Raw genomic sequence first — 576,716 nt, 5'->3', positions numbered from 1 at the left:
AAAGTCCAATGAATGCCCAAGTGTGAAAGGCTGGAGCCAATTCAAAGGGCTTTGTCTTGTAAGACCTCTGAAAAGCAGGCATTTGGGCCTCCCTCCCTCACTGTGATGGCAGCAGCCATCTGAGACCTGAAGGGCAGAGCAGTGCCTGTGAGACTCTACCAGGGACACCACTGAATGGGATCTAGGGCTGGTGGCATCTGTGTTTCTCTTTTAAATATATATATATATATTTTCATCTTGGTTAAAACCACAAGTATTTGCAATACTCCCAAAGGAATGAAATCTCAGACCTGTGGAATGTCAGTCGTGGAAATTAAATGGCCACCACGTGACCGAGCAAATGCCACTGTGGAAAATAAACACACGACGCTATGCGGGCCCGCTGTTTACTCTAACGTTTTGAGATGACAGGCAATCACTTTCCAAAACCACGGCCAGAGGTAGAGCTCTCAGAAGGCTTAAATCAAGAGTCTTTTAAAGCAAATTGACTATTCGGCTGTGATTCTCTAGCAAATTAAGATCTGCTCTTGAATGCTGGACAATGAAAGCCCCACAAAGCTGCTAAACCCACACACGCGCGCTCTTCGTTTCTTGGCCACGAAAGACCCTGCTGCTAAGTACCCGTCTTGCTCAGTCCTGCCTGCAGCTGTGCAAAACCAAGACCTCTTTATTTTCAAGGAGCAAGGACTGTAGCTTAGCTCTGGTGTGAATGTGGGAACACATCAGTGAGAGCAGGCGCCGATGGGGAGGGGAGAGAAGAGGGCTGGATGGGAAGGGAGAGTCAAGAAAGATGCAGAGGACAAGGGAGAGGGTGGTAGAGGGTGAGCGGGAAACAGAAAGGATGGAGTGGAGGGACAAAGGTGAGAAGGGATGGGGGACGAGGGGAAAAGGGAGAGGAGGAAAGAAGTGAGAAATGAGAATTAGGGAAAAGGCGAAGATGGAGGCAAGGGGCCGAGGCAGAGGTGAGAGGCATGTTTTCAGCCCTTTCTCCCACACCCCTTTCCCGTCAGAGAGCGTTGGGAATGAAGGAGTCTTGGCCAGCCTGGCACCGCACAGCTGGAATCAATCGGAGTGAACTGTGGGCGGATCCTGGCCAGTCGGGGAAGCAGCGGGAAGCCCCTCCCTCTGGTTTGGCCGGGTCTGGCCCTCGCCTGCCAGAATCACCGGCCTCTTTGGGGTGAAAGAAGTGGGCCCACCCCCCAGCCTTCAGAACTGAAACCCAGGCCCAGGCAGAAAGCTCCGGCCACGATCACATCTTCACCTGGATTGCCGGCATAGACTCCCAGAGGATGCTTGTCTCCACAAAGGGAGAGCTAGACCTCTACAGATTCTTCCCCGAGAAAAAGCAAAATCTAATCAGCTGCCTTCAGGTCTTCAAAGCCTTAAAACTGAGGTCCAGTATTTCACCGACTATGGAAACAAAATCTTGGCCAAATTGCACAGTTGGATGGTTTATATTTGCACCACTCCCCTCCTCCCCTCGGGGCCCCTTTCCAAATTTTAAGCATCTCAGCTCATTGGATAAAAATATGTGTGTGGCCTACAATGTGCTTGGTCCCTGGCTCCTAGCAGGAAATGCTACGTGAATGACACCCCCCAGGGCTTGCCTTCGGGTTGCTTATAAGCTCTTCCACATTCCTGTGTCTTCCCCAGAGTCTCAGGATGTGGAGTCAAAACCAGAAGAGCACAGGGAACTGTATTCAGTACCTTATAATAGCCTATATTGGAAAAGGATATGAAAAAGAATATACATATATACACACACACACACACACACACACACACACATATATACACATATAGCTGAGTCACTATGCTGTATGCCAGAAATTAACGTAACATTCTAAATCAAGTGTACCTCAGTTATAAAACAAAAACAAAACAAAACAAAACAAAAACCAGAAGAACAACTGACAAGGCAATTTGCCCAGCTAACAACACCGGTTCTGAAAGACACAACCTAGTTTACAGTCTCAGGAAATGCACTGCCTGGCTGTGACCTTGGGTGCAAGGATTCCACACGTGCAGAATGAAACTGTGGGCTGGGGTGACCTGCAGGGTTCCTTCTAAGTGTTCCAGCTTTGTGATTCTGCTATAAAACACCTTCACTTTCCCTTAGTGCTCACGTGCACCACTGTCCAATAATAAGTCTTAGAATGAAATAAGATATGATTTGCCCCCATTTCTTTCTAGGCATGGAATAAAATTTCCTCACCCATTCAGGCGCATGAGTAGTCTGATTTAAAAAGAAAGAAAGAAAGAAAGAAAGAAAGAAAGAAAGAAAGAAAGAAAGAAAGAAAGAAAGAAAGAAAGGAAGGAAGGAAGGAAGGAAGGAAGGAAGGAAGGAAGAAAGAAAGAAAGAAAGAAAGAAAGAAAGAAAGAAAGAAAGAAAACTATTCACTATGAAAATTTAATTCAGGAAGTAGGAATTAAATCAAATATTTCTTAAGTCACTTTAATGAGTTTACAAAATTGAAGTAAATCTATTTGTTCTCTAAAGATAAGACCTGGAGCTAAAGGTTCAATTCCATCTTTCAAATGGCTTGGGGTGGGGGAGAGGAAAAGTACTATATTCATATCTGAAAATGATTAAGTGAAAATTTAATCCTTAATTATCCTCCTAACAGCTGTTGATGGAAAAATCATGTGTGCGCACAAAATTTTAGAGTGCCTGGATTCTGTGCTTTCAAATTAAGATTTTTTTTATGCAGTCATTTGATTTTTAAAGTTAAAATGCATGTCTGTTTTTGAAGCATCCAGCATAATGGAGACAGCAAATCCTTTAAGAAATATTGTGTAAAAGTGATCGGTTCATTTTTCCAAATCCAGGGATCTGTCAGAACTTGCCTTGAGCAGCTTCCTGGTCTGCGTTCTGCCTTCCCTCCGCTGAGCGGCCCACTATGCATCACACTCGCACTATCCTGCCTCTCAAGGCTGGGCCATGGGGATGCGCTCCTGAGCAAGCCGTGTTAGAACTGACAGTCTCAGACTGTGGCCCTCCAGCCAGCATCACCTGGGAACTCATTAGCAATGCAAATGATTGGGCCCCCTGACCTGTGAAATCAGAACATCTGGATTTCTGGTTTGAACATTCTTCCAGGTGATTCTGTTGCTCAAGTCTGAGAATTTGGGGTGAAAGGAAGAGATCTTGTGTAGGAAACATGCACCTAGTCATCATGAGCGCTTTGACCCCCCCTCCACTGAGCTCTCTTGTCTGTAAAGAGAATTCCATGTCAAAAGTGCTGTAAGTATGTTGGCACCAAGATAACACCCAAAGTGTCAATATTTAACATTGATTTTAATGTTTCTCAGTTTGGGTTTGTGGAAAGTCTGAACATTTTCAAGTTTGAACTTTGATCTAGAATCGTGATCGTCTCAAACAGTCATTATAGACTGCCCCTGATTCATGACTGAATTCTTGTCCCAGTGAAGCAAGATGTTTCGGTGAAGAGGTGTTCTGGGTTTAGTTTTTGTTTTTGTTTTTTTCTGCTTTTGTTTGCTTGCTTGTTAATAAAGCTGGATATAAATGACTATAACTCTTTTGGGTGTGAGATTATGTCCTTCAAATTTTGTTAATATGTCCTTTTTTTTAAAAAAAAGTGTGAAATATATTTGTCCTTTATGGCTTTGACTCTGAAGTTGAAAAAGCTGGCAGACACGCTCCAAGACCAACAGAACAATAGTATCACAGGCCTTCAGAATGGAGCAAGCCCCACAATGCACACAGATGGTCAGTCTGTCCCCGTGAGTTCAGTAATGGATCCAGTGAATACATTCGAGACTCACTGATTCCATATCGGATCTGTCCCTCTAGCTCTAACCCTTGTGCTCTGTTGCCTGCGCTAACTTCATGCTGGTTCTGCACCTTTTGTAATATGTCCTTTAATTTTTTTTAATCCTTATATTTGGCACAACAAAAACTGCAAACCCTAAGAGATACCCAAGTTAAAACAATTATGGGTAGAAAAATGCAAAAAGTCTAGGAAACAATTATAGATCATTTCCCAGGTTTCTGTCTGCTTTCAAACTTCTGGAGTCTTAACCTCATCTCGCTACTAACCCAATCTTAGGTGAAAACAGATTTCAAACCTTCTAAAAAATTTCTCTTATGATAGAATTGATTCTTGGGTTTTTTTCCATGAATGAAATAGAAGTCTATAAGTCTGATATAACTGTCCAGAGGGCAGAGTCTGTCCAATCCAGAGTGTGGAATATGGCTCAAGGCACTCCTGGTATAATTCTCATTGCTGGTAACAGTAGGGACCAAGGGCTTTCTACTGCAGAAATAGATTTTGTCAGTTACAGAGCCGTCTGAGTCAAGTTGTTGCATTAAAGAAAAGGATGCAAAAGATACATGTTTTAACATCATCATGATTTTAATATTCTATAAGCCAATGCTTCTCTGTTCCTTCAAGCTCCAGACCAAGAGAGATTCTGCCATCATAGTTAGGTGAACCCTGCCATTTGCACAGATGCTCTAGTCATTAGCTAGTAGAGGTTGAATTGTGTCCTCCTCAAATTCATATGTGGCCCTCCAGCTTTAAGCCCCAGAATGCAACTGTATTTGAAGACAATTAATAATTAAGATAAAATAAGGTCATTAAAGTAGGCTCTCATCCAATAGGATTGGTGTCCATAGAAGAAAATTAGGATACAAGCGTACAGAGGAGGGCCTAAGTGAAGACATGGGAGAAGGGGGCCAATGATAAGCCAAGGAGAGAGGCTCAAAAGAAACCAACCCTTCTTACACCTTGTACTTCTAGCCTCCGGAGTCTTGAGAAAATACATTTCTGTTCTTCAAGCCACCTGTGGTCCTTTGTTGTGGCAGCCCGAGCAGACTAGCACATTACCCTCCCTGTGCTCAGAAGGCGTCTGAAAGGTAACAGCCCTTTCCTGACAGGAGGGATGGTTTGAGTTCCTTAAATACAGTGGAAACTCTCTGAGCAAGATCCTTCCCTAATGTCTGTGGCTGAATTATGAGGTTTTGTCAACCCGATTTCACAGCGTATGATCTTGTAATCTCTTCTGAATCACAAACACTCCTCCCTAGAGTGATGGAGCCGAAGAGATTTAAGAGATCATCTGGTCTACCTGTCTCCCCTACCATTTGTTTATAGAAAGAAAACTGAAGTTCTAAGAGGTTTAGCAGTTGTATTTGGGTCATTGGCTAGTTATTGTCAGAGACAAAACTTGATCCAAAGTTCTGGCCCCAGTCCTACTGTCCTTCACCATACCAAGCTGCCTTTGTTTCTTTCTCTGCGTGTGTTTAATTGAACTATGATGTGCAAGGTGCTGTGATACAGGGTACAGGTTAAGGGCAGTGTCTCTCAAACAGGAGTGCACAACAGAGCACAAAGTGAAATTTTTCAAAATGTGAATGCCAGGCATCTAACCCAAACCTACTGACTCTCAGTCTGCTGGAGTGTTTGACAAATGGAGTGTCAAAATCATATGGCGGATGAATGGTTATCTTTTAAATGAACTGCAGAACCATGAGTGCATTATTTTCCCTTCCTACCAGCTGTGTATGAAAGTTCTGGTTCCTCTACATTGTCGGCAACACTTGGGATGGCCAGTCTTTTTCATTTCAGCCACTTGCACTGTTCTATCACAATGTTTTCAATATCTGAATTTTATTTCATAGTGCATTTGATTTCATCATTTAATTAACCACTTTCCCATTGATGGACCTTTAGGTGACTTCAATCTTTTGCTTTGACAAAGATGTTGTCCAATCCTGTGCATTCACTTTACATATTGAAACACTCCATGGCAAGTTTCCAGGAACCATTATTTCCCACATAGTTTAGGTAAATGACACCTCAGACTTCCATTCCAGCAGCCCAATTTTTAATAAGTAGGAAAAATTCCCCAAAAAGCATTCAACAACTGTGCCAAAGAGTAGGCACATTTAACTTTGTCTGCACTTGTACGTGAGTTGCTAGGAGAAATACTAGAGTAAGAGCAAAGGAAGTGGATACAATCAACCAGAGAGAACTTGAGAATGTGAAGGAGAAGATGCAAAGACGTAAAGACGGAAGTGTGTGAGATGCCAACGTTCAAGGCAGAGACCAGGGAAAAAGGAAAAGCCAGCGAATGTGAGAGGCAGGAGGAGAAGGGGAAGTGGGTGTGTAGGGTGTCTAAGCTCCTCACCCAGCCCTGCCCAGCTGGAGGCCAGCAAAGCAGTGACAACACCTGATGATGTCCTATCAGGGAGGGCAGCTTACCTTGTCTCTGTCTGTCTGTCTGTCTGTCTGTCTCTCTTCATATGTTTCTTCCTATTCTGGAGAAAATTCAATGTCTTCAGTGTCTCTAGCTCTAACAGGCATAAGCCGTGGAACCTCGTGATTGTCACCCACCTCTCTGGTACCTCGTCGGTGATGAGATGTGCTTTGAGCATCAGGCTCATGGCCAGGGTGGAGAAGATGCAGAGATGCAGACATCCCAGCATCACTGAAACCCCGAACAATAGACCTCATGGTGCCCTGAATTGCCTAAGCTTGACAATGTTTTGCAGGAGATGGTGATGCTGGTGACATGAGATCTCTTTTGGAAAAGAAGCCTAGTTTTTGCAGGATTACTCACGCATAGTGATGTCCCTCTCCTGTGAATCCCTGGTGCTCTACAAACATTTGTTCCTTGCAGGGATATTAAAATGTTTTCCGTAATGTAAGCAAAGCACCTAAAGCTGTAAGCTGTGTGGCTGGCACACAGCAAGTGCTCTCCGTAAGGTAGCTAGTATGACCACTGCTGAGTACCACGCTATGACCTGGTTGCAGGAAAGGCTTCTGAGTAGCACCCAGTAAGAGAACAAGGTCCACCCACGATGTAGAAGAGCACGCATCTGGGGAGGAATATGGAAAGAACAGGAAGTTGTCTTTAATTACTCTAACTTCAATGTGTGGAAGACCACACAGCTTTGGTTTGCATGCACGTTTGGTTTGACAACCCAGGGCAAGAAAAGCTTATTCCTTAACCTCATCTCCCTCATGGGCCTGACCTGAAGACATCACCAAGTCCAGAGGTGGAATTCAAGCCGAGGGTCATGTAGCTTGTCTGGGTTTTAGGGAAGAGAGGTGGTTGTACCACCGAGACTCAGAAGCCAGCTCACAGCTGTATAAATGGGGAGAGTGTGTGTGCACGAGAGAGAGAGAGAGAGAGATAAAGAGAGACAGAGAGAGAGACAGAGAGACATGCCAAGAGAGGAATGGAGGTCTCAGCTCCAAAAGAGCGGCAGCTTGCTTCTCTAAGTCTCCTGGGGCTTCCCCGTGAAACCTCTCTGCAGCCTTCGACTAACTCTTTCAGAGGAGCTCTGAGCGTTGTTTCTGGTGGGACCTACGCATTTTCCCAGTTAATTTGCCTCGGGCAGCTCATCTTCAAAGTTTCTAGTAATGTTCACAGCTGGCTTTCAATTCAGCGAAACAGACCTATAAAGATAACACTTCGTTTTCCCTTTAAGATGTCTCAGAGACGAAAAGCAAGTAGGCAGAGGATTCAGTTGTCGGACAAGATTCTGTGATAAATGCAGGAGCAGCCAGCCCTGGGCCCTCCTGGACCACTTCTGACCCTGGGCTAGCACCACACAGCGGGTTTCCGGGGGGCAGTCCTGACTGAACCCTGTGCATCTCAGTTAGTGCTCTGGAGACAAGGGATGTAGGCAGGGCTTTGAGGGCAGAAGGGGAAATAGGTACAGAAAGAAGGATGAAGAAGAGCTCAAGGTGGGAGATGAGACAAGCATAATAGAAAAATCTGTATTCTGTATATATGTATTCACACACAATATAATGTGTGTGTGCAGACAAACTGTAATAATTCTACATAATAAAACTGAAAAGGGGGACAAAAGAATAATAGAAAAATCAGGGTAAAGAAAGGACAGGAAAAAAGAAAAGGGCGAGTAGAAAAGAGGAAAAAAGGACTAAAAAGGGAAAAGAATTAGGCTTTTTTTAGAATTATTACCCTTGGCAATAAAACATTTTTAAGTGGTCGTGGAATAAAAACAAGATTAAAAATGAAATGAAGGCTAATTAAAATGTACCGTCATGCGGGAGTGCATGTGCGGGTGTCAGCTGGTGGTGTCCTCCATCTAAAACCTGAGGTCGAACCGGAGCTGATGCTCTGAACAGAAGAGCACAGAGGTGCTCCTTAGCACCTACCTAAATGCCGTGGCTGATTCTAGTCTTCAGAGGGACCACACCTTCAGCAGGATTATCAGGGCTTGTTAGTAAATCATATTGTCTGAATTTCTGCAGATGCATCTACATTCCATATTCTTCTGTTTCAAAAATAGAATCTGACCTTAGTGAGAATCCTTCTTTTCTGGTGGCTACTAGGCCTGTTAGATATTTAGTCAATGTCTCTGAGTCACAGAAGGAACTTGACATTTTCTAAACCAGTATTAAAAATCGTTACGGGATGTTGTAGCTGGAAGGAAGGAGGGAGACAGCTCATTGGATCCAAGAGAAGACAGAGCCCAGGGAAGTCAGCTCGTTTACAGGAGGCCACACTCTCTGGCTCTGACTCTTGCTGAAACTCAAGCAAGTCACTCAACCTCTCTGAGCTCGGTTGCCTCTTCCTTCAAATGAGCATTAAAATATTTGCTTCAACTATTTTTGAGATAACTAAAAGAAAGAAAGCTTGAAAGGTAAAATAGGACAAACTCAAAGTAGGTCTCAGTAACTGTGAAGCACACGTGGACACACACACAGTTAACAGCCCTGCACCCTTACCCATGCCCATGTGCATGCAGGGCAGATGAGAAAGGAGCCCAGGGTGTTGGCTATAGCCTCGGTGTCCTTGTCGGGGCATCACAGGATGTAGCCAAGTCCAAATATAAGATAATAGAAAAAGAGTGAATGAGTGAGCACATTAATTAGTTAACTAATTAATTAGCTAAAGTTACTCCCCCTCACTAGTTTAAAAAAGGTAAAAATATTTTTCTGAAAGTCCTTAAAGAAGGAAACAATTATTTCAAAATTTTGTTATGTAGAAATCCCCTTGTCTATTGATACTGAGGCAAAAACACATAATCAGGGTCATCCCTTGTTTCCAAGTGAAGGTTGCTTGTGTTCCACGTGCATATGTATATGGTCTTGTGTTCACGATCTTGGAGGCAAACCCTCCCCCCTACAAAGGATGCTGAATCCCTTTTTCTATTCTCTTAAAAAGACACCAAAGGGAATCTAAAAGGGAAAAAATTATGGAAAGTGGACAGCAACGATAATATCATTTCACTCAGGTTCATAAATCATTAAAAAAATTCTTCTTTCATTTCCCACCACCCAGCAGATTTATTGAAAATTTATCACCAGTCCTTTCAGGGAAGCTTTTCCTTGTTCAGAAGAGAGAGGATTTTGACCTAAATTACCTAACAGCTAAGCCAGAGTGCCATTGTAGTCCTGCGGCTCCATTTCAAAACTAGCCTGTATTTTACAGAATTTCAAACATCCAAGTCACTTCCAGTCATAGGAGCTAAAATTGGCCAGGGTGGACCTTGTGGCTGTCAGAACTGATAAACATTTCCTGAATGCCAATTGGTTGGAGAACCATGTCTCTGAATGACATTAAAAGAGTCTGAAGTCTACCTCAACATGTAACCCCAACTTTCAATTGCTTGCTGGGAAATTGAGACTTTGTTTGAACAAGCCCAGCCAAAGTTTTGGTCCCTTATTCTGTGGTGAAAGGGTCTGATGAGTGCTGAAATCTCTGGATGGAACAGGCCAAGTCTTTCTGTTCTGCACTGGGATGAGTAATAAGTTCAATTCCCTCGATTCTGGGGATCAGGGTCTTTCTGCATGGACCAGCGCCTTCCAGGGGGCTTGGAAGGTCTCAAGGAGAGGAAATAAAAATCAAATCAAAGAATCCAACGTTCTCTGTGGCAGGACAAAGTGGGATGGACGATGGTGAAGACCTCTTCCTGTGCTGGAGGAATTTCTACTCTCAGGCAAAGCTTTTCCTTGGCTAAGCACGTGCCCTACCCCTTGAGCTATATACTCTCCCCCAGGAGTATAAACTCTTGAATAAAATATACCAGGCCTGAGAGCTTGAAAATGTCACCAGCTTGTAGCTGGGTAGGAAAGCTGCTCAGTAGAATGTAGCAAATGGGTAAAGGGATGAAGAGATAATTAGAAATGGAGGGTGATGGATGGATGGATGGATAAGGAGCTTCTGAAGAAATGATGAATTAGATTCTGTAGAAATCTTCCCCATCCTGACTGCACAGAGCTAACTGCAATATTTACCGAAAACACCCCCACCGCTCACCTGCACTCTGCCTACCCATTTCGCATCCAATGTGGCAACCAAGTAAAGACCAAGTCCGAGTGCACACAAAATCCAGAAGCCTGAAGACTAGACACTCTTACAGCTTTCCAAAGTCCCCAAATGTCCAACAGCTTTGGCTTCTCTGAGATCATACTCAGTGAATTATCCTGTGCAAAACTCCGGTAAATTCGAGTGATGAGATGATTATGGACACTGAAGAAGAAAAGATAAGGCAAGGGCCATGGAGATGGTGACAAGGGAAAGAAGGCAGTTACTGCAGCACAGAGGACATGGGGGAGGCCTCAGACTCCAGCTGTCACGGGGGCCTGGGGAAAATCTCCAGCCCCATTCTGTACAGGCAATCTGGGCTATGAAATATTTTGAGGATCTCCAGAATCCCTAGATCCTGAACGTCAAACACTTTTCCCACCAACCTGGGAACCTCACTTACAAGTTTACTCCCTTGCCTGTTACAACTCTTAAAGAAGACCTAAGAGAGGCACTGAATAGAGGTGTGTAGGTGCCTAATATACCCTTCATATGGCTGTGTGATGAGCACATCTGACCATGACAATGGCATGAAGCATTTAACAAGAAGATGGTTGAATTGCCTCCTTAATAGCATTGCTGACTGCTGTCTGCGTCCCCAGGCTCAGTGGAGTGTTTGGCACATGACTGATTCTTAGTAAGTATTGGTTGGCTTGAACGAATGGGTGGGTGGGTAGATGGATGGATGAATGAACAGATGCAGATCAGGTGGGTCTTCCTCTGGACAAGTTTTAGCAGGAGCGTTTGGCACTGTCTCTCCTATGTTTTCCTGGTTCTTCCCACCTTAACTTCTCTGCACCTTATTCCTTCAGGACCTGGATCACAGCAGGTGGAAACTCTCCCTCTCCTCCACAAAGACGCTTGCTGGTTTGGGCATTTCTCATATAGGCATATCTGTTTATTCATGTTTATTTCAAATCTACTTGCCTTTAAATCAAAAAGGATCTGAAGTAACTTATGTATAAGGAACCTCTACAGCCAAACCCATAGATAGTGACCGGAAGACTCAGAGTCATTACAAAAGAAAGCAGAACAAATGATTGGTAAGAACTTGAATAAAGGTGAACCCAGGTGTCGAGGAAGGGCCGCGCAGGCTTGCCTTCCTGATCTCAGTTAATTTTGTGGTCCACAATCAGCCTCGCAGCCTCACAAACTCAGAAACCGAGTTTGATCAGCACCCAGGAATGAATGGCCTGATTGGGAATGGTCTCCAGTTAACCTCAGAGACATTGTATCAGGCAGACTGCCTGTTAATTAATTTCTCCCAAATACCGTAACTCCTGTGCCCATCAGATTGGGTACAGCCAGCACATTCCTGCCTGTGGACACGGCATGCCAAAACCAAACAGAAGGTCGTCTGGTGAGCACAGTATCAGAACAAGGGAATCTTGACAGTGGCTTTAGATTCGGGTGTCAGTGGGTCTGTGACATGCAAAGCCCGTGCTCCGGGGCCCCATCTCTTGGACACCACTGGATGGGCACCACCCACACCAGCCTCCTTGATTTTCCTTTGGTCTGTGCTCCTGTTCCTGAGTAACACTCCTTTTGCCCGACCCATTTTCCCCAAAGACGTCTTGAAACCCTCAATCCACTCACAGTCAAGAGCTACTCACTGAAAACTTTCTTCTCTGTAAGGAGACACCTACTCTCTGTTGTTTTCAAGGTAACTGTCAGGGCAATGCTAGTTCCTTTCATTTCAAGTCCTGAGCACCCGACGCTTGTTTCCTTGCGTGGTCACTCCTTCGGGTAGCAGCTGGGAGTGCTGGTTCTAAAGTCAGAGAATACTGGTTTCAAATCCAAGCTGGGTGAACGTGGGCCAGTCACCCAACCTCTACGAGCCCGCTCATCTGTAAAATGGTCATGAATGTCGCTGAGAAGATTACCGTTACGACTAATTTACCATAATGTTTGGCAGCACTTAGCACACCTCCAAACTCCAAACTCTCTCTCCCAGTCAACAGTAATAAACATGACCATCGGCATTATCTCTCATCCCCCCATTCAGCCATCCTTCGCTGAGCACCCACTAAGTGTGCCCAGCCACACGCCAGCCTGGGAATCCAGCACAAGGCAATTACTACAGCTGAATATTAAATTTAGCTCTTAGCTTCCTGGCTGCCAAGACCCAAAGGGCCATATTAATTATTGCAAAGGTTTTTTTTTTTTCTTAAGCTTAAGTATATTCGATCCTACCACACTTATAGAAGAAGCTTAGTACCAAAAGGTTTAAGCTGTAAAGGAATGACTTTCTAATTACAAACTTTCAGATACTGAATTAGATGAGGACAACATAGCACTCAATAGAACCTGAGGTTTAGCACAAATCAACCTATGTTGACAGTACCCTATGTTTCCCTGCGCTTCCAGAATAGCCTCAAAAATATAAACTAAACATGCAGGTGACTGTTGCAACATCCCACTCTTTGAAAATAGGACTGGTCCTCCTGGCTGATAAGAACATGCCAGTTTCGTCTAACAAAGATGTAACCCTAGTCATAAGTTACTTTTTTTGTAATTTTAAATACTGTGCTTAGGAAATGAACTCACATGGCTAAGATACCCATATGCATTAATTTAGGCTGATCTTGAGTAATTCACACTAATAAGAAAGACACAGGGCCCCACCTCACCATATGTCAGCAGTCACTTTACTGGACTAGAGATAGAATCAAAGTAATTGCTCCATAAAGTAAAGCAGTTAGTAATAACCTCAACTCCAAGAGCCCTTTAATTTTCTGATTCATATCTTTAATCAATTTGCAACACGAAGCAATTGAGTTTTCCTTCTAGTTTCCCAATTGTTTGCTCAAAAGGGCTGCTCCCCTGCCTTTGACTGACGTGACATTATTGCATTTATATTGACTTTTATGGCAATTTTTACAACATTTAGGGTGCATAAGTGACATGGCAATGTAGCACGGGAACATTTCAGGATGCAAGTAAACCATAAAGAGAGTGCCTGGCTGCAACGTCTGCAATTTACAGTGTGAGGATGTTACAAATGGAGCAGAGCAAACTGGGTCTGGGATGGGCATCCATTACCTGCTTCCAAAGCCCCCAGGAAATTGTCCAAGCTGCCTCCCCCCAGACCCCAGACCAGGAAAAGCCAGAGTCCCGCCAGTTGCTTTTGGTTTTGCAGTGCCGTGAGATGCTCTGAAATACCATCTTAGACACAAAGAGCATCTTCTAGCTTCCAAGTTGGAGGAAAGGAGGGTGCTGATGAGGCAGAGTTGTTTTGAAAATCAAATAAGTCAACTGGGGCCTAAAGGAAGCCAGAGGATGGCCTGAGGATGATCCTGCTACCAGCGGGTTGTCACCTGCTCTTGGGCTGCACGCCGGTCTTCACCATTCACCTCCCACCAGGGACCCCGCTGGGAAGAAGAAACACATGGAAGGCTGTTCTCACCTACCAAAGTCCCTGACTTCCATTGTCTCCTCTAGCCAGACTCTAATTCAAGCCCTCAGCATCTCCTACCCAATGGCCTCCAACCTTTTCGTCCCTCACCTCTCCTGTCCTCACTAGAGGTAGTTTTTGAAGATACCGTGTCTTACAGCATGTCAGAGCATGAATTTTCTTCTAAAAACGTGTCCAGAGGCTTCTCACTCTCTCAGAGGACATTCCCAGCCCTTTCTCCAGAATCCCAGGACAGCAGCCCCATCTCACCTTCCACAGTTACTACCTCCATTGCAGCTGCACTCGGAGCAGGTGTTCTGTGCACCAACTTTTTCCACGTCTGGTTTCCCCACCATTCACTTACCTGTGCTGCATTATTTCTCCACTTACTAAAAGGTTCTCAGAGGTCAACAGCGAGCCAAGTTCCCTCAGTCTGAATCTCAGTTGTACCACTTACTCCCTCTGGGACCCAAGGAAAAGTACTTAACTTTTCTATGTCTCAGGTTTCCTCAAAATGGATCTAACAGAAGTACCAGTCTCACCGGATTGTTGTGAGAATTGATTCATTCAAGATACGTGAAGGGCTTAGAACGGAACCTGGCAGAGGAAGGGCTATTTACATGTCAGTTGTTATTTGAATGTTGGATTCTTCTGCAATTCTTCTTCTAGAATATCCTTCCTACTTTCCCCACTAATCAAAATATAGCCCCTTAATATTTAGTGTTTTTCCTCTCCAGTGAAGCCATACTAGGTTTTCCTGTCAGAATGAGGTACCCACCATCCCTCTACATGTGTTTTTTACTCAGAACTTTCACATGTGTCTCTGCCCAGAAGGGCGTGGTTTCCATCAGCAGCAAGAGACACTGCACAAGAGGATCTGAGCAGCCAGCCCGCACCGAGCAACAGCGATGTGTTTGCTGCCATCAGGGTCCCTTCAGAGGTGCTCACACACAGAGCACAAAGTTAACTTCTGTCCCATTATCTACCTGTGACTGGGTTGTGGCTCATGCCAGGAAAAACCCAAAGTTCCTGGGAAAATTTAAATCAGCAAAGCTACCAGAGTCTTCCCCTGGATCAGCCCTTGCCACCTACAGACCCCCTTCTAGACAGAGGGGCAGGCAGGGGCCCAACACTTTCCTTCCCAGGGAGGATCCATGCTTGGTTTGTGTTCCCTCCTGAGGGGGATGGAGCTGCATGCAGCCCCCCCAGAACCCAAAAGGCAATTCACCAGCAGCTGCTGCTCTAGTGATGAAAGAATCAGGTCCTGGCCAATATTCCCGGTGGGGAACGTTCTCTCAACATGTGGCCTTTTTATCTTACACACACCTTTTCAAATAAGCACTTCTCATGCACTAGCAGTGTCCTTCTTTTATTCTCTCCGATAATGTAGTTAATGCTTCTTTGTCTGCTCGTCTGGGATGCAAGGGCCTTGAGGCTGGGGACTATACCTTTTAGGTCTTTACTTTTGAATATTTTATTTTTAAAGTACTGAAACACAAACAAACAAAAATCATTCCTAATCTGACTTTTAAAATATTACATGAAATAAAAAAACAAGAATGTGACCCTTTTCACGCCTCCCCTGACTTTGTCGTTAGTTGCGCAAAAATTCTTCCTAAGTTCCACTGGTTGCCTCTCCCTTGTTCTTGCTTTTTCTCTCCCTGACTTATCTCTTATCTATCTCTTATCTGCCTACCTCCCTCTCTTCATCCGCGTGCATAATGTATGCATAAGTTCCCATAAACATATGCAGTTAATAAACATGAAATCATTGGCCATTTTCCCATAGAATGCCCTACCATGGGCATCTTTTCCAAGTTATCTGTATCTAAGGCATTTTTATCAATGGCTGCATCCTGGATGTGCTGTTATCAGGTCAAGAAGCCTGGGCGGTTGGGGTGGCAGCCCCTCTAATTCTGCAGCCGTGTGATGCCAGCCTACCTTTCCAGACGTCACTTTCTCTACTCTATCCTCTTGTGCAGGTTTGCCAGGAACTTGGCTGTTCCTTGAACACAGTAAATCCTTCCACATGCCTCTTGTGCATGATTAGGTTTGTATTTACCTTGCTCCCCACTCGGTGCCCCACTCGGCGCTCTATGCATAGCAAGTGCTCAATAAAAGCCCGTTGTAAGGATGGATGGACGTGCAGGAGGCCCAGCATGATGCTGCCCAGTCAAGCCCGTAACCACCTGCCACACAGACAGCACAGGAGGTCCAGGCGTTTTCTGTGTCGCTTTCAGGGCATCACTGAGCTGTTTTGTTTCCTCAGTTTCCCATGCATCCGGTAAGTCTAGAGATATTGGCTTGTCTCCCTGGAGACCCTGGGTGGAATCTGGCATTTCAAAGTGCTTAATGGTGCTGCTCAGTAAATAAAAGAGGTCATTAATATGCATGAAGCTATTTCATCAAGAGGCCAACAGAGCAAATTTAAAAGCTATCTTCAAGGGGAAAGAACGAAGCTATCGTTATCATGCATACTAATAACCACAAGGGAAGACTTCAGGAGCCAGGACAAAGCCTTCCTCGAGCCCCTCAGACTCGGCTGAAACCTTAAGGTGCCCCAGATCTTGCTGTCAGTCTCTCAGGGAACAGAGAATCAACTTTTGCGTCCAGACTCCCACGGGCAGGACTGGCGCTCTCAGCATCCCAGAGCTGGCCTGACCGGCCCTCAGATGATGCATCTAATGGTTTCCGAGAACCGTCCCTAATGTGAAAAATTAGATGGGGAACAGCCAACGCATGGCAGGGAAAAGGCCAGGGAGGATTTATGATTGGCCACCACTCCAAGGTCACATTTCCACTCAAAGGCATGAGAAATGGGGAGCGTGGTCGAGGCAGCGTTCAGAGTGAACTGAGCACTGTGCCAACAAGAGAGGAGCCAGCAGCTGCTGGGAAAGCAGGTGAGGAGCCCTGGGCTGCCAGTGACCTTGAGCACATTCCTAAAGCTCTCTGCCCCTGGAACCTACCCCTGCCTCTCATCCACACCTCACCTACAGGTCATCCGAGACGCCCTCCTGGGGGCCCAGAGTTAGCAGGGAGTCTAGTATCTTCCCCTTAAGCCTTCTCCTGCTTTAATTATCCAGGAACTTCTGCTGGAGGGGGCCAGTCTTCATGCCAAACATCAGCAGAGAGAACTTGGAAGCCTGAGCTTCCACTCATGGGTCCCTGGTGGACCTGCCTTTAGTTCTACCGATACCACAGGTGTTGCCATTCAAAGGGGCTCCACACTGCACAGTCTGCGGTGAGTTCTCTGTGGCTGAGATGACACCTTGCCTGGTCCAGGTCCGGCTGTAGGTTTCAGGGGGTCTCCTTGCGCGTGACTCTCTAGTTGCAGCCGTCGTTGCTTTACACACTCACGCCCAGGGATTCCGGCCCTGGCGTTGAGACCAGACAAATAGTTTCTGATGTTTAAAGTTCTTTCTCACCAACAGATATCAGCTGATCCATCCCAAGCTACCAAAGACAATCTGAAAGAGATGTTTAGAATCTGACCTCTTGCCTCCCAGGGGACCCTTTGGCAGGCTTACGCCGACCTGTGTAGACTTGTTCACATGTTCTCCAGCTACGGTATGGACAACAGGGCATGGAAAAGGTGCAAAGGCTTATTCCCTTCACATCTTATATTTGCCTGAGTAGGAGGGGAAAGAGGCAGATTGAAAGGGTTCCAAAGTGACATTCTGTGTCCACCTATAAAATGAAATAGCAGATAAAAATCTCCTGTTTAAAAAAAAAGTTCTACTTTTACAGATATTTTGCAAATACATGTATAACGTGCTTTACTGACAGCTGCCTCATCTGTTTCACTGCGATGTTGTGAGGGGCAAGTAAGGCATTTGATAAAAACATGCATTTTGAAAAGCAAAGAAAAAAAAGCTAAGTAACAAAGGTAAGGAATTGCTATGTAAGTGATTCATTCCATTAGAAATAAAGTTTGGTTCTAGAAACTCTTGGTCCACTTCTAGGCAGGTAGAGAATAAAAACTGGGTCCCCAAGGAAGGTCAGGGACTGAGCATGCTTGATCTGTGGCGTGAGCACAGAGGGGAAGCCAACAGAATGGAATGACAGATGAAAATTGTCACAGGGAGAGCGTTACTGACTTACAATATCCATCCCCACTTAAATAATTGCTGTTTCTTTAGCTTTTCCTCCAAAATTCTGTGTGCTTTAGAAGCCACTTAACCACTGCAAGATCCAGTTTCCTAAATGTGAAACGAACGAATTAGACTAAAATTTTATAATTTTTTTAGTCATAGAATGCCTTTTATGAGCAAGACTTAGAAGATGACTTAAAGATGCCCAGTGAGTAAATCCACTGAAGCAGAGCATCTGAAAACGATAAGATTATATATAGTCCTAGATAAACGGTGATCTTCCAAAAGTTGTTCACACCTTAGAGAGTCGGAAATGCTGCTCTACTGACAAGTCCAACATGAGCCCTCTGGAGATGTTTCCATGCAGTGATCTTAAGTGGCCACGGCCCAGACCCTCAGCCCTGGCTGCATGCACAGTTCCATTGATCTTCTTGAGTAATCTGCCTATGTGGGGCAGATGAAGGCATTTAGTGACCAGCATTTGATTTTTTCCTAATTTTTCAAACAGGGAAAACTACTGACTCTGGCTGGAGGTTTAATATGAAGGAATTATCCCTGATAATGCCTGAAAGACCATAAGAAGTCCAGACAATGAGTAGTTCCAGTCAATTCTCTTTATCCAATGTTAAGACCGCATTCTCCTGATGAGTTAACTTCACACTTTCCTGAGCAGTAGCTCTAAAGTCACCCCTTCCTCCAAAAAGGCAGCGACCAATACGTAGAGAGAAAAAACAATTTCAATTTTCCACGTAAAGTCACTGTGACCAATGGCAGGTGCTTTTAGGTGGAGGCAGTGGGTGGAGCGGAAAGCGAAAAGCCCTTGGGAATGAACCCAGAAATACAGAGACGACCTTGGGCAGCAATAAGGCTGAGGCACTTACAAAATCAGCCCAGCACGCCAGGGGCAGACACGACCTTGAGTCACGCCAAACACATGGCCTGGCCGCAGCTTAACTTTGTTTCTCTTCAGAGTCACACAGACTGTCCTTTCTTCATAAGCAATTTCACGATACATGGGAGGGATCCTAGGCAAGGCCGTGAAATGGGGGAAATGTGTTTGGCTTCTTCCAACATTCCTGGGTGCATAGTACTCCCGCGCTACACTTTAACCAATATGAAGAGAAAAAGACACGTGTGGTGTGGCCCAGTTCACTGTGAACAAGGCAGCATGTCAACGGCGCGTTTTTTGTTTTTTGTTTTTTTTTTTAGCTTGTGAGTTTAGATTTGGAGAAAGCTGATCTTATGGGATCAGCTCGCGGGATCTCCTAAGCAGGACAGGACCCCCTTCTGTGACATGGCAGGAAGATGGTCACCTAGGGTCTGTGTGAGCCTCTTCAGGAACGGACATGCACTGCCACTCCAAGTGCAGACTCCGTGGTCTGAGCACTCTCAGTGTTAGACAGTTGTTAGAAAGGAGAGGGAAACAGAGGACATTCAATATTCCTTGCAATTTCAAAGACACGTGCAAGAAGAAGAAAATATTTGACCAACAACAATGCATTTGGGGTGATAAAACTCTCTTCTAGGCATTTAATTGGAGAAAAATGGGGGAGTGGGATGATCTCCTGTAACCTGTCCCCTCCCCGATCCCCCTCTCAGCTGACGCAGCCCTGCTAGCCTGTACCACGTGGCTTTGCATTTGCTTATATTTTGAATCATATTACCCTTCTGTGGTTTCCTGGGTGTGTCTCCGAAGGGGGTACACAGTTGCTTACTAGCATCTCCCGTGATACCCAGTCTGGAGATGGCTGGCTGTTCTTTCAAAGCCCTTGGTGATGAAACCAACTAAGCTGAATATATAACAGAGTTTTAAAAGTGACAACCTGCGATGTATTTAAATACAGTCTCTTGAGTTGGGTCACAAAGAGACTGTCAGCCTGGTGTACCTTCGTTTGCTAAACGGATCCTTCAAAGCTGGAATCCAACTTGGTTGGTTCTTTCCCGTTTCTAAACAGCCGCTGGAAAGCCAAAGACAGAGTAATGTGTTGAGACGAGTTAGCATTATGCCCCCGGGGATCCTCCCTTTGCTGCTCCTGTAGCCTGGTTCAAGCGCGCATCATTTTGTGTTTTCATTATGACAATGGACTCTTAGTTGAAACCCTTTAGCCTGGTTCTCAAGGCGTTGTAATGAGAAAGGCCTCCAGCTTCGCCTGCTGCTTCCTCCCAGAGCTGTCTGCAGGTTCCTCCTTTGCTAACACTCTCGACAGATGTACCCACTTATTTGAAAGCCTGTTCTCGCTACCCCACTACGAAGACTCCGCAAGGGTAGAGGCTGTGTTGGGGACAGTCCCCGGGAAGCCCACAAGGCTCGCAGGTGCTCAATAACTACTTACTGAATGACGGACCTAATTCCTTATGTGCACCCCGCAGCGTTGTGTAACTGAGGTACGAACCTCTCTCCAAACAGGCCCCCCACTCTCCTGCATGGTTATCGCCCAGGATTTGGCTTATGCCATTTGCCTTATGGCCACAGGAAAAGAAAACACCAGAGACAGTGTGAAGACAATGATTCGGACATATTTTGAGCAACGAGAAGACAAAGATCAGAGTATCCTGGCTGGAGATAAGAAGAGTTTGAGGGTCACCACCTGAGAAAGCCCTGGTCTGACCATCAGGAGGCCAAGGTTTTGTTGTTTGGTTATCCTGTGACGGTGGCAGCTCGGACTCTCTGTATGCTGGTCTGTGAAGGTTGGCGGGCAAGGCCACCCTGTCCCTGGTGTTCCCACAGCCTGGGGAGGGGACAGTAAGGCCCTGGGCTTTGGCACTCCTGCTAATACACTTACTTTGTTGTTGTTAAACATTTCACGTAATTGCAAACTGAGCTCAAAAAAAGTTTTCTTTCTGCCGGAGATATTAACACATAACAAGTCATTCCATTAATTTGCACAAATAATATTAGGAAAGTATTTTTCTGGAAAGCAAGAACAGAAGCCTCAAAACTCTCTTCGAGTCGTCCATCCCTGACCCTCTGTGAGCACTGGATTCAGCTCAGCAGCATTTCTTAAAAGCCTTTCATACGCCAGGCCCCATGAGGAATAGTCAGGGGAAAAGAGAAGATGTGTCTTCAAGGGTCATGTGGTAGCAGAATAAAGGCCCCCAAAGTTGTCCCCGTCCTAATCCTCGCTACCTGGGAATGTGGTACCTTCCGGAGGTGAAGGCCAATGTGGTGAAGCTAAGGGCGCTCTGGTAGGGACACCTTCTGGATTAGCTGACTGGATGGCGCATGATCTCATTACACGGCTCCTTAAAACTGGAGCCCCTTTCCTGGCTGTGGTCAGAAGTGTGGCCACAGAAGGCTGGCTGGGAGACTGCTGGTGCAGTTGGCTTTGAAGCTGGAAGAAGGAAGAAAACCAATTCTCCCCAGAGGCTCCAGAAAGAAGCACAGCTCTGCCAGCGCCTTGACGTTGGCCTGTGTTGGACCTCTGACCTGCGGAACTATACGAGAATGAACTCAGGTTATTTAAGACACTAAGTCTGCGGTAATCTTTTACGGCAGCAATAAAAAACGAACACAGACCATGTCAGATAACAAAGGAGGAACAAGGGGAGAAATCACAGCGATCTAAAGACATCCAGGATAGTTCTTCGAGAGTGAGATAAATCAATTATATTAATGATGATGATGATAATTTTCATGATAACCCTTAAATAGCATTTAATGGCATTCATTTGGTGGTTGAAATATGTTTCATTATTCATCTTATTTTTTAAATTGATGTGCAGTCAGTTACAACGTGTCAGTTTCTGGTGCACAGCACGATGTCCCAGCCATGCATGTACATACCTGTATTCGTTTTCATATTCTTTTTCATTAAAGGCTATTACACGATATTGAATATAGTTCTCTGTGCTCTACAGAAGAAAATTGTTAACATTTGCCAATCTCAAACTCCCAAATTTATTCCTTCTCACCCCCTTTCCCTGGTAACCATAAGATTGTTCACTAAGTCTGCAAGTCTGTTTCTTTTGTAGATGAGTTTATTAGTGTCCTCTTTTTTGCCTTCCTTTTTCTTTCTTTCTTTTTTTTTTTTTTAGATTCCACATATGAGTGATTATCATAGGGTATTTTCCTTTCTCTTTCTGGCTGACTTCACTTAAAATCATCCTATTTTATAGATGAGGAGACTGAGGCACAGGGATAGTCACTAACTTGTCCAAGTTCATGTAGCACATCCGAGTTCAGTCTATTGAGTGGAGAGGTGAGTCTGGCCAGGGAGCAGCCAGCATCTTCCTGGGTCAGCCTGGGTCGTGCTTGACCTTGAACTGAGGAGTAGGATTTTGAGTGAAGTGACTAGAGGGACCACCACGTGGAGGAAGGGATGGGGACAGTGATGTGGGAACACCTCTCTGCCCGGACGAAGGAGCAGTTTGAGTTAACATGGTGTCACATGCCGGAGGGTGTATCCAGACATAGGTTGGAAAGTGGGTTTGAATAAATCGTGCAGATCTGGCCGTGACAGCACTCAGGTTCTAATCTGTAGGTAGATGAAAGCTATAGAAATTTTCCCCGTGGAGGAGGGACATGACAGAGCTCATTTAGTTTCACCTCATACATCAAGAGAGCAAGAATTGGAAGGTGGGAGTGGGCAGCGTGGGGAGGGTGGTACTTATTTTTTAACAAACCTAGTCTATGGGAAAAAATTGCTGGCTTGACTCTAAAGAGGTTGTGTCCATTAATCACATCTCAAATTCTGAATTTTATTTTCCCCAGCATTTAACTCCTTGGTTATTCACTCCTGACTTGTAAGCCTCTGGCACGTAGGAAGTGGCTCCTACCTGCATGTGCCCCGCACCTACCACAGCCTAGCCCAGCGCAGGGGCTTCCTAGAGAAGAAATCAATAAACATATGCATATTTGGATCAAGTCGTGCCTTCTTGAACTTCTTTTGTTAAAGATTGTGCTTTGTCTGCTTTCTGAAAGGGCTGTGGGCCGATAATGCACAGAACAGAAGTGCGGGAAGCCTGTGTGTGCCAAGCCAAACAGTCCTGCTAAGAATTGGAGAGGGTCTCCAGACACCAGATTTCAGCAGTTTCTCTGATTTCCGCCCTGGGAGATGTGGTGATGGTGTGAGGGGAAGTGCGTGCTGGCCAAGGCCAGCTGGCCCACCAGGTCTGCGCTCAGCCACAGAAACCACCGGAGAGGTGGATGGGGCCCCACGCTCAGCGGCTGCAGGACCACGGACAGTCACATGACAAGCAGGCTGGACGGGGAAGATGTGACACCTGAGCTAGGCTGTGTGCACTGGGTGTCTCCCTGGAGCCTCCCAGAGCATCTGTCAAAGTCCTGAGCCTACAAAGTGCTGAACACCATTAGCTCTCTTATGGAAAATGGGGAAGGGTAGGGCTCTACATTAGAACAGCAAAAGCCAAAGGCAGCCAGATGCCAGGGGAGAATTCAACAGGGGACCCTATGAGAGACACTGGACTCGTGGTTACCCTGTGGGCTGGAGAAGGAGAGGACTGGGGACCCACAGACCCTCAAGAAAAAATCCTCTTCCAAGAGGGACACTGAGGGCCTGAGTCTGTGGCAGTGCCCCGAGCATGACCTCTAAGTCACCAAGAGTCTAGAACCATCTTAGAGAGGCCTGAAAGAACACAAGTGCCACAGAAGTCCTCCCCTGTGGCAGGATGGGGAGGGAGGGTGTCCACATAAGGGCACAGCCAGAGTGAGCCCCCAGGCCTGCTGGGAACAGCGCCACCTCCAGAAAAGTTCCTGACAATTACATTTCTCTGCTAGAGCCACTGTCACGGTCACTCGCCCATCTATTCTTTGCCAATGACCCTAAATGTTTTTCCTTGTCTTTTTGCTAAAATACAATTCAACTTTAAAGAAAAATGGTGTAGTAAAAATAATCAATCATCCCACCTAACACAAACTCAGTTGTCATTGTCTCTTATTCTTGATCCCGCTGATCAGTGACAGACCCTCTCTGGTCTTATAGGAGGGACATTCTCAATTTAAAGTGACACAATCGACTTTAAATGAAGCACAAATGATCTCCTCATGTAGGAACTTAAACTTTTTTTTTTCCTGCAGTGGATTCCATGCCCTTGGACTTGGGGCACGTCTGAAATTTACCAAATTAAAGTAATTAACCCATGTGTCTTGTTAAAGCAAGAAGATGTGATTGACAGGGGCATAGAAATAGCAGCGCGTTCCTGCCCAGGGGAGGCGGCTTCCAGGACCGGTACTTAAATTCCGCTGTGCTTCAGGCCCCAGCTGGCCTTCCAGCCCCTGCTTCCGCCAGCTCCCCCCACAATCTGGAACCCAGACGTGGCCAGGCCTTGCCGTCTGTACACCTGCGCCTTTCCTCTCTGCCACCTCCTCCTTCCTCTGACTGCCCAACGCCCGGGTCACATTTTAGCAGCGGAGCAGCTGCATAAAGCCATTCCCTCCTTCCAATGTGGAAAGCAGGAAGGCAAGTTCTTCCTTTCCTCAACCTTCCTTCCAGGCAGGAGGGGCCACGTGAGCCTCTGCTTCTCATCAGTGAGACCTAATAAGTCTGCTTTTGTTGGGAGGAGATTGGTCCTGAAAAGCATTTTCTTCCCTGCTGGACAGAGACGGACAGTACTGGCACAGCGTGCCTCCTTTCCACCTTCCTGCCTTGAACACAGATGTGATGTCTGGAGGTGTGCGGCCTTCTTGTGACAAGGAGGTGACAGGCATGCAGAAAGGGCACAGAAACAGTGCCCTCCCACTGAACTGCTGACTGAGCACCAGCAGCCACCTGCCTCCAGACTCTCATTAGGAGAGGAAAATCAAGTCCTGTTTATTTAAGTCACCATAACTCAGGTTTTTTATTACTTGTAATCGAAAGTAATCTCAACAGGGGTAACCACCCTCATCCGCCTTCCCTAAGCAATCCAACCTGAGAGGCAATGAATACAGTGGTTGCAAACTGGGGCTCCAGAGCCAGCTTTAACTTTGAGCCCCAGCCCATCACTGACTTAGCCTGTGACCTTGGGCAAGTCATCTAACTGCTATAAGCTTCACCTTGCTGACCCATACTATGGTAGTTACAGCTGTACGTGCTTCACGTAAGTGCTCAGTGAGATAGTGCATGGAAACTACTTAAAATGCGGGCTGACAGTTTCGCGTCAAATAACACTGATTTTCCCAGGGGAGATGCTACTGTCATCTCCCACTGGGGACCGAGATTCCTCGACTTGTCCCGCATGCCACGGCGGAGCCCACTCCTCCGGCTCTCGGAGCCCCACGGCAGACTCTGTACTGGGAGGAGAATCCAGAGAGGTCACCCCGCCGCCTGCCCTGGCCTGCTCCTCAGGGGTCCCCACTCTGGAGCCTGAGCTGGACTTGGCCGCGATAAGTTCTCATGGTTCCTATTCGGCTCCCTAAGCTCATCAGGGACCTCATCCTACTTTACCCCCAGCTTCCTTGAAGGAGGAACTTGCAACAGAGAGAGGGGAAGAAGAGAGTGATGAGACGGTTTTCCACGTCCCGACTTCCCGGGGACCCGAGACGCTCTGCTCGTTGCCATGGCACTGGGTTCCCGGATATCACTGCTCGGCATGGCAGCTGCTTGGTCTCCCTGGCACTTCGAAGCTGGGAAAAATAAATCATTCAAAGAGTCTTCTTCCCCCTTGGGAACTAGGAATTACGCTGAAACTTTATTATTACTTGAAATAAACAAATTACTCCCTTGAGGCCAGATGAAAACACGCTCTTATTTAACTGCTTAAAGGAGGAAAGCAATCAGAGAGTAAAATCAAAGGTGCCCAAATGCATTGAAGTGACTCCTCAGAAGCTGACTTAATGGCAATTTGTGTTTACATTCTGCTTCTCATCAAAGGAGAATTTCACAAAGGCCCCGTTTCCCCGGAGTTGCCCCGTGGAGCGTGACTCCAACGCAGAAGAGCCCAGAGCCTCGGGGGGTCTGCCAGGCTCCAAAGCCCAGCCTCCGGCTCTGACCATGGCGGTGACCTCCTGTCTCTGGGTCTCAAGGCTGGCTTAGTTTCAGAGCCCTTCTGGGAGCTGTGAAGGGGCATCTCTGTCCCCACTGGTCAGTGGAAAGAGAGTGGCTGCCTCCCGTGTAAGGACTCCTACTGGAGACGGGTCATGGAAGCCTAATAGGGAGCTGATCTCACACACACACACACGCACATGCACACACACACACACACACACACACTATGGAAGCTATTGGCAGTGAGAGTCCATCTCTGGTGGGGTTTCCTCCCTGACTATCCATCAGCAAAGACATGGATTTCTGACTGTACGTGCTTTTCCACAAGTGTTCACGCTTGCGGGACAGTGATAAAAAAACTTTTTTCTGGTAGTCTAGATAGGAGACAAGACATATGCATATATATCGAAAAAGTAAAACACCTATCAAAGGACCCTCTTAGATTTGTTTTTGCGTCCACAGTGCTTGTAGGGGTTAAGGTCAATGAAATAACTGTACAGGTGAACTGATGAAAGACGAGGGCGGGTCAGTCAGATGGTGAATGGAAGCTTCCAGGTAGGAGTGATCGCTCGCTGTCTGGGGAGCTGGATGGGATTTTGCTCCTCAATCACAAAAACAGTTTAAAAATACAGCTACCATTCATTGAAAGTTCACTCTTTGCCTGGTACTGTTGCAGAATTTAATATGTTTTTGAAAGAATAGTCTTTACCGTAACACCTCTCATAGCATCATTTTACAGATGAGGAAACTGAGGTTCAGAGAAGTTGTGACTTGTCCATGGACTTGGTAAGGCCAAGGTTGGAGCCCAGCTCTAACTGGCTGCAAATCCATGCTCCTCCTCAGTTCTTCTTATGTCCCTCCACCCATGGTCCTGCCTCCTCTTTCTACCATAATGTCCACATCCAAACTTCTTCCCTGAAAATTGCACACTTGAAATACTTTCTTCCTCCTTTATTTAGCAAAAATTCCATCTTTTCTTCAAAACCCAATCCCACCCCCAAATCTTCCAGTATCCAGAAAAGGTCCCAGCATGGCTGTCAGCTAAACACTCCATCAAGGAAGACAGGGCAGGGATCCCACACTGATCGATGAAGGTTTGGACAGTCTGTGTAATGGTAAATGCCACTGGTTGCAGGGCTGTTTCTCATCCTGAAATTCACTCCTTTGTGACCTCACACGCCCAGCAATTGTGAGCTCCCTGCAGTCAGAGGCCAGGGTCTAAGTCCCTAAGTCTAAACTCCATCACCTGCCACATCTGTGACCTTGGGCGGGTCACTGAGCATCACTAAGCATTGTTTTCCTCATTTGGAAAAATGAGGATAATAATATAGAGCCCACCTGGCAGTGGTGCTGGAAGTGTGTGGCTGAAGGGCACTGTAAAAGCCTTAGTACTGCTGGGCATGATCGTCAACCAGGAGGAGAGGAGATGGCAGCCCCCAGATGCTTCACATGCAGTGCTGGCTTTGGTGGGGTGGCTGAGGCTCTGTGTGAGACTGAGAGGGAGGTCAAGGGTTTGCTGAGCATCACTAGGGGATGCAGGGGTAGACAAATGGGGAAAACATCTTGCACCGTTTAAGCCCCATAAGTGTCTGCTTCCCATGAGCAGGACCAAATCCTGGGAAGGCTGATCTCCAGAAGGTAACGTACAAAGTGTCAAGCAGTAAGATAAAAATGATTGGGTGTATTTAAAGGGATAGTGTGCAGTGATATTCAGAAGGGCAGGTGATGACCTCTGCGGGCCTGAGTGTCTCTGTCTGGGATAAACATTCCCCTTTCCCATCTCTCTTGGTCACAGCCCCCCTCCAGCTGCCCAACCCCGATTCTCCATGACCCCACCCCACCCCCATCTTTGTCTATGTTAATCACAATCAGCCTCGCAAGCCCAGTTGAAATCCCCCCATTCCGGGGGCCTTTCTCCCCACTGCAGTCCAAATGTGCCCTCCCCTCCTGGGACCCCCAAAGCAGAGCTCTCCGTGTCTCTGACACATCAGTTTCAGTCACAGTGACCTGGCACTATTACGCCATTGTTCATGTTAAGCCTTGATGACTAGCCTGTGACTTTTCATGGACAGGACCCGGGCCAAACACAGACTTCTGCATTCCCAAACTGAGGTCAGCCCTAAGGCCAGATGGAGCTGACAGCCAGTGTTCAAGATACATACTTGTTGGACAGAAAAATACGTAGCACCCAGCTGACCTGGCAAGGCCTTCAGCATTCACAGAGGAGAAATCCTTTCATTTGCAATAAATGAGTAAACTGAGAACCAAAGAGGGGAGGTTCCTAGTCCAGGCTCACAGTTCACGTCAGAGCCCTGACTAGTGTCTCTCTACTCAGGCTGTGGGAAATGCTAAGCTTTGTAAGAGAAATCGAACCAAATTATTCTATCTTCTCCCCTTTCCCTGTCATACCTTTATCTTAATGGAAGCTCGGAGCTTTACTGTTTCATTGGGAAAACAGGAGGAGACGCAGGATCACTTTTGACCCATTGCGGGCCTTTCGAACCGCTTATTCTGAAGACGCGGACTGTCCAGCCTCCGCTTTCACATTCCGCTGCACCGTGCTGAAATATCTACCCGGCACGTCCCCCGAAGCCGCCGCCTCAAGCCTTCGCGTTCCTTCCCTGCGCCTCGCTTCCCTTGACTAGGCTTCTCCGCCCAGGACTTATCTTTAGGGTCACTGCCTATGTGAAGTCTGACTCCCTAGAACTCTGTCAGGTGTCCCCAGGAGCTGCCTCGGCGCCCTGCAGTTTCCCTGATCAGAGTTAGATGAAATCCCCGTTCAGAGTCCTTTTGATGTGGCACTGGAATTTCCCTGCTTCTCTGGCTGTGTTTGACTCCCCCAAAGATGCACTGGAGCGCCTGTTTGGGTCTCACTTCCCCTCGCGGGAGGTTCTTTCGGGACAACCCCTCCCTTGCCCATCGCAGTTCCTCCTGAAGTATGTTCCAGGTGAGAGCTGCCATCGTGGTGAAATCTCACCTCCCTGGCTGCAGTGACTGGCAACGGGAGCTTCCTGAGTGTGAGCCCATCAGAGCGCCTCACTGCCACGACCACTCTGATTGGTTCACGGAAAACCACCTGCTGCAGGGAGGCCAATGAGTGGCTTCCTCCAGGATGCTGCGAGCTCACGCTGGGAACAGGGAACCACTTTTCCTCTCCAGCAATGCACTAAAGATGAGAGGCCTGCAGTGCTGGAGGCCATGGCCCCCTCCTACGGAGAAGCCATTCTGGAATGATGAGGCTGGCTGAGAGAGAGGAGCCAAGACAGCATTTACAGGAACAGACTCTGGGCTGTGTTTAAGCCCTCATTTTTCCAGTCCAGCTCTCACCCCACCAGTTAGAAGATTTGATCCCATGACCGTGCTTTGGGGCTGAATTGTGCCCCTTCCCAAATTCACGTGTTGAATCTCTAACACCCAGGACCTCAAAATGTGACTGTATTTAATGACAGGGCCTTTACAGAGGCAATTACGTTCACATAAGTGTGCTACAAAGAGCCCTAATTCAATGTGACTGATGTCCTTATAAGAAAAGGAACTTCAGACACACTAAGAGACACCACCAGGGATCCCCAAGGACAGATAGAAGACCATGTGAGGACACAGAGGGAAGGCAACCACCTGCTAGCCAAGGAGGAAGGCCTCAGAAAGGAAACACACCTACTGATGCCTTGATCGTGGACTCCTAGCCTCCAGGACTGTGAGAAAATAGGTTTCTGCCGTTTAAGCCGCCTAGTCTGTGGCATTTGCTATGGCGGCCCTGGCAGACGTATCCAGGTCCCAACATCCCCGTTTTTGTTCCAATGGGTTGAAGATCAGTTTCTAAGTCTTGTGATTCAAAGGGAACCCATGCGAGCCTTCAAATGTCTTCAGCAGATGTAATAGTGATTGTCTTCCAAATACCTTCGTGACCAAGGCCCAAGGCCTGTGACATCAGGGAGTCAGACCAGGTTACCCAGGTTACTCATTTATGGGCCCAGGTCAAGCCTAAATCAGATCAATTTAAAACTCTATCGCAGTTTAATGAATTAATAGCTGCCTGAAACATTTTGTTTGATAAACAACTTTTCCCCTTAACAGGATTCCAGAAATTAGGACGGGGCAAGGACAAAACTGACCTTCAGTCTGTGAGTAATAACTATCTGGACACCTCTGGTTGCCCCGAAGACTTGGCATTTCTTTCCAAAACCTCAGAGAAACTCCCCTGCAACATAAACCTAGTGTACGTGGTGACTTTAAATACAACTGGGTGACACTTCCTTCTTGGGGCACTTTTCCAACTTCCAAATGAGCTACTTGCTTACCACCAGGAGTGAGTTTTCCCCCAGCTCGGTTAAGAATGGCTTTACCTGGTAAAGACTAGCATCACTTATTTCTTTTCTTTTTTTTTTTTTTTACCACCATTCACACACCAAATGTCCACTGCATGCCTACAGGTGGTCAGGAAACAAAGTAACCTGACCACATTAACTTAGCCTCCTGCAGAACAGCTATCACTGAGCTAAGATTCAGAGGCTCACCCTTAGACACGTGTCAGCCCTGGGGACTTCTTGAAAGCTATTTATACTTGACTTTGTGTGCTGGTGGTTTTTGCCCCTGCACCCCGTCCGTCCGTATATATTGCTGCCCAATCCATTTCATTGTAGGGATGCTTTCCCTCCAAAAACAGAGTCTCTGAATGTATTTTCCTGCCTCCCCATCCCTTGTGTAAAAGTAAACTAAACATGTTTACTCAGGAAAATTCAGAAAACAGAGGTTCAAAACAATGAGAAAATTTGTCAAGTTGTGAAAAGTCTTCAGTAGCTGGCATCTGAGGATCTCAGAATCATGAGAACAGAGAACTGATTTTTTTTAAGTTCTCTTTGCTCTTTTTCACATGTGTCTTTTCCCATGCGTCTCACAGTGCTCCCTTAGTATTCCATCCACAGCTTTGATAATTCCCTTCCACCTTTCACCTCCTTTCCTTCCAAACTGGATTCTACCACTTAGGGAAACCTCGGCGAAAACTCAGTTCTTCGTGGTGAACCTGTTTCTAACAAAAAACTTAACTGCCTTCACTTACTTCTTGCTTCACAGATCAGAAGACTATAAGAAAACATTGATTTAAACAACCTTTTGCTTAAATAAATTTGCATATATTAACTTAAAGAAATAAATCTATTTAAGTAGCATTGCCATGTCTTCCAGGAAAATGCATACACAAAATATTAAAATTGTTTACTACGTCTGTCTCTCAATGTGCTTTATGTGGACACAAGATGAATTCTTGAGTTTAGCTGAAGGATTTTTTTAAACGAGTGACAAATGAATTAGCTGACTATGTATCTAAGTGCTTTTGTCCTAATTATGGGGAAATAGAGGACAATTTATTTGCCCATGTGTCACAGTACATTCAACTCAAGGCTCCGAGAGAACTCGCTTTTTCACTTTTTTAGATGCTTACTTTTGTTACCTTCTTAAAGATTTTACCTTGTTTTAATCAAGAACATTTGAAGCATTACCGAAATAACGACTAAAAACATGATCCTGGATTCAGATGTGCTTGGAAAATGCTCAATAAAATAAGTTAAGCATGGGATTTTTTGCCTGTTTATTTTGCTTGTTTGTTTAGTAGCAAGACTTCTCAGGGGTTTGAATGTGCTTGCGTACCCGGACATCCTACCAGGGTGCCCCCGGAAGCAGTGCTCACAAATTTGAACCCCACCCCCACCCCCACCCCATTTTTGTGCAAATTATTCAGAATTATTGGTCTGGGGAATGTCAGTCTGATGTCTCTAGCCACTTCAATGACTCAGAAAAGAAAGAAACCTTAAGGGCATAAAATACAAACATTTAAAATTTTTCTTTTGAAAATCTAAGCTCCTACTCCACTTGACTTTAAAAGTACTATTAACTGTCTTGGAAGAAGTGCTATTTCTGGTGATATCTCAAGGTATAGTCTTCTTAGAAAGGACTGTATTTAAGCCCTTGGATCAAAAAGTCAAATATTTCATAATATAAAGAGAATCAAGTCACCAAAAAAATACCCAGAGATGTATATAAACACCCATTGGGTGGTACCGAGCATTTCATCTGCACAGAGATTGGGGTAATGGGTACACAAAATGTGGTCTATATGTGCAATGGAATAGTACTCAGCCTTAAAAAAGAAGGAAATTCTGGCACACACTACAGCATGGATGAACCTTGGTTGCATTACGCAAAGTGAAAGAAGGCAGTCACAGAAAGACAAATACTGTATGATTGCACTTATATGAGGTACCCAATATAGTCACATTCAGAGACAGAAAATAGAATGGTGGTTGCCAGGAGCTTGGGGGGAGGGGGGAATGAGGAGTTACAGTCTAATGAACACAGAGTTTTAATTTAGGCAGATGAAAAAGTTTGGAGATGGATTGTGGTAATGTTGCACAACAATGTGAATACACTCAAAGCCAATAACCTGTTCACTTAAAAGGGGTCAAAATGGTAAATTTCATGCTGTGTATATTTTAGCACAATAGAAAAATAACAAGTTGATGTGACCACCAGGGGGAAATCCCATAGACAAGAAAGGTGGAACTTTGAGAAGGGAAAAGAGTAGCTGATATTAAAGAATATTGCAAGTAAATCTCTTCAGATTTTTAAAAACATTTTTCTTTAATACAGGAGGTAAAGCTGCACAGCTGTTAAGAAAGAGAGAGCTAAGGGAAGAAGAATTTTAAAATCTTAAGTTTCTAACACATCACCTTTTAAATGTCTACGTGGTCCCAGTGTGTTCCAGCATATTATAGATAAAAATTTTAGATACAATATTACATTGTATTATATTATAGATACAAATACATATTATAGATTATAGATACAATATTACTGTATCTATATTGTATATTATAGATACAAATACAGAGGGTTTTTAACCCCTTTCCTCAAGTAATTTACAATCTTATGGTAAGATACACCCACGAGTCACTTGGAGGCAATGAAACCTGTGCTAGGAGGTATCAATGCAGAGCTCCAGAAGCACGTGGGAAGAGGATGCTAAGTGTGATTGAAAAGCCATCCCCTGTTTTCCACACCTACCCTACTTCTTTCATCCGGATCCAAACTGAGCTCCACTGCCTCTGGGGAGCCGTCCCCATCATCCTAACCCACTGTGGTCCAACTTCTTACTCTTCCTACAGTCATGCTGTAGTAACTATCCAGAGCCTTGCCCTTTTCCCTCAGTGGGTTTAGGTAGACATTGTAACATGACTAATACATATTTTTATGTATTTTCACATATGCCCCCTGTTTGGTTAGAGGCCTTCGTTACCAAGGTGGCTGGGAGAAGTCTTAGAAGGACAAGTCTGAGAGAGAGAGCTCTGATCCTGTGCTATGTGTGCGTTGCCCAAGAGGCCCCCGAGCTCCCAGATGCCCTGTTGGGGGTGGAGGCAGGGGTGGGAGTGGACACAGAGGCACTGAGACCTACAACACTGGTTCAGGTGTAAAGAATAAACAATGCAGGGACCTCTGCAATGTGGATGTATCTGGTAACTTTGTATTTTGATGGTGTGAGCAATAGCACAAGATCCACAGATGCCAGATGAGAGTAGTCATAGTGGGCAGATGCCAACACAAAGTGCTCAGGAACCAGACCAGACCAGCCTCCCTGCTGGTGTCCTGCAGCTACCACCACATACAGAGCAGCACCGCCAACCCTCAAAGGACATGAACGCTTTTCCTGGATACATCCAACCATCTTAGGAAGGGACAGAGAGATGCTTCCTGTGAAAGGGAGCCTCCCTGACTGAGCATTTATACCTGGATACTTGTCCAAATTATACCTAAGATGCTGCTCTAGAATGAGAAAGTTTGGACTGTCTTTCATTAGGAAGTGTAAATCCAGTCTGCCACTATTGATTGGATGAAGGTGAAGAGGCACAGAAAAGAACTTGATTCTTTCACTTTTTGACCCATTTAACTTCCTGAGTATGTAAATGCTCATCCCTTCCCCCGTTAAACACAGCAAGGAGACCTGCGGAACGTTCTAGCTGGCGTGCGCAACAGGGAGCCCTCAGTAAACGCTGTGTGAAGAAACAAAAGCAAGGAAATATGGATTTCATCTTGCTTTTCCATGCTTTTCCACCAAAGTCAAGATAAATTCTAAAACAGATTTTTTAAAAATAACGTAAATCACAGAGCACTCTGGAAAGAGAAAGGTATTAAGGAAGTCACAGGGCTTAGCCCTTAAAATATTAGGACTGCTGGCCACAGACAGTCTTTCTGCCAAGCTTCCTGTCAATAAGCTGAAGTAAATATCTATCTGGACCAGTGAAGTCCCACAAAGGTAATAAGCAAAGTTTTCAATCTTCAGCAATGTTTGAACGTCTCTCTGTTACAGAGGAAAGACCCTGGAGCTGCTCATAAATGGATATTTCCCTTCGGAATTAACAACCTCTCCAAGGTCAAACTTGAGTTCTTCTGAAGATTCCAGAGGCAACAGAAAGCCACTCTTTTTTTTTTTTCTCCCCAATCTATTACCTTCAAAGTCACTTTGCTTTAAGAGTTCTTTGAATATGCCTTTTTCTGAATGGAGCTTTTAGTAGGGAAGAAACTAGGACAAATTCTGGACAAAGCAAAAGACAATCTTAAAAGTCGGCAGCCAGGCCAGGTAAGTCTTAATGAGAATGTTAACAGACTGGCTGGCTTCTCCTTGCTGTATATGGCGAGGTGTGCAAGGCTATTAACAATAGAACTCTGCAAAAAGCATCGTGGAAAGCAGGTGCATATTGATTCTCATCTTAAGCTCATCAATAATTAATAAGGCAAATGTTATTTAAAGATACAGGCAGGGGGAGGGTATAGCTCAAGTGGTAGAGTGTGTGCTTAGCATGCACGAGGTCCCAGGTTCAATCCCAAATACCTTCATTAAAAAAGTAATTAAGTAAACCTAATTACCCCTCTAAAAATGAAGCAAAGTAAAATAAAAATACATGAAAACAGTCTTTAAAAGAAATGTTATTTCTGAAAAAAAGGATAGAGGCATTACTGTTTTTTTTTTTAAACCTGGCACAATTGTATTCAGAAACTCACTATATTCAGTATCCTATAAAAATATCCTTCTCTTCTGTATGAGACTAGTCAGATTTCATCTCATTCATGAAAACTTTCCAGGCTATTCCAGTCCACCCCAATCACTCCCTTCTCTGAACTCCAAGAGCATTTATTGCCTGTAGCACTCACTGGGCATAAGCCATTAGGTATCTTTTTTTATTATTGTTATTTTTAAACAAGCATGGTCTAATAGATAATAAAATCCTCCAGGGTAGGGATCACAGTAAATGCATCTTATCCCTGGTACCTAGCCTGGAGCCTTATCCACAGCGCATAAAGGTTCAATAAATGTTTGTCGTTAATGGATACATTGTAGATGCATCTGGATAAACACAATACAGGAAAAGTGCGGATCATCATCTAATGAACATGCAGCCAAGAAATCAATACGAGAGCGCTGTCTGAGCACCAAGTGAGAGACAAAGCAGTGCCCTTCTCCCTGCCCCAACATCCAGCCGCGTGATGGATTACGTTACATGAAATTATCGATAAAGACCGATGTAGACACAATGACTTCGAAACAGTAGCAAGAAATATTAGATACACTATGTAACATTACAACAAAGGCAGCAGAACCGAGAGGCAGCACCTGGAGAAACAGATTCAGATGATGAAGACCTCTTTGCAGATACGTAACTTCAAGCATGATGAAAAACATGGTGCTTTCCTTTCCTCCTTCTCTATCTCCCCAGCCCAGAGACTGAGATGCTGATCATCTCGCAAGATATGTCAAATGAGCATCATTTGCCCTTAAACAAAGGAACAGGAAGGCAACCTTGGGCATTCAACCTTCGCCAAAACAAAGTCAACCATCTCAAATGGGTTATGTTCTCACAATGTGCATCAGGGCAAATAAATTCATACAATTCTCATTTATATACATGAAGAGAGTAGGAAAATCTACTTATCTCTGGTCCAAATTTCTGTCTTCTTCCATGGGATCTGACTCATTCGCTGAGAGTAGAAAGTTGGGCCAAATCTCATCTAGCAGTGAACCTCATCTTGCCTTTCTCTTTCACTCTTGTTGCCGCTTTCCCCACTAACAACCTTTCTTTTATCCTAGAGGTGGGGGACCCTTAGGTAGAAGACCACCATTTTTATCGAACCTGTAGGTAACATACTCAGCAACAGCATTGGTCTAAATGATGTGAAGAAGTGAAAAAAATCCACCAGACCAATCCGAATGTGCCCGGTCCCGAAGCCAAGATCTTGGGCCTAAGGAGGAGCAAGGGGGGACCACGAGCTGATACCCCTCTCCTTGCCCAACTTGTATGTGCTTTGTTGTTCTTTGAATGCCCGAAATAGGATAATAATTTAACGGATCACTTCAAGGGAACATCGATAGTGGTGTGACTAACTTATAATAGCCTTTCCTAGTTCTTTGGCTTAAATAACCAACAAGATTTGAGCTACTGCATTTGCTCCTCACTTCATCCATCACCATGTTTCTCAGTCGCTTTTAAACTTTTGAATGGACTAAAGAACTTGCCAAACGAATTGGCTATGTAGATACAGCTCTAATGATCTGGTTTGTCTCCACTATTATTAATTTTTGGATGCATTAAATCCACTAGCTAAAGGAAATGAGGATTGAATTCCTTAGGTTAAGTGGTATATAGTAAGAATTTCTATAAATAACCTGGCTTCCATCATAATCAAATGAAGACTTAAATCATCTCATCTCTTTGAAACAATTGATCTGTGGTATCTTTTTGTGGGCCAAAGTTTTCATTGAAATAAAAAATTAAAGATATATAGATATTTACAAAGTAACACTGAATTTAGTAATGGAGGAGCCCTTCATTACAGGATATAGACTTTTCCTTCTACATCCTGAAGACATGGACTTAGAAATGGTTCATGTACTCACAGTCATTAATGTCCTGTTGGCGCAGTGGGTTGAGGTTCTCCAAGCCTTTTCCTTGTCTATTGGTAGAGATGGGGATATTTCAATGAGAGGCATTCACGTCCAGAAATGCCCAGGAAGAGAGCTGGAAAGGACCTAGACAGAAGCACAGAGGAACTCCTGTAAGCACAGCTGTTTCTTAGGATGATGGAGGCAGCCTGCAGAATGGTGAGTCAGGGCAGTGGTCAGCACCCGGAGACACTAGGGGGCAGAAGGTGGGATTCTCCACTAGACAGAGCTAGGACACATCTGTGGCACCTGTGGGTACCATTACCAGGGCAGAGCAGGGAGATGGAATCGGCTCTTACACCTCCGTAGGCAAGAGCATATGGATTAAAGCAGGTATATGTGAGTGTTTCCTGCCTCCCTATGTTTGAGCCTACATTGAAGATATTCCTGGGGCGGCACGTGTGTGCTTAACAGTATGATTGCATATTGGGTAGGGATGTGTATGTGAACATACACACACATATATGTCAGATTAGATATAGGTATAGCTGTAGATTGTGGGCCATTATTACAATAAATGGAAGTCACGCTGGTGGAAGGAAGCTCGCTTCTGTTGAATGTGTACTGTGTTCCGGGCCTTTTCATATGCCTTCTTATCTAACTTCCACAATCGCTGTGAAAGGTGGCTGTATTACAGCCATGTTTACCAAAGAGGAAATCTGATGACCCGCACGCAGGTTTAGGAACGCGCCCAAGATCGCACAGCTGGGAAGTTACAGGGCCCTGATTAGAAACCGGTTCTGCTGATCTTCAAAAATCCTAATTCAGTATTCAAAACCATAGCACACTCACAGTTCACATCACGAAGACTTGCAATAGCTTCTCACAATGTGAAACTGACTCCAGGGAATATGGTTTGTGGTATGTTTGCACAAACAGTACTGACATGTGCATTATACAAAATTAAAATAACATATATGCAAAAGTTGGATTTCTTTTTGAATGCAAATATATATAAAAAGTTAAATAAATACCACATTTCACTTTCCCCTTTTCCACCCCAAGATAATTATTGAAGAACCCCATCATAGGAAAATACACAAGAATGAATTCCATTCTATGACTCAATTAAAATAAGTCATTTAAAAGAATATTAAGCTTTTTTTTTCAAGTGGATATATCAAATCCATATGCATACATAATTGAATGCATTCACTATTTGCCACAAAACACATTAGCATTGGGGTAGCAATCCGAATTCCATTCACATTGCCTCTTTCTGCTGCAGGAAAAGCCATTTCCACTGAGATGCTTGGAGCCCTCCTAAATTTGATCCACTCCGCTATGGTCCATCGTCATTGAAGACTTTGTAGCCTTTGGGCACTAGCCTTTTGATTTTGTTTCTTGTTCAGAAAGTGTGTTGTTCTGTCAGTTGTGTTTTTGTGAGACAGATTCAAGAATGTAAGTACCTATTAAGCGTGTAACGCAGCGTCTGGCAAGTAGTCAGTGTGGAATAAAAGTCAATGGTGGTGGTCACAATACCTGTAAGGGGAAGAAAGAAGAGGAAGTGGAGGAGGGAGACCTGAAGGAAGAGAAGGAGGCCAAGGAGGAGGGAACAAAATGTCAGAAAAAGTAGAGAAAGAGGAAAAGACGAAGGTGGAGTTACAGAGAGCGTTAAGGGACCAGAGTGGCAATGCCCTGCACCCTGCAAATTATTCTGTCCTTCACCTTAGACTTCATGCAGTTGTCCTTTTTCTTTCTTTTTTTTTTGGTTTAAGATTGACTGCTGATCTGTAGGAAGAACACGCTGGGCACTGAGCCCCTGGCTGGGATTGTGGGACTGAGACGGGGAGAAAGGCGGCATTTTTACCTTGTGCTCCAAACCCTTGGGAAATATGTTGGTTGTGTTGTGTGGTGACATAATAAAGGTTAACTTTAGCAATCTGGACCCAAATGGAAGATACAAAAGCTCCTTCCAGACAAATCAAAGTGAAATAGATTTTCTTTGGTGTTTCTATTCCCTATAATAATATTTGAAAAAAGTCATATTTCAGGCAGAGCAGGGATAAAGAAAAATATTCTCATGTACTTTTGAAAGGAAAATTCCATTTAGGAAATTTCCTGTGTAGATTTTTGTCATATCAAGCCTCAGTCTTTGTTTCTTTCCTTTGTTTTGGGGAACCTTGAAAATTGAATTGATAATAAAATAATAGTAATAATAAAGATGAACATTCATTGAGCACTTACGATATGCAGAGCATGCTTTCCATGCTTTATATCACTTTATACTCAGTACAGTCAAATAAAGTAGGTACCGTGTTGCAGAAGAGAAATATGAGGCTCAGAGAATTTAAATAATTTGGCTAAAGCCACATAGGTAGTAGGTGGTAGAACTAAAACTCAAACTATGGGCTAGCTGAAAATGAAGCCCTCTGTGGTCCACCAGGCTGTACTTACATAACCTGCGAGATGCCTGCTTCACTGCCCAACACACAGTCTGTGTAAGACAATGCTCCCCTTGGCTTTTTTTAAGGAGTTCCTCCCCTTGAATTGTTACCACTTTAAATAAAGTTCTGTTTTCATCAGTACACAGGTTGGGAGAATGTCCTATGTGGGGAGTGATACTAACTTTGAGCTGGGCATCTGAAATATTCATTCTTTCCTTTATGTTTCTGCCTTGCAGCTCCTAGATCTTAGCATAAAAGCTAAGCATCCTTCTCTGGGTTCAAGAAGCCATGAGACTCAGGGCAACAGTTGGAGTTTGCCTACATGGATTATCTGGGGAGGTGAGATGTGCAGTGGTGAGGAGGAAGATGTCTGGGCTTTCGTCCACCCCATACTGGGCACATTCATACTTACATGATCATGTGCTATATACAGATTTTATTTTTAATTACGGGAGAACCCCAATGCTTGACTTACTCTCAGAAGATAATTTCCTGAGCTATCAGAAGACTGTAGCAAATTGTATCAGGAGCACTGGGCATGTTACTAATTAGTTATTGCCTTAATAAGAGGACATGCACTTCAACTAGAGCAGCTGAATGAACAATTCTCTCAACTTTTCCCCTACAGTCAGTCTCCTTGTCTCTTCTTGACCCCCAAACTAGCATAGCAAGATGAGTGAGGAAGTCAAGGCTCATTGATGTCCAAGGTCACATCTCTAGCCTACAAGTGAATTAGAACCTAGGTTTCTAATCTCCCAGTCAAAAACAATCTTTGATTCAAGGTGTTTCCACAAATAGTAAAAGATGACTTGCTGGAATGAAGGAAGATCCCAATTAGTCAAAGGTGCTTAGGAAATTCAGCATTCTCTACCATCCTACAGAAATTTCAAATGTACATTTTTGCATATGAGAGTTTCTCCTAAACCCTGCTGTACATTTTTAAGAGTTGGTTTTACCCACAAATTTTGTACGTGTTGATCACAGGTTTTCTTAAACATCTGTTAATATTCAGAGGCACTAGGATTTCTTAGAACCTCACAGCAATTCAGAGGGCGTTCTGGAAATGCTACTTACTAATAATAAAGGTATAAATAATCATGATAATAATTGCTTTATTGGCATTTCACATTCATACTATCGAAATACTGCCATATCTTCCTAGCATACCTCTCCCACCCCCATCTCTTCCTGTCTGATTTATCTTCCATGTATCTGCTTTCCCTAAATACACTCTCACCCTTTCATTCTACCATCTCCACAATGCACTACTCTGTATAAAATCCAACTTCTCAGCCTGAGATTTTATCCCCCCTTTTTTTTGGCTATTATGAATAATGCTGCTATAGACATTCATGTACAAGTCTTTACATGGATTTATTTTTATTTGGAGGGGTTCATTTATTATTTTTAGAGGAGTTACCAGTATTGAACCTGGGACTTCGTGCATGCCATGCATGTACTCTACCTCTTGAGCTAAACCCTTCCCCACACTTTCTCCTTCTCTCCAGGTACTCCCTCCACTGCTCTCCAAGGCAAGCCCTCTGGTTTACATGACTGGCTTGCTCTCCAATCCCTAAGTAGGGCACACATTTCCTCACTTCCCACACCTTTGTGCTCTCCCCTCTCCCCATTTATCCAGGTGTGTTTCTTAACAGATTGCGGGTGCCTTTGAGAGCAGAGGCGGTTACCTGCTTATCACTGTTTCCCTTGCAGAACCTGGCCCCATGCCTTGTACCAGGGACCTTAGAACATCTTCAGCTCCTGCACTGCCTCCACTCCCAGCTCCCGTCTCTCAAACACAAATATCCACAACTAGGGTCACACTTGATCTGACACTCAGCAGCTCATGTGGTTTTATTTTTAAACTTCAACTATGGTGATAAAGTTTCCTTATTATAGAAGTTAAAAAAAACATAAAAATCATTGCATTTGAAGGGAAAAGAGCAATGCCTATTTTAACTCTGTCTTTTCAAAAATGATTGAAATTCTGGACCTACAAGCTCAAGTTGGTGTGTTGGTTGAAAGAGTAGCTTTAGGTGCCCGTGAGCTTGTGTCAAGGATGTACTTGGCCTTCCTGGTAGTTACAGCTCTACCTTATGATGGACATAACTGTTTGCAGAGGGATCTGTGGATGTGAAGGCAGAGAGGCTGAAATGGGACCGACAGTCTACAGGCGAAGGATCTGGCCTTGGCTTCTGGTTTTATGGCTGACTTCTGAGTGACCTTGGGAAAAGTCACTTACCTTCCCTGGGCAGCATTTCCCATGACTGTAAAATAGGAAATCTAATATTTAAACTCATGGGGTTACTGTGGGAATTAACTGCAGTAATTGCTATAAAATGCCTTGTAAATCACAAGGGGTTCTGCAAATGTTAGCTATTATTAAGGAAGCATTCTGGGCATCTCCAGGTTTTTTTGTTGTTGTTATTTGTCTTGGGTGACACCGGAGGTATTTCCAGCTGCCCCAGAATACTTTCTATTATGAAACATTGAATTCTCTTAGCTCTGCTGTTCCAGTCCTAACTCTGTTCATGTTTACATGCAGCAGAGTCAGCTTCTTAACCAAAAATACTTTTCTTTATTGTTTGAAAACTGCTGTTCAAACTTTCATTAGGGACCCAAGGAAGTGTTATGGCTAAACTTGCCATCTTAGGTGCTTATTCCAATCTTGGGCTTTCAACTATACACACACATACACACACACACACCATCAGGTGCATTTTCCTTTCTTTGTTCCTTCTTTTCTTTGATTCCTCCTACCTTTCTCTTCTCTCCTCTTCTTTTTTTTTTCTTTGCTCCAGTTGGAGTCTAGAAATAGTGACATCAGCAAATGGCACGTGAATCTTTGACCAGAGCGACCTGATTTTATTTCTCCCCTGCCGAGACTGCTTGAAACACTTGCAAAGCCTCAACATTTTCTCCAGAGCACTCGCATAGGCTCTGGTAGGGGAAATGGACCTAACTGTGTGTTATTTACCAGCTAGGTCCCGGAGCAGATTATAATCTGCTTCATTACTGAGGAATATCCCCCAGGCACCCCGTGACCCATCGGGGAGATACGTTTTCTATGAGTTGATGGGATTTATTGACTCACTGGGCCAGCATGCTCTTGGAGTCCAAGTAAAGACCCTTAATTCCACAGTGGATTGAAAAGCCAACAGACTCTGCTTTCCTGCATATTCACAGTTTGTAGATTATTGATCTGATCATGAATCAGCTCAGCCTCCTCTGGGTGTCCTTAGCTCTACGTACTTGCAAAGTCCCTTCACGAGGCCTGAGTCACAGAACAGCCCAAATCAGCACCTTCACAGCAGCTGCTTATGGTGTGCAACTGCTCAACATTATTTTTGTTTTGAAAGTGTAATGTTTCAGCCTTCCTTAAAACAGACCAAGTCAGGGAAAGCAATACCCCCTAGGAAATATGTGAATTGCCATAGACACACAATTAGAAATAAAAAAGGTCTATAAAAAGACAGTCATAGAATTTCCAAGCTGGAATAAAATGTAATAGAATTGTTTACAATTTATTGCGCATTAAGACTAGACTTGGAGGATTATGGACAAGAGTCCTTTTAAACTGAGAGAGAGAGAATGTGTATGTGTGTGTGTCTATGTGTCTGTACTGAGGTTTTTTTTTTTCCTGGAGGATCTTTATTGAAGCTTGTTCAATCAAAGGCCCTCATATCACAGCCTCTCAGGAAAGCGTGTTCTCTAGTAACTAACACGAGCCACACAAGAGCTACATTGACTAATTTTCAGGGAAGGTCAGAACTTGATCTCATCACCATCTGGTCTATTAGAAAAATTATCTTCTAAATTTCAATATAAAGATCAATTCTTTTTCAAAGGACCACTCTCATGTGAATGCAGATGGAAAAACAAACTTTGCTCCTCATGGTCTTCCTGTCCCAAACCATCTTTCTACCTCCCACCCTTATTTTTTTTCCTTTCTTAAAAATTTCATTTATTTTACATTTTAATGCCATTCTCATGATATGATTCTTGTAGCGTAAACTACACATATTTCAGATGTACAATTTGATGAATTTCGATAGATGTATACACCCATGAAACCACCACCACAATCAAGATACCTAACATTTCCATCAATCCCCAAGAGGTGCAATTTTTCAATTCCCAATTTAACCCTTCTCACCTGCTTTAACCCCTGGTAACCATAAATTTGTTCTCTGTGTCTGTGAGTTTGTTTCTGTTATGTAGATAAGTTCATTTGTGTCCCTTTTTTTTAGATTCCACATACTGCATCATTTTATTCTTTTTTATGGTTGAATAGTATTCCATTATATATATGCCACTATGAAGGACAGTATAGAGATTCCTCAAAAAACTAAAAATAGTCTTAGTATATGATCTAGCAATTCCACTCCTGGGCATGTATCCAGAGGAAAATATAATTTGAAAAGATACATGCACCCCAATGTTCACAGCAGCATTGTTTACAATAACCAAGTCATAGAAACAATCCAAATGTCCATTAACAGATGACTGAATAAAGAAGGTGTAGTACGTTTATACAACGGAATACTACTTGGCCATAAAAAATAAATTAATGTTATTTGAAGCAACATAGATGGGCCTGGCGATGGTCATTCTAAGTGAAGTAAGACATAAAGAGAAAGAAAAATACCCCTCATATGTGGAATTTAAAAAAAGGGACACAAATGAACTTATCTACAAAACAGAAACTCATAGACATAGAGAACAAATTTATGGTTACCAGGGGTTAAAACGGGTGGGAAGGGATAAATTGGGAATTATAAAATTGCACCTCTTGGGGATTGATGGAAATGTTAGCTATTTTGACTGTGGTGGTAGTTTCATGGGTGTATAGATCTGTCAAAATTCATCAAATTGTACATCTGAAATATACGCAGTTTACAGTACAGGAACCAGACCACAATAAAGATGTTTAAAAAAAAGAACACTTCAGTCTACTCTTCACATCCACTGACTTCAAGTTTATGCAGCCTATACTTGTGCTTATCATATCTAAACCACTTCTGACTTGTCAATCTGAGGCTGTCACCCATCAGGAGATGGATAATACTGCTGATCTCTGACCCTCCAAGCTGCCTGACAGCTGGTGCTGTCTGGGGAAGTTCCAGCCCTCTCCCCTCATCACCATTAAAATGCTGGTGTGCTGGGGGAAAGGATCTTGAGATGAGGTGGTCTCCATGCCCAGCACCCAGGTGACAGGCCCCAGTTCTCGCCTAGTTTTGTATCACGGTCAGGGCCATAACTGTGCCTCAGTGCCTCCACTCCTGTCTTGGTACTCTGAGCACAGCTGAGGGAGTGCTACCCAAGACAAGTGCCTCTGCTCTCAGCAAACCAACCCCTGCTTCCCACTGCCCCTCATCTCAGAACACTTCCTCCTCATGCAAAATTAGTGTAGACGGAGTGCAAGGCTGTGTGTGTGTGGGAGGGGGGTTAGAGCAAATAATTGGGTAGAGATGCCTTACTGGTAAAGTAGAGGTTGAAAAATTGGAAATAGCTTCTAATTCATGAAAACGTGTTGATTAAATTTGACTGACTTATATAAAATCACAGCTTACATATTCAGTAAAATTTCCCTTGATATCAGCCATTTAATCTGCATGTAAGGCAATGCTATGTTGACTTTCTTTCTTGCAAAGGACAGTTAGCATTTGGAGTTTTAGTCATAATAAGTGCATAATATTCACCTCACTCTAGAGAGTGTTATTGACAAGACAAAATAAGAATACACACTTGCCATCATTGCTTTTAAACCCACCCTTACACAAAATCTAAACCCACCATCATAGAATGCCCTCAGAGGTCAGGAAACCCCAACCTTCCATCAGACCAGTCAAAATGTTCTACCTTCAGTAGGGAGCGGTGCACGTCTGCTCCGCAATCACAGCGCAGTGCCTGTGGAACAAAACACCAGGTAGACCAGAAGGCTCCCACTCAACAGCCATCCAGGGAGCCCAGACAGTTAGAACAGGTTTGGGAACCTCTTCCCACGTGCAGACAGAGCTGTAAATATGCCCTGTTGTTCCACAGGCGAGAGCCTCAGGAGGCTGATATTCATTTGTCCCAAATAAACTCATTTGAACTCTTGAGGAATTCCCTTCAGCTGTTTCATTAATACTCTGGAATAATATGCAGACAATTAGGTGACAGCATGCCGTTTGTTGAAATATTATTAAATGTACAACAAAGATCACACATTCTTTACGCATATAAGCCCTTTCAGGATAATGTATGTTCTCAACCCCAACCGAAAAAAAAAAATGAAGAAAAAAAAAGAATGATTAACATTCACTCTTCAAGCACTGTAAAACCTACTGTCAGACCATGGCACTAAACCCTTGCGGCTCTGGCATCTACACAGGCTGGCTGGAGAATTCATACACTATGGTGTTTGACACACTCATTCTCCCACGTGAAATATGGCAGGAAAAGCTACGTAATTTATTAGGCTCGTATGGGAAGGTGGAATAATTAGATCGTCTCCTTGTACAAAGCTACATTTTATGATGATCTTTTTAACACTGTAATCTAAACTGAGGTTGGAGTTGAGGCGTGGAGGGGGAATGAAAGCAAACGAATTGGGAGATGCTCTGTATGAAATGGCAGCTGTGTTATTCTATGCGGTCAAAAGTAGGATTCCATCCTCAAAAAGTTTTCAGATCATCTATATTATTGGTTAACAAGCACCTCAAATATTTTAATAGCAAGAAAGTGAGTATATATGTGTGTGTGTGTATATATACACACATACACACACACATATACAATGTTGCATTTTTATTTTGGTGGGTGGGAAAGAAAATAAAAAGAAGCCTAGAGGCCAACAATTTCCCCCATGAACAGGTAGAAAGAATTTCCAAATGTTAGCAAGAGGAGGCAAAGTCAGAAAAAGAGATGTGCCTTACCCTGCAGTTCCTCCTGAGCCTTGAAATGATGGTTTTGAGAAAAATAGCCAACGTCACCAAAGAGACGACTCCGAATAAGAACTTGGGGTCCTTCTCAGGGGGTCCAGGTGAAGAAGGCCACCAGCATGGAGGACACAGGGAGTCCCGGTGTTTGCTCACCTGACTCGCTCGGTGCTTCCTCTTTATCAGCACCGGAGCACTACAGTGGGTCGGTCATTCTAGGAGCACTTGCTTTTGAAGTGCCTCCCCTTGGACCGCTCTCATTAGCATCCCGTTCTCCTTCAATGGTCAAGTGATGCGTGAGGATAGGGTGGCTTTCCCATTGGAGAATTTGCTTCTTATTAAGTAGCCAGGCAACCCAACTCAGGGGCCCCAGAGAGAACCATGGGGAGGTTATTCTTCCTGTGGCCACCATGGTTCTGCTTGGCCTCCCCTCTGCCACATTGTTTCCTCCTTTTTTTCTTTACACATTACTGAGAGGTTAAATTTTTACAAACCTTATATTCATAAGACATTTTTGTCTTTGGGCTGATGGAAGATAAGGAAGGCTCGTGCACCTGGCCTCCTTACACCAGGATGGAAAACTCCATTTGAGAAAATAATTTGCTGTCTTGAAGGCTGGTACAAGAGCCTACTTGACGATAAAATTCAGGCTGAAGAAGCAGGTTCAAAGAGAAAGGTTGAGAGAGAGATCTTTCCCGGAGGATCTGGTCACTTTGAGAAAGGACCAGACCAAAGTCAAATTCCATCACTGTGGTTATTTCTGAACTGAAGCAACTTAAAACTCAGGTGCCTAGAACTCCAGCTTTCATCACCCTTATTTCAATCTCCACCTCTTCATTATCATTATCTCAAAAAGAAACAAAAATAATTTTTATTCCCCAAGATGGAGTAGAATCATTTGCACATATCTGCCTTAAGCATAGGGTAAAAACGAAGGCTCACTTGTATCCACTGTTTCCTTTGAACATCACATAATTGGTCCCTAGATTTCCCTGAAATCTTAGATTTTATTCTGAAAACCTTACATTAGCTATGACTTTATCCTACGGATCAACTCCCTTTAAGCCTCAATATATATCCGTTGCTTTTAGAAATGGAACTGTTTTTCCAAAGGCTCAGCATGCTGTCCTTTGGGCTTTTTCTAAATCTATAGCAACCATTCTGTTGGGGAACCTTACAAATAAAACTAGGCTTTGGAGTCTGAGCACATATAAAAAGATACATTGCAATAATAAACATTTTTAGGTTCTTGTTTAAACCAGCAACAATAGCTTTTAATAACTGCCAGGGCATCGCCTTTGGTCCTGATGAAAGAAAGAGATTCTAGTTCTTGAAATTTAGTGTTTTTCCAGGTTAATTTCCTCTTGCATTTAAGAAATTTCCATTTGATAGTTCAACATTAGACCCATGTTTAGAAGAGATGTGTGGTCTCAGTTGGCAATTATAGGTGAAGTTCTCTGTTTGTGGAATTTCCTAATTTTCTGCAGGAGTTTATACATCCCCATTTTGAAAGTCATCCCCTTCAAAGAAATCTCATGGTTTTGTGAAGCCATTCACTGTAATCTCAGCATTCCTGTGAGACTGGCAAGGGGGAAAATGCCAATTATTTTATAAATGTGGTAAATAAAGTAATGTCTAATCATGTTGGATTCAATGAGACATTTTCTTTTAGTCAATAATCTCCTTACTAAAAGGAACCAAGGCTCCTTGGAGAAATGGCTGATTCTAGGACTGGGTCCAGAAATACACAAGATAAGCCTAGAGAATCTTGCAACACCAAAAACGTAAGCAAGTCTTTAAATACATACATACACACACACATGTCCACACACACACATGCACAGATGGTAAGCATGTCAAAGGACCAGAGCTCGCAACGGCCAAAGCTGGAACAATTTAGACAACAAAATGAATAAAGTAGTAAAATGTAATAAATATCCATAAGTCTGCAGGGGAGGAAAGCTTCCTTCTGTTCTCTTAGGTTCTGTTGCTGGGGCTAAGAGTTAAGTTGACAGAAGACATATCAACAGGAGAAAGATCTACACATTTTATTAAATATTTTTATTTGTACATAGACGTCTCCAGAAGGAAAATGAAGACCCGAGGAAGTTGTCAGGCACAAAAACTCACACATCTTTTTGAACAAAGATAATAAATTGTGGGGATGTGACAAGACAAAGGAGTTTGGAACAGAGGCAGCAAATCATGGGATGATGAGCAGCAAATAGACGGAGAAAACTGATGGAAAGTCAAGGTCGTTTGGGAAGGTTTGTTTGTACAGTTTCATTTCAGAGTCGATTCCCAGTCTCTGGTGATAAGAATGTTCCTCCCGCCCTGGGACAGAGAAGGCCCCCTTCTCATGGGACATTTTAGGACCTGGTTTTAGGTAGAGAAAGAGAGGTCAAAGAGGTCTTCCTGTATCTGCTGTTTCTCAAATGCCCTTAGCTCAAAATGATCAATATGCCAAAGTGGTGTACTCTGAATGATGTGTTCTGAACCCCTTCAGGTACAGACTGATAAGAGTAAGTAAGTAAGGAATAACTAAATTGTTGCCAGAGATGCTCCAGGTCTTTGTTTAAAGCCAGCCAACCCCCACCTTTAGCAGAAATTAACATAAATCTTCAAAGAGTCCAGAGATAAGAAAGGAAGCTACAAACAAGCGAAACAACCAGACGGAACCAGCTGGGACCAAGGCGGGGACAAATCCGACCTCCTACAGACCCGAGACTCATTATACACTGATTTTACTTACATTAATATAGGAAATGACATCTACTGGTGGCCATGACAGGACACTAAGGACCAAAAAAGATAAAAGGAGCTGGCACCCCATTCCCTTGAGAAGCCCTGCCCCTTGCCAAGCAGACCAACGAATAAGCTCCCCGTCATTAGCCTCACTCCTCCTCCCTCTGTTTTCACTCTTTTGAAGTTAAATCTCTCTCGCCACGAAGACGGTGAGAAGTTGCTCTGTGAACTCCGTTCCTGCTACTCTGCTCTTTGGCCACTGAATAAAGCTCAGCATCGGTTTTGTTATTTGGCTGCTTGAACCCAAAGAGAAGAAGGGGCACAGGGGTGGAGAGCCTTGGCGGGCGAGGGCGTGAGGAGGGTCCGTGCAATTTAATTTGTGACAAGATGGACAGACAAATCTCCCATGCGGGACAATGCCACACAGCTTATGCTGGTAGTCAGCCCTTGGAAAGTGGAATATAACTCCCTGCTCTCTAAGCGTGGGCTGCTCATCGTGACTTCCCTCCAAAGATGACGAATATATAAACAAGGGACAAAGAGCAATTTTCCAGCTGATAAATCTTACAAATGCTACCCCAGACATCAAAAATCATGTCATCTTGATTGCGTGCGCCCTTGATATGAAGCGATGAGGATGGCACTTCACCTCTGTGGTCCTTCTTCTAAAAGCCACAGCCCCGCTCTAATCATGAGAGAAACATCAGACAAATCCCAGCTGAGGGACATTCTACAAAGTGCCTGACCAGTAGCCCTCAAAACTGTAAAGGTCGCCAAAAATGTAAAGTCTGACTTTCTGTCACAGGGAAGAGGAGCCTAAGGGGACATGACAACTAAATGGAATGTGGTGTCCTGGAGTGTATCCTAGAAAAGAAAAAGGTAAAAACTAAGGAAATCTGAAAAAAATAAAAGGTATAGTAATGGATCAATGTTGGTTCATTAATTGCGATAAACGTCCATACTGATATAAGAAGTTAATAATAGGAGGAAATACGTAGGGTATATGGGAACTCTTCTTTAGCAATTTTTCTCTAAATCTGAAACTGTTCTAAAAATTTAAAGTTTATTTTTTTTAAAAAATAATCTACTTACTACTTCCCAGGCAAAACCTAAGTGCACAGACTTGCTGATATTCAAAAAACGTTTGTTGAATATATGAAAATAAAATTTATTCCTTAGTCTTTGTAAGTTCACCCTAGTGCACCACCTTCCATCCAAGAGTTTTTCTTTTATTTAATAACAAAAGAAAAATGACTTTGAGGATGGGAATGGTATATAAAAAAGCAAATTCTACAGTGGAGAACTCAAGTAATTTCTTAGCAATGAAGGTATCACTTACAATCTTTATCAAAATAGAACTTTAAAAATGAAAATGTTAATGAGACTAAACTTCTTATTTTCAAAATATTTTCACATTGAATTGCAATGTCAGTTGCTGCAATAATGAACTGAGAAAGTCAAAGCAGGCATTCGTCTCTGCATTTTGAACATCAAAAATCTTGAGGCAAAGAGACAATGTACAATGTGTTTAAGCTGGAGAAGAGCTTTATAGTCTCTATATTGGCAATAATTAGGTTGTGAATTGGGCAAGCTGGCTCACTTTCCTGGGGTTCATTTTCCCTGTCTGATATGTCCACAATAGAAGAAAGTTGATGCATAATACATGCCCCCTCCAACTCCAAACACACAGAATATAATCATTTTTAATTTATTTTAAAATAAATACAGAACTGAATTAAATATTAAGAAGAAGAAAAAAACCAAGGACCAAAAAGGAAAGGAAGTTACAGGCCCAGGCAGAGGCTAGAGGCTCATGGTCACTGAGGGGACAGGGCCAACTGTGTGTGATGGTCCTGCCAGGGAAGTATGGGCTCCAAACTGAGCTCAAACCGTGTTTCATAGAAATTAGAACATCCCCTCTTCTCTGCCCAAGTGGCCCTTAGAAACATGATCCTTTCCCAAAGCCTACTGCCAAAATCAAGGTTCTCACATAAGCCTGGTTTCCAGGCTGTTACAAGTTCAGCATTAACAGTGGAGCTGAGCTGCTTTCATAAGGCCTCCTGTGGATCCAGACACCAAGAGGCATGGGCTAGGGAATGTGAAATGACCTCCAGGAAAGGGGTGCAGGAGAGAATTCCCCAAGAGATGAATGAAATCAGAGAAATGGGAGAATTCTCATTCTAGGAAATAGAAATAGTGGACAAATCTAAAAAAAAAAAAATTTGAAAATCAGTATCTTTGACATTCTCCAAGAAATAAGGGAGGAGAATGGGAAACTTAAGAGTGGGTTAAACATTAGGCTAGCATAACCAAAGAAATTGCAAAATGAAAGATAGAACTGAGGGCACTTCCTAGGATGAAAGCAAAGAGATAAAGTGATAAGAAAATAAAAAAGAGAAATTGACATGGAGGCTGAGAAGTATCAACATGTACTGAACAAGAATGTCAGGGGAAAAAAAAATAAAGAATGAGAGAGATGATCTAAAAGCGTTAATTAAAGGCTGAAATTTTCCAAAATTAGAGACATGAGTCTTCAGATTCGGGGAACTCATGGTGTACACAGCAGGAGAAATAAAAATACATCCCCACATAGACCCTGTAATGAAAAAAAGACTGTAAAACCCACGAGAGGAGACAAATTACCTAAAAACAACAGCATCTGGTTGACAGCTCATTTTTTCATTAATAAAGGAACTCATTCAAAGTGCAGTGGAAAATAATGGTAAATGTAGAATGTTATGCCTTCAAGAGTAAATGTAAAGTGAAGACATCTTTAGACATTTAAGGGCTAAGTTTATTACTATCAGATCCTCACTGCCAGAATTATTAAGGGATGTAATTCATCAAAGAGAATAATAAATTCAGAACCAAGGGATAGGATTCAAGAAAGTTTGGTGAGCAAAAAAAATTGATTATAGTGATGATAAAAAATATATATATATATGTTTATTGTAAATAGTAAAGAAGATACATTTCTTTTGTGTTTAAAACATGTTGGAATTAAAATTTTAAACAGCATAGCATTAAAACTGGGGGTTAGGAGATCTAAGGGGTGTGAAGTACACTAAGATCCTTCCTTGTGCACTTTGTTAGAAAATTAGTAATGAAACATGTATATTAAAAATTGGAAGACAATCACTAAAAGAATAAAAATAAAATGTGTAACTTACCAACTAGTATAAGAGGAGAAAGAGCAAAAGAAATAAAATTCCATCAATCCAATAAAGGTTGCTAATGAAGAGGAAAAGAAAATTAAAGCAAAAGCAGCATAAAGAGAACACACAAAATAAGATGGTAGAAATAAGTCCAAATAGATATGGGGAAGCAAGTTTCAGAATGACACTTTGGATATAGCACTGATGCTTATTAGGTAAAAAAATTTAATCCCAAATAAATTATAGCTCACATGTACATATATGTAACGAACTCTACAGAATGTTTTAAACAGACTGACAGAATCAAACTCCTCAAACTTATGATAGTGGTTGCATTTTGGGTGGGTGGGTGGGGTCCAAGAAGACTTCCTTTATCTATAATATGTTTATTATTTGTATATTACAAAAGAGACAACACAAATGTAGGACATTTTCAGGCTTACTATTTACAGGTTATCGAAACCCAGGTATTATTAAAGTTTTCCTTGAATGCCTTATGTTTTTCTATTATTTTACAAAAAGTGTTTAGACTAGGTAATTCCTTCTAAGTCCAATAATGCATATGTCTCTGTATGATCTCAAAGCACCCAGGTAGCTACAGGCAGAATCAAGACTAGCACCAAAGTTTCCAAATTTCAAGCCCATGCTTTTTTCCTTTGCACCAAATTCTAGGTGTTCTAGTTAGAATCAATTTTAGCTGCTCCCTTGGGTCCTTAGAGATGACTTTTGAAAGTTCATACAAGCTTTGGGTTTTTATTACTTTTTCTTCTACTCTGAGTGCCTAGATTGGCACCAATTTACACTGGAGAGGTTCTTGTGAGCCTTAATTGAGGACCACAAAAGATAGCAAGATCTTTAAGTGAGTAGCTCTGGATAATTTCCCCAAGCAGATCACTCTGTGGAATTTCATTTTCAACATGAATGGTCACACTTCAAGCAATGAATGAGATGCATTGTTCAGGGGGAAATGACGCACTCCATTCTGCAGCGCTGCTCAGCAGTCCCAGTGCAACTTAGCCGTGCGTCAGCATTTTCATTATAAACCCATCAGTGGGCTGTAAGTGCCCAGAGGCTGCCTCTAAAATCAATTTGCTGAGTCATTGCTGAGAAGGACACACAAGACTGCTCCAAACACAAACATCAACCTCTTCCAGAGGCTGGTCCTCACCCTGACCTCTTTATGACCCTGAACTTATTCCTTGTGCATGGAGCCTGCTAGCTTGATTATTATTGTTTCATATTGTTGCTGGATGCAGGTTTATGTGCCCGAGGCACCAGAGTTTGGGGCAGAGAAAACTTTATTGTGGGGCCAAGCAATGAGGACGGAGTGGCTCATGCCCGAGAAAACCCTTAATTCCCTGAAGGGTTTCAGCAAAGTATATTTAAAGGCCAGGTAAGGGGGGGGGCACAGGGCATGTGACCAGCTTGTGCACAATTCTCTGATTGGTTGATGTTGAGGTAACAGGGTGGTTAATACTATCAACCCCCAGGTGCCAGGAGATCCAGGTGCTACATGTTCTTGATCATCGAGCAATTAATTTCTTCCCTTTGGTGGTGGTTTTTAGCATCTGAAAAACTCAGAAAATATACAGGAGATACTATTATCTGGGTACTTCAGAGCAGAGCCACAGCAGGGGGTACTGGGGAGGGGTCTGTCCCTGGAAGAGTCCATGGAGCCCTGCTCAGTTACAATATCTATAGTCTCTTATTTCTTTTACTGGGTCAAACTTTTTCTCTACAATTAGAATTTGAGGGTCTGTGTAAGGTCCTTTTTAAATCATGTTTATCATCCTTACAGAACCAAGTTATGTTTGCCAAGGAAATAAGAGAGCCTCCTGAGGGCAGCCCCTTGCTTCCGGGGTTGAAACACAGTTTGAGAACAGTGCTGAGAACTTACAAGGAAACTACCTTCGTGTTTCTCTTCTGCCAGGTGGCAGGTCACATGGCATGGTCTCCTCATCTGTTGGGAGAAGATACCGGCTCCACTCCTCTGGATCAGTCACAGACTTGGCAGAGAAAGTCGGGGCACAGAGCACCCTCAGACTGTAGTCATGCTTCTCCACTGTATTCCACAGGTGGCAGCCTGTTTTAAGAGACATTGCTCAAAATTACCTTAAGGCAAGCAAACTCAAGGCAGATGTTGACCAAAGGACTACCAGCAACCACTGTAAACCTTACCTTGCTGAGCAATGCCTCCTGCACTTCAGAGAATCTCAGCTTTGCAGAGTGAAGGTCCTTTAGGTCAGGAGAGTCAAAGTTCTTTCATTGCTACAAAATCTTCAGGAAGACCTCCATTTTACATTGCAACCTAGTGCATACGTGTGATCGAATGAGAGAGCAAGAGAATGAGGATGAAACAAAAGTCATTTCTGGAGACTCTGTTAGAGCAGGCAGATAGCTAGGTATGAGCAGAGAAAGGGGGACACAGCCCAAATGGCAGGAACTGGGCAGAAAGGAGGGGCACAGGCCAAATGCAGGAAACCACACATCATGTAAGCACCAGGGGTCCCGGGGCAGAGAAGGAAAAGCAAGAACCTCTGGGCTGATAAGCAGTCACATATTTTGGGGTGACGAGTGGCCTGGTAGCTGACCAAAAAAGGTAGGAAAAGGCAGGAATCTCCAGTGTCCAAATGTAACCTGTTGCTCATTATGCCCTCATTTCAATAAAATTAGCCTTGCAGATCAGAAGTACCCATTATGCACTGACACCATGACACTTCTAATACAGACTAAATAAGGACAAAAATCTCTCCACTTTTTGAGAAGGTGAAGTTGGGATGAAAATCTGATAGTATGACCCCACACCCTTCCCTCCCCAATGAATATTCTGCCCATTAATTTTTACACTCTATATAACCAACTTGCCAAACAAATTCAGGGTAGCTGCTCATTTGAACCTACCTGCTCTTCCCTCAAGAGTGTACCATCTATCCCTTAATAAATCCTCACTTTACTTTCTTAACCTCTGCATCCTGTCTCTGAATTATTTCTTGGGACGGGGCAAGAACCTGGACACTGGCTCCAACAACATAACTACTATGTCTGCTTCAACTGATATTATACATCTTATCCTATGTTATTCTGTTCTACTTTATGCTATTCCATTCCATTCTCAGTCATGTTTCAAATGTTGGATATAACTGTATTGAATTTATGACTCTGATACAGAAATTACTTTTTCCACATTCCAGACAAGAATTTCTTATTCCCATGTCATTTAGTATCTGCTCCAGCCTTTTCAGTGACCTTCTGACTAGTAAGAAGTCCTTTGGAATATTTGATAAGAACTTTCTCTGTGACTCCTGTACTCAGAAGGTTTTTGGAGCTTTTCCTCTTGTCCTGGTTCATGATGAAAGCCAAAGTCCTTACTCACTGTGAACAGTTGCAGCTGGACATCTCCCTTCAAGGCTTTCTGAGAGGCCACTATGTTCCCCTCCTCAATAAACCACCACCTCCTTTTCCCATACCTAGTGTCAACAGGAAGGAGAGTGCAGTAGCAAATTAAAACTTTAAAAGCACGATTTAAAATAGTATCAAAAAGATGAAACCTTGAGGGGAAGTTTGACAAAATGTGTACAGAATCTACAGACTGAAAACTACAAAATATTACTGAAAGAAATTAAAGAAGGCCTAAATAAATGTCTTCATGGAATAGAAGACTCAGTATTGTATTCATCTCTAGATTCAATACAATTGTCATCAAAATCTCAGTAGGTATTTCTGTAGAAACTGACAAATTGATTCTAAAATTCCTATGGAAATACAGAGCAACTACAAGAACCATGACAACTTGGAAAAAGAACAAAGTTGGATAGCTAACACTGTCTGATGTTAAGACTTATTATGAAGCTACAGTAATTAAAACTGTGTGCTCTTGGCATTAAGATAAATATACCAATGAATAGAAAAGAGTCTAGAAGTAGATTGCCACATATACAGACAACTTATTGTCCACAAAGGTATAAAATTCAGTGTAGAAAGACAATCTCTCATAAGAAAGGTGCTGGAACAATTGGATATACATATACATAAATGTGAACTTGGATACATACTCATATCATATTGGCATACCATATGCAAATACTAACTCAAAATGAATCATAGACTAAATGTAAATCTTAAAAGAATAGAACTCCTAGAAGAAAACTGGAGAAAACCTTTATGTTCCTGAGTTAGGCAACCATTTCTTAGATACAACATCAAAAACATGATCCATAAAAAGAAGTAATTAATGAGTTGGACTTTCTCAAAATTAACAGTTTGCAAAAGACACTGTTAAGAGAATGTTGAGAATTTTTTAACTGAAAAGGCATCAACAAAACATTACCATTTAAGCTGCACTACTTTTTCACTTGCTTTGACCCAGTAGATTGATTTCATGGCCCACAAATGGGTCACTACCCATTTGAAAGCACAAGTCCCAGACATGGACTAAATATTGACAAATTATATATCTGATAAAAGACTTGTATCCAGAATATATAAAGAACTGTAAATGTAATAATAACAAAATAAGAAACTCAATAAAAATATGAGTAAAACATCTCAACAGACATTTGACCAAACAAGATGAAAAAATTTTAAATAAGTGCATGAAGAGAGGCTCATTAGGGAAAGAAAAAATAAAAACCACATTCAGATACCACTATAGACCTCTTAGAAATGCTGAAATTTAAAAGCCTATCCATATCCAGTGTTGACAGAGAAGTAAAGGAACTAGAAGTTGCGATTATTTCTGTGGGGATACAAAATTATACAAGAATTTTGAAGAATGCAGTGTTTCTTAGAAAGTTAAACAAAACCTACTATATGATCCAACCATTCCAATCCCAAGTATTTACCCAAGGGAAATAAAAATGTATATTTATAGCCAAGATTTGTACATGGATGCTCTAGAAGCTTTATTTACAATAGACAAGGACTGGAAACAAACCATGTGTCTATCAGAAGGAAAATGGATAAACAAATTGTGGTATATCCATACAATGGAATACTACACAGACATTAAAAAGAATGAGATTTTGATACACACAATATGGATGAACCCCTATGTTGAGAATGTTAAAGGAGCTAGACAAAAACAGAGTACATACACTTAATTCCATTTACAAAAAATAATAGGAAATGCAAATATGTAGTGTCAGAAAGTAGATCATTCATTGCATGAGGACAAGGCAAGAGAAGAAATGATCATGGAAGAGAAAGACTGTGAAAGAGCACAAGAATACTTTTGGGGGGTGATGGATGTGCTCACTATCTTGATCTTGGTGATAGTTTAACAAATATATATATATATATGTGTGTGTGTATGTATGTTTCAAAATATATGTTAAATATATATATGTCAATATATCAAATTATATTCTTTAAACATGGGCACTCCAATTAAATTGAAAAAAATTTTCAATATATGCCTGATACCAGCTCTTCAAGTACACTAAAAAAAGAGAGAGAGAAGAAGAAAAATAAAGAGAGAAAAAAACTATGCTAGTGCAAATTGCACTAACTGAAAGTGAAAAAAAAAATAACTGTAGAACTAGGACAAGGTGTCCACTGCTATACTGCAGGAGGGAGGGGTTCAATGATGCATAGTTGAAAGCTGAGACTGGAAACATACAAAGCCACAGCCTATGGATGCCTGCAACAAAGGAGACTCTCAATAGGCAAGTTTTATTTATACATACAGATCATAAATCCTCCTTTGGTGCTCTTGCTTCTTTTTTCATGACAGTCCATCAACTGCACCAAGGCAGCTGCCCTAACCCTTCCTAGGTCTTCTTTTATCCAGAATAAACATCCCCAGTTTCCCCAGAAACAAGACGTGGTTTCCAGATCTGCTTATGGGTTTTTCACCTTGTTTCTCCCCATCACTACCTAAATTACCCAGTGGATGGGTAGCTTCTATATGCATCCTTGAAATTCCCAGGTCTCATACCACTAATATGGACAAGTTCCTAGAGTTTCACTGTTGAGAAGGATGGTCTGCCGTGTTTGGACAAAGCCCTGGAGTTGTACCCTAAAGACCTGGTTCAAGAAGACAAAGGAAGGTCCTGACTGAGGTCCCCAAGAAATACTCAGACTTGGGCATGAGGACCAGGATATGTCATTTCATCCACTATTTAAAATATATACAATTTCTTTTGGGATGCAGTTTAGGGATTGTCCCACTATTCAAGGTAGTCTAAAACAAATGTGAAAATGAATGTGTGGATTTGTATGATTTCCTCCTTAAGCATTCTTATTCTTTCAGGGTCCCTGGAAGGGAGGACAGGTCAAGAGATACTTTATACTGCATCAGGATGTTCTGATTCAGATCTACCTGAGTTTCCTTAATTTGTATTCTTCCACTTTATTTATCCTCTGACATAACACATCTTAACTTCATGCAAAGGATGATTGAGACCGAGGGTCAAGGGATAGGGTAACAGAGGGCAACTGTGCTGAACATCACTCCAAACAGGTCACAGCCTCTACCTTGGAGGAGTTTAGTCTGTTGGGGGAAAGGACTGGGATGAGATGGGAATCCAGTTAGACTGTCCCTTAGAGAGACACAAACCAAGTAGAGGGAGGCTTAGAGGAGAGGAAGCTGGCTGCCAGTGGGAGATGATTTCCTGTCTCCTCATTGAGCTGTAAGCCCCTCAATGTAGGAAGGACATTCTGTTTCTTTGCACCATGTCAGTGAAAGACAAAATGCCCCACCTAGGGCAAAGGAAACAGGATGCATTTCCCTTCTTATAAAGGCTACATGGAGTTGCAGTAAATACACCTGGTTTGTAATCCTGGTTTATAATCTTAGCTATGAGACCTTGGGCAAAGTATTTACCACTTTTGATTTAGTTTTCTCATCCTTAAAACTTAAATAAGAACTTCATTTTTGGTTGATAAAGAAATGATATCCTGAGAGTTGTGTGAAAGTGTCTCTGAGTAGATATAACACACAAGCTAGGCTGGAAGGGTGGACTTCCTTTGTGCCGTGGGATTGGTAGCAAGATGTCCCAGTCTTGCTGAGCTGGAGACAAAGGGATGGCACTGGCGCTGGGGGAGCAAAGGTGTGATTTCTGATGAACTCTGTGACACCACCACAGCCCATCTCTGTCTTGAATCAGGAGTTAAACCCGTTGACCAAGTTGGTGATTGATTCAGTGGCAGAAATTTCAAAGGGAATGACCTGAAATGTTGGTTCCCAAACCCAAATGTTTACACGATGAACCTGGGGCAGCAGGTGAAAATGCAGAGGTTCTGTTCCGTTCAGGCTGGGAACAGGGGCAGGGAAACCATATTTTTAATTACCTACCCCAGGAATTCAAAGTGGCATTTGGAAACGGGTGCCCCTTGAGGTCTGTCAGTTTCAGCACGCAGTGCCAATGCTCATCTATCTGTCTGTCTCCCTAAAAGGGGTTTGCAAACTTTTCTAGTTTGACTTCCCACTTCCCCAAGCAAGATCTAAAGAGCTTGTAGAGAAAATTATTTTATAAACAGGGAAAACATTTTGCCTGCTGAAGAAAGGTCAACAAATGATTGCCAGGCAATTATAAACGTCACTTTGTGTGCAAATAATGCAGCAAAACAGGGAATGTGCTAATTACAAATTATTCATATCTTACCTGCAAAGCTTTTCCTAATGTTCAAATGCATGTTCTAAACCTGTGCCCTGCCCTGCTCAGGACCCAGGCATCAGCTGTATCTTGGGGACAAGCAGGGCCATCACCTCAGCTTTTATGCTTTTGGGGTTTTTTCTGGGGCCAGGAGGTGACACTCCCCAGAGAACTCCTGCAAGATGGGGGCTCATCTAAATGTGAACTGAGGGGTGTCACTGCCCACCTGCGCACACACACCCTTGCTGAGGGTCTTCAGAGCTCATTGTGGGAACTTCAAGGAGAAAGCTTCCTACCTTGGGGGGTTTTATCAGCTTCCTTGAACCTGATAAGGTTTCCAAAAGGATGAACCAATGAATGAGGATCAGCAACAAGCTAAAGGATGTGCCTGTTTAAACACTGAAAGACCATCTCTCAATCCAATTTGGTGGCACTGTGTTGGGGGAAGCCATCTTAAACGTGACCCTCATAATCACTTTGGGCTTATCAACGGACTAACCTATGAGCTGTATTTCTAAATCTAACTTTTCTTAATTTTAATCTATACCAGTCTCTGCCTTTGGCTTTTATACCATTCTAGTCACCAGTCTGTCAAAGTCGAGCACAAATAATGTACTGTTTTAATTATTCTCTTATAATTTGTTTTTTTAAAAAAAATCTTGGCTATCTATAGACTTTATTCTTCCAAGTAAATTCTAGAATCATTTCAGACTGAATTAACCTATTATTGATCCCTCTGTATACAAGGGAAGAGATTTAGCGTGGTTTCATTCCCTTGCCTGACACGCCTCTTCTTCTTTAAAATATAAACTGGGAATTTTATATAATTTGTTAATAAATCACTATTCTTTTTGAAATACATAGATCATCTTTCAAATTCTTTAACATTTACATAATTTTGAAGCAACCACACTTACGAAAATTACTTAGTTTTTGTTCTATGTTTAAGTGAATGATTTCAATGCTTATTTCTCAATTTTCTGTGCCTCAACTTCCACATTCCTTATCACAATGAGCAGCAACTGCATAGAGATCCCTAGGTACCAAGAAGTCGAAGCACATTAGAATCATGGCCCATTTTATCCTCATAACAATCTTATGAGAAGTGTATATCCCCATTTTATAGGTGAATAAACAGAGGTGCACAGATAGCAATTTGCCCACACTCACAAGACCAGTCTTTAACAGAACCAGGAATTTGAAACCCAGTCAGTGAGGGGCCACGCCCCTGTTTTCAGTTATTTGCTTTCCAGCCTTTCATTTGTAAGCTCTTAATTTTAATGAATCTTTCTATGACTTAGTGTCATTAAGAAAATGCTTGAGTAGTGTATTTTCTGAGTCCTTACACGCCTGAGAATTATTGTTTGTTCCTTTCATTGATAAAATACAACTTTATTTGTTTAAATTAACAGGAGCATAATTCTTCAAACAAGAAAATGTTTATCCTTATCAACAAGATGGAAAAGACATTCATAGAATAATTTTCAGAAAGAATCTTGTGTTGATTTTGTTTTGTTTTGTTTTTCATTTTTAAAAGAGATTATCAATAAACTGTTAGGGCTGGGAGGTGAGACTCCAGGAATACGTTTCCGTGGCAAAGGAAGCTGGTTGGACTGGTGTGTGTGAGGCAAGGGTGGGGAAAGGATAGAGAAGGGATGGCATGGGGCAAAGAAAAAGGGAAGTGAGAGCCAGCAAGATGGGCTACAACCCTACCTCATCTCTTAGGACCTTTCCCAAGTCTCTCAACTCACGGGTGCGAATGGATGGTTTGGTGTCATTGTAACACATGGCTTTGTGGATGGAAACTGATGCAGGGGCTGGGTCTGGCATACAGATCAACAAAAGTGGAAGAGCCGGTGCCTGGGAAGGCAGAGGAATAAGCAAGGAGGCCAAAGAGAAAGTAAGTTCTCTGGGAATTTTCAGAGATCACTTGGGAAGGTTTCAAATGGGTTGTCCGAGGCAAGGCAAGTGGAGATTAACGACAATTTACTTAGATCTGTCAGGGGCGGGGGGAGGGGCGGTCCCCAGGCGGCATCTGCAGCAACCATCTATTTTACAAAGTTCTCTGGATATAAACTTGCTGCGTCATTCTAATTACGAATTTCACTGAGCAAGTTATTGCTCGTTTCTACTTAAGTGATCAGACATTTTCTTTAAACTCAGAAATTTTTCATTAATTATACTAATTAGGAACACAGGTGCTGGACTCAAATAGCCAGAGTACAACCAAAGCTCCCTCGCGTGTGAGCTGTAGAACTCTGTGCAAATTACTTCACCTCCTGGTGCCTGGGTTTCTTCACCTATAAAACAGAGATAAACATTGCATGTCTGTACTGTTTGCTGCAGCAGTAATGATGTGCCACTGATATAAAGCTGCCTTAGCACATACCTGACACACAGAAAAGGGCTTGATGAAAGTTAGCTGTTACTACGGTTATGTATTTGACTATCAATTCTGTTCCAATTATTCTAGCTCCTTCTTCAGGAATGTCTATAATTCTATTATTTATTTATTCAGAGGCATTTGTACTTCTCTGCTTTCATAATTTACTTTGCTTTTTGCTTCATCTTATAGTAAAACATCTTAGGTTTGTTCTCTAAATCACTGGTTTAATTTTCCATTATGTCTTCCTTGTTCTTTAGTGCCAAGAGTGTAGACTTTAATTCTTCTACTGTGTTTTTGGTTTTCTTGCAATTGTTTTTTCACCTTGCCCATTTCTTTCATCTCATCCACTAATGTTTTCATCATTACTTTCTTTTCTAGTATGATTTTCAATTATTCTTTTGTGGATACAAAATTGTTTTCATTTTTTTTCTGCTTCCCATATTAAGTGATTTTTCATAGAAGTTCCCTTTTACATTTTGATAGAAAATTTTGCAGTTATTTTCAATGTTTTTTACAGATCTCAGTAACAAATGAGTTGTTTCTTCTCCCTGGAAGAGAAGAGGGCGCTCCGTCCTCTGTTGCTGTGCTGTTTGCCTGGGACGCCTCTCTCTGCCCTCTTGGCTATGGGTCAGACCTCTCTCTTAGCTGAACATTGGCTGCAACTCTTAGTGTCTAGAAGACTTTATTTTCTCATATGGTGCTTCTTCATCTTTTTCAGCTTTCTCTTTGATAGTAAGAACAGATGGAATGATGGAAAACCAGAGAATATCTATCTTCATCTGTACTTTGGGTCAGACTCCTTCAATCATTCATTTATTTATTCATTCAGACAGACATTTAATAACTATGAATTGCATGTCCACTCTATGCTAAGCACTAGGGATAAAACAAAACATACTTGGTATCACCCCTCAAGAAGTAGACACAAATGACATCAACAATATAGAATGGTGAACTTGTGACTACTGTGAAGAGAGAGAGTAATGAGATGAACACGTACTTCAGATCAGAAACAAATTCAGTCTGGGTAGCAATCAAGGAAGACTCCTCTGTGGAAGTGACATCTAAGGTAGTCACTGAAGGGTGGATTGGAACCATTCAAAGGAATGGGAGGAAGAGCATTCCAGATGGGGGAAACAGTATATGTAAATATACCATGGGACTGAAAGGAAAGCCTGTGTCTTATTAAGGACGTTGCCCTTTGTTCTGAAGGCAGTGGAGTACCACTAATCAGGTTTTAAACAGTGCAACAGAGTGCTGGGATTGGTCTTTAGAAGAGCTCCCTGATTGGAGAGTAAAAAATTAAATTAGAGGACCAATCATGGACACAGTAAAACAGGCTAGGGGCTATTTTAGTGGCCTGAGTAAGAGAGGATGGTAGCATCTACCATCCTTGTTTAGAGATGGAAGCATGTAGACTGGAGAGACATATGGGAAGTGAAAATGACAGACCTGGGGGAAGAATGGGGAAGAAGGAGAAACAAGGGTCAAGGATGCCCCTTAGGTCCTAGAGTTTTTCACTGAGATAAGTTAGAAAATAGATTTGGAAAGGAAAGAAAGGAGATTATTCTTGATAGCATCTATTTTTGAGAAGCTGTTGAGACATCCAAGCAACGTCAGGAAGGCAGTTCAAATCTGATCTGGAGTTCAAAATAAAAGCTCAGGCTTAGTTCGTAAAATCTGAGTCTTTGGTGAATAAACAGTAACCAATGCGATGGAGGTCCCAGAGATCTCCAAGGAAGAGGAGTTAATGTGTTTATAGAAGCGGGTTAGAAATGGAGACTCCTCAAAAGACTAAAAGCAGATTTACCATATGACCCAGCAGTCCCACTCCTGGGCATATATCCAGAGAGAACCTTAATTTGAAAAGACACCTGCACCTCAACGTTCACAGCAGCACTGTTTACAATAGCCGAGACATGGAAACAACCTAAATGTCCATCAACAGATGACTGGATAAAGAAGCTGTGGTATATTTATACAATGGAATACTACTCAGCCATAAAAAAGAATAAAATAATGCCATTTCAGCAACATGGATGGACCTGGAGAATGTCATTCTAAGTGAAATAAGTCAGAAAGAGAAATAAAATACCATGTGACATCACTTTTATGTGGAATTTAAAAAAGGACAAATGAATTTATTTACAAAACAGAACAGACTCACACACATAGAAAACAAACTTATGGTTACCAGGGTGGGAAGGGATAAATTGGGTGTTTGAGATTTGCAGATACTGACTACTATATACAAAATAGATAAACAACAAATTTCTTCTATATAGCACAGACAACTATAGTCAATATCTTATAGTAACCTATAATGAAAAAGAGTATGAAAAAAAATATATGTATGCATATGTATGACTGAACTATTATGCTGTACACCAGAAATTGACACAACATTGCAAACTGACTACACTTCAATTAAAACAACAAAACAAAACAAACAAACAAAAAGGATGGAGAAGAAAAGAAGAAATGGGTTAGGACTGAGCCTTGTGGAACTCCACATTTATTAGCTGGGGGAGGAGAATGAACCAGCAGCTCAGACTTGGTGGGCATGGTCCACAACACAGAATGAAAATCAGGCAAGTGGGTGTGAAAGTAACATCAAGAAGGGAGAGTTTCCAGAAGCAGCGATGGTCAGCATAGTCACATAAGACATGTGTCACCTTTAGCCTTCTTTTCGTGGTTTTCTAGCTAGGATTGTAAAAATGTTATTCTTGTGGTTTTCCAGCTATAAGTAGATATAGAAATGGAAATACTAATTGGGAAGGGGTAGAAGGGAAGGGGAAAAAAACCCAGTCTGGACAGTCAGCACCTACTGTGTGGAAGTGTTCTGTATGGTGCAAATCCAGTGTTCCAAAACAAGAAAAACAGGAACTGGAGGGAGTGGGGGGTGAATAGGAAGTGGTGATGGCCAAAGGTGTATGGTGTATGGTGGGGCCAAAGGACCATGTGGGCTCGACTGCCACAGTTCACATCCCAGCCCTGCTTCTTCACTAGCTTTTATTTTTAATTCTGATAAGACCATGTTTTAATTGCCTATGACAGGTATATTGCATAATGGCTCAAAATTAATAGTCTAGCAATGATAAAAGGAAAACAGATGAAAATGAGTTTGTGAATCCTTAATTTTAAGTAAGCTTCTGGCAAAAAAAGAAAAATTAGGGGTTAGAATTGCTTCAAAATTGTGTCTTCGAAACTAGTACCCTTGACCATCTGAACAAGTTTTCTGTGCCCAATTTCTCCATCTGCAAAATGGGAATAAAATATCACTTACCACACCTTGTGGTTGTGAGCACTGAATGAATCAGTATTTGCAAAGTGCTGCAGACAGTGCCTAGCACTAGGAACACTCAGTGAGGATTAGCTAGGATTTTTGCTTCGAGTGGATGAACCCATTCTCCTTCCAAGGAGAGAGCAGCAGAGGTGGACCATCAGTGTGGACATTAGTCCAGCCTCCCTGGCAGTCTGTTCACTGTCACCAGAATTTCACTAGGTTGCTAAGATATGTTCTGTTCTGTTTCTTCCTATGAATTTTACACAGAGATAATAGAAGGTATTTAATCAGACTTTATGCTATAGTTTTAAATTTTTATTTCTTTGAGCAGGTACCTGAGGATGGTATCAGCCCTCATAATAGAGTTACTTGTCACATAGATTGACAATTAATGGCTCAGAAAACTAAGACCCTTATGTGTTACTCCCCTGAATAAACAGTGTTCAAGCAGTGTGACCCCTTGCAGAAGCATGGCTGTCAGCACCCCTCACAGAAGGGTCATCAAGGTTGCTAAGCCCATGATCCAGTTGTAAGTCAACACCACAGAGTATTCACCAACGTTGTAACCCCTCACAACGGACAGCCTGCAGCCTGACTTACTGAACCCAAATCTTCCTTCCTACCTGTCACCTTAGAAATCAGCTTATTCAAGAACTAAGTTCTGTGGTCCTGTGTTCCCTGGAACTTGATCCATTTGTAAGTCACGGAAGTCAAACTGTGTGGAGTGAGGGGGTTCCTCCCTCCTTCCCACCTGCCCAGTGATCACACAAAGCTCTCGGCAGTGCCACAGGCAGCCAAAGCCGTCATTCTCTCAGGAACCTTCCAGAGTTGTTATTGTGGTTGTGTTGTGTATCAGAGTTTATTCACTCCCGTTTATTGAGTCGTCCAGTGTGTTATATAATGACACTATTCTTCTCCTTCCTTTTTTTTAACTTAACGTATCCTGGGGAACTTTCCACATCAGTATAGAGAGAGCTCTCTTCTTGTTTAAAGCTGTGTATTATGTCACTGTATAGATATGCAATGATTTATTTTTAAAGGCGCTTATTGACAGCCTACTGGTTTGTTTCCAGTCTTTGGCTACTCCAGACAAGGCTGCAATTAATAACCTTGTAGGGGGTATCATTTTGCACCTGTGCAAGGTTGTCTGTGGGATAGATTCCCAGAAGCAGTATTACCGGGTCAAAGCATATTTGCATTTGTAATTTTGACAGATATGGCTGAACTGCCCTCCACAGGGGTTGTACTAATATAAATTCCCACCAGTACTGTACAAAAAAGACCTCTTTTCCCGTAGCCCTGCAAACAGGGTATGTTTTTGATCATTGGGATTTTTGCCAATCTGATAAGTAAAAAATGAGATTACAGTATAATTTGAATTTCCATTTCTCTATTATGTATCAGTTGGGCATCTTTTCATATAAAAGCTTTTTGCATTTGCATTTCCGTTATTATCTTTTCATACACATGATCTATCCATCTACTGTGCTGTTCAATTTCTCAGATATTTTAAAAGTATATAGCCCACTCTCTGTATTTTATAACATACAGCCCAGGGTCTCAATCTTTATGGGGTTTTTTTGAGGGGGGGTCAGGGCCCTCTCTTGCCTTAATTTTCTATTACTAACACGTAAATGTGTGTATGTGAAGGGGCACACAAGACTATATTAGAAGTGAAAAGAAACGAGGAGTGGCAATTTATGACTGACATGCAAACTCCGACTTGTTTTTTAATGGTGATTCTGGCAGATTCTCTTCACTTACATCAGGATTTCATTTCTTCTCAGTTCCGAAAGCAATGTGCAAATTAGAGAAACTGTGTAACCTCCCTAGGGTGGTCCTCCCAGAACAATTACTCTCAAGATGGTAGTTAGGAGAATGGTGGAGCAAAGAATACGATATGGAGAAACTGTCCAGGAGGAATTATCCTTACAACCACCTGTCAGTCACCTGGAAATCCTTTGGCAAGAAAGAAAAATGGCCAGGACGCTGTCATCACTAGGGGAAGGAAGAGTGTCATTCTTAATAGAGACGCTGACATGGTGGGGGAGATGTGCTGTGACGTGCCCACTGCCGGGAAGGAAACTCACTCCCTAGGTGTGTGTATCTGATCTACCCTGTGCTCTAAAAACAGAATGTGAGCCCAGGTCAGGAGCTGCTTGGGGTGGGAGGAAGCATAATCAAATGCAGAACTGACCTGGTAATGCACACTCATGTGAAATAACGGTTTACGCCATAATATTCTTAAAAGTGAAACTCAAGAGACTGATTCGAAACATGACCACTAACTCAATCCAAGTAAAACCAGGAGACTAAGCTCTGTCACTTATTAGCCGAGGCAAGCTGTTGAACGACTCCGGGGCTCAGTTTCCTCCTCCGTAAAATGGGGGTGGGTGGGGTGGGAGGGCATCTCAGTACCCCTTTCAGCTTTATCACACTGCGATCCCCTGAAGGACCACAGAGCCAGGGTGCTATCAAACAGGGCCATAAATGTAGTTTCCAAGCATTTAAAGGAAGTTTATACTTAATTGTCAATTACTTGTGGTCTCCCCTCATGCTTCAAGTTGCATGTCAGGTTGTAACCTTCCCAGCTGCCGCCACTCAAAGGCACTGGCCTCTTCTCCAATCCTCCAGCTCCAAACACCTCACTCACAGCAGACCTGTCAGTGTTAAGTATCAGGATGTTTGCTGAGTCATTTTTCTATGATGGAGAAGAAGAAATCTGACTCCATATTTGACCTACTCCTTTAGCTCTAACCCCTGTGCTCTGTTTTCCGTGCTTAGTCATGCTGGTCCTGAACCTTTTGTAAAAGAATGTTGCCCATAGCCTGAAATATGCAGGACGGCCCATTCTCAAGGCTCTGACCTTTAAGGGTATAACACTTCTCCACTCATAAAGAGATAAAAAGTTGCAGAACAGAGACTAACATTTGTCTTGTTGGAGGTTTACAGGATCATTGAAACCCGATTTAGATGGACAGCTGCAAGAACAAAAGATTCTCGACACCAAGAAGTTTGCAACAACCAACTACACCCCCTCCCCTTTTTCGTATTAAAGGAGCCTGAATTCTGACTTGGGTGGGATGGTTCTCCAAGACACTACTCTGCCATCTTCTCTATCTGCTGGCTTTCTGAATAAGAAGTCATTATTCCTCGCTCCAACACCTTGTCTCCCGATTTATTGGCCTATCACGTGGCGAGCAGAACGAGTTTGGACTCGGTAACATTTCCACTCCCGATTTGCCTTGGTTTCACTTTTCTTCTTTGCAAATGCTTTCTCAGGTGATCTCTACTTTTGACACTTCAACTCTTAACTGCATGATAACAAAAGGGAAACCTGAAACTGACATTGGCCATCCACACCGGAGCAGGTGCTATTTCTTACACAGCATCCCAGCCAAAGAGCCGTCGAGCTGCTTAACACTCTGCCGAGAGAGAACTCACCACCTGACTGGCCAATCTGTGCATTATTGTCTTAACAATGGCAATAGGTGGCTTTCATTCTGCCCTTTGAGAAGCAGTGTGGCATTAATTCATCGCTCCTCATGCCTTTATTCATCCCAAATTTGGAGAGAGCATTTGGCAGTTTGATGGTACCAGTTAAATGTTCATTTAATAGTAAAAGTTTCAAAACACCAGCTGTAATCTTTAGTAGCTGTTTTGTGTTGGTGATACGATTTCAGCAATTATATTTTACGAAGTCATTTCCAGCGCAGTTGAGGCAATCTATGGATGGTGAGTCAGGATCAGAAGACAGGAGAACCGGGATTTAGTCACTGCTTTGCTCACAGGTGGTGACGTTAGGGAAAGTCATTTCTCTTTCTGGTTCTCAGTTGCCTGATATGTAAAATAAGGGGAAGAGAAAAGACAATTTGTAAGTACCTCCCTCCCCAGCTCTAACTTCTAATGAAGCCACAACAGTGCCTTGCAAATGGAAACCAAAAATGGTAAACAAATGAATAAATGTATGAATGTTAATGACTAACTGAACATGCAGGCAAGGTAGGTAATAATCCAGAAGATACAGCTCAGGGTTGCCAGAAAAGCTCTAGTTACCATCAAATGTATAAACATTCAGCTAAAATAGGACTTCTGCAAGCTTGGGGACATCTGAGATGACATTTCCACTTAGACTCTTCATTATTCTACTACATTAATGTCACTGGCTCCTAAGAGGGGAGAACTGAATTAGCTTTATGAATTATTGGGTTCTTTTCCAGAAATTACATTAATGATGGCCGAACATATTGATTGGCTTAGAGCAAGGAGCAGGCACACTGGGGAGGTCACCTGAGCCAAATCTCCAGCGCCAGCCTAGTAAGAGGGTACCTCTGGAACAAAAGTTAGGGAGGGAGTGAAGTAGTCAAGGGACTAATTCTTTGAGTGAAGTCAAGACTTATTTACATGCGTAACCCAAGCCAATCCCTGCTTACGACATTGGTACCGACATGGAAGATTATTTTCTGGCACAAGTCTGTGTGTGGAGAATTTAGTTGTCTGTGGAAAATAACAAATACCAGAACTCTGAAGGGAAAGTGCCTCTCTCAACTTTTTAGGACGTCAGAAGCAATTTGCCCCACTGAATGTTAATAAAAGAAGTTGGGCTTCAGGGAAATCTGAACACCCAAGGAAGATTTCCAAAGTTGCTTGAGCTGATTTAAGAGATTTACTGTAGAACTTAGAAAAGAATTTCATTATTTAGTTTTCACCTGCATGTACCAATAGAGTGTTGGTTTGAAACTACTACTTTGTTCGAGAAATAAGAAAAATATAACCAGTGCAGTGAGATGGAAAGAACACTAGCCCGAGAATGAGGAGACTGGGGTTCTGATCCCAGCTCTGAGAATTTGGGCTGTGCTTTCTTCATCTGTAAATGAAGGGAGAGATGACTGTTAAGATTTTTTTTCCCAGTATTAATTATCCATGACCTTTTACTTATAAAACATAAAGATCATATCTACCTAACTTTAATATCTTCAACTCCGAGGTCATTGGACCTGGCAGTTTTAAACTTCCGTGTAGTCAGAGTGGTGAACTCTTGCTGGGCCACCTCTCTTCCTCGTAAGCTCTCCACTCTAGACCACCTGTTTTAGTCACTATCACTTTGCAAATGGTGTCCTATTTTTAAAATTATATACTTTGCCTTTCCTCTAAAGATCCAATTCTTTCCAAAGATTTTCACATCCATCAAACCATAGGAAAAGATGCACTTTTTTTTTCCATAAAGGTGCCTGATAAAATGAACTATACCCACTTAAATTGAATTTTGGATAAACAATAAATTTTTTTAGTATAAGTATTTTCCACTCAACATTTGGGATATACTTATGCTAAAAAATTATTTGTTGTTTGTCTGCAATTCAAATTTAATTTTTTATTTTTATTTGCTAACTTTTGTAACCCTATCTTTGACCAGAGTTCTCCTTCCCACTCCCAAAGTCCTACAGAACTTTGTTCAACCTTTTGAGTGTCTGTGTCCATCCGATTTCCCTACTGGATTGTGAGTCCCATGAGAAACACAACTGGATGCTACACATTTGTATCTTCTCCCACCCTCAATGGTGCTTTTTATCATTTCATGTTTGGCTGGTTCTTTTGAGACTCCTTCACAACTCATGTACTTTAAATCACAGTCTGATTCTTCCTCAAGCTAAGACAACATAATCATCCCACATTAGCCCAGACCCACAAGAAAATAGGATGATGACTCAATAAAAATTAACATCAGGGTCCACAGCAGTTGGTCAGTGTTACAAGTAACAATGAACAATACAAATTAATCTAATTATTTCTAGTGAATTAAAAATACTGCAGGTTCACTTGCAAAGCTGGAATTCTTAGCTTGCCAGTTTTGTCCTAGGTGCTCTTAAATGACAAGATCCATTTTGCAGGGCACTGGACCTCCCAATGTCTTTGAAAAGTGTCATAAGGCAGTAGGTTCCTTTTGTGTCCATGTGAAAACATTCAGCACTATATATCCCTACTCCCAGAAAACCAAGGGCATCAACCCACTACTGCTCTCATTATAAAGCCCTTTACTTTTATTTCATTCCCATGCTGAGTCTGCTCTCTCCCTTTCAAGTCTTACCTCCTTCCACAGATTACCCATCATTTCCCAAACACACCTTGAACCTAAGCTCACTCTTCTGCCTCTGTCTCCAGTGCTCACCATCTCTGCCTTTCTAAATCCTACCCATTCATAGAGTCACTGGTTTGGGAAGTTGTGGAGTGAAGAGGCCCAAAGAATCTGGTGTGACACTATCACTTAAAGTCAATGTCAATGAGTCCATTAACAGAAGACTGGATAAAGAAGCTGTGGTATATTTATACAATGGAATACTACTCAGCCATAAAAATGATAAAATAATGCCATTTGCAGCAACATGGATGGACCTGGAGATCATCATTCCAGGTGAAGTAAGGCAGAAAGAGAAAGAAAAATACCATATGGTATCACACATATGTGGAATCTAAAAAAAAGAAAGAAAGAAAAAAGTGACACTAATGAACTCATCTACAAAACAGAAACAGACTCACAGACATAGTTAACAATTTTACGGTTACCGTGGGAAAGGAGGTGGGAAGGAATATATTTGGGAGTTTGAGATTTGCAAATGCTAACCACTGTACATAAAAATAAATGAAAAACAAATATCTTCTGTATAGCACAAGGAACTATATTCAATATCTTATAATAACCTTTAATGAAAAAGAATATGAAAATAAATATAAAAATATATATATAAAGCAATGGTAGACCTAAGATCTAGCCAACAATGCTCTGTAGCATAGTGACAGAGCCATGACTCAACCATGTCCCCAGAGTCTTGTATTTCTGCCTTTTCCAGGTTCCTTCTTCAAGAAGCACCTTCAGCTATCACCTCTTTTTTAAAGACTTGCTTCATCATCCAGCCAGAAATGTTCCCTTTCTCTCCTTTAACCCAGGCTGCATTTAATTTGTAGCTCTCTTGAGATCCTTAGTCCTTTTGGGTTGTGCTTTTGCTGTTGGCAAGGTTCCAAGATGAAGCTGTTCCCAGTGCTAAGAGCAAAGAAACTGGGTGTGGTTCTGAAGCACTGTTTTCCTAACAGCCTCAGGGTTCTCTGGGGGATGGAAAATGGATGGATGGTGTGGCCCAACTGCTGGACCCCAAGACTGAGGCTTTAGTATACAAGGAATTATAACTGCTCTTCACTGTCTGGGCAGTGCTCAGCGTGGGGAAGCAGCTGGGAGGAAAGGGGGAAGGGCTGCCCTGGATTAGTCCAGGGGCACAAGCTAAGTGTGGAAGGGAGGAAATGATTTTGAGTAGAACTTCACGTGTCCCGTATTCAACCCACCTTGGGGTAACTTGTCATGAATTCATTAAGAGCAGTGGATGCAGAAAGTATTATTATTCTATGGGCTCTGTAAAAAAACTAGTATGACCGTGACTCTGTACTTAAGCCTTATTAAAGAGCTCTGGAGGTGACACCAGGGGGAGCAACCACAGAGGGAGGAATCAACAAAGGGAGGGTGAGAACTGGGTGAGAACCAGGCGTGTCAATGCTGGCTGTTACATCAAAGATGAAGTCAGATGTGCAAGGTGACAAGGAGCAGTCACAGGTCTCAGAGCCAGCATGAACTGGGTCACTAAATTATTTCAACAAAAATTTCATACTACCCACCTTGTGGCAAATAATTGACTTTAAATCACATAATCACATGGCTTTTTATGTCAGTGCCATTTTATTTCAAAACTTTTTTTTTTTTTGGAGAATGTTGAAATCAGAGAAAGGCATATAAAGACAACAACCACATAAAGTTAATTTCTTAGTGACCCAAACCCTCAAACCGTCAGCAGTTGCGTATCTAGTCAACAAACATTTGTGGGGCTACTACTGTGTGTCCAGCACTGACCTGTCACCCAAAAAGGGCAGTCAATAGAACAGGCATGACCTCTGACCTCACTGAACTTGATCCGGCACTCCAAGGCCACAGAAGCAACTATTATACACCATTTGACACAAGAATTACAATATCTAACGATTTTTAATAAATTTGGAGCAGGAGGTTTATGCCGAAAACTCATTTTTTCATTTTTAGAGCTGTTCGAGCATGAGATGTGACATCTTGTCCACGTCACTGACTGCCTCATTGAAAGATAGCTCTGTTTTCCACCAAAACGATACCCTGATTGGAATGCTTCATTAAAAGAAGCATGTTTATCATGATCATATCCCAAGCACTTGGTTCACAATATGATAAATTTTCAAAAGGAATTCACTTTTACCAAGATGAAGGGGCTCATGTGTTTAAGTTCCATGCTTCAAATAAAAGTATATCTCACAAATATTATTAAAAGCTGTCATTTACTGGATGCTTCCTGTGTGCTCAGTACGGCTCTAATCTTTTGTGTTTGTGGTTGAATTTAATCTACACAAAACCGTAAGAGGTAGACACGACTCATTATTTTCATCTTACAGATGAGGAAACTGAGACACTGAGAAATTAATAACTTGTTCAAAAACACAAAGCTAGCGTGCAGTTCAGCCAGAATTCAAATCCAAATGTCTGGCTCCAGGCTCCACATGCTATTAGGTATACAAAACGTTAAGTAGTCTGCCCTCACCCTAAATATGGATTTCCCACCAAAAATCATACTCATTTTTTACCCCTGAAGAAATTTTGGAAATAAATGAAAAACTTCCAAGTTGAAACATCTCACCTTTTTTGCCTTAAAATGAAGTTGCAAGATGAAAGAGATAAAGCTTGGCAAAGATGAGACTGTCATGAACCGTATGATTTTACAAGGAAGTTGCATTAGTGTGAAGTTGCAGATCCTGGGAATATCAGAATGATTGAACTCCCCACCACACTAGTCAGAAAACTGCCTGGTTACTGAACTAGCCCTGCTCAGTAGAGGTGGGTCTGCGATAAGGCCCCATTGCACCTCCTTAAGCAAATGAAAACAGTACATAGAGGAGGTCCACACAGAAAACGTTAGCTCAAATCAGGCTCCGACAGAACACAGCAGAGCTTAACTGGGAAACGACAAATGCGTGTGTCTCGACTTGTGTTTGTGCACCGTCTCAATCTGTTTCCCATGCGCAGAGCTCACATGAAATCCCCTCTGGTACAAAACCAGACGACAACTGGAAACCCTAAGAAGGAGCCCCAGCTGAAGTCACCAGAAGGGGTACAGAGTGGCTGTCTGGCAAGAAGGTGGGTTGCCTGCAGCCCAGAATGGAAGGTGAGACTTGGGGACAGATGGCCTAGGTTTCACCGGGGAGTTCCCAAGCCTGAATCCATCCCTTGATTGTTCACTTAGACTGGGATGTTCTAGAAAATAGACTTTGCCGGTTTATTGATAAATATGCCTCACCACCTGTATGAAAGTGGTGATGAGAAAGACAGCACCCGAAGGCAGTTTGCAGCCCCGGTGCTTGGCACAGTCTGAGTTCAGTGAGTGATTGTCAGGTCTCATCTGTCTGTGCTTTGCTGTGTGAGTTTCCAGGAGGAAAACATCAGCCCCCAAATGCTTGGTTCGCCTTTTCCGTGGCCGTGATCAGCGCGCGAGCGGTTGAGAGGGGTGATGCGGGGGAACCGACATCCAGGGCGGCAGCGAGGCTTGACATTGACCCAGCTGCACGTGAGGATTAACAAGGACGCTGATCTCATTCAGTAGTATCTGGCATGAAGTTAACAAGAAACTGTCAACATGTTTGAAAGTCATTGTGTCCCTTGCTGTCCACATAAAATATATCAAGTGGCCGATGGAAGCAATAAGGTCCCCTGTGGAGCAGGAGAAGGAGCAGCTGAGGGTGTCACAAGCAGGGCCAGCACTGTGGCTGTGGCTCGCTGAGTCTTCCCTCACTGACCATATGTCCCCTGGGAAAATTGATGGGCAACACGAAGGTGCTGACGCCTGCCCAATCCGCCACATCGAAAGGGGTATGAGGCCAGACCAGAAAGTAATGGCACCTCGCAGAGTCAGACTGGCTGCTGCCACCCTCTTTGGGCCTGTAGCCAAATCAGCTTAGGGACAGGGCCAAGGCCAGAGGCCCCAGAGCAGAGGACTGAGTAACCACATCTCATCCAGGGACAGCGGGCCATGGGTCAAGACTGTCTCCATCCTGGGTGCCCACGCCCATTAGCTCATTTATTCTTTCCAGTTGTTATGGAATGTTGGCCTTGTCCTCAGGGCATCTGTGGAGCCAAGGGGGCTCGAGGAGCTTATGTGAACAGCCGGATGCACAAGCCAGGTGCATTGTGAGACAGGAATTTGAACTCAGTCTGCGGTTATCAGAGAAAATCAGCTCTAGGTCCAGCCAATTAAACTCAAGAATAGAATCTGAGTCAGGGCCAGAAAGATCCTGAAGACCATGTGCTTATGCAGAGCGATGTCTGTGTCATAGCATACCACACTTTAAATGCAGTTTACAGGAAGAAAGAAAGCAATTGTGGAGTACCTGATTGGATACACTGCAAATCAGATCATCAGTTCTGTCACTTTCACGCTTCGTATCGTCTGGCAGACATAACGTCATAACGTTACAACGTGAGCTTGACGTTCTTCAGAGGGTGTTCCAACTCTGGTAATGGCAGGGTTCCTAAGCCAGAGCGGTCACATCAAATTGCTTTTAGACTGCTTTGCACCCTGTTTTTAACTTCTAAGGCAAGCCAGCTAGAGACATTCCAACACCTGCATGCTCGCCTGCTTGAAGAAACAGGTGGAGTCAGTGCGTTTACCTGGACTCCCAGCATCATGTTTAGACACGTTCTGGACATATGTATCATCGACTGCTTTGTGTTCCAGTAGAACTTTTTCCAGTTGACCCAGATCATGACCTTGACAGTACCTGTTCAACACGCTTTATGGTTCCAGGAATGTGAAGGACTCTGTTCTCAGGAGCAAATGCCATTGACTGCTTATTTCACTTCCATGCAACCCAACGAAGGAATCCAGTTTCCCACTCAAATTCCCAGCTGTGGCTTAGTTCTGCTTTATCTCTGGAATCTTCCTAAAAAGACAGCAAATACAGGATGAGACATAGCTAGACTCCAAAAAGAATGATTGGATGACAGAGAAGCAACCTTTTCCCCTTTAATATAAAATTGGATTCCCACTGGTTTGGCGTTAAGTAGGAATTCTTAAGACGTGCGCTGTCCTGTCACATCTTCCACGTGCTTTGTTTCTACTTGGCGTCTGCTTGAACCTTCTGGCTCTGGGAACTACTCCCATGCTTCTGTGAGGAGGGATAGAAAGAGAGAAGAGTGAAACCACTCTGGTCAGGAGTTTTCACCTTCTCCCAGAAATGACCAAGTGAGGGTGTGGGACAGGAGGAAGGCTGACCAGACCCAAAGAAGCCTCTATTCAGACACCAGGTCCTAAGGATGCTGGTCCTTGCTTGTATTCACTGGAGCAGCAATTGCTCACCTCAAAGAGTTAGGCAGGACATCCTGTATATAACAGAACTCAGAGACTTTTTTTTCTTTTTTTAATTGAAATATAGTTAATTTTCATATTGAAGTACAGTTGGTTTACAATATTGTGTTAGTTTCAGGTGCACAGCAAAGATTCATATATATATATATTTATTTTAGATTCTTTTCCATTGTAGGTTATTACAAGATATTGAATATAGTTCCCTGTGTTGTACAGTAAATCCTTGTTATTTATCTATTTTATGTATAATGATGTATATCTGTTAATTCTATACTCCTGATTTATTTATCCCTCCCCTGTCCCCTCCTCTTTGATTACCATAAGTTTGTTTTCTTCATGTGTGAGTCTGTTTCTGTTTTACAAATAAGTCCATCTGTATTATTTTTTAGATTCCACATATCAGCAATATCATATAATTTTTGTCTTTCTCTGTTTGACTTACTTCGCTTCATATAATGATCTCCAGGTCCATCCATGTTGATGCAAATGGCAATATTTCATTCTTTTTTTATGATCGAGTAATATTTCATTGTATATATACTTGTGTATTTATATACCACACTTTCTTTATCCAGAGAGGTTATTTGTAAGTTTTTATTACTTAGGCAAAAAGAAGTGTCAAAAGTTAACTGCTAATGAGAGGTACATATTTTGTTACAGACTATCTTAAGCTTATAAATAATCAGCTGTAAATACTGTCCAACAGGATTCTAATTTTACCTCTTAGTTCAGCCTCATAAAAGAAACATTAGTAACTTTCACTAAAGCATCCTTATTGCCACATCCCCTTCTGCCAATTCATCACAGGCTTTCTTCGCTAGGCTGGCTTTTGTTTTCCATTCAAGGGCCCTTATTACTGAGTGTTTAGAAACGTCCACACTTCAGTGTAAACGTGTGCTTCTGGAGCCCTGACTCGCCTCCCTATGTTTTACGAAATGTTACCTGCCTCCTTTGCTTGTCGACTCTAGAAACAACTTGACGTGTCTGCGGTTCCCGCTCCACCATCAGCCTTCTGCCCTGCCCGGGTTCTCTCTGCTGAGCACCTCCTGGCTCTTCTGCTGTGGGACAGACAGGCATTTACTCCCTGGTTTGGAGCAGTGTACAAACCATTAAGCATCCTCCCTGAAGCCATTGGTCAAGCAAGGTCTCCGTCTTGTATCCAGTATCATGAGCTAAATGTCAATGGGGCAAATCAAAACCACAAAGAGGTGTCACCTCACACCAGTCAGAATGGCCATCATTCAAAGGTCCACGAATGATAAATGTTGGAGAGGCTGAGGAGAAAAGGGAACCCTTCTACACTGTTGATGGGAATGGAGTTTGGTGCAGCCACTATGGAAAACAGTATAGAGATTCCTCAAAAGTCTAAAAATAGACTTACCAAATGATCTAGCAATCCCACTCCAGGGCATATATCCAGAGATAACCTTCATTCAAAAAGATACATGCACCCCAATGTTCATAGCAGCACTATTTACAACAGCCAAGACATGGAAACAACCTAAATGTCCAATGACAGTTGACTGAATAAAGAAGTTGTGGTATGTTTATACAATGAAATACTACTCAGCCATAAAAAAGAATAAAATAATGTCACTTGCAGCAACATGAATGGGCCTGGAGAATGTCATTCTAAGTGAAGTAATCCAGAAAGAGAAAGAAAAATACCATTTGATACCATTTATATGTGGAATCTAAAGTAAAGACAAATGAACTTATTTATAAAACAGAAACAGACTCATAGACATAGAAAACAAACTTATAGTTACCAGCGGGGGAAGGGAGTGAGAAGGGATAAATTGGGAATTTGAGATTTTCAGATACTAACTAATATATGTCAAATAAATAAACTGTACTGTACAGCACAGGGAACCATATTCATTTTCTTGTAGTAACTTACGGTGAAAAAGAATATGAGAATGAATATATGTATGTTCATGTATGACTGAAGCACCATGCTGTGCACCAGAAATTGACACAACACTGTAAGCTGACTATACATCAATAAAAATATGTATAAATGTCAATGGGATCATGAAATTTCCTCAAGCCACTTTTTACTGTTATCAATGACTTCCTTAAGTATTATATTTGGTTAAAACATTTAGCATTTTCTAATTGCTTTCACACAAACTGTCTCATTAATTTAAAATACTGAATTCATCAGGACTGGTACAATTCGCATTTTGTAAATGAGTAAACTAAGTCCCAGAGAGAGAAATTATGGGTTCAAGTTCAAAGCTGGTTAAGTGTCAGAAAAATAAAAAATGCTGTCTCCTGAAACTTGGTTCCCGATTCAGACACGCTTACGGAAAGCTATTGTGTGAAATGACTTCCAGCAAATGAAATCGGCTGGCCCAGGGGAAACTCACTATTTAAAAGAGTCCCAGTGTGAGTCATATTTTGAAGTAAATATTCTCTAATGCGTCCATTTTATAAATCTGGATTTTCTAACAATGAGTATTGCTGAAAGCGGGGTGAGCCTGCAAGTTTCGGCTACCGAGTCTTGCTCCAAGCTTCTCCTGACCAGAGATAGCTACAGGCTGGCTGCGTCTGCAATGTGAGTAAGAAGCAGCAGCAGGGAGGGCGGACGGCATCTCCGACAGACACTGGAGCGAATCCAGCCCCTGAATTTGGCCACCGCTCAGCTACATCCCATTTTCTGCTCAGGAGATCGCTCCTACTAGGACGGGATGACCGAACACCTGGACCCAAGCCTGCACCCTGCCTCTGTTCCTTAGCTCTTTGCCTGCCCCTGCCTCACCCTCCTCGTCCTCCGAACCTTCTGTGCCACCTGCCCTGTCTGAGTTGCAGACTTTGCTATTGACATGGCCCCCTGACCACGCCTTTCTTCTGCGTGTGTCTTACCTTTTCCCCCAACTTTCTTCCTCCTGACCTTGCTACCTGTAGGGTCCTCACTGGTTCTCAGCCCCGGCCGTATATTAAAGTAACCTGTGGAGGTTTAAAAACCGTTCCAATGCCTCGGCCTATCATGAAAATTCTTATTTAATTGGCCTGATGTGAGGTCTGAAGACACTGTTTTTGCTATTCATTTGCTTTTGTTCTTTAAATTTTTAAGCCACTTAGGTGACTCTAACATGCAGTGAAGTGGAGGATCCCTGATCTGCTCTGTGGCCTGACTTTGCCTTTGCCCTTGCCCTTGACCTGTAGCTTCTATGTGATCTTTGTTATGAGCTGAATTGTAACCCCTAGAATTCAAATGCTGGCCTTTTTAACCCCAAGTACCTCGGAATGTGACCTTATTTGGAGATAAGGTCTTTGCAGAGATAATCAAGTTAAAAGGAGGCCGTGAGGGTGGACCCTAACCCACCCTGACTGTAAACAGGAGACAGACACATGAACAGGGAGACGGCCACCCATAAGCCAAGGAGAAAGGCCTGGAACAGGTCCTTCCCCAGCACCTTCAGAGGGAACATGGCCCTGCCTACACTGTGATTTCAGACTTCTGACCCCCATGACTATGAGATAAAAGTTTCTGCTGTTCAAGCCACCCACTTGGTGATGCTTCGTTATGGAAGCCCTAGGACGCTAACACTAGCCCTCGAGACCCCATTGCACCTGTCCTGATGCTGGAGCCTAGCTCAGGCGACCAACCTGACCCAGTTTGCACAGGACTTTCTCAGCATTAGCACCAAAGGTCAGCATAATGGTTCGTGCAGATAAAGCGATTTAATACCCGTATCTGCTCATTCTTGGCTACGTTTCTTTAAGCCTGAGCATCTTCGGCTGTAAAAAAGACCTGTCTCGTAGTAATGTTGTGTGGATAACATGGCCCAAGACATGGAAAACACAGAGGTCTTTCCCTCACGTGGTGAGCACTCAATAAATATATTAAATCAACGTTGTCATACATGATGTCAGAAAACAGCCACATAAAGATACTTACTTTCATGGTGATAAGATAGTGAAGGGGCTTCCCTTCGAGAGCTGACTGTGGTCAAGTCCTTTGTCTGCTGTTTCTGTCACCCCAGTGCTGGTTGTCCTCCATCACACACTATGAAACGGCCTTGACATCTCTCAGCAGTTCTCCTGTCCCTGTGCAGTGCACATTTACCACGCAAATCAGGCTGCATAAACCATACAAGAAGGTACGGTTTTAGCCAGTCTGTATATTTATCACCCATCTTCTCGCAAAACCATGGAGACAGCCACCCCTAGGCAACAGGTGAAGGTCATGACCTGATTCAGTGGTGAAACTTCTAACCAGTCATCACCAAGAGTTCATTCAAGAAAGAAGAGAGACTTGCCAACAAGGAGACGGCAGTTACCCGGAGACAGGTGGGGTGGAGAGCAGATTTAAAGAAGGGCAGATGCTGAAGTTCAGTCTTAAATGAAGCCTTGTCAGGGGGCTGTGGAGGACTGGGGTTAGTTCAGACAGAAGGAGCAGCATTCGTCAAGGCAAGAAGACGAGAGGCTGTCAGGCATGTTAGACAACCAGAAGTTACAGAAGGCGTCTCTGGAGTGTGGGAGCGCTCACAGGCTCATTAGGAGAAGGATTCAGCCCACACGGGTTTTACCCTCCCTTCTAAGGTAATCAGTATGTGAATCTTGCCTCCAAAACCAGATGTTAAATTCACTGAGGGAAGTGACCTGACTTCTTTGTATTCCCCAGTAAAATTTCATCATGTTATTTACTAATGAAAGTACTTAATTGTGTCAGTACAACTTTGCAGGATAAATGCACGTTATATGTTCATGTACATGAATTCAATAATTCTTAAATGTATTTTATTTGGAATCTGTGCATCACCCTGTCGAATTTATTGTGACAAATCCTATCCCATCACCCTCCCACCCTTGGTCTTCCTTAGAATCAGACTCTCTTCAAATCTGCCATCCTATGCTTTAGCAACAATGATGTGGAATATAACACTAGGGCTGAAGGGAACACAGGTTTTATCGAGAAGAAAGTCCATACCCCTGCTCTTGTCCCAAGCCATTACCACCTTCCTTACCCCAGCTGCCCTTCACTGCTTGACTTTTATTTCTTTCCTGGTGACTTTTGGTTTCTCTCTTCTGAACCCATTCACTCCCCTCCATCCTAATTGGTTCCTTGATTTGAACTTATGGCTTCCCTGGATGTGGAGTCTCTGCCAAATTCTTCCTATGCAAAAGATATGAGGGGTTCTCAGCCCCGACTGTGCACAAGAATCACATGTAAACCACAGGTGAAGTCAATTGCATAGCAGAAGCAGGAGAACATGTGTTCCTATCTATCCATCTTTCTTTCTTTCTCTTTCTTTCTTTCTTCCTTCCTTTCTTTCTTCCTTTCTTCTTTCTTTCTTTTTCTCTCTTTCTTTCTTTCTTTCTTCCTTTCTTCTTTCTTTCTTTTTCTCTCTCTCTTTCTTTCTTTCTTTCTTTTCTTTCTTTCTTTCTCTTTCTTTCTTTCTTCCTTCCTTTCTTTCTTCCTTTCTTCTTTCTTTCTTTCTTTCTTTCTTTCTTTCTTTCTTTCTTTCTTTCTTTCTTCCTTCCTTCCTTCCTTCCTTCCTTCCTTCCTTCCTTCCTTCCTTCCTTTCTTCCTTTCTTCATCTCTCTCTCTCTCTCTCTCTACCTGCCTTTCTTATGCCCTATTTCTTATTTCTTACGCCTTATTGCTGCATAAGTTCGCAATTGTATTTGCCCATCACAGTGTAGCAAAGACAATAACAGAGGAGACCCCTGCGCCCAGGTGATTTAATGTGGCCACTACAATAACCATATTCCTTGCAAATTTTAGTTCAGAGGCAACAATCCTCAGGGAGAGAGGATATAGACATCTTATACTTTGTCCAGCCCTACTGGTCACACTCCTGATAATCGTTAGATCTGGAGTAGAGGCCAAAGCATTACCCTAAGAGTAACCAGAAATTTGTATGAAAAGTCAGCCATCACTTTTAGTTTTGGAATGGCTGTGAAGCTCATCCAACATGAACTTTCTTGGAAATCAGGTGCTTTCAATGAAACCTTGACATTCAAAGATCTAGACTTTAGAAAAGAAACCCCAGAGGGTGGTCCTGGTTATCACGGCAGATGTAGTGGGGAGCATGGCCCAGTGGGGGGCCCCGGTGACCTCTGGCTTCAGCCGACTTCCCCAGCGAGCACAGCTAATCTCTCCTGCTGCCTCTTCCCTTTGGTGTGGCTCTTTCATCTCAGAAGTGTGCTGACACTGTTCATTATCCCAGACGCCAAAAAGATTCAATTAGTTTCTACAGGGGTGTCCATATTATGAAGCTGAATGTGAATAAAAGACCTTGGTCTAAGTGGTGCACTTATCAAGCCAAGACTTTACCATGTTATTCATTAGGCAAATGAATTAATGTCAGGCCTCCTTATCTCCTGGGCCATCAAGGGACAGGCCAGCTCCTTGACAGATTTTTTTAGGAACAGCCATTTGCATGCGAAAGAAAATCTTAGTAAAAGCCTTAATGGAAGTGCAAGCCACTAAGAGTATTTTCTGCAGAGCAGACACAGGACACACAGGGATGCGGAGCTATTAAGACCTAAGTTCTTGAGTATTTGAGCCCACAGGGCCACAAAGACCTAACTGTGAGGTCCTCTGCTGTCCCAGACCTGTCCCCACCCCGTCAAGTAGAGACACTCCCTACCTGGCCAGTTCCCGCCTCAACTGGACCAGCTACATCACTTTAACCTAATAGTTCCACCTCCCTGACAGCCTGCAGAATTATTCACACAAGTCAATCATACCCTTCTGCAGGAACCGGGGGGTCACCTCACCCTCTTGTTACTACAAACCCTGCCTTCAGCCTCTGCTCTTCACTTTGTCATAAGTGCAGCCCCCACGTGTGTGGCATCCTCTCCCCAGATTGTGAGTGTCTGTTACTAATAATCTGCTGTCAGTCTCTTCAGTCCAGGGTCCAAGTGTCACGTGTCCAACCATCTTGTACTATTTAGGTCAGAGGACCTCTCGCTCACCAGAGCAATGATGAGGACATGCTGAGGACAGGTGTTCAGCCCTCTCCATTTGTGGCAGAACTTTGGCCTTGGTGACCACAAAATGGACAGTCGGGGAGCTGACTTCCAATCCCAACCTTTCCAATTAGGCGTGTAACTTAAACGCTCTTAGCCTCAGTGTCCCTAGCTGGCAAACAGCTATAATAACCTTGTCTCCACCTGCTTCACAGGTTTTTCAGACACTTCATAACGATGCTTTAGGACATTACAGATGCTATGAATCTATAGGGTTATGCTGTATTGACTGATACCGGTGTTTAAATAGTTTTCTTCACTTAGTGCAGGCTGGATGAAGTGACTAGAGACAAGGGAACCGTTCCTTCTGTGTGACCTGGAGCGTTCCTCCCCATCCCTCCCATGTCTTCTCCCGAGATGCCACCTGTAAGAAGAGGACAGGGAGGAAGAGAGAAGGGGAGAGAGGACAGTAGCGTTGTTTGACCACAGCAGGGGTGACGGGGTAGCAATTTCTCTTTGTAATATTCTAAGGCAGACATACTTCATTGTCCCACCACTTTTCTGCATCTAAGGTCCTGTTTGAGCATGAGATGCGGGGACAGGGAGAGAAAAAGAGGCAAGGGTTAGAAGAGGAATATATGTATGTGTATGCAAGACTGGGACTTTATGTTGTACACCAGAAATGGACTCATTGTAACTATACTATAAAATTGTTTCTAAAAGAGTCAGGGGTTAGAGAGGTGTGAGCCATGCCTATAGGGGGCATTATGTCACGACTTGGATGACAGACCACTCTAAGTGTCTTATAAAACACACATGGACAAGTGAAAATTGATATATCTTTTTCCCTCTTCTTTTTTCAAACTCTTTAATCTTTCAAATTCTTACTCCTACATAAAGTCTTCCCTGAAACTCCATTCCTCTGTGATTGTGTAGAAAGATGGAAGCTTGGGATTGGCAAGGTCAGTTTTGCCTGGCCAGAGTTGGCTCTTACAGTTCACACCGTGTAGAGATGTTATAACAAAGTGTGTCTGGAGTGAAAACAAAGCAGCTGTGACAGGGGCGTGATGGGGTGGAAAGCTACATGCTGGGTGATTAGGAGGGATCTGCCATGCAAAGAAGTGGGGAAACTGGGCTTCAGGTGGAGAGACGATCACTCTGTAAGTAAAGGGCAGAAGAGAGAGCACAGGTCACTTGCCAAATGGCAAGCAGGTCAGGGGCTCTGGAGGGCGAAGTCCCAGTGAAAGGAGGCCTGGAGGTGAGGTGGCTCCTGGCTGATCCTGGAATACTTTATTCCCTGTTTTAAGAAATGTTAATTTTATATTGGTGGTTGATGGAGAAACACTAAAGGACTTAAATAGTGAGTGAGTGTGTGTGTGTGTGTGTGTTTGTGTGTGTGTGTGTGTTTATGATCAGATCTGTACTTGAAAATGCTCCCAGTGGCAGAATGAGATTGCATGGGAAAATTGAAAGCTAGAGACAACTAGTATGAGATTTCAGATGAGAAATGAGGGGGGATCAGGCTGTAGCTGGGGTGGTGATGAAGGGGAGAAGTGGTTTGTGCTCTCTCTGTATAAAAGTAGAATCCAGTGTAGAGCGTGTGTGGCCCCAGTGGGCTCCGGAACCAGCTCTTCCACTGGGTAGCTGGGTGACCAGAGACAAGTCCTTTTCTTCATTCGTAAAATGGGAGGGTTGGACTAGAAGTATCAAGATCCCTTCCAGCTCTAATGCTCTCTAATACTATGATTCTGGTCCAATTTGAATGGCATCCAAGGAATTTTGATTAGTGGAATTCCCAAAGGACCTTATTATAAACCAGTCCCACAGATCAGAGCCCCAGGACAATTATGGCAAGACTTCAGAAGACTATTATTAAAGATAATAATAGAGTTTTGTTTTTATATAAGACTTACATCCTTATAATCACCTGTGATCTGCATTAATCTCTGTCATATCATTGTGAGGCAAAGAGGCATAAGGATAATTATCCACAACTTAAAGATGAGGAATCAAGTCCTTGAAAGCTCAAAAGACATGCCTGAGGTTCCAAACAAGTCATGATGGAGTCTGGACGAGCATCCATGTCTCTGATCTGACCACACAGAGCTCATCACATTACCTTGGGCTGTTTCTGGGCTGAACCAAGCCTGCCTGGTGCATGGGCAGTCGGGAACTCCCTGTCCACTCCAGTGAGTCCTGAAACCAGCGGTCACCAGGATCAGCTTCAGCTTGGCTTACTTGATTGGCAGGCGTGACCCTGAGTATTTATAACCCACTCACACTGGAGAAGTATTACAGTGAAGAGGTTCCAAGTAGATTCATTTTGAGAATAAGAGAGTCCTCAGTCTGGCTACATGAAAGCAAAATCTGAAATTCTCTCGTTTGCTGTGTGAATTGCAAGTCAAAAATGTAACTTTGGGGCACTTGCCTCAAGTAGCTCAGAGAGCTAATGCGTTTATCTTCAGCCTGGTGTCCTAGCCTGAGAAAGGAGTTATGGCAAGAGAGCAATGGTAGAGACTTTCAAGATCAAGGACCTTTCCTTGAACTTTCTTCTGCTCCACCTCCATATTGCAGGGAGCCCCTGTCAGCAGTCTGGGATGAAAGGAGAGAATCAATTCCTCGCAGAATTCTTATCCTGTCACAGATGGGCTGGATCGTGGCAGACTCTTCTCCAGCCCTGCTGACTCTCTGGATCCAGTCAAACTGCCCCTCACGCTACCTCCGCCATCCCCTCTCATATGTTCCATATTGGCTGCTCAGAGACGGCGTCATCTGTAATGGAATGAACAAAGGAGAGGAGGGAGGAGGGGAGGGAGGAAGCAGAGGTGTGTACGTTTTCATATTTGCTGCTAGGTACCAGACATGGTGTAGTTACTTTATATACATTCTCTGTTTTATTCTGACAATAATCCTGTGAAACAAATAGCATTTCTGCCATTTCAGAGATTAAATCAAGGAAGTGAAATAATTTACTTAAAATTATGTGGAGAAATAAAGCTAGAATTTGAACCCAGGGATGTATCACTCCAAGTCTTTGCCACGTCACAATGCTACTTCCTGATCCCATTGGTCAGTTTGCAGCTGACCTTGAACGTTTATCAGAGAGAATGACCTCAGTTTTGCACAGTGTGGCTAAGACCTGGGGGTTACACAGGGTAGTCAGACAAGAAGCAAGTGGGGGTTAAATAAAAATTTGACTAATATTTATATAACTTTCTCCATGTTCCTCACATAACCTTACCTATATTTCCCATTTGTTATTTCTGATGAGAAAAAAATGAAGCCAATGGAAGTTACGTGTAAAATAGCCAGCTGATTTTGGGGGCTAAGATTTGAACCCAGATTTCCTGACCCATATTTGGGGGCTGGTTCTACTCTACTCCCTCATCTTACATAACTCTTTGTCCATCCATGGTAAGAAGGCAATGATGGTAAATACAAGCCTTTTCAGCATTTGAATGATTCCAGTGATACTGATATACTTGTTTTGTTAAGATCTCTGTAAACACTGTCCTTGAAAGGTAATGACTCCACAAACTTTAAAGCTGCAAATGTACGTTGGTTGGCATTTTTGCCAGTTTACTTCTTGTTCTGGAACTGTTCAAATATTATAGGTTTTAAAAAAGGTGTTTTTAGGATGATTTCATCCAGAAAGTTCCAAAAGGAAGTGACAAGAAATGGTTTCCACACACTAAAATTAAAAATACTCATCTTACTCACTTTAAAAGGAAGTGAGGAGGTGGCAGGAGAAGCTGTAACAGAGTCTCCATGAAAAAGACTCAAACCCTTGTAATTAATGGGAGCCTCTAAAATCAGAAGCCAAGGCCATTCATCATTCAGCCAACTCTCCATGAGGTTGGCATCACCAACTCACCCACACAACTTTGATGACTCAATTCACAATGAGCACACTTGAACTGCAGGAATGGCCCTCAGAGCAGCATTTTAAAACTGCTGCTGGTGCAATGTGAATGCTGTCATTAAATCAATGAGTTTGTTCTCTTTCTGGTCCATAAACAAGGCTTAAAGAATTTTTTAAGACTGGGTTGATAGGTGCTGCAGTTGCCTCCAGGATTAGAAGTGATAGGCAGGAAAGCTTTTTCCCCCGGTATATGGCAGGAATTCTTAACAATTAGGCACTAGGAGAGAAAGATGTGTCTTGTCAGACAGTAAACTTGGATACGGAGGAGTGCCCGAGGGAAGCTGATGGTGTGGGAGAAAGGCAACCTCCACTGCGTGCAAAATTGGATTACCTTTCCTTCCAGTTCAAAGGTGTCTGTGTTCTATTCTCAGTTATTTCTTGGAGTGATGTAATTAATCAAGAAGACACATAATGGAGCAGACTCCTCCAGGGAGCACGCAAGTGGACCAGGAGGACTCAGGGACTCCCTCAAATGAAGACTTTCAGGGAGTAGCTGTTTCAAACTAGACAATTCTCAAGTCCTTACTCAGCCAGCCCAAGAAGTTTGTGCAGGGATCATCACCAGTCCTTGGTGAAGAGAAACATGTCTTCTATATACATTTCATCCTAATCTCCTGAGTTTTCATTAAACTTCAGTAAGCTAAAACTCGTCTAACTGAAATATTTAACTACATGAATCTTTCTACCTTAACTGAACATTTTAATTTTATCAGGAAAGGGAAGGAAAATATTCTAAATACTTTTTTTTTTAATATAAGCTGTCTGGAAACACAGACTCAGTCTCCTTTCTTTCCAACAGATACCTGTAGCGCATGGACTGTGAGGCAGGATTTGTGTTAGGTAGTTTCACAGGCATTAACTTTGAAAACAGCATTATAAGGCCTTCGTGATTATATCCACTTGATAGTGGAGGACACTGAGATTCAAAAAAGCTGAATGAAAATCCCAAAATGACTCTCTAACCTTCTCCATGATCTTGGAAGGAATATTTACTCCCCAGCCCTGAAGCCCCCTCATCAGTGGGGAAAAGCCAGAACTGATACACAACAGACTTCAATTACAAGGACTTAATTTGGTGAAACCACTGGCCTTTCTACTTGTCACACTCTAATATACAAGAACTAAATTTACCAGGAGATCTCCTAGCCTCCTAATTCATCAGGAGTTGATTATCAATTTTTTTCAGTTCTATAGACATTATCTGTTATGGGCTGAATTATGTTCTCCTCAAATCCTTATGTTGAAGCTCTAAACCCGAGGACCTTGACATGTGACTATGTTTGGAGATGGAGCCTTTAAACAGGTGATTAACTTAAAATGAGATTATTAGGGTGGTCTCTAATTCAAAATGACTGGTGTTCTTCTGAGAAGAGGAAATTTGGGTACACAAAACAGACACCAGGGATGCATGAACACAGAGAAAAGACCAGGTGAAGAGGCAGCAAGAGGGCAGCCATTCACAAACCGAGGAGCAAGCTCTGGGGGAAGAATCAACCCTGTCAGCACCTTGATCCTGGACTTCTAGCCTCTAGAACCGTAAGGAAGTGCATTTCTGTGGGTTAGGCCCCCAGTCTGGTCTTGCGTTACAGCAGCCGTAGCGAACTCATACATTACCTTTACGGAAGCAGTTTTCTTATTTAGATGAAAACAGGTAAGACAGGAGTTGCTGCTTCTACTTCCAAAAAGTGGGATATGTAGGTCTTTTGCATCAGTCCAATCAATCCTGGTTCCTGATCTATCAGGGCAGGAAGGTACAAGGCATGGACAGCACTGATGTTGGGACCACTCCTATTGGAATTCTACCAGCGAACTCACAGCCTAATCATATGGTTAAGATTTTAGCTAAATAAGTGAATTTAATATATTAATGTGATAGTCATATTCAATATTGTTCACTAAAGAAACTCAGAATTATATAAGAGATCACACATTCACACAAATATAAACACATATATTTTGTAAGGACACATTCTGTTTATATTTTTGGAATCGTTAGTCTAAATCAGTCTGACGGGAAATCTGTGTGATGATGAAAATGCTCCGTGTGTGTGCTGGGTGTGGTAATCAGTATCCACACACGAGCCACTGAGTTCTTGAAATATGGCTAGTGCTGCTGGAAGACTGAATTTTTAACTTTATTTCATTTTAATTGTGTTAAATTTAAATAGCCACAGGTAGGTAGTGGCTACCATATTAGAGAGTGTGGTTCTAGAGCATATGGAAAAATTAAACATGGCTTCAGTTTTGTTTAGAAATAAACAGCAAAGGAAGCTACAAACAAAAACTCAGTGTTTAATAATATTTTAGTACAGATTCCATTTTGCTTGGTAAACACTGATGTAACCTTCTTGAGAAATAAAAACAAAGAAAAAATTTAAAAACTTGAAAATTTACTTCAATGTGTAGTTTTATGCCTAAAGGAACTTAAAGAATCATAGAATTTTAGACCTAGAGAAGATCTTAGAAACAGGTGGTTGCTAAGAATTTTAAAATCTAAAATTTATGATTGTAAGAAAGTGGACTGGATATTTTCTGCAATTTCCACTTCTTGCACCAAACCATCACATATACAGGAAGGAAATCAATTACTGCAAAGCCAAATCCAAAAACAAGGAAAACATCTCTAAAAGGGAAAGACTGACAGGAGAAGCTACCGCCATAGCGATAACAGGGACAGAGGCCTGCTGCTCTGCCCCACGAGGAGGCTCTCACAGGCAATAAAAAGTTGCAAGGGAAAGTTGTGTGGAGAAATTTTCTTGAAGGCAAGGATTCGGCCAGCAACCACCAATAACCTGAGAAAACTAATGCTATAAAATGAACAGCTATAACACAGTAACCTCAAAAACTCAAACCTCAAACCTCAAAAGATTGAGAATATGAGACAAATATTAAAACAAGTATATTTTAAAATAATATACTTAATTTATAAACATTAACTACTATATATAAAAATAGATGTAAAAAAACAAATTTCTTCTGTATAAAACTAGGACCTATATCCAATACCTTGTGGTAATCTATAATGAAAAAGAAAATGAAAACAAACGTATGTATATGTATGTATGACTGGAGCATTGTGCTGTGCACCAGAAATCGACACATTGTAACTGACATATTGTAACTGACTATACGTACATACTTTTTTTCTCAGAGAAATAATGGAAAAAAATCACATTCCTTAAAAAGTGCTATGAAACAAAGACAGGAGATTATGAAACAAGAGTGGGCAACAAAGAACCAGAGTTTTTAAGATGAAAATGATGATAATTTTTTTAAAAACCCACACAGCTGAAGGGCCAACCAGTAGGCTAAATATTAAGTTGAATTCACACAGACAGAAGACAAAGAGATAGAAAATATGAGACAAATAGTAAGTTATATGGAAACTTGATCCAGAAATTCTGGATGCATCTAATATGGGCTCTGGAATTAGCAATTAGGAAGAAATGGAGATGAGGCAATATTTAAAGAAATAATTCCTAAAGCCATCCCCAGACGAAGGGGAAAAAAGACAGTTCTTGGGTCGTAAGAATCTGAAAAACTAAGGAGAATTACAAACTGCAGCGTACCTGAACACGAAGCTGTAAAATTAAAACACTGAGGGAAAAGAAATTCTTAAAAGCTGTCAGAGAGGAAAAGGCAGACTCCCTACAAAGGAAAGAGAATTGGGTGACATTAGCCATCTCATGGTGACATCAGAGCACGTCTGCGTTCTGGGTGACCCGTCCTTCCTGGAAGGACTCAGATGTTAGCCCGAGGACGTAAAGGGTAATTTGGATATTTCACGTCTCCACCATGTGGAGAGAAAAGGGTAGCCGCTAACAGCCGCAGAATCTCTGCAGTAACCAGTACCCTCCTTAACGCTTTTTCATACCTAAATATCCCCTGAAGCATCAGTATAGTCATGTCCTCCTCTTGGCTCTCCCAACATGAAGTTTCTGTTTCAAAAGAGAATTTGCTCACTCGATTTCTCCCACACTGCACATACCCCGGCCGCGATGAAATTCTGTCCACCCAGAACGTACTTCCCGGGAGAGACGCTCACCTACACTGTCACTGCTCCTCGCCGGCCACCTCGGGCACATCTGTTCACAGTCATCTCTGGTTCATGGTGACCCTGCCCTCTTCTTGGCTTAAAAAAAAAAAATGCTGTGTTTGTTCAATATGTTTGGCATTATCAAAATCTTCTTGATGATTTTATTGATAACGAACATTGAATGCTGAGTGTGTGTCTAGCGCTTTGCATCTATGATTGCACTTAATCCTCAGAACAATGCTATAAAGTATATATTATTATTACTCCTGCTTTACAGGGAAGAAAGCTGAAGCTTAGGGATGCTAAGTAAGTTGCTGAAGGTCAGACAGCAAGTATGTATCGGCACTGAGATAGACCAAGGGCTGCCACGTACGATTGCCCAGTTTAGGAACTGTGCAAAAGTGCACAGCAAGGGCCAACTGGATTCTAATATTTAGCCCAGTCTCGGCTCAACAAGCCAACAGCGAGTCCTTCCTGGAGGAAAGGATGTCTTTTCTCTGATTCACCAGAGGCCTATGGGCTAGTCACTGAGAGAGACTCCAAGTCTGTCTGGATCCAGGACCCACACTGAACTGCGACACTCTACCATCCCTCACTTAAAAGATGAAATAATGAGGTCCAGAAAAATAAAGTGATCTTTTGACAATTACTGAGTTAGTGGAACCTGAGCTGGTATTTCAGACCTTCTATTGTTCTTTCTGCCAGCCTACATGGGTTGCATTCCATGTAGACTTTATCGTGCGCTGTGTGTCATTCTTGACTGCTTTCTTACACCTGTAGTATGTACCCGCAGTAAACTGCAAACTCCTTGAGGACAAGGACCTTTCTTATAGTTAATCCAGTAGCATATAAGCTCAGGCATAGAGAAGACTCCAACAGACGTTCCTTAATTCGAATGAAATACTTTTCGGAGTGAAGTTGCCCCACGACACTGTCAGTAACCCTGCAACGGCAATTAGTCGAGAAAATCGCTTGGTCACGTGGTCTTGAGAAAACACCGGTTTATGCTCATTCCACTAGCAGTAGATGCCATCCGCTCCCTGCTAGGGTCCTACTTTGAGTCTTTACTGATACCACTCGCTTCCAAATTGAAGCAGCCCTATCCTGAAGGCATTCTTGGAGAATTCCTGTCCTCTCTTTGCTTTTTTCCATGCCCAATTCCATTTTTAAAGCAGCATAAAAAGATATAAGGAAGACTGTAGAATCAGGCCTTAGAGATTCCAAGAATAATAACTTGCATATGTCTTGAAAGGTCTGTAAGATGAACGGACGTAAGCTCCGTAAGATGAATGGACGTAAGCTCCAGGCATATTTATGGAGTCAAGAAAAGCAATACTGTTTTATTTAAATATATAGTTTATAAAAGGATAAACAGAGGGTCTTAGCAGGTCTCATGCCTGAGTTGCCTCCAGTTATGCTGTTAAAAGTGGCAGATTGGGCAGTAACTCCCTGATTTATCTTGGTTAAGGGGTCCTTCCCCTCATAGCACTGCTGTACTGTGGAGAGTGAGAGCAATGGGGTCCCCTAAAATGCCATCAAAGTGTACTGCCTGAGCATTCCTTCAGACATTTATGAGGACCAAACCAGATAGACTCCAGGAAGTATGAAATTGGTAAGGCATCTTGGGGAGTTAAAAATGAATTCTAATTGTCCTTTAGAAAGTTTGAGGAAGAGATCATATCATGGCCAGGTAAAAAAAAAAATGTAATAAAATCTTCCTCAGCAGCTAAGGCAGATGATCAAGAAATTCAGCTCTGACCCAGACCACAGGCAACTGCAGCCACCCTCCAAAGGATCCTGTCTTCCCAAAATAAATGTCTGCTCCACTTGAGTTAAAATTAGACACACATCAATTCCGGCTGTTGACACAGAAGCCTCTGGCAAGCCGGGTGGAATCCAGAATCCTCTACGTAAATGACCAAGCTCTACAGACACCTCCCAAGATACTCAGAGCTAAAGGAATAAGGTATCTTGTCATTTCTCCATCACCAGCACCCACCGTGCCTGCGCCAGAACCAGCTATGTTTCAGTGAACACGAGGCCATGAGCAAAAGCTGCCTCTCTCTCTGTGACTGGGGTTCCCATACAGAATGGCACAAATACAAGATGGCTTCATTTTTTATAATAATGTTGGTTCCTGGGATCTGCAGACTTGCTGTAACACTAATATTCATTGCATAATTTATCCTTTCTTTGGATCTGTATTCATTGATCACCTCCTACTCCATTGTGCTAAGTGTCAGGCGTAAGACAGGGTCCCTGCCCTCAGCGGCCCCATGACTAAGGTGTGAAAAGTATTAGTATCCTTTCTGTAATGAATAAGGAAATGGACACTTAGGAAGGGCAAGCGCCTTCCAACATTGGAGAGGGGAAAAAAGCCCACCTTTCTCAGTCTTTCAGAGATGTGACTTCCCTTTTATCCGCATTTCCTTCAAAACAGACAAATCCCATGGCAGCTCTCAGTACAGCCTCATTCATGCTGTTACTACAATTTCCTCCCAAACATATTAAAGATATGTGAATACACATAGGGAGGACCTTTATTTTTGGACTTGGAAAAATAATTTTTGTGTGATATAGAAGGAAAGAAGTACAATTTAAACAGAACTTCATCTCAGACTTCTTTTTTCCTGCCTCAGCTATTTGGATGTGAGAAAATTATGCGCTGAGGCCATTACTTTAGTTTTGTGGGTTTTTTCACGATGATTCTGCGTCCTCATCATTCCTGTGTTCTTGCGACTAATATTCCTAGAAAAGTTTTCTATTTAACTCACTTGTCCAATGGACTTAATTTCTTTTCTGTAGAACAGAAAAGTCTTTTTATAGCAAAGGGTTCAGACTCCTTTAGGACCACCAAATCATCATTAAACATTAATTGAGAATTTAGACTTAGGATACAATAGTGTAAAATCCTGAACCCTCGTACCCAGAGATCTCCTGGTCTGATAGTGAAGGAGACCGTTACACAAATAATCAGACTAAATTATATTTTAGAATCAAATTTGTTGGCAACTCTTAGGTCATATTTTTGGGATGTTTGGCTCTATTTACTCTTGCTTGCTTGCTTTTTGCCATTTTGCTGTATTTTGCATATCCTGGTAAGCGACCTTAAGACCCTTCTAGACAGAACGTTTGCTTCTAAATAAATAAAAAATAATATTTACATTGCATTTTCATTATCCAGGTCTGTAGCACAGGGCTAGCCTGGGGTTAGGCTCACATTATAACTTTCAGGGATTAATTTACTGGGAAATATTTGAGTGTCTTGCTAGTCTATGAATGGTTGGAAAAACAGGCAGAATCACCTGAAGGAACACAGGAGCAAAGCTCTTCTTTTCATTTCATGATCATAACACATTGAAACAAATCCAAAATGTGAATTTCAAAGACCAGTCCTGGAGTCTTCATATCTGAGCAACAAAAAGATAATTTCAGGCCTTGAAATTCTCATCTACTGGAAGATATGAAATGGACAAAGCTGACTCTAATTTGTTCCTGATTTTCCAAGCTGTAATATATTCCTTTCCTTAAATTTTATTGTTTTTGATTAACTCTGAACTGTCTTGCTTTAGGGAAAGACTTGGAGGTATAGATTTTTATGTCAAAAAATTTTGTAAATCAACAGTTGTTCCTTGCTGAGGGCACATGAAAGATACAGAGAGTAGGCTGATGGAAACAAGCATTCAGTGATCATCATGCAGAAAACCCCAGCAAACCACTGACTGGCTCCAGGAAGTTGGACTCAGTCCGGGTCTTAATGATCGTCTCTGTAGAGTGCTTTCCAGCCAATTAAAACTCTCAGACTGGCCCCCAGACAAAGTCATAGTACTGCCCCCACCAAGATTTCTACTCTCTGATTCTTAGATCAAGCATACAGGTTGTCAATCCATCATTGAGCTATTTTTCGCCTCTAGCCTACATGGCTGCAAATTTGTCTTCAGTGCCAGCTGTTACTTGTCTGTGTAAGAGAGAATGGTGATAACAGAAATTGGAGCATCCTCTGAAAGAGTCCCCTTTTGTTCCCCCTTTGTTTCATAGACTCTCCTTTAATAATCTGCTGTGAGGGTATGGTATTTCATCATAAAATATTGATTCTTTGGATTCAAGTGTTTCCATATCCCTCCGTCTCTATGAGGAAGACTCACTCATTCATACTGACAGCTTCCCTTCCTAAAAACTGAGGGATAAGTGGCTTGTGATTAAGGAGAACAAGGAAAAGGAAGGAAAAGGAGAAGAGAGAGAAAGGAAAGAGAGAGCACTGGGCTAATCCCGAGACAGTAGACCTGCATACATCCCACGTGTGTAACCCTCCCCGGGATGAGCTAAGAAACCTCAAACCATGCACGGGTTGATTCAAAGCCACCAATTTACTTTAAAAAGTGAAGATCTGGCCAAAGAAATGCAGGCTTTTCTGGAGAAAAATGTCTTCATCCTAAGACCTGTGGAACCAACATAAATAAATTTTCAAGGGAAAAGACCAGCCTGTAGGCAGTATAAGCAAGTTCACAAACAAGTGAAGATGTTCACAAAGCAACAGAAACACAGACAGCAAAAATACAGTCACAGAGATTTCATATTTTATAAATATTACAGAAATACTGTAAAGTAACTGTTTACTATATGTATGTCTAAAAATATTAACAGCTCTTGAAAATACCTTCAGAGAACTGGAGACCATAAAACGTAGGTTAGCAAACAGCTGGCTTCTGCGTAGGATGTAAAAAGCTCAAAAAAAATTTTTTTTCATTCTCACCTTTAAAACGAGAAAAATCTGGATAATCTATGAAAATATAATTTTTCTTGACACCATCAGAGAGTTAAGGTTGCAGAGCAACTGACTGGCCTGAAACCAGTGGGAAGAGATCGTCTCCAGGGAGAGACAGGAAACAAGCACCTGCACATCCAGGGCAGGTTCTGAGCATCACCCAAGCCAATGAGGAGGGCTCAGCACCTCGTGACAGCTGTCAAAGGCTAAGCACCGCATAGCAAGAGAACACGGAGATGCTGAGCCACAGACACAGGGAAATCAGATCCTACTCTCCAGCTTTTCCCCATGGGCCACACTGGATGCTCAGAAGACATGTAGGGGAAGATGAGAGGTGAGAGAAAGCCTCCTGTGTGCTGCAGGTCTGGAAGAGGGAGCAGCAGCAACTGCGGGAAAGGCACAAAGTCCCACATGGATGTTTGCTCTTTTCATTTTGTTCTGCCCCTTTAGAACAAATGGCTAGGACAGCATCATAAAAGCCCATATCTGTCAAGGTACAAGGTACAAGGTACAAGTGAAGACATCGCAGAGGGAAGGAAAAAACCCTCCACCCTTGGGGAGTGGTTGGGGCAGGAAACGTCTTGTGTCCAGAACCATGGGGGCCCCATAGCATCAGGAGAGGTAGGCTCCAGGAGAGGACTCCACACATGAGAGCCAGTGACAAAGCATCTACCTAAGACAGACTGAATCAAGGCAACAGAGAATGCACACCTGCGCCCCCTACCTACAACCCGGCTAGCAAGTATTGAGTTAAAAAAAAAAAAACAATTTATAAGCAGGGAGGGGCGGGGACACCCAGAGTGAGCCTCTGTAAATTTCAAGTACAGCCAGAAGACCCAATGCTAGTGGTGAATCAGACACTGAGCAAATAGCTCTGACAAAACCAGTCCTGCTCCCAGGCACAAGGTAATGCTAAAAGAATTTGAAACCTGTGGTAGACTGAGGGTAAAGCCGAGCAAGAGCAAAATCCAAACTCAGCTCAACTCCACACTAGATTGATTTAACACCCCCCCACCACTAAAGGAATAGTAAAGAAAATGCATATCCATTTTTAATAAAAAAAATACTATTTGCCTTAGTTTCTACTGTCCTAACACAGAATACTCAGATTCCAACAAAAAACTATGAAGCAAGAACTCAGACAGCACACTCTCAGGAGAAAGAGCAGTCAATGAATCCAGACTCAGATGTGATTTAGTTGCTTCAACTATAAGATAATTAACGTGCTACAGGCATCGATGGAAAAAGTGGAGAACACACATAAACACATAGGGAATTTTACGAAGCAAACAGAAAGATGAAAATTAGAGAAAATCAAGTAAAATGCTAAAAATGAAAAGATACAGAAAAAAGAGATGAAGAATGCCTTTGGTGGATTCATAAGAAGAGTGTACACAGGAGAGAAAAACAAATCAGTGAACTTGAAGACATGTCAACAAAATGTACCCAAACTGTTTCTGTTTGTACCCAAACAGAAATAAGAATGGGGCAAAAAGAATGAAAATATAAGTGTGAAAGACCATCCAAGAGCGCTGGGGCAATATCACACAACGTAACATACATATAAATGAAATCTCATAAGAATAGGGATAGAAGGGAGGAAAAAAGCTATTAAAAGAGATAATGACCAAGAATTTTCCAAAATTAATGAAAACAAATAAATCTCAATTCCAAGAAGCTCAGGATAAACACCTACAAAATAAACATACATACACACATCATATTGAACTGCTAAACATCAAAGGTAAAGAGAAAATCCTGAAGGGAGCCCAAGAAAGCAGAAGACACACTACATAGAGGAACAAAGATAAGCATTATACCAGACTACTCATCAGAAATTGTTCAAGCCAGAAAATGATGGAGAATGATTTTAAAGTGCTAAAAAAAAAAAAAAAGTCATCACGGAGTTCTCTACCCAATGGGGGTCTTTCAAAACTAAAGAGGAAATAAAAACTTCTTCAGACAAGCAAAAATTGAGAAAATTCAAGTTCTTTGGACAGAAGGAACATGATACTAAAGAATACCCTGGATCTACAGAAAGGAATGAAAAGCAGTGGAAATCACATGACTTAGGTAAACACAGGTGTTTGGAGAATCAACTGAAGGCCTTGGGGCCTGGGGCATGGAGAGACTCAAGGATACTAGATCCAAGTCACCTTCTTTCCACTTTGGGACTCCATGCTCCTGCTGTCTTTTAGGCAGAGAGATGGGGCTTGGGGTCTCTCCACGGCCCATCGAGTCTAGTGTCCTGCTCCAAGGGTGTCCTGGAGCTACTTTCCTTCTAAAGGCAGAAGTGTGAGAGGTAAAACAGCTCTTCACCCTGTGGCTGTGCTCAAGTCAGGTGTCTGAAGGAGGCAGGTTCTGGGGATCTGTGTCAGGATAACTGCTGCAGCTTCTATTCCAAAATCAAGGGCAGATTCAATTTATTTACAGGAGAGATATCTTAATAATGATATAGAGAGGTCAAACAATGATAGAACAAAAGGAGACACAGGCAATTACTAACCAAAACAAATCTGGTGTAACTGTATTGATGGCAAACACAATAGAGGTCAAAGTAAATAGAATTATTAGGAAGTCAGTTACAGGGGGTGTGAAGACACAAGAACATGAGTGCACTTGCCATTGGAGGGAGCTGGAGCACTTCTACTGAGTTACTGATCAATCCATTGTGGTCCAACATGCAGGAGTGAGTGGTGAAAAATGGCAGAGTTGATGGATCATGTGGTAGAAAGCTCTCATAACCTCTATTCCAGGTTTGGAAAAAGGTTATGTGATGAACTGGGAAGTCTTCCCTCTTCTATCCTTTGGAAGATTGGAAGAGTATGATTGGCATTTCTGTTCTGTGAATGTCTCATAGAACTTGCTCAATCTGATAAAGAAACTGAGCCTGGTGATTTCTTTGTTGGAAGATTTTTTAGTTAGCAGTTCAATTTATTCAAAGGTTATAGGACTATTCAAGTTTTCTGTTTCTTAAGTCATATTTTGTGTGCCTTTTATAAGCAACATATAGCTGGATTTTTGTTTATTCAGTCTAAAAATATTTGCCTTTAATTGGAAATCCTATTTGCATTTATTGCAATTAATAATATATTTAGAGTTTGATCAAAAGATGGTGGAGTAAGATGATCCTGAGTTCACCTCTACCCATGGGCACCCGAAAATTACAATTATTTACAGAGCAATTTTTGATAAGAAAAACTGGAAGACTAGCAGAAAAGATAGTAAGGTAGTAAATGAACCATGTACCAAGCTAGTAAGAAGGTTGAAACACAGAAGTAGCAAAATCATCTATATCTACAATAAGTAGTTATAGGATACACACAAAAAATGATGTAAAATATGATGTCAAAAATAGAAAATGTTGAAGGGAATAAAAATGCAGAGTTTTAAAAGGCCTTTGAACTTGAGGTCAGCAACTTAAAATAATCATACATATGTATATGTATAACTATATATATAACCTTACAATAGTCTCAAACAAAAATCTATAATAGATACACACACACAAAAGAGAGGAATCCAAACATAACACTAAAGAGTCATCAAAACGCAAGAGAAGGAGAACAAAAGAAGAAATAAGGAACAAAAAAGAACTGCAGAAACAACCCCCAAACAATTAACAAAATGGCAATAAGTACATATCATTCAATCATTACTCTAAATGTAAATGGACTAAGTGCTCCACTCAAGACATGACTGGGTAGATACAAAAACAAGACCCATCTGTATGCTGCCCGCAAGAGGCTCTCCAGATCTAAAGGCACATGCAGACTGAAAGACAAGGGATGCAAAAAGTATTACACACAAATGGAAACAAAAAGAGAGCTGGGATAACACACTCAGACAAAATAGTCTTTAAAACAAAGACTGCAGCAAGAGATGAGGACATTACGTAATGATAAAGGGATCAATCCAAGAAGAAAGTATAACAATTGTAAATATATATGCACCCAACATATTAGACCTAAATACATAAAGCAAATATTAGCAAATGTAAAGGGAGAAATTGACAATAATACAATAATTGTAGGGGAATTTAACACCCCATTTACATCAATGAACAGGTCACCCAGACAGAAAATCAATAAGGAAACACTGAACTTAAAAAAAATTTAGACCAGATAGAAGAAAAAAAAATACGTATATATACACACACATACATACATACATATATATGAAACATTTCATGCAAATGTTACAGCAGAATATACACTCCTGTCAGGTGCACATGGAATGTTCTCCAGGATAGACCACATGTTAGTCCACAAAACAAGTCTTAGTTAATTTAAGAAAGCTGAAATCATATTAAGTATCTTTATCAACCACAACACAATGAGATTAGAAATTAACTACAAGAAAAAAACTACAAAAATCCCCACAAAGACATGGAATCTAAACAATATGCTACTAAGCAATCAATGGATCACTGAATAAATCAAAGAAATAAAAAAGTACCTGGAGACAAGTGAAAATGAAAAGATAATAATTGAAAATTTATGGAATGCAGCCAAAGCAGTTGTAAGAGGGGCATTTATAGCAATACAAGCCTACCTCAGAAAACAAGAGAGATACCAAATTGAATAAACATAGCAATAAGGAACAGATTCACAGGTGTAAAGGACAAATAGGTGGTGGCCAGAGGGAAGGGTGGTGGCAGATGAGAGATATAGGTAAAGGAGATTAAGAGATATGATTTTTTAATTTAATTTTTGAATTTAAAACAAGAAATAAAGTCAGTAAAATTTAGTGATGAAAGATTCAGTTCACTGAGATTATATAAAATTCTACATTCATATGTGCTCAATAATACAGCCTGAAAATAAATAAAGCATACATTTGACAATATTATAAGAAGAAATTGACAAGACACATTATTAGAGTTTGGGACATTTCAACACATTTTTTTCAGTAATAATATATTAGATGATAAAACATTAGTAAAGATATTCATACAGCACAATTAATAAACTTGATCTAGTGGACACACATGGAGTATCACTTAAAACTGGAGAATACACATTCTTCGCACATATTCTGTTTTTTTTCAAGTTTGATTATGTTTCCTTTTCCAGCTTTATGGAGACATAACTGACATATGACATCGTGTAAATTTAAGGCATACAGTGTGATGATTTGATACACATATATGTTACAATATGTTTACCACGGTAAGATTAGTTAACACATCTTTCACATCACATCGTTACCATTTTGTTGTGTTGTAGTGAGAACGTTAGAGCTCTACTCTCATTGCTACTTTCAAATACACAATACAGTATTGTTAACGAGAGTCGCCATGCTGTGTATTAGATCCCAGAACTCATCCATGCATGTTTGTACCCTTTGACCAACATCTTCTCATTTCCCCTACTCCTCAGCCCCTGGCAACCACCATTCTACTGTTTCTATGACTTGAATGTTTTTCGATTCCATATAATAAATGAAACCATCCAGTGTTTTCGTTCTCTGTCTGAATTGCTTCGCTTAGCATAAGGCTTGCAAGTTTCATCTATGTTGTTGCAAATAACAGTGCCTCCTTTTTCCTTACTGCTAAGTTTAAGGCTGAATAAATATCCATACACCCCAGGGACACAAGAACTGTTATTCATGTCTTGCCTATTGGAATGATGCTGCAGTGAGCATGGGAGAGTAGATCTCTCTTCAAGACAATGATTTCATCACTAGATAAAAGAAAATAGGGTCCCAGATGGACAGATGCAGCTTGCTCTAGGGCCCTAGGGTTAACATGTTAACTTGTTGTCCTTAGCACGGGTTAGGCTATGGGAGACTTGCCCTGCTCTTTCTGAACCCCTGCTTTTCTGTTGCCAGCTCTGAAGTCTAGCTTTACATTTCAAAATCTCTAAAGCCTTGTGGGCATCTGCTTCTGCCTTTGCCCATTCGAGCCTGGTGATTCACTCTGCCTGCTCTTTGCTGTCACTCATTCCTGCCATCCTGCTGCCTCCACAACACCTGATACCCTGCCCAGGAGCCAAGCCTTCCCCCACAGATACTCAACTCAGATTTCTTACATGAACACCTCTCTCCACATTTCACTAGAATTTTTGAACCTGGTTGTGTTGACCACCAATATTTATCAAAACCTAAGAAATATTTTAATCCCCATCTGAAATTCCATCTCCAACATGACGTCTTCCCTGTCTACTTCAGCCTCTCCGCTCTCAGAAGAGATTCTTCTCACTGGGACTTTCATGTAGTCTTCTGTCTCATCACCAGATGCATGATTCTACTTTAAGGGTAGAAATTGTCTTGCAATTTGTCCTAAAGTCCCTAGCACAAATCAAGAGACCAAAAAAAAAAAAAAAGATAACCAATAAAGGAAGAAATAAATAACTATTTGAGTGCCCTATTTGAATTCATAACTATTCAAATTCATAGGTGTGTAAACTAAAATTCCATTCTTTCCCTGTGTACTTAACCTCTTTCTGTTAAAGATACAAGAGAAAGAAGTCTCAGCAGAATCATTGCCAAAACACAAAGGAACGTATGGAGGCTGAAGCCTTCTGTCACCTCTGCATTCCCATTAATGGCGTGATGAAGGACAGAGCACACCATACTGTACTTAATGCGGATTCTGCTCAGTGAAACAATGATTACAATCAATTTGACTACTAATGTGACTTATCTTGTAAATTGCTGGGTCATTAACTTCAACAACATCAATGTGCTGTCACTATCCAATTCCACCAAATTAGTGTCCGAGGTAATAGGAGAACGAATGTATTAGTGCATTATTGGTGGCTAATAGAGACAGCAAGTCTTTAATGTGCCGCGGAGAGCAGCCAAGGCACCAGAGACAGAGACGACAAGACCAAGGGGATTGGATGGAGAGGCAAGACCCACAACGCGGCAGCACATCAGGGCTGCTGCAGACACTTACCTGCCCCCACTGCCTTGCTGCCTTAGGTAGCATTTAGCTGGATACTACTGAGATCTCGACCTGTAGCAGGGAAAATGCATGTTCACTGCCCATTTGGGGAAAAAGCGTAGCATTTGGATCATCCAAGAATAATGTGGCTATCTGACATCAGGTTCTTGAAGCAGAACCTTTTCCTCTCAGCCTTGAATTCACAAAATTTAGAGGATCATTTACTCTGCACACACCTGAGAATGGTCCCCATTACCTGAACCTAAAGTTGGGTCAATATCAAGACCTATTCTGGAAGTTACTTTGAAAACTGCATTCATATCCAATTTGAAATGATGCTTTGATACTCATTTCTGAGGAGAAACTCTGACATATTTGCACCCAGGTCCTAGAGACGCCCTTTGTATTCTCCTTGCCCAGATTTCTTGTTGAGAAGCTGCTATGCCCCACAGCCCAGCAGGGACCGCACCCAAACCACATGGCCCCATCCCTTGTCACAGTTCACTGAACCAGAGATGGATGCCTGACTGAGGTAGATCAGGCCTACTGAGTCTTTCAGGAGAATGGAATTAAAGTGCGAAGACTGAGCCAGCCAGGGAGTGTCATGCACTAAGCTTTAACTTCTCTAAGTTGGAGTCAGTGCCAGGACATCAAAGCCGCAATCAAATCAACATGATGGGGAAGCAGAATCTGTGAGCCTTGTAGATATTCTAATACAGGGAGGCGGATGAAACACTAAGCAGAAGTGTGGAGAGAAGCTGTCTCAGAAAGATGGAGAAAGAATGGCTGCTTGATAACATTTCAAGTCCTGGGCATGAAACCCACTGCCTATCTCACAACTGGGTCTATGTACTTCTCTCTCTCTCTCTTTTTGCCTAAACAGGTTTTAGTAGGTTTCTGTTTCATTTATTAAAACACTCCCCCCCACCGATAATCTACTTTCTTCATGATTATCAACAGTTGTTGATCACTTGCTGAGGGTTACAAATTAAACCCTGCCAGAGACACTCAAGCCAAAAGAAGAGGTTCTGGCTTGTCAAGGAGTGATAACTGGTTGGAGAAATGTTTCTAGTATTGGACAGAACTGCATCTTTCTTTGTTGAAAGTGGAATTTGTAGGGGTCTAGGGTCTGCAACCGGCAGAGTCCATCCAATGACTGAGAGCCAAGATAGGAAATGTAAAGAGTACATGAGAGACGTACTATGTACATCTTGAGATTCGACAATCTTACAACAGTCACTGCCACCAGCACCCCTGGCTACCATTGACTGAGGGCTCCTGTGACCTTAACCTTCTCTACTCTTCATGGCTAGCCCATGCGGTAGTTACTACGAATATACCTGTTTTAAAAGGAGGAAAATGGCCCAGCTAGCAAGCAACAGAACTTGAATTTAAACCCAACAAACCTATCCCCAGAGCCTGCTGCGGGCCATTGACCCCATGTCCTTTTTCCATGTCTGCCTCTTTCTTCAGAGGCCATGTCCCTGTCCTCTTTTTCAGGTACCCTTGACTGGTCTTCCTAATCAAGACTGGAGTCATCAGAGTGGCTGATACCAGTAACCTAACCCTTGAGAGAAACTGAAGTCATCATTTCTCTCTCATCTAGGGGAACTTGTGTTATGTCTGATTTCTGCATTTGAAAGGAAAAGTATTGTCCTTTGGATATGAAAACTAAGGTGCTATTAAAAAAAAAGGTAGGCAAAAGACAGAATCTTCATGATAATCCTGAAGCCCCATCCTGCAGGCTTGCAAATAAAGACTGCTTTAAAAGTTTGCCAGGGAATAAAACTCTTTAGGAATGACTTTAGAGTTTTCTTGACTCCATATATATTAATATTAGGTGACTTTCTTGTTTTCAATATGATATCCATCAGAGAAACATCTTTGCTGATACCTAAATGGTTTCAGTTAGTTTATTTTGAAATAGACTATATTTTATTCCCTTCCCTAAAGAAAGATGAATTAATACATTAAGGTTGAATAGGTAATGGATCTCACTCAATGTAATCAATATGTATTTCCCATAAACAATTCTCTCTTACCAAGATCCATTCTATACAAGGTACATAGGGAGTTGTGAAGCCAGCCATCACTTAGTCAAAAGTAAGATACATTTGTTACACTTATTGTGGCTTTGAGCTTAAACTTGATCCTTAATAGATTTTCCACATCCTAGCAAAAAATTCCCAACACAGAGGCTGTTACCAGGTGACAAGCATGGCTGAACATTGATACTTGGCACAATGAATAAGACTGTTGCACATACAAAGTTTTTTTAAAAAAAATTATTTTGAAATAACTAGATTCACAGGAAGCTGCAAAGAAACATGGGAAATCGAGGGCATCCTCCCCAATTATTTTTTATTATAGTATTATTTACTTATTTTCTTTTGGCTGGGGGGTTAGGTCATCAGATATATTTATTTTTGGAGGAGGTACTGGGAATTGAACCCAGGACCTCATGCATGCTAAGCATGCACTTTACCGATTGAGCTACACCCTCCCCCTTCCCCAATGTTAATGTCTTACCCAACTCTAGTACATTATTAAAACCAGGAATTTGACATTTGCATAATCTATAGACTTCATTAAGATTTTACCAATCATATATGCACTGATTTATGTAGGGGTGTGTGTGTGCAGTTCTGTGAAATGTTACCCCATGTGTAGCCTTGCATAATCACCACCACAAGCAAGCTACTCAACTGTGCCATTACGACAAAGGCTTCTCTCGTGCCATCACGCCCGCCTTTCCATGCCCTTCTCAGCACTCTTGATCTCTGGAAACTACTAATCTGCTCTCCATCTCCATAATTATGTATTACAAGAATGTTACATAAAGAGACTCACTTGGTATATTCTTTTAAGATGTTTCACATTCAGCATTGTTTCCTTGGGTTTTGTGTATCCCAGCAGTTTGTTCACCATTATTCTAGAAGAGCAATCCATGGCATGGATGACCAGAGTTCACTTAGCTGTGCACCTGTGGAAAATGTCTGGGTAATTTCCAACTTGGGTTATTACAAATTAAGTTGCTATGAACATTTGTGTAATGTTCTTGCATGAAAATAAGCTTTATTTTCCTGGAATAAATACTCAAGACTGAGATCTCTGAGCTGTAGGTTAAGTGGATTTTCAGTTTTGAAGGAAACCATTTTCTAAGGTAGCTGTATCATTTCACATTCCCACCAGCGATGGGTGAGTGATCCAGTTTCTTTGTACCCTTGCCGCCATTTTTCCTCGCCATAATTTTCCATTTTAGCCATTCTGATGGGACTGCAGTGATATCTACTTGTGGTTGAAATTTGCATTTCTCTAATAGCCAACAATGTCGAACATCTTTTCATGTGTTTATTTGCCATCTGTGTATCCTCTTCAGTGAAATGTCTGTGCCTGTTTTGGCCCGTTTTTCTAGTTGGATTTTTTTTTTCACTGTTGAGTTTGGAGCATACGAGCCTTCATATAACAAGCATGACTTCAAGTCTTCTACTTGGAAGATAATTGAATTTTTTTACTATTTTGCATTCTAGACAAGATTTAATCTTGACCTGGTTATTCTGCCAGAAAGAATGCACAGTAATAGGCACTAAGCTATTTGCCTCTGTGTTTATTTAATAAATATCTGAGTACCCTGCTTACTTCTATAAATCAATTAGTCATGTGTTGTTTCAAGCCTCTAATTATTGCACAGCTCTATAGCCTACCCCATCTGACTTATCCAACTTCATTTTTCACTACTCTGCCCATTGAATTCTATGCTACAATCACCTTGAACTTCCATCTCCTCCTGAAATACTGCATATCCTTCCTGACCCTCTGTAGCTTTACAAGCCATTCCCTCAGACAGCACAATCCTTTGTCTCTTCTTTATGTAGAAAATTCCTACTCAAGCCTCAAGATCCCATTCAAATGTCGTCACCTCAAGGAACCTTCTGCAGCTTCCCCAGCCGGCTAGACACTTCCTCCTCCGTGCGCCTGCTCCATTTTGCTTGACTCGCAGTTACAGCACTAGGAATTCTCTTGCCTTTTCAAATACTTAATTGTTTACATTGACTTCCCTTTTTCCACCCTCCATAAAGCATCTGGCAGGGCACACAGAATGGTGAGGCTGCTCCTCTGCTGTCTGGTGCCCTCGCATCTAAACCCACCAGCATTTGAATGGCACACTTTTCAATAATCAGCCTAGTTCGTTTCCATGTTAGTTTATGACAGTTGGATTTTTAATTGCAATGATGTAATTGAGTCCTATATTATTTAAACGGATGGAATATGAGTGTGAAAGAAAAGGGGTTGTTGTTTCTGTGAAAACTAAGATACTGGTTTAGAAAGACAACAAAAACAGGTCAAAGTAGAGATGGGTGAAAAAAATATGGGTAAAAAACATAAGATTCCAGAGGAGTTCAGAACTCAGGTTGTTTTGATGCTGATATTTTTAACTTTTCGCTCTTCAAAACAAAAAGGGAAATAAGATTGGAAATTGGATGTAATGCATTACGGATGTGGTTTATGTAAGAGCAGGTAAAACTCCAATGATTAAACCCATGCACAAAAGTCCTTTGCCCTACATCAAAGTTAGTTAATTGATTATCATTTTAAGCAAAATATACAGTACTTATAGCATTAGTATTTAGTACAATTTTCCCCTTAAACTATCATTCTCAACACACAAAATGCTGGTTTCAATTACCTCCGCCAGGAAGTCTTCTATTATGTTTTCTGTTGAAACTTATCATTCAAAAAACCTGTTTGTTTACATGCTGCCTCACCAGACTGAGAGCTCCTTAATGTCAGGAACCTGGCATTTTGCCTGACACATCATGAGCACTCAATAAATTATTGTTGAATGAATGAAAAGAGATCTGTAAAGCAAATTTATAAAATTCAAAAGAAAATTGTATCTTATGATCTTTGTAAAATTATTGAATACAATTTATTCAAAGAAGTTATCAGTCTCAAATATCAATAGTTTAGGGGAATTCATTCTCTCTTTACACAAAATTTGGGCTTTTAATGGTATTATCTTGTCTAGGGATAAATACATATCTATATATATGTGTGTGTCTGTGTATGTGTCTGTTTGTCTGTATATAAAATACGGTCTTAAAATTTAATTAGGTCTTATTAGCCCATCAGCATGGAAATGTTCTATTTCTTAACTCTTGTTTTTCTCTCCAGATACCTTCTGGGACATGGTCATGATGTGGCCCAGCGTCACCTAGACATGTACAACAGAACATTTAAAAAGGAAGCTCAAATTTTACCCTGTGAATTTCACTCAAAGTACAGTGTGTATTGCCCATAAACCACTGTTTAATCTAAACCTTCTGTCTGGGCGGCATCCACATGAAACCCAACCTGCTAGGCAAGGTGCTCTGCATCCACTCTTGGCCAAGTGACGGAGAGACCTTCAAGGTCTGAGAGGTCCTCTTAGCACCTCCTTTGGGTCAATTAACACTGAATGGAAAATTGAGAGGGCTCTTCAGAGCTCTACCTCTTCAATAAAATGATTTGACAGGTCAATTGCTTTAGAGCCTTATTCAACAATTACAAAAAGAGAGAAGAGAATGAATCAGCCCTTGGCGTAGCTCCTGTCCTGACTTTCTCACTTTGGAGAACAGGTGACACAAACCATCTCGGTGTGAGTGTCCAGCATCTTGCCTTTCAGCTGGAAAGCTAGAAGTGACAGCTTGGTATATTAAGAGGTCCCTGCCTGAATAAATTGATGTCAAGTTGCATTACACATAGCCCAAGTTAGGAGGCACAAGACAATCACTCAACAGCTATGTATTGAACGAACGAATGGCATACAACAGTATTGCCAGTTCTTGAAATAAAGACAGAGGCAGACAAGGGCTGTGTTCTCTAGAAGGTAAAGCCCACCAAAGACGACATACAACACACCCAAACCAAGGTATATGGCTTTGAAAGGAGTTAGTCTCTCGTCCTTATGGGCTGGAGCATGGGCGAGGTTCTCCAAAAAAGAAATGCCTACTGAAAGCACCAAGGCTTTCCGAAGATTTAAAGAAACAGAGAGATGGGGTAGAGCAAACAGCCTCAGGCAAGTGTCTCAGTCTCATAACTTAGTTTAAGAGAGAGAAAGAAATGGGAAAGGAAAAGGAAAGATTTTTAAGTAAAAAAATTCCCTAGAAGTAAAACAAAAAGACGTCAATACCACTAGCATTTTTCAAAATACTTACGTAACTCTGTGCTGAATTCTAGAAGAATATTTTTCAAACTAAGAGTTGCAACCCAATAGAGAATTGTAAGACCCTCGTTTCTTTTTAATGAAATAAAATAGGACAGAAAATATCACAACGCTTCACATATAATAAAGGTAAGTATATATTTGTTTCGGTTGTGGATACGTGTGGTGTTGAGTCACGGTGTAAAAATATATTACTTACTGTGCATTGCAGCAAAAATAAATTTAAAATCTCACCCTAGGAAGTTTTTTCTAAACCTGGCTAGTAATTAAAACCATCCAAGAGGTGTACAAAATGTCCAAGTTTCTGGGTTCCATCCTAGGGGGAGGGGTCCAGGATCGTGCGGAGACCTCCTCGGAAAAAGCGACAATCCATGAACCATTCACTCTAATTAGAATGAGCCAATGAGAAAGTGAACACAAGTAAGAACACGGCATACAGCCGAAGCATCAGGACACTCAAGTAGAGTTTAAGATTGATGGGAGTGGGGAGAAGTTTATCAGAGAAGACTGTCAGAGGAGGTTCATGGAGCATCTGCTGTAAGCAAGATATAAAGGTACCTGAGGAAATGCAATTGAGGAAGAAGAGACAGAACACATACAAAAAGTGTGATGCTTCGTGATGCTGCTCATGTCATAGTTACTAACTAGTGAGGGAAAAAATGAGGTCTCAAGAGTGGAGTCCACCAGGGAAAGACTCACGAAGGAGGTGAGACTTGCCTCGGCTGAGCCTTGAATGATTCAGCCAAAGGCTTCTTGAGGAAAGGAATTTTCTTACTTGCATTGAGCACCAATTGCTGGGACCACGGTAGGTACTGAGTGAGTAGGGAAAGTTAATGAAGGGGAAATAAGAAGATGAGCCAGAAAGGTAGGTCTGGGTGATCGGTTTGCAGATAAGATCAACTCCTGCCACCTGATGTTTGAGAAACAGAAGAGAAGTCGAATCAAGGTGGGGAAAAATCTGATGGGAAAATCAAGTTTTTCTATTCCTTCTCTCAGTTTCTGCAGCAAATTTATACTGAAGATCCGTCTAAAATACTTGATCATGTTCTTCTGGCTACAAGAGATTGGATGCTCAGGTGTATACAACAGATTGAGAAAGGAGATTTTGTTTTAAGAGCATAAGGAAAGGTACACACAGCATTGGTTTTACTTCCTCCATTGTGGATATGGTTCTCTACCCATTGCTATACATTAGAATAACCTGGGAGCCCTCAACACTCCCAGTGCTTAGGCTCCTCCCTAAGAAATTAATCCGAGTTTCCAGGGTGTGAATCAGGAGCATTTGTGGCTTTTGAAAAGTGCCACGGGTCACTCTAATGTGTATTGAGGCTTAAGGACCATTGAAATGTGAACATGAAAATTCACACTACTGGAGCAGAGCCGAGTGTTTGCTTTCCTTTTTTGCTTCTCAACAGAAGGAATCAGACTGACATTTTTTTTTCCCAACCTTGCCCCAGGCTGCAGTTGCAACAGAACCATGGACAGCAATGATTTTTTTTCCTTAACTCTGTAGGCAAAACTAAAGATAAACTTTTAAGAGGAAGTCCCTGACAGCTGCTCCAGTTCAATGCCAAATACATTAAACTGGATGTCCTTCCCTTCCAGACACATCTCCCCAATGGCGCACCATTGTCAGACTTTCATATTCATAAAAAACTCAATGGCCCTCCGTTCTTTGATGGCAAAGCCCGAACTCTTCATCCAGGCATTTCTGACACTTCTTATTCTAACTCTAAACACTCAAGCTGTGGTCTCAGGATTCTAACTGAACGGGTTGTCTTACTGGTCCCATAAATACCACCTTCTTTCTTGTTTCCACCTTTCTCTTGCTCTGCAATGAGAACAGTGCTATCCTTACGCTCATTCATCCACTGTTGCTAATCAATGACAAAGCCCAGTTTGAGTCCCTGTTTGACTGTCAACAGCCCGACACTCTACAACTTCTACAAAGCTTCTCCTGACTCCCAGCGTGGAGAAAGACGTCCGATTTAATGGTTCAAACAGAACTTCAAGTTTTTCAGCAGAGATTCATTGTATTTAGATAATTGTCCAGCACAATGATGCTGTGGTCCAGCTGTCTGGGACGGAACCCTACTTCTTGAACTGATTTATCATTTGATCTCTCTTAAGCCTCAGTTTTTTTTTTCACATGTAAAATGGGAAAAATGGTTCCTACCTCAGAAGCGAGGATCAAATCTGATAATGCAAGAAAATTCTTTAGCACAGTGCTCAGCACCTAGTGAATATTCATTAAATGCTAGCTTTTCTTGTTTGTCTGTCTGTTCATATATTCTGATGCATATGTCTTATGTCTTTGGCAAAATTGCAGGATTGTTTAAGGACTGGCTCTATTTCATTAACTTTACTGCCTGGATTACAATACTATACTAAAAATAGCATGGGTTTGCGATCAGAGCAGTACATGCCGAATTTCAGCTCATCTGTTTACTCCTTATATGATTTTGGCACATTTGACCTATTTGAACCTCAATTCCCTAATGCCTAAAATGGAAGTTACAATAATAATGATATATCCCCCATTCTGGAGATTAAAAAAAATAATTTACAAGAATGTTCTTTGTTATCTCTCAAGTGCTACTCAAAAACGTATAGTTGTAATTCTAGTAGACTGTACATGCTTATGGAATTATTTTGTAGCATTTAAATTTGAGACTATATGTCAATAAATAATTTACTTACTGAAAATATAGGTTCTTTGTCTATTTATTCACCTAAAAATCAGAAATTTGGTACAAAAATCCATGTGTCAATTTTTTAATCTGTAACGAAATAACATGAAGCAAGAAGATCATTAAGGACTTCTCTGACTCTTGGTTCTAGATTTCTGGAAAGTTCAAGATTTCTGGAAAGTTCTAGATTTCTGAGAAGTGTCTATACATTTATATAAATTGAAAAAAACAACTAGGGGATTATAATGTATCTGTGTATATATATGCTTTTTCTTTATGTGTATTATATACATAGAAAAATATATAGCCATATGTTAATAGTGGTTATCTCTGAGTGATAGGATTGTGGGTGGTTTAAACATTTTCTACTTTTGTGAGTGATTTCAAATTTCTCATCATATTGGACTTTTTAAAATTTTATTTAAAAAATAGTTAAGACATAGAAGTCTCTCCCAAAAACGCATGTGTTTGTGTGTGTTTGTGTGTGTGTGTGTGTGTGTGCACAGTCATGTGTACACAAACATAAACATCTTTTAGGACAATTGATGGGCAGTTTCCTATGACTGCTTCTTGCCAAACGCCCATATTTGTTCATTATATTTAGAAAATTGACGGGACAGAATGAGTGGAGTGCATACACATGAAGCCTTGTTTGAAATTTTGAGTTTATCATAAACATTTTGTTGAAAATTTGAAATCACACAAAATATAAAATTTAACTCTTTCTCTTAGAGAAGCCCACTGGCACCTACTGGTATGATGTGGCCCAGTAACCAAGCTCCCTCAGACAGTATAACAGCTTAGGTGACTTTGTAACAGCATGTCAGGGAGACCAAAAGGAGTTCAAGGACAAAGGATTTAGGGTTTCATTTGAAAGTACTGAAAAGTATGGTTCTATTTCGAAAGTAATTACCATGCTCTTATAGATAGAAAAATAGTTAACTATTTTTCCTAAATGGAAACATATCTCCCACTTTTAAATATAGAAAATAGGATTTTCTCCAGTAATATGAACTTTATAGACTGTTTAGTTGAAAACATATACCAGATACATCAAATAATATCTACATATTGTTTTTCTTCTGGTTTAATTTAGGGAACTTTGGAGACCATTTTAAACTTTTAATGTGACTGTGAGTTTACTGAAGGAGTAACACATTCAGATGGACATGACCTTGTGTGAATCAGAGATTCACTCCCAGTCAGTGAATTGGGAAAGCCTGTAGGGAGTGAGTATATTCTGAAACTTAAGGTAAAATTTTTCTAGAGAAAGAAACTATAGCTTCTAGCTTTACCCCCAAAGAGTCTATGACCCAAAAAGTATATCCAGGGCCATCCTGGCTCATGTCTATTTATCTGGTATAATTTTTATTAGCATCCTTTTTCAGTCTTAAAATTGTCCCAGCCTAGGAGATAAATTAGTGACTCTAGTTAAGGTCCATGGGTCAAGGCATTGTTTTTCTCTTTTTCTGGAAGTAAGTCATGACTTACTTGGCAGGAAGGAGGGCACTTTGAGAGGAGTTTCATGAAATTCTTTGAACATAAATAATACACACACTAAACCTTGATTTAAATTCCCTCAGTGTACATTCTGCTTAAATTTAGAAAACACACCAGCTGAATATCTCACCAGTGGTTTATCCACCACTTTCAAAATATTTCTCTTTATGTTTTTCTTAGTTGTATTACATCTGGGTAGACATTAAGAATGGCAGGCAAAGAAAATATTTGATGTTTTGTACATTCATTCAAGTAGCATTATTAAGTTTCCATTTAATAATATTTTGTGGTAATGGACAGGAAAAAGAAGTAATGGTCTCATTTGTTCCACAGCTTACAATCTGTTTGACAAGATAAGACACACACTTATAGTGGTTTCAAGAGGTTGGGGAGAGAGATGAATAGATACAGTAGAGAAAGTTTTTAGGTCAGTGAAGATACTCTACAAATGTATAATGATCCTATAAAGATGGATACTATCAGTATACATTTGTCGAAACCAATGGAATGTACAACACCAAGAGTGAAATGTAATGTAAATGACAGACCTCGACTGGTCATGATCTGTCAACCTAGGTTCATCAATTGTAACAAATGTACCCTCTAGTGAGAGATACTGATAATCAGGGAGGCTGTGCATTGTGGGAGCAGAGGGTTATGGGACATCTCTGTACTCATCTCTCAATTTTTCTGTGAACCTAAAACTGCTCTAAAAAAGTGAAGTCTTAATATTTTTTAAAAGACAACTAATGAATGATAGATAATTAGTGATCTAAGAGTTTGAAGGGAGAATTTTCTGTAAGTTAGAATAATTAGAAGGACTGATTGGGATGAATTTTTGAAAAACTTTGAAAGCCAGCCAGGGTTACAGGGACAGATTATCCTTTAGACAAAAGGTCACCTTTAGACTTTCTCAAGCAAAAGCCAGAATGTAAAAATAAACCTTGAGAAATGACTCTGAGACATGGCTTCCTAAAAATAAATTAATCCATTAGCTTTCCCAAAGATAGGCACAATAATTTTCAGGCATTATAGAACCTTCCCAGCCCCATAGCATCTGTCTGATTGCTTAATATTTCCATTGTGGCATCCTGCAGTCACTTATTTAAGTGTGTTTTGAGTCCACATGAACTTGTCAGTTGTTCTCTTGTCTTTCTTTCCAGACAAAGTCCTCAAAGCCAGGAAGAATGTCAAATTCTATTGTGCTACTCTGCATAACATCTCTGTTTCTTTCTGTCTGTCTCTGTCTCTTTTTCTCTCAGGCACACACACACACGTACACACACATACACACGCTCACACACATTCATCCCACGAAGAAGCCAGTTCTGAGCCCTTGTGCAAATGGTGGGTGAAGGTTTGATTTCGTTTAGTGGGCATATCTCACATTCAAATTAGCAGGTAAGGCTATTGTTGGGAACCACAATTATATATGAAGGAGAAAAGGTCACCTGTGTCACAATGGAGATTCTACGTAAAATCTCATCTTGCACGACTTGCCAGCAGTGTTTGATAGAGCCGATCGCTCTCTCATCAATATATTGACCTGTCAGTCTTAGAGAACTCTAAGGATCAGTTTTTGGTCAACATCTCTTATTTATTTCCTCTTACCCAGTGAACTCATTCAACCTTACGGCTTTAAATACTATCTATATGCTGATGATACCCAGATTTGTATCTCTACTTCTGACTTTTCTCTGGTCTTCAAATGCATACCTGTAACTTCCTATCTGACGTCCCTTCTTGGATATCTGGTGGACAACTCAAGCTCCACATCTTTGAAGCAAGACTCTTGGTTTGAAACCTTCCACCGAGGTCCTTGTGCTTTCATTCTGCTCCTTATCTCACAAATGGCATCTTCATTCTACCAGTTAGTTCCTCAGACCAAAAAAACCCTTAAAGTCATTCCTTAATGATTCATCCATCTTTGACATCTGTCTTTCTCTGATGACACACATCCAATCCATTAGCATATTCTGTCAGCTCATAACTTCTCTCATCTCAGCCTTGGAAATATATTTAGATTCTGGACCACTTCTCTCCACTTCCATTGCTGTTTCCCTAATCTGTCAGCCATCCATTTTCTCCTGAATTATTTATATTACCCTAAACTGGTCTTTCTGCCTCTATCCTTGCTTTTATACAATGTACTCTCTAAAAAGCAGCAGAATAATCCTTCTGAAACATCAGATCATGACACGCCTCTACCCAAAATCCTATGATGGCTCCTATGATCATCATTTCATGATGAATGTAAGTCAAAGCATTTTGGCTGTACGCTTTCAACTTAACACAATGGCACATGTCAATTATATTGCAATTAAACTGAAAGAGAAAATGTGGTTGTCAAAGGGGAGGGAGTGGGAAGGGACAGACTGGGAGTTCGAAATTTGTAGATACTGACAGGTATATATAGAATAGGTAAACAAAGCTATACTGCATAGCACAGGGAAATATATACAAGATCTTGTGGTAGCTCACGGTGAAAAAGAATGTGACAGTGAACATATGTATGTTCATGTATAACTGAAAACTTGTGCTCTACACTGGAAATTGACACAACACTGTAAACTGACTATAACTCAATAAAAATTTTTAATTAAAAATAAAATATAAAAAATATATAAAAAGCTGGAAGAGAAAAAAAGATTGACTTAATTCTGCTAACATAAATAACTACTGACTTGGTTGGTTGGTTGGTTTTCAGAGAAGAATGTAAGAGTTGGCCTTCCTTCCTGGCCCCTCCACACCCTTTTACTTCTATCCGTGATCTTTTCCACTGGGAATCATTAAATAGCACAGAGGAAGGGTCGTTGGAGAACACCTAGTCCAAACAAACATTTCAGAGTGAAGAAACTGAGACCCAGGTTTGTGAAATCACTTCCTCAAGGTTGCAGAGCTAGTTAAAAGCAGAGCTAGAATTAGGTTTCAGATTCCTACATTTTTATGCCCGCTGCCTTTTTCTCCTATTACCACAAGGGTAAGGGATCTCTCTTTACTTCCCTCTCGTCGCCCTTGCTGTCATTACTGCTGATCAGAATTCAGGAACAAGAGTCTGCAAGAGAGCATCCGATTTGCAAGAGCATTTGAAACTGAATGATGACTTTCTCAGAGTTCAAGAGGCTCTTACTGGATTCCCTTTACTTCCACAGAACAGAAGAGGCAGGGATTCATCATTCACTGGCAGGGCTGCTGCTCACTGACAAGTCCCCAGAATGGAAATATCTTGCTTGTCCTTTTAGCAGGATTTCAGCCAGAGATTTGAGGGGGAAGGCGTTGCAGCCCAGTGGGCTGTGAATATGAGTGGAAATGTCAGAGCTATGAATCAGTTAGCACGTTTTTATTTAGCATCTTCCTGTGAAAGAGGAGGAGAAGATGTGGCTCCGGCACTCAAAAATCCTTACCATTTTCTAGTGGATCAAGGACAGTGCAAGACCCTGTGAGATCGCGGAGGCTCCAGACTTGGGAAGCACAACCCTGGTGGCAAGAAAGGAGCCGTTTCACAGAGGACAAAATGCTTAGTTTTGTTATGAAGGGTAATGGGATGTAAGTAGATGAAGGTGACTGTGGTGCAATGCTTTCTCCGGTCCTCTCTGGATTCAAGAACTATGTTCAGAACCTTCAGCTCAGGAAGCCCTTAAATTGTAAAGCAGGGAAAAGCAGAAAGTTGGTTTTCCATTTTGTGCAGAGAAATTAACACCCTAACCTGTGAAGTAGCCCAAATGCTCACATCAGGTTAGAGCCGAAGTCCCTCAGACCCCCTCCCCGGACGTTGCCTCGTAGAATGGGCCAGAGGAGTGTGCCTTGGTGGCTTTCGCTCCCGTCTGAAGGTGCAGGTACCAACATACTCTTAACTCCTTAGTCTCCCGGAGATCGAACTTGGCTCCTATCCTAAGTGCTATGATGTAAGGAAAAAAAGAAAAGTTCACGGCACCCCAAGGTGTCAGTTTCTTCTCTGGGGTTCATACCTCAAATGTTTTAACAGCGCTGAGGTACCCTCCACCTATGGGGCCCTGACTCTTTGAGGCCTGTCTATTGACCTGGTCCTGCCGATGAGAAAAGCACAGATGTCCGCCATCTGGTCAGGGGTCCTTGTGCGCATGCCAATTTCCTGTCACTGACAGCCAGCACTTGATTGATGGAATTTGGTACTCCACCTTTTTTTCCTTAGTACAGTATAACCTCATGAATTCAGATGGCACTTAGCCAAAACGAGAGAATTTGAACTTGGGCAGGGGTAAAGTTTACCATCAACGAAATGAGGGTCTGTTAAGTAAATTACCAATGTAAACAAGATTGTAAAAAGGACAATTTAATCTACTTACAAGAATGAATTGTTTTCAAGCACTTAAGTTGCATAAATTTACATACAGTGTGCTAATTACAAATGATTGATAGCCAGTCATTCAAACACATCTGGCAGAAACCCTGCTCTCCAACACGTTGTGAGACACTAGACTGCGTTACTTAAAGTATTTGAAAATGGTACAAATATATATTTATATATAAATATATGTATTCACACACCCTCATACAAGACAGTCCTTGTTTTTCATCAAGCCACATTCCTGGAAACCATACCAGCAAGAATTACCAAACACAGATCACTGAGAGCCAAACTATATTTTCAGATAGGAACAATTTTATAATTGGGACTGGTGTGCCAGACCAGGGATCACACCAAGTAAATCGCAGATTCAGTCAGTGTTATGTCATAACAATCCAAGCTACAACGCTATACCTGACCAGCAGGGAGCTACTGGCTCCATCTTCTGGGAAACAACACTGAGACTCCAGGACATTCAGTCACTCGCCCTTAATCACACAGCTGTAATCAATAGACTTAGAAATTAAATCTAGGTCTGATTCCAAACCTCATGGCTCCTTTTCAAACTATAACATCTATAATCCTCTAAAATTGTTAAATAGTACATAGTTATGTAAAGTCTACATAATATATAAAATGAGAACAAATGCAACTATGGCCTGGATAAAATTTCACTTCTCTGTGAAGGCTCACTTTTAAAACAAATCTGCCTCCTTTTAATGCAAATATGTATGCCAAACTGTAGAATGGTTCAAATGTATGACATTATTATAAATACAGCTGTGGACTCTTCAACATATATGTTTTCCCATTGTTGATGCGCGTGTCATCTTTCTTAATAGATATTAAGCTCATTAAGAGTAGCGACTAATATTACTAATAATTTGCACCCACCACCATCATTTATTTTACCATCTGGAATAAAATCTTGACCAGTGGGGGCTTCTATGTGTTCGTTGCCTGAATTAGCAAATGAATAATCTTTATCTTATCATAATTTATGCCACGAATATTAAATCAATATATAGTCACAGTGAACATTAGGGTACAATTTTTAAGTTTATGTTTTGGAAAGTTATTGTTGGTGGTTAACAGGAAGAGGGGGGATTAAGGAATAATTTGGATGTCTAGGGAGTTTGGAAAACAAACTCCTCTTGAAAAAAATTTCCTACAGCTAAGAAATCAGTCAAAATTAATTCTTCAACTTCAGAGTTAATATTCAAAGTAGAAAAATAGCTTTTTTAAAAAATAATTTTTATTGTGGTCAGACATACATAAAATTGACAATTTTAAGTGTAGAATTCAGTGGCTTTAAGTACACTTCACGATGTTGTACAACTTTCACCGTCTTCCGCCTCCAGAACTTTTTCCTCACCTCGAAAAGAAACTCGGAGCTCATCAATAAAAACTCCCCGCTTCCCCTCCCCTCAGCCCCTCGAGTTTTTATTATATTCTGTGTCTATGGATGTGCCCATTCCAGGTCCTCCTGTAAGTGGAATCCTATGATGTTATTTAAAAACTGCTTTTACATCATCTAAATATTTGAAAATCTCATTATCAACTTCAAGATTGATAAATTACAGGACAGAAATATCTTGACTCTGGTCCTGTTTTTCATATTCTCTTTTCTCCTTGGATTTAAGAATACGGAAGGTAGGCTCACTGGCAAAGATTCAGCAAAGGAGCTAGAAAGAAATCCTTCTGTACAAGTGGGGGCGTGGCCTCAGTGCTGGCTGCTCAGGGCAGTGCTCACATTCAGCAGTTGATTACACGTGGATGCAAGTCAGTTAACAGCCACCTTTCTCCCTCCTCCCGTCCACTGCCCCTCCCTCTTGTATTTTCCTTCCCTTATTTAGTTATCAGTGAGAATCATCAGATGAACAGATTAAAGTGGCAAAACAAATTGAAGTCATTAGGTGGTGCTGAATGAAGAAAACAGCAAAAGTGGATGTCAACATTCCAGGGGGTCATCAATATTTCTACTTATTACGACTATTCTTTTTTTTTTAATTTTAATTTTCCTTTTTTTTTTTTTGGTGGGGGGAAGTAATTAGGTTTATTTGTTTATTTTTGTTGGAGGCACTGGGGATTGAACCCAGGACCTTACACGTGCTATGCATGTGCTCTACCACCTGAGCTACACCCTCCCCCTATTAGGACTGTTCTTTATACAAGTTCACTCAAACCAACATAATAGGTGTTGAATGAACCATTAAAATCACTCAGTGTACTCGGAGCAGGTCACAAATCATAAGAACTTAACATGGAACTAGCCGCCAGCTCCCGCCATAACGTGCCATCTTGTTTTAACTGTTCTAAGTCAAGGAGTCTCCATTTTCAGCGAAGACTTCGCCTTATCCATTCTCCCTGTTGAGGAAATGTTCTCTTTGTTAATGTCATCCCATTACTCCTCATCACCTCTCCTTGTACCGGGTTGAATAATTCCTTTGCCTCCTTAGAAGTTAAACACTTCAAATATTTATAGGCTGTAACTTGAAAAGTTTTGGGCTAATGGATCATGTTTCTACCTGAGGGACTCCTTCATTTTCCAAAATTACTGTAGGCACATAATCTCTAGTCCTCCATTATTTCTGATTTCTCCAGTTTAAGCATCCGTGGGTGGCAGCGAATTTAACTGACAACTCCAAGCTGCCTTTTTAAGATAAAGACTTTTCTTCTCTACATTTTTAATATGTGAGCTTTCAAGAGACAAAATCAGCTCTGTACTTTCTAGCATAGGAAGTCTGATTTGGCCAAACAAAACATTAAGACTGAAGTGATGCAGCTGGTGTTGAACTCGAATACAGGTAACTCCTATCACAAAGGACTGTTGCTAAAGCTTTACATCCTTCAGTGAATAAATGAGCAGCTGTGAATCATCAGATGAGAGGGGTTTGCAAAATATAAAATGTTATAAAAATAAAATTTTTCCTAGCACCGATATGAATTGTGCCAGGCAGTTTGGATATTTGAAGTTTTATTTATTTTGTACTAAAACTTAAAAAGAGTAAGTGTTGGGTGCTCATAAAATTTACTGCACAGAATTTATCCTTTCATTTGTAATATAAGACCATCACCATGAACATTATTACTGTAATCAGAGGAGCTCGCATTTACAGAAGGTTTATTCCATGTCAGTACAGAGAATTAAGTATTTCATAGATATTAGCTCAATCCTGACGGTATCTCTCTGAAGCAGTGCTCATTTCCGTAATGTCCAAGTTAGTTAGAGATCACTCTACTAACGTGAACCTGAACCCCAGATCAGTTCAATAGCAATGTCTGAGCTCTTATCAGTACCTTCCTTTTCTGTGACATTATGACGCCCGTCAGTTACTGAAATCCATCTACGTCTTCGCCTTTAACCAGGTGGGTGCAGCTTGCAGGTTTTGTTTTCACACGAGCTTTGGGGAGTCTTGCCTCCTCCTCCACTGCCACACTAGGAAATGAGGCACCTTCCTCCCATCTCTGTGACCGTTTTCTCCCTCTCCTTCTAATCAGACGCTGCAAGTCTCCTAAGGACTTAGAATCCAGATGAACATACGAAAATTGTGCAGCAAATAAAACGTCAAATGCACCAAGTGAGGGACTTGGGAAGGCTGTCCTGGGTGAAATGGGCTGTTGCCTAAAGTTCTTGTTTTAAGTAGAAGCAGCTATCAAGTGTGCCATTGGTGGTGGGGGAGCTTCATTCAGTGGAAATCGGACTAGAGGTTTTCTGTAGGCCTCTCAATTTAGGTAGCTTATGAGTCTACGAATGAAATTCTTATAAATGTACCAGAGTGGATTATCTGTTCATTGATTCACTAATTCTTTTTTTATTGCAGTGTACAGTTAATGGGTGATATTATATAAGTTTGGGATATACAACATAGTGATTCACACTTTTTAAAGGTTCTATTCCATTTACAGCTATTATAAAATATTGACTAATTCTTTGTGTTGTACAACATATCCTTGTGGCTTATTTACTTTACACATAGTAGTTTGCACCCCTTAATCTCCTACCCCATCTTGCCCCTCCCCCTTCCCTCTCCCCATGGGTAACCACGTTTGTTCTCTATATCTGTGAATGTTTCTTTTTTGTTATTTTCACTAGTCTGTTTTTTTTCAACCTTTTCAACTTTTTTTTTTTTGGTAGGGGATAGGTAATTAGGTTTACTTATTTATTTGTTTTTGAAGGAGGTACTGGGGATTGAACCCAGGACCTTGTGCATGCTAAGCATGTGCTCTGCCACTTGAGCTATACCCTCACCCTTTAGTTTGTTTTATTTTTTAGATTCCACATGTAAGTGCTATCATACAGTATTTGTCTTTCTCTGCCTATTAATTCTTCATTTCAACACTTTATTGAAAACTTGCTCTGGGCTAGTCACTGCTCCGGCAGTCAAACACACAGTGGTGAATAGGACCAAAGCAGTGACCTCGAAGAGGACATTCTAAAGGGAATATGAGGACTCGGACCACAATTGCACGAATAAACAAGGTCATTGCTGAAGAAAAATGCAAACTGAGAACGTGATGCCAGATCATGGGCCATGGAAGCCTCTCTGAGACAGTGATGTTGAAACTGAAAAGAAGACAGTGACATTGCAACTGACTTGAATGACAAGAAGGAATAAAGAGCTGAGGGAAGAGCTATTCAGGCGCTCAAAACAGAACGTGAAAAGGTCCCAAGGAAGGAACAGGCTGGGCTTCTTTATGAGATAGAAGGTCAGTGCGGCTGGAACTTGGAGGCGAAGGAGGAGACAGACCAGATCACAGACGGACTTGACGGACTTAGAGTCCGGCTTCCATACAGTAGGCAGACACTGGAGGGTGTTCACCTGGGAAGAAGCATGTCATGATTTACATCATTAAAAGACAAGCTTGGCTGCCACATGGAGAATGGGTTTTGCTCCCTTGTACAGTTTTCTAGGACCTACCAACAGCTTCGCTAAACCAAGCCTTGATCAGGCCAGTCATTTCATCTGCTTTAAAAAGAAAAAACCCTCAAAAGAATGAGCACCCCAGGGAGTCGCAACTTCTCTTACTTTCACGGTCTCTTTGTCTAATTGCCCTCACCCTGGCCTTGGTTAATATCCTCATTTCTGAACTACCTGGATGGAGGGCAAAGTGTTAGAATTTTAACAGTCTCGTGTTCTCAGGTCCTCAGGCATCTCACTGTGGTGAGTTACTTCCAGAGGGCACAGAGACTTTGCTGTCTCACCCTGAGCCTGATCCAATCCTCCCTGACTTATATATATTATATACATCGCATATTGTATAACATAACATAGTAATATATTCTTCTTCTCTAATGCTAGAAATGTTACCTTTGAACTAATAGGAAGAGCAGTGCAGAGCTCTGGATGCTACCAGGACCGCGGCAAGACCAGATGGAGGGCACAGGGCTCCAAAAGTGCAAGTCTCTGGGTTGACAGGTTGTTCGCCCCTGCCACTCCGTTTTGCTTTATTCTGGCCTTTTCTTCTGTCTGAATGGTAGTTCTTTTTTTTTATTCTCTACCTTCCCTGTTGAGTGAGCAGCAGAGTCTTTTGTTTTTGGAGAGGATTAAAGGAAAGCTTGCTAAAGCTTATGTCTGAAACCAACGCAGAGGAATGAGGTTGAGTTTCCAGAGAGCCACTCGGAACATCTCAATTAGTAGCCATGGAGCAAGGAGCCGTGTATCTCGTAGGGTGAGGAACACCGGGAAAAGACTAGTTCCTTCTTAAGACTGAAATCTGATAGAGTGGAAAGAGCCCTCAGGGAGACGTCTGGAGACCAGCTCTCATTCACCTTTGAGGGGCTTTGCAAGAGACTTTTTCAGGGCAGTTACAGTCAGGCATCAAAGAGTCAATGACTAGGGAATTAACCCTCAAAAGAATCCTCAATTAACCAAATAAATCTCCAGTAGGCAGTGGGAAGGCAAATCTCTACCTTCTAACCAGCAGCCAATTCTGGCTACTTGAATTAAACTTCAATTTTGACCCTGTGTGTGTGTGTGTGTATGTGTGTGGGCATGCACACAGTTTTAGTCATACGTGTGTATATTCACAAGTAAACGTTATGCATGTGGTACATATATATACACACATTCACAAATGCATATATCTTCACACACAAGCAAACCTATATGCACGTATACATATGTACACACACACGTGTGTGTGTGTGTACACAAGTAGACCTTACATTCTGCATGTGTATATACGAGTTTGAATTTCTCTTTCGTAGGGATACTCCAGTCACGACAGGGTAACTAGTGCTAGACTCACCTGCCCACCAAATGACTATAAAACTTGGATAAATTGTATCAAATAATTATTTGCAGATACTGGAGAGTGACCGGAAGAGATGCTGTATTCCTTAAGGGAATGAAGGCATGGGAGATGATATCCGTATTTACTCAGAATTTCTGCACAAAGATGTTTTCTGGGCTCTAATGCAGGAAAGAGGAGTCCAAGCAATGAAAAGTGACCTTAATGGCCAGAGGAAGCAGAATTGGGAGTCCTAACTGGGACAGAAAAGGGCAAACCATAGAGAAAACATTTCAAACATTTGTGTGGAAACGTCCCTCAGGCCCTAGGCCAACTCTTGGTCTTTGGAAGTGCAGCACAAGGCTATGGGACACCTAGTAAACAACAGATGCTGAGAGGCTGAGAGCTGATCAGAGCTTACAGGGACCCCACAGGGGACAGCTGGAGTGGAGGCACTTTGGGCAGCATCTTGGACAATTAGAGATCTTAAAATGGCCATCCTGTAGAAGTAAGGACGTACCCTGAGAAGAGGAGGGAAAATCCTGACACTGATCTGCTTCAATAAAGCTTAACAGGCCTGAAAAGAATCAAGGGGGTTCACCAGGAACTTAACTGCCTACCAGAATGACTCACTCCCTTTAGATGAAGATAACATAATCCCAAACCCCTGTAAAACATTATTTTAAATGCCCAGCATACCATCAAAGTTTACTAAACATAAAACGAGACAGAAAAAAGTCACTGAGAATAGAGAGATGGCAGAATTAACAGAAGAAACTCCAGAGATAATCCAGATGGAATTAACAGACAAGAGCTTCAAAAAATGATGTCAAAGGAAATAGAGAGGGGGAAATGAGTGAAATGCATGAAAGATAATATATTTCAACAGAGAATTAGAATCTATTAAAATTCATTAACATTCTAGATGTACAAAATACAATATCTGAAATTGAATAGGTTTAACAGCAGACCAGACAGAGCAGAAAATTGGATTATTGAACCTTAAGAGAGTTTATTAGAAAATACCAAAAACGAAGCATGAGAAGAAAAAAACAATAAAAGGAACAGACCAGAAAGAAATGTGTGAGATGAATTAAGCTATCCAGCATACATGTGACTGCAATCCTAAAAGAAGAGAAAGAAGGAGCAAGAGAGGAATCATATTTGGGGGGGAAATGGCCAAGAACTCTTTAACCCCGATGAAAGACATCTACCCACATATTTAAGAAGTTCAGTGATGCACAAGTGAAAAAATACAAAAATGTCTCTCGGGGCATCATATAGTCAAACTTCTGGAAACAAAACTAAAGAGAAAGTTTCCATGAAGAAAAAATACTGCTATGGAGGAGGAAGTTTAATTTCTTTAAATAGCCTTCATAAACTGCCTTGCTAAGGCTCTATGGCAAATCCTTTGACAATCTTTAAATGCTTGTTATGATACAATGGGAGAGCATATTATTTGCCCCTTTGGAAGTTACTCAAGAGTTGTCTCAGTTTTGCTTCCTGCATAAAGTCTCGTCTAACCATTGCGACTCCCCTCAGAACTAGAGGAGAGCCAGGTATCTTTTTCTCCTGTTTTCTCAATGTTTTATGTCTGCATAGATCATGCCTCTCCGTCTCAATGCCCAGTTCTTTAAGGATGCACGAACATTTCACATAGCTCCTTCAAAGTTGTTGCAATGCTAGACTAAATTAAACTCTCTATGAAATTTTGTTACATTGAATTAATGAAAGCATAGAAGTTCTCATTAAAAAAAGTATAAAGTTTGTAAATATTTTTCAACTATATCATCCATGCATTTTCAATCAATACTTATAACGCCCCTTCTATGTGTAAAGCACTTGTATCTAGAAAAAATTGCCCTTGTTTCATAATTTTTCAAAATGTAGATAAAATTGGCCAAATAAATACCAAATCCAGTATCCTGTTAAACGTTATTATCCATTTACAATATCTATTACCCTTTTAAAGTTTCAGTGCCTGAGTCTTCTATAATCAATTGCAAGTATATGAATACACAATAACTTTTTTATTAAATCTGAGTTTAAATATTTGTTGTAGAGCCTTAATTTAAAATCTGACCCTTTTTTGAGTGGAATGCTTTTATGAAATTTAATAAAACATGAAGGTCATATAATGTATTCAACTATTATTGTACTTTCCATTTTTAATTCTGAACAGGCAAGATTCAGAGAGAAGCTTGTTTTCTTATTGGCAAGGCAAGCAAGTTGGAAGAGAGGATGGTTTCTGTTCTTCAGGGGCTTCATCCTCCGGAAGATTCTTACCAACTCGTGTGGGAAAGAGAGCACAAAAAAAGAGAGAGCCAGACAGACAAGGAACACACCAGATGACACCCTGACTCCCCAGGACCTTCAAGCCTGAAGATTCCATAACACATGTTCTTGCTGTGCAAACGCACCTAGAGAAGCGTTAACAGTGAGACCTCAGCTGTCTGTGTTTAGAAGACCATCAACAACCGTATGAAAAGTCTGTAAGATGCGAAAAGTCCAACCAGAGCGAGATGACCTCCTCTGAGCACAACTGACTTGTTTCTGAGGCCCAAGATTTTCTTGGAGGGGATGAGGGGCAGAGGGTTGAGGAGAAAAAAAAATCATTGCTGGTTTTAGCCTTCAAACTATGTCTTTTCATCCCAAATGTCCTCTCTGGCTGATTGTTCATGGTACAAGGGCACTTGATAGACAGTTACGAAATACTAAGTGAAGAAGCAGATATGCAGCTCTGTTCTGCCACGTTATTCTCATGAATATGATTTGAATCTGAAATGCTCCTGAAAACAATTTTGGTCCCTTGGAAAACAGTGAAGGGTTTTTCTTTTTTTTCCTCCAACATCTTGTAAAGAAGTTCACTGAATAGCTCGGTTCTCAAACTTTGGTTACGACCCAACTTAAAGTTGCTGATGCTCTACAAAAAGGGCTTGGAAGCAGCCCCAGAAAAAGAAGCACTCCACCCTCCCTGTTCCCAGCCTCCAGGCCAACTGCAGAGGGCAAGGAGCACAGAGTCCTACACGGGGGGTGCTGTTCTCGAACATTCTCTGCTCACGCCTCCCCAGCTGCGGCGAGGGGTGGGGAAGGTCACAGCCCTTCTTGGACTAGGTCTTTGCTAGCTGCCCACAGCTGGCTGGCAATCCCACCTTCACTTTTGGCCTGAGGTCTTGAAGACAGAAGAGTGGAGAGGGAAGAAAGGGGAAAAAAAGGATGAATACATGTGTTCATTAATCGTTTGTGATGTGACAGCCATTGTTCAGTGGAATGTGAAGATGAGTCAGATGCTTGAACGGATGACTTACTCCCCAGCAGAGAACTGTGCTGGCTAGCTTCCATGTGTCCTCCGGATTTACCAACCACCTACTTCGGTGTCCCAGAAGGATGAGCACGGTGGACTGTTTGAACATGTACCCTTGCCCTCTGCCCTCTTATTGGTTCAGTTAATGAGGATGCTTGCAAAAGAGGCAGTGGATGGAAAGTGGAGACCAGCTAGGGGAAATTTCTTCCCCGGCTCGCTCCACGTTTGGGCACCTAGGCTGGCTGCCTCCCTCAGCTTAGGACCACAGCTCAACAGTTCTCCCTCCCTGTGTTCTCTCCTTTACGCTGAGAGGTGTTACCATCACTCTGGCACCGGCTCCAGCATCCAACACACAGTACCATCCAGTGATTTTATTCAGGGATTGGACTTACTCATATTCAAGGATATGTGTTTAGCCAAACTAGAGGGGGGGGAGGAGAGAAGGGAGAGAGGGAGGGAGAGAGAGAGAGAGTGCACGCGCGCAACATTAAGCTACATAATTTGGTGATTCTGTAGCCCATTTCCCTTAATTAGTGTCTGTCTCAAGCTGGTCTCAGTTCTCATGTGACCCTTATTCTTTGAGCATCTTCCCATGTTGCCTGGAATTTCGCTCCTTGGAGATTTGTATCCTGTATTCTATGAGGCCAAGCACTTCTGTGTTCAGCCAAGGGGCAGCACGCTGGTGGAAAAACTGGCTGAACTAGACTTATTGAGAAGCTGTAAGCTGGTCCTCAATGTTGTGTTTCTTAAGGGATTTCAAGATAAGTTTGATTTTGAGCCCTATTTTCTGGTTTTAGAAACCACTCCTCAGATAAGATTGGAGAGCTACCTCCATTGTAGGTGTTCGACCACAGGGAGCAGAGGCTCTGCCATGTTTGCATGTTGGACTCCATCACCAGGCTCCTGTCCCCTCTTTGTCCTTGTAGATCCAATCACTAGCAGGGGTCCTTGCATGAAATAGATGCTCAATGCGTATTTACTGAACAAATGAGTAAAATATAAGAGTGGAACCAGACCACAAAACGCTCTACAAAGTCATCAATTCCTAGGAAACATTTGTTTTTCTCTCTTTTTCCCCCGAGATGGAGAGCTGGGCTGCACGGTGGGTCCAGGACCACCAGAGGCTTATTTGGATGCTCATTTGAAGCTAAAACACGGGCCGCTCCATTGACTGGAGCTCCCGGATGTGAACTGGAGGTTTGAAGCTTCACCTATGTGAAGGCACAGATTCTCTGCGGCTGTTTTACTATAGATACTAAGCAGACTTCATAAAACTAAACATGTTGGCCTCTCTGAGTCCTTGATTTAATATTTTTATGGGAGACATCATGCCACTGTTGTTTGCTTTCTTGTTGGCTTCATCCAAGAAGCCGGAGGTGGGCATTGCAGTGTTGGCACAACTGCGGTAACGTGCAAGGGAAGTGGTCCAGCCAGCAGGTTGTCTCCCTTCCTGACAGTGACCTCTACTTTATTGAGACATTTGTGGCTCTAGCTCCATTTGCAGGCACATTTTTCTTGGAATGGAGCCGTCTGAGTACCAATTCCTATCCTGGAGGAAAGCACACGTTTTCTCAGCATCCCTTCTGATTCTTTCTGGCCCCCTGGTGTCATCTCCTAAGGTGGAAAGCATCGCTAAAGAGCCTGCAGTTTGTGAACAATGCTAACAAGAGAATCCTAACAGAAGAGATGTTTGATTCACTTTTTTGATTTATTTACAAGTTCTCCTCCCTGCATTTGTCGCTGGCTCACTGATATGTAATATGTTCGCCAAGGAGATCTGATAAGCCAACAGTGTTAAGTGACCATGATTAAAGAGAATATCTGCTCTGAAATTGGATAATTATATCGATCAACGTGGTCTCTCGGTGAACTCGAGACTCTGGGACATGAGTCTTTGAGAAAGTTGATCCTTTAACACGTATTTAATTTATCTGACCTCCATCTATCTTGAAAATCAATTTACTTTATCTTTAGAAAATCAAATCTCACTTGCTGTTTAGGCGACCTTAACTAGTTAAATTTCTAGCTCTTGTGTGTCCCTCACTGTATCATTCATTCATTCATTTATTCAACTAATATTAATTTAATTCTGTTCTGTAGTACTGCTTAAGGTACTGGGGATAGAGAGTGAATAAAACACACACACACACACACACACAAGTCCCTGCCCTCATAAAGTTTATATGCTGGGGGAACAGATGACAACTGAACAGCACAAATTTTTTTAAATTATGTAATATATTAAAAGATGTAAAGAGCTATGGTGAAGAAATAAAGTGGGAAGGGAAATAGGAATGGGCGTGGGCAGAAGTTTCCAGTTAAAAAAACCAGCATGGGTGCAGTTCCCTAATGGTATGTGTCTGGGATTGTCACTGCACCAGGAGGCCAGTGTGGTGGAAGAGGAATGAGGCAGAGAGAACACTGTTGAAGGTGAGGTCAGAGAGATGATGGGGTTGGATGGTGGAGGACCTCGTGGGTCTCTCTAAGGTCTCTTTGGCTTTTACTCGAGTACAAAGAGAAGGCACCATAGGGTTCTGAATAAATGAGTGACACAATTTTACGTTTTCACAGAATCATTCTGGTTAGAATGAAGGGTCCAAGGTTAGAGGTAGGGGAATTTAGGAGAGCCCTACAGTGATCTGGGCAGGAGATGAAGAGGTGATAGTGGTTTAGATCAGGAGATAGCAGGTCCTGAGAAGTGGTCACTTGAGCCAACAGGATTTGCTGATGGATATAGGATATGGGGTGAAGGAAAGAACAGAATCAAGTTGACACTGATGTGTTGGGCCTGAGCAATCACCAGCATGATGTTATGACTAGTGGAGATGGAAACAACTACAGAGGAGTTAGTTTGGGGAGAAAGGTCAGGAGCTCAGTTGTTGAGTCGTCGATACATCAGGATGTTCCCAGAAGGTCACAATCCAAGGGTCCCAACCCTGAGTAGGCAGTCATTCCACCCATTAACCAGTAGTTTTGAACACCTACAATGTGACAGGCAGCATTCGAGGCTCTGGGGCTTAGCTGTGGCTAAGACAGACAAACCTCTTTACTTAAGGGCTTATATTTTTGTGGGGGGATACAGAGGTAAATGATGGATAGAAGGATGATGGATGGACGAATGGCTGGATGGGTAGATGGATGTATAGATGCAGTCAGGTTGATAAACATATGTGAAAGAAATTCAGCAGGTGATGTTCCTATGAAAAGAAAGGAAAGAAAGAAAGAAAAAGAAAGAAGAAAAAGAAAGAAAGAAAGAAAGAAAGAAAGAAAGAAAGAAAGAAAGAGAGAGAGAAAGAGAGAGAGAAAGAAAGAAAAAAGAGAGAAAGAGAGAAAGAGAAAGGAAGAAAGAGAGAAAGGAAGAAAGAAAAAGAAAGAAGAAAGAAAGAAAGAAAGAAAGAAAGAGAAAGAAAGAGAGAAAGAAAGAGAAAGAGAAAGAAAGAAAAAGAAAGAAAGAAAAAAAGAAAGAAAGAAAAGAAAGAAAGAAAGAAAAAGAAAGAAAGAAAGAAAGAAAGAAAGAAAGAAAGAAAGAAAGAAAGAAAGAAAGAAAGAAAGGAAGGAAGGAAGGAAGGAAGGAAGAAAGAAGGAGGGAGGGAGGGAGGGAGGAAGGGAGAAAAGGCAGTGTTCCACTGAAGAACTGTAGACACTTTTTCAACCACAGTTGCCAGGAAAAGCCTCTCTGAGAAGATAACCCATGAACTGAATGCTGAATGATAAAATAGAACCAGCCACAGCTAGAAGTTGGAGAAAATATTCCAAGCAGAAAAGACATGAAATCAAGATCTTGAGTTGATGGTGACCTCAGGCAGGGGTTTGGTGGACAGAAGGAAAGCCAGTGAGGCTGGCGGACTATGAATATGGGACAGTGTGGTGACGAGTTGGGAGGAGACGAGGTAGGAAGCTGCATGCAAGTGCCAGACCAGATAGGACCTTGGGGGCTGCAGAAGTTTAGATTTTATTCCAAATTTCAATCAAACATAGGAAGATTTCCAACAAGTTCAAATCTGGTTTATGGTTTTCAAGACTTCTCCAGCAGCTCTGTGAGGAACGACCTTACGGAGGGGACAGGAGAGGAAGTGAGGGGGGTCACCGGGGGGCTATTAGGGTGGGTTGTAGTGTGAAGACAGCAGAGTGTTGGGATCTGGGCATGTATTCCAGACATTCTCTGTCCAACACAGTAACTACAATGTTCCGCATGTGACTACATTTGCATTGAAATTCATCAACATTAAATGAAACTTTAAAATTCAGTTTCTTAACCACACTAGTTACACTCCCAGTGCTAAGTAGTCACACGTGGCTCATGGCTTCCTTACTGGACAGCACCGCCGCAGAACTTTCCCGTCATCTTAGAAAGTTCTAGTGGACAGCGCTGCCAGAAAAAAGTCACAAAGACTCGTTATTGACAAGCTGAAGTGGCTGTAGATGAAGACAGTGCAATGATTTGGTGCCAAACCTGTTCTCAGGTAGCAGAAATGGACCAAACGCATTAGGCTCAAATGGTCTAGAAACTGAGGCAAAAGCAGCCGTTGAGATGTCGCTCCCTGTTTCTGCTGGACTGTTGGATTTTCATAGACTGACGCATATCGACTTCCACGTTTCGTGTCCCTTCTGCTCCTAGACTTTCACCTCGACAGCTTCCTAAGGAAGATCTAGACTCTACTCCCCCTATGTTAGTCAGTTACCCCCTGGTTAGACATATGAAAAGTTCATCCAAACTAGACTAAATTTTAGAGAGTTATAAAGATAAAGGTGTAACTCAGACCCATGGCTACGATCATAGCAGGGTGTTGTGAGGCAGGTAGAGTTCCTCATCTTGCTTCATTTTTATGTCATAGGTGAGCGCCTCTGTCCCCATATCCATCATGTTAACCAGAGCAGCCCCCAAAGTGGCCACAACCCTGAGTTGACACATCCTTCTAGTTAAAGCACTGAACACTGATTAACCTGATCTACTCACCGTATGAGCTCATTTCTCGAATTCTGAGGCAGGACAGGGATTGGCGCAGCTTGCCCTGGTGTAACCGGCCATGGCCAGGCCCCGGGTGCTCGGGACTGAGTCTCACATGGGAGGTTTTCTAGGAGATGGCGATGAATGGAGACCGAACGACAGGTGGCGGAAGGGCTGGCATTTCTGCTGCAGTCTCCTGTTTCTACTCCGCACTCACAGAGTCCAGTGAAGGTTGCACCCAAGCTGTAACCAGCCAGCCAGGTATCCTTTAATTACGCATTTATTTAGCAATAAACTTGGCCTTCTAGGAGAAATGATTCCTATGCCCCAGGTGTTCACTGAATGCGCAGAAGTCCTTGAGTGGAATCCTTAGCTTGAGCGGCAAAAACCAAAGGGAAGAAATCAGTTAAACAGCCTCTGCTGTTTGCTATTACATGTGAAGGGAGAGCGCCCAGCAAACCTGGAACCTCACAGAAGTCTTGAGGGAAGCTGCTTGCGTGTTGCTCGTCGATCAGGTCAGGTCTTCTCCTGTCTCGTTGCTGGTTCCGTGCGCTGCAAGATGGCCTCCTGCCATTCCTGGGGCACCTGGAGTGACTTCCTGGGGCACCTGGAATGACTTCCTGGGGCACCTGGAATGACTTCCTGGGGAGGACGCTCATATCTAGAAACTCAAAGTCAGGGACCATGATTTCTGCATCCTTCATTCCCTTAGCATTGTTTCTGGCATAGAGGAGATGTTCCATCAATGTTACACAATTGAGTGGATGGATGGGTACATGGATAGTGCGTGGATGGACGATGGCCCAGGGCTCAGGTGAAAAGTGTGGCACCCCTGTGAGCTCTGCTTGGTCCACGGAGAGGTCAGGGCCTCTTCTCCATCCACGTGATCATCCTGTTGTATCCGTCTTTTTCAAGAAGAGGCGACATGATGGGGTTTCAAGGACTTCGACATCTGTATGACATGGTACCAGCAAGGACTAACAAAGGGACCACGTCCACCTTGCCTGGAGGGCAGGATAGTTCTTAACCTTCGAAGTAAAGCAAAATACCTTCCTCTAAGGAGGCAAGTGCACCTTTAATTTCAATAGTATGTCTTTTGTAAAAGGTAGAGGGGCTCAAATTGTTCATAACAAAAGGTAGAGATTCCGGTTTCAATTTCTGCTCACTAATGGCCATTAGGCAGGCTTGCGACCTGTGCTGGGACTGTTGCTGAGCAGCGCCACACCAAAGGCCAGGAAACTACTAGCCAATCGAACAAGAGATGATAGAGACACATTTGCCATTCAGCCAGCAAGTGTCTGTGGGTATCCGAGGGCACTTGGGCTAGAGAGCTCACGGATTGGCTGTAACAGGAGCTCCTGGCAACGCACCATCAGCCCTCGCCCAGAGCGAAACCCCCAGGAAACAACCTTAAACTGGCCCAGTGGCGATAAACCCTTGTAGTCAGGTGATTCCCTCCCACCTCACTCTTTCGGGGGCATCAACACGGAGCTTAAAACGTGCGGGGCTCCTTCCGCGCAGGGCATCGCGCGTACCTCAGGCAGCTAAGCTGCGTGTGTGAAGATAATGTCAGGATGCAGCAGATGGATGCGGAGCGCGCACTTCGGGTCATTGAGCGCAAACTGTTCTCTCACTCGGCCTGTTTTCTGCGCAGCAGGCGTGCCTCTAACAACTGAACTCACTGCACTGCATTCTCCGTCTCCTTGAGTGTCTTGCCTGCCTCTCCTTGGGGAGAAGCTGTGCTTTTCTCATTCTAATGGGGCCTCTAACAATTGGGAGCAAATGCATCTTGGAGACATCAAGAGGATAGAGTGCAGCCACCTACGGGGGGGGGGGGGAAGAGCACAGAAATACACTGTGATATTAATGCAATTAGGTTCAGTTCCATGGCATTTATGCAGGGCCTCGGCTTGCTACAAGGCAACGTGGGGGACTGAAATTCTTTGAGAGCTTACGACGTCCTAGGCGTCAGGAAAGGGGGCATGACATGAGACAGTCACTGCATCCTCCCCACTCAGCAAGGACACACTAAGGTCTGCGTTTTAGGCACAGGACCTGGGGAGCTTAAGCAGCTTGCCCAAGTCGCAGCTAGAGGTGGCTTTGAAGCCAGGACCTCTGTCTACCCCACAGCCTGAACTCGCTCTACTTTTTCAGTCTGTCTTCTGGTGCTGAAAACGCACCAGGGAAAAAGCAAGTCAAATGAGCAGGGGAGTGGGTGAGCACAGTTTAGTTTAATTGAAATAAAGCAATTGAGCCGCCCAGCAGGAGCCAAAAGAGGCAAGAAGGCAGGACAGGAGGGGCCTAGATTCGAGGCCCAGTTCTGCCAATTTCTTGCCCTCTTACAAAGAGTTGGCACTGAGCGCTGGGTGAGTTGTCCCTGCCTTCGCGTGGTCCCCACCCCGCTAAGACAGCTCCCCGCATTAAAGCTTCCACAGGTTGTCTGCCCATCTCCCTTCAGAAGCTTCACCAATTTTGGCATTTTTCACTTAATTCAGCAAGCATTTACTAAATGTGCCTACTATGTGCACAGCATGCATGCTTCTTGCTTTTGGACACTCACAGCTACTCAGGGTCAAGGACTTATTTGCTTGTGTGAAATAAAAGTCAGATTATTCATTGCAGCATTATCTTCATGGCAAAATTGAGAAGCAGCTAAATTAGAGATTGTCAATACATTATAGTAACTCCATACAAATGTATTCTGCAGCTATTTTAGAAAATGAGGAAAAAATCTCCAAGTTACATCCTTAAATAAAAAAGCAGGGGACTGAAAATTTAGCATGCTACCATCTGTGTGTATGTGGGGGTGTGTATAGCACTCACACACGTGTGTATGCATGTTTGTGAACTGTGCAAAGATACACGAGATTCTAATACCATTTGATGCCTCCAGGAGGGAGCTGGAGGCTGAGGTGCAGGAGTGGGAGGAAGACTTCTCACTACACAGCAGTGCTTTTTAAACTACCTGTGCGGGGAAGCACCAATGTTTTTACCTCCCGTCCACCACAGACAGGTGGATGGTCCTACTGTATGGGTCTGCATGCAGCTGGCGCTATGGACCAGCTACCATGCGAGCCTGGAGTCATCCACACTGCTTTATTCCCTTTTCCTGGGCCAGAGTCCACCGGTTTCATGCTTGTTGTCAAAAGTCACATTACTAGCAAAGTTTCTAACTTTTTAATTCTTACTCTGAGTTCATCTTGTGGACCAGAAACGAACAGTTCATGGACTGGCACTGATACACACCTTTCTGTACTTTCGACTTTGGACATATTCCCTGCTCAAAAAATGTCTTGTATTTTTTTTTTTTCAAAAATGCTGATGACCTACCCTAGCAGAGCAACCCTGAAAGGAGACAGGATAGACTTGATCTTACATTTCCTTGGGTCCACTCTCCCAGCACCCGCTCTCTGCACAGCTGTGCGGCCACCCAGCCTGCAGTGGGCTTTTTCACTGTCCTCCAATAGGTGAACTCGCAGCCGCTCCACCTTCCACTGCCTGGGAACTGGGGATGCCTGGAAACTCCTCCCACCGCCCGCCCTCCCTCCCTCCCTGCCACTTACTGTGACCGTCAACTCACTCTTACACAGATGTGCAGTCCGAACACAGATGGAACGGAACTTCCCCATGTAATCAGAGGAACTGAAAAATACTTTTCCAGACTGAAGGAAAAAAAAAATGCATCGGGATTGGATGACAGATATCAGACTTGAGTGTTTTGAGCCGGCCACCACTTACTACTGATTGGCCCCCAGGCGAGTGCATAAGGAGAATGAAACATCCCAGGGGAGGGAAGACAGGGGCTCTGCAAATTGTTCATGGCAGGCTTGGCATGGGCGTTGACAGGGAGGAGACTGAAATGCGGGATTAAGGGGAAAGAGACTGGCCGTTGCAGATTCATGTAACTCAACAAATTAGTGATTAGATTAGAACTAATTCCCACAGTGTTATCTTGAAGAACTAAGCAGTCACCCGGTCAAAAGAAGTCGGTCTGAATGTTTAAAGCTGTCTAAAGAATGTGTCCATCAGAAGCACGACAAAGTGGAGTTCCAGGGACAGACTTTGGTGGGGACCATCCAAATCATACCCAGGGAGAGGTGTCTAGACTCAAGAAGATAACCTACCAGGTCCTGGCAGCAGGGGTGTCCCTGTTGTAGAGATGGTAGCGTCAGCCTCGACCTACCTCTCACCACCACAGAGCTGGCTCATCCTTTTTTGTTCCCGCAACGTGTGAATCAAGCAATCTGTTAATACAGGTGGCGTCGCCATGTGCCTTTGCCCACAGGGAGAGAATGTGTTGGCTTTTCTGTTGCACGTCTCATTATAAATTACTAAGCTGGCTCCGTGCTTCGGATTCCAGGCTCTTGTAAACACAGACAACCTGAGCTTGCTCTGATGACACAGATTCACTTTAGCTCAAGAATACAAGCATGGGAGGCTGAAGGTTGTGGACTGGTGTGGACTGGGGTTATTCTGACACGGCAAAGCCACGAAACCTGTGGCAGCCAGACAGTGAAAAGCTGTGGAATCAGCATTACAATGACTGTCTCAAATTTCCCAAGTCCTTTTGGTCTTTTGGTCAAAGCAGAAGCTCTGGACAGAATCCTCAGGCTCCTGTGCTGGTTCTGATTTGCCATGGCTCAGCACTGGAACGGAGTGTGTCTGACATGCAATTACACAGTTACAAAAGCGGTATATTTAAGACCATGTTAAAATGCCCAGTGTCAAAACAGCCGAGACAAAAAGTCCTAAACCTTGTAAAACCTATTTTAAATTTAAAGAAAAAAATTAAGAGGTGATTCACGTATATGTTTCAAATATTAAAAAGTATCTTTAAAATACAGGCAGGAACTTTTGCCCAGTTTCCATTTCTCGCAACAAGGAACATTTGTGATTAATTTACTGTTCATGCTTGTAAATATTTTGGCACATGGATGTGAATGATATATATGTGATTTTATTTCCTTTCTTTTCATACAAAGGAGCATTCTTTACTTTTTTTCCCCTTGCATGTCATAGTAATCTTTTATCAGTATATCCTGGTGATTTTTCCATATCAACACAAAAAAGAGTTTCCTCTTTTAGGAAATCACATCATTCTTGTACTAAACAAGGTAAGAACATAAAATTTGGTATCAGAGAGACTCAACTTCATAACTTACTATGTGTTTTGGGTGGGTTTCTTAACTTTTGTAAATTTTTAGTTTCTGAATCTATAAAATGGGGACAAAAATACTCAGTTTACAAAGTTTTTATGAAGTCTAAATATATGTGTGCACCTCACATTTTCTGATTTCAAACTATATCACAAACTATAGTAATCAAAACTGTATGGTATTGGTATAGATAAATGGAATTGAATAAACCAGATATAAACCCATGTGTATGTGGTCAATTAATTTATGACAAAAGAGTCAAGAATATATCATGGAGAAAGGATAGTCTCTTCAGTAAAATATGTTGGGAAAACTGGACCCCTGCATGAAAAGCATGAAACTGAACCCATATCATACACCACACAAGAAATCAATCCAAAGTGGATTACAGACCTAAAACCAGAAGAACACATACAGAGTAAGCACCTTCACGTTTATCTTGGCAATGATTTGGGGGACTTGACATCAAAACAAAAGGCAACAAAAACAAAAATAAACAAGAAAGACTACATTTAACTGAAAAGCTTCTGCATAGCAAAGGAAACTATTAACAAAATAAAAAGCAACCTAATGAAATGGGAGAAAATATTTGCAAACTGTATGTTTGATAAGGGGTTAATATCCAAAATACATAAAGAACACATACAACTTAATAGCAAAACAAACAAACAAACAAACAAACAAAATCTGACTGAAAAATGGGCAGAGGACCTGAACAGACTTTTTTCTAAAGAAGACATACAAATAAGATCCATGAAACCGTGCTCAGCATCACTAATCATCAAGGAAATGCAAATCAAAACCCGAGTTACAAATCACTTCATACTTGTTAGAATGGGTATCATCAAAAAGACAAGAAACAAGTGTTGGTGAGGTTAATGCAAAAAGGAAACTCTGGTACACTACTGGTAGAACTGTAAATCGTTGCAGCCACTATGGAAAATAATATGGGCATTCCTCAAAAAATTTAAAATATAACTACTATATGATCTAGCAATTCTCCTTCTGTGTATACACTCAAGGGAAAGGAAAACAGGAAATTAAAGAGATATCTGCACTTCCATATTCATTGAAGCATTATTCATAATAGCCAAGATATGCAACAACCAAGTGTTCATCAATGGATGGACACATAAAGAAAATGTGCTGCACACACAGGATATACACACACAATAGGATATTATTCAGGCATGGGAAAGAAGGAAGTCCTGCCATTTATGACAATATGGGTGTACCTTGAGAGCATTATGCTAAATGGAATAAGCCAGATAGAGAAAGACAAATACTGCATGTTATCACTAATATGTTGCGGTGGGGGTGGCAAGCCCATAGAAATGTAATAGAGAAGAATAAATGTGACTCCATATTAGATCTGTTCCTTTATTCTAACCCTGGGCTCTGTCTCCTGTGCTTAGTCATACTGATTCTGCACCTTTTGTAAAAGAATGTTGTCTATAGCCTGAAATATACAGAAGAGCCTCTCAGGCTCTGACCTTTAAGGTTGTAACACTTTTCTATTCACATAGAGATAAAAAGTTGCAAAACAGAAAATAACATTGATCTTGTTGGAGGTTTACAGGAACATCGTGACCTGACCCACGTGGACAGCTGCAAGAGCAAAGGATTCTGACACCAAGAAATTAACAACAACCAACCACACCTCCTCCCCATTTTAGTATTAAAGGAGCCTGAATTCTGAGTTGGGGATGTTGGTTCTCCAGGACATTAGTCCCCTTCTTCTCAGTCTGCTGGCTTTCTAAATAAAGTCATTTTTCCTTGCTCCATCACCTCATCTCCCGATTTACTGGCCTGTCATATGGCGAGCAGAACGAGTCTGGACCTGGCAACAGAGATAGAGTAGAAAAGTGGTTGCAGAGAGCTGGGGAGTGGAGGAAATAGGGAGAAGGTGGCAAAGAGTACAAACTTTCAAAGACAAGTAAGTAAGAAAAGGGAGCCCTTAGCACAACTTTAGATACATGATCATTGAGAGGGAGGAGAGAAAGAAAGCAAGGAAGTGGAAGGAGAAGTCGAGAAAGAAGGAAAAAAAATTCCTTATTAGCGTAATTTCCAGGTTCCTGCAATATAGCCAACTGGGCACTGGACAGATCAGTTTTCTCCCATGGATTCTGGTTTCCTCATTTCTAAGTGAGACAAGAATTAGATTGGGTGGTTTACAAAGATTTGTTTGTACGATTAAGTTAAAATTTAGTGCTCTGAAAGAATTCATTAAACTTTCTGGTTTTTTAAATATTTATTTAACATGTGTTCTTTGTGTGCTTGCTTTGTACAAAGGGATAAGGAAATAAACATGAATGAGGCATATTTCCCATCCTCAGAACAATCTACATGTTAGATATGGGCAGGTAGAACACAGAGCAGAGGATATAGGAGAGGAGGGAGGATAAAAATTTGCATTCTCAGGTCTTTCTTTAGAGGAAAAGCACAGAAAGGTCCACTAGGAACAGTGGGGTGGGCTGTGTCCCAATGGCACAGCCAACTCCTGTGAATCCCCATGGATTTGCTGGCAGTAGAGATGGTCGGGTGAATGAGTTTGTTCTTAACTTTAATCTCAGTGATATTTTGGGTGGGAGGGATCACCCTACTGGATCTAAGGCACTACAAGGAGTAACCTGGGTGCTGAGACAATCTGGCTCAGTCCATCTTTGAACTCCCAGTTCAGTGCAATCCCAGGTGACTTACACATATTAAGCATATGCACATACTAGCTACGTAAACTTGGGTACAGTCACTTACCTTCTCAATGTCTCAGTTTCCTCATCTGTTCAATGGGAACAGTTACAGAAGTTTACCTCCTACGATAAGTTGATAAGATGAAACTAGTTAATATGTGGAAAGTGCTTAGAATAGTACCTGGCATCTAATGAGTCTTGTAAAAATATTTGCTATCACTGTCATTGCTATTTAGAGCCATGAAATGTGCTAATTCCTGGAGGGGGGTATAAAAAGTAAAGAGATAATGTCCTTGCTTTCAAAGAGAAGGATGCATCCTTCTAGATGGCTGAAGCTACTGCCATTTACACTTCTTCCTCATCTAGGGCTGGGATTCACTCACATTCTCTAAGATCCAGGACTCTTGTTATTCCAGGCAGTAACTGCCCCCAGGTGATTGGGCTCCTTATATCCTGAGTTTAGACCAACTTAAATCTTTTATGTTGTGTTTCAATCAGCCATTGTACACAAGAGGTAAAGAAAGCTGATCTGCACTGTCTAAATAGACTGAGGAACCACTAGACAAAGTGATTAGATGTTCCTTGATCCAATGCCAAAGTGCTATTATTGCATCTTTACTTGGGAATCCAGGAAGATAAAACACTCAGTAATTCAGTACATTCTTTCCTGGATGACACAGTCCGTCCAAGTTGGGTACCGATCCCTTTCTGCTGTTTTGGGTCATTTGTAAATACCACTCCACAAGACTGAATAGGGTGGTGGTCCTTCTTCTTGGGCAAACTCTTTTTATTTTTTAGGATTTTAGGTTTTACAGCAATTTTAGACTCACAGCAAAATTAAGGGAAAGGTACAAAGATTTCCCAGATGCCCTGTCACACGCATAGCCTCTCCCACCATCGACACCCCCCACTAGAGCAATACATTGTTGCTACTGGTGAATCTGCATAGACACATCAGAATCACACAAAGTCCATAGTTTTATCTTAGGGTTTGCTCTCAGTGTTGAGTACTCTATGAGTTTGGACAAATGTGTAATATGTATCCATCATTATAGTATCACATAGAATATTCTCACTGCCCTAAAAATTCCTGTGTTCTCTTGGGCAAATGCTTGAGGGAGGCTTTCTTGCTGTGTATCTCAACTCACAAAAATTTCTTTTCTTTCTGTCCTCAGACACCTTTTCCTTATAGGAAACTACAACAACAACAACAACAAATAGAGAATAATTCCAAATATTATCCATTTCCTGACCTTCTCTAACTTCTGCTCTTCCCCCAAACCATGGGAAACAGAAAAATGATCAGGAGTCCATTAGAGCAAAACCAGCTGAAATTGGATGATTTTGTAGTTGGGTATATGGGACCAATTGCTGTGATAAATGTTCTTTTAAGTAGGCAGTTCTGCAAAGGATATAGGCTGTTTATGTATGATTAATTAAGAAATAATTATCTTTGACTGGGGGAATATGAGACAATAAATGGACCATAAAATCTAAATAAACAGTGAGTCTGCTGCCTTTCGTTTCCATTGGTGCCAGGAATATTTATGACTTGTACAAAAAGACATGATAAACTCTCCTCCTATTCACCCACCATTTCTAAAATCCAAAAGCATTGTGACACTTTTCTTTGTTTTTTTTCTCCGTGTGGTCTCTGCCTGTGGGTATGTCACACCAAAAGTGTGTTTTATTGCACAATTATAATGCCTTCATTTTCCATTTGTTGAGTGCCACTGTCTTAGAGGTCGTCATCAGTGACCACCTCCATCTTATCTTTGTCTCTTACCTGGCCTACAGAAATGGTCCAGCAAAGGTCCCCCACTGCCCCACTCTCCCCATTGCAGTCCGTCTCGCACATTGCTGCCAGTTACATCTGCCTTGAGCATGGCGCTGTCAGGCTCAAAATGAAGCTAACAGATGCCCCAAAAGGTTCAATGTCTTTTTTCCCTTGTTCTTTTTCTTTTTGTCTAGGGAATAAAATCCAGACTGTTTAGTCTGGACTTCAATTCTCTATCTTTCATGAATTCGAGCATTTAACAATCATAGACTCCTCACATGCGAGAGGCACTGTATTAAGAATAAAAATACAAGTAATGTGTGTTCTATGAACCTTATAGTTCTAATACAAGGGGGAAGAGATATAAGTAAATAAGTGCAGTGAAGTTGTTTTCTATCAAAAATTATGTACAGGACATGGTGGATGCACACACACAAAAAGAGCATGTAATTGTATTTTGGGGGGGGGGTGCCAAGAAAGCTTTCTACCAGGAGGTTTGAAAGTGTCAGTGAAAAAGTTGAGCTGAATCGTATTGAAAGGTAAGAGTTCCTCCAGAATTCAAGTTAGGAAAAAAGACCCCACATGCAGCACGAAATGCAAAAAAAAGCAAGTTTGGGAGTTGCTAGAAGCGTGATACGTGAAGTGGATGGGATAAGACAAGAAAATAAGTTGGAGACAAAAGCAGATCACAAAGGAGACTGTTTAAAGAGGTAATAATTATTCTAGCGTGGCAAAGGTGTTCCAGTGACAGGTGTTAAGCCAGGAAGTAATCTGATGGCGTCATTTTACAAACATGTTTTGATTGCTTGAGTGGAGGAAGACTTCACAGAGGACAGGAGAGTCATAGGGAGACTGGTTAGAACAGCACTGCAGGAGTCCATACAAAGGATGCTGAGAGTACAAAGAGGAAATTGCAACAGTAAATTTGAAAGCTCGTTGATTTAGGAACTAGATGGACCTGGAATGCCACTTAGTAACGATGTGACCCATGCCAAGTCATTTACCCTAGCCATGTGTAAGTTTCCTCAGCTGTAAAATAGAAATAATACTGTCTTCCTCCCAAGACAATTCCAAAGACAGACTGAAATAAATTTCAAAAAAGGGTTTAATGCCGTGCCTCACAGTCAAAGAGGCTCAGTAGATAGTAGCAACTATAAAAGTACAGTAAAGAGGATGATGTAGATAAAGACGTGACAGATGCTAAAGAAGTAAAATCTACTGTGCAGGATGCAGCCCCTGGTTTTGATGCAGGAAAAAACGGATGTAGGGTGTGAGAAGAGCCATGTCTCAGGTCTCCATTGAGACCCTGGGATGTGCCCCACCAAGCGTGGGTCCTTGGCTTCATGCAGGAAAGAATTCAAGAGCGAGCCACAGCTGAGTCAAGGTAGATTTATTTAGAAAGATACATGCTACACAGAGTGTAGGCTGTTTCAAAAGGTAAGAGAAAGGCCACAAGGTGTGGGGGTTGGGTGCTCAGGTCAAAATGAAAGTAGTTACACACCCCACAGACAGAGTGCAGGCTGTCTCCCAAGATGAAGGAGTGAGAAAGGAGGCCATGAGGCGAGGTGCTGTGTTGTCAGTTTTTATGGGCTCAGTAGCTTCATATGCTAATAAGTAGACACACCAGTCTAACTACCCTGGGGAAGGGGCTGAGACTCCCAGGAAGTTGGCCATTTCCCACTTTGACCTTTTGTGGCTAACCTTGGGACTGCCATGGCGTCTGTGGGCATGCTATTTACCGTGTTAATATGTTACAGTGAGCATGTAATGAAGCTCAAGTTCTACTAGAAGTCAAATCTCCCACCATCGTGAGCCTCAAGGCCAACTGGGGGTTGACTCTTCTGTTATCCTGTTGTTAATTGCTGTGTTATTCCTTGAATGGCTGTGCCCTACCTCCTTCCTGTCTCAATTTCATGTCACGAATGAGAGAAAGGGGAATCAGGGATAACATCTCTTTACAAAAATGCATAGAGAGAGAGACAGAGTGAGTTGATAGATAGATAGATAGATAGATAGATACATACATACATACATACATACATACATATATACATACCTGATGGGAAAAAGAGATTCAGGGAAAGGTGATGAACTCAAGTAGAAATATCCAGCAAATAGTTTGATAAAAGCATCTGGAATTCATTTTAGAAGCTTGGGTTTATAATAAAGATTTTAAAAACTCATGCTGATGGCAACTTGAGGCTTCAGAGCTGGCTGAGGTTGCCTACAGACAGAATGTAGGGTAAAGAGAGACCATGACATCAGAGAGAACCCTGGGGAACTCCAGCATTTAAAGAATTAGGTAGATGGGAGAAGCCCATGAGAGGCCAGAGGAATGAGAGAAATCTGGAAATAGGAAGGACATTAAAACAGGAGGTGAGAGTCTTTGGGGAAGAAGGGTGTCATGGGCAGAAGAACCTAAATAAGCAAGTCTCCCATGAAGACATGAATGGTCAACAGGCACATGAAAAATGACCACTATCACTAATTATCAGAGAAATGTGAAATCAAAACTACAATGAGGTATCACCTCACACCAGTGAGAATGACCATCATTCAAAAGTCCACAAATGACAAATTCTGGAGATGGTGTGGAAAAAAGGGAACCCTCCTCCACTGCTGGTGGGAATGCAGTTTGGTGCAGCCACTGTGGAAAACAGTATGGAGATTCCTCAAAAGACTAGGAATAGACTTACCATATGACCCAGGAATCCCGCTCCTGGGCATATATCCAGAAGGAACCCTACTTCAAAAAGACACCTGCACCCCAGTGTTCATAGCAGCACTATTTACAATAACCAAGACATTGAAAGAGCCTAAATGTCCATCAACAGATGACTGGATAAAGAAGAAGTGGTATATTTATACAATGGAATACTATTCAGCCATAAACACTGACAACATAATGCCATTTGCAGCAACATGGATGTCCCTGGAGAATGTCATTCTAAGTGAACTGAACCAGAAAGAGAAAGAAAAATGCCATATGAGATGACTCATATGTGGAAAGAAAAGAAAGAAAGAAAGAAAGAAAGAAAGAAAGAAAGAAAGAAAGAAAGAAAGAAAGAAAGAAAGAAAGAAAGAAAGAAAGGAAGGAAGAAAGAAAGGAAGAAAGAAAGGAAGAAAGAAAGAAAAAGAGGAAGAAGGAAAGAAAGGAAGGAAGAAAGGAAGACGGGAAGAAGGGAAGAAAGACAAGGACAAATGAACATAAGTACAAAACAAAAACAGACTCATAGACATAGAATACAAACTTGTGGTTGTCAGGGTGGAGAGGGATGGGAAGGGACAGACTAGGAGTATGAGATTTGTAGATACTGACAGGTATATGTAGAACAGATAAACAAAATTATACTGGGAAATGTATACAAGATCTTGTGGTGGCTCACAGTGAAAAAGAATGTGACATTGAATATATATATATGTTCATGTATAACTGAAAAATTGTGCTCCACACTGGAAATTGACACAACATTGTAAACTGAGCATAACTCAATGAAATAAAATTTTAAAAAAAGAAAGATATCATGGGTAACATCAAAAATAAAAATAAAAATTGTTTTACATAAGATAATCATGAATTCTTATTCATTTGGGTTAGAAATTTAGGAAGTCATTGATGACATTTGGTGGAGAAATTCCCTTGGCTTGTTGGAGGCCAAAGACTTTTTATGATGATTGAGAAATAAGAGATGAGGGAACAGGAGAGATGAGAGGAGAAAGTTATCTGGGGGAGAACGTGACAAAAAAAAAAAAAGGAGAGAGAGAAAGGCATGTATAAGAGGGAGCATAGGATTAAGAGGGGTTTTAAAAGATGGAGGCAGGGATTAGAAAATGCTTACCGGCTTTGGGCAATGAGCTATCAGGGAGTTTAAAAATACATTCAAAGGCGAAAACAACTGATGGGTGAAGGCAGAAGAGGAAGAATCCAGATCAGACACGAGGGAAGCGATTAGCTCAGAGCAGGTGATGGAACAGCCCAGCTCTTCACATGAAAAATATGCCTATGTGCCTGTCAGCTGTGGCTGGCAGAACGATCTCCCCAAAGACGTCCACGCCCTAATTCCTGGGACGTGTTACATGGCAAAAGGAACTTTGCAGATGTAATTAGAGTTACAGACCTTCAGACAGGGAGACTGTGCTGGATTATCCAAGTGAACACAATCCAATCTCATGAGCCCTTAAAAGCAGAGAACTATCTCTGGCTGAATCAAAAAAGACACAGCAGAAAAAGAAGTTGGAAAAATTTGAAGTGAGAGAGGGACTCAACTCATTTTTACTGGAAGGGGCCACATGGAAAGCCTGAGAAGAAATACAGGCAGGCTCTGGGAGCTCAAACCAGTCCCAGGATGACAGCCAGCAAGGGAACAGCAAATTCCATCCCCAAATGGTAAGGAATTGAATTTGGACAGGGTCTCCAAAGGAACACACAGCCTTGCTGACACTAATTTCAGCCTGGTAAGACTAAACAGAGGACCTGAATGAGCCATGGTAGACCCGGACTCTAACATACAGAACTAGCTGTTAAGTGTGTGCTAATGTGTCTTGCAGTAGAAATAGAAAACGAATACACCAGCTGATTGCCTATGGAGAAGAGGCCAGAGGTAGCAATGAATGCACAAGGGCAGCCAGCCCCTTGCAACCTGTTTCTCAGTTACTTATTCAGCAAGGCATTTGCGCTGCCCGGGTGGTCTGGACTCTCTCTTGCTGCAGATTTACGACACAAAGTTACAGGTGATGATTGTCCGAAGTCATGCTAATGCTGGGAGAAGCCAAAGCAGAAGATAAACTTTTCCTCCAGTTTTAATTGTATTGATGCACCTCCCACTAAACCAGTCTCCCCAGAGATTCCCCACTCGTTGCTGTTACTAGTTCCTGGAAATCACATTAGCTTTTAACTTCACAGCTTTTCAGGAGTTGATCTGGGGGAGGCAACCATGCACTGCCCTATTTCTTCATCTTGGCAAGAATGGAATCAGTGGATCTCTTTTATAGGCCAGCATTTATGAGCTCACTGAATCAGTCACAAACTTCATTCGATAGATGTTGCACTACTGTTAAACAATGAAGCAAACTAGGTGGTACACGAATGATTGCCCAAGAGCCCACGACCAGTAGGTGATAAAGCCAAGTTGGTCCCGGGTGTTCCTATATGACACCTGTTCTCTTAACCAGGTGCCACACAAGGATTTGCATGTTCAGTCTTCTCACTTAATGAAGAAAGAGAGATGCTGACTCTGGGTGAAGGTATTTCAAGTTTTGGAGATCCTGGAGGGCTGAAAAAGTATTCACATCCTGTTGACAGCTTCCTATCCTGCCAACTCACGGGGCTGACCCAATGAGTAAAGAGAAAACTCTGACATTTATAATAGGAAAGCCAAGGATGCCTGACTTCTAGATCTTTCTCTAGCCCGGAGTAAAGAGTATGTCATTGTTCCCTGCAATAGTAGCCCTAGCTGTTAAAGTTAGAGGCATGGCTCTACTTGGGGTGAAGCCCTGGGTGTGAGACTGATGGCCACCACCCACTGGCTGCACGATTGTGAGTATCTCAGCTTCTACACCTTAGTTTCCCCATCAGGAAATTGGGGATGATTATGTTTTTCCAGTGGCAGACATCTGAAAAAGACAGTCCCTAGGACTTAGCGTCCTTCTGGCCCTAAGGTAGGGAATTCTCTTTGCCTCACTTGAGTCCCACAATGCTCTGCTGTAGACAGTGGAATCTGGAATTATGCCACGGAGATCTCCCCAACTAAAACTGAAACTAGACTTTTGAGTAAGTCTGGCTTCTTAAACATTTCCCTTTATCTAATCCAGTTTGACAAGCAGCAATGAACTTCCCAGTTACTCCCTTGGAAATCATGTCCCATTGCCTATCTGCATGGTCACAGAGGAACTCCATAAAGCTAACATTTGACCCAGGTGTCAAAATACCATTTCAGGAAATAACTCAGAAAGGAATTTTGATCACCAGGACACAGCCCATCTATTCAACCCAGGGAGCCTTGGTGCTTCCTGTGGCTCCCTTGGCTCTGAAGCAGCAGCCTACAGCCAATGTGGAGGGAGTAATTAATTGTGTAAAATGACAGAGATTTCACTCTGAATTGCAGACTCCTCTTTATTCAAATCCTGTCAGGACTTTTAGAAGAGCCATCTTTTCCCATAGTGAAGAATTCTAAGCCGGCCATGAAAATGACCACTGGCCACTTCTTTGGAAGTGAGGGAGGAAGTCCCTGGTGAGACACTGAGCACCGTCTTGTCTTTCTCTCTTCTTTTTTTTTTCCCCCACGAGGTTCTAAGTCTGAGATAATGTTCTCCTTCTTTTTCTTGTCCTCTCTCCTTCCTTTTCATTTTTTTTCTCTAGATTTGGGATCCTCACTCTGCTACATCACATCTACCATTAGATTTATTGAAATCAGATCACTCCCTAAGAGCAGGTTTGGATGGGAGAGACATGGAAGAGGAGGGAGAGACATTAGTTATGCTCCAGGAAGTGTCCTAGAGAAAACAGAAAGGAAGAAGCATGTAAAACAGTAATTGTCATAATGAAGTTAATAGGTAATGCAGTGTTATTATATTTGACGAGAAACTGATTCCTTCTCTTACAAGAATCTAGGAGTCTTTAAAGACGACTAAGCAATGCTACCACAGCTGTTACTACCAGTGCAAATGCTACTGCTGCCACTAGCAGTGATAATGAAGTTACTCTAAATCACTATAAACTTTCTATTTTCAAAGTATCTATTTTTAATTGTACTTGATCCTCACACGCACATAAGGCAAGTAGCAAAGCCATAGTGTTAGAATCCTGCATCTGATTGACTCTGGAAGCAGCTGGGCCTCAGAGACAGTCCTGATGCCACCCAAACCCACAGCCCGAAACTCAGGGCTGAAACCAAGCCTCCTGATTCATTGTTTGAGCTCATTGCATTCTAGATCATTTTTAAGGCTTAATTAACGAGTGCAGACTCTTTCATAAAAGCAAGATTTTGAGGGACCATCCGGAGAGAGTGCAATGGTAAAGAGGTAGAGGAGAGGAGAGTGTGAATGGGCAACTCTGTAATCAGGCTGCAGTTGAGCTGCACCTCAGAGGCCGCTCCTGTGGGGAGACGGTTGAGAGACTGGGTGTGGAGGAGATCATGGGCCAAGCTTTGTGATCATTTCCCCTGGCTCAGCATTCTTTCTGTGTGCTGTCAGCAAAAAAGAAAATGGAACAGACAGAGGTGATGTTTTCATTGAAAATCAATTCACCCAATACACACAAGATCGCCATAACATGGCAACCAAATGGGCCAATTCCCTGTGATTTTCCGCAGAATTACCCTCCATTCGCCTTTACAGTCAGCTAAGCTTCTCTCTTGGAGGAAACAGCGTCCAGGGTGGCTAGGTTGTACTCTGATGCCAACTCTAAAATTTCCTGTTGTTCCAACAGCTTGTGAGAGAGCGGGGAAGTGCAGCCTGCACTGGAGGGAATCTCACCAGAGCATCTGACTCCGAAGCCGCGGAAGTCTGGTGCCAGGTAAAGAAAAGGACACGCGCCAGGCTTGGATCAGGCCAACCACCAGCTTCCCAGGAGAAAGCTAGGCTTTAGGGAGAAAAACCAAACCAAATGGACCAAAAACAACAAAATTCAGTTCTTGGAAAGAAGTTATACAATTTTAGGATGGGGCTGACTCACAGCCTAAGTAATAGTTTGAAAACCTGGCTATCTTGCTGGTAAATTAAAATAATAAGTCATAATGTCTGAATAAGGCTTTAGAATGTTCAAAGAACTTGTATCTGCAGGATTTCATTTGGGTTCCACAATAACCCAAGGAGCAAGTTATGTCTTTTATGGGCATCTTCTTGGTACATAAACTAAAATATAGAGAATCTAGATGGTTTATCCAAAGCTACACGTGAATTGGCTGTGGAGTTAGGCCTTGAACCAGCCTCCTGACAGCTGTGTGGTGGCCTTTCTCCCCTGCCCACGCCCTGTCTGTTGCATGGTTCAGTGACTGCTCAAAGGATGCTGAACAAGGCACTGGCCAGAAGTCACAATTCTTGATTTTCAGACATTCATTACCAGACTACAGCACAGGGAACACAATGCTGTTTTAAGAACACACCCTGATGAGGGGAAGGTACAGCTCAAGTGGTAGAGCACATGCTTAGCATGCACGGGGTCCTGGATTCAATCCCTAGTCCCTCCCCTAAAAATAATTACCTAATTACCTCCTCCCCCCAAAATAAAAAAAATTAAAATATAAGAATAAATAAATAAAATATTTAAAAATAAAAACACATCCTGGTAGAAACAGGGCTAGGGTGGATGAAATCTAAATTCTAAACATGAGGAGGCAACTACCGTCCTGTGTTCACCAGGCCACGCCCACCTGTCTCCACTCCTGTTCTTTGGGGCTGAATGTCCTCCTGTTTCTCAGATTTGGACACACTCCTGAATCCCTGCATCGTGAACTTGTACTCTCTACAGCACTGCGTTCTCCCCTCTCAATCCAGAACCTACTGGCCACTTTGACTTTGCCAGCCTCCTTGTCACTGCTCTTTAAATTTTATTGTCACCCTATCATTTTGGATTCTTTGACTTGGTCCACGTGTCTTCCCTGGACCAGTATTTTTGTCTCTACCCTCGACCTACCACACAGTTTCTCTACTCCTGTACTCTGGTTCTTAGTAAATGCCTGAGTTTTGTTTTGTTTTGTTATAATTGGCTAGACACTAATTCATTCAACAAACCCTCTGGGGACACCTACCAGGCGTCGCTACACCAGCCAGTGCTGTCTCAGCAGTGTTTGGAGGGACCAGTGCCTTTAATCTCGGTCTAGTGAAGAGAGAAGCCACCGATGCATTTTATCTTAGCATCTTGTCCCTATTTCAGTGCTTCCAAGGCAGAATAAACGGAGCTGGATGGCGGACGGCGTTCCCATTCGGAAGGACGCTGGGATGACTGCTTAACAGATTTGGGAGGAGGGCTCTGCTGCAATTCTTCATTTCCTTTGTCTATTGTTGCAGGTTTTCATTAACCTTTAAGGTTGTCTTCATTTTGTGGTTTGCATTTTAAGCACTTTCAGGTTTTGAAACTGCCTAGCAAATCATCTCTTTTGATCCAGCTGCTTCCCTCAATTATTATTATATTTTAACTCTTCTCTAAAAAAGCAAACTCCACACCCCCTGGATATCTCAGACCACCAGTCCACCCATCTGCAGCCCTTATGGCTCAGGGTTTCATTTAGGAACTGAGCTTTGTGCACTTGAAATGATCCACAAAAGCTAGACTTCTGTTTCCCTCCCTCTCTGGGAAGTTCTCTTGCTTCTTCTAGTCCTAACTGAAAGGAAGAAGAAAAAAAAAGGGGGTGGGGGAGGGAAAAGAAGGAAGGAAAGAAGGAGGAAGGAGGAGAAAAGAGATAGATGAATGGATACGTCCTGTGGACATTTACCATGTGGTTCTATACATGTAATTATGTGCATGTCAATTGCACACCTTCCTCTCCACAAACCCCGCCTCATATGCAAATTTCTGCAGTCACTGTCCAGGCCAGGATGATCTTTGATTCACTCAGTCATCTAAATACTAGCACTTCTTAATTTTGTTCAAAACCAAAAACCCTGGAAAAAATATAAATTAGGCAATTTTGTACTCTACTAATGATGATATTGCTAGCATTTACAGAGTGCTAACTGTATCCTAGGAAATATTTTTTAAAATTTGATGGGAGAAGGGTATAGCTTAGTGCTAAAGTGCATGCTTAAATTAACATGCATGAGATCCTGGGTTCAATCCCCACTACCTCCCTTAAATAAACAAACAAACAAACAAACTAACTAACTAACAAATAAACAAACCTAATTGCCTCTCAATAAAATTAAAAAAAATTTTTTTCATGCATTGTCTCATTTAATTTTCACTGGAAGCATCTGAGGACAATTCGTCATGTCCATCTTACAGAAGAGGAAGCCATGGCTTTGAGAGATAATGTAAGTTAATCTCTCAAGAGCACCACTGAGAAATGATAGAACAAGGCTGAATCCATGTCTCTTTGATTCCAGGGTCTTTCTTTTCTCTTAAATATTAACCTACTTATACTGCATACATTCATGTCACTTACCTTTCCCCTCACCATTCCCTCCAGCCTCCCACCCCACCACTCAATCCTCTGCCTCCTCACTGCCATCATTCCCAGGGCTTTCTCTTGTGTGATTTCGTGTCCAGAGAGAAAGTCCTTTGATGAAGAATGTCTGCACTGATGTACAGCATTGGTCATTACGTCAGTGAGTTAACACAGCTCACATCCATTTACAGCAGACACTGTGTTAGGCTGTAGAACAAATACGTCCTGGCTTCATAAACAGGTCCTGGGCAGATCCATGTCAGTAACTACAACATGACTCCACGTGCTGAAATAAAACCATGTGCAAGGCATGCTGGGAGCTGAGGAGGTGGGTTACGTTCTGTCTGGGGAGTCTGGGAAGACTTCAAACAGAAGGACGTCAAGCATATATTTGGTAACATGACTATGCTTTCAGCACTCACACATGCACTCAACACATGATTATCAAGTACCTCCTTCATGGAGAGCACTGTGCTCTATCACTGGTACACACTAGTGGAAGGAAATAAACCTAGTCCCTGCCTTCAGGGAGGTTTCATCCTTTTGGGGAAAACAGGCATTAAACACAAAAATAGCTAACATAAATATTCCATCATAAATCATCAAAATGTATACTGTAGGTGAAACACCTAAATCAAAATAAGAGGGGAACCTAGTTTAGGTAGTGTGAGCAGGAGAGGAGGGGTGTGTGTAAGAAAGTCTATTTTATTTCATTTTATCTAAGTATAGTCAGTTTACAATGCTGTGTTAATTTCTGGTGTACAGCATAATGTTTCATATATATATATATATATTCTTTTTAATTATAAGTTATTACAAGATATTAAATATAATTCCCTGAGCTATACAGAAGAACCTTGTCGTTTATCTATTTTATATATAGTAGTTAGTATCTGCAAATCCTAAACCCCTAGTTTATCCCTCCATCCCTGTTTTCACCCCTGGTACTGATAAGTTTGTTTTCTATGTTTATGAATCTGTTTCTGTTTTGTAAATGAGTTCATTTGTGTCAGTTTTTTAGATTCCATATATAAGTGATGTCATATGGTACTTTTCTTTCTGTTTCTGGCTTACTTTACATAGTATGACGATCTCCAGGTCCATCCATGTTGTTGCAAATGGTATTATTTTATTCTTTTTTATGGTCTAGTAGTATCCCATTGTATATATATACCACAACTTCTTTCTCCAGTCATCTGTCAATGGACTTTTGGCAAAGGACCCAGCATTGTCAAAGAAGGTCCTTTTTAGGAAGGTGAAAAGGTGACATTGAATGGTGACTTTGAGGGATGAATAAGAGTAGAGGAAGCAAGGTGCTCTAGGCAAGGGAGCAGCTCTAGAATGGGGACAAGTTGAACACATTCCAGGAGCTGAGATGAGGCCACTGTGACGGGAGAGTGGTACCAAAGGGGAATTACAGGAAGTGAAGATAGAGAGATAGGTGGGACTTTAGCCTGGTACAGAGAACAGCTTTACCCCCCAGTGTGATGGGGACACTTTAGAGGAGGAGAGGGAGAAGGGTAAGACAGGCAGCAGGAGCAGCTTGTATTGTGAGGTTTGGACACCTGGAAACCCCATGTCAGGTCTGGAAATAAAGGCCAACCAAGTAAGACACATTTAGGCAGAAACTCAAAGGCAAGGAGAGGGATGAAAAAGCTCTATGGTAGAAAAAAAGAGAAGGCTTCAGGTCTGGCCTGACTGGAGGCTGCTGGCCTTAGGAAGCTGTAGGAGAGCTAACTAGAAGCCAGATACCCTACATGATGGGCTAGGAGTGCCCATTTGGCTTTCTCCTGCTGGTCCTCAGTTGGAAGTAGAGACAACAATTAGGGAAGCTGCTAGTTTTTAATCAAGTCCTGGCCATTTGGGGTCCATTGTTACAGAAGTTATTCTTTAGCTTTCTGGGTTGTCACTACAGGTGGCATTCTGGCTTCCTACAAATCTGACTTATCACAGGCTGGCATCCTGGATTATAGATAAAGGATTGGTTTCCAGGGCACGTTGTTGCAAGTTGTTGGTCAAAGGTAACCAGAATGGGGCTGGAGTGTAGATTTCACTGGGGAACAGAAGGACTGAAGGCTGGGAATGTTTGGAAGAGGAGCCTCCAGAGTTTGGACTCAGTCCTCCAGATAGTCAACACCAAATATTTCTGTTCGGACACTACTGTCTACAAAACAATTTTGAGCATGTATCTCCAACATGTGTCTTCATTTACACCTAAATTACACTTTCTGCTGTCTTTGTAATTTTTAAGAAAATGCAAAGAAGTTTTCTATACTTTGTTGTTAATTTCAGTGGAATTTTGCAAAGACCTGGATTATCATGTGACTCTAAATTTTGCTAAAGAATTACAGTTTGACATCATGTTTCTCAAAGCTAATTTCTTCATTTAACGTTTTGAATAGTTAATAGTCACTTGGTTCCCAAATCACCATGATTTTAAAAAGTATAAACTAAAAAGTCTCTCTTCCACCTCAGTCTCATTCACTCACCACCCCTGGCCTCATTTTTAACAAATTTTATTAGCTTTTAATATATCCTTCAAATGTTTATTTATTGAAATAAAAGTTAATGCATATATATACACACACACACACTACTCATTTATCTCCTTTTATAAAATGGTGACTACTTCGGTTTCAAATTTGTTGATAATGTCATATGACTATTAGATTACATTTCAAGCCAGTTCATATTTGAAGGATGTCATCTTAGAACTTGTTTTTGTTTTTAATTGTGTTGGATGTAAAGAAATTGTTCACAATAGACTTCTTAATGATTTAAAATATCTTTTAACCTCCTTATCAGATATACTTAAGCTATGATTGTTAATGACCAGGGTTCTTGGCTTTCTTAATCGATAGAAATTAAAAAGAGTCCAGGTGAGAAATTCAGGCAAGGATTTACTGAGACTTCAGCATGAAGAAGTGAAAACAAGTCACAGGTTCCCTGAAGAGGGGCCAAGGTGGTCCCTTAAATGGGGTGAGAGTAGGGGCGGGTCCAAGGGTTGGGCTGGAGGGGTGCGTAGGTGGTCCGCCCACCCGCTTGTGGTGCTGGGTGCAGGGATCACGAGCAGTACCTGCTTTTGCTCCTGACACCTCAGAATTGGCAGTTGTGAGACAGGAAGGGGGCGGGGCACAGCCATTCAAGGAACAACACAACAGTTAATATCAGGATGGCTGAGAGCTCAAGATGGTGGGAGATTTGACTTGTAGTAGAACTTGAGCTTCATTACAACTCTATTGTAATATATTAACATGGTGAATAACATGCCCACAGGCACCATAGCGGTCCCAAAGCTAGCCACAAAAGACCAAAGAGTGGGAAATGGCCAACTTCCTGGGAATCCCAGCCCCTTCCCCAGGCTGCTTAGATTGTCCTTCCACTTAGTAGCATATGAGGCCACAGAGCCCATAAAACCGGCAACACTGCTCCTCACCGCCCTCTTTCTCCCTCTTCGGAGACGGCCCGCACTCTGTCTATGGAGTGTGTACCTACTTTTACTCTAATCTGAGCACCCAACCCCCACACCTTGTGGCCTTTCTCTTGCCTCTTGATGTATCTCTAAATAAATCTACCTTTTCTCAACTGTGGCCCACTCTTGAATTCTTTCCTGTCAAAGCCAAGGACCCACACTTGGCGGGGCACATCCCAGGGGCGCAACCCAAGCCTGGGACATGGCCCTCCTTAAGCCCTACATCCATTTGCCTGCATCATTTGGGCTTTTGGTCTTTTTGTATCTTAATTGTTCATAACTGCACAAGCACACAGTTATTTTCAGTCCCTTATAGCTTCTTTGCATTCTGTTGTTAGGTCTCGGTGGAGGGGTCATAGCCTAGGGTCCCCGCTCCCAGGTCCCAGCCTGTCTCACTATCATTGCTTAGCTTACTGTTGGTGTTACTGCTATTACTTTGTAACGGGGCTGATGAAGGACAAATATAAGGGACTTATCAGCCCCGTCTCACCCTGATGTTTGCTCATACTGGCAAGAATCAGGATTATCTTCCATCAGCAGAATTTTTTTTCCCTTGGGTAGTAAATTCTTTAAGTCAGTTGCCCATCTGAGGAGGCAGGTTTAGATAGTTTAGACAGTTTAGATAGCATAACTTCAAATCCAAGGGGGACACTGCCACTCCTGTGAGTGCTCCTTTCCTTGTAAATATCTCACCTGACCTCTGTGACAATGACAACTTGACATAAGGACTGGATAGGGACCCCCTGTTGATCTATATGTGGGTTCTAGCAGTAGATTTTGCTACTTTTTAGAAAAAGACATCCATAGATTGTCTAGTACTGCTTTCCCAGAGTCCTGGGGCATGGGCACTCCCCTTTAGAAACCATGCCCTCAGCAATAGAGAGCCACTGAAGATTAACTAGAGATTAACTAGAGAGTGACAAGCTTTTGAGGAGGACCACTGCGATGGTTTAAAGCATGGGTGTGAAACGAAGCAGGACCCTAAGGGGTCCTCTCTGTTACAGATCCTTTCTGTGTCCCCCATTTCTTGTTTGTAAGAAACAGGCGTCATTCAGCCTCTTGCACCTTCCCTGAGTTCCAAAGGGCAGATTCAAGTAGTTGCTAATTAGGTAATGGAAGGAATCCAGAAACAAGGAAACAATAGTGTAGCCTTGGGGCAGAGTCCTGGTTCCTCCCCAAGGAATATACGTATAATATCTTTGAGTTCTTCTGCAGGGACTAAGGCCCCCACCCAGGTGGAGGACAGCAACTTCAGGCTGGGCACAAGATTCCTGGAGCACTGCCCTGTTGCCTCAGCACCAACCTATCAGAAGAAAGTCACACACCCTGCAGCCCTCACCCTAAATTTTGCCTAGAAAAACTTTTCCTGAAAACCATCAGGGATTTGGGGTCTCTTGAGCCACCCATCGTCCTTGCTAAACCCTGCAATAAACCTTTCTCTGCTGCAAACTCTATTTTTGGTTTGTTCTGGCTCACGGTGAGTCTGATACGCAAACTTCTGTGAAGTAATAGATGGGTGTGATGAATAATGAGAGGTAGTGGAGGACTGGCCAGAAGGTTATTGCAATTATTTAGGCAAGAGGTGAAGAGGTGGAGGTGATGGAGAGAGAGGAGGTGACCAGATGAGATTTTTAGAGGGTGAATCTTAGAAACTGCTGACTGCTTGAATAGAAGTAGTACTACTGCTCATGTCAGGAATGTTTGTATTTTAAGAGAGGCTGCCTGGGAGGATTGTAGACTCCCTTCTGGGCAAGAAGAGATGTATTTTAGGAAGGGGAAGGTTACATAATCCTGTTTACCATCACCCTTCCATGAGTGCAAGAATCTTCCTGCTCACCCTGAAGAAGCTTGCAAGAAGTCTTTATGGTTTGGAACCCATGATCCTCCAGGGATGGCCCTTGGACGACTATCCCAGAAATCCAGCTCCCAGAATAATCACCACCTGAAACTCACTGGGGGAGGGCAATCATTCTTGGCCAAAGAGAGTTTCTTCGGGGAAGAATTTCACAGGGAACTGGAGATTCCCTCCACTACCCATTCTCTAATGCCAGGACCATTCCCTATGTTGGAGAGGAAGAAATTTTTCCCTAACCATTCTAGGTTCTACTGGCTGGTATAAGAATTAAATTGACATGAGTTAGATTAACCAGAGAAAATGAAAAGTTTAATAAAGGGTATACATAAAAATTGAGTAACTCACCAAAATGACCAAAGCCATTACCTTAAATACCGTCCTCGGGTAAAGACAAAAGAGGAGGTTGAGGATGGGGAGAGTCAGTTATTGGAGGTTACCAGGGGAATCACAGTAAACAAGGGTGATTGGAATGCAGATTTAGGTCTCCCTTGATAAAAGATTTCTACAGATTTGGTCATCATCCTTTCTGGGCACAGAGAAGGAGGCACAGAGAGGGAGATATCCTTACAAATGGAGATTTCCCTTATAAACATAAGTGTTTCTTACAAAAGGGCAACTCCTACTTGGTTTTCAGGCTTTCTCTCATGTCTGTTTTTTCTTAGAAAATAACCAGCTTGAAACAATTAATATATTAAAGAGACACACTTAGGGTGTCACCAAATTCTACTCCCCTACACCTGCCAGGCTGGAGGGAGACTCTACCTGCAGGGCAAAAACAGGTCAATTGTCCCCTTCTCTCCACGTCACTGTATACCTGCAAAATCCCAGTATCCAAGGGTCACAATGATAGCAGGGATAGGAACAGCTGTCCCATCAGCATCCAATCTCCACCTGATGCTCTAATCTACTCCCAAGGTCCGTGAGAGCAAGAGTTGGCCTTGTTCACTGCGGTTTTCCTAGCACCTAAAGCACTGCCTGGCCTTTGGTGGGCCATCAAGGGACATTGTTGCATAAATTAATAAATGAATGCCTTGAGTCTGTCTGTAGAAATGTTCATCTCTCTACCTTAATATTTCTTAAAACAGTGTCTTTACCATGTCCCACAATGGTATTTTGCATTATTTGACAATTACACTAAGAGCAAGTTCATATTGTCCTGCAATAAAATGCTTCTTGTAATTCTGCTCTGTGGTCTTGAGTTTTCAATGGAGGCACTCAGAACAAGGCTACCTCTTTTTCCACGTGGCAAACCTTCAGATCCTTGAAGATAGTTATTTCCCCACTGAGATTTCTGTCAGGGTCAACTCCAGTGGCTTTATTCAGCCACTCCTCTCAGGTATGATGTGGTTTCTAGACTCCTCACCTAGTTAGCCAGCCCTTTGATTAGTACTGCTGGTAGTATTAGTATCAGCAGGGTGAATATTTGCTGTAATAGTTAAGTGTAAGAGCAGCAGCTTAACACAGTATTGCCAGGCACACTGATGATGTTTTCCACTCACATAGTGGTTAATAAAGTACCTTCACAGCCATTGTCTCATTTTGCTCTCCTGGTAACCCTGGGAGGTGGCTGTCACAGCGTTTTATTTTACAGAAGGAGGTACTGAAGATATTGTCTTGCTCAGGTTCTCATATCCAGTGCTCTGCTTTTGAGCCAGTATGCAACCTTTTAGCTGCAACAGATCTTTCTGAATATGTTGCCAAACGCTAAATACTTGGATGTTGTCAGGAACACCATGGATCTTGATGGGATAAGAAGTGGACATGAATCGAGACACCGGAGCTGCCTGGGGTGAGGGAGCAGTAGGGGATGGGGTGCTGCAGGAGGACTGGGTTAGTTTTCACTTCTCATCTTCCTCCCTACTGTCTCCACCTGGGCACCAGGGTTACCCAGGAGGTCCCCCAAAGCAGTGGCCCACTATGGATTCCTCGGCCAGAGCCTGGTCCCCACTCTGGGTGCTGGTTATCTCCACTTGCCCCTGCAGGATGTCCCTTTGTTTTGGCCCCTAGAGAACAGTTTGCTCTGTCTTCTCCCAGAAAATTTAAATTAGCAAAATCATAGTATGTAGTTCAGTTCACTCAAACCTATCACTGAACAGTGTTGGGCAATTTCCCTGCAAAATTCCAAAAAGCCATCGCTTAGGAAGCATAAAGCACATCCACCCCAACTGGCGACCTGGACTACCTGTGCCGGGGAGAGATCAGCCAGCAGTGGGGCTGGAAAGCGCAGAATCACAATGTTCTCTTTTGATGGGAGTTTCAAAGCATCTGCTTCCTGGAACAGGGGCCAGCGGCTGGAAAAGGCGCTCAGGATTTATGAGCCTGCAGAAACTCGGGGCGCTGCTCCTGTAACAAGAGGGAGATGGAACGTTCTCGTGCCCCAGGCCTTCTGGAAATGTTTTCCCAGTCTGAACTGAAGACAGATGGAAGCCAGTTGCTTCGGTTCGCTTGCACCATCTTCTCTCCTCAAATGCTTTTCAAATCCAGTGACCCCAGAAGGAACTCAAAGGAAAAAGGGCACAAAACAAATGATCACTGCCCCAGGCCCAGTGTTCATGTAAAAGATTTCTGATCACTCCTCCCTTACCCACAGCTGCCACCTCACTGGCCTGGCTGCTCAATCAATTGGTCAATTAGTCAATCAACAAACATACTGGTGGCCTACTGAGGGGCTGCGACTGGCACTGGGTGGGAGGCATAGAACAAAATGCTCAGCAGAGGCTTTGCCCCTGATAGGCTTGAGCTGACACTCTCAACCGCTGGTAAAATGAGAGACGGTTCATTATTAATCAGAACTAGGTTATCTGGCTTTGGTGCCTGAATGCTCCAGGAGGCAGAGCAGCAACTGATTTCCTATAGGAGAATATAGAATGAGATTCTGGAGGCCAGGAGAGATCTAACCAACTAGAAACCCCAACAAAATTGAAACATTGAGGGCTTTGTAAGAACCATTCAAGCCTTGATAACTAAGGTACAGTGAAGGATGGGATGCAAGTAACTGGGCTGGGGAGTAATAAAAAATGAGTGAGGATCATTGCTCCTTCACAGGAGCTGTAAAATCCTGCAAGGCAGGTGTCCCAGTGAACTGAACATGTGCATATGCGTCCACGTTTTCACCTCCTGGAGACCAGTGGTTAAGTTAGTCTGTTCCAGGGGCCATCATACTTGCCCTGTAAAAGGCTAGAGGGTAAACCCTGCAGCCTTTACAGGGTATGGGGTCTCTGTTGTGACTGCTCAGGTCTGGTGACAGGACTGCAGCCACAGACAATATGAAAATAACTGGGGCTGTGTTCAAATAAAACTTTATAGATGGACACTGAAATTTGAATTTCATGTCACTTTCACAAGACATGGAATATTATTCTTCTTTTCATCTTTTTTTCTTCCAACCCATTTTTTTGTTTTGTTTTGGTTTTTAACTTTTTTTTTTAATTTAGGGGGGAGGTAATTAGGTTTATTTATTTATTTGTTTTAATGGAGGTACTGGGGATTGAACCCAGGGCCTCATGCCTGCTAAGCTTGAACTCTACCACTGAGCTATACCTTCCCCTCTTCCAAGCCATTTGAAAATGGAAAAACTATTCTTAGCTTGTGGGCTCTGTGAAAACAGGCAGCAGACTAGATGGGGCCCCTGAGCTGTAATTTGCCAACTCCTGGTCATATAGATGCAGTATCACATTTGTGTTGGAAAAAGGGAGGAAAGGAAGACAGAGAAAAAGAGCATTTATGAAGTACCAACATCACCCTGTATCTTAATTTAAACTCATTTGCTTTATACTTGCTTTACATATGTAAATGGTTTTAGAAATAACCTCTCTTAAATGTATTAAAAAGTACTTTTTTTTTAGTTGATCCATACTAATGATCATTCATAGTCACACTGGTTTGTGAATTTTTTTTTTAATATATAAACTGCCTTAGCCATCATCGGATACACTTTCCTTGAGGGCCAGCACCTGCTTTATGGCCACTATATTTATATTGGCTCCCACAGACCTTTTTTGGAGTAGGCCTTCAGTAATTTATTATTATGTTGAATCAGCAAATTTGAGTCTGTGTGCACAGTGCTAAGTATTAAAGAGAGCACATAATCAAAATATGAGGCTTGGACCATAAACCGTAAGTCAATCTCTCTGGAATTTTGAACCTTGGTGTATTGTTTTTAAAATGTATCATTAAAAGTGCAGTGATTTTGGTCCCAATTTTCTTTGTTTTTAGATCCATTGTGATGTTCTACAAATTAGTCACTTCTCTTCCCCATTAATTCTTTCTGCTTCTGTGACACCACCGCCTCTCTCCAGGTTGATCTCCTGTCTCATAACCATCCTACATGCGTAGTAAGTCTTACAATATATTTGCTTGTATTTTCTTCCCCAATTATGAAATATGCCAGGGGAGGTCTCTTTCTTGTTCTCTTGGATAGTCTGCACCCATCATTTAAGGGCATGCTTTCCTAGCTACACCAGATACATTTTTTTCTCCTCTTAATTCCTCAAATACTGGTTCCCTAGCCCATTCGTTTTCTTTCATTTTTCACATCATAGCCACAATTAAAATTGAGGATAACTTTAGCTTGTCAGCTGAGATGCTCTCTAGGCTGCCTTCTTGAAAATCTACCCATCAAAAGGTACCTGGCCAATGAGAATAATGGTCAAATCCCTGTGTTGTTTGAAATAACACTAGAGAGAACATTGAAAATGGTGAGGATGGACAGAGAGGGTTCAGATAAAGGTGGGATGGGAAATAGAGTCAGGACATCTTAGAAAACAAATTGACATTTGTAACACTCCAGGGAAGTGAGGATGGAAGACTACAAGATTAGAAAGACTTTCTGCAGCCCAGTCTCCTTCTAAAAGTCCAGGAAAACTAATTTGAAAGAGAAAAGCATCAACTTTCAAATCTCTCTCATAAAAGTTATTAAAAGAAAAAGAGAATTAAGAGGCAGCATACAAATATACCAGTAAAACATGTTCACAAAAAATTAAAAAAGTCTAACCTGCTACTTCAAAAGGAGCTAAAAGATAGAAAGAAAATACCAAAAGTCATGAAAGAACAGCATAAATTAGAATTAGGAAACTTCAGCAATAAAAGGGCAGAACTCAAAAAATTTTAAACAGATGGAAATATAATGTCAAAAATGAAGATGAGGGGAGGGTACAGCTCAGTGGTAGAGTGCACGGTTAGCACGCATGAGGTCCTGGATTCAATCCCCAGTACTCCCATTAATGACATAATAATAAACAAACAAATAAATAAATAAACCTAATTACCTCCCCAAGAAACAACAACAAAATTAAAGTATTTCTTTAAAAAAAAATGAAGCTGAAGCCAGGAGGAATACAAGAATGAATAAACACAACAGAAAATATCTAAAGAGAAGTAGAAGTGTAAATGGAAAAAAAAATGAAAAATCAAAAAGGAATACAATCCTGAGATTAAAAAAAAAGATTCGTGACATAATGACCAAAATTGAAACTAAAAATCAAATCCCTGAATGTAATCGGCATCCCTGAAGAAGAAAAATCGAAGGACGGAAACAGAATAAACACTAAAAAAGGGATTCAGAAAAACTTTCTTTAAAAAAAAACATTTAAATCACACATTTAAAGAGACTATTGACAACAAAAAAAATACATTCTGGTAAAATGACTGGATTTTAAAGGGAAGAGAAAAACACATTGAGTATCTAAACAAAAAAAGCAAGTGACTTATATGGAAAAGAACATTAGATTATAATTAAGTTTTTCAAAAGCAGTATTCCATGCCAGATGAGAATGAAGGGACTTTTTACTCAAGGAAAATACTCTAAGAAAAAAAAGATAAGAAAAGGATTTTATATCCAGCAAAAGAACGTTTAAGCATAGAAGGCACCAACTCTTGTTTACACACAAGACCTCAAGAAACTGTATTCTCGTGAGGTTCTTCTTAGGAACTGACTAGGTAGTGAGTTTCAGACAGCAGAATGGCTGGGGAGACGCTGGCAGGTCTGATGGTGAGCCCAGTCAGTTACTTGTAGAACTAAGATTAAGTGTGTTTTAAGAGGGAGCAAGTACATACGTGCTTTATATTCTGACCACGCTGATCGATAGAACAAGTGTGAAAAATGAGGGAAGGGGAAAGCATATGCTGAGTTTTTCCATCCTTTCAGGAATCACATTGGTAATAGTATTTCACTGAGATTCTTGCATTTAGGACTTAAAGAGAATGAATAATAATTGTTTTTCTATTTCTTTTATTCTTATGTCCTTAAGATTCTTGAGATGTAAGTAAGGAGATAAAGATGGAAGTTTTAGTTAAAAACAAACAAACAAACAGAAAACCTCTTCTAATTTAAATTCAGGAATTTGAAATAAATTTGACGTTGAACACACACATACACAAACACCAAGTTCATACTGATATTTCCAATTCAAATTTATTTCAAATTCTATCTATCTATCTATCTATCTATCTATCTATCTATCTATCTATCTAATCTATCTGTCCATAGTGCCCAGATTGTGGTCTTGAAATTTTATTTCCCACTTTAAAAAATAAAACAAGATTTCTTAGAGAAATAGCTCATTTAAAATCTGAAATTAAAAAGAAAAATTGTGAGATGAACTTAGAACATCTTATCACACCAGATAGCCAAGAAATTATCAAAGACTACTACATTATATAAAACTGTTGGGGTTATATATATAAAACGATTCCAGGAGACAACTTAAAGAGACTCCAGCTGGTTACAAATGGGCCAGTGACAGCTTCAGTAAGGATAAAAACTGCAATGGATGAAAACCTTTGAAATATGCTTGGCTGTGAGATCAAAATTTTATTAAAAAAGATTAGTTGGTCACCTTTGGAGTGTGATAGGAAATGTTCATTATCCTGAAAATAAGAGGAAGAATTAAAACATTTATCCTGCTTTTCTTATATCAACTGAACCATGGGGCAGCCAAAGAGAAGACAGGAGTCAGAGTTTCATCTCTGTCTGAGAGCATGCCAACCCATCATGAACGTAACGACAGGCTTAAACATCGCCACTTTTCAGCCTCTAATACGTGAGTAGATTTAGGCATTAAGCATCAATAACATAACAGAGAGACAGCCAGATACTTCGTGTCTCTTGAAGAATGGATACAATTCTACCTACAGTCTTTCCAAAGGGATCAAACCTGTATCCCGCTCTCTTTGGATCCGGCTCTGAATTTAACTGCCAATTTTCAGAGAAGCCCAGGGACAGAGGAGCATGCAGCCCTGCACCCTGAGTGTGCATTCAGCAGCATTCACACTGTGGGCAGCTCTGCAGATCAGATAGCCCAGGAGCTTCAGCAGGTGTATGAGAGGAAGTGAGGGATGGAAGGGAGACCTGTAGATTCAAAGAGACCTAAAAGCACATGAAGCTTAAAAAAAAAAAAAAACGTGAGTAAGTCTAACTGTTCATGTCCAGGGACACATACTTGGTTGGTAAAACTGTAAGGAAGTACGTGGCAGTAATCACTGTGAAAGTCGGCAGGCTTTTGGAGGAGGGCTTGGCTGTGTTGGGCTGAAGAACACAGAGACACTTCTGGGGTAGCTGGATGGGTTCTGCTTTTTGACCGGGCGGTGATTGTAGTGGACTTACCTTTTATAATAATTCATGAAGTCATAGTTTGTGTAGTTTCTGTATCAGTGTTTTACTTTACAATGCAAGTTTTTTCCTTTTTTCAATGAAATGAAACATCCCCAGAGACCCAGAGAGCCCTTAGGGGACCCACGATTATTTCTAAATATGTACATTTCTTTGGTCACCGTGCACACAGCGGTGTATAATCTACATCCTCCTAAGGCAAAGCCTTTGGCTCTGGCAGAAAGAAAAGCAGAGCCTCTTTCCCTGGCTGTGTGTGTCTGTCACCACCCACCCGAGCTGGCATGGAGGTGTATGTGCCTGGATGTGCATCAGAGGGTGGGCATTGGTGGCAAAGGGAGCAATGAAATGGGCATCTTGCTGCACTGAGGAAGATGAGCTCATTCAAGAGAAATATGTTTCACTGTTTTGAGTCAAGATAATAGCAAACTATGAGACACAAACAGCCTCTATTAGGATTGTCACAGATACTGCAGGGAAGTAAGTAAACATCTATTTTGGGGTGCAGTGACAACATCCCCAAGGTGCCAGCAGCCCCCATGCATTCTCAGCAGTAAAACTGCCAAGGCTCCCCTTCTCAGTCACCATGTGCCCACACCACTTCCTTTGATGTCATTTGTTCGCACTTCTTGGCTTTTCCTCACTCTTCCAAGGTGAAGAGATCTTTCCTGGGCTCCCAAGTCATTACCGTTTTTTTGTCTTCTGGCAAGCTCTTAGCCGGGCATAGAGATTTAGGGAGTAACGAGAGACTGGGGCAGAGCAGGGCAAGGAGCAGACTGGACGCTAGGCTGGGTTCCATCTTTAATTAACAAGTCACATGACTGTGGACGATTCATGTCACCTCCCTGTGTTGTTTTATCAATTGCAATTGAGGGACTTGAGCTACAAGCTTTCTAAGGTTCCTTCCAAAACAACAGTCTAATATTATTAACTAAAAGACTCTTTGGCATCAAGAAAACAAACTGCCAAGTGTGACAGCACCAAGATAATTGTCCACACACAAAATAAGGGCTTGACTAAGAGTTAGCATGTAGGTACTGAGTTTAATTTCAGTTATGTCCTTAATAACCATGTAGTTTGAAAAGTCCTTTGTTTGGGTGGGCCTGTTTCTTCATGCTAAGATATGAGTAACAGCCATGTTCAGGGTATTTTTAAGATTTTAAATGCAAATTAAAAGACAAATTACAGACTAGAAAAAATATTTGCATATCACATACCCAATAAAAGCTTTATACTAGGCTATGTAAGAAAAATTCTCAAAACTCAGCAATAAAACTCAAAACTCAGCAATAAAAACTCTAATTAGAAAATGGGTGAAATGCATGCACAGACAACTCACTAAAGAGGGCTTTCAGAGAGCAAATAAGCACATGAGAAGATGTTTCGTGTTGTTAGCTATCGCAGAAACACGGACCTACACTGCAGTGAGCTATCAGTACTGATCTTCCCAAACGGCTAACAGCAAAGGCCACGATTACATCAAATGCTGGTGAGGATGCAAAGAAACTAGACTGTTCACCCCTTGTTGGGGGGAATGTAAAATGGTATAACCACTCTGAAAAACAGTTCAGTAGTTCCCTTCAAAACTAAAAATGGATTTAGGATTTACCTTACAACCTGGTAATTGGAAATTTGGGTAACTCTTCCAGAGAATTAAGAATTTATTTTTACATAGGTTCTTGTCCATTTTTTTTTTTGAAAATGACTTCAAACTGAAAACCACCCAAATGTCTCTCCATGGGTGAATAGTTGAAAAACCTTAGTACTTCTGTTGCCATAGAACCCTACTCCGCAATGAAACAAGGCCCAGGACTGATGCGCACCACTTGGATAAACCTCAGAGGAAGTCATGATAAGTGAAAAAACCAACTTGAAAAAAATAAGCAGAGTCAACTGCTCTGATACTGGATCACTGGAATTAAACAACTGAGTAAATGGCTGGCAGGTGGTAAGGGCCAGGTTTCTCACTGTTGGAGCAAGAAGCTGTAAGCAAGAGAAGGAAGCTAGGACAATCCGTGGTACTGTGTTAGAGTTAGAGATAATGACTTAGATTCGTATTTAGCTTAATATAGATATGGATGGCTACACAGAGAAATATTTATATATATAATGTATATATACACATACACATATATATTTTATATATATTTATTTGTATATATATATGTATATATATAAAACACAGGTTAGTATGCATGCATATATTTCTTTGCCAGCTGAGAGGGCCAAAGAGCAGTAACACACAAATAGAAAATATGCACACCTAGTGGCCAGATTTTGGTTTCTAACACCATTCTTTGATAGAAAGAACTAGGGATCCTTGGAGAAATGACCGATTTCAGGACTGGCACAGAAAATGATATAGGATGGGCCTGGAGCATCTTATAGATGCCAGAAAGTAAGAAAATGCTTCCAAAGGGAAAAACAAAACTATATGCACATAATTTGGGGGGTATGTCAAATGAATACAGGAGCCAACTGAAAGAAATCCTGAGAGCCATCGTTAAAATAATTTGAGCAACAAAATTAAATACATAAATATGACATTATTAATATAAATGTAATAATATAACAAATATAATTGCACAGTTCCATTTATGTAACATTCTTGACATTTAAAACAAATTTGTAGAGGTGAGGCCCACATTAGTGGTGCCAGGGATTAGGGATGGTGTGAGAGAAAGGATGGTTAGCAAGAGGGAAATCTTTATGCTGATGGAGCAACTGAGTATTTTTTTTTTAGTGGAGGTACTGGGGATTGAACCCAGGACCTTGCACATGCCAAGCACACGCCATACCACTGAGCTATACTCCCACCTTTAGTGGGCTTTTTTTTTTTGAGTATTTTGATTGTGGTGATGGCTATGCAGGGTTATACATATCTCAGAACTGCATTGCTCTATGCACACACACACACACACACACACACACACACACACACACACACACACACAAACAAGTTCACAGTAAAATCTAGATAAGCTCTATGAATTGTGCCAAGGTCAATGTCTTGGTTTTGATACTGTGCTGTGGTTGTGTGGGAAGTTGACATGGGGTTGGGGGAGGCAGCTGGGAGAGGACTGCGCTGGACTTCCTCGCATATTCCTTAGCATCCTCCTGTGACTCTGTAATTATTTCTAAATTAAAATTCCAAAAGTCTTTGGGAAATTGCATGATGTCAGATGTCTACGAAGTCAGCAAATTATATTCACGGGGATGTGACACTGAACCCAGCTGATACATTCACACAAGGCTGTTGTCTGGTGTGTTAGTCAGGGTTCTCCAGGGACACAGAATTGATAGGAGATACTGGAGATATTGATCATCTATCTATCAGCTCTATCTATCTATCTATCTATCCATCCAGCCAGCCATCTTTCATCTATCTATCCATCTATCTTTCATCCATCTACCTATCTATCCATCCATCTTTCATCTATCTGTCTATCCATCTATCTATCTGTCTTTCATCTATCTTTTATGAGAAATGGACAATGGAGGCTGAGAAGTCCCATAACTTCCAATTTTCCATCTGTATGCTGGAGACCCAGGAAAACCAATGGTGTAATTCAGCCCCAGTCTGAGACCTGAAAACTAGCATTGCTAAGGGTGTAAATCCCAGTCTGAGGACAGGAGAAGATGAATGGGTGCTTAGCATGCATGAAGTCTTGGGTTCAATCCCCAGGTTTTCCATTAAGAAAAAAAAAAGATGCAATATGGGGGGGGAAAAAAAAACAGTGAGGCAGGAATAAAGGATCCGTTTCCTCCTTTCTCCTCCTACTGTTCCATTCAGGCCCTCGATGGGTTGGGTGATACCCATCCACACTGGGTAGGGCACCTTCCTTACTGGGTCCACTCGTTCAAATGCTGATCTCATCTGGAAACGCCCTCAGAGACTTACCCAGAAATAATGTTTGATCTGGGCACCTTGTGGCCAATCAAGCTGATGCATAAAATTAACCATCACATCTGGTTTCACTGCTTTCTTCCGACTGTTTGGTTTGGGAATTGGATTCGGGATCTTCTGGAGCATGTTATGTTGCTGACTAAAATGGGAGACATCTTGGGAGACTGGCCTTGGAGCCTCAGGGTCAAGGGTGGCATGAATGATCTGAGTGAGAAGGGGGAGGGATTCCGCGACCATCTCTTCCTTCCAGAGATACACAGGGTAGATCTGGAAAGTATTTTTAGGCTTTATTCTCAGAAAATCACTATCGTGAGAATGAGAAGGCACTGTAGGTATCAGTAAGAGTTTAACTTCCCATTAGAGCAAGCGAGCCTCAAAGAATTTCCGCCCCGAGCATAGAATTCTTTAGTGACCAATCAGACATACATTCCAGATCTCTTGACCTCTTATTCTAGTGCTTATCCACTAAAAAGAGGGCAATTAAATCATAAGATATCAAGCTTAGTAATGACAGAGTATGTGAGGTTTCTAACTCTTTTGAGGTTTTAATATTTCTCATTGGTTACGTCCCAATTTTAGCATATGTTAATGTGAAGAACACTATGGAACCAGTTTATCTTCTAATGAATCCTGGAAACAAGAGCCTCGTGATGCTTTAGGGAAGTGTATTGCCACGGCTTCTGTAACAATTGAATACCTGGATATTGGCATTTCCCATGAAAGTGAAAGCGTTAGTAATAACAGACAGTGGAAATGCACACGACTGTTGCCACCTTCCCAGTCCCTTTCACACCTGTTCATTAGCTCGTCTGACCTATAAAGAGCCTTTGAAGACCTTGGACAAATCCTTAACTTTTCACATCCCATTGTCCTAACTCCCTGCCACGTGTGTGGCAGGTTACATTTTTACAGTCATAATCAATTTCCAAGATTCCTGTTTTTCTGCTAGTCTCCTCCCTCCAATGTCGGCAGCTAGACTGCTTTGTGCTCATCCCCTCAGGGCCTGTATCTCATAGCAGAAAGCAGTGGGGGAAAAATTAAAAGACTCTTTTTCTGGCATTTCAAATGCCTAGAAACTAGGAAAATAGAAAGGGCTGGAACACAGAGAGACAATTTGGAGGAAGCTGGAGCCAGGCTTCCTAAATGTCTCCTCTTTCCTTCCCTGCGAGGTTAGAAAATAATTCCCTAGGTCTGGAGCTAAGAGTCTGCTATGCTGGTGGAATGGGGTCTTAAAATTAATAAAATCATTATAAAGTCCACAAACAATAAATACTGGAGAGGGTGTGCAGAAAAGGGAACCCTCTTACACTGCTGGTGGGAATGTAGTTTGGTGCAGTCATTATGGAAAACAGTATGGAGAGTCCTCAAAAAGCTAAAAACAGACTTACCCTATGATCCAGCAATCCCACTCCTGGGCATATACTTGTAGGGAACTCTAATTTGAAAAGATACATGCACCCCAATGTTCATAGCAGCACTATATACAATAGCTAAGACATGGAAACAAACTTAATGTCCATTGACAGATGACTGGATAAAGAAGTTGTGGTATATTTATACAATGGAATACTACTCAGCCATAAAAAGAATAAAATAATGCCATTTGCAGCAACATGGATAGACCTGGAGATCTCCATTCTAAGTAAGATAGAGAGAGAAAGAAAAATACCATATGATATCATTAATATGTAGAATCCAAAAAAAAAAAAGAAAAAAGAAAAAAAGAGGACACTAATAAACTCATCTACAAAAGAAACAGACTAACAGACATAGTAAACAATCTTACGGTTACCAGGGAAAGGGGGTGGGAAAGGATAAATTTGGGAATTTGAGATTTGCAAATGATAACTACTATATATAAAAATGGATTAAAAAACCCAAATTTCTTCTGTATGGCACAAGGAACTATATTCAATATCTTGTAATAAACTTTAATGAGAAAGAGTATGAATACAAATATATGTATATATATATATATGCATGACTGGGACATACTATACACTAGAAATTGACACACTGTAACTGACTATATTTCAATTAAAAAAATTAATAAAATTGACTTGCAGAGAACTTTCACCCATCTGCTTGTAGACCTTGATTTGTATCAGCTACGTGTGTGAACACATCTGACTTTCCTGGGAATCCCTGTCAGCCCACCGCTACTCTGTGGACTAAAACCCTAAATGTTGAGCCAATCAGTTTCAAGGCAACAGCTTTGTCCCTGCATGAGAGGCTGCTGGGAGAGATTAGGGGGCACTCCCGGAAGTCCTCACAGATTTCAGAAATACCAACAGTCTAATAAATTGGAGTTAGAGAGGAGAAGTATACAAATCTTTAGTTTTCCTGGTTCAGTGCAAGATAGTTGGCAGGAGAGCAAACAGAGGGCAAATTCTACTTTGTTAGAGGCTGCTGACTACATTCTCTGAGTCCCAAGAGACTACGTAAAGCACTAGGACTCCAACCATCCAGAGGCTGCCCTAATTATCTGCTCTCGAAGACTTCCATTCATTCCACCAGCCTTCTGTTGTTCCACTCTGGGTGCTACAAACACCAAAAGTCCTAATAAAGTCACAGAGGGTCAGATGGATGGCTAGGGACTCAGACCTGCTCATAACAATTCCTACTTACCTTGTTGGCTTTTGAAAGTGGTGCGTCAGAAGGTAAGATAAAGAAAGGAAGCAAAAAATACATAAATGTATGTATGTTCACACGTTCTCAAAGTAGAATGTGCAAATTACACTTTTTAAAGGGCTTTCAAGACCTGCTTCTGAATATGAACTAAAAATTAGGACAGAAAGAGTCAGAAGAGAGCAAAGTGCAGCCTGGGGGCTCCACCCTTCTTCTGAGACTCCATCACTCTTCCACCACTTGCCACACTCTGCTTAGACCTGTAGTTCATCTTTCACACGCAGGCTTTGTAAGTTCCTTTGGAGCAAGGATTGTGCATTCCTGGACTCCGCCTTTAGGGTCTTGCTCAGCCTGGTGGACTCAGGATAGCTGGTCAGTCACTGTTTGCGGTTCATTAAATAGCCTTTCCCATCACTCCAGTTAAATTTTAAGTCCAGCCAGGGATCCATCTTTCAGCTCTCTGACATCATGGGATATTCAGTAAGAAGGCTTAATCCCCCATCCATAACATTCTTCTAAAACTTTAGGACAGGATAGGTCTCCAGCATCTTACAATACATTTTGATTGCTTTCAGCAGAGGTCTGACTGGTTCTTTGAATTAGCCTTGGCTTTATGTCCAAGTGTAATACATTCTGACCAGTAACCCAGTAAATCAGGCTCAAATTTTGGCCTACAATATACTTCCCAGAATCATACAAAAGGCAGAAATTTGGTGAGAATTTTCTCAATGATTCTATATCCAGTTGGTGTGAGCAAAGACCCCCAAATGCTGTTAAACTCCTGAGTGATGTGAACCAGATGGACAATAAAACAAAAGAATTCACAACTCATGTTAGACTGAATTGAATGTCTTTAATTTCACACAATGAATAACATATGAATAGGATTAACTTTTTTTTTTTTAATAGTTAAGTGCTCTATACTGTGCTAACCTGATCTGGTAGCGAAAAAGACTGAGCTTTCTTTTAGAAAAAAATGTTTAAAACCCAACATCTAAGACCATGGAGGAGCATGACAGAGAAACATGCCAGATGTATCTACGCCTCAAATAACAGCAAGTCCATGTTCATTTTAAATGTACAAAAATGCTTTATGAATAAAAACTGTTACAAAAAGAACATTTCAAACAATGTACAATTTTTCTTGCCTCTATATTCAATAAAATACAAATACATTTTTTGTTCTAAAATATGTTTACATACAATCAAAGTTGAACATGCAAATTACACTTTAAAAAAGGCTTTTAAAAACCACTTATGAATACAAACTAAAAATTAGCCAGCACGACTTGTATGACAATCCTGTGCCCCATTTTTTTTCTTTTGAAATATATATATACATATTTAACACATCATGTGCATTTTTTTTTATTATTTAAGAAATAGATTTTTTTTAAAAAAAGGAAGAAAAAGAAAGACACCAACCTAAGTTGGGACTGCCCTTCTGTGTTGACCAGTGGCAGCTTTTTTTCAATTTTTCCCCCCTTTAGTGTTTATTATACCTGGGCAAGTGGGCAAGAGATATTCAGGAAGTTTATTCCTTGGTTGATATGTGCTTCTAAGACTGTCCCCCAAGCAACTGAGTCCAACAAGGGAGGCAGACTCATTAGTGGGGCAAACTCTCCAAGAAACAAGAGGCAGGGGGAGCCTGGTACTGTGGAAAGAAACTTTAAAAAACACCAAGAAAATGCTACGGTATGTTACAGTTTGAGTTTCTAGGCACTGCGATGACATTATCTGTAAGCTCTGGCATTTGGACCTTTGTGATACTATAGGGTAGTGTTAAGAATAACGTCTAAATTTATCTACTTTTACATAATGAGAAGGACTGAGAATCCTGCAATGTAACACTTAAATGGCTTTTGAGGCATTTCGGCTTCTGCCAACCCCCCTCTCCATGCTACAGTTGGCATTTAAAGGCTTTGGAAATGTATGTCTAGACTTTAGACAGTTCCCAGGTAAATCTTCCTAGTGGTAGGGAAAAAATATTCTCCGAAAGCTCATTATCTGAATATTGTTGGGTAATAAGCTGTAAGAGTGGGATTTTCTACTTAAGTCCTACAACCAAATCCTTTATGATCTCCATGTAGTACATCACCTTATACTATAATTCTGTCACCACTTGCTTATCGTATTTATAGACCCAGCAATGCGCAGAACACAAACTCTGACTGCCGTCGACCATGGCCTCCTACTGCGGACAGCAGCCAAGCTAAAATGCTAATCCCTCCAGCCCTCAGTCACCTACTCGGGGCTGTCAGTGGCTGTTGAGTCCCTGGCCTGCCAAAACATGAGCCAGCCCTGACACGCTCTCCTCTCCTCCGCCCTGTCTTCCTTGGGTTGTAGCCAGAGCCACACTGTTAGACGAAGCGAAACTCTGCTCCCCTAGTTGGGGATGAGGGCCATTTAGGAAAGTGGATCAGAAACCACCATCACCCTCAAGTGGTTTTTACATCAATTTCTTCCTTTGCTCACCCCTAATCAGGCTCCTTAGAAGCGAGTTCATGCCTGCTTGCTGAAGGCAAGTATTCCAGAAAAAAAAAAAGAACTTTTCTTATTGTGAAATACTTTGTGGGCTGTTTACAGAGTCTTGTGCATCCCAAGTGACATTTTCTGTAAATAAGAATGCAGCCACCAAAGGCAGTGTTGGGTGGCCAGCGAGCTCAGACAACGCAGGTCAGGTGAGTTGGGTTCTCATCCTGTTTCTGCAACTGAGATGTCGAATTAGATTGGCCCAATGCTGGGTCTGGACAGGAGAGGACAGGCTAATGCAAATGGGGTAGTTAGAAAATGAGAAAATGGTCGTACCAATAAGATGACTTACGTTAATGAAAAGCAAAAGAAAAAAACAAATAATGTGATACTGAGGAGCTGGACAGGAAAGATAGGAAGGAAGCTCTGCAGGGGACGGGATTGCTTCCACCTCCAAACAGCTGGTTAGCCTGTCTCTTGCTCCTCTGCGGTTTTGGTTTTCCAATCTACTCTTTGGGTCATAAATGTAGAGAATTTGCATTTAACTCACATGACAACTGTAGTGCTGAATTCATGTATACCGTGCGACACTGCACTGTCTCTCTTACAATAGCTTTTGTTGGTTTGGAAATTCTAATGTAACTTACAATTATTTGAAATTTCTCACCTACTAGAGGTTAATGCCAATTAAGCTTTAGGTCCTTCTTTAAGACGCTTAGAGAGGGCCCCCTGCAAGATCTAGTCTTTTCACAGACTTGGTTGGGGAAATAGTACAACACTGGAAGGAAGAAAGGCAAAAAAAAAAAAAGATTAAAATGAATTATTTTCAAAATCCAACAAGAGGGAACTCTCTTTATGGCTTAATTGAAATGAAACCGGTTGGTCTTTCGTAACAACGGTGGGGGGAGTGGGGCTAATTTAAAACTTCTTCTTGGATGACTTTGGAACCACTCAGACATGGCTCGGCAGTGACAAACCGAAAGTGGTTGGTTTGATTTTGCTGTTCAACTTGTGCTACATGCCAAAGGTCAATCTAGGTCACAAACTGAGTATCTATGATGCAGGCTTTAAAGAACAGAAGGCTGCATTCCTTTAAACTTACACATTGCTGGCATTAAATGCAACTGACCCAGTGGCAGCAAATTACATGAAGTCCATGGTGACAGGGCAGAACAGGATGACTCTGGGTAATTTCAACCAACAATGGATGCCATGACAGGGCAGTGATGTTTGCAAGCATATTAACTTGGGATTTTAAAATTTACTCCCATAGATAACCTATCCCTTATTCTCCTGTGTTCCCCACAAAAATCCATCTCTCTCCAAGGAAATCACATGTTCTAAAGTGATCATATAATTCCAGCTGTTCCCAACTTCCTGTAAAAATAAAAAAATTTAGTTTGAAGGTAAACCAGATTTTCTAATTCCCAATAGTAAATTTAACTCTGTCTCTCTCAGTGTCTCTTTTTATATCTACCATGCCAGGTATTTGATGTCTTAAGGTAGGTAAGGGGAGGAGGGAGGGAGGAAACTGAAAATACCTATTTGAAATTGCCACATCTGACTTTCAAAAAACGTCTACAGCAATGGGAGTAACTTCATATTCATTCTGAGTTTCTTAACATGTTTTACTTGGGCTGTGGAGATGGATAGCAGAGATGGAATATCTGTCCACGCTAAACCAATGGCTAGAGTACAACTTGGATGAGAAATGTACAGTTGAAATTGACCATTTAAAAGACGATTTGTCACACACAGTTTGCATCCATGCAGACTGATAGATTTATAATTACATTATGTACAAAATGTTTCAGTTTATTAAGGCAACCACAACTTGGATACTTTGTCCAAGGTGGCGTGATAGGATTGGAGTGGTGACACCCTTTGAGCGTTTTCTTTCTTTCTTTCTTTCTTTTTCCCAGATAAGAACACTTACTACCATTTGCTTTTAAGAAAAGAGATAATGGACTTCTTCTATTGTCTTTTTGTTTCCTTTTTATCAATGACATTTGTTAGTTATTTGTATGGGAAAAAAATCACATACCAAGGCATTGCTAGACACTTGTCTTTCTGATGGGTCTGGGGTTTCAGTTTTTGGTGATTTGTCAGTTATTCCATTTGCTTTGGGGCATTAAAACCATTTTATTCTGCCTAGTCCTTGCTGATATGTTTTAAATATAAAAATAACCTGGTTGACACCTGGGTTAACATATCCTCAGCTGCTCTAAATCACTTATTTTAAGAGGGCTCTATCAATACTAAGTATCCATTTCACAATAACTGGGATTCAAAGCCAAGTTCCTTGGGACAGCATGCCAAGGGTGAACATTGCGACACAGGTAAGGTTTACATTATTTAGGTGAGTACCAAGGAAAAGAAGGCAGCAAAGAAGTTAATGAAAAGGTATACGGAAGTACAATGGGCAAAGGAAAAGTAGGAACACATGATGCTAAAAATCAGTGTACGTGTGATGGAGGAGACACACAGAAGAATATGAAAGCATGTCCTACGGTTGCCTATCACTAGAATTCCACCTTCTGATGACATGAGTCCAACTGAGAAACTGTATTATTAACGGAAAGATTCAAGTCACCTGAAGATGATGTTGGTGCCCCAAAGCCTACCCGAGCTTGAAAAAACCGAAAGAAATAACAACCCATGAAATGGAAGCGGATTACAACAAAGCCAGTTGAGAAATCTGCAGCTTTGCTCCCCTTGGAATGTTTCCTAATCGAGGGCGGTTCCCTTGCGACTTTCCTGGCCGGCAAACGCGGCGGAACCAAGGGCGCCCCCCGGCGGCGGGAGGCCTGGTGGCCGCCGGGGGCGCCGTGACGGCTCCCGCGCGCCGTCCGGGGCCCGGCCACACCGCAGCGCCGCGGGGCGGGCGCCCGCTGGAAAGCCCAGCCTTCTTCTGAAGACGTCGCCCTGCTGCGCTTCCCCAGGAGCCCCGCCAGGCTCGGCCCCATCATCCGGCCCGACCGCGCCTGCCCAGCTTCTGGGGGGGGGAGGGGCTCGGTGTCCCTGCGGCGGGGTCCCGCCCCGGCCCCGGCTCGCGGCACTTCCCGCCCCCCGGCCCCGCGCGGACGCCCGGCCCGCCCTAGGGAAGGACGTCGCTGTCGCTGCCCCGCGCCTTCCTCTGCCGCTTGGCCTTCACCTCGTCCTCCGGGGGCAGGGCCGGCGGCGGCGGCGGCTGCTGCGGCGGCGGGGGCGGCGGCGGCGGCGGCGGCGGCGGCGGCGGCGGGGGCGGCGGCCTGTGCTTCCTCTTCGCGCCCCCGCGCGGGGCCTTGGGCAGCGGGGGCGGCGGGGGCGGCGGCGGCGGCGGCGGCGGCGGCGGCGGGAGGGGCGGCGGCGGCGGCGGCGGCAGCGGCGGCGCCTCGCGGGCCATGTGGATGACCGCCTCGATGGTGGCCATGATGCTGTCCTGGCCGGCGGCCGGCTCCGGGCCCAGCGGGCTCAGGCTCGGCCTCTGGCCCCGCTTGCTGGGCAGGTCGACGCACTTCTCCAGCACCGGCATCTGGTCCCTGGCGTCCTCGTCGAACGGCGTGGGCTGCTTCCGCGGGCGCCCCCGCCTCTTCTTGACGAAGTTGTTGCCCGTCTTCGATTGTCTCTGCAGCCGCTTGGCCTTCAGGATCTTGTTCACGTGGTCCAGGTTCTTCTTGGTGGACAGGATCTTGGTGTAGCTGCACATCTTCCGCACCTCGCACTGGATGGCTTCGATCTCGCGCCGCTTGAATCGCCTCTTCAAGGAGGAGCTGGCTGCGGGAAGGGAAGAGAAGAGCGGATCACAGGATGCACACTGCCTCGGACCTAGGACCTAGCCTGGGGACGGCTGGCGTCCTGTTCGGCTGGGAAGACTACGGAGAGTTCATGCCATCAGTGTGACCCGGTACCCACTGTTTGTCCTTTGTGACTAAAATGAAAAATAACCAGAAGCGAACATCACTTGAAGTGATGTGGACAAAGCATTTCTATTTACATTATTTCAGGCCTCACATCAATCCCATGAACCACCCTTGTTCCCATTTTTAAGTTTGGAAACTGAGGCTCACACCATGTAGGACCATGGGAGTCAAGGTCAGAATCGTAATGTAAATTCTCCCATGACTTTTTCCTGTTATAGCTTTTATTTTTTCATTCAGCCCTTTGACGTTTGGTCTAATTCAATTCAGCATTAGGCTAGACTTTCTCTTTCTGAAGAGGATGCCGAATGGGTAAAACAAGCCACCCTCTGGATGGAGCAGTCTGATCATGCATGTGTGCCGTCAACCTTGAAAAGGAGAAGCCTTCACCTGGTGAACTTGACTGCAGAACTGAACCTCTTTTATCCCTAACCCTCCTCCACTGACGGAGGGAGGACTTTTTAGGGACAGTCTATATGGGATGACACCATCACTCCACATTTTCCCCCAGTGGTCTGGACTTGCCAAGTTACCTGATGACGTCCAGTTCACCAGGTCCTTCTTAACCAGTTCATCTTCTGGAAGCCTCAAGGGAAATATCAACCAGGTGTTTCTGGGTCATTTACGCCCCTGCTACTGGGCTGTTATTTGCAAAGAACATTTTTTTTCTTCATGTCCTGGTGGCCAGATGCGCCTCTATTTTATGAGCCAAACTTCTAGTCGCAGGAAGTCCTGTACTGCCGCTCCTAAATAGCCCTCAGAACTGCCTCATTTTGAAGTTCAGGCACCATAAAGTGTGAATGGCTTCAAGACGTGGCAGACCTTTCCTGCTTCAGATCATTGTTTCTCGTGTTCACCAGAGGCACACATGTACCTACATGTGCGCGTACGCGCGCGCGCGCGCGCACACACACACACACACACAGGCACTCACACTCTGCTGCCCCATCTACACACCGGCTCCTCCCTCTGGCCACTTGTAAACTTAAGAACTGTGTCCTTATTCTTTGCTGCTGTGATTTACACTAAATGCTCGTCCCCAAAGAAGCCCACGTAGACGATGTCAACTCTATTAAACGTCACAGGCCTGAAAGCAAATGGGTTTCATTTTAACATCGTGGTTCACTATGTCATCCCATATTTTCCCAACTACTAGCAGAGAAGCGGAATAAATATCTCAAGGGAGACGAGGAAAAAAATGCTGCGACATGGACTTCGGTATCACTCTTAAGCACTCCCGCTTGGTTCTTTCCCCTGCTTTTCCCTATTTCCCCTCATGCTGTACCCGACACACATCTCCTGGAGGGTTTTATTTGAAGTTGTTTACGCCACACGCTTCATGGAGTGGGAAGCTCTGAGTTCTCCGAGGACAGGCCAGAATGGCACTGCTTTTGGCCGAAGGTCATTGTAAGACTTACTGAGTAACCAACAACTACTGAACAATCTTCAAAATAAGTTAGAAAGATCAAAATAGAACAAAGCCAGAGTGAGTGTTGTAAAAGGAAAAGCTTGCTTGACTGTACGTTTCCGGATGCAGGGACCAGCTTTTGTTGGACTTTCTGGCCCTTACGGGGTGCCTTGTAGGTGGAAGCCGTTTCAGAATTGTTTCTGGACTGAAAAATCACATTGATCATTGCTGCCCCACAGTCCTAGTCTTCTCTAAGAGTTTCACATTGGATTTTTAAATCAACCATTGAAAATATAGTGACACTAAGAGTTAGCAGGCCTCCGTGTCAGAGCCAGCCATTTACCTTGTCCACAGAGTTCGTGATATGAAAACTAGTCAGAAATACTCCACAAAACTTTTGGCATTATTCCAAGTCACAGTTCCCCTGGCAGATTCCCTTCTCTTTAGTTTACGTCATCCAGAGAGAAGCAAGTGCCATGGGGGACATAACACAGCATTCAGGTACAGAGTAAATCATTTTGAGCAATTAGTTGGCAACGTCTGACTGAGTCAGGCTGGACTGGAAAACTCCATGAGGTGGAGGACATTTGGGGCAAATACAGCCAATGGATTTTCTCTCTCAGTATTTTTGTTTAAGCCTGAAATGCCAAAAAACAAACAAAAAAGGGAATCTGGTAGATAATCCCAAACCTGGTGGATAATCCCATATTCAATAATTTGTTATATGCTGCCAAGTTTTTTTTATCCAGCCCTTGTATATAAAAATAATTATGAAATAAAAATTAACTCTGAGTAGTCTACACCTTCCAAACAATAGTAAAATTATCCCAGCCAGCTCCATCGCAGCCACCCTTCACATCTAATAAACATTACCTGTTGGTCATATGAGCTTTTTTTCTTTAAGCAAGAAAATATTAGAGTCAGCTAAATTAATGCTCCCCACTGCCCCCCCCAATTCCATTTCCTTTCCTTTCCCTGATTGAATCTACACTTTATGGGATGTATGTGAACCCATATTGGTAAAAATTAAAAATCTGAAACTACCTAATGTTGGTAAACCTGTGAAAGAAGTAGGAACACTTACATGCTACTGGCAGGAGAGTGAACTGCCATAATCATTTTGGAGAGTGAATGGGCAAGCCACTGGAATTGAAGACGGGCTGCTCAGTGCCCCAGAGACCCCCACAGCCAGGTGGCCTCCTTTGCTGGGTGTAACAAGAGATCAGGGATGCTCCCTGAAACTCAATGTATGCTACAGAAAACCTGAAACAATCTAAATGCTAATGAAGAAGATAATGAATCAATTGTGATATATTTGAACAATGGAATATTACATATCTGTGAAAAAGGAATAAACTACATATAAATATATCAACATGGTTAAACCTAAAAAAGACTTGAATAAAAAAGACAAACAATAAGCGTTTGTAAGCATACCATTTGTGTAAATTTAAAAGCACACAGATCTCCTGAATTTTTTTTCATTTTCAACGTCCAGGTGTAAAGGTTTGAAGAGACTCCAGTGCAGGACATGTGAGCCAGACCGGGTGGATGACATTTCAACATCTCTTCCCTCCACAGTTAGCTCATGGGACTTTATTCAACCTCTAGAGTAGTACTAACAGAAATTTCTGCAGTGGTGGAGATGGTTTACATTTCTGCCGTCACAAGATGGACAATGAGTTGTGGAAGCCGAGTGATGGACACATAGGGATTTAGTATGTGATTCTACCTACTCTGGTATATACTTGCTATTTCCATGAACGTGGTTAAAAAATAGAAATGAAAAAAGAAAGAAGGAAATAGAAAAAAAAGAAAAGAAAAAAAATAGAAATGATTATTAGCAATAAGACATCTTTCTTAGAGTCTTAGGATGGGGGGATATCCGATTTTCACACCCTTGGGCTCTATCTCGCCTAAATAATTTTAGAAGGATAAGAAATGTCCCAAGGGAGGGACATGCATCACCTCCCTGGAAAACTCCTGCTGGTAGCTACCCTCCTGGCTGAATGGGATTGGGAGAGAATGAATGAGCGCTTTGGGTTTTATGCTGTGACCAGCTGCGTATGTCATGGTCCAATCTCCATTGAGGGCATCAGGTGTTGAGAATTAATACCCCTTTTTCTTTTCCACATTATAATTTGGGGGTCAGTTTCCCATCTACTGAACGTCTGAATTTTATTTTGTCCTATATGTATTATCCAAACTTTCAGTGCAGGCTTATTACCCCGTGTGTGTGAACTGGAAGGAGTCCGGGGAGGGGCCGCTGGAAACAGAGCTGAACTGGGATGAACCTCTTAGCCCTTCTGGGTCTCTCTTCATCTATCACTTCGAGCAGCTACACTCGATGCTATTCATTTTCTTTCACTTCTGTATTTAAAGATTGCCATAATTCTTTCCTATACTCATTATCAATTGCCTTACCAAATGTGAGCTGGCTTTCTACAACATTTATTTCATCTAATCATTTTGAAATCCTAGAGTGGCAGAGAGGAGGGCTTTGGACTTGGCAGGGTTTGATATTCACAATTCTCCTGATTGCTTATGATTTCACTGTCCCTCTAAATGTTAACAGATTTTTCTCTCTTCAGATTGTTTCATTATTAGACAGTAATTTCTGGGCTGTTGCAGCAAGATTGATTCCACATTTTCTCTCCTCCCTATAATTGTCCTGTATCTTGCCTGTTCTTTGTTAGTCTCAAAGAATAATTATGTGTAGCCAAAGCAAAATGTGAATTTGTTTCTTCGTAACTCTGCAATGCAAATCATCTTGTAGACCTTTCTCTGTACTTAAAATGGCCATGCAAATGGTTGAGTTGGTTTTGGTCCAGATCTAGATTTTTCTTTCTTTGCTCTCGTTATCAGATGATTGGCTCATCAGCATTTGTTTTTGCTCCATCTTTTATGATAATCAAAGACTGGACTTAACACTGATTTTTTTTTTCACACTCACTTCATAGATGTAGGGCAAGGACTGGGAGCAAGATAAGGGTTAACAAGGCTTAGATGTAGAGAAGGTTCCCAAGGAATAGGCGCTGATGGCTTGGAAACTGAACTTTGGCAATGTGCAAAACATAACCTAATTTTTATAAAAGTTTTGGATGGATCAGAGAGTGAGGCAAATCTCTCTCTAGACTAATTAGAATTTTTCTTGCTGTTTGCATGTCCCTTTGGGAAGGTGGAGAAATGCTGGGGACTGCTGAGCTGCTTGGAGTGGAGCTGCCTTCCAGGACGGACAGGGCTGGAGCAGCATGGACCTTGGTCAAGGCACAGAGCTGCAGTGTGAATTGCCTTGTATGCTGACACGTGGCAGAAGATTCTTCGAAGGCAGAGGCCACGTCTTCCCTCTGTCTTCCCAGGGTTATTCACACAGCAGTACATGAGCTGGTATATAGCACATGGACGGCAATTACAAGCTCAAAGGAATTCAGTTGTTTACCATTCTCCCATGTAAACTGTGCCTTTTTTTTTTTGGACTTTTGTACTTAACTCAGTAATGATCTCCTGTTCCCTAATGCTGCTTTTTTATTTTCCAATGGGATGTATGAAGCAACTTGCCTTGGCATGCAAGCTTTCTTCCTTTTTCCTTAGAATTTAACTCAACCTTCTGTGTCCTAGTCTTAAAAGCTTGTTTGAAAAAAAGATGGCAAGTTGCCTCTGCCGGTGAGGTCTGCGTCCAGCAGGGCACATCAGAGTCACTGCCCGTCACCAACACACGTGCTGCAGACCTCTGCTTTCTAATTTGAAAGCCATAATTTAAAATTAAGGGTTAGCAGATGTGGGGGATTTGTCACAATTTAAAGGTGCTTCCATGCCATTCTTAAAGTCACCTTAACACGATTTGGGGTTTCTTTGGAAAGGTAACTAGCTTGTTTAGAGCACAGTAAATGCTTGCTCTTTGGGGTTTATTGTGGAAGAACATTCTATCTCAGCTGCATAGGCTTGTAGGACCCTGGTCTTTGTTTTGCTATCTCACATTTCTCCACAGGAAAGGTGAATGTAGGAGGTGAGGCGGGTAGTGGACTGATGGAAAGGCGGGGTGGCAGGTGTGCGGCTGTGTGTTGGTATGTGGGGGATGCCTCTCTGCCTCTCCAGATCTGATCCCGTTTTAAATCAGCAGCCTCTCAAGTGGGGTGCACATTCCCCATAGCAAGACTATCTTCTGGGCCTTGAGGAAAACATACTAATATTTTTCACTTATATTATTTATAGTTTATCCGAAACATAAGAATGAAGTTAAGCATTGTGATGCTTAATATATGGAGAAATGGGAGGTGACGCCCTTATTTGCGCTGCACATCAGGTGATGTGTCTGTCACCTGTCACAGTTGGGCATGAAGTTCCTGGGAAAAGAAGAGACCACATGCATTTAAAGGGGTTTTGGGCCACCCATGCGTTTATTCCCGTCAGGCGTTGTCAGGTCCTGTAGTCTAAGTGCTACAGCAGGTCAGCCCACATGGTTAATTTTAGACAATTAAGACCTTGAAACAATAAATAAACACTGTAACAAAAAATAAAAATATTTTGTAATGAGATCAGGAATATCCATGAACTATGTTATATACCACACAGGGTTTTATTGGTTACCTTGTAGCAAACTGTATAGAAGAATTGTTATTTTCAAAGATGAATATGGCAATTTTCTTGTACTTTGAAAGCAGGGTTTTAAATGTTTTCACCATCTCTGTGCTGTCAGTGGGCTGTCAGTAACGTTACCTAGTAGTTGTTAAAAAAAAAAAAAAACCAAAAACCCTAAATGTTCCTTTAGGGTCAAATGGGCAAGGAAGTAAACTGCTCTTAGAAACAAACTTGTAATATTGAGACAGCATTTTTGAAATCAGAAGTGCTTCCATTGTTTGACAATTTTGTTGCTGAAAATGATATATTGTAACCTATAGCATCCCTGAACCTAAAAAATCTTGTAAATGGAGTTAACTTCCAAGTGAAGGGTTTCAGAGATTTGAACTCATTAAAAAAATGCAATGCCTTTTGATATACAAGATCATCTGACTGTTAATAAAGGAAGTTGGTTAGTAAAATTTCAACAAAATCCTTTGCTTAACTGATGTATAGGATTCAAAAAGATAGTATTATGAGTTAAGCAAAATGATGTACTTTCCCCTTTTGGATCTACATTTATGTGAAATAGCCTTTTAACCTATAATATGGACTAACAAATATTGAAACAAATTTAATTTGGAATCAGACCTTCAAATTGCTTTATTACACGTGTTAAAAAACCCCCAGGGTTTTCAAAAAGTACTCAAACTCAATCACTTGGCCCACTCTAAAGCAGTATAACATTAAAATTCGTATAAAAATTTGATGACAGTGAAAATATTTTTGTTTCATTAACAACAGAGTTAAATGAAATTTAAATTTATTTTAAGAGTATTTTTTTTCAGATGTATCTCAACCTTTTAAAGTTTATATTTTAAAAGATGACGGTATGTATTCTAAATATGTAATTTACATAGGGGTAACTTCAAAATTACGTTACTGATATGATCTCATGATCAAAAATTTAGATTGCTTTAAAGTTTTCCTTTCTTTTTCTAGACTCCTGAAGACTTCAGTCATTCAGTATTTAATCTAGAAGAATAGCTTTTTGTGAGTGTGTGGCCTCAGAAGCACTAACGCTTCTTGGAGACAGACGCGTGTCCTCCTCTGTCCCCCTCGTAAGAAAGAGCACAGCTCCTTCTTCTTAGTAGCTGCTTGATGAGTATTTCCTGCTAGATTCGTTCAGATTGTAAACCCCTAGAAACCAAAGCCTAGTAGCATTCATCTTTATATTCCCAAGAGCATCTTTAATTGAACTGCGTGGGTAACTTCTGGAATGGGATTTGATGCTGACTTCCTGTACTCGATAAGGCGGTTCTGTGGTCCTGGTCGCTAGGTTTTCAGAATCCTTGACTTCTCTGATCGGGTGATAACGCCAGTCGCTTCCTGAGCCCAGGTTTTGGACAAAGTACCTGTGGCTTTGGGCAGATACAGGCAGCGGTAACTCGTCTCCAGAGGGAGCCTGAGCTGAATGAGAACACTGCCCGTTTGCTCAGGGAGCCTGTAAGGAAGACACCCAGGACCTGGCAGGCCCGGGAAGGCTGGGTGAGGGGCAGAGCTCAGAGACGGGAAAACTGGCGACAGGGGCAGACAGAGCTGCCCTGACGGTGCTCTGTGCACATTATTAGTAGGGACAGCCCAGAATGAACCCACATGGGAGTCTCTTAAGGCTGGGAGTTTCTCTGGGGGTGAAACTTTCTAGGGTCAGAGTGCCTGGTGAGGAATGAACTGTGAGTGGTGGCAATCGTAAACCGAGGCATTCAAGAGCCATTTCGCCTCATTCTGTTTCAATCAGCTTTGGCTTTTGTATGTTGCATGTGGCTCAAGCCCCAGCAGACTGACTAGACAACATGAGAGGCTGGCTAGAAACGCAGTTAATGCCAAAAGTTTGACGCTACATCTGCTGAGTCTCACAGCACGCCGGGTGGTCACACGCGGGGGCGGCTGCGCCCTCTCAAAGGGCTCTTTATATTTCTTTTTTTCTTGCTGCTTAAATGCGGCATGGCTGTATCCTTAACCATAAATACCGCGCCTTATATAATACTCGAGCTATTGTAGGTGCGTGTTCATACTTGATTGGGAGAGGTTTTCTTTCTCTCTTCTAAATGTTGAAAAAAAAAAAAGCCAGAAAAACAAGGAAGAACAAAGAATAATGTAACAAACATGATCTTATGAAAATTTTCACACTTTTAATACTTCAGCTCGGATGAAAGAAATCCTTATTTATCATGGGGCATGCTAGGATTCCAACAATTACATCAAGTGATTGGTACTCACGTTTTTATTTCTTCCTGGTCTTAGTAATTGCATTTGTTTACTTAAATACTCAGACTTTTGTGCACAGTCTGATAGAAAACACATTGATCAGGACATTAGGAAAATGAAGTTCTAGTCTTGACTTTTCATACCTCAGTTCTGTGACTTCAGGCAAATTTCTTGATCTCTTGGCAGGATCCTTACTTCTGAATAAACATGATTGTTTAAGAATAGTTAGACACCTCCAAGGCTTCTCTGTTTTAGGTAAGACACCCTTAGTTCCTTCCTCTGTGTCTCACGTGAGATGAATTCCTGACTATATTCCATTTTGATTACCCTCCTCTGGAGATTTAATCATCTTACCTTAAATTTTGGTGCCCAGAATTAAACTGATTTTCCAAGTACAAAGTGACTAATGCACAAGGCACTGCACTTCTATTAATGAGAGCTATTTAAGACCAAAAAAACCCAAACAACAAAAAGAAAACCCTGCACTTAAAAATTTTTGCAGCAACATCACACTGTTGGCTCATAATAAATGTAAGCTCAATTAACTCCCTTAAACATTTTCATATAAACTCCACCAAACATGGCGACTGTGAGGTGGTTTTTGAGCTTAAATGCAAGTCTTCTATTTAAATGCGCAAAATTTAATTCTATTGGTTTTAGTTCAGTGTTTTAGTCTATTGTGAAAGTTTGGAATCTTAATTTTGTTTTTCTCAGAGAGTGCTCAGGTTTGGGGCGTTTCCAAAAAATCTGAATACCCGCATGTCAGCTTTCCCTTTAACTCCTTCTGGACATGATTCATGTGACTCCAATACATGCAATTGTTTTTCTCTTTATTGAAGGTTTTCAAGAAAAAAAAAAGTCAGTTTATACCATACAGTATCCCTGAATTCTTCATAAATCCAGCGAGCAATTTATACCCATTGCTTTAGACTTTTGCATATTTTTGTGTCTGGTTAGTAGATGATGGATGTCCCACAGAAACAATAACTCTGCATAGCCCACAGGTGCGTGCCCAACTCTATTATTTCCATCAGAAAAGATATTGCATCTGATGTTGCAGTGGGAAAGAAAAGTCTTACATTTTTCCTTTATCCAGAGGCAATGGTCCTGCCCCAGGAGGGGATAAAAAAGTCAAAAACAAAACAAAACAATACTGGGTGTGGTTCCGGTGCTTTCCAATTTCTGCTGGACTTGAGTTGAACCAAGTCCTCTTCCTAAAAGCCTAAAAGAAGGACTCTCTTTCCTGCATTCATCTTTGTGGCCCCATGGACATTGCTTGCAAAATCTCTGATAACACTTCACATAGCCTATCCTTTCTTAAGGTTATGGGATTAATCTGCATTTATCTCTTCTCTGAAATTGTGTTTTCTTAAGGGACAAGGACCATATCTTAGCTGTTCTTATTCATTCTTGGAACAACAAGTATTGTGCCCACTTGGCACCAGGCACTGTGCTAGGCACTCAGTTCCAACGCTCCTCCCGGGGACCAGCAAAGAGCTCCGCAGACTGACTTGAAATGCAGTCAATCTACGTGACTTGACCTAAACCAACACTTAGCATCTATGTTGTAAACTCTGTGTGTAAAACAGAAGAGGATTTATTGAAGGGGATCCAAATCCCTGCAAATTAAACTAGGTTCTCACATAGTTCAGCTGCTCCCTGCTCTCCCCAGAGTACCATGAACTGTTCGGAGTATTTGAGCTAGAACCAAAAGCACTGAAATACTGTGAAAGATAGACCAAAATCCAAACCACTCCATAGGAGAAATGAAATTTCCATGACGAAAACAAGTTTGGAACTTATTAGGTGCCATCAGGAAAAATGGCTGGGACATTTCTCAGCTCACCAATTGGTTAAAACTGTGGGTCCCCAAGAAAAGGGAGACATGACCATACTGCATATTAATTATGTAACACCAGAAACAAGAGAGACAGAGACAGAGACAGAGGAGGGGTGGGGAATGAATGGTCTCTTCACTGCTGAATATTCAGATTAGAATTATAATGATCTTGTCGGGGAGCGGTCACAAGCTCTTTTGGCAAATTACCGATACATTCAAGTTCTGAGTACTATACCAGCCGGTCGGGTTTTTTGGGGGGGGGGTGTAGTGGTGGTGTTTTTTGTTGCTGTTGGTATTTTCGTTTTGTTTTGTTTTGTTATTGCTTTTCCTTTTTTTCAAGCATAAGCTTGGACAGACTCAAGGCAGCAAATACTCCTTCCTCAATTTAAGATTTGACAATTTAACAGGAAGAAGCCCATTCATCATCTTTCCCTTTTAGAGACCATAAATTATTGGCTCATATACCATGTGGCTTGGATTCTAGGAAAAGTTAGTATAAACAAACCCAAGTTACAGTGCGCGGAGTAGGAGAGCGAGTCATAAACAAAACACAGACATATGCTCTCACATAAATAAGGGCCGGGGTCATCAGCTTCCCAAAGTCTGCTTCCCATTAATTACACAACGCAATGAACTTTCCATATGTAAAGCCCAGATCACTTCGCTCTGGCAACTTGCACGAGACAAAGACCAGGGTTGTACCCAAAAGGCGCTGACCGAAAAAAACTGGATTTCCAAATAAGAAAAGTCCTCTCAAGAGCTCTTCAGGTGCTGGAAGGCAAGAAAATCCCTTGGAGGCGTGTTTCTGAGCATTGAAACCATCCCCAGCAGCCCAGGAACACTGCTGGAGGCTGGTCTGAGCCCCTGCTGGATTTAAAGGTAACGTCAGGCTGACTCGCTTTTGTTCTGAGCTCTGTCATCTTTATGGGGCCAGCCCTGGGTCTGGGCCACACAGGGTGTTCACAGCCATCACTGGAATCATTGAATCGTTGGGATTCCCTCCTTCACTACCTTCTCTCTGTCTTTTGAAACTGTCCATTGGTGAGCCCCGCAGACTCAGCTTCCCTCACTGTTGTATCTGGTCTCTCGTAGTTTAAAGAGGTTTCAAGGAAACATGTAACAGTTTCCGGGGAAGAGAGTTCTCCAGCAACAGGTGGGAACCTCTGAGAGAGATGGAAGGCAGCTAAGTTCTCGCCTTGTGTCTCTTTCCAAGGCAGATCTCGTAAAACAAATGGACTTACTTACAGAGAATATTAAAATAACAGATGTCACAGTTTAGGAGTCTTGGACTGGGGAAGAGGGGAGAAGAACGACTTTCATTCTTTGCTGGGGGGTAGGGTGTATAGGGTTTTTGGATCATTCACTTCCTCAGTGATTATTTTTGTAGCATGTACTCTGTGTACATACAAAGCGAGCAGAAGGCGTCACCCCTGCTCTCATGAGAAACTACAGGAAGGGGGGAGAAACTGACATTTTTCGGAGAATCTACAGCACAGTCCACAGTTTTTCACATATTTCCTCGTTTAATTGTGATAGCGACCGCACGATGACATTCCTATCTCTATCACATAAAGATGAAAACTGTGACCTCAGAGGTTAAATCATTGCCACCAGGGCTCACATCTCAGAAGTCATGGACTCAAGGAGTCAAGCAAGGGCTGACCTAGTTCAAAGTGAGTTTCAAAGAATCTGGACAAGGAGTGAGAAACCCTGGGTTTCCCGGTTCATTTTCTACTAATGATTGCATTTTGCACCAAATTTCTGTCTTGCAATTTCAAAGGCCTCTGTCCACCCCGAAATTAGAGTTAAATAACACAGGTATCACACAGATTACCTGTGTCACTTCGGTTGCACATTTTTGCACATTGTTTTGGTTCTGTTGCTTTCTGCAGGTCACATGCCTTTTCTAATAGTTCCCTATAGGGAGCCAGACAGCCAATACGATGAGTGAGGTTAGCCAGGAATAGGAAGGAAGGTGGTGGGACAGGAGAGGACACGGGAAACTAAAGAGAAGACGACCCGTGTAAGGGGCAAACATTATTCTGTACCAATCAGTTGTTGCCAGGTAGGAATCTGAGCCCAAAGTCATCAGGTAATCTGAGTTTCAAAAAGCCAGAACTCCTGATTATTACGTAAATCTTCTGATGTGTACAATCTGCATGTTAATTTATAAAAAAATATAAACCTGTGTAGGCCAATTAAAACACAAATGCAGACGGCTGTCGGCCCACGGCTTTATTTTGCTATCACGATTCTTCAGAAGAGTCACCATGACTCGTTCTAGAATTTCAGATACAGGTTCTGGCCCCAGCCTCTCCTCCAACCTCATCTGTCACTATTTCCACATATGCTCTGATCTTAGAGAGGTTGTAAACCTGTCTGTCCTCTGCTTCTGTCTGCGTCTTTAATTTGCTCCATCATTAGAAGACCATCTCAACTTCTCTTCCCAGATCATCTCAGTGCCTCCAACTCCCTTAGTGCCACAGTTCAGCTGGAAACTAATGACTCCTTGGTTGCTAAATGATCGCTCTGTTAGTACTTGAGCATCTCATGTTTTGGACTCAGGCCTTTTCCAAACAGCGAGAAAGCTCCCCAGGGGCAAGGGCTAATCTTTACTTGTATGTATCACAGTGGCAGGTGCTTGAAAAATATTTGACAATTTGTAGCAAAGCCACATAGAAGTTCCGGTAAGATGAACTCAATATTAAACCCTCACGGGGGTTGGGGTGTGTGGGGGCCTGGACGGTGCCCCGAGATAAGGATACTCGGAGGAGGAAGGAGTGAGGATAAAACTTTTGAAGATAGTTAACGAGTGTTTTGATCAGAGTCATAACATGACTAAATTATGACTCCACATGATTAAATCATGGCATGACATGACTTCAGTTTTGACATGAGTGGGGTCATAAAATAATGATATATGAATATATGATTTTGAATATATGATTGGTGTTTTCATCTGCTGTTTCATTTCTTTCTTACCACTGCCTGAAAAGCAGAAATTATTTTTCCCATTTCACTGAGACTCAGAAGTCTCGTTTAGACTGTGGCTTACCTAAGGGACCAAATTAAGTACTGCAGGCTGACAGTAACACTGGTCCTTGAATTCCAAATCCAGATTTTACTTTATATCCGTGTGGCAGCCAGAAAGAGTCCAGGTTTTTTCCTAATTCCTGGCAGGTAACATCTGCAACACTGCTGATTCAGTTCAGTTCCCAGGGCTCACTCTCCTCATCTGTAGCATCCTGTCTAGTCTCCTCTAATGCAGTCTTGTCTAGTCAGTTCCAATTTAAGCAGCAAGAGAAAGAGACCCCCTCTGGCAGAGGCTCTGGGGTTACTCCAGGGGCTCTTAAAGGTAGAGTGGAGGGGGCTGACTGGTGGGTGAGTTACACCTCTCTCTGTGTCTGTCTGTCTGTCTGTCTGTCTGTCTGTCTGTCTGTCTCTTTCTCTTTATCACACCTGTCTATTCTCTCTAAACCTTTCTCCAGTCCCTTAGACTGACTACAGCCTGCCTGGACCACTAAAGATCATTCTTAATGACAGTCATTACACAATTCCTCCACGTTGCCTGAGGCCATTTCCGCAGCAATAATCAGGGAAGATCTTGTCCTCTTCCCCACAGCTGGGCTCAGTATGCCAACTTCACTGGAACCAAGAAGGTTTTCAAAAACTCTCCATTAATTACAGGAAACCCAAAGCCCTGTCCCCCCTTCTCATTAACACAATTGCTTTCAGTTGCCACTAAATTATCTCACCACCATTAAACCAAGAATCTAATTAGACTTCTGGAGACGGGAAGGGCCGATGGAGAAGGCCGGCACACCACTTTCATCTCAAAACTGATCATAAAATATTTGTGCCCTTTCGTTCTTGGCCACATAAAATCCGCCCTGGAAGAGTGTCCTTTTATTCTCTCCTATTTATAAAGAGGAGCTCGAAGATTTGATATAAAATGAGTATCTTAATAGAAATCGCTTCGCGTATGGGAGGTCTCCTCCCCTTCATTACAATAATGGCACCTGACTCCCCCTGCGTGTGAATGCCTCGCAGCCAGACCTCCCGCTGGGCTGCAGTGGAGGCGTGAATGATACGATCACCGGGAAGAAGATAAAATGTATCATTATCATTACTCTAGTTTTAAGAGGGTCTGACTGTGGCAAGAGGTGGCTGGGAATGTAATCCATACAGAGCATTCAGAGAAGACAAACTGAGTTAAATTTCTCCCAGACACAGCACTTTCCAACCTGTCTTTAAACCTTCTGTCTTTCCTAAAATCTCAGCTCTGGAGAGAAAAAAAAAAATTAGTTAAATCCAGTCCAGACATGTTTACTGAGTATCTACTATGCACCGAGCAATGGGCAGGGCTCTTGACACCCAAATATGACTATAAATTGCTTAATAGCAGTGTTTCTGGATTCTGTTTCTATTGTTTTCATCCCATATAACCCAAGATTCTGGGAATTCAGGGGCTACTCAATGCTCATCGAATAGGACAAAACCTCAGGAGACCAGTAATCTGGCCATAATGAAATACTTGTGTATAGAGAGAGTCATTGAGTTACAGCCCAGGCCAATGTAATCTCCAGTTTTCCATATAGAAATAGTTCATTCTGAAAATCTCATTGGACTTCTGAGTGAAGGGAAACACGTACACATATAAGTTCCTCTTCTCAATAAACACACACTCATGTACTCTGCACATGCCATGCCAATTAGGCTGACTCTTTAACTTGAAAGTAGTCTTGCCTGGAGGATATCCTGGTGGACTAGTCAGGAGCTGGTCTACCATTACAGAACCAAAGATTCTGGTGGCCCCCGGGGTTCCTTGCAGGTCGCTCTTCTGCTGAACACTCTCAGGATGGTTTGCTGTTTCTGGTGCTGATACGGAAAATGAAGGCAAACCATTGCCTCTCAACTCTAATTAATACAATGTTAAAGTATGTGTTTTCATGTACCAGATGTTTTTTTGCAGGAAACAGTTGTTCAATGCATTTTGACCAATATTTAATGATTAGCTATTGTTTGCCCAGTTTTGAAACTGGGGTTTCAAAGGTGAGTAACGCTTGACAGTAAAGGGAGTGGGTGGTGCAGCATGGGACACAGACACCACATCAATGTAAGGCTCAATGATCAAGGGGTTGACAGGGGCCACAGAGCACAGGAGTGTGGTATAAAGCTTTACCAAGGGGTGAGTCTCAAAATGGGTATAAGGGAAGCCTTCTTAGAGTTGAAGACATCTAAGCTGAGTCTTGAAGAATAATTATGAATTAGATATCTATGGCCAATAGGCACATGGAAAAATGCTCAATATTGCTAATTATCAGAGAAATGTAAATCAAAACTACAATGAGGTATCACCTCACACCAGTCAGAATGGCCATCACTCAAAAGTCTACAAATGATAAATGCTGGAGAGGCTGTGGAGAAAAGGGAACCCTCCTACACTGCTGATGGGAATGTAGTTTGGTGAAGCCATTATGGAAAACAGTAATGGAGATTCCTCAAAAAACTAAAAATAGACTTATCAGATGATCTAGTAATCCCACTCCTGGGCATGTATCCAGAGGGAACTCTAATTTGAAAAGATATATGCCCCAATGTTCATAGCAGCACTATTTACAACAGCCAAGACATGGAAACAACCTAAATGTCTATCAACAGATAACTGGATAAAGAAGTTGTGGTATATTTATACAATGGAATACTACTCAACGATAAAAAAGAATAAAATAATGCCGCTTGTAGCAACATGGATGTTCCTAGAGAATGTCATTCTAAGTGAAGTAAGCCAGAAAGAGAAAGAAAAATACCATATGATATCACTTATATGTAGAATCTAAAAGAAAAAAAGAAGAAGACACTAATGACCTCATCTACAAAACAGAAATAGACTCACAGACGTAGTAAACAATCTTATGGTTACTGGGGAAAAGGGGCAGGAAGGGATAAATTTGGGAGTTTGTGATTTGCAAACTTTAACCACTATATATAAAAATAGATTAAAAAAACCAAATTTCTCCTGTGTAGCACAGGGAACTATAGTCAATGTCTTGTAATAACCTTTAATGAAAAAGAATATGAAAAGGAATATATGCATGACTGGGACGTTGTGCACCAGAAATTGACACATTGTAACTGACTACACTTCAATAAAAAAAAAAAAAAGAATTACATATCCAAATAGCTTGAAGAGTGGATGAGGGGAGACAGGACGTTTCTGGGGTGGAAAACAGATAATAGCAAGAGCAATAATAATAACAGTTGCACAAGTTTGCTGAACTCTTGGTTTGTGTCAGGCCCTCTGCTAAGATGTTTGCCAGCATGCCTTCACCGATTGCTCACCACCATCTCCTACACCAGGAGGCATGCTTCCCCCCACTTCACAGATGTGAGCACTGAGGTCTGAGATCACCCAGCTGCTTTAGCACAGCACTGAGCTTCTAACGCAGGCAACTGGAAGCAAGAAGATGTGCATTCAACTGGAGTGCTGGGCAGCCCAGGGGTGGTGTTAAGAAAAATGAGCCAAAACTTAGAGAAAAAAGGCAAGTGGAAGGTGCATGTCCTTTAGGAGTCCAAGAGCATCATTTTTCAGGCCCGCCCAAGGATTATTATCTAGGGAAATGGACCCTGACTGGATTCACCACTGATTAAAGGTCCAGATTCTGGCAGGCACCTGTAGACTTTTGCCCGGAAAATATGCAAATGATTTTTTTCCAGTAGAAAAGATAAGCACAGAGATTATGGTTTTATTGCCCATTAGGACATAAACTGAGCAATCCTGCTAGTCATTCTTTGTCCAAAGCCTGCCCTCCTGTAATACCCTTTTCTTCCCATTCTTTTTGGACCAGCTTTATCACCATGTTGGTTTCCTCACTAAAGACGTGAATGAATCCTTGACATGAGTTTTTCGGTTTTTGCAAGTTTCACTCTGACAGTGGGGATTCCAAAGGAGTTTGGTGCTGGTTGACATCTCCAAGGAGGTGGGGTTGGAGCAGGAGGCCGGGGCCAGTTCTGGGGGGTTGGGTGCCTCTTGGGGATGTTTACAGCCTGGACCATGGGAACAGCTCAGCTCTTCCGGGATGTCCAGTTTAAATCAGAAAAGAGCTTATTTCCTCCTTTTTGGGCAAAAAAAAAAAAAAATTAAAAAATGGAAGTTTTTGAGACGGTTTCGGTGCGAAGGGGTCTTCAGGGAAGGACCGAAGCTGGCAGATCTGCTGCATCCCGTCATGGTCCAGAGCTGAAGGGAGGGGGCTCTCCAAGGGCCTCCCGTTCAGCAGAGCCCGCTGGGCAAACAGTCACTCTGTGCGGTTCCAACCCGGGCCCCGTGGGTAGCGCTTTTCAGAAAATTATTTGTTTTTAAAATAAAACTTTAATTTCTCTAGATCTTTTTTTGAATGTTTCCTACTGTATATTTTAAGTGATTAATCTGGACTTACAGAAATCTGTTTTACAACTTGAAGACTTCTTCAGTTTGTACACTATGGCTCCTGGATGTCCCAGATCCTATTAACTAGCCCATTTATTTGACTATATTGGTTCTTTTTGAAAGACAAGATGTTTGGCTGAATTGACCCCCATTCTTTTGGTTAGGAGTATCTGATCATGATTCCACATAGGACAAAAAAACAAATAAAATAAATTATTTTACAATCCTTAAATTCCTGTGCATTGTTTTTGCACCTAGATACGACTTCATCATTTGGGGCCTCTCTCCATAAATGGCAGTTGGTTAAGAGAAAAATCAGGCGTTCTAGAATTTGGGAGTTAGAAGCAATTTTCACAATCATTTTGCTCCAGCTACTAGAATATTGAATTTCATTCTGATTCCACTAGAATTAAGAATTCACTCTTTAATCTGTAAAGTTTGGCACCCTGATGACAGGTATCAGTCATTTCTGATTGGGTGGATCGTTTGGTTTAATAACTAAATGGCTTACCCAATATCAGTCTTTGCTTTAGAAGTAAAATGTCTAAAAGCTTAACAGACTTGTGAAATTTAAATATTTTTCACTTACTCATAGTCTCTGATCGTTTTAAGCAAGGCAGATCACAGAGTTTGAGAGAATAATGGATTCGCCTTGAGACAAAACAGATACAAAACCACGAGCTAAGAGCTGAGCTCCCTCCATTTCCCTGTGTCATCTGTGAGCTACACCTTGAGCAGGTGACATTTGGTGACAGCAGGCCTGATGTATTTTTTTTTTCCTACTTGGATTTAACATGAGAGAGCATCTGAGTGTGTGTGTGTGTGTGAGAGAGAGAGAGAGGAAAAAGAATGAAATGCCTGTTCGCTTTTCCATCACTACTGCTCCAGACTTTCAGATGCAAAACTACAGAAATATTTCTCGTGGTGTTTTATGGAGTTTTAACAAAATTTGTAACATACTTGACAATACAGTCTCATCTTAAATACAAAGGGCAGGGGAATTGTTTCAGTAGTGAAATCGTGTGTTCTCTACACACCACATAACCTCCTGGAGCAGTTAGTTCAACAAGAAGAAGAAAAGAAAAATTAGGCTCACTTATTCAGGTACCGATTATCTGGTGTGGTTATTAAATCATTATTGGGAGACTGCAATAGAAGTTATTTCAAATTATGCATCATTTTGAACAAACTTTATTGAAGCTTTCAGTGCATTAGCCCTAATTATTCACAGCAATGATGCAGTGCTCCCTTGAACCGGACCTCCTTTGTTGTGCCAGGGGACAGCAGCTGATCAATAGCTATTGAGCAGCTGGATCATGAAGGCTGACCTGCCTGAGCGCCCGTGGCGGCCACGGCCATCCCTCCCTCCCTCCCTCCCTCCCAGTAGCTCACAGACGACACGGCCTCAGCCTGGGTACCCACTCCTGCAGCTCCTCTTCCGCCTCCTCCCCCAGATCACTAACTTTATCATCACCATCACTCTCTGACTCTGAGATGCTAAGAAGCTGCCTTAAACACACACAGACATACACACACACGCGTGCGCGCACACATGCTAGAAAAGACATATTTTTAAACCTCCGACCCAAGTTCATTTCTTCCATGTTATGTTTATAAAATAAGGTGGGAAAGTTTCCTTTTCTTTTTTTTTTACCCAAGATCACCTGTTTGAGAAAGCACCCTTTGGACTATAGGCTGATTAATCATTCGACGCGTATTTACAACAGCCCATCACACGTCTGTCAAATCTGTCAAATGTCTTCCATTTGCTCGCTAAGCAGTTCCAACGTCAAGCCTGTTTTTCTCAGCTGTCTCACACCTTGTTTGGTCCTGTGTGAGCACACAGCTACTGCCTCATGATCATTCATTTCACTCAGTGATCATTTATTGAGCATCTACATACACGAGGAACTGTACTAGATAATTTAGTTTCCGTTATATTTAAATAAAAGGAATTTCTAATTAATTGAATTATTCCTGTATTTTTTAATCTGAATAAAGGATTCCTTAAATTAACTTTGCTTTATAAGTCACTTAATTTATGCTTCTTTTCTTTCTTTCTTTTTTTTTTTTTTTGTCTGCACTTGTCTGGGTCTTCAAGACCATCCTGTAGAAATGATGACCCATTGAAAAATAAGCTGATTTCTGTATATAATCAGAAGTAATTCTGACTTACGTTACTGACAGTGAAAGACAGGACACTAAAGAAAACAGCAATTAAGGGAGTAGTCTTATCAGAAATACGTGTGACTAACGTAAAGCATCCTTTTGAATGAAATCAAGCCCAGAAACCATTAACAACTATTAACAGCCTTCTGTATGCTTGACTTTGGTTAAAGCATCAAATTACGAGTTTCACTCACTGTTCTCTAAAAGGAGTCCATAATTAGGGAGAAAGGACTCTGTCTTTGACACTCTTGGGACTATGACAGAAGTGAGATTCCATCGGAAATCAGGCAGTAAGGAAATCAAGAAATTTCCAATCCAATTGCATGACCTCAGGAAAATCTTTGAATCTCGAGAGCGTTGGTTCCTTCACGTGTGAAACAGAGCATTGGACATGAGCCCAGCCTGTGTGACCCTGAGTCTCTGAGGTTGGTGGGAAGACATTCATCTGCGGGGAGCAGAATCTCAGGAAGGTCCGGCCTCCAGCACCTGGAGGAGATCGCTAGCCTGTTTTCCCGCAAAAGCTCTGCTCAGACCCGGAAATGGGATCAAATCTGTGAAATTCTCATGAGGGTCTCAGTTTAGCACTGCCAAAAATAAACAGCCCATTCCTGCATCCTGAAACAGGAGAGCTTTGGCTCCGATCTGATTACCAGAGAGACAGGTTTAAAAGTTTAATGCCCACCTGTGTCTGTGCCCGTTTGGCATATTTGGAAATTACTGAACACAGATAGAGGAGGCAAGCCCACAGAAGCGTGCGGTCCCAGGAACCCTGTCTCTCACGCTGCGTGGATGGAGTTCAGGAAAGGAAAATGGGGGACCACCTGTCTTTTGCCTCTGGGAAATATCTGTGCTTGGCAAGCAAAGGCGGAAACACGCAGGCTAATTTCTAGATCCATAAAGGGAGGTCTCCAGAGCTTAACCGACAAGTTTGAAGAAGCAATTATCTGGGTGAGTATGCAGACCTCGGCCCAAATCTTTTGCTCCAGCCGAGTGATGACTTCCCAGAGTTCCAGGCATGGGACTCCGTCGACACTGCTCCCTCTGCCTGGCTGCCCTCCTCCCCACAAGGCACTGCTGATCCATCAAGTCTCAGGGCAGCTTCGTCCCCATTCCTCTGACTCTACCTCATTGCTGGCATTATTCACCTGACATTTACATCCAGTACTCTTCACTTCACAACTAGCATGTGAACGATGTGAAGATTCTTGATCATATTTGAAAGAGCAGCCCCTTTCTTCAGAGCAAGAGTTCCCAAATGGCTGGGAAGAACACCATTTCCAAGAGGTACTGAGAGTTATTCGCAGAGAGGTGAGTTTTGCGGTCAGGTGGGGTCGTGAAATTCTGTGTCTCTCCCTCCTGGAACCTCACAATGCACACTGGTCAATTAAAGGCTCTGAAAACCTCTGCAGAAATGAAGCCAGGTGCAATGCAGTCTCCCTTTCCCTCACTTAACTATGAAAACATCTTTATCACAAAACACCTACTCATGTTTTGTGAAACTCAGTTTGAGAAGTGTCATTCCAAACATCTCTTTCTATTATTTCAGTTAGGCTCATTTTTTAAATCGCCCCATGATTCCCACGAAGGAGTTAGGTACATAGAGTCTCGTGCTTAAAGCAACCTGCTGATTTAGGAGGTGAGTTTAGAGGGAGTATCAGTAATGAGTCTCTTCTTGGGCTTCTAATCAAAATAGGCATTTCTAAACACTGCAGTGTGGGTAACATTTACCAGTGTATTAATTCAACACACTTCCTGGAGTGTGCCCTCCTTCTGTGTGCCGTGAAGGTGGCAACAGCTAAATCGTGGATTCTACCTCCAAGGTACGTACGATTCTGCTACAAAAGAGTAGTTAAACGGAAGCACGTCTTATGTAGTCTAGGAGGGGGCGGCCAGCATGTGGCAGAGACACTGAATGCTGCCGGCATTCAGAGCAGGTGGGGTCACTGAGCCTTGGAGGTCAGTGGAATGCGACGAGGACCTGAGTAAGGCTGTCCTCAAAGGCAGGTTTGAAGCCAGGTCCACGACCTGCGTTCCTGGCAAAGTGGGGTTGGTGCAGGGACTGGTGGGAAGTGATAGGGGAGCGGAGGAAGGCAGAGCTTACGGGACGTCTGAGTAAGGAGTTTATATTTTATAAACTGCCAGTGAGGAGTCTGGTGACCACTGGGGAATTCATGACATCATGGGGTAGAATGAATCAAAGCCTCAGGGAAACCCTGACTACTGTCTCCCAACCCCGGTGAGCTTGGGAGAGGGTGAAATGCAGTGGTCGAACAGCCCACCTGCTGGACCTGAGTTGGAATCCTGACTGTCCCCACGGGTTCCTGGGGCAAGTTCCTCTACCCTTAGCTTCCTCTTCTGGGATGAAGACACAAGTATTTATTTCACGGAGTTCTTGTATGAGTTACATGAGATAACATATCCAAGGCCCTTGATGCAGAGATTCGTAATGACTGAGGCTTGATAAAGAGTAATTAGCACTGTTGCTGACCCTCACATGGCCTTGGCTTCCAGGTTCTGAGATGATCTCCTTGTCTTAGACCTCCTCCCACCTGAAGAAGCCCCTGCTGACACAGTTGACACACCTGTGTCTGCGGGAGGTTGGCTGAGCAGAGAACTCTTACCTACATTCAAAAGGACACTCCCAGAGGGCCTTCTCCACACCCACCTTCACCGGGGTGAACCCAGAGCCGCTGGAAAGTGCTCACCTGCGTCTGCTGTGGCCGCAGATGCGGCGAGGAGGGACAGCACTGGGGCTGGGGGGATTGCAACTCCGTCGACTGTGGCTGGCTTCTTCCTGGTCATCATGGCGGACACGGTGCCCTCACTCTTGCTATGTGTTGCCGTTTGGTCCACTTTTAAGTGGGGACTTGGCATCCCTGAAAAATAATAACCCCCAAACCCTGCAGTTACTTTCGAAACAGGAAGACAGACAACATAAAACCTGAAAATGAGCACAGGAAACTATCAAACGATCTGACCTCCTCGTGGTACAAGGATGACACTTTAGAATGTTTAAAGAAGAAGAAGAAAAAACAAACTTAGATGCATGACTGCTTTGGGTTTTGCGGCTGAGGTTAGTGGAGATGACATTCCAGGTTGGCTGCCTGGAAGTGGGGGTCAGGCACAGACCTAATAAAGCAATGGAATCCATCACACACGCTTTGCCTCCCACGGGTCAGGAAGCCTGTCTTCACAGAGGTCGTGCTGTGCACAGCATGGAGGGGAGGCGTGGACCCCACCCTACTGAGGCTTCCCATCTCACCCATGAGCTGGGGAGACGAGATGGAATGAGAAGGGAAAACGGGGGAGCCAGCACGGCAGGCTGGGTGTTATGCGTCCTGGGTGCTTGTGGAGTTCTCAGGAGGTCGCGATTTGTGTGAGAAGACGTGAGGAAAGGCTTCCCCGAGCTCAGGCCGGAGCAGCAAGGGTGAAGGAAAGGCGTTCGCGGTGCCGAGAGGTGTCTGCTAAGTCCTGGGTGGGGAATGAGGACCATTCAGATGAGAGACCAGCCTGCTGGAGGTCAAAGATGCACTTTGGGGACCGCAGCGTGACAGCAGTCACCAGGTCAGGTGAGAGCTGAACCTGGGGGTCTGGTCATAAGAGTATGACAAGTAATAGTACTGAGCATCATAAGTCATATCTTTATGAGGCTTAAAAGCCTGGGTGGGCTCTTAGAAGGTGCATCTGTGAGGGCGGGGAAATTCACTATATAACAAATTGCAAGAGTGGTCCTGGAGCCTTGTTTTCCGGGCTAGAATCCAGGCTGTCTTACTTTTCAGCTGTGTGATCACAAGCAAGTTACTTAACCTCTCCAAGCTGCAAGCTTCCTTAACTGTGCAGACGGGCTGGACCGGCGCTACCTCACTGGGTGGCGGGGGTGTCCGTGAGTCAGCCAACACAAGGTGCTTGGAACAGTGTCTGGCCCACGGTCCACGCTACAGAAGTGTCTCCAGCTCTGATTATTCTAATTATTCCTACTAACCCTGTTACAGCCTGCTTCCTCCTCAGGCCAAACTGAAGCCAGCCAGCAAAGGCTCAGTTCTCTTCCCTGACACGACCAGGGGTTTCTGGGCACCTTCTACATCCTCAGCTGCAAAAAAAAAGTCACTCTCCAACTCATCCACACACCAGCACAGAGGCTGGAGTTCTCTGAATGCATGCCAAATGCTCATCCACTTAGAATTTCTTTGTAAGATCCAGGCCACTGACAGCAGCAGTAACAGAGGGGGCTTCATCATGGTCGTTCTTGAGCCGAGTTCCCATCCCAAATGTACAACTCTTAATGTCAGAGACGGAAGCTTTCAGGAACTGAGACGCTAAACCCAGGTATCACCTTGGTCTGCCTCACCGCTTTCTAACATCTGCCCATGATCCCTGTCTGCCAACAGAAAAAGGAGTTTTAGATTTAGAGGACCATGCATGGGAGAACTAATTAGGCAGCTGAAGGTTTAGGCCTAGAAGAATAGATGTGTATTCCATTTGCCCATTCATCCATCCAACACTTTTGAGCACCTACGATCTATCAAACTGGGGACTCGAAAGAAAGCTAGACACAGTGCCTGACTTTTAGAATTTTGCAGCTGCCTACAGGAATTGTCAGAGAAATGAACAAATAATTGCACAACAAGAGTTAAGTCCTATTGCTGTCTGTCCAAGGTGGTAAGACGTGGGTGTGGGAGGGAGACACTAACTGCACACCTGTGTCCACTGAGGACACATGGCCCTAGTTTCACACCTGGAAAAGGCACCTGTGACCACGTCAGGAAGAAAGTCATGTTGACATTTTCATTTACCTTCAACTACCTTCCTCCCACTCTCCATCCCAATCTCTGAAACTTCCACAGGAGGTGCTGCGAATAACAGCACCGTTTGGCTTTTTTGATTCCGTATTTCATAGCATTTTGACTGTGGGAGTAGACGGATGTCAAATTCTACGACAGAGAGATTGCAAAGATTCCATCAGGAAACCAGGGCATGCGGCAAACACGTACATGATCCCTGGATGATGCCTGTTTGTAAGCCATGCAGGTGCGCCAGGGTCCGGCGAGATACATACACACAGCAAACATAAAATGCAAGCAGAATTATCTGCACGGCGGTTCATCCAAACGGCCAACAGTGGCTATTCTGAGGAATGAGAGCACAGGGAAGATGAGTGACGGAGTTCTTGCTTTGGTTCCCCAGCCTTCTTGAATGTTAGTATGTTTAAAACCACAAGCATATTTAAACTCTATTTCTATTCAGAAAATAAACATAGTTTGGGAAGAATCTAGAAGTCTATCTGAGAACTGCTCACTAGGGTAGCCTGAGTGATCTGCCTGAATAACTGGCTGTTAACGAATCTGCGATGGGACAGCAGCCCAGAGTCTGATGAAAACACCTCGCTGTGGTACCCTGCCCCACCGTGGTCCAGTTCCCGTCAGATGGACGCGGCATCCGTTGCCACACACGCCTCTGGAACTATAAAGCTGCCAGAGTTCGGCTGGATTTCCCTTTGGAAAAACTCACTGACCTGTCGTCCTGTGGACACGGGGGGTGGGGTGGGGGGGGCAGGTAGTGCTTTGCTCAGTTTATGATACGCACAGGGACGCAGCCATGAACAGGATTAGCAGACAGACACGCAGCTCTCACTTGGGAAGAGACTGACTTCAAGCCATTTCAGTTGTACCCTTTTGCATGGGGATGTCCACAATCCAGACACTCCATCAAAGATCAATCACACCTCTACCAGATGGACTCTGCCGCTCAAGTATTTACGGCACAGAGTATGTCAAAAGTCACCAAATGACGCCAAAAAGGTCTGTAATTCAGACTGTCACTATTTAGCTGTCCCGAGAACCCTAGATAATTCAGGATTTTCTGGATGATAGTACTGTTTGCAAGTTGTCATCCAGTGAATTTGGAAACAAATTAGAAAAAAGTACGGACATTTTTTTCAGACGCTTTTGAATTTTGAAAGGATTAGGGAAACAATCCCAGAAACAGTATACGTGAGCGAGAATCCTGAGTGAACCTTAAACAGAGCCACAGGTAATCCAGAAAATCCCTCTGAGAGCAGAGGTCTCGGGAGCCTGGAATGGGTGACTTCCCCATGGGAGACCGCACTGGGCAGGCTGGTCACGGGAAGGTTTTGTTTCCCTTCATTTCACGTGGCAGCTGATGCTCCGTGGACAGGCACCCAAAGGACCAGACGAATGTGAAACAGTTCAGAACCCAGTTCTCACAAATGCTGGGTGATGGCAGAATGGTGGGACGTTTGGCACATTCCTTCCCAGCTCGGGTCTGGCTGCTCTCTCTCCAGGGGAGGGAGATTTTTGAGGCTGCAGACTGATCATAAAGAAACCCAGATACAGTACAGTACTGACCGGACCACTGAGATGTGGCACCACTGCATACACTGGGGCAGGAGGAAAGGGAAGGATGGCTTTGATCTTGGAAAGGAACATGATGTCACATTTGGACAGCAGACTATGCGGAGAGCTCACCTGGTAGGTGTGTTCAGAGCATCCCCAAACCCCAACACAGGACGAACTGTACCGAGGCTCGCGTATTTGGAGGCCAGTACACATTTAAAGGAGGAAATAACAATGCTAATAACTTTGTGGATCCAACATCTGTTCATAATTAAGACAGCGAAGCCAAGAGAAAATTTTATAAGTTGGGTCTGTATGAAAACATTCTGTTACAACCTGTTGACCTCTATTGATACATTTTTTTAAAAAAAAGTCTTTGAAACTGTCCTGCAACCTGTCGAGGGACAGTCACTCATTTCCAGAGGAAATTTCTCACAGGCCACTTACGCTCTCGCACCTCCACCGGCACTCTGTGTTTGCATTAGGGACTTGATTTATGGATCCCTACTCCTCCGGAGCAGAAGCGGACTTCCTGTTGCCTTGGTTACTCGGAGCGCAGTTCAAGGTTAAAGTACTCCCAAATTGGAACCCGTGGCAGGCGCTGCACCCCGCCGCCAGGTTATTGATTGGCCCCGGATGCGGAAAGGTCAGAGACCAAAGCACTGTTTACTGCCTTAAGGGTGAGTCAATATCGAGTCAATAGCTTCGATATTTTGATTCTCTTTCTTCCTAAGTAGCACTTGCTGTTCAGTTACCTCTGGCCCAAGTTGCTCAAGGTTACAGGGGTCATGGAGGGAAAAAGCAGGGTCTATGGCGGCTGATTTCTCCAGGATCCCTTTAATGAGCTCTGTGACCTTGGATAATAAAAAAAAAACAGCCTCACCATTGACTAATTTGCATGTTGCTCTAGGTTTATAAAGTTAGTTATCTACTTACCTCATTTTCTCTGTGGGGAAACAGACAAAAAAAAAAAACCCTTTGTGGGGTGACTGCTGTTTACTCCCCTTTCCTAGATGAGAAAATGGAGGCTCAGGGAGGTCAGACAGCTTACGTAAAATCACACAGCTGGTAAGAAGTGGTAAGAACTAGATTCTAACTCCTGGCTGAGTCCTCCTTTCACAGTTTCCTTAAAATAAACAACCTGCAGAATCATCATCCAGGAATCATACGTAATTCATTTTGTAACATCCACTGCAGAAAGTGGTCTATTTGGAAACTACTATGTGATTAATACAGACTTACTGAGCAGCTTAATTAATTTTTTTAATTCCAAGATTTGTAAATGCAGACGTTTCTGGAAATAAAACCTAGGATGGCAAAGAGGGAGAGGCTGACACCACCCAGATGGTTAGTTCCTTCCGTCACCATCCTGCCCTTTCATTGTCGGACGCAGCATGTGGCATGGGCTGAGCAGCGTGTTTCATGGAGCAGTTAGTGACTTCTAGTCTGCAAAGACCGGTGACAGGCATTGTGCTACTTGCCCCTTGCAGCATCCTTGTGGGTGACAAGAGGCAGATGGGAAAACTCCCAATTCACAAATTACAAGACAAGGCACAGAGGACCAGGTGATGTGCCCACACCCACATATCACACGTGTGAAGGAAGTGATGCTGGTATCCATGCCTCTTGACTCAATTTAATGTTGTTTTCTGTCTCATCATATGTTGACTTTTGGATAAACCAGTAAATAAAATTTTTTTTCACCAGAGGAAACTCTTCCTGAAAACTTGATAATAATTCCAATTCTCATATACTGGTTGTCTGTTTGAAATCTTCCATTGTTCTTTTTTTTCTTGTTTGCAGATGAACTTTACTCATAATAAGGGGATACAGGTTAACAGAAGAAAAGTGAATCAAGAAGTAGATACCCTTGGGGCTCATAGACATAGATTACAAACTTGCAGTTGCCAGTGGGGAGGGGGGCAGGAAGGGACAGACTGGGAGTTCAAAAATTATAGATACTGACAGGCATATGTAGAATAGATAAACAAGGTAACACTGTGTAGCACAGGGAAATATACACAAGATCTGTGGTAGCTCACGGTGAAAAAGAATATGACAATGAATATATGTATGTTCATGTATAACTGAAAAATTGTGCTCCACACTGGAAATTGACACAACATCATAAACTGACTATAATTCAATAAAATTAAAAAAAAATAGATATCCTTGGCATTTGGAAAATAATACTTTTTGGTGCCAAAGTCAATAAAAATGTAATTTTTGTTGCATTACTTCATTCATTAATTCAACAAATATTTATTGAGCATCTACCATGCCAGGGACATGACACTGGTCACAACAGCCGAAGTCCCTGTTTTCTCAGAGTTACATGCTAATCATATCTGCGTAGCATAATGGTAGCTGCTACTTTTTATAAGGATATTGAAAGACCCAAACATGCTTTTTTAATCACCAAACAGCAGAGTCTTTTCTACCTATCCAGTATCTTTGGGTGGATTTAGTAAAAGACATCTCACCTAGGTGGAGTCGTCCAAGGACCCAGATCTTTAGCAAAGAGAGGGCACCATTGTGAAAATCCGAAAAAGGGTATGGCTTCTTGTGTACACATGTTCCCCCACTGCTCATGGTTTAGGGAGAGGGGCATGGGCTGGCTTTCGGCACCTTTCTTCCCTCAAGCCAGGTGCTATGAACAGTGAACAACCTGCTCAATCATGGGTGGTGGCGGGGGAAGGGTATAGCTCAAGTGCTAGAGCGCATGCTTAGCATGCTCGAGGTCCTGGATTCAATCCCCAGTACCTCCATTAGAAAAATAAACAAACCTAATTACCCTCCCCCTTCAAAAAAATAAATAAAATAAAAACAAATAAATATATTAAAAACTATTTTAAAACGTAAGCATGCAAACTAACAAAAAACAAAGTTGAAAACAAAATTGTGTGACAGTGTGATTACAACTAGGCCAAAATTATTAAAAAAAAATCATGGGTAGTGGCCTTATCAACATGTGTTTTGTGCCAAATGAGTTTACCTTCATTCTAGGACCTTGGGAGATAAAATTCAGGCAAGGTCACTCTTACGCAGAATACTACTCAGTGAGCCTGGAGTCAGTCATTGTAAAATCAGCAGTTATTTGAATGTCAACTGGCACAACTCAGAAGATGTGATGTCTGCCTTTGCAGAGAAGGTTTAGAAGCGGAGAGTGAGATGAGACAGAAACACTTAGAAAACTAAAACCAAATGAGACAGGAAGCCAAACGAGTCCTCCACGAGTCAGGAGGGGAAATGAGATCCCAGTGGGGTCTGAGGTGGGCTTCTGCTCATCCATACATTAATTCAATATACACTGAGAGCCTGTCACTGCCAGGAACCACTAAGCACAGGGAACGCGAACCCTCTCTGAACGGGGCCAACTATCCGCTCAGGAAGACAGATCCAAGTACAAAAGTCTGAGTTTTGACTGATGAGTAGAATTCAGTAACTAGAAGTAGAGAGAGGGCCTGCCAGGGCTGGGAAGTGTCAAAGAGCAAAGGCAGAAATAACAAGTGTTCTTTGTGTAACTGAGACGAGAGCGCTTGGACTGCGCTGTAAAAGCCAATATTGAAAGACATGTTTGGGAAGGCAGGTGGGAAAAACAAAACGCACATCTCACTGTCAGGCACAGGTAGTGTCTCCCTCCCACAACCATGTCTTACCATCTGGGACAGACTTTACCAATAGGACTTACCTCTTGTTATGTAATTATTTGTCCATTTCTCTGACAATTCCCATAGGCAACCGCAAAATTCTAGAAGTCGGGAACCAGGTCTAACTTTCTTTTGAGTCCCCAGCCTGATAGATCCTAGGTACTCAAAAGTGTTGGCTGGATGAATGGACAAATGGAATACACATCTCTTCTTCTAGGTCCAAACCTTCTGGGGAAGCTGCCCTGATTACTTCTGTCCACACGTGGTCCTCTAATCTAAAACTCCGTTGTCAGCACAGTATAGAGCAGAGGTGAAGGATGTATTCTCTGGAGTAAGACTACCTACATTACTTGCTGTGTGATTTAGGGCAAGTCATACCAATTCTCTGTGCTAAATGTCCTCATCTGTTAAACGAGGACATTGAGGATTAAAGGCGTTTATATATTGTGGTAGACAGAAAATAGCGTCGCCCCAGAACCGGTGAGTGTGTCATGCAACATGGCAAGGGGGGATTAAGGGTGCAGATAGAATCAGTGTTGCTAAGCAGCTGACCTTGACATCTAGAGGGTATCCTTGATTACGAGATGGTCAAGATGTAACCAAAATGTTCTTTAAAGCAAAAGAAGGCGGTAGAAGAGAAGAATCTGAGAAAGAGATGTGGTGAGGGCTGGAGGGTGGGAGACAGGCTACGTTGCTGACTTTGAAGATGGAGGAGGAGGGATACGAGTTAAGGAACGCAAATAGCCTCTAGAAGCTGGAAAAGGCAAGGACGGGTACTCTCTCCTAGAGTTTCCAGAGAGGAGAGCAGCCTTGTGAATACTTTAATTTCAGCTCAGTGAGGCTCATGTTGGACTTCTGCCCTCCAATACTGTAATACAACACATTTGTGTTGGTTAACTACTGAATTGTGGAAATTTGGTATAGCAGTAATAAAAAACCCAGTACATATAAAAACACTTATTACAGTGCCTAGATAGAGGGAGCAATTCTCAACTGTGACTAAGTTCTGTTAACTATTACGAATTCTTAGCGCCACATTGTCTTAGTACTAATTGTTTTATTTTAAACTTATTTCATATGTTCAAGTCACATATGTCCCCTTAAAGATTTCAGTTCCTTAGGAAGCAGAGACTTTATATTCTTTTCTCACACCTCCTTAGTGTAAGGCTGATGCAAAGAAACAATTCAATTAATACTCAGAGTCAACGAATTGTACCAGAGACAGTTTGTCAATATGAAGCTTAAGACACGAGGGTTCTGAGACACTGAGATGTCGTAGGCTTTGCCCTACACCTACTGGGTGAACTTGAACAAGGCTTGGAATCTCATCTTGCTTCAGTTCCTCTTGGTCAGAATATATTCCAGCTCTGCTGTTCTAAGTTTTCTAGATTCAGAGAAACCAGTGAATAATCTGATTATTCTTGCTTCTCTTAATTTAGAAGTGAAGAAAAGGGTAGGGGTAGGGTAGAGCTCAGGGGTAGAGCGCATGCTTAGCATACACAAGGTCCTGGGTTCAATCCCCAGTATCTCCCCCAAAAATAAATAAATAAGTAAACCTAATTACCTCCCCCACTAAAAAAAAAAATAAAAAACAAAAATTTTTTAAATGAAGTGACGAAATGCACTGAGAAGGGAACATTTTGTCTACTGGAACTTCACAGAGACTTACGCTGAAGAGTACTTTATGCAGTAAATTCTAATGGTTAGGAGTCAGTCTCTCCTGATCCTACAGTGAGAAGGTCAGGCCAGATAAAAGGTATTTTCTAGAAGTGTCCAATGATATCACCCAGAATGGAAATATGGCAAACATAAAAATCGCAAAGAGGAGACAACTCAAGTTAGAGGTTTTTAATCTTTCTGTATGTCAGACATCAGAACCTCTTCTTAGGGGGAAAAAACAAACACACACACATAAAGAACATATTTTGTACACAGATTAAGGATCAAAGATACTTTTAAGTTCAGGTTAGTACTCTTGTTTGCCTAAGTCAATTCATGTACATACAGACACACACACACACACACACACACACACACACACACACACACACCCCAAAAGGACTAAGCACAGATAGATAGAACCAAACAAATACTGATGTAATTGGTCCCATGCTTAAAAAAATATAGACAGTAGAAAGGTAACTGTTCTCTGAAAAATATAACAAAGGGATTTTCAAAAGATTCTAACAAGGGAAAAAAGGATGCATACATATAATTAAAGCCGATTTAGCAGCACAGTGCACCAAGCATGCTCCTGTTACATCCTTGGTGATCGGGTACGTTGGGCATCTCCTACTGATGCACATAAAGCCTGTTACAGTCTTCATCAATAGATGCGCACAAAGGGCTTCAGCAAAGTCCAATCAAGGCAGTTTAGAGTTGGAAGGGAGCTAGTCCAGTCCTTCCTGGGCAATTCAGCCCCAGATAAGGGATGTGACTTGCTTTGCCCAGTGTCACCCAGAGAGGGTGGCAGGACCGTGCCTCTGACCCCGGCCGTATTCCTGGACTGTCTCAGGCCAGCATGTGGGCTTTGTGCTGCAGGGTTACATTCTGAGACGTCACGGAAGCAGTCCTCCTGCTCTCCGGTGCATGCTTGCTGTTCTGTGCCCACAAGGCGGCTTTAAACCAGATCAACCCCAAAATGGCAGATACAATTCCAGCTAGAAGACAACTGGCCTCAGATTCTCCCTCATGTGAAGGGCTTAGTAGTCAAGGCTCGTTAAAACAAGCATCGTTTGGAGCGTCTTCCTTTTCACCTTTTGAGCACAGAGCGCATCTGCGTGGTAGCACAGACCGCGATGCTAACTGGGTCACCTTATTTGCATTTTGATTACTGCTTATTTAGAAGCCACACTGAGAAAAGAGAGCTTGATATCAGATTAAATGCATGTGTGTTGATAAATATATGTATAAATAGATAAATGCATATGTGCTGGTTTGTGAAAGATCAGTCCGATACATACTCATCTCTCAAGAATATATCTGTAGGAGTCTGGCCACGTATGGGTGTTAGGGTCATAACTGTGGTTACAGAATTTAACTGTTCTCCTCAGTGTGATGTCACCCACTGTATAGATACGCTGTCAGCCAGAGAAGTCAGCTTAGCGTACCTTCCCCTTATTAAGTAGTCATTGCTCTTTATATGGGAACATTGCATTGTTCTAAGAGCTTTGCTGAATGCCCTTTCTTCAGACCACCTACTTCGTTCCACTATTTGAAATTATCCTATAGAATGCAAACACGCTGTGACTGTGTGCAGACATACACATACAGACACAGGATGTGTGCTCGAAAAGCTCTCCTCTTTTTGCAACAGAAGAGAAAAAAAAATCACAGAACCTCAGACCCATCATTAGATAGATCTCCTAATCTTTATCTGCAGTAGTTCAGTCAGACGAGCTAATACCATGATGATGGCTTTGAAATCTCTTAGGAATTGGATGAGGAGAGGTGATAGTGATGAACTCCCGGCTAATAAACACAGAGTGCTTATTTCGGCAGAATGATCAATTTCTAGATGTCCCGAGGCTTGTCTGATACAGTTGATTTACTCATCCTCGCTTACCTCACTAATAAAGCCAAAGTCCACCATCAGATTACAGAGGTGCCTAGAAATTCTTAAAGGGGCAGAAGAAAGCTAAGGTAGCATTCATCAAATTCTTCTGAGCCTCGCTCTGAGCATCCCTCCTGGACCACAGTCCTTGAAACCCCGGCTGCCTTCCTCGCTGGTCCTCTCCACTCAGTAGACTTTGGGCTAGTACAGTGATACAGACAATTAATTTGTTATCTTGTTAGTGGAAATTTAATGCAATGATCTAAAAGAACCCTTACATATTGTGATAAACTTTAGTGCCTCTGGGCAGCTCCCCTTCCATTGGGCTCATTTCACATCTCATCCATTATGTAAATGAGATTTGGAAATAGTTGAGTTTCACTAATGTAGCTCAACTCTGATGGATTGGAGAGAGCCGGTCCTACTGAAACTAATGAGGTTAAATGCATCTCAGCGTTTCTTTCTACTTGGTTGATTACGCGAGCCTCTGTTCAAGAAATGGGATGCAGTGCATTTTTTTTTTCAGCCATCCTTTAAAGAAATCTCACTTTTGCCAGACCCCAAAGTAGCCCCATCAAATGAGTTTGGTTTGGATAATGCCTGTGTTGGTTGCAACATTGCATGGTGCACAAACAGAGCTCATGGACAACGTGCCATTACATGAAGCAAGACTGATAATATGCTCTAAGATGAAAAGGGAGTATTTTAATCATTAGTACATGCGAGGAAGTCTTTCAGTCACCAGAGAAGAGTCAGGGGAAGTTTCTAGAAATGGACAATTGGGATGAAGAGTGCTTGGGGGGGCTTGAGGTCAGAGAAGGAGGTAGTCACTGATTAAGTCTGGAACTGGAAAGCGACTACTGCATTTGATTCAAAGAGTCACAAGGAGTCAGTCCAGTTACCCAAGGGCCCAATTTTAAGACAAAGATAAAGAAGGACTTCTGCAGTATAGAGTTCACTTCAAAAACCATGAAACAGGAGTTCTAAAGCTTGGAGGCAGGATGCTTTTTTGAAAAAGAAAAAAAAGCAGCAAGCATTTCAGGAGAAACAGTCTCAAACTATCGAGGGTCATGGAATCACAGAAGTCACGATGAGATGCTAAATATCAAAAGTATCTGTCAAATTATTTTGCCTTTATTTAAAAAGGGGGAGGTGAGTTAAGTGGAAAGATACTTAATCTGCACGATAGCCCTCTGAGGTGGGTGGTTTGTTCAACTTTTTTAAAACAAGAAAACTAAAGCTTGGAGAGGTTAAAGATCTTGAACAAGGTTAAATACCTAGTTAAGTGACAGAGCTGGGATTCAGATCGAGGGTCTCCTGGGTTCAAGGTTACAGCCTTATGTACCGGCTCAAAACCCCTTTCCTTGTAAGTAGTGTGTTTTCTCAATTATTGGCTAATACAGTTGGGCTCTGATTCTCTCATACAGAATGTTTCTGACTCCACGTCCTATTGCAATGGCTGGCACTGAGAATGTGCTTGGAATGAGCCAGCCAGGAATGATTACATGAAACGTAAGATACTTACAAGACAATTAGGATGGAGGCCACCAGATGCTTGACCAAAGGGCTGGTGATGTGGAGAAGAGATCGCTGGCCAAGTAATCACTCCATCTCTGCCCTCCCAACTAACTTCTGGCTCTGAAATCTGGGACCCCAGCAGGAAAGCTTGCCAGACTCTTAAATATTCAACATTCTCAGTAAACTGATGGTAGGTGGCAATAAAGAAGAAGTTTTGTTCTTGCGTTAATTTACTCAGCAGAAGTTTCACTGCCCGCAGTAAACACAGACACTGCAGGTCCTTTTGGGGACCCTTAAGGTATAAGAAAGAATCCAGTCAAATATTTAGTTGAAGAAACAAGATGCAGGAACAAGAAATTTAAATAAAAATAACAATCTCCTCTGAGCTGAAAAGACTGCCCACATCGCTTTCCACTGTACCTGGGGCCATGCCAGAGATTTTCTGGGGAGATTCTTAACAACTAGCATATATTCCAGAACAATACTTGAGAATGGAATTTATCAACTCTGTAACTCATAAATACACAAAGACAAGTAATTAACCTGACTGATGAAGAATACGAATTTATATTCATATAGACATTATAGTAAAAGTAACAAGGTAACCAGTACGATAGTTTTAAAGAAAAGCAGAAATTCAAAGTAGTTCAAAGGGGTTGTTCGAGCCCACGTTCCCTGTGTTCGGACCACAGAGTTACAAGCTTACCTGCTGTCTGGACTTGGACTACTATTTAATGTCTCTGTGCTTCCGTCTTCTCATCAATGGTGGAATTAATAATAGTACCTATTCCCCGGGCTTACATGTGAGGATATGAAGATAAATCTCTATCCTCAAAGTGATGGAGGTAAACATGTTAACACTAATTGTCAGTACTCTCTGATGAGGACGACAGGAGCGGGCAGGAGAGCCTTGACTAATCAGGGGATGAAGTGACTTCCCTGCCAGCCCCGCTAGGGCAGGGAGAGACTCACAGAGGAGGCGACATTTCACCTGGGTCTTTTACCAGTTTGGAACCACTGGCTGAAAGGGGATGAAAGGAATTCCAGGAAGAAAAAGCAGCAGGTGCAAAGGCATGAGGCATAAAATAGAATGGCATGTTTGACGACAGGCAAGAATTCCTGTGCGGCTACAGTACAGTGTTCTGCAGGTGGCAGGGGCTGAACTGTAACAGAAGACGGGGCCCTGGGTCAGGCTGGGATGACGCAAGGAGTCTGGATTTCACTTGTGGGTAATGGGGAGTCACAGAGGAATTCCACGTGGACATGCAAACACCCAGCCACGGAGAAGAGGTGGGTTGCTCTCTGTGGGCACAGCTGTGATTTGAGGGCACAGAAGCTGCTCCCACTGGGTTTCTGAGAAGGGAGCCAACAGAAGATAAGGTTTCTAAGCCAAGGGAAGAAACTCAGCCTTCGATCCCAAATGGTTGCCCAGCATGCCCTACCGTTCACTGTTCCTACTGTTTCTTTTTCCCTTCCTCAACCTTTATTGGGCAACTTGTGCATTAGAAGTTTCCTTCAAAGCTCTAGAGAGGAAACACTGATGAGTAAGTTGTGGCTTGTGCCCTGAAGACACCTAAAGCCATGTTCAAATCATGTTTTTTGTAAATCACATCTTGTTTTGTTCATTTGGACATCTCGCTGTTCAGAGGAAGGAGAGGTGAGGGCTTCCAGAAAGTCATGTCTGTTCAAGAAGAGAAGTCCCCACTTAATGTCTGTGTTCTGCATACATCTGCACTGAGGTTTTCACTTTTTCTTCCTGTCTTCAGTGGATCGGTATTTGACACAGCTTTTGAAGGACTTCATTCCCCATGATGAGAACCTTCCCATGGATGCTCAATCTCAGATTATTAAAGAAGCTTTGAACACAGGACAGAAGGTGAAGGGTTTGGGGCGAGAGGAGGAAATAACTGAACAGCAATGACTGTGAATGGATGCTCCCCCAGGATGCTGATGAGTACCACGCAAGTAGTTTGCCCAGGAGAGCAGAGATGGCCAGGCAGAGACACGTGACCTTTCTCCTAAAGAAGCAGGTGTATCATGACTTTCAGTCCTGACATCCTAACAACTTGCTAAAAATAGTCAAGATAGTTATTAATTGGCATACAGGCCCACATTAAATTCTTTTACTAAATCCAAATTTCATGACTTGTTTAATTTGTGAACTAAAGTCAGTCCAGCAGGTTATAAATACCCCCGGATTGATATGCACTGGAAATATTCATGTATATATTCATTTATCCATTTGTTTAACAAACATCTATTGCACATCCATGATGAAGAAGGGATTTTGGCAGACCTCAGTAAAAATACTCTTGCTGCGCGGCATAAAGAGGGGACAAGAATCAGTATGTGAAAAGTAAGAAGGGGCAGTGGTGGTCTTCTAACTGAAGACAAGCCACACCAAAGGGACCTCTGACCACTGATTAACAGGACCAGTGAACACTGGGACGAGTTCAACACAGGAACAGCCCACATTTATGGATAAGTGTGCAGTGGAGAAGGAACCACACTGGGCTGAGGTTGTCTGGGAGATTTTGCACACCAGCCCAGGCGACTCGTTTAGATTCCTGCTGGACAGGGGTGAGGGTCTCCCTACAGGGCGACCTCATGCGTTCACTGCGTGGTTTAAGGTTGAGAAGGAAAGACGCGGGGTGGAGGGCGGGGTGCGGGGGCTCAGGAGATGGCGAGGCCCGGGCTTAGGCGTCTCCAGCTCCGTGACTTTGGGCATGACACTTCTGTTCGTCTTGAGTTTCTATATGGCCTCTAATTCCTTCTGATGCTGCACCCTGAGTAGACAGAAGGGCCTCCCATCATCTTAAACAAGAGGGAAGTCGCCTGGCCAGCGTAAGCAGATCTGAGAGCCAAACATGGGAAGTGATTCTATTTTTGAGCAGACGACAGAGCTCTCATTTCTATCAGATAAACCAAACAAAATGCAAAAGCTAACCTGACACTAAAGGCCTGGGAAGCCCAGTCGGCTCTCGGCTCATCTGGGTGTTTTTATCGTGGGTCCCGCCCCCAGGGGGGTGGATGCTTCTGGTTCAAGGTGTCCCGGGAGGGCAGCCACTTTTTAATGAGGTCCTTTTGGTTACTTCAAGACTGACTCACTGTCCTTGGTTGAAGACCAAACGATTCCATGTGTCACTTTTAACAGAAAGCTCCTCGCAACCAAGGAAATAGGTAATATAAACTATAACTTACCTACAAAGCAACTGAGGCTCCAACATGTTAAGAAACATTCAGGGTCTCGCAAAAAATTAATGCAAGCAGGGATCTGAACCCAAGTCTCTCTGTCACGTGCCTTCTCTTAAACAGCCTTACTCCCCCCATGGTTATTAGAAATGCAGGTTGATACTTTAGCATCTGAACCCCAAAAAGTGACAGCAAGGTTTTCTTTAGGCCAAGGTTTAGGAAAAGAACTTTTGTCAGTCGACGGCTTTTTTTCTTAATTTTGCTTAGTTAGCCCTGGGTGTAAGCAGATAATAGCCTAATGTCAGATCAAGAAGCTGCAGAACCTGATGGGGGGGAATTCTGATTGAATCTGCAATTAGACAACGACAACAGTGGAAAATTTCCATAAACGCAGAGCTAAAAAAGAATTTCCATGTTTGACTTAAGCTCCCCTAAGAAAGGAAAGGAAGCCGGAAACCAGGATTTAGGGAGCAAATGGAATTGCCCACAGATGCCAGTGGAGCAAGCGGCAAGACTTTACAAAAGATTAAAAAAAAAATTCCCTGACTATATTTCTCAAACTTGGAAATTATTACATTTCTCAACTAATAAAACTGACAGTAAAACATTATTTTTCCAGTCTCAGTTATGTAATAAGTAGAGTGTATTTGTTTTTATAAGCACTACTTTAAAAATAATCAAAGGTATCTGAGGGCATCCTTTTGTCAGGCCAAGAACCTGCGTGAAGGACATTCAGCTTGAAGAGGGAGTGGGGTCAAGTCTTGGGCAGGGGTATCCCCTCACTCCCCAGTGGTCTCACCGAAAGCTTGCCTGTCATTAAAGAGGGCTGGAGGCGGCAAAGCGGTCTTCCAGCATTCGTTTTAACATCTTCGATGGGGAATCCATATTCCCCTTTCTCACTTCTGAACTGGGGCCTCCTCGCCACTGCCCAGGGTTCGTCCCTGCTCATTCCTTTCAGCGTAAGCTCAAGCCACAGGTATCCCCTCTTCCTCGGAACCTCTGCACCCCTGACCTCGCAGACAGCACCCCACCCACAGCACGGCTCTGCAGACCTGGCTTGCACTCAGTTTAGCGCTTGGTTATAGGACATTTCAAACTCACAGCATCGATCAGCGCCTCACTGTCCAGCCTTGGGCAGACGAATGAATCTAAGCCTGAGATTCTTTGTGGGTAAAGCAGAACTAGAAAGAGATACCTTAAGGAGTCTGCTAAGGCTGAAATGGAGTAACTCTCTATCAAGGGTCGCGCACACGGCCTGCCTCCTAACAAGCATGCTGTTACTAACATTATTATTATTATACAGAGTCATCTTGACTTCCCCCAAAGATAATTAGTAAGTTGAGAAGAGAGTTTGTGGCTTATATTTCTATGTTTCCAACAGTGTCCGCCTGGCAAAGGGCTAGCGAGAGATCATGTGATCAGCCAGCACGTGTTTCACGGAGCTGCATCAGGGCTTGGAAAGTGCACAGGAGACACACACACAAAACCACATCACTGAGACCACTGCTTGAAGCGGAAACAAGATGGTGGCGTTTTTTTCTCTAGTCTCCGTGAGAAACATTCTACAATTCAATGAATATTATAAATCAGAGGACATGATTTTTATGTTTTGAGGAATTGTAGCAGAAATACGGGTTATTTATTATTCCATTTCAAGAAAGCAAAATGCAGAGAAAGAGGGGTTTAATTCTCAAATACTATGGGGAACAAATGTTCAAGGAAAACCACTCGAAGTCTGCAGCCCAGATAGCAGAATCACAGAATAACCAAGCTGGAAAGATCGCTCCACGAATGAAGAAACAAAGGCTCGCAGAAGTCACGCTGTGTGTTGCTGGTGGAGCTACCCCAACCTGGACTTCTGCACTCTGGGCCTCTGCCCCAGTCATCCAAGGGCGGCCAGGCCTTTCATGTTAGTGGTCTGCCCAGGGGCCTGACTTCCAAGTTTCTTTTCTTATTTTGCCTAATGATTGTGAAGGTCCCATTAGGGGATGTGATGAAATGAACTGGGGATGGAGTAGGGTGGTCAGACCCCCGCAGAAGAACCTGTAGTCTGCTTTTGATAGTAGCTTCCAAAGAGGAAAAGCAAACAAGGGCTTCTGACACTGATAAAAGTCACTGGTAATAACAGAAGGGAGCAGACTGTGGCTTGTTCTTTGAAAGAAGAGAAACAGAGAGGGAATTCCCAGATGCCAACCCACAGTGGCCTTCAGTGTTCATTGTGGGCACAAAACTCGGGCGTTTCTGGTTTTTTGAAGCTGCAGGGGGTCCTGATGATCATCTTCGTCCAGAAGAGGCGCCTGGGGCGAAAAGGGACCCATTTGGCAGCTCGCTCAGTTCCACCCTCTGTTGGCCGTACTTCCTGGAGGGGCGGGGCCCTGGGGACGCGTGCCACAGGTCTGCTGCTGGCATTTCTCGTTCCCCTCCTCCTCTTTCTGGAAAAGGGTGCCCAGCCCAGGACTGCGTCTGTGGGGGTCCCTCTCTGTTTCCTCCCACCTCTCAGAAGCAAGGAGCACTGATCAGTCGTGGTAACAAATCGATCCAGAGTCCGTTTACCTCCGCATTAAGCCCCCATGTCCGGCTGTTTTGATCCCCAGAGGCTGGGCCTGGTCTAGTGGCCATTTGTGAGGAAACAAAGGAAGAGGAAAAAAAAAGAAAAAAAGGCTGATGATGGCAGCTTTTGGGGGTGGGTAGAGCAATTCCAGCAGAGGGGGAGAGAAAAAAAATGAAAAGATGCCATTTCCCTGCAGCCGTGAAAGGAGATGGAGGAATCCTTCCTCTCCTTGGACAATAAAGGTTCCTGCTAATTTTAACCCGAGCCGGCTCTGGAAAACCTGCAGTTGGCTGTGAGTCACTGGCCCCCGGGGAACAGGAGGTGGGGAGGTGTGTGCGTGTGAGCGCGTGTGTGTGAGCACGCACACCAGTGCGTATAATCTCACAGTGCCCAGAGCCCTGGAGATCCTGGAACACTTCAGAAGCACAGGCCAGATTCATTAAAAACCCTGGCTACAGGCCAGCAGTTAAAATTGAAGCAGCATATTTATTGCATTTTGTTCAAATAAATCTGAAAACGTGTGAATCATATTCCTTGGAGAGATTGGGAGAAGAAGTAAACAACATTAGGCTAATACTTAACAAGCCGTGGCGGAGGGAGAGAACAAAGATCCAGAAGGTTTCCCGCTAGGGGAACTCGGGGAGATGGTCGCCCCCAACCCTCTGAGGCGGGGACTGGGGGGCCACTCTCTCCCGCCTTCCCCCCCACCGTGGCTTCTGCGTCACTTTAGGGCAGGTGGCTCTGCCCTCTGCCCGGGTTTCTCAGTGGCACTGGGAACACCCCACCCTGCTCTGTGGGCCTCTGTTGCCTCCCATATGCTGCTGCCGCCATCCTGCATTCTAATGGCAGCTGCAGAAATTAGATTCAATTATGGGCTTTCCTAAAATAGTATATACAAAGGGAACTCTTCCCCCACCCCCACCAACCCGGTTCTTAGGAAACTCGGCAAGAGCTCCGACTAATTAGTTCCCTCTGTAAAGAAAAGGAGCCGCCGGTCAGTTTCATCACGCCCGGGCTCTGTTTCCTTTGTCGTTTGGTACCTTTCAGTGATGCTCGGAGGGGCCGTTCTGCTTTAGGACGTTAACCTCCGCGTGGTGGGGACTGTCAGTTGGACTTCTGGACCTCAGTTTCCTTTAGTGTAAATTGTAATAATTCCCCTCGTATGGTAAATGTGAGGGCTGAATAAATGACAAGTTTTATAAAATAAGCATCTAACTCAAGAACAGAATATTAGCATGACCGAATGTCAAATCTCCTTTCTCTCTGGTAAAGAGACGATGTATGGCCATCAGCATATGTCTACGCTCTGATCTATTTTTCCCTGTTCAAACCAAGATATTCCCCATGGCACAACTTCATCACCAGTCCCCGCCCTTGCTGCCTTGCATTATAACACGTGCTTGACGGGGAGAAACATCGAGAAAGGCAGATGAACAGGTATGAAGTGGGTTCCAACACGCCACTTTTAACACCCACAAACATGGCTGTTTAGACATCTTCAGGTGCCCTCTGGGCCTTCTGACACTTCTAACAGCCCAGAGCCCCGGTGGGGTGGTTGCTGCCTGAAAAGCAGGTGTATGTCATACTTGAAGGCCCTGGGGAGGTGACAGTGCTTCCAAGCACTGCATATACATTAGGGGTAGGTCTTAGGTAGGTTTCATGGTGACACAGGTGAAGGTAGATCAGAGCCCTGGTGCTGGTGTGAATACAGAGACCTGGCAGGTTTCTGAACTAGGGCCAAAACGAAAGATGACCTGATACAGACGTTTGAGCATCCTATTACGCCCCTAAGAGAGTGGAGATGACTCGAGAGGTTGGCCTTTTTCTAGTACCTTGGTACCTGCTCCATCTCGGGGCTGGGGGTCCCCCAGCACCTTCTGTCCTGGTCTGGCCAGGTTCAGAGTCCATCTTTTCTACTCTCTGCCCTCTGAATCCTGGAAAACCTACAAGAGGTGATCTGGCTTCCAGAAGCTTCCTCCCTACATCCTGGAATGCCTGGACCGGGTCGAGAAACCCCTGGCGTTACTGCGGAGCAGCCAGAGAAGGCGCCCTCTGCTTGTCAGAGAGAAGTACTCCAGTTCCCAAAACTCTCTCACAGCCGTGCTGGTAACAGTGACAAGTAAAGTGCATGCAAGCTGTATTAGAGCGCTCTCCAAGCCCTTTACACGTATTAACTCATTTCAAGTTTACCAGCAAGCCTATAGGAGGGGTACGATATTTATGCCCATTTTACAGAGAGGGTAAGCGTTTCACCCTCAGTTACCACAACCAGCAGGTAGCAGAGTCAGAATCTGAGCCCACGCAAGCTGGCTCCGAAGCCTTACCACAGAATAACGCCATGTGGTCCTGGCTCCTTGGATGTCTGGTCCTCTCAAGAAGTGGCTAATGGGTTCCCTTCGTGTTTTGGTTTCCTAGGCGTGTGCCGGGGGAAATTCAATGAGCAGCCACTAGACCAGAGTAACAGGAAGCTAAACCAGTTAGCTGCCAGTTAACAGGAACACGTTTGTTCATTTATTCCTATCTAGATGAACCATAGCATGGGCTGCAGTTGAAATGTGTTGCCCTGACCCCACGTGGGAGGATACAGGTGCCTGTTTACCTGGGAGGGGATGGATGGGCCCTGTTTCATCTGCACATCACATCCGCCTCCTTCGCCCTTTGGGTTAGGAAGCAGGTCACAGTGAGGGAAGACCCTGTGGCAGTGAAGCAGACAGAGCTACCTGGGTGACCGGGGAGTGAAACCGATTCCTCTGAGACCCCTAGGTGTCCATCAGCTCAGCACGGGCTGTAGGGAGGCCAGTGGTGTCCCCGGATGGCCAAGACTGTCTGCATTAACTCCCTCAGCCTGCTGGCTGCTGGTGGTACAGCAGACACTGGCTTTCCCCATCCTCCCGTTTGAGAGGATTTGTGTCCCAAAGCTCAGTGATTTATTTTGCTGTATTGCCTGCCAATTCAGAAAAAAAAATAATTCTGCCAAACATTATTTCTTGGTTGAGTGAAAGAATGTATGGATGACTGAATTAAGGCAAAACCTGAGAAGACATCAAGTCACTTAAACACATCTGTGTACTTCCAAGTGTCTTGGACACCACACGTCTTGTCCTGAAAGCAAATTACAACACAGGGTGTGGAGAAACCTGGTGGATGAGCTGTGTCTATCAACCACAACCAGACTTCTTGGCGTGACTGGAGACGCCTAGTGACTGTCACAAAGACACGAGCATTCAGTGGCTGCTGCTCAGTCAGATGCCACCCTAACGCGTCTGTGTCTCAGAGAGTCCGGCTTTAGAAACAGGTCTCTCTTAAAAGTCTCGTTGGGCTGAGACAACCAGACTTTTGTGAAATGAGTTATCAAAGGTAAAGCAGGGTGGGCCTGAGCACTGGGAATGGTAGCAGGATGACGGCATGATGGCTGCACCAACCCGGCATCCTTTTCTCCACCCTGAAGATACCCACAGGACCCCCTAACCCAGAAGCTGAGTTGGTTGTGAGCTTGATAGAAACCATTATCGTGCCTTTCTAAGTACCAACCCTACTCCGCCAACCAGGGTTGCAGTGCCAGATGCATTAATTGTGTATTTTATTTTCCATATTTTATGATGCTCTGACATTTCAGGCCTTGATAATCCTGAAGACACTGTGCCTTCCATGGCTGGTTTATTCCTAGAGATAGTAAACAAATCCTCGGAGAGCAAGCTCTTCATATGCAAACCACTCGATCCAGCGCCCACGTCCTCCAACTGCCTCCTGGACGGAGCCTTCCCAGGATGAGCCACTGAGCCCCTCCCTCTACACCACGTCAGGGCCGAGCACCGGGCGCCCAGGGGCCATCTCTGCACCCTGGAGTCTGCTGAAATTACTCAGACCAGCTCACCCCCATCTTGTTGACGTGCGGTGATTACCCATGTGGCCCTCCACACCACAGGCATGGCACAGGGTGCCTCCTGTTTCCAGAGGCCCGTGAGTGTAAACTCCTTCCTTCATGACCACTGTTGTCATGTCTGCGTGTCTCACCATGTGATGAAAACAATCCCCAGGTGCCCTTCAGCACATCAAGATTCACGCCTGTCCCTGAACCCCCTCCACCCCTTGGGTGAAGGAGGCTGGAGAATTATAAGGTCACCTCCTACCATTTTTTGAACCCTTAATATAAGCTTGGATCTTCATTTTTTTTAATTTTATACTAGTATATTTACTTTACTGGGATCTTTGTTTTTTAAAAAACCGTACACGTTTCTACAACATTAATAACCACATCCACAAAAAACTAACAGGTATAAAGCACTGCCACATATTCGGCCATTTCCATGGACAGTTTTCTTTACTGCACACAATCTCCAGCTGTGATTTTCAGAGAGTAGCTGACTGGCCAAGATCACACAGCTAGGCAGAGGTGGCGCTCAGACCTCGGCGATCCGACCCCCCACACGGCACACGGTGCACACCAAGAGGCAGCCACGCCTGGGAGGCCGCGCTTTAGGAGAGACTGAGAACTTGAACGTGTACAGCCCAGGACTGTTTGTTAAGTGCAGGGAGACAGAGAGAGAGAGAGGTTGCACCTGTATGTAAATCAAGTATGACCCTGAGCATACTGTTTCGTTCAGTTATTTCATTTTTTTTTTCTAGTAAGACTTTGTGGATGAAGGAAGCAGTCCAGGGATTCCCACAAAGGCACCATTTCCCTATCTTGCTCTTGGGATGAGTGCTTTGAAGGCAACACCTGCTATAAAATCGTATAAGCTGCCCCACACTCTTTGAGGGACCGGAGCTGCTGCTTTGAGAAAATTTCTGTACTGGGGAGACTGGTCTACATGCTGCTTTATTCATTAAATATTGACCAAATCTTTATCAGGTGCCTGGCACTGTGGCGCATGCTAATGGCACAATATTTGTCACACTTCCCTGGCGTTCAAGTCTCTTCTACACTACAAGTCCAACACAGTCCTGTTCTAGTCAAATCAGAATCACCCTTTGTGATTTATGCTTATATCACACGATTACATCTGCAACCCTGACAGACGGTAGAATCTTCAGTCCCAGAGCTGGGCTGTGGCACCCCACAGTGTTGAGATCAGTGCACTGACGTGATTACCTGAATTATATCATTTTCTTACTAAATGTCATATACAATTCTATCAGTATCCAGTTATAAACCTGACACTGGCCTTCTAAAATGGGAAACCTGTAAGCCTACAATATAGTGTTGCTTGCAAAGCTCAAAGAGGGTGGATCGTATGCTAAGTGTTCTTACAACAACAACAAAAGTAATAATAATGGGGGAGGGTGTAGCTCAGTGGTAGAGTGTGTACTTAGCATGTATGAGGTCCTGGGTTCAATCCCTAGCACCTCTGCTAACAATGAATGAATGAATGAATGAATGAATAAATATTAAAAGGGGTGGGAGAAAATTCTGGAGGGAGAGGATGTGCCCGCATGATGGTAGTAGTTTTATGGGTGTATACTTATTCCCGAACACAAGTCATGGACATTAAATATCTACAGCTTTTTGCATATAAATTATATGTGAATAAAGGGGTAAAACAATTTGCTCTAAAGGTGAAAAAAAAAAATTAGAGTTTTGCCTTCCTTCAGACTCCAGCCCAAGTCTACACCAGCTATGTTAGCCAGGACCTTGAGAAATAATTTAACCTCCTTAAGCCTGAATTTTCTCGTCTGTAACTATCAGTAGTACACAGACTACAGGGTTGTCGTGAAGAATGAACAGGTAAGACGTGTGCCAGATTTAATACAATGTCTGGCAAGTGGTAAGTGCTCATTAGATGTGTTGATGTATTATTGCTTTTGTTACTGTTTTCAGTTAATTGTGAGTTAAGAGAGGCGGAGTCTTAGAAGCTGCTCCTTTGGTAACACCCAGGTGAACCATCACGGTAAACGCTGCCTTGGGACTGTGTTTCCGTAAACTTCTGGGCTGCCTTCTCGTGTCCTTAATTATTTGTTTAAGCAATGCAAACATACTGTAACATCTGCCTAAGTCAAGAAACATCATGACACATATCACTGGCAAGTTCCTAAAAAGTTACAGAAAAAAAGCTATAGGAAGTGTGTGTGTGTGTGTGTGTGTGTGTGTGTGTGTGTGTGTGTAATTTGGGCGTTATCAGCTTTTATAGATTTCCTAGTGCCAGGCTTCTGCTTATATCAAGAATAATTAGAAGTTAACAGTCCACCGGGGTGTGAGTTACCAATATGCTAGGGGTGAAAGGACCAGATGATCTTTAACCAAGTGCTTGGGGGTCCAGCTTAAATTTCCTTTGATGCCCCACTGAGCCTGAATTTCCAGGAGGACCAAACATGCTTTCTGGGGTGTCTAGAAGGAGATGGAGATGGGGGCCTGCAGTGCAGCGGGGCACAGGGAGATGGAAGGCGTGGTGAAGGGGACGAGCTGCTTTTAATCTCGGGATTTTTTCCTTTCCTCTCCCTCCCACCCTGCTTGGCAACAGAGCCTCTGAGGCGGGCAACTGTGGTTAACAGGCATTGATCTGTGTACCAAAGGGAAGACCACAGCCGATCAGAGGGAAAGAGATGTGATTAAACAGTTCACTGGCAACTGGAAACAAAGACACAAGGGCTAGCGGGAGGCCCAAGCAGTGTGGGAGACTGGAAAGGATGGGCCCTGGGACTCGGAAGACCTGAACTGGGGCCCTGGCTCCGTAAACTCTTGGTTTACAACCTGGAAAGTCATTCTCTGAGCCTTAGATTACACGTCAAACAGAACAGGTTAGCAATTCCCCCTCTCCACCATCCTGATTTCACAGAGAGCCCCATGTAAGATCCTAGAGGTGAACATTTCTGCACAACATAGGAATACAAGCTTGAATTATCCCGTGGCTGGAAGCAGTGCCCTCCTGAGTCGTAAACATATTAGCCAAGGACCTGAGCAAATCTGTGAACCACAATGAATTGAACTGAATGATGACAACAAAACGCAAAAAATAAAAAAATAAAAACATAAAAACCCTCAAACAGGAAACATCAACAAGCGAGTTACAACCTCCCATATCCTCTAAAAGCCACTGCTTCTCCTGAACCACCCACGGAGGTTATATTATGCCCCATAAAAACCAGCACCATCATTATCTTCCCACCACGGGGGGACACAGCTCCGCTCCGCGCTTCCAGCCACGTGCATCCGGGATGGAGGCCCCTGCTCCGAGGCAGAGACGCTAACCTGCAGTACACCTGGGTTGCCGGGGGGAAACTGGCAACCAGCACCTGCCGCGGCCGCTGCAGCTGCAGCCCGAGCTTCCTCGTTGGCAAATGCCAAAAAGCGTTTTGTGAGGTTGGCTGCGGGGCCCAGGGCTGAAAGCGACACTCCTTCTGGTGCCCTGCAGGCACGGCTGGAGGCTGGGCGGGAACACAGCTCCTCCGGCGTCCTCCCTTCTGAGAACACGACTTCTGAGGGGCCCTCGTTAGGAGGAGTGGTGCCGTCCCAGCGCAGGGTGGCAGCCGTCTCCCCAGTCCCCTCTATTCTGCCCTCAGTGGAAGTGGGCTCTGGAGCAAGATGCCACACCCCTCCCCAGGGCCACCGAGACACGAGCTGCTCTGTGGCCTCTCCTTCACTGCCCTGCTGTCGGGGCTGCGCGAAACCCACGTGAGCTCCAAACCCATCCTGGATGGCGAAGAGGGGAGGTGGGCCCGGTTTCCTCCTCCAAGCGCTCACCCCCAAGTCCACGCCAGGAGTTGGGGTCTGTGATCTCCAGGTTTTAGAGGGCAGTTAGAACCTTGTCTTTAGCTAGCAGAAAAAAGACAACTGCGGAGTTTTGTCATTTAGTTTTGCTTCCTTTTTTTGTATCTTGAGGTTTGCATTATTATCTCCATTTCTGGAAACTGAGGCTCAGACAGCTCAAAGATTTAGCCTGAGGCCAAGCTAGTCAACAGCTGGAGCCAGACGTAGATGCGCTGTCTGTTAAAGTCCAGTCTATGCTCTTGGCCCTTCTCAAGCTGTTCTTTTGGGGAAAGAACAGGGTATCTCTAGCATCACTTCCCTGAGAAGTGGGCTGCCTTTCCCGGAAGTACAGCTCGATTTAATCCCGACAGGAGAATGCCGGAGAGAAGCAAATACATGGGGTAACATTTCCGCTAGACCCCCGATGAACGTACCTGGTCTCTGATGAAGGCTACACGTCATTTCAGGACCAGGCTTCCGGGTAGACCCAGCAGGATGCTTGCAGACCATCACTGCGACTTTACACCCTTACAACTGTTGAATTAAGTAAACAAGGGGCCACTGGACTGAGGTGGCTTTGATGCTTCAGCTGCCTACACAGGGGAGCAAACCAAAACCTAAGGCCGAAGTGCCTCGAGGTTAGGAAGTCGCAACGTAAGGACAACCGATCATAAACAGCCAAGGAGGCTTTCCCAAAAAGGCACCTGCTTACGCTGAAGCCAGTCAAACAAGTTCCTGGCTTTGTTTCCATTTTTTCTAGAAGTCTCTCCCCGGGCTTCTGTTGGTAGAGGGCTCTGAGTTATTTCTGGTTTGACGCTGCTCTGTTTGAGTCAACTTTTGCTTAAATAAACTCTAAAAATGTAATATATTTCAGTTTATCATTGAACAAACTCAAGACCCAAGAGGCTGATGAAGAAAATTGGGGATGGGATGGAATTTGGTTTATGCTGCTCAAGCCACAAATCATGGTGGCCAGGGAGCTCTCCTGAGCTCCCTCTGAACCTCCCTCTTCCTTTGCACAGATGAAGGGCACCGAGGAGTTCATGGGGAGGCTGGGCACCAGCTGTGAAGACAATGCGGAGTTTTGGTAACTGGAGGAGTTCTGAAGGAGCCCTTGGCATGCCTCAGAAGGCTCTGGAGGCATTCCTGCATCACTTCTGGAGGAGACTCTAAGCAAATACCTGCCTTTCAGGACTGACTTCTGGGCCTGAATTGACAGATCCACCCTGATCTTAGGTGGTCCGGCCACAGTTCAACCTGGGTATCTTTTGAATCCTCAGAAGAGTGTAAAGGCTACTGGAGCACGTTGGGTTTGAGCAACAGTGTCCCCTTAATTAAGAGACAAAAAGAAATATAATCAGCTGACTTAATTTAGAAAAGAAAATTCCTCATTTTTGAGTGTCCCTAATAATTAACATCTACAGGTTAACTGTGTGAATAAACCCTAAGAATGGTAGGAAAAACTAGAAATAGAAAAAGTTTGGAGCTGTGATCCGGGAAAGACTAGATGGGAGAGATCAGGAGACATGCCCTGGTGCAAAGGATTTAAGAAGAGGCATGCGGAAGATGGCGGGAAAGAAAGGCAGAAACATTTCTAGAGGACTTGATCATCAAATGAATGAACATAGGCTTATCTGGTGAGCTCTGTGGAGTCAATGTAAGTTCTTCAACAGGCAAATAACAATCAGAGTAGGCTTTTAAGGGGGGAGGATGTAGCTCGGGGGGAGGGTGTAGCTCAGTGGTAGAGCGCATGCCTGGCATGCACGAAGCCCAGGGTTCAGTCCACAGCACCTCCGTTAAAACACATGATACTGAATAAAACTAATTACTCCCCCTCCAAAACACAACAGAAACAAAGCGGGACTTTAAGCATTACTAAAGATCTTTTGTTCTATCTTAACAGTAAGCCCTCAAAATGCTTTTATAGTAAATATATCTCATGGAATACAGAACAAGACGTATGAAAAAAGAAACCCTTGCCGAACGTCCTCTCCTACTACATCAGATTGACAGATAAAAATAACAACTTCACAAAACAAATGTGCTCCCTTGACTGGAATGAGCCGGAACTGCAAACAGATTCAGGAAGAGATAGAAGGGGGCGGGGCAGGTGTTGGCTCAGCAATGAGCTGATGGGGACGGAACGCTGCGTCTTCTATGGGTGGCATGGCAAAGTCACCGAGTTTTCCCAACTTTGCCGCTCATGAATGAGGAAGGGTAGGGCCTATTTTGGTGGAACTTCTTGAGTGATATTCTCCCACAAACCGGCCTTCTGTAGCTCCACCAGGAATCGGACCCTGAGCTGGACAGACCACGTACTCGCGCCCCACACAGCATCTCTGATTAACTGCTGGACTAGGTTTATGCTGCACAGTCGATCCGGAGAGGAGAGGCCATGTGAGTCTAAGACAATTCCTGTCCTCGAGACCTTGAGTTGAGTTGACATTGTAGGTTGAATTGTGTCCCCTCCAAAAGACAGTGGAGTTCTAGCCATGCCCCAGGTCCTCAGAATGTGGCCTTATTTGGAGAGAAGAGTCTTTACGGAGGTAATCAACACAAGGGCAGAAGGGTGGCATCTGTGGTGTCAGATAGAAAAGGAGAATCCGGACTCAGACGTGCACGTAGGGAGAGCACCATGTGCACCTGAAGGCAGAGATCGGCCGATGGGGCTACCAGCCAAGGGATGCTGAAGTCGGCCAGGAAACCGCCGCGGACCCGACCTGCACTCACAGCCCCCAGCGGGAACCAGCACGGGCCTGCCCCCCAGAGAGTGGGGCTTTGTTGTGGCAGCTCTGGCAAACGAAAGCCGCTGTAAAGACTCTGAACAAACCTACAAAGGACAGGTAGAGGGCCAGTTAGCAGGGACAGATACGTGTATAAATTAGGGGCGCTGATTAAAGGGAGAAACAGGCGGGTGGAGAGAGCTTTTCAGCCCCCTTGGAGGTGGGAGGGCTTGCGCCTCGCCTTGGATAGTTTTAAAGCCGATCCCCTGATTTGGTGGGTCTGCAGGTTGCTCTAGCATCTCTTCCCCTGAGTTTTATTTCACATTTCCCGTTTTGTGTAAAGTCCTGAGCCAGATAAACCGTGCATTTTCTAGACGCTTGTCTGGGTGGCCGAGATGTTCTTTCTAAACTAGGAGTCTGTTGACCCCACGACCAGAACCCTCCCGGAGGCCTCGCCTTGAGCCAGGTGCCCGTCAGGGGCTGAGTGTTCTCCTGCCCAGCTTTCCCATCAGAAATATCACTATTAACGCCTCCTCTCACGTATGTGCCCTAGGAATGTTTTGAAAATCATCTTCATTTGAGGAACTTTTAAAGGGTTGATCAGCAACTCTCCTGTTTTAATAAATTCCCAAGGAGAAATGTAACTAATGACAGAGGTTGTGCATTCTTAAGATAGAATCTTCCTTCAGGTAGTGATGATGGCTGGTGCCAGTCTTGCCACAATGCTGGTTTCATTTCCTTTGCTGAGATACTGTGGCAAAACCTGTTCAGTCCTTTTCAATCACTGGGCTTCTCCATCCTATTTACTTTTAAAATAGTAACCACAATCCATGAAATTCTTTTGTCCCACATCAGCTCTATTCCTGGCATGTTCCCTGACTGTGATGATGGAGAAGATTATCAGGACTGCTCCCAATGCAATTAACGATGTTTTTAAAAATGACACGGGGAGTGAACCGAAGACAGAAAACATTCTCTAATCTCAGCAGAAAAGTGAGGGAATTGAGCTTCACAGTTCAGAGACCCTGAAGGGTCCAGCAGCAGAGAGAAATACGCTCTCAGCCCTCGAGTGGATCCCGTGATCTTGCTGCCTAGGCATGTAAAGGAGTCTGTTACCAGCTGGCTACAATCGACCGGAGGCTGTTGCTCTTGATGACTGCACGGAGGAGGTGTGGTAAGAATACGGTGGTGAGACAAACACCAGGTTGGATCCCAGGAGACTAGGTTGGATCCTAGGAGACCCGGTTCTCAGTCTGGCTCCGTCAGATCTACCCAAATGGGTAGCTGAATTCTCGAGGTTTCTGTTTCCTTGCAGGTAAGATCCTCAGAGGCTCCTCTTCGGCCATAATACCCTTTGATTCTATAATGCACTTTTGGTTACAGAATAGTGAAGATTATGAAAGCTCAGATGAAAGCGGGGTGCGTGTCTTCCGCACAGAGCATGGGATAGGTTGAAATGAATCCCACATGCACCAAACGTAGGGCAGAGAAGATGAATTCGGGATGCCAATGGCAACGTGGACTTGGAGCATTCCTATTTCCAAGGAATGAACTGAAAAGAACCAGTAATTGACCCCTGTGCTACATCTGGCTCAAAGAAGGCACATGTGTACACGGTATTTTGCAGGACTGTGTTCACTCTGGTGCCATATATTGCCTTGATTTTTCACCAGGTGAGACTTGTTCTGGTGTAGTTTCTCAACTTCAGCACTCTTGGCATTTGGGTCAGATAATTCTGTTTTTAGGGGATGGGGGCAGGCTGTCCTGTGCTTTGTAGGACATTTAGCAACGCCCCGCTGACCTCTACTTCTTTCCCCAAACCCAGTGTGGCAGTAGAAAATATTTCTGGTCATTGCCAAATAAATGTCTCTTTGGGGACAAAACTGCACCAAGGTGACAACCACTGCTCCAGTGGGACAATCTTGACAAAAGACTACCACACCTACATAATAATGAACACAACTTTAAGAAAGGTCACTCCTCCTGAAATTTAAAAGAAAGTCACCATGTTTACTTGTAATATCAACAGCCATTTGGGTCCCAGTGCAACTAAATGCCTTTTAAAGACTTAAGAAAAATGGCTTTCATGATGGGAATGCAGTTTGGTGCAGCCACTGTGGAAAACAGTATGGAGATTCCTCAAAAGACTGGGAATAGACTTACCCTATGACCCAGGAATCCCACTCCTGGGCATATATCCAGAGGGAGCCCTACTTCAAAAAGACACCTGCACCCCAATGTTCATAGCAGCACTATTTACAGTACCCAAGACATGGAAAGAGCCTAAATGTCCATCAACAGATGACTGGATAAAGAAAAAGTGGTACATTTATACAATGGAATACTATTCAGCCATAAAAAGACAACATAACACCATTTCCAGCAACGTGGATGTCCCTGGAGATTGTCATTCCAAGTAAAGTAAGCCAGAAAGAGAAAGAAAAATACCGTATGAGATTGCTCATATGTGGAATCTAAAAAGAAAAGAAAAGGAAAGGAAAGAAAAGTAAAAGACAAACGAACATAAATACAAAACAGAAATAGACTCATAGACGTAGAATATAAACTTGTGGTTGCCAGGGGGGAGGGGAGTGGGAAGGGACAGACTGAGAGTTCAAAATCTGTAGATACTGGCAGGCATATATAGAACAGATAAGCAAGATTATACTGCATAGCACAGGGAAATGTATACAAGATCTTGTGGTGGCTCAGGGTGAAGAAGAATGTGACAATGAATATATGTATGTTCATGTATAACTGAAAAATTGTGCTCTACACTGGAAATTGTAAACTGACTATAACTCGATAAAAGAAAAAGAAAAAGAAAAACGGCTTTCAGATTTCCACAGTTTCTGTTTTTCATGGCATCGCTATTCCTTGGACATTTTATGTGGAAGGGAAGTGGGGTCTTTTGTTGGACTCACACAGGAACATGGCTTGACTGTGAGCACGAGAGGGTCTTCTTCACGTGTGCACAGTGGGAAGCACGTGTTTTGAAGCTGTGCAGGAGCAGACGCTGCCCACACGGTGGGCTCCTGATGGTGCTGGGTTACAGAGTCTGCCAGTGTAGCCATGCTCCTTGAATTGGATCACAGCCCACTGAGTAGGCCTGGACTCACATACATAAATGGGTTGTAATGGAAGGGAGTCATCACGGGAAGCAAATCATGCACCCCAATGATCCTGTCCTTGTTCAAATGTCGCTTGGAGTTTGGAACCATTGAAACCAGATTGTGAGTCAACCAAGAAAGTCAGTCTCAGGACCCTGTAATAATGATGAACTGGGAACTAAAAAATATACTGGTTCACTAGTGCTGGGTACAGAGGGTGACTGTTTTTTCTCATTGAAAAAATGCAAAAAAAAATGCACTAAATTCTCTGGAGGCAATCAGAAATATCCCCCAATTTCTTTGAGCAATGGCAGCTTTGTGGAATATAGTATATCCTCTTGAGACAAGGACGTACCCATTTGGCTCGGAAAATATCAGTATATTTGTTAAATGGATCAATATAATCCCTCAATATTAACATCTCATATATACCAAGGTGCCTATTTCAATTCCTGCCCTGCCCACAACCCACATCTTGAACCACAGTCCCCAAAGAAGTAGTCAGAGCAGGGGCCCCCACGGTTCTAATCTTCAGCCAAGTTTCCAGTGTTTTCTGAGAATCACATTTTTCAACCAACTCCTTAAACTGGCCTGAAAAGATGAAAAGGACCAATACCTTTTCACATAAAGAAAAGGAGTTAAATGCTCTCTCGTCCAGCGAGGCTGCCCCTAAGGCCGGGGTACTTCGGAGAAGAAGCTACAAAAAAACCAGAGGCTGTCGGTGCACGGGTGAAGCCACCCACACAAGACAATGACAAGCAGCACTTAAATGCTGGCACTGCCCTTGGAAACATTTACAGGCTAAAAAACGTAATTATAAAAGACAGAGAGAGGGTGTGGAGGGAGAGATGAAGGAAAAGGGCAAATGAATGAAAGAACTTTTCCATTCCTGGCCGCCATCAACAGCACAAATTACAACAAGTCCCAAGTGAGTAGGAAGCATAGTTCTAAAATTCCAGGGGAGATCGGACCTGTGTCTTAAAACCGGGCCATGTGCTTCGGAAGGAATGCTGTGTGCTTAGCCCTGTTTATAACACAGCGAAGGACTCAAGAATGTGATCTGTTCCTCTTGACCAAAAAAAAAAAAAAAAAAAAGGATCCTCCTCAGCCCTCAGCACCTGCCACCCCTTCCACCCTGCGTCCCGTTCTGATCCCAGATCTGGAAGGTGGGGATTCTCTGTGAGTTTCTGGAATGCTCAGTTTGGGCCTGTTTCTCATCAGGGTAGCTAGTGGATAGAGCAGCTTTGCTTTTTCAGGAAGAAATCAGTGTGGGGAAGTGAGGATTTTCCAAGGGAGCTTGTCAGACCTGTCAGATCTGATGTATTTTTAGGCAGGGTTTTCTGTTTTGTTTTGTTTCATTTTAAATTTAAGGCGGGGGCACAAGATCTGGAGACGCAAAGAGGAGCATCTCCCTCTAACTCTGCAAACAAAATCCAACCTTGCCCTCATTCTGTCTTGGACCACTTTCCTGAGGACTCTCGGGGTGAGTTAACGGAAAGCAAATGCAGTGCTGGGAAAGAGCCAGGTTCAGGGGGCTAACGTTTCTTCTTGCTCTTTCTTAGTTGTGCCATCTTCACTACGTTCCTTGGCTCTGCTGAGCCTCAGTTTCTCGAACTGCAAAGGGAAGACAGCGATATCTTCATTGCAGGGGTTTTGCAAGGCTCAAAACAGAACACGTCTATAAGGCGGCAGGCAGTGGGCCAGCACACGGGGTGCCATCCGAGTATTACCCCCTTCCCGTTGTGGCTGACGGGGAGTGCAGAGCTGGAACAGCCTGTCAAGCACACCTGTCTCAGCCTCCTCCTCAAAGAGGAGTCCCTTCAACCACATCCCTGACTTTGAAAAGCCTGGCTCTGCTTGAGGCAGACAGAGATGAGACGAGTGGCTCTCCGCCTCCTCGAGCACCCATCCCCTGTGGGCAGCGCTCACCGCTGGGAAGCTCTTGCTGTGAGCCAACATTAGCCTCCCTCTCTTTTCTACTCATGTAGAGTACTGACATTTAAAAGCAACAAAAAAACAACTAACATATTTTGTACACCTACTTCGTACCATGCACCGGTCTAAGAGCTTTTTGGGTGTAATGGAATTTAATCCTTGTGACATCCAATAAGATAGGTATTAATATTGCCCTCATTTTAAGGATGGGGAGACCAAGGCTTTGAGTGGCTATGCAACCTACCAAAAAAACTTTTACATAGCAAGTGGATTCAGAGGAGATGCTCGGCAAACAGAGAATGAATGAATAAATGAAAAAAAAATGCATACATATTGAAGAAGCATCGTGTTTGCAAAGCAGTCAGGACGTGGACTTCCGTAACTTCCATTGTGTTGAGTCCTTCAGTACATCCTGGCCTCATCTTTGTTGCTCATGCTGTCTGTGTAACTCAGCACCACGTTTAAGTGGATAAAAATGCAAAGCGTGCACCCTGTCTGATGCAAAGTTTGCTAGGGATGTGTGTGTGTGTGTGTGTGCGCGTGCATTTCAGTGGTACACCCCAGGTCCAGTCATATAGATTTTTAGCAGCATCTTAGTTACTGCTTAAGGTCTTCATTATAGTCTAATACAACCTCTCCATTTTTTCTTTCTTGTGTTCAATGAGAAAAACAGTAAGAGGGAAGTGCTTCTCAAGCCTAAGACATACAGGTATATTTTTAATTTAAAATTTGTATTAGTATCATTTAGATCAATTTGGAACAGATCTGGTGGGGAGCAGACTTTGTAATGACCCACAGGGCTCTAACTCTGGTCTCCGGTACCACCCCCGCATCCCTTCCCTACCCTCCCAAGCCACTCTCTGTTTCCAGCCGGGAGCACGTACGGAAAACCTCAGGGCAACACGTGGGCTGCCCAGCACCCGGGCTGCGCACTACTGCCCTGCTCTGCCACCGGGGCTTGGTTCTCAGCCCTGCCTCCTGCTTCCCCCTCGTGACTGTGCCTCTGCCGAATGACTTGAGTCTACTAACCCTAGTGTGCTCTCGTCTGTCCAAGTTCAATGTCTGCACTGCTTCCCTAAAAACCAAGTCCAGCCTCCTGTTTCAACCTCTACCGGCAATGAGAATTTTATCTCAAAAGCCCAGCCTAGGCTTCCTTATGCCAAATGGAATTCCTCTTGCTTAAATACCATGTAAGAGCCACTGCTGCTGTTCACGCCAGCAAGGAAATCAGAGTCCAACGCTAGTGGGGAAGGCAGGCATGCAAACAGATCAGCGTCATATAGTGAAACACTGGACTATGGACAAAACAATGTTGCCAAGTATAATCTCTGGTTAAATAAAGAAAGACTAACAAGATTTCTGTGTCCTGATTTTTTTTTCTTTCTTGGTTAAACATTTTACTTCAGCTGTGTTTAATTTCTTTACGATCAGTCTCAAGCTCTTGATAAGAAAACCACCAGACTGTAAGCTACCAGTGGCAGGGTGTGTCAATTACTCAGCATCACATGATGTGGAATTGTGTCCTCCAAATGCCTCGTGTGTGCTGCTGGGGGCTCCGAATACACAAATTGAATCAACCAGTGTAAACTGGATTAACCAGGGCAGCTAATTTTGTCTATGCAGGCAAGCTAATAACCATCATTTTCCCTGTTAAAATGGGGAGTTAGTAAGAGGGCTTGCCACGGGTTGGTGGGTCTCACTTTCCTTCCCATTGTGTCTATGTGTAGACAAAGGCCCTTGTTCTCAATTTATTAATACCTAATAAAATAACCCAAGTGATATGGATACACACTGCACACGTCCCAGAGTTCTTTTCTGGTATCATTTAGTAGTCAGTATCAAGATTGCAGACTTCTCGACTTCCTACCCACTCACATCACATCACATTAACATACTGAAAATAATCGAATAATAATTAAAATTATATTTTGTTCTTCCAAAGTATCATTGTTATCCTGAGCCCAGGATGCCCTTTTAAATGCTGAATTAATCAACGAATCAGGACTTTTTGGAAACTTTTGGCTCTCAGTCTGGGTCGGCAGCCACTGCAGGACTTTAAAGGAAGAGGACACATGAGGACTGCTTGAATAACAGAGAGCTCTGGTTAGGGGACCAGACTTGCCCAGAAGATTCTCATCAAACAACGTGGAACCATGCAAAAGTTGCTCTCAGATCGATAATCACAGCTATAGGAGTTCAGAAAAATGATTTTTATGAGCTAGAATAAATAGTAGGAGCTGCTTTATTTAGGAGTGAGACCTTAGTTGAGGCTAGAAGGCTGTTCAGGATTATGAAGTGCTTACTGCATAAGAGCCAGAAGATTCTATCTCCACATATATCAGGTCAACATCAACAGCCAAGGTCGTCACGAGCTCTGATCAACTGGGTGCCTGGAAATCTTCTGTCACACCTTTTTTCTCATTAAACCATCAAGTGTCAGAAGTCACAGTGGTAGAGTAACAAGTGTTAGAACTACTTCTCATAAAATAGCAGTAAACAATATCATTATGGAGTTCTGGTCCTGTAGCGGGGTGTACGTAAACCAACAGTCCTGTGGATCGACGTCCCCACATCCACCTGCACCAGCGTCACGCCCAGGGCTTGACTGTGACTCTAGACAGTTCCAAGGCACGGAGAGGAGGCCCAGAGGCACGGCGGAAGGTGAGTGGATTTCTAAGCATCATTCAGTCGAGGCCTGCAGAGCTGAGTACGGACCTAGCTGCGCCGGGAAAGGGAACGGCATTCGTCAGGATCAGGGCTGGAAGCTGTGAATACCGTCAATATGTCTACTGCACGGTGCATATGTCTGACTAAAACAGACACATGGGTTTATGTGTATACAATTTCAGTTTGCGTGGGGCAAGTGAATTCTCCGGGGTCCACCATGCTCACCACTCCACCTGGAAGAGAAAAGCTCTGTCACTGGCCCAAAGCAAGGGCCAGAGAGATGAGTCAAGTGTGGGCCAAGCTCCTGGAGTAAGGAGTCCCCTGTACCTGGGCCGCCACCCGCCTCACGTGTTTTCTGTGCATGATGGGGACCGCGGGAGACGCCCAGTCAGGGGGCGGCTCAGCCTGGGGTTCCAGGCCCCGTCTCTGCCCCTGAGACACCACACGGAACTCTCCCAGCAGGGTGCGCTCCCATCACTGGCCTGGCTTCTTCAAAGCCCCGCAGAACCATAAAGCTCCCCATCTCCCTTCCCTGTAACTGGAGCACGGGCTGCTAAAAGGCCTCTCGCTGCCTTTTGCGTGTGGTGCTAATTAACATGATCCAACTTACAATATGTGTTAAAGATTCCAGTTTTGTTACTTATTTAATGAGCTTCATGGGATTTGAACACGAGGCTCAAAGTAGCAAGGGAAACCTCATAATTAGCTTCAATTATGCGAAGTTCCTACACATTAAGACTATTTGATGAACTGCAGAGGGAAGGAACTACCGACCAGATACAAATCACTAACTTTGTTCCATTTATTATATACTTATTTTCTTCCTAATTAGTACTGATTGGCTTATGATCCTAATTAATGCAAAGGAATTTGGAATGGTATACAATGGTATGGCTTAGAGATGCCAGCACGTACAGCTAAATTATTGCTAATTGTTATTTACATGAGGCCTGGAAGACTAAATAACGCAATGCCTAATTAGCATTAAAGATATGGTATCCATTTCCAATTTACGCTAAGGCAATGGAGATCAAATTGTTAGTTTAAAAAAAACTCAGTCTTGAGATTCCAAGAATTGCACCACTGTATGTTGACCTCCACCTCAGGGGAGACTGTTTTTTTCTTGTCTGCAGTTGCATCTTGCCAGGGCTTGGCTAGAACTTTGCAAAAAATTGTTGCACAGGAAGACACAGCCTCACACTGGCAATGTGGCAACACTTAAGGATTAGAGTCGGGAGCCAACTGGCGAACAGGCCGAGTGTCAGACCTCTATTAGTGCCAGCAGTGCAAGGTGTGCGTGCTGGCAGCTGGGTGGGGTCCTGAGTCGGCTGGCCCATCCCGAGGTCACGGTGGCTGTGGGTGATGCCCGTGGGGTACCAGGGATGCCTATTTGGAGAGCGGGCTGGTCAGCCAGTATCACATGGGCAGATGCTGCTTGCCCAGTGGGGGCTGCAGTGAAGAAGAGAACGAAGAGGAAGTTCCGACAGGGAGACCGAAGTGTCAACTCCCAGTCCAGACACCCTCAAGAGCACCTGCTCAGCCCTGAGGTTGCTGCTTCCCTGTGGCCAGTGTCGCCTCTCGTTCTAATCTGCTCTCCCCGAGTGGGTGACGGGGCTCCCAGGAGACACTCTGGGAGGTGCCCTCTGGCCGGGACCTGCCTTGCTAGCTCTCACCGCTCCTCAGTGAGTCTTTTCCCTGCACCCTCCTTCCTCACCTGGCACCTGGACTTTCCTCCTTCCCCCCTGCTTCTCCTGCGTTTCTTCCTGAATCCAATCCTCCACGGACTGAGAAGGAAGAGGACTGCAGGAGGAGCGAGAAGACCTGCTTTGTGACTTTGTGAGTCGTTTCACCGCTCGGGACGTGAGGGTCGACATCCTATGAAGCGGAGATGCTAACCTCTGCCATCCTCTCTCCTCCTTCACAGCAGTGCTCGGAAGCACAAACGGGATCGCACATGTGAAAAGCCCTTCGGAGACGACGAAGCCGTACAGGGAAGGGAAGGTTCTGAGAGTCAGTCCAATCATTTATCTTCACGGGTGGGGGTGTCAGCGCCCCACGGAGCAGAGGCTGAGGCAGGGTGCCTCGCTCTCTCGCTGGTGCTGGCGTGGCCTCAGAGGGACCTCCCCGGGGTGCCTGCCCAGCTGGATGCAGCCAAGGGGAGAAGCTGGCTTCCATCCAGGCCCCTGACCTCCACATGGGAAGTCCCTCTTCTCCATGAATTCGGGTTGTACGCTGAGAGCCCGGCTTCTCTGACAATCTGGACCAGGGCGACCAGGCTCTCTTTTGCAGCTGTCTGAGCAACTGTCTTGAGAAGACTTTTTGTCTTCCAGGCAAACATTGTTCTTAACCACCACTAAGTGTTAATATTTTTAAAGACAGAGAGAAAGAGCGACAAGGACAATAGCTACTTGATGTTTCATGTAGCATAAGCTCTGTGCTGGGTGCTTGGGGTCAGCTCATTCAGACTGCATGATGGGCCCGTTAGGCACTGGTGTCTCAGAGTTGGGAAAATACACTCCGTAGACAAGGATCAGTTCAAACCAGCTAGCAAGGTTGCACGTGTGCAGATAAATCTGTAATACAAAATGTACACTATTTCCCCAGGAGAAACAGTGGTTAACCATAAGAAATACATTATTTACTCTCCTTTTATTAGTTAATAAAATAGTCATATTAAAGAAAATGTAACGCCATATACTTTATACAAATTTTAAAAACTGGAAGACACATCACACAGCATACATATGAAGCTTATACAAATATAGTACTGTATATTCCATATATGTGCATAAATTTAAACTGCATACATTGTATACAGTTATCTATGTATGTTGTGTATATATGTATGTATGTGTATGTGTATTTCAGGAATGCGTACACTTACAAAATGTAACTAACATGGCCAATTAGGTACAACCACCCAACTTAAGACACAGAATACCGCCAGCACCTTTGACACTCCCATGTACGTGACCTCCATCCCTGATGTGGTGTTTTTGAGTAAACTTGAGAAGGGTCCCCATTCCTTGGATTGAAGATGCACCGCTCACACCAGGGTGAAAGGCTTGGGAGTAGCTATAAAGGACTAGATTTTAGCTCCAGTTACCCTGTTGGCTGGATATCCTTGTGAAATGTACGAAAATACATAGGCAACCTTGCTCACCCTCCCCTTCCTTGTGTTTTATCATATATATATATATATATATATGGATCCCTGAAAAATATATTGTTTGTTTTTTCATACTTGCAAACTTTATGAAAATAGTCACATGTTTTCCTTGGTCAACATCCAATTTCTGAGATTTATGCACGGTAAGGAGATGTGGCTGGCTTGTTCGCTTTCTTTGCTAATAGCATTCCTTTCGATGAACATCCCACATTTAAAAAATCCAATCTCCCATCAGTGGACACCCAAGCTGTGTCCAGTGTTTAGTTATTACAAAAAGAAATTCCCTGAGAGCACTCTGGTATTTATTTTCTGTGCATGTACGTGAGGTCTTCTCCAGAGTAGATACCTAGGGACAGAACGGCTGTAGGACTTACAGCTTTAATCTTACTGTATAAAGCCAAATTGTTTTCTAAATGATCGTGCCCACTGAAAAGCGATGTACAGCTTTTCTAACCATTGGTATTAGTATCAGACTTTGACTATTGCCAATCTGGTAGATGTGGCTTTAATCTGCATTTTCCTTATTACAAATGACGTTAGCCATTTTTCTTCTGTCTTACCTGAAATGCATTTTCATGTCTTTTATCCAGATTATTATTATTATTATTTTAAATCAGGTTGCTTGTCTTTTTCTTATTATAGGAGTTAAGTATAATGACTCTTCCTCCTTTGTTGGTTATATGAAATGCAAATATTTTCCCAGTTGCTAGGTTATCACATTATCTGTATGTCTTTTGATAAACATTTTTCACTAAGATAGTGAAATTCGTCAATTCTTTATGGCTTGTACTTTCTGTCTGAAGAAATGTTTTTCTATCCTGAGATCATTAAGTGTTTTTTAAAAGTCTAAAGTTTCAACTATCACATTTAATTATGTAATCCATATGAAATTGGGTTTGTGTATCTAGCCATGTAAGTTTCTCCAACTTTTCTTCTTCTGGAGTATTTTGGCCATTTCTTTACCTTTCACGTAGGCTTTCCAAATGAGTTTTAAAATTACCTTATCAAGTTTCAAAAATCTGCTTGTTGAAATTTTGATTGGAGTTAAATCTATAGATAAATTTGGAGAAAACTGATACCTTTATGATTAGAAGTTTCTCTATCCATCAATATTTATCTTTCTCAATTTAATTTTTTAATACTTTGATAAGTCTCATTAAAAAAAGAAATTATATACATATTTTGTTAAATTTATTTCTGTTTATAATATAATAGCATATTATTTTTTATTATAAATTTGCATTTTTATATACTGGCAACACATAGAAATACACATCAAAAAGGCCTGTTCATATTTATTTATAACTCAGTTTTATTACATTGTTATTAATTTTTGATAACTTGTTCATATATTCTTTCTAGATTTCAGTGTAATCATATCAACAGCAAATAATGACAGTTTTGTTTCTTCTTTTCCAACCTTATGCCTTTTATTGTTTTGGCCTTCCTTGTCTTGGTGCCTGAGCCCTTTAACTTAACTTTGAGCAGCAGAGCTGACAGTGGGCATCCTTGCCCATTTCTAATAGCAAAGGGAGGGACTGTCTCACTGTTAGGTATGATGTCTGCTGGAGAATTTTTTCTTGATATCCTTTATCTGGATAAGGACATTTTTTTTTTCTATTCTTAGTTTGCCAAGAGCTTTTTATCACAAATGCATGTTGACCTTCATCTAATGACTTCTGCATCAATTGAGGTAATCTTGTGGCTTTCCCCCTTTGTTTTGTTAACAAGGGGACTCACATTAATATATTTTCTACTGTCAAATCAAAATTGTGTTCCTGAGTTACATCACACTTGGTCAGAATGTATTTTTTTCAAATACATTGCTAGGTTAGGTTTGCTATAATTTGATTTGGGATTTTTAAATCTATGTTTATATGTATCTATTTTATGTCTATATTTATGTTAATGTGAAATCAGCCTATTTATTTCCTCAGTCTATGTTTGATCATGATGAGCTAGGCTGCATTTTGCGGAGAGTTCCTGAGGTGTGAAGCCCACGAAAAGACCGGCAGGGCCACTACTTTCCCCCCGGTGCCATCCGGTTCCCTGGCCCTGGGGTATTATCTTGCTTTTGTGCCTCTATAAAAGGGCTTGTTTCTAGGAAAGTGGAACTTACCCCTAAGAGTCTATTGGTTCCCTAAGCTCATTCCTGATTGGTCCATTTCTGTCACTCCTGATTGGTCCATTTCTAAAAAGCTCATCCCTGATTGGTCAACTTTGTTACACCTTAGCTGCATATGATGCTGCAAAGTCTAGACTGGCACCCTATAAAAGCCTGTGTAAACCTACAGATGAGGTCCAGAGTTTGGAGTGTTAACTCCTCTGGGCTCACTGGCCTAATAAACCTGAGTTCTCCAACTCTCCGAGTGCTGCTTGGTCTCTTGCCCGGATCCAGGTTGCTGTAACACTGAGCTGTAACACACTTTGCTGCAACACTCCCACTTCTTTGTTATGGATGAGTTTGTGTAAGAACAGAATGTCTGATAGTGCTAACTGAAAATCTTCGGACAGAGCATCATTGGAGAGATTATAAACTACTGATCTAATTTATTTTAAAATTAAGAGAAAATTTGAGTTTTTTACTTCTTCTTGAATTGCTTTTGGTAATTTTTATTCTTTTTTAGATCTGTGCCTGTTCCATCTAAGTTTTCAAAAGTCAGCAACTAGGTGTTTGTAATATATTACTCTTCTCAAGTGCATTTGTAGTTATATGCCCTGTATAATGCATTTCCTTCATTCTCTATTATCTTCCACTATTTTCTATCCTTCCCTTCCCCTCTGGATTATTCTTGACATAAATTCACTAATTTAATCAGTCTTTTCAAACAAATGTCTAATTTTGTTGACCCTCTCTCTTATATCTGTTTTGCATTTTTTTTTTTTTTTTGGTTTCTGCTTTTACCTTTGTGATTTCCTTTCTTCCGTATGATTTTCTGACTTTCTTTGGATATATTCATTTAAAAAATAATGTTTAACTTTTCAAATAATACTGTAACCTTTCTTCTTTCAGACTTTCTTACTTCCTGAAATAAATCTTTAAATGTATACATTTCTTTACAAGAACTAGCCTAGCTGCATCCCATAAGTTTCAATATTTTTACTAATACTCAATTCTTAATGTTTTGATCCATGAGTTATTTAGAAGTATATTTTCTAATTTCCAATGATTTCAAGTTTTTAGTTATTTTTTTATTATCTGAGTTTTAATCTATCTTTTGTTAGAGAATATGATCTCCATGACATTGATTCTTTGACATTTGTCATCAGTTTTCATTACTGCTCTACGTGTGCTTTGCTGTATTTTCTATTAGTTGGATGTGGTTTTTATGTTTGTGTATTAAAATGAGACTTGCAAGTTGTATTTCTCCAATTTAGTACATCCTTAACCTGGTTTTGCTTCCTTGATTCATTACTGAGAAAGACTGGTTGAAATGTTCCATTCTGAGATCAAGTTGTCAATTTTTCTCCTTTTGCTATCTTTCCTTTGTATAGTTTTAATCTATGTTACTATGTACATTCAACTTAGAGTTTATAAATCTTAGTTTTAACTGAACATTCTATCATTAAGGTTGCGTTATGACCTTTTTGACTACCAATAACTCTTAAGGCAAAAATCATTAAAGGCGATGTTGGCGGATCGTAACACATCCATATACCAGCTTCCTATTACTATTGGCCTGGCATATTTCCCCCACACGTTTATTTGCAGTCATATGTTTTCATCTATCTCAGGTATATGTCTTATAACCAGCATATTTCTGGATTATGATTTTGAAGAGCCACCCTGCTCTTTTTAAAATTTTTGTTTGCTGAGATTGCTGATTTATTCAGTTTTTATTGTACAGTTTTCAGTTTAAGATTCTTCCCTTTTTGACTTCTTCTTTTCTCATTCCTTTTTTCCCTCCCTCTCCACTAATCTGTAAGTTATACCTTTAATGCTTTTTGCTTAGAGGCTACCCTAAACATTCTAAAATCCATATTTAATGTAATAATGTTAAAATTTAATTTTAACCTTTTTCAAAACAATAAAGTAATCTTTGATCATTTTAACCTTATTACTTCTAACCATTTATATTATAATTATTCAGTATTTGACTTCTATGTTGTCCTTAGCACTGCAAGTTAGACATGTAAAAAAGTTATTTCATGTAGCCAATGTTTGTATATTTAAATTTACCCACAATTTCCCCTTTCTCTTTGTTCTTTATATCTTTTTACATCAGATCTTTTCTCTGAGATAATATTTTTTTCTTTTTGAAGTACATACTTTAGAACTCCCTTTAGGGAGAGTCTAATGGTAGTAAACATTCTCAGTTTTGTTATATTTGAAATAACTTCATTTGGTTTTTGAAAGACTGTACTGCTGTGAATATTTTTCCAGTTTGACAGTTTTTCTCTCTGCACTTTGAAGATAGTTTTCAACACTCTATTGGATTTCATTGTTACTGTAGAGAAGTCAGCTAAAAGCCCAAATTTTTTTAAATAGGCTATTTATCTTTTCCTCCTCACTGCTGTGTGATTACAGGGTGTCTATTTTGAGACGTTTTTTGGAGGGGTGCACAGATCTTGGAATTTCTTAGGCTGTTTTATTTTGGAGATTCATACCTTTCATGGAAATTCTTAAGTGTGATTGTTTTTCCTATTTCTTCTACTCTCTCTTTTCTGTACCTTCAATCAAGTGGATAAAAACTGTGCTTTATCCTATGATCTTAACCTTGGTTTTATTAATTTCCTCTATTTTCCATCTACATTATATATAATTACTTTGGACCCATCTTCCAGTGCAGTTTCTCTCCTTACTTATGACTAATTTGCTATATTATCCATCACTGTGTTTCTTACTTAAATTATTATATATTTCATTATTAGAATTTCTACTTGCATAGTTTTCAAACTTAACTTGTCATATTTCATAGTCCATTGTACTTATCTTGTCATATTTCATAGTCCATCATACTTATTTTTCTTTTGATGCCCTCCTTTATGTTTTCAAACATATCGAGCTCACTTAACTTATCTTTGAGGGTGGTTCACATTTCTGCAAACTCAGTGGGTCTCATTATTCTCTTTACTGTTCCTGCTGACTCTTACCAAAGCTTGTTCCTTCATGAATTTTACATCATATTTCATCATGATTCATGTTTTTGCCATTTTATGAATCCAGGGGTTTCTAAATGCATTTTTTCCAGATATAATTCACAGTTATATCTGCTGGGTGCCTAGGGAGTCCCACCAACCTGGGAGCATTTTAAACCAAAAGTTTGGCTCAGTCATTTTCAAGCCACAAAGAAGTATCTATTTTGGCCCTCATTCATGTGAGAAGTGTCTTGGGGCTAAGAATTTCTCAGAGGTTACTGGTCCCTCCAACCCGAGTGGAAAGAGGCAAGATTCCTTCCTCTCTTTGTGGGGTGAATTACAATCTAGTTAGTCTTTCACTGAGGGTGCTGCCTTATAAAATCTAGCACCTATGAAGGGATTTGGGGTCATGCATCCCACTTGCATGCACACTGTGTCTTCTATCCCCTATGTGCCAGCGAATAAACCAAAAAGTCTGGACACTCTGGGATAGGCAGATGCCCCTAAAAAACTGCCAATTTTAAGACATCCTACCTCTTTGTCTTAGTGCTTTCTGATCAATTTTAGCTTCTAAGACTCGCCCCACCCCCAACCGGTATATACATTTAAAAGGATGTGTTTTACACTTTAGTCAACTTTAAAGTATATCTCGTCTGCTATCTCTAACTGTCAGTACAAAATGACCCACTCACTTTTCTCCTTTGTTATCATCATGTGTTTTTTTAGCCTTATTTAGGCAATCTAAAATTCAGTAAACTAACTAAAGATGCTATATAGTTAATAATTTGCAGCTTCTATTTGAAAAGTAATGTTAAGCTTGCTTTTAGAAATATCCTATGATACGGAGTTTTAAATCACCTTTTTTTCTGTATCCTAAGACAAAATTTCTGAACAGGGCATTCAAGGCCCCTCCTTTCCAAACCACATGAATGTGTATACATTTCTTTTTTTTTTTTCCCTACAAAAGGGTCTGTAATTTTCAGCAGATTCTAAAATAAGAATGCAACCTTAAAAAAGAATTAAGAATTGCTTATCTTTGAGGAATATCACAATGAAAAAGGTTCACATGTGTAGGAGAATTCTGGAAACTATGTCTGGGAGAAGGGACTGAAAATATCCCATGAGAAACAGTATATACAGCCAGATCTACCTATAAAGGCTGTTTGTCTAATTATAGGTTGATTTGCCTATTTATACATAATCAGCCCACACGTGCCCACACCTTTATATATGCACATACATGCTACTTTGCTAGGATGCTATCACAAATGTGAATAAAGACTGGGGTTAGTAATAATAAATTTGTTTTAATTATGTGTATTTTTCCACTGTAAGCTTAAGGATAATAAACTGCTCGAGTTTCACTGAGAGAAGCAAACCAGTCATCGCTGAGAAAACTCTGATGGCGCTCTTATCTAAAACGTGTAATTCTAAACTAACATTACGTATCTTGACCTCTCTGCCAGACTTGGCTCCAAGTGATTCGGCTCTTTCCATAAATCACATCTTCCTTCTAAAGATGAAGATATTTCTGATGCTTTGAAGAATGGAGCAGAGCTTTGAAAGAATTTCCAAGAGAGCTTCAAAACATTTGAGCAGAGACAGCTGCATCAGAATCTGTGTGTGGTCACTGCTGGGCAGGTAGTGGTCCTGGTTTTGGGGTGTGGGTGCCAGGGGCTTCATGAGTCTCAATGTTTTATATCACCTTATTCCTGTGTATCTCAAATAGCATATCTGACTAGGAGCGGTCAACAAAATAACTCAGGGCTGCTCTGTAGAAGGACCTTTAAATACAGTCATGTACAGATGTGTCTCTGGGATAAGGGGACACAGTGACACCTCAAGGGGCAGTGCCCACTGGGATGGAGATGCTCGGTTATGCACACCAGGAGAAGCATTATCACTTTACAGTTGTTCCTTAAATACTCTGGGGCAGATGAGTATTTTGCTTTCTCACTTTAAAACCAAAAGCCTAGAAGTTGCCTGTGGTTTTTCCTCTGGCAACAAGGCTCTCCTGGAGTATTGTACACTTCAGTTCTCTGCGCCAAATATTGTTTTTAAAGCAGAAAGTTTATGTTAGCTTCCTCTGCAGAATCTCTCTGGCCATCACTGTAAATCTGGTGAGAAAATCATGGTTCTTATGACAAGGTAGCTAGTTAAAGGCTGAACACTGCCGATGCACAACGGAGAATCTATAGCCCTAAAAGCTGATTAAAAGCAACCCTGCAGATACTAAATGGGGGATTACAAAGTGATTACTGAAAAATGAATAGAGAGGCACCAAGACACTGTAAGAACAGAACAGCTGTGCTGACAATTTTAAGACCACGGAGAAGGAAATGAATCAGTGCACAAGGAACTGTGGCCTTGTGTGAAAGTCACACAAAATAAATACACCTTATCCTCTGTGATGGACCCCACTGCTTTAGATGGTCCGTATTAGTGACTGCATTAAGCCAGAATTATTATTATTACTGTGTTATCATTACACGCAGGGTAAAAAGAGAGACAGAGGGATAGCATGGTTCTAGGGAGGTAAAACCTGGACGAAATGGGACTCTAAAAAAAAGCTTCAAGTTACTTGAAAAAAAAAATGGAAACAATATTTCCTCCTGCTTATCTCAGAGGCATCGAGCATTCTCTGAAAACTGAGCATGGACTGAGCTTTACGTATAAACTTTTAATCACTGCAGGTGTTACCGAAGGCAAGTCCGTGTGCCCGCTGCACCATGAGGCCAAACACACTGAAACATGAGTTTGGAGGAGAGAAAGGTTTATTGCAGGGCCGAGCAAGGAGCACGGGGTGGCTCATGCCCAAGGAAACCCCGACCTCCTCTAAGGGTTTCAGCAAAGCTTATTTAAAGGCCAGGTAAGCGCGGGAGGGTCGCATGGTAAGTGATCAGCTCGTGCACAGCTCTCCGATTGGTTGATGTTGAGGGAACAGGGCAGTCAACACTCTCAACCCTTAGCTGCCAGGAGGTGGGGGGCCACGTGCTCTCGATTATCAAGTAGTTAATTTCTTCCCTTTGGTGGTGGTTTTAAGCATCTGAAAAGCTCAGGAAATATACATGAGATGCTATTATCTGGGTGCTTCAGGGAAGAGCTACAGCAGACGGTATGGGGGATGGATCTGACTCTGGAAGGCCCCACAGGGTGCTGCTCGGCTACATGGGGGACACTGAAAATCAGTAATGTAATAACCAGCATGTGCCTACTATGTGTCAGGAACCACGGGGGCAAAGTCCTTCAGATGTGTGACCTCTCTACTCCCCACCACACCCTCACCATGTGTAATCACAGTCCCAACAACGCCTTGTCTTGTGGCTACACGTCGTCTCGGGATCCTGCGCCTTCTACACGACAGGCAGGGTAGGAACAGCCATCTTTCTGATACATGACAAAAGTGGAATTTGGAAAAGATGGGCCGCTTGTGTGAAGACGGGCAGCAGAGAGGGATTTACTGTTGTGACTCTTTCCACAGTTTCGTACCAGCATCATTTACTGGAAAAGAATGAGTGACAGGGGGAGGTTACTGAAGCAGGCTGATGGCTTGCAGTTGCCACTGAGCTGGCATGGGTGATGGCCACGTCTGGTGTTACTTGGCAGGAGGAATGAGGGCTGCTGCTGCAGCATGAGGGATTCAGGTTAGATCTGCAGACCCACCCTGAGTGGCAGAGCTGTGCTGCAGTGATGCAGAGCGCAGACTTGGCAACCAGGCTGGCTCCAGGCAAGTCCTGGTTCCACTCCCTCTAGCCCTACATTCCCAGGAATCTGCCCCACCCCTCTGAGCCTCATTTCCCTGATCCGTATAATGGGGTCACAATAAACCTGTTCTTTAGGGCTGGGCAACAGAAAAATGAGATTATGTATCTAGGGCACTTAGAATAGAACCCAACACTTAGTAAGTCCTTAATTTACTCATTTAAAAAAATTATCCCATAGTCTTTCCCTCCAACCTTGTTTGGATATGCACAAACGCATCCAATTCTATGATGCTGTAAACCAAAACGCTTCCCATCATGTTCTGCCTCCCTCATTTTTCAGTGTCTTAATTGGGATTTTCTTATAGGTCCGGCTCCCCCCTAGTAAGTACCCTACAAGGCTTGGGGGTCTGGAGCCTGAGCGAAATATTAGACAGAGGTTTTCAGTAACTCCTCAGAAGGCGCAGGTACCCTTAATTACAACAATCATCGTGGCTGGAATTAAGTCATCGTGTGACCTTGGGCAAATTCCTTAATTGCTGGAGGCCTTGGCATTGCCCTCTGCTAAATCAGGTGCAGAAGCACAAGGTGACCTCGGGCCATGGGCTGGGTTTGTAGAGGAAACTGGTACTGGAGCTTGGGGTGCCCCCCACAATGCCACACTCACTTTCAAAGCCTTAAAAAGTAGAATCAAAAAAGACTAGTAAAAGTTGCCTTCGTAAGTCAGCAGGGAATTATATGACCTCCTGGGAACAGGAATAAAATCAAAGGAAGAGTCACATATTCAGCTCTCGGGGAAATACATAAACACATAAATACATAAGAGCTCTTTCAGTCTCTCTAATTATCTACATGGATAACAATTTATCTCAGAGCTCACCATATTTGTTCTTTCACCAATATACATACAATCAAAACGTTGCACTGTTGCTTGGTTTAATATGCTTTTCAATATCTCATGTCAAACTCAGAAGAGTTGAGGGGGAGAAAAAAGCAAACCAGAGCCATGAAGAAAGAGAAAGAAAGAAAGAAAAAAAAACTCCAGGCAGATGTAATGATCACAGAAGCATCCAAAATTAGGTACAGAAGAGGGAGCTGGTGCCACAGCCCCCTGAGGTGGCTGCCCCAGACAGCCTGGCGTAAGGACCCTCCAGCCGGTGCCCCCCCGTCTCCCAGGCCGGCTCCAGGCCCTACGCTTGCTTCCTGAGCTTTTTGGCTTTTATGCATTGCAGTGACGCCATCACTTTCCTCACCCAATCTGTATTTCACGCCTGCATCGGAGAATGTTATTGGAAGTGTCATTTATCCCAGAGCTGTGAAACCACATGGGCGATTCGCTCTACCAGGAACTTCAATTCCCACAATCAAGCAACTAAGGGGCTATTACTACCTTCAGCCCCCACCCCGCCTTCTCCAAACTTCCGCTTTATGGGGAGCTTTTTTACGCTTCCTACAATCATCTCGCTCTGAATATAAATGCACGTTTCTGACGTCTGCGGCACTTTTAAACAGCGTGAACAGAAAGTCTTGGAAAGATGCTACAGCTTAGCAACTGCTAACGTAATACCCTGTTGTTTTTATCGCTAATTAGAAACAAAACACAAGGTCGACCTTCTTGCAGGCTAATCAGCTATTAAAACTAAGTGCTTCTTTAAAAAGAAAAAATCAAATCTGGTTGCCTCCTTGAGATATATGGGGGGAAAACCAACCAAAAGGGGGCATGTGCATGAAAATTCTTTCCTTATTCTTCTCTGTTAGGATGTAAATTCAGTGCATAGTTCCCATGGAAAATGTAAACTGGAGCAGGGCCGTCAGTGATCACAGGGCAAAGATGTGGCCGCCACAGCCCCGAGACGCTCCTCTCTTGCAAAGTCCTGTTATTGTCAGAAAGATGAATTCTAAAACAACTCTGTGTTTGTGCCCTCTGCAGATTTTATTGACAAAGGTGTCAAGTCCTGCAGAACTGAAAGTTGTTTCCTTGTCACGAGATAAATAAGCAGGTTTGCTTGAGCTCCCAGCTTTATTCAATTTGCTTAGATACAAGGTGAGTGGAAGCATTGATTGCGTGAAAGACCGGATATAGATTTTTTAAGGGAGGTGCGTGTCCCGGGAGTTAGAGTCACCTCTTGAAGCTGATGGCTTTGCAGCTTAGCTCACAGATCCAGAGAGAGAGAGAGAGAGAGAGCAAAGCTACTGGAAGCTGAGAGATCATGGTGAGATGGGGCAGGCGGCCGGGCTGGTTTTCATTGCACCGCCTTGGGGATTCGCTGCATGTTACAGCTGGAATTGAGAGTCTTTAGCTCATCCAGAACAGTTATTCTCAAACTTGAGTGTGTGTAGAACTGAGTGGGTGGGTGGGGGGTGTTAAAACCCTCATTGCTCATTCCCAGCCCCTACAAATTCTGACTGAGCATGGTCCTGATGAAGCCTGAGAATTTGCATCTCAAACAAGTTCTCAAGTGAGGCTGACGATATGGGTCTGGGGACCACGCTTTGAGAACCACTGGTCTAACACAACCCTCTCATTTCACAAGTGAATCAACACAGACCCAGAGGGAAACACTGGTTTGGAGAGGCTGCGCCCTCCCAGGTCTAGAAAACTGGTGTTTCCTGCATTCATATCTGGAGTCTTTGCCGTTTCCCTAAATCATGCTTTGCACTTTCTACTTGCTGCACAGAAACATACGCTGACTCCAGAGATGATGAAGTTGTGTCTGAAGCCAGCGGCAGGAGTGGAGTGCTTGTCTTCTGCTGGAAACTTCTACACACTCATTCAAGGAAAGTGGTTCCCTCCACACCCCTGCTTGGCAGGGAGGCTTCGGGCTGTTCAGATATGGACTTGGTTGTCTCATACAGTAGTTAGTTTCTAGAAACTGGAATTCTTTTTCTTAGCAGAGGAACGTGGCAGAAGGCTTTTATGAATCAGAGAAGCTATTTGGGGTTGGGTGACCTCGAAATTCCCTTCTAGCTCTGAGATTCTATGATCTATGAAATTGGCTCTTTTAATACACAGTGTAGTCCTCATTTCTACCTTACTGAAGCCATGGTTTGTAACAAGATGCAAGTTGTCATCAGATAATGCTGAGCCCTGAAAACAGTTTACTGTGCTAACTATTTCCCGAGACTTACTTCGGCAATCAATTTACCAAATACGTTAATATGATCCTGACACCTGCATTAAAATACACCCAGTCACTCTACATCCTCTTAACCTGCTTTATTGCCTTCTCAGCATTTATCAATATCTGAAATTCTAATATAGACTTACTGCCTTGCTTATTGTCTGGTCACAAGACCAGAACATAAACTCTGTAAGAACAAAACGTTACCTCTCAGCCACTGCCCTATTCACAGGGCCAGTGGATGAACCCTGAAGGTTCCTTACCTCCAAATTAGCATCCACAGAGGTTTTTAGAAATAGGAATGTAGTAACCAGAAATGAACTCCCTTATTTATAAATCTATTAAATGAACACGAATAAAGTGACGGGACTGTCACCCGTTTCATCTCTGCCAGCCAATAGCTGAACAGTAGGCGGTGTTCAGAAAAAAATAAATACAAACTTGCACCGAGGGTTTTCTTGAGACTGGACCATGTTTCAGCTCCCTCAGAGCCTCTGTACCAGAGCTGTTTTGTGGTTTTTAGATCAGCATGAATCACTTGCTAGCACTTAGGTCTGGAATACTTTCTTCTCAAATTCGTACAGCAAAACCACCAGCTCTATCAATATGGCTCAACATTTCAGATTTGTTCTGTAAGCAACAATATTGCCCCACTACATGTAGTAGAATCATAATTTTGTGATCATCTCCATGGACCAAACATCACTGAATTGTTGTTGAAATTATGAAAGGTAATGCTATTCAGAAATTGTCAATGGCTACCATTTTATTTCAAGATTGTGGACTGAGCCTCAAGCTGAGACAGACCTCTAGCGGACGTGACCCTGAACTTGATTAAAGAGAGGCAGTTCCTCTGCTGTCATCCTAGAACAAAGGGCCAAGCAATACCCAGGGCTTGGGGATCAAGTTAAAAGCAGGTAGTTTGCAGGAATACAGTTCCGCGCAGAAACACACTGAACAGATGGGAAGTGACCTGTTGGATTGCAGCGTGAAGCAAAGGCAGATTTCAGCTGGGTCCGGGTAGCATTGACCAGATGGGAACCCAGCCCTGCTCCGCGCTCAACTTCCAGACCAGGACACCGGAGGTGAGAGGACAAGCCCACACGAGGGGGAACCTCACGGCACACCAACCCCAAATTGTGGAACAAATGAATTCGCATCTGCACCCTGGTAAAGGAGAAAAGGCCTGGCACCAAGGCTGAGGTCAGACGGATCTGGGTTCAAGTTTGGGTTCAGCCACTTATTATATACATGATCTTATGCAAATCATTCATTCCTTGAGGCTCAATGGCCTCACCTTTAAAACAGGGATGTTCTGGGGGGTGTGATGGACGGCACAGTGACTACAGTTACCACTGCTCTACTGTATATTTGAAAGTTGTCAGGAGAATAGATCTTAAAAGTTCTCCCCTTAAGGAAAAAATACTTGGAACTGTGTGAGATGACAGATGCTAACAAAAATTATTCTGATAATCATTTTGCAATATATTCATATATCAAATCATTACGTTGTATAGCTTAAGCTAACACAAGTTATATGTCAGTTATTTCTCAATACAACTGGAAAAAATTGGGATAAGAGTGTCTATTATCAAGCGATTAAAGATATTTCACGAGAAATCTCAAAAGGCATCACATCCTGGAGCTTTATACAAACATCAGCAGACAGCTCTAATTCACTGAGCGCCCTGGCGGGCAGGCCCCTCAGGCCGGGGTGGAGGGGACTGGAGGGGGCTTGGCAAACACGCATTTCACATCTGCCCACAAAGTTCACTACGCTTTTGTGCTGTCCACTTTGTCAGGAATGAAAGCAACACAGCTTTCTATTCTGACATTCGGTAACAGTTCTCCTTTGAAAATTTTGTCTCCTCACCTGTTAAGTGGAGCGAACCCTATTCAGCCCCGCCCACCTCAGCAGACCCTTGTGAGGATCAGCAGATAAAGGAGGGGAAATCTGGGGTGGAATCATGTTAGTGGGATTAGATTCTGAACGCTCGCTCTTTGGGGCTTCGGTCTCTTTGGGTTTTGTGATGATTATCACTACCAGGTATAAGATAAAATGACACCGTTTTCCTCTGCAGACACCTCGTTACCTCATTCTGACTTCTCTCTTGCCCCCCCTGCAGTAGGAACAGAAAGAAGCTGGCTTGCAACAAACGTGATGTGATGCCTCTTGAAATCGGAGCCTCTGAGGGTGAAGTTCGTATTGACAGTCTTAAAATATGAGCCTGTCTCGGTGTTTTATGTCATCAGTTGTGACTGTCAGTTTCCTCTACAAGGAGAGGAATAATGGAGCTATTTCTCCCTCACTCTTCCCAAACTAGTGCTGGCCCGTAGACTGGGTACCACCCCGGCTGCAACGGGAGGAGGGATCTGTTTCAGGAATATGGGAGGTTTTAGGATGCTGCACACTTAATCCCACACTCAGGAATAGGGAGGGTCTGTGGTCCTCAAACTGAAAGATGTGCCTTGCCATGGAACTCTGTGGTGCCTGCAGACGGCTCCTCGGAGCCTGGGGAAGGATTGCAAGCTCTCCAGGACTTCTCTGGGACAGTCTCCTCTCAGCTGGGCGGCCCTGGGCAAAAACCTCAGGGACACTAGTGTTTACCAGTGACTGGTCTCTGTGAATTGAGCTTGGCTGCCCTAAATTCTGCCCTAAGGTTACAGAATCATTCTGGGAAACAAGGTTTAAACGTCTACCAGGGAAACGTAAAAAAGCACAGTGATTTACCAATAAATCAGAAGACAATTAAGGTTAAAAAGTCAATGTTCAGGAAACATCAAGGATCTGAATTAAATCAACATATCAGGGTAATTCAAAGGCTAGTGCCTGGAAGGCAGCATTTTATCCACAATCTGATTCATCCATCAGGCGGCACTGCCCCACTCGTGGGCTCTCCTTCCTCAGAACGGTTTGGGACACTTGCCAGCTGCAGCCAGTTTTTCTGGCTGGTGTTCGTTCCGGACTGAACATTTGCCAGGGTTTATAACCAAACTTAGATTGAGTTTATCTGCCGTCCCCGCCCTTCTTTGCTCTTTTTGTTTTTTCCCTTTCTCTCTCTCCAGAATATCCATTGTACACACATACTTCCTCTATTTCTTTTTCTGTATCGATCCAAAACACCGTGTCCAAAAGACGTTGCCCTGGGCTCTTTCTACCTGGGGTCAGAGAGAACACACACCAGAACACCTGCCTTCACAGTACATCCTTGAGGGACAATTTTATAACCATTTCTCCTGATGACTAAGCAGAGCCTTTCCATGCCCTGGGGGTTGGCCCCACAGTGCAGGTTAAGGAGTCTGTTCAGGGTTTGAGACAGGAGAAACCTGAGGATAAGAGCTGCGGGGTACTGATGATTTACTGCCAGTTAGAAACACTCTCTACACCCTTTATAGGCATCAACTCTTTTAACTTTACAGTGAGTCCCAGAATAGACCTCAATTTACAGATAAGGAAAACAGAATCTCAGAGAGATTCAGTTATATGCTTATGTGGTCTTAGACCTAGTAAGTTAGAGAGGTAGGACTCGACTTTATAAACTGAGGTGCAGGTATGTTCGATTCCAAAAGCCATCTTTTTAAAATTTTGACCTCAGGGTCCACGGGCTTCAGAATAACAACAATAAAAAATAAAAGTACTTTCTGAGCACTTCCTTTATGCCTAGGACAGAGCCTTCTCACCTGAAGTCCCTCCTTTTAATCCTCACAGCACATCTGTGATGTGAAATAACACTGTTCACGTACTGGAGATGTGACAAGAGGTGGAGCACAGAGAAGGGACTCACGCAGACCACCCGGCTGGTGAGTGATGGAGCCGGGGCTCGGGTGTAGGCACCAGGAAGTCGGTGCCCCACACCCTGCTGATCATCACTACCGGTCCTGAATGAGACTGGGCCCTGAGGATCTGTACCTGTCTCACCATTCTAAGGCCACAAACATGGGATGAGTCACCTGTGTCCCGTGCAGGGACTAGGCACATGGGGCTGCTAAGGGCTAGATTTCCTCCCAAGAGTGTGGCTCTCCAGAGTTCACGCCAGATTGCTAACATTTGTGCGTGTGCGTGTGTTTCTTTTTTTTTTTTTTTTCAATACGGGCTTTTTCTTTGTGGTTTAATTATTTACTCACTCAGGTTCATTTGCTTTGGAGCTTCTTGAATGTCAGAGCTTCAGATCTCAAATGCGAGCCAAGCTTTGGCCTTTGCAGCAGCCCAAGGTTAATGCAGACCGCAAACAAGGGGCCTCCAGAATCCACTGCGGCTGTTGGTCTGCACCTGCTTCCTGCCCCGGTGCGGTTCCTGGGTCTAGTGTGAAAGCAACCTTGAGGCCCCGAGGGGCTGGTGTGTGTGTGTGTGTGTGTGTGTGTGATACACACGCCCCTCCCCCAGTGCTTGTCTCAAGCCTGATGAAATACACACACGCAGTCCAGGGAAGGCGGCAGGTGGGGGCTGGAGGCGGGTACTTCCTCAAAGCAGAGAGAAAGCAGGAGCCCAGGCTTGGCAGCAGGAGACCTGTGGTCTAGTCCTGGCTTGGCCGCCGCCATGTGATCTCAGCCAGGACGCTTAACCCTCTGAGCTTGCTTCTGCCATTTTTAATTTTAAAGGATTAGGCCAGATCAGTATTTCCCAAATCATCTTCTGCAGAATGTTAGTGTTCTCTGATGTATTAAGGGGTGGATTTGGAGAAAGAAGAGTTACCCAGTCAGATAAACTGGGAAAAAAGCGACTTTCCTTCTGTGAATAGATTCACATCACTCATCGGTGTGTTCAGAGCTGTGAGATGTTACGTCGCAGATAATCAAATAGTTTCATTTATTCTGGTACTTAATTCACTTATTTGATAATCAAACTCTTTTTCACAGAACACCTGTGAATACTTCTTGGGGTGCTGGGCCTTGCTGAGAATTAGTTTTAGGGTCTCACGGAATCTCAGGGAGAGCATCTTCCACATTCAAACTTTAGGAACTTAATAAATAGTTGATTTGTTAAATGACTGGATGACTAACATGAGGAAAACAGTAAAGGGTATTTAAAAGTGAATTTAATATTCATGTAAAGCAATCAGCTGACAAGACAGCAGAACTGAAGTGTAAAATCCATCTCTGTGGTAAATGGCAAATGACTGGTCCCCGCAGGTGAGATGCTGACAGCATCCTACATCTAGCAGAACTGAAGATGCAGACAGCGTTTCCCATCGTTCCAGGTTCCTAATGATGAATTTCTTTTTCAGGGCAGAAGGGCTCTTAAGGTCAGGGAAATTCAAACATTTGATTGGAAGAAAGCTCATCTCCTTGGATCTGAAGATTTCCAATCCTCTCTCAGCATCCCTTACCAATCTTCATATACCACGTGGCATTCATAACAGGGCTACACAGACAGAGTTTAATACACAGGTATTGGTCAAATCACATTTCATAAAATGTCTTCGTGAAGCGTGTATGTTCACCAGGGCCAAAAAGATAGCAGCCCGGTTTTTAAAGAGTGCCACCTGCAGGCTAATCTAGTCTTTCTACGTAGATACATTTGTTTTATTGCTTTTCTTTTTCTCTGTGTAGTGTATTTTATATTTGAATGGAAAATAAAATTTATAACAGGTTTGTGTTATTTAGGTGAAACTGGCCTGCCCTTGACCCACCTTGCGCTTAATTGTGACTGTCTGGGATTTTCTGATTTTATTTCAAAAAGATCAGGTACTACCTTCTCCTCTTCAACGTATTTGTTGTTTGGTTCGTTCCATTTTATCAGGCTTGGGTAGATCCGATCACCTCATCTGAGCGGGGCTCATGAGGCCACATCAGTCACTTGGGGAGCTCTACCAGATCTGAATCAGCAGAGAACGTCTCTGGGTCTTAGTTTAAAACCTCCAGGCCTTTTATTTAGTGAAAGTACCATGGTATGAGAGGTGAACAATCCCAGACACCCCCTTCTATCTCCCTGTCTGTCTATGGTTCTGTGTCCTATAGCTCTTGACCACAGATAGTCTGAAAAGCTCTGCTCTGAGGCACAACTCAGAGAAGCAATCACCCCATCCTCCAGCTCCTGCCAGCTTAAAATCCTTGCAGGGTATCACGAAGTGCAGGGTCTACAGTCCAGACCCCTCCTCTTTGTCAGCCTCTCCAGATCACCCCCGGCCTTCCCCCACCTCTCAACCCACGGGCCACACGGTCCATGGCCGCACCCAGCATCCTCCTGCCCTGAACAGGACACGAGGCAACATGGCTCCAGTCTTTATTCTCACTGCTGCCAATGCTTGGATCTGCTCTTTCTGTCTGCGCAGTCACAGGCCCTCATAGCTTCATTCAAATGCCACCTTTGCTGGCCCCCTGGCAAGTACTGACTACTTTTGCTCCCACTGGACCTGAACAAGCACTGTTTCAGCACCAGAGGCATCCAGTGTCCTTCTCCGTCTCTGAGTACATCTCTCTTTCTCTCTCCAAATGGCAGCCCCTGGACAGAAGTGGCTGTGTCATGTGGGTCTTTGTGTATTAGAGTCCCCAAGACAAAGTAAGTCGATGTTTAATACACATTTGTTTAAAACAGCCACACGCAATTTAAATTATTACCAAGAATGATACATTCTCCTATCGAAAACCAACTGGAATCACTGTATACAAACCATGAGCTAGAAGCTGGCATACCACAGGTGTACAACACAGGCTTGCTAACAACAATAAGGACAACCATTAACATGTATCGTCTGTTTCCTATGACTCAGACCGGGGGCAGAGATTGCTTAAACCACTCCCCTAAGATCCCTTGGTCTGACCTCTCTGGTCAACCTTTTTCCCTTCCCAGCTCCTCCCAGTGGGAGCTCACTGCTTAAATTATAGGGTGCCCGTCGCTTTTTGGCCTGAGCTAGTAAGCAGGTCCAATGGGGCTTCCCAGCCTTTGGGGCTATAATGTACTTTGTGAAAATGTAAGTCACTAGCCCCAAGACTGCAAAATAACCAGATGTGGAGATTTAGGATCCTTTGACCCAAAGGCAGCAGTAGCTTCAGGGCACTGCTTGCCTGCGTGACCCTGAATGGGCATTACTTGGGACTTCTCCACCTGCAGCTACACCTGAGGCCACAGCTGACCTGCCTGCTGCAAAAAACTGGAAAGAGAGTGCTGCATAGACAGGAGTCAGGAGGTCAGGTGGAAACAGAAGATGAGGAAGGGCCAGGTTTGGTGGAGTTACCTTCAGAGTAACTTCATTTTCCAAACAATGGATGTTGCTAGGGGTCTGGGGAAATTTCCTCTGGGCACAGGGCTACTGAGTGACAGCTTCGCAAAGCAGATAGCTGGTGTAGCATCAGCAAATGGGATTTTACAAATAAAGTCAAACCCGAGCCCAGCTAAGCGTGCCTGCTTTTCTAGGGACCACCTCTCCAGCGGCCGGTCAGCAGAAACAACACCCAGCGTCCCCACCGAAAGTCCGCACTTTATTTCAATAAAAGAGTCTCTAAATGCTGACATTTATAACTGCTTAGGAAAGGTTTGGGAGGTGGGGAGAAAGCGTAAAAGAACATTCTGTGTAGTGTTAGGGTGCTGCCAACAGTTTGTGGGTTGGATGTGGCACTGCGTTCCTCAAGATTCGACAAAACTTTCTTTTTTAATAGCGAGGAGGAAATACAAGCCCTGCCCTCATGTCAGAGTCTCAGTTCTTCAGTCTCAATTTTCCCCATTCAGGAGTAACATTTAACTGAAGAGAACTCAGAAAAGCTGTAGCTTTCTTTTTTTCTTTTTCTAGAAACCAAAAGAATGCAAAGATATTGAGTTCAGCTTTCTAATTCAATTTCTGAACTTTCTATTTTTTAATGAGAGAAAGAATGCTAGTGGCTATAAGAAGAAAGCACATGTTTTTGTGATTACTAAAATTTCGGTGGTTGGTATTTTATGAAAATGCCACAGAACTGCACTATGAGAAACAGCGAGCATTCACAGCGAACCCCCCAGTCCTGACCCCACCAAAGAGAAATGTCAGCAAGAAATCCAAGCAAGGGAGATATTTTCCTCTTCACATGGAAGAAAACACAGATTCTGAACGGTGAAAAGAGATTAAGAGTGAAAATTAAGAGAAATTTAGAAATATTTTGATTTAATACGTGGTCCAAGCCACCTCCTCCTGGCCAGCCAGCTACACCTGCATCACAGCCTGAGGTATGGCGGTGGGTTAGCTGTCAGGGCACGCTCAGAGCAAGTCATTGTAACTTAATCGCCCAGGCAGGGATTAAAGGAAAAGCCACTCCTGTCTCCTTAGGAGGAAAGGGCTTGTTAAGCCATTCAGACACGTCACAGATTTGCAACATGGCCTGGAACCACTTAACTGCTCCAGGTAGGTAATATCATGGCCACGTGAATCTGTGGAGGACACAGTGGTCACCACGCCATTTCTTTGGTTCTGGTGGTCCCCTCTGGCTGGTAGCACCCAGTGGAAGCCTACCACTGCACAAAGCTCTCTCACAAGGCCACCCCCAGTCCTCCACCCAGATCGCTGGTCAAGTCAAGCAGACCATGCCTCACCAGTCATCTTCTTTTTCCCTCCCCAAACATACCACATTTTGTTGTCTTTTAATTACTTTATTTGCTTTTTCTCTTCTGCATCAACTAAGACTATAAACTCCATGAATACAGGAGCCCTCTCTTTCTTGATCATTTTTATATTCCCAAGAGTTTAAAAATCTGTATGTAATGAGTGAATAAATGCCATAGTTTTTCAACTAACACTGTATACATATTCATATTAACCCCAAGCTGTTCCTCCCTATTCTCCATTTATGTAAATTCAACCCATCCTTCAAGGCCCAGGTATGACATCACCTCCTACATGAAGCATTCCATGTGCTACTCCAGTCTGAAAATGAACGGTCCCTCTTCTGAGTGCTTGACCATCCAGCTTAACAGTTTGTGGTTTGATAACTGACATTTTTTAAAATTGCATTTTCAAACTTATCTACAAGGTAGAACTTCATCTACCAGATCACAAGGAGCAATCTACCGAGAACACGGGTAATCAGTCATGAGGCAGATGTTAGCATCTTCCCCTCTGACGGTTGTTCTGGAAGGAAGAACGAGCATTTGCACAAGTCGGAAGGTATGGAAGCACGCGGGACCTGAGTTCGGGGAACTGCAGGAAGTCCCGGGTGCTGGAGTGTCGGGGAGAGGAGTGCCTGGGGGTCAGAGAGATGAGGGAGAAGGGGAAACAGAGATCAGACCCTCTTCTGCTGGAGGGGGAAGCGCGGGAAGGAATGTAGGTAGGGGCAAATGCCAGCCCCTGGCTGATAGCCAGCGGGTACCTTGGTGCTGAAAACACAGGGAATCAAATGGGAAGGCAGCCGAAGTGAGACTGAAGGCCCATCCCTGTGCAGAACCTCCAACCAGGGGCACACACCTGCCCACGCCTTGATTTCAGCCTCACGAGCCCCAAGCAGAGACACAGCTGAGCTTCCTGGACCTCTGACCTACAGCAACTGTGGGATAATAAATCTGCGTTGTTTCAGGCTGCTAAATTGGTGATTAATTGTTACCAGAACAATAGAAAGTGAATATAATTTTCACTGTTTCTCTTATCCCTGCATTTTTATGGCTGAAGTTAGTAGATAAACTGGTCTCCAAAACAGGTGCCTCTGACTAGGGCTAACAGACTGGCTGCAGGAGACCAGATGCCAGAGGGTTGCAGCTCCCTCCTCTTTCAAGGGAGCTTCCAAGGCCTTCAGATGGTGCCCACCCCAGCGAACCGGTAGGTAACTTTGGGTGAAATGTGTGTTTTGTATTTATCCACCACAGCTGTCTAATCCTGACACCTCATCTTCGCCATCAAATACAAAGCGGTCCCGCTGACGTCTGCCCCTCCGTGCGCGCGCATGCGTGTGTGTGTTCAGAGGGAGACTGAACTTCAGCCCAGTAAGAGCGTAATTGGGAGCGAAGGCCTGCTGTTTAAAGAAGACATCTATAGAAACCTCCTGTTTGTACTTTCCCTTCCGTGCTTAAATATATTATCCAAAGTGGAAGTGAAAGGAAATGAACATTATTAATGACCACGTGGTAAGCTGCGTGCTGGATGCCTCGTGTATATTCTGCTTTTATTTGGCTCTCACTAAACTCTGCCAGGTATGTATTAACAGCCTCATTTTTCATATAAGGAAAAAGAAGATCAAAGCGGCCCAGTTGCCTGAGGTCACGTTACTAGTAAGTGGAGGATTTAGCATTAAAATCTGCATCCAAGAGACTTTAACTTCCAAGCTTCTTAATGCTCTCCTGTGCTGCCTTAGAAGTTGCTGAATTTCTTCTTCAGCTAGTGAGCTGCATCCTGCACAACTCAAATTTCACTTGAGTGAGTCAAGACCTTCTTACCTAAAGTAAAGATAAACAATACAAGGCCAGCTATAAATACGCACCGAAATGAAATCTCAGAGAAGCAGGAGATGCCAGGTTCAGGAAATAAGGAGGTAAGATTTGGAAGCCAGATGGAAGAGAAGAGGACGTTCTACGTGAAGGAGGCAATGTGGTGAGAGGAGATTCAGATTAGGGGCTAATTATGGCATTTTCTGCAGGATAAGGAGGAGATTGAGCAGAACTCACTGCAAGGGAATAAGCTGAAAATGATCAGGAAACTAGGTGAGACTGTGCGGGTAGATAATGGAGAGTCTTTTAAGCCAGAGAAAGGATTTTGGACTTGACGCAATAGAAATGGGTATTTCGACATCTGGCATCGATTACCTGTTTACCTATGTCTCCCTTCATAGATGCTCCGGGAAAAGCTACCCCATTCTTTTTCCATTTCCATAATTAATATATTTATTTAGTTAGAGCTCTAAGGGGTCGGGTGGGGGGGATGGAAACAAAGGAGCTTTGCTCTGGTCTACCGCCAAAAGAATCCCCCCAGAATGAAAAATGAGGCAGGGAAGCATTGCTGTGGACCAAGAAGGAGCAACCCTGGCCTGACGGAAGGTTAACAGGCATGAATGAGGTTTTTCTGCCCTCTGAGTGGCTTCCACGTGCAGACAAAGCGGACAAGCTGCTTTGGGGACATCACCTGAGGCAGTGTCCTTGTCAGTGTCAGGAGAAGACCCCCCCAAAATCAGATTCTCTCCTCTAAGACAGACCACTGGGACAGACTGTCTTCTATTATAATGAGTATCAGCTGGGAACTAGAAGAGTCATGGAGAAGAAGTCGACAAGAAAAGTTAGGTCAGCTACTTTGTTTGCTGAAAGAAAAGTTTATTTGTACTGTCCATGAAGACTTAAGAAATCTGGAAGATTCTGTCTTCTCCTCTGCCTGAGGCCATAGGCAAATATCCAACTCAGAGCACAGGTGGATGTTGGCTTCCGGGTTGAGGAGGAACAGAAGAAGAAGTAACTGGGGAAGCTGGTTTTGGAAATGGGAACTGTTGGCTTTGCAGCCTCACCATAAACATATCCACAGGTTTACCAGGAGGGAAATAAAGACAGGTAGTCCTCTGTGTCATAACCTGTGATTAATAGCCAGCCTCGCTCTTTAAACACTCTCAGTATGAGTGACAGCCACGCGGACCAATTAGCGTAGCTGTAACTTCATTTGTTTTTTTTCTCTCTCTCTGTGTTTGTCCGTGTACACGCATGAAAGTCGGGGGATATTTGTAACAGACACTGGCTGGTTGCAGTCTCCACTGCAGGGTGGAGTTGTGGCTCTCCAGCTTTGGAAAATGCATTGCATCCCCCTCTTGTCAGATTCTGATTTGAGAGAAACAGTCAACACGCGGCAACTCTGGGGAAAAATTTTTGGCAACCGTCTTCAGCTGTGACTAATTTGTCCCCCTTCTTGGTTGCTGTCCTCACACTCGAATTCTTGTGGAGATCTTAAATAGGACAGTCTGGAAATCTGGATGTTTTTCATGCCCAATTGCTGCTACATCTATTTTTAAAATATATTCCCCTGTTTGGGCAATGACACAGAATGTGGAAGGGAAGGTTATGGTGGTCAGTCCTCAGGAGGGACTTGAGAGAGAACTGAAGAGACGGGGCCACCAAAGTGGTGATGGGGAGAGAGCAGAAAGAGGGAGGAGTGGGGAGGAAGAGAGGAGGGGGAGGGAGCATGGGGGAGGCTGGGTTTCCTGGGCTGCTGAGGAGCCTGGTGGAGGGCAGAAAGGACCGGAAGCAAGCTGACCAGTCACCATCAGCTGGGGGGCATTTACGTCATCACTTGGGACTGTAGTTGATTTAATTTTTTCTCATATGTGTTTTCCTAAATTTTCCAAATTTTCTTCACTAACAGGCATTTTTTTAGATGATAAAAGAAACAGTAAGTGTTTTTCCAAATAATCATTTGCTCTATGGAATGGGGGGAGAAATCCATTTTTTTGTTGTTGTTGTCGCCCCCCCCCCAATAATGCCTAGTGTAAAGGGGATCGTTACTTAAGCAGGAGAAATGCTGACAGACTCTCAGGACGGTGGCACTCCTGCAGAAGGATCACAAGACGGCCCCTATGTGTGAACACTGCCCAGTGCCAGGTCTCACACATTCCAGGCATTTGATGCTTTTTCAATTGTATGATTAAAATAAATAAATAAAAGAAGTGTGTCCTTTAAGAGAAACCTCTTTGACCTACTGGTCTTTCATGGACTGTAAGTTTCATAACAAACTGGTTCAGAACCATATTTCTTTCATCCAATCCCAGCTCCTGGCAGATGTTCAGAAGGGGATAACGTCTCCTCTCCAACAAGTTTGCAACCTTTTTAAATGAAGCGTCATACCCATGGTTTCTCTCTCTCTCTTTTTTTTTTTTTGTGATGGGGGAGGTAATTAGGTTTATTCATTTATTTTTAATGGAGGCACTGGGGATGGAACCCAGGACCTTGTGCATGCCAAGCGTGCGCTCTACCGCTGAGCTGTACCCTCCCTCCACCTTGGTTTCCTTAATGACTTGCTCTGACTTGTTTTCACTTTTAGCCTATGTTACTCTCAACATGCAAGATTTTTTCAATTTTATTTTATTTTATTGTAGGAGAGTTGATTCAGAATGTTGTGTTATTTTCAGGTGTACAGCAAAGTGACTCAGTTACACACACACACACATATGTACATATATTCCTTTCCAGATTCTTTTCCATTCTATGTTATTACAAGACATTGAATATAGTTCCCTGTGTCATACAGTAGGTCCTTATTGTTTGCCTATTTCATGTAGACTAGCGTGTATCTGTCAATCCCAAACTCCTAATTTATCCCTTCCCCATCCAAGATGCAAATTTTTGTATGTTTACAACTAGGTGTGTAAAGTCCCTCAGGCTTTTCTTTTTTAAAAAAATAACAAAATTTTTGATTTAGTGTTTTGTGATTTAGTGACTCAAACTATTCTTGTTCCCCCTTTGTGATTTTTCAAAAAGTCCATATTCCATCCAGAGGCCAGCTCTGCACACAGACGGCCTCACACCCTGGGCTTGGCTGACTCTGGCTCCAAAGAGCATCCCATACATTAAAAAAAAAATTGTAGCAGTACATAGACGCAATGGAACATTGCTCAGCCATAAAAAAAGAATAAAATAACGCCATTTGCAGCAACATGGATGGACCTGGAGATCGTCATACTAAGTGAAGTAAGTCAGAAAGAGAAAGAAAAACGCCATATGATATAATTTATATGAAGAATCTAAAAAATAATAACAATAATAATAATGACACAAATGGACTAATTATTATTTTGATTTCTTGAATATGTGTAAGCACATCTGACTGTCCTTTGTGACTGGTTACCACATTCTGTTGATTCTTATTTTGTGGTTGGCTTTATTCCTTTGATAACTATGTAAGTTTAAAAAGCTAGAGGTCTAATCTGTTCTTAGAAACATTAGTTAGTACATATATGTAAACTAAAAAAGTGCAGTGTACTGTTTATATGTATTTACATGCAATATAATGTGTATGTGCAGTCAACCTGTAATTATTCTACCTAATAAAACTGAAAAAGGGGGGAAAATAGTATTAATGCAAGACACTTTAAAAAAATTGTAGCAAAGATCCAATTGCTTATTAGCTTGTCCCTTATTGGGGCCCCACTATTAAACCTACTGGCATCCTTGAGCGATAACTCAGAAGCTGTCACACTACTGACCCTGTTGAAGACTTAGGAAGCAGAGTGGGAAAAAGGAGGTGATGGGGGGGAAAGTCAGGAAAACTGGGACCCACCACTTTCTCTGTAAAAACTGGTTTGGTGACTTGGGAAAAAGACCTGCCCTCTGGGTTCTGACTTCGTTGCCTGTCCAGTGGGAAGGCAACACTTATCTGGAAATCTCAGTGGAGTCTGATGATCATGCAAAAGTTAGGAAATGTGCTGTGAAAAGCAGAATGCCCTGTTCAGATATAAGCAGGGGCTGGGACGTCGCCTCAGGGAGAGCTTTCTATCCCTCTGTGTCCTCAGATTCTCCATCAACACGGGGCACCTCCTGTCCTGACTCAGCCATGCCCACCTTCTCAAGTGCCCCAGTCCCTTCCGTGAAGAATGAAAAACCACAGCAGAGGCAGCTCGTGGGATCTGCTTGCTCTACGCTGGTGATCCGCCCCCCTTAATGCCTCCTTTTTACCCAGCTTGTTCTGAATTCTTATGTAGTGGGGCCAACACCAGCATCAACTTGCTTTTACAACATGCAGCTTATTACTCTGAAAGCCATTCTGTGGGTCCTTTTTCCCTACAGCATGGGTGTTCCTTTCCAGTCCTTAATGGGAAGAGTCTCTTGGTTCTCTCTAATTGCTTTGCATCTGTGTGTATGTCCATCTCTTGCCTCCTGACAGCGTTACTCGGTCTTTGAGGAAGACATGCTTCCTAATGCTTCATCATGTCACCCAGCATCAAGTGCCAGCTCACCACCCTTCTTGCCCAGCGTCCTTGAACATCACGGCGCCCTCCCTTCCTCAAGATGCAGTTCCGTGCCCCCCTGCATCCTCTTAAAAATCCACCCCCACTCAACTGCTAACTTCAGTCTAGCAGTGCCTTCCCGTGCTCGCCCTGCCAACGGCCACCTCCGCACCCTCGCCCATCTGGTGCCACTGTCGCTCCCTACGCACCGACTCTCAAAGGGCCCACTCCCGGATTTTGTTTTCACTGAACACTGCCATCTTTTCTGATCCTGGGTCACTATGGCTCCCATTCCTGGCCACTAAGTTGGCACGAATTAAACTCAGTCTGCATTCATTTGCTGGTTGTTTCATGTATGTCAGTGTAGTCTCTGTGCAGTCTAGTACAAGGAAGTTGAGGTCAGGAGATCCTCCTTGCTTTTTTTTCCTCTGGTCTCTCTATTTGTTCTTGGCACTATATTATACGTTAAGTAACTAAAGAGCTCCCAACCATTTTTTTTTTAATGTAAGCTCTTTATGAACCGGCATATACATTTTATTCCACAAAGTAGCAAAGAGCGCTGAAAGATTAAGCTTTAGTCTATAATATGCTGCACAGAGTAAACATTCAGTAGGAAGTCCATTTACCAGAATTCGTGATAACCTGAGCCTCCTCCAGACACTCACATAGGACAGCTAATATCCTTGGTACCACAGAGGGGAGTTTTCAGCCACGACCTTGATGAAAATGGAGTGCCTGTGTGTTTGCGGCACAGGAAAGGGGGAACCCACCTCGAAACTCTGACCTCCTTTTAAATACCACAGCCTTGCCCTTTTCTACACCTGTCTTCATGGGGAGGCGGCATGACATAGCACAAGGGTCTGGCATTGTTTTAATGTTCCCCGAATTGGGGGACCTTAGACCAAAGACCTGCGAAGAAGGAGCCTGTCACTTCCCATCAAGGGCTGCCTGCAAAACAAAGTTTTCTTAGAAACCGGAGAGCTGCTAGAAACACAGCAAAGTTTCACTTTCTGCACTTGCAGCCCCCATTTCTCAGTTTCCACTTATTCATTAACTCTTTGCCATGAGCATTTGGCACATAGCCCACTGCACCTCAACCATATGAGGCACTATAAATATGTAATTTTTAACTTTCCTGTTGTCTGCAGGGCTGCCAGGAAGTTCACACATATCCTTACCTGTTCTCATCTTCCATGAACTCGGTCCTAGTGGCCACCCCACTAGTTCCTCTGAAATTCATTCTTCCGTGAGCCCTTGGCTGAGCCCCAACATTTCTGTCACTCCTTCTCTGCATCTCCCCAACCCCTTCGTGTTCTGTCTTTTTAAGGTGAGCCACAGAGGTCCCTCCTCGCACCCTCTCTTCTTCACTCTCCGCACTGCTCTCTGTTGTGAGCTTCTAGCCCCAGCTGCATGCAATGCTGCCAGCTGCTGCCTTAACAGCTCATCTCCTGATACACCAACCAGAGTCCCTCTTTGATCTCTGTAATGCTGTCCACGTGCCGCCACCCTTCCAGTTGCCCGAGGCCAACGTGTTGGAACCTTCTTTGACTTTAGCTAAAGAGGGAACGAGGTGACTAAAGAATGATTCATTATTACTGTGATTTTTCACTTGAGCACCTGAGTGCCTTTGTGATGCTTATAATCTAGGCAGGTGGGTTGCGGAAGGAAGAGCAGAGTGGTGGGTACCATTCAAACAAGAAATGGATGATTACAGTATCATATGAAGAATGTAAAGATGGGGTAGGTTTGCCTGAGTAAGGAAAAGGTTTCCCACTGTCTACTTAATTAAGCATGAGACCCAGAGCATGGCGAGGGGGGGGGGGACCTTCTAACGCCCTGAGCACAACGTTCTTTTCCAGCCTTATCTACCACCAGTGCCCAACTGCAGATCCTAATTAAACTAGACTGAACACCATTTCCCAAATGTTTCTTGGATATTTCCACCTAAATACCTCTGTTTACATAAGCTTCTTTTCTTCCTCCCATCACCTCCCCACCATCTCCAGTCTCCAAAAGAGCCTTTCATCCTTTAAGACCCTGCCTGAATGCTAACTACTACACAGAACATTTTCTGGTCCCACCTCTCTGCCCCCATTGAAAGCATGTGGCGGCTTATCCTAACTGGGATGGCCCCAGCACTTTCTCTGACTTTCTGATGGTCCTTATAGTTTGCCTTGTAATGTGAGTTGTATCAGTTTTCCCACCCCAGATTATAAAGAAGAGCCTTCTGGACTGTAAACTCTTTGAGGGCAGAAGCATTGATTTATTCATCCTTGAATCCCCCCTCCCCCGGCCAGGACTGCACCAAGCTTCGCAGACACTGGGCACTAAATAAATAATTAAGATGCTTTCTCTTTATCACTTCCCCTTGGATTCAGCCAAATTGCGTTAAGTCCTACACCAGCACGAGCCTAGGTCACAATCCTAACAAGGGAGCGGACTCATCGCTCGTTCACTTACAGAGTGAAGGGAGATGGGTTTCAGGAGGGTCCTTGCAAAGGCACCACCCTCATCACTGCCCAGTGACAGGCCGGCCTTTGGAAGGCACACTTGACTGATTTCTCTGGTCAAGAAAGGCTCCATGTTGTATCAAAGCCAAGTCTGCCCAAATTGTAACTTCTCTGTACCCACACCTGAATCTTCACAATTCTCCAAAGCCACAGGGGTACCTATAAAAACTTTCAACAGGACTGGGGAATGGTGGCCAAAGGTGGGAAGATAAACAGCCTGGAGATTTCATGCTCCAAAGGCAGACTGCTGGATTTCTGGTTCAATGTAGCAAAAGAGATGCTGTGAGTGTAAGTTTTGTTTTGTTTTGTTCTTTTTCATTGCCAGAAAGTTATGGGTCACAACATTTAATTTGATTAATTCCTGGTTTCCAAAAGGAAACCTTAGGAGGAACTGTGGGAGGCTTGATAAAATAAGTATGTGCAGTTGTTAAGACCGGAAAGGAAAAGAAAAAAATGACTTCCATCAGAGCCCACAAAGATCACTTCCAGCCCCGAGCGTGGGTACCCTGAGCGCCTGGAAACCAGCTTACTGTCAAAGAGGTGCTCACCGTTTACAACCGCTCACAGCAAGAGAACATCCAGCGTGGCGTCTCTCCCACAGCTCGCCTTTCTGGTTTTCCCTTTTCCTAATTCTCCCTCTGCCTCTTTCCTTTCCCCTCTCCCCAGGGTTAAACTTCCCAGTCCGAGCTCTTCGCTGGCTGAGTCACTTGGGCTTCCTAATAAGCCTCAGTTTTGCTCATCAGCAAAGTGAGGTGTTTACCCAGACACATTATGAGGCTTCTTTTACTTCTCATAAATGCAAGCTTCCTGTGTCCGCTCCCGTACAGTTGGTCATGTTAGTGCTCTGGTTGTTTCTAAGATGATGACTGTGGTCACAGCTTGTACAAGGAACAAGCTACTTTGTCGGAGTGACTTGTGGGGTTCCGTCTTTTGGGAAGGTGCGATCAAACAGCCAAGTGAAGTCACCTGAGCCAAAGATGGGTGGGGCGTCACACAGATTAATCCATGGACCAGAGGAACCTGTTTTGAAAAGCTCAGACCTGTGGGTTCATCGTCCTCTTATTTCTACTTTTCAATATGTTTGCAAATGTTCCTGTAATAAAAATTTACACCAAAACAAACAAAAAAACCCCAATTAATTGGCTAACTTGGCCGTAACTTGGCATTTTTTCCCCCTAACTGCCCAATCTGGGGATGTGTATGTGTGTGCGTGTTTGTATTCAGATTCCACTGTATACACATGAGACTTTTAAAATCTTAGACTATCGGGTCTGGTCACAACCTTTTGTGTCCTAGTCTGACTTGGGAAAACTGAGAGTCACAACGATCAAGCTGGTTCATGTGGGAGACAAACTGGGGCAGGTACTTGTGATCCTGCGAAAACACACAGAGGCCGTGAGCTAATTCATCTTTCATGTCCTCCCACAGGGTGACCCAGAATTCAACTTGGACTAAGGTTAAACAGGCCACACTTCATCAGCTCCCCATTTTTCACTCTTTCTTCTTTCCTGGTTTAACTTCCTCCTCTTCTTTCTTCTAGTCCAGTTATAGAGAACTTCCCTCACACATATTTCTTTTGTACAGTTTTCATGACATCCCATCCATGTGGCGAATCCCCACATCTGGATGACCGCTTGAGGAGGCTTTCATATTATTCTTGGCTTGGGTATCCATTTCCTGCCTCCGAGTGACAACAGGGACCACCTCCCCGAATGGCCACAGTGCCGATAAGAGGGGCTGGCAAAGGGCAAGACAGAAGCCAAAGGATGCGTGGAATCGGCCAGGCTCGAGGGAGTCCAGCTACCCACATGGCAGGATTCTGGTATCTGAGAGGTGAGCTAAGAATTAATGCTCAGCATCCATTCATCATCAAGAAAGTCCTTGACACTGGGGCCTCAGGATGGCTCCCCGAATAATGGCATTGGACTAAGAGGTTAACAGGTATAAATGTATTCTTCCCACTCTTTCTGCAACATCTGATGGGAGCCTGGGCAGCAGTGGTCTAGCTGTCGGAAGTTCCTGGCCTAATTTTCGGTCAAGCTACGTGAACATTGTTTCCAAGTGGCTGGAATGGGAGGAAAGTCACTCAGACTAGAGACCTCTTCCACTGCCTCACGAGAACCTGGCTCTGAGAGCACAGTGCATCATTCTGACCAGGGACTGTCAACCCGGCAGAGGTCTGCTCCTCTGGGAGTCTGCTGCCTGTCAGTGCGGGAGATGGTGATGCCTGTGGAGGAGAGGCACAGGCCAGGGAGGACAAGGCTTCTCCCAACTCCGAGAGGCTGCGGACCGCACCTTCCCCCTATTATCCATTATGTGGCCCCCGACAAGCATATTTATAAATGAAGCTTTAGCAGATGGTATGCATTTTGAAAATCAATCAAAAGAACCATTGCCTTCTTGAAACCAAAGAAGCAGAAGGACAGAGGAGTAAAATGAGGAGGAAAAATGGTAAAGTGTCTATGTAACTTCTCAGCTCTAGGTATGTTGTAAGGGGGCTAACGAGACCATGCATCCACCTGCTGGGGCGGGGAGAAGACAGGGAACAGGTGACTTCCCAAGCAGGAAGGAGGAAATGGGGTGCACAGCTGCTGGAATTGCTAAACGGGGCCTCTAATCCCTCCGTCCATAATGCCAATGCCTGCCATTTACACGGTGCCTTTCATCAGCTCTCGTCTCAGGGAGCACTCAGAGTCTTCTCTTAACCCCGCTCCTAGACCTGGTCCTCAACAGGGTGAAGAGCGACATCTCTCTTTATGCCATATCTATCCTGAGAAGACTAGCTCCTGCGAAGTTAGACATTAAGATGCTACAGAAACGAATCCCGAATGGAGAAGAAAAAAGGTGCAGGAGGAGAAGCTGTGGGACGTGCAGGTGACTGTTTCTAATCATGACCAGCCAGACAGGCGTCTTGACTCAGATAAAGTGTCTGAAAGAGCTTAATGCCTCCAGAAGCCTCAGCCTCATCCCATCCGTCCCCCAGCTGTAATGGGACCTGGCACACTTTAAAGTGAATTACATTAAGGTGAATGCTGTTTAGGGCGTCTTGGCAAACTCTTGACATTGGGTTCCAAGTGCTTCTAAGGACATTTCTTCTTGATGCTTTAGGGGTTCAGGAATAGAGGGGACATTGAGGACATGGGTGAGGGGCGGCCAAGGCTTGGAAGGGAGGGCAATGATAGGGAACCTGGTCTGTGCCAGTGAGATATTCAACAACACGTGTAGTGACAACAGGCAGAACTCATATAGACCCAGGAGCCACTAACAGTCAAGATGCATTAAAACGTTCCGGACAAAATGCTCATGTAACACAGAGATTAGCACAAAGCAGTGGCAGAAGTAACCCAGTGAACTGCACAGTAAGGACAGAAGTGGGAGCCTTGTCGATGCAGAGATTTCCAGGCTGATGCTTAGAAAAGTTTAGGCCATAAGAAGTCCTTCTTTGTTGGTTGGGAACTGAGTGAAGACATATCTTCTTGCCTTAATTGCTCTCTGCTGCACTCATCACAGAATCTCTGTGCGGATGCAATCCGAGGGCAGATTCTGGGGGGCAGGGTGGTGGTGAGACATGGGGGCTCTGGACTGGGGGCCAGAACCTGTGTTCAAGACTTTGCCTTAACCAGTTGGGCGACACGCAGTTGAGTCACAAAGCACTGGCCAAAGCCCTAGGCGTAGGATCAAAAGTAACAGCTTCCTGAACCTGGACAGGTGACTCGATCTCTGAGCCTCCGTGTCCTAATGCATAGGAGTGGAAATCTTTCTCTTCTAAGATTGCAGGAAATATATGTGAAATGGCTCTAAGAACTGAAACCGACCATATAAAAGAAATCTGGTCCAAACCTTAAATTACAGACTGGCAGACAGAACCCCAAAGAGGCGGGGTGCTAAGTCTAAGGTCACGCAGAGTTCATAACAGAGTTGGACGCGGTACCCAGTTCTGAGGCTGAACCCAGCTTTCTTCCATGACCTTGTCATGATGCCTGCCTTCTACTCCCTGTGGCTGGCAGAAAAGCAAATAAGAGGGTGAGGAAGGGGAAGAGGAATTTTAAACAGAGTAATGACCAGGATATGGATGCAAACACAAAGAATTTTGTCTGGCTGGAGTGTGGGCATCCTCAGAGACACACAGCAGCTGGAGATGACCCTCTTAGCTGGGAAACTTCAACCAGGACCCAGCAATAGAGTCCAAACCCACAAAAGTCCCAGTAAGACTGCTGAGAACCTGGACGAGCCGCTAGGGCTGGTTTCAGCTTCGGGGACCTCGTTTCTCGGGTCTATTAAATTAGGAATCTTGCTCGCAGGTTCTCGGCAATAATATAACACCACTGTTTTCTAGTTAAACAATGTAAAGAAAATAAAAAAAGGAGAATGCCCCGGGGCAGGGGGCATTCTGTCCTACGGCTCAATCCCAGCATACTGGAAGAGAATGCAACAGTACCTCCCACATGAACATTTAATTTTTCAGCAAGTCCTGTGTGGGCGGGCTTGATCTGGGCTTTGCAAACACACGAAAAACAAGCACCTTCAACAAAGTCTGAGGATCAGAAACAGCGAAACCCAGAAAAACACATCCGCTTTGGGCACACGTGGGATGTGGGTCATCGACCACCTTCTGCGAATGCAGGAGACGTGAGTGCTCAGCAGTCTCCATTAACCAATGTGAATGTCTACCACAAGCTGGTGGCAATTTGGGGTTATCTTTAAGTGGCTTCTGACTCATAGTGAGATGTCTTTCTGAAATCGGCCGGCCTCGAGGAGGTCTCTAAATCCTCATGAATAGACTGCCTTCACCGTCACTAATTACGGACTCCCCATGGAGGGAGAGGACACGCAAGGGGGACACATCACCAACAGAGGTGAAACAGTGCACCCACACCTTATCAAGGACGGTCAGTCCTCTAAACCAGGCTTCAGTCAGAGGGTTTGCACTATCTGGGGGGGCAGGGAAAGCATGAGGAACCCTCTTGCTTCCGCAGCTCCTAAGAGAGGAGTTTCTACTCTTTCCATAGTAAATACTCCATTCTACAGAAGTCGCATCATCTGTGTGATATGTGGACGGGGACAAAGAGATACTCAGACAGAAGTGTGAGGCTTCACTTGAGTGGTCTGCTCAAATGTCCACGGACAAAGAGGGGGCAACATGGCCTGGGGCTTCCTTATCAGGTGGACCCCAGGATTCACTGGCCATCGGCTTCCGATGGCTCTGCTGTAGATGTTTCAACCTAGAACATGTGACTTCTAAAGCCAGCATGTCAGATGAACTAGACATTCGTTCCCGCCCAGCCCTGACATTCTTGGGACATCACCTGTCTTCCTAGTGAGTTTTAGAAACTTTATCCAGCTAGGAAATCGCACCGTCAGATCACATGAGGACCTAGGAGCAGCGTCTCTAATTGAAAGCACAGAGGTGGCGGGCATGGGTTGTTGTCTAGGTGGTACCCGGGGCTGCCTTCGGGCCCCCGGTTCCCAGGCAACGGCTCCGAGAGAGGAAGGATGGTTAAGTACCAAGTAAACAACGTAGAAGTGGAGCAGACTCAAGTGTGCACTTGGTTTGCACTTGGTTCCTGCTTGTCTGCAAACTAATGAATGCAACGTGCCACAGACGGTGAACTGCTGAAGCACAGGGCCCAGCGGTCAAGTCACAAGACAGCCCAAGGTGGAAGGAAAGGTGGCCTTACCTGGGGACAGGGAGGAGTCGTAAGAGCTTCTCTCCCTGCGGCTCAGCTTGAAGGCCTGGCCGTCCCTCTCCCTGTATGCCCCGAAGCCTTCGTAGCTCCTCCTCTTCCCCCCGCTCACATCGCTGTCCCACTTGTCGCTCGGAGGGTTCATCTCGCTGAACACGTCCAGGCTGTCCAGCCTCGCGCCGCCGCCGTCCCCGCCGCTGCCAGAGTACCTCTTGGTGCACGGGTCCGCAGGCTCCCCGCCCAAGTCCCCTTTGTCCTTGGCCTGCGTCCAGTGCTGGGCGTCGGAGAGTGACAGCGAAGACAGGGTGCCCACCTCAAAGCTGCTCTTCGGGGCTCTGTGGCCGGCCTCGCCGTGCTGCTGCTTCTGCCTCTCCTTATGCTTGCCCTTCTCGCTCAGCAGCGACAGCTCCTTGTCGGCGCTGCTCAGCCGCTCGCCCAGGATGTGGCTGGCGAAGCCTGTGGCTTTGCCCGCAAAGAGACCGCTCAGGCTGTCGTGGGTCCCCAGGATCCGGTCCTCCTTGTGCTTGTGCTTGTGTTTGTGTTTCCTCCTGTGGAGCCGACCGCCCGACAGGCTGGCGCTGCCCACCTTGGGAGGGTTCAGGGACGGCTGCCTGTCGCCGAGGCCCATGCCCACGGGTCCCTGCAGGTGTGCCCCGTGCTTCGCTTTATGCTTGGCTGTACCAGACATCTTCACGTGGGAGCTCGTGTGGAACTGAGGTGGTGGCACTGTTGGCCTCATGAAGGGGGCGGCTGCCCCGAGCGTGTGTGACAGGTACAAGGGAGCTGGGTACTGACTGTAATAACCAAGGTTCATCATAGGCATTGAAGTGTAAGGCATTCCATAGGGTGCATAGTAACTTCCACTGGGAATAGGGTAGCTGAACCCTTGTAAAAAAGGCACCTTTGTCATGGTGTCATTGGTTTTTGCAGGCCTACCACGCTTCTTCTTTGACTTCAAGTCTGAAGTCCTACGAAGATAGAGCAACGGGTCATACTGGATATATGGCACCGGGTAGTAGTGATCAAAATTAATCCGAAAGATGCTGGGGTACGGGTTCTCGTGGTAAAAGGTGTAGCTCCGGTGGGAGATCCGGAGCACCTGGAACTTGGTGACCAGCTCCTCCAGGTCGGCCCGGAACTGCAGGTCGTCCCGGTTCTGCAGGCTTTTCCGCTTCCTCTTGTGCTTTGGCTTCTTGAGGCTTTCGTGGGCCAGGAAGTTGTCCACGATGAGATGCTTCTGCCGGTGGCCATGCCGGTTCTTTGTGCTGGTGTCAGACGGGATGGCCTCCGGGTTGTCCAGGGAGCAGAAGTCGAACGAGTACCTCCGCCGGGACTCCGAGCTCTTCTCCGCTTGGTCGGAGGTGCTGTTGTTGTCTGTCCCAATGCCGCTGTCACTGGGGATCGTCTCCTCGCTGTGGGACTCGCTCACAGGGGACAGCGTGATTTCCTTGAGTGACCCGATCTCGCACAGGTGCGAGGGGGAGTTGGCCATCAGCCTGGGTGGAGACAACTTCCAGGTCCCGCTGTGGATCCCCTTTGGGGTTTTGGTTGGAAGAGCACTGATGGGCTGGAGATTTGGCATAGTTTTCAACTCTGAAAAATTGGTTTCAGTGCTGGCGGGGCTCAGGTTGCCAGTGGACCCACCTAACTGTGTTGAAAGTGGGTGCATAGCTGCTGGTGAAGACGCCACGAGTGACTGGAAGTTGGAAGGCACGGTGGGAACATCCGGCTGGCTAGAAACAGGCCTCGGGTGCTTGATGGCTGTTTTGGGTTCTTCGGATGGGGGTGGCAGCTCTGCCCTGGGCTTCCGGCCCCTCTTCTTGCCAATGTAGATGGTTCCCCTCTTGCTGACGTTGATCTGCTTGCCCAGTTTGCTCTCGATGGCAGCGGCCCCAGGGCTGGTCTCCGGGGGAGCCTTGGCCTTCAGGGCGATGCTGCTGGAGCAGGACAAGATCTGGTTCAAGATGTTCTTCCTCTTGAGTGTCTTCATCTTGTTGATGGTTTTGATGGTCTTCTTGTCCAACACCCCGAGCTTTCCGACTTTTTTGTGAAATTTCATCTCGCTCATGGGTTTGTCCTCTCCCGGCACCAGCTGGGCCAGCTTAGCTAAGCTGCGTCGTCTCTTCCTTTTCTTGGTGCCGGGAAACTCCCGGCTGATGGGACTGACTGGACTGGTGGAGGTCCCCTCGTGAATCGTCTCAACCGTGAGCAACGGCTGCTTCTTTGGTCGCCCCCGCTTCTTTTTGACCGGCGTGATCACAGTAAGACTGTCTGTGTTGGTGTACAGAGGGCTGGATGGGGTGATGGGGTAAGCGGATGGCGGTTCCACCATCAGTTTGTCGGAGGTGGCCATGACTGCCTCCCGGAGCAGACTGGTGGGTTTGGGTTTGCTGCACGTCCACCTCCGTTTTGCAGCGAATTTGGGGTGTTGGATTTCCGGCAGCTTTCTTGGAGAGTGATCAGTGCACGTTGGAGGCGTCATGACTATGGGCGGCTTCCGCTGCTTAGAGACACCTCCTGGGACAACTTTCTCAGCATTCCCACCTGCCTCAAGTCCAACTGAGGGGGGCTCGCTCTCTAGCATTTTCCCCAACTTAGGGATGCGGGGGTCTTTCTTATTTCCTTCAGGATTGGAGAGTATCCTATTGACCACTTCACTGCTCATGGTGAGTCCGGAAGCCAGGGCTTTCTCTGGCATGATCTTTTCCACCACTGCTTTGATGGACTGTCTCTTTTTCCTCTTATGGCTGCTTGGATCTAGACAGGGTGCCTTGATAGGGATAGTAATCCGGACATGGCTTGAGTCGCTGTCAGGATTACTGACGGAGCTCACATTCTGCCTGGCTGGTGATGCTTCTTGGGCATTATCGGCAGAGTAGCCTTCCCTTCTCCCTTCTGTACTGTCGAATGCTTTCTGAGCATTCTTGACCCAGTCTAGGTCTGAGTTTGGTATGGTTTGACTTATCACATCTTTTTTACTGGACTTTTTCTTGCTGCCCATAGCAGGGGGTTCCAGGGGCTCCTTGGCACCTCCTCCATCCTGCTCTACCAAGGGCTGAAGCCCACCGCACTCGGCAGAGCTGCTGGGCGGGGCTGGTGAGCTGTGGCTGCTTGGAGATGGAACCACACCTCCCAGGAGCAGGTCTTTGCTGCTGCTGGACAGCTGACTCCACGTGCTCCCTGCACTGCCCTTCTTACCCGGGGCCTTTGCAAAGGCGGCCATGGGCTCAAGAGCTGGGGTCTTGCTGGTGTTCGCAGTGTCTCTGCCAGACTCTGGACTGATGAAGCAATTCTGAGTGGCAGATCCATTGTCAGAGCTGGCGGACCAGTCCATGTGGTTCTGGCTGCTGCTTTTTTGCTGGTGCTTTGGTTTTAAGGTGTCACCGGTGAAGTCCTGTGGAAGGCCTGGGTCGTAATGGAGAGCTGAGTGTTTCTGTGGCCGCTCATAAGCCTAAGGGTGGGCAGAGTGGAGAAGGAGAGAGAAAGAAACAAAGATGAGCATGTGGAACTATTTAACATTTCATGTCAAAAGCCTTAATTATTTGATGGTTGGAGACAGCCACCTTTAGCTCCAGAATGCTTTGTGGAGGTTTTCTCAAATTGCTTTAGTAAAAATATATCGCATTGATTTGGGACATTAATAAGGATGCTTTAAATCGCTGTCTCCTCAACCTAACCTGCCGCCCCCCAATAACGGACTTTAACCATCTCGGTTCAGGACAATCTCAGAAGAACTGTTTAGAGACAGAAGGAATCCTAAAGGTCACTGAGCTCTGTATTTTACAAATAAAGCAGCTCAAACTTCGACAGTGGAGAGTCCTGCCCAAGGGGGCAGAGCCCAGGAGAGGACGTGAACTCCCCGACTCCCTCCCTGTGTTCTTTTCCCTGCCTCCAGCAGCCTCTTATTTCTGCCCTGGCTTCTTGAACACACACACATCCTTCCCCTGGTTCCTCCTGGTGCAGTTCATTTCTGTTTGGAGTTTATCCTGGAGTCCAACATCTCTGTTCTCAAGCAAGCAGCTCACTAGGAGCCACTGCAACAAGGGGAAATGGCGCCAGTCGATGAATTAAGGGGGGAAGCCTGAAGGCTGCATGGAGGAGAGCAGGCCGGTCAACGGTATGGAGGAGAAATGAAAAGAAGGAAAGAAATACCCTGAGGAATCTCCAAATCTGCCGACTTTCGGAGCGAGCCCGCTCAGGCATCCTTAAGCCCCCATGAGGCCCCGCCTACTCCCTTGAGGAAACTCATGGATGTTCTCAAAAGGAGCCTGGAGTCTCCTGGACACATGTGCCAGGAAAAATACCATTATCATTCAAGCCCACCCCTCTGAACGCTGTCGACCGTGATTGCCCCACACTCATTCTGCACAAATGTGTCCAGACTGCGGTACCTTTCCTAGAATGGGCTCTTCAGCCAGGACACAACACAACCAGCGTCTACAAAACCACAAAGGGGCTGGAGAGCGCACACATCATTCTGAGACATTAACGCCATTCTTAATATAGATATGTCTGCATTGTTCCAGAGACATGTTAAGCCGCGCTCCCAGTCCCAAAGAGGCACCCTTCAAAGTTTATTGTAAGTTCTATTCCATACATAGAGGAAGCGCTACTCTAAGATTTGTTCAAGAAGGGAAAATATTAGTAAATTAAGAAAGCTTTGACAATATCCCATCTGAGAAATATGTGATGATTGGCTGAGTGCGTTTAGGACATTTTGCCTCTGATATGTATGTCTGTCTATGTCTGTATGTATGACTGTATGTATGCAGTTAGCAAGATGTATTTATCATCCATCTATCTCTCCCTGTCTTTTTGCCATCTATGCAATTGCATTTATGATTTATTAAAAAAGATTTCTTACAGTGCCTGTTAAGAGCGCAAACACAGACTGCAGAAAGCACCACGGGTAAAATTGAATACAGTAAAGTGACCAGGGCTTCCTTCACACCAGTTGCCAGAATCCCTAGCCTTATTTTCCACTTCCTTGATTTTGTGAAATCCCGTTTATTTTCCCAATATTAAACCAGATTTTTTAAGTCTCATGAGAGAGTATCCCCAAGTTAAGCCTGTAAGTGCCCAGGAGAAAGTTAAGGAAAAAAGAAAGTATTTAATTTTTCCTTCATCTTGCACTTCACAGGAGAGACACTGCCATCAGCACATAGAGAACTAATTCCTACACCTGACTTTGACCTAAGATGCCATCTCATTTTTGGCAAAAATAAAGAAGTCACAGCATAAAATAGTAAATTCGACTCACTCATCTTTTATGGATCAGGGCCTTGTTAATCTGTCATTTATACATTGGATTTTAGTTGGCGCTATGTGTATACTCACAGGATGACAGGTTGAAAAGAGGGCTTGGGGACAAAATCCCCACTCCTTCGGGTGACAAAATAATTGGTTGCTCACACTAGAGCATTCTGGAGCATTAGTGGCAGCACTCACTCATTAAAAACTGCAGTGGAACCAAAGGTTTAAGTTATGGTTTTGGACCCGGGCAAAACAAGACTTAGAGCTACCCTCTCTCCTCGACCCTTGTCATCAACCCATCTCCACTTTTCCAGATCTGGATATGGAAATCCACAGACGGGCTTCTGGGTGAAGGTGGAATTTTAAGCCCTGGTTCCCATCAGTTTTCCCCTATTGCTCCACCTTCTTATTCTTGGCACCTCGTAGAATCCTTCCTTAACTCCTTTTTGACATCCTGATCTCAGCTCAATCCTAGGGAGGCCCCCTACCTTACAGAAATATACGTTTTTCATGAAACCATGTATCTCATCTTCGTGACATTTATCATAGTTTTAAATTTACATGTGATTTTTGAACTAATTGAATGAATGCCTGTCTCCCTCTCGGGCCTGTACACACCACCACAGAGGCACCAAGCCCAGTGCCTGGCAAACAGTGGCACTCAATACACATTTATTGAATAAATGAAGGAACGTACATTTTACTATGGATATTTCATTTTGTCATTGGTGACCTGTATATTGCAACATATCGTCTGCAAACACAGTTCCCCCTTCAGACTCATTGCTCATGCCATTCCCTCCGCATGCACCCTTGTCTCTCATGAAGACATCTCTCAATCCTTATAATGCGACGTGCCATTTATTTGTCACCTTTCCGTCTTCCTCTCCTAGACTGTCAGTACTTTGAGGCCAGAAGGTCTCTCATTTATCCTTCCATCTCCAAGTTACCTACTACAAAGCCAACCACCCAGAAAGTTCTCAATAAGTGTTTGCTGAGTGAACAAACAAAGTAATATTTGAGACACCTAGTACTATGACAAAATATAAGGCCGCACCCAAAAGACAGTAAACCGCCAGTCATTCGTTTCATAAGGGCTCATAATGACACTGGAGCATGAAGATGCATTAGATGTTAAACAAAAGATCCTTCCCAAATGCTTAAGGACTAAAGGCACCTGCAAGGCAACTCCCCTTCAATGCAGTTTTTTTACTGTTCCGTTCTCTCCCATCTCCTAATAATTGTTTCACTTTCCAATTAACCCTGCCTTTGGGGAAGGCATGTGACTGTCGGGAGGGTGGATTTCACTCTGGCAACTGAAAGGTGGGGCCTGCTCACTTATACCGGGGCAGACCCGCCAAAAGTTAAGCGCTTAAGCATGCCAGGTTCCCAGTGCCTCCGTCTGGACAGCGGCTGATCCCATTGTTTCTACCGTTTCAGCTGCAATTTGCCCTGCTGGGAGAGCTTGGCCGTCAAAGGGCAGGGTGGACAAAAGGGAAGCACACAAAGGATCGGCGGTAATGGGGGGGGATGGGGCTTTAAACCTGGCGCTCAGAGGGCTGCAGGGAAGGGGCGAAGGCGGTGAGAGGGAGCGCTTTCTAAGGGGTCCGGGGAACAAGGCCTCTTTCCAGCAGTGCCTGATGGCTATATCCCGTTGCATTTCACAAAATCCCATTTCTTCATCTGTCAGCCATGACAGATTATATATACACAATGGTGAGGCTGTCAGTTCCAATATGTCCTTCACTGAGAATTGAGCACTTACTCCACTGAGACAGAGATGGACAAGGCAAAACAGGCTCCCAGCTCAACCCGGCGGTGGGGGGAGGGGCACGCAGGCTCTCCCTCCCATCCCCCGCCCCCCTCCAGCAGTCTTGGAATACGGTCCGTCCGGCGGCTTTGACTGGGGGCTTTATTAGCCACATAACACATGCTTCCGGTTCCCCTTTAGATTATGAATTTTTCTGGGGGATAAGATCTGAATCTTTCAAGGGCTTTCTACCACCCTCAGCCCCCAGCAGGGCTGTCCCCGAAATAGGGGCAGAGCTCATGACACTGTACATTGGGCCAGATTATTTGTAAGGAAAACTTTTACAACCAACTAAGCTCAGCATGTCTCCTACCTGCTTCCCTCCCCCGCCCCTTCCCCCACTGATGACTGGAACTCACAGCGCTCCAGAAGATGTGGCTGACTTTTCATAAGAACAGGGCTTTCCAAGCACATTGAGCCTAGACCAAATGTTCATCAGGGAAACACCGTTTTGAAAACCCTAGACAGATTTCTCCCCTGCAGGATGTGTTTACGGAAGCAAATCCTTCTGTAATGTGAAGATAACTACCCCTTCCCCCCAATCAATGTATAAATCATGTGCCTTTAAATTTCGTACAAGTCAGATTTCTTTTTCAAAAGTGCTTTATTTTTACATAGTTTTAAAAACAAGCCTTAGATCACTGCATTAAAAACTTAAAATTCCACGATAATGGAAGGCAGGAAGTCACCCAGCCTCATCTCAGGCTTATCTAAGGCAAAGTCTGTCTCAGTGAGAGGATGACACGGTGATTTGGGGGCCGAGAAAAATCATATAACTCATCAAAAATCAAGCATGCCTTTGTGGGAGATAAGCTGCTCTTTTGGGTTCGCTGTGTTTGTGCTACGTTTTGCTGACACCAATCATTTACATTCACTGTTTGTGAGATACTTCGCTTTACATGAGCAGGAGAACATCACTGGGTATGGAGGAACGGGGTGGGGGGCTTTTATCTCTTACTTTGGCACCCGGTGCTTCTCAAGATACAGCCCTGGATCACTGTATCAGAGCCGCCTGAGGTACTGCTTACTAATACAGATTCCTGGCCCCCACTCCTTCATCATCTCCTGGGTGGGGCCAAGGAATGTGCATTTTAATACATCCCCCAGGTAGTTCTGATGTACAATGGAGTTCTAAAACCACTTACCTCACGCTTTAACACCATAATTCCTCACAGGTGGGGCTCTTCTGTGGTTGCTATGACACTTTTTGGTGGTAAATATGCAGAGCAAACCACCATAGGCCTGTTAGGATATGCAGTTTGGCACCACCAAGCATTCCTGTTTTGCTCTCTGAACTCTTTATAACTTACATACTAAGAAAGTGTAACACAGTCCGTCCCCCGGTTAGGTTTTCCAAGTACACCGCCCGGTGAGGTGGACAGAAGAGTCAATTACACAGGTGGATGAGACCACTGTCTTCCTAGAAAGAACTAGGCATGCAGGGGTTCGTGACCTCCCACCCTGGGATTTCCGTTTCCCCAACTCATCCTGGCCAATCCCCAGAGCCCTGGTGAATCCTGGCATTCCATCCCGGAGGCTTGAAGCAAGTGCTCAAGCCTGAGCAAGAGCTGCGTGTGGGAGACAGGGAATGTGCAACCACACACTGTCTGAGTAAAGGTTCCCAATCCTGGCTGCATAGCGGCATCGTCCAGGAAGCCTGGTGAAGAACAGCAGAGCTGGGGACCTGACCCAGACCAATTAAGCCAACATTCTAGAGGCGGGACCTGAACAAGTACATTTTGCAAAGCTCTCAGTCATCCCAATGTGCAGACAGAGCTGAGAACCACTGGATTATATCAAAGACATGGGTCTGGTTTAGGGACTAGAGAGGCTCTGATATTATCAGGAGACGTTCCAGCTCAGTGGTTTTCAAACGTGTTCCGCAGAGTCCTAGGATTTTGTAAAGACATTTCTGAACTGTAGCCAGTGGATTGGGCAACAAAGAAAGCTCCAGACCATTCTTTTAACCCCCAACTGAACAGAGCAGCCTTGCAAAGGATTTCACTTAAGAGAAAAGAAGTGGAGAGAGATGGTTCTGTCACTTAAGGGAAGACTGAAAATTACCACTTAGGCCCGTGAATAGGAGGAATGCACATGCCAGCTTCCACTGAACTTGCTCTCAAAGCATCTCTTCTCAGCCCAGTTGATTCCCACAGTTGCTAATGGTACATACAGAAGAATGCCACTAGGTCCCCTGTTTGAACCATGGCTTTATGATCCTCTGATTCCACAGAATTCCATAAATGATTGTGTCCCTTCAAAATTCATATGTTGAAATCCTAACTCCCAATGGGATGGTATTAGGAAGTGTGGCCTTTGGGAGCACAATGTGATTAGGTGATGAGGCTGGAGGCTTCAAGAATAGGATTAATGCTCTTATAATAAAAGACACCCTAGGGAGCTCTCTTGTCCTTCACCGCATGAGGACACAAAGAGAAGACGGCCATCTATGAACCAGGAAGCACGTTCTCACCAGGCACTGAATCTGCCAACACCTTGCTCTTGGAATTCCCAGACTCCAGAACTGTGAGAAATGAATTTCTGCTTTTACAAGCCACTCAGTCTGTTAGGGAAGCCCAAACAGACTAAGACAATGGAACACAGAAGAGCTGTCCAGCCCCTAAATGGACAAGAAATTTCCAATTACATATTTACACTTCTCATTTCCTGTCACATGAATTGCCCTGGGAAATCACCTTAATGTGGTTCCCATAGGAACCATTCTTGATTTGCTCTGTGGGGGCAGTGACTGATATGAAAGCACTGCTTTTACTGGGGGTGATAACAGCTTATACGAATACACTGGCCATTATCATATGCTTCCTTGAGTACACAGTAATGCTGCATAATTAAAAATGACCGCTGAGTTGGTGCCAACCATCATGCTATCAATAGGTGTGAGGCTTAACTTTTCTATGGAAATAAATATAAAACTATAAAATACATGGAGCAAAATTTTCAGGCACTGGGCGATAGGCCACATGGGCTGTGATTCTAGACAGAAGGGAAATTCAAGGGGCTCTGTTGTATCTCTAGCTTTCTGCCCAGCAGAACTTTCTAGACCTGGGCACAGGGAAGCGGAACTAGAGAATTATAATATTCTTGTTGAGTAGAAGAAACAGAGATCATAGTTTGGGCTCTTGAGGAAAGAGTGTAGAGTCCTAATGCTGAATTCGGGCAATGTTGCATCTCTGACTAGCCAGAGTGGGGAGCTTTATTAAATACCCTAGCCTGTCAGTTGATATCCCAGAAATGGTACCCCTGAAGAGTAGGATTACTCTAGCCCTAAAATGAAAGCCACACTAGTCCATCCCTAGCAACGTCTAAATAGAATCCTTAGTGGCATAAAGCTAACCTTCCAGTAAATTAACTACCAATAAGAACAAAAGTCAAACTCTTTAAAGGAAAACAACAAAATCCAGAACCTCTACAGTGTACTCTTTGCAATACCCAGGACACAATACACACAGTTATTAGATAAGCAATGAAGTGGCAAATACAACCCGTACCAGAAGGAAAGACACAGAGCCCTCAAAGTAGCCGCTATGAAGACGGCCGAGTATTCAGGAGAAGATGGGAAAAGCTGATGGCCATGTGGGAATCTCAGCATAGAGATGGCAGCTATAGCAAAACAACAACATGAAAATTTCAAATGGAAAAATACAATATCTGTAATGAAAAATTCTCGGGGTGGACTTAACAGTGCACAAGACACAGTAGAACAGGAGCCCAGAGAACATGACGACAGTCGAAATTTCCCAAGTTGTGGGGGACACGGGGGAGGGGGAGGGAGATTTAAACAGACAAACAGCACTTCAGTGACCTATTTTGGAAAAAGTATCAAGTGGTCTAACATACGTATAATTAGCATCCCTGAAGCAGAGAAGAGAGGATGTGGATTCACACAGCTGAGAAGCTCAACAAACCGCAAGCAGAATAAACACACAAAAACCCCATATCTAGGCACACTGTAAACAAACTGATGAATACCAAAGATAAAATTTTTAAAGGCAGCAGGAGAAAGAAGACATATTATACTTACAGGGAAATTAAATAGTGACAAAAATAATATTTGACCATAATTAATCAAATAATTAATTAATAAAAATCCAGCCAGAAGACAATGAAATAATATCTTTAAAGCACTATTTTCATAAATAAAGTCAATTTAAATTTCTGTACCCCTTGAAAACATTCTTCAAAAATGAAGGCAAAATAAAGATATTTTCAGATACATAAAACCTGAGGGAATGCATTGCTGGCAGATCTGAATTATAAGAAATGTAAAAGAAAGTTCTTAGGCCAACGGGAAATAACACCAGATGGAAATTCAGAGCTACATGAACGAATGACAAACGTGCAAGTGTTAAATACGTGGGTAAATATACCATGCCTTATTTTTGGTCTTAAACATCTTCAAAAGGCTACTGACTGCGTAAAGCAGAAATAATAGCAATGTATCATGAAGTTTACGAAATTTATAGGAATAAAATGTACAACTATCAAACACAGAGCAAGAGGAGGATATACACACGCTTGTAAAGTGCTTATTTCTGAAGGACTGTAACATGGGTTCCAGTTAGACTTTGACACTTTAAGGGGCATATTGTCATCTCCAGAGCAACCACTGAAAATGCAACAAAGAGGTATATACAAAATGCCGATGGAAGGAAACACATGGGGCACTAGTCCAAAGAAGGGGGAAAGGGAAGAAAAACAAGGAAGAAAGATGGGACAAATAGAAAACTCATAGTACCATGGCAGACTTCAGCCTGACAGTATTGGTAGTTACATTAACTCTAAATACACGAAACACCCCCACCCCCAAAGGAACAAACACAAAAGAAAAAGAACAAAACCAAACCGAACCAAAAACAGGGGATAGACTGTCAAGCTGAATAAATTAACTCTGAATACCAAAACACCCCCCCACCCTCAAATTAACAAACACAAAAGAAAAGGAACAAAACAAAACCAAAAACAGGGGACAGATTATCAAACTGAATAAAAAAGTAAGACCCAACTATATGCTATTTACAAGAGATACACAATAAATATAAAGACACAGACAGCTTAAAAGGGTGGAGTAAGATGTATCACACAAACACCAAATTTTAGAATGCTGGAGCGATTCAACTAAGATAGTGCAAAATGGGCTTCAGAACAAAGAGTAATTACCAGAGGTAATTAGGAACATTTCACAATAAGAGTCAATTCATCAAGAAGATAAAATAATCCTAAATTTATTTGCACCTCATAACAGATATACTTGAAACAAAAACTAAGAGAATTAAAGGAAGAAATAGACAATTCTACAATTTAAGGGGTTTGCTCTCATTAATTGCTAGAACAAATTGACAAAAAAAAAAAGAAAAAAAATCAGAAAGTAGATATGGAAGATTTGATCAACACTCCACCAACTTAACCTCACCCAACTGCAAAACACCTTCTTCACTAAAATACGCTGGATCAGAAAACAAGTAGGAATGGCCAGTGAGCACATGTCAACGTCCTCAAACATCATTTGTCAGCAAGAAAATGCCAATGAAAACCAGGAGGAGCTGTCACTAAACACCCAGTACGACAGCTAGTATTAAAAATACTGAAAATGACTAGGGTTGACCCGGGTATGGACAACTGAAACTCTCATCCATTGCTGGAGGAGTGGAGAATGTTTTGGCTGTGCCTTTTAAAGTTAAATTTACCCTATGACCCAACAATTCCACTCCTGTGTATTTACCCAAGAGATGAAAACATGTACCCAGAAATAGACTTTTACAGAAACTTTATATCAGCTTATTCGGAGTAGAAAACACCTGGACACAGCCACGGTGTTGATCAACAGGAGAACACACAAGCCCATCTGTAAAAAGAACAGAGTGTGGATACATTCCACAACATGGATAAATCAGACACACAAAATTATGCTGAGTGAGAACCAGCCCCCCAAAACGAACATACCGTGAGGTGCCGTTTACACAGAGTTCTGGAACAGGCAAAATGATTCTGTTACGATAGAGGTCGGAACAGTCAGTGACTGCTTAAAGGCTGGGTGGTGGTGGAAAGGGCAGGGGAGAAGATTCTCGGGGGAATAAGCGTATTTTGTATCAGGATGACAGTGTGAGTTACACGGCTGTATAGATCTGTCAAAACTCTTTGAACTGTATACCTAAGACGTGTATATTTCAGTAGATGTAAATTTTACCTTAATTATGTAAAAGAAAAAGAGAGAAAACATATCAAACAGTGACTACTAAGAATTCTCTATATCACACACGCACGTGCACACACACACACACACACACACCCTCCAAAGCCACGCGGCAGAACTCAGGGACACTTTCTTTGCAATGAACACCTAAGGCAGCCGGCGACTTGGTGCTTCCCCTCCCCCAGGCCTCCAGCACCCCTTTGCACAGGGACAGCTGAGTTGATCTCAAAACAATGGAGCTTGAATCAAGGCGACAGGTGCTTGTGGCTTCTGCAGCCCCCCCCCCCCCACCCCGACTCTCTCCTTTCCTCATCCTTGGTGGCTTCCCTGACCTGGGCCAACAGGTTAGAAAGGTGAAGCCCGCCTTCACCGCAGCCACAAATCCACCTTCTGGGAGGTAATGGGGATGCCTGACCGGAACCTGCTCACAAATCAAAGTGAGCGCCGCCCTGCCTCCTCTGTAAATCATGTGAGATCCATCTGGGTGACGCCTCCTCCAGCGTAATTCCCTATTAAGAGGCTTTATCTGGAGAGATAAGCAGCTGGTTTCCGTGTCACTAATTGCTGTCTGCTGTGATTTTAAAACATCTGCACCATTGTGCTCTTCATTTTCATATTCTAATCACCCTGAAACTTGAAAAAGGTACATCATTGATTGCTTCTATGGGTTAATTAGTACACAGTCTCCTTGTAGAGACAGTTTAGAGGCAGCCAGAACCTCAATCAGGAAGTTTGTTTGAAAAATTAATACCATCGGCAGTGGCTGGAGGGACTGTCACGTTCAGGGACGTACTGGGACTCTCCTGGTGGGGACGACACCCTTCACTACGCTCCAAAGAGGAGGGTCGCCAGCAGGGCAGGGGGCAGAGGGCGGGAGTGACCGCAAGCCACAGCAGGAGTGCAGGACCGGGCTTGGTGCCAGTGGACCTGACCGCCGTCCCCGCTGCCTTCTTCCCCCGCTGTCCCACCCCCACCTCCAACCAGCCTGAGTCCCTGTCCCTGTCCCTGTCGGCACAAATCAGGACTCTGATGAGGACTGAAGAACATACCCGAAGATCGGAGGAATTTGTTAAAACAATAAGAGCACAAGAGGCGATTTCAAATTTTAAAATCTGTTCATTGTCACCCCCCTCCAGCCTCAAATGCGGGAGAAGAGTTACGGGAGGGGGGATGTGGTATAAATGAAAGACCTGAATCACACAGGACAGTGACACTGGAACCCACAACTTCTCAAATTTAAATGCACAATTCACCCAGGGATCTTGTTAAACTGCAGATTCTGATAGAGGAGGTCTGAGGTGGAGCTGCAAGCTCCCGGGGGTACCCAAGGTGAACCATTTGAGACCCTCTTTTCCCAAGCCCTTGGCTGGTGTCACTGTTCCTGAGATTCGAGGGACAGGTGAGAGGCCACAGTGTGGTGGGGAGGCCTGGGTTCTGTGCCAGGGTCTGAACTCCAGCTCCCCAATTAACAGGACAAGTCCCGTGGCCTCTCCTATCTTAGCTTCCTCATCCAGAAATTAGCAGCAGTGCCCATGTCAGAGGGCAGCTAGGAGGATTAGAAGCTGATGAGTGTAATTTAACAGTGCCTGGCCCATAGCAGGCATCACGTTAATATAGCAATTATACTTGAGCATTTTTCAGTAAACTGCTTTTCTGAAAAGAAGCATCCAACAGAAATGGGGGGTGGGGTAGAGACATTAACCAGGGAGAGCCTCATTTAAGCTCAGATAGTGGATTCTTGCAATCACCCAGTCCTCATGGCCACAATCTGTGGCCACCCCCGCCCTCCCTCACCCTAAGTCAATGTTCAGAGCTCAAAGTCTTCCTTCATAGCATCCCTGAGAGCTACCTGACAATACAGAGGCACAGGGAGCTCACTCCTCCAAAAATACATTGTTCTATCTATTAGACACTGCTTTCCTATTTTGAGCTGAAGTCTGCTTGCCCTTGGATCATTCTGGCGAGCTGGAGAGGCAAGCATTCCTGCGGGAGCTGGCCTGGATCTGAGGACCAGACCCCTGCCACTACGACTGAACGCATCCTCAGGAGGGAGTTCCTCCCACCGCCGCTCTTAGCAAGCGTCAAAGGGGCTTCCCCAGTGGGTCTGGAAATGTGCTGTTGTTAGGAGGAAATGATAAAAACCAGGCTTTCAATTATGTGACATACAAATAGAAAAACAGCCTCTCCGCAGAAGAGCGGGCAGTCAACTTAAGAAAATTTAGAGAAAGAGAGAAAGCAGTGTGGAGCTGCAGGGTAGCCACTTCAGAGGCGGCCACGGGGCGGGCTCGGAGGGGCTAATTGGAGTGTCGTGGTGCTGCCGCATCCTTCCCAAAGGCAGGCAGAGGCCCCCTGACTGAGCCATTCAGGTGCTGAGGACTCAAAGCAGCAGAACCCCAGTTAGCAGCACCACCCCTGCCCCGCGCCAGGAGCTGGCTTTGCCCGCCCCACCCAGGTGTCCCCAGGCCTCCAGCTGGGTCCTGGGAGTCCAGAGGGCCGGGGCAGGAGCTAGGGCGCAGTCCTGGTCTCGGGCCCACTCTGCATCCCAGGCAAGCACAGCACACTGACCCCGATGGGGAAGCGCTGGGGGCAAGAGCTAGGTTTTAAAGATGTGTCAGTTCCTGTCCCACGTGGCTGATTCCTCAGGCCACTCCCTCCAAAAGGGAGGAAGAGGAATGTGTTCTGTCTCTTCTTTGAGAATCAGTAGCACATGATGAAGTGGCAAATAGCACTGAGGTCTGGATTCCACATCCATGCAAAACCTTAAGCACCTTCAGAGGCAGGACCAAAATCGCACAGGATCTGGGAAGGCTGCCTCCTGAAAAAAGCTGAATGAGTAAGGGGACTGGATGGTTAATCTGGCCCCAAAAGGTGCATTTTCCAAACTTGCCTGCAGATAAGAGCTACCAGTGGCCTGTGTTAAACCCACAGTTCACCGGGCCTCCCTCCTGCACGACTGGAGTCAGCGATTCTGGGCGAGGGACCAGAGAGCCTCACGTCAGGCAAGCTTGGTAAACACGTGGTAACCAAAGGCTTTCTACGTGGAAGGGGTTAACTGCTCAGCTTTGTTCCAGGGTGGAGGAGCAGAGACCAGAGTGACAGCAGGAAAGGGCTCAGAGATTAAGCCCAAAGACTAGCTTTCGCTTGTTAAGGGGGGAAAAAAAATAAGATGGGAGAGGGTGGAGGAAAAGAAGTACTTTTTCCCTCTTTACCTCATGTTTCCTTTTTTCTTTTTGTAAATGCTTTTTTTACTGCAAAACTGGTGCTTTTTTACCATTAGAGCTAAAATAACCATTGATTATAAATCAAGTAAAAAAGTGTCATGAGGATGCTGAGTGCGCCTGAAAATCCAGCTTGTAAAGTTTCCCATAAACACTGCAAACTGCAGGCACTTGGCAACAGCCCTCCGTTCTCATGCGTGCCTCTTAGAAGAAGGCCAGGGGGTGCAGAGGAGGGGCAGGGGCTGAGGCTTGGGATCATTCCTGCCCCTGGAGCATGATCATGTCCTCGGTGGCTGCCCACAGCGATGCCCTGGTGTGGTGGTCACGTGCATCCCCATGTCAACCAGTGATGACCACCCTTAAAATCTCCTATTCAATCTGTGCTCCTAGACTTTCTCTAGGAGGCTTCCTATTGATGGTAGCATGTCATCTGTCACTTGTGCATTGTCTTCATCTTTTTTTTTCCCCTCAGAGGCAGTGAAGTAGAACTGTGTATCAGTGAGGCACACAGACTCGAGCTAAGATGACCAGGTTTATCTTAGCTGTGCGACGTCACACAGCTAAGCTGTGTGATGTCGGGCAAGTTGCTTAACCTCTCTGTGTCCCAATCTCCTCAGCTGCAAAACAGGGATGATAACACATTTACCTAGTAAGGTCAGTAGGTGAATCAAATATGTCAGTCTACGTAAAACACCTCACCAGTGCCTGGCACACAGTCAGGGCCATTCCAGGGCTCACTACGCAGTGGAGAATCCGAGGGCACGCTCAGGCTCAGAAATCAGAAGGACCTCGGTTCAAATCCCAGCTCTGCCTCTTATAATATGTGTGGCCTGGGACCTGCTTCTTATCCTCTCTACTTCCAAAATGGGAGAAATAACACACCTACCTAAGAGTGTTGTTTTGAAAATTAAATAACTTCGGTAAAAATGTTTCATAGAATACACCGTAAGTGTTCAACAAATGCCAGTTATTATTAACGTTATAATCTTGTGATTTTTAATTACTGGTGTCACCTTATCTCCCCATCAGGGACTCAGTTCCCTAGTGAGAGGGGTCAGGACACATTTCACCTCCACTTACCCCACAGCCTCCTGGGGAGGTTCCCAGGTCAAATCCCTGGGCGTGATGCCAGGCCTGGGAGGGGGTTTCTGATCCACCAGAGTGACACTAACTTGTCTGAAGGAGAATCCAGCCCAAGCAAACTCACTGGTCATGAGTCTGCGATGTTATTCTGGCCAAAGGGCTTGGCCTCCATCCCTCCAGCTGAACCTGGTGCCCTCCTGGAGTACAAGTATCCTGAAGTGTCAATCAACTGTCCGGAAGTTGTGAACTGGACCCACATCCTCCCCGTGTCCCTTAACTGTCAGTATTTAGCTTAATAGAGGTTTCAGGCTCTTTCTGCATCAAAACATAGGAAGCCGAGCCCTGTACGAAGCCCTTGTCGGGGTGCTGTGGGGTGGGGTGCCGCTCTGCTGTAAAGTCACGGGGACACAGTGCACCACTTGCTGTCTCTGAGAAGTGCCAGAGCCCGTCTGTGGGCAGCTGGCACCACTGAAAGGTGACACGGCAGTTTGGATGTGGGCTGAAAGTCTCCGTCTGCCTCCCTCAGGTCAGGGTCTGATGGGTCTGACTCAGTTCATCCTGGAATCATTCACTAAGCACAATGCAGATGAGCCGTGGTGCTCTTACAAAGCTTTGAGCTGGAGACCGTCTTCTCCTTTTATAAATGAAGACACTGAGTCAGAAGACTAATGGACTGCTTAGCATCATATAGACAATCAGGGTCAGAACTGATCCACCGTCTCCTGGCTCCCACCTCCGGTTTCTCCTGCTTCCCTTGTGAAAACCTCCTCCACTGAGGAGACAAGCCACAAGGCAGGTAATGAAGCCCTCTGGTCTGACATTGCTCTCTGGGCACCTGCAAGTCCGTGCCCTTTGCTGAGCCTCTCCGCACCTGCTGAGCTTTCGTGCATTGCTCTGGACTCTTGAACCTGCCTCCAAGGTGAGGCCAACCCAAAGCTGCTTCTGTCCAAGCTTGGTTGCTGGACGGTCTCTTAGAATTTGTGCCTGCCTTTCCCTGGGCTCCCTGGTCAACCCTGTTTGGAGAGCCTGGCCTTGATCATTCCACTTGCTCCTTAAGTGGGCCCATTCTCAGACACCCGCCTTGCCAATGATTGCTCTGGGACCTCCTTCCTTGGCCCTCTGTCTTAACCATGTCCCAGGTCAGGCAATTCCAGGCTGGTTTTCAGCAAATCCCTGCATGCAAGAAGAGTCAGGGGATGAGGGACCCAAGAGAGCCCCTTAGGAACCACCATGTCATCCGGCGAGTCCACTGCATCCCAGAGAGGGCAAGTACTTTGCCCTGGCACTTCTGATGTCATGGCATTAGCCATCAGGCAAAAGCACACAGTGAAAAGACTTGCTTCTGTGGCCTCTTGGATGCTCAGGTGTCTTAGGTCTTTTTCTCCCTGCCTTTGCTGACTATGCACCAGGGCAGAAGGCTTTTAAAGACAAAGACACATTCCACACGGAGTTGCGGGTCAACAGAAACTCACCTATAACATCTATGTTCAGATTAATGCCTTAGCTTTGCCTCTCCCTCACTCTAATGCCCCAACAACTCCCTACTTCCCAAGTAAGGATCTTCATATCATTTCACTTTATTTAATTAATCTGGGTTTCTCTGGGTATCAGGTTTTGCTCAACTCTTAACTCGTGGTGTGACCTTGGGAAGTACCCTGACCCTCTGGGCATCCATCTGTCTTTCTGTAATAGAGAAATGATCTCCTCAGGCCTGCCTGCCTCTCCAGGTTGCCCTGAGGATCTAAAAGATGTGAAAACATTTTGGAAACCATAAAGCACTATATTAATGCAGGTTATTGCAGTTGTTGGTTATTGCTTGGTTTAGAACTCGTCTAACGGTCTCAGAAAGCCAAGAATGCTGAACACACTGCCCGTAAAATCAGGGTGAGATGCCAGGATAAGTTAGGATACATGTAGGTATAATATAAAAAAATCGTATTATTTTTCTATATAATTTTCTATACACTTTCTAAGGACTTCTAAAAATCTCATCGCCCATCTTCCCATGTCTTAGCTGAAGAGGAGGGAGGGGAGCCTTAAGAAGGGAAGGGAACAGAAAACAAAAACAGCCCTCCCTATTCTGGCAATAAACTTCTAGCTCCAAAGCAGGTTTTATTTAGTGGGCCATAAAAACAGTCATTTCTCCCATCATAAAAGGAGCCCGACTACCCAGCCTCGTTTTTCTGAAGTGAGTCTGTGGATTGAGTGGGTCTCATTCTGGAGCGGGCTGCAGCCTGTCCCTCCTCCTCACCCCTTCTCTCCCTCCCTAGCAGCCCCGCATACATCCAGAAGTAAAAGGCAATTTAAAGTATTTTATTATGTGTGAATTTACGGGAGGGAGAAGTATACATTTTTGGAGATGGAACTAAGAATGAATTGTCCCTCTGTTTTATGGTTACTGCCCCATGGGTACATACCAGACAGCTTGGGCACTGTGGTTTTCAAAAAAAAAAAAAATCCAGGTAGAATTGTATCAGCTTTCCCAACCATTAAACAGACCCTGGAAAGTTTAGGTCGTTCTGGAGAAATAAAAAAAAAAAAACTCACATGGGCTCAAGAAGGAAGAGGAGCAAGCAGGTTCTCTAAACTGTGCCCACTTATTTCTGAACTTGTGTGGGGCCCTTGCCTCAAGGGCCTTGAGAGCTGACTGTGCTCTGACTCACCTGGGAAAACACTTGATGCCATATGTGAGGTAGTTTACCTAAACGGGTAACCACGTGAATCAATTCTCTGTATGAGGAATGAGCAGTGTACTCTGGGAATCTGTTTCTCACCAAATCAGCAAAGGAGGTGGCACTGAGACATCCCTGGGACTAGGCTGTATTTCCAGGATTTCTTCTGAATTAACACACATCCTGCCAAGCAAGCAAAGCTGGCTCCTGGAATGCAAGGGCGGTTTGAGACACATAAAGCATCAGTGAAAGCATCAGGAACCCGATTTCCAGTGCATGCACCGCTCCTCTGGGCCTCTGTTTCCCCATCCATAAAACAAAACGGCTGTTGTGATAGAAGATGTCCAAGGCTCTTCTGAGCTCAACCCCTGTAAACTCTAAAGTGGAATTATTTTTAGTTTAGTGTTAAACACATGGGAGGAACCTCATTCTTAAAAACTGTAAATACAGCTGAGGACATTTTCTCTCTCTGGCCATTTCTTATAGGGTTTGCCTGAGCTGATTCTACAAAAAAAACTTAGGCTCTGGATGACATTTGACTTCCTGATCTCAAAGCCCATTTATCAGTGGGAAGGACAGAGTGACAGGAGCCTGGGGAACTGGAAGCTCAGAGGTGCCTAACCTCCAACCTGGCATCATTTATTAACTAGATGGCAGTCACTCTCTTAGTATAAGTTGAAAGGAGGCCATGGTCTCAAAGGGCCCACATATCCAACTAGGTCATCCTGAGGTTTATCTGTTCGTGTCTATCTGCAACTAAATACAAAGTAGGCTTGCAAGGATTTCCTGAAAAGCAGAAAATTTGGTGGGGGAGGAAATAAAGGCCTGGAGAGCAGGTCTCCCTGATAGGTACAGAGCTTCTATAACCGCTGGTTTCTTAACCCTTGAACCTCCGCCATGCTGGCTTATTTCCTTGAGGGCATCAAAGATACTTCCTTGTATCTTCCAGTTTGCATTAGCTTTTCCAGGCAGCATTGGGCCATGGTAGAGAAGTACTATGGGTTTTAATGTATTGAATATCTCACCTTCAATAAAAACAAATTCTCAAAGCTCTGGTTAGTCAGGGAGACCAAGGATTTAATCATGCCGATAGATGGAAGAAAAGCGAAGCATAGCAAGATAACTATTTAGTGTTCAGGGCTCCATGCTCAAGGGTGTGTCCAACCAGTTAACTTTACTCCATTCTACCTCCAAATGTAGTAACCCTGACTTGTCAGCTGGCTCAAAAATGCATACTCATGGCCATAAGGATAATTAATTTGAAAGATATCATTGGCTCAGAGCAAATTTATCCCAAGTCAATGACAATATGATTACGAGTCAATGCAAAGAGGCAACAGCGTTAGGAGGCCTGCCTGCTCATGGACAGCGCAGCGCTACATCCCTGGTCATCTTGGACGCACATTTTGGTTCTCTGAGCTCAGTTCATTCACCAGTGAAACAGGAATACTGCTCCTGCCTCCCCAGTGCTCAGCCATGTTGTGCAGGAAGAAAGGGGTTAATGCCACACCGATGGCGTTGAGCTGAAATCTACACTTTTTCTGCAAGGGAAGTTACATGCTCTTCAGATGCCCAGAGGGTCATCCTCTCTGACCTTTAGTGACTCACTTTACCTCCGTGGATGTCTCCTCCAACATAAAACCACGTGGTTCGATGAAATGATCTCTAAAGTTCTTCCCAGCACTGCCCTCTTAGAAATCTGCAGCATCGCGACACCATGGTTCCTTGCTACACAAAACACCAACATGGCAGCAGGTCTGTGGCAATTAGGCATGTGGCTCTTTTCAAGGTTGGGATAATGCATGGTTTGAGGAGCAAGCTGTGGCGTCTCTGAGGTCTGGGTCAATTACCTTCGAGAGGGGTCCCTGACACGCTTCCTCGCATCACTCGGAAGATGCTGTCACCGCTGGTAAGCACTTATCCTGATGCTTCTGTTTCTCTGACATTTTATGACCAGCAGCATCTTCAGCTAGAACATGTGCCATGTAATTAGATTTCCCTGCCTCAAGAATACTGTGCCCCTTCAGCTCGGAAGAAGAAAGACACTTCACCCAGCGACGGAGCTGAGCAATGCTGTGTGTCTGCTCACTAGGGTTCACTTCAGCCGGACAAGGGAAACACTGTCATTAAAACAAGGCCTTTGTCCTTTCAACAGCTGCTGCAGAGAACTGGAGAAAAGAGATTTTTAACTGGGCCACACAAAGCTCAGATTCTAACCCCAGAGACTTGGGGGGAGGGCAGGAGGAGATAATTACACTAGTCCTTCATAAAGGTAATTTGCAGCATCCTCACTTCACATTCCAGCAGTGGCTGCAGCTCACAGGGTAACACCTGATGGGGCAGAAAACATCTCTCTTCCTAGGACCTCAGTGAGGTTCACAGAAATGGCTAGCACGTGCTTTATGAGAAAGACCATCATTGGTTTTCCCATTCTGCAGTTTCCAACCCTTGGGCTGGCTCTGTAATTAGTCCATGTGGGATTTTGAGCAAGCCCCTTACTAAGGTCTCAGTTTGCCCATATCTATAAAATGGGCGTGAGAACACCTTACACAGGGTCACAGTGAGGAAAACAATAAGATGCTGAGAGAGATCGTTTATATTTCATTTTTTTTAATCTCTCCACGTGTATATGCTCTTTACAAATCTATAAACACTTGGAGAACAAGAAGAAGTCTCTTTATTTTAAGCCTCTTTATTTTATTTTTACATAGCAAAGTAACTGAAATAAATTACCTGAATCTATACACTGTTGGTCACGCCATTGCCTTCACCCTGGAAAGGCATTCTCTGTCACCCCTGCAAGCTTTTTTTCACCTGGCAGTAGTCAAACCTAATGCCCCCTCCTTCACAAACCCTCACGCTGCCATTTATCCCTCCAGCCACTGGGCTCCCATGAGACTGTTCGGTGTATCCTACGGGGCTTGGCACAGTCAGCCTGATGCTATGGATATTTGCTACTGTTCTCCATCCTGGACTGCAAATCTTTTGAGGGGATCCCTTACAACATTTGGCACTGGGACTATGATGATCCAAAAAAAAAAAAATGTGTTGGCATTTCTGAAGCTGTAACGTACTACTGAAAGCAAAGTATTTTTGTTCCTTTGACTGTGGGCCTCCCTGAGTGCACCTGCCTTAGTTTGGGAGTGCTCCACGTACGTGTCCCTCCTGCTCTGCTTTCAGTCCTTTTAACGTGGCTGCTCTAAGACCTGCTGCCCCTGGAACTGCCCCCCGCCTCCACCCCAGTCCCATCAATGTCCGGCCCCCTCCTGCTCAAGGCTCACAGGCTAGCTTCAGAGGAATGTGGTCCTTGATACCTACCAGTCAGTGATGCTGGAGGCCACTGGGCCAGCAGTAAAGGAGTTCAACCACTTTCCTCTTCAAATAGCCTGTGTGAGTTTCGCCAGCTACCCTGGAAGCGTACCCAGCACTTGTAACATTATAGGGAGGTTCGTTATCACTGGTCTGCCAGTAGACTTTAGGAAACATCGTCCTTTATAAATCGAGGGTTGACTTTACTATGAAAGAAAAAAAAAACTAGAATTTGAAAATTAATTTGACAATTAAAGTGTCTTAAAATTGACGTAGCCCAATCACATCCTTTTATGAATAAGGAAACTGACAACCGTCATCTAGCTGGTCACGGAGAGAGTGAGGACTTGAAACCTAACCTCAGACGTGCCAGTTCAGCTCAGTTTCCACTGCACCACGTCCTTGTTACTATCAGTGACATTTTAGTAGATGTATTTTAGTATATATGAGAACAAAGGGGAACACTGCAGAACCATCGATGTCAGGCAGGCCAGTCACTTGCAAAAAGTTAAGGCGGCTATCCCAATGCTGGGAACTAGCTTGCAGCCAATCTATTTATTATACTTCTTAAGGCACAACTCCTAGGGCAACCTGAGCGGAGGAGCTTCCTAGATTCCCAGTGAGTGGTGACTGTCACTGAGGGCTTAACACATGTGGCAGGGACCTCCCTCCATGGCTGGTCCTGGCAGAAGCTGCAAACCACAGTGGATGACTGCTGATGACTGCCAGCCACCCAGAGGACGATAAATCGGTACAGAGATCATTTTTAAACTAACTTGCTTTGGATTCTTGCTGCCCCCTCATCTGCAGGATGCTCCCTCTCCTGCTGGGCTTGGCCACATTACAATCAGTCTGTAAGACCCCACTCAGGTCCATCTCGTCTCATAAACATTCTTTTATTCACTCATTCATTCATTCATTTAAGAGGTATTTGGGGGAACTACTGGATGCGGGGCCCCATTCTAGGATCTTGAGATGATCTCACACTCCAGGGAGGAAAGGATAAAGAAAAGCAAACAAAAACCTGTATTTATCTCTGTATATGTGTTTATACATACAGACACACATATACATGTATATACACATAAGTACATGTAGTCGATGCACATACATGTATGTTAATCCAATGGCATTAATTATTTAAAGTAGACAAAACAAGAAGTAAAGACAAAGTCTTTAGATGAAGGCTGGAGGAATTCGACTGAGACAGGCTGGCCAGGGATGCCCTTTCTGAGAAATGCAAGCAAAGAGTTTAGGACAATGAACACGTCTCTAATATATGCAGAATCATAACCCTATAGTTAACCCTCAATTCTCTTAGTGCATCATGTTTTTATTCAACGAATATTTACTACGTACTAGCCCTGTGTGAGACCCTGTGGGCTAGGTGATGGGTAGACAGTGGGCAGTGAAGTGGGTATGACTTTGCTCTCATGGAGCCCACGGTCCAGCACAGGAACAGGTGTAATTAAACACCAGAAGGGGCCCTGGGACAGCTACGCTGCCTATGGGACTTCTTTATCACTGACGGGACTCCAAAGTGGGGCTGGCAGGTATCTGGTCTTGGGGAACGAGTTAGCTTCTAATTGCCATAATCTCAGCTAATTGCTGCAGGGAAAGTTGAGTTTCCACTAAGATTGTGCGGAGGCCATTTGGGGGGTCCAGCCCAGTGGCATGGACCCCAGACATCATCTCAGGTTTAAAGCTGACGGCCAGAACACGAACTCTCACATTTCCAGGCTATTCTGTACTCATCAAATATTTTTATACACATCATTTTGTTCATTCTAACAATTCTGTGGGTGAGGCAGAATTGAGCAAAATGGTCAGAACTGCAAACATTCTGTTGGAAAGAACCTCTGAGGCTGTTTGATCCAATCATTAGCCCACTGCTGGGTCCCTCTCCTCAGCAATGCTGCGCAACAGCCAACCATCTGCTTCAACATTTCTGACGAGACTCCGTGACTCGCAAAGCAATCTCTTCCATCTCTTGGAAGCCCAATGGCTTGTCAGTGGTCAGGTGGGATAAATTCCATGTCTGTTGGCTCCCAGTCAAGTGCTCTTTGCACTGGGACCCTCTCCCGGAAGGATTCGCCTCGGGCCACGGCTGAGGAAGCCTTTATGAAGGATCTTTCCCAGGCTGAGGCTCTCAGTCCACCCCGATGAACCCTGCCCACAAGTGCAGGGGCCCAGGAAGTACACCCAGAGCACGACGACCAGGTCCAAACGCAAATACTCATTACGCAGAAGTACAGGCTGTCCCGCGGATTATTATTGTGAAATAGTTTGTGTGTGTGTGTGTGGGGGGGGTCATTTTATCAAATTCTATGACAACTATATATTGAGAGGAAAATATGGATGGCTTAGCAGCACCGGGAAGGATTTTTGGCTTTCAAATATCTAATCTACTTTCCTAAGTCCTCCAAAAATACAAACTGAGGGCAGAACGCTCCAGGCAGGCGTGGTGAACAAGTCCATGTAAGGGCGCGTGAGCATCATGAGATCTTCTAGGCAAGACACAAGCCCGCTGCAGCGAGGGCTGACGTGTCCACGCTGCCTCTCCTCTCCTGCTCCTTCTCCAAACCTGGCTCCCTAGAGTCCTGAAAGTCATGCTGAATGTTGCAGCCGTGCCCTGGAAGCATGATGCCCCAAAGCCCTCATAGGCACTGGTTTTGAGGGCAGAGCGAGAAAGCAAGGCTCCGCTGGGGAGGCAGACACTGGCAGTGGTGGGGGTGAGCTGGAGAGGATGTGGGGGGCTCTGAGGCCAGGAGTCGGAGCGCCAGCCCTCCGGCTGGGGTGGACGGGGAGGAATCAGAGCACTGACGCCCTTGCTCCTACACATGGATGGGGATGGAGATGGAAGCTAACTCACTCTTTAAGTGGATTATAGAAACAGAGAGTCAGGCATTTAAATATCACCTGGTCCTATGCTTAACAAAAAAAAATTAAGCTTTGTAATCCTTGGTTTAAATGAAATCTTAGCTGGAATGTAAATAAATAAAGAAGATAAGAGCTGAGCCCCCCTGGGATCAGAGGGCTGGCGATGCTCCCAGTGATCCTCCACTGAACCACCCCTCCCTGGTAGGGCACCCTCTTGGAGAGCACCATTCAAAACCACGAAGTCAGTCAATCACGCCTCTTTCTACAAATAAGGAAACTAAGGCTTGGAGGGAGAGAGCTGGTGCAAAGCCACCCTGCTGGCTCTCCAGGCCAGTAGGTGTCCTGGTCCAAGCTCCTGCCAGGCCACTCAGCTTCCTAGGGAGGGTGTCCATCCCCTGATGCCCACTCAGGACATTCAGGAAGTTCTCTGGAGAATGGGGCTGCCTCCAAGCTGTGACATCTATTAGTTTCTTCCTTTGATGGGGTTCCCTAGAATCAAGTATGGTGTGGTCAGTGATTTGGCAAGTTGGCCGGTAGTCATGTGTTGAGAAGGTGTGGGAACCAGCAAAGCAGCTCATTCAGCAAGTCTGTGTCATGGACCCTGGGGTGGGCTTCACTTTCTGGAGCAGTTTGCACACATACATTCTCTGTCACGCCTCCTATCACCCTTGAAAAGTTCATTAGGGAAGGAATGATCAGTCCCATTTTGTACTTGAAAGTTCAGCATAAAGGGTTCAAATGTCTTCTCTGAGGTTGAGAGAATTTAGTAGCAAAGTGGAGAGTTTAAGATAGATTTTCTGACATAGTATAGAACTCATTCAACCTCATTATACTGATTGCTCTGAAAATATCCTCCCATGTCTGGGCTGTTTCTTGGACACTTTATCCCATATCCCTAGATAGGGCAACACCAATTCATGCTTCATCTGCAGATGTGAGGTGGTGTCTCAGTATCAGATTCCAGGTGACCTGGACTGGAACCATATTTATAGAAATTATGTTTAGGAAGTTTGAGTGTTTAGGAAGAACTTAATATGTATTTGAGGAAAGAAAAGAAAAGGAAAGGGAAGGGAAGGGAGGGGAGGGCAGGGGAGGGAAGAAGATAGAAAGAGAAAGAAAGAGAAAGAAAGAAAGAAAGAAAGAAAGAAAGAAAGGGAGAAAGAGAGAAAGAGAGGGAGAGAGGGAGAGAGGGAGGGAGGGAGGGAGGAAGTAAGTAAAAAAAAGAAGGAAGGAAGGAAGAAAAAAAAGAAGGAAGGAAGGAGCATTTGAGGGAGGTAGGCGTTGGATTTTTCTCCATAAAAAAATTGCGAGGAACATTTCATCATGGAACTCCTGGTCCCCACAAACTCCAATCAGGCTGGAAATAGAAAATCAGAAACAGAGCACATGTTTGTCTGGACTGAGAAAAAGCAACCATGGGATGACTGGGAAGGGAAAGAGAAGGCTGAGAGGAAACTTCTTGGAGCCATCAGTCGTAGGCTGGGGTCTTAACTCATCCTTACTAACGGGTGATAGGGAACAAGCGTCTACGCTCTTTGACCCTGTGTCCTCATCTGTAAAGTAAGGATCATCACTGCTCCCTTATGGGGCTATCATGAGGACAGAATGAGATAAAGGAGTGGAGGGCCTCGCCCAGGGCCCTCAGTAAGAGGGAGCAGGTGCCCATGGGTGACTTTTCCCAAGCTTCCCTTTTCCAGCTTTAACCACATTCTGTTCAAGGAAAGCCCAGCTCTGGTTTCTGACTGAAACCTGCTCTGGATTCTTTATTGTTCAAGCATCTTTTATCTCATGTCATGTGTCTGACATCTGACAGCTACTAACAATCAGTCCTGAGCATCTGAGCCCTGTGGTGATTAATTGTATGGGTCAGCTCAGTTGGGCTAAGACAGGGTAGCTGGAGAACTGGTAAACCATTATTTCTGGATGAGTCTGTGAGGGTCTTTCTGGAGGAGATTAGCATTTGAATCTACAGACGGAGTAAGGGTCACCCTCACCCACGTGACTGAGCATTCTCCAGTCCTGAATAGAACAAAATGGCAGAGAAAGGGTGGATTTGCTCTTCACTCAAGCTGGAACGTCCATCTTCTCCTGACCTTGGACATCAGCAGTCCTTGTTCTCAGGTCTTGGACTTGGATTGAAACTTATGCCATTGGCTCCCCTGGTTCTCAGGACCCTCAGTTTGGACTGGAACTACATGCACCATCCTCTGGGTTTCCAGCTTGCAGATGGCAGATCATGGACTTCTCAGTTTCCATAATCACATGAGCCAATTCCTCATAATAAATCTCTTACTGTATGCTGGTATATGTCCTGCTGGTTCTGTGTCTCTGGAGAACTCTGACTAACGCAAGCCCTTAATCATTTCCTATTATTTGTATGTGTTTATATCTTTTCTTCTTCTAAACAATGCTTTGAGCCCCTTGAGGCCTGGTGTCATGTTAGCTCTTAAATCCCCATGGAGTTTAGCATAGGGCTGAGCACACTGTTCATACACTTATTGACTCACTGGTGAGTTGAGTGACTTGTACCCTCTACTTAGTACTAATGTCCTTTTGACTGGGGTGGGGAGGGAAGATTTATAATGTTTCCCAGAGTCACCAAACAAAAACCCATACATCCTTTGGGGATTGGTTCTTACATATATTTCCAAAGTCAGGAGAACTCCTTGGAGAGTTCTTGGAGAGTTCATTCTAGAGCATGATGGAGTGAGCGGAAACACAATGGGCAAATGTCTCCTGTGCTTTCTGCCAGGGTACCCCATTCTATCAGGGATCTTTGATTGCCAAGTTGGGGATGCAGTAGACCACAGTTCTTCATCATGAATATCCACATATATTCAAATCAATTTAGTGCACATATTTACAACGCAGTGATGATGCCAGTCACAACCTGAGCCATTTACTCAGTACATTTTACTACTGTTTTAAAATTCCTTTGCTGTCTAAAATCTGTGAAAGAATTAAAATAGGCCTTGATTCAGAAAAATCAGAGTTCACTCAAGGAGCCAGATGCTAAGGCCCCTTTTTTCAGAACATGTGCCTGGGTAAAGTCTGGGAATAACAGCCCTCAGAAAAAGCTTACTGTCAAGATCGCTGGTCTCATAAATTGAATTCTGTGTTCAAGTTCTATTTCTGTTACTATATTACTTTCTTTGTATCATGAAGGGGTTGGTCATGATGAACATTTAGGCTTCTTCTAGATCTTAATGTTATTTAAAAAAAAAATTCACCCCGGACCCCAACCTGACCTAATTAAAAACCTGATAGCATCCATCCTTATCTTTCCCTATCACTTCCCACCATCATTTGATTATGCAGACCCATGGAAAAATCGTCTCTTCTCTGTCTGAATCCAGAAGCTGAGAGTCACCCAAAGAGCAAAGACAATGCCAAATCCATTCATTCACTGCCAGCCTGTGCCTGCCGCGTTGAGAATTGGTGACCTTGATCCTGCCCTGCAAAAGTAAACTAAACTAAAAATCAAACTTTAAACCCTGGTGTTGAAATGACAAAACAAAATATGATGCATGATATATCCAGAGGGAATTTTCACTCAAAAAGACACCTGCACCCCAATGTTCATAGCAGCACAATTTACAACAGCCAAGTCATGGAAACAGCCTAAATGTCCATCAGCAGATGACTGGATAAAGAAGTTGTGGTATATGTATACAATGGAATACTACTCAGCCATAAAAAAGAATAAAACCATGCCATTTGCAGCAATATGGTTGGCCCTGGAGATTGTCATTCTAAGTGAAGTAAGACAGAAAGAGAAAGAAAAATACCATATGGTATCACTCATATGTGGAATCTAAAAAAAAGACAAATGAACTTATTTACAAAACAGAAACAGACTCATAGACATAGAAAACAAACTTAGGGTTACCAGAGGAGGAAGGGGCGGGAAGTGATAAATTGGGAGTTTGAGATTTGCAGATACTAACTACTATATATAAAATAGATAAACAAGTTTACACTGTACAGCACAGGGAACTATATTCAATACCTTGTAGAAATCTATAATGAAAAAGAGTATGAAAATGAATATATGTGTGTATATGTATGGCTGAACTATTATGCTGTACACCAGAAACTGACACAACATTGTAAACTGACTGTACTTCAATCAAAACAAAACAAAAGAAAAAAATAAAGAAAAAATACTCGTTATGCCCAGTCATGCAAGCGGACTCTGTGTTTCCTAAGGGCAGCATACTCCCTAGAGGGCAGGGCCTTGTCTCATTAGCCAAATTCTGTCCTGGGCCGGCGTGTCTGTAATCAACGATTAATAGAGGTTATTAGGTTTTGAATGACAGATATTCTCATTGCAGGTAACTCATGATACTGCAATTTACTTTGAGTTGATATCTGTGCAAAGCTTGCACAATTTGCAAAGAATGTGGAAGAAGGGTGTGTGTGGGGCTGCGACAGGGAGACAAGGGTGGCTTCTGCAGCCCCAGACACTCTGCACTGAGCCTGGGTCTGTCCCCACATCTAAGGATGACAGCTGTAGACACGGCAAAGGCCTGGTCTGGGTACCCGTCCTGGGCCCTGTATGATTTTGTTCAGCAACTCAGAAAGGCGTGCAAGTCCAGTATTGCAAAAGGCTGAGGAAAGAGTGGAAGGAGGGTGGGAAGAGAAAAGAACCAGCGAAACCCAGCCTCCTTAGGAAGTGAGAATGGCACGGGCCCAGCCACAGCACGGTGTCGGCCTGACCCTTCACAGCCAGCTGCGGTCACTGTGGGCCATTCAAAGATGTCCGAGAGAGGGTGCTGGAAAGCCATCACGCAGACTTCTGAGCTGACCACGCCAGCCATGCACCCTCTCCTCCTGCGCCAGCAGCACAAAGAGGCTCTGATTTGCACAGGTAGGGGCACCCGGTGCAGGCCCATGGTCCTGCTCTAGACCTGGAGGGAGTGATGCGAACCTCTTTCCTCCCCGCTCTAGCCCTTTCCAAGAGCATCTCCTTCTGTTTTCCAGGCCCTTCTTCTCTCCAAGTCCCAGCCCTGCCCCCTTTCAGTCCCAGCCCACCTCCAATCTTGATCTTCTGTGAAGCTGACACAGCACGCACATCCCTCCTTTCTCAGGATGCCCACAGCACCGAGGGTTTGACTTAGAGTCTACACTTGAGTCTAACCAGGAGGGCAGGAGCCTTGGTGTCAGGACGGCAGAGGAGAGAGGAGCAGTCAGTCCCTGGAGACAGGGCGAAGCAGCCCTTCTCACCTCTGGACTTTCTCGGTCGTGAGAAGACTCAGCTTCTGTCTTGTTTGAGACTTGTTCTGTGCGTTTACTATTGCAGGAAGCTGAAGTTCACCTTCATTGTCATGGAAACCCATCAACTTGTATTTGTGGAGGAATACGCCCCAGTGACCTGAATTCAGGCAAACCGTGACTTAATCTGAGCAAAAGTGGGCTTAGATAGGTGGGTTTCCCCGATAGGACATTCTTTCTCTTCCAAACACTAGTCCCTTGCTCCAGAACGCTTGGCTCCTCTGGGTTAAAAGTCAAAGTCCAAGGAAGCATCTTGTTTTACGGCTGCTGACACTGACGTCGAGCACAGAGCGTTGCAAATGCAAAGACACCCCAGTTCGCTGCTCCCTTGGTGACACTTGAGAGAAAAGGTCTAGTAACCAGGAGAGGAGAAGGAGGAAGAAAGGGAAGCAGCGGAAGAGAGTGACTGAGGTCTGTGCAAATGAACATGCGTAGAGGAAATGGGCTGAGACTCCTCTGAATACAGAGAAAAGGGTAAGAAAAGTTACCTTAGAACTCTGTATACAGACATGCTCAGCGAGCATCAAGAAAGCATGTGGGCTTCTGGAATGAAGGAAATCCGTAGCATCACTTTTATAACATACATGCTCCTCTCTGGACTCAACGCAATAAAATTTCATCATTACTGGAGTAATACTGCTACAGGTTCTGGGGGATGCAGCTCTTCCGCAAATACTGATTAAGCTATCCTGTGTGCCCTACACACAGTGTCTGTCCTTGAAAAGCTTCACAGTTAGTCAGGAGTCAAGACGGACGTTTATCAAGCAAAGAAGGACATCATTTAGAGGAAGTTTAATGAGTAAACTGGACCTGAACTTCAAAGAGAAGTTTAACGCCACTTCCATCAGAAACAGACGTCCTCTTTTTAGCCCTGCTGGAAGTGTTCAGTTCCCCTCCAAACCTCCCGCAGGTTTTTTTTTTTTTTAATATCTGTCATATATTGCCTTGAAGATTGTGCATTCATGCATGTGTGTGTGTGTGTGTGTGTGTGTGTGTGTGTGTGTGTGTGTGTATGAGAGAGAGAGAGAGAGAGAGAGAGGGCAGGTATCTACTCTTTTCCACCACTGCCCGAGCTCCCTCATGATAAGCATTAAGCCTTACACACCTGTGCCCCCTTCATGCTGTGTGTCCCACCCTCCGGCGCATAGTTAGGCATTGGTGAATCCTGTCTGAGTGTCTATGAGAGAAGGGGTGAGGGAGGCCAGGCAGTGTAGATCAGGCCCTTTATGGGGAAGAAGTCCACTGGAGAGCTCAGAGAGGCTCCAGGCTCAGAGGTTGGCTGTGCTGGCAGAATCTAAACAGGTGAAGCAGGGTGCGGACAGCACCCCTACCAGATGCTGGGAGACCCCGAGGGCGGCTCCATGCCCACACCTCTGATGAGATGCTGTTCAGCTTCTCCAGGTTAAACAGTGCAATTGCTTTGTCTTAGCTCTGGGGAGATAAAACTCTTTGTTTAGGAACCTACTCACAGGAAAGAGAGGGGCTGAGAGGAAGCTAGCTTTTAGGCAGGAGCCACCTTCAACCTCAGTGAAGGTCTCCTGCTCTGTTAAGAGTCAAAAGAAAACTCACAGGGGCTCTGTAGTTCTTGGGTGGTGGGAAGCTGAAGCGGCTGTCGGCTTTTGGGTACCTCCCTGGATGCTGCTGCGAGGCTCTGGAAGTGACTTTAATTCTCCTCGTTGCAGAACATCATTTGGAGGATAAGAGGCCACGTGATGGACCTCTAAAGGCCCTTTCAGCTCTCCGCTCTCTGCCAGCTCTATATCCTAAGACGGGTTCCACTTAAGGACCTGGTGGTATTTTGGTAACTGCAGCCTCAACGTGCTAAAGATACACTGGAGAAAATGACTCCAGATAAGGGATCCACCCCAGCCCCCACCACCTCAAATTCAGGTCCAATGACCATTTGATTTTACGGAAACTCTCACTTTTCCTCTGTTTTCAAAAGAAATTACCCCTTTGGAGAGCCTTATACAGCGAAGCAAGGAACACAAGGGCACAGGCAGGGGCGTGGGGACATCTAAGCGCCACACTGATGCCTGTGCTATTCCCGGACTCCACCTTCCCTGTAACTTCAAAGTGGCAAATGAGAATAGTGTGGGGTGGATGGTAAGGCGGTGAGGGCAGGGAGCAACTTACAGGTCTGTAAACTGAAAATACACAGAAATCAGAGGCTCTAATTCCCTGCAGGGAGGCACTAGCTGAGAACTAAAAGAAGAAATAGCCCCTTTCCACTACCCACAACAAAGAGTCAGACCGTGAGCCCCTGAGTGTGCCTGCAGAAAAACCAAACAAAACCCTGCTGGTTTTCAGTCTGCCGGGACAAGAGATTTCGTTTCCTCTGGGAGAAAAAGGGTTGCCAGTGGGCCTACGGCAGCTGCATTATCCCAGGGAACTCAGGACCTTGGCCGCTTCACCCATGTCTGGACGTTCCTCCGTAACAAACATGGGGCAGGGTTTCAGCTCAGCTCCACTCACACAGCACGAAAAGAGTCAACATGCGTGTGCTGTGAACTGTCCGCGAAATCATTTCTCTCATCTTCTCGGCTCCATCAAAGACACAGAGGTTTGGGGAAGGCAGGTCTGACCCAGATGAAGCTGTGTAGGGAGCTAAAGTGCTCCAGGAATATGCCACTTTATCTGGCTTTGCCTGGCTTTCCTTCCCCTCATCCCACTGTCTTGAATCCGTTCTTCACTGTCGCCATCCCCTGGATGGAGTCCTATTATTACAGGACAGCACCGGTTTACGGCAGGTGACATCATGAAAGCCACAGAACAAAGCCAGTATGACCTGTACTGAGCGTCCACTACTCAAGAGAGCGAATGTTCTTGAGGAGGACAAGGAACTCTCTGGACATTGTCAGTGATGCCAGCAACCCAGAAGGCAGGTGGGTCTCCGCCATCAGATAATTCCATCCAGTGGTAAAGGAATCAGTGCTAACTTCTTAGAAAATGCAGCCAGAATTCAGAGAAAGGAGAACGTAGTGCGGTCTGGAAGAGTTTGGAATATGCTTCCTTGGAGTAACAGGGTTAGGACACTATCCTTGAGAGTCTTTTAATAAGCTGATTCTGGGATTCCCCAAGCATGGGTAAAATGCAAAATGTCATTTGAGCCAAAAAGACAAGAGAAATAAATAAAAATGGCTGGCATATGATAGCATAGCATCTTTCAGATCAATCCTGGACATGCCCCCTTTAAGCCTCTGTGACTCTGACAAAAGATATAACCTGTCTGAGTCTCAGTTTTGTCATCTGTAAAATGGGGGTGATAATAACAGTGCTGACTTTACAGGGTTGTGCTTAGAATTAAATATGATGGAGCATGTAGAACACATACATAATGTCTCACCTTCAGTGAATTTAGCTAGTGTAACAGTGATGCTAACACTAGTTACTATAAATGGAAGGAGGAGGAGGAGGAAGGGATGTTCTTGGACCACGACGTCACAGGCCCTTCTGAGCCCAGCAGCAAGACGGCCATGCTACTGCATCCCAGGTTCAGAAGGGCACCCTGCGTGAGAAAACCTCACAGCCCTGGGCCTTGACCAAGATGGTCCCTCTTGTATCCTCATTGCTCTGGGTTACATCTGGAGCCTACAACCAAAATAAAAGGCAGCTGAGCGGACATCTACAAACTGGATCACTGGATTCTGATCCATTCAAATAATGAGCCTTCCAGCCAGAGGTGGAGTGGAGTCTGCAGGGAACTGGAAAATAGCCTCTTCTCAGCACTGCCCTCCAGACACTGAACCCCTCAGAAGACAAGCCCACTTCTAACTTAACTCTCCACCCACTGCCAGCAGCCCGAGAAGTTCTCCGTGTCTCCTTGTCTTCCTTTACCTCCAACCGCTCCTCCCTTCTCTTTTCCGATAGTAACCCCATCCCACCTTCAGGTAAGTGAGGTTACTTTCTTTTACAGACTCAGACTTGTGTGATTCTAACAGAGTGACCCAGCGGCATGCCGGTCCTTGTGGAGACGGGAGACATCACGGTGTCCCCGAGGTCCAGAAGCAAGATGGCTATAACACGAGTTATGACTCGGCAATGCTGGGTTCATGAAATGGGCAAATTGGATTTTTCTAAAATGAGGGTTACAATTAGTTTAGTATTTTAAAGATTGAAAATAGGTTCGTATTCTTTGGGGCTTCACAGGAACTCCACAGAGCGCAGCTTATGTCTTTTTTAAACAGGCGAGAAAATGGAGACCCAAAGATTCTAGCAGAGCCATTCCTGCAGAAATTGAAATGCCAGGGACCCACAACAGCCAAGACAACCTTGAACAAGAACAAAGTTGGAGAACACACATTTCCTGATTTCAAAGTTTACCAGAAAGCTACAGCAATCAAGGGCGAGCATGGCACTAATGTAAGGATAGATACAAAGATCAGGAGAACAGAATTGACTGTCCAGACAGAAACCTTTACATGCATTGTCCATGGACCTTTGATAGGACTTAGGTCATACAATGGTGTAAAAAGTCTTTTCAATAAACGGTGCTTTGATAACTGGATATGCACATATAAAAGGAGAAGACGTTGTTGGATGCCTGCTTCACACCATGTACAAAGATTAACTCAAAATGGATCACAGACCTAAATATAAGAGCTAAAAGCTAAAAAACTCTTAGAGGAAAACATAGTAGTAAATGTTCTTGACCCTTTGGTTAGCCTGAGTCTTCTTAGGTATGACACCAAAACATAAACAACAAGAGAAAGAAGTTAATAAGTTGGATTTCATCAAAATTAAAACCTTTTGGGCATAAAAGGTCACCATCAAGAAAATGAAAAGATGACCCACAGAATGGGAGAAAATATTTGCAACTCATCTATCTGATAAGGGGCTTGTATCCAGAATGTGTAAAGAATGCCTACAAAACAATAGAAAGACAAGTAACTCAATTTTAAATTGGGCAAAGATTTGAAGAGACACTTCTCCTCCCACTGAGAAAATATGAACGTGGCTGAAAGCAAACGAAAAGATACCCAACATCACTAGCCTTTAGGGAAATGCAAACCACACCTACAACGAGATGCTACTTCATATCTTCTAGGGCGGCTGTGATAAAAATGATGGGCAATTGCCAATGCTGGTGAGGATGCGGAGAAGTCAGAATCCCCCTTCATTACTAGTGAGGCTGTGCAATGGCGCACCCGCTTTAGAAAACCATTTGAAAGTTCTCCAAAAAGTTACACACAGAATTACCATATGACCTAGCGATTTTACCTCTAGGTATACACCCAAGAGATCTGAAAACACACATTCACATGAAACCTTGTACATGAATGTTCATAGCAGCATTTTTTCAAAAGATCCATCAAGTAAAAACCAACCCACGTGTCTATTAACTGGTAAATAAATAAAGTGGTATTTCTGTATGATGGAATACTATTCAGCCATAAAAAGAATGAAGTACTGGTAAATCCTACAGGACAGATAAACCTTGAAAACATTGCGCTAATGAAAGAAGCCAGACAAAATGGTCACATATTGTCTGATTCCACTTTTGTGAGTTGTCCAGAGTGCGCAAACCTACAGAGACAGAAAATAGGTTAGTGGGTGCTAGGGGGGTACAGGGTGGATGACGAAAAGTGACTGCTTATGGATACAGGGTCTACTTTTTGGATGATGCAAATGTTCTGGAATTAGACAGTGATACTGATTGCACAAATCTACAAATATACTAAAAATTACCAAATTATAGACTTCAAACAGGTGAATTTTATGGCGAGTAATTATATGTCATTAAAACAGTTATTAAAAGAAAAAGAAAGAGAGAGAGAGATACTAAGGTCACAAAACCCAAACAAAAACCAGCAACCCAAACAGGATGAGTTAGGCTGGTCCAGTCACTTTCTTCAGTTCAATTACATCCTGACTTTCGTTTTCTTCTCTGTGTCTTCTTTTCATTGCCCCTATCCTGCCGAGTTTCATCTATCTTTGAAGTCATTTAAAATGAATTCTAGAACAAGGAGGCTATAAATAAACAGAGAGAATTAATCTAGCCACATTCTAGTTCCTGACTCAATTTAGGACACTTCCTATTACAATGCATTTCTTCCTTCTTATACAAGTGAAGACTATTTCCCTCTGTGCCCTGGAAGTGTCTCTCTTGAAGAAGGTGTGACAGGAAGGGTAGTTGGTCCGAAATTTTATCTTTGCCAAGGTATTTTCTCCCGTCAAGTCTCACCTGATGAACTGACTACAGAAAAAAGTCATGAGAACACGCAGAACATGATGAGAAGACAGAGTGGGAGCTAGTTTCTTTAGCTGTTGCTTAAGGTTTTTTAATTTATTATTATTTTTTTAATTTTTTGCTCTCATTTATTTATTTATTTAATGCATTTTAAAATTTTTTTTGGGGGGGGAGGAGGTAATTAGGTTTATTTATTTATTTTAATGGAGATACTGGGGGTTGAACCCAGGTACACACACTACCGCTGAGCTATACCCTCCCCCTGTTTAAGGCTGTTATTAGGAGAGGGAGAGGGAGAGGGTAGAATGCTCTGACTCTTGTGTTTCAGGCTTTTTTTTTTTTCTCCCCTTATTGAAGTTCAGTCAGTTACAGTGTGTCAGTTTCTGGTGTGCAGCACAGTGTCCCAGTCATGCATATATATACATATATTTGTTTTCATATTCTTTTCCACTAAAGGTTATTACAAGATATTGAATATAGTTCCCTGTGCCATACAGAAGAAATTAATCACATCAGGTTCAAGAATCACAATCAGTTTCCAGACTGGTTAGAAGGCAAAGATTTCCAGTGTTTCCTGGAGTCTCCGTGCTCGTGACCCCATTTACGCAAAGCCTGGGTGTCTTCTAAGTAGGATTCAGAGATTTCATCACCCTGCAACTTTCTGGATGGCTGCTGGGCATTCACAAAGGAAGAGGTGCCCAGCGGGTGGTTCTGACCATCGGCTGTGTGAATGAAAAATACTGCAAACCATATTGGTAAACAAAGAATGCTGAAACCATCAAGTCATCAGAGGCTGCCGCCATCCCCCAGTGACAGCAAGCCTGCAGCTCAGCCTCGTAGCCACTCACAATGGTGCCCTCTGAGGGGACTCAGAATAAGAAAGGACAGGATACTGGCCCTAGATAGTTAGTTGCTTGTCAAAGGAATGGATTCAGTGAGCCCAAATATTTGCTTCCTTCCATACACAGAGAAGCACTACATTCTTCTAACTTGAGATGTCTGGTTTTCTTCAATTAACAAGTAATCTTTTAATGTTCTGACCACCTGGTCTTCGTGGTAAAACCCCCATATATCCTCGCCCCTCCCCTACCTCTTCAGAGCAGTCCCTCAGAGCCACCTGAGAGGCTGTCATTCCGGGCTTGAAGGGGTCCGAGTCCTCAGAAATGTCTGCCAAATAAATCATAACTCTCAGCTTTTAGGTTGTCCCTTTATTTCAGCCAATAGCTGTGAGTGCTCTGATGGGAAGGGGTGTGTGGCTAACAGTTTGTAGAAATAAAACCCCAAGCCCAAGCCCATGGTAGCATCAGGAAAATCCTGGCTAGGAGGTAAGGGGCCGGGAAGAGTTTTCAAAGCTATCTTCCAATTCTGAGGACACAGCTTTTCTGACAGATCACCAGGTCAGTTCATTTTTGTGGATGGGACACTGAAACTCGCTATGACACAGCCACCCCTAAAGTTTGATCTGGGCCGATGAGCCCTTGAATCCAAGGCGCAAAGATCTTGGAGCAGGGGATACTGCATGCTGTGAATGCTGCGGCTTGTAACTACATCCCTGTGGTACCACGGCTACAACTTTTCTAGAACGTTCAGCGAATTCTTCCATAACTTTGGTATCAGAGCCTCATACTTGTCAGGGGGCTCGCTTAGCAGCCAGCGCTGAAATATGGGGTCTTGGCAATTAATTAACTAATTAATTCCATTCATACAGATTAACTGACTGTGTTAGGCAATGGGCTAGGACCTAGAAAACACCTATTTCCTACCCTCCTAAATTTTGTAAGAGTCAAAGTCCAGGCTTTTAAAATCCCTGAAGGATTCCAACTTCCTCCTCTAATAGGTCATCAGCCATCACTGAATGGTCACACACGTCTCCTGCCCAGGACAAATCTCTCTAGTTTCATTTATCCTTTCTTCCTAGACATGCTTCCTGGATCCCTATTATCTTGATCTGTCCTCCTCTGTTCTAGCTCTGGTTTTTCAACATTCCCTTTAAAATATGGGACCCAGACACTGCTGGACCAGTGTACTATCCTAAAACTACACCTCTCTTGCTGTGGTCCCTTACATTTCTGTCCATGGGGCTTATGTCTTCCTTGTTATCCTTTTCATTTCGATGTCTCCTAAAACTGTGTCAGAGATCGCTAACTCTTCATGAAAAATCCTCTTCTTTTTTGGGGGGTATGACACTAGGTTATATTCTCCAGACTCCCTTCAGTTAGATGTAGCAGGTGGCAAGTGAGCAAAAGAGATGTGTGCCATTTCCCAACTAAGTATTTGGAGAAATGCATGTCCTTGGCTGTGTCCCATTTCCCTGTTTTTCCAACCTGATGCAAGAGAACAAGACCCTAGCAGAAGGCAGAGTCATGAGATGGAAGGAGCTTGGATCCCTGAATCACCACATGGAGAAGCACTGCTCACTGACCAGAAACATTTGGCCCTGAACTGCCATAAACCGTGTCACATATTCGTTAAGTCAGCTTGGCCTATTCTAATATAATTAACTAGGTCTTTATTTATTTATTTATTTATTTTGGATAAACTGTTATCAAATCAGATCTATTACAACCTGTGCTTGGACACTTAGTTAATTTCAAATAATTACAGGATTTTGCATTGCTAAATCTGTGCACATTGACTAAAATTTTTAGAGGATTTTTTTTTGGTACTACAAACGTCATTTATCATTCAATTTGGTATCTTCAAACAAGAGAAAAACATTAGAAGGAGGGCATTTAAACCAACAATGTTACAGCTGCAAGGGTAGCGTTATTCAATGAAAAATGAACAGAGGCTACATATGCCTAGAAAATAAGACCACAGGCATGGGGCAAGAGGTACCTTTGTGTTGGTGTAGTTTTTGGTGTCTATGTGTTGTCAGAGGTCCAGAAATCTCATGCATAAACAATAAGGAAGTAGTCATAGTAAAACAAAAAGACAACCTACGGAATGGGAGAACATTTTTGCAAATGAAACCAACAAAGGCTTGATCTCCAGAATATATAAGCAGCTCATATGACTTAATAAGAAACAACCAAACAACCCAATCCAAAAATGGGCAAAACACTTAAACAAGCAATTCTCCAAGGAAGACATACAAATGATCAATAAGCACATGAAAAAATGTTCAATATCACTAATTATCAGAGAAATGCAAATCAAAATTACAATGAGGTATCACCTCACACCAGTCAGAATGGCCATCATTCAAAAATCCACACATGACAAATGCTGGAGAGGCTGTGGAGCAAGGGGAACCCTCCTACACTGCTGGTGGGAATGCAGTTTGGTGCAGCCACTGTGGAAAACAGCGTGGAGGAATACTAGGAATAGACTTACTGTATGACCCAGGAATCCTGCTCCTTGGCTTATATCCAGAAGGAACCCTATTTCAGGATGACTCGTGCACCCCCCCAATGTTCATAGCAGCACTATTTACAATAGCCAAGACATGGAGACAGCCTAAATGTCCATCAATGTATGACTGGATAAATAAGAAGTGGTATATTTATACAATGGAATACTACTCAGCCATAAAAACCGACAACATAACGCCATTTGCAGCAACATGGATGCTCCTGGAGAATGTCATTCTAAGTGAAGTAAGCCAGAAAGAGAAAGAAAAATACCACATGAGATCGCTCATATGTGGAATCTAAAACAAACAAACAAACAAACAAAGCACAAATACAAAACAGAAATAGACTCATAGACACAGAATACAAACTTGTGGTTGCCAAGGGGGCAGAGGGTGGGAAGGGATAGACGGGATTTCAAAATTGTAGACTAGATAAACAAGATTATATTGTATAACACAGGGAAATATACACAAGATCTTATGGTAGCTCACAGAGGAAAAAATGTGGCAATGAATATATATATGTTCATGTATGACTGAAAAATTGTGCTCTACACTGGAATTTGACACATTGTAAAATGATTATAAATCAATAAAAAATTTACAAAAAAGAAAGTAGTCACAAAGACGCCATTCATTTCACCCTTATCTTTTAAAAAGAGGTAGTGCCATATACTTTAGCATAGATGCACACTAAACCTAGTTTTTTTTCTCTTTTTTTATTTTATTTTATTGAGTTAGTCAGTTTACAATGTTGTGTCAATTTCTAGTGTTAAACCTAGTTTCTAAAGTAATTATATTTCTTGTTAGTAAAATTCAGCTCTGCTTACTTCATTTATTTACTCACTCATCCATTCATCAACTCAGCAAACATGCTTGCATGGCCCACTGTGGACACAGCATGGTAGCAGGATAATAAGGATGAAAAGATAATGGCTCCTGGCCCAACAGACCTTATCATTTAGTGTCGAGGCAAGATATACATAAGGAAAAATAAATGAAATGTCAAAGATTAAATAACAACTTCAGACCATCAAATGAGCAGTACAGATATCAAGTATCAAAGGGTTTCCAGAAAGGAGATTGATAAATCAATTCATTTTAAGTAATACAGTATTTATTGAGCACCTATTCCATAACAGATAAATGTGTTCTGATGATTGTTCTGAGGTTTTAATTTCAATAAGCATCTATTTTGTACCTAGTCTGTGCTAAGCACTGGGCTAAAGATGCTGCAAGAAGCTGACTGCAGAGAAAAGGAGACCACGCTGTATGTGTTATAGTAATAATTGCAATGGTATTTGTCTAGTTCAAAAGCCCTGATTGTTTCATTAAGTCTTTGAGGGTAAGGACTGCTCCTTACCCTTCTGTTTTGCCCTCTCATCATCTGAGTCACCCACATAAATCCCCTTAGGCTCCCTGTAGCTTGGTCGACAAGCTGTCTCACAGGATGACTCATAAATGAATGGAATCTGTGTTGCAGGCAACATCAGATAGTGATCTGTTTCTACACCATCTCCTTGACGTCTCAGGGCAACTGAGGGAAGATAAAATCCTCTGGGCTCTTGTGTGGAACAGCAGGTGTCTACATAACTGATAGGTACCGCCCAGGACAGAAGGGAAACAAAATCTTCATTGTTCACTTAAAATCCGTTTTTCACTTGGGCAAGAATGGATACAATTGAAATGTTTTCTTGTGAGTAAATGCTTAACTGATGTGGAATTAGCGTTCACTTCGTGTGTGTGATAATGATGATGGGGAATGGCCTTGGTGTTATGAGCAGGTCGTGCTAACTGCAATCGACTTTTCAAATGAGTCAGCAAATTTGATAAACTTGACAAACGTTGGTGATATTTGTATCTAGGTAGAGGGTACATGGATGTTTACTGTATTATGCTTTCAAATTTTCTGTATTTTCAACATTTTCATAGTAAAAAGTTGGTTAGAAGATGCTCATCTACCATGTGTGATTTGATGCAACTCAAAGGCCTGGCTGAATGCTCCCCACCCACCTCCAACCCCTAGCCCACTCCATCTCTGCCTCTACTTTCTCGTTCACAGATATCCGAAATGCGACTGTCAAGAGCCTCAACCCAACTTAGCTGAAAGGTTTTATTTATATTAAAATGTACATATACCAAATAGCATTAGCAATTTGTCAGACTACGTTATGTATAAATGAATATATAATACAGCTGCTGGTTAGAGGTGATGGGAAGAAGGAACGTGAGAATTTGCATGGGACTCTGGAGAGAGACAGAGATAGAGGCAGAGACAGAGAGATGAAGATACAGTAGATGAAAACAGCCCTAGAGCAGTGGTGTCCAACAGAACTTCCTGCAATGATGACTCTGATGTATCTGCACTACCCAATATGGCTACCATTACCACATCTAACTATTAGGTGCTTGAAATGTGTCTGCTGAAACTAAAGAACCAGACTAATTTCATCTCATTTTAATCAGTAATTCAAATTTGAACAGCCGCACGTGGCTGGTGGCTACCATATTGACCTATGCAGCTCTAGAGAGACATGAGCCTGGAGAGGCAGACTCACTAGTTCTATAAGTGAACCAGTAACTGTGGAATTAACCGTTCCTAAGGGAAATAAAAAGATATATTGAAAGGTATAATTGGTGGGAAAAAAATGAAAGAGGAAGAGCAGTGGTATATACCTCTAGGAATGCCTGTCCTTGGGTAGTATTTATAATTGGTTAAATCAAAATTATTGCAGTGGATGTGTCCACTCTCAAATTTCTCCATAAAGCTCATACACGGAGCACATTTATACACTGAGTGCATAATGATGGGCTGTTATGACAGGAAAGGTGGATTCTAGGAGATTCTAAAAGGTGGGGTACAGAAAAATCACCAGGACCTCTCCCGGCCCGTGGGGTGGGCTGTAATGTCACCTACTTCTCCACCTTCCCTAACCCCATCATCCACACTCAAAACTTCAGCCAAGAGGTGAAGAATGCCTCCAAAGTGACCACGCCTGAAGTGCTGCCCCTCTCGTGGGCAGGGTCATGCAGGCAAAGATGATGCTAAGAACACGAAGGATCAGGAAGAGATTCAACTCATTGGATGGGTCTGTTTGGCCTCAAAGGCTGGAATCTCAGAAGTTTGTCTCCTGCTGGGTCTATTTTTCTTTCAGCTTTTCTGTGTCCTCGCTCCTGCCTGAACAAAGGACAGGAAAGTCCAGTCTCACTCAGAACAGACTGAACAGCACAGAACAGTCAGTGCTACATACTAGACGGGATGAATAATCACATGCCGGGAGGGGTAAGGTGGGAAGGAGAGAACCTATCAAACTGAGAGGCAGCGAACTCCCCCCCAAAAGAGAGAAAACAGAACCAGAATAACATTATTAGCCCAAGCGAGGAAGCAGAACCTTCTTAGGGAGTCAGAGTAACGGTTCTTGCTCTGTTCTATATATGAAAGACCCGTGTGCAATTTGTTTCTGTGGTGTTAAGTGGATTCACGTGTTAAATTCAAAAGATAGGGGCGGAGGAGGGATTTTGTTTGTTTCCAGTATTACTTGGCTAAGTACAACGGGCCTTGGATTCAGAATTGGAAGATTTTGGCTCATATCCACACCCTTCCTGGTACCATCCAAGTGCCCTGGAGCAGTCCCTTTAATACCCATCTCCTCTACTGAGTGCTAGTGGCGGTCCTTTTCAAGCCGGATTGAGAATTAAGCCCTAATGCCCTGACCCAATGGTTCTCCAACTTGAGTGTGCTCGGAATCACCTGGAGGACTGGTTAAAACCCCTCCAGTAAGCCTGGAGCAGAGCCCAAGGATTTGCGCTTCTAACAGGATCCCACGCAGATGCTGCTGGGCTGGGGACCACTCTTTGAAAACAAATGCTCGTGGTGTTCATTATAGGTAACGCATTAGTTTCTCTCCTTTGTGTCTGGAATGGTACTAGCGACGCATCATCTTTGGGAGAACGGAGAAAAAAGTCTGTCACTTGGGTCACTTTCCGTGAGACTTTATTCTCTCAGGGAACCCAGGCTGGTTGTGAAGATCAATGGGGAGAAAAGATTTGAGGTGTGTTTGGAACTGTGATGCAGGGTGAAGAGAGAGCCTTTGTAACGCTCAACAACCTGTTACGTTTGCTCTTTGCTTTGCATTTGGATTCTTGAATTTCTTTGTCTTTGGAGAAGGGGCTCTCCGACACGAGTCATGCGTCAGTGTGTCGGCAGGGCTTCTTCAACACAGATTGCTGGATTGCGGGCTCCACTCCCTCCCAGGTACAGCCTCTGGGTTAGGACCTGTGGGCCGGCATTTCTAACAGGTGACAGTGATGCTCCCTGTCCTGGGACAAGCCCTTTGAAAGGACTGGTCCGTCTGTCTCAGCTTTCTTCATCTTCTACTTCTCTAGCCTCAAATCCAGAGGCCAGCAAACTGTGCTCACCTGCTTTCCCAACTAGTCTTAATGCATCACGGCTGTGTCGGTTCATTTATGTATTATGGCCTGTGGCTGCTTTCAAACTACAATGGCAGAGTGGTTGCAACAACGAAATAACCTGAAAAGCCTAAAATATTTATCATCTTAATAGAAAAAATTGGCCAACCCCAGCTCTGGTCTTCTTTTGTCCCCTTGAACACAACATTTATTAAGCACCTTCTATAAACAAGGCACTTAATATATATTTTTGTATTTTATCTTCACAATCATATAATCCGGGTTCCTTCTACATCACAGGGCCTAGTAATTTGCATAAAGGGACTGAATCTGAATCAGGACTGGCTACATTGTCTGTGGCACCCAATGCATAACAAAATGGTAAGGCCTCTTGTTTAAAAATTAAGAAGAATGTCAAGGCGATGAGAGCAGAGCATTCAATCCAGTGAGGGGCCCAGTGTGACCACAGAGGTCACACGCCCACCTGAGCAGAGCATCCAGCCCTGACGTGGCCGCCTCTGAGGTCTGAAACCCCCTCCTGCACGCAGAGCCCCCAGTCTCATACACCATGAGCAACGCGCACTGTCATGGTGAACTGCTGTAGCCTTCCCTTAGAGATGGAATCTCCTTTCTTGAGAAACCATCCCAGGTGTGTCTCCATCATCTCTGTGCTAGGAAACCCCCCTTCTCTGCTCAAGCCCCAATTACAGTCTCCTCGAGAGAGAAATGCATCTCTGTATTCCCCCGAAACACTTGGCATTTGGAGGCCACTCAATAAATATGATAATTTATATTAAAAGGTTGCTCCCCTTGTACTAGAGAGGATTTAGGATAAATTATTGCTGAATTAGTAGATATCAATAAGGGCCAAAGTGAAGAAAGACATCGCAGGGATTACTGTTGCAATTCTGCAAAAGAGAAAAGAGAGCAATCAAGACATCGTACCCTAGCTGGCCATCACTCGCAATGTCACGGAGGACGCCAACACAGAACCCAGGGTCTCCCAGCGTGAGACTCGGGACTGTTCTCCCAAGTCTGCAGCCGGAGTGCTTCCATTCAGCGTTCCCTCAGTACGGAGGTGTCACTGACGGCGGTTCACCCGCACGTGCAAAGCCAAGCCAGTGATCACTTTAAAGAATGCTGCATCTCGTGTTATCTGATCCCTATATTCTCTGAGCATTTAATCCTCTCAAATATTTTGCCATCACTTCCTCTAATTACAGGGAAAACACACTGGAGTGATGTGCGTGCTCCGGAGCATCCCCTCCTGTTTCCTACTCTCTGTTTAATCAAGAATTTGAATCACCTTTCAGCTTCCTAATCCTATAATCCCAAAAGGAATTTACTCTGCTCCAAACTCTGCTTGGCGAGACCCTACGCAGCAGAACCTGGGGCCCTTTCACAAGGACTCTGAGAAGGGAGAGGAAATCCCAGAGGCAGGCTTCCTGGCTTCCTTCCAGAAACTCAGGAAACGGGGACCCCTGGAGGCAAGCCTCCTCTAGCGAATAATCTGGAGATACGGATCTGAGAGGCTCACACCGGGTTTACCTGGAGGGCTGGTTAAAATTCTAACTTTCTGAGTCTCATTCTAGCCATACTAAATTGGAATTTGAAGACAGGACATCTTTCTATCTGTCTGTCTTTATCAATTGATCACTCAATCAGCTATCATCTCTACTTTTTCCCAAGTGATACTCAAACGCTGAGAACCAAGTGGATGGCCACCCACCTCCTCACTGTATTTCTGTGTTACGTCTAGAAAATTCTCTAGTGGTTAAAATTATAGCCCAGTTTAAAAATTATGATTTTTAAATATACAGGATCAACGAATGGTGTGCAGCTAAAAAGGCCCTCAGTCACTATGGGTCATGGCTCTGGGAGCCAGAGAGAATGTGGAGGAGCATGAGATGGGCTCGTCTGAGTTTACAGTCAGGTACCCACTCCTCAGGCGTCCAGGGACGAAGACTCTGAGAAACCCACCAGCTTTTCTGCGACAGGCTGCACTTCTAGCGTTCTGACCACTGGCTCCATCCAGCAACGACATACACTAGAAATCTCAACACGTTCGTACCCAGATGACATTAACTCTACACCCCCAGAAGTGTATTAAAATCATTTCTCAGGCCATGAATTTATTGTTCAGTGAATGTGGTCACCACCCCTCAGCGAACAAGCCCAAAGCTCGGGACAAGACTGTCTCCCCACACCACCTCCATCTAGAGATGACCTCGTTTGACCACTGCACATCTGCTCGTGTTCATATGCTGCCAGTCACGTGTCTGCTCGCTCTTTTCTATTTACAGAAACAGCACTTCCTACTTCTCCCTCCTCTCCCAGATGCACCTGCAGTGCTTCTCACACAACTCAATTAATGCTACAAACTGGTAAGAGATGATGGCCCCTGCTTGATTTGAAGAACTCATCAGTAAAACGAGCTGATGTGCCCCAGGACCACATGCGGGGAGGAATACGCATTTGTAAACGCACCTTCTCATCAGCCCCGGGTCGCTGAATAGAGCAGACTTTTTTTCTCAGAGCCTCCATGTGTTCAACTTGCATGGATCAATGGAAGCACCGTATTGTCTTCACAAAAGCTTTAGAGCTGCACCCTTTGTGATAGACAGAAAGTCCCAGATTGTTTTCATCCAACGCAGTGATGCCCCGAAGCTTCAGCTTACAGTCTGGAGTAGGGAAGCAGCCCACGGGGACTTTCATGGCCACAAACTGGGATATAATTCATCAATTTGTGTTTTAAATAGCCCCAAACAGACCCTTGTCAAGCTTAAAAGCAGAGAAATGCGGCAAGTCTGGAGCTCAAACACAATCTCAACCTTTAAAGTGGTTTTTTTTTTTTTCTGCAATGAGACAGAAAATCAAAAGTGAGGAGTACACAGCTGCCCAGCCAGAAGTGAAGCAAAGTCCCAACAGGAGTGAGCCAACATGCTCTGGGCGACAGCTGGGTAAACATTTCTGATAAAGACTCACAGTTTTGATAGAACCTTGTGTGTGTGTGATAGAGCAGTTGGGGGATTGATAGCTGCTTAAATATCTGTAACCAAAGAGTGCTGAGTAAGGACACTGACAAACTGGAACAGACGAAGAGCAACACAAAGAAGGATGCTGATGAAAGGGGAATGATGTAACAGGAGGAAGGACGGCGACACCGAGCCTAGAGGATCGAAACTTGGATGTAGAAATGATGGTTCTCTTCAAACATACCAAGGACCAAAGGCATAGAAAATGGATTAGGCGTGTACGGTATAGAAAGTCCCAGTGGGTAGAAACAGGCTAATGGGTGAAAGTTACTAGGACATGGATTTCGACTAAAAATAATGTGTTTTTTCCTGAAAATCAGAATTGTTCAGAAATGGAAGGAGCTACCAGAAATCTTAGAAGAGGCAGAATGTCCATTGTCAGGGACAGCTCTTCACTGGATGGGAAGTCAGAAGAGTCAGGCTCCCAGGTACCTCTCCGCTCCAATTCAAAGGTTCTGTGTGCTGAGAGCCTGTCCCCGGCATCTCTCCCACACTACCCTCCTCGTCCCACCTGCCAGGAGTAGTCATTGAGGAAAGTCAGTCAGTGATGTCAAGGCGAGCCAACGTTACTGGTGTGTAACACCCAGGAGCCCGGGGTAAGTGTGCGTTCCTCTCCAGCCTTCCCACTGGTGGAGTGGTAACACTCGCATTAGGGGGTGTGTGCGTGTGTAGGGAGGGACAGGGGACTGACTTTTACCCCACGACTGTATTAAGTATTACACCAAATCTCCTTTAAAAAGGTCTTTGGATTTGCCACTTGATATTAATAAACAGCTTACAATTCATCCAAAGTATTTTTTTCCTCCTTGGCCGAAATAAATAAAACTAAATATTTTAGTTTCCCTGGAGGGAAGTCATTTAATCCCCAAATTATACGCTAAACACTAAGGTGTTAAGTTTATAAGCCATCCTAAGATTCTTAGCCACTTGTCCACTTGGAAGAAAAGATAGTAATTTGTGAAGCAACTGGATCCTAACGCCACTGCCACATCTCACTAGGAGGCGGCGTGGGGTTGTGGGAAGAGCACTCGTGGGTGAGTCCAGTCGCCTCCCCGGCAACGTGCTGTGGCACCGTGGGGAGATACGTCACTTCCTCTGTCAAAGGTTTTTGGCGTTTCATAACCCAACCACAGTCACCCAACAGAGAAGACTGAACACCACCTGAACACCTAATTATATTTGAGGCTCATGCTCAGAGAGGGGGGATGGAGCCAAAATTCATAGTACTTTCTCCTTCTTCTTCTTGACAATCGAAATATTCATATTAAAGACAGACCAAAGAATAACGTAGAATGTTAAGGGGCCGCTCTGTTACAGAGAAGAGATGGCCTTCCTCAGTCCTCCACGGGTTAGGTCAGGTTCCCATGGGCTCTGAGAAGAGCAGGCAATACGAAACGACACTGCGCAGCGTCTGGGAATGACGCTACCGTTCTGCTACAGCTGTGCAGGAACGGAATACACTTCCCTACTAGGTAATGACCTAAGCTGAAAATTCGTGGGATCTATACAAGAAAGTGTCGCTTTAGGATTCTGTGAGTTTCAAATAACCACAAAAAACAAGCCAGTAACCGACTTAGAAATGAAATGTTCAGATACTTTATAGAACATTTCAGGGATGGGCTTCTTCTGGGTCTTGAATGATGTGATTGAGTTTCTGTCTCTTTTTCTGCCTCCGTGGACTTGCTTCCCCGTGGTTAACTTTACCCTCCATCCGTCTATCAAAATTCAGGGTACTTTCTGCTGGTCTTAATTTTTTCAAAATGCACAATAACTTGGTTAAAGATTTTTATCCACAACATTTGATGTGAAATCACAGTTTTTCAGTTATGTTTTCAACAATGAGTGGTGCCTAAGCTGTCTTCTGTTCTCAGTGGCTGAAACCCATTTAGATCCTCTTGATGGCCCTCTGTTGATTCCGGGAGATTTTTATACCATGCTGGCCTCATCCTTAGACGTAACTTAATTGCATGAAATGGGAGAATGCATTTTTCCAAATGTCTAAGGTGACGCTGGAAATACCCACGGAAAGTTACTATTCAGTCTACAACCGACATATCACTGTGGACATAACTAACAGAAATTCTATATGCCTCCAATTAATTAACATAGTTTTCTTTTCCTCCGTATATTATGGCTTTTAACTTGAGCACTAAGGGAGGCTTTCAGGCGTGCAAATAAAACTTCATGACAATCCAGCAAGCTCAACATTATTATCTTAAGTAAGAACATTGTTACACTGAGAGACAAAAGGAAAGAAAGAAAAAGAAAGGGATCCAAGCAAGATCACGAGGAATGTTAAGTCTGGGGACTCCCTTTACTAGGGAAGCAAACTGGAAGTCTCCTCCAGGACGAATAGGAACATCAAATTTATATCCACAACTGCTTCCTGCATGGCTGGCCGAATTGAAGTCACTTCGCCAAGCTTCACAAAGAAGAAGCCAGTACCATGTCCTGAATTCTCTGGCTGGTTCTGGCAAACAGCCTGGGGAGAGGGGAAGTGGCTGACGTGCGTGAGGTGAGGTGCTTGGAACCTGTGAGGCTGCTGAATGAAAACTCAACTGTTACCAGAACAGACTTTTATTTTGCACTTCAGCCCTCAACTACTTCTTTTCTCTCTAAGTTCCTTGGCTTAAACGTTCTGCTCAGTTGCAAGTTCTGTCCTCACTGGCTGCAGATCAAGTGTGGAGATCTAAAACCGCCCTGTGCCCTGCAATGCCTGTTTCACCTTAGAGCAAAGAAATGAACAAAAATCTGACATATGAAATTTACTAAGCAGCAACACTCAAACTGTTTGACCATAAGTAACAGTAAGAAATCCAATTTTCATGGTAACTCTGCACACACAGTGTATATTTGTGTGTGTGTGTTTCACACACAAGAAAATGAGTTTAATGAAACAAAATTTACAGTTACTAAGTAGGAGTCATTGTGATCGCCCTCCCGCCCACCTCGTCTCCTCCCCTCTCCTCTCCTTTTGTTAGTCGTAACCCACTGAACTGAATTCACAATCTGCTCATTGATGAGTTTGGAAAACAAAACAAAACATCTTATACAGGGAAGGAAAGTGAAAGACTTTGCCTCCACAGGAAGGGCACACTGGGGTGAGGAAGGAACACTGATTTAGCAGCCTGGAGACTGAAGGTCTACTCCTGCTGAACATCAACCATGCACCGATTAGAAAGCAGGGTGCGGGCTCCGGGCCAGGCGGTCTGTGTTTGAACATCATCCCCACCCCAGTTAACAGTTGTGTGCACTTGGGCAAATTACTGAACCCCTTCCATGCTTTAACGTCTGCATCCTTCACATGGAGTGTTCAGAGAAACTGCCCTCCAGGGTTATGATAAGCATTTGGTGAGTTGACATAGGAAAAGTGCTGAGAGAGTGCCAGTGCCCGGCTGCTAGTAAAAAGTCAGTAAATGTTACGTAATGTTTTTCAAATTGAGGCGACAGCATCAGTGCTAAGTACTCAAACCTTTCGCTTAGGTTTTTTGTTTGTGTTCAAGGAGATGAGAAGGATTTAAATGGGGGAGGAATGACTCAAAGCTGTTCTGGGAAAAGGGATCAGTGATGTCATCCGACCACAAGCTCCGTCTGAGCCAGCAGTGGTTCCTGAGACAGTCGTCATAATCCTAGATGGCAGAGGTTGAGGTAGAAACTTTCACGGGACATGCCACCACTCGTGCCATGCTGCCCAGGGCACACTTAGGACGCTGTGTCAGAGTCTGAGGACTTGGCTTAGAGTCTGGAGACACCAGGAGAGTGTATTCCAGGCAAAGGTGAACGGAAATGAGGAGGGGAGAGAGACCGTGTCATTTAAGGCTTGGCTGTGAAAACAAGAGGTGTTTAGCGTGGAGATGGAAAGATTTAGGGGAGCCTTGACCACTGCTTTCAAATGATTGAAAAATTATCGTGTAGGGGTTGTGCTAAAACCAGTAGATAAAAGTTTCAATGAAACAGATTTGAACGATACACAGAGACTAATTTCCAAACGATGAAAGCTGTCTGGCCACAAAATAAGTTGCCTGGGCCAGTAAGAAGCTCTTCACGTTACTGGAAACGTTCAAGCAGAGATGAGATGCTAGTAGGTATGCCTAACTGAATTCTTGAATTAGTAGCAAGATCAACTCAGATAAGAGCCTTTTGGAGCGAAAATTCTACACAACAACACGTACGAAGGGGCTTTGAAAGGCCTAAAGCCATGGGCATGTGCAGAGTGACATATTTCAATGCTGGCTGCACCACTCTGTACCACCAAGAAAGCCGTGTGAGTCTTCTGCAAGACACTTTGCTTTCCATCCTTAATTCTTATGCATGACCAGTCCTAAAGCTCCCAATTTAAGCAAATTTAGGGCAGCCCCACCCACAAAACAGCCAGGTCTTTGTGGAATGGAACTTCTTGTCTACGGTGAAAACACAGTGGAGCTTCGCTTTGTTATGTTTTCTTTCGACCCTTTCATAGCAAAACAAACAATTCGGAGATAATTTGGGTTCCACGTAAACGCCTCACTCCCTCTCACGACGCAAAACTGTCAGAACGTTTGAATGTGGAAGGACTCCTCCGAGTTCCTCCGATGAGAAGTCTGAGCTTGACTTCTGCGGTTCCTTCTCACCCTGGAGGGCACCCAGGGCTCTCCCTCCCCTCAGGTTTGAGTCTGGGTTTCTCTTCTCGTAGATGGGTTTGATTAATATGTCTGTCGATCATGTGCAAACTCCTTTGAGAAAATGAAAAGTAATGTTCAAATGTTCAAAACAATGTCTTTCACAGTTCCCACCTCAACACACCTAAGACAGAAATCTCTGAAAAGACGTGTGACTGACTTAAAGAAAGAAAAAGTGCCTCCGGGAACCAAGATGCCTTGCATTTCTGAGGTAGGACTTGAATCGGTCAGATAAACAGGGAAGGAGAAATGGAAGCCAAGCAACAACCTAGGAAGCCTAATAAATATTCATAGCCACCTGGGACCACTGAGGCCTCAGACACATCATTTTTCCTTAGGAACAGGGCATCGGCAGCCCGCGTCAACTGCAGGGTTATGGGAACCCTGGCTCCTCGGATAGAATGGACCCACTCATGATGATTTTAGAAACTGTGGCCCGAGCAGAGCCTCATTATACATGACTTCCAATCAAGCCAAGGCTGGGCTATAATGAAGCCCAGTCTATCCACGCTGGCCTCATGCTCACAGGTGCCCTGATGGGGAGGAAGAAGAAGGCAGGGAGGAAAAAGGATTAACGATGTCCACGGCAAGAGGTGGTGCAATTAAAGCTACATGTCTGCCTGCTTGTTGAGCGTCTGTCTCTGGCCCCCAAATTAATGTCTATCTCTGCTCCAGACCAAGGACCGTATTGGAATATAAAAAACCCACTGTGGCTTCTGGGCCTGAGTAGATAATATATATTTGCTATAAATTCTCTCCTCCTCAAGCTCATTCTCCCTTGTCCATCAAAATTGCTCCACCTTCAAGATCCAACTCATTCTGCTCTGCTTCTGTACACCTTGCGAGCAGGCAGGCCCCTAGAGCGTGAGACTGTGTTCACGTCTGGAAAGAAAAGACAGCGTAGCTGAATGTTTCTACCTGAGAACTAGGTCTAAGGAAAGAAAACAAATAAATCAAGACTCCATTGGACGGCAGTTCTGTTTCTCAAACCAATTTCCTTGAATGCCTTACAAACAGTAGGTACTTCATGAAATTTGCTGACAATATGTGTGACAAAATATAGATCAGACATAGACGATTGAATATATGAGTGTTTACGATGCGTTTGCTTTATTTCATTTGTGTTGATATGCTTTCCCTTCTTGTCAGAGGTTTTAGCATTTTACGTTTGCCAAGGACCCTGGACTTGGAATCAGAAGACCCATGTAAATTCCAAGCCAGCAGGGCCACTTCCCCACACCGGGAGCTCAGGCAAGCCATTGATCCTCTCCATTCTCAGTTCCTTAGAATTAACAATTTGGGTAAAACTAACTGCCTTGACTAGGCTGCAGGGTGGATGTGAAAATTAAATGCAATGGTCATTTGGAAATTGCTTTTTAAGTACTATTAAATAAAAGATAAGGTAGACAAGTTCTAGTCTACAGGTTACCTCTTGAATAACTTGATAATATACCATTTTAATAGCACATATACAAACATCTCAGAATGTTCCTTCTTTGACCTCTAAGAAAATTCTTATGGAAGTGGCTTCCCTGTCTTGCTACAGTTTCCTGACCAGGTAGAGAGAAACAGGATGACCTCTGTGGTGGAGAAAAACCCAGAAGGCAGCAGATCTAGCAGCATACAGAATTAATAGCCCCTCTGTGACTTACACCGGTGTTCTCACCCTGCTTTCCATGTGTAAAGATGACCGCTGCTGGAATACAAGCACATAAAACAACAAATCCTCTGCTAGGCGCCAGGGAAAATTAAACCATCCAATGAAAAGGGAGAACATTTGCAGAGAAATCAGAATTTCACAAGAATTTCTAACAGTCAGTTATTTGTCAAAGCTGTGGAATGGGCCTTCTCCATACAGCGGCTAATGGATTATCAGCGCCTACATTTGCCACGACCTTCGTCTGCGCCTTCTGTGAGTACACAGGCACAGGGATCCGCACGTGGTCCTGGGTGAATTCTGTGCCACGAGGCCCCGTCTCAAAAGTCTGATTTAGCAATCTGCGAGACACTCGCAGCAGGACGTAACAAGCGAGGACCTCGGTTTCAGCTCTTTGAAGTGGAGAATCTATGCATTCACGTCTGGAGACCCTGTCGCCACCCATTTAGTGATGGCGACTTGGGCATCTAGAAATGGCTATTTCTTTTGGCTCTAGTGTACACTCACCAAGTGACTGGGGCCAAACTGAGCTCCACAGGGAATCCGAACAGTCTAAGTGAACTGACCATATTTTTTTTTAAAGCTGTTTATTGGTTTCTAGGACAGGCTTGAGTAGAGACCATAAATGAGACTCTGATAACAGCTCTAAACTTTTAGAGGAAGAACGAACATCTCAGTACCAAGTTAGCTTCCCCTTTTGATTCTTCTCTGCCTAGTTTGGCAAGAAAACGGAACACTTAAAGCCTCAGAGGTCTTTTGTTATCCCCGGAAAATAATGAAAGACTCAGAGACATCCTAAAAATATCAGCAAAATTGTTTATCTCTATTTTGAAATGCTGAAGGGGGAAAAAAAGGTGGGAGGGGTGTGGCTTTACAATAAAAGGGAGAAAAAAGTTGATTAGGGGAGATACTCGACATTCAAATACAGGCAAATGAAATCAGTTTGCTGTTAACTCTTCCAGAATGAAAACAGTATGAGAGATCAAATCACGATGTTGTGTAGCAGGAACTAACACAGTGCTGGAGGTCAATTACACTCCAAAAACAAACAAATTTGCAGAAAAAGAAATCAGATTTGGGGTTACACCGATGGGGGCAGGCGGGGGAACTGGATGAAGGCAGTCAAAAGGTACACACTTCCAATTACAATTCAGGATTAGAGATGTAATGTGTAACCTGATAAATATAATTAACACTGCTCTATAAAAGTGATAAGAGAATAAATCCTTAGAGCTCTCATCACAAGGAAAAACATTTTCTTCTATTTCTTTAATTTTGTATTTATATGCGATAATGGGCGTTCACTAAACTTACCATAGTCATCATTTTATAACATGTGCAAGTCACATCATTATGCTGCACACCTTACACGCATACAGTGACGTAGGGCAATTGTATCTCAATAAAACTGGCAGAAAAGAAAGTACGAGAGAGAAGCCTGTACTTGCTGCTGAGTGGTCAGGCATGTTATTTACACCCGGGGGAGAGAATGGGTGGGCACCACGTGGGTCACATTTAAGGCCATCGCTATAGTCCTCAAGGAGAAGGTCTTGAAACTAAAGTGGTCAGCTGACTTGACGCCCAGGAAGGACTGGCTGTCAACTATTTCCAGACCCTCTTTCTTTGTACCTTCTTCTTGGACCTCCAATTTACCATCCATCAATTTCTATGCTCCAAACCCCGGGGTAAGCTGTCAGTGGCATCAATGTTATTAATCTTCGGTGGCCGTGTCAATGACAGTCACTGCTCATATAAGTCCGCACATGGGAGAAGCGTATCAGAGGGGCATTAGCCTTGAGTAGACAAGATAAGTCTGAGGAAATGAACAGCCTGATTGTCACCATTTTAATAAAAGCACAAAGCTCCTGTATCTGCTATGTAACTTTTTATTTTGCACCAATGGGAAGTCTGTTCCTTTTGGTCCCTATTCAATTCATAAGGCTTCAGGGAAGATAAATCTTAGCCACAGAACAGACAGAACGGCATCAGCTTCAAAACACAGTTTCTTGGGATCCTGTAAAAAGGCTCCTCCAAGCACTGACCTGAATACGACCCCTGGGGATGCTCTAAAAGTGGCCCATTTGGGACACCTGATGGGCTGGTAAGGCTGCACCTCCACACACGGAGCTGACTGGCTCACAAGGGGATGGGACCCCAGTCTGAGTTTCACTGGCTTTGTTTCTCACCACCTAAAGTTGGCTAGTCCGGCTGCAGGCTCGGCATACACAGCTTGCCTCCCTGGGAGCTTGGAGCAGAAACAGATCCTCTTCCTTGGCAGAGAGTGAGACCAGCAGCTGGACTGCTCCATCCAGGAAGGGGTTTGGGTTGCCCTTCATCCCAGTGCACCTCTAATGTGTCAGCTCCTTCTTGAGTCCAGAAAATGATTTACTTTATTCGTTGGCCCAGATCAGTTCTCGTTCGCCTCTACTGACTTGCACCTCAGTACGCCACCTTCCTCCGCCCGAGCCCTTGCATTTGGGAGCCTGGGTTCCTGGTAGCTGTGACTGCATGTCCTGCTGCCATTTCTCCACGTGGTCTTTGCTTGACCACCTCTGCTAAGGCCTTTGACATCCTCCTGTCCTGCCCCCGCTGGGACAGACCCTGGGCACCTGGACATAGCTGATCACTGGCTTACTGTGTCTTCTCCTGTTGTCAGTGGTCTGAGAATTTCGCCTAGTCTGGGTGCTCGCCTTAGAACAACTAACTGATCCGCGTCAGTCTCGCCCCTGCTTCTTAGCCTGAAGACCTGCCACAGCCCTCGGCCTCCGCCTTTGCACGTTGCCGCCCTGCCTCTCCATCACCTGAGCCCCAGGTGAGGACAAGGAAAAGCGCTCTGCTGTCATCTCACGATCAGAACGACTCTTTCTGCCCTAAGAGCAGGAGTCTCTTTTCCCAGCAAGCAGGGAATTCCCAGGTAATTTTGTTCATGCTCAGAATAATTAGAGAGAGCTGTCCACACCTGGTTGGCTGGACCAACGTGCCAACCAGGGGACTGGGGACTTCCCTGGCTGAACGCAGCAGCTCAGCAGATGAAGGAGGATGTGTAATTTCTGTGTGTGAATGACTCATGGCTTCAGATGAGTGGTGCTAGGCTCTCTTCAGTCATCACACACTCCCTAACGGCCCACTGGGTGCCAGCCCTGCGTGAGGCAAGAGAATTAAAAAAAGCCTTCTTTTAATGGGCGCCCCCCTACGTATCAGGCCCTCTACAGTGATCATTCCTAATCCTCTGGTAACACTCAAAGGGAGTTCCTGTCCCCAGCTGACAAAGGAGAAAACCAAAGTTCAGTCATTTTCTCAAGATCACACACCTACTAAAAAAAAAGGAACAGAATGCAGACCCCATGCTATGTGACCCCAAACTCCAAGTTCTTCCCAAATACCAGACGGTAACACTCCTCCTCATCCATCAGGCCACTCATTCATTCAGCAAGTGCTCCTGAGAGCCCGCTGTAAGCCAAGGCCTCCGTTAAGGCCAGTATGGGAGGATCCTTCACCAGGAAACAGAAGGTAGCTTTGCAGGAGCTCAGTGGGAAGGTGTTTTTTTTTTTTTCTTTCTTTTTTTTTTTTGTTTTGTGGCAGGGAGGTGGATTTAGGAAGCTGTCATCTATGTGTCATAAAAAGGGAATGGCTGGCTTCCTTTTAATTGATACTAATTATAAAAGGTACAGTCCAGGAATCTTTCAAAAGGAGAAGTGGTTACCAAGCTAATGAAACTCCCAGAGATGAGGTTTTTCTCTGCATTTCTGCTGAAGTTTTTAAGCGGAACTGGATACACCTGCAAAGTGACAGAGCTCTTCCCGCAGGAGGCATCTGTGTGGACGGGAGGGCTACAAATTCCAAGCACTCCTTTTATTTGAAATTAAAACCACTTCCACATATGAATACGAAAGGATGCTACCCAACCAGGAAAAAAAATGCCAAGGTCCAAAAAGGACACTGGGAAGGCTTTGATCCAAGGAGGCTGAGGGACAAGTTGGACAGAGTAAATAAAGATTTAAGTAGTCAGTGCCCTGAGTAGTGAGCTATGGAAAAGCCATGCCTCTTCTTTAAAACCTTCATTTATATCCTTTACAGCCTCTAGGAGTCCGATCTCTACAGGAACGGAATGGAACGGAAAAGGACACAGTCCTGGAGCTGGATGGCTTCTTAGGTGTGATTCAAGCACGCTCCTCCATGTGGTACAGAAAGAAACAGACACACGGCCTGACTGACAGCGAAGTGGAAGCTGCATCTGGGACAGCTGGGGGCGCAGGCACAGAGCTAAGGCTGGTTGGATTCCACTTGTGCTCAGCTGTCATCTGAGGCCACAAAGAAACTGAGACACACACCTAGGCACTGAGCTCATGGCATACTAAGAGACTCAGATTACTCGTGTCATTTATTTTTGGAAAGGCCTCTCCGAGATGCCAGCCGGGTCTAGCATCATGGACTGAAAGAAGTTTTATCTGAACAAGAGCATCTTCAGTGACACATTTTCCATGTATCATCTTTTGGCAAACGTAAGAACTGGTTCCCAAGTGGCACACTTGAGAATTACTCGGGGTTGCTGGTGACGCCAGCTCCATTTTCCCAAAGACCTTCTTCTGGTTTCTGAATCTAAAGTGAGTTTGGTAAGATTCAGGACCCAGACCTGTGAGTGGGGACCACAGTTCCTGGTCCCCCAGGCTGCCCACTGGAAGGACCTGCTGGTCAACTTTCTTCACCTGGCACAGAGGGTGTTTGCTTGGACGGGGTGGCAGGGGAGGAGGAGACACATGGAGAAACGCCAGGCTGGAGGGGGTCTTACAATTACATTTACTGAGAAAGTGCTTGGTTCCAGGAGAAGTGCTCGGTCCCTCGCACACATGGACTGAATCATTCTTACACCAGGTGAGGCGAGCGTCGCTTCCTCCATCATATACACGAAAAAATGGAGACTCAGAGAGGTTATCCAACCTGAGCAAGAGCTTCAAGTGCTGAAGTGAGATTCAGGCTCAGGTCTCAGACCTGCGCGTGCACCTGCAGCAGCCCCTCTGCTATACGCTCCTTTCCTTCTGCTCATAAGAACCAGGGACTGGGTGCTAACTAGGCACGTGGGGGTAAGCACCTTCCGTTTCTGGGAAATTCTTTCTAAATAAACTGGAAGTCTGTCTCTCTCAACCAACTCCCACTGGTTCTAGTTTTCCTTTGGGGAACATTTAGCAGACATCTGAAATCTCTTCTATGGGTAAAGCAGAAACATACAGAAATGCCACAAGCACAGAACACCAGCTACCCTGCTGTCTCATGTCCCTGGACAAGACTGCAAAGAACAAAGGGGGAGCGGGCTTTTAGAGTCCTGGTGAATCCCTGCTGTCACTCTACCAACCGCTGAGGACTTTGCGCAAATCATTTAGTCTGCCGCGGTCTCTACTTTTTCTTCCGTAAAATGGAGCTAATGATCCTTGTCTACTTCACGTGTTTCTGAGGCTCACCATGGAACAGCAGGGATGTAAACCTGCTACATACATAGAAGCTGATTCTGTTGTTTCACACCCTGTCAAGGGGTTTAGCATGTGACCCTACTTACTCCATGAGCGCAAGGAATAAAATGCCTGTTTAAAACTCTCTGACCGTAACTTTTTGTAGGTGATCCTGTGCCAAGTGGAAATGCATTAATATGTTGACAGTCGTCCTGTTAGCTAACCTAGACTGCGACATATTGTTTTTGAAACTGAATTTCTTTTTTTATTGTATTTAAAAAAAAAATTGGGGGGGATAACTAGGTTTATTTATATATTTTTAGAGAAGGTGCTGGGGATTGAACCCAGGACCTTGTACGTGCTAAGCATGCGCTCAACCACTTGAACTATACCCTCCCCACTTAGACTGATATATATTTAAGGAAAGTGGAATTACTAAGATTGGTGCAAGGGCCAAGTTTCTTAAAACGTTGGATTGTTTACGGCTTATGTTTTTTTTAAAGGATATTATGGAGGAAGATGAGAGCAGAGCATTGGCTCCAAGAGGAGTTTATTTTCACAGCTGAGCCGCGTCTGTGACTGGCCCAGTCTTGAGGGGGCAGACACAGGCTCATTCCCCACTGGGACTGGTTTTGATGAATGCATTTGGAACACCCTGCTCACGGCGGAGGCCGTGTCACCAAGCTGGAGCTGTCTTCTGAGTTCACATGTGAACAAACGACTCGCCCCTGAACAAGGAGATCCCTGACCACTTTCCAAGTCACGCTAATGGAGCGGCCAGACAGGGTGGCTCCCTTTGCCACGGGCTGTGGAGCTGATGCTGGGTATACCTGTCATGACTTGGTGCCCTCACCTCCATTTAATGCTTCACACGTTATCTCGTGATTTCTAAGGGTTGTTTCTGTCCCCGGGGGTTTGCAGGAGACAAGTTCTGCCTCTTATCTGAGAGCCAGGAACATTATCTGAACAGCTGCCACCCGCAGAAAGGCCGGTGTCAAACCAAACACACTGGCTGAAGTGCCTCTTTTAGGGGAAACAAACACGTGTTCACACATATGTGTCCATGCACATGCACACACACAGACACGCGCTCCTGGAACAAATGATCCGCAAGGCATGAGTCCTGCCACACTAGCCGATGTCCTATGGAGCTGTCCTCTGTCCCCACCTAACCTCATGGCTGCCTTTCCATCTACAAGAGACCTGCCTCGATGCTGGTCTGGGGACCGGGAGCCCTTGGAAACAGCTGGGGGAATGAGGACATGGGGACAATTGGTGGCACTGGCAACTGCCTTTGAATTTGGGAGAATCCTTTCTTCCCCAGGCAGAGCGGCCTTTATCATAGTCGCAAAGGAGGAAGGGGCAGGTTAAAAAAATTAGATGACACCCAGGTTGCTTGTCACAAAAGCAGAGGGAAGCAAATGGCTTCTCCTTCTCCTCCAGGGTCTGGCCTGGGATGACGGCTCAGCACAAGTGGAGTCAAATCAGCCTTAAGCTCTTGGTCTGCACCCCCAGCTGCCCCAGATACAGCGTCCACTCCAGCTGTCAGTCAGGGGAAGCGCTCAGTAGAAGCCACGGTTAGCGCCCTCCTCGGTGGGGAGTAGAAGCGGAGACTCACAGCTCACTCCCCAGAGCGGCTGGAGCCACACACCCATTAATTTCTATGGAGCCAAATGCAAACAGAAAATGAATGTTCCTGTCGACTCTCCAAATTTGATTTCCCCTGCTAAAACGCTGGGAGGAGGAGAGATACCTTCTCCTCTTACAGTCTCTCCCCATATTTGAAATGATCTGTTTGACATTCAACCAAATGACCCTCAAAGGGAGACAGGGAAAGCCCGGCCCCCACTTGTCAGTATTCAAGGCTTGATGAACTCCTGGCGCGCTCTCGCTTCCCAGGGCCTCTGTTTGCTCTTACTGCTTAAGGTGATCTGCCCAATGCTCCGACATGCCAAGAAGCCTCGCTCGTGATCAGAGATATGTATTTATTTACTAGTTGGGTAGTCCACAGAGAGGTTTTCCAGAGAGTGCCACGTTCACTAAGAACTGCCACCCCCAGCTGCATTCGTTGTATTTGAATCCTAAGCGTCCTCCAGTGAGAGAGGCACTGGGTCCAGCCTGCCCAGCGGCTCCTGCCTCCATCCCAGAGGCCATCTCCCTCTGCTGTGGATGAGTCGGAACTGGGACAAGGATGCTCAGAGCTCTAAGCCTTTGGGTGCAAAAGACTCTCTACAAACACACACTCAGCGTAAACAAAACCCATCAGGCCCCTGGAAGCATCCTACGCCTGATTGTACGAAGCACATCGTGACGGAATCTGCAATTGGCAAAGTAATCGGCGTCATTACGGCTGATGGAGAGTTTCTGATGCTGCCCAAGCTCCCCTTTGAAATAATACTCAGCCATTTAATTTGTCCACCTCTCGTTGAGCTGATTGCTCTTTTCTGCTGGAGTTTATCAAGAATGAAACGTGCCGTCTCTCCAGATGCCGGCAGCCTGAGATTTCACAGGTGCTTTTTTTTCAAGACTCTCCCCACTTCTCTCATGACCCCCTGCCTTAGTCACCTTTCACAAGATGCCAATAATGCAACAGGTCGAAGGCAGGTGAATCAAGCCAATTTAATTCAAAGCTGCATATTTCTAGTCCCAACTCCAAGGTACTTGAACGCTCTGGCTACACCATAAAATAATTGTGAAAGACACACCAACTTCCAAAGATTTGGTTGTCCTAAAAAGCTTCACAAAACTCTTCAGCTCCAAAAATAAGACGAGATAGAAAACATCTTTATTACAACTGCAAGGCCAGAGGCCTTAAAGAAATACCAGAATTGGATACATGCGTTTTTGTTTCGTGGATCTGTTTTCACCCCTGGTGTAAGTGTACCTGCTTCCCTAGAGTGGGTTTTAGAAAAATTTATTGAGCATCTACTTTTTGTTAGAAGCACAAAGTTTGTTTTTGTTTTTTAAACACAGTGCTCATCTCATCTCCCCATCTCCACTTTGGCATTTCTCTTCCTAACCAGACAAAGGGCGAGAAAGCCAAATTTAGCCAGCTGCGTTTTCTCACAGGAGCGACAAGGCGTCTGGGCACAGACCTCTCGTTCCCATGAGCAAGCCATTGCCCTGTCAGCATGCTGGCGATGGACCGCTTATTGGAGACGAGTCCTGCAGCCCGGATGCTCCCTTCTGCGGGTGGCATCTCCATCTGATGGCCCATGGGATCCAGAACACTGCTCCTTGAATCACCCCATCTCATTTTTAATACAGAAATAACTGAATTTAAGGATGTGAAAGTCATTATATAAGATCCCCCAGAAGTCCCTAACGCAGTCTCCCTGAACAGCACCCATCCAAGTGCCCTTTGGTACAATTCCTCACTGATTTTCCTGGGCAATAAATCACTGTGCCCACAATTCTTCTACAGGGCTGGAGCCAGCGTGGATGTCTAGAATTATGCTAAGGATCACTGGACCCAAGGGAGGTAGATACTCTGGTGGCTAAAAAAGCTCTCGATACCTTCATTTAAAATCATTCTGAGTGCTTTACTCCTGCTCCATGGGAAAGTGCCACGGGGGGTCAGAAAGGGAAGCAAGCAACTTGGGCGCTGCTTCCCGGATGTTCTCATGTCCCGACATACAGTCCCTACCCGCCCCTTATACGCGCCGTCCATCTCTGTCCTCCTCCATCCTCTCCTAGGGTCATTCTCACATGGCCGGACTGCCATGGCTCAGTTCAGTTGGTAAGTTTCAAAAACAAACTGGCAAAAAGATCTAGGCAAGATCTAGATTTTTTGTTGATTTTTTTAATGTTTTTTTTTCTTCTTTGGTAATCCTCAATTCTAGTCATGTTGTCTTGGGCAGCTGCAATTTGTCCTCTAACTCTAACCCTGACTTCAGCAATCCAGGTTCAATGTAAGTAAGTATCTTATTAGAATAATAAAAGCTATAGCACATATTTATGGCGTGCTCAGCTGATACCAGACCCTATTTTGGGGGGTCTATCTATTTAATCCTCCCCAAAGGAGACAGGAAGTGGGCAGCGCACAGCCATTCAAGGAATGCTACAGCAGTTAACATCAAAATGGTGGAAGATTCAACCCCTAGTTGGCCTTGAGGCTCAAGACGGTGGGAGATTTGACTTCTACTAGACCTTGAGCTTCAAGACATGCCCACTGTAATATATTAGCATGGTGCATAACACGCCTACAGGCACCATGACAGTCCCAAGGCTAGCCACAAAAGGCCAAAGAGTGGGCAATGGCTAACTTCCTGGGAATCTCAGCCCTTTCCCCAGGGTAGTTAGACTGGTCCTTCCACTTACTTGCATATGAAGCTATGAAAGCCCAGAAAAATGGGCAACACTGCCCCTTAGGGCCACCCTCTCTCTCTCCATTCGGAGACGGCCCGCACTCTGTCTATGGAGTGTGTACCCACTTTTAATCTGAGCACCCAACCCCCACACCTCATGGCCTTTCTCTTGCCTTTCAATGTATCTCTCTGAATACATCCCCCCTGACTGAACTGTGGCTCGCTCTTGAATTCTTTCCTGCGTGAAGCCAAGCAAGGACCCACACCTGGCGGGGCACGTCCCAGGGGCCCAACTGATGTCTGGGACACGGCTCTCCTCATGCCCCACATCCGTTTTTCCTGCATCAGCAGATACGAGACCCTATTCTGGGGGGTCTATCTATTCAATCCCCCTCAAAATCCTACAGAATAGGTGTCCTTCTTTCATTAAAGCAGAATCTGAGCCACACAAAAGTTAAATCACGGATGGGGGCCACGCAGCTAATACAGGGCAGACCTGTGATTTAACCTGTAGTGTGGTCCAGAATCAGTGCTCTGAACTACTAAATGATAAAGCAGTGGGAAATGATCTCTGTGCTAGTTAGTGGACACAGAAGGATGAGAGAGATTTATGTTGAGTTCCCAAATAAGCATCAAGTTTTTACTATTTATAGTAAGAAAGATTACAACATCACATACAGTTTTTCTGTCTCATTAGTCATTGGCTTAGGACACCTGTTGGAAACATGGTTTGGTCAGAGGCTCTGATGCACATTTTTTTGGAAGGTGGGAAATGCAGAAGGAAGATCCTGTGTGGAGATGAAGAAGAGGGGAGGGGACGGTCATTATCAGGGAAATATCAGAAGGTTGGGGTGGAGGCTGTTTGCAGACTTAACACAGCCTCCAAACACAAGCCAACAGATGGCTGGAAGAGGCTTCTTGAGGTTTGCAATCTCTTCCACTACAAGGGTCCCCCCTCCTGCAGGGGTCTCCTGACACCTCTCAATTGACCCCTCTTGTTGGGTACGAGATGGTCAGAAATGAGTTGGGTTGATGGGCAAGAGGACAAGAGGACAAGAGGGTTGAAAGGTGAACCAGACAGTAAGGTTGGAAAGAACTTAAAAAGTGAGCTTGCTTATTTGTCAGAGAAGTGGGTCCTCCTTGTGAGGCAGGTTTGGGACTATCCTGCTCAAGGAATTATGAAGAAAACCCCTCCTTTCAAGTCTTAAAATTGGTCTTCATCTTCTGCATGTGAGTCATTCCTCGCCCAAAAATGTATAGAACGAAAAGTTATCCATCATGTTAAAATTTAGACAGGGAATCTGTAACTCAACCCACTAATTAGCACAGATTTTGAGCTATCTCACCAACCATCAATGACCCCATGCCTCAAGTGAGCAGAATTACAGGAATATTTTTAAGAAGCTCAGATTGAAGCCACTTTACCAAAAGGACTGAAGAGAAAAACAAGAATGGAAGAATAGAAACATGAACACACTGGAAGTCATCACAGTGTCAAGAAACGTTCTGAGTCTCAAGGGATCATAGAAATCATCAAATTCTACACCCTTGTTGCTAAGTTTCTTGGCTTCTTTTTGTTTGTCTTTCAGATGACAAAACTGTCCTTACAAGAGAAGATAAAGACATTCAAAGTTAATCATCAATGATTGGCCTCACTTTGTTTATACTTCTGTTCTGAGAAGCTGAGTTCAAATCAGATTTTGAGTCTAAATCATATTTAAATATGCTAGCAGGGGTAACTTACATTGATTCCCTTGAGAAAGTGGAAAAATGTTTCTGCCTATAAGGAAGCCACCCTTCTCCCAACACCCATCTGCCAACCACCCATTTTCCTGCATGTGAACTTACGCACACTAGGTCTAAGTTGAGCACACCTGCATGTGGCCCTCAGGTGGTTTGAACATCTTGGGAGAAACAAAACATTCACTAAAGTCTAAAGAGATTTAGTATCTCGGAGAACTTATTAAGACTTCAGAATATTCCACTGAAATGCAAGACACTCAGGAAACACTGGAAGACTTCTCTCTTCAGGACTAAATGCCATTACTGGTTTTTGTTTCTTTTTTTTAAATCTACTATAAACATTGTCAAGGCAGGCAGTGCAAAATGATACACCTGTTATAATGAAGAAGCTGAGCTCATGTAAGAAAAGTGGTGTCAGTTTGGCTTTTAGGGCAAGTATGTATATCCATGTGAGCAAATATTTTTGTTTAAAATGTTCTATTATTGCCACAAATGTCCATGTTTGGCAAAAAATAATAATAATAATTAAGTGGGTTGCCTTAGGAATTGTGGGAAAAGATCCATGTTTTATGTAACCAGAGAAATACCTTCAGAGGTGGAGGGTTTTTTTTTTGAGGGGGAACATTATTCACAACACAAATATTGTGAGCGTATATTATTCACATGAGGTCACAGAAGAAGGCCAAGAAAAACAAGAGTCCAGATCCTACCCTTTTGAGAAAACTAAGAAATTGCATAATTAGAACAGAACATCTCAAGTAATTTTGGGGAAATGACCACTTTTTTCCCCCCAACCTATATTTATATAAAGTTACTTGGGTAAAATACCATAAAGATAAACTAGTGGGAACATGATCACATGCTCGGTTATCACGGAAACATCAAGTTGCTATAAAATGTGATCTAGCAATCCCAGTCCTGGGCACATATCCAGAGGGAACCTTAATTCAGAAAGACACCTGTATCAGGAGGGAACTCTAATTCAAAAAGATACATTCACCCCAATGTTCATAGCAGCACTATTTACAACAGCCAAGACATGGAAACAACCTAAATGTCCATCGACTGATGATTGGATAAAGATGTGGTATATTTATACAATGGAATACTACTCAGCCATAAAAATGACAACATAATGCCATTTGCAGCAACATGGATGGCCCTGGAGAATGTCACTCTAAGTGAAGTAAGCCAGAAAGAGAAAGAAAAATAACATATGATATTACTCATATGTAGAGTCTAAAAAAAAAAAAAGACAAATGAACTTATATATAAAACAGAAACAGACTCACAGAGATAGAAAACAAACTTATCGTTACCAGGTGGCAAGGGGGTGGGAAGGGATGAACTGGGAGTTCTATATTTGCAGATACTGACTGGTATATATAAAACAGAAAAACAAGTTTATACTGTATAGCACAGGGAACTATATTCGATATCTTGTAGTAGCTTATGGTGAAAAAGAATATGAAAATGAATATATGCATGTTCATATATGACTGAAGCCTTGTGCTGTGCACCAGAAATTGACACAACATTGTAAACTGACTATATCTCAATAAAAGAAAAAAATAAAAAATAAAAATTTAAAAAAATTTTTAAAGAGTTTCTGAACACTCTCTGTTTTTAGATGCATCTCATGGTGGACCAGTAACACACTCTCAACAGGCCAGCACTGGCCTGTAGCTCACACTTTGGACCGAACTGAATCAGAGAGCAAAGATGGCTGGCAAATGGTAGAAGGCAAGCCTGAAGAAAGGCCTTGAGAAAAAGGCAAGGGTTTACTAAGCAAGGAGGGCTTGTGGGATCAACCTCGCTCTTGAAGTCAGGGATGTGCTGCACCAGCCAACCATGCACATCCTCCCTTGGGGCGGTGTTGGAAAGCTGGGTCTTTTATGGTATCTCTTAGAGTCCAGAAAGAGGTAGCAGGCAGAGGAGACCATAGACCCAACATCATCACAGGCTAGTCTGAAATATTGGGCAAATCTCAACTGTTGAGTGGAAAGAGCAGGATGTGAGCACAGGTGTGGGCCTTACAGAGTCCCTGCTTGGCCACATACCCCGCGGGGCCCCCGGGGGCCCTCCGCAGTGACAGGGAACGAGCTGTCTGATGAAAGGTCGCCATGGGGTTCCTGATACCAAGCACAGTGATGCACACGGCACGCCCCTGACATAGGGTGGACGCCGTTTGATTGTGGGGCCCTTTACTTCTTCTTCACACAGCCTTTAATCTAGAAAAGGAGGAGATTGATTTAGATCCTGGGGAGCTTCTGAAAACGCCTGGAGCTTCTGGACCCGATCCGGCCTAAATCCGCGGGGCTAGGGTTGGGCTCCTGGAGTTGTGACAAGCTTCCTCAGTGATTCCTCCTTGGATTCAGGCAGAAAAGTGCTACTCTAGGTGAGCTCTCTTGTTCTTTCAATTTTGAAATGGAATGAGGAGTAAGCAAGCACTGGTAGCTGGACTTCCTTACACGCTGTTTTGCTTTGGGATGGTTCTTCCCAAAATGGCAAAGGAGATAAGATGTGGCGAATTCAAAACAGGCCAACATGTCTTCCATCGCTGTGGGTCTTAGATGGGAGACTGCTCCCCCTACCTCTGCCTCAGCTTGGTCTCCTCCTCTGTAGAAGGGACAAGCCACCACCACAACTCTCCATCTGGGGCCTGGGGAAGGAAGGAGCTGAGAGCAACAGAAGTTCTTTGCCAAGACGGAAGGATTCAAAACACTCAGCAAAAATTCCGTCTCCTACTCTGAGAAATAGAAATTGCTTTTTCCTGGAACTGGCTGAGATCAAGAAAACGCAATATCATGTACAAATGTGAAAGTGAGGCTGCTTGTCCTGGTCCTGTCAGGGGTCCGTCTGGATTTGAACGACCTTACCCACGGTGATAAGCCCTAACTCAAAGCTGTACACCCAAAGAGGCTAAGAACACAGATGCTGGAGCCAGACTGCAGGGGCTCAAATCCCGATCCTGCCGCACGTGGGCTCCGCCACCTTAGCTTCTCTGTGATTACTTTTACAGCGAGGATAATGTCACTACTGACTTCACAAAGGTGTTGTAAGGGTTAAATGATGTGAAGTTCAAACGATGCTTTCTGGCATACAGTTCACTTTTAGTTAAGTCCTCGGCACGTGTATCCTCAACCACAGGCCGTGTGGACATGCATTTACACCAACTCCTGCTGGGTCCAGGAGGGGCTGGGTGCTCTGGAAGACCCCCAGCTGCTGTTTCCACCTTCACAACTTGATGCTAAGCTTGTGCAGCAGGAGTGCCCTGGGAGGAGAGCCAGATAATGGGGATTCTGTTCTGAAGGACACGATCAACTGCGGGAAGAAGCAGCACCCTGGACACTCAGGGATTTCATGCTGGAAAAAAAAGGAGCCATCGGGAGCCTCTTGCTCTCCAGCCTGTTTGATGTAGCGGTGCAGGAGCGCCCCCTGAAGCATCACTGAGCCACAGGCCACCGTCCTGGCGCCTTCCCGGCACCACCCTGCCTCTTCTAGGGGGAGGTGTGCACAGCTAAGATTTCTTTCTACGTAGAAACTGCACAGTCCTACCTTCCTGAAAAGTAGCTTCTCCTCACAAAATATCTGGGGTTCTTGCATTAAAAATGTCTGAGTTAGGACTCACGGAGCCCAGGATACTTTGCAGATGGTTATATCCCCTGACAGCCTATGAGGAGAAGGGATTGTGGAGCCTGAGGGACACAGGCTCAGGTTTGCTCAGGGATGACCAAGTCCCCCTCCTCTGAACACTGGGCACTAGTCACACTTGACCCAGGAATGAACACTGTACCTTCCCAACCAGCACTTCCTTGGGTTAACGGTGCCCCTGTTTCTCCAGTCGGCCAAGCAGCTTCCAGGTCCGCTGATTCCGCCCTCACATTTTATCCGGCATCCATCCCCTCAGTAGCATCCCCCTGACCCCAGCCCAGCTTCATCCTCTATTACTTCTCATATGGACCAATGCACCGGCTTAATCCTGGGTCTCCGCTCCAGTTCAACACACCTACCCACCATGCCACCACCTTCCTGCACCACAGCTGTGACTCTTCCCCATCCTCCAGCCTTCAGTGGCGCCACTGTCCTCGGATGGGCGTCAAGATCAAAACTCTGGAGACCGATTCAAACAAATCAACTGAAAATGACATGTGATGATAATCAGAGAAATCTGAACACAGACGGGTATTAGAAAATGTGACGATTATTGTCATTTTTATAGGGGTGATAATGGCATTGTGATTGTATTTTTAAAAAGCTCTTATTTGTTAGAAAAACTTACTGAAGTATTTATGAGTGAAATAACATGATGACTGGGATTTTTAAAAAATACTCTCCCTAAATTTAAAATGAAAAATATATATATACACATATACGTATCTGGGAGTACAGATGACGTGAGATGGGCAAATCGTAACGACTACTGAAGCTGGCCCAGTGGTGTGCTGGGGACCAACCACATCATCTGGAAAGCTGACTGTCAAAGACTTTGCAAACAGGTTGTTAAACCACTGGCGACTGAACCTTGTTCGCCGGGGGGTTATTCACAACACAGAAATCAGCAAACGCTCCAGGTCAGGGCTTCTGTAGCAGCATACCATTGAGGCTGGGTAACAGATAATAAAAGCTGGATAATAAATGGAGATTTGTTGTATTATTATGCCTACATTTGTGTAAGTTAAAAAAAACTTCAATAATAGTCCATTTTTTTTTTTAAAGTTCAACTATTTTTCCAGACTTTGGAGACCTTCTGCAATTTGGTCCTAACCTAATTTGAGGCTATCATCTCCACCGTATTCCCTTTGAATCAGAGCAGTTAAACCACTCCAAGTTTCCAGAACACACCCAAGCGTCCCCACTCTTGTTTTGGTCTCCTTCTAGGCTTCCCCTGCCCTGGAGTAAGTTCACTGCTTCAACTCCTCTCAGCTATGTTGGCTCCAGTACGAGGACACCTCCGCCTGGAAGGCTTCCCTGCTTGCTCTATTCAGGTACAACTTCTCCTTCCTCTGAATTCTTAAATAATGTAACCCATACATCTCTAGTGAAAGAAAAAGCTGTGTGTGGCCGGCATCAAGCTAGGTTGCCTTCATAATATTATCTCATTTGGTCCTTACAACAGTCTTTGGGATAAGCTGTGTATCTTTTTTTTTTTTTTTTTGCTTGATAAGGAAAATGAGGATAAAGGCATTAGGTAACTTCCCCAGGTTCACAAAGTTATTGGCAGTGGCAGAACGTTCCAGAATTGTCAAACGCTAGGGAAGCGTCTGCGCAGCAGGGAGCCCCACATAAAGGTGTCCGTGGGCTCCTTTCAGTGAGACGGCCGCCCAGTGACCAGAAGCCCTGTTTCCCCTACACTCAAAAGCATTTCTGTGTGTGTTCTGACGGATTCTTCTTAGCCTTCACTGCAGTGTATCCTGGGCCATAATAGCAACGGACATGCTAGAAATTCTTCTAAAGACCAGCTGTTACACCTGCCCCGCTCCAAACCCTGCCATGAGGCACACCTGAAGCAGAACTCCATTCTTCCTCAAAGAAGTTTCCTCTCTTCCAAGGATACTCCGACAATGAGCATCAGTGGGGCTTCTATGAAGGAGGTGAGGACCGAGTCCTTTAGTGGGTCTTCTCCAGGCTGCTTTCCCGCCTCTGCAGCTGGACGGGTGACACCTGCATCTGAGCCTGGGCCCCAGCCTCTGGTTATTTGTTCCCCGCATCCCCCACCTCGGCCCTTGGAAGCACGTGCCTAAGAGCGCGTGAACACACACGCGCGTGCGCACACACGGACACTCCACTGCAAAGGCTGAGCAACCTTCACATGCCTGACGGAACTGAGAGACAAAGAACCAAGTGGCAAGAAGGCTTGGTTGCTATTTGCAGCCCAGATGAGGGCACAGGATCCAGCACTTGCCTTGGATTGCTCCTGGAGCGCTCAGCCTGCAAAAGGAATGGAATGCGTAGCGGGGAGGGCGTGGTGAATGAATTATGGTGCTAGCAAGTGGACAGAAATAGCCAGCTGCTGGAAGATTTTCCAGGGACATGAAAAGCATGCAAACAAACGAAAAAGAAGGTAAGAAAAGGCACACACACTATGACATCAATTTTTTTTAATCTCACAGATGTGTGTATGTCTACGTACAAAAACTATTGTTTAAGACTATAACCCCAAATGTCATTACAAGAGATTTTTTTCCTTACGTTTTTCTGTATTTTCCAAATCGCTTCTTTTTAATTAGCCAGCTGCTAATTATATTTTAGAGTTAACACCCATCACTACTCAGAATTACACATTTGTTTTTCTTGTGATGAGAACCTTTAGGATCTGCTCTTTTAACATCTTTCAAGTGCACTGTACGGTTTTAGTGACTCTAGTCGCCATGCTGTACCAATGTACACCCCCAGGACTTATTTTATAACTAGAAGTTTGTACCTTTTGACCACTTCACACATTCCAGTACTTCTACAGTGAACATTAGTCGCTCTTATATTGAGGGGAAAAAGAAAAGAATAAAAATAAAAATGAAGAAGAAAGCACGTGCTTGTTGGGCTCATACTAAAGGGAATGAGATGCCTGCTTTTGCTCCTTTCGGGGGATGGGGAGAGATGATCTGCCAAAGGGAGCTGAGGGTCCTCATTTATCATTTTGAAAACAGAAAGGAGGGGACTGAAGTGTGTCCGTTCCTCCAAAAAGCAAGAACGTGGTGATGGAAAATGAAAGATGCATTTGGTGGCGGGAGGGAGGGGGGAGACCAAATGGGAAAGAAGAGTCCAGGTGATTCAGGAGTGAATTTCAGAAGCTTTTCCATCTGTGCCTTTAAAGGTTGCTGGGAAGAGTGGCCTCAAACTCACTTAGTAACGTGGAGACCTTAGCATCTCTGCATCGGTCATTGGGCTCCACCTTCAAAGTAGTGTGTTTACGTCCAGGAATGAACACAGCGTCTTCACAAATGGATAATCATGGGGAGAGAGGCTGACAGTCATTCTTTACCCTCCTGGTCTCTGTCTGGATTCAGAAAGGAGGGTCAAGACAGAGACAGAGGAGTCCAGTCCAACGCACGCACCCCTCCCCACACTTTCAAAGCTGAGGGTCGTCAACGATTAGGCAGGAAAGCCTAACAGGATGGAGCAGGAACAGGCTTCAAGGAAACAAAAACAAAAACAAAGCCGTTCACATGCACGTGTGTGACCTCACGGGCCTGGTTACGGTGCCCCCAGTGGGGGTCCTCACCGAGTTCCCTCCTGAAAGTCAGCGGCAGTTCCTGGAAGGGAAACACGCCCGTGAATGACAGCGGACGCCAGGACGCATGGGGCTCAGTTTCACCCGAAGCCCAAAGAAAGAAGGGAAAAGAACTCAGAAGCCAACACTTTGGTGCAGAGGGGCCGGGAGGTGGCGGCCGAAAGCGTGCACGCAGCGATCTGTTTGGAAAAGCACCCGAAAGGATGGTGTTGACGCGAGACACATCCGGGGCTCTTCGATGCAGGAACGCCACTGGAGAAGTGACTTTGATCTGGGCACGACACGCTGGCCGCAAGGTTCCCAGGGCGTCCTGGCCTCAGGAACAGGCATCCTGAGCAGTGAAAAACAGGCATTTATATTCCGGCCTCAGGGGGATGACCCACATACGGAATGATGTGGGAAGGTCAGAGGGAACCTGGGTGGGAGGTATCTGGCACCAGCCCCGCAGGGCTGCCTGCGGTGGGGCGTGGACGCTGCCTTCTAGGGTCACGGTCTCATATGTCGTAGACGGACCCCAAACATATCTAACTGAACAGTTCATTTTAAATCTAATATCTGGAAATGTGGCTCATCCAACAGAGAGAATGTGATCAACTCAGAAACAACCTCAAGACAACACACACAAACACACACACACACACCCCTTCCGTGAACTCAGTCTCCATTATGTACCTTTTCAAGCCACAAAACAGCATCGCAATAAAGCCTTCTTCCTTTCATTTTTATACATCTCCAGATAAAAACAAATCCTTAGCTGAGATGCCACTGCGAAAATGAGTGTAGATGTGGAGGTGGGCGGCATACGGTAAATGTTAAGTTTGCTTTGTTTTGGGTGTACATTGCCTGAGCTCACCTGGAAGTTTGTGTGACCACGTGAATAAACACTTTAACAAGTTGCTGGATTTCAGTAGTTGTCAAAGGATTACTGGCTGTCTATTTCTAAAAGCCTTATTGCAGGAGGACCAACAAGCTGCAACCAAAACACCCCACACCGCACACAGGGCTCATCTCTGACCCTCACCCACGGGGCTCCTCACTCTGGTCATGCTCCCCCCCAGCCTCTCACGTCGCACCCTGTTCTGGCCCCTGGCTCCCTGCTTGGCCTGTGGCCTCTTCTCCCGAGAACTTTGGGTCTCAGGCCCCCCCGGCAGCAAACAGGGACTCGCAGGATGTGCCCCGCAGGGAGCAGCGTGGTGAGGCTACGGTGAACTCTCGGATTTAGTACATGTTTAAAGAAGGAAACTTTCCCAAGTACATGGAATCCTTGTTAGGAGGAACCAGCCGCTCCGCCCCCTGCATCCCTGCAGAGATGCAGAGGGTGGGGCCTTGGGCAGCTCTGAGTTGTTGGGTGAGAGGAAGTTTCCTCCTGAAAGGGGAGCAGAGGCAGGGGTGGAGCATCCCGGCTCCACGTCTTTGCACACATGCTCTGTCTACACTGGGGTCCACAGGGACCTTAAGGACTGTGTGTCTGGTGTGCATTTGTGTATATGTGTGTGGGTGGTTATGCGTTTGTGCGTAGACAGTAAGCCCCCCTCCAAAGGTAGGGAAGGTGATTTTTCCAACTTCACCACTGCCAGGGAGGTCCCCAGACAGCCGCGGCCTGTGCCTCTGGTGGTCTGCCCGTGGTGACCCCCAAAGCACTCTGGCCAGAGACAATAATGGCCCATTTCCTAGCCAAGATCAGCAGAACTCAACCGTCTGCCTCTGCAGGAGTCTGAGAGTAACCTGGCGGCCAGGCCTCGGCTGCAAGGCATCGGCTCGCAAAGATCCCATAAATGTGAGTACCCCGCCCCAACGGAGGGAAATGCAGGGGCGGACTCCAGCCCCACCCCATCCTCCACCTCCTGGTCTAACCCTTTCCTGAGCCGAACCGCCCACCAGCACATGTTCCAGAACCTTGGTCTATGTTTCTCCCACTGTAAAATATTAAGAGAGCAGAAGGAGGTTGTTCTGTTCATGATGGGATGAGACAGAAACCAGAGAGGGAGAGGGCAAAGCTATCAAGTCATTGACGAGGTCGGTTCCTTGAGTCAGAGAAGCTGGAATCCAAGGTGGGGGCTGTACCCCGGTGCCAACCTTACCTGCTCACAATCAAGCTATGGCACATTCTCTCCCCAAAGTCAGAAAAGGGTCAGTGGAACTTACCTGTGGCTGAAATCCTTTGAGGTCGCTGGCTGCAAGGTCACTGGCTGTGAGGAGCTGGAAGAGAACAAAGAGTTCTCCTTAGTGACACTTCTCAAGTTTGCACACAGTGTCCCCAGGACAACTGGCCAGCAGCGGGCTCACCAGAGCCTAGGCCTGGAGCTAAAGGACACAGGCAGTGTTTCTGGCTAGGAGCCTCCAGGCCACGGCCCTCTGCCCTCGTGTCCAGCCTCTGACCATCTCAGACTTGCCCCGCTGGCTGGCCTCTCCTACCTCCTTTCTATGTCCCACCAGTTCTTCAAAGAGTCTTAAATTAGGGACCATGAGCTATGCATGGACCCCAGCAGGTCGACAGACTCCCTGAAATTGTGCAAATCACGGGTGAGTCTACACACGTCCTTAGGGGAGACGGTCCCTGAGTTTTCCCTGCTATCACAGTGTCCTGTGATACCACAAGTTAGACAGACAGTCCAAGGCCCACCTCCTCTGGGAGGCCTATATTGTCTTCTCCTTCCTCTTCTTTTCTTTTTAAAAATCAGACTAGTAAAAATGAGCCTTCCCAGATAAACTGAGAATTCAAAACTTGCACCTCCTGGGGAGTGATGGAAATGGTAGCGGTCTTGATTGTGTGGGTGGTTTCATGGGTGTACATATCTCTCAAAAGTCATCAAATTGTACATCTGAAATATGTGTAGTTTACTCTACAGGAACCAGACCACAATAAAGGCGTTTAAAAAAAATAAATATCTGAAAAATATTTTTAAAAATAAAAATACAGTTCTATCAAGAGATGTGAACAAAATTTCAATTTGAATCAGGTAACAAGAAAGGAAAATAAATAAATACATAAATAAAGGTGTTAAAAAATGCAAACAAAACCCCCAACCCTTCCCTCTCCCCAGCTACGTGTGACTCAGTTTCCCTTTATGGTATGTTGGTTTGGTTTTATACTGAAGCCTTCATAGCTTCTGCCTCCAACCATCACGCACAGTGTTAGGAGATAAGGGTGAGGCCATGTATCTCCTTCATCTCTGTTTAGTCAATATTCAAGGGCAAAGGTAAGGTTTTAATATGTGTGCACCCTCTCCAGCAAGCACTCAGTGGAATCAAATGATGAATTAAGAAAATAACCCCATTCTTCATTATTGCTCAAAAATGCTGGGAAAGTGGGATAAAGAGAAAAAGGGCAGATGCTTGTTTTGATTCTAGGTGCATGACCGCTTGCTTTGTTAGGTCTGAGGAGCACTTGTGAAAAACAGGAGAGACCTCACATTCACTGTGACAGTATTTTGTTTGGTTCAAGGAAAAGCGGAAGCCAGGTTGGGCCGCGGTGCCTCCAGCCTGCAGGCAAGCTCCGCTGGGCTTCTGAGCATCTGCAAATGACTTTGCCCAAAGTGACGCACAGAGTGGTGTCAACTCTGGGATGGAGCAGAAAGGCGGTAGAGAATGTAAAAGTTGTAACTCTCTCCCCACATCCAGTCCTGCAGGCAGGACTCCCCCAGCAGAGGGGGGCGCCACCCATCCCAGGAGAGAGGCCCCTGACTGCAATGACTACAGCTGAAGCCAGGAGGGCACTTGAACAGACACTGAGGGCCAGCATAATTATAGACATCACTGCCTGCAGGGAACATACAATTTGGTCCAAGGATAAGACACGCATGTGTCAGTGTGAGCAGAGTGTTAAGTGTCAGACTGTGAACGTAAGGCAAGAAAGGTGAGGGTGTGGTTACTGAAATAAGACGGTGTTTGAACTGAGCCTTGGCAGTGGAAAGGCGGCAGGGTGGGGAGGTGCTTCAGTGGGCCATGGGAAGAATGAAGACATGGAAGAGGGCTCACCAATGCCCGCAAACCTGCCTTGGCACCTGCTCACAGCCATGGCGCACATCACATACAAGGGGAGGAATTATAACATATCAAGCATTGCCTGCGTGCCTGGCACAGTGGTTGCTGCTTAATATAATTCTAATTTTTTAATCTCCATGACTCATGAGACAGAAAGTATCTCTACTTTATGGATGGGAAAACTGAGACTTAGGGAGGTTAAATAACCTTTATAGGTCACACAAGTAGAACATATATTTGGGATTTAAATCCCGAACTGTATTATTCCAAAGCTCATCCTCTGTCTTCTAGAGCGTACTTCTGGACTGGAGGCACACTGGAGATAATCTGTTGAGGAAACATGACACAGGAAAACAGATGTGCGCCAGACGACCAGTCACATGAGCCACAGGGAGTGACATGAAATGGGTGTCCCCATGAATGACCCTGAACAGATCCTTCCTCTCAGACATTTTTTTATTTATTTAGTAACCACTGGTCCACTCTTCAGGACTTATCAGTACAGCCTAGATCTCTGACTCCAGCACAGGTTGGGATGGAGCTGGGGAGGAGGGAGGAGGCACAGAAAGACTGGAGCGAGGAATGGGCACGGGAGTGGCCCCTACAAGGACAGGCCACCGACGTGTGTTAGCACATAGGAATCAGATCTCAAATCTCCAGGCCCTGGGGGTCCAGCTGGCATCAACTCGTCTACCGCCTTTTAATGAAGTTGACCATGGAGTCGGCAGGAGCGAGACCAAAAACACCTAGTTCCCCTTAGATCTGAGATGCGACAACTTAAAATCCACTGCAAGGGTCTTCAGAGCATCTTAGCATATGCACTGTCCCCTCAAGTCAGCGATTTGGGGACCGATGAATGACCACACCCACTTATTTGAATGGAAATAGAGATACAGCATTTTGGGTTATTGTTCCTTATGTCTCTACTTCAACAAAGGTAGGATCCATCCCAAACTCCCTGGAAACCTTATATCCACTTTCCCATCTCTTAAGAGGGAGAAAGATGGGTGCAATTTAGTTCTTAATTATTTAATATCTTGTTTTGTGCCATTGTATATATTTCTTTTTTTTTTTAACCTTTTTTTTTACCTAACAAGACAACACCCAGCCAGAACATAGTTTACATCACACAGAACTTCTATGTTTTGCAAAACGTTGAGAAGAGTCTGGACATAAAATGAGCCAACAAACGCCTGTGCATCAAATGACTTAAAAGGAGAGGGGGCAATATTATCAACCTAGAGAAGTATTTGAATGAATTAATTGGCTCCAACAATGGGGACAAGCTCTCCTCTATCCACTATAGGTTTTACGAGAGAATGTTGGCTTACATTTTAGGTTAAATTAAAGGAAGAGCAGCATGACAGTGAACAAGGCTGAACACAGCACCAGAGAGAGAGAGTGGGGCCTCCCCTTCCCATGGATGAAACACAGAATGTCCTACGGGGGTCCATCACGGTTCATACAGGTGAGCTTACCTGATGGGGGGCTGGGGGAAGCAGGGAGCTGGTATTAAGGATGGGTATCAAGGAACTTCGAAAATTTCTGAATTCCTTATCTTGGAAATTCTGAACTATCTCCCTCACAATCTAGTGTGCATTTGAGGTGCTATCTGACCTGGGAAACAGGCCAAGGCAAACTCTGCGACCTCCTTTCTCAATGGTCCTGAGAGAACAGTGTCCTCGCCTCACCATCCAGCCACGACCCCCAGCGCCTGGCTCAGGTTCTAACCACGCTCTACCAAACACATCAGCCCCCTGCTTGAACACTCCCCTTGCCAAAGCCAATGGTTTCATAGACGGCTATACACTCCACCTCCAGGAAAGGAGAAAGAACTGGCCACCAGGCACTGAAGTGTGCACTTAGCAGTGGGTTAGAAACACGGCAGGAAGTCCTCCCAGGCTTCAAAATCTTAGACCTAGATTGGGACAGGAAAGACTTCCAGTCTTACGGGGCGTCAGGACTTGAAGGGGGCTGTGGAAGGGCCCTGGGTGGATGGGGAAACCGCCGTGTCCACAGGGGGCTTAGGGGCCACCTCTAACGGGGAACTCGAGCTAGGGGAGGCGGTGTAGACAGAAGAGCCCCACTGTGTCTGTCTCTCCCTCCTGTCACCCAGAGCAGCTCTGTTCCCCCCTCTTTCACATACACAGTTTCATTTGGAAACAAATGTTCTGCCACTAACACAAATTTGAAAACTCTTGGCTAAGTCCTTGTTTCACAGAAGTCGTCGATAAGTGACCTCTTCAGGATGACACTGCCAGTTAACAACAGGCCTGGGTGGGTTCCCGTACCCCAAGGCCCTCTGCAAAAATGTCCCCTGGTGGCTGTCCCCAACACCCAGGCACAGCCGACTGCTGGCCTCTCTCCTGCAGGTGGGGAAGACATGCTAGGAACTCAGGAGAGGCTGAGGCATGGCGGAAAAGAGATGCGAACGTCCTTCCACAAAGCCTCTGCCCTAAAAGGCGTGGAAACAGACCCTCCCCACGCTGCCCCCTCCACCAGAGCCCATCTTCCTCCTGTCCCACCGGAAACCAGTTCGCTGCTCACAGCATCCTAGCTGTGCAGGGAGGGGTCCGACACGGGGAGGCAGAGAGGGAGGGAAATGAAATCCAGCGTGGCTCTGGGGACTTCAATCAGGCCGAAGTTAATGAAAAGGATCCTGCCTTTTCCCAGGACAGCTAAATGTCTGCACAGCTCCCAGCAAGAGGGCTGGGCGGGTGCCGGAGAGAAGGGCAGACAGAATTACATTTAAAAGGCAAAGGAAGGAGAAAATTCTTTCATCTCTCTGGTGGAGCTGGGCAGTGATCCTGGGGCCCTGTCTCAGACCATTCTCAGTCCCGACACGTCCTGCTGCTGCCCGGAACAGTCCAAGCTCAGAATATGAGGACGAGGACCCTGCTTTCCAGTTTTGAGGAGCTGTAGTTTCTCTCTTGGCATCAGTAAAAATTTTTTCCCCCTGGTCTCTCAGAGCCTGAGAGGCAGGTTGGGGAGCAGGGTCCTCCCTCTGCCTCTGCCACCACCCAAAGTCACCCTCAGTACAGCTGCAGCCAGCCTCCCCTTGGGACCTCCATGGGCCCTGGACTGCCCTCAAACAGCTTCCTTTTTACCTGCTAAATTCTACAGCTCCCAGACCTTCCCTCAAAGGAGGGGAGCAGGCTGCTCCACTTCTTCCCCTGAGTGCTCCAGCCCCAGATACATCACTTCCCCTCTGCTGGCCCCTTATCAGAAGGACACAGCACATCTGGGTAGGGCGGGGCCTCATATGTCCCCACCCACCCCTCAGGCTGACCCAGGACACAGACATCTGGGAAGGGAGTCGCTGACACAGAATTGGTGGAGGACATGGGTCATCCTGGCATCTGGCCTTGCAGACATGCAGCTGGACACACGGCTAGGGGTCCTCTAGGTCCTGCTCTTCTCAAATATTCCCTCCGTTGTGGGCCAGGGAAGTAGACAATGACATGTGAGCTGGATGGATAGAAGGATGGATGCAATGGCAGGTAGGTAAAGACAGATCTATAGATAGACACAGATGAAGACATAAAGACAGATTTATTTATAGACATCTATCTATAGACATACGGAGACACAGATAAAGATAAAGACAAAGATAGAGACATAGACAGAGGAGCAGAGCAAAGATGGCTTTGGGGAGAATAAATAGCCCTCTTTCAAATTTCCCTTAAAGACACCACCCTTTGATTAAACACGCCTTCCACCTCAGCTGCCCTCTTTTCAGTCTGCTCTCCCTTTCCTATTTTTCGGAAGTGGATCTTTTTCTCCCTCTTTATTTTGTGAAGTGTCACCGGCTGCTAATTTTGGCTTCAGGATGGCACTGCATCCCACCCCAACCCCTCAGCCCACACAACAGTTTGGGACAGCCTGGGTGGAAGGCAGCATGCGTCCCAGCCAGCCGAGACAAACATCCCATTATATGCGTGACGGAGGTTGTTAGAAACCAACTAACTCTACTGTCTACCTTCGCCAAAAGGAAACTGAGGCCCGGAAACAGGAAGTGACTTACCCAATGACAAAGCAGAAACAACAGAGCCAACCATATGTATGCAACCCAGAGGAAGTTTCAGATGCCCTAATGCTGGGAGATCCTGAAAGGGGAGCGGAGGGGGCAAGGTAAGTCCGGGGTTAAGATGGAGAAAAGGAAATTAAGCTGAGGGAGGTTTCCACCAAGCAACAGGCTCTGGCATCACCAACCATGAGTGAGCCGGCAGCAGAGTTCCAGGACCGCAGAGGAAACGTGGAAGCTGAAACAAGGGACGTAAAATGAAACCAGCAGGTGGCCATCCCTCCCAGGGATGTTACTGGAACACTGTCGTACAAAAGGTAGACTCGGAGGGAGGAAACTCGGGTCCTGGCCCTGCATCCGCCTCTACGCCTCCACTCCCCATGGGATCTGTTTGGGGATCAATTAACCTATTTAGGTCTTATCATATCACCCTCTGTCCCACACTTTCAGTACCCTCGTAGGTCTCTCTCACCTGGGGATAAAAAAAGAGATGGAACAGACTCAGTATCTAGCCTCCTCTCTCTTTTTTCTCAGGAGCTCTCCCCTGCAAAACATGTCTAAGATGTTGTCCACACTCTGGAAGAATTTCTGATGGAAAGGACAGACGGGAGGCCAATGAGAGAGCCATGTGCTGTGTCTCCATTACCAGGGTACAAATAGGAAATTGGCAGACGGTCACTCAGGCTGCGACAGGGCTTCACTACCCCAGCGAGGTGGCAGCCACACCCACAGCCAGGCTGGAAGTCCACAAGCTTTCCACGCAGAAGGCACACGTTCTACCTGCCAGGGCCGTTAGGGTGGGTGACACACAGCCCAGGCGGCTGGCTTCGCCCCACCCCAGCCTAAGAAGCAAGGTACATACTTGAAGTGGCCATCCAGCTGGACTAAGTGTCCTTTTGCTAAATCCCCTCAGCCTCCTGGAATTTCAAAGATTAAACCTGAAACCACTGACAGCTCCAGTCTTGGCTGGAGAACCTGTTCCAAAGGGCAGCAAGGATGACTAACAATAACTGAACATAACCCCAAGCAAGCCTGGTCTTGATTGCTTATATTTCTCTTTCATTATTTTTTAAACGACGGGGTTCTCGAATATTTACAGGTGAGATCTATAACAAATTCCCCTACATATGCAGCCAAAAGAGCTTTTACACTTTTTTTTTTAAAGATTCCATTTGTGACCTTGCGCATGTAACCCATGCTCTTACAGTGGGGTGTATATTTGGTTGTTCAAGTCACAGCTATTTCCGCTTCTAGGTGGAAATGCATTTAATCCTTCTTACAGATTAGAGCTGTAAGTACCGAGACGTAATGGAAGAAGAGGCCTCTGAATTCCCTACCCCAGAACAAACCGAGATGAGAAGCCTTGTACATTATTTGAACCTGGTGAACTTACAGAAGCTCACACAGCCCTATTTAAATTTCCCAGTAGAATTCTTTTGAAATGCCTTGTTCTGTGGACCAAGGACACTGGATATCATGGATGGAGGGCATCTCGTGTGGTTCAAGTGGGAAGTTTACAAAGGTAGACCTGGTATACTCTGGTGGCGTGAATGCTCACATCCCCACTTATTTATGCATTTTGATAAAAAGTAGCTTAAGAGGGTAAAGTCGTTTCTGAGGTTGCAGCATTAGGAGGTGGTAGAGAGCCCCCGGGATCCTCGTTTAGCCAACTCATGTTCCTTTTCACTGCATCGTAATACTCCATGACCCCCTCCTCTATTTTTGGAATGTGCATTATTAGAGGTTCTATCAGTTTCTGTATGGTGCCTCGGACATTTCAAAATTAACCATGCACTGGAAACTTACAGAACAGTGGTTTTTAAATGGTGCCCTCAGGAGCCCTGGCTTCCATAGAAGGGTCTTGGAAAGTGGGTGAGAGGGGCTGAGGTGGAGAGTTCCAGGCCCCAATCCCACTTTAGCCAAAATGAGACAACTTTGATTGGCATTTTCTATTAGACTTCCATTTAAGAACTACTTGATTTAAAATTTAATGAAAAAAGAAAATTTGAAAACTCGTATCTTGAGAGAAGTCCCGACATAGGTGAGCAAGCCATTCCAAGCGCTAACAATACACCTGTGGGAAGAGAATCAACAGGCCACCTCTTTAACGATGCCGAGGGAGTCGCCTCTTACTAGGAGCAGAATGGATGCATAACTGGACCTCATTTTAAGAATACAACCTTTAACACCTGCCACGAGTTCTTCCCAAGGAAAGTGCTTTCTCTTCCTTTCTTTACACTTTCTGCAAGCAGTGGTGTCTACTCTTTTCATCCGAAGTTCAGCAAACTACACACTGAAGAAAAGCACAACTAACTGACAAAAAAAGGAAGAAGCTATAGAAAGATGTGCTGCGTGCGGGAGGGTGTAGCTCAAGCGATAGAGCGCATGCTTAGCATGCAGGAGGTCCTGGGTTCAATCCCCAGTACCGCCTCCAAATAGAAATAAATAAACTCAGTTACCTCCCCCTCATTTAAAAACAAAACAAAACAAGAGAAAAAGAAAGATGTGTTGCTCCTCAGGAGCACAATCTGGGTTGTAGGCTCTTTCCTTTACACACAGTGAAGAATTCACCTTGCATTCAGGCCTCTGACAGTCCGGAGAGGGCCAGTAACGGGAGGCTCCCCTCACTGAACACACACCAAGCAAAGTTGGAAACGGGAGAACCCACCCTCATCTCCACCTTCCCATCATGTACTGAATTTCTGCTCAGAGCTGATGAGATGAGCTGCTGGCTTGGCTCTAAGACTGGTATTGAAGCTTCTGAATGCACCCCCTTCGATGAATCCAAGGAAATTGACTTCCACCCCACCCCCACCCCCGCCCAGGCTCACTCGGCAGCAGAGAGCGGAAAAGTCGGAAGGCGCCTGCTTCAGAGAGCATACGAGCGCAGGAGTCCAAAGCCCTGCTCCTCACTCAGCTCAGTGCAGCCAGCTTGGCTGAGACTCTGGGTCCTCCAAGCCAAATCTAGCGCGATTAACCACGATTACAGGTGAGCGTCTAAAAGGGTGCAGTCAAGCCGGACCCAGTGACAGCCGACTCTGACAGCCGTAGGTGGCCACAGCTTTTGTGAGCCTCAGGTAAAGTGGACGGATCTCCTCTTTTGAAAGCCTCCCCTGAACTCTTGGCAATTATAATATGAAAAATAATTGAATTTTCAGGACCTCCTTCTGCCTATTATTCCAAGCCAGGAGATGCTTTAACTCTGTCCTCCCTCTTAACCTCCACGTTATCAATGCAGGACAGCGCATTTCCACCACTTCACAGCTGAGCAAACTGAGGCGCAAACTGGTTAACTAGTCTGCCCGGGGCTTATGGGGGCAAAACGTAGCAGAGCTGGACTCTGAACACAGCTCCGAATCCTGACAAGTCCCATCCTCTGTCTAAGGCATCCACGACCCCCTCAGGAATCCCTAAATGGAGCAAAGCTTTCTCCATCCGCACTCTGCCAGGGAGGCATCCCTGCCCAGGGACACCGCCCCCACTGCCAGCCACGCCCCCGACGACCCACGATGCCGGGAGGAGCCAGGCTGCCCGTCCACCCCACACAGCCTCCCAGGGAGCCCTCCCAGGTAGCAGCCTACTGCCTTGATCTTCTCTTCATATTTCTCTGAACTGAAGTGGGTTTTTTTCAAAGGAGCTTTGCTCCTGCGCCCTGGATGACCGAGAACTCATTCGAGTCTGCCCTGCACACTGGGCACTGCCGTGCCAGCATCGTCAATCACGCTCTGCTCTTTCCTCTCTGATCAAGCGTACCCCTCTTCCTCTCTCCCTTTTGTCCTTCCTCCCTTCCTCCTTTCCTTTTTTCTTTCCAGCTAATAAGGGGGTGCCAAGTTCTAGGCACCAGCACAGATGCTGGGAATCCCCATCAAGTACTAAATGCTTTCCAGCCATCAGCTTATATCATTAAATCCTCCCGAGAACCTCCAAAGAGAGTCTTATGACTACACCCATTTTATAAACGAGAAAGCAGAAGCTTAGCTGCATTAAATACCTTATTGAAAGTCACAAGATAGGAACTGACAGATCAAGAGAACACACCCAATTCCATCCGAAATCAAAGTCTATGTTCATTCTTTCCTCCATACATGGGGCACTGCCAATAATCTGAATGCTGTGCTGGGTAACCTCATTCCACCTGGAAAAGATCTCTGCCTTTTAGAGATGCACACACACAATGATGATGTTAAAAGAAAGGGCAACCAATGGTGGAAATGGGGAGGGTAGCTGCATCTCAAGGAAGAGTCACGTCACTGCGACCGTGTAAGTGGGCACTTTTAATGACACAGAAAAATGGGGAGTCTCAAGCGAGCCATCTCTGTTACAGCAGGCATGAAATGTGCTAGTATGTCATCTTCAAGTCAACACAGCATGAGAACTAGAAAGGGCATGAGTTGTAAGGAGAGTTTTGCACTTGACAGACTCAAGGAACTGGACAGCAGGAGGCAGGCTCTTTAGGGAAGACAGACAACCATCTTCATCAAAGATAAAGGACTGAAACCCCGAGTTCTTCCTCTCATTTTCAAGAAACAGCTTTCACAAAACTAAAATTTGAAAGCCCATCTTTGTTCAAATAGTTCTGCTTAGACTTCTCATTAGAAAGATTACCAAGTATTTTTTAAAGAAATAAGATCAGGTTATTTCCTTATTTATTTTAATTAACCAAATGGAACCTGCTTATTTACATGCTTTGTTGCTGGTTGAAGTGATAATCTCTTTAAGTTGCTGTTTGAAAACTGTTTGCACAACTGACGTGCAATCTCTTTCACAAGTGGTCTTGCTTGTGTACTGTGAGACTGTACAGTGTCACAGCTACGTGCTAAGTATGTCGCTGGCCCTGCCATTCCCTAGGACGGGAGCTCTTTGAGGAACAAGGCATCTGGCTGTTTCCAGAAAGAAACTTCACCATGAAGATACTCTACAGGGTCCACCACCGCTGCTAATGATGCCCCTCACTATATTAAACTCACAAAACACCCCTGGAAAGCAGGACTCGATTCCCAGCATGACGACTCTGAAGGAGGCGTGGTTCTCTGAAACAGAGATGCCCTGGTACTTAGTCAAAAACCCCTCCGACGTTTTATACAAGGCTTCTGGAAACAGCTGGTTCACCAGGAGCTCTTCGCTGGGCTGTGCATGTGTCTGTTTCACAGAGTCCTTTGCTAAAAATGGTCTTTTAGGACTTCACGCTCAAGACCAAGATCATCTCACAGAGGCATCTGGAAAATGGAGGTTTTCATCAGAATCTGTCATTTGTGGATTCTATTTTCCTGGGCGCCTTCTCCTAATAACATCCTTTAATTGGTTCTCCCTGAAACCACATGTGTGCCTGACTCCTAGTCCACCCAGCTTTGGACAAACTTGCCCAGAATTTCCAGCTGGCTCAGTGAAAGGGTTCCTTTCTATACGTTACCCACCGAGACTGAGCAAAATGAATGTGACACACAGACGCCGGATCAGCAGGACTGGAAGTGGCTGCGAACTTAGTCTGAGACCCCCTTTAGCAATCACATGCCCAGGCCGTTTATTTATAGCACCAAGGGCCCACCACGGGGACTAGCGATGTTCACTTCTGCAGCTACATGTGACAATTCATTTGGCAACTTTGGGCAAGTCACAGCCCTGCCTGGCCCTTAGGACCCCCACCTCCGACATGGGGAACTCTGTAAGACCACCTCATGATCTTTAGGTGATGCATCTGGAAAAGGCTACAGGTGGCCCTGCCACTCACGCAGTGAGGGTGAGATCTCATAGCAAAAATGGTGGCCTCATAGGATGGGAAGAAGAGGCAGGATGCTCGGCAGAACTGAGGAGGCGGGGAGGCCTAAGTGTAGGTCTGGAAGAATCCATGCTCTCTGTCTCTCACTGGTCTTTTGAGAGTAAGTGGCCTTTCTCTCCACATCCCTTCCTACTTAAACCTGGTTTTAGGAACGTCTCCACTATGAACCAATTTCAATCAATGACACCGTAATCACAGCGCAGCCATCCCAGGATAGCTATTGGCTGTGCTTCGCTTCTGACCCCCAGGCAAGAAACATTGGGAGTCCCCTGGCCTCTAGGTGAAAAGAAATTCCAGATCTAAGGAACTGTAGCTAAGAATAGAGGTGAGCCTGGCCCATCAGTTTGGAGGGCAGAGGACTTACTGATTCCTTGGTGAGTCCTAGGGAGCAAGCCTCACTCTGGGACAGAGGACGAGCAGGAGGTAGGGAAGGCAGATCCAGCTGCGTCCAGCCACTGCCCTTTGCCAGGTCTGAACGAAAGGCATGTGAGTGTCAACAGCAGTGGCCCCATCTCTCCATTCACCCTAAGGTTTTCCGTGACCTCATGGGATATTAACAAGCATCCTAATTCGAAGACGCACAAACTTACTTCTACATAATATTGAAAATAATTTGGCAGTAGGGCTGCTTTTAATTACTTACCCTCCAGGATCGACTGGGTGCAGTACGGCAGGCATTCTTTACAGCCACGCCCCCGGGAGCGCTGCCCTGTTCTAAGGTGTAAAATGTTTCTATCATAACAAGAACAGTGAAGTACGAGATTGACAAAATACCTCTACTCTCTAGACGTAAAAACATTTCAAACACTGACCTCACTTAATCAGCCCAACAGAAATGAAAAACGTGAAGGGACAGAAGCTATCCTGCGTGTTTGACAGATGGAGGAAATGAGGCAAAAAGAAACCGGTCAGGGACTTGCCCAGGGAGGTTGCCGGCTTTACGGGTCTTGGTGTAGAAGGGATCCTAGGGGGTGATCATCCAGACCCGCCTCCCGCCCGTGCAGGAACCCCCCTTCGCCCACTCCTCTGACAGGGATACACAGCATGAACACTTCTGAGGAAGCGCTTGCTGTTTCAGTCCTGAGAAAGTTCTACCTTCATTCAGCTGAAATACACCTCATGAAAACTCACCCCGCCGAGTTCTGAGGAACAGGAACTAACTGCTTTTTTTTTTTTTCACTGTCAAGATCTTCCTGCTAAATAGGTAAAGTCAATCCCATTTTACAGATTAGGAAACTGTAATCAACACACGGCAGGCCCACAGTTCAAGTCAGAGCCAGACACCAAGCCCAGAGGATCTGAGGCTCATCCTCTCCCACGCATCCTCCGATCCTGTCCCCACGCCATGGCGCACTCATCCTTCTGCCGCTGGCCGTCCCTGGTACATTTGATGACCAGGTGTCGTATCCACGCATCCCCCAAGGGCTTTCATCTCTTCTTCCCTGGATGCGTCATCACTGCCGAGCTTTACAAGTGCCTCCCTCAAAATGTGGCTCTCAGATCTGAGCACACGTGCCAGCGCGAGGAGAAACTGGTACTTAGCGTGTTTTGTCCTGGCCAATTTTTAATAGCTGCCTCTCTGGCAGGGAAGGAAGCCTCAATGTAAGGCATCTGCCAATTTCCAGAGTGTAAATGCTCCCATCACTTCAGGCTACCAACCTGAACGTGCTGACTGCAGAGCTGGGAACAGAAGTGCCCTGCTGACTCTCGCCACCGTGAGCTGGCCCCAGCACACCACCGTGCCCCTGAGACTATCTGCTTAAGGCCACTGACAGCTGGGCTGGAAGTCAGGCCAGGTGACTTGCATGGAATGGGACGTCCCAGCAAACTCAGAAATGAATCCTCCTCTGTGCAAAGCTTGGTGTGAAGTAAGCCAAGCTTTTGAAGGGATTAAATGTGAAGGATGCTGGCATTCTTGCAATAAATTCATTCAATAAATATTTATTTTTCCAGTGGCTGGGGTATAAGAGTAAAAACAAAACAAAACAAACAAACAAAAAACAAAGTTCCTGATTTCAATGAGAGATAATAAAGTAAAACAATAACAATAAAAATAGAACAATGCTATAACCTGTGAATCATAATAAAAGATAAGGAAAAAAAAAAAGCAGAAGAGTAAGGCATGTCCTGCTTTAGATAAGCCAGGCAGGGAAGGGCTGTCTAATAAGAGAGGATCTGAGTAGAGACCCAATTAAAGGATGAGAGGGAGCCGTGTGGTATTTGGGAGAACAATGTGCAAAGTCAATGACACGGACACGTACTCAACTTGTTGGTGGAACAACAAGGAGATTGGTGTACTGGGGCCGAGCGAGCAAGGGGATGGTGGCCGGAGATGGGAGCCGAGTCAGGTCATGTCACACACAGCCATCAGGTGTTAGTCCCCAAGGTCTGGGTCACAGCACATCACTCTTAAGGACCTGGGCCATCTCTGGAGGAGAGCAGGCACAGGGCATGATCTGAGTTACACTGTAAAAGGTTCTCCCTTTGTAGAGATGGCCCCACAGTGTTTACTGATGGAGTGAGAGGGAGAGACAGGCGCAAAGGACGATGCCAAGGGTTTCTGCCTAAGAAGCTGAAAGGATGGAGTTACCATTCCTGAAAAGCTGGGGAGGTCAGGGTGGGTGGCGGTGTCGGCATGTCCATAACCCATGAGCAGTGCTGACACCCGGCCTGGCCTGGTTAGAATGCGAGGGGTGCAGAGGGTGTCCTGGGCAAGGAGACTTGAAAGTCATGTGAGATGTGCCTGCCTTGTAGGCCACACTGAGAAATCGCCATTGCTGGGGACTCGAGATGAACCCAGATCAGTGTGGGGAGTCGGCTTGCTGTGGACTGAATGCTTGTTTGCCCCCCAAATTCATGCATTAAATCCTAATCACCGAACTGATGGCAATCTGGAGGCAGGGCCTTCGGGAGGGGATTAGGTCATGAGGGTGGAGCCCTCATGAGTGGGACTAGTGCCCTTGTCAGAGAGACCCACAGGGAGCTCGCTAGCCCCTTCCTCCACGTGAGGACGCACTGAGAAGGCAGCCTTGGGACCCAGGAAGCAGGTCCTCACCAGACAAGTCAGCCGTCACCTTGATCTTGGACTTCTCAGCCTCCAGGACTGTGAGAAATAAATTTTCATTGTTTATAAGCCACCTGAGCTGCGGTAGTTTGTTACAGCAGCCGAACGGACTAAGATGGCGCAGAGCATGGCCCCGCTTCGCCTCTGCCCTGGCTGAATTTGTTGGGTGTGAGTTTCTTCAGACCTGTAGACCCATCACCTTTCCTCGGCTGGTTCCACTCAGGTCGAAATGCCAGCTGTGTATTATTGGGCCCACATGAGTGCCAAGGACCCACATTCTGAGGATACCTCAATGAACAAATACGATACAGCCCTGCCCTCATGAAGCCCAAGAGTCTAAGTGGGGAGATAGCATTATCTTGAATAACAGAAATAAACGTAGAGTTGTGATGAGTCTTTTTTTAAAGTATGAGAAAAAAAAAAGTGTGGGTGTGACAAAGAGTTAATGCAGAGAGACCTGATGTAGAATCTGGGGCTGGTCAAGGAAGCCTCTCCTGAGGAAACGACAATTCAGCTGCGTCCCAGAGGATGCATAGACACATTGCCAAACAGAGAGCTGTGGGAAGAGCCCTTCCGGAGACTGAACGTCACCCTCAAAGACCTCCAGCAGAAAAGTGACTTGCAAATCGGAAGGGCCCTGCACTCTGCCGCGTGAAAACAAGGCTGAGGTTAGGACTCCTGAATGCTAACCAAATCCTGTCATTCCCTGGCACTGCGACCACCCACTCATCATCCCTGGAGCTCAGTTTACTCACCTGTGAAGTGGGAATGCAGATGAGGCCCCAGGTGGTTGACCAAGGCTCAATGTGCCTCACTTCAGGGGGATGATGGGGAGGGCGTGCCGTACCACACCAACAGACGGGATGACCGGGGTGAACCTTGCACCCCTGCCTCTCCCTTGCCTGCCCTCCAGCCTGTGACCCTCTGCAATCTTTGCACATGGGAGGGCTGTGGACAAGGTGGAGGGGCTTCGGCCATGGCTCTACTGTGGTTAGGTTCTAAGTGGCCACCTCAGCATAATGTAGGCAACTTGCCTTCCTGGGCTGGGGGCAAGGATGGGCAGGAGGTGGTTGGAAACACTGGCACTTCTGTGTAAGCTTTTATTAGAAACAGGGGATTCCCCAATGTTCTTTCAAACTCTTTTGGCCACACATTAAATGCCCCAAGGTCAAATTATTAGCGCATCTAACAGCCCCGACTGCTCTTGGCTTCGGTGCCAAATCCCTCTTATCTCCCCTCCTCCCTGGAGCTTTGCAGTTCAGCCAAGGCAGCTGCTCCTTCCCCACCGACCCCAGAGTGGGTCAGTCTGTGTACAAAAATAGACTCAGGCAGGCGGTCCCTGCTTTCATGGGGCCATCATCAGAAACCAGATACATTCAGGGCGTTCTCCAATAAGGGGAAAGACGAGCTGGTAGGCGACACCATGGCAGAATGGCAGAGCTTGGGCCAGTCCCCAACCCAAGGGGCTGGGGATTTTCTTGTATCCACAAAGGGTGCTCAAAAGCGCCTCAAAAGTCTTTTTCCTGTCTGAATTTCAGCTTCCTTATTTCTGAAAGAGATCCCCAAATCCTGGCTCACGCACGGGCTTTCTGGGAAATTAACATGGGATGGGGGCTGTGAATGTCCCTCATACGTGTCACACAGACAGAGGACATTACCCAGGACATCGTCGTTTCTGCTATTCCAAATTCGCTGAGTGACCGTGGCGAGGGGAGGGGAAGGCCCACCGGGCCCTTTGTGGAGCTGGCTGCTCCCGAGCTGGACTTGGGGTTCACCTCAGAGGAGCCGTTGCTGTTGGAAGCTCCAACTCCACACTTGGCCTCATGGGAACGCGGAGGGGACAGGCTGTGTTTCCTGCAGCAGTGGTGGGGAGCATGGCCAAGGGCGGCCGTGCGGACACTGCAAAGAGGCAGAGGTCACCCAGAGGCCAGCTGAGTGTAGGGTAGGACGAGCTGCCTGGGTTTCTTCGGGGTCTCTGAGCAGCATCCCCTGCCCGGAGGTGCCCCTAGAGGAGGTGGGCTGGGGGCTGGGCAGGGCTCTCGGCATCTCATTACTGAGCGGGCCTGAATCAAAGCGGCCCGCGCAGCTGCTGTCCCCTTTAATCCATTCATCATCAGAAGTGATTAGCATGGATGCCTCAGTGCCGAGGTAACTGTGTGTGTGTGATCAAAGCCACGGCTCCTGCCCACCCACTAGAGCTGCCTGCACCTGGGAGGGCCGGGAGGGCCGCGAGCCTGGGGCCTGGGCCAGGCAGCCCCTGGCCGTCCGAGGTGCCAAGGGCTCCCTGAGCAGAACCATGAGCAGCCAATGTAGCCTCGCCCGAATGAGGCTCAGCGGCCTTGGGGGGGCCCCTGGCCCAGGTTTCCCCTTTGGAGGCTGGCATTCCCAACCCAGAGACTTGGGGGAGCAGGTGGAGGCGGGGGTCGACTGAAGACAGCAGGGTGCACTTAGCGCTAGGTAGACTCAGGAAGGATTCGCAAACGCTCATTTACAGAAGAGGACACCGCGGCCCAGACAAAGGAAGCATATTATGTGGCTGGTAGGTGCTTGTGAGTATGAGGAGGGACGGAGAAAAGGAGGGGAAGAGAGAAGAGGCCAGGAGTGAGGATGGGACAAAAGTTGCCCCAGGTGATGCACAGCTGGGCAAGAGACCGTGCAGGCCGACCGGTGCCGAGGGAGGAAAGCACACAAGTGTAAAGAAGCAGAGGTGAGGTGCTGGGGGTCAAGACGTGCTGCGCTTTTAATAGCTCATAGCATCCTTCTTACACGCCAGCTCCAGTAACTCTCAGCCACGTCTCCCCAGAACAGTGAAACCCCAGCCCGGAGCTCAGCCTCTATTTATAAGTTCTGCCCGAGTAAAGCTTGGTATCTCACGTCGCTCTGGCCGTCCAGATTATCTTTAAGATCCAAACGAAGACTCAATTCTTTCAAGAAGCGTTCCCAGACCTCCCTTCTCTGAACTGTCTTACCAGGTTCTATCTGGACCACTTGCTTGGTACTTAGCATACACTGTCCTGCTGATAGCCCCCGGGGGGCCAGGGAAGTAACTCTTTTGACTCTGGGATGATGATGAGGATGGCACTGATCTTGGTGACTAGGGTGGAGCCCTGCTCCATCAGGCAGACTGAAGCTCCACCTACGGGCAGGTTGAAGCTCCGGCTATGGGCAGCTGTTGGGCAGTGCCCTTCAGGACACCCCTCCACACCTGCTCTGGGGCTGATCCGGTCCTGAGTGCTTGACAGGAGACTGGGAGCTTCTGAAGGGCAGCCCCGGACATTGGATGATTTTGCATCTGTCTCCGGGATCAAACACAGTCCTCAGATACAGCAGACCTAACAAGTGTCTGCCCGAGGGTGAGTGAAAGACCCAGAAAGTTCTCTGCATGAACATGTCCTGTGATTGCACTTGGACATGGTCAGAGCGGCTGCCTAGAGTTGCTGCAGTGCCACCCAAATTCCTAACTCCTATTCTCAGGGGACCACAGAAGGCAGAAGAGCAGGGAGCAAGGCGGAGAGGGGCAAGCGGTTTGTATGGATGATCCGGGTCTATAGTAACACTGCCTGGGAGTGGCCCCTTTGAGTTCGGGGAGACTCTGGTCTCCCCACATGGAGCAGAGTCCTTTGGGAGTTTGCACGTCTTCTTTTAGATCCCAATGGATGCCTGGGATGCGAATTCCATGGTATACCATGAATTAATACAAGACACACATGTGATAACAGTTTACCTGGCTGCAGTTTCTACCACTGGTTTGGGGGGATAAAGGAACACTCAAGTCCAACTTGTGTAGGACACTGTGGGGTCCTTCATACTGAGAATGACCAAGCTTGGGAGCTAAGGGCTAAGTGGGAAGACTCGGGGGCAATTTAGAAATGTTTACAACAGAACCCAACACTAAGGGAACTGCTCTTTCTCTTGCTGAGTTCTGCGTCATGCTGGAAGATAACAGAATATTCCAAAGGTATGAAAAATAAATAATAGTTGCCCAGCGCGGAGTGGGTAACCGCTGGTAATAACTAGCCTCTATTTTGATAAGCTCTCATGTCTGCTGGATGCATCACACAAATCTCACTTGTTCTCACAACAGGTTTTCTGAGCTGGCATCAGTCACCCCATTCTGAAGCTAAAGAATCTAAGGTTCAGTGGGATGAAGTCATTTGCCCAAGACCACACGGTTGGAAAGTGGCTGAGTTGAGAGCTGGGCTCCTCTGTCTCTAACCCCACGGGGCGTGGGCAGAACCCAGGCCCCTCTGCGCCCACCTCCCCTCTCTGCACACTCACACTTCAGGGCCGTGCCAGAGAGGCCAACACACCCGGACCCACACGCTGGAAGAAACACTAGCGTGTATTCAGATAGAATCCTCTCTTTTTACAGATGAGCGAACTAAAACTCTGAAAGGTTAATCATCTGCTCAGCACCACGATGCTGGTACGTGATAGGTACAGACTTACAACCCAAGCCTCCGGCTCTCAGTCCAGGGCCATTTCCACTGAACTGTGGTCTCTGAGACTAGAACGGTGTCCGGGAAGCGGGGACGTGGATGGGGTATCTGGGGCACTGGCATTGCAAGGACAGCCCTCTACTTGAAATGTCCAGAGGTAACTCACTAACAGGTTGCCAGCAGAAGCACAGAGGACCAGTGCAGCAGATCAGGGTGGCTCTGGCACCGGCCTCCCTGCAGGAACATAGCATGTTGTATCCACATGGCCTTCACGGCCCTGAGCCACCAGAGACTCGCAGTAAACACAGGAGACTGGGGAGAGCAGGTGGAGATTTTCCTTCCTGATTTTTGAGAATCCACAATTTCAGCTTAATTTGTAACAGAGAGCAAGCAGACAGAAACTGACAACAGGGCCATCAGCCGTCCTGCCAGCAGCGCTCAAGGCGTGGCACTTCAGCACGACCCGAGCCAGCTGTCCAACGCGCAAAACGACCTTTGGCCCCATCCTTGGAGAAATGTAATTCTCTTCATGCTTCTTTCTGTCCACAGGGAGTTAGAAACAAGAGCTGCCAGAATAATCAGAAGGCGTCCTAATGACCGCGCTCAAACAAGCAGAGACTATGCATTGCCGGAAAGGTAATCTGCAACCCTTCTCATCTGTTTCATTGTGTTTCCATTTTTCAAAACTACCTTTTGAGGAAGAATGAGACAGTTGGAGGCCCTCCCTGTTCCTGCACCTAGAGATGCATTTATCTTCTTCATCTTAAATGCCAGGAGGGAAAATTCGAATGTGGTGAGTTCCGAGGCTTTCTCGTTTTGCAGTTTCTAGCCCGTAAGGTGGGTATACATGCCATTTCTAGATACAGAACCAAACATGGATTAACTGTGTGCACAGTGACATGAGAGAAACAGCTTCTCTGAATGCTGCTTCCCCACCTTTGGTGATACGTGCATGGATTAGACCCACGTGTGCTAATCTGCCTCGGAGCACGGACGATGCTCACTGCACCCCTGCTCCCATGCTCTCTGGTGGCTTTCCATCATTTCTAGTAACACCTGCAACCCTTCCCGTGGCCTTGAAGGTCCTCCACGCTCATCCCTCCATCCGCTGACCCCTGGCCCACTCCGCTCCAGCCCCAGTGGCCTTGATGTTATTCCTTTTACACAGTAATTTTCAATCCTTGTCAGATGCACTACAGAATTGTCTGGTGACTTTTATACACACAGACACACACACACACACGTGCGTGTGCGGCTCCAGAGTGAGGTCTGACTCGAGAGCTTTTTTTTCAGAGTTGCCAGGGTGATTACTACGTTTAACCGGGATTGAAGACTAAGGCTTTCCACGGGCTGTTTCCTCTGCCTGGAGCTCTCTTTCCCGGCTTGCCTGCTGGCACTTTCCTCAGCTTTCCCTGCAGGTCATGATGTGCATGAGAGCCGCCTTCCCTGGCCAGCGTCTCCACATTAGCACCTTATCCCCGCCTCCATCGGTTTGCATCCTCTGGACTTGTTCTGTCTTTCTTTGTACATTTATCTCCGTCTAACATTTTATTGTGTATTTCCTCCTTCATTCACGGTCTGTCTCCCTTCCAACCCCCGTCCCCCTCTCCTTCAGTGTGAGCCCCAAAGTGAAGAGACGCGTTTACTCGCTGCTCTACACCAGCGGTGCCCAGACACCAGAGGGGCTCCGTGGGGATTTGCTGAAAAAGCAAGGCATGCACACCTCTCTGCTCTGCCACCAGGAGGGCTCTGCTGTGTTCCCAGCACTGGAGACGGGTCTGCATCAAGCCACTTCCACCTCATTGCAACACTGCAGGCCAGGTTTGGACTTGCAGCCAACGGCCCTGGGTACCCACTGAGAGGTGACTCAGCTCAGTGCTCTCATCCGGGAAGACACAAAGTGGAGGATGCTGGCGTGATGAATGACCACGCAGGCACGTGGCAGAACCTAAGGCACTAGGCAAACAGGCACAGCCTGAGTGGCCTCTGGCTAGGGCTGGCTACTTCGGGAAACAGGAGGCCTAGAAGTGAGGAAGCAGGAGTGGACTATGGGTCAGACCCTACAGCCATCATGTAGACTGGGACTCTGAGCTGTGTCCTCCTAAGCACTGCGGTGTTATGCCTGTTCTACCCCGCCCCCCCCACCCCCGTGCTCCCAACTCTGACACCTGTATGGCTGTGCTTCACCCCCTCTTTCCAGTGTCCATCGAGCCTTGGATCTGATGCGTGCATGAGAACCCAGCATGGCCACTTCAGTTAAGTTTCTTTGAGTGACCAAGACTACCCATGTTATAGAGTTCTCCGGAAAGGACCACACCTTTCATGAGCTCCCAGCCACAGCCCCATGTAGGAGAGGTCTGCATAAGCTGGGGATATGGTAACAGTCATTGAGACTTATTCAAATTTATTGATTTGGACAAGTAGAGACCACAGTGGATTTTGACTGAGATTTCCATATAGTATTGATGAAACAGCCAAGTAGAGACGTTTAGGACTAATTAATATAATCTCGATCACACTAAGCTATGTGAGATTCCTCTAGAATGTGGACTTGGTCATTCAACAGACATTTCCTGAGCACTCACTGTGGACCAGAGCAAAGGGGACCATTTCTTGCTCGGGGCACTCACACCCTGGCGGTATCTAATCACCTAAGACTCTTCGTTTGTCTCTTTTTCTTTTTCTTTATTTAACATATTGGGCTCAGATATTTCAATTCACAAGGTTCACAATGATAGCCAGGCACATACTGTGTGATTCTCTTTACAGGAGACGCCCTGAATAGGGCAAATGCAGAGAGACAGAAAGTAGATTAGTGGTGTCTTCGTGCTGGGGTGGGGAGTGACTGCTAATGGGTATGTTCCTTTTTGGGGTGATAAGAATGTTCTGGAATCAGGGGAGATGGCTGCACAACTTGTAATACACTAACACCCACTTAATTATACACTTTAAAAGAATGAATTTTCTAGAATGTGAATCATATTTCAATTTTTTAAAGGATGCTATGGGACCATTAAATTTTTAAAACCCGAAGGAACAGGACTGGGCATCTGAACTTTCTAAAAGCTCCATAGGTCACTGGGAACCACAGTCAGGATTGAAACCACTGTGCTCACTCCCTGAATTATCTCAAAAAGAGACTACAGCAGATTAAGGGTTAAGCCCTCCCGGCAACAGGCAGGAATGTCCTTCAGTAAATCCTGGGGAGCCCTGAGCTTCCAGTTGGAGGCTCAGGGAGGCTCATGTTGTCAGGCACCTCCAGGCGTCCCCTCTGCTAGGCACCAGGGACACAGGAGAGCCAAACACGGACACAGCTTTGCACAAAGCGGATGCTCAGTACTCATTTACCCCGGGAGGAAGTGTGGCTGCCAACAGCGGGGCCACGCAACCTGCAGATCTTGATTGAATTTCTACATGTACTCCCCCAAGTCGGCCCCAAGCAGATTGCCCCCTTGAGTCTAGAGTATAGATGGTAATTAATTAAAATGGGGCTCCCCAGTGAATACAGGCAAATGAGAAAGCAGTGGTTCGGGGTCTAGCCTTGCCTGGAACAAGCCAGAAAGGGAGCAGGGAGCCAGCTGCCCATGAGGAAGGTCCCCAGAGCAGTGGGGCAGAGCTAGGCATATGAAACGGGCCATCCCTGTGGGGGCCTATGGCTCGGAGACCCCCGGTTACAGTCTCCCTCCAAATTCAGAGCACTGTGCAAACCAAAAGGGAAATGAATCACCCAGAGGCAGGAGACTTTGCTGAAGATTGTCAAGCAAAACATCCCGGTGCCTTGAGTGGGAATTCAGCTCACGGATGCCCATGTAGGTTAATGAGAGGAAGTGTGAAGCCCCCTGCTTCTTGGAAAAGTTCCGTGCGGCTAAACGGCTGCGATTAGGCAGTTCTGAAGGGGCCAGGCACAATGAGGAGACTGAAAACAAAGAGGCTGGATGGCTGCCTGAGGCTCCTGGAGGCGTCCCAGGCCCCTGCAGGACCAAGGGCCAGGGAGGCTGCGTAACTGTGGGCGGGAAAACCAGCAGAGTCAGAAGCAGCTCCACCAGTGTGATAACCGCGCTCCATCAAGCCCCCGCGGCTCTGAGTCTAAAAGAAAACGGGGTAGTTATTTCTTCTCTAATCGCCACAACTGAACCCTGGCAATTGCCCCACAGTAAAACAGACCGGCCAGTTGGAGCTTTTCTTACCATTCAGAAAAAAACTCCCCCTCACACGGTCAAACCTCATCAGTCACTTCCGACGAAGACCCTTCTCTCCCCAAAACCAGCCTCTCCCCTGGCCCCAGGCACGGGCGTGAACGTCCCGTCAGGGCGAACAGCTCGCTCTTCCCAGGCTGAGTCCCCAGGCCCCCATGGCGCCCTCGGCCCTCCACGCCAGGGACTCCTGACGGCCTCGTTCCGGAAGCTTCCATGCGTTGTGATGCTTCCGCAGCCATCAAGGCCCTCCAGCAACCTCCTCTTCTGAACGTCTAAACCTCAGCGACTGAGCATCCTCACGGGGACACACGGCACGTGCTGCCCAGCCGGCTGGTCAACCGAGCCGGGTTTTTTTTTTTTTTTTTTTTTTTTCACCTGTCCCTCTGGCTGGATGGTAGACACTGATGGGACAAAGCTCATGTTTTCTCTTCCCTCGGAGCATGATGATGCCCCGTTTTCTTTTAAACTCAGAGCCGAGGGGGTTTGATTGAGTGGTTTGGAGCAGATCTATCTGGCTTCAGAGCCCAGCTCTGGCCTTATTCACTGTCCACGCCTGAGCGAGCGGCAGCACTCCCCTCACAGCGCATCCTCTCCCACGCAGGTGCGGGTTCTGCACACCTCCACGCGTGGCCTCCACAAAGCGCTGGGTAGGAAAGGAAGAAGAAGAAAGCACCTCTCTTGAATTGAGGTCAGAACAATGCAGTGGCTTCATAGTTTTTAGAGTGTGTGTGTGTGGGGGGGTGTGTACGAGAGAGACAGACAGAGGCAGAGAGAGAAGGGAAGGGGAGAGAGGACGGGGAAGGAGGGGGAGAGGGGACTGGCAGAGGACAGAGCCAGCCAAGGGAGGGAGGGGCTCTCCTGGGGGTGGGGGGTGTGAAGGCTGATATCCCGGACAGAATGTGGACAAACTAGAAATCAGAAAGCAAACAGCTGCTGATAGCAAATACACCCTTATTCTGCAGCACATCAGAGAGCTTTCATTAACAACTAATTTATCTGAGTGAGAAAATGAACTCCCTTATCGCAAAGAAGTGTATTGTAAGTCAAAGAATTGGACCCCACCCCCACAACACCCCACCCCGAAAAAAATATATATGTGATAGGAGCGAAAATTAAACCTTTGGAAAAAGGATAAATAAGAATCTGGATCAAAGACGAAAAGAGTTTGTGGACTCGAGAGGTTGGCAGGGCCAAAGCAGAGACTTAATTTGTGGAAGGTTGCATCCTCTCTCTGCTGTGGGGACTTTGAGAATGGTGTCTGCAAAACTGAGCAGTTCCTGCATGTAAGGGTAATAGTGAGCAAGGATGCGCAGAGCCTCTCCAGGTGCAAATCGGGGGCTCACTTCCCAAGTCCTACTGTGTGCCTGGTCCCATGGTGGGGGCACCGGGATGGGGGAACGGCCAATCCTCCCATGTCCATGAAGCTGCCCGTCCACCGCCTCCACGTGCCCGGCCTCGAAGGGCCTGCCCTCGGCCCGTGGTGCTCTGTGACCTGCAGAGAACCCCGTGGGAGAGGCACGAGGTGGAGAAATGTGTGGATGCACACAGAGCAGGCGGGGTTTTCAAGCAGGACCTTGGACAGTGGGTATCAGCTGTCACTCACCTCCCCTGTGCTTCCATGGATGAACCACTTGCCCTTTGAGACTCAGTTTTCCCACCTGTCAAATGGGAGAGGCTCTAATTCAAACAAGAAACGTGAGTGCAGCAGGTCACTTGGGAGCTGCAGCGACCGAAGGACCAAAGCCAGCCTCGCTCCATTCCAGCCAATTGTTTCCAGAAGCCAAAAATCTAACCCTGGCGTGTCGTGTGTAGACACATTTGTACGCACGTGTGAGAATCTCCTTATTTTCAAATGTTGGCAAATTTTGGTAAAACACTGTGTGGGTCAAAAAGTTGTCTATGGGTGAATCTGGCCCCAGGCCCTCAGAGCGTGAGGCCTCCGGACAAGATATTATGAGAAGAATGTTCCTTCCTCACCTTACGTGACCGCCTGGGGGCCTGCCCTCCGACCCTCGCCTTCCCTAATCCCAGATATGCAGTCACAACTACTGAATAAAAGATGGGAGGCAGCTAAAGAAGGGACAGCCCACCAGGGCCTCCCCGCAGGCGTGGGAGCAGCTCTGTGCTGAAGGACCTGGCTGCTGTCAGCCTCCTGGCCGACGGTGGGTAGACCCTGGGTTCCCTGTGTGCAGAACAGAGGTGCACCAGGAGCTCTCCGGTCCCCACCAGCCCCAGGGCCACGGCTGATGACTTCAGCATCTTCAAGTGGTTTTGATAAACAGCTCACGGGAAACCACGTGTAGGATCAGGATCTACCCTCTGATGGTACCTCGATGAGGATGAGAAATGGGGGCCAAGAGTAAGCAGGGTAGTCAGACCGAAGCCCCCTGCCGAGACTGGGCAAGTGTTTATTTCCTGGTCCCTCCTTCCAGCTTCTTCCCCGCACTCCTGTCTCTCACCTGGCAGGCACTGCCACCTCTGGGGGCCCTGATGCCCAAAATCGACATGTTAATTGACAAACTGAAGACCATTTCCTTTTAGGAATTTGTAGCCTGTGCAGGCCTCCAACCACAGAGTGGGCTCTTAAATGATGGAATTTCAGGTACCCCAGTGGGTCACTGCAAGATATGGTTTGGGGAGAGCCCCCAGCTGGCGCCCATCAGAGCCTACGACCAACCAGGTGGTCACCTGCTCCGCCTGGTGGTCAAGCTGCCCCCAGGGAGCAGTGTGTGGGGAGGGGAGCTACAGGGCTTTCCTATTCCAATAAAAATCGACAATTTACTGTAATTTGGTTGTGATTTAACAATGCTTTTAAAAAGGAAGTAAATGGCTCATAAAGTCTGGTGACCTATTCACTCCTGTGTGCTTCATCAGGGCTGGCCCTGTGCCGGCGCCCTTCACACACCCCGGCTCCCAGGGAAAGGCCAAGTGGAACCGAGCAAGGGCGGGGAGCCAGGCTCCCTGGTCCCGGCCACAGTCAGCACCCTGTCACCTCTCCCTCCATCCCTCTGTGCCTCTCTCCCTCCCCTTCCCCACTCCCTCCCTCTTTTCTCTCCTTCTCTCTTTCTGAACAATGGAAGTTGAATGACAATGCAAATCTCAGTCTCTCCTTAAAAATCTGGGCCAGGGAGGCAGCCCTGTCACCCATATTTATGAGCTTTAAATGGCTTTTATCAAAGTGAGGTCGCACTAAATCACGCCCGAGCTGTCATAAATACAAATGACTTGACATGGGCTGCAACAAGCCTTCGGGGGAAATTATATGACGTGCTGCTGCTGTTATGGTATATCACACAGGGAGCTCATATATTTCCACTGGCAAGGCAATCCGATCCTTCAGAGGCCTCCTAATGGGTGAGAAGAGGCGGTAAGTCAGAGTGAATCACACCCGGGACGGGACGCTCACACACAGGCTTGACAGACGAGGGGCCCGTCTCTGGATGCTACTAGTTTAAAGAACCAGCCTGTTTGTTGGAGGGAGGCAATTGATGGAGTCTTAAATCTTTTATGGGGATTTCCTAATTTAGAATCAATCAGTGATGGGACTCGTTGACGGGACACTGGACCAGCACACGAGGGACTTGCAGCTCTGGCACTGAGTGTCATCACATGACTTTGGCCATGGATGGTGCTAAAATATGTCCATGAACTCTTCGATGCTCTCCCCGAATCCCCTCCCCTTCAATGTGGAATGGCTCTGGTGACCTTGTGTCTCATGAACAGGTTGTGGCAGTGGTGAGGTGTCTGCTTTCCAAGACTAGGTCACAAAGGCATTGTGGCTTCATCATTGGCTCACGCACTCCAAGAAAAGCCAGCTGCCACGTTGTGAGGACACTCAAGCAGCCCTGTGGAGAGGGCCACCTGGTTAAGAACTGAGGCATCCTGCCAAGAGCTAGCACTAACTTGCCAGGCGTGTGCATGAGCCACCTCAGATGGCGATCCAACGGCCCATTTAAGCCGTCAGATGATCGTCGTCATGACCGACATCTTTCTTGACTTCAATCTCATGAGACCATGAGCCAGAAAGGTGCAGACAGGCCACTCCTAGAGTCTTGAGCCACAGAAGATCTGAGAGGTAATAAATGTGTATTATTTTAAGCAACCGTATTTTGAGATCATTTTTGTGCAGCAATAGACAGCTAATTGAAGGCAATACGCTTAAACTCTCTAGGTGTTAGTTTCCTTATTTTTATATAAAGGGTGGACTAAATCCAATGTTCTAAATCCTGGCTACACCTTAGAATCACTCATGAGCTGTTCAAAAGCATCTGATGCTCAGGACCTTTACCAGACCAATTGAAACTGAGTCCCTGGGCTTGGAGAGGTCCCAGCACCGGCATTTTATAAAGCTCCCCAGGTGATTCTAAATGTACGGCCAGAATTGAGTGCCACTGAATTAAATGCATTTTACGTTCTAAAATACGTTTCACAATTCTACAAAAGCCTTGGCAGGTCTGGGAGCTGGGAATGTGAGAGTTGGCCTATTTCTTCATTTCCAAGTTCCTCCCATCACTCCAGATGCCTGGACCCTGTCCAGGAGAGCCAAAGACAGTTCCTTTCCTCCAGCCAGTGCAACCTGGCCCGAGACAAAGAAGTCAGTTTTAAGATGTGAATGTCATTATAATAAGGATGAGGCCCGGGGAACAGGGAAACAGCCAGATGTGGGGAGAGCAGACATTGATCGATTTTCTGAACCCATCGCAAAAGAACGTGGGCCATGCGCAGCCTCGCAGGCTCCTCTGGCAGAAGAGAAGTGCTGTTGAGCGTGGGCCCTCTGTGAGGGAGCACCTCGCCACTGCCGGTCTGGCGAGGGCGGGCGCGGGGCCGGGCAGCGGTCACGCACCGGGATCTGAGCCAAAAGCCTCGCTGCTCATTGGCCGTGAGAACCTGGACAAGTCAGCTCGTGCCTCTGACTTAGGATGCGTGCCTGCAAAAATGGAGATCATCTGTGTCCCATATTGACCTTGTCACATGGAGTAATGGGACAACAGAGGTGAGCAGCCTCCCTGACAGCGGTGTGCGCACGGCACGATGCTTTTTCCCTGAACCGTGAAAACCTATGGAGGGGCTGCCAGGACCAGCACGGGTCTTCTTCTCTGGGAAAAAGAAACACTAACTATAGAAAAAAATTAAATAAAATAACATAAATAAAATAAAATAAAATAAAATAAAATAAAATAAAATAAAATAGCAATATGGATCAAGAAGACAATTTGCCCTCTAAGGGTCAGAGACCTTCGCGTGGTCTCCGGCCACTAGCAATACGCAGCTGTTACTAGAATTGTTCCCCACCTGCCCTTCCTAAGGAGGTTTAAACACCATCCTCTGTGTCCCTCCTGGACGTCAAGCAAACGTCACGTCTGAGCCCCTCCTTCATCCATCCGTCTGTTCACCCAATAAGTGCTTGCAGAGTGCTCACCGCACGCAAATGCCCTGCGAAGCCACACGAGGAAGGAGTGCGTGCTCAGGCTCTCCCTCTTATCTCAGCTCTCCACTTATCTGGATGTGCCAGCTTGGTCCCCGAGCCCCTGTTACAGCCTCACGCAGTCTGGACGTCCCACAGCACTGTACGCTGACCTCAGCCTTGTGTCATCTCCAACGCTGGCGACTCATTCTACACAAACAGGACTATGCTCCCGAGAGAGTGAAGATCCCCGAGAACAGGGCCGTGGCCTGGGGTGCTTGGTACCACCTGCTATGAGAGCTGGGGGCCCCGAAGATGCACAGATGGCCCGTGGGGACTGGTAAGCGGTCCTGGAGCAGCAGCACCAGCTTCTGCCTGAGCATCCTGAATCAGCCTCCCTCCTCCCATGTCTGCACATCAGCCTGCCCGTCCTCTGGGCATGAGGGAAGTAGAAAGAAGGGGTTAGACTCTGTGTTTAAGTGGGACGTCAGCTGCCTCCCTGGTGGCCTCCTCACCCTGGCTTCCCACTCCAGGGAGCACCATTCCTGTGGTTCGTTCACACGCCTACACCGTTTAAGATGCTGCCAGATTGAGACTTCCAGGAGCTTCCCTTCCAGGTCCTCATCTGTCTACTCTGTAATACTTAATTCTTTGGAAAGAAGCAACAAAAAGGCTGGATTTTGTTTTTATTTTTAAGATATTAAGAAAATCATTTATTGCTGAGAAGTTACATCAGGCTCTTATCCTTCGAAGCGACAGCCGAGTGTGTATCAGCCTGGGAGAGAGCCCGATTATTAGTTTTAAAGAGCTTATTTCATTCTTTAAAAAATGGGATCAGTTCATCTTCGTCACATCTGTCTGTGCGTGGCTCCTGCAAGCCACAGCCGTCAGCTCCGGGCGTGACGGTATTAAGGCGTAGCAGGTGTCTGCATGGGGCTGCCGGGGTGCGTTTCCCAAAGCAGCAGACAAGGAGACTCAGCACCTGAGTGATGAACGGGGTTGCTCTGCTCATCTGCATTCAGGAAGGGGCTGGGAAGACAATTCCCATCCAGCCCACCCCACACCCCACTGGCCGGGCAGGAGGGGGGAGCCGCAGTTAGGGCCCACGCATCTAAGCAGCGATGGTCTTAAGGCCTGGGAGTAAATCGCCTTACTAAGGGATGCTGCAAAGAGACTACGACCATCATAAGCCTGTGTCTCCGTCACACGCTGAGGGCCACGTGACCCAGCAAAACTGCAGCCAGGTTTCCAGGTACCCCCGATACCTGGTTAAAGAGCTATTTCTCAGGGCCCAGACTCCTTCCCATTCTGCTATGGATGAAGCCAAGAGCTGAGCTAAAGTTTCACATAAAGGAAAGGGTAGAATCTTCCACCGTTCTGCTCCACATGGACGCCTCCCCTTCTCATCAAGGGCAAGACCCCGCAGGGTCTGCGGTGAGTGCGGCAAGGCACTAAATGTCAGTATAAAAGGACCAGATAAGCAGGGAGAGACCCGTACATGGAAACCTGTGAAGATAATACGGAGCAGACAGTGAAATGCTAAGCCGAATGCAGCTGGGTGTTAAACACGGCTCACAAAATACAGTTTATGGATGGTGAAGAAAGCCAGAGCACAGGGCCAGGCACAGGATGCCCTGACAGAGGGGACCTGGGAGCATCTTCATTACAGAAAGGGGGCGGAAGGGCCCACCTGGCACGGGCCAGCAAGAGGAAACAGGCAAAAAGCGGGAAAGAGACTTGAAAATCACGGAAGCCTGGTGCACATAACAGAGACCGCCTAGAGTGAGAAGCGTGTTTGCCTGTGTCTCTGTCTACACTGATGACTCTGGGCAGATAATCTGAAATGACAGGTAATCAGAACATCAGTTAGCACGCATCTATGTCTTGGAATTAATACGGATGGGTGAGGAGAGTCGGGGCTTCCAACACTTTCCATGAAATAACACAATGCCTCTAAAGACTTGAGTTAGGAAAGCTGAGCGGCTGTGGCGCTGGTCCTGTGAACCCACCTGGCCCTCCCAGTCCTGCCCACGGCAGATGGACAGCATCGCCTCTTGGGCTGGGGCAAAACATCCATTCTTGCCCCATGTGCTGAGGCCAGGCCTTCCCCCCTGCCCCGCCCTCCTGAGGCAAGGGAGGCAGTTAAGTGATGAGCGTAAACAAAAGGCACATTCTCTTAGCTCCTGCAGGGCTGGGACATGTAATAATCCCATATTCATCATCAAATAAGAAACACGTCATAGTGATAGGTTATTTCAAAGGAAAAAGGGCTGCTGTGGATTACAGTCCTGGTAATTTCCCAGCAGGTAGCTGAGTTCCCGCGCAGGCAAGGAAGCCTGGCTGGCTGCTCACCCACCCAGAAGGAAGCCTTCTAGCTCTGTGCTCACGGCACACTCTCTAATTTCCTTGCACGGGCAGCGTTAGGCAAAGGAGGGAGTGCGTCGCAAAGACTGCTCACATGGGACAGGGACCGAGACCCAGGGCACCTGAGTGGTGGCCCTCCAGCACTGCCGGTCTCCAGGACGTCACGCAAGGTGCTGAGTTCGTGGAGGAAAGCCCGGCGTAACCTCTGGCAACCTTTCGTGGGGGCTGGTGAGCACGCGCAACTCCAAAAATGAACATGGAAAGAATCTTTAAGAAGAAATGAAGAAAAGAAACAGAGGGTGGAAAAATCGTAGCCGTGTATAGTCGCAGGAAAAGAGGCTTGCAAACGTCAGGCCCCAGCAGTCGCAGTGGTGCGCTGCCTACAGGAACGTGACAGCAGGGACCCCATGGCTCGCCCAGGTCGGGCGTGACAACTGAAGCTGCTAGGGACAGGTCACGGCAAAAACCAAACCAGGCAGGAGCTGAAGAACCCCGGACAGCATGGCCTGTCCCACTCCCTGGCTGGGACAATGATAAACCTGGTCTTTCTTTTCCTCACCTGCCAAACAAACAATTAGAAACCTGTATGAAGCCTAGATTTTTCTAGTCCAATAGTGTGAAGCAACAAAAGTGACGATAAAGACGGCAAGCCACGGTCATCAAGTGTCTTCAGAGCATCGTTCTAGAGCAGGGAAGAGGCGGACGAAGGATCCCCAGGACAGATGGAGTCGGGGAGGCTGGGCAAGCCCTCTGGCCCCGCATCTCGGGCACCTGCACGATCCGGCTGAGCCTAAGGGCACTCCGAGATCTCTCATTCTCTGGGCTTGACAAGCCAGCCTCCTCTCTCACACAGCAGAAATGCTACAGCAGATGTGTGCTGGACAAGACCAAACCGAGGAGAAGCAAGAGCATTTTCAAAAAACATCTAGGGGCTGGGGGAGGGGGCGCGGTGGGGAGAAAAGGAAGAAATGAAAATCTGACTGCAGTGTGTTTATAAAAAGCTGATATGTAATTCAGTGTTTGTGGAAACTTTTCTAGTTTGTTTGGTGGCAGAAATGAAATTGGAAACATGTGAAGTACGTAAATATCATTTACAATTTAAAAAACTTGTAGAGATTAAGTGCAAGATGTCTGTGAATGCGCTCCGAAAAGAGCAGGGTATTGTCCCAAGGGAAGGGGTTGCTGTCCGTGGCCAATTCTTCTCCTGTTTCTCGGATGGGTCAGAGAACAGGAGGGATCTGCTGGCTACCAGAGCAGACTGGACTCCAAAAGGGGTCCAGGATCAGAATGCCTCCCACACATCTATTGTGGGACCAAATTTATATTCTTTCAGCTTCAGACTCTTGGAGTTTTTGCCCTCAGCCCTTCTCTCAAAATGCAAATACCTCTGGGAAGGCTGACACTTTTAACTAATTCATTCTAAGGTGTGGAAAACAGATCATCAGATGGACATCTCCCTTGCCTGGAAGTCACAGCTTTGCTCCAGCCTGACTGTGTGAACTTGGCAAATAAACCACTTGACCTTGAGGACCTCAGCCCCTTCACATGGGAAAGGGACACTGGGCAGGTGGATGAGAGATGGACCTCTGAGCTCTGAAATGAGATTACCTGATGTGTCAGAGGTAGGACTGCGGACGAAAGACAGGGCAGTCAGCTTAATCTGAATTTCAGACATGTAACAGACACTTGTTTGGTGTATGCCCCGTGTATACTTAAACTAAAAAGAAAATTGTGAAAATCGTCTTGTTGTATTTGCTAAATCTGACAACCTTCATCAGATGGGCTCTTCCCTCCAGAGGGAAGACTCCAGGGAGAAGGCGGGCGGCAAGTGGAAAAGGCAGAGAGGGACGGGGACTGGGGGAGGAAGCCCAGCGCGTCGCTGCCGCCTCCCGCACGATCCCTTGAGGGCTGGCCTCGCGCGGTGACACACGTGAACTGCATCTCAGCCAAGGGCTTCAGCAAGATGCAAAAAAGGCTGCCGGCGGCCCTCCTGTGAAACAGGGGACTCAGGGACAGCGATCCTCAGCAGTGAGCGGCCACTTCTCTTCCCAAAGCGGTGACCTTCCTGAAGCCCACCCCCCACCCCAAGCTAATACTCTTCAAAGGCTCCCCTGAAGGTCGTGGAATCTGGGCTGCTGAAGCTGCCCCCTTCTCCCATCCCAGCCTGGTCTCCTGCCCAGCCCACCTCATCAGCCAGCCGCAGGCTTTCCTTCCTCATCTTCCTAGAAGATAAGATTCTCTTCCAGATGCCACAGACGGCATCCTTCCCAGAGAACGGCCCTGGCCCCTGCCCCTTCCAGTCTCCGCTGTGTCCCAGGCACGCCTCTGTTGCGTGGGGCATCGCCCTGTATTCTAGTTCTGACGTCCCCACTGTTGGCCACTCCCTTCGCAAATCCCTGAGAGCAAGCATACACTTCTGTCTTAATTCCTCTCTAAGTCCCCCATCCTGCCATGGCGCCTGGCATTTGATGAGCACCGTAATTACGTGATTGATTAATTATTACATTTCTTGGTCCCTGTTGACTGAATACACTTGTTGAAGAATTGATTAGCCCCTTTCTGCCCAGCTCCGTTGCCTCCGCTGTAACTCCTGGTGAGAAGGGACACACGTCATCTCTGGAATTAGCCACTTTGCACCCGTTGCCACCCGTGCCTGCACGCTGCAAAGCAGAGCAACCCCTCCTTTCAGCGCACAGCTCTGAGTTGGCCTTTACGCTTTACAACCCACGCTCTCGGTCTAGTTTGCGTTTATCAAGCAATTAACCATACAGTTCCTTGAATTAGGTTTTGCACCGTCATTCCCATCAGCAGTCTCTCATCAGAGCCTTCTCTAGGCAACGACTAGCATCCTTCACTGCTGAGCAATGACCCCAGGAAATGAGGCCCCGGCCCTCTGGGAGCCTATACTTCAATAGAAGGTGATTCACATCTCAGGTGAACCGTCCTTGGCGATCCAGATACGATGGATTTACACCCATGGCCCTATGTCAGATGAGAAGTCTGTGGCCTGCCCCAAGTTTCTGTAAACTCCTTGAGTCCAGTCCTGGATTCTTATTTTTTATTTTTTCCTTCCTTATAAAAATCAAATTCTCTCCCCTGCCACAGCCCTGCCTTTCAGCTTTCTACTCTGCTCTCAATTACACCAAAATGTTCATTCTTTCTCTGGGTGCAGAACAACCAGTTTCCCTTCACGCCAAGCCCTGAACGCCTCCCCTTTCATACCCAGACCAGGTATTTGTTACACACACAAAAAAAATCCCTCACTCTCCTAGAGAAAGGCTCAGAGGCAAATCTTTTAATTTGAAAAATCCTTTATCTTCTCCCCTTTCTGACAAAAGTAACTGTGACAGGGAGGACAAGCCACAGGCCAGGGGAGCTTGGAGTAAAAAGGGACCATTTCTGACCCAGGCCATGTGGCCTGGGTGGACTGTGTTCTGCAGAGTGAGTGTGACTAACCCATCTTTGCACGTCTGCTTCCTGAGGCTGAGGCCCACTCCTTGGCCTCCCCTCTCGGAGGCTACCGGCCGACTTGACCATTGCCACTTGGCATCTGAACACACAGCCCTGCTGTCCTTTCAGTCCGCATCCAGTTCCAAGGCACACAGCGGTAGCCACGTGAGCTCCGGTACCCACCCTGAACCTCCCAGTCTTGCGGACTCTGTCTGACACCCTCCTTACCCTCCCAGGGACTCTCGTCTCCCAGGGCTCTGGCCTCAGCAAACTGCCAAGCTCCTGTTTCTTGGAACACTGGGGGAGAACTCCCCTCCGCTAGACCCTCAGCGATTTTCCTTCCTCCGCAAAGGTGTTTCTAGCCTAAAATCAACTGCTGGGTTAATTTCAAATACCCTAGAAGCAAAGAGTCTCAAATGGGAGCATACATCAGGAGAACCTCGAGAGCTCAGGCCCAAGTTCTGAGTGCAGCCCGGGGCTCGGCATCTCTAAGGTCCCAGGTGGTGGTGTTGTCTGAGGACGGGCTCAGCCCTTCGGCCTCCATGTGTCCACCTGTGCCCTCTTGGACACACTGCCCAGTGTCACGAGCCCATGACTGGGGCAGACACCCCCTGTCCCACCCTCACTGCCCCCAGGAACACACAGTCAGGCCTTGAACCCAACAGTGATGGTCTGGAAGCAAGACCATGTCCTGAGGGGCGGCCCCGGCCCGCAGCAGCCGTTTGTCTGATGTGACTGAAAACCCATTAGGCCTGCTTCAGAGGCCAGAGGACTGGGGGAGCTGGGAGCTGACCTGCAGAACAGTGCACATTTTGTGTAACCAGAGTAAACAGAGTGGGGAACGTGAGGCAGGGGGCAGGGACCGGCAGCTGTTTCCCATTCGGGGACCAGCTGGGCCCAGGGACTGGGAAACCAAGCATATCGCCACCCTGCCAAGACCGTGCAGTCAGAACCCTGGGGTGCACAGGCCACTCCTCAGAGGGGTGGGCAGGGGGACTGAGGCCATGGAGGGGCACCCAGGGGACACTGAGACTGGGGACAGAGGCTGTACCCAGTGAACATTCTGATGTTTTCAGGAGGGGGTAACTACTGATATAAAGCTTTGTCACAATTAATTTGCATCCTGGGGTTCTAAGGAAACTCGGCCTCACCAGAGAAAGAGCTGGAAAGGGTGATGGTGGTGTTTCTCTGATGAGGTGTTTCTCAGAGAGTGGTCGGAAAACCAGGGGCATCAGAATCCCAATGGCAGTCATTGAATATGCAGATTCCCTGGCCCCAGCAGGTCTACAGAAGCAGAACCTCCAGGGCTGACCCCAGGCCTGGCCTGGGAATCTGCATGCTACAAAATCTCCCCGGGGATTGTTACATTCACTGATGTTTGACAAGGGCAAGAGTGGCTGGGATTCCACATGCTAGAAGCTGAGGTCCTTTTCAATGCCTTTTCTTCAAATCTGTAAATGGTGTCCAGCCTCACCCTACAGCTCTGGCAATCAGGACCCCACGGGCCACAAAGAGTGGCTCCCTCCTAAACGCTGTACCCTCAAGACTGTGTACCAAGGGAAACACATGGCTTCTCATCGTTGGCATTTCTAAATCAATCTGGTTAGTAATCAACAAATATTTACTGAATCCCGATTTTGTGCTTATCCCATCAGGGGAATACAGAGAAGTAAGAGCCATGGGCCCTAACAGCAGGAGAGGCAGCACCACGAGATAAACACAACCCAGTCACAGTGGACACGCGGAGGCAGAAAGCACAGAGAGCGAGAGAATGAGACAGAGGAGAGGGAGCGTTGTTCTGAAATCTGTTACAATCAGTGTTGCAATCACCTACGTGTTATTAATTTAGTTCAGAAAATCAGTATGCCTCCTGTAATCCAAACCAATGACAGCAATAATCTCCATTTACGGGATACTTACACAGTGCCAAGTGCGGTGCAAATGAGGTTCAAAAAAAAAAAAAAAAACCAGAATATATACATTCTTTTCAAATTCACATGGAACGTTCTCTAGGACAGACCACATACTTAGACACAAAACAAGCTGTGAGAAATTTAAAGGGCAGAAATTATTTCAAGCATCTATTCTAACCTGATACTACCTCACTTAGTCCTCTCCAAAACCCGATGAGGTGGGTACAGAATTATTTTTCAATTATAAGTGAGGATTCTGAGCCTTGTGGTTATTAACTGCGTGCCCAAGCTCACACAGCTCGGAAGAGCGGGAGTCAGAAAGCAGGCTCAGTTGCGTCTGATTCCAATAACCCATGTTAGTCTTGTGTATGACAATCACGAATGATCTAGGTATAACGTAGTCAAATGTCAGAATTGGGCAAGAGAACTGAAAGGAATACGAGAGGAAGAAGAGGTCAGAGAAGTCTGTAAGAGCTAGGAGTAAACTTCGTGGAAGAGATGGGCCTTTGGAAGGGAGGTTCTGAAACTTCCAGAACAAACAGGCACCTCCTTGACCACGTGTCTTTCTACATATAGAACAGAGGCCATAAAGCTCTGGGAACCCCTGAGAGAAAGATTGAATCTAAGATGATCCAGAAAAACAAGTCACATTGAACTTGCTCGTGACTCTACACTATTCCATGTCTGTTGAGGCCAGAATAAGAAAGAACAGTTCACCGTCAGCAACGTTCACAAGCAGGCCTCTGCTGGATTCATAGAACATACAACTTGGCTTGTTCTTCATTTTTTAAAAGGCAGATTGGGAATAAAAACAAAAGAAAAGACAGCTCTATACAAGGCCTTACTGAATAAGCACTCGGGAAAGTCACTGAGCAGAAAATTGAATTTAAGTTCCTCCAAACGATACGTATTCCCCATCCTCCCAAAGCTTTGTGGAATGATCCGCTCCCTCTCTGAGGAAGTCATGAAACCAAGGAAACACTTCAAACTAAGAAAACACAATGTACTATTTTGTGAATCCAGACTATTGGAATCAATTCAAATTCTCAACGTATACGGTTTCTTCCCCTCCCCTCTCCTCCACAGTACACAGTACCTTCAATTTTCTTGCAATGGTATGTTTTGAAACGTGTGTATGGCTCTCCTGTATTCCTGTTTATGGAGGATGAGAATAAAATTGTACTCTGGCAGGGAAGCAGAGAAGTACCCCCAGTCACTCTGCATCGTGAACACTGCCCCATCCAGCTCGCATCTGATCAAGTCCCTGGAGTTTGCTGTGCGCAAGATAATAAGCAGAAATGCCCTTTGTACAGGCAAAAAGGAGGTGATTGCTGAAGCTCCAAACATCTTGATACCTCTTCTCTTAGTCTGAACTTCTCCCCTTAGAGATGCCTCTAAGGTTTTTACAATGAGAACAAATCTGGACAGAGCCTCTGAGATCACCCTGGCCAGTCTCCAAATTTTAAGTTTGGGTGAAATAGGACCTTCGTGAAGTTACCACCTTGCAGAAAGATGCAGGTTTTCAACTGCAGCAACATTTCACAGTGTGAACTTGTTCCATTCTGACCTTGGGTCAAAATAAGTGTCCCATGGTCAAATCACTTTGGAAAACACTATACACTTTATGTCACCTCTTCTTCTTTTGGTAGATTTACAATGCAGATTGCAGCACTGCATTAAAGATTTCAAGAAGTTCTACCATCAAGAACCAACATTTTTTTCCCAAACACATTTGGGTAGTTAAAATTTTTACAATACGACTCCTGCTAACATGCAGTGGAATGAGTGTCCCTGAGTAAGCCATTCGGGAAATACTGCACAGTACACACATAATGTCTCGTTCTCTCCTTTGTGAGGAAGATAATTTAAAGCTAATATTATTTATTAATTCACACTCAGTTCCTTAGCACTTATCAAATCTCAATTTCCCCTTGACAAGAAGGGTTAAGCAGTGGTAAAGAATTTGGATACAAAGAAGGATCTGAGACACGCTAAACAAACTTTGACAACAATTTGGTGTTGGCCATGGCCAAATTTACAGATGGGATTGTGCCAGGCCAAAGGAATTAAATTCAAGGACTAAATCAACTGACCTCTGTGCTCCTCTGCTGTAAGAATCTGCCCTGATTTCCTCTTCAGAACTCTTTCCTGCTTCAAGACTACTACACTCTAATACAAAGCTACTTCTTCACATTTTAGGTGCTCTCTAAGCATAGCTAGGGTGGCAGGCACGCCGTGGGGGCCTAACGATGACTTGAGATTTAAGAAAATGGCCTATTGTCAGAACAGAAATCTGATCATGGTTATGCTTCTTTCAGCTGAATGGAAACTGGAATGTGGCTAGCCCCGGGACTTCACTTTACTCTTATTCCTCCGAGGCAATTAGAAAAAAAAGTTCAAGTATTTTCAGTTGTCCAATTGACTTAATAAGTTTGAATAAATTTAATTTAGGTCCATTTTATCAGCAGAATTGAGTCTGATCAATAGAATTATACTTGACTAAAAAGGAAAAAAAATCATTAACAGGCACCAATGCAATAGAGCGAATCAGTAACATTTAAAAGATGTGCTGGGCTTGCAAGCATGAGAAACGAGAAGGTGCACTGGCAATCAAGTTTGTAACATCTTAAAGCTTTAAACACAGCTTCAAAAATCCCAAAAGAATGCAATCTGGTGCAGCCACTATGGAAAACAGTATGGTGAGTCCTTAAAAAACTAAAAACAGAGTTACCCTATGATCCAGCAATCCCACTCCTGGGCATATATTCAGAGGAAACTCTAATTCAAAAAGATACATGCACCCCAATGTTCACAGCAGCACTATTTGCAATAGCCAAGACATAGAAGCAACCTAAATGTCCATCAACAGATGACTGGATAAAGAAGATGGATATAATGAAATACTACTCAGCCATAAAAAAGAATGAAGTAATGCCATTTGCAGCAACATGGATGGACTTAGAAATTATCTTACTAAGTGAAGTAAGTCAGACAGAGAAAGACAAAAATGATACAAATGAACTTATTTACAAAACAGAAACAGACTCACAGACATAGAAAATAAAATGATGGTTACTGAAGGGAGAAGGTGTAGGGAAGGGATAAATTAGGAGTTTGGGATTAATAGATTCAAACTACTATATATAAAATAGATAAACAAGAAAGTCCTACTGTATAGCACACAGAACTATAATCAATATCTTGTAATAACCTATAATGAAAAAATATGAAAAAGAATATATATTTGTATAACTGAATCACTATGCTGTACACCAGAAACTAACACAACATTGTAAATCAACTATACTTCAAAAAAAAAAATCCCAAATGGATCTAAACAGGCCTTGTAGTGGGAACTGTCTGTCCCCACTCCCTAGGTATTTACTCCGTCCTTAGATGGCGATTCAAGCTTCTTTGAGGAGTTGGGAAAGAAACTTCCAGCTCTGTGCGTTCTCTGCCACTTATCTGACACGTAGCTGGAAGAAGGATTTGTCTTAGTGTGCTTCAGCTGCCGTGCAAGATACCTGTACTGGGTGGCTTAAACAGCAGAACTTCTCCCATTTCTGGAGGCTCAAAAAGTCCAAGATCTAGGTTCCTGCAGGTTCAGATTCTTGAGAAAGTTCCCTTTCTGCCTTGCAGATGACCACTCCTCGCTGGACCGCACATGGTGCAGAGAGCAAACAAGGTCTCTGGTGTCTCTTCTTAAAAGGCCACCAATCCGACAGGCTCAGGGCTCCACCCTTATGGTCTCATTTAACTTTCATTACTTCCTTACTCCAAATACAGTTACATCAGAAGGCAGGGCTTAGAACTATGAATTTCGTGACACAATTCAATTCACAGCAGGTCTAAAGATGTGAAGCACAGTCAGTGGAGGCTCCTCCTCTTTCTCACTCTCCCCTCCCCTCCTTCCATCTACCTTCTTGCAGTCCAACCCTTCATATTATACACAATAGGAAAAACAGCCAATGTGCAAAGGAGTAACTTTCAAAATGACTGAAAACAGATCAGAATGGGTCAAAAACATCTCATTTCCTCAGCTGCTCTCCCAGATCACCATATTCAAGGAGACACCCAGTTCGGGGGCATCTGAACTTTCCTCCACTCCACGGATGCTGACTTATGGTCCAGGGACCATTGCCAGGACTGACAAGTTAGGACTTGCAGCCATTCACAGATTTTCAGTCTCATTGCTTTCACTGGCCTTGTGACAAGGCCATGGGTGACCTGCTCCACCACATTTCACATAACAGGACTTCCTAACTGTAGCTCCCTGGGGCCCTGTTGGGAAAAATCCCTCTATAAGTTAGAAAGCACTGTGATGGTCTCTCTCTTTTTAAAAAACCAGCGACTTGGAGACCAAAACAAAAAAGGAGAGCAGGTGGATATTTCAAAACATTTTGCACAATGGCAATGCGTAGTGCATAGCCCCTTCAGAGGAACCCTGAGAGGCAACTACACTTACTTGGAAGTGTAATAAGGCCCAGTTTGTGTTCTGAAAAGTTAGTCTTTCACTCTTTCATGCTTTGGATGGGAGCATGCCCACCTTTTTCATTCAAAGCCATTGATAAAATGTTCGAAGAGCAACAAAAGGCTGAAATTGCATTGCTTTGGTGAATTTCCACTGTTCTTTTTCTCCATCCCCTACCTATGGAAATGGAGAGAAAGTGCACATGCACCCACAGAGGAGCCAGCGGGAGAATGAGGCTTAGGGGGTTAACAAGGACGATGCACAGAGTATAGAATGTTCAACCCAAGGAGCCGCCATCCACTTGGATTTACTATATTGTGACTGTAATGTTCGGTTCCCCCATGGTCTCTACGAATTGTCCACTTACTTTGTGTGGCATGAGCCTACTCACCCGGGAAGAGAAAGGTCTGCTAAGTCCTGCTGAAAACACCGGCCATCTGTGGTCTGACCGGCCAGGCTAAGTCTCAATACACCTGCTATCTCCCCGAGCCCTCCCGCAGGGCCAGGCCACAGGGGGCTTTAACGAAGACCCACTGGGGAGTTTAAATACATGTTACAACAACAACAATAACAAAAAAAGAGTAAATGAGGTATCATGGGCTCTCCGGCAGCTCAACTCTCACCAGCTATTCTATGTGAAGTCTGGCCTGATTGTCTAGAAGCAGCAAGCAACATAGTTCCCATTAGGGACTTTCACAGCAAAGACAATAAATAAAAACACAAGAACATCTCTGCTGACCTCTCTATGGGCTGCTCCAGTCCAGTGAAGTAGGGGTGGGGTCAGGGGGATGCAGTCAGAATCTGGTGCTCCAGCATCATCACAAGGCCTTGTTCTGTTCTTCTCATTTCAGAAGCTCTCCTGAGGGTTCCTTAACTAGAACGTCCCTGATTTCCTACCACAAAAACCCAGAAGAGCTTTTCATAAGTTTCTTCTCTTTAAAAGCCGAAAAAGATATTTGCCACCGAACAGCACACGCCGTCACCAGTGGTGAGCCCCAAGCTTATTACTTCACCACTCTGCCTGCATGACGCACTGTGGTCCACAGCCATCATCTCTGGGGCCAGTGGAGTGAAGGACAGATGCTCCCCCCAAGAGCATTCTCAGCCTGCACTGGATACAAAGAAGTAAGCTCAAGAAATTGTAGTTTCTCTCCTCGGCCCCTTTTGTGGGCCCAAAGCAGCTATTAGGGAGCGCTGGTGTTCCTGGATTATGTGCTAAACAAACCAATATTTGAACCACAGAAAGGCCGGGCTGGGGCTGGGCTGGTCTGCAGGGGCCTCCTTTGTCTGGGGGCTGGAATCATTCCCTGGTCCCTTTTCCCCACCCCCAGCTCCTTCCCCTCTCCCAGTTCATTCTTTAAGAATTGATCCTGCTGCTTCTTTACCTCAGCATGTGTCTGGGCAGATGTCCAAGAACGCTCCTTTCAACAATGACAACAACACGAACAGGGGGAAAAAAAAAACATCCTCCGCTTCCACCACTCCCATTCAGTCCTCCCTGCTCGGGCCGGCTCGTCCTCTGCCTCCCTGCTTTTCACAGCTCCTGATGGATAATGTCCTCCTCTCTCTCTCTCCCTGGGGCTCCACATGCCTTTCTACTGGACAACACAGCCTCTGTGAGGCGACCTGGGAGCCCAGCCACTGGGCCCTGGGACCCCCTTGGGGTCTTTTGAGAGAGGAAAAAAAGAAAGGCCAAAAGGGGCCCTGGATGGAGAGGCGAATGGGGTGAGCCACTGTGCAAGGGCCAGGGAGAGGGTGGGGAGGGGCCTGCGGGGTCTTCCCCTACCTCCTCGTCACCTTCTTTTCACCCTAGGAAGGAGGGCAACCACCCCGAGATGCCAAAGGACCAAGTATATTTCAAAACAGTGAAGCCCACACGATCAGAACTCTCCTCTTGAGCTCTGTTGGCTTCCCTTGAAATTCCCTGAGACACCACCGCTTCCATCACATTCTGTTACTGAAAAGATTCGACAATTACTGAGCACCTACTGAATTCAGGTTCTGTGCTACTGTTTTGCTCATTCATGATTCCATTTAATCCTTGGAACAACAAGGTCGCCGATAACTCCTTACCACCAGATGGGGAAACCGAGGCACAGAGCGATCAAAGCCCCTCGTCCTGGATCGCACAGCTAACAGGCACCAGTGCGGTGAGCTGAGCTTGGGGCCTGTGGTCCCAAGACCCCCACTTTTTCTGCTCCACTCTGCTGCTTAGTGAACTTTGAGAAATCAAAGAATGACTGAATAAAGAGTTCCCTAGCGGGGAGGGTGTAGCTCAAGTGGTAGAGTGCATGCCCAGCATGCATGAGGTCCTGGGTTCAATCCCCAGTGCCTCCATTAAAAATATAAATAAACCTTATTAACTCCCCCTCAAAAAAAAAATCAACGAACATATGTATGTTCATGTATAACTGAAAAATTGTGCTCTAAACTGGAAATTGACACATTGTAAACTGACTATAACTCAATAAAATAAAATTTTTTAAAAAAAGAGTTCCCAGCAAAGGCAGGGGCACTGATTATTTCTATGATCATTATTTGCACCATCCAGTAAATCCGCATCAAGAAACCTGCATCACCCAGGAAATTAGGGGTTTTTTTTTTCCCCTTCTTATTCATGATTGTCTTGGGATAAATGGGTCAGATGTGGGTTGCCCCAAAGTTGGAGAACCCATATTATCTCATTCGACCTTGGACATATTTTCTTCAATTTCCAATTCAATCTCATATCCTTTGTATTTCAAGAGGGTCAGTTTGAAAGCCATCAGCTTGATTATGGTTTCTGCCATTTCCAAAACTGCCCTTGAAAACATTGTTTACTATCTAAGAGGGTTCTCTTGTTTAAAGGTCCTTTCAGAAATATTCTGCAAGTAAATGTGTGCCTTTTGTTAATGCAAATGGTCATATGAAAGTTTCCCTATTCCTCAGAGCTTCCAGCAAACTTCCAGCCCAAGTCGGTCCCTGAAGTAGATGATGAGAGACTTAAAGGAGCCAGGGAGCCCCCACCCCTTTTGGGTGCTTTCCGCTTTGCTTGTCCCACAGTTGTTAAATTTTGTATAATGCACATCAAGCTCTGAAGTTCCTTTGGAAACAGATAAAATTCCCTGATAAATAAACAGCCCGTCTGTATGTTGATCCCTTGCTTTAATGTCCACGCCTGGGGACACAGCAGAGCAAGTCCCCAAAGAGCAGGGAACACACTGACTCTGCCTGACTCGCTGAACAAAGTTCTGCAGGTTCTGTGCTGGATCTCCTGGGGGAAGAGCTGGGAAGGGCGAACTCAGGTCAGCGGAGGCGAGAGACAGCCTCCGCGGAGGGCAGTGCAGTCCCCACGCCGCTCCAAGACCAGGACTCTTCTGGCTCCTTGACCTTCCTGTCCTGGGGCCGAGAGCTTCGCCTGCTTTTATAGTTGTCCACCCCCTTTCTTCGTCTGCCCCCTCAGCCACTCCCTCCCTTTGCTGTTGCTCCCTCTTCTTTCTTCCCCACCTTCTCTCTCCCTCCTCTTCTTTTTCTCAACTGCCTCCAAAGGAAAATACCCCAGGGAAAGGAAAATAAAGGAGACAGAGACACCGAAAAGTGATAATTTGTCATTGAGAAAAAGTTTACTAGTGTTAAATACTTAGTGGGTCTTTCAGAAGAAAAGGTAAGAATGTACTCATCGAAATACTATGTAAGACTCTCAAAAATATAGATGAGCAATCAAGAAATCCAGCAATAAACACCCGTGGAACATCTGGTAAAGCAAGTCTGGGGCTATTGTATTTTAGAAGCAAATGTTAATGGAGACTCTTGCCTTAATGAGGACAGAGCCTAGTAAGACACAGGCCACATTAAAGAGCCACGTAAGTGAATCACACGCTTGTATGTGATGTTACGTGCAGCAAAGGAACAGGTGCTGGGGCGGAGTGTTCTAGGGAAGATAGGCACCGGGCTCTGGGAGGCAGGGTGCACTGTGAGGGGGGCTCAAGGGAGGGATCTTGGGATGGGCACTGAAGAAGGGGGAACTTTGGAGAGGAGCCAAGAAGCAGGGGGGAGCTGCAGCAGCCTTAAGAGCCAGACTCCTGCCACCCATCCCCCACCTGTCACCTTGCAAGGTCTTAAGACTCAGGCAGGGGTGTAGCGGTGGGACCTGGATGGAGTTTGAGGTGAGAATGAACAATGCCTCCTGTCAGGACCCTGGAAAGTCATCCTCTCAGCCATCTGGGATTATTGCCATGACTGCTATTAAGCCGAAGTGTTTACGCACTAAGGATTTATCAAGTATTATGTTTTCTCTGAAATTCAACTAATCCCATATCTAAATGGTCTTCACCACATGGCTCACCTCAAAAACTACAAGAACTGACAACTGTGCAGTTCGACGAAAGGAGAAGTCGGACCATTTCTTATTTCTGAGTCAAGGGGATTCGTCTCAAAGATCTTTCTGGCTCTCACATTTAGGTTATCTTTCCTTCTTCTGCTTTGGCACTTTGGCGCATGAAGATTATCCTTGTTTCTCTTTAGCACAAAAGCCCTCAGTCTCAAAAGCAAAGAGTCTATTTTGCAGCCAAGTTTGAACTTCCTCGACTCAGGAATGACTCCTCAGGTCGGGCAGTCTTGCTGCTGCAGGATCTAGGACGCCTTTCTGGCAGCATGTGGTCCTGAAGTCCCCAGCCCACGGGCTTCAATGGATGTGAGTTCTCATCCTGGAGCAAATGTTTGCAGTACCAAACGATAGAGCTAGGCATTAAAAGTAACTGCCACCTACGCCTTGCTGAATAAAAGGTGTGGTCCTCATTCATTTTCTTAAAATATCATCTTTATTTTAGAGCAGGGAGGGAGGCGCTGTCACAGGTTTTGATCCTGTTAGGTACTCTTCCCCCAGATGGATGGAGGCGTGTAATTTTTTCACTAATATCACCTGCAAGAGAACAAACCGAGGGGTATTTCTTTCTTTTTACCCTATTAAATGCTAACAGCCTCCAAGTAGCCAATATCCTAGACTCTAGGGTTCACAGCCTGCTTGATATTTCATGTCGGCGACAGTCCATCTAATGAACAAGGCAAGGGTAAATTCTCTTTTCTTTCTGTACCCAAACTCAAAACGATTGTTGGTGACTCTTTGAGCCACAAGCATAAAGAAGCACTAGGGACACGTCAAAGACCTAGGCTTACACAAGTGGATGCGCCACGGCCATGCGTTCAGCCTAAAAGCCACGGTTCATTGACGTAGCTACTAACATAGCTCCTGTCGGGGGCAAGTTGAAGTTCAGTTCTCCAGGCTGATACCTATCGCCTCTTCAGTGCGGTCAGCTGGAGAGCGAGGCCCGGTGCCGAGCAGGGGCGGGACGTGTGTTGCAAAGACAGGACTGCACTCTAGCGTCCCAGCCTTAGCACCAAACGGCTTGTACACAGCAGGTGGTGAATTCTGAAAGGAATTTGGGGATGCGTAGCTAAAGAATTAAAAAAGAAAACCCTTTACTCTTACATTTAGATTGGAGCTTGATCACTTATCAGTGGTTAAATACCAACTGACCATAACTTTAGATGGTGAATTGGAATTGACGAATCTTTAGGTGTGAGATGTTGGTAGAGGCTGTGAACATATGTTAGAAGGTAGAGGAGGGAACGCAACATGATTATTAAGCTCAGGAAGTTCTCATGTCCCAGCTGCTACCTGGACTGCCTGGTGATGAGGGAGTCAGGGTCAGAGAGCCCGAGTTTACAAATGCTCTTCCCACACTCCCCACAAGGAGGATGGGGCTGCTGGGTCACAGCCAATGGCCACAGACGGAGAAAGCAAACTTCCTTCCCGAAGCAGCCGTGGCTCCAACCTGGATTGTTCAATTCCACACAGCACAAGTCACTGCTGTAATAATTAAATGCAGTTATTCAATCAGCAAATAGTGATTGAACACTTAGGAAGAAATCAAAGAAAAAAAGGGGCAGAGATAAGTGGGAATTTAATCAGAACAGAGGGACATCATTTGGACAGTGGCTCCAGGGAACTTCTGTCTCGTCTTAAAACCGAGCAGAACCCTGTGGGGTCTTCCAGGGACAGACCCCTCCCCCACACCCTCCGCTGTGGCTCCTCCCTGAAGTACCCAGATAACAGCATCTCATGTATATTTCCTGAGTTTTTCAGATGCTAAAAATCACCGCCAAAGGGAAGAGATGAACCACTTGATGATCCAGAGCACGTGGCCCTCAGACCTTTGGCTCCTGGGGGTTGACAGTGCTGGCCACCCTCTTACCTCGACATCAACCAAGCAGAGGACTGTGCACGAGCTGATCGCGTACCCTGCGACACCCGCCTTACCTGGCCTTTAAATAAGCTTTGCTGAAACCTTCGGGGAGCTGGGAGTTTTCTTGGGCATGAGCCACCCAATCCGCCTTGCTCGGCCCTACGATAAACCTTTCTCTGCTCCAAACTCCAATGTTTCCCTTTTTTGGCCTTATGGTGCGGCGGGCACATGAACTTGCCTTCGGTAGCGTTCTGTCTTCCTGCTTGACACAGAGCCACACCAGGAGCTGTGCGGCCCCAGATGTGGGGTATGGCTCCCCAAGGCAGGTGTTGAGAGTGATGGACAGCATACAAGTCCCCAAACACAGCATGGGAGTCCGTGCCCTGGCCAACCAGCTCGCTTCTGAAGACTGAACACTCAGCTGAAATCTGCTTCTCTGTCATTTCCACCCACGGGCCTTCTCTACCTGCTAGAGGGAGACACCGAGGAGGCAGGCTATTTGGCACAATCAACAATGCTACAAGCATCTATTTAACACTGAGCCGCGTCAGGAACAGGGGAAAAGGAGGGGAGGATTCAAAGCCTCACAGAAACCAGAGAAGAAGAGAGGCAGGCGCATAAAAAAGAAAAATGAAATGGCGCAAAGACCCTGCTAGAACGATGCCTGAAGGAGCCTGAGACCAGCCACAGGGGAGGGGACAACGCTTCTACTCGGAGAAACGGGTGACATCTGAGGTTGGGAAGTCTCTGGACAGGCCGATTTTGAAAGATTACTCCAGGCGAGGAAGCACAGCACACGGATGCAAAGGGGCACAGAAAGACGAAGTCCGAGGAATTTCGGGAGACTGCTGTGACCAAAACACCAGGTGCAATGGCAGCAGGGGTGGGTCAGGCTCTGAGGGGCTTGGACTCCGCCCTGCAGACTTTGGATTTTACTCTGTAGGTGACGGGAGCCAGCAGAGGCTTTTGAGCAATGACTTGCTGGAAGGCAGGCAGAGAAGGAGTTAATGTTCCCCAGTTCTGTACATGAAAACAATTTGAGCACAAAGAGATCTAGCCTGAGGCCATTCAGCCAGTGAGGTCTGGACACAGGTCTCTCCGCCCCCAACCCGGACCGATTTCCACCAACCCAGGCTGTTTCCAGAGTCAATATGTCTTGGTGGGAAGCAAGATACCTTTTTGGACACCCTGTGGGACGCGGAATCCTTACCTGCCAATAAGAAACTGTAAGCCTCTTACTTCAGTGAAAGGAAACATTACTTTGATGGCTGCCAAGTCACACGTACACATTTCTATCAAGTCACGTACCACAGTCATTGATCATCGTGACTGGTTACCCGCCTGCTTTTCTGCGCTAAGTTGTGCGCTCCTTGCAGTCAGGGGCTGTGTCTTCCTTCAGTCGGTCCTCAGGACAAGTGTTAACTGAGCCATGATCACGCGCCAGGCGCTGTGCGGCCAGCCGGCCCCGTACCGCAAGCGAGCGGCTTGTCCTCTGCCAACCGCAGAGTCCACGGTCACTCTCCCTCTGCATCCTCAGTGCCGCACACAGGGCTGACACTCCAAAACAGCGTGCAAATGGCAGAACAGTGGGAAAAGTGCAGCACTGTTTTCCCCCCAAATACCATGTGAGTTTTCCCAAAGTTGCGCCCTGTGTGCGTACAGCTTATAAAGGGGAAAAGGAGGCTAAGTTTCAACCCCTGCGTACTCCTCCATCCAGACACACCAGACGCAGAACGGAGGGAGGCACACACCAGGCTGAGCCTCACAGGTCCAGGCCAGGGAGAGGATGACCAGGTGCCAGAACTGGCAGAGCGTGGCGTCCAGGACGGCACCCCATCAGAAGCGGCAAGGGTTAGGAGACATAAGGGGGTGATGCCTTCCGCTGCCTTCTAAGGGCCTCCCCTGGTACATTTCTAAATCTCAACTATCTTGTGTGATTGAGGGAGAAACTGAAGCCCGGAAGCAGAAAGACTACGAGGCTGTACATTCGGCCTTGGGCTCCAGAACCCACGCTGACGCGTGGCGCTTAGCCGGGTGGCTGGGAGCCTGGCCGGGGCGGGCCGGGTGAGGAATGTCCTGCCGAGCTGGCCAGAAAGAGCTGCCAGGGACTGCTGCCACTCCCCCCAGGACCGGCCAGACTCCTTGACCCCCAGTCTGGCAGGCCTGGTACAGCTTCCAGCTGCCTCCTCAATCCACCACCAGCAGCGAGTGACATGGATCCCCAGGGGCACTGCCTTTTGTCCAAGAATGATCCTGTGTGCCCTAACCTGCCGATGCGTCCTCACCTTTTGCTGCTCCTCGGGGATCATTATCATTTGTCTTGTTCCCAAGGGGGTACGTTTCGATTGCACGTAGTCCTAGTCCATTCTGGAAGAGAATCATTCTCAATGGAAATTCTAAGTCTCCACGTGCTGCTTTAACCAATGGACAGCATTATCACCTGAGCCAAAGGTGAACAAGACAGTCGCCCCATGTGTGGCCTCAGCGTGAACACAGAAGCACGCTTCACTATGGCGCTGTGCAAAAACACTGGATTTGTAACCCAGTAGGACCCTGTCGGGGCTTCCAGGGTCAGACCCCTTCCTCATATCCTCTGCTGTAGCTCCTCCCTGAAGTACCCAGGTAATAGTATCTCATGTATATTTCCTGAGCTTTGCAGATGCTAAAAATCACCACCAAAGGGAAGAAATGAACTGCTTAATGATGGAGAGCACGTGGCCCCAGACCTTCTGGCGCCCAGGGGTTGACAGTATTGACCACCCTGTTACCTCAGCATCTACCAGAGGGGTACCCTGGGACCTCTCTCCCTTACTTGGCCTTTAATTATGCTTTTGCTGAAACCCTTTGGGGAATTTGGGGTTCTCTTGCTCATCCTTGCAATAAATCTTTCTCTGCTCCAAACTCCAATGTTTCAGTTTGCTTGGCCTCATGGTGCAGCGGGCACACGAACTTGGTTTTGGTAACAGATTCCCAGTGCAAGGTTCTGGGTGTGAGTCTCACTTCTGCTCCTGCCATGGGACTGACCCTGAGCAGGCCACTGATGGCTGGGGGCCTCGTGTCCTGCCGTAACACAGGGCTGCCCTCTGCCCCCACTCAGGAGGGGGTACAGATGAAGCAGGAGACATAGTTTCCACTTCTGTCTGCACCTCCATCTACTTCCAAAAATGTATGACTGACTGTCTGCAATGAAGGAAACGTATACAGTAAGACTTACTATAAAAAGAAAAGAGCCAATGCCGCACAGAGAGGAAGGATGAGAAGGGGTGGTGACTGCCCACGCTCTCAGCTGACGGGGGAGCAGGGAAGCATTTACAAACCCCAATGGGAGAGGGAATGGGCGGTGGGCGTGTTTGCTGCTTGGCATTGCTGCCAACAAGGAACCAGGTGATCACCCACCCCCACCTGAGGTGGCATTTTCATCTGTCTTTTGAAGACCGACAAGATACATGTACCAAGAGAAAAACGGGAGTCTGTTGTATCCTGGCTAATGAAACAATCACAGAAATAAAAAGCTACAAAAAAATTGCTCAGCTGTTTTCAAAACTCCAATAATAGCACACGATTAAAATAAATTTTGGATATATATTCACTCGATGAAATATTATCTGCTCATTGAAATTGCTGAGAAAATACGGGAAAGTATTTGTGACAATGGTAAGTGAAAGCAAATGTGAACGGATATAAACAATGGTTAGAACGTCACAGTATTTTTTCAGAGAGAGAGAGATGGTATAAGGGTGTGTTCCAATCACTGAACATAATCCTGTTAGGCAGGTGAGACTCTGTGTGTGTGTGTGTGTGTGTGTGTATTTTCTTTTCTTTTCTTTTTTTTTTTTTTGGAGGAGAGGGTGTAATTAGTTTGTTTGTTTTTTTTTTAATTATAGGTACTGGGGATTGAACCCAGGACCTTGTGCATGCGAAGCACACACTCTACCCCTGAGCTATAACCACCCCCCTTTTTCTTTTCATGAAAAGAAATCCCAGAATGTTTTTGTGAAGATAACTAATATCAAAGAAGCCATAGTTGGTGGGAGGGTATAGCTCAGTGGTAGGGCGCGTGCTTAAGCATGCATGAGGTCCTGGGTTCAATCCCCAGTACCTATATTAAAAAAATAATAAAGAAACAAACTTAACTACCTTCCCCCAAGAACAAGAAACAAAAACGAAGTCATAGTTCATGCCTCTGAGCTCTTTCTAGGCCACCTTTAACTTTGCAAAAGACAGATAGGTATGACTTCAACCTTCTTAAAACTGGCTATTTCCACTGGGACATGGGACTAGGGGTTAAGACACTAAACAAGGCCCACAAAAGACATCTGTGACCTTGGCAACCTTTGGTTACTACTCCAATGGCCATGGTCACTAGTTTGAAACCTAAAGAGCCTGTTGCTCCAGAGTCCAGAGCTCGCTTCTCTGGGGGTCTCAGTTCAGTGCCGCCTGACCTTGGCCAAAGTCACTTCCCAGCTCCCACCCCGCATCATCTGCAAAACAAGGAGATTGAGACAACACATTCTGAAGTCCTTCTTTTCTTAAGGTTCAGTGATTTTATGATCCTCTGAATCTCCACCAGAATGTGTTCCTTTTTATAAGTGAAGCTCTTTGTAATAAAATATCTCTAAAGTAAAAAAGAATCTTGCTTCTCAAAAGGCAACCACAGGTTAACAAGAGTGTAAACGTGGAGTCAGACAGACCAGGGTTTGAATCCAATTTGCCGCTTCCCAGATGCTTATACGCTTTTAGGAAATCACTCAATCTTGCTGTAAAAGAGAATTAAATGTGATAATTTATGAAACTCAACACTGAGGCTGAGCAGCCAAAACACCTGGTTAAAACATTCAAGCCCAATGGCAAATACATTAAAAAAAAAAATACGTCATCGCAATAATCTGTCTATTCTTGGAAGATTCCAAGCTACTCTGAAAGGCTGGATATTTCCAAGATCTGTAAGAGCCAGATTTTCCAAGACGTCTCACTTGCTCAGGTCACATCATCTGACTGCCCAATGTCCCCATAAGGACACAAGTGTTGGATCCACGCCCTCTTGGTTTACCCCTAGTGATGCTGCTGGGCTGGTGTCGCTGTGCAGATCTGTCTCCTGCCAACCCAGGGAATGCACACATAAACCCAGAGGGCTCTGTATGCTGTCTGCAGTTAACCCGGGGGGCAACATTATCATCTGACCCCAAACAGAACAAGCCCCAGAAGATGGCCCGTTTCCTTACATCCGTGACTGGATCCACATTTAACGCGTTCTTGTCAACCAAGGGCAAGACACGCAGTGTTCTGGGTCAGAAAGAGATGGAAAGACCCACGGAGGAGGAAGAGAGGTACACAAAGTGACAAATTTGAAAGGCGTTAAAAAAAACTTAAGTACTTCCTTGTTAAAACTGGATCCAAAAGAATAAAAATGTGAAGTGGGGTGATGAGCGGGGGTGCCCTGCTCCCCTGAACGGGGCTGTAAAAGCAGACGGCGAAGGGCTCGCTGGTGAAGAACCCCGGCCTCTTCTCTTTCCAATGGCCCGATGTTCTCAGTAGGGGCTTGCGTCCTGTCTGGATAACCGGACGTCAACGGGAAATGTCCCTTCTGGTAAAGGCAGGCAGGGCGGTACTGCTGAGATACCGAACTCACCACGGGCCTTTTCCGGGGTCCGGCCAGCACCGCCCCCCGCCCCACCCCCAGCTCCCCCGCCCCCTCCGGCCCCTGCGCCCCTCGGCCAGCTGCGGCCCTCGCTCTGTGTCTTCCCAAGGCAGGCTCCACAACTGCCCCTCCAGAGGGTCCCTAGATCCTCCCCGGGTATTTGCATTATAGCTCTGCTTGCACCTGCTACACGGACCCTGCCTTTCTCTCCCTGCTCGGGGGTCTGCCCCAACCCACCTCCCACCCATCAGCAGATTCCCAGGCAGACGAGGCCACAGAAGGAGAAAGGCCAGTGGAGGCGGTAATTCCCCTGCCCGCGCGCCCTGCCAGCCTCCCCCCACCCTCTGGCTTTTGTAGAAAGCTCCCTGGGAGCCCCATCCTCCCCTCCCCCGCCTCCCCCCAGGCCCTTTTCTCTCATCTGCTGTCCCTTGGTTCCCAGGCTCTCTCTACTGTTTCTCTAATTTGTTTATTGATTTGGGGGAATCAAATCACTTTTGTTCTGCCAAAGAAACAGCCTGGTGTTACGAAAGACGCATTCATTTGGAATCAGGAAAGCTGTATTAGACACAGACTCAGGATGCAGGGCTGGGAGGGTCCTCCAAGCTCATCTCTTTCATGTCATTTCACAGAGGAGGAACCAGAAGGCCCAGAGGGCTGCAGTCTCCATCACAGGGCATCCGTGTGCCCCTAGCCTGTCATTTTGCCTGTTCCAGTTTCTTCATCTGCCTGGCAACAGAGACAAGATGTTTCAGCGTCAAAGGCCACTTTAAAGATGGTAACTGTGTTCCTTGACCAGAGCAATAACTGCGTCATCCTAGCCTCATTCTTATCCTTAACACAGGGGGCCTACCTAACCCCGGGGGTCTACCCTGCTGACTCCATGGAGTTTCTGGGACAGTGAAACAAGAGAGAGGCACAAACTAGATGGCGCCACGTGCACCCGTGACACAGGGACATTAAACACCGGTATCAGGAGCACCAGAAAGCGCTGTCAGCCATAACAGCAACCAGCAAGAGATAATCACGGGGCTGAGAGACGCGGTGACCAACCTTACTGGGTCCCACACTTCACAATACATACATGTATCTAGTCATCACCTTGTACATCTACAACTTCATGTTACATGTCAATTACATCTCAATATAACTGGAAGAAAGAAGAAGTGTCAAACAGCTTTGGCTTTCTGGATCGTCAGCCCCAGGAAAACGACCAGTAAACAGCAGTGACAGAGGGGCTGGGAGAATGACTCTTACTGGAAATCCCAACGTCCAGTGCCCATTTCTCCCTTCCTTGCCCCCTGGGAAGGAGACACAGACTCCATCTTCAAACCCAACAACTCACAAAATTCAACTCAAAATGGATGGATTTTTGCCACACCATTTCGTGTTAGATTGTGTACGGCCTAATTTTGTTTCCTCATCAAGAAAGAAATGAGTCCTTAAGGGTGAAGACTAAATTTTCCTTTATTAGCCTTTATTGCCCATCATGCACTGGGCACATAGTAAGAGCTTCGTAAATATCAGTTAGCAGCTTGGTCTCCGACCTGAGCAGAGGGCAGGCATCCAGCAGGCGCTCCCGGCACCATGTGTGTCCAGCCCCCCAGCTCCGCTTCTTCCCACCCAGTCCTCCCTGCCCAACAGTTTGTTCACGGTAACACGGGCAGGCTGCACGACCCAACCGATGACATTTCAGTGGACACTAAGTACCACTTAATTAGAATTCAAGGAAACTGAGTGCCACATACTTCATACTCATAGCCACCTCCACACACCTGTCATTGTGCTATTTCACCTACCAGGAAATCTGATTATCAAATCTGATTATCTCCAAATCTGATTATCAAATGCAATCCAGGGTTTTTTAAAAATCTGTTCAGATTCTGACCTCCTGGAATACCACGTACAGCGTCACAAGTTGGATGCCACACATCGGAGGCCACAGTGCAGCCAGCCTGCAACCATCTCTTCCCCGCAGCCTTCGGTCCCTCTGCCCACATCCATCTCTGACTTTTAAAGGACTGACTATGTGGATCCTCTAATCCAACGTCCAGTGAAACAGGAAGGGAATTTTATTTAGTCTGCTTACCGCAGGAATCTCTTGTTTAAAATTTGCCAGCATATAAGCTAAGAGACACTATTTCTGCTTTGCCAATTCTGGAAGTATGAGAAGCCATAGGTAATGTTTAGCCGATGTATTGTAATAAATTCCACTCTAAGGCACCAGAAGCACTTGACTAGGCCCTTAGGCTTGACCTTCTATTCAGTTTGCTTCTGACGCCTTTGGACCAAAGCTCCTCCCAGCCCCGTACAGCAACCTCCACTCCCACCGCCGCCACCACCTCAAGCCTCGAGCAGAGAAAGGAACTCCATCCTTTCCCCATCACTCTGCCTCTCTTCCCACCTCAACCCACAAGGACAAATGCAAGATCTACGGTGCAATCAAGAACAGAAAGCCTCACAGCCAGTGTCTCAGTATAACTTCTTCTTCCAGAGCCCAGGCACATGCGGAGTGTTGAATACAGGGTCTGCGCCCAAGAGGGAGAGGAGAGAGGGATTAAGGAACGAGGAAGCAGAAAGCAAGGATCCACAAGGCTCGGGCTTGACTGCCTGACTGGGGAAAGGCCTGGGTTGCAGAGAAGGCCCATTCCATCTTTAGTTCAGCACCTCCTCTGGGTAATGCTGTCCTCTCGTTCCGGGGACGGAGGAAAGACTCACAGTCTGGGCAAACTAACCATCATCTAATGTGGAGACAGGAGCCCCTATGAACCCCCAGCCACATCCCTAGAACCCAATTTGCACAGCAACTCCAAGAGGCCAGGATGCCCTCCCTCACTTTACACGTGAGGAAATGAAAGCTTCAGGGTTTTCTCGTCTCAGACAGAGACTGAAGCAGAGCTCAACTCAGGTCTGTGTGGCACTAAAGTCACTTCCTTTTTATCTCATTCTGTGGTCAAGTAAGTGTCTTATTTCCCTCCCCATCCAGAGAATTTACTGTCAAAGCCACCATTTCTTCTCCTTGATGACACTTCTCTGTTTGGAATGTTCAGTATTTTGGATAAAGAACCTGCCTCCCCAAGCAAAGGGCAAGATTCGGGTGGACAGGAAATAGGGGACACCAGTGACATCACCAGGGGCCCTGAGCCAGGCCCTCAGGGCAGGCCTCTGTCATGTTTGCTGTCTGATTTCTTGGGGCCAGAGCCCGTCTCCTCACAGAACACCCTCCGTTTCCACCACAACTACAGCCCAGGTGTCGCAGGTTTTGCACAAAGCAGGTTCTTGGTACATTTTTATGGAACTTTGCCAAAATCAAGTAAGCGGGAAGTAGCTTCTGGAAGACCCTGGCCTCTGCTTTCCAGATGAGGTTCTCTGACCACATGCTGTGTTCTGACTTGCCCCGCTTTCCCTACGCTCCCCCCAGGGTTAGGTGCCCCTTCTCTGCCCCTTCAGGCCTTGCCTCAGCTATAGGCCACACCCTCAGGTCACAGTTTACCTCCATCTCCCACCAGGCTGGGAGTTCCTGGAGGGCAAGACCCCTGTCCTGACTCATCGCTGTGTTTCCAGCCTGTAGGACTTTCTAAACCTAGCACTTTATCAGTGGTGTTCGTGAACTCAACATGGGAACTGGACCAAAGGGCTTGTAAACCTGGCTTGGCAGGGCCACCAGCACTACTCCAGCACCCCCGTACATGCGGAGCCCCACGCAGAAAGCCCACCAGGCTCCCGCATCCAGAAACAGATGTGGTCTGTTAGGGTATCAGCTCTCAGAGGACCCCGAGTTTATGACTCAAGACTTGCATATGCAGAGCCCCGCACGGTGTCTGGCACACTCTGCAGAATGACTGTGTGTTTGTGGAATAAATTGATCACTGAATCCAAACTGGATCAACTCCCACAGACTCCCTTTCCTCTGAAGGCAAAGCCGTGCAAGTTTCCCTTTTTAATGATTGGCAAAAGTCATAGAAATTTACAGCCTGATGGAGATGGGAGCTGATTCCAATTTTTTCATTTACAGATGGGAACACCGAGGTCCAAGATCTCACAGAAGGCCTCCTCCTCTCAGTCTAGCACACGTTCGACTGTGTCACACTGTCGCATTTCGCAGGGAATCCAGGAGCCCGCGAGGCCCGTGGCTGAGCCACAAGACTCTTGGTTTCTTCCCTCCCATCTCTGTCCAGCATTTGTCTCTCGACAGTGAAGAGCATTTCCTCTAGGAGAGAGGTGGGGAAGAAAGCCTTTCTCCTTCCCAGGCAGAAGCCGGAAGCTGTTATGTCCTCTGACATTCCAGGAAAGGATCCAGCAACGTCCAGCATCTCCCAATGGTAATGCCTCAATTTCAAAGACACTCTTCATGAAAGCACACAGCCTCAAAGAGGGAGGTTGAACCTGAGTTTGTTTGACTGCAGAGCATCAGGGGAAAAGGACTTCCAGAGAAAGAATTTAGTGCCTTCCTCCGCGCTTCCAGCCTCTCGCCTCTCTGCCCTGGGATAACTGATGCTCAAAATGAACATGTCATTGACATGGGCCTGCAGAGACCCCATAGAGTCACCTGCCATCAATGGCACAGAAGTGCCAGTCTTGGCACCACCCCCGGCCCATGGGGCTTTCACATTAAAGAAAACAATCTTGAAACTAGAGAAAGTCTAAGCCTGCTGGAGGGTGGCATTCCCGGCTCCAAGGCTCTCGTCCAATCCTAAATGCTCAGAAATGCAGCCCCGCGACGTGCCATTTTCCAGCTCACACGCTGGAATCACCCCAGCTCACATCCAGAAACTTGATTTTCAAGGTGTTGGCAGGAGGTGATTCAACGTACAACTGCGGAACGGGCATCCCTGTTGCCACAGCAACCACCCAGAGTCCAAGAAAAGATGTTCTGCCCGGGCCCCCACAGAGCCTTCTGGGTACCACTTGAGTGGACAGCACACCAGGCCAAGCTCAGTGTGCAAAAACACCTCACATACAGTGATGGGGAGAATGACACGTAGCCTTCATTTAATCCATCCACCACGGCCCAAGAGACCGTTTCCTCCTGCTCAGTTATTTTCTACAGAAATCAAGCCGCACTAAAAAAAAAATCAATCAGAATTCTAGCCAAATCAGAGATGTCCGAAGAGCTCTTGTGTACCAATAAAAAATGACTGACTTTTTTAAAAAAATGAATTTGTTTCAAGCATTTTTAGGAATGGGATCACTATCACTGTGGTAAAGGGCATCACCTCCGCAGGTGTGTGTGTGTGTGTGTGTTGCACAAGTGCTGCTGAAGGAGGGGTTGGGGGACACGGGGAAAGACTGGCGATGTCTGCAGAGGCTGATGCAGGGGCTTCCTCCCGTGAGCCCAGGGCAACGCTGCCCGACTCTCTCAGCGCCTCCCACAGTCCTGAACTCCACAATCCTTGGGAACGGGGACGGGGCAGCTGCTCAAGCCGCCTGTCAGATACACATGGGCCTCCCAGACCTCATTTCTAATGGGAAATCTACAAGGAACAAAACCAAGCTGTTATTCTCCAGGGAACCTGTGAGCTGTCTGCTCAGAGAAGCCGCCATGCCAGTTTCAAGGGGTGTGAAAAAGCCCAGTGCCTCCCTGCCTGTGACAGCACTTGGGCTGGTCACCCTAAGAACGCCCATCCTTGCTGGGACGCACCCCCTGCAGATCATGGCTGGAGGTCTCCTGCAGATGCTGAGTCACAACAGGTTGGCACCCTGACATTTCCAGCCAGCACAGACATTTCACCATTTTCACTGGGGTCTCCCTCCTTTTGCAGAGCATGCTATGTAGTGTTGCAGGGACACACATGAAATAATAGCGCATATGTGTGTGTGCACATGTGTCTGAACACATGTGTATGCACGCATGCGTGTGTATTTATTGCAGCCTGGAGGAACGTTCAGAGAGTGATGGAGCTAGACAGGTGTATGGCACAGGGCTGCAGCCTGGAAAATCTTTTGCTAACCGGTTTTGTCTCTTCTTAAGTAAATGAATCGTATTTTCAAAGAATTGCAAATTTAAGATCTGGTCTAAAGTCTACAAGAGAGTTTCATGGGTGTACACATCCATCAAAATTCATCAAATGGTGCAAGTGAAATCCGTGTAGTTTACTGTATAGGAACCATACCACAATAAAGGTGTTCTTAAAAAAAACTACAAGACCCAAATAGAGTAAGTAATAGACTTGTTTTCAGGAAATCTGGGTTCAGTCCTGGCTCTGAGATGAGCTTCTGGGCACTTTCCCTCTTGGACTTTCAGCTTCTATCCTGCGAAACGAGAAACGTGAACCTTGGCTGGGTCCTGGACCCCTCTCAGAATCTTTTGAAATTTAAACGGCTCTCCCCAGAAAAAGTACATATTCACATCTGAGTGCAATTCTGCATGACACTACCGGTGATTTATCACCTAAAGCCTCTCCCTAGATTAGGCTGAAGTCCAGTGTTCCTTTAGGCTTTAAAAAAATCTCTTCTGCACGTTTCTGAGCAAGAAAATCGGTACCTGTTCCATTGAACTTCTCTCTCCCTCATTCCCTCAACACAGTGATCTACCTGCAAAGTTACGTCAAGGGCTAAAGCTGCGAAGTTCTACAGAGCGGCTCCCCAAATCCAAATGGGCACAACGTGGTGGGAAGCAAACGACACTGCAGTGAAGGTTTCCAGTCCCTAAATCAAGTACCATTCACTCAGCTGTGGCAGTGGTTGTCGGAAAGTCCCGGAAATTAATATCTCCTGTGTGACTCCATTATTTTGGGGGGGAGAGGGGCAGGGGCTCTTCTATCTGATATACGCTTGAATCAGATTGTGAATGGACACCAGGAAACCCTGAAGACGAGGGCACATTTCTTTCAGTCAGTATTATAAAGTTACTCTTGCTCCATCTTTATAAAACGGTTCGAGTACACTTTCCAATTCCTTCCATTAAAATTGCATAATTTTAGAACACAGTGGGGGCCTCAGACATCGTCTGGTTCATCACCTTCATTTCACATAAAGGCTCAGAGCAGGGAACTCTCACCATTAGAACTGGGACTCAGATTCAGTTCTATTGGACTCTCAAATCTTGTTTTTTTTGTTTTTTTTCCCCCTTGTCCTTTGCTGCCTATTTCAGAGACCTCACACAGGAAAATAAAGCAGATTAAATACGTGTTGGGAGGAGAGGGAACGTGGGGATATTTTGTGAAATGAAGAAAGGGGTACCCAGTGGATAAGAGACCGCCTACTGTGTTCCTTTCCAGCAAATGCAATGAGATAAAACCCATTACACCCACGGGCACCTGTGCAAATTGCTCTACGGGCAATTTCCGCTTTGCAGGGCAGATGGGAGCCCAGAGGGCTGTGTCAGTCCTGCACTGGCCATTCTAACAGGGTGTAGAAACTCTTGCTTTCTGCATTAGTCTTCCCTGAAAAGGATTCTTCTGAGTGTTTCTATTTGATGGCCTGTTTGTCGTCCACTGACCCACAGGTGCCAGAGATCCTCATGTCCATTTTGGACAGATCTTCCAAAAATCATGCCTTAACACTTGGGTTTGAGTTTCCTCCACCCCATCCATCCCACCCAACCCCTTTCTGGACACCTGGGCAGTGAGCTGTGGCCAATGAGAGACAGAGCTTTTGCTGAAAGAAACAAAATTATCTGCATGTGGTACTTCATTAAGGACAGACTCTTTGACAGCCTCTTCCTTATACCCAGCAAAACACTGCAGGCCACGGGTAAACCCTGGACCCGGTTTTTATGGGCCCATTCTCCTTACATCCATTTCCCAAGACTGCCAAGGCGTCTTTCCAAGATGGCACATTAATTTTCCTTTTGAAATCTGAGATCAGGAATCACACCTACTCATTACTCTTCCCCGAGACTTGTAAGTTCAGTCTGGGAGGGTAACGATTATGGGTATCTATGGAATTAATTTTTTACACTTCCAGTTTTTCCTGAAGTTGTCCTTGTATGAGAACGAAGAGAAATCTCACGTTTCTAGGGTCATCTAACTGCAGCTTTAAAAGTCACACCAGAGTCATCCAAATGTTTCTTATATATTCCTTCAAAAACTGTAGTTCTTCAATCTCCCGCTGCATCCGCCCTCGGGTCCCCACCTGAACCTTCCAGTATCTCATTAGAAAAGCACAATATTCTCACTGGGGCAAGTGGAAATGTTCACGCCAGAAAAACTGCCTTTCAGGATTCTGCTGCCAAAAATGAAAACACAGAAGCAACCAGCACCGTTGGCTATTATGCACCACTCCAGGGCACCTCACCCTGCATTGCATAGGATTTGCATCTTACTGATGTTTAAGACAGGAAATAAAGAATCCGGATCAACTCTCAGTTACGCACAGAATGTGGATGGATGGCAAAATTTTTGTTTGAAAAATGTTTCATCTTTGGTCAGTTTCTAAAACTTCTTCCCTGTCTTTACTAGAACGAATGCTCAGGGGTCAGCAAAATCAGGTTAAGATTAACTAGGGTCAAATGCAATTAGAAAGGGAAAAACCTTTCCAAGGAAACAAGTTTTTCTAAATGCACTTCCTGCTGACTCTGCACATGACCCACCATGTGTTCCATGAAAGATAAGTGCCTTCGTGGCACCTGCAAGTGTCTTTCTTGCTTTCCTGTTAACACGTGCTTCTTGGATCTTTCTTAGAATTACACTCAGTTTCTCTGTATGTATCTCGACCAGCAGATCCTTGTCAGTCTCCCCTCTGAAGGCTTCCTGAGCTACCCTAGTTGATCCTGACCTTTCCTGACTCTGAAATCACTGCCTCAAATAAAACTCAGTTGGCAAATGGTAAATTTCAGTCGAACTAATGAAGACTTGAAAATAAATGATACAAGGACAATACGTAAGTGTTGGTTAGGATGTGGAGAAAAGGGAAACCTCAGGCTCGCGTTGGTGGGAACGTATATGGATGCAGCCAATATGGAAAAAAGAATGGAGATTCCTCAAAAAACTAAAAATAGAACTACCATGCAATCTAGCAATGCCACTTCTGGGTTTTTAATCCAAAGGAAAAAACTCCACTAATTTGAAAAGATATATGTGTTCTCACGTTCATGGCAACATTATTCACAGTAGCCAAGATATGGAAGCAACCTAAGTGTCCTTCAACAGATGAATGGATAAAGAAGATGTGGAATATTACTCAGCCATAAAAAAGAATGAAATCTTGCCATCTGCAGCAACATGGATGGATCTAAAGGGTATCATCCTTAGTGAAATAAGTCAGACAGAGAAAGATAACTGCCATACAATCTCACTTACGTGTGGAATCTAAAAAAACAAAACAAATGAACAAACAAAATAGAACAAAAACAGACTTGTGGCCACAGAGATCTAACTGATGGCAGGGTGGGAAGATGGGTGAGCTAGGTGAAGGGAATTAAGAGGTACAAATTTCCAATTATAAAATAAATAAGTCATTGGGGCATATTGTATAGCATATGGAATATGATCAATAATACTATAATAACTTTGTACAGGGACAGATGGTTACTAGATTCAATGTGACCATTTTGTGATGTATTTAAATGTTGCATCACTATGCCGGACACCTGAAAGTAACATAATACTGTACATTAACTATATTTCAATGAAAAAAGGAAAGAAAACAAATGAAAAATGGACACATTCTGCATTTTAGTTGCTCACAGGCTACTGGGGACACCAACACAGAAACAATTATAAGAAAGTGTGAAGCGGGGTGTCTGAGCCAAGGTCTTGACAGGAGACAGATGTCACACCCCAGCTGGAAGAGTTGCGGAGAGTTAATTTACAACGGTGTGGATGGATGTAAGGGAAGCACAAAGAGTGCCTAATGGAGAAGCTGTTCATATCTCAGGCCTCAAGTCCAGAGATGGCTTCTACCTCCAATCCATTCTGTCACCGGAAACATCCAAGGGGCAGTTCTGATGAGCCGCTACCTTATTTCTAAGCTCTGACACCTTCTGTTTGTCATAAGGGTGAAGACCAAACTCCCTGGCTTGCTCTTTCAGGCTCCTCAAGCATCGGGACCCAACCGCCACTGCTCAGTGGTCCCTTCCCTGGGCAGAGCTGCCAGCATCCTCTGCTCCCCTGCACCCTAACTGGACGCCCTCTTCCACCAGCCAAGGCCTCCTTGTCCTTCAAGATCTTGGCAACCCAGATGTCTCTTCCCCGTGGGCCTTGCCTAACCTTCCTGAGTGACCTTCCTTATGTCATTCAGCCTCCAAGTGTGTATCTCCTGTATCTCTGATGAGAGCCAAAAAAAAAAAAGGGAAAAAAAAAGGGTGCATATTGAAGAGGCGAGTGAGTTTAAGCAGAGACAGAGGGACAGAGGCCAACTAGACATGAATTCTGTGTCTTAATCTTGGACTTCCTCCACATCACCATGGGGTCATGTCCCAAAGGACACATTTCTTCTTTTTATACTCAGAAGGTCATAATAATTCAGGGAAGATTTAGAAGCAACATTTGTTGCTGCCAAAATTGGTTACATCCATACACACACACAAATATGGGAAACAACTTAATATCGTGAAGATAACTCAATGAGAAGAAACAGTAATAACAATGATGGTTATTTAGAGCCTTGTTCTGAGAGGCCGGCCTGACATCATGCCTTTGGGTACCAGGGTCCCCTGAGGCCCCAACAGAGTGCTGGGCTCCAGCAGAAGCAGTGTGCAGGACATTCTAAATTAGCAATATCAGTTTTTTTAGGACTGAATGATCCTACCAGCATCAAGAATACTTTTCAAAATTAAGCAAGGGAGCATAAAAGGTCTTCAGCAAATAAACTCATGATGATAAAACGTTGGCTGGCCCAGGGGAGTCTATGTTACTACCATTTGGGGGTTTCTTTGGCTTTCAGAGTTAAAGTGAAACTGCCAAGTACTCTTGGCTTGAAACGTCTGAAAACAAAACACAACAACAACAAAAAAACCCAAACCAAAACAAAACAAAACAAAAAAGTCACCAAATATGAATGGAAACGTCTCTATGATGTCGCATGGATAATTTAAGATAAGATAGAAAAGGTTCCATGATTCTAAATTGAGCAAAGCAAATTTAAAATGCTTCTTGGTAGAGTAGCTACTAACATTGGAATGTAAAACAACAAAAAAAATAAACTCTTAGGATGGAAAAATGGATTGGTGGACATAAAATTTAGTTCTCCAATGTAAGTTTACAATCACGAAGGGAAGTATACGAATAAAGCTAAAAAATGTGGTTTTAATATATATTCTGTCCCCCTGTGCTCTGAGCCCTGATCAGCCCCAGCTTTCATTACGTTGCCAAGATCGTGGTGTGCAAAACTGTTGTCAAAGGGAAAAAATACAAGAATCCTGTCCGTGGCTCACAGAGCCCACAGTGTTGTTAGAAAGTGAAGACTAACCCCTCGAAACAGTCTTGCGCCCAGTTGTGTGCTGGGACTTACTGCGAGTGATAATGGGGTCCCCAGGTGGAAGCTGTCAGTTCGGGCTGAGTAAAGCTGTAAGCAGGAGTTAGACATAAAAAGATGGGAAGACACGGCTGAGTGGCAAGAAGGAAGGAAACTGAGTTTTCCCGCCATAAGGCACTGCATCAAAGCGTCACGATCAGAACGAGGAGCTTCCTGGTATGAGCGCAGGTCCACGGCGGAACAACGGAATGCAGGGGGAAGAGATACTCATTTTCAGGCATCTTTAGACTTTAGGTGTTATTAGGAGCCACATAGGTGGGAAGATTGCAACACATTGGGATATAAATACCTGTGGAAAGATACACAGAGATCACTGTGATGCAAGAAAAAAACAGAGACAGACAAGCAGACAGACAGACAGGCGCAGACACGCAGAGGCGGAAAGAACTTAGAATTAACCCTTCCCCAAAAGAGAGCAGAGGGAGACAGTGCTCCCCGGACGACGCAGGCAGGATGTGCAAGCAGGAGAGAAGCTTGTGCAACCATTCCTGCTAGGGAACGCCAATGGCAGGAGACAGATCCCCAGGCTTTAAGGAAAACACAAAAGCAGTGTCTTAAAGGTATCCATAAGGGAAATTAATTTTAAAAAATCCGTGCTTTTGATATCCTGCTTTTTCTCAAAGGTAGATCAGTTTTCCTTCCATATTTTAATTTTTCTTCTTAGTTCCCGAATGCGGCATTTCCCTCATTTAACATTCTGCACGCACGGATGTGTGGACAGACATGATGCTTTAGAGTAATGAAAACATCAAGAAGCGTGTAACAGGACAAAGAGGAAAGGAAGGTCGGAGGCAGGATGCTGAGTCTGCCCTGCATTCTCCAGCCAAGCATGGAGGACTTGCCAACCTTCTGCTCTGGCATCGAGTTCAGACACTTACAACTGAGTGCAGAGGAATGAGGCTGGAGATTTTGGTTCTCCTGCCAGTGACAGACCGCCTGATCTGGGGGATCTTAGCAAGTGGAGGAAGTGTTCAGTTAACTTATTTGTTGAATGAACTAGCTGGGACAGTCAGTCTCTTCCGGAGTCCCAAACCATAGATGCTCCAGCCCTCCAGTATCAGAGCTGAGCTCGGCGCCTGGCTGAGGCCATGGGGAAACCCAGAAGAAGACAGTTCACACCTTCAAGGAACAGGCCATGTAGCTCAGAAGAAAAACTAAATGCCTGAAATGAAGAAAGAACATTTCAACAGAACATGTAAAAATGCATAGTAAGGGGTAAGGACAACGGAACAGAATACAAGTTAAAGAAAGGATGTGTCCAGGGCTCGGGAACCTCTGGAGTAAGGGGTAAGGGGTGGATTTGATTAAGAAGAGCAGGTAGGTTGTGAGATGGGGGAGAGAAGGGGTAAGCACACACATGCGTGCACCCCCCACATCCCTACACCTGTATACACGGGCACACCCGGAGCCACAGCTGTCCCCATGAGTGCCTGGCAACTCTTAGACACACAAAGCAAGTCAACACAGACACGTGGATGAGAGGCACTGAACAGATTTTCAAAATCAGCTTTCAGTAAGCGAAAAATACTTCCTTTCGCTTATTATTTCATTTCTTGAGGTCCTGAGGGATTTTCATCTTCAAAGTCTTCCTAGACTTTAAAACCCCTGGAGAGAGGACATTTCCTCCATTGGTTGGCCTCAGACTTTAGTTCCCTGGGCGGAGCGTGGAGACGGCCACCAGCTGAGGTCTTGGGAGAAGACAGTGTCCAGGATGTAAAAGTCATGCAGCGCTTCCTCCAGGGACAGTCAGGATTCCAGAGAAGCCTGCGCCAAAGGCTCAGCATGGAGAGTTCAAGGCGCTAGTCAGGGTGCATTGTGTCTCCCCAGGAGCCACAGGCCACGTGGACGGACGAGTGGCAGGGCCCAGAGAAGCCGAGGTTCTGACACAGGCCACACCAGAGCATCCAGCAGGACTGCAGTGAGAGCCGAGTGGAGGGCACCCACTGTGTCGGGGGTCAGCATCCCATGCTGAAATCAGTTCTTTCCCTTGTAAAGAAGAAGGTGGATGGAATAGTCCCCTTCTAAGACTCAAATTCTGCGTTTTTGTGTTTGGGACAAGTTGAATCACGGCTGCGGGCTCTTACTTCCCTAACGTTGGATAGAACCTCAGATCCTCTCACAGACCATGAGACTTACAAATATACTTTGAGACCTATTAGTAAAAGCATTCTTTTTTTTTTTTCAAGGTACCCATTAAAAGGGGGTAAAAAAAAAATCCCAAACACAGAAACCAGTACTTACAAGATGCATTAGGCACAGGATTGCTTTTAAACAGCTCTCTCACCTCATTTTACATGGGATGTTCTGTCGGAATATTCTTCCCCGGGCTCTCCACTGACACTACAGTTCAACTTACAAAGCTTCACTTCATACGCCTCTTCAGGAAGATATCCATTACTTGAAATGGGGTATGTCTGCTTTGAAGCAGAGTGTAATATCCCACAATGAGGAATCCGAAATATTGTGGCTGACAGCACCTTCGGATGTCGAGAAGGTCCAACCAATGTATGTACCGTCCCCTTTCTTACCCAGAACACACTGCCTCACAGACTCACGGGGACATGTGCTTTCTGGGTCCTTCACTCAGACACGTAAGGTTCATCCCTTGAATTCTGTACCAGTCTGGACCATTTCCTTTGTTTCAAGCGCTCCTGTATCTTCAAAACAGTGCAGATCTGGGGAACCGGTCTGCCACGAGGCAGACAATCTACTTATTCCAGGTGCAAACTCGTTTATTTTCCTGGGTAACTAATTAGCCAAAGAATGTTGCACAGAAAAGAAAAGGGAGGGAAAAAAAGATGGTTCCAATCACATGGTACCATCTTCCCACGTACTTCTCTGGTGTCATTTCCAACAAACCCTGAGAAGACATCACTGCTTAAGGAAAAGATACATAATTGTCTAAATCTGTGAAGAGTTTTCTCCCTGAAAACAGTCTCTCATGCCAAGAAGAAGAAGCTTCTTTTAATGAATATTCTCTGTTTTGACGTGGATTTAATGAAGGAGTTAACAGAGAAAAATGAAAGAAGGTAAAGAATGAGAAAAGAGTTTGGGCAAACAGACGAGGAGGAAATAAGAAGAAGAAACGCAGGGAAAATTTAAGAATGCTTCTAGAAAGTTCTCCACCTCCTTGTGTTCATGACTGAGCAACAGTCCTAACGTGGGTGGGGTGGGGAGCAGAAGTTGGAGCATCAGCAAGGAAAGGGGAAAAGAGAGAGTAACAGGGAGAGCATGGGGGAGAGGGAAGGAGAGACTTCTAGAAGGATGCCTTTGTGGAGACACCGTCCAGGCAGCTGCACCCTGGGGGTGCCCGCACAGACGCGCGGGTGCAGGCCTGTGGACACCAGTTCCACTGGGGCAGCTGCTGCTCAGGCCTGCGGGCCCAGACCCCAGCCCCTGACAGCAAACACTGGCCCTAACCTTGTGTGGTGTGTTCTCTCCCTAGACCACCCCTGACCTTGAACTCCACACAGGGCTCTGAGCTTTGGAAGAACATTCTGGTATCTACTCCAGCACCCCCAGACCCAGCTGGCCCACAGAAACACCTGTGGGTTTCCTCTGATGCCAGGGAAACACGGCAGACTTCTACTGAAAAGAAGTTTGGCTGTCAAAGGGCTGGCAGGTTACCAGCCTGAATACTCTGTGCAAGAAATGAGAGCCCTGGCACCACACAGGAGAAATGCCAGGACTGGGCTAGTTCAGAAAGTCAACAACGCTTGACCTGAATATTAAACAGCTATGAGTCACTGTTCTGGGTAAAGCATCCTAGCTGGATTCCTTGGGACAAAACCACACGTAAGTACTGCCTTCCCGCAAGGGGAGATTCAGTTGTGATCCGTGCACAAAAACTATCATACACAGAGGCCCAGGGACCAGATGAATGGGCTCCAGATGGATGCTGAGGAAAGAAGAGGCAGTTGGAGCCTGGGAAGGAGCTGGAGAAGATTTTTCAGAGGAGGAGACTCCTTGCTTGAAGAATGCACAGGACGTGAGTAAGCAGAACAGAAGGACAGCGTTCCAGCGGGAGAGAGAAAGTCAGCAAATATGTCCCTTGTTCTCTGGTGGTGTGCAGCTGGACACTTTGGTAAAACTGGAGTTCCCAGCCCTGTGCCTTGACAAATACCAGTAGATTCTCCATCATTAATTCCTGGAACAAAAGCCATCTGCACAAAGGTGTTTTTTTGTTTGTTTGTTTTGTTTTGTTTTGTTTGCTGATCTATAAACCAGAAGCCAAAGGTCCCTCTCCCATGAAACTAGTAAGAAAGGTGAGTGGAAACCAGCCCAGAGAAAGTCGGAATCCTTGGAGGAATGGTTGTCTCTGCTGCAGAGAACACAATACAGGACTAGTGACAGTGATGGGGAGAATGCTGGAAGCGGCCTTGGAAAGGAGACAGCCCCCCTCAAAGGACGGGGTACGCCAGCCATTCCCTCCTGGCAGGGCAGGGCGAGAGAGGAGGTGGGGGGCTCCCTGTAGCCAGAGATCCCCTCCCAACTGTCCAACTCCTTTAACCCAGGCCGGACTGAAGGGCCGAGAGAAGGTATGAGCTGGGTCATTTCCAGTCCATTTGGTTCCCCGCGAATACATTAATGACTTTACAGGCACATCCGCCTGGGAAGGCAACAGTTCAGCAACCGCACCGTGGGAAACGCTCCTTGTGGATTCTGTGTAAACGGAATACAAGTCCAAAGAACTGTTAAACAGTATGTGTTAAATTGCGTCCCTCCCCACATCTCGTTCTTTTTAGACGGCTGGCTCAATCCACAAGCCCAATATTGGGTTTAAAGAGAAAAACAGAAAACTTCGAAACCTTCGGGATCATCTACCAAGGATGCTCCGAGTGCTGAGAAACGCGGGTCCACGCACGCACGCGCACGCGCACACGCGCTCACGCACTCCTCACTGGTGACAAAGCCAAGACTTCTGGGCTGAGTGTGGCTGTGCAGGGACAGGCCACGTGTCACACTTCACCGGGACAAATCCCCAAATATGGTCATCAGCTTGTCAAGAAACCCTTTTCTTCTACCTCCAAAACATCTCCCAAACCTGACCCCCATCCCCCATCCTGCACCCAAACTACCACAATAGCCTCACAGCCCATGTCCGACTCCCTTCCATCCCTTCCCCACAGAGCTTCCAGAAGGATCCCTTCACAAGCAAACCTAATTTTGCCATGTCCCTACTTAGCCCCTGGATATGTCAGAGATCCCGGGAACCTTTCTCAGCTCCAGGGACTGGTGCCGGCGCCCGTCCCTGTCCGGTCTCCGCTCCTCCTTCGGCCCCCATCCTTCCATCTGCACTGCAGGTCCCCCTCCCTGACCACCTCCAGGTCCTCAGCATGGTCTCAGCCACCCAGCTCCCCCTCCGGGGCCCTAACACAGACCTTCTCTCTGCCTGCCAGGCCTTCGCAGCACCTTGGCTTCACAGTCCTTAGCATGTTGGAAATGTTTCTTTGCACGTTGACTGTTTGACGATGCCTATTGCCCGTAGGATGGTAGTGACGATCGAACCATAGAACGAGTGTGGAAATCCTGGAAGAACTGTAAGCAGGGTCTGGGGAAACCACAGCTTTCCCACTGCTACTTTTAAAGAGCCCCCTGCCTTCAAAACAAAACATAAATGAAACAGTAACGCTATCAGTTTCCCCAAGCACCAGAAGTCAATGACTTCTAAAGCAGCCTCCTTCCCATGCCGGGCTGAGACGCTAGCCAGCGCAACGTGGTGGATGATCAGCTTTGGAATCTCCTGGCGTCAAATAAACTCCGCTTCCCTCAGGCCAGTGGAGCCAGTGACACCAGCCTGAGTCCTGACAATCTCCCTGGTGCCAGAACACGCCCCCCTGGGCCCGGCACACCTGGTTCCAAAGGTGCCAGTGGCCAGAGGAGAGTAAATGTTAACTGGGGGAAGGAATAATTAGTCACCTGTGGACAGCTCTGCACCGTTTGCAAGGTACTGACCTGAAAAGGAACAGAAAGGGAAGAAGATGGGGGTAACTTGCCCACTGGGCCAGCCATCTTGCCCCTGCCTCGCCAGGATCGCTTCCCGCCCCCCCAAACCCTGCTCTCCACCAGGGACCCTGACCTCTCTGGGCTTTATGCCCTTGGCTTCAGCCAAGGAGGGGCACCAGCAGGAGGTCACAGACACGGAATGAGCGAGGTCAGGAGCACTGCTCCCAGATTCCTAGCTGCCGGGCCACCCCAGGCTGGCTGTGTCCCTTAACCGAAGGCCACAGCTCCATCACGCACCCCCAGCACAACTTCCTCACGCTCCCCAGCCTGCTCCCATCCGCAACAAGCCCCATGCATTCGGGAAACTGATCCCTCCCATTTCAGGTCGGGGGTGATGGCAGTTCTCTGGGGCTACGGCTACCTGGGGACACTCCAGCTACCCTTGTTTCCCTACACCCAGCTCAGTTCTGGAGGCGAGGGGACATCACTGCAAGAAACATACACACAAGCAAGTGCGGGGAGTATGAGGAAGAAGGAACATGTTCCAGAGCACCTGCGTTTCCGTGATGCAAGGTGGCCACAGGGCCGGAAGTCAGAAAAGGCTTCCCTAAGAAACCAGGGAACTAGGCCAGTCCGGGTGGGTCACGGGTAGGAGGTTAGAGAAGGGCACAGGAGAATTCCAGGCAGAGGGAACCACCTGTCACACTTTCTTCCCCTCACACCTGTTGACTCTCACACAAAAGGTCTCATCCTTCATTTCACACTTGGTTATTCAAGCTTTTGCGGGAACACACTTTGCCATTTTAAATGACTACACAGATGACAGTCATAATAAAAATCCTCAAGTACACATAAGAGCTTCTCAGCAGCCTAGACTTTGTCCACAGCGCCCAGCACAATGGCAAATATATGCACAGATGAGGTCCCATAAACATATTACAGTGGACTGAATGTGTGTGCCCTCCCAAAACCGACGCTGAACCCCCTGACCTCCGATGTGATGGCACCAGGAGGCGGGGCCGTGGGGAGGTGATTAGGTCATGGGGGTGCAGCCCTCGTAAGTGGGATTAGTGTCCTTATAAAAGGGCCCCTGAGAGCAATCCTACCCCCTTCTGTTATGTGAGGACACAGCGAGAAGACACAGCCTGCAGCCTGGGAGAGGGCCCCCCAGATCTCAACCTTGCCGGCACTCTGAGCTCAGACTTCCAGCCTTCAGGCTTACAAGAGATAAATTTCTGTTTTTAAGCCACCCAGTCTAGCCCAAACTGAGACACATTTGCAACTGACTGACTGATGGATGGATGGATGGATGGGGGATCCAGCAGAGACACTGCCTGTCAGTGGAGGCAGCCAGGTGAGCTGACTTCCAGCTAAGGTGCAGGCTGACCTTGGCAAATTACTTATCTCCAATAATGTTTGCTCAGGTCTCGGGCCCTAGGAGAGGAGATAAGCGGGAGTTATTTTGTTCTCTGGAATGCCTGAGAGAAGAGGGGGGACACCAGTGGTGACCTCCATTCCCAGGGTCACGTGTTAAATTCAGCCTCAGGCGTGGGCTTCCACGCCACGCAGCCCCCACAAACACGTCGTTCATCAGAGGAGAGCTGGATGCCAGTTCCCCGTAAACCACAGGCGCCGCTGTGAAAGCCAACTGCCGGGGGAGGATGTCTTTTCTCCCAAAGGAAAAGAGGTGTTTTAGATTCAGTCATTTTTTTCTTTCTTTTCACCTCATGGTGTAAGTCTGACTCATGGCTATCTTCCTATACCTCAAAGGTGATAAAGAATCCAAGACAGAGCCAGAAAAGTCAACCTTCACTTTACTGAAAGGCATTTTATTGTACCAGACAGAAAAAGTGGACTGCAGGACAGGGACTGCGATTCAGACTCATTACTGTAATTAACCTCAGTGTGGCTGCAGAGACACTGTCCCTCTCTGGGGCTCAGCCTTCTCATCTGTAAAATGAAGGGCTTGTATTAAATGATCTATGAGATCCTTGGCTGGTACCACGTTGAGCACCAATCTTTTTTTCTTTTTTTTTTAATTTCGGCAGATACATCTTAAAAGTCAGTATGCTCTCATCCTTGTGTTATCTTGGGGGATTAACATACCATCCATGCCCCTTGAGGGTCCTTATCTTATAGTTAATGGGACTCCTAGGAGGGTCCTTGAATCTCTTGATACTAAGCACAGTATTTTGTGCCTATGTGTATCTTTCTTGGAAAAAGGGGGCCATAGCTGTCAGGTCCGCATGTGAGTTCTGTAGGCTTTTAGCAGAAAAGCACAGGTGTGAATGCACAGGTGATATCAGATGAGATGTCGATATCTCAGAAGCGTTCACTGGAGACCAGCCCCAGGAGGAGACACATCCATCCAGCCTCCAAGTGCTGGGGTTCAGAGGAAGAAGAAACCCTGGGACCTCATAGTTAGGGAGATTTCAGGAACAGGATAGCTCCTGATTTGAGAAAGGATGAAGGGAGGTGGGATGCAAAAGGGAAGGAAGTTTGGGAACCCCATTCAAAAATACACCTGTCGGTAAAATATGGTGTGCTCTATTAAAAAAAAAAAAAAATCCAGGCTGCTGTACTATTTAGCTCTCTCTCCAGTGCATCTGAGGATCACACTCTTTCTTTTCCCTGCCTGTCTTCCATTAGCACCAGCATCAGAGTTCTGGGTTCAAAAGAAGAACAAGACTTGGTTTTGTGGCTGGGGGTTGGCCCCCTGTGAGCAGCTCTTTTTGCCAGAATACCGGAAGATCCCAAGTCTGGATCATTACTCAGCCTGGATGGGGAGGCATCTCACCACAGCTGTGGACGGTTGTTGTCTGGGGCTTTTCCTGAGGATAACAGAGAACAAGCCATGGCGGCTCCAAGATTGCTACAAAAGGGATCTCATGACTGATTTTAAGGTAAATCTGAAACATATCATGACTGAGCGGAAGTTACAACATAGAGAGTTACACACGCATGTGAGAAAACATAATCCCAGCCATGTATAAACTGAGGCTTAGGACTTAGAACTCTTACAATAAATGCTGTTATCCAAAAGTTTAAACATATGTGAGACAACACAGAGCAAAAATGCTGACATGTGGCATCGAAACCAATATGTCAACACTTATAAGTAAGAAACCATCTATAAAAACAAAGGCAACCACATTTCCCTCTTTACATTTAGGCCACAAGTGGGAGCATGGCTGAGCATCCCTGGTTAAGCATTAACACACACCGGGACCTGCCTGGAGCTCGCGGGTTAAGGAGCGGGTCCCCAGCTAACGAGCACATCACCGGGGTTCAAGTTCAGGTAAAGATGTTGAGCAAGTGCATTCCTGAGGCCTCATTTATTACCCCTTCAGGGGGAAGGAAGCAGAGAAGAAAAGGAAGGGGAGGAGAAAGAGGGAGAGATGGAAGAAATGACCACTTTGCCAGCCCGCGCTTTATTAAAGTGGTATGTGTGTGTGTTGGGGTGTGTGTGTGTGGGCGGAGCAGGTGTACGTGTGTGGCCAAAGCCTGAAATCATGTCACTTGAAGGAAGGCTGAAGGAGTAAGAGCTGCCGAGACAAGACTGACAGGACTACATGTGAGCAAGGCTGCCGGACAGCGTTCTGCCGTCTGCAGGACTGCAGGCTGACTGCGGGCAGGGATGGCGCTGTCACATCGCCTGGGCCTTGAATTCTTCACCCGCCATATGAGAGGAGTTCGGGAGATTCCTGGTTCTCAACTCCTGCTGCAATTAGAATCCTATGAAGAGCTTTTAGCAAACACAGATCCTGCGACCCCACCCCAGAGAAGATACTCTTCAGGTAAGAAACAGGCACTGGTGGGTTTTTTGGGGGGGTGGGGGTAGGAGGGGGTGATAATTCGGTTTACTTTTAAAGGAGGTACTGGGGATTGAACCCAGGACCTCAAGCATGCTAAGCATGCGCTCTACCACATAAGCTGTACCCTCCCCACCAGGCACTGTGTTTTAACAGCTCCCTGGGTCACCCTAAAGCGTGTTCAGTCCCACTGGTCTAGATTATGCCCAGGTCCCCCTCCAGGGTGACATTCGTGAGCCCTTCTGGTTCACAGTCTTCACTGAACTCAATCCCATATAACCCTCTCCCCACTTCCTCCGAGGCCCTGGGAGGAACCATAGTCCTGAGGGAAACTCCATACGTGAGATGGTGAGGCTCCCTTACGGAAGACGCAGTGAGTGAGTTCCCTGAAGCCGGCTGGGCAGGCAGGGCCGTGGCAGGATTGCTCACCGCAGAGCGGCTCCGGCCCCGCTTCCGGACCTGCTTACCCCGATTCCAAAGCGACGTTAACAGCTCGGTTATGTCGCCTCCCACCCACAGCAGATTAGAAGCGCAAACTGCGGGGCTGGTTTGGTGAAACAATTTGCTTATGTTTGTTAACATGGCAAAAAAGAAGAACCAGCATCCTGACAGTGAGACAGAATATGGAAACACTGTCAACACAGCCCAGGAACCAATGGAAGACATACTCTGGGCCCATTTGTCTCGGAGCAGACGGTTCCACTGGTCTGCAAACACTGATGGTCTCTCTGTGTTGGTAAGAATTAGGGGAGGAGAGTTCATGTTCCTAGAACGCTGCTTACGGAGGCAAGGACATCTGTACACGTGTGTGTGTGTGTATCTGGTGATTTTCTAAGCAATGATTTCAATCTCAAAGTGTTGGGGGTCAGCATAAATGCTGTTGTATGCGTCTCAGGCTTTTAAAAACTAGACTTTCTCTCTTAGCCTTTTCCACCTCAAAATCAGGTTTTCATCAGATAATGTCACTCTTGGATGCAACCAATAAACAACTTTGGAAACCCCAGAATCGGCAGGATGGGCAGACTGAGACTCAGGGGACAGCGATGTCCCCTGCCACTCCTGGCCAGTAACCCTCTCTAACTTTATTCCACCACCCCTAGTCTAGTTCTAACACAATCTTTAATGAAGAAAAGGAAGTCAGGCCAGGCAGTGGGGAAGCGGACTCGGTTTGAAAGTTGGAAGCGTTCGAAGCAGGACAGCATGGAAAGCAGACCTCAGGGGCCACTGACACAGAGCGAACCCGAGAGGAACCGAGATTAATGCTCTTTGAGCAATTATCACAATTAACGGTGGCACTTTAGTAAGTCATGGTATTCCAAGAAGAGAGAAAGAAATGAGTGTGAACACAGCAGTGGAACTGTTAGAAAACATATCCATAAACTTCCGTGGCAAGCGGGGAAGTTATTCACAATACCACCTCCTAATGAGACACCACGAGTTTATTTTTTAATGTACTGAATTATTTTTATTATGATTTATATAGTTTCTTTTATACACGTTTATATATGATGGGATATACATACACACACATAACTTTTAACCGTTTTTAAGCGTACAATTCCATGAAATTAATTACATCCACAATGTTGGGCGAACATCACCCCTATTTACAAAACATTTTCATTTTCCCAAACAGCAACTCTGTATCCATAAGTCCGTAACTCCCCATTCTACCCTCCTCCCAGGCCCTGCTTACCTCTAACCTACTTTATGTCTCCATGAATTTGTTCGACATATTTCATAGGAGTGGAATCATACACTGTTCTTCGTAAAAGGACACCACTATTTTGCACTCGAGACCCACCGCACTTGAATACAAGCAGCCCTCTACTGACTTGCTTTTCTTATGCAGGGGAATCATATGTTTCTTGAAACCAGAAGGTAGGAAGAGAAGGCCAGACCCCCCACTGGACCTGGGCCCTGCCTGTGACATGGTTAGATCTCATGTCCGTCAATCGCCCGGGGAAGAATTATGTCACATAAATCCTGCGTCTTAAGAAACTGTTCGTCTCCAGCAGTACAGCCCTAAAAAAGCTGAATCAGGACCCCAAGTCATCGCTCTCCTTGGTATCACCTACTTAAGAACAAAGTGTGAGGTGGCATGTGAAGAGAGGACCAGCAAATTGTCCTCTTTCTCACCTTGGTGACTCTGGGAAACGCTGTGGCTTGCCGGAGGGAGCACTGGAGAAGCACCACAGCCAAAGGCTTGGGAGCTGTCTCAGCACCTGTGACCTCCAGCATGTCACTTCCCCCATCTGAGCGTCAACGCTGCTCTCTGTGAAATGAGAGACTTTGGAGAAAACCCCTAGGGCTCCTTCCATTAGCCCCGTGAGCCTGAGGCTCCTGATCTCGCCGCCTCCAGTAACCTCCCTGGTCGTGTGTGGGTTCAGATCTTCCTGGAAGTCCCCACTGTTCTTCCTTACAGGTGCCCTGGCTCGAGTGTTGAGGGGGCCAAGGTTCCTGTCCCGGTCCGGTCTCCTGTCTCCTGGTTACTAAGGACTAGGAGCAAGCCCTTGATTAACCTCTAGGACAAACAGATGAAATTATTTCTTGAAACATCTCAAATTCAGCCCTAAAACGCACTCCAGACCCTGCTGAAGAACACCCGTTTAAAAATGCTGTAACCACTCGCGAGAGTGCATTTTACAAAAGGCAGGACAATGACTGAAATCCTAGATCCTTCAAAGAGCTAAAAAGAGTTACAGCCATATCCCGAGAAAGGCGTGAGCCCCGCCCCCTCCCCTCGGGCTCCCCCCACTCCCCTCGGGCTCCCCGCCCCCTCCAGCTCCCCGCCCCCTCCCCTCGGGCTCCCCGCCCCCTCCCCTCGGGCTCCCCCCACTCCCCTCGGGCTCCCCGCCCCCTCCGGCTCCCCGCCCCCTCCCCTCGGGCTCCCCGCCCCTCTGCTCGCTGGCTTGGCGGCCGCGCTGCTAGCTTGAAATTCACCTGCCAATTACCTTCACCAAAGCCTGCTCAGGCGTGCTGGTTACAGAGCCAGTAAAGTGGCCAGTAAGTCACAGTAACTCACCCCTTGCTACCTGCCTAAGAATTAAAGAATAATTTCTTTTTCATGATGAACATATTCTGCACTGCAGGTATACTGTGAGCTAAAAATAACATTTTCTCCACAATCCTGTGGTCCTCAAGAAGCTAAACCCAGAGAGGCAGGGACAGAAAGAGACAGGGAGACAGAGAGAGAAATGCCATGAACTCTAAATATCCTCTTAGCTGGATAATCAGACGGGCTCTGAAGGGCAGGTCGAAAGCCTAGGTTCCAGCCAGGGCTCCATCACTGACTTAGCCGGCCACGTGGCCTTGGCTTGACCTTGAACCCTATCTAGGCTGTTTATAGGACCATAGGATTTGAAACTAGTAGGAACCCTTAAAATATCCAAGCTACTGCTTTTTTATGCATAAGAACTACCTGCAGAGCTTGGCAGAATGCATCGCTGGTCCCAATTATCAGTACCTGATTGGGCAGGTTTGGGGTGGGGTCCAGGATTCTGCACTGCTGGTCTGGAGACGGGCTTTCAGAGGCACTGATCTGACTCCATGATTGTCAACAGCAGCCGGAAATTTGAGTCACCTGAGGCGCACTGAGAAAACGCCCCGTATGCACCGGACCTTGCAAATCAGAAACTGTGGCCACACAGTCGAGACCTTAGATTCTTCCCAACTCCCCGTGTTGATCCCAATGCGGAACTAAGTTTCAGAGCCTTGAGCAAGTGCAGTCGCCTCATTTTATAGATGATAAAGCTGAAGTTTGGAGAATTCCATGATGCCTAGCTCAACACATAAAACTGCAAAAAGGGGGAAGTTCGGACACCAGGTTAATTTTAAAGTCCCATCTCTAATTCAGTGGGTGCAATATGCTACAGCTGCATTTCTCCTTTATCTCCTATCCCATCACACTCAAACAAGGAAAGTCAGGTAAATACCACAAGGCTAAGGAGACAGTTTCTTCTTCTGGCCACCCCAAGTCATCAGAAAGAATTAAAGAGGACCACGCATTGCTGGCAGGCTCTGAGCATTCTTAAAGCTCGCCTCTGTGTTGTTTCTAAATATAACAGGCAGTCAGACGCTGAAAAACTCTTGGCTGATTTGGCTTCCCTGGGATAAACTTTTTTCTCCTCAGATTATGCTACACCAGGAATAGAGCCCTAAGGGGAGAAATTCCTCTTCCAAGTCAGAGCGAGATAACACTGTGTGTGGTATTCAGGTTGTTCTCCTTTGGGAGGATAAAAAAAAGCGGGGGTGGACGCAAGCTTTAAACACCTGCCAACCTCAAAAAGGATGTGCACACTCTGTGCGGGTGAGCTCGGAGGGGAGGTAGGGCGAGAGCGGGGAGTGGTCAGGCAAAGGACAAGGCATCCTGAGCCAGGCTGGCAGGGGGATGCAGCGTGGGTAACGGGCTCAGGGCAGTGGGCAATGGAAGGGCCACGTGCCAGCAGGCCGGGCATGCCCTGTGCCGGATTGCTGGGAGGAGTCAGCGCCCCTGCTCTGTGCTGCCTGGGCCCCTGGAGGTGGGCTGAGGTACAATGCCAACCTCACCGCTCAGCCCAGCGGTGCACACTTTTCCCTCGCCCCCAGGCCCTCCCTCCCTGCTCCCTCCAGGATGGGGAAATCCGATGTGACCTAAAGCTTGCCTGGAACACGGGCAGACATTGATATCTTCTCTTTCTGCACAAACAGAAAGCCCTTCCTCCTTATTTTAGAGCGAGCCCCTCCATTTTCCAACACGACGCCGAGCTACTGGAGTTGGATGGGATGATGGGGCTCACCCAGTCCTGTCCTCTCCGCTTACAGAGAAAAGCCACCACTTGTGAGGCACCTGCTCTGCACCAGGCATTTTAGACACTTTAAACCGAATGCTCAGCCCAGCCCCGAATGAGTGACATGTCCCCAGACTATAGAAGACGGATCACAGACAAGAGACAGAAGAAATGTTTCGTCCCAAACGGCGTGACTAAGAGTCAGAGCGAAACAGAGCAGGGCCCTGTAAGGTCCTCCCTGGTCCAGATCCTTTGTGCGTCCCCCGTTTCTTATTTGTAGGAAATAGGTTTCGTTCAGCCTCCTGGACCTTCCCTGAGTTCCAAAGGGCAGATTCGAGCAGTTGCTAATCAGGGAAGGGAGGAGATGCAGAAACAAGGGAGAAACTGTCAGGAAACAGTGGCTCAGCCTCGGGGCAGAGTCCAGGTTGCTCCTCAAGGAATAGACATACAATACCTTTGAGCTCTTCGGCAGGGACTAAGGCCCCCACCCAGCTGGAGGACGGCAACCTCAGGCTGGGCACAAGATTCCTGGAGCACCGCCCTGCTACCCATCAGCACCGACCCATCAGAAGACAGTCACACACACTGCAGCCCCTACCCCACATTTTGCCTAGAAAAGCTTTTCCCCAAAACCATCAGGGAGTTTGGGAATTTCGAGCACGAGCTGCTCATTCTCCTTGCTCGGCCCTGCAACAAACGTTTCTCTGCTCCAAACTCGGATGTTTCACTTTGTTTGGCCTCACGGTGCGACAGGCACACATTCTTTTGCTCAGTAACATTGTGCTAGGATTCAAATGCAGGTTTCTGCTCCAAACCGATGCCCAGTTCACAGTCCTGAGAGGAGAAAGCAATGGTGAGTGGTTTCCTGCCTCCCCAAGCCAACGGGGTTGGGGTAACTGACAGGCCTGCTCAGCTGACATCACCTTGTACTTCTCGGGATGTGAGCCCAAACTTTATTTCTAAACATCCAGGGAGCAGTTTGTTAGCTCTCTGTGATCCCTAGAGGGAAGCAAATCAACCTTTCGATTTCAACTGTAGACTGGGGGAAGTCTGATGGCTAGGAAAATGAAGCAGGAAGTTGCATGGACAACCCAGGGGCAATTCTCCCTCTCCAGGGGGATTTCTCCAAAGTGCGGAAAGCTCAGGGAGAGAATGCAGTTTGTGGGAGGTGTGGAGACCCTGGAAAGGTCCCCACCGTGGGGATGGCGGGGGGAGCACAGAACAGAGCCCTCACTGGCATGCTTTACTTACGCAGGGATGCTCAGGTGTGTGTGTGGTTGGTGTGGGATGAGAGGCATTGTGGTAAGAGGAATTCCCACAGGAAGACCTTCTCCCATCTAGAACCCAGTTTCTCAACTGCCGCACTTCAGACATTTGGGACTGGATCGTTCTTTGTTGAGAGGGGCTGACCTGTGCATTGCTGGATGCTTAGAAGCTTCCCTGGCCTCTATCCTCCGGATGCCAGTGGCCCTTCCACCCAGTCAAAACCATCTCCAGACATCGCCAAATTATCTTCCAGTGGGAGTGGCAAAACTGCCCCTGACTGAGAACCGGTGTTCTATAATGTCTTACCCCGCCACCACACATAATGAGAAAAAGTTCACTCAAAGGTGTGTGTCTGAGACCCTCTTTGAAGGAGCTGAAGATTTGTAATCTGCGTATGTTGATCAAAACACATGTATTTTCTATTGCGAAACCTGTGAAAGAGCCAAGTCATGCGCTAGGCACCTCGGGATGTTCCTGAGCTCCCCAGTGGTCTGACGCCTCGTGGCTGGTCTACTGTCTCCTTCCCAGCTCCAGAGAAGAGCTCCCATCCCACTCTTCTCCATCAGCCCTTCCGGCCCGCCTCCGCGGGGCAACCTGTTCCCTAATGGCTCCCTAGCCCACAGGCAACCCAGCAGTCCTTCAACTCCTGTGAGGTCCTGAGGGCAGATCCCTTACTAGCCCTCTGTGCCCTCAGGGTCTGCAACAGTGCTTGGCACATATTAGGTATTCAACCAATACTTCTGAATAAAGGCAGTACTGAATAGATGAATACGTATGAAGGAACAAATGCTCGTACAGTTTGTCTAGGTTACACGAGTCTTCAGAGCAGTCCCTCTTAAGGGAGGTACATTTCATCTTACCAAACATGAACTCTGAGGCAAGGAGTTCTGGCCAAGTGATCCTGGAACCCCCAGGACAGCAGCTTTCAACGAGGGCTGCACACCTCTCAGAAATCCCCAGTGCCCAGGCAGCACCTGCAGACCAACTAAACAGGCTCTTGGTGGGGGGGTCAGACCCAGGCATCCTAGGTCTTAAAAGCCCCCCAGGTGATTCTGGTGCGAAGCCAACACTGAGAGCCTACACCCTGCAGCTCTGTGAAAGAAGGGTGGGATCTACTTCAAAAAGCACACAGAATACAGCACAGCAAACTACATTCAATATTTTGTCGTAAATTACGGTGAAAAAGAATATGAAAACGAATATATGTATGTTCCTACGTGACCGAAGCACTGTGCTGTGCACCAGAAATTGACACACTTCAATTTAAAAAAAAAAAAGCACAGGAGAGTCTTACATGGACTGGAACAAGGCTGCCAGGCTAACTGAACCAGCATGATTCTCAGCTTCCTTGTGGGTTGATAGCGTTTTAGTGGGACTGCAAGGGCTATCATGGGTCAGAAGTTCTAGCTGACTCTGAATAATCAAAACAAGAACATTAATGAATGACTATTGAATAAATACCTCCAGCTCAGGAAACAAAACCTTTGTAAACATGAGTCCATGTGGGACCAACAAGCTGGATGCAGTGAAGACCTGCCTTTTATCTTTCAAATTACCCGACAGAGGCAAAAAATGGAATATACTTGCCGATAAATGAATTGATTCAATTGCGGGTTTTTTTGTTTTTGCTTTAATATTGTTGCTGTCCTGTTTTTAAGGGGAGCCAAAGCACCCGAATTCCCCTTCCTAGAGCAAAACAATCAGAAGAGAAATTGACAGCGGGGCATGTGACTGTTTCTTCCACATAAAACACGGGCTGCTCTTTCTGTGGAGATCACAGAACAGTAATCTGGGCAGCAGCTACCAGGATTCAAAGGAGAAAGAAGAATAATCTCATATTGGGTGGAGATTTGGTTTAAAGAATAGATCTGGGTGAATTACATCATTCCTGGGTTTGTCCAGTGACCTGGATCACACAGTTTGTGGCACAATGACTTCTGACTCCCCTGGGGCCAGCAGAGTGGCCGGGGCAGGCCTTATCAGGAGGAATCAGTGTGGAAAAGTACTTTCTGAAATAAAACTAACATCAGCCAGGCGTGTCAGAGTTAGTTCTGCTAAATTTCAGGAATGTGGGCGGCGTTAGTTTACAACGCAGACAAGTCGGGACTGACTCAGCTTGCTGAAAGTGCGGTGTCCATCCCACTTCCTTCTCCTCTGTTAATAGATAAGAACAGAGATCCACAAGAAAATAAAATCTCCTGGGTTTTTGGGGGTTTTTTTTCAAAAGACAAGCTGAGAAAAACAGGAGCAGAAGAGCAGTGGGGTGATGACTGCCGTCTACGCAGGATTGCCAGCACTGATGGTGTGAGATGAAACGGACACAGCCTGAAAATGAACTCTGCTGAGGGACACCCCCAACTGCTGCCTGGAAGAAAACACAGACCCTGTCCTCTTTCTCCTACATTCTCAATAAACTGAGTGAAGTCAGACTCAAGAGAGCGTATTTGTCCTTGCTGAAACACACAGGAAGGAAAGATTATTCAGATGTATAGATTTTATGCAGCTTTAAAGTTTAGAACCTTCGAAACATTGAGCTGGAAGTACATGACAACCATTCTACCCTTCACTTTACAGAGGGAAAAAGTGGAGGAACGGGGAAGCTAAATGATTTCTCTAAGGTCACAGAGTATTTTTAGTAAAGCAGCGACAAACCCCGAGTTTATTTCTCCTTTTCTCCTCTTATCCACGGGCACGAAACAAAATTTACCACCTGCTACATTAGATCCAAGGGACAGAAGAGTCTTAGTCAGCAGTTTTAAAACGTGGGGAAAAATAAGTTCCTGTGAGTGAGGAGTTGTTCATGTGTTTAAATGATCATTTTCATGACTGATAACTTTACTAATTAAATTAGTGCTGAGCGCTTGCATCTTCCATAAACAGTTCTGCTCCGTTCCTCCCAGTGTTTCTAGCAGAACGAGTAACAACATAAGGGAGCTGAAATCCTGCAAAGATGAGGTCTTGAAACTCCACGGAATATTACGAGAGTGAAGCGGGGCTTCCAGGCTCTCTTTCCCGGTCACTGCTAGTGGCTCCCGCAGTCTGAAATGACACCATGGGCCCTCCCAGTGGGGGCAGGGCTGGAGAAGTCTGTACAAACTGAAGGCCACAGTGAACAAGGAAGCTGCTGTGCTCTGCCATCGTTGATGCAATCAGAAATTATCTGCTGTCCCCTAAAGTCACTGGATAAATCTCCAAAGACATACTGTTCGCCCTATCTCTACGACTGGCGGCTGGGGGAAAGTTCTGGAAGGAGGCAGCCTCCCCCAGTGTGCTGGAGAGAAAGGACAGCCTTGCCCCCCTCTCCCTCTTACAACCGGCTTTCCTGGGAGCCTGTCGGAAACTAAGATTCTACACTCCTGAGGGTAAACTTCTCTCAATAGCTTGAGAGATTTTTCCACCAGCATTATTTAGGAAATTATCCTCTGGGACTGCATTTTATCTTTGATCTTGAAAAATATAGCTCTGTTCCTGTCTTGAAAAAAACCACGAATGTATACAAGTCCAAAAGAGGAAGAGGGAAAAATCAGAAGGGCTTTATTCACATTACAAGAAGCCTTTTATTTCTTTTCCTTCCTTTTCTTAAAGAGGGATTTCCCAGTATACTCTTTAAATGGCCAACACCTAAGACGTCAGTATATTCAAATAAAAAAAAAAAGACGACTTCCAAAAGATTCAGTTTCTACATATCTTTTCAGTAATTTACCGGTCTCATAAAGTAAGGGGTGCCTGCCTGTCCCCCAACGTGTCTGTCACGGTGGTTCACTCGGCGTGTATCCGCCGGGCTTCTGGGGCTGGCCTCAGCTCCATCTTTGACTCAGTAGCATTTTTCTAAGAGGGAAAGCGGTGCCTGTTTGTGGAGACGCCGTACTCCGGGCTGACAGGGGCTACAAAGATGAAGTACCTTTCCAATTCCTGCTCCTGGACTCTCCCGAATTAAGCTCTATCACCATAGCTAATGAAACGAGCCTGTCTACACAGCAGCGCCCTTCTTGTGCTGTGTTCTTCGTGCTCATCTTCTTATAAATAAAATCATCCCTAAGGAGAGAAATCTAAATTACCTTCAAAAGCACTCTTGTCCCTTGTACATCCTTGCACGCCATCCAGATTAAACTGACAGGGCTGCAAAGTCTGTAAACTGAGTCCCAGGTCAACAGCTCAAAATGCTCTCCCTTCTTGGGACCTAAACCACCCTTCGTCTGCTCTCCTAACAGATGGCAAACTTGCAAGAAGGGTCAGAACCTGAAAGCTGTTGACAGAATGACAGGGGCACATCCACATTATGTTTGAGATGGTCACATCCCCTCAGGTGCTTGACTGAATCAAGTGAAGGTCGGTACAACCCCCCACCTCCTCAGGTCCCTACGTGGTTCTCCAACCCTGTGCCCCTGAACTTGCTCTCGGTGGAAGGGGAGCCCCAGATCTTCAGGGAGCATGTGACTCGCGTCCCAGAAAAGTTTTCTTCTGCTCATGGCCGGCTTCTCTTTGCCAAGCAGAGTTAATTTGTCTTAGAGCACGAAGCATATTATCCCCTCCCCAGAGGTCCTACGTGTGGTCTTGACCTTGCCTGTTTCTTCTGGTCTTTATCATGAAGGTTGATTTTTCCAAAAGTAAAGATCTCCAAATTCCATGCAGCACATCCATCCCTCTATTTCAGCCAGTGATTCTGCTTATGACTGTAACAGTGCCCCGTGACACCACACACCGGCGGTATGGAAAACTGTGTAACTCTAGGGAAAAAAAAATTAAAGAGCCCTGAAGTCCCGTGTTTGCATTTTCACGTGGGCCAGAACTTAGGTCTACGTTTGGGCTGATGTAAATATTTACCCCCAAAGTCTGGGAGGCCTGTGTTCCTTACGTGAGTCAATAAGCGTGTACACGGGGAGAACTCAAGATGTCAGCTTTGTACCTTCCAAAACCTTTGGAAAAGCTCTCAGTCAAGAGCTATTAAAATATTGCATTTCTAAGGAATAAAGGAGACGCTCTGTCACAGACAAGCAGTTGGCTTGGAGACCAGAAATAAGGGTGGGGAAAAATGGGCTTGTCTCTGCAAGCTTCAGGGACCTCTCTGAAAGAGTCATGTGGACAGAAATGATCCAGAAGAAGAAAGAAGAAACCGGTGAAACCCAGAGCTATAGAAGTTTATATATTAAAACAGAGGAAAAAGCAGAAGATTCTGAGGAGAATGGACAGGAAAAAGAGCTCGGAAAGTGTTTAGTTTGCACAAACACAGGTGAGCCTTTGATTCACGGTGGAGCATTATTGGAAGACACTTACAGAACAATGACATCATTCTTTCAGTTCTGAGGAGGTCCCACTGCCAAAATCCAAAGTGGCAGAAGTCTGGCATATCACTAAAGACGTAAGAGAAGAAGGTGACCTGTCCTTTGATGAAAGCATCCTTGGCCCCAACCTGAAACGCAACGTGCTGCTGCGGAGGCTCCATCTCAGCAAAGAGATCACAGAGGGAAGGAACACAACTGAGGTCAACAAGGAGGTGGGGCAGTGGTCTCACAATGATCGATTAGTAATATTTGGTCTCTAAAGGGAAGAGGACGGCTGAGTGAAACACAAGAAAGTCCAAAGACAGGAAAGTCAATAAACAGCCTTGTTCATCAACCCTCAAAAAATTCCCACCCAGAGGGAATCTCCTTAATGCTCAAATGAGAAAACACAGGGCAAACGAAAGGCAATTAGCTTCACGCAGAACCAAACAAATTATGTAATTAAGAGGTAATCCAGGTGGCATCCAACTCGGCCTGATCCCCCAAACAAATTCCAGTAAACTGACGGATTCCGAATGGGTGATGGAGGGCGACCAGGCGACCAAGGAAGAACTGTACATTTAACCGTTGATTTTAGAGGAACAGCCGCATCCTGGCAATGCCTTTTGTGTAGCAGTCTCACACACGAAGCCCTCTGGGCTTCTGTCAGGGAGCAAATCGCTGCAGTTTGACCAGGAATCTAACCCATATGTCATTGTTTACGTTCTTCTGTGAGTGTGTGTGCGTGGCAGCGAGTTTATGTATGTTAAACCCAAACACTGTCAATAAAAAATATCGAAAGTGCTCCTAAAATAAGCTCCCTTTAAAAACGAGATAAACGAATAGGGGATGATTGATGTTAAATACACAAAGGACACAGACTGTAAAGTTCTATCATAAGTGAACGGTGCAACCCTCAGGGGCTTCCTCATCACCCGTAACAAATGCATTCAGTTTCCCATAAATGTCTCAGGTCACCCTAACTCTTACCGGTAGTCACCAGGGCCTCCCAGGTATAAACACGCACACATTTTTGGCAGCATAATATCAGTTGGAAGGAACAGTAAACTAGGATTGCAGAGATGGAATTCTGGTCCTATGTCAGTCACTCACGGACCATGTAAATCTTGAGCACGTTGTTAAATTTCTCATAAGATGTTGAGTTCTGTCAACAAATATTAAGCTCCTACTATGTGCTACTATATTAAGCACTGTTCTGTGTTCTTGGTATACAATGGAGAGCAAGGAAAACAGCTCTGCTGGAGCTTAAATTCCAGCCAGGAGAGACAATGTGATGTAAACAGATATTCATAATTCAGGTAGCGATAAAGACTTTGAAAAAGTAAAACAGGTCCGTATGATAAAGAATGATGGCCATGGGGACTGTAACTGAGAGGGTCTGCAAAGGCCCCCCTGGAGGAAGCAACCCATGAGCCAAACCAAGTGACAAGGAGACGCAGGTCACATGGTGGCAGAGAACAGTGCTCCGACAGAGGCGCAAGGTCCCCAGGAGGGTCTGAGGAACAGACAGGCTAGAATGGCCTTCAAAGACATAAAAAGCATTCAGCGGTCAACCTCTCTGAAGAATGTTGTAAGGATAAATGAAACAAGATGGGTAAATCCTTGAGAAATTTCCAGTGCTTTACAAAATACAATGGGTTATTAGAACCAGCATACTCTGAAGAAAACTTCCTCCTCTCCAATATCTTTAAGGAGAGTTGAGAATCATGGTGTATCTCCTTCATGTAGCTCCAAACATCACTTTGGAGCTAGAAGGGATAGCCCACCCCTTTCACCTTCCAGATCAGAGGACAAAGGCACCAAGTTACCCCAGACCATGTCAGTGGCTTCTCAGAACCCAGCCTCGCAGCCACCGCACCCCCACCCACCTCCGACGCGGCGGCTCGGAAACCTGGCTTCCCACGTCTCTCCTGGGCTGACTCATTTTACCACAAGAAACCTACCAGACAGGCAAAGCGAACCAGAGACCTCAGGCTTCAGGCAGACAGCTGGTGGCATGAGCACCCGGAGATAAGAACTGAAAGTCTCAACGCCCAGGCCTGAAGCGAGACCCACCGCTTACAGGTTTCATGACCTTGGACAAGTTACTTAAACTCTCCAAGGCCTTAGGTTCCACATTTAAAATTGGAGGGTAATAAAAATGCCTTTCCTCTGTACATTACAGGACTCTGGAAGGACTGAAGATTATAATACACATGAAAGTCTGAGTAAACCGTAAGGCACAGCAGACTACCATCACCCATCCCCCTTGAGTAGCCTCCCCTAGGTCACAGACCACATACTGCTGCCAACGTTGCCCGACGTTGCTCCATCACCGTTACCGTGGATAGACCTTGGGAGCATCCTTCCATGCTGGGAGTTGAAAAAATTGCATCTGAGGTGCTCCATGAACACTTGATGACTTACAAAATCTGCCTCATGGATGTACTTTTCATCTGAATTCCCACAGTGGGAGAGGCAACCACAGATTACACTGGAAACACCTCTTCTTGGGTGAAGACCCGGGGTTCTGCTAAAGACAAGTTGCGGGACCTTGAGCAAGTCTCTGAACTTTGGGCGACCACCACCGTGGTGTGCTTCCACTCCCAGAATGTGCAGAATGCTTATTACCTGCGCATCCCCCCCAGTGATGTGTAAGATATATCATATTTGTTGAGTTTCCCAGAGTTCATGGAGCAATTTCAAATCCATTATTTTATTTGATCCTTTTAATAACCCTGGGAAGAGCGAGAACAGGGATGAGGAAAGCGAATTTATAGAGGAGAAAAGAGGCTTTCGGTGGTGACGTGACTCATCCAAAATCTCAGAGGTCTAGGTATTCTGACTCCGAGACCAATGCTCTTCAAAGCTTACTGAGCCTCTTACGAGTAAGAATGCAGTGAAGGTCAAATGGGGTCATGGATATGAAAACTGTCAGGGATCCCCAGATGTGAGACAAGCTCCCTGCCTCCGTCCTCATTCCCAGACCAGTCAGCGGTGCCTGCCCAGCTAGAATGTCATGTCCACTGGCAGGAGGGGAGGCCTGGTCCGGGGTCCTTCTGCCTCCCCAAGAACGTCTGGAAAAGCAGACGGGGGACCTTTATTAATCCTTGTTGACTGACTGAGCTGAGCTCGAAAGACTAGCTAGCTCTCTCCAAAGGAACCATCCCCATCCTTTAAGAACCACCCCCACCCCGCACCACGATGGAGCTCCTGCAGGGAGAAAGAACACAGCGCCCGGCTGGGCAACTGCCACAGCCACGGAAGCCCAGTTCAGTTAGCACTCTTAACAGGGCTTCCTTTCTGCTTCCTCCTGGCTTTTCTTTCCTTTCCGTAGGAGGTAAATAAATATTTTAAAAAGAAAGAAAAAATGGTGTGCTATTTTGTTCTGCCTGATCTACATATTGGAACCAAATGCCTCTATTTTTTCCCCCAAAGCAGTCATGTTGGCCAAGTAGCAAAAATGCATTTCTTTAAAAAAATTTAATAAATAGAAGTTTTTACGTGTTATAAATACCAGGAAATTCTTATCAGGATGCGAAAGTTCAGCTCTTGTTTTTCTTTCATCCCCATTCTTTCTCTTCAAGGAGAAAGAGAAAACAAATCTCTGTGTGCATAATGAAATTGCTTCTTTTTGTCTGTGCCCTGCTGGGAGCAGCTTGCCTCTAAGCATCTCCGAACATTCTGGGTGAGGTAGTCCTGCCTTTCTAACAGCTACCCTGTTTTCCCTCATCCCCCCAGACCGGAAAGGAAAGTTCTGGTTTTCCAACATCCCTCTACCGAAGGACATTTCATGACAAACTCAAAATGTTGAGGGTCGCCAACAGTAAGAGTTGGGTTGCATTTAAACAGTATCACAGCGCCTTGTCAGAGAATCACGTAAGCTGGGTTTCCTCCAGCCCAACGCCTTCATTTACAGTAGAGGGAACGGGGTATCAAGGAACTGCAGCTTGCTCCCCATTTGCTCAGCTTCTCAGAGGCGGAGGCGGGATGGGAACCCAGGCTCCTGGGTCGGGTCCTTGCATTGCTCCCTCTCTTTGCACAGCACTTCAACGTCTAGGAAAACCTTAATGGGAAAATTCGTTCAAAGGAGAGTCTAATGAGGAATTATGCATGTCTTCATTCATTCATCAATTTGGCAAACATCCCCTGGGCACCTTGGACGCCAGGAATTATGCTAAGCAATGGGGGAATGCATGATGTGGACCCTTCCCTCAGTGTGTGAGTGCATGTGTATGAGTGTGTGTGTGTGTGTGTGTGACTGTCTGAAGTAGCACAACTTAATATTGTAGCTTTAGTGATACAAAGAGGGCATGTCAAAAACCATCACAATGGGAGTGGTGCCAATTAGCGCCCCATGGGCCAAGTTTTCCCCATTCTTAAGAATTTCAGCTAGGTGAGCCCCCTTGTAGATCCCCTGTTAATCCCCCACAATTGTCAATCCATTCTCCACACAGCAGCCGGAACAGTCACTGAAATCAGTGTCTGAGATCATGTCATCCCCCTGCAGGAAGTCTTCAATGAGTTTCCGTCGTCCATGGGATGAAGTCCAGGATCCCTCAGAGGGCTGAGAAGACCCCTACCAAGCACCCCCTGAGGTCCCCCTCAACTCCCTCGCCAGTCCTTCTGACAACACTCTCCCTCGCTTGCCACGCTGGCCCCCATCAGTTCCTCCAAAGCTCTTGACTTAATCTTGCCTTGGCGCCACTTGGACAAGCTGTTTCCTTTTTTTGGAACTCTTTCTCCCGACCCAGCCGGGATTGTCACCACCCCATCCAGTCTGCCATTCTCCTGGCTGACTCTTTATTCCTCCATTCCCAGCATGGACATCGCTTCTTCAAGGAGACCCCTGTGAGCCCCTGTGCTAATGAGAGCGCCCGCTGGCGGCTGCTGTAGCTCCCTACTGCCTTTGCCTCACCTTCAACCGCTTAATTACATCTCGTTGATAAAGTCTCTCTCTCCCAGGAGACTGTAACCTGATAAGGGCAAGTATTATGTTTGTCTTGTTGACTGTAAGGCCAAGGTCTAGAGCAGTGCTTGGCACAGCCCCAGTTTTCTAAAATGTTTGGATGAATGGATGAAAAAAGGGATGGACGAATGAACGAATGAATGTGAAGGAGTACACATGGACATTCCAAATGAGGCATACCACAAAACCATGATTGGGATGAGAAGTTCCCAGCGTGAACTCGGTCAGTCAATTCTGGAATTCACAAGCAAGTGGACGCACTCTAAAGTATTCAACAAAGGACCTTTGGAAAAAATAAACATTTAAGATTCATTACCCTAAAAGAGGAGATGACTAGGGTAATTTCAAATCCCACATGCTGGGCCTGCCTGAGTGCTCCTTGTTTCTGAAGAACGTGATGGCGGCACCAGGGACACAGAGGTCACAGAGGTCACAGAGGTCGTGCTGGAAGCAGATAAGCTATCAGGACCCTCCTCTCAAGCAAGGAGAGAGGGCTGGACGCGCTTACACACAGACTCTGAGAACATTTCCAGACTTTCCCTCGAAGCCTACCTCTTCACAAAGCTGCCCTGCAGTTCGCCATGGGCACCCAGATCAGAGGTCTTCCTCTCTCTCTCTTCTCTCCCTCCCCTCCCTCCTTCTCCCTAGTCCTCCAACTCTCCTGCCAGCTGTTTGCCCCCAAAGTAACCAGCAACAGATCATTATTGTTGTGGAAGGAAAGGAACCTTAAGACTCAACCCAGTCACGAAAGGAAGCTAACACACGTCCAGGTTGATGTGTTTTGAATTCTTCAGTGAGTGGGGTGTTCCCTGCACTCCCGGAGCCCACACTCCGGGTCTGGGGCGGGGTGCTGTGCTCTGTGGGGGAAAGCCTGCCCCAGCTCTAAGCACTTCGATGGGGCCTGCTCCGCCCTCCAGCCTCCCAGCAGCCATCCCTACCAAGTGTGACGCTCTGATGACAATGACGTGGTGCATGTTTCAAGAAAACAGAAGCACTGATACATCGCCTGACTCTCTGACAGGGTTGTGATTTTCTGCCGGGAGAATTCTGGAAACCTGGGCTCCTGGAGTATGCCTAGTGACTCTCTGAAGTCACAAAAGCGACATTGTCCAGCCCTGTCTTAAAGGAAGATTAAACTGCATTCAACAGCCCAGGCAAGTTAATGACCTTACTGCTCGGTGGCCAACCAACACCTGGGCCTCAACCAGCCAGCCATTCATCCTTCCTCCCACACAGGGTTGCCCAGCTCCTAGGCTCTGACCCCATCACTCCACGCTGAACAGGATTAAACCTTTTGGGGCTAAGTAGGCAGTGTGGACCCCGCAGGGGCTTCCATGGGGAGATCCCAGGTCTGCCTGGGGCTCTGGGCAGGAATTACAAATTCCACGATCCTGCCCTCCACGGGCGCCCCCAACAGGCTCTCGAGCCTTCCCCTGCGACACCCAGATAGCTTGAAAAGGGGGGTGGGGGAAGGGCCAAAAATTAGAGTAGGAACTTCGGAGAGTAAACAAATAGGAGTCACTTAATGGAAAAGTCTAGCACCTCACCACTAGACTGGCCAACTTAAGGAAATTACATTCCCAACCCCCGAAAAGATGAAATATTGGCTGTTAAAAAATGTGCGTCCTCAGTAAAATTGGCAAGATGAGATAAAGAAAATCAAACGATAAAAATAAAGAACACTGAGGATTTAGCGCCTGAGCGTTTTAATGGAGATGCCAAACCAGTGACCCCTATTTGTCACTGGAAAGCTTTGGGTGAACTTCTCAGCGCTGAGCCCAAGTTTACAAAATGCCTAGAATAAAACTCGAGGGAAGATGGTGAGAGATTAGGGGTCCCTCCCTGCTCTAACAGTCTGCTGAGTGGCTCTCAGGGTCTCGGGCAGCAGTCCCGAGGTCGCTGAGAATGAGGAAGGGACAGCTCTGTCCTCCAGAGGCCATGACACTTTGACTTTCAGACAAGCATCAGCAAGCGGGTTTCACACAAGGCCAGCTCAGCGTCCATGCCCCCAAACTCAAGCCAAACTAAACAGCTCAAGTCTTCCCCCAGCCTCCTTCGGGGAGAAGGGGGGGAGGGGCTGGCAGATAAAGGCGCTTTACAGCACACAGCAGCCCGCCCCCGGCCCATCCACACACAAGGAACTTGATTTCCATGCCCCAGGGAATCTGTTGGTGAAATTCCAAAAATTTGCTCAGAGATTGTAAATAAAACAGTCGAGTTCAGAAACGGGAGGGCTGGTGCCCAGCTTTTGCTTTTCCACGGAAAGTATTAATCAGTGCCATTCTGCCCCCAAAGACAAATACAGTGCTTAAGAAATCAGACTTTTCACTGGCCCCAAATGGGCCTGCTTCAGCTTGTCACAAGTCCCTGCTTTCTTCCCGACTAGTGTCCAGGAGCCTCCTGTGTCCTCAGTTTACCTGCTCAGAAGCCTGGGGAAAAGGGTGCTTGCTCTGAAGGGCAGAGCAGACCAGCAGAAGGAAAACTGGCCCACCCCCTCCACCCGACAAGGACACGGCTGGACGGGGCTGGGCCAGGAGGCAAGGTCGGGGCCACACAGAAACACTGCACAACCGTGAGCCACAACATGAGAGTTCACCCTGACGGGATGACCCCGCGGTGCCAGGCGCTGAGTCTGAGTGTCAGAGAGAGTCCGAGCTGAGTGTGAGCCCCAGTCCCACCACTCGCAAGCGGAGGCATGCTGGGCAAGTTATTTCTCATTTTAATCCTTGGTTCCCCTCCTGTATTTGGGGGGAGGGGAGAAGGCACCGTGCTAAACCAGCCCCAGCGACGCATCCGAACAACCCTGGCCTGGGGAGACCACAGTTACACCGGATTTCCACTGCCCGCACTTTCACCTCTAAGGCGCGGCCACTCTCCCTGTCTCGTTTGAATCCTCCTGGCCTCCTGGGAGGTAGCCTCAGGAAAAGTGCTCTCCCCACTTTACCAGTGGGGAAACTGAGGCACAAACCGAAAAAGTGTAAGCAGGACACCCAGGACCGGTCCCAGGGCCTCCCGACCCCGTATCAAGTCTCCCCTCCGCTGCAGTGGTCGGCGTCCGAGCCGGGCCGCTGGGAACACGCTCGTGCAGGTGAGGGACATCTGAGTGCGAAAAGTCCCCCCGCCCCGCCGGATATTATCTCCCAGTGCCATTATTTAGGGTGTTTTATATTTCTTCACATTTTTTCCCCCCTGAGCTACCAGATTAAAAGGCAGGACTTCTTCAGGCATAAAGGATAAGCCCAAATGGCACAGCTCAGATGATGAGTGCGGGGAATCAGAGGGAAAGAGGAAAGCTTCTTAATGCGTCCTTTCCAACTGCCCTGGAACCCGGGCGCATCAATATTTACCATGAAATTTCCTGTCCCTCTGGCTTTGGGAGTTTCTAAGTTGCTAGATAGAGTCTTATCCTGACAGTTCCACCGCACAGCGCCGCCAAATTAAATGAGGCTAGATTCTGTCTGGTTTGGAAATCATATTTTCTTTGGCCTTTTAGGAAAAAAAAAAAAATCAATCTAGGTTGGGTCCGAATGGCCATCCACTTGGAAAACAGGGGCTGCACTACGGGGCAGAGAGTGAGCGCGCTACAGTCTGGGGGTCAACCAGGAGCCCCAGATGTGAACACTCAGGGCGGGTGCCTGCCCGGGGCCATGGACAGAGGCGGGGGGAGAAAAGGCCAGTGCCGAAAGTGCCCTAAAACGGTGCTTTTATTTTAATTTTTTTGTTTTTGTTTTTAGGGGGAGGAGGTAATTCGGTTTATATATATACATATATATATATATATTTTTTTTAATGGAGGTACCGGGGATTGAACCCAGGACCTCGTGCATGCTAAGCACGTGCTCTACCACCGAGCTATACCCTCCCCCAAAAGGTGCTTCTTAACATCCAGGCCTGTGCTGCCTCTCTACACAGGGCCCTCAGGAGGGCGTGACTGTCTGTCTCCTGCCAGGGAAGCTTCACACAGAGGATCACACCTCACGACTTCAGAAGGGATCAAAGACAGAGACAAGCAAACAGCACCAAAGTTAAAATGGACTTGTTCACTGAACGTCGGAGGGCCCTTCCGAGACAGGCGCGAGATGGGGTCCTTCTAGTGGAGATCACGATTTGAACAGCTTAGGCAGAGATCAAAGTGCAGAGAAAGTGGTCTGAGCAGAGACCCGCCCAAGCCTAACGGGCTGGGTGACGGCGACGGGTGGCTGGCTCACCTGGGTACAGGCCCATCGCTTATATAACATGCAGTCAATCAGTAAGACGGCCTTCACTGTCCCTTCCAAATCTGGTAATCTTGCATTCCATCATTCAAAATCCAATCTCTACGGCTCACTAGTTTTCAGTCTAAGATGATGAAGGAATGATCAAACGTCATGCTTTCCAAGCTTGGGAATTCCTCAACTGACCTAAATTTGAAAATTATGCTCCATCCTCATTACTTGGGTGGAGTGAAGGGATTAAGAGGTAAAACAAAGCCACTGCAGAAGATAGAGGTAAGAAACAAAGGTAGACAAGAATTGTATTTCATTCATTTGTTTGAAACCAGGCTGTAGAGGAAGTGATGTCAGAAAAAAAAATGTGACCAAAACTTCAGTACTGAATTCTTGCAGGCACACGGTGAGGAAGAGCGAGGAGTCTGGACACTGTAACCTATGTCACCTCCTCTGGAAACCTTCCTGGTTCCCTAGGCTCTGTTACCAGAGCACCTTCTATATCTTGCTAACTGCATTTATCACACAGAAATATCCACGTTAATTTACTTTAAGCCTGTCTCTCCCAGAAGAAGGTGAGTTCTTTAAGGAGAAGGAGAGCATTTTATTCAAATTTGTATGTGAAGGAACTTGCACGGAGCCTGTATAAAGTAACTGGTCAAAAAATGTTTTGAATGAGTAAGTACTGAAATTACTTTCCAATAGCAATTAAAAGAAAAAAAAAAGAGCCAGGTCACAGGCTAAAGGCTCTCATTTCTAGCGACACTTTCCGTAGCAAGGCAAGGTGCACTGATTGAATGTTCTCAGAGTTTCTCATTAGCATTTTCAAGAAAGTAAAAAAAAAAAATTTTTTTCTAATTTTACCTCCAGAGACCTTGTCATTATCCTCTCTGCAAAGCATTATACCAACTCTGAAGTGATCTGACTTAAAATAAAACCCAAGTGAAAATGCATAATCCCATGAATCTCCTAGAGATACCTAGAGATACGTGACTCACCCGAATCAAGAGCTTACTGGCGTTTGTCTGAATGCCTGAGTGTCAGGAGTGTGAACTCTGGGATCAGTCGACCCAGGTTCAAATCCCGGCTTGCACCCTTCTGCATTATGTAATGTTTTTCAAGCTGAGGTTGAAGAGTATCTTCCAGGTTGTCTATAGAAAAACTAGATTAGATGACCCCCAAGTTGCCTGCAACTCCAAGTTCCCACAGTCCCAGGCAGTCCCACTCTATCCACAAATCATGTCGAGTCACATTCTCGCTCGTCTCCTGCACATGGCAGAGCTCGTGACCGTCATCTGTATCAGTGGTTCCCTAATGCTCAGGTTGGTGTAGGGCAAAGATCAGGGGTGGGTCATCAGAATTTCTTTGTAGATCTTTCACATAGTGAATACACCTCTCCCCCCGCCCCACTGCTCACGGCACAGGCAACACCAGCGGGGAAGCTGTGAATCTGGCCTGTAGGCGGGAGGTCCAGGGGCACCTGGAGAGCAGGTTTCCTCCACAGTCACTATAATTTTTTTTTAATTGTTGTAGGTCACAGATGGGTGATTACAAACCTTTCTTCAATAGGAGGAGATGCGGTGTAAGGTGAGAGACAAAAATAATCCGGCTTGTGGATGGATCTGCCTGCTTAGCATGCACAAGGTCCTGGGGTCAGCCCTCAGTGCCAAGGAAGGAAGGAAAGAAGGAAAGACAGAGAGAAAAAAAGAAAGACAGGAAGAAAGAAGGAAAGAAAGAAAAAGAAAGAAAGAAAGAAAGAAAGAAAGAAAGAAAGAAAGAAGAAAAGAAAGGAAGAAAGAAAGGAAGGAAGGAAGGAAGGAGGGAAGGAGGGAAGAAAGGAAGGAAGGAAGAAACTAACTTAATTATCTTCCCCCTCAAAAAGAAAAAAAAAGAATTAAAGATTCTTTCGGGTAAGAGATACTTTAGGAGGACTCTCACTATTAAAGTCTAAGATGCTTTTGGTGTCTATTCTAGGTCAGGTAATATTTCAGACATGTTTATAGGTAGCATCACATTTAATTGTCAAGATGCCCCCATGAATCCCATTAAACAGATGAGAAAACCGAGGTGGAAGAACATTGAGTAACCTAGCTAAGGTTATCTGATGGTATTCAGCACAGCTGGATTCAAACCCCGTCAATCCCAGTGCAAAGCCTGAAAGTTTAAAGCACAACACACAGCAACCTGGGAAGATGACAGAGAACAGAAATATCAAGCGGCCCACGAGCGGAATTTTCCTGCAGCTCTGGGGTTACACCCTCGTGAAAATAGCCCCAGGTCCTGCAGAAGCCTCAGAGCCAAGAACGCTCCCTCCCTGACAGGCACCAGCCTTCCCAGGGGTGCGGTGCCCCCTCCCCGCCGGGCCAGGGTGGGCCAGGGGGCAGGGGTCCAAGGGGGCCCCGCCCTGCATGCCCCACGGCAGATGTGGATCCTGGAGGTGCTGTCTTTTCCTTTTCTTATTTGAAGAATAAACAAAACTCTCCACACTCCCCACGTGTGAAATGCCGCTGGTCCCGCCACCGGACAATAATTTCACAGTCACACAGTGACCCCGGCGCACAGAAAAGAGGAAAAGCCGACACCCCGCCCACCCCAAGCCTGGGAGAGTCAGCCTTTGGAAAAGCCCAGGTCGCAGGAGATCAAACCCACTGGCAGAGGAACAACAGGAGGTGGGGAGGCGGCTGGGGGAGAGGACGGGGAAGAAGGAAGCATAAAGTTTAAAGGTCAAAACAAATGTCAACCTAACACGAGCAGCGTATGAACAGCACACAGCCTCACTGCTAGACAAATAAATACTGCCGGGGAGGAGGGCACCAGGAGGCTTTATTAACTCTCTTCCTGGAATTGCACACGTTGGAAGCCTGTGCCATCATATGAGCTGCAAAGCACAGTATTTATCCCTTGGGGAGAATCACAGAGCTGATACTGAATCCATCCCTTTCCCAGCCAGTGCCCCTCGGGGGCAGGGGCGCTGTCAGCAGAAAGTGCCCGCGCAGACTTTGACAAGAGTGGGAAGGGTCACGTGCTGAGGAGAACGCAGGGCACGACCCTGCCTCCGCCTCCTGCTGACTCTTCCCCAGGCGTGGTCGCACTGGGCCCAAGGGGCGCCCTGAGATCCATGGGCTCCTCCACGTCTGTGTCCTCCTCACCAGGAGGGTCTCTGTCCCACCCCAGGGCCCAGTTCTGTGGGGATCCCACCTGCGTCTGGGGCCCCACGTGAAAAATCCCCATTTGCAGAGCCCAAGGCAGTGAAGGAGGACTCACCAGACAGCTGCTCCGGGCCCACGTGCAGGGCTAAGTGCTCTGTCTGTCCGTCCCTTTGTGCTTCCCATGCTGGCTGCTCACCTGGGCCACTGGCGGCACTTAAAAATATGTGCATGTGTGCACGTGCATGAGAGAGAGAGAGAGAGAGAGAGAGAGAGAGAGAGAGAGTGTGTGTGTGTGTGTGTGTGTGTGTGTGTGTGTGTGTGTGTGTATTCCGCAGCCCTACCCTGAGAAATTCTGACTCAGTTGGTCTGGAGTGGATCCTGAGAATCTGCATTTTTTAAAGCTCCCAGGTAATTCTGATGCAGTCAGTGATCCCAAAAGCAGGCTGCAAGTGGGTGTTACAGGAGAGCAGAGAGCACGGTGTGGGGCTCCTCGCAAGCAGTCCAGGACAGGTGGTCCAGCTTGTAGCAGGCCACCATGATAATTGCCAACCACGAGCCACCCCTGACGCAGAAATCCCATTTAAGAGCCATGCAGAATGTGGAAATGAATACATATGCCTATGTTTATGTATGGCTGTGGCATTGTGCTGTGCACCAGAAAATGACACAACACTGTAAACTGCCTCAATTTAAAAAAAAAAAAAAGAATGAAAAGAAAAGAAAATTAAAGTGCCAGGCAGTTGCCACTCAAATGACAATCAGGTCTGGAGGCACGCCTCCTCCAAACCAGCTTTCCCTGTTACCGCCCTACCATTAGGAAATATGTGACCACCTCCTTTCTGTCTATACTGTCTCCCCTGCTTTCTGATAGGATTTCGTCCCGGCATCTGCATATTTGTCATCTCTAAGTTGTTGAAAAGTCTTGAAGAAATGACTCAGAATATTTCGTGAGTTGTGTTTGAACAACTGAGGCTGGGGAATGTTTCGCTCTGGCAAGTGCTAAGGACCCAGAATAGTGAGGCCCTTCGTTTGTATCCTCCAGATCATAAAGATAAAAAGACAAAGCCACTGGCAACCCCAAGGACGTGGGCAAAAATATCAAAATTCGAGAAGAAAGCCCAAAGGCAAGCGACATATGAAAACCAGGTAAATAAAAACTAATTAAACAAAGCAGCTGAGCTCAGTACAAGCTCTGCCCATCACTGACATCTCACTCCGACTACAAACCAGTGGTGTCTCTCCTATAAAATATGAACCTTTTGTGTTTCATTTCTCAACTGGGCTGAGGAGAAGGGAAGAGGGGTGGGGAAAATTTTCAAGATCCACTAGCAGCGAGGAACAGTCTGGGGCTCTCTTTGGATGGTGGGATTGAAAGCGAAGATTCTGGAATTTCTGTGATTAAATGTCTGTAGTGAGCCCACAAAGAAGCTGGGGTGCCGCTCTGTGCATAACTAGATGGCTGATGGGCACATCACGTCGGTGGTGGCAGGTGCCTACGATGAAGGACCCTCATGGGGGGCGGACCATGAGTGCCGAAAAGGCCACCCGTCAGCCCTTAGCCTTTTCCACCCCGTGCCAGCAGAAAGGTGGCCCCACGTGAACTTCTGGGTGACATACGGTGGGAGGGACATGGAGTTTTGCATGTGGTTTCTTCTTCTGTTCTTTTGTACTAGACTTCTTGATAAGAAGAATCATGAGAAAGAATAAAAAATTTTAACTTTTTACACCCCACTCTCACTTTTATCCCAAAACTTACTTCCAGACACTGAAGGCCATGCAAGGTGGAAGGAAAGGAGGAAGCAGTTAGAAGGTCAGAATTTCCAGGAGAACTTGACTTGAGTCAAGGTCCTCTAGGTGGGTCTCTTCTGACATGTCTCTAAGAAATCACCCCCCGATAAAAGTGGAGATCAAGAACATACTTTTTTCTAGAGGTTGAGCTACCATAGCAGGGAAAAAAGACAAAAAGGTAAAGAGAGGAAAAAAAAAAAGGAGGTGTGAAACACAGAAGGAATCTGTCCAGGGTCCCACGGGAAGTGGCCAACTGTGGGGCCCCATGAACTCTTTATAGGTGAGAATTCCTTTTCTGCACCAGTCACCTCGCCAAACCCCAGTCCCAGCACCCTCACAGGCTCAGCTCTGACTGCTGAGCGACCCCCCCCAGCCCGTTTCTTCTCCTCTTACCCTCTTCCTAATGCACCTTCTTTCTCGGTCACTTCAAGAAAGTCACGAGCAGGTATATTACATCCCACAGCTCACGCCGCCCGCCTCCCTTCATGCAGCCCTTTGCAGAGGTAAGAGTCCATGTCACTCCATCAGGGGGTGATGCCCACAGTGGGTGGCTACTGAACCAGAAGTCTGTCTTATTCCTGAGGATTTCCACAGGATTTTCTTGAGCCACTGGGGGGGGCAACTGCCAAAGTAACAGAGTCCTTACTGAAATACATCTCTCTGTGTATCGTATGGGGTTTGCCATCAGTTCAGAAACTGTAGGTTTATTGTGCAATTCATTATCTGATACGGTTAAGCACTGATGACTATAAATCCACGAATGGGAAGTTCAAATCTCCATAGAAGGAAAAGAACAAAACACCTAAATCAGCCGAGACTTGGTAAACACGGACGACGTCCTTAGCTAGTCTTGACGGACCCCTAATGGGGCAGCCTGGATTGGAACAAGTGCGGTTCCTCCAAACTACAGAAACATCTCATGGAAGGTTAAACCACGTAAAGGAACTTGAAAACATTATACTTTATCCCGAGCTCTGCCACATTCACCACACACAACACTCCAAACATGAGCACGCACACAAATGCACCACAAAAGCATCTACTTGATGTTCTGAGTCTGTGTGTGCACGTGTTTTTCAGAATATTTTTCGAGAAAATTTTAACGTCTAAAACAGACAAAAACCAAGCTTCTGTGTTTAGAACGGGGTCCCACACATTCAGCAATCTCTTGGTGCCTAACGTCGGGCTCTGAGGCAGCCAGGGCCCCCCAGATCACATGTTAAAGACCGCCAGCCCACCCTGACACCAGCCGTGGGTTCTCGTCGTAGGGGAGGGCGACAGACATTCACCCCTCATTCTAGGCTTCATTTGCGGGACACCCACTGTGCTCACATACAGAGACGTCAAGGTCAAAGGGACACGAATCCTGGTCTCAAGGAGCTGACGGTCTGCTATGGGAGAGACAAGTCATCTGAATATTCCAAAACACTCGTGAGTAATGTGATAAAGGTAGTCACCAAGTGCTTTGACATTCCAGTTTGCATCTCACCACAAGTTTTCAGGACACAGAGCCTGTATCAGAGTGGACGTGACTGGGCCTTTAATTCATCACCTCATTAATATTAAAGGCTTCTTTGAGACAGACTCTATAAAATGAAGTTACTTCATTTTACTCTCAAGAAGGATGTAAAAAAGCGCCTGCTATTCACCCTATGAGCGATAACCCCAAATTCCTGAAGAACAACAGAATGCTCACACTGTATCAAACAGCGCATATCCAGCCAGGAACACGACGCTAGCCAGGACACGGCGGCCCATACTGGCACTAATCACGAAGATTAAAGTTCTAAGCATGTCTAACACTTAATACAGTTCAATTGCCCATTATGTCTTCTTCTTACAAGCATGTAATACAACCAGTTTAAGGAGGAAAAGAGCTCCTAAGCTTAAGACCAATTCTGGTGACTTGTGTTTGCTGATTCCCTGCCCTTTGCTGAACTAGAAACGCTCAAGTTGAAGGTCCAAGCCACGGCCGGTAACTCATTTGAGAACAAAACAGTTTCTTACAAGAAGATCCGGCCTGTCCCCAGATAATTCAATTTGCTACCATGTAACCTGGGGCCCCTAGTAACCCCAGAGGTGTGTTTCTCTTTGTAGTGAAGATGCTGTTATTTCAGGGAAGGAAAGGAAACACTCAAGCCAGTGGCCAGGCCAGGCAGGACTGTAAGCCTTGGAAAGGAGGACACTTCAGAGCCCTGCCGTCCCGCACCCCGCGGGACACAAAGGACCCTGCACGCGACCACGTCGCCTGCCCAACACCTCCGTTAGAGGGAGCTCTTTCCTCTTGGGGCAGCTTTGTAATTTATTTTCTTTAAATAAAAATGTCTTCAGTTAATGCAAAGTTCTGTCTCCTTCTCATTCCCATCTTCTTGGTTCTAAACCTGCTCTGTGAAAGTGCACGGAACTAAAACTCCCTCCTTCATGGAACAGACCTTCAAAGACACATCCCAGGGGAAGCAGGAAGCTCACCTCCAGGTCAGCTCGGGCCCTGTGACTGGCCTCCAGCGCTGTCTTCACTTGAAGGACTCCCCGCCACCTGAGGGACTACGATGCTAGACTCAAAGATACACTTTTAGAGTTTGTTACTCTTCCATTTTTAATTTTAAAAAATGTCAATTGTGGTGAAATATGCATAACATAAAATTTACCATTTTTAAGTTCAACGGCATTAAGTACATTCACCTTGGTGCCCTCCCATCACCCACATCCATCCTCTTTTCATCCAATAAAACTGAAACTCTGTATCCACTGAACACAAACTCCCCATGCCCCACCCCTGCCCCGGTTTCCCGTCACCCACCACTCTACCTGTGCCTCTGAGAATCTGATTGCTCCAGGTACCTCATGTAAATCACATAATACTTGTTCTGTGACTGACTTACTTCACGTAGCATAATGTCCAAAAGGTTCATCCATGTTACAGTGTGTGTCAGAATTTCTTTCCTTTTTGAAGGCTATTAAATAATATTCCATGTTACCATTCCATTTTACAGAACTGAAGCTAGGCCCCCTGACTCGCTGTTTTCTGTCCCCTGTCTCATCCTCCTCTATTTTACAAATGTTCAACCTTCTAATTTGGACCAAGGTTGAAGAGGAGACCTCTTTATCAACTCTCCCCAGGCCGAGAACTCATCTTGTTCTTGGCAGCCACACATCCCAGGTTGGGAACTACCTTTCAGATAGTAAGGAATTAAGAGGTTTGGAGGCTGCAGTCCCCACGATCCAAACCTTGGCAGGGGACCCAGAGCAGGAAGCCTGTGGACTTACTCCTTCTGGAATAAACGCATTTCCTTAAGGATTATTCCAATTACTGTTATAATTTTTTGTTCCCTTTGAGAAGGAAGTATACCTCTTTTCTTCTTTTCTTTGCGGTACTAGAGCTTGAATCCCTGCAGTAGCAGGAAGGGAGAGGGCCTCATGGGTGGTTTTGCTTGTGTGTTTTGGACTTTAATCTGGATAGGCGCTCTTATCTCTCTTGCCAAGATATGGCAGTGTAACCAGCACAATGCCACCAGAGCAGGGCCCCGCCATTCCTCATAGTCACTACCTCTTAATGAAAGAGGAACACCTCTGCAAGGGATGAGGTTACTGTCAGTGAAGGCATGACTAATAATGATTAATGTCATCTGTGCCAACATAAACTGGATGTGCGCTTCACTAAATAATTATTCTGTAGCCTGGATACCATTTCCACAGGGTTCAGGGAAGTGGTTGGTCATTTATCACATTAAAAACAAAACAAAAAACCTACATAAACAAGAGAGGATAAAATAAGAATCCGTTCCCCCAAACAAAGCCAAATGCCTTCACGTCCACGCACAAAATGCCTGCTTGAAGCTAGAAAGAACAACAAAAATCCTATGTTGCTTGAGCCAAAGGAAGACAAAATTGGACACACAGCCTTCACCCAGTGAAGAACAGAAGCCAAGTCTAGTTCCTCCTCCAGGGAGGGAAACGGATCAGCCATGTAATCGGCAGAAGGGCATCCATCTCCTCATCTGATCTTTACGTCCGTCTTGTAGGTGAGACACCAGCATCCACTCAACACACAAGGGGAGTGCCTGGGAGGTGCACTCCCACATCTTCCCAAACCACAGAGCACGTCTGCAGCAGAGCCTGGTCTCCCCGCCAAGCTTCCACCTCGTGGTCTACCCTGCGCTGCGACTTTTGACGAAGTTCCTCCCAGGCTAGATCCTAGCCCAGGCTGTCTCTTCTGAGTTCTGTTTTCCGAGGAGCCCATGTCACAAACCATTTCTCAAATATTTATTGAGCAAGGACTACTGTGTGCCAGGCACCGTTCTGGGCCCAAAGACACACCAGCGAGCAGAGCCAAATCCCTGCTCTCAAAGAGCTTTCATTCTAGCAGAGAAAGGCAGGTGATGGCCCAGCAAGCAAGTACAACGCGTATGTAGAACACCACACAGAGACATGTGCCAGGTACAGAAATAAGGCAGGTTATGAGGAACAGGGAACGTCAGAAGGAAAGATGTCTGTTATCTTACCTAGAGTGGTCAGGAGAGGCACCACGGATAGCTGATGTTTAAGCCGAGAAGTCAGAAACAAGCACTGTGGATGTTTGGGGGAGAACCTGCCAGGCAGAGAAACAGCAAAAGCCAGGTGACTGAGGTAGGGGGAGCTTCGAGTGTTCTGCAAGGTGGAGCAGAGCGAGGTGGGCCAGACAGGCAGCGGGGGCGCTCACGGAGGCCTCCCTAGGCCACCGCAAGGAGTTGGTTTTTGCACGGGATGAAATAGGGAGTCATTGGTGGGTTTGGAGCAGAGCCGCCTCCTAACTGGACTGATATTTCAGAGGGTCACTGTAGCCACTGTGGAAAACAGGATGCACATATGGATTTTGAATTCAGCTGGTAGATCCAGGGAGGAGATGCACGTTGAGGGTTCTGTGTGTGGGTGATATTCAAGGCCATGAGACAGTAAATAGAGAGAAGGGAGACGGGAGAAATGAGGCGCAGAGCACACACCCCGACGTCTAGAGGAGGGGGAGATGAAGAGGGGTCAGCAACTGATTCAGAGAAAGAGCGGGCTGTGGGCGAGACGGAAAACAAAGACAGCGCCGTCCCAGAAGCCAAGGGCAGAGTGTTCGGAGGAAGGAAGGCTCACGTGTGTCAAATGTGACCAAGAGGTCAGAGAGTGTCGTCAGAAGCTCAAGAGTGTCTCTGCTAAGATTATTTAAATTCTAGCTTTCAGTGTATGTCAGAAGAACACTGGAGAAAGGGCTGCGCAGCTTTCAAGGACCAGTCATCCAGCATTCCTCCTGAGGTTCCAAATTGCTCCACGTAGCAACCATCAGCCCCAAGCAACCCAGCCCCGCGGTGCACGTGATGCTTGCGTCCACCTCAGGGACCCAGGCTCCTCTAGGTCAGTCACCTCCCTGTTCTTCACCATCTGCCAGGGGGCTTAGAGGGAGCAATCGCTTACGTCTTCTCAGTTTGGATGTGAAAACACTGGAACACTCATTCAGATGCTACGCACATTGATCAGTATCGTTACACGTTGGTCTGGCCCCCTGCCCATCAAAGTCTGACTTCCACGACCTGGCATTCAGTGTCCACTGTCACCTACAACTTCATAATCCCAACCATCTACTTCGACCCGTGTGGTTCCTCACTGTCCTCTCAGTACCTGGAACACCTCCTCACTTTTGGGCTGGGAGCTTCCCTCCCGACCTCTGCCGATTTAAGATAGTTTTCAAACCCAGTTAAATTCATCTTTGAAGATTTCTGTCAATGCAGCTTCTCCCAAGCCCAGCATAATTTCTCCCTTCTCTTTATCCTGCCCATAAAGCACTTATATATGTACGGATCATACATGCTGATGCTTGCATCCTGTTAACATGATGTCTTGACAGACACCGTATCTTCACGATCTCTGTTCTGCGTACCACCTACCACCTACAGTGGTAGGTGGTACCACCTTGCCTCACATAAGTAGCTAATGGATATTTAAAGGATGAATGAATGGCTCTTAAAGAATGACGGGGCTGAAGAGCTAAAAGTAAGTCAATAGCTGAATTCAGTTCGGCACCCTTAAATTCTGACACCCAGATCCACTCTTCAGAAATGTCTGCTCCCTTTTCTGCCAGTTCCAGTTGTGGATGGTGACAGAGCTGTCATACACGCTCTGAGGGCGTCCACTCAACCACCCCAGGAACAGGCCTGCACGATCTTTCCTTCCCTGGGCTCCCCTCCCACAGTCCCAGCCTCAAGGGGAAACTCTTGACCCACCCCTGGTTTAAAAATACTAACTTCTTTCCTTTCTGTCTCATGGCATCCCCTGGTAACCACTGAGGTAATACTACACAGCGAACGAGAGGAAAGCAAAGAGCCGATGTGTATCTTTTGGGGCCCGACTAGGTACTTGGAGTCACACTAAACAGCCCCCTCCCAGGCCCTACACATGGCACACAGGAAAGACCTGACAAATATCTCTAGCTGTACAAACACTTAAGACCTGAGCAAGCCTCAAACCTCTATGTGCTCAGTGCGAAATGAGCTGCACTGCCTGGGTAATAACATCTTAGAACTCAGGGCCTGAGCAGATAACCAAGAACTGGCTGTGATCAAGGAAGAGGTCCTGAGGAGGTGGGTTCTGGATCTGGAAGGATCTGTCAGAGAAGTAACAGGACAGGAGAACACACCAGGAGTGGGAGTTAGCAACGCCTGAAGCAGAAAGGAAAAAAAAAGTGTTCCGCGGCTTGGGAGGCCCTTGGATTAGCCAAGGTGAGAGATGGCGCTGGGAAGACCAGTCTGACCAGCTAGTCCAGTTTTCCACCTCTGTGCCTTCGCTGATCTGGGTCGGCCAGGGTGCAGCTCTGAGGCCAGACTGTGCATAAAGAGCATAGAGTTACCATTAGTCACAGAGACGAAAGGAGCACTGGACCAGGAGTCGGAAGGCCTGAGTCCCAGTCCTGGCTCTGTCACAGAAAATCCTTATGAACAAGACAGTCACTTTTTCCTTTGCTTTGATTTTCTCCCTTTAGGGAAAAGGGGGTGCGGGGGTCGACAATGGCTCCACCCACCTCATATGGTTATCATGAGCCTCCTATACAAAAAAGATGATTAAAACTCTATTCAAAAGCTATGCGTATCTGAAATAAATCTCTAACAAAAGTAGCGGCAGGTTTTCTCAAGGCCTACCCCCCACTCCAACAGCACGTCTTGAAGTTTTACAGTCAGTTCTTCAGAATGTGGGGTGCTGGTGAGAGCACTGGGATTAGACCGGCTCGGACTGACTCCTGGCTCTGTCATCTGCTATCTCGTGTGACCCCGGGCAAGTTTTGTAAACTTGCTAAGCCTCGGTTTCTGTTTTGTTTTATTTATCAGTAAAATTAAAACAACACTGCCTACTTTGTGGTGTAGATTAGAGACAATCTCGTGTAAAGTTTCTAAGTCGGTTCCTGGCGCGTGGCAGATACTTACAAATGTTGTGGCCATGTTTACAATTAGCCTCAGTATGAAAGACACCAAGTACAATGGCCGCCATATCAAATCCATCAGCCATGTGCAAAGGACTGAAACGCTTCTGATATCATAAACATGACTTAAATCTTATGGGAGACTCCTTGGCACTTTTTGCACGGCCTTCATTTCTGAAACTGGCATTAACGGAAACTTTATTTCTGAAAAAACAGCATAGCGGAAAGCAGTGGACAAAGTTATTTAAATACACTGTGTGTTTGAGAATATTCTAGACTCCTCCCTATTTCTCCACCCACCTTCCAAACAAACAAACAAAAAAATCCAGGTCTACTGACAGTGGAATACCTGAAAACTATATTGTTACCCCACCCCACACTCGTAATTTGCATTAGATTCTGTGTTTCCATCATGTTTGAGTTGGCAGGGGCGGGAGAGGAGAGAGAAGAGACGGGGAAGGGGAGGTGGGTAGACCAGCATGGCTCAGGATAACCATTTGAACATTTAAAGTTAATGAAATCCACCAGGTCTCCGTCAAAGCCACACCCCTCTCTTAAATGTCAGAAATGAGGTCAGTTAGCTGAGTTAGAATTTGGTTTTACTAGCCATCGCTGCATGGAGAGCCTGGCTTATCAAGGCAAAGCAGGGTTTCTGGACAGGACCTGGGTGGTGGTTCAGAGGCTAGGCTGAGCACCTGTGAGTCCAGACACATGCCCAGCTCCCTGCAGTGCCCCGCATGGTCCAGCGTCCCACCCTTCCTTCCAGGGAGAGCTGTGTGACCTCGATGAGGGACAGCCCCCCTCCTTCCATCACAACAAGGAGGTGGTGAGAAGCTTAAGGTGAAAATATAGTCACCTTTAAAACAAAGAGGGTTTCAGAAACAGTACTTCCCACCCAGCCAGGAGAGAGGATTTGACAGATGTCACCATCAGCCCAGGAGACACAGGACCCTAGTTCTCCCTGCCGCTGTGACAAAGACACCCCAGCACAGTAACCCTGACAGTGCTCAGCCACAGAGAGGGGTCCTCAGCAAGCATCCCGCCAGCGGGTCCCAGCTTGGCTGCACGTGAAAATCACCTGGGGAACTTGACTAACAGAACTAACAGTGTGAACCTATTTCCAGATTTCTAGTTTACTGGTCTGAGATAAGCCATAGAGAGCAGGTTGTTTTTTAAAAAGTACCTAGTGATTCCAACGTGCAGCCAGAGCTGAGAACTGTGACCTATTTCAGTATCATCACACACAGATGAGGAGCATGAGGGTCAGAGATCCCAGTGAGTGATTTGTGCCGACTTCCCCTTCCTGTCCAATCTTCTGGTCATATTTCAGGGAAATCTTGCTATTTGAGACTTAATTATAAAGCCCTCGCACCTAGCCCCACGCACCCCCTGAATGGGGAAATGAAACTCCATCAGTCTGAGGTGGAGGAAGGGAAGTGAAAGGTGAAACTGACTTTAAATAGGAACGAAACTGACAAGAGTCAGCTCAAAGGCCAAAAGTGGAGAAATGAAGCAAATGAAAACAAACCGACTGACTGAGAAAAGCCAGTGAGGCCCGGAGAGTCTGCTCAGTTTGGATAATTTAAGGTTTCGGCAAGGGATTATGTTTTACATGTTGAAAGTGTCCCGCACACAGCAAAGCTGAGCCGACCTGGCATTTCTGGGGGGCAAGGGCAGAGCTGTAACAGGCTGCTGATTGAAAACACACCTCCTGAAATAAAACAGGAGGGCAGTGATAGCTGTTCATGGATCACCACAGATAAAATCAAAGGCGGCCACCTTTCCCAGCCTTAGGAACTGCACCACCACGCCACAGCCCATCGTGAGCTCATTTTGATAACTGAAATAAATCTTGTTCCCCTTCCACATCACAAAGGAACCCAAAAGGACTTAATTCACCAATTATAAACCAAATAGAAGAAAGATAACGTTCTCCAGCTGGGAAAAGCCCAAGCTTATATATATATAAGCTTGTGTGTGTGTGTATGTATTTTTTTTTTTTGATGGAGAAAGTCCTTACTCCAAGAAACTGGTTATGAAGAGAGTTAGAGTTTAGATGACAAACGAATGTGCTCCTTGCAGGCACCCCAGGAAGCCATGGGTGCCTTTACATCAGTGGACAACAGAAAAAAAATGCCCCGAAACCCAGCTCTATATTTTCTTTTGTGGAAACATAGTTGGGAAACCAGGTCCATAGTTTCCCAAAAAACCATAATAATCATCAAACAAGAAACAGAACAGAGACAGTCAGAAGGCGGGATTGTCAAGAATACGCAATAGTTCACTGATGCAAGTTAGTAGATAAATAACATCTTTAAAAAAAATCTATTTTAGCCCTGCAACTTTTGAGTCTCAAGATATAGCTCTTGAGATCGATTCTCAGCCACTGCATACTTTTTTGCCCAGAGGAAAGTGCTGGTAAGTGAGGGAATTAGCTGAGGACTGATTTATTTGATCATCTCTTTAACATGGCTAAAGCTCGGGAGTGTATCCCGTCGCTCCCTGTGCCCCATGATGTCCTGACACCATCCTCTGCCTCAGTGGTGTTTGCCCCCTGGCTCAGTGACCAAATTAGAACAGGAATGTAAGTGGGTGACAGATGGGCGGGGAGGGGAGTCAGGCTTCCCAGCTCGCACTCTTGATGAAGCGAAGTCACACTGAGGTTCCTCTACTCCTGTCTCCTCAAGCTTGGGACCTTCAGAGACGTGTGGAACAGACCCACCTCCAACCAGAAACGGAGCGTCGGAAACACACTTCCCTAACGAGTATCAGTGATGTGGCTGGGGTACCTGGGGACCTTCATTCCCCTCGTTATCCTCTGGCTCACCCTGAGTTGCAAGGGAGCCCAGCAGCCACAGTAACGGTCCCTGATCCACGGGGCCCTTCATGACTTGGTAGACTGCCTCCCCCAGGCTTTATAACAGAGTGGGTGAGAGTCTGGACTCTGGAATCTGGGTTCCAATCCTAGCGGCATGACCTCAGACAAGCTATTCAACCTCTCTTAAGTGCCCATTTCATCATCTGTTAAATACTTTCCCCAGAATTGTTGGGAGGATTAAAACGGATAGCACGAATGAAACACAAGGCAGAGGAGCAAGCACAAAGTAGCAAGCAGTGAATAGATGTGAGCTATTACTGGTAGCATGTTATTTAAACCTCGTAAAAACAATCCCATTAACCGTAGTGGAGACTGACAGGAGACACAGGGCACACGGCCTCACGCACACCTGTGCTTATGTGTACGCGTGTGCACCCATGGCTGGGGCGGGCAGTGTGGAAGTGCCTAGAAGAGCTGGCATTAGCAGTGAGGTAGGCTCCACACAGTGGTGTGCTGGACCTGTCCCCACAGGGGTGTAGCTGTACTGTGGACCATGGAGCGCCAGGAATCCGCTAAACAGAGACTAAGAGTATTCAATTCAGATCACACTTCATAGATGGAGATGATCAGAGAGAAGGAGGAACTTGTTACATATCATCCACGTTCTAGTAAGTCACAGAGCTGAGGTGTCAACCCAACCTGCCTTGCCCAAAAGCCAGACTCAGGGTAGAGGGGAGGGGGCCGTGGAGTTCTGGCCATGGAGGGATGTTAGAAGTGAACCCAAATCCTCTTCTCCACTGCCCTCTATCACCTGGCACTGCTGAACAAAATCAAAGGGGCTCACCCTCATAATTGCTCCTTATCTTGGATGGCCAAGAGTCAGATGTGTGAACTAAATTAAATACCTCATTCTCCCTCAAAAAAGAATTTAAAAATGCCAACTCTTCTTTTTGTCAAATGGATCTAGCACTGCGCTAATACACAGGGCACCAAAATGTCACATTGGTGAATGAGTCAAGTCATTCTGAAAATTCAAGAAATCCACCAGACTGCCCCCCGGTGCTTCTCCTAAGCCTGTCCCCACACCAGACCCAGGGTGCCAATCATTCTCCCCACAGAGAGGGGCAAGTTCCAGTCCACAGCACGGCCCATGAGTAAAAGCTCTCCGCCTGCGAAGGACTAAGAGTGGCCAGTTTTCAGGACAGAGGTTTATGTGAAAAAAGGAGGCTGCGTCATTGAAGAGGCTGAGGAGCCCCGGATGCCAGGAAGGGGACAGCAGCGGAGGGGACGGGGTGATGGGAGAGACACATACGGGAATCGCCCCCATTCCTCAATGTCAGGCGTGGTCAGGAGGTGCCCTCCTCATGGTCAGAACCACACCAGAAGGACAAGCTTTCCTGGTGGGCACTGGAGCCCGGCTGATGCGACCTGTCTGAGCGGAGCCCAGAGATCCCAAAAGATTCTGCTCAAACCAGCTGGTTTCGTGCTTCTCAAAAGGGGTGCCACGGAATATTTGTCACAACCAAAAGTCCTCTGTGCTCAAATAAAGTTTGGGTAAACTGCCTACCACCTTTCAGTCTTGAAGATTCTTAAGGCATGTTATTTAGCCCATGGAAAGCCCTGCGAAATGCTTTACAAAGAAACTTACCTGTTTCTCAGTCAGGCATTTACAAAACTTCATCATTCATTCTCCTCCTCTCCTCATTTTTAAATTCTATTTTGATTTTTTTTTTATTTTTCCCTCTCACTTTAATCTAACACCTAGCAATATCTCATTTTAGAAAACATTTTCAGAAAAAACGATTCTAGTCCAAGCTCCCTCATTTAACAAAACATGGAGCAGGTGCACTGAGGTCTTAGAGATCCGCTAAGAGTCACAAACAAATCAGCAGTTCTTACTTTTCAGTGAGTTAAGGGCATGTGACACTTTGTGGATTGGTTCAAGAAAATGAGACACTGAAAAAGGAGTGTCTTTTACCCCCTCTATCGGGGGTTTTGATCATTGTAAATTCCAGAATCGTATGTCAGGGAGGGTTTTAAGTTTGAACAGGACAAACGTATCCAAAATCACCAGGGCAGCAACAGATGAAGCTGAGATGAAGAGTTCACCAGGGGACGGGAGAGCCAAGGAGAACCGCCATGATAAGTGTCGCACTGATGTGGCCGACGGGGTCTACATAGGCCCTTGAGATGGAGTCCCACGCCCTGGACTGGGCATTCACACGTCCTACCATGGGTTACCATGAGTGTTACTACTAAGAGGCAAGACCACAGACATAAAGGGACTTCTCTATCGTGCTGCTCAGAACTTCTTAACTTAGCCCCGCTCTTTTCAACATGTCCATCAACTGCTTAAAGGCAGTAACAAAATGCTTAAAAAAAAAAAAAAGTCAACTCCACTGCTGATATAAAATGGAAAGGAATAACCAGAACAATGGACAAAAATACCTGGAATGATCTCCAGAGACTGGGATGCTGACCCGAAATCAGCCCGGCACTGACAAAGCTCGTTAGGGCTAAGTTGTCAAGCACAGCATAAGGACCCAAGGTGGTTACTAAAACAGCCAGCACAGACCCCTCCGTGCTTTGCACTGATCAGGCTACATCTGGAGGAATGGAATCCACTTTCTTCATATGTATTTGAGTACTTTATAAGAAATAACTTTCTAAAAGTCCGAGCTGCCCACCAATGGCAGGTAGCAGATGTCCAGCGTCTTCTTCTAACCAGACTGATCTGCATTCATTAAGCGGGAAGCCTTCAGATCTTCTCCAAGAGTTCTGCCATGCTTCTTCCCCCTCACTGCCTTCTCATTCGTGACCACGACTTGGCCCTTCTCCCTTCCTCCCCCACCCCACTCTCCCTGGTCCACACACCATCCTCACATTCCACTTGCTCCTGACTTCCACCCAGGACACGTGCGGTGTCACACCACATGCCTGATCTCCAACACAAAGCTCATGCTGACCTAAGACATTTCTGTCTGGGTCATTCATGGCCACACCAGTCATGGGGCAGAGAGGACAAGGCCCGTCTCTCAGAGGTTGGAGGAAGGGGCTTTGTTAGGTGTGGGAGACCAGCAGTGACCTGGGAGGGCTCATCAATGGTATGTTTCCAAGATACTTTTAAATTAATTTTTTAGGGGGGAGGTAATTAAGTTCATTCGTTTATTTTTTAGTGGAGGCACCAGGGATTGAACCCAGGACCTTGTGCATCCTAAGCATGTGCTTTACCGCTGAGCTGTACCCGCCCCCCTGTCCCTGTGATTTTGGGGTAGCAGCAGTCCTAGCACACACGTTGCGCAAGTCAGACCACGTTTCCATTCCGTATTCTTGGGCTCCCACCGCTGGAGGGAAGGCCCCTGAAAACGATGTGCACTGAGCGGGGAGGAGTGTCTTCATACCTGCCTTCCAGGACCTACTCAGATTCAGATTATCCTTCTGGGTTCTACGGTTCACTGCACAAAATCCCTGTTCTTCTGTGGGGAGCCTGTGGCGGGTCCGCATTGGTTCCAACACAAGAGTAGCCTGTGGATTAGAGGCCTGGCAGGAAATCAATCTCTAATCTCTTTTCAGTGGCTCATCCTTCTCAGTGGGATTTTGGAAATAATCCACAGGCGAAGGTGACTTCTTGATCTGTCAGAGAGGAACATCAGAGAGAAGGCTGCGCTGTAAGACTGAAAACATACATAATGTTTCTCAAGGTCAGCTCCCAGTGACCTTGAGAAAGTCAATAATAACTCTCTCTAAGCCTTGGTTTCCTCATCTGTGGATCTGAGCAATTTCAACCTGCAGTAGTTCCTAACTTTTCTCAGTCACAGATGATCTTGAGAATCTGATGAATTCTCTCCCCCAGAAAACTGTTAAATGCACCTACAGGCAAAGCTGTGCATCCAACTTCAGAAGTTTAGAGGAAAACCTGTAAATCACCTATAGACATGCTAAGCCACCTTGGACCCGAGGGTGAAACACTCCATGGACCAGTGTTACAATTCTATGATGGCTCTCTGTCTAGCTTTCTGTCAAACCTTCTCTGCAAATGTTAATTTTTATTAAGTATTTTTTCTGCTTTTTAGCTCCCAGTCAGTTACATAGAGTTCTCATGACACCTATGTGGCCCTCAAATTAATACACACAAGGTGCTGGTTGTAGTCATTTTAATAGGCGCGGCAACACAAAGACGGCAACAGATAATCACGGAAGTCTGCAGTCGCCACTACTGGGGTGCAATCTCTCTACTCAAGTGAAGACGTAAGTACCCACCAGCGTTCCATGTAGATCACTCCCCAAGAGCTGTCACGTTCTTCAGAAGCATCCCTGTTGCTTGTCCATGTCTCTCAGCATAACTCGTACACTGTGCATCTCATGATCCCAGAAACAACTGTCCAGGCTCTCTGTCCACAAAGAAGGTAGTCCTGGGCCCATGCAAGCACTGACCACCAGTCAATGCTCCAGTGATACAGGCACTCAGGTGCCAGTGGGGTCCTAAAGTGTCTCGCAGCACGACTGATAAGCCAGCTGGATTGGAAGGGTACCCCATCAAATAAATACAAATCAAACAAGCATGGACTGTTCTTCCTATAGCCTTTGTACAGAATTTTTTTTCTTTTTTCACTTATTTAAAAATTGCATCCTGCCTACTTCTCAAAAGTACTGAAGTCAACATGATTAAGTATTGGCAAACCTATCCCAATGCTTTGAGAGATATAAAAAAACAGTTCCTGCTTTCAAGGACCTATCATTATAAATGGAGAGAGAAGAAATGAATCAAATAACAATAAATAAAACAGCAAGTGAGGGATAAATCAAGTAGCAATAACGCAGTAATAAAACAGAGGCCACAATCCTATAAGATTATTGTCAAACAGTGGGTAGGAAAAGAGGAAGGGGATGTAAAAGTCAAAGAAAGGACACTAATCCAAATGTAAGCGCCTTGCCCTTTCCATTCCAAGAGGCTCTCTCAAACCCCTCTGCTAAGCAAGCCCAAAGATTTCACACAAACCCCACCTGCCTGCCCACCCCAGGAAGCCTTGTCCTACTCAGCTAGCCCACGCTGATCACATATATAACAGACTCTCAGTTTCCCACCCGCCTTCCATCTTGCTGGTCTTATTCTTGAAATCTTTCATGACTTAAAATTTTGTATGCCCTCGCTAAGCTTTCTGAGAGCAGAGGACATGTGCTTCTTCCCTTACATCCTCCAGAGAGCAGAACTCTGTGACGGCCGTATGGAACCGAGATGTGAAGCCCAGAAGAACGCCCGGTGTCACGTGGTTTGATGAAAGGCTCAGCTTGCCCCTCAAAACAGCCACCCGATGACGCTACCTTATTCAGATCCTCAAACGTTCCCCAAGCCTCTCCACTACGTTACGTTCCAGGACCCAGAACTAACTTAAACATCTTCCCAGTTGCTATGGACTGAATGCTTGTGTCCTCACGAAATTCCCGTGCTGAAGCGCTAACTCCCAATGTGAGCAGACGGGGCCTTTGGGGGGTAATTAGGTTTGTGAGATCATGAAGTTGCCATGATGGGATTTAGTCCCCTTACGAGACAGAAACAAGCCTTGGAGAGGGCCCTCCCCAGAGCGGATTCCACCGACACCTGGATATTGGACTTAGCCTCCAGATCTGTGAACGGTAAATGTCTGCCGTGTAAGCCACCTGGTCTACGGGAGACGCCCATGTTGTAATTCACCTATGAATGAACCAGTGTCTCCAATGCCCTCTTCAACCTTCTACTCCTAGAATTGAATATTCCCCACCACATCTTCCTCTTTTCTATTCCTCTGAAATCTTCCCTGCCCTTCACGTCCTCACTTAGTCTCACATCATCCATGAAGCCCTCCCTGACGAGCCCACCCCACGCCCACCCTGGCCTCCTGCCTCCCTGTGAGCTCCTCTGCACCACGCCTTGGCTCCTTCATCACGCGCTGGCACATCAATGGAAACCACTGGTGAATGAACACACATGGCTTATGATAACTCTGGAGAGTCAATTTTTATTTTTATTTAGCTTTGTATCATTACCATATCCCATTGATTCTAGGATGCACAATTTTTTTTTCATTTCCAACATCTCTGAAATTGTTTTATCATCTGCGGCATCCTAGATTTGATGATGTTTGCTGCTTCACCTTTCGTAGGCCTGTCCCGATTCCTCAGCAAATTGCAAGCCCTTTTAGAAAAGAACTCACACATTGTGCACCAGTCCTCCTTTGCTTGCTGTGGAAGACCCCACGGACAGCGCAGACCCTCCACACTTTCTTGCTAAAGCGGCAACCCCGTCCCCAATTATTTCTTCTCTCCTGATAAAGGATGACATCAGTAGAGAGCAGCCAGAGATGTGGGGCTTAATCTTAATCATTTCTCTCCTACAACATCATAAAATTTTAGAATTGGAAGCACACGCTGGCTCCACTGCAATTTCTCTCGAATCTCAGAGTAACACTTGATTCTTGTGCCTCACTCTCTCTTTTATAAAATGGGTCCAATTACACTGACCTTCTCAGACAAGGGTAATAACTGGAACAGAACTCAGTGATGGTATCTTCTAAATGCTGCAGAGGAGGTGATGAATATTATTAAGCACCTGCCCTGGGGGAATGTTGCTTCCAAAGGTGGAAAGAGGGAAGGAGGCTTGGCATCCTAAGGCCATCGCTCTGCATTTACACAGTGCGTCACCATGACAACGCCCCTTAAGTTGATCCCCTTTCTTTCCACAATAACTACCCCAGAGTTGCTGGCAAACAGAGAAGTCTTGGTGGTCATGGAGAGAAGGAGAAGGAGGGAACATGGACGGTGAGGGGAGATGGAGGAGGCGCGACAGCAGCCTCACGGAGACACGTTTCTTCATCAGTCTGTGTCTGCTTGTGTGTCCTCCACATGCCCAGGCAGAGTGGAAACAGACATCTTGTCACACGAGCCATCCTGTGTTGCCCAACAAGTAACAGACACAACCTGAGTTGCCAAGAGCAGCTTATCAGAGGCTGATCTTCACATCTGGATCCAAGGTCCAGGAATGCCAGCCCCATTAGGTGGGAGCTAAATGAGCTCTGGACACAGTTCCCTCTGACCGCACCGCCCCTTCGAGGCGCACGCATGAACATGCTTGTGACGCCTGCACAGGCCATTTTCCCTCAAGGGGCATTTTGAACAGACTTAGATCGAGCTCCTGCTATCAATCGACTTTTTGCGAAACCAGGGACTCCTAAGCTCCCAGAGGTTTGACCAAGATCAGAAACCAAGCTATAAAGGCAATGAGCCAAAAGCGGATAAAACTGAAAAGCTCAGACATCTCCCCTCTGACGGCCCTCCTTCCCTTCCTTCTCTGGAAAAGTAAACAGATGTTCTTTTTTTAAGTTTTTTTGGGGGGGGGTGTTGGTTGCGGGAGGTAATTAGGTTTATTTATTTATTTATTCATTTATTTATTTTTAATGGCAGTAGTGAGGCTTGAACCCAGGACCTCGTGCATGCTACGCACGTGCTCTACCACTGAGCTGTACCCTCCCGCCGTGGTCTTGTTTATTCCCTGTTTTCCCTTTTCTTTTCTAGGCTTACGTTTCTAAACTCTGTTCCTCCTGATAAATGAAGACATGGAGAGATCACCTCTTATCCTGTGCCCCTCTTCATTTTGGTGGAATGGCCCTCCTTCAGCCTTACCTCCTTCTCTCAGGGGTGTGGGTAGTGACACTTAAGGGAATTGGCGTTTCACAGAGCTTCCTTCTCCAGAGTCTTCTCCTTGTGTCATCCTGCCCCTCAGGGCACAAGAACCAGTGCGACATCTTTACAAAGGCCCTCTGACCCAGAGAGCCCGGCCTCTCTCCAAGAAAGGCTACCTCTGCGAGAGAGCTGGGAGTGGCCCAGGGAGAGCTGGTCTAGTGGGCATCAGCTTGTGATCTGGCGAATCTGTGAAACGTCACAAACTGGACCACGCTGGAGACCCACGATGTTTACTAACATCTTACAGACTCTGAGACGTCCTACTGCAAACACATCTGTTTAGCTTTGTTTTAACCAGGTGTTTCCCAATCTTTTTTGCTCATGGAATCCTTTTCGACCTCTAACACCTCTCAATGTTCTGAATAAGTACGTCCCACAGACCACGTATTATAAATGCTGATCTAGTCCAATACCCTTCTTGTTCTCACAGGAGAAGTAAGAAACAGAGAGGGACATTAACTTCCTTAATCTCGCACATGAACAGCATACAAAGCAGCAAGTAAAAAGCAGAGCAAGCTCTGGACTGAGAGGCCAGGATGCTGGGGGCAGACCCCCTCCCTGCCGCTGTCCAGCTGTGTGGCTGGGCAGCACCTCTCCGTTCTAGAGTTATTTTCATCCTTAGCAGGATTTTTTTTTTCTTCCAAGGATTTCTAAGGCTCTTTCAATTCCCTTTTCTGAGATGCTGAGAGACTCTCACACTTGCTGTAACACCTCCTGGAGCAAGTCCCAGAAGTGCGAGCCTGTAGCTGTTCTAAATTTGAAGTTTAAAAAGCTCATGAGGTTGTCAACCCACACAAAGGAGAAACCAATGGCAGCAACGCCCATGGTCATGAAGGCGTCCCTGAAAGGAAACACGGGAGAGAAGGAAGGAGTCCAGGTCGTCACCTTTCTGGGGGGGATGCAGTCAGAGTGGGCAACGTGGATTCTGGAGTCACCAGGAATCGGGAAGCCTCACCCATGTGCTGCTTCCTTAAGCTTTAGACAGCAGCCAAGGTTGGGGCTCCCTCGGGATTAACCACTGTGCCGAGATCTCTCTCTGGCCACCAGGCACGAGATAAAAACATGAGGCTATTTCAGCACAGCTTACACGCCTTATGCATCCTGTCTGTGCCTCACCCCAAGCCCAAGGCAATGCTGAGACACCCAGAAACAACATCCATAATCCTCTCCAACCACTTGAGCATGTAGACTTTCTGTCATCCTTAGAGTCACACCAGATCACAATCTCCATAATGTCACATAACCCGCCGGCTTGTTCCTCACTCCATCCCCAGTGTGTGGCATTCATTGGTAGTCTTTCATATCTGTGAAATAAATAATTATTTCTAAACTGGTAGTTGCTGATTGTTAAGACTCAGCAAACACATTCATCTGGAAGTTCACTGAACATCTATTAAGTGCCTTGCATATTGTGAGCACTGAGCTGGACATTGTGGGGGAACCAGGAGAGAATTCCCACCGGGCTCTGTCAAAGAAATGACCTTAGACAATGCCTGTGAGGACTTAACTATGCCCAAAACTTCCCATCCCACTTTTCGTACCCCTCCCAGCACCCCCAGATCTGCTCCTTCTCCTGCTTTCCCCATTTTGGAACATGACCTGGACCTCACTTGTTCACCTAAAAAAGCAATCATTATTAACATCATTATAGATGACATTTATTGAGTGTTTATTATGTGCCAGGCTACCAACGCTATGAATTTTGTGCAATTTTTGTCCTGTTTTACAGAAAGGCGGGTACCACCACAGACCTACGCCTTTCCCTCCAGCCCCCTCCACCTCACTCGTCTTGAGGTCAGTTGCGCATCACACGTGTCTTCCCCTTCCGCCTTGTCAGAGCTCCTGTGACGCGCCCAACCTTAATCTCTATCCTTGCCTGAACTATTAGGGTCACCTTCTAAATGGTCTCTGGCTGACTGACAACCTATCCAACTCAAATCGCCCAAAATAAAAATGACGGAGCCACCCCTCCACCCGGCACATCCGACCATGGCCCCCACCTTCAATCAAACCCTCTCTCTGCTCAGTGCACCTGAGCCTTTGAGATCAGGGACTGCTCAGAGCAGGACGGCCACCACCACGCTGGCCGCTCAAGCTGCCTGCAATAAGCTCTCCAGCCCTTTCTCTTACAGACCACCCTGAACTTCAAAGTAATCCCGCACCACCTCCTCCAGGAGCTTTCCCTGACTGCTGGCGACCCCCCAAGGCTCCCTCCGGGGCCCCACTTTGATGTTCACTTAGCACTTCCAGCAGACCGTGGCCCCTACTTACTGGCCCTTGACTCTGAGACCCGAGGGTGCGCAGAGTCTGGATGCTCCCTCTGCACCTCGCGCGCGCGTCACCTGCAAGGTGGAAATGCCTTCTCCTTTACTTCTCACTGAATGATGCTTTTCAAAAACGTTACAGTAAAATGGCACACATTTTTCTTTTCTTTCATACACATTAACGGTTAAAGAAATAACTGAGTAGCTTCTTCCAATCAAAAGAGAACGCTCTCATTTTTTTTCTCCGATGAAGAAACTGGGGCTTTGAGAGACTGAGTGACTTGCCCAGGCTCACACAACTAATGAGGGACAGAGCTGAGGCCCCAACCCTGGTGACAGGTTCCAACTCAGCAGCTTTCTCACCTACCTCTGCCTCCCCCCTGGGCTCTCCATTAAAAAACAAACTGAAAAGGAATGCACATGGATATACGTATACACATGCACATACAGTATCTACACTTACACAAACATACAGTATTAACGCATATATACATACGTATGAATATGAGCGTATCCTACTGTTTACAAAAGAGGATGGAGGCTCTGAGAGCTTCAGAAGGGGAAGCGACCCCCGCCCACAAGAGGGGGCCGGCGGGGCAGCACCGCAGACAGCTGGTGTTTGGGTGGTAGTAAATCACCCTGAAATGAGCCTCTTCCGTGGACTCAATGAGGCCCCCACAACAAAGGGAGGCCCAGCTTGCAGCCGGACAGCCTGCCCGCCAGCCCCAGACGCGCATAACAGCTTCATTCAGGAGCCCCACGTCCACACAAAGGCCCCGAAATCAATCCGACATCCCGCCACCCCAGACAATGCCCCGAATCGTCTCAGAATCGAAGGCTCAAACGAGGGGACAGCATTCAGGGGAGATCAAACCGCCGGCCTGCCCCTGAAAGCAAGCAGGGAAGCAGTTTCGCAGAGGCGGCTGGGGAGGAGGCGGCGGTGCGCGCGGGCGGTGGCGCTGGCGGTGATGCTGGCGCTGGCGGCTCCCGCCCACAGGCTCGGCTCGGCTCGGGCCCAGGCGCGCTCGGCTGGCCTCGCTCCGGCCATCGCTGCTGCGCGGGACCCAGTGCGCGACATTCGCCAGGCAGCGCCGCCGCGCCGCTTGGCCCCCGGCTTTGTGCAGCCTGGCCCGTGTGAACCTCCGCCGGCCGCATTTCCCAGTGGCCCCGGGCATACAGTAGGGCGCGCACACATGCAAATGCCTCCGCCCGAGGCGGCGGCTTAGGGTGTTGACAGTGGCAGCCCCCACGCCAGGCCCGGGGAGCCCCTGTTCCCAGGCAGGGCCCCTCAGGGTACCAGCCTAATCCGGTTATCAGCTGCAGAACGGGCTGCCCGGTGGAGCTGGGGCGGCTCCTGCCGCGGGGGGGTTGAGGGGGGCGGGATGCAGCTCCAGCCGATGAGGCTGGATTGTAAGTCACCTTTCCCGGGGTCATTGTTAAGGGCCCTAGGTCTCTCCCAGTCCTGGAGACCAAGGTGCCAGGGACCCAGTGTCTTCCCTGGATGGCCAGATCCGAACTGGTCCTAGGCGGTAACCCTCCCAACCCCCGCAGCGGCAGAGCAGCACCCTGCTGAGGGTAGCAGAGTTCACCTGACTGGCCCCTGGGGATCCCTGTACTGGGGCGACCAAAGGCATGGGCCAGTTATGTGCTGTGGCCAGAATCTCTCCCGAAACTCCAGGTAAGACTGCCTTAAATTTGACATTCTAAGCGGTCACCATGAAGGCTAAATAAATTCTGGTTGAACACAAAGGGCTGCTGCTGGAGGGCCACTCACTGGGTCCCTACCCTGCTCTCCAGCATCCTGCCTGGGCTCTCCCGCCTCAGCACAGGCAGTGGACAGGGTCTGCAGGCCAAGGCGTGGTTACACGGGCAGCTGCCCATGAAGAGAGCGGAACAAAACCGAGAAAGCATCTGACACTGAACCAGAAGCTCCAAGGAGAAGCAGGACCTGGGTGAGCTCGGGCCAGCCTTCCCTCAGCCCCGTATTTTAGCCCCAGATACCTCTATTTTTTCTCTCCCTAAATTACTGGCCAAACTTCTTCCTGGAATTGATACACCAACAGACAGCCACTTACCACCACTTTATATGAGAAATCCTGCCCCCCTCCTACTGACCCCTCCGACCCTCCTCCCAGAGCTGGAGCCCTGGGCAATATGCAGGATCTTGGGGTGGGGTGACCAGAGGAGGAGCTGAACCTTCAAGATGCAAAAAAGGGGCACTTTCTGCTTTAGATTCACTGCATTCTCATCGGCTGCCACTGGCCAACAATAGTAAATTGAATCCCGTTTCCCTCTTGCAAGGGTCAGTTGTTGTTTGTGTGTGTGTTTTTTCCCTTCCCCTTTCCATTTTCTGCTTCTGTAGCTCACCTCCTCCAATCTCCTTCCCTACAGGAGCCGAAATTAAACAAGCTCCCCATATGCCATGCCTCACTTGTTGTCTGTTCCCCTCACCGCCATCTGGCCTATTTGCTCAGCCAAAAAGAGAAAGAGAGAGAGAGAGAGAAAGAGCAAAAAGAGGGAGAGGGAGGGGAAGAGGGGAGAGGAAGGCAGGGGGAGGGCAGGGGGAGGAGGAAGGAGGGAGGAAACATGGGGGAGGGAGGGGACAGGAGGGAGAAGGGGAAAGAGGGAGAGAGACACAGAGAGAGAGAGAGAGAGAGAGAGAGGGAAGGAGGGAGGGCGGGCCAGACACAATGAGGAGGCAGGGGTGATGATACAGCCTCTCCCATCTGCTCCTTGGCCACAGTCCCGGATGGAGCAGTAATGGAGAGCAACAGAACCAGTGATAATTAACCCAAACACAGACCTGTTTATTTAACCTGCCCAGATAGATCAACTCCGAGGCTGCGCTCTAGCAGAGGGCGCTGGGACACACTCGGGGAGACACCCAGGAGGCCGCTAAGGACACAGAGGCAAGTCGGCCTCCACACAGACATCCTGGGGCAAAGCGTGTGCTGAGTGAGCCGGAAAGAAGAGGGAACGGAGCTGCTGAAAGAAGTCACTAACACCCACTCAAATATTCTGGGGAGGGATTTTTTTTGACATCTTGCCCTTTCCTGTGGCCATTATCCCCTTTCATGGCAATAGCTGCTTCTGGATGCCAAATGTTGCAAAGCAAAGTTAGCCAATGAGATACACCTGTCTCCTGCATCTTCCCCCAGGGGCCACAGTGTCCCCTCTGGATCACTCTCCACCTTGACATAAGGACTGTGGGCCAGGAGACAGAAACCGAGCTAACCAGAGAACACAGAGACGGGAGCAAAACCACCTGAAGACCTCAGACCGAGACAGTCAGGAGCCAAGGACAAAAGCCAATGGTACTGATCAAGCACAGGGTGACAGGAGTCTGAGGTTCAAGGCCTGGATCGGGCAGTTTTGCTACATGCATCACTGTGTCTGCCTGCCTTCTCCCTCCGCTTCCATTTATCTACTTAATGGGGGCAGCAAAGCTGACCTCCCAAGATGTTTCAACCTTCAAAAATTCAAACGGAAAAGCTCATTGTCATCAGTCCATACTCTCTTCCCCAAGACAGAGAGGAGACCACAGCCGTGAGCAGGACCACCAGGGACTGTGGTCTGTTTGAAATGGGCAACGTGCAGGGCGTAGACGGGGGCGCTACACCCACCTACCTCTCCACCCTCGCAGGCCCCAGAAAGAAAGGGCAAAAACATTTTCAGGGCCGAATAACAGCAGACCGGAGTTGTGAGTCTGGGAACCAGACCCCAGGAAGCCTGGCCGAGTCCCAAGGGCTGGTGAAGGAAGGGGTACACTAGCTGGGTTGAAAACAGGAAGCGTCAGGGGTGGCTGAGGAGCTGGCAGGCACCGGGTTCCAAGTGGCTTCACGCTCCTCGGTGGAAGAAATGCAGAGATAATTTGAACATGGCTATTTTCAAGCTCCGCAGCTGAGCTCTTTGCTCTCCCACCCCACACCTCCCACCCAGCCCTGCAATTTGGCAAACCCTTTCTGCTGGCTGCTCTGATACCCAATATGTTGCGTTGCCTTAGCAACTAAGGCAATTATCTCCTTGGAGCAGTTAAAACAATGGCCGTCATAAATAATAACAATAAGAAGGATGATGGTAAAAAAAAATAGATCTTAGGCGTCCAGGGTCATAGGTCGACACAGAACTGAAAAGGAGAAGAGTTCCTGATCGGGCCGTCAGTGAAAGCTGGTCTCAGAGACGCAGTCTTATTTTATTTATCTAGAGAAAGAGACAGGAAATACTTAGCCTTTCTTTACTGCCCCACCCCCACCCTCAGGCACTCTTAGGGACAGTCCCTATTTGTTATTGGTTTATCCTGCAGATCTTACCATCAGCCAGACGCAGCAGGAGCACTGGACACTAATTCTTTAATACCCATCTCCTCTCTGAACCAAGAACTCCTTACAGGCAGGCGCCGAGTCCGTCATCTCGGTGTATTTAGCACTTAGCTCGAGACCTGGCACAGAGCAGGTACTCACAAATTATTCACTGATTGAATGCAAATTTTAGATTACACTGAATGAATGCCCAATTTTTGCCAGAAGGTGTTTTTTTTTTTTCCTTTTAAAGAAACCCTCTGGGCCAGATCATTTTGAAGTTGCTTCCATCTCTAACGTCTGATGATCTTAGAATCTACTAGCCCATCTCCAAGATACAGTAAGGCGCCACATTGACAAGAATAAAGAGAAATCAAGACGTTAAGTTCCAGTGTCTGCAAGTAAAGGTTTCGTCTCCCTATGGAACCATCCGGTAGAGTTTTATAAATGTAGGATGTCACTTGAGATAAAAATGCTAAACTTAAAACAATAAACAAAAATGAGGATTAAAGTGACAATAAGTCACACAACTTGTGTTCGCCCTACCCCAAACATGTACGCCTTCCACCCGCAACTCCCCAAACTCCAGCCCATGAGTGATCTGCCATTAATTAGTGAAACAGCCACGATGGTGCAGGGTTTGTAACTCAAAACTAAAGCTATCCTTTCCCCGTGTCCTTCAGAGATGCACTGCAAACCACAGGATCGGGAAGTTGAATTGAATCATCTCAACTCTGCCCTTCCCTTTCTGTTCCACCTTCTTCTGAACTATTGGAAATTCAGTCCTTGACCCTTTTAAAGTACATTTCACGTCATAAACGGTCTCTATGTTCGTTCTTGAGATAAGTTGGGCAGGAACCGCTATTTCCAAACAGGACGGGGATTAAGCAATCGATGACCAGCGTTAAGCAGCGGCAGCCCTCAGCTCTGCCGGCCCCAGTTCCCTTGCTGTCTCCTTTCCTGCGGTCCTGGCCACAGTACAGAATGTGCCATGTGGCCAGTAGTGTAAAAGGTGGGATGCACACTCTTCCCAAATGGTCAGCAAAGCACCACGCATATGCCTGTTCTCACTTCAAAATGCCAAAGGAGTTGATGTAACTCTACCCTGAATCCTCGGAGCCGTACTGGTCACAGTCCCCATTGGAGGATAATAACCAAAACTTCAGCACCTCCAGACTCAAGGCCAGCAAAACCTGCAAATGCTTAACCTTGGCACGTCTCTAGGGAGGGCTCCTGTCAGGCACTGGGAAGACAGGGTCCAGAGACACGTTACAACTCTCAGTAAATACAAGTAAGTCATCCTCCGGCATTCCAAAGCACCTCTACGTAGACTTCCCCCTTTTTTTTTTTTTAACCAAAGTCTATTTTTCAGACTCTGTTCTTCCAACTGTCATGAGAGGTTACAGGGCAACTCCCTCGCTCCCCGTGTGTGCACCTGTAACTCCATGAGAGTCACCTCATTGCCAATAACCAGAATCACTCCTACCCAGACTTCAGACACCTGCCAAGGTACAGTGTGCACTTACTGGACCGGAGCCTAATATACTGATTTTGTAAATTTAATGAACGCACTGCCAGCCTCTCCTGTATCCTTTACCCATTCAATTAAATAGCAAAGCCAAATTATCCCTTTCAGAGTGCTTCAAATGCAAAGGACCTGAATCAAAACTCAGATATCATTAACACTGAAGAGCAGATTTTCCAGTACATCTGATGAATGAAAATATTTAGTTAGAATCTCTTACAAATTTACCAATGTCTTATTATTAAACATATCTTTAAAATGTTATGACTCCAAGAGTTGTACAAATTATAGAGCAGATCTGATTAAACAAAAAGCAATTATTTTCATTTTCAAGTGTCAGTGATTGTGCTTGGGGGAGCAGTCACAGTTCAGGGAGGTAAAGGTGAGGTAAGATCTTTTTTTTAATGTTTTGTTAATTCAAGTTATTATCACTACTAAAGCAAGGTGTGGTGGGCAGAATAATGAATGGCCTTCTAAAGATGCCCCATGTCCCTGTGAATAGATTATGTTACATGGCAAAGGGCAATTAACATTGCAGAATAATTAAGGCTGTTAATCAGCTGACCTGAAAACAGGGAGCGTGTCCTGGATTAACCAGGTGTGTTGAATATATTTGCAAAGTTCCTTAAAAGTGAAAGAGGAAGGTACAGTCAGAGAGAGAAAGCAGTGTGGAAAGGACTCAGACGGGTGCTGCTGCCTTTGAAGACAAAAGAGTGGAGCCATCAGCCAGGGAATGCCAGAAGCTGCCAGAAGCTTCCAGAAGCTGGAAATGGAAAGGAAACAGATTCTCCCCCTAGAAGGAATATCCTTCTGCCACCACCTTCATTTTAGCCCAGGGAGCCTCATTTCAGACTTCTGACCTCCAGAACCATAAGGTAACACACTTGTTTTAGGCCATGAAGTTAGTGGTCATTTGTTACAGCAGCAATAGGAAACTAATACAGAAGGCGTGTGACTCTCTGTCTGTGTATGTATGTCTGTGAGTGTGTGTGTGTGTGTGTGTGTGTGTGTGCCCGTGCACCTGCACTTACATACGTTCTCCTTACAAACACAATTTTTTTTTTAATGTGAAAATGTGTACTCTTATGGTTTCAGGAAAATAAAATCCAGTAACATGGAGGTGACATCATAATTCTCCTCTCAGGAATATGAAACTTCAGAAGCATTTTCATGTTACTAAAGATGCTGACAGCACAGATAAGAGGACAGGACTGCAGAGAGTGAACGACAAGGGATCAGCACAGGACACACGACTTCAGAGTGAATGTCACTCTCCAAACATGCGTAACTGGACCCTTAAGTGGCGCTGGGGACCCCGGGAACTGAGCCTCCTACAGGGGACACAGCCAGGGCAGGACACCACAGCCCCCGGTTCCAACAGCAGTGAACATGGCAAGTCCTAAAGGGCTCCGGGTACCAGGTTCTCAAAAGAGGAAGAGAAAGGACCGGCACATGTGAGGATGTGCAGCCCTGTGTGTGCTTCTGGACATACAGACACCCCACGACCAACAGGCCTGGGAAAAGAGGACTCACACAGTGGGCCAGGGGATGGCGTGCTTACTATCGAAACAGCCACAGCAGGTAATTAATTCACTTGTGAGGTGTACATAGCAAAAACTCTAACCCCTCTGCCCGCCCCCGACACCAGTTCGGCCCACGCTGATACAGTTCAAATCAGCTGAGAGCTAGTCCGTCCGGGTCCTAGGCTGGAAAGGCCCTCGTGGGCATCTGACGAAACCACACTTTCGAGGCCCGGAAGTCCTGCTCTGAAACACCTCCAGTGGTTGGAAATGCACTGATTTCAAAGGCAATTCCCAGCTTTAACTCTGAGATCATGCCATCCATGCATTCATCCTACAGACAGAAGTTGGGAACAGAGAAGTGATTTTTCTGAAGTAGCACACACACAGAGACCAGAGCTGGAGGCAGAATCTGTGTCTTCAGTTTTGACTACATCATGTGGCCTCTTCCAAATAAGTACAATGTGTCCTCAAGTCAAATGAACAGCAGGATGTGTGTGTGTGTGTGTGTGTGTAGACAGCCTACGGGTCTACGTATCATGGAGAAACCAGGCTGCCAGTGTTTCCCCTCCCAGAGCAGGTAACCGAGTACTGACCATCTGCGTCCAAGTGGGCATATTCACCTCGGCCACCAGTCCACTCACATTTCCAGAGTAACACATTGTTTGCGAAGCAGTGAGACAGGAGGGCTGGGCCCGATAGTGTAGTGAAAGCTATTTCTGCTGGGTCACAAAAGTGGACCTTTCCGGAAGGCCTGACCTAGACAAATTCAACACAGGGGTCTAGCAAGCCAGGCCTGCTGGCCAGTACTTACCAAGCAGCTTGCCAGACTTGCAACTGAATTTGCCCTTCCTTCCAACGCAAACTACCATCTGAGCTCCCAGAGCTCAATATCCACTCATTAATTCATTAACCATTCATTCATTTACAAAGATTTATTAAGTGACTAGTTCATGCCAGGCCCCGTGCTCGACACTGGAGTTGTAATTAAGGAGGTCAGACAGTTGGAGACGGAGGGCAACCACGTGTGCAGGAGGGAGGGGCGGAGCGCAGAGAACCGAGTGGCCATGTTTGCCGCGGGCACGGTGGGGGTCGGGGGGGCTTTATGAGACAGCTCGAGATAGATCTCTCAGGCACACCAGTCCTCTCTTACCCAGCAATGCCCCCCTCAAAGAACCACCAACCATGCCAACCCTATGAGAAACAGTCACAGTGGCAGTGAGTCAATCAACAAACAAATTCCTGGTCAGCATTTGTGGATCTGCATCTTGTTCTAGATGCACTGTGGGTAATGAGAGGACTCTAAGTCAAGGCCTCTGCTCTGACAAGTTTCTAGAGTTACTAAAGTGATGAAACGTACACACAGCATTCCACATAGCTGACATATATGCCAATTTGCAAGAAGAATGAAAAACAGAGTGAGGTACGACAGAATCCGTATTACCAACAATATGATACAGACAACGTGAAATCAAAAAAGGGAAAGACTGCAGTGGGTTGAGGTCATCAGGGAAGGCTTCCTAGACAAGACGGTGGCATCCTCCCAACTGAGGGTAATGACACCCTAGTGGCCATTGGTCTCTCCAGCAGCAGTGTCAGTTCTGTGCTGCTGAGGACCACGTCTTGTTCTGTATCCCCTTTGGGGCCGAGGCAAACACAAGGAGACAATTTACGTTCAAGAAGGAGTTAATACTGACCTTTTTAATGAATAAGGCATTTCTTTTCTTGGCCATCCCAAAAGACCGGTAGAGTGACCTGCCTTTGAAGGTAAAAATGTTTCCTCTTTATTTCAAGGCAGTACCAGCTACCAGCTACTAAAACAGCACCCAAGAAATACGGCCCTTCCTCCCAGCCACAGCGTCTGAGGACAGCAGTGTGCATTCCTCAGGCTGATGCAGCCCCGATGTTTTCTGGGGAAGGTCCCCATGAGCAGTCAACGAGAACATCTTTCTGGAGTCTTCCTGAACCTCGGAGCGGCGGGTATGGAATGTCTCACGCTATTCTGTCCTCTGGGAAACCTATGTGAAGTCATGGTATATTGGTGAGACTTCCATGAGAAAGAAAGACCCTGGGAACTTACGGGTTTCATCCAGAATCTTTTCTCTGTGTCCCTGACCCTCCTCCTTCTCATCCCAGGAGAACATGGCCACTCCAGTCTTTAACTGCACTGTGCCCAGTGCAACCTGCCAGGGGCACCTCTATCCCAGCGCTGTCTCCCTTCTTAACCTTTAGTCTTTGGGGAATTTGACATTGGTTTCTGCTATGCCAGTTCAGCTGAACTTTTATTTGCTAAAATGTATAGTGTGATGGCAAGCAAGAGTAACCTTCTTAAATAATGGAATCTAAGAATTTAGACACATAAAGGACATTTAATTGGTTTAATGGAGGCTCAGATCTCGAACCTCAGGCAGTTAACATGACCTGAGTTGGAAGCAAGAAACAGCTGAGCCTCAGAAAGTACATGACTTGCCCGAGGCTGAACTGCTAGCAAGTAGAAAAAGAGGAACTAGAATTCAGGTCTCCTGCTTCCAAACGCAGGGCCTTTTCACTGCATCTTTGCTGTATGCCAATGCATCATTCAGATTTAGTCGATCCTTTTTACAGAGTGGTCCACAATTCCTTATTTCAGAGATGTTTCAGAAATAAGTTAAACCATAAATTACCTACAAATAAAAATATTTGCATTTAGCAAATCCCCGATTATGCACCTAAAACAAGTATTATTGTTCTAGCCCTCTGGTTCAAGGCTTAGTAAAGAGCTTGATACTATTAAATATGCAGGGGCAGGGGAAACACTTTTAAAAGCCTTCAAGGCTATCCCCCTGCTGCTAGGAAACCATCCATCTGAATCCAAAAAGCACCCTTACCGAACAGCCTGAAATCAGTTACCGACATGCAATTCGGGTCCCACTAAGGGCCACTCCCGTGCTTCGGTTGGCACTGATGACTTCCCCTGAAGTCTACTCTGTGCCCCCTGACTTCCTGCAGTCTGTCCCATCACCTTCAAGCAGTTGTTGAAATCATGCTTTGTTCTAGCTGAACATCTGTGTGTTTAAGAGTTCTCACTCTTGAAGCATGTTCCTGAGTTTCAACATTATCTCTTCCAATTAATTAAGCACTTCAGACGTCCACAAAGGGAACATATTCTCCAAAGGAAACTACAGAATGCTGGGGGAGGGGCACCGTTGAATTTCGCTCCCCACCATGACAGAGCACCCTGAAGCCCAAATTCAACCCATAACCTCTCTTGACCTGAATTCACAATCACAGGCATCCACAGGTGAATCTTGAAGCACATTTCAGCTAAGTCCTTTGCCTCTGTATCAAATCCCCTCTTCGGGTTACCCTTCTCCAACAAACATTGAGAAATTGAGCTTTGACTTTCTAACTTCACAAGGTTTAATTAATGAGCATCTCTACATTGATTTCTACGTGGACTTAAAGGCAACCGCTCTCCTCTCATTCATTGTACAGCAAAACTCCTTAGGCACAGGAATGGAAGGGAACATAATTCTACACTGTCCGGAAGTTAATCATATAGGGCCAATTCGTGTTTACTGAGTACTCACTATGTGCGAGGTGCTAGGCTAAGTGCTATGGGAATGCCAGGAAATTAAATCCTTTCTGCCCCAAAGAGATCTCCTAATCTACAGGGAGAAAGCAAGATAAAAAGTAAACAAATGAATAAAATTTAAGTCGTCCGAAAGAAGAAATGTGACAATAGAGACACATTTGCCACTAAGTAACCGACACTGGTGATGGATACGCTAGACGTTCAAGAAAAGGAATACGCGTGCTGGGGAAACCAGCAAGGAACGGGATTTTTCAGGGCAAGGGGGCTGCTGGCTAGAGCGGGGGCGAGGGGAAGGCATTTAAGGTCGTAGTAATGCAAAGAGAAGAATGGAAATGGGGAAATGGTCAGGGGATGACCAGACCACTCGGAAGGTGCTGAGAGACAGGTCTTTAAATAGCAGTTTGGGTGAAACTGGAAGCCTCTTTGAAAGCCATAGTGAGTTACTACACTGTCTTTTTATGTCTTGTAAGAGTAAAGGCATTTACAAGGGCCTAAGTCAATCCGCGTACACTCCCAAGGTATGTAAGGGCTCAAAGAGCAGACGGCTAGCAGGGTACACACGCAGTCTTTGGGACGGCCCAGAGGAGCAGCTGAAACTAGCGCAGAGGAGGGGTGCAATTAACAGCACACGGACGACAAATCCAGACGCCCAAGACAGCAAGGAAACTCTCAAGCAGTAAGGACCACATCTTTCCCTCGTAGCCTTACAGTTTGGATTCTTAAACCGTCTGTGTCTAACTTTGTTCTGTTACCTCCTCCTAGAAATGATCTCACCCTGGTGTGTTGCAAAGCCCGCTGGAATAGGCCTCCAGAGGCCCTCTGATTTTCAGTTGCTGTTCTTGCCCCCATTTGCTGCAATCTGGGATCTGCGGCCCCATCATCACTTGCTCCCCCCCCCCACCCCAGCTCCACAGAGGCCCTGAACTGTGGCGGGAGTGAGGGGCCTAGACTCTGACCCAGCTGATCAGTGATGTATGTTCTTAGGGCTTCTTCGCCACCCATCTGTGGACTCGCCAATCTTTCACAGAACGATCGATTTCCCCATCTACACATGAAGTTGGCAGGGAAGTCAGAAAGGATGGAAGTGGAGACTCCACATTCTCCAGCAGACAGGGGCAGGGGCCGTCCTGGCCACTCCATCCAAAAGCCAATTAATCTTCAGAATTTCCCGAGGACAGCTTGTAATTCACAGGCCACAGTCCTGTGGATGGGGCACTGAAAGAGGGTTTTGTTTTCCACAAAAAGGGAAATTGAGGTTTTTGTGGTAAAAGAGAAGGATGTAGAATCAGCCACGTAATGGTTTATTCACGGCCTGACCCCTCCCCAAAGCCACAGAGATATTGGAACTAAGACTCATCTCTGTCGTGAGTCATGCAGACTTGCACGGGCTTGGTGGCCTTAGGAAAGAAAACGCCAGTCAGCCCGTAGTGCACAAGCATTTGGGGACAAAGATGTGATCCAGTGATGGCGAGATACAGCCCCTTGACTTTAATGTGGAGAGACAGGCTTGAAGGCTGGGCTGTCTGGGTCTAACAGAGCCCACGGGTCTCCCCTCAGAGGCCAAAGTGGCTATCACATTTGGGGCTTGTTATCTGAGCCCATCACAGCTGACTTTTCCACTGACGTCCCCAACTTCCAAATTAATTATTTACTTACCAGAGACTCAGCCTGGCTTATGTCAGACGGAAATAGCAGGGGGCTGCTCCAGCTCACGTGGGCGGGCGCTGAAACAGCGAGGCTACACCCTCCAGACCACACGCCCGTCTCTCGCAGAGAGGGCTGCTACTTGCCAGTCTTAAAGGTCTCTGCAAGGCCCACCGCTCTTTCTCCATCTAGGTCGGGAAACAGAGATGGGGGATGTACTGACCCCAGGACCTCCCTCTCTCTGGCAGTTGTTTTTTGATTAATTTTTTTTTCTTGGCCTAAAATCAGAATCCTTGGGGAAACTGTATTCTCTGCGTCTGGCTTGTCAGGGTTTGAAATCATAGGTGAGAGGGTGCTGCGCTGCTGGGAGGGCTGGCTCAGGAGGGGGCTCGGCCATCACTGGGAGCTCTGTTTTGCCCGCAGAAGGACAGGTGTTAAGTTACATGCTCGGGGAATGCGAGCGCCAGGCAGGGACCAGGAGGATGCCAGCCGAGGCGGCCAGGTCAATACCTCCTTCTGTCCCAGCTCTTCCTGGAGACCAAAAAAACAAACCATCCCTTGGCTGCAGGCTCCTGAAAAGCCCTGAACTGTTCTTGTTCACTGTTCTACGAGGCTGCACAGTGCTTCTTTTCAAAGTCATTTATTTCCCTGAATCAAAGACCTCAGAATGCGCAGCGAGGGCTAGACAGGGCGTGTTCAAAGAGCACTCATCAGCAGCAGTAAGGGTCCAAACAAATGAAACACACAAGACGGTTGCTCTTGTCAAAGGTGCAAGGGTGAGAAATGACACCGTGTGCATCCTGACAAACATCTTGACTTATTTATCTCCCGTGACACGGGCTTTGGGTTTCCCCCTTCGCTGGGTGCTTGCTCAGCACACCAAGTTCCTGTGGCTAAGAGTTTGTGATCATACATGCAGAAGGCAGCAGGAGCTACGGGGCAGGCAGCCTCTGCAGTCAAGCTGCAGCATGTTAAAAAAAAAAAAAAACACACACACACACAGAATCTTCTGGCCCTGCTCATCTTCAAAGAGCAAAAAGGCAAATATCAAGAAGATCATATTTAGATAGAAATTTCCACCAATTCAGTTCTCATAATGAGGATACATGATCTTCTACCTGATGGTAATTAAGTTTCTTAGGTCAGTTCTGAATCTAAATCTTGCATGCAGAGCCCAGCACGTATGCACACTTACACAGGCACAGCACTCATCAGAGAGGTCCAGCCGGACCCGGCGCGAAACCTGAGAATGCACACCTCACAGATACACAGACACACACCCCGGCCCCTGGTATTTGGTATTTAAGAAAACATGTTGAAATAGGATCAACATGGCATAAGGAAGAGGAAAAATTGTGCTGCCAGACGTTACGGAAATTCTGACTCCTATTAGGGCAAGAAATCAGAAAGGCTTTGGTGAATCTTATGGAGAGTCTAAGCAGACGTGGAACATTTTATTCATACTGATGACCTGGTTCGCAGGTACGGAGCATTATCCCCATTTGACAGATGAGGAAAGTGAGGTTGGGAGGTCATATGTTTATCGAGTAGCAGAAACAGGAACTGGACCGAGATCGGCCTGATGACAATCGGTTTCAACCCTTTCTCCAGTTTATGGAGAATGTAAGGATTTGTGTGTGCCTTGGGTGTGTGTGTGTGTGTGTATGAGAGAGAGGTGGCTGGGAGAGAGAGAGAAAGAGAGACGGTGAGAGAGAGCTGTTCCCTATCTTCTACAATCAGTGTAACTCCACTCACCCCAGAGTCCTGGTCTAGCAGGTTAAAATATAAAACCAACAGGACCAGGATTTTAATTCACAGGTCAAAGTTACTCGAAGGTGGGTTCAAAGGAGATAAAGCCGGAGCCAGAACCCAGGCCTCTTGGCTCCTAATTCAGGGCTCTCTAAAGCCACTGGACCAGGGCCTTCCCCACAAGGATGGGGACATTCACACAAACGTCCCTGAGGACCCTCTTTTCTGTCAGGAACATATCAGTTAAACAAGTAGTGCATTTCTCTCCGGTGGCCACGTAGGAAAAGCAGAGCTTTGGCAGAACCTAATAATCTGGGCTGGTCTTGGTGACCAGCGTGACCAACGGAACATGGCAGAAGTGGCATTTGTTCATTCTGAGGCTGGGAGGCTGGTAAAGAAGAAGTCTCAAAGCTCCCACCCAACTCTCTTGGAAGGACGTCAGGGAAGACACCCAGCTTTGCTGAGCCCGCCATGCTGGGAGGAAACTCAGGCCAGTCATGCTGCGAGGCTGTGTGGGGACAGCAGTACCTGGGTGGCCCCAGCCATGCCCAGCAGACGCGACGTCTTTTCATTTTTTTTTTTTTAATATTTTTTCAGGGTGGGTAGGTAATTAGGTTTATTTATTCATTTATTTTTAGAGGAGGTGCTGGGGATTGAACCCAGGATCTCATGCATACTAAGCATATGCTTTACCTATTGACCTATACCCCCCCCCCCCCCGCCAAATGGCTGTAGTCTTAATGCCACTCAGCTCCAGGGTGGCTTTTTGTGCAGCAGGAGACAGTGAGAAGAACTTCTGTCTCCTGCATAAAGGGCTCCCAGCATGACCCAGCCATCCACAACTCCTGGGACCCTCTGAGGTTCCTCTCCCACCAGCTCCACCCACAGCCTCAGTGCTCCCCTTGGCGTCCCTGTCAGACCGCTGGGCAATGCTAAGAGAAAAAGAATTAGCTGAGAGTCTAAATTAGAACAGAGGCCAAACAGGTGGCAGGTGTCCAGACAGCCTTCCCCGGGTAGGCAGAAGGAGCCTATGAGAGCCTCCTGGATGCAGAGACGGAGCAACACAGGTTGGGAGCATGTGGAAAGTGCCCGATAAAGGAGGGTGGAAGAGGCTATAGTCCAGGAGGCAAGTGGAGCAAAGAACACCCTTGAGTCTGAGAACGTGAGTGGGGCTCCTCGCCGCCTCCCTGCCCCAGCCCCACACACCCCACCCTCCCCCCGTGCCTGTCTCCACACCCAAGCTCACACCGCGCTCCCTGGACCCTCCCTGGCTCCATCACTCAGGATGGAGTTCCCTTCCTGCACCCACAGGACCCCAGCAAAGTCTGATCTCAGCCTCCTCTGACGGCCTGTGGACGGAGAGCTTACCTTTTCTCTTAGTTTCCCATGTTTGTCTCACCCCTACCACTGGGATAAAAACTGTTGGAGGTCAGAACCTACACTATATGGTTTCCCTTCACACCCCACAGTACCGGGCCCAGACCTGAACACAAGAAAGCAAGTCCTATTCCATATGTGATGCTGTCTAGGGACGGAGACTCAGCACTGCCTGCACACCAAGGGCGGATGACGTCCCAGCCTCCCTCCTCTAGGCTTCTGCAAATGTTCCACAACGTGTTTTCAAGAATGTGACTCACACAGATGCACAGCTGCTTCTGGAAAGGCTAGTCCAAGCATCAGTTTCTGCCTGCCTCCTTTCCAGGCTTCCGATGCCACAACTCCACTGAAAACTCTCTCCCAAAAGTCACAGTGACCAATGCACCCAAAGCCCGCGCTCTGTAAAGCACACACTCCCGGGGCTCTTGGGGTTTCTCCTACTCTGGCCCCTTTACTCTTTGCAAAAGTTTTTTCCTCTGCTTATCTTTTAAGTGCCTTGAAATCCCCAAGGCTCCCTCCACGGCCCTCAGACTGTACCAGTGACCCCAGGCAAGTTAAACCACACTCCACAATTTCCCCTGAAACTTAAAACTCAACAGGAATCACACACCTTAGCATTCCTTCCCTAAACCAGCTCTTCTTTATGAATAGTGATATCCGTTTACCTAGGAGATGACTTAGATTCCACCTTCTCATTCAACAGCTAAATCCCATTAGCCAGAGTCCTGCCGGCTTCACCTGCTTAATGCCTTTTGAATCAACTCACTTCTGATGACACCTCCTGTCACCAGCGTGTTTCAGGTTTTTATCACTTCTCACCTAGATTATGTTAAAGGCCTCCGACTGGCCTCCCTTCCTCCAGCCTCTCCCCACCACAGCCTGCTCTCCACCTGGCTCCCCTTGTGACCTTTCCAGAACATTATTCTGTTCATGTCATTCCTGCGTCTACAATAAATCAGAGTTTTCGGGATAATGTTCGACCTCCTCGCACACATGGCCCGAGAACAGTGATTCAAAGAAACAACTCTAGAGCCAGGCTTCATAGGTTCAAATCCAGCCTCCACCTCTTCCTAGTTCTGTGATGGACAAATGGCTTGATGTTTCTGTGCCGGCCCTCCCTCATTTGTAAGGTGGAGATAATAACACTGGTTACCTCCTCGGGTTTTGTTTTGTTTTGTTTTGTTTTCTTATTGAGATATAGGCAGTGTACAATGTTGTGTCAACTTCGGTGCACAGCACAAGGCTTCAGTCACACATGAACATGCATATATTCATTTTCATATTCTTTTTCACTGTGAGCTACTATGAGATATTGAATATATTTCCCTGTGCTCTACAGTATAAACTTGTTTATCTATTTTATATACACCAGTCAGTATCTGCAAATCTCAAACTCCCAGTTTATCCCTTCCTACCCCTCTCCCCGCTGGCAACCACAAGTCTGTATTCTATCTCTGTGAGTCTGTTTCTGTTTTACATGTAAGTTCATTTGGCTTTTTTTTTAGATTTCACTAATATGAGGTATACACGTGAAGGGCGTAGACCTTGGCCCAGCACATACTAAGGGTGCAACAAGTATTAGCTAGTTCCTGTCTGCATGTTTCCCTTCTGCTCAACACGCTCTTTGCAAACTGGAGCAGAACTATTTGTATTTCCTCTCATGGAACCTGTGTGTTTCCACCCATGCCACTGTCCACGCCATCCTTTCTTTCTGAACGTCCATTCTTCTCCTTGGTCCAACTGATTCCTCTTGTGCCTCAAAACGGCTCCAAGGGTTACCTTCCCTTCCATGCCTGAAGCTTTCTGTTCACTGCATTTAGTATATTCTTTTATAATTTCCACTTTATTTCCCTATCTCACTCAAGTTTGTGTGATTCTTTTATTATTATTATTATTATTATTAAGGTATAGCTGAGGCATAATATTATATAAGTTTCAGGTGTACAACACAGTGATTCACAATTTTTAAAGGTTCTATTCTATTCACAGTTATGATAAAATATTAGCTATGTTTCCTGCATTGCACAACACATCCTTGTAGCTTATTCATTTCATACACAGTTTGCTCCTCGTAATCCCCCGCCCTCACTGCTTCCCTCTCCCCGTTGCTTTGTTCTCCATGTTGGTCTGTTTCTTTTTTGTTATATTCACTAGTTTGTTTTATTTTTTTCTAGACTCCACATATAAGTCATATCATATGGTGATTCTCTTCCTCTGTCTGACTTATTTCACTTAGTATAATGGCCTCCAAGTTCATCCATGTTGCTGCAAATGGTAAAATTTAATGCTTTTTTATGGCTGAGTATTCCATTGTGTGTGTATATATATATATTATTGTATATTATAAATATATATATGTATATGCATATGACAGCTTCTCCATCCATTCATCAGTTAATGGACACTTAGATTGCTTCCACATCTTGGCAACTGTAAATAATGCTTCTATGAACACTGGGGTGCATCCACCTTTTCAGATTAGTGTTCTTGTTTTATTGAGACATGTACCCAGCAGTGGAATTGTTGGGTCATATGGCAGTTGTATTTTTAGCTTTTTGAGAAACCTCCATACTGTTTTCCACAGTGGCTGCACCAATTTACATTCCCAGCAACAGTGCACAAGGGCTCCCTTTTCTCCACAGCCTCACCAACATTTGTTATTTACAGACTTTTTGACGATGACCATTCTGACAGGTGTGAGGTGATACCTCACTGTGGTTTTAATCTGCATTTCTCTGATGATTAGTGATGTTGAGCATCTTTTCATGTGCCTGTTGGCCGTCTGTATGTCTTCTTTGGAAAAATGTCTATTCAGGTCCTCTGACCATTTTTTAATCAGTTTGTTTGGGTTTTTTTGATGTTGAGTTGTATGAACTATTTGTATATTTTGGATATTAACCCCTTCTCGGTAATGCTCACATGCAAATATTTTCTCCCATTTTCAGTATGTTGTCTTTTCATTTTGTCAATGATTTCCCTTGCTGTGCAAAAGCTTCTAAGTTTAACTAGATGCTATTTGTTTATTTTTGCTTTTATTTCCTTTGCTTTAGGAGGCACATCCAAAAAAAATATTCCTATGATTTATGTCAGTTTCTGTGATTCTTGAAAGAAGAATCAAAAATATTTTATTTTATATTCTTAACACTGAGCGCTATGACTGCCTCAGAATAATCCAAATCCATTAGCTGTTAGTGGAATAAATAAACGATCACTCTGGGGCATTAATAACAGGTACCCAGATGCACCTTAAACTTGATTAGTTGCACTTAGAACTAAACAGTGCACTTTTTCCCAAACACGCATGCCTTCTGTGATTTTTTTAATAGACTGCAGATAAATTTTGCACAGAAAAATGTGATGATGTCCAGAGAGATGATCAGTTCCGAGAACCACCAGTTTCTAATGGTGGCTAGCCACTAAGCATCTCGAAGGTTTCTACTTCTCCCTGTCCCCTGCTGCCCTGCTGCCAGGAATAAATCAGACAGCACGACCCAGGAGTTTGAATAAAGTAGCCAAGCGGCGCTAACGTGATCACAGTGGGGAAGAGGCAAACGCTTCCGCCTCTCAGAATTAGCATACTCCTAAGTAATGAGTCTTGCAGGAGAGGAGAGAAGGCTGCTTTTCTTCCTGAGACAGCCTTCATTCATTCTTTAGACCGGACCTCATAAGTGGCAACAGAACAAACAGGGGAACACATCAATGCTATTTCTAAGGACCTCCTCTCAGATCAAGTCTCTTTTGACGGGATACACAAGTGATCTGGGTTTCAGTTGAGGGTCTCAGAAAAGTGTCACCAACTCTCCAGCATAGCCCCCATGTTTTAGGGTTAGACAGAACTAAAAGGTAGGGCTACAAAGAGGAACACTTTGACCCAACAAGGGAGACAGCATGTAAGCCCGGAACGATCCGGCACTGGAAAGGCCACTCACAACGCACAGACTAGGTGGGGACCCCAGCATGGGTCCACTTCACTTGCAAGAATCTAATTTTATGGAGGGAGTCAAGGTTTCACATCTGAAGTGTTTTGAGAGCTTTCTGAAGACGCGTTAGGACACATACATTCTTGTTCTTATTGGAGGCGGAGGGAACATTCTGGATCCCTCATATCTTATAGCTGGAACCACTAACAGAGCTCACACAAAGGAAGCACTGCCTCCTCTCCAGTCTCCTGAGCTCGGAGGGGGTTCCGGCCATTCAGCGCACAGGCCGCCTCGACAACAGCACGTTCTCAGTCTCTTCTAAATGCATCTTCATGAGCCACACGAGACATTAAGCAACAAACCCTTAAAATGCCTTAAATGCTTAAAGCCCTTAAAAAGGAAAGGATGAGAAGGCCCTTCAAGATAGGAACCTCTAGAGATCGCACTTAACCATTGTCTCTGCTTTTTTAATTGAAGTTTAGTCAGTTTACTACATTGTGTCAATTTCTGGTGTACACGCATAATGTTTCAGTCCTACATATACAAACATATACTCATTTTCATATTCTTTTTCATTATAGGTCACTTTAAGATACTGAATATAGTTCCCTGTGCTATGCAGCATAAACTTGTTGTTTATCTGTTTTATATATACCAGTCAGTATCTGCAAATCTCAAATTGCCAATTTATCCCTTCCCACCCATTTCCCCTCCTGGTAACCAGAAGTTTGTTTTCTATGTCTGTGAGTCTGTTTCAGTTTTGTAAGTAAGTTTGTCTTTTTTTCAGATTCCACATATAAGTATTTCTCTTTCTCTTTCTGGCTTAGTTCACTCAGAACAACATTCTCCAGGTCCATCCATATTGCTCAGAGGGCATTATTTTATTCTTTTATGGCTGAGTAGTATTCCACTGTATCAGTATACCACAGCTTCTTTATCCAGTCATCTGTCGATGGACATTTAGGCTGTTTCCATGTCTTGGCTATTGTAAATAGTGCTGCTATGAACATTGGGGGTGCAAGTGTCTTTTTGAACTAAGGTTCCCTCTGGACAAATGCCCAGGAGTGGGACTGCTGGGTCACTTCTCATAATCTCTTACCCCAAAGTGGGTGACAGGAATAAGGACATTAAAAGTATAAAGCTTAAAATATGGTTTTGTTTGGGAATCAAAACATATATACACACACACGCACATTCCTAGATGCACATACTGACCAAACATTTGAGTCAAATGTACGTAACTCTTCCTGAGAGCTCCAACACTGGGCTACTCAAACATTCCAACCAAACAGGTTTCATTCCAGTCACCAAAATGAACATCCTAGCAAAGGATCTCAAAGAGAAGATCTGAAAAGTGAGAATGAAGCATGTTTAGACTGTTGAAAGGAAAAAAAAAAAGCTGTTAACATATTCTATTCTTGCATTTGGATAATGCTTTAAACTCTCCGAGATCCTTTGATAGCCGTCACCTCCACGTTCCCTCCTCCTCTCTGAGATCAACAGCTAAAGGCTTTATCTCCCCAGTTGACCCCAGAATGTGAAAGCAGAAACCAGAGTGGGGACATGGCTGACACACAACCATTTAGCCGCGTCCTTTGATCTCGGGCTCTTTTCCACGCACTGTCCTCAAACCAAATTACGGAACGGAGCACACGGTTGCGTGGTTCAAGGCATTTGTTAAAACAAGGCCTTCATGAAGTCTTTGCACATCTCAAAAATTTTAACAAACTTCAAGTATGGGCCATTTGGAATCTAACATTTCCTGAAATTTAAAAGCAATATTGGTACGTATTGATGTAATAGTATGACCTCTAAACTGCAAATGGGAGGACCACCCAGCTCCACAATGAAGAATATGGACTTTAAAATCAGACCGACCTGACCTCAAACTGCTAACTCTCTGATGCACTTGCTATGTGCCACTTGGCAGCTACTTGACCTCCCAACGCCACAGTTTACTCATCAGCAAATTGGGAATAATAAGACTTACCTCCTGGAGCTGTTGAGAGGATGACATATAAATCTGTATGTAAAGGCCTTGGCTCAGTGCCTAATGCACAGAACTTAAGAGAGAGCAATTATTATTCGCTTATTCATAATCTTTTTCAATGATTTCCAATTTTAGGCCCTGCAACAAAGCAAGGTTTCTATCTTCCTTAGAAAAGAAAGAAGTATATAGGACTCTTGAAAGGAACTAAAATTCAAAAGCTTGAAATGTCACTTGAAATTAACTTGTAACAATTCATAAGTTAGCTGTTCAAGTTTAAAACTTACATTGAGAATGGCATGGAGTTTTTAGGATGGTCCCTGAATTGATAAAGGGGAAGTTCCCTTCTGAACTAAAACGCCAAAACAATTCAGGGAGGAAGGAATCTTTCAGAGACCTACTCCAAGTTCCCTGAAGGCACCCAGTTCGGATTTCCTCCAGGCTACCCGAGAACTGGGAGAAACCCACCCCCTCTGAAGGCTCCTCCCCACCCCTAGCCACCATCACCACCCTAGCACCCTTTCTAACCATAGGTTTCTAAGTAAAAAAGGAAATTGCCTAAAACTGAAACTGCTTTGGTCTATTATTGGCTTTGCTGGCTGTGGGAAGAAGATGGGGGGGGAGGGGTAAGAGATGTTGATGAAAATAATCTGAGTCATCACTTCCTGGAAGAGGCAGCAGTGTACCCCAAGTTGGCCGGGGAGTCAGGAGCCTGAGGCAGGGTCCCAGCTCAGCCACAGCCTCACAAGGCACCGTGGGGGACATCACTCAACTTCTGCGGGCTGCCCTCTGCCACGTGACCCTCACAGCCTAACATCCCAGCGGACAAACCACCAGTGCTGCTCACCATCAGCCTGAAAACCTGCATGAACCTCCACTCCTGGGCACCACAGCCGTTTCTCACCAGCAAGAGCAGGCAGGGCCCCGCAGGGAGGAGGAGCAGCTAGCTCTGGCGGAGTCAAGAAACAAGCGCTTTACTTCCTAACCACGTCCCCACACCCCAGACCGTCCTGGCTGCACACACCGCGTCTCAGCTCTGCTGCTCAATCCCCTGGGCAGGGCAGGGCAACCCCGCGAGGAAGCAATGCCCTGGGACAGCCTGTCCACTAGGGTTAAAAGCGGTGATGATTTTACATTCTCTCTTGGATGCAAGATTAGATAAAAGTGTCCCCGAAACTGTGAGCAGACGCAGATTGCAAGGGTTAGGTTTTGAAAGAAAACAACTTTAACAGCATCAAACCAAAGGTTGCCCATTGCAATGGAATCACCAATTTATGCATTTTTTCATTTGGCTGATGCTGACTCCTCTGGGCGGCTACTAATCCCTCCACCTGAGGCAGGCCCAGGTGACCACGTGCTGGGTGAGTGACTTAAGAAATGAACACTGAGCTGCCAGAATCAGGAGGCGAGGGAGGAGGCACAGCACACGGCTCCTTGCACACTGGAGTCACTCTGGCTTCCTGGATAACTGAATAATATTCTCTCCCATTCATCTTCTCTCTCTCCATCCCCAGGCCCCACCCCCACGCATTATGCAGTCTGACTGAACACCACTCAAAATATTTTCTCATTTAGAGGAGAAAACAGGAATTTGCCACTTGCCCGCCTCTATTCTGTGGCCTGTCAGCCTTCAGCGAATATTTCAATCCCGGGCCTTTGCCTGCTGCTAACCTTTCTCCTTTAACCTTTGGCCCTGCCCTCTTCAAACCCTCCAGGCTTTACCTTCTCATCTTCCCAGCGCAGACACTCCACCCCAGAGCTGACTTCTCTGACTGCTGTGCTGAACCCAAGGGAGATGGGGCAATAGCCTTAAAGTAGCCAGAGTCGAAGGAGAGCTTCTGGGATCTGCCCACATGATCGAAAGACGATCAGACACATGAACACATCCTGGTGACTGGGATTCATCCTGCCACTGGGCATCCACTTTCATCATCCTGAATGCGGCCTCCCCGACTTCGGGGCCTTTTTTGCCTCCTCTGGCCACTTCCACATCCTAACTCCCTCCAGTGGGCAGGTCGCTGAGATTAGAGGCTCAGGGCTGGCCGTCCGATGCACACAGGATGGCGATGGAGATCACGTCCGCCAGAGCAGTGAGGATGCACGGCTCCTGGCTGACTTTCCATGTTTGGCCAAATCACATGGCAATTCCCTTCCAAACCCCTGCTCCTCCCTCTCTGATCACTGCCACTTCTCTGGTTCCAGCTGATCACCCCCACCCCGCCGCCTATGTCGGGACCACTGGCACTCACCATTTGCCCCTCCTCGCCTGTGTCCCCCAGTATGTGAGCTGCACTATTCCTGTGGGTTTCTGCCAGTTCGAGGGGGAAGGTGGAGAATATTTAAGGACCTTTTCTTTCGCGACGACCAGTGTGCTGTCTGACAGCACTCCTTCCAACGTAATCAATTGTGCTGTCTCTTGGCTCGTTAAAAAAGGGGAGCCCAGGTCCCCGCCAGCGTAATGCAGGGTAAATCATGTTTAAGTAACCGCATAACTAGTGGGTCAGTTTTATCTTTTGTCTTGGCTCCGACCATTATTTAGCTGGGTTCTCAAAGTGCCTGTCAGGGAGCCTTTCATGCCAGGCCAGTATTAAAAGACAAACGTTTTGTCCCCTCCCCGCCCCCATGTCCAGCCCCTCTTCTCTGAATGCTGCCTGCACAGGGCAGCTGGGAAATAAAGGCTCCTTTATCTGATTCTCCTAGACAGAGTCATGTCGGTGCCGGAGGATTCAAGAGAGAAGTGCCAAACTGTAATAAGACGGGCCAGGCAAACAGGCAGGGCAGACGCCCATGCGGGGGCAGTGACTGGCCACAGGCAGTAATCGGCTGCCCTGGCCCCTTCTTAGCACCCGGCACTGTGATGACGAGAAGGGGTGCTTTTCTCCAGACTGTCACTGACTGGCCATGTGATCCTGGACGGATCATGAGACATCCGGGTCTGGACTCTGCCTTCGTCTGCAAAGGGAGGATTGCTCTGATGATCTTCAAGGTCTCTTATGGCTTTAATATTCTCTATGTGCATCCATCAAGCACTGGGAGGCAGTCTGACCCACTCAGATGGCTATGGAGAATGCCCCCTACAGTATAAAAAGAGGTCTTCTGAAGAGATGAAAGCACTGACTTTCTTTATAGCCAGAGTTGGTCCAGCATAAAGGAAAGCGAGAGGAAGAGAAGGGAAAAGCACGCTGTCCTTTCTTTCAAAGGGGAAATTAAGGTGCAGCGTGGCCATGCAAGAGGCCAACATCATAGACAGAATACAGAATACATTACTGGTGCCGTGAGACACAAACACAGAAGAACACCCAATTCTGTCCCAGATTCTTACCCGATTCTAGCATCCTTCCTCTAGGATGGTGTGATGATAAGGAAAGGGAGCAGTTTTGCTATTTCGGTTTTTGTAGCTCTGTGTTTGCCATTTTGCCTGGAATGCCAGCCTGGACATCCTAGAAGTCCAGCACGAGAGCCCTCCTGATCATACGCCCCGCACAGTCAGTCTCTTGTCTTCCACACTCTCTCGGGCGCCAAGCCTTCAGTGGTCCCTGGACCATGACAACCAGTCCTTCCATGCACAACCTCCAGCACTTCATTCAGCCCATCCACAGAGCACGTGCTGCTCACAACGCGTCCCTTCTACTCCATGGAAGCTCTCTGCAGTCGGGGAAATGGAGGTCCCGCGGCCTTCAGACCCCACAGCATCCAGTGCCCCGCTTGTCTCCAGCAGGGTCACTGTAAATGCTCAACAGAACGAATGCAGGCGAAGACTGCAGTATCTTTGACATGGAACTATTTGGTCACACTTAGAGTGGGTCACACCATGCGAAGACATCTCTCTCAGCTTTTAACTAAGATGTAAACTGCCCTTAACATGTTCTGCCCCTTGAAGAACACACACCACCCAATTAAGAACTTAGAAGCTGCAGTAAAGATGGGACTGAAAGCAGGACAGCGGGGGATGCAGAGGAGAAGGAAGGGACAAGTGCAGAGGAAGGCTACTGGAGATGTTGACTAGAAATGCCCAAAAAAACAGGATCTCCAGGATTCCTCCCTCTCCTCCTAAACCCAGAGCCCCATCAAAGCCAGCTCCCCAGACATCTATTTCAACAGCATACCAGCACACACATACGTGTCCACAATGAAGCCCTCTCACATACCCATGTCCAGACACCCTCCAGTTGGCAAACAAGTGACAGGAGGTAAATGATCAGGAGCCACAGAGTTACTTGGGTGGGGACCCTGAACAAACAAGGAACAATTTTGCAAGTGGCCACAGATGGCTTAGCTTCTCTGCTGACAAGGGACACTAACAAGATTTGCCGTAACTAATTCATCCTTTCACACCACTGCCCTGCTTTCCTCCCCCTTCTGGAGGGTAGGGGAAATTCCCCATCGTGGCCACATGCATTTTCCTTCCTTTCTAACACAGAAGAAGTGCATTTTGGCCCCCCTCACTGTGTAAGGGAGGGTCATATTTAAAGGGGTTTAAAATGGTCTGAGAGGAGGTGACGAGGGAAACAAACATATGTGGGCTTCTTTCCTTCCCACTTCCCTTCACGCCTTGTGTGGAGAAGGGGTGGCAAAGCAGAGACTCGCCGAGCCCTGTGCTGAGCCGGAGAACTGAAGAGGAGGCAGAGGAAAGGGTGCGGAGCAGAGCAGAAAGCAAACCGGACCAGAAACAGACAGCGAAACAGACGGCTGGAAACAAAACTCCAGGACAAAGAGGCTGGATTTGGAACCTTTGTGCTTGCCTTAAGCTCGTCATCACTCCAGGTGCTTTTTAATCAGCTTTTCGTAAGTGTCTGTAAGACACAATCAAGGGGTTCTTAAGAAAAATGACTCAACTTCTCTAAGTCACAGGAATCCAAATGGAGAGGCTGTTCCTTCTCACCTGCCTGAAGGCCCTTCAGGCTTCTCCCGGGCGAGAGCAAAGCCCAGGGCGCTTCCTCTCCGCATCGGGCGCTGCCGTGCACTCTGTCTCTTGCCCGCTGTGGATGCGCTTCCCTCTGCTGCTGCTGTATTCTCATCTCCTAAAGCAGCTCTCTGCACACTCCGCAGTTCTCTTCTCCCCAGCGTGGGGCTGGGTGGCTCCAAGTCTCTCTCGCCGCACTCAGGAAGAAGTCAGATCTCCCTCATTCGCCCTACCCGGGCTTCCGCGCGCTCCAGATCTCCAAGGACAGCCTTCAGGCCAGCCCGTCAGGTCCACGGCATGCCCAGCACCTGCCCCCTGGACAACCACCGCTTCTCTCTCCCGCCTAAAGCCCTCTTTCCCTTCAAGCTTCCCACCTCCCCATCCCTCTCTGGGGTCTTCACACCCCGGCATCTGACACAAGACGACCACCACGCTTGGCTCTCACCTCCCCAATAAGACACAGAGCTCGGAGGGTCCTCTGGAGGCCAGACGAGTCCCTACATACTGAGTGATAGCCCTGCGCTTTTCACCTGCCCGGGTGCCCACACGATTTTCCTCCTTTTTCATTCTTAGCCGTCACTCCTACCAGATGTAGCAGAATATGTCTACTTTATTCTCAAATAAATCTGCATTCTATACTTCCAGACAGCTACTCAAAGACCTATGCATGTTATGTTAATGGTTAGATATAACCGAATCCATATATTAATATGTCTCCCAGTTATATGGATCAGCTTTGTAGGGGGATTTACTAGATTATCAGAGTTGGAAAAGGCTTCTCTATCTTCTGTTTCACCGTCTTCACTTGAAGACGTGATTCTCTAGGAACAACAGGAAACACAGGCGGTCAAGGGCAGAGACCAACCTCTCGCGTCCCAGCCAGGGCTCCACTGCATCATATACAGCCCGTCTTTCCAGAGGCCGGACACACACACACAGAGCAAAGCACACCACCCTCTTACACGGGGCTCCTCATGCAGAGCCCATCAGAGAAAGCATGATGAAGGAAGGAAACTGTGGGTCCTTCTCTGGTGGTCCCTCGATTTGCTTGGAGTACGTCCTCAAACCTCCGTCCTCCCCTCCAGCTCTTCGCTCCACTGCCTGGAGGCTGAACCCCACAGGCTGGGCTGTCCTGAGAAACACAAGCCCCAAGGACCAGCAATTATCTCCCGAAGTCGAATGAGCCGAGCAGAAGCAGCCCGTGCCCCACAGGCCCAGACGGGCAGGGCTCTGCTGCAGGCCTGAAGTCGGGAGCAAAGGTCGGCTGTCATTTAGGAAGGAAGCCAGAAGAAAAGCCAGACATCCAGAAGCTCAGCGCCTGCTTCCCCCGGAGGTGGAGGGCCAGCTGGCCCAGCCTGGGGCAGCCCCTCTCCAGACCCACCTGCACGGCTGCCCCTCGCCCCAGGGGCCGGGGAGGTTATCGGCAGCCGCCTCTGTACTAGGGGGAAGCCACCAGCACCCAGAGGGGAGCAGTGCATACCTCCGAGAGGTCCAGAGCCACAGGCCAAGCTCGTCCAGGAGCACCCGCTTTCTCATCAGCGGCTCCATCCCTCCTCTGCAAAGGTCACGGGGACTGACGGAGCCTTTCAGAGGCAGCCCCTTCCCCCAGACCCTAACTGACATAGCCCACAGGCACAGGCAGGGTCCCTGCCCCTTCCCACCACGCCGCCCCTGCCCCCTTGCGGCGGCCAGCTCTCATGTGGCCGCCGTCCTTGAACCTGATCTGCCCCAACACGTCAGGACTTCTGCCTCCCATCTCCTCCACCGATTTTTCTGGATTCTGCTTCCCCTGCCAAAATGTGTGACGTGATTTTTTCAAGTTTCGGGCCAATCTTGCTTTTTTTCCTCTCTTCTTCTTACTAGGCTGGAAATCTCAAGGACATCCCGTCAATGAAACACATCAGTACCGTAAACCACACGTGTCTCGCAGAAGGGACGCCTTCCTTCCACTCATGTCTCATCTCCTTCTGTCTCCAGGTTCCTTTCTTTTTTCATTAGCCACAGCCTGTCCCTATCACTCATTAAATCAATCAGCCAACTGCAAGGTATCTTTTGCAACTTCTGACATCCCTCTTCCTACTTTGATTCCTGGTTCCTGCTTTGACGTAGCCTGCAAATCAGACATTTCCCCACTCGGGACACCTCGGGGCTTCTTGTCCTCTTGTATCTCCATGACAGCACCTGACATTCAACACACAGGGACTGAAGAAAATACCCTTTATTAAATGGGTGCAAAAACTGATGAACGACTTGGTGATGCGGAGGAGAGAGAGCCCCATGAAGGGGCCGCTGGCATCAGCGGGGGCACCCAGGTCTGCTCAGCTCAGCTCTGTGGCCTTCTCTCTGTTGGGGCACCTCCCTCAGGTCCCAGCATAGCCCCATGTTCTGAAGTCAACATTCCGCCTTCACTACTTCCTCCTGTTTGTCCTGCTCTCTCGTCTCTGGGATCTGCAGCCTCGGGGGAAACCACACTAGAAAGGGTCCCTGGCTAAGCCAAGACGCAGCCTGAGTCAAACGGCAGAGCGGAGAGTAGGGACATTCTTCTCGGTCCCAGGGCCCCCCAGCCCTGTACCCGCTGCCACCCAGCCTACCGACGCCATCCCTTAAAACCTCTCTCACCTAGTCCGATGTGTTTACAAGCTGTCTTCTCCTCTCTCTGAATTGCCTCAGGCAAGATTTGTTTTCACTCCTGGACTGTATTAGAAAGTGAAGGAGACAGCATTTAGTAAAAATTACCTCCTTTCATACAGTAAGATGATGAACAAGGATTTTATAGGCGAGTTTCAGGAGAAAAGCTGAGAGCACTGGCCAGTAAATTCACTCTATTTCTTATCACTCACATTAATAGGAGCCTACAATGTATTTTAAGATATTAAAATAAATGCACACGCGAGGGGAGGGTATAGTTCAAGTGGCAGAGTGCATGCTTAGCATGCATGAGGTCCTGGGATCCATCCCCAGTTCCTCTGCCCAAAATAAATAAGCCTAATTACCTCCCCTCCTGGCCAAAATAATCATAATAAACACACACACACACCTTAAGTTATCAAGGAAAATTCTATATCCTCAGAAGGAAGCAAAAAAGAAACCACTGAACGCCCTCTCCTTCTGTTGTGTTTACTTTATTTCACACTCCATTCTAAGGGGATCCTCCAGCCCCCCACGCTCTGGGTCAGGGTCCCAGCGCAGCGGTGAGAGGAGAGAGGAGACGGGGTCTTTAAAAACAGCTTGATGGGTTTTCACCAATTTATAGAATCCATCACGTGTTCATTCCCGGACCTCTGCTCTCATCACCATAAAGGAGCAAAACCCACCCTTTGTTTGTAAAGGGCCTCACCCAGCAAAGCAGGGTGACAGGAGGCAGGAGAGGGTGCAGCGAGAGCTGGCTGTGTAAGGCCAGAGGCCCCCGAAGCCACAGGATCGCTTGAAAAGACGTGTCAGAGCATCTCCTAAATCTACAGAGAGGATTTTTACGCATTTTGTGGAACAGGACAGCAAAAGAGGACAGAAGCTCAAAGTTTAGGAATAGAAGAGCTTATAAAGCTTTCACAAGATTTGGATCAAACTATTCCTCTGGGTTCTCCGGCATCTAGCTATTTGGTTCCAGGTTACAGAGAAATGGAAGTGTTGAGAAGGCACCCCGCCCGAGGTCTTTGGGAGGGCAGGGTGGGAAAGCAAGGATCTCGGGCGCTGCCTTGGGTTCCAGCACCCCCGCGCCCTGCGGGAGGACCTGCTTTGGAGCTCGGAGGGCGGACCCTCTGGCACCCCAGCTTCCCAACTCTGGGACCAGAGGCAAGCCACAGGGAGGCTTCTGCACCTCACAGGATACATCTGGACAGAGGGGATAACATCTCCACTGGGGTGGTGGTGGGGATTCAGTAGACAACGTACAGCAAGTGCTTGGCTAAGTTCCAAGCTGTGCTAAGTACCAAAGTGACAGTCCTTGCTCTGCTCGGGAAAGCAGTCTGCCGAGCCCGCTGTCCTCCCCAGTGGTTCGGGTTTCCCACAAGAGAATGACTCTGCTCTGCCTCTGATGTGAGGCTCTGCTCTCCAGCAGGAAATCGGGAAACATCTGAGGCTGGACACCAAGGGCTCTCCAAGCCGACATCCAAGACCAACAGGGCCTAAGCTCCAGGAACCAGTGAGACCTTGTGTGACTTACGAAATGAGATGAGAACAGGAAGAAATATTCTTGTTAGCAGTCACTTTAATTTTTTTTTCCATTTTGTTTTTGCTTTTTTTTTCACCCCCCGCCAAAGGATTAACGTGTAGGTTCTTAACCAAGGGGGTCCCCGTCTACAGCTGACAGCGGCAGCTGTAACTCTGAGTCTGCTGCAGAATGGCAGGGAATCGAATCAAAAAGAAAAGCAAGTGGACAACCTTTCCTCCGGGAGCACGAAACACAATACCAGCCCTTCGCCAAACCCGGCAGACCCCCAGCTCTGATTGGACGTTGCCTCGGAACAAAGGGAAATTGGTATTTAAAAAAAAAAAAATCTTCTGAAAGCCAACTCAGCAGATGGTTTTTTCCTGGGCTCCATGAGGGGTGGGGGGGTGGGGAGGTGGGGGTAGGGGAAAGATGCTGGGATAACACAACGGCCACCAGGATACAGATGACTGAGAAGTGACAAAGATGGGTAAAGAGGGCTGACCTCTCGCCCCAGAATTTCACAAAGGGCAATTACACCATGTGGTGGTGATCTGGACCAGGCTGCGATCGCTTCCAACCTGCAGCTGCCGTTTATCACAGCCGCGTCTGGGGGCTTTATCCAACGCAGGGGAAGAGAGAGACAAGGAATGGGGGGTGGGATGGGGGAGGTATCGGAGGAAGCATGGAAAAGTTTGATTAGAGACTACAGTTTGCTACGAATCCACTATAGGATAGTTCTACAGAAAAGCATCTATATTTCCACTGCACTTTTAACATTTCAGAACCACCTCACGACCATCCATTCAGGTTATCTTCAATGAAATGCGTAAAGAAAAGAGACAGAATTAGTCCCTTGTTAAACATGAGAAATCAGAGATTCACTTGTCAAAGGCAGAGGACTCAAAACCAGGACCCCCAGCGCGGGGTAGCCATGCTCCCCTCAAGCCTCAGGCCGGACAGTTCTCACGGAATCTTGCTTTGGAGGAGCCTGCGCTGAATGCCGCATTTTCTGTCCAAACCTGGACACTTGAGAATACTTTGTGAACAGCTTCTATATTAAGTCACAGTGAGCCTGTTACCCGGAGCCCTGTCTCCGTGCACTGCCAGCCATCGCTTCTTACCACGCCTCGCTGCCGCCGTGCCCTGCTGCGTGGTTTCCGGCAGGAAGGTGGCTGTGGGTGCAAGAAAGGAGCTGAGGGTCTGTGGGATGAAGCTGCCTCGCCCAGGCTCACCCACAGCCGAGACCAGGAGCAGGCAGCAGGACCAGCCAGGTGAGCTCACAGAACTCAGCTATTCTCTCCCTGAGGATGTGGTACCCGCAGGATCAGCTAAATCCCATCTTTCAATGACCACTTCCTGATGCCAGAAACCAGGAGACCGCGGGCTTGATGAGAGTTGGAGCCTCCCCAACCCCTTCCCCCCGGTAATCAGCTGTAACCTCAGGGCAAGCCAGCTAAAAGCCCTCGAAGTCCGTTCCTCAGTCTGTAAAACAGGGAGGAACAACAAGCTACTTCACGAACTGTCCTAAGAACAAACCAGAAAGCGGCCGCCGCTGGGCGACGTGAACGCCTCGAAAAGGTGCTGGGCAGACGTGATGGCTGCCACCGAGTTTCTGCACCGTGCACTCTCTCAAACACTCATTTTGACAGTTTGTTATACTGTCCTGGGTTTTGCCCTAAATGCCCTGAGACCAGTTCTTCCTAATGAGAACTGTCTACACCCCACACAGCATTTACGCTGAACACACCATACGACTCTGTAGACGCGTGTAAAACTGAGATGCTTCAGCTCTGCTACGGTGGATCTGGATGAGAACACAAAAAAAGGCAGCATGATCAAAGGGCTCAGATGCTTCTAAGAAACCAAAGCGAAATACACAGGGCTGACTAGGCAGAAGCTGTTCTGATAAAGAGAGTTTCCCATCAAACTATCTGCACGGGCACAGAGCTACCAAGGCTGGGAGCACCCTGGCTGGGAAATAAAAGATGTAACTTCTGTCCTCAGAGTTTACACCACAACTAAGAAAACAATACCTTACATCCAACACCACACGTCCAACAGCCTTTCACTGAGATCCAAAAAGGCCAAACTGTAAATGAGGAGCCAGGTTCACGGCCAGTGGAGAGCCATACAGAGACGCCCCGGCCGGGAAGGCGCAGAAGAGGAACTCAGAAGACCATCTTCATGTCCCAGCCACCCTATTTCTGTGCTTCTTCTGTCTGGCCACAGACCCAGACCAGACCATCTGACCAGTATTTGATTCAGATCCCTGCCTAGACCTGTGCCCAAAGAGACAGTGCAAACACCTGCATTTTGGCCCAAAGAACCCGCTGTACGTAGGATGCGATGACTTGGACCAGCAGAAGCAGCACAAGCAGCAGTATGAAGTCGGAGCGTCTCCTTGGCCTTGAGCTCAGCATACGCCAGCAGTGACGAAGCTGCCGGAGAGCTGGCACCGCCCAGGGTCCTGTTAACAGAGGCATTACGCTCAGAGCAGAAGAGGTCACAGTCCCCTGCAGGGCCAGACTGCCTCCCAGTATTGCCCTCTGCTCGTGAGCCCTCCCCACCTGTGCAGTTTAGGAAGAACAGTGACAAACGGGCATTCCTAGCACAGGAAGCAAGGTGCTTCGGTCTCAGGAAACCACAGAATCCCAGGAACTGGAAATACTCAGGCTTTAAAAGATGACTTTAGTGCAACATAAGAAAGAGCTTTACTAAAACCAGAGCTGCCTCAAGAGGTGGCAGTGAGTCTCCTCCCTGAGGGCCACTGAGCAGCAGCCAAACAACCATCCATGACGGACTTGGGGAGGTGGTTTTTGTTTGTTTAGGACGGATGCTAAAATGAAAGTGTTCAGAGGCTCGCTCTTCTGACTCTCTGTGAAGTCCGTGATTCTGAAAGTGTGACCCAACTACGGACACATTCCTGTCTTGTGACCCGCAGCTTCTGTGGCTGGCCTTTGCCTGCCTTCTGACCTGGTGCCAGATTCTAGCCTGTGACCTCAACAGATTTAACTCCCGGTTCTCAGTCCCTTTCTGAATCTCCTGATCTTGGCTTCCTTCGTGACCCAATTGCACCCACATCCCAGCATGAGGCCGACCTGCCACTTACTCGGTGGCCACAATCCAGCAGGGACCTGATGGCACGAGAAAGAGCCACACATCCAGATAAACTGGTGTCTACTCCTTTGCTCCCCTAAAAGGACAAGGACGGAGAAATCACAGAGATTCCCACTGTATGCTACAAACAGATCCCTGTAGCTACACCTAGGATCCACCATGAGAAGCAACTCCTTTAAGTCGGTTCTCCAGGGATGTAGCCCGTTGTGAAAAACGCAGAAACCCCCAAGCTGGGTTCTCATTCCCAGCAACAAACAAATGAACTAACTGGCCCCGCAGGAAAGGCTGCCCACACCTCCGGGCACATTCCCATCTACAACTGGTTACTCCTTATCGGCAAGACACCGTGGCCCCCCCTGGGGACAGAACTTCTGTCTGCCCATGTCCCTTCAAGAATCCTCTACCACCTCTTCTCCACCTCTGATCCCTCCCCCTAACTGTGAAACTGGCTACGAGCTTGTGGGAGAGTCAAAGAAGACGATGTGGGGAAAACCCAATAAACAAGGCCTAGAGAACACACTGAAGGAACCGCATTTGATACTAACGATGATCACCGAGTGGCCTCACGGGCCGGGTACCAAGATGGGAACCGCCTGGACTTCTCAGAGTCAATAAAGGCGTGCATTGTTCCCCCCGCTGAGGTCACAGGCTGGTGGGGAGGAGAGGGAAGTGAGTCTGGGGAGGAAGGGGCGGGCAGGAAAAAAAAACAAAACAAACCTGGGGCTTCAGAGACAAAGGCACATGCAGGTACACGCGGGGGCCCCTGCCTTCACTGGGCGAGACCCAGTGGAGTATGAGGGAAAGTCGGAGGAGCCCTAGGAGTGATGCTGTCCAGACCTGCCCTCTGCGCAGGGCTCCGGCTGTCCGTGTTCCGACACGCTCTGACAGCGGCCTCAGCTTGCACCGCGAGCTCGCGGCTTCACCAGCCAGCACGAGTTCAGACTCCCAAGCACGCTGGGCACAACTGCTGGTCCACACAGGTGTCTGCATGCTGCGTAGGTCTGCACACCTCCCGGGAACCCGGCGCTGCTGGACTTCTGCCCTCCCCGCTGACAGCCACTGGTTCCTCCTGGGTGGCTGGGTGCCCAAGGCCTTAATGCCACCTTCCAAGGCAAGTCACCCTGAGGACCAAACAAGCTGAAACCATATCCCCAGAGCAGTTTGGCCATGTGCAAACTGTAACACGAAGTCTGAGCTGAGTGTGGATAAACAACCCCCCTACAGACACAAGCCTTCACTGCCTCGTGCCGTTTCATTTCTGCACGTAAGGCAGTCAGGAGCCTGAAGCAAGGCCTGGCTCTCAGAGAACCGCCCTGCCGCTCCCCCGCCCCATGCTCTCCACCGTGGGGGCCCTTAACCAGACCAGGGACTTCCCGACCAAAGCCACTCATGTCTCACGAGCAAGCGAGGCTGCAGGGGGACGTCCTGGGATGCCCTGCATTGTGGTACAGACAGATGTTTTTCACTGAAAGTTGCAGGACTCAGAAGAATCAGAGGATGGGGCAGAGAAGGGCAAAGAGGGATTGTTTCTCTGGCCTTTTATTAAAGAGGAAAAAAAAGCAACGTAATTAAAGGTCCACTGGAAATGCAGCCATGAAAGGACTTTTCGAGGCTGCAGGACTGTGACGGTGGAGAAGAAGGGGGTGACTCTGCTAATGCTGGGAGCGTGGCAGGGGCGCAAGGAAGCACAGCTGAACCCCACTTGGTTGTTCTCATGACACTGCTTTGAAAGTTTCATTTTGAGTCATGCTTTGAGCTCAGCAGCGATCCTGGTTTGGCAGATAAGTGACCACAGAGATAAAAAAGAACTTTGAATTGTCTCTAAATAAATCCACATAGCAATTCCCACCACCACCAACACCAAAAAAAAAAAAAAAAAAAGCATGCTTCCTTAGTAGACGCTTGCACAGGCATCAGAAATAAGACACAGGCAATGCCCCCCAGCTAACACAACTTAACACAGACACGAGCAATATTAAAACAGGATCAGCATAAAGAAACACACAGCTTCTGAGACAGCCCACACCTCCTCGGCGCTCAGCACCCCTGCAAACGAGTGACTCCATCAGAACGGAAGTTTTCCTGCTTGGCTACTCGGACAGGTTTATCTCCAACGGCATGGCGTTCACCAAAGAATGTTCGCTGGAGAAGTCCAAAGAGAGACTGATTACCGAGAGGAGAAGAGCCAGCAGGGCGCTTCAAACCCCCAGAGGATCCCAAACACGGGAGGAAGAAAAGAAACCTACCAGGCGGGAAGCAGGGAGCCAGACATTCCCGGAAAAGCCTCGTGGAATGCAAGCTTGATAAATCTCACCACTTTTTAAGCTCAAGTCTGACATTTGCTCCCACGATCTCAGGCCTTTTGACACAGGGGCAAAAAAGAAACAATCTGATGGCAGAACAGTGCCATCAGGGTCTAAAGAGAGGTCAACAATTTTGTTCATAGTAACTCGTTTTCTTAAAGAGAAAGACTTGCCTCATCTAATAGAATGACTTAAAGTTTCTAGTTTTTAGAACCGAAATCAAGCTTCAGGGGTCAAAAGCTTGGTTTTATTTTTCATTCAAAATAAAATTTTTTTTAACATGCAGAAACTAAGATCCAGGAAGGTAAAGCCGTCTGACTGAAATTATTAACAACGGGCAAAGCCAGTGCCCAGGACCCCAGTCCCCAAGTCCACTGTTCTTTCCCAGACACCAGCTCCTGATAAGAAACGCTACCCATTGCTCTGTGGATACAGTTACATTGTGGAGAAGGTCATTCACCACCCTCCACATGGCTTTAGCTATAAAATATAGAGAGAAACCTAAAGGAAACAAAATTCCCAGGGACCCTGATGAATAGATATGAATGTGCTGCTTTAAAAAAAAAATCTATACAGAGAAAACATAAAATTAAACAAGAGGGGAAATTTATCCTCTTGTGTAGAAAAGCTGGCAAGACCGGCTTTCCTAGTCAGGCTGTTGGTGTCATGGAGGAAGCAATCAGACTTCCAGGAGTTCAAGATGCCACATTCCCACCCCTGGAAGAATGGAGGGCAAGTCCTCGGTCAAGCAATGCACCTGGGAGTGACCAGGGAAGGTGCTGAGCAAAACAATGGTGAGAGAGGGACACCTGAGCCTTAAGAGGGGTGCGGGGCTCTCTGTTGGAGGCTCAGGACCACCTGCCAGAGTGGAGGAGACAGTGACAGCTCAGATGTCCAGCAGTCTGAGCCACCGTTCATCTCCTGCTCAACACCCCCTCTTAGAGCCCCCTCCAAACTTACAGCCACAGAGGGTCAGAGAGAAACGTGCCTCTCAGCAGTCCACAGGGCAAATGGAGAGCCCTCGTGCAGCCCTCCTCACCGACAGCTGCGTCTCCAGAAGATGCTTTCATGCTTCTCTGCCCCACATCACTTTCGCCATGTTCCCCTGGACCCTCAGCCATCCCTTCCCCAGCTCAAAGCCTGCCAGGCACTCCCATTACTTACAGAATGAAATGCAAATCTCTTTATTTATTTGATATTCCTCATTCTCTGCAATCCGATGCCAGCCTAGCTTCCAGTCTACATTATCCCAAAAGCCTTTTTTTCTACCCACATTTTGAGTATTTGACAAAAAGAAGGTGCTATTTGAAGAATCAGTAAGTGGAGCATGACCTATCAGACCTCCTGACAGAGGGTCATGCGTGCTCAGAACAGAACACAAGACGGAGGATGCTGGTCTAGGTGGGGTCACTAAGAATGAATGGTGAACGTGTTTCTAGGACCATGGCTGGCACCTGAGGGACGTGAGGTTGAAATTCCTGACACTGGAGAAAACAGGTTCTCCTGATGAAGCTAGGGAAAAGGGAAAATGAAGTCCAAAGAAACAAAATGTAAGTTGTATTTTGGTTAAAAACAAGTGAAAATATATAAGCACAATAAAGGAAAAAAAAATAAGACCTGTAACTCATGAGACTTTGAAAGCTCTCTCAAACATCCCGGAACACTTGAAGTTAAAGACAGTGAGCCAGGTTATGTTCCTGCCCCGCTAGCAGGGGTGGGAAAGTGGGAGAGAAACACCCTTGTCCTGGGTCCTCACCTCCCAGCAGCCCTTTCGAGTGTGGTCACTCAGGACCTGGAGTCCAGCATCAGCCTTACAGTCTAGAAAAACAGACTTCAAAGCAACCCTGCTCCTGCTTATCTGAAGCCACTGAGCCTCAATTTCTTCATTTGTTAACAAATAATGTCTATCTGGCAGGATCATTAAAAGGACTAACAGAGAGAGTGAATACGTATAAAACAGCTAGCCAAGAGTCTGCCCCTAGCTCAGTCAGTCGGAACTATTACTATGATACGTGCTCTGTAAATTACCCACAGTTTCCTAAAATCTTCCACCTCCATTTGGTAGATGAGGAAACCGGGGCTTTCGCAAGGTTATACTCCAGGTCCAAAGTCACAGAGCCAGTTGCAGATGACCGCACCACATCTCCCACCCCAGGTCACCGTGCGATGCTCATCTGTCCAACACATGCTGGTGAACCTGCCTCTTACGAATCCGTCACTGTTGGAACATTCTAAGCTCACATTTGGTATCTGAACGTGCTTCTAGAGATTCATTCTCATGTTCTCTGTTGTTTTTATTGAGTGCCCTAGTAGGGAAGTAGAGGAAGTTTAAGACATCACATGACTTACCTGAGTTAAGTCTAAGATGCAACAATGTGGGTGCTGTGACAGAAAGCCGGGTGCATCACGGTCCACTGGCAATGGAGGACCCCCCGGAGGACAGCTCCAAGGCCCTGTAGCATGTCCTGAGCTCTCTTTCAGCCCCTGCTTCTTACCAAATTCTGCTCTGACACCTCCCATAAACCCATTCTTCATATACCTTCTTCCAGATAGCATCTCAACCACCATCCTAATTTTATACAGAAGGGAGGCGACATGTCCCCTGGTTAGAAGCGGCCATGTGCCCTTGAGCCAGTGAGGTGGTGTTTTCATGGGTTCCTCCTAATATCTTACTACAGGAGTGCCCGTGTTATCTGAAAATCTGTAACAAGTCTCCAGTTTGGAGGATCGGACCTATGTTGGAAATTTGGAATAAAGCTCTTAAGGATACCACACAGGTATCTTCACCCCTAAGCAGTAGAACACGTACAAACAGAAACGGCGAGAACTAGCAGGGACACACTAGGTGTAATGCAGGAACCATCATTACCCTACAGAACGCTCTTTTTACAAAAAAAAAATAAAGATAAAAAAATCATTTGGGATCCAATATAAGCTGTCTTTGCCTAAGGCTGTCAAACAATGACTCGAACAAAATCAATCGGTCTGCAAAAGAAAAACACCAACAACATAGTACATGATGATTAACACTCATTTTTTTTTTCCCATCAGCCTCAACAGAGCCTTTTCCCAGCTCTTGGCAAAGGACCTGCATCCCAGGGGCCCCCTCAGTGCGCACTTCTTCGATGAGCAGCCTGCCTGCCAATGAGAGATCCGGGACTAGATTTTAGAGGGAGACACGGATCTGTTGCTTACAAAACGCCACCCCCATTCTTTTCTCAGTCCTAAATCACTGATTACGTACTTCCCACTTATACCAGTAAATACGTTCCACAAGCCCACGCCCGTGAACTTTTCGATACAAATGGCAGGCGAGGTCTCCACCTCCCCATCGCAGCTTCAGCTTCTGCTTGCTTCTTGTTTGCAAAACAGCAGGAGCTTGAAGGGTAATAAAGTTAATATTCTAATCCAATAGAGATCAGAGAACTTCCTATCACCCATCTATCAAGTGATTAAGACCCAGGACTAATAACTTCATTTTCTGGAAAGTACCAGCTCGAGGCGCAAATAAATGTAGGAAGGATAAAGAAGTACAATGTGAAGGAAGCTTCTAAAAATTTTAAATTTTCACAGATATCCCCATCACAGCACCAGCATAATGCTGCACTGTGCACTGGATTTCAGCCCTTCCCTTTCCTTTCTTCCCCCTCCCATTGCTGAGGCTCAGGAACATACTTGGTAACTCATATATTCAAAGAAGAGATTCCATCTCTCTTTCCAATAAAGCACACAGACAGCATCCAGCTTTTCTGGGGTGAGAATGACCAGCCTGAGAATTTCAGACATGAGAATGAAGGTCCCTTGCACATTTCAGCTTGGAACTCACCCCCATGTCACAAATCCAAGTTTTACTCTGGGGAGTTCCAATAGGCAGAAGGCTGTATTTGGGGACAGTCCTACGGCCTTAGGGAAAGCAGTGCCTAATCAGGACAACTGAAGTCTCTTTCTAGGGGAGCAAATGTGGGTTTGCACACCCAAAACTGTGGGCTGTTGATGGAATTCTGGCAGTGGTGAGGATGAAGGGAAAACAGTTACTTCAGTTTCCAAGATTGCCCACCCACACAAAAACTCAACAACACTCTTTGTGCCATCTCAGTAACCAGAGACAAAGATACTCATTTTCAAAGCTGAAGCTGGACCCAGCTCCAGAGCAAAGCTTCACTTTCTAAGTGGAGCCTGCTTGCATTGCTTTGTACCTGCTTGCAGGAATCTCAAAAGCTTCCACATGCACCTAGATAACCTTTGGTTTTGTGACAGAGAACCCAGGAAGCACTGCAAAGTTGTTTGGGGAGAGGAGAGAGGTGAGCGCTACCTCTGTGCTACGTGAGAACAAACCAGTTTCTGAAAGTCCCTTTGTGTTTCAGATGTTAAAGGAAGATGGGCAGCCGGCTTGCCAGGGACCAAGGGGGTCCTGGATACAGAACTTTCTCTTTAAACACCAAGCTAGTCTGAGCAAACTGGAAGGTGTTGCTCGCCCTAGAAAGTCTCTTCTAGTCCAAGCTTTTGGATTTTAACTGCAGCAAATCAGCCAAAACACCTAACATAAGGAAGGACACAAGCCCTGCACTCAAGAAACGACATGATTCTTAGCAGTTTTACTGAAAATGACTGCCCCGAAAAAACAAACACTGGCAACAGAAATACTAGATGATTCCCGGCCTATACGAGAGAGAGGTTCATTCATTCACACGTGGCACTTTTATCTTCCGTCATGTCTAGAGCCCAAACAAACAATGAGATGTAAGAGACAATGATACAAACTCTGGTTAACACCTAACTACCTAGAATCCCAAAGTTCTGCCGGCAAGAGGACCCCTTTCAGAGCCATTCATAAGACTCAGAGATTCTTGGAAACAAAACCTTTCTAGACGACCATAGTAACCGAGTGCCACAGCCCTCCCAGGTCGGAGGTCTCTTAACCCTTTGTGATAAAAAGTAAACACAGTGAAGCATGGATCTGCACTTCCCCAACCAAACAACATCACCAGGCACCTGGAGACATTTATGAGGAAAATGACAACGAATTAAGTTCACTGAACATCTCATCTTTAAAGTCTACAATGTGTTAGAGAAATATTCAGGTCATTCCCCTGCCCCTTCCCTTTCCCCATGTCCAGCTCTGAAGCTCACCCCTGGCTTCCAGAATAACAACTGCTCAGCCCCCTGAAAGCCTCATTTACTACGAGGACGGGACTTCCTCGGTCAAGTAAGGGACTTGTCTGTTTTAGAAAGATTTACAGCAGTGACTGAAACCAAAAGGAGCTTGTTAACAGTTCTTAACTGTTCTGATGGACCACAATTTTTCAACATTCCACTCTTGGCTATGAGAACAAGCGCAAACATTAAGGAAAAAAAAAAAAGACACTTTCAAAATTCTGTCACAGCTTAGCCAGATCTGACCCAGCCAACTGGCTGCTACAATAAATAGGAATTTTCAGGATCATAATTCTAGTAAAGTCATATTAATTCACTGGATACGATACCAAGGTATCAGAGACATTTCTTCTGGAGGCCCCAAGTATTCCATCAAGGAGATGGGTAATTCATAAGAAAAATAAGTAATAAGCAAATAGGCCCTTAAAATTTGAGGATAAACTGGCAAAAAAACAAACAAGCAAAAATCTCGTAAACGGGCTCCCTACCTTCTTTTTGGAGTGGCTTCTTTCCTCCTCCTTCGCGCCTTTGCTATTTTTCCCAGCACGGGACACCTTCTGGTCCCCAGACTGCTTGATGGTGATCTTGATCTCAGGTGGGCATATATAGTTCTCCAGATTTTTGGGGGGCTTCTTGGCCCGCTTTGTGGTCTGAATCTTCAGCTTCAGACTCCCCTCTGTGAAGTTGGCCTCCTTGATAGAAAACTCCTGTTCTTCGAGGCCGTCTCCTGCCACCCATTTCTCACTGTCCGCATTGGAGTTGGAATCCACATCCCGCCCTGAGCCCAGTTCGTCCTCCTCCTCTGGCTCCATGCGTTCTCCACCTCCCGGGATCCCCTTCCCAGTTTCTGGAGCAGAGAGCAACGGTTCCCCTGCACAGCCAGGAGCAGTCGGGGGCTTGGCCGAGGAGACCGGCAGGAATTCCGACTCGCTCCCCCTTTGCCGGGAGCTGCTTAAGATTTCCCTGGACTCCATGACAATCCTACAGTCTTCAGGGGTTCTCAGGAGGGGGAGGGGGAAAAGGGAGAAGGGAAAGGTGAGCAGAGAGGGCACCTCAAATTCCAAGGGCAAAGTGGTCCAGCTGCTGGGTTCGGAGTCCCAGGGATGGAGACACGGTGAGGTTGTTCAGGAGAGATCAGATCTGCAACTGAGAAGCAGAGAAATAATTAGCCATGGCAGGTTGGCACGTGACCTCAATGGCAACTCAACCCAAGCTGCAGAAGCCCCATCCCGCTTACTGATGGCATCAGGGAAAAAAAATGACTGGAAAGAAATCAAACCAGAAAGGCCATGTTCCCAAATCAGATTATGTTGGAGCAGAGGGGGAAATAAACACACACACACACACACACACACACACACACACACACACACAGCCTTTCGTTGAATTGTTATTAATTTTTATGGCTGTGGGCCCAAGAGTAAAGGTCAGAGAGGTAAGTCCTCCTGTCCAGTGACAAACCAGAATTTCCTTACACTAAAGCCACAGCCAGCTGAGTCACCATCAAAACCAACCACGGCGAAAGGAAGTCTAAGGGCTGGTACTCAGGTCTGTGCGAACAGCATCTGCTGGCCTCTTGCACAACTTCCCTCCCACATGTGAGGAACGGTCTGCAGAGCTGACACAACCTCAGGCTGCCTGAACCAAGCTCTCCACCCCCTTGAAGGAAGCAGAGTTGATATCTGGACCATCTTTCTTCATCATTTTTCGTTACGAATTATTTTAATTATGCATGCATCTTATCTTTATTTCTTAAAACAAATGCACAACTTATGTGCGGATCAGTAAAGGGAAAACAAAAAGTTCAGTGGGAGGTTACTTCGAAAGCTGTGACTGATGCCAAACAAACGCTAAAAGGGTTTCCGACACAAAAGATATTTCATCATTATCAATCATTTAGATAAAAATAGCCATTCGAGACCGTTTAAATTCCCTTTCCAGGCCCTAAATAAAGTGACATTTTGTCTACACGACAACAAAAAAAGAGAAGGAGGGAGAGGGAGCCTTTCACAAGCCTTTGGAAGTGTCAGGAATTCCCCACCCCACTGCAGGATCTCCCATTCCGTCTTCCTCCCTCCGAATCGTCAGAGGATCAGCTAAACTACCCTTCACCTTATTCATTCCCATCATTAACAATTTCATATTCATCATTTTCAAAGCCCAAGTGTTCGTTCTCAAGAGAAAACCTAGAGCCCTGGGGCTGCCCCAAACTTCAAGACATCGTGCCCTTTCACCCCTTGTAGGGTTGTAGGTCAGATCACATCCAAGCCTTCACAAATGGCTGAACACGACAGCATACCTTAGGTCGCTGCCTCAGAGCCCATGAATTTAAGGGATTGACCAGCAAATGTGCCCACCAGAAAATTCCAACGATGTCTGCCAAGACACCTTTAGAACAGCCAAGGGCTGGAAAACTAAAGACCAAGCGGGTACTTCCTCCCTGTGGAATCTGTACATTTTCAGCTGATGCCCCATGAGGAAGCCAATCAGCAAGGTAGCCAGAGCCTCACCGTGGACCCTGTCCCTCTCCTCCCCACCGAGAAGCCCAGGAACAGACTTGGCTCCTGGAAATTTCTCAGCCATGCAGAAAGACACATTTACACCTGCTTCCACTTAGGGGAAAACCCAATGAATGCAGCACTTCTGCAAAAGGAGAGGCTGCCTGGGGACAGCATGAGCATCGTCCCTGAAGCTGTCAAACAAAAACACTGAACAGTTACCTGTGCCCCCTGCTACAAAAGGGACAAAGACCCCGCTGAGGAGTAGGGGAGGGCAGTCAGACCAGACAACACTTTGTTTCCTTTACTTGTTAAATTCTTTGTCTCATCTAGACCGATCTGCCTACCTGCCCAAAGTCTTACATAGTTTTTAAAACATCATATTCAAGTCAACAATGTTCACTGAGGCCTCTCTCACCAGTGCCATGTTAACACACTAGCTGTTGGGGGCATCAGGGTGCCTGAGAACATGCCCCTGTTTGTCTCTGCTTAGCAGAAGCCCAGCCAGTCTTTCTCAGTTTCTGCCTCAGACTCACACGAAATGCAAGCCATGTTTCTTATGGCAGCAGTGTTCAGTGGTTCACTTCCTCTGGCAGGAATCTCCAACGTTACATTTTATTCCCTACTTCCTATCTATAAAACTGTCTCTGGGTCAAACCAAAAGGAGAGGCATATTCTCCATAAAAAGTTTCTAAACTAAATCTGTTTGGACCTTTGAACCAGAAGTAGGCCAATATCTAATTCAACTTCTGTGATGGGAGAAAAGAAGGTGAAATCTAAAATTTACGATAATAGATAGGAGTACAAAGTGGAGGAAATATCAATATTGGGAAAATAGCTTCCATTTAAAAAAATGATTCACTTCACAATTTCTTATATTTAGCCATATAAATTATTAACTGATTAATGTAGAAGACAAAGTTCCAAAACTTAAAACTATCAAATAATGAGAGCCATAAAAATTGAAAATTCAATTTCTCAGTTTTCACATCAAGATCCTAAGACACAATTAGAGTACAATTCCTTTCTTCAAGGAGCTTACGCTGCTGAAGAGAGATCTGAAAAGTAAAACAGAGCAGTTTTTATATGTCCTATAATAAAGAGTAAAACCAAAGGGAAGAGAAAGTGTCTCCACCTGGGCGAGGTGAGGGCAGGCAGACAGGGAACTACACAGGTAGACCTCAAGGCAGCACAGGATGTGGCTTTGACCTTGAGGGGCTTCAGTAAGTAGAGCGGGAAGGAGGAAGACACGGCAGACAGAAGGAACAGCATGAGGCAAGGCCTGGGCAGGCACGTGCAGTTCTGCTCAGGAAAGAGATAGCTGAGGTTTGGCTAGGAGGTGTGGTACAAAGGGGACTGGTGAGAGGTACACCTGGAGGTCAAGGGGGACAGCCAGATCACGGGCATCCTTGAATGTCAAGCTAATGAGCAGGACTGTATCTTACAGGTAATGGGAAGCCACTTAAGTAAGGGATGGCAGTAAGGAAGCTATGTTTTAGAAGGATAATTCTGGCAGGTGGTGTGATGGGTGAGTTAAGAGAACCTGATGTTAGAGGTGGGGGAACCACAAAGAAACTCAGCTGAAATTCAATTCTTGTTGCACGAGGACCAGACCAGGGCAGTGTGAGTGTGACAGGATAAATACTAGAGATGAAACAGTAAGGCAGTCTGAAATAAACCCGTCCAGGAACACATCAACCCCAAACCTTCCATACTGGTCTACCTTGGGAATTCAGTCTTGCGGCTCATTAGCCAACAAGGCATTTTCCCTGTTCAAGTCAAAACCAGTCCCCACAGTTGCATCACACACACAGAATTCTTTCCGCCTTGATATCTGAGAAAATCTTTTCTTAGAGCCTCGTCCACCGACCTGTGCAATGCCTAGCAGACAACGGGTGTTCTCCAAATGTTCGCTGCATGAAGGAATGAATGAACAAACGAACAAACAGATCCCAGGCTCCACATTTCAAAGTCACACCCGACTCGTCACTCCTCCATGGGAACACACTGTAAACTCTGGACCACAGCATTCACGCTCCCTAACTTAACATTGCCCTCAAATGTGTAGCTTGCCACCAGACAGTAGTCATACACCTTCTCTTTGGCTCCAGTACACAGATCCTTCCTCGATTGCCACCCAGGCTCAGGCTGAGACCAACTGTGGTCACACAACACTCACAACCGCTTCAGCGCCCAGTGCAGGATGGGGCCCTTGCAGGGCTCCACCAAGCTCTTTCTGAATGAAAATGAATTTGCCCCGACAGCTCTGCAGAGCCCTGTGGTTCAAACCACTCCAACGGCGGCTCCACCCAAGCAGGCGGCCCCGGTGCAATTCACCGTCTGTGCGCCTGGCGTCCACGTGCCAGAAAGAAGCTTTCCCAAGAAAAGGGCAAAGAAACCTAACCCGTCTGTTTACTTCCCCAGCACACAGAGCTCCTGTTCTCCTTTTGCCTTTCTCCTGGCGCGTACCTGCCACCCCAGGTTCACAAGCTACATTTTTTTTTTTTTTTGGTGCATTTGGGTGACCGCTGCGAGTCCTCTGGTAGTGGTGGACCACTGCCCCGGCGCCCGGGAGCACACGTGCGCGATCACGCATGCGCTCACAGAGGAGGGGCGGCCCACGCAAGGTGAAAACCAACCCTGTGCCTTGTCACACAGCAGCGGCCAGGACTCCTCCAAGGGGGGCAGCGCACAATGGACAGTCTGTGCTGTCTCAGACCTCCAGGCCAACAAAAATTAACCCTTCTGTGGCTGTCTGCAGGACTTGGGGTGGGCAGGATAGAAATAGTAAAACCTGCTTGGCAAATGACTCCTAGTAGGTCCTGGCTCTGCCTTTCCCAGACAGCGGGATGACAGACGTCAGTCATCCTGAGTCCCTTACTCCACACTTCTCCCAGCAATGAATGGAGTCGGACCAAGGTCTCTTCCATCCCCAAGACTTCGTAATCCACCCTGCACAGCCACAGACCTATGGGACAACCTACAGAATTATCTGTCTCTGGGTCCGGGGGAACCCTGCTTGGCTGAACGTGCTTCATGACCCAAAGGAGTCCCAAGGAGAACCTCCTCTCTCTCCTTCAAATCTGTGAGATAGAAGAACTTTCCTAATCTAAAGCACATTCTCAGGGGGGAGGGTAGAGCTCAGTGGTAGAGCACATGCTTAGCATGCACGAGGTCCTGGGTTCAATCCCCCATCCCTCCATATAAGTAAACAAATGAAAACCTAGTTACTTCCCCCTCAAAAAAAAAAAAAATAATAAAGCACATTCTCCACCGGCGGCACTGGGGGAATCCTGACTAATCCCAAGGACTTGGGGGAAAGGCAAGTTCTCAGCCCCCACCTACGGCCCCAGGAGGGAAGCCCGGGACGCTGCCTTTTGATGGACTTAGGTTTTGCCGGCACCAGGTGCTTACCCCTAGCAACTGCCTTGAGCAAAGAGCACTGCTATTCTGTGTTTAAAGGGAATTCCTCCTTACAGTTTTATGCCTAGTCTCTTTAGAATAGGCATCAGCTGCACTTTATTCATCTACACAACCCCAATAGCTAGCGAAGCACCCAGTGCACACTGGACACTGAAGACATGCTGGTCGACTGAATTAAGAAATATACCAACAGCCTTGGACTGGGCTTCCCAGCATCACCCACCTCTCCCAGCTATTTTGCTTCCAGTGCCCCTGCAAAAAGCCACCATCACCCTGACCACTGCTTTCCAACGGCGCACATGGTGAAACTGACCCGGCCCTTGGCGGATACTGCAGGAGTCCAAAGACGTGGACCCTGGACCAGAAACTGACACCTTGTAACTGACTACACCTCAATTAAAAAATAATAATTATATGAAAATGAATATATGTATATTCATGTATGACTGAAAAATTGTGCCATATACCAGAAGTTGACACCACATTGTAAACTGACTATAAATCAATTTAAAAATAATTTAAAATTAAATTAAATTTTAAAAAAAGACGTGGGTTCTGGACCTAGTTCTGCCTCTTAGGAGCCCTCATGAGCCCTCTTTCCGCCTCGGTGTCTCCTCAACAAAATGGAAAAAAGCATCTTTCTAATCTTCCTCATTAGGTAACGGTTTTCAGCTTTTTTCCATCCTTTTTTTTCCTAATGGAACTACATGCTCCTTATAATTCTCTTGGCTAGAAACACACACACCTCATTGTCCTAAAGGCAAACAATCACAGATGCAGGAGAGGTTTGCTGCCTCATCCTTGACCCTTCCCAAACTCCCCTCAGCTCCTCATCCGCAGCCGTGTCTCGGCTCCACACTCTGCAGATCCCAAGAGCCTGGGCACCTCTCTCGTCTTTACACCTAGAAGACACAGCTGACCGGATCGTGCTCAAGTCAGAACCTTTTCCCCCTCAGAACCCTGTAGGGTGTCTTCCAGCATCTGAAGTAACAGGAGAGAAAACGAGGGCCAGCCTGGTTTTGCTTGCTTGGTAGGCAGCTTGTTTGCTGGGGTTCTAACTGAAGATATTTTTTCATTATAACAGAATTTTATTAGCGACAAAATGAGTAGACAGAATGGATCTCACTCCTGTTACCTTTCCTGGAGCACAAGGAGCTTCCTGCGTCTGCAGTGCAGGTTATTTCTAGTTCAGAACTGTTCCCTGCGATGGTTTCTGTTAGTTATTTTCTTGTATTCAGTAGTTCTGGTGTCTTTCTAGTTTTTTCTGTCACCTCAGTTTAAAGCTCTCATCTCTGTTCTCCATTTCTCTCATTTTCTCTCTCACTGTTTTTATTTCTTTATTTCGTAGTGTGGGAGAGCATTCCCAAATCTAGAGTCCATAGCACCCATTTAATTCTGTTTTACATCCTTCCTCTGCCTCTATTGACATCTTTGTGGACTCTTAATTTCGCAATGGCACACGTTGTATCCCCGCAATCTTTCTGCACTTTACTTACCTTCTTTCAGCCAATTCTGATGCCTTTTCACCTCTGCCCACCCCCGTTCTCATTGCTGTGTGCTCCTGCTCCATGGGGGCCGTGTTTTTTCCTGTTGCAGGTGTCTGGCAGCTCCCTAAAATTCTTATTTTGCTGTTGTAGTAAGTAATTATCACGATGCTGCTCCTTTCTCCTTGTCTGACTATCTGACTAGACAGGGAGGCGACTGTACTTTCAACCTAGGCTCATCGGCTACAGTGACAAGAATCCCTTCTCACTGTCTGACTTTGGTTTCGGGGGTGCTTGAGCATTCATCTTCCCATACGCCTTCGAAGGAATTTAGGCAGAGAGTCAAAAGTGGCTTTTTCCTCTTGGGGGACTTTCCATGCTCTGGGCTCCTCTTCTGCCTCCTTGAGCCAACACCTCTTCATCGCTCAGGCCCAAGTCAAACGGCACTTCCTGAGCTTCATAAACCAGACCAGAGTGCTCCCTCCTAGCACTCACTGTATTTTATAATTAACGCTTGTACTGCTCTTGGTTTCAACTCTGCCTCCCCCACTAGATGGTGAGGGCGGGAGCTGTGTTTCCTTAGCTCACCATGGGGCCCCAGAGCCCAGCACAGCTCCTGATCCATGGAGGACACTCCAAATTATCCACTGAGTCAATGCCGAATGAGAGGCTGTGTCCAAGACCAGCCAGGTACCATCTGACGCCGGTGAACACGACTCTGAGTGATGTGTCTCTGAAATCCTACGTGCTGCAGAGACACCCACCATAAATGCTCCATAAACACAGATAAAGTGATCCAGCATCCCAATCCTTACCAGCTCTCAATCAGCGAGGGTAAACGCAGCTCAGCACGCGGCTCCCTGACCCTGCAAACACTCCAGTGTTCTTCAGCAAAGAATGAAGATCAGGCTCAATGGCTCTTTTGTATTACTCACCTGTGTGGTACCTTCCTGACCACAGTTCACCTCCTCCAAGCAGCGTTTCCCCAGGTACTGCACCCACCACATTCCCCAGCAGCATCTCCTGAGCTGCAGCCCTTTCCAGATCCTGCTGACTTGCATCACTTCATATGATTCCCTGCTAATTCTTCTAGCTGGCCTGCCCTTTCTCCTTTCTCCATCTGGTTGCCTCTAAGTCATCCTTCAAGAATTGGATTAAGTTGTACTTCCTTCAGGAAGACTGGCTGGACCTTCCTTCTCCTCCTTGCGCCCTTGTGTGTACACGTGGGCACACACACACTCACACACACTCACAGATGGTCTTGTTCTCACCTCCCTGGGCATTCTCTACCCCAGCATCCGGAAAGCTGTATCGCAATGTTCCATACACCACTTTTGTCTGCCACCAGATCAAGAACTCCACAGGGAAGGGGCTGGGTTTTAAGCGGGTCTCTTCCACAGTTCAGAGCACAATGAACATGCTCAGTGAGTGTCCATGTCATGTCTCCCCTTGAAAAGAATAATGGAATTAGCGCCAATTTGATGTCACAAGTTTAGATTACTTAACTTCTCCCCACTTAGTAATTGTGTTCTTGGAAAATAGATTTAAGCTGTTCAAGTTTCATTTGGAAATTGGGTAATAATCTGACCTCAAGGGTTGTTTTGAGAAGTAATTGAGATTAAATGAGATACTTAGGAAAGACCACGTTGTGATCTCCTGAGTGGGAATTTAAAACTTTTTGGTAAATTTGATTTATTCTCCTAGTCTCATACCCACGCTAGCATTTGGCCAAATACTGCCTTGTCTTCACAGACCCCAAGTAAAGACTGAGAGCTGGGGGTTGCGGACCGATCTTCTCCATCTCCCTGCACAGTGGGAAGGACATATAAGCCTGCTGACTTGAGTGCTTTAATGCTGCCTGAGGTTGCTTTCTTCTTGTTCCTAGTTTGTGCTGTGGAGGAAGCAAGGCTTAGCTCAGTCGTGAATTCCAGATTCAGTTCCCTGCTCTGCCAACGGGAGAGTAGTTCCTTGTTCTCCCTGGGGCTCCCCATCCTCGTCTGTAGCTCTGACAACCTCAGGTGCTGAACGTTCTCTCCTCAACTTGTAACCAGAAGCCCTTCAAAGACAGAGCTGACACCTTACACCTCTTGATAGGTTTACTGGCTCTGCAGCTCTGCCTGGTTGACCCCAACACAAAACTAAGGATCAGTCCCTGCGCTCAGGGATGTCCGTGATGGAGAGAGACACAGGATCAAACTTCTGAGGCCTGAGGCTGAGCACACTGTCAACCAACGGTTCCAGCTCTAGCTGCACAAACAGTGCATCCTCTGGGAACCAATAACACAGCACAACACCCTGAGCCTTGGGTCTTGAGCCCCCAGGGAAAGGTCTCAACAGCACAGGCTGGACCAGTCCTCAGATTTACAGGGGGAGCTCTGGCTTTGGCACATCGCCCATCCCCTGCATTTCTTCATGCAGTCAAGAAAAGCCCACACTTGTATTGAGAGAGGGGGTTAAACACAACAAATGGCCCTGACAGGCATTATCAATTTAGTCCAGACAACAGCCCTGTGATGCAGAAGACCAGCCCTCATTTTACAGATGTGGGAATTATGCTCCAGGGAGGCTAATAATTTGCTACCTGTGCCAGATTCGCAATCAAATTCAGGCTTCTATGATTCCAAAGCCTGTGCGTTTATTTTTACATCATGATGTCTCTAAATTCAAAGTGATGCCAGCTTTTAACCAAACGCTCCCCCAGCTACTTCTAAAGCCAGTTTGGCCATCTGACTTGCCATATCCCTTAAAATCTCTGGGCATCAGTTTTCTTCTTTGCCCTCCTAGTCTCTTCACAGACTCTTACAAGGGAAAAAGTAAATAATAGATGCAGAATAGCATCTAAGTAGATTAAATATGCAGGATTGACCTGTAAGAAGTAACTGTGATCACAGTATTTCCTGTCCAAGTAGATTAGAGAGAGCCACATGGTAAGGAAAAGGACCCTAACTTTGAGCAGGGATCTAGCATAAAACAGATGCCTTAAGTTTATTCTTTTTTTTAATGTTTTTATTATTTTTTTTAGTTTATTTGAATGGATAATCTGGTTTATTTATTTTTAATGGAGGTACTAGGGCTTGAACCCAGGACCCTGGGCATGCTAAGCAGGCAGTCGACCACTGAGCTATACCCTCCCCTCGAGTTTATTCTTTGATTTAACCCAGAGATGTGCCCATTTTACAGATAAGAAAACTGAAGCTGAGAAATCTGTTGAAATCACAAAGGCAGGTCTGTCTGACTTCAAATGGCATTTGCTTTCCATTGAACCATAATGCCATCAGTCTTTAAATACCCAGCATTAGTTGTCACTTGAACGTGGATCCTCGACCACGCCATGTGGGAACTGGGGGTGAAAATGATACACCTCCCTGAAGGCCCTGGGGCTAAACTGGACAATCCAACAGATGATAAACTCCCTAGTCTTTCTTTCAAGGTCCCTTAATTTTGACCCACTACCTGCTCAGCCTTAATTCAAATTCCTTGACTTCTCAACCAGCTGATTCAGCAACAACCTTGCTCATTGTCATTTGAACCTAAAGTGTAACCTGACACTTAACGTGTTTGTGCTTCTGCTACGAAGGCATACCAGAGAACCAAACACTGGCTCCATTTTCTGTCCTTTATGACATTTGTCCTTCAGCTGTCTTGAACTGTCATTTAAACATTGCATTGTTACTGAAATTTGTATATGTCTGTCTCCTGTTATGCACTAACCTCCTGCAACTGAGTGCCCGTATCATAGAGCATTTTTGTTTCCTGGGTGGCTGAGCCCCATTCTGAAAGAAGAACTCTCATGCTCTGCCCGGGACCATGCATGAACCTACTCCCTGAACACCTGGGAAATGGCTGAATATTTTTATGGTTACTTGATATTGATTGATTCCCAAGGAGTGGGTCCAAGACTTTACCCCCCCCTTTTGCAAATGACACTAAAAAGTACTGTGATTTCTTTTAAACTGATCTAAGATGTGCTTGCTTTTTCTTTAGTAGAACACACCAGAAAGAACTGCACTGCAGGTGTCCTAGTAAGTGTGATTTATAGTTGCAAATAAAAGCTAAATAAATAAATGTTCAGTTGTTCATATGTAAAATAAATATGTAGATATAGTTTTTGTCCTAAAGATGCATCTTTTGAACTCCAGACTAAAAAGCTGGTGGCTGAGAGGGCTGACGGATGACAGGACAGTCAGATGTCAGGGTTCTCTAAAGTATGGTGTGTGGAAGTCCTCTGACTGGCACACCCTCCTGCTCCGCACACCTACTCTCCTCACGCTCTGAAAACTCCAGTCATGCCTCCCCTCTCAGCTCAGGGCAGATGTAGCCTTGGCCAGTTCCTCACAGGACCCCATCACATCTGTGTGGCTGACTGATACCCCACAGAGCCCTGGTCTCTGGGAAGCGGCCCCCTTTCTGTTTCTAGATCCTCAAGGAGAGTATCTTCCCCACTGTCCTGTGCCTACTCCAGGCCATCCCATTGTTCAGGACTCAACCCAAGTCCCACCTGCCCCATGACACTCTCTCTGTTCTGTCCAACCACTGGAGACGCCGGCCTTCCCTGTGCTCCCATGGGAGCTCAGTTACTGAGCCCTACACCACTGTCCTCTGCTGCTCCTTCACTGGTTTTCATGAGTTCTTAGGGAGCCTTCCATCAGACTGAGAACAGAGACAACTACCCATTCGTCTCTTGGGGTCCCCACGGCATCCATCAATGTCTATCACATTCATGGCTAAATGTTAACGAGCAGACCACATTTGTTGAAGCAGAAGGTTGAAAAGTTGAAGAGTCTGAATGAAAACTCTGGGCAGCTAAGACTGGGCCCAACTGGGCAGCTGAGACTGGGTCCTGGCTTTCGTCCTTCTCACTGTTGCCTGAAGACCTCAGACCAGCAAGACGCCTGCTCTGTGCCCTGTGCCTCAAAGTCAGCCAGCGGGGCCCTCCACACCAGGGCCTTCCTGCTCCTGCCAGACGGAGTACATGTTTGTGATGAGCATTCGTTTCCTTGTGGCAATTCCAAATTCACATTCAAACTTTGTCCCATCTCTGCTCCTGGGTCCCACCAGGAATGTCCCCTTATTCTAGTTTCACCATCAAACCCGAACCACATCCTCCTCGAAGCCTTCGCTGATGGCTCGCTCGCCCTGACCACCCAAACAGCATAATTCCACTTAGATCATGCTCCCACTTTGGCTGCAGACTGATGCTTTCCATTTGAGCTAAGCCTGTCTCTCCAGATATGCATTGTCCATTCTCCAAGGGCAAAAGCCACGTCTCACTCCTGACCTCTCTGGCCCAACGGTGCCAAGAACAATGGCACAGGCTGCAATGCTGAGTGAGACCTTAATAAACATTTGCGGATCCAAAACCCGACTGTAATCGAGCTCTGGAGAACAAAGTAATGAGCAGAGAGAAGGCCCAGAGGGCTTTCACATCATATCATCCTTTTTAGTCACCATTATGAATCAATACTTTAAAAAAAAAAAATCAAAGCTCTCATTGCTCATATAACAATAGGTCACAGAAATACCAACCAAAAACTGCAAGAGACTTGCCACCCAGATTGCGCTGTTTTGCTACAAGCACAACAACTGTGCCCAAACTGCTTCTGATGACAGTTCTCAGTCTGCTCCACTGGATTCATCAAATCCAGCGTCTCCGCTATCCACATCTTTCCAGGCCCAAGTTCAAACCCCAGGCAGCTTCCTTCCACTGACAGAACCGCAAATCTTTGGCTGATGAAAAGAATAATGAAGAAATTGAGCTTTTTTTTTTCTTTTTTTTTAACCTAGTTAGGCTTAATTGTCTTACTTGCCTTTTTTTTTTTTTTTTTCCTATCCCAAGTCCTAGAGTAAAGGTACTTGCAGCACCTCGGTAGCTTGTAGAGGCTCGCTCTTCCTAAATACCCAAGCAGTGTGCTCCTAGGGGATTCAGAACACCTGCTGAATGTTCTCAGGGCCTCAGGTCAAAGCCCAACTTTCCTGATCCCACCCCAACCCAAATCACAGAGGCCGCTGGCTTTGGACGAACGTGGGTCACTACCTTCCATCTCTAAATGCACGCACACCACTGCACCACTCGTTACAGACGACAAGCCATGGAAGGGCAGACTCTGCAGTGGGGACTGCGGGGACATCCCAGGAGCACAGGCATGGCCCCCGCCCTCATGCCCAACAGAACCTACACGAGAGAACCACGTCCAGCCCCCGAGATCCATGAGGGCCATACAGTAACACAGCAGAGATTCCAAGTGCCTTCTGGTCATAGGAAGCAGTAGGGAAGCCCAAACAGAGGACGTAGTCGAGACTTTCCAGAACCCGCCTTTGCTTGCTTGGTTTCCCTTGTCTCAGCTCAGTTATCGTACCAAAGGAGGCCAGTTTTCAAAAGAAGATGTACAGATCGGCCCTTTTCTTCCTCCCACATCATTCACGATGGTGTTTCCTCACGCTTCCATCACCAGCCCCTCCTCTCCTTTCCCTGTCTTCACCAGGGAGCTTCTCCAGGTCCAAGTTCCCCTCCTGTAACTCTCAACCACCACAAACACTTGGCGAAGTTGACCAACCCTCAGTGGGAGCGGTTTGGCCAGTCTTTGGGGTGGAGGAGATTTGAAACCTTTGAAAATTCTGGGGACACTTCAACCTATAGTCACAAGAATTTCAGAAGGGACCCTCCCTCCACATCAGCCCACACTCTTACTCTTGATCATGGCCCAAGCTAAAGAGCAGGAAGGCCGTGCACCTTGTCCTGCCCCGCATGCTGACGAGGGGCCAGCCCGGCCCATGCCTACCTCTCAGGAGCCTGTCCCTGGAGCTTGCCCTTTGAGCTCACTTCTCTACCCAGTCTTCTCTCCCACTGCAGACGCGCTCACTTAGTCACCGAGGAGTGGGAAGCACTGGGACTTAAGTAACAAAGATTGCGTGGTTAAATGCCAAAATGAGTGTGCTGGACGAAAAAAAAATGCCACTGGAATTTTCAGGGAAAGTCAAGAGCTGTGTGTGCTAGCAGGCACTTAATAAAGACTTGGTGATTGAATGAATGAATGAATCAGTGATGGATAGGATGTGCACGCTGTAAAACATCGTTAACTCTTGGGCTCGGAGGAAGAAGCTGAGAGTGGGCGACTGCCCCGAAAGACAGCCAAAAATACACAAAGCCGTTAACGTAAGTGGTTACTACTCACTGTGTCTGAGAGGCCCTCGTTGTGCTGGGTCACCGCGCAGGGCTTTAGTGCTGCCTCTTAAAGGACATTCACTTTTAATATTCTGTCTCTGCACAAATTCCCTGATTCATTCATGCGACAGAAGTCACTCATAAGCAGGGCTTTGTGGGGGCAAACCTGGCCCTTTCCTTCAGGGACTCACAGCCTGGAGGATCCGGATGCCCGGCAAGTGCGTTAGTCCCGAAGTGCTCTGGAGAAGGGGGTGAAGAAGGGAGAGCTGGCCGGATGTCCTAAGAGGCAGACACTGTGGCTAAGAGGGACAGATCGGGACATCTTCCAGAGAGGAGGTGGTGACACAGAACGAGCAGATCACGGAGGGGCACAAGTGGACAGAGTGCCCAGGGTTAGCAAAGAAACCAGAGGCCGGCGTGCACTACACAAAATGAGAACACGGCAAGGTGCCCGGGGCCGGCTGCTGGGCGGGGAGAGCCAGGAACCGTGGGACAGAGAAAGAGGCTCAGTACGGAAGAGTTAGGAGCAAATGGTCCGGGGAGGACTTCCCTGATTCTACAGAACGTGCTCGGTTTGCCAGGAGAGATGCAAGCTTGCTATCAGTTCTAGTCTTCAGAGAGGGTACAAATTCTGTCCTGAATGTCACTGCTCAGCCACCGTCATTCCCTGACGGAAACCCTCCCCCTTGCACTCTCTACCCCTCACCTCCCCTCTCTGTGTGTCGCCATGCCTTTTTCCTTTTCTCCTTCTCTTTCTCAACCGGAAGAGTCTTCTGAGCATCAGTGCATCCTTGAGTCCAAACTGGATACTATGTGAGACTCTTAAGTCTTGGGTACATGTGCACAGTAGTCATCCAGTCATTCAACTTACTTAAAATACACACACTGTACATACGTTTTCCCTTTGGTCAACTTGAGAGTTTTGAAAACAATTATTCTCTGACTGTTGTAAAACGCAAAGGGCCCCTGCAGGCATTTCTGGTCATACCAAGAGGTTACTAATCTCCTGGGCCGTGGTGACAATAATTCCAGACACCATGGAAATCCTCTCCGAGTTCAATTACAGAAATTAGCTGGTGTTATTTAATCCCAGAAGCCCCATGAAGTAGGCCAGGTAAGTGTCTCCATCCCTATATTACTGATTCGTTTACGGAGGCTCAGAGAGGTTGAACAATGTGTCCAGGGACATTCAGGTGGGGAGTAGTAGGGGCAGGATCCACACTTCAGGTGTGGTGCTCTTCACACGGCAACACAGCCGTCTGGTCCCAGGTGGGCCGCCAACTTGTATCAGTTCAGCAAGTCAGCACATCAATGGTCTTATCTTCTGAATGGGGATAAAATGCCTGTCTGGCCACCCTCCTTAGAAAAATCAAGGCGGGGAAGATGTGGTGTCAAGATACTTCTGAAAAGAACAAAGTACCATGCATATAAAAAGGAGTATGTTTTGATGGGAAAAGACAAATTGGGTCAGAGAAACATTTTTCCAAGCTGGCAAAGTTCTGAAACTCTTATCTGCTCACCATTCACCCCCTACGACTCCCCCAGAATTGGGAAAGGGGAAAGCCTCTGGCTGCCTGGGGGGTCAGCCCCGCTGGCTTTGCCTCTAAGTATCTCTCATGGGTCTGCTGCTCACAATTCATCACCAGCTCCTGGGGGAGGGGTGGCTGCTTCCTCCCATAGGATTCTGTGCACTTAGGGGATGCTCATGCTGTCCATTTGACCCTGGCATCATTTGCTCTGAACTGCATAGGAAGTGAACTGTGGGTTTTTACGCCAAAGGCCATTTAAAAAAAAAAACAAAAAAAAACACACAATGTTTCTTCAACCTTAGAGGATACCTTCTAAGGGGGTAAAAAACCAACTCTGAAAGGGAAGCTGCTCAAAGAGCCAGTAACTTTGACTCAGTCATCTAAGGTCACCAGTTCCCCCCAACACTTGGGGCAACAGCCCCAACTGGTGTGTCTAAGGGGACAGAAGAATCTAGCAGAAGACTAAGTGAAAATGGGAATAAACACTCAGAGCCAAACAAGAATGTAGGTTGGCATCCTTCCCTTGTGTTCTTGAAGCAGTACGCTCCGTGGGCATCTTGGTGTTTACTTTTCTGCACTTATCAAGCATTTGGCTGCCCAGAGTGTCTGCAACTTTATGACGAGTTTGTGAAACACCAGGGTTTCCTTTAGAAACAGTCCAAAAGGAAGCTCCGACCTATGGCAACAGGTCTGATGGTTGTTCCTCACTTAATCCTGGCCCAGAACATCTGGGGAAGGTCACCACGTTTCACTGGATGCCAGAGGACAGCAGTGGAATGGGACTGTCTCATTCCCTGCTTCACAGGAACCCAAGGACCAAGCCCCGTGATGTGCAGCAAGGACCCCGTGAGGCTTCCTTTTCTCAGGGCAGTGCGGCTACCCTTCCAGGATGAGAGCAGCCTCCCGCCCCCACCCCACCCCCACTAGACGGCCCTGAGCAAACTCAGTAACAGCATCCCTGCAGCTAAATCCTGACAATGCTAACGTGTTAATAATAATTTACCCCATTCTCCTGGCAGGAGCAAAACTGAAGCAACTTGAAATGCCATCAGCCAAAAATCATTTATTTCCCATTCCTGAGCAGCAGAGAAAACAAAGTTTCATTTGGCCAGGTCCACTTTCAATGGCTTTCTGGTTTCAATTAAAACTTCAAGTCTCCAAAGGAAAAACTGGCATTCTGGGAGGCTGAGGCCCAGCCAAGCTGCAGTGTCTCTATAAGAATCCAGAAAAGACATCCCATCCAGCCAGCCACTTCTCATCTTCCTCCACATCACATAGAAGCTTCAGAGCAGAGACCGAAGTACAACGAAAAATAATGACCAGGTTGAAAAAACTCTTCCTCTTCTGGGGGTACGTTTTTGTGCCAGAGAACTATTGATTTGGCTCCTAATGGAATTGGAAGTCAAGATAACAGCAGAAATGGAGTCACGAATCCGGGGAAAGTGCCTACCTATTTATTTCTTCTTCAGCAACTCCTGCCTCTCACCAGTGACCGTTTTCAACTACAATTTCTACAAAGATTCCAAGCACTGTTTCCCCACCCCACCCCCATTCCTCATTTAGGTCAGGTGATTTACAAAGTAGCTTCCCATGAATTATGCACAGAGAGGACCAGAAACCCTCGTGGCACCAAAGGGGCTCCTTGGTTCACTCAGGGACACCCCTAGGCTTCCCCAGAACTGGGTCTGCCAGCAATGCCTTCCTATGGGATGTTCTGATGTTAATACACAAAAGAGTCAATGACACCTCCACTTGCCTAGCCCATTCATGAACATACAAGGCGGTTAAATAGTTTCTCCCAAGCTATAAGTGGTCCCCTTCCTAACCACATGACTGCTTCTCAGCCACTAACCCTTCTGTTCACTACCAGCCAACCCCTCCCCCACCTCCAGTTTGTTTATTCCAGCGACACGTCTATTTTCTCTGCTGAGAGAGACAAGTCTGTTTCCCTCCTCTGGCTCCCGAATGTATTTGCTCACCACCTCCTCCCCCCCAGCCCAGCTCAGGTTACTGTAGTGGCTAGCAGCTCCCCCAGCCCGACTCTAACACCAATTCAACTTCCCAAGACTTAAGACATTTTTTTTCTTAATGGGGGGAGGGGAGATGGTGCGCAAAGCGGCACTTCCTGAGTACCTGGTCTCCTGTCTTCTCAAGCTACATTTCCTGAAGTTTGCAAATATTCTGTGTTTAACTATACTCTTCTGATCTGTTCTAATGCCCTTTTTTGGTAGCAGACAATTGCAATTAAATTTAGAGGAAAATAGTGCATCTTCAACTTGACTGAAACCTGGGACTTCTAAGTAAGGGCAAAATAGATCGCACCTCCCTCCTGGAGTCTTGGGATAGTGGAAGCCACAGAAAGCAGAAGAAAGGGGGAGGGAGGGACCTGAGATTGTAAACTGGCTACATTTTAAAGTGCTACAAACTTTCTCCTCCTTCACACGCCCCTGGCCAGTTGGCCCCGCCTCCCCATCCCTGCCAGACAACATCCAACTGGGGTGCGTGAAGGAAACTCTCCCAGACCGTCCGGGGCTGGCCCCAGTGCTGCAGATGTGGCCTGCGTAGAACAACACCCTTCCTCCCCACGTCCCTCTTTCCTAGCCGACTCCTGCCCCTCCAAAACACATACGCGTGCACGCGCACACGCGCGCGCACACACACGCACAAGTTTTGCAGATGAGGATGGGTTCAGACAGGCACATGAGATTTACCTGTGAAAACCACAGGAGGGTAATGGGGTAGGGCTGCCATAGAGCAACAGCAACTTTATTAAGTTAGCTTTTTGCACAAATCTACAGGAAAAGAAAAACAGGACGAAGAGTAAAGACAAAAAAAAAAAAGAAGAGAATAAAACAAAAATTAAGAGAAAAACAAGTAATACTAGTATTTCCATAAAGACCATGGATTCCAACTAACTTTAGGATAAAAGGTGTGGATAGTGGCGGAGGGCAGAGGGAGGTTTGAAAGGGAAAGTAGCTGTGGTAGAATTCCAAAATAAACTGCCCTTTTGGAGGAGAGCTTCTGCAGGGAAAAGAGACACACAAATTGGCCGTTTAGCATTAGATGTCAACCATGAGATTATCAAGACAGTTTATTTGAAGCGGAAACAAATCGGAAATCCTTCCCACAACAGTCCTCTTAGACCAACACACACACCCTCAGAACCCACAGAGACACACATAAAGGATAAACGCAGCATCACGGGGCAGTAAGACCCCCCCTTCCCACACCCCAGTACCTCTAGCCTCATCTCCTACTTCCAACTGCACAACTTTCCAATCTCCAAAGGAAATATTTCCAGTTGGATCCTATTTCAGAATTGTAACTGGTGTGGGTCGTGGGAGGAGGGGTGTTTGCAGCGTGTAGGGGATGGAGACTGGAAGACAGCATTTCGGTAGTTACTTATTTTTGTAGAGCCAGCATGCTCTACCGATCAGAAATTGCTATTACCCAACAATGCTTCCATCACAAACAGACACCAAAAAACACCATCAGCATTATCACCATCTTGCTAGGGATCTGCCCAGTCCAGTTTACCCGACTTTGTCTCTGTGGAACTTCTCGGACAGTATTTTAGTCAAAGAAGATAATGGTTTGAAAGACAAAAACAATAAATCGATACTGAAGGGTTCCTTTTCAGGAGTTATTTCCCACTGGAAAGCACCGAGCGGGGAAGCCTGTCGTTAACTCCCAAGCCCACGACTCCTCTAGAAACACACACAATGCGTGCTTTCAAAAAAGGCATTCGTCTGCTTTTAAGGGAATTCCTGTCTTTTCAGAGTACCCAAACCGGAGAGCACGAGAAAGAGATTCAGATCCATTGATTACAATTTTAAGAGAAAGACTAACACAGAGCCACGACACAAGCACACACCAACCTTCGCCGGCTGGACCACTTCTTCCCTGTTCTTCTTTCTATTAACGACACGTTAGATTCTGATACATTTCCCCCCCTTAAAAAATCCAACTAGATACAATGTAGCTCTCTAGCTCCACTTAACCTGCAAGTTACAAAGAGAGAGAGGAAAAAAATATCCTGCCGCCTTCCCACCCCTTTCCCTACCCCCTCCCCCTCCCGAGTCCACTCCACCAACGCCAAACCCGCCAGCCCCGGCAGCCGGCCGCCGGACCGAGGGAGGGTGCAAAAGGCGGGGGGAGGGGGAGGGCCAGGGTGGGGGTGGGGGGGTCAGATTAGGCCAAACTCAATAAGGTCCCAGACCTCCAGCCCGACACTGCCACCATCGCCGCCACCAACGAGCCACTCCAAATCAGCCAGCATCGCCGCTCACCGCCGGCGGCCCGGAATCGCGCCCATCCTCGGCAGCCTCGCCGGGACCCGCATCCCGCCCCTTCGGCCCCGTCTCCCCACTTCCCGCCCGGTGCAAAGTCAAAGCCCTGGCGAGAGAACGTTAACTTTTGCATGCAGGGAACATACACCGCCCCGGGCCCCGGCTGTGCGGGGGCCCGCGGCGCGGCGGGAGAGGCTGGGCGACGGGCTCCCGGGCCAAGGTCGCCGCGCGTGCTCACCCACGTCCCGGAGACCTCCGGCTCCGCTGGCCCCGGCGCTCGCTCAGATCCCGGCTCCTGTCGCTCGCCCGAGCCCCCGAAGGTGCTGCTGCGGCAACTCCATGGCGATGAGCATCTGTCACTCGGCGAGCCGCCGCGGGCGGGCCGCCCTCGCTCGGGGGGCGTCGGGGCCCCCGGGCGCGCGGAGGCGGAGGCGAGCGGCGGGCGCCCCGGCCGGCCCCGCGCTTCCCGCCCGGCGCGGCCGCCTCCGCCGCGCCACCGATTTACGGAGAGAGATACCAAGGGGGAAAATGGCGTCTCCGGAGCCCGAGGAGTCCTGGAGTAATCACACTCACACACACACACGCCCGCACGCACACACTCGCGCACCGCGCGCCGCGAGCCCGGCTAATTTTAGCAGGAGCACCCCCCCCCAAATTATATATATCCCCGTCTCTCCAATCAATGCTATTTTTTTTCTTTTCTTCAAAGGATGGATTGGAGCCTTAAAAAATGTTGCTGGGTTTGGGCTCGCAGGAGGCGGCGCGCGGAGGGCGAGGGCGCTTTTGCTGAGCTGTGCAGTTCGGCCCGCGGCGCCGGGCGGCCCTGCCCGCCCGCCCGCTCGTCCGCCCGCGGTCGCTAGTGCTGCCGCCGCCGCCGCCGCCGCCGCTCCATGGCCGCGCCCGCCCCGCGCCCCCGCCGCGTCCCCTCGCCACCCGCCCGCGTCCCCCGCGAGCGCTGGAGTGGGGTCGGACCCGTGTGGCTGCCTCCCGCGCCCTCTCCCGAGTCCCGGAGTCCTAGTGAAAGGAAGGGGGAGGGCGCGGGCGGGGGAGGGGGAGGATCGGAGCGGCCGCGCGGCGGAGCCGAGCGGGGACCGCCACCCCGCTGTCGGCCTCGGCAGGGGCGCGGGCGCCCACACCGCTGGCGCAACTGACCGGGGGCCGTTTCCCCGACTTGAGCCGGCGGAGACACAGCCAGTAACCGGCGAGCGACCTCCCTCTGCCTTCACCCTCCCCTGGTGAATTTCTGTTCTATCAATTGGAGGGAGTGGGGCTCGTGCGGGGGCAGAAGGAAAACAGTTCGTGGGGGCGGATCGGGGCCCTTCGCTGCCCTCGCGCCCCTCGCGCCCCTCCCGCCCCGCAGCGCCCTCGCGGCCCAGTGGCTCCTGCGCGCCAGAGTCCGCCGCCGAGACTGGGCGGCCGCGGGGACCGCCGCGGGCTCGGCGCCGGCTCCCGGGCTCAACACTGCCACTATCTGACCCAACAGGAGCAGTGTTGGGGGGAGCTGCGCGCCGAGGCGCGAGATATGATAGGCTCTGAAATTGGGAGCATTTTTTTTTTCAATCTGGTAATTACATTTCAGGGAGTTATTTTTTTGTTAAGCGACATGTATGCATTCAGATGCTTTTGTGCATTTTCTCGTTATTCACAAAAATTGGACCGTTGATGAGGGGAAAGACACGGAGAGATGACAAGTGCCCGTCGGCTTGCAGTTCCCTATCCAGGTTGGTGGAAAGAATAAACTGGAATGTCTTCAGCTTATACAAAATATGGTGATATTTTAATCTCTTTGAGTGTTTGTATTGGGGCTGCAATGGGGAACATTTTCAGGCCACTCAGCCGCAACCCCAGACAACTGAGAAAGGGAACCCCTCTGGAACAGGTCTACATTAGAGGACAATATAGGACAGACACCGATTCAGGAAGGATTGCAAATGGTTTTGCTTGAAGACCTCGGGTAGAGTTTACTCAAAACTGAGTTTCGGAGAGGACTCCTGTCTACCATGTTTTATGTGAAAGTTTCTGGGCTTTGGATTGAGGGGTGGTTTGGTACTGACGGAATGATCCCAGCCAACCGCATCTGCCACTGACGACCTGGGTCAGCCGCTGGTGTGAATTGGCACTGAACGTCTTCGCTCTCATCACTCGTCTCAGAGGGATGCTGCAGGGAAACGCGGCAAGGGCGACTAGCTCTGAGAACCCCCTAACTCCCATCCGGGTCCATGCCCTGGGTCAGGTACACTCTGCTTCTGAGCACTGCATTCTTTTTTTCAGAGGAATATTGATTGGCCAAAAACTTTTCCTGTGTTACTCATCACGCAAGACCTCTGTTCGAGCAATGTTTCAATAGGTTTTCTGTTATCCTTTATGCTGGAGTAATGTTAGTGGGAAAGTATTGCCTAATTGGTAAGAGATCAGCAGGGCATATGAACCAATGATCAAGGCACAAAATATAACGTCAAAACAACCGTTTTCTGCGATCACATGACCTATGCCTGATTCCTTCTGCACCCAGATTTCTGAAGTCCTGTACCAAATCCCCCAGAGGACTGAGATGGCCTGCAGGTCATTGCCGGTGCTTTCCAACAGAGCTCCAGAAACGGGAAGGGTTTGCCCCTGAGCACATGGCTGCCTGGTGTCATCTGAGCCAGAATCAAAGCTTGTTGTGCAAGTCCTTTCCCTTCTGTAGCCAAGGCATATTTACAGGGTCTTCCTTCTTGTGTTGTTGTGTTTCTTTGAAAAGCGGCTCAGAGGAGCACGTGCCCAATTAAAAATTCCCTATAATAGATAGTAAGTTAGTGATTCTGCCGAACTATAGTGTGGTAAAAGTTCACCTGCGAGATCACCTAGGCAAACTTTATCATTTTGAAGCTGAGGAAACAGAAACAGAGATGCAGTGGGCTGCCAGAGTCACTAAGTTGAGGCAAAATCATGAATAGATTCTATGCCCTTTGCCTTCCATCCCTGCCTGTAACACATCTTTTGAACATTAAAGGTGAGAGGAGGGGAAATATAGTAGGAGATCCTTTCACTCTTTGTATTATACAGCTATGTATAAAATACACATGCACATGTATTATACACAAATGTATATCTCCATATACTAATATAGAAACTGTATTCAAATCCACAAATGACAAATGCTGGAGAGGCTGTGGAGAAAGGGGAACCCTCCTACACTGCTGGTGTGAATGCAGTTTGGTGCAGCCACTGTGGAAAATAGTATGGAGATTCCCCAAAAGACTAGGAATAGACTTACCATATAACCCAGGAATCCCACTCCTAGGCTTATATCCAGAAGGAACCCTACTTCAGGATGACACCTGCACCCCAATGTTCATAGCAGCACTATTTACAATAGCCAAAACATGTAAACAGCCAAATTTCCATCAACAGATGACTGGATAAAGAAGAAGTTGTATATTTATACAATGGAATACTACTCAGCCATAAAAACTGACAACATAATGCCATTTGCAGCAACATGGATGCTCCTGGAGAATGTCATTGTAAGTGAAGTAAGCCAGAAAGAGAAAGAAAAATACCATATGAGATCACTCATATGTGGAATCTAAAAACACACACACACACACACACACACACACAAACAAAGCATAAATACAAAACATAAACAGACTCATAGACATAGAATACAAACTTGTGGTTGCCAAGGGGGCAGAGAGTGGGAAGGGACAGACTGAGATTTCAAAATCGTAGAATAGATAAACAAGATTATACTGTATAGCACAGGGAAATATATACAAGATCTTATGGTAGCCTACGGAGAAAAAAATGTGACAATGAATATATTTATGTTCATGTGTAACTGAAAAATTGTGCTCTACACTGGAATTTGATACAACTTTGTAAAATGATTATAAATCAATAAAAAAAAGTTAAAAAAGAAAACAAAACAAACAGTATTCAAATCCTAGCTAAATATCCCAAACACTATTATCTTCTTTCCCACTTTTTTGGTCCTTTGAGAACCAGATCCTGAAACACTGAAAGTCTGAAGCTGGTAAAGACGTTGGTTTGAAAATTAGTGCCGTGCAATTTTAAGATACCTGTTCTCCAGGCCCCAGGGATCCTTGAGGAGATAAAGGGCCAGTCTCAGCAGCTGCTGGGGATGCAGATAACACACATCTCTCAGCCCTACACAGCTCCAATGCCAGCATCTTGCAGTCACTTGGCAAATAATGATGTAGCACGAACTGTACCAGACGTGATGGTAGCACCCAGAGATTCAAACTCAGAATTCACAGCCCAGTGGGAAGGAATGCCATGCAAACTTCTAACTATGTCTAATGAATGGAAAGATCAGAAAAGAGATGTTTATAAAGCACGTGGAGCACAGGGTAGGAGGGTGAGGTCAAAAATCATATCCTCTTGTGATTTGCTGCACATTTATTTGCTATTTAACATGCATGTTTATTTTCCCCTCGTTTACACACATACTGTTTTCCCCCTATAACCTGTTTTTCCAACCAAAGATGAAAGTTTTGAGGACAGGGCTGTGCCTTACACGGACAATGTCAATAAATGTGGGCAAGTATAAATGTTCCTCTGATATCATCAAACAGCTGACTTGCTGCCGGCTGGGCTGTGACTCTGGTTAGGCACCATGTGCCTAACCTGTAAAATGTGTATAATGATACCCCCTCCCTCGCCCCAGGCTCCACGCCAGAGATGCTTCAAGGAGCGGCAAGACAATCACACCACTACATGGCTTGAGAGCCGGATAAAAGGCATATATACAAGGTAGGTGTAGTTCGAAGTACAAAGCTAGGTCATGTCGTTTTCACATTTCTGAAACTACTGGGAGAAAGAAATGAGTTGAACACATCCATTCTTCCTTTATAAGAAGCTGAGATCAAATAGTAAAATCAAATCCTCAGAGTCAGTCGTCGTCCCTTCTTGGGTTCAAATACTGTATTGATTCCCAACATTTTAGAAAATGAAGTAGTATTATCTAACGTGGTGCTTCTCAACACTCATTGTGAATCAGAATTACCTGGAGGAATTACTGATGCTTGGGACCCATATTGATTTAATTGGTCCCAATAGTAAATGCCCTGGATGCTTCTAATATGCAACCAGTATTGATACTCACTAACCCAGCAGAAGGGACATGCCCCCACAATGTAATCAGGATACTTTGAAAGCTCCTACCCTCTTAAGCTAGGTAGCCTTGAAGAAGACGTATCTAACCGAAGGAGCTAGCCACACTGAGCTGTAGGGTGATGGGGCCATGTTTGGAGTTTGGGGGAAATGCTGAAAATGAAAAAATTGGGAGTATGTTCTCCTGATGTAATAAAAAGGCCACAGGTCATTTTGCTAAGGAGACTAATTTTTAAGCTTATTTGACAAGTCCTCTCACCGCTCTGATCCTCAGAACCCACTTCTGAAAAAGGAAGGGCCTTCTAAAGCCTTCGGAGGAAGAAGCCCACTGCAGAATTTCCTCCACTTTTGATTCCAGGACACAAGAGAGTCCCAGTGGGGCAGCAAGAATACACTGAGAACAGTCGAAGTGGGAAGTGAACGCCATCCTCACACGTAAGGAAGGCGTTAGGGAATACAGGGATTCATTTGCTTGACTGCTCTGCAGGGCATCGCAAACCCCAATCAGGTAATGGGGAGGCAGATCTCAGCTCAGTGTAATGGAAAACACCTTGACTGGACCTCAGATGAGAACAGATCATCTCAAATAGTAATGAGCTCCCTGCGCTGAGAAATATTCCAGAAAAGACTGTGCACCCTTATTTTTCACTTCCCCCCAACGACAATCTGTGAACTCCTTGAGGTCAAGGGTTTTGCATTATACTTCTGTATCTTCACTGGATAAGATTGTACCTAGAACCAAGTTTAAGCCCAGTTAAGGGTTAGTGGAATGTCAAAAATATTTAACAATCAATATGACATGGGGCCAGTTGGTCAGAATGGACACTGACACATGTCCTTGCTCAGCCAGGTGATATCACATTAATTTTTGGATCCATTGGAGATTCAGGGCAGACAGCATGATAGAGGCAGTGAGTCTGGAGTGGTGGTCATTTAAAAATTCTAATATTTTAGCACCATCATGCTTATCCAGGCATATTGGGTGAACATTGGTTTTATATAATGAGTAAATGAATGCATGAATGAATCAATCAGTCAATCAGGTCTTCAGTGGAGAGACAGAAAGTGGTAGACTTGGATTCCAGTCCTGTTCTGCCATTAACTGGCTGGGTGAAGCTAAACATACTATTTCAGTGCCCTCTGCTTTAGTTTCCCCACGTTCGCCCTACAGAATCAACCATCATGACGCTCACAGGAAACATCAGACATAAAGTGACGTTGCAAAGTTAAACAATTCTGTTCAAATACTGGTTTTGATTATGAATATGATGCGGACATGTCAATGTCTCTCTCCAGATGCAGCCTAGATCTGCCCCCTCTGAGGTGCACCGTGTGTTTTTCTCTCCTCTAGGAAGCGAGAAGGTGATTTCCACTCCCGGGTGCTCCCAGCCCAGCCCAGCTCTGGAAAGGGCTCTTCTCTCCAGTGGCTTCCCGGAAGCTACTGCGGTTGCTAAGCAACAAGGAGCCGAGCAGGAGCAAAATGTAATTGTCCCGGGAAGGGAATTCCAGGTCCAACAATGACTGGATTGTAGTTTTGGAATCTTTGCCTCCCTAACTGCAAGAAATTCACGACAGGAAGCTTTCTTGTCACATGGTTCCTCCTACAGAAGCTCCAAGAGGGCAGCTTTCACTACTTGAAAGACAATAAGGTGGGGGAAGGAGCATTCTTCTGGGTTTTCATTTTCTGGCTTCCTGACACATTTTTTTTTTTTTGTCACTGTGACTTCAGAACACCCCGCATCTGCAGCAAGATTTGAAATGTTCCCAATTTCTAACTGAGCCTTAGAAGCCCAGCTATAAGGAGGTTATATTGCTGTACATGGCACAGAAGGCAAAAGGAGATCCCAGAGGAAAGCCATGGGGGATGCAAGCTCCCCTTCATTGCCCCTAAAAAGCCACCTGCTAGGGCCATAACAGACAGAGGCATGCACAGAAAGGCGTTTTAAGGACAGCTTGCTTAAACTAGGGGGAATTTATTGAAAGGATACAGAGGAACATCATGGAAGGCAAATCTAGGAAGAAGCGTCAGGTCTTGTGGGAACTGGGAAGTTGCCAGGCAGCTCCGCTCTCTCGCTCCCTCTTGGGTCACACTCTTTCTTGTGTGTGCTTCTTTCTACCTGTTTCATCCTTTCAGGGACAAATTCTGTCTGCAAGATACTTTATTTTGCGCCTTCACAATTTTGGCATACCACTGACTTTCCTCCATGACAACCCTCAACTGCAATCTTTCCTGTGATCCCATCTCCTCATAGAAAAATATCTGATTGCCTCCCAGGATGTCAAAGGTACCCTCCTGGTACCCATGGCTGAGGCCAGATGGCTAGCGCACATGTGACTCTCCAGCCTTACGCATTTCTTAAGGAGGAAATGGGGACTTTGTCTATGATGGCGCGAGTGCTGGATTGGCGCTCTGGGTGTATTTATGATGAAGAGCTAAAACTGTCAGCAAACTTAATGTTTCCAAACCAAGGTCATCTTGCAACGTGGAAGGAACTTGAGTTTTGAAGTTAGGCAGACTTGGTTTTGACACACTCTGAGGAAAACTAGGCAAGTTACTTCTCTGAGTTTTAGCTTCTTCACTAAAAATATGCCTACTCTTAGGAGCATCTGCTCTTTAGGGTTATGTGAGGACTAAGTGCAGTTAAATGAGGTGAGATGTGGAAGCGTCTATATAACCAAGATTATGCTGGATGATTTAAAAGCACAGAAGATACATAGTGTAGTTTTTTTGTCAATAATCTTTCATAGAGAACTTACTGTATTTGATCTGTACTTGGTACTGGGCATATAGAAACTAGTAAGATATGTCCTTGACCTTGAGAACTTTCAGTCTGGTAAAAGAGACCCAGGCAGTGTTAGAACCCAACTGTCATTCCACCCTCTTTATTTCTTAGTGGTTGAACCTGAAGAGCAGATTATGACTTATTCTAACCTCTTGCCCAAGACCAACTCTAGCTGTTAATAGCAGAAAAGTTCTCTATGCAGATTCCCCTGCCTTCATGCAGCTGGCAGTCAATTTTAGTGGACAAGATTACATGTGAGCCAGTAAGTGAAAAATACAAAAGATAATACAAACCATGCCTGCTACTGACAAACACGAAGATGCAGAAGGGAGTCCCTCGTAAGGAGATTAGGTGGGATGCTCTTTAAGGTGTTGTCTGTCCATATGATGCTATGAAACTAAGAGTTGAGAAGAAAGAGAAATTCAGGTAAGCTCTAGTTAAAATAGAAGCTTCTATGGTCAACTTGAACTGCCTGAAAAGCAACACAGGACATAGATCAAGAGGAAGCCGGAAGTGCAGTCTGGGTCCCCCAGTTTTACCACGTGACTCATCATAAGCCTGTGGAACTGTTAGCCGGTTATTGCTGGTTGGATGGCTCTTGGCTTGACCGATGTCATAGGCACATTAGAAAGACCTAACGCTCATATGGAGAGGACAGCTTTTAGAATAGTCAGAGAGTGACCATGGGTAAACACAGTTTGAGCCATGTGTCTTGACCAGTGGGTTCATTCTATATTTGGGCTGGAATCCACAGAATCCCTATTTGTCCCTTAATAGCCAAGCTATTCGTATCAGTGCACTATTTAACACAGTGCTATGGTCTTGATACTAGATAGATCTTCAAAATGTGTTGGTTCAAACCCAGTTGCAAAAGACTCAGCACAAGGGCCTTGAAAGTGCACCAGCTGAGGAAGCTGAAACAAGCTGCTCACAGTCACGGAGCCAGGAGTCTTTGCGCCTGGGCTCTGGAGACCAGAACTCTCATTCCAGAGCCCACCCTTTTGTTCCCGGATCCAGACAGCTGCTCTGTTGCAGCACTGCCTAGCCAGGAAGCAGCCCGGAGGCACCTGGATGTTCCTTAAATCACCTCTTTAGAATGTACTGAATGAGCTAGTTGCTTTCAGCTTTCTAAATAAAATGAATCACAGTAACATTGAAACTTTGAATTATAGCGCTGGCAGGTTCATTGGAGATCATTTGGACCAAGCAATTCATTTTAGAGATGAGCGAAAGCTGAGAACCAGACAGATAAACTGACTTTCCCAAATTTTCGTGCAGGTGACAAAGTCAGGTTTAGAAACCAGCACATTGGACTGGCAATTCCAGAGCCCTTCCCATTACAGCCAGCTGCCAGGGCTTGGGTGTACCCTCTGCAGACCAGACCAACTCAGACTAGGAAAAAGGGAGCTAGGAATTAAGAGGTTCAGCAAACCAGCATGCCTGTAAAGCTTCAAAACAGGGAGACTTGGGCATAGTCTCTTCGAGAGGATAACTTGGCATATACTTTTGTGATTGTTCATCTTTGCTCCAAATTATAGCCCAAAGGAAGGAAAACAGGATTGATTGCTTCACAGTTAGACTGATATTCTCACAGAAATTACTCTAATTTTTGTCTTGTAACAATTGATAGTAAGGTAACATATTAGAGGAAAAGTAGAAGAAAAAATATATTAAGAAGTTAAGAATAAACCATGTATCATCTTTTGGAGATTGTTACTATCTGTAACTAATACTTTAACCACAGGAGCAACCTGTGTAGGGTTGCAGAGTTGTGACACACAGTGTAATGACCTCAAACCAGTATACTCAAGCTTGAAAGAAGAAAGGAGAAGTGAAATGAGCAAATTGATAAAATTCAGCTTAACCTTAGTGCATCAGATAAAGCATTGGCATGTTTATGTAATGTTGTTCTTTAAATAAGGGTGCCTCCCTGTGAAAGTGGTGACTGAGCCTTTTCTCTAGTGTCAGACACAAGACTGATAAAAGGCAATTCTATTATTTCATCTAAAGATTCACTGACTTATTAGTTGTGCCAGGATAGGTGTGAAAAGGGTCAGGGCTCAGTGCCGTATCTGTCTGGGTGTGGCAGACTGTGGCGAAAGCCCCCTGAAAGCAGAGGCTCAGCCAAACAGGCAGGGCAGGCTTCCAACAGAGTTATCAGGGTTCAGTCACAACTTCCATGAAGGGTCAAAGATAAGGCTTTGGGTGTGCCGATAAGGAGGCAGAGCATGGTGGTAGCGAATCCAGGGCAGCAGAACTCTGCAGGTGGCATCTCCAAGGTCTGTCCATGGCCTGGGAGAAAGAGATTGTGAAAGTAAGGAAGGGACCCAGACTCGGCAAAGGGATTCAGTGCAAATCAGGTCGTCAGAAATGGTGGTCATAATAGAGATGAAAGCAAAAGTGGGGTTTTCTGAACCCAGTGCAGGGTGGTGATGTCCAAGGAGGTATCTCTGGCTCTGAGATGCAAGTAGAGGGACCCTGGCAGTCAGAATGGAGCCAGTCATGTCACATGATCAGTTTGGGAACAGACTATCCAGGGAGGAAAGTGAATATTTAGCATCCTGTCAGGCTGCCCCAGCGTTACTTGCACAATGATTGGGTTCTAAGCAACATCCTATTGGTTCAAGAAGAGAATAAGGAAACTACTTAAGTTCTTCCTTAAATCAGACTGCTTTGATGACTGGAGGGGTATCGGACTTGCAAGTGGAAATTAATGGATCTATGATGGAAAGGTGAGGTAGACACCAGCAGAGGAATAGAGGCGGCAGAGTGAAAGATGCTTTTAAAAAGGTCCTTACACATTGTAAAGACTATTTCATTTATGTTAGGAAACAACTTTTACTCAAGGTCTAGCTTTTACTTCATTGGTTTAAAGAGTAAATAAAGGAAAATCTGTCAACTTAGAAAAAAATTAGAATTATTTTATCACTTGTATGAATACAAGTGTTCTCTCCTGCCCAATGGATTTTGAGTGAATCAGGAAGAGAAACAAACATCTTGCCTTGGCAATTTCTAAGTATTTATTGGACACTGACTGCTGCAGCTCTTTCCTAACAAGTGGTATCTACCACCCCGCCCCACCCCGCAATCTTCTGCATGAATCATTTTCTATATTTATCACCAATCCCGTTCCACAGCACCCAGGTAGAACACTTGTCTGCATAGTCCTTCCTACCTACAGAGGGGCTGCCGGAAACCTAGGGTTCTGCCTACCCACACACACTAAGAGTCAGGAGGGAAGGAGGGGCCCAGAAAGGAAGAGTGGCCAGATCAGAACACTCAAGGGTTTTCACCAGGGGGGCAACAGCTGGTTTAATGCGTTTCCACAGTGGTGGGTATCAGATGCTTCACAGCGTCCAGCCAGGTCTCCCCAACCTGCATCCCCCTCTACTCTGTTACTGATGTTCTCAAGCTCTCCCTACCCTTCTTTACATCTCCACTGGCCAGGCAGAACTTAAGGTTAAGATTTAGGGTGACTTACGGTAGGCTTCTAGTTACATGGAGGGTAAACAGACTTCCACTTCTGGCTCTAATGGAGGGGTTTGTATCATACCTACCCACTGTCTACAAACAAAGAGCATCTTTGAAGGCATCTGAGAGCATCCAAGGAGGACAAACCATGAAGTGTCAGGACTCCTAGGGGAAGAAAATGCACTGAGGAAAGGCTGATACTCGGCCCTGTTTTTTTGTTGTTGTTTTTTCCCTGAAGACACTTGCTGTTTCAGAAGCCCTGTATGGAGCAAGAGTCTGAGAAACCAACTAGAAAGTAGTTAACTGAAAGGCAGAAGAGTGGAGTAGGGCTTGACTATGTCACGAGGCTGGCGGGGCAAAACACAGTTTAGGAGCAGTGAGGACTTGAGGAGCCAGCTACAGAGAGAAGGACAACACAGAGAAGTAAGATCTTGTACCGATCTCTCCCCTGAGGAACGTGATGATTCCTGGGGAACGTGTAACGAGAGGCTGAGCGGTCACACAGAAATCTCACTCAGAGGCTCAGAGCATAAACAGAGTTTTCTGCAGCCAAAGTTGTGGGAAGAAAAACACTACAGTTCCAGCCCTACCAAGAAGGAAGGTTCCAGTAAATATTCCCAGGGTTTCATTTGGAATCCTGGAAGGCACTCACTCGAGGAGGGGTAAACTGGAAACAGACTAGGCCTTACCATATTAGAAGCTTAGCTCCAAATTAATTCAATACCGGGTTCAATTAAGGTGAATCGCTTATGAGAATCAAACGATCGTTCCATAGGGAGGAAAATAGCATCAATTAGAACTTCCGTAATTTTTATACTCATGTAAGACATGGCATCCATCAAAAGTTACTAGGCATTCAAGCAGATGGAGAAAAGAAAAAAGAGACAATAAAAAATGAGTAAAGGTTTCAAATTTTGAGATTAGCAAATGTTAACCATTATATATAAAAATAGATTAAAAAACAAATTTCTTCCATATAGCACAGGGAAGTATATTCAATACTTTGTAATAACCTTTAATGAAAAGAATATGAAAACAAATAAATGTATATATTATATTCATGACTGGGACATTATGCTGCACATCAGAAGTTGACACGTATCATCTTTTTTTTTTATTCTCAATTTAAAAAACTGACTAAAAGTTGATCTAGATTTTGGAGTTATCAGACATGGACTATTAAATAATTGTGATTAACATTTTAAGGAAAGAAAAATGCAGAATTTTACCAGATCCATACTTTTCATTAAAAAAAATAGAAATTCTAGAATTTAATAAAAAGCACAGTGACAGAAAGTAAATGGTCTCTGTAAGTGAGTTCAGTGGCAGATCAGATAAAATCTAAGAGAGGACTGGTAAACTGGAAGTTAGGTCAATAAAAGATATGCAGACTTAAGCATGAAGCAATAGAAAATACAAGATACTCATGGAGCATGAACTATACAGCAATGTCTAACATGTTTCAAAGGATTAAAACATTTTTAATTTCAGAGAATGCTATATGACAAAATGGAATTAACTAGAAGTTAATAACAAAGAGATAACCCAGAGATAACATAAAATCTCATATGTTTGGAAATTAAATAATGTACTTCTAAATAACTCATGAATCAAAGAAGTCACAGCAATAGATTAGAGCTAAAAATAACTAAAATGCAACATACTGAAACTTTTGGAATGCAGCTAGAGACATGCATTGAGTGAAATTTAGGGCGTTGCATGTATGTAATACAAAACAACAGACTCTGGAAGACCACTATCTCATTATCTATCTATAGAAATTAGGAAAAAGAACAGCAAAATAAGAATCTACAAATAGGAAGAAGGGAATAATACAGATAAAAAGCATAGCAGAAATTAATTTAAAAAGACAGCACATATACAGTTAATTATATTGGCACTTTGAAAAGGTTTAAGTAGTCTCTTACACACGCACATGTAGGCTCGAGATTCATAAATTTGAAATAATTTTTTCCAGGTAAAAAATACCTAGGTTTTCTTAACACTGATCTGCATACATGCACGCATTTCTGAGACACTTTGAGTCATTGTTTAAAAAAAGAAAAAAAAATCTTTGGGTTTTGCAAAAAAAAATTGCTGATGAGAGTATTATCGATTATATATGTTTGGGTCTGTATATGTGTTACATAAACAATGTTCTTTTTAAAATTGAAGTATAGTTGATTTACAATGTTGTGTTAGTTTCAAGTGTATATTCACGTTTTTGGCAGACTATATTCCATCATAGGTTATTTCAAGATATTGGGTATATTTTCCTGTGTTATACAGTAAATTCTTGTTGCTTATCTATTTTATGGATAGTAGCTTGCATCTGTTTATCCCATACCCCTAATCTTTCTTCCCCACCTCTCTCTCCCCTTTAGTAACATTAGTTTGTTTTCTATGTCTGTGAGTCTGTTTCTGTTTTATATATATATTCATTTGTATTACTTTTTAGATTCTGCATATAAGTGATATAGTATCTGTTTTTCCTTGTCTGACTTATTTCACCAAGCATAATCTCTAGGTCCATCTATGTTGCTGCAAATGGCAAGCTTTATTCTTTTTTATGGCTGAGTAATATTCCATTTCATATATCTTAAGCCATTCATCTGCTAATGGGCACTTGGGTTGCTTCCATTTCTTGATTATTGTAAATAGTGCTCTATGAACATTGAGGTGCATGTATCTTTTTGAATTACTGTTTTTTATTTTTTCTAGATATATACCCAGTCATGGAATTGCTGGATCATATGGTAGTTTTATTTTTAGTTTTTTAAAGAATCTCATACTGTTTTCCACAGTGGCTGCACCGAATTTACATTCCCACCAACAGTGTATGAGAGTTCCCTTTCCTACACATCCTCTCCAACATTTATTATTTGTAGACTTTTGACAATAGCCAGTCTGACAGGTGTGACATGATAACTCGTGGTTTTGATTTGTATTTCTCTAATAATCAGCAATGTTGAATATTTTTTCATGTGCCTATTGGCCAACTGTGTGTCTTGGTAAAATGTCTATTCATGTCTTCTGCTCATTTTTTAATTAGGTTGTTTATTTTTTTGATATTAAGTTGTATGAGTTGTTTGTATATTTTGGATATTGACCCCTTGTTGGTTGCATTATTTGAAAATATTTTCTCCCCTTCCACAGGCTTTCTTTTCATTTTGATGATGGTTTCCTTTGCTGTGCAAAAGCTTTTAAGTTTGATTCGGTCTCATTCATTTTCTTTTGACTTTATTTATTTTGCCTTGGGAAACTGATCTAAGGAAATATTGCTCCAACTTATGTCAAAGAGTGATTCGCCTATGTCCTTTTTTAGGAGTTTTATGATGTCATGTCTTACATTTGGGCCTTTAAACAATTTTGAGTTTGCTTTTGTACATGGTGTGAGAGAGTGCTCTAATTTCATTGCTTTATACGTAGCTGTCCAGTTTTCTCAGAACCACTTGTTGAAGAGATTGTCTTTTCTCCATTGTAATTCTTGCCTCTTTTGTCATAGATTAATTGAAGGTAGGTGCATGGGTTTACTTCTGGGCCCCCTATTCTGTTCTATTGATCTAAGTGTCTGTTTTTGTGCCAGTACCTTGCTGTTTTGATTACTGTAGCTTTGTAGTATAGTTTGAAGTCTGGGCGGATTCCAGTTTTGTTCTTTTCCTCAGAATTTCTTTGACAATTTGGAGCTTCTTGTGGTTCCATATCAATTTTAGGGTTATTTGTTCTATTTCTGTGCAGAATATCCTGGATATTTTGATAGCAATTGCATTAAGTCTGTAGATTGCTTTAGGTGGTATGGTTATTTTAATATTATTAATTCTTCCCATCCAAGACTACAAGATGTCTTTCCATTTCTTTGCATCACCCACAGCTTCTTTTACAAATGTTTTATAGATTTTAGAGCAGAGGTCTTTCACCTCCTTGGTTACATTTATTTCTAAATATTCATAAATAATATTCTTCAGTACATGTATATGTATACGCTTGTGAATGAAATTTCAGTTAGACACTAAATGTACAGCCAAAAAGAAGATAGGTATAATCTTGACTTTTCTCAAATTTATAGTCTCAGGGTAAAGCTTATATGGAGAAAAAAAAAAAGGAAAAAAGAAGCAAGGGAGAAGGAAATCTTTTCTTATGCTTCAGAGACAAAAGCAAGAGGAGATAATTACTAAATTATACAAACTTTTATAATTTTTTTAGCCTCATATCCTCCCTTTTATGTTACCTGTTTAATTCAGATTAATTGTCAATTTTGATTTTGTTTGGACCACATGTCTCAGCTCATTCCTATCTTTGTCTGAGTTTAGAAACTAAACATTTTATAATTTTATATATTCCCTTAAGTTCTTCTTTTGAATAATTTGCATGATTCTTAGAATTCTGAATGGAGTCATGAATCTTAGCATGGTATTAGCTGCAGACTGAGCATTGAATAAATATTTGTATTAAATAAATATTTGATAACTTTGCATCATCTTATATGTTATACACATTACAGAAAGCTTGAGGTCTTGTAAATTAAAATAATGGTTTTAAAAACTTACAAAATGATAAGTAAATAAAGCATTTTGAAAAGACTGGAACTGAAAATGGAAAGCCATTGTCCTACACGATGCAGCAGGGGTACTGAAGCCCGACCTTACATTCTATGCCATTGCTTGTCATCTGTCTCTTCCCTCGTCTTTTCCTCGTCTTCTCTGCCTGTCTATGAATTTCAGCTTTCTTTTGGGCTTTGCTCAAGCCTCAACTCCTCCCAGAAACCTTCCAATGAAATCTTTACAGTTACACTTTCCATTTTTATCTCTTATTGATTCTTCTAATTTCCTACCTATTTCTGTAGGCATCTTTCTTCACATATATGGCTTGTCTCTAACTGCGAACCCCTTCAGTGAGGATGCATCTATTCAAGATGTTCTGGGAAATAGAAACAAAATGCCTACACTCCCACCCACCCACGTGCACACACAGAGCTCTGATGGCTTCTGGTTGGTGGTGGCCTAATTCTCAGTCGACTTGTGGTAGCTATTGCTAGCTGTGTCCTGATATCAGTTCACTCATTAGTACCCCAAGTAATAGAATCTCCACACTTTTGATGAACGCTAGGAAGAAGGATTTTACTTCCAGCCACCTTTGCAGCCAGGTATGGCCAGGTGATTCTGGCCAATGTGATGCAAGTAACAGTGGTGTATGAATGTTCAGGAAATGGCTTTCCTGATGTTCTTTTTCTCTATTCTAACGCCTAGAATGCAGGAGCTGCCATCTTGGACCACGAGGTTGAGACTGTGCACAATAAGGAACAAAGTAGAAGGCTGACACTCAGAGCATTGCACAGAATCGCCTACTCAGATATTGATTTTATGTCGAGAAACTACTCTCTTGCAGTTTCTGTTAGTTTAGGGTTTCCTTCACTCACTGCCTAACCTACTGCTAACCAGTCAGGGCTCTTCGTCCGGATGCCACGCTAATATTTCTGTTCCTCAGTAAGCTCATAGTACAGTAATAATGACTTCTTGGTATTTTAGATTAGACGGAAGTAAAATATCGTCCTCCTTGAATTCTTAAGTCAGTACACATTTCTTGCTTTAGACTGGTTTTTTAACAAGGAAGAATTCATGTTATTAAAGGACACTTCCTAGCCCAAATTATGCCCCTCATCAAATGAAATGACTATCCATAGACTGATTTGTGTTAAGGTGTTGTCACCAGTGGTTGGTTATCTGTTAATATATTAGTTTGTGCTTGAATGAATTTACATTTTAGGTTACCATTTACACTTTAGGTTAATGTCCCAAATGATCTAAAATTGGCAAATGGGGAATGTCAATTTTAGTGTTACTTCTAGAAAAAAGTTTTAGCTCTAGAGTAAAGATAACCAAGTTAGCTGAAGACTTATCTCTTGTGATGGAGTTTCCGTGTTGCAAATAATGAGCTAATCTTTAGGATTCTGGGTAAAACTGAAAAGATTTTTAGGCACCATAAGATCCACTCTTGAGAACTCCTGTGATTGTAAGGGGGGCTTCCCACCACAGCTTTCCACACTCCACACCCTTTCCCAGCCTCTTTTCTTCTGTTTTCCAAGGAAAACTAATAATTGTATTAATTAATCCATCTTAGACTGTTAATGACTGCCTTGTGTACACGTAAGACTGCTAACTCCTCCCTCTCATTGTATGGTCCCTGCAGTGGGGAAAACAGAGTGCTGGCCTTGCTCCACGCTGGTCGAAGTATTTCTCTGAACGATCTCTGGGGTCCCGACTCAGAAGCACTTCCTTATGCTTTGATAGCATTCTCATCAGGGGGGTTCCTTGGGAAACCAACACTGGGAGGGAAAGAGAAGGGGTAAAACTGGGGCCAGGTGAAACGTACAAATCTGGCCTCACCATTCAGGAGACACTGATTTGCATTAACCTGTAGGAAGAGAAGCAGTAAAGGGAACTGAGGCAGCCGTCGTCCTGAACGTGGCAGAAGGGCTTCCGGAGGCACCTGGCTGACTTGGGTTTGTCATTGAACAAGAACACTCAGTAAGTCTTGAGTGGAGCCCAAGCAGTTATGGAAAGTGATGGGGAACCTGGGGTTTCTGCTGAAACTTTGTAACATCTACGTTTTATGCTTTAAATTCACAGATATTTTAAAGAATGAATAGAATAGGATGAGGGGAGAAATGCTGAGAGTGAACTGAAGAATTGCAGGTCATGACGAATTGTCATTCTGTCCCTGTGTTGTCTTTCGTCTTTGGGTGACTGTCGTATGTATCACATGACCTTCATAGAGACTGACCTAGAGAAAAACGTCTGTGAATTTCTCCAGATTCATCTGCATCTCGGGGAAAACTTGGGAAAATAGAAAGGAATTCTTCAGGGCTGTATGGGTCCAAATTTCCATTTTATCTCTGGCCTTTTACTAGCTGCATTGCCATAGGCTCATTACTTAACATTTTTCACATTCAATTTTACTTTCCATAAAAAATATCTGCCTTTATCATTGTTATAAAGTTTAAATAATAAAGTATAGGCAAAACATGTCTAACACCCTGTTCATTTCTTTTTTTCTATTGTTCTTTTTTTGATGCATAGGCGATTTACAATATTATGTTAGTTTCAGGTGTACAATATAGTGATTTAATTTTTTATAGATTATACTGTGTTTAAAATGATTATAAACTAATGGCTATATTTCCCTGTGCTGTACAATATATCCTTGCTGCTTATTTATTTTATAAGTAGTAGTTTGTATCTCTCATCCCCCTACCCGTATCTTGTCTCTCCCCCTTCCTCTCCCACTGGTTACCACTAGTTTGTACTTTGTATCTGTGAGTCTGTTTCTGTTTTGTTATACATATCTGTTTATTTTATTTTTTACATTCCACATGTAAGTGATAACATAGAGTGTTTGCCTTTCTCTGTCTGACATTTCACTAAGCATAGTATCCTCTAGGTCCATCAATGTTGCTGCAAATAGTAATATTTCATTCTTTTTATGGCTGAGTAATATTCCATTGTAAATATATTTATGTGTGTGTGTGTATGTATATATATATATATATGCCATATCTTCTTTATCCATTTATCTGTTGATGGACACTTAGGTTGCCTTCATGTCTTGGCAATTGTAAATAAAATTGCTATGAACATTGGGGTACATGTATCTTTTTGAATTAGTGTTTTTGTTTTCTTTGCTTACATACCCAGGAGTGAAGTTGATGGACCATTTGGTAGTTCTACTTTTAGTTTTTTGAGGAAACTTTATACTGTTTCCCACAGTGGCTGCACTAATTTCATTTCCTGCCACAATGTATGAGGGTTCCCTTTTCTTCGCCAGCATTTGTTATTTGTGGATTTTTGATGACAGGCATCCTGACAGGTGTGAGGTGATATGTCGTTGAAACACAGTATTCATATCTAACCCCGTTACAATGTCCAAGTCTTAACCAAAAGCCATTTAGAGCAAGTGTAAGGCTATCTCTTTATTCTATCCCCAACCTACCAGGCAGGAACATGAGCAGCCCTGGTGTTGTGTCAGGGAGTTTTCACCAGTTCTGAGGCTGGAACATCCAAGACCATCATCTCTAAACAGGACTGTGGTAAAGGCAGACGTCTCTCTGGGGACATCCAAGCCCCAGCTTGGTGAGGGACGGAGTAGATGGTCCCATGAGTTTGCACGTGTCCTGTAATTCTTTGCACAGCAAGCGTTTGCTTTGCTACTTTGTTCAAACCGCTACAGCAGATCCAACCCAGTTTAGCTGTTGCCATTTCCTCCTTGCAAAAATGAAGTTCAGAGAAGGCCAAGACTATTTGTGCTACCTCCATAACTTGCCCATGTTTCCCTGCCTTCTCCCAGATCTTGTGTACGTTAGCACCCCACTTAACCAGGCCCTCTCCATAGCTACTTTGGGTTGGATCTCAGGGCTCTTTTATCTCCACTTGTCACAGTCCAGCCAATGAGCTGATTCAGTGTTAGTTGCAATAGGTGGCTGTCTACTCAGTGTGATATGCACATTTCCTCAAAGAGTTTCCTCCTGGCCTCCACAATGACCTATTTTCATTTGAGTCAAGCTCCAGAGCCTCCAGAAGGCATCTCACAGCTGAAATATACAGATGACCCAGGAGAGACTGAAGGGTGGGGCTATTTGCACAGTGGCTCCATTGATTACCACATTGGCACAAACTGGTTATCAGATTAGCTGCCCGTATCCTTGGAAATCTGAGGATCAAGCATGGAGGGAAATAAGCAGGATCCACGGCTGGTGAGACTAGATGAGGAAGGGAGGGAAGGAAGACATCTAGGTTTTGGAGCTCAGTCCCAGGTAAGTCTCTGCAGTGAGACATGTGAAGGAGCCAATGCCAGCATAAGGTAACCAGTTTCTGGAGGGAGGGACCCTAAGGATGCCATGTTAGAGGTAATTACGGATGGCAGGAATATGGACAAGTGCTCCTTTCTTCTTTACACTTTTCAAAGCCTCCAAAAATATATAATGTGGCCAATGTCATAGGAGAGAGATTAGCTATACCCTATAGGAATTTTAGAGGTTGAGTTTCTGTGATTGCATGCCTGGCCTTTTGTGCTGAGTGGAGCAACAGAGTGACTGTCACAGGAATGGTTACAGCCCACTTAGGCTCTTCTGCCTTATGTCCTCGTGTCGTAGTCACGTTCACTTCTCTGCCTCTGCCACACGTGTTAGTGTATCTTCCACTGTCACCCCTCGAGCCCGCTCTGCACCCTTTGAGAAGCCCCCGCTTTAGCATGACTCCTTCATTCCACCTTCTCTAGCAGATTTTATTGTATCCGTAATACAATCACGGCCAGTTCATCAAAAAGCTGTTCAAAAGACGTTTCCTTTCCCTGGGAGAATATCCCAACCTCTGTAGGTTGAAATGGAGCCTCGACCAACCAAGCTTCAGTGATTCATTGCAAGCAGGACTCTTGGCCAGACATCCACAGCTAACTGATTCAGTTCCTCCTTATCTTTTCGCCCTGTGTAGACATACGTTGCCTGAACCACCTTAATCAGGTAATTCAGGTAATAAATACATTTGACCAGACATAATTGGTGTAGCTATGTCCATGGATCCAAAGCTCTTTGTCCCTTTCTTTCTGCAACAATTGTCTGAGGCTACAAGTTTCTGATTGGCAGTGATTTGGTCAACCACGTTATTTCAGCCAGCTTCGGGCTGAATCTAGGCAGCCCAAGCCAAAACGATGAATTAAGCCAAGAGTTCTAGCTTGGACACCAAGTATCTGGACCTCACAGTTATCTCATCTACAAAACGAGGATAAAAGTTCTCGCCTATTAATGACTCAACTTACTGTCAGGAGCAAATTAGGTTATGAATGTTGCGATCTTCTGGAAGGATGAGTGGACAGTGCGTTGATCAGCAGACTGGCCACTGTACAGTCTAATCAGATCAATTCAGATCAATCAGGTCAACCAAGTCTCCGAAGGAGAGAGCTGGTTACCATGTAAAAACAGCCTGCTTACGGGCCATCCCTTGTGTCCAATTTGCCACTTTTCCCCGTTTTTGCTCCTGTTTAGTCCTGGAAACACTGCAAGTGATTTCCATCTGATTTAGGAAAGTAATGGAGCAAAAAGACTATCTGTAAACATAAAGAATACATTGGGAAGCATTTTGTGTGTATATAAAGAAGGAGAAATAAAACCAGGCGAAGAACTTTATAGCTCGTCTCAAAAGAATTATAAAATTAGTGGATGAAGGATATGTTGTCGCGCTTTTATATTTGCATTTGCCAATGGAAGGCCTGTAAGATTTTTACTGTACTTGTGGACTTGGCTCTTCCGCCTGTCACGTGGATTGAAAGCTGAGCCTCTGGCATTGGGGACTGCTGGGAGGTGAGCCGATTCCAGGGATGGGACACAGCCTGGAGCTGGGACGGGCCAGGCATTTTTAGCATCTTTGCCTGGTGAGGAGCTGAGCAGGTGCATGGCATCAAGTCATTTTCCTGCGCATGTCAGGGCTTCCATCAGACTCTCTCAAAGATGCCCTCCTCCTCCACTCTCCATCCTCCTCCACTCTCCATCCTCCTCCACTCTCCGTCCTCCTCCACTCTCCATCCTCCTCCACTCTCCATCCTCCTCCACTCTCCGTCCTCCTCCACTCTCCATCCTCCTCCACTCTCCATCCTCCTCCTTTGTACTCCACCTTAAAAAATGAAAGCAAACCCAAACAAATAAATGTTGACTAAGATAGGGCCTGATGATTCCAACCTTGGTGCTTCTTCTTAATTGCTCTGATATTGTCATTCTAGTGCTTTTGAATTGTTGATGCCTCACTATTTGATCTAGAGCTGAAGGAATTTTGCTTCTGCACTGCAAATTTGGTTAATTTCTTTATCCAGTTAGCTATGGACTGAAATGTGTACTACAAATATTCATGTGTTGAAGCCCTAGTCCCCAGTGTGACTGGATTCAGAGGTAGGGCTTATAGAAGGTAATTAAGGTTAAATGAAGCCATAAGGGTAGGGTCCTAATCTGACAAGACTGGTGACCTTGTAAGAAGAGGGGGAGAGAGAGAGAGACGCAGAAGGTAGCCATGTGCAAATCAAGAAGAGAGCTTCCACCAGGAACCAAATTGACTGGAATCTTGATCTTGGACTTTCCAGCTTCCAGTGCTGTGAGAATATAAATTTCTGTGTTTAAGCCACCCAGTCTATGGGATTTTGTTATGACTGCCCGAGTGGACTAATACACAATTAAATTGCTTGGGCTGTTTAAATCTCAGTCAATTAAGAAGGATTGGCTTAATATGGCTGTTCGTTTATGAAGTCATTTCTGTTTCCCCAATATGAACTGCCTGCCCTGTTCAGAAAGCAAGATGGTAGTATCCAAAGGGTTTGCATAACTTAACAACATTTACCCAGTGATGAGCATCAAATGAGGTCTAGGGGTCAGAGCCAGCTGAGTCCTATTCCAATTTGTTTTTTATCATGGCACAGACTTAGACACCGTCAAATCCAGAGCCTTGCCTAAAGTGCCCAGATAATCCATCTAACCATGACTCAAAATCCAGAAATCATAAAGAAAGGATTAATAAATATGATGATGTTGGAAAAAAAAAGATTTCTTAGCAGCAAAAACCAAAGCAAAACAAAACTTCACCATAAGCAAGTCAAAAGACTCATAACAGACTAGAACAAAGTATTTGGCAATTCATAGCATAGAGAAGAACCTGATAGGAAAATGGGAAAAGCAAATGAACAGTTCACAGTAAAAGAAATGCGGACATCTTTTACACGTCTGATAAGATTCTCTCTATATCCCTTAGATTAAGAGAATGCAAATTTAAATTTCACTGACATGTTATTCTTCACCTATCAAATTGGCAAAAACCCAGACGTTTGGTAACTATGTTCTATTGCAAGGCTATGAGGGCAACAGGCCCTCATTCATGAGAGAAGCACAAATGAGCATATGCCTCATGGACAGTAAGTCAGAAATACCCAAACTTATAAGCACATATCCTTGATGGCCCAGATTTTCACTTATGAGAATTGATACAACTTGCACAAATGTAAAATCATTTTTGTCTTAAGTTATTCATTCAGCATTGTTTGTAAAAGTCAACAAGTGGAAACAAGCCAGAGGTCCATCAGTGGGTGACTGCTCAAATAAACTATAACCATGCAACAGGACACACTGAAACCAGAAGGAGTGGAATGAGGACCCTCCCCTCTGTCCTGATATGCAAGGACCTGCAGGGTATATATTGTTAGGTGAAAAAGCAAAGGACGAATATTTTGCCAGTTTTCAAAAATGAAATCCTTACAGAGACCTGAGTAAATGCTGGGAGATAGACAAGCTTGTCAGTGTCCTCTGGGGATGGAGACTGGTGAGCAAGAGGCCAAGAGGGTGAGAGAGTGAGACTTTTCCCACTTCCAATGTTCAATGTTCCAATGTTCCAATGTTCATGATGCCCCTCGGTGTTCAGGGCTCCCTCACAAATCTCCTGGCTGTGTACTTCACCCTCCTCCCACCCAGTGGGTGTCTGGCAGCTACCATGGGGGCAGGAACAAGAAAAACATCCTCCCTGTTTTATCCTCTCCAAATACAAGTTAGCATGGGGGACTGGGGCGTTCTGGTGGGGGGACAGGCACACGCCCCCCTCAACTTCCCAGAGGAAACATTTTTTAAAACTGTCATTTTCCTAAAATAATGTTTGTTTTCCAAACATGTGAATTTGTTACCTATTCATAATTTTGTAAAATATTTTTTAATTTTGGGGAAGGGTAATTAGGTTTATTTATTATTTAGTTTTAGTGGGGGTACTGGGCATTGGACCTAGGACCTCATGCATGCTAAGCATGTGGTCTACCACTGAGCTGCACCCTCCCCCTCTATTACCTATTCATAATTAAATGAAAGTAAATAAAACAATAGAGAGAGAGAGATTGAGAGAGAAAGAGGAAGAAAAATCTATGAGAGGAATCCCAAATTTCCCTCAGTAACCACTTTGCTCTGTTTCCTGACGTGAAGACACATCTCATCATGGCTATTTTCAGTAGTTTCAGATTAATGACAACTTTATTTGGCAGCTTTAAAAAATGCCTATAGAAGGCTTAGTCACCACATGTTCTAACATGAACAATATTTAAAAGAAGTCTGGCCAAGAAACTGGAAAATACAATAATCCCAGAATAATCTCCCCACGGTTTAAAATGGTCTTAATTGCTAATTATCTGTGTATCTCTCTATAATGGAAAGAACACAGACCTTAGAGACAAGCCACATTTGGGCTCAAATCTCATCTCTGGCACTAGCAAGCTTTGTGTTCTTGAATGAACACCTTTGCTTCTAAAACTTACTGCTCTTAAAGATGATAACAGTGAATCTGCAGTAGCTGTAGTAAGTACCCACTGGGGTCATTCAGCTTAAAGAGTTAGCGTCGGTAGGTTTGTCATAGACGGTGACTATTATTACATGATTTCTATGTTGATTGTCACTGTGGAAATTCTGCAAAGCCAGTAGTTATTTGCAAAATAAAGGCTGTCTACAGAGGTCAGTAACATTTTGTCTATCTGAGATTTTACCATCTCTAATCTCACTGACCATCAGAACACAGAACACAGAAGAAAGAGAAGCAAACAATGGCTCTCAGCAGCAAAACAAATTCCACAAATATCTGTATGAATGTTTGAGCATTTGACTCTTAGAAGAGCCGCTTAAAAGCCCACTGTAGAGCTCAGTTGGCTTGGATTTAAAAATCATGGCGGTGGTAAGAATAGAATTAGAGAAGGGACTGACATAGTTATGCTTGCTGCTCAGTGGAAATGACAGGTCATAGCCTGGGAGGAGAGTTATATAAAGCAAATGCAAAAACTTGAGAGCATAGCAGTTGAGAGCTTTTTATCCAGGGACACACATCTACATACCCCAGTAAGTTGTGAACCTTGCTGTCTCAAGTCACGTCCACGGCAAGTATTTATACAACAGATTTGAAAGAGTAGGGAAGAATTAAGACTTCCATTAAAAATGGTTAAAATAAAAATTAATGTGGATGCTTAAATACCTACTTACATAGAAAACTCAATTCTCTTTAATTATTCATTCCCCGTGTGTTTTTTCATGAACAGCTGAAGCTTCACTGTATGCAGTACCTAAAGGAGCGTTAGAAATAGAAACAAACAGAAAAGTCTGGGCTGAGATGAAGAAAAACACTTCAATTAACTCGAAACAAGAAAACTGCACAATAAATGAGATACTGTTCTTATGTGCTCATGGAAACCCCGGTAAACAAACAGAACCAAGGTACCTGTCTTGCCTTTGATTTAAGGCTAACGCATGCATAAAGCATAGCCTGTAACATTTTCCACCAGGCTCTCTGCTTGAGTTTATTCCTATTTGTTTAGATTTTGGTAAATCCAAGAGCTGAACAGTCACTTTTGCAAGCTGCAGATTGCTTTAAGGGGAAACACTTCAGTTGTTGTATGTGGAACTTGGTAAATGATACTCTGTTTTGGAGTCATGGAGCTGAGATGTTAATTCCTGTTGAGTTTTGTTTACAGAGACACAGGCGTGATGAGGGGGCCTGCCCTCCAGACTTTGCTGCCGTCCACTTGGGATGACTGCAGCGCTCCTCAGCAGCCGAACCACAAGAAATTCTGCCGAATTTCCAAACAAGCAGCAATCAAAGTGCCAGTGGCACACTCTGCATCACATATTTTGTGGATGACATATGTGGCTGTGTACTTCTGGGTCAACATTCCTCCTTTATTATGTGGAGTCCCTAGTCACTCTGCAAATACCATGCCACTGCTGTGGCTGCTAACCCAAGAAACTGTGGAACAGAGTCAGGAGGTGTGTTTATGATGGAAAGTGACAAGTCACTTTTTAGGTCGTTATCATCATCATTCAGAAGATTAATAATAATGAAGAATCAACTCATGTGAGTTAACTGAATTCTACTTCAACAGATCCATACAGTTCAGACCCATAACCTCCCGGTTCCTTGAGTCGGTGGTGGGGTTGTAAGTGTGTGTATGCGGCGGGGGTGATGGAGAGGCCGGGCAGGGGAGATGTACCGTCATCATCTGGGGACCTATTCTAAGGGTTCCTGTGGCTTTCTTCCGTCCCCAATTCATTTGAATGCATACTTGTGGGAAAGTTTTGCGAATTTAGAAAAAACAAGTTTCCCAGCTGATTCTGATATTAATAAATGTATAATATAATAATAATACATTCCATGTAATAGCAAACATTTACTGAACATGCTCTGTGTGCTGGACCCTGTCCTAAATATCCTTTCCTACAGCTGAGACCCCTTCTCTGTGATTAATACAATAAGTTGATATTACAGTTTGGAAATTAACTGCATGACGTTACCCACTTCCACATCCTTTCCTTATCCTTTTGTAATGATGTTTTATGTTTTCATAAGAAAAAATAGTGTACTGAAAGAACACTGCCTTGTGTGTGGTATGTGACTTTGACTAGAAAACATTATTTGTAGCACATGAGGCTAGTAAAATCTTCTTTGTCTATATTGATATATAATAATTATTATCATCATAGTGAGATGGTTAATTAGGTTCAGAGGGTAGCTAGGAAAGCAGGACATTTAGGGCAACCAAAAAATCAAATTTTGCATACCGCCAGGATTTGGCCATACATAACTGACATATTTTCAGGGGTAAACTACATGAAATAATCAGTGAACAAGACACTTTTGTGTTACCAATATAGTGCTAAGTTCTAGGCCAAAAACTTGAGGGTAGACCAGTCTAAGACACTAGGAACAAGAAGTGTTAAGAAAGGTGGAGGGTAACGTGGCTTCGATCCACGAGGAGGCGTGACTGAGTTGGGCCTGGAGGGCAGCAGGTGGCGAGGAAGGGGGTACGTTTTCAGGAACAGCATTGGTGGAGGTGAGAAGGGGGACTTGTCCTAAATAATACTCATATCAGTCTACAACTTCCAGAGTCAAACTTTTATAAAAAAAAATAAAGGAAATAAATGCAGGGTTACATCACACAGGGAACACCTTTGTGCAAGCTGATAGTGTAAGTAAAGTATGCGCTGCTGTGCAAGGAAGCATCACCCGAGACAAAAGCTCAGGGTTCCGTCTTATAATTCCTGTGCCCTTGGAACACCCAGCGTCATTACAATTATCCTGGAAAAAACTCACTTGACATTTGTTTGTGGATTAGAAACATAAGGCTTGGTTGGAGGCACGTGGCGATAAGACTTGGAACTCTGGGCTTTGCTGTCTTGGGCAGAGGCAGAGCCGCAGGGGGAAGGGGTTGGGGAGAAAGGCGGTGTGGAAGGGGAGCGAGGACAGCCAGCCAGCCAGCTCTCCTAAGCTGTCTCCCTGAGGCTTGGCTCTCCTGCTGCCGTGTCACCCTGAAACACCCACGCTGACGGTTGGCAGGTCTGTGTCTTTCCCAACCACCCCTCCGCCGCCCCAAATACCTTAAAAGTAGGCCAAAGTTGAGGCTAGGGTGGCGTGATTGATATCAACCTGTCTGGAGTGCACCTCCATCTCCTCACAGCCTTCTCATTTTTTTAGATGCTGAGAAAATGCTTTTCACAGCCATGATGACACAGCCAGAAATATCACCTTTTGAAGACATCATAACTGTGAGATATGACACTCTTTCAGCCGTTAGAAGGTTATTTGCTGTAGCCATTAAATACAGCCCTGTCACTCCCACTCACCTGAGCCATATTTCCTCCCTCAATAGATTATCCATAAATTCGGGCTCAGGTACAAATACAAATAATGAACGTTCACAGCTAAAGAAGACACGAACAGCCAAATCCTGCCAAAGGGCAAAGGTTCCCTCCAGGGAGGAAGCCACCCTTCCCTGGAACAGGCTTGGCAGAGCCCAGAGGCTGGGTCTCGGAGGCTCGGGCCCACGTGGCTTCTCCAGTCTCCCAGTAAACGCGGAGCCCCTGCCTCCTAAATTCTGAGGGTGCCTTACTGCCCTTTCGGCAGCCCATCCACCTTTGCTGCTGTTTGGTAATTAAAATGATTCATTAGTAGCAGTTTATCTAACATTTAACTCCAGTTAATATTCAATTTCCAAGGCACTTCACAGGCAGGTGGTATATTCATTTAATCAAATATACATGTGTATATATTTATGTATAAATATATCTATATGTATATATGTATATGTATATACATACATACACACACACACATATATAGTTTTTTTTTTAATCCAGTTGCTGCATTAAGTATCTTGTGCATGCTTAGTGCTTTCCTAGGAATCTAGTGAAATACAAAGAAATGTACAAAACATGTAGTAATTTAGCACCAAACTAGAGCCAAATCTTTCACCTTATGGGAGAATATGAGTGAGAGAATGATACTGTGTGATTAAAAGTGAGATTGCATAAAACAAGGGACTACTTCTGAGGTGTTGAAGAAAAGGGTGCTCAACCGTCCCCTGGAATTCTTAGGTCTTTAGTCTGGCTCTGAGAATGGGAAGTCTGCCTCGAAACTTTATCTGGAGTCTAAAACATGGGACGCCTGTAAAGAATTCAGTGAGTCATCCCAAGCAGTGGGTAGAAAGATTAGAAGGCAAGAGTATTCCTGACATATGTGGGAATATTTTCTGGAAGATAATATAACGGCCAACTTGCTCATGAAACTTCCCAGGCTGAGGGAAATAACCCTGGAGGACTGGCCTTAGAAATAATCTGTGGATTTTGTGTAATGCTGTGATGTGATAATTTCCAAGGATGATCTGCAAATCCAGAAACTTTGCCTGTTCACAAGGGCTTGTGTCCCACATCCTCAAGTAAATTCTCACTCAAGTGAGGTGCCACTTGTGGGGAAAACCATGAGAGACACAGGACTTCGTCTCATTTCATGGCCCAGGATAGACCTGTCCACCACAGAGGAAAAAAAGTTACCCTATTTAAGATTTGTGTTTTTGTCCACAAGCCTATTGACAAATTTGATGTTGTATTTGACTAGCCAAGAAGACACACCTTGTGCAGAGGCTCCTGGTTAATGAAAGGAGATTGCATTTCACCAAATAGATTCATCTCACAAGTTCATTCCTTCCATTGGTCACATATTTTCATGTGGCAGTAGCTCTGTTTGTAGAAAAAGCACTATTAGAAACTTGTTGACACTGGAAGTACATGACATGCATGCATGTAGACTACATGTTTCATGTACGTCATGAGCTTCCAGATCTTTCATTTGTTATCTATCTCAAAGCTATTAACATACACATAATATTTGTATAAACATGCTTATAAATGGGGAAGTTGGGGAGTGGATTTGCTTATATACACATTGCAAAAGATTTTGTTTTGAGATCTGGTCATTAGCACGTCAGGGTTGGAAGGGAGCTGTGTACAAGAGATTTGGTCTGCTCGATTTTGACCCTCCACGGTCTGCTCACCACAAAGTAGGTGGGAAGATCCTTTTGGAAGGTAAAACAGTTCTTGTCAGTGGACTGCTCGGAGCTTTCCAACGACTTCCCATTGCAGTTAAAATAAAATCCAGAGTCCAGAGGGCCCTACCTGCTTGGGCTCCGGTTTCCTCTTATTTCCTACTGTTTTTGTTGACTCTACCCATGTTGCTCTGCTGATCTTAAAGGATGCAGTTCTGCCCTAAAGCCTTTCCCCTTGATGCGCCCTCTGTCTGGAACACACTTCCCTCAGATCTTCACACGTCTCACTCCCTCACTGTACTTAGATTTCTTCTTAAAGGTCACCTCCTCAGGGAAGCCTCCCCTGATCACTCCACCTGATACTCTTCCTTGTCCCTCTCTGATGAATTGTCTTATTTTATTTTGCTTCATAGAAGCTAGGACAGCCTGATATTCTATAATACATCCACTTGTTATTTATTAATACATATGTTTCCCAAACAAGGATGTCAGTTCTCCCAAAGAATGAATTCTGTTTTGTTTTCTTCCATATCTATGACACATAGAAGATATACAGTAAATGCTTGCTGAATGAATAAATAAAAATAGTATGATAGCATTTGTTGGCTTATTGATTTGTTTATTTACTTATTAATTAATTTATAATTACCACCCCAAACCCACTATCCAACCTGAGAACTAGAACATTTTCAGAAATTGTCATTTGCCTCTGTTGGCTCTGTTCCTCCCTCACACCCTCTGTCCTCCCATCCAAATGATACTTATTTTGAATTTTGTGTTATAATTTCCTTCCTTTTGCAATATAGTTTTATTATATCTGTGTATCTATAAAGTTGCATATTTTTAGACTGTATTGTTTCATTGTATTTAATATTGAATTTCATTTAAAAAGAGTATCATTTTACATGTAATCTACTGGAACTTTCTTTTCCACTAAATTGTATACTATTTGGATTCATCAATACTACTTTGATATTATTTTGTTTTGATATTTCAATGTTATATTATTTTGATATGTGTCTGTGAGCCATTCATCTTCACAGTGATATGACAGTATCCCATTTTGCAACTGTAGCACAGTTTATTTTCACATTGTCCTCTAAAGAGTGTTCTAGCATGGTCTTCTCTCTCTGGAGTTGAGGAAATTTGGCAGAGTCCTAAAGTTATTCATCCAAGGCCACTGAAAGAGTGGGCATCTGAGCTCGGACTCTCTACTGTGTGTTCTTTCCAGTTTGTAAAGACGTGTTGAGGGCATGTTGACTGTGATGCCCTATATTCAGTTGAAAACTGAACATACTTTGTCACCTCTGGACTTCTTTCTTGAGGTAGCTTCTCCTCACTCTCAGAACTGGGCTCACTTCTGCTTTCTAATTGGTAAGCTCAGTCCCATTTGAGATTCCAAAGTGAATACTGTTGAAGGGAGAAGTTTATTAATGACCCCAGGTGGTAAGATTTCAAATGAAGTGCCCCCCAGGATCCAATATAAGAGCTTCTGTTGCCTGACAGACTCAGGAGTTCGTGTGACTCACACAGTCTGAGCATCACTATTATCAGCTGCTTCTGCTCTCCTCTTGGTCCAACTCCGCAGCCATGGCTCTTTCTTTGTGCACGGTACTAACATCCCGTCCAGGATTCTGGTTTTTCTCTAGAAACAGCCCTCCCCTACGAAACGCAGCCCAGCTTTGTAGCCTTGCCTTGACCTTCCTAGCCTTACCCTTAAATTCTAGGAAACAGTCTTCTCCCAACACGACAGCTAAGACCTGCCAGCATCTGGATCCTCGGCTCTGGGTCCCTGCTTGCTTGACCAGAATGGCAATGCAGACCGTTCTTGGATTTATGGCACAAACCATTGTATTTGTGGATATAAGCCTTTCATTTAAGTTGCACATGGGGAATTAATCCCCTATATGGCCAGGAAAGATTTTCTCAATTAAAAAAAAAACGGCTTAAATCGGGGGTGAGATTTGTTACCAAAGACCAGCCAGCCTGTCTGTCTGGTCCTGATGGGTATAAAATGCAAGTGATATAACCTGAGGCAAAAATGATTCTATGTAATATCGGCAAAGCTTTGTGACACAGGGTCACACATTGTTGGAGACAGTGCACATTGAGATAATGCTTTGGAGGTTAATTTTACAGTATTTATTCTTAAAGTGTTCATGGATTTCGGCCCTATACAGTCTCTTCTGGAAACATATGCTAAGGACATCATTTTTTTTTTCTTTTTGAGTTTTATTAGGTAGAATTACTACAGTTCGACTGCACATACACATTATATTGCATGTAAATACATATATACAGTATACTGCACATTCTTTTAGTTTACATATATGTACTGATCATTGTTTCTAAGAGCAGATTAGATCTTTAGCTTTTTAAACTTACATAATATCAAAGGAATAAAGCCAACTACAAAATAAGAATCAACAGAATGCGGTAAGCTAATCATAAAGAACAGTAAGGATGTGCTTCCACATATTCAAGAAGTCAAAATAATAATTAGTTCTTTTGTGTCATTATTATTATTATTGTTATTATTTTTTAGATTCCTCATTTAAATGATGTCATATGGCATTTTTCTTTCTCTTTCCAGCCCACTTCACTTAGAGTGATGATCTTCAGATCCATCCATGTTGCTGCAAATGGCATTATTTTATTATTTTTAATGGCTGAGTATTGTTCCATTGCATATATATATAAATACCACATCTTCTTTATCCAGTCTTCTGTCGATGGACATTTGGGTTCTTTCCATGTCTTGGCTATTGTAAATAGTGCTGTTATAAACATTGGGGTGCATGTGTCTTTTTGAATTTTATTTTTCTCCAGATATATGCCCAGGAGTGGGATTGCTGAATCACACGGTAAGTCTGTTTTCAGTTTTTTAAGGAACCTGCATACTGTCTTCCATAGTGGCTGCACCAACAGTGTGGGAGGGTTCCCTTTTCAAGGAGATCATTTTAAATACAAAAACCTTCATGTATAAAGATGTTCAGGCAGCATTATATGCCTCCAAAAAGAAAGATAACAAGCAAGTTGATCATTAGGGTAATAAATACATTAGTTGAATTAAAATAACCATAATTTCCATCAGAAGAATCTCATTAATATTAAAGCTTTTATGCTAACTTTAAAAACACTGACATTATAATGTTGTATATAAAAATTACTTTAAAAATATAGCATAATCAGGAGGGTACGAAACAGCCTTCCCCCACTAACTATGCCAGAAAATAAGACTCCTGTAAAGACTCCAAAATATTCAAATTGATGAAATTCTAGCTTGTCTTCTGGTTGAGTAGGTTATCCTGTCTTCCTTTAGGAGTATGTTTCACTTTTACAGGAGAAAAAAAATAACCAAACTAAAATAAATCAAACATGATGCCTTGTCAATGATGAACACAAATAAAAGATGCACAGTAGAGAGTGAGAAAGATATCCTCAAAGAGCTCTCAGCTGTGTCCTTCTGTGCATAGATCTCCCACCCTGTTGAGATCAGAGTAGGGAGGCCCTTTCTAGCTGTCTGTGGAACATCTGCTTTAGAGATTAAGTTCAAGAATAGAAATAGATCCAAGGCATAGAATAATTTACTCCATGTTAAAAGTAGACCTTCCAATCAGATGGAATTAGAGGGATCAGTTAATGTGTGTAAATGTATTTAGAACAATATTTGGCACACAGTAAATATTAAAAATAAAGTGAGTTATTATTATTGTCATAAATCAGTACATGGCATGTACATCTGTGGCTATCAATTTGGGAAAACAATGATAAAACTTTAAACATTTGATTTTATATTAAAATATATTCCAGATAGATTAGAAAATCAAATACTGAAAAATGAACCCATAGGCAAACTAGAAGAAAATTCATCATAGAGAAATCTTTTCTCAGCATAATACCAAAGGTATTATTTAATCTAATCATTGAGGATTAGAATGTCAATCTCTTTATCCATAAACAAGTAAAATTTTCTGTAGAATGGAAGTTAAGAGAAATGGCAATCTAGGGTAAATATTTACAAAACAACCATTTTAACTTGGTTTCATAATTCCTAAGATATCATGCTCATTCTTCTTTTTTTCCCTCATTACAAAAGAGTTAATAACCTTATTATGAAAAGGCTACTTCAGATCTATAAGAAAAGAGGCAGTTATTCCCATAAAGTAAACAGAGTAAAGGGGCCAGTGATGTCAGCAACATTGCTGGAGTACACATTCCTGGTGTGCATCCTTTCCTTACCAACGATAATTTTGCATCCATTTATGGATAAATGTGCCTTCATGAGAGGTTTATGATCCAGGTAGGAGATTGTGAAACTTTGGTGCAGTCCAAGACTGAGAAGAGCTATTTTTAGAAGGCAGGCTTCCAACCAGGGAACTGACTTGCTGACTGTGGTCTCAGCTACAGACACAGAAACAGCTCTGTACCCCTCAGGACTTGACAACAGAACTGATTGGCTGTTTGGTCTGTAGTAGATACACAAAAGATAAATAAAAAGGAATGAAAGCATGTCACTATGAAAAATAAATAACAAAGGAAGACAAAAAGAGGAAAAGAAGGAAACAAAGAAACTAAAAAAAAGAAGCAGTCAGAAGGCAGTGAATGAAATGACAATATTAAGTCCTAATTTATCAATAATCACTTTAAATGTAAATGGACTAAATTCTCCAATCAAAAGACATAAAGTGTCAGAGGGTTTTAAAAAACCCAAGATCCAACAATATGCTGCCTACAAGGGTCTCACTGTAGCTTTAGGACAACCATTAGGTTGAAAGTGAAGGGGTGGCAAAAGATATTCCATTCAAATGGCAACCTAAAGACTGCAGGAAGTGGCTATGCTTATATCATGTGAAATAGTCTTTTAGTAAAAACTGGTCACAAGAGACAAGGAAGGTCACTATATGGTGAAAAAAGGGGTCAAGGGGTCAATTAATCAAGAGGATGTAACAATTATAAATATATACACAGCTAACATTAAAGCAGCTAAATATTTAAAGCAAATATTAATAGAACTGAAAGGAGAACAAGACAGCAATACAATATTAGGAGATTTCAATACCCCACTTTCAACATTGTATAGATCATCCAGGCAGAAAATTTATAAGGAAACAGTGAACTTGAATAATACCATAGACCAAACAGGCCTAACAGACATGTACAGAAAATTCCATCCATCAGCGGCAGAATGCACATTCTTCCCAAGCACATGAAGCTTTCTCCAGGATAGATTACATGTTGGGGCACAGGACAAGTCTTGACAATTTTAAGAAGATTGAAATAACATCTAGTATGTTTTCTGACCACAGTATAAAACCAGAAATCAGTAACAGGAGGAAAACCGAAAAAAATTCATAGTGGGAAAAAATGTGGAAATTAAATAACACACTCCTGAATAACCAATGAGTCAAAAAAGAAGTCAGAAGGGAAATTAGAAATATCTCGAGACAAATAAGATCACAACATATCAAAACTCATGGGATGCGGCAAAAGAAGTTGCTAGAGGGAAGTTTTGTGATAAATGTCCACATTAAGCAAAAGAAAGCTCAAAGAAATAACCTAACGTTACACATCAAGGAATTAGAAAAAGAGCAAACTAAGTTCAAGTTAGCCAAAGAAGGGGAATAATAAAGTTTTAAGCAGAAATATGTGAGATAGAGGCAAAGAAAACCCCCCAAAACCCAACCAAACAAACGAAAAAAAAAACAGTAAAAAAAAATCAATGAAACTAACAGTTTTTGGTAAGATTAACAAAACAGACAAAATATTTAGCTAGACTAAGAAAAAAAGAGAGAGAACTCAAATTAACAAAAGTATACATAAAAGAGGAGACATTACAACTGACACCACAGAAGCACAAAAGATCATAAGAGGCTACTATGAACAATTATATGCCAAAAAACTGAGTAACCGAGAAGAAATAAATAATTTCCCAGAAGCATACAACCTACTAAAACTGAATCATGAAAAACAGTCTTAACAGGCCAATAACAACTAAGAAGATTGAAACAGTAATTAAAAACCCCCAAACAACAAAGAAGCCCAGGACCAGATGGTTTCACTAGTGAATTAGAGCAAACATTTAAAAAATTAATACCAATCCTTCTCAGACTTTTCAAAAAAATTGAGAGGAGGGCATACTCCCAAACTCATTTTAGGAAGCCAGTGTTACCCTGATACCAACGCCAAATAATGACACTATAAGGAAGGAATAACCCTGATGAATATAGATGTAAAAATTCTCAACAAAACCCTAGGAAACTAAATTCAATAGAGTTTGATTTATTCCGAGTATGCAAAGATGGCTCAACATATACAAATCAATAAACATAATACACTGCATTACTAGAATGATGAATCAAAATCATATAAACCTTTCAATAGATACAAAAAAAAGCATTTGTCAATACTCAATATCCTTTCGTGATGAAAGCTCTCAGCAAATTAGCTATAGAAGGAGCAAACCTTAATACAGTAAAGGCCGTACATTATTATGCCCACAACTGTTATCACATTCCATACTGAAAAGCTGAAAATCTTCCTCTAAGATCAGGAACAAGACAAGTCTCCCACCCTCACCACTCCTATTCAGCATCGTATTACAATTCCTGCTGGAGCAATTGCAAGTAAAAGAAATAAAAGTATTTAGATTGGAAAGGAAAAAGTAAAATCTTCTCTGTTTGCAGATTACATGATCTTATTTATAAAAAAACCCTGAAGACTCCAACAAAAATTGTTAAAACTAGGAAATGAGTTCAGTTTATGTTGCAGAATGCAAAAATTAATGTAAAAATGTTTCATTTTTATACACTAACAACAAAATATCTAAAAGAGAAATAAAGAGAACTATATGATTTACAGTAGCACCAAAAACAATAAAATACATAGAAATAAACTTAACCAAGGAAGTGAAAGATCTGTCTCTAAGACATTGATGAAAAAATTGAAGACACGCACACACAAAATCCCATGTTTGTGGATCAAAAGAGTTAATATCATTAAAATCTCTCTATCATCCAAAGCCATCTATAAATTCAATGTACTCTTTATCAAAATTCCAATGGCTTTTTACTACAGAAATAGAAAAAAAAATCCTAACATTTATATGAAACCACAAGAGGCCCTGAATAGCCAAAGACATCTTGAGAAAGAATAACAAAGCTGAAAATATCACACTTTCTGATTTCAAGCTATACTGCAAGGCTATAGTAATCAAAACAGTATGGTACTGGCACTAAAAACATACACACAGAGCAACAGAATGGAATAGAAAGCCCAGAAACAAACCCACGCACACATGGTTAACTGATAGTTGATTGGGAAACCAAAAATCCTCAATGGGAAGAAGATAGTCTTTTCAGTAAACAGTGTTGAGAGATGCATATTCAAATGCAAATGAATGAAATTGGACCCCTGTTTACTTACAAAAATTAGCTCAAAGCGGCTTAAAGACTTAAATGTAAGACCTAAAACTGTAAACAAAATAAACAAGTGGAACTACATCAAACTGAAAAGCTTCTGCACAGCAAAAGAAACAATCAGTAAAATGAAATGACAACCTACGGAATGGGAAAAACCTTTACAAAAAATATGTATTAAATACTTGATTCATATGCAAAATATACAGGGCGTTCATACAACTCAAAAGCAATAAAGCAAATAATCGAATCAAAAAGTGAGCTGAGGATCCAAATTGACGTTTTTCCCAAAGGAAACATAGAAATGGCTAATGTTTACATGCAAAGATCTTCAACGTCACTGATCATCAGGGAAATGCAAATGAAGAGCACAATGAGATAACACCTCACATCTGTTAGAATGGCTGTTATCAAAACAGTGATCTATAACAAGTGTTGGCAAGGGCGTGGAGAAAGGGGAACATCACACTGTTGATGGAAATGTAAATTGGTACAACCACTTTGGAAACAGTATGACGGTTCCTTAAAAAAATTTAAAATATGCTCCTGTATGATCCACCAACTCCACTTCTGGATATATATCCAAAGGGAATAAAATCACTATCTTGAAGAGGTATCTCTACCCCCATGTTCATTGCAGCATTATTTACAATAGCCAAGACATGGAATTCCTGCCATTTGCCACAACATGGTTTGAATGCATGACCTTAGCATTATGCTAAGTGGAACAAGTCACATAGAGAAAGACAAAGACAAATACTATATGATCTCACTAATCTTTGTGAACCTAAAAAAAAAAGCTGAACTAATGGAAAGAGTAGAATGGTGGTTTCCAGGGGTTGGAGATTGGGGCAGATGGGGAGATGTTGGTCAAGGGGTACAGACTTCCAGTTATAAGATACGAGATCTGGTGGTCTAATAGTCATCATGGTGACTATATTTAATGATACTGTATTTTATACTTGCCAGGTGTTGAGAGAGTAGGTTTTAAATGTTATCACCACACACAAAAAACTGCAATTTTTTGAGGACCTATATGTGTTAACTAACCTTATTGTGGGAGTCATTTCACAATATATATGTGTATTAAGTGATGCAGTACACCTTAAATCTACATGATGCTATAAGCCAGTTGGCTTTTGGTAAAAAAACAAAAATGAAGCAAAGGATAAAACAGTAAAACAATGCATGTGTGCTTGTGTACATGTGCATGCTTGGGTGTGTGTGAACACACATATATGTATATACACATAATATTTATATTTTATAGTCATTAGTAATTGTAGAAATGTGAATTAAAACAACATGAAGTGCCAGGCTTTTTTCCACAAATGAATTGGCAAAGATGAAAATAAAAGTAACTCTTGATATTTTCAAGATTAGGGTTTGTGCATTGTCCTTTGGGATTTAACTTAAGTCACTACCAGAACATTTTTGTTGTTGCTGTTCAGAATTATGGAAGCCACTTTGGTCTATCATATGCCTATGAGAAATGTATTATTTATTTCATAAAATGATACAGAGAACTAACAGTATGTATTCCAATGAGAATATAGTACAGAGTTTTCGGTGGGTAATATTTTTCTGTTTTATTTTATAAGAAAAAATTTCTTTAAGAATAGTTTATATTTTAGAGTGTTCATATATCAGCATGGAGTCTTTCAATTAATTAAATGGTAATAAATCATCTAATTTTAAAAATTAGGCAGCAGATTAAATTAAAATCGAACAATTAGGTCTGATAGAAACATTGACAGTTTGTGAGGTACTCAAGAAACTTTTACTTGCTCTCTGTCTCCAAAGGAGCATTATAATACTGTTCATGATGAAATGGAAACGCATTCTCATGGGAATGTAAATGAGTATAATCTTGTGGCAGAAACTGACAATATGTAAAGTACTTAAAATTGTAAACATGCTTTGACAGAGAAGTCTCATTTTTAGGAATTTTATCCTAAAGAAATAATCAGGCAAATGTTCAAAGATGTTTGTACAAGGGTGTTCATTGAAGTGTTGTTAATCTTATTGAGAATTTGGAAATAAACTCGATATTCAACAGTAGGGAATTTCTTTGAAATGTATACTTTATGGAGTAGAATATGCTATATAGAATGTTTGAATTTATAAGTATATTTGCTGTGTTGACTGAAAAATAAGATTTTTTTCCGACTGCTCATGCACACTGTATTGCATGTGAATACATATATACAGCACACTGCACATTTTTTTGGTTTACATATATGTACTAATTATTGTTTCTAAGAACAGATTAGATCTTTAGCTTTTTAAACTTACATAATTATCAAGGGAATAAAGCCAACTACGAAATAAGAATCAACAGAATGTGGTAAGCCAATCATAAAGGACAGTCAAATGTTCTTAACATATAAAGTGAAAAATCAGCTACAGTGTAATATGTTTAACATGACTCTTTTAACGTAAAAATCATGCAAACACATGTGCACCAATAACAAGCAGAATCAACCGCCAGGAATAATATACATCACAAGGCTAACAGAATGCACCTCTAAATGTAGAATTACGGATAACATCTTTTCTCTTTTGTTTTCTACGTTTCTACAACACATGCATCCTTTTTATTTAACTTCAATAGAATCTGACAGTTTCTCATCCGAACTACCACCTTTGTTCAAGCCACTATCACCTTTTACCTGACATCTTCACTTGGATCCCCCTGAAAGCAGATGCAGAGGCACGACGTAGAGGGCAAGAGCCTGGATGTGGGAGGTGATCTGGGGAGGAGAAAGGCCAGGGAAGTGTGTACTAACAGACTGATGGGGGCCGTACGCACTGGGCTCAGTCCCACGGCGGTCTGCGTGAATGGACTTCTGAGCTGTCCCACTGAGGAACTGAAAAACCAAGGCATTTAGCCATCAAACTGCACCTCTCCTTGGTAGAAGGTTGCGCCCAGGGTATCCGATTTCTGGTGGTTAGCACTTTCAAGCTGCCCTGTGTATGGGCTGAGCAAACAGACAAACAGCTGGGTGTGCTGGCGAGGGGAGGCTGGAGGAGCGTGTGCGGGAACTGTCCACTGCTCTCGCTGCTGAAGTCCTGTGTGGGTCTCAGGACACGTCACGGAGGATTGTCTGCCTGGGACCCCTGGATTCCTGTCACAGTGTCTCAAAAGGTCTGCCTGATTCTTACCTCACCCACCTAGTGCCTAGTCTCAGCACAGCCACTGGAGCGATTTTTTTTTAAACTCAAGGCATATCATGCCAGATTTTTCTTGCTCAAAACCCTCCAATGGCTTCTCAACTCACTCACCAAAACAAACAAACAAAAACCCCCCAAAGGTTAAGTAGCCCACGATCCCTTGTCTCCTCCTCCTCACGGGCCTCACTACAGCCACCTGGCCTCCATCAGTTTTCCCTCCAGTTCTGCGCTCATCCAGGGCCTTTGCACTAGTCCACTCATTCCAGAAACTTCTCTTTCCAAATGTGCACTCACCCCGGGTTTCTGCCCCCATGACCCCTTCTCTGAGCAGCCTTCCCTGACAGCCCTGTGTAAAACTGGCAGCTCTCCAACTCTGTTGCCCCTATGTCTATATGATTTTTCCCTATGACAAATGAAAAATGGATGAATGAATAAGCCGAGAGCTATTTAGCTTCCAGGGGAAGCACAGAATGAAGTCAAGAACGTTTCCCCAGGATCCTTTGCTATTTTCCGCTAAGGAGGGCCACTTTTACTAACCCTCTATGACCCTGACAGTTCTTCTGAGTCTTACTGGTTGCTTTGCCACTGACATTTTGAAACACAGCCCTCTGTCTACCTACGTATGTAACACCTGCTAGTGTTCACCTGGTTAATCCGACCCCAAGTTCTCCAGACTGTCTGCTCCCAGGGCTGCCCACATCCTGGCGTTGCAGGTGGACTGAAGCTCCCGTCAAGGGGACCTATCCTAGGCAATCAGTTCCCAGAAGGTAGGGCCAGTGTTCTTGGTAGGTTCTTGGTGCAAGTTCTGATCAACTCTGTGCTTGTCTCCTTGTAAGGCCAAGGGAGACAACCTGGTGTGCTGGCACTTAGCCTTATAGCTCAGACTTTCTTGACAACGCATCCTCCCATACGCCAAGACAAAATCATCCATCCATCAGCACCTTTCCCAGCTTTATTGGTTCTGGATCCTTGCCCCAAACTCCACCCTGCATCAGTGCTTATGAAACACGAGGTCCACCCACAACTCTCTTCTCCCATGATTCACCTGAATTAATAACAAGGCTCAGCACTGAGAAGTGATAATATCTTCTCTCCAAAGAATGTGGAGTGTTTGGAAATGTGCCTGGGCAACCGACTCCCAGGTCCCAGAGGCATCAAAGGTCAGTCATCTACCCAGGAAAGTGAGCTTTGGGTTGGAAGTCCCCAATGTGCCTCACAGAAGGGAGGGGCAGCATTGGCATTTCTGTTTAAATCAGTGGCATTTAATCCCATTGGTGACATGCACTGCTCTTTGGATCTATTCCATTGCATCACATCCCATTCCATGGTAATAAATGCACACTTAATTATCCACAGCATTGATGCCAAAATCCATTTTCTGATATATTATTATACTGTAGTTCCAGTTTGAAGTTATGAGACCAAATTTTCAAGAGGTATAATTTGTTTCTTTCTTTACCTCTTATAACTGAATTCTATTTTTAACATGAATCATATGACAACATTAGAAAAAAATAATTATTTCTATACTTATTACTTAACTGTATCTAAATGCCTGCTGGAAATCTCCTGGGGGCTTGTGGTATTCAGATGTCTTCCCCGTTACTCCCAAGTAGGAAATGATCGATGGATTGCTGTATATGTTTACCCTCAAATAATTTGGAGTCTCTATGAAAGTCATACCATAAATTTTTATTATATCCTAGCCCTTAAAGAGATTTCATTTCAGCAATACACGGGCTGTTTGCAATCTTATGCTATGTTTGTGACAACTAACTATAAAATGTGAATTTACATGTATATGAGAAGAGACATTTTCTCAATGTTCGGTCAAAACCACAAACACCGTATTTCACAGAAATAATAAATCTTCCAATAGAATTGTTTATTAACATTATCTACATTCTCACGTTTGTGTTTCTCCTTAATATTATTCAAATAACTCTTCCTCTTCCCTGCCTTTTTCACGAATGCAGCCTACAACTCTGCGTAGAAGATTGTGCTTGAGCTTTTGAGACACACAACATGAATCAGACACGGGTTTTAATTTCAAGAAAACTACTTGCTCCCTGTTCTCAGAGATATTGTTTGTTGTAACCAGGAAACCTCTTTGGGCAGGGCTCACAGCTGAGAACAAAATACCTTATAACGATTACATGCTCATTTTGCGCTAAGCACTGTGGTAAACACTTGGCGTCTGTCATGTAATCTCACTCAGCCTGTGAAGGAGGCTTGCCCTGCTTTGCCGTTCTCAGTAGCCGCCTTCACTCGTGTGAAGCCCGTTCCTCATCTTCTGCTCCACGCGGAGGTGAATCAGGAGATCGGAGCTGCTGGCGAGGAGCCTCAGGAAACACACAGAGAAAGAAGATTCAAACCCTTTCCCGAGAATTCAAAATATAGTTGTATGTATTATTAGACACAAACTTCTTCCAAAGCAGTGATATCTTGAAATCTTAGCGGCATAGCACAATTGAAGATAGTGACTTCTCACCACACTTCCACGTGGCGATTTTGGGATCAGGACTCCTTTCATCGGGTGGCTTTGCCGTCCTTTGTGCTTTAGAGTCATTCACTTCTGGCTGGTGGGTGGGGAAAGAGACACAGAAGAGGCCGGTCCAGGCCATGGGGCGCATCATTGCTTTCTGTTGACCAGAACTCAGAACATGGCCCTGTGTAATTTCAAGAGTGGCTGGAACGTGCAGTCTCCTTGTGTGCACAGAAAGAAAGGACTCGTTCAGTGGTGAGCATGCAGCAGCCTCTCAACCGGCCCACTCATCTGGGCATCAAATATTCCTCACTCCTCCTTAGGACACTTATCCCTGCTCCGTGGAAGACAACCCAAAGATCTATCTATTGGTGCATCCAGCTCAGTGTTCAGGAGCTCTGGGTGATGCATGTCCTATCCGTAAGGTCCCTGTGTTCCTCCCTATGATCTGTGACCTGTGAACTCTAGGGACAAGTTTTCTGCCCTCCCATCCCCACCCCACAGTCCCCACTCCACCTCCCCACCCGCAATGTACATTTTAAAGTGGGGACAAGCTAATGGCTGTAAAAACTCTCATCTGCAAAGTTCCCCAACAATTGTGAAATCCTTCTGGGTGGTCCTTATAAAGGCTCTTTGTTGTGGGGTGAGTGAGGAAGTTCTGGATGAGACCTAGATTATGCCTCTGGGAGAAATTCCTGTGTGCACTGTTTTTGGTGGCCTCTCTTTGCACGTTTTTCCTATGACCACATCTGAAGCTGGTGCTAGGGGTTTGACTTCCTTGAGGACTGCCCATCATTTGTTACCTATTTTCCACTGGTGCTGATTTGGGGGCTGAAAGGTTGTTTTAAATCTTAAATAGTCACAGTTTCTTTTACATTTTCCTTAAAAATGTGATAAGCTTCCCATATATTTGCTCCTCATCATTTCCGTGTGTTAGTAGCCAAAGGTCCTTAATCTCTTTTCTGTTTTTATCTAAGTTTTCATCTTATTGAGTCTTTTTTTTTTTTGGTGGGGGGAGGTAATTAGGTTTATTTATGTATCTTTTTTTAGAGGAGGGACTGGGGATTGAACCCAGGACCTCGTGCATGCTAAGCATGTGCTCTAACACTTGAGCTATACCCTCCCGTCCTTAATTTTTCATCTTATTAATCATCTAATTTGTTGATTCTCAAACCCGAGTTCTTTCTTCCCTATTCCAGATGATTTTCTCTGTAACCGAAATAGACAGGAAGCGTGAGGTAGGATGGGAGGGAGGACCCGGTAGCCTTAATCTTCAGTAGTTGTTAGAGTTTCTTTGGGATACAAGTGGAAAGGCTTATCAGGCCTTCCCGATCAATGAACTTTCCTTTAAAACACAAAGCACAACAGAATAGAGTAAAACTCAAACTAATGAACAAAAAAGACAACCAGCAAAATCTGAAACTAGTAAAAATGCTTCAGAGCAAGGACGGGCTTATGCTGCGCCAATGTCTCTGACTTGCAGTTGGAAGGGTGAGACCCATCTTGTCTCAGGTTAAAAAAAAAAAAAAGCCAATATGGAATAGAGGAGTTTATGGAAATCAGGAAGACCGTAAGTGACTAGTTTTACAGGTCGTTCATACTCATTCATCATTGTGTTGCAGTGTGTTGCAGACTCATAAGTAAAGAATTAAGACTTACAATTGCAGGAAAGAGTGAATGAACAAATTCTTATTGAAAGATTCTGGAAAACTCATTCCTTTGGGTTGGTAATTCACAAATAGGAGCCTGCCATTCCTCAGTCTTGCCTCCATGCACTTAAATTGATCCCTTGTTACTTTCCCTAAAATCCTCCTTTTTTTTTTTTTTTTTTTTGCATTTTGGGCTGACAACAGACTTTCGGAAGATAGCACTTGAAGACACCATCATTTAAAAATGCATTATTAAGGAGAAAGGGTTTTACCCGATGAGCTCTAAATCACAAACACTTGCTTTGGAAGTGAATGCGACCAAGTTCCTGGATGGCACATTAACAGAGATGCTCAAGAAGGCCCTGCTCAGGGAGCTGAGGCAGCCTGTGTGGCAGCACGTGGGTTCAGGGAGGTATCCTAGAGGTGATGGAGGTGATGGAGCGTTCGATAGCTCTCTGAAACTGAGCCTAGAGATGAGTCTGTCAGACAACACAGTGCAGTAGAAGGAAAACTGATTTTGGAATTGGTAGGTTTTGTTTGCAGACCATATCTGTTTAT

At 45.1% G+C, this 576,716-nt stretch overlaps 1 protein-coding gene, 1 long non-coding RNA gene and 1 other non-coding gene across 6 annotated transcripts; 1 reads left to right on the top strand and 2 right to left on the bottom strand.

The window, feature by feature from the left end:
- The first annotated feature begins 26,958 nt into the window (after nt 1–26,958).
- Nucleotides 26,959–29,977, top strand: LOC140690509 (uncharacterized). The gene is made up of 2 exons (XR_012065822.1): nt 26,959–27,359; nt 29,799–29,977. It is a non-coding gene; the product is annotated as an uncharacterized lncRNA (long non-coding RNA).
- Nucleotides 29,978–172,392: 142,415 nt separating this feature from the next.
- Nucleotides 172,393–533,034, bottom strand: SETBP1 (SET binding protein 1). 4 transcript variants are annotated; one of them, XM_072952280.1, is made up of 6 exons: nt 532,853–533,034; nt 511,804–512,461; nt 350,483–350,536; nt 274,592–278,048; nt 200,294–200,464; nt 172,393–177,777 (listed from the first exon to the last, which is right to left on the bottom strand). In XM_072952280.1, exons 2-6 carry the CDS (start codon nt 512,287–512,289, stop codon nt 177,119–177,121), a joined length of 4,827 nt encoding a protein of 1,608 aa, XP_072808381.1. In that variant the 5' UTR covers nt 512,290–512,461; nt 532,853–533,034; the 3' UTR covers nt 172,393–177,118. The 4 variants fall into 4 exon arrangements, with proteins under 4 accessions (XP_072808381.1, XP_072808379.1, XP_031548216.2 ...); XM_072952278.1 differs by lacking the exon at nt 532,853–533,034 and adding an exon at nt 531,939–532,826; XM_031692356.2 differs by lacking the exon at nt 532,853–533,034 and adding an exon at nt 531,290–531,405.
- Nucleotides 401,526–401,597, bottom strand: TRNAA-CGC (transfer RNA alanine (anticodon CGC)). The gene has a single exon. It is a non-coding gene; the product is annotated as a tRNA-Ala (tRNA).
- Nucleotides 533,035–576,716: the final 43,682 nt, after the last annotated feature.

The sequence above is a fragment of the Vicugna pacos genome, chromosome 30 (genome assembly GCF_048564905.1).
Source record: "Vicugna pacos chromosome 30, VicPac4, whole genome shotgun sequence".
In the NCBI taxonomy this organism is placed as follows: domain Eukaryota; kingdom Metazoa; phylum Chordata; class Mammalia; order Artiodactyla; family Camelidae; genus Vicugna; species Vicugna pacos.
This window is presented reverse-complemented; position numbering and strand designations above follow the sequence as displayed.

What these genes read in the sequence shown, in the direction of transcription:
- SETBP1 (XM_072952280.1), bottom strand. Translation starts at nt 512,289, where the DNA reads ATGGAGTCCAGGGAAATCTTAAGCAGCTCCCGGCAAAGGGGGAGCGAG. An exon ending in TCAAAGGATTTCAGCCACAG is followed by an intron (nt 278,049 to 350,482) that starts GTAAGTTCCACT and finishes GCCCACCCTTAG; the next exon opens with GCTTATGAGCGGCCACAGAA. An exon ending in CGACTCCTCCCTGTCCCCAG is followed by an intron (nt 200,465 to 274,591) that starts GTAAGGCCACCT and finishes ATTATTTTTCAG; the next exon opens with GGATGCCAAGTCCCCACTTA.